Source organism: Loxodonta africana, chromosome 15 (assembly GCF_030014295.1).
Source record: "Loxodonta africana isolate mLoxAfr1 chromosome 15, mLoxAfr1.hap2, whole genome shotgun sequence".
Taxonomy (NCBI): domain Eukaryota; kingdom Metazoa; phylum Chordata; class Mammalia; order Proboscidea; family Elephantidae; genus Loxodonta; species Loxodonta africana.
This window is the reverse complement of record NC_087356.1, coordinates 79,580,097-80,118,395: the sequence shown is the minus strand read 5'-3', so window position 1 is coordinate 80,118,395 and position 538,299 is coordinate 79,580,097. Positions and strand designations below refer to the sequence as shown.

The following is a 538,299-nucleotide window of genomic DNA, read 5'->3' as shown; positions in this document are numbered from 1 at the left end:
CATAGCGACCCCACCTGACAGAGTAAAACTGCCCCATAAGGTTTCCTAGGCTGTAATCTTTATGGGAGCAGATTTCCAGGTCTTTTCTCCTACTGAGCTGCTGGGTGGATTCGAATCACCAACCTTTCTGTTAGCAGTTGATCCCTTAACCATTGTGCCATGAGGAAGACCTCCCTAAAAAAACCTCAAAAGATATTTTTTAAAGTGGACAATTTTGACTACTTAAATACTTAAAACTTTCTTGGAATCAGACTGCCAGTATTCCAATTTTGGTTCTGCCGTTTAGTAATTTGGAGACCCCAGGCTAGTTAATGTGTCTGTCAGTTTGTCATACTGTGGGGGCTTGTGTGTTGCTGTGATGCTGGGAGCTATGCCACCGGTATTCAAATACCAGCAGGGTCACCCATGGAGGACAGGTTTCAGCTGAGCTTCCAGACTAAGACAGGCTAGGAAGAAGGACCTGGCAGTCTACTTTTGAAAAGAATTAGCCAGTGAAAACCTTATGAATGGCAGCAGAACAGTGTCTGATATAGTGCCGGAAGATGAGCCTTTCAGGGTGGAAGGCACTCAAAAGATACCTGGGGAAGAGCTGCCTCTTCAAAGTAGAGTCAGTCTTAATGATGTGGATGGAGTAAAGCTTCGGGACCTTCATTTGCTGATGTGGCATGACTGAAAATGAGAAGAAACAGCTGCAAATATACATTAGTGACTGGAACATGGAATGTACAAAGTATGCATCTAGGAAAATTGGAAGTCTTCAAAAATGAAATGGAATGCGTAAATATCCATATCCTAGGCATTAGTGAGCTGAAATGGACTGGTATTGGTCATTTTGAATTGGACAATCACGTGGTCTACTATGCCAAGGACAATAACTTAAAGAGGAATGGCGTGACATTCATCACCAAAAAGAACATTTTGTCCTGAAGCACAATGCTGTCAGTGATAGGATAATATCCACGCACCTACAGGGAAGACCAGTCAATACGACTATTATTCAATTTTACCCACCAACCACTAAGACCAAAGATGAAGAAATCGAAGATTTTAGCCAACTTCTGCAGTCTGAAATTGATCAGACATGCAATCAGGATGCACTGATAATTACTGGTAACTGGAATGCAAAAGTTTGAAACAAAGAAGAAGGATTGGTAGTTGGAAAATATGGCCTTGGTGATAGATGCTGGAGATCACATGACAGAATTTTGCAAGACCAATGACTTCTTCACAGCAAATAGCTTTTTTCACCAACATAAACAGTGACTATACGTATGGACTTTGTGAGAGGGAATACACAGGAATCAAATCAACTACATCTGTGGAAAGAGATGATGGAGAAGCTCAATATCATCAATCAGAACAAGGCCAGGAGCTGACTGTGCATCAGACCATCAATTATTCATATGTAAGTCAAGCTGAAACTGAAGAAAATTAGAACAAGCTGATGAGAGCCAAAGTACAACCTTGAGCATATCCCACCTGAATTTAGAGACCATCTCAAGAATAGATTTGACTCATCGAACACTAATGATGAAGACCAGACAAGTTGTGGAATGACATCAAGAACATCGTACATGAAGAAAGCAAGAGGTCATTAAAAAGACAGGAAAGAAAGAAAAGACCCAAATGGATGTCAGAAAAGACTCTGAAACTTGGTCTTGAATGATGAGTAGCTAAAGCAAAAGGAAAAAATGATGAAGTAAGAGAGCTGACCAGAAGATTACAAAGGGCGGCTTGAGAAGACAAAGTATTATGATGACATGTACAAAGACGAGGAAATAGAAAACCAAAAGGGGAGAACACACTCAGCGTTTCTCAAGCTGAAAGAACTGAAGGAAAAATTCAAGCCTCGAGCTGCAGTACTGAAGGATTCTACGGGGAAAATATTAAATGATGCAAAAAGTGTCAAAAGAAGATGGAAGAAACACACAGAGTCACTATACTAAAAAGAATTGGTTGACATTCAACCATTTCAGGAAGTAACATATGATCAATAACCTACGGCACTGAAGGAAGAAGTCCAAGCTACACTGAAGGTGTTGGTGAAAAACAAGGCTCCAGGGATGGAAAGAATAACAATTGAGATGTTTCAACAAATGGATGCGGTGCTGGAACTGCTCGCTCATCTATGCCAAGAAATTTGGAAGACAGCTACCTGGCCAACCAATTAGAAGAGATTCATATTTATACCCATTTCCAAGAAAGGTGATCCACCTGAATGTGGGAATTGTCAAACAATATCCTTAATATCACATGTAAGCAAAATTTTGCTGAAGATCATTCAAAAGCCACTAACCATGTATATTGACAGGGAACTGCCAGAAATTCAGGCAGGATTTAGAAGAGGACGTGGAACCAGGGATATCGTTGCTGATGTCAGATGGATCCTGGCTGAAAGCAGAGAATACCAGAAGGATGTTTACCTGTGTTTTATTGACTGTGCTATGGCATTTATTTGACTGTGTGGGTCGTAACAAATTATGGATAAGTTGCAGAGAATTGGAACTCCGGAACACTTCATTGTGCTCATGAGGAATCTGTACATACATCAAGAGGCAGTCATTCAGACAGAACAAGGGAATACTGCATGGTTTAAAGTCAGGAAAGATGTGTGTCAGGGTTGTGTTCTTTCACCATACCTTTTCAATCTCTATGCTAAGCAAATAATCTGAGAAGCTGGAGTGTATGAAGAAGAACAGGGCATCAGGATTGGAGGAAGACTTATTAACAACCTGTGTTATACAGAGGACACAACCTTGCTTGCTGAAAGTGAAGAGGACTTGAAGCACTTACTAATGAAGGTCAAAGACCACAGCCTTCAGCATGGATTACATCTCAACATAAAGAAAACAAAAATCCTCACAACTGGACCAATAAGCAACATCATGACAAATGGAGAAAAGATTGAGGTTGTCGAAGATTTCATTTTTCTTGGATCCACAGTCAACATCCACGGAAGCAGCAGTCAAGAAATCAAAAGACGCATTGCATTGGGCAAATCAGCTGCAAGAGATCTCTTTAAAGTGTTAAAAAGCAAAGATGTCACCTTGAGGACTAAGGTATGCCTAACCCAAGCGATGTTATTTTCATTTGCCTCATATGCATACAAAAGCTGGACAATGAATAAGGAAAATGGAAGAAAAATTGACTCCTTTAAGTTATGGTGTTGGCAAAGCATATTGAACACACTGTGGCCTGCCAAAAGAACGAACAAATCTGTCTTAGAAGAAGTGCAACCAGAGTACTCTTTAGAAGCAAGGATGGCAATACTACATCTTACACACTTTGGACATGTTATCAGGAAAGATCAGTCCCTGGGGAAGGACATCATGCTTGGTAGAGGGTCAGTGGAAAAGAGGAAGACCCTCAGCAAGATGGATTGACACAGTGGCTGCAACAACGGGCTCAAGCGTAGCAACAATTGTGAGGATGGGGCAGGACTGGACACTGTTTCGTTCTGTTGTGCACAGGGTCGCTATGAATCAGAACCAGCTCAACAGCACCTAACAACAACAGGCTAGTTAACCTTTGTGTGTCTCAGTTTGTAAAATGAGGGTAAGGGTACTACATACCTCATAATGCAAGAATTAAATGAGGTAAGCCATGTAAAGCACTTAGAATGGTGCCTGGCATGTTGCAAATGTGAAATGAAGGTTAGCTGTTAGTGTTAATACTACAACAACTACTGAGAAAAATGCCATTTACCAAGTTAAAAGATAAGCCACATACTAGGGTTAATGTCTATTATATACAAACAACTTCTACAAATCAATAAAAGCCTCAAACAACTTGATAGATAAATGAACAAAGAATATGAACAATTACTTCAGAGAAGAAATTCAAATTGCCAGTAAACATAAAAAAGTTCAACTTCATTAATATTGAGAGAATGAAAAGTAAAACAATATTTAGAGATCATTTTTGCTTTTTGCCTCTCAGATTGGTAAAAATGAAAAAGATTGGTAATGTCTGGTGTTGGTGAAGGTATTGGTTGGACTGTAAATTGTTCCACTTTTGTGGAGTAATTTGGTAATGTCTATTAAAATGTAAAAAGAGCAAACTCTTTGAGCGACATTATTCCTAGACTCTATCCAACAAAAACAACAGTATTTCAGCATTATGTATAATATCAAAACTTTGGAAACAGAATGAATGTCCATTAGTAGAGGAATGTGACATTCATTCAGCGGAACCCTATGTAACCGTTAAAAAGAATGGAGTAGCTTCTTACGAACTGAACTTGGAAAATGTTTATGGTATGTTAAGTAAAAAAATATTGCAGTATAATATGTACATTATGATCTCATTTTTATAAAAATTAAAAACTATGCACATGTGCATGTATGTGTATGTGTGTACATCTAGATAGGCATTAAAAGATACGTAAATAGGGACCAAAACGTCAATAGTCATTGAAAGCCTACTAGTATGACTAAGCACTGTTTTAAACACTGGGGATACAGCAATAACTAAAGTGGACAAAAATATATTTTTTTTAAATTGTGGTTTACGTGAAGATTTGCAGAGCAAATTACTTTCTCATTAAACAATTAATACACATATTGTTTTGTGACGTTGATTGCCAATCTTGTGACATGTCAACACTCTCCCTTTCTTCACGTTGGGTTTCACATTCTATTCGTCCAGGTTCCTGTCACCTCCTGCCTTCTGGTCCTTGCCCTTGGGATGGTGTGCCCATTTAGTCTCATATACATTATTGAGCTGTGTGTATTGTTGCTTGTTTTATGGGCCTGTCTAATCTTTGGCTGAAGGGTGAACCTCAGGAGTGACTTCAGTATTGAGTTAAAAGGATGTTCAGAGGCCCTACTCTTGGGGTTTCTCTAGTCTCTGTCAGACCAGTAACTCTAGTCTGTTTTTGTGAGTTTGAATTTTGTTCTACATTTTTTTCCAGTCCTGCCTGGGACCCTCTATTATGATCCCTGTCAGAGCAGTAGGTGGTGGTAGCCGGGCACCACCTAGTTGTGCAGGACTCAGTCTGGTGGAGGCTGTGGTAGTTGTGTTCCATTAGTCCTTTGGACTAATCTTTCCCTTGCTTGTGTCTTTGGTTTTCTTCATTCTCCCTTGCTCCAGATGGGGTGGAACCAGTAGGGTATCTTAGATGGCCACTTGCAAGCTTCTAAGACCCCAGAGGCTATTCACCAAAGTAGGGCGTAGAACACTTTTTTTGTGTGTGTGAAACATGTTATGCCAGTTTAGCTAGATGTCCCCCCAGACCATGGTCCCCAGCCCTCAGCCCGGTAATTTGGTCCCTCAGGGAATTTGAATGTGTTTATGAAGCTTCTATGACTTTGCCTTGGTTAAGTTGTGCTGACTTTCCCAATATTGTATACTGTCTTACCCTTTACCAAAGTTACCAAGTATCTACCCTCTACTTAGCGTTTTTCTCTCCCCAACCCTCCCCACCCTTGTAATCATCAAAGATTGTGTGTAAACCTTTTCATGAGTTTTTTAAAAATAATTTTTATTGTGCTTTAAGTGAAAGTTTACAAATCAAGTCAGTCTGTCACACATAAGCCTATATACACCTTACTACATACTCCTATTTACTCTCCCCCTAATGACTCAGCCCGCTCCCTCCCTCCAGTCTCTCCTTTCATGACTGTTTTGCCAGTTTCTAACCCTCTCTACCCTCCCATCTCCCCTCCAGACAGAAGATGCCAACACAGTCTCAAGTGTCCACCAGATACAAGTAGCTCACTCTTCATCAGCATCTCTCTCCAACCCATTGTCCAGTCCCTTCCATGTCTGATGAGTTGTCTTTGGGAATGGTTCCTGTCCTGGGCCAACAGAAGGTTTGGGGACCATAACTGGGGGGATTCTTCTAGTCTCAGTCAGACCATTAAGTCTGGTCTTTTTATGAGAATTTGGGGTCCGCATCCCACTGTTCTCCTGCTCCCTCAGGGGTTCTCTGTTGTGCTCCCTGTCAGGGCAGTCATCGGTTGTGGCCGGGCACCATCTAGTTCTTCTGGTTTCGGGATGATGTAACTCTCTAGTTCATGTGGCCATTTCTATCTCTTGGGCTCACAGTTATCATGTGACCTTGGGTTCTTCATTCTCCTTTGCTCCAGGCGGGTTGAGACCAATTGATGCATCTTAGATGGCCGCTTGTTAGCATTTAAGACCCCAGATGCCACACTTCAAAGTGGGATGCAGAATGTTTTCATAATAGAATTTATTTTGCCAATTGACTTAGAAGTCCCCTTAAGCCATAGTCCCCAAACCCCTGCCCTTGCTCTGCTGACCTTCGAAGCATTCAGTTTATCCCGGAAACTTCTTTGCTTTTGGTCCAGTCCATTTGAGCTGACCTTCCCTGTATTGAGTATTGTCCTTCCCTTCACCTAAAGTAGTTCTTATCTACTAACTAATCAGTAAATAACCCTCTCCCACCCCCCTCCCTTCCCCGCCTCGTAACCACAAAAGTATGTGTTCTTCTCAGTTTATACTATTTCTCAAGATCTTATAATAGTGGTCTTATACAGTATTCGTCCTTTTGCATCTGACTAATTTCACTCAGCATAATGCCTTCCAGGTTCCTCCATGTTATGAAATGCTTTACAGATTCGTCACTGTTCTTTATCGATGCGTAGTATTCCATTGTGTGAATATACCATAATTTATTTAACCATTCATCAGTTGATGGACACCTTGGTTGCTTCCAGCTTTTTGCTATTGTAAACAGAGCTGCAATAAACACGGGTGTGCATATATCTGTTCGTGTAAAGGCTCTTATTTCTCTAGGGTATATTCCAATGAGTGGGATTTCTGGGTTGTATGGTAGTTCTATTTCTACCTTTTTAAGAAAATGCCAGATAGATTTCCAAAGTGGTTGTACCATTTGACATTCCCACCAGCAGTGTATAAGAGTTCCAATCTCTCCTCAGCCTCTCCAACATTCATTATTTTGTGTTTTTTGGATTAATGCCAGCCTTGTTGGAGTGAGATGGAATCTCATCGTAGTTTTAATTTGCATTTCTCTAATGGCTAAGGATCGAGAGCATTTTCTCATGTATCTGTTAGCTGCCTGAATAATTTCTTTAATGAAGTGCGTGTTCATATCCTTTGCCCACTTTTTGATTGGGTTGTTTGTCTTTTTGTGGTTGAGTTTTAACAGAATCATATAGATTTTAGAGATCAAGCGCTGGTCGGAGATGTCATAGCTGAAAATTTTTTCCCAATCTGTAGGTAGTCTTTTTACTCTTTTGGGGAAGTCTTTAGATGAGCATAGGTATTTGATTTTTAGGAGCTCCCAGTTATCTGGTTTCTCTTCATCATTTTTAGTAATGTTTTGTATTCTGTTTATGCCTTGTATTAGGGCTCCTAAGGTTGTCCCTATTTTTTCTTCCATGATCTTTATCGTTTTAGTCTTTATGTTTAGGTCTTAGATCCACTTGGAGTTAGTTTTTGTGCATGGTGTGAGGTATGGGTCCTGTTTCATTTTTTTTTGCAAATGGATATCCAGTTATGCCAGCACCATTTGTTAAAAAGACTATCTTTTCCCCAGTTAACTGACACTGGGCCTTTGTCAAATATCAGCTGCTCATATATGGATGGATTTATATCTAGGTTCCCAATTCTATTCCTTCATGAGTTTTTATAATAGTTTCACACAGTATATGTCCTTTTGTGATTGACTTATTTCACTCAGCATAATGCCCTCCAGAATCATCCATGTTGTGAGATGTTTCAAAGATTCATCATTGTTCTTTATTTTTGTATAGTATTTCATTGTGTATAGGTACCATAGTTTGTTTATCCATTCACCTGTTGATGGGCACTTACGTTGTTTCTATCTTTTTGCTCTTGTAAATAATGTTGCAATGAACATGTGCATATGTCTATTCCTGTGAGCTCTTATTTCTCTAGGATATATTCCTAGGAGTAGGATTGCTGGTTCGTATGGTATTTCTATTTCTAGCTTTTTAAGGAAGCACCATATCGTTTTCCAAAATTGTTGTACTATTTTGCATTCCCACTAGCAATGCATAAGAGTTCCAGTCTTCCCACAGCCTCTCCAGCATTTGTTATTTTCTGTTTTTTTGATTCATGCCAGTAATGTGGGAGTGAGATGGTATCTCACTGCAGTTTTGATTTCCATTTTTCTAATGGCTAGTGATTACGAGCATTTCCTCATGTGTCTGGTAGCCCGCTGAATGTCTTCTTTGGTGAAATGTCCTTATTTTTTGCCCATTTTTTTTAATTGCACTTTTTAGATGAAGGTTTACAGAACAAACTAGCTTCTCATTAAACAATTAGCACACATATTATTTTGTAACATTGGTTATCTAACCCCACGACAAGTCAACACTCTCCCTTCTCGACCTAGGTTCCCAATCACCAGCTTTCCTCTCCCCTCCTGCCTTCTATTCCTTGCCCCTGTCCTTTGACCATTTTTTAATTGGATTATTTGTCTTTTTGTTGTAGAGTTGTTGGATTTTCCTACAGATTTTGGAGATTAGACCTTTGTCAGATATGTCATTGCCAAATTTTTTCCCATAGTCTGTAGGTTCTCTTTTTACTGTTTTGGTGAAGACTTAAAAATTTTTTTATCGTGCTTTAAGTGAAAGTTTACAAATCAAGTCAATCTCTTATACAAAAATTTATATGTACCTTGCTATATACTCCTAGTTGCTCTCCCCCCAATGAGACAGCACACTCCTTTTCTCTACCCTGTATTAAGCATGTCCATTCAGCCAGCTTCTGTGCCCCTCTACCTTCTCATCTCCCCTCCAGACTGGAGCTGCCCACCTAGTCTCATGTGTCTACTTAAGCCAAGAAGCTCACTCCTCACCAGTATCATTTTCTATCTTATAGTCCAGTCCAATCCCTCTCTGAAGAGTTGGCTTTGGGAATGGTTCCATTCTTGGGCTAACAGAAAGCCTGGGGACCATGACCTCTGGTGTCCTTCTAGTCTCAGTCAGACCGTAAAGTCTGGTCTTTTTATGAGAATTTGAGGTCTGTATCCCACTGCTCTCCTGCTCCACCAGGGGTTCTCTGTTGTGTTCCTTGTCAGGGCAGTCATTGGTTGTAGTCGGGAACCATCTAGTTCTTCTGGTCTCAGAATGATGTAGTCTCTGATATTATGTGGCCCTTTCTGTCTCTCTTGGGCTCATAATTACCTTGTGTCTTTGCTCCAGGTGGGTTAAGACCAACTGATGCATCTTAGATGGTTGCTTGCTAGCGTTTAAAACCCCAGATGCCACTCAACAAAGTGGGATGCAGAATGTTTTCTTAATAGATTTTATTATGCCAATTGACCTAGATTTCCCCTGAAACTGTGGTCCCCAAAGCTCCTCTGTTCTTATGGAACTTACATTTTAGTGCAGGAAGATGGATAACAAGGAAATAAATAATATATAGTATTTCAGATGGTGATACAAGTTATGGGGAAAAATAAAGCAGAGAAGGGAGACAGAAGGCAAATTTGCATTTTTAAATAAGGTGGATTGAAAGTATAGAGGAACATTTCACATTTTTATATACGCTTTTTTTTTTTAATGGTAGGATTAGTGATGTTTTCCTTGCTTTTTATGTGGGTAGATTTCTGTACACTCCAAGTAAACAGTATAAAAAGAGAAGAGAAAGTTGTAAAGTGGAATATCTGACCTGGGGATAAGGAAAAATATTTGGGATCAACAGAAAAAACAAAAACAAAACAAAACCCAAACCCATTGCTGTCAAGTTGATTCTGAGTCACAGCTACCCTGTAGGACAGGGTAGAACTGACCCATAGGGTTTCCAAGGAGCAGCTGGTGGATTCGAACTGCTGACCTTTTGGTTGGCGGCCAAATGCTTCACCACTGCACTGCCAGGTGTGGGTTTTATTTCCCTATCTTCAAAAAATCGCCCCTAAATGTTCAGACTTGACTGCAGAATACAACCTACGATGTGCAAAATCTCACTGTCTTACTCATAGGGCATATTGCTGTTAAAACAATTGGTGTGTTGTTTTGTTATTTTCCCCCAAACACTTACGTTTTCGTTATGTTTGTCTAAGGGCATTTTTTGGAAACCCTGGTGGCATAGTGGTTAAGAGATACGCCTGCTAACCAAAAGGTCGGCAGTTCGAATCCACAAGCCGCTACTTGGAAACCCTATGTGGCAGTTCTACTCTGTCCTATAGGGTCACTATAAGCTGCCATTGACTTGACAGCAATGGGGTTTTTTTTTTTTTTTTTGAAGGGCATTTTATAAATTGGTTTTCATTTCTTAGTACAAGCTATGTGGAAACCTCCTAAAATGCAAATTGATTATCTGCTTGGGGTCAAAAAAAAAAAAAAAGTTGCTGTCAAGTCGATTCCAACTCATAGTGATCCTACAGGGTAAGGTAGGGTTTCCAAGGTTGACATCTTTAGGAAACAGACTGTCACATCTTTCTCCTGAGGAGTGGCTGATGTATTCAAACCACCGACCTTTCTGTTAGCAGCCAAGTGCTTAACCACGGTGCCGCCAGGGCTCCTTCCTGCTTGAGGGCGATATAATACCATAATATCCCCTAATCCTGTAGTATCTCTTATTTTATTAGCTCTCCCCTTGACGGAACAAGGGACCCAGGCTAAGGGACCGAAGCTCAGGATTTTGATGGCAATTAAACTCAACCAGATCAATTCAAAGTTCTTGGACATAGAGACTAAGCCTACAAATGATTTTTGAATCTCTGTTTTGCGCAAGGTCCGTGGCTGATGCTGGTAAGTCCCTTCCCAGTCTGGTTCCTTAGGCCCCTCAGAAAGACTTTTCAGGGGTGTGGAGAGGAAGGGAGACCAATGATTTTATGGGTTTAGGCAAAATAAAGGAAATACGGGACAGAATTGCCTCTGAAAGATTTGAAATTAAGCTTTAGGAATAAATTCATGAATATCTAGCTTGGGATCTACAGGAACAGCAATCTGAGTTCCCGTTCTGGGATCAGCCCCAAGTGGTGCTGGGACTGGTCTCCTGGGAGTTAGTGTGACTCAGGTCTATCTCCACAACTGGGTCTACCAGGTCGTTGGGCATACAGGCTGATCCAGGTGCTGAACCTCACCGTTCACCTCGTGTACTAGCAGCATCTCTTGGCTCTTCTGTACTCCGTGACTTTTCCATACTTCAGTTTTCCCAGCTATGTAATGCCTAGAGTTGTCTTTGCCTCTCTGAACTTCTCTAGGAGGATAGACAAGACAAAGGAAGATTTACCATCTTTGTAAACAAAACTAAAGCGCTTAGGAATTATATAAATAGCAACCCCTCTGCTAGACATGGTGTGTGTGTGGGGGGGTGGGATTTACACACTGTGTCAGTTTTTTTGTCTTCCTTAAACTGACTTAAATAACTACGACAGACATTATGCCCATTTGAGTTTTAAGTTCTGGTGAGAAGATGGACAATAGAAACTACGTCTCTTAACTCCCAGCCAGTTGTGTATTGATTTAATCGTGGTACAAACGAGTCAGTGTTTTGAGGGTGAGTTTCCATTACCTTACATTCACATTTATTTTGTTTATTAAAGGCTCAATGGATTGATTATTGATGATCCGTGTATTATCACTTAATATTAGCCACATGACTGACAAATGATGATCAATCAATTGTCACAGTTAATTCACATTGCTATAAACACTTTGGAAACCCTGGTGGCGTAGTAGTTAAGAGCCACAACTGCGAACCAAAGGGTCGGCCAGTTTGAATCCGCCAGGCACTCCTTGGAAACTCTATGGGGCAGTTCTACTCTGTCCTGTAGGGTCGCTATGAGTCAGAATCGACTCGACGACATTGGGTTTTTTTTTTTTTTTTGTATAAACACTTCGAATGGTCAGTCACTGCTCGGGAAGAAATATCCCTCGTATCTAAATTCAGGGCTCTCAACTTAACCCCATGAGGACCCCCATTAGCTACCTTGAACTACAACTCCCATCGTGCAACGGGAAACGTGCCGCTCTACTGCATGATCCGACGGGACCGTTAACCAATCCAATACCAGAGCTCTCATCCAGCTACCTATTGGCTTCGGGTGAGGGCGGGACTGTCAGTTGCTAGGTTGGTACTTTTTCCGGAAGTGGTTGTTGGCCGCTGCAGAGCAACACCCCGGCGTCCCTGGAAGCGGGGAGCCGGGGTGCTGCTGGGGAAGCTGCGCAGAGGCCGGAGCCATCGTCCCGGGCCTCCTGGGGTGGGGGACAGGTGAGGAACTCCTCGAGGGAGGGGTTCAGTGGCGGGAAAGGAGGGAAGCGGGAGAGTTAAGGGCACACTTGGGTGCCCGCGAGCGGGATGTGCACGAGTGTGGGCGGGCACCGAGGGAAGAGGTGAAAAAGGAGCGGCCGGACGAGGGTGCCCCGTTCAGCCTCTCTCCTTGTCCTGCTCTTGGGTGGGCAGAAGGGGCCCCTGGGCTGGAAACGCTGGCGGCCGACTGAACGGCGAGCCCGTGGGCAGGCGACAGAAGGCGGTGGGCGACGTTGTGAGCTGGCCGAGGGCGCTCGTTTATTTACCCTGCTCCCAGTCGGTGTGTAAGGCCTGCCCTTCGGAGCCCTGCTTGAATACTTCACTGCGGGAAAGCTGCCTTTCCGAATCCAGAGCTAACTCAACCTTATGTCTTCTTTTGACCAGCTAGGGAAGTTAAAAGTTTTATCTTTTCTTGCGTTAATTAAAAAATTTACCTTCTCTATCTAGAAACACTTTCCTCACTTGGCTTCCGCGACCCCTGCTCTCATGGTTCTCCCAACTCGCCCCTTCTCAGCAGCCTTTGCAGGCCTCTCATTTCCACTCACCACACTTCATCTCTGAGTGATTTTCACCCAGCGTTTCCATTACCATCTATTTAGTGGTGACTCCCTGACTGCAGCCAGACCTTCTTCCTAAGCCCAGACCCGCTTCCCGATCATTTTTAACTGGATGCCTCCCCAACTTTCTCTGGCCCTAAAATGTGCTTCTCCTCCTGTATTTCCTATCTCAGTGAAGGACTTCACCATTCACTTGGTCCACCAAGTCTACACCTGGAATTCATTCATCTGATATAACATTTGTTGGGCATGTCCTGTATTCTAGGCTGTAGGTGGGGCTACCAGTTGGGCAAGGCTTAGAAGTGAACAGATAATCACAATATACTGTCTAAGTGCTCTGATTTCCCTCCTTTCTCTCCCTTACTTGCTACATAAATCAAGTCCCACTATTCTGCCTCCTAATACCTCTAAAATCTGACTCTTCCTTTTTGTTCTCACAGCCACGACTTAGTTCATAATTTCTTGCCTGTATTTTCCCGACAGCTTCCTACGTGGCCTCTCTACCTGTGTTCTTACCTTCCTCTGGTTAGTTCTTAAGCGGCTGTCAGAATCATTTTTTCTAAAACACAGACGTCATCATGCTAGTTTCCTTTATGATACGCTGTGATGGCTCCTCATCGTGCACAGGATGCAGGCTCATCCTTCCAAGCCCTTAACAATATGCTCCTTGCCTTCCGTTCTAGACCTCTCTCCCACCGCTTCCCCCACTGTCCTTTGCGCTCTGATCATGTCAGAGTGCTTAGGAGCTCAGGCTTCAGAGTGTGATAGAGATGAGTGCGTGCATGTTCTGCTGTGCCATTTACTAGCTGTGAAACTGGGGAACTTTTTTGTTAAATCTTGCTAAACCTCAGTCTCCTTATTTGAAAAATGGGGATAATGTGTTACCTCATAGTGTGGTTGAGAGGATGAGGTGAGATGATACATGTAAAGCACTTAGTACAGTTGCCAGAAAATTCAAGTGTTCAGTGAAGATGCGCTTTGTTGTCATCATTAATTCCCTGAGCCCACCTTACTCTTCCATGCCTCCTTGGCTTTGTGTGTGCTGTTCCTTCTGTTTTCAGTTCCCTTACTCATATTATCCTGCTGAGCTCCTGCTAATCCTTCAAGAAGCATTTCAGTGGCCCTCTACTCTGTGGTCCTTTCCCTGATCTTCCAAAGTAAATTTAGTTGCTGTTACCTTTGGGTCCCATTGTAATTTCTTCCCTTAATGAGCTTAACCCATTATGTACTCATGTACTTACATGTTTGGCTTCCCAAGTGGGCTGAGTTCGACTTTAGGACCACACGTAACAGGTCTGTAGCTCTCATGCATAGCACAGTGCCTGACCCACGTAGGTGTTCAATAAGTGGTTTTTGAATGTCTGAATGACCTTAACTTAAAGCGTTCCCTGGTACTGGATCTGTTCTCTGGAGCAGTGCAGAATAAGCCCTTTAAATACAAGAATGGTAACTACAACAACTAACATTTATTGAGATCTTGCCGTGTTTTAAACACTTTACGCGTATCGAATCATTTAATGCTCACAGTCCTTTGACACAGTCATTGTTGTTATCTCCATTTGATGGATGAGGACACTGAGGCAAAGAGAGGTTAAGTAACTTGCCCAAGATTATGCAGCTAGCAAGTGGCAGGGCTGGGATTTAAAGCTACGGGTGTTCCAAAACCTATAGCCACTACCACGATGCCATGAATGCTCATGTCTTTTGCATTTTCCCCAGTGCCTCCTCCAGAAAATCTTTCTTTTCTCTAGTGAGCATTTCTTAAAATTGTTGGAGCAGGGTGGAAGAAAGAAATTTTCTGGAACCCTAATTATGCATATGGGTATGCTCTGTCAGTGTGCATACCTTTTGGCTGTGCTGATAGGGAGACAGTGTTTGAGAGGATAACCTGTGAGGGACTGGGAAACAATGGTGGGTAACGAATAGAAAAGATCTAGGAATATTTAGCTTGGAGTAGAGGAGCTTTAGCTTGGTGTTTGTAGAGCCAGAGGGCAGAACTGGACAAAGGGAAGGAGGTTTGTTAGAAATGAATTTTTAACAGTTATGAATGATCTAACTATGGAATTGGCAATACTATCAGTAATAATTTAAAATAATGTTAAATTTATCTAACATTTGTAACCAGGCACTGTGCTAGGTACTTTACAAGTATTGTATTTGCAAACAGCCTTTTTTATTGAGGTAAAAATGTATATAAGAAAACATTGACCATTTCAACATTTTTTACTTGTACAATTCAGTGACATTAATTATGTTCCCCATGCTGCGTGACCATCACCACTATTTGTTTCTAAATTTTTTCATCACCCTTAACATAAATCCCCAGTGTCCCTTAAGCAATGACTTGCCCTTTCCCCCTCCCAGCTACCCCTGGTAACCACTAAGAAACTTTATTTTCTATCATTTGCCTACTGTAGATATTTCATGTCAGTGGGATCATAGACTATTTGTCCTTGTATGTCTGATCAAACAGCCTTTTTAAAAATTTTTTTTATTTTTATTTTTGAAAACTTTTATTGTGCTTTAAGTGAAAGATGACAAATCAAGTCAGTCTCTCATACAAAAATTTATATACACCTTTCTATATACTCCTAGTTGCTCTTCCTCTCATGAGACAGCATACTCCTTCCCTCCACTCTCTATTTTCGTGTCCATTTGGCCAGCTTCTGACCCTCTCATCTCCCCTCCAGACAGGAGCTGCCCACATAGTCTCATTTGTCTACTTGATCCAAGAAGCTCTCTCTTCACCAGTATCATTTTCTATCCCATACTCCAGTCCAGTCCCTGTCTGAAGAGTTGGCTTTGGGAATGGTTCCTGTCTCGAGCTAACAGAAGGTCTGGGGACCATAACTTTGGGGGTCGTTCTAGTCTTAGTCAGACCATTAAGTCTGATCTTTTTACAAGAATTTGAGGTCTGTATCCCACCGCTCTCCTGCTTCCTCAGGAGTTCTCTGTTGTGTTCCCTGTCAGGGCAGTCATTGGTTGTGGTTGGGCACCATCTAGTTCTTCTGGTCTCAGGATGATGTAGCCTCTGGTTTATGTGGCCCTTTCTGTCTCTTGGGCTCATAATTACCTGGTGTCTTTGGTGTTCTTCATTCTCCTTTGATCCAGGTGGGTCGAGACCAATTGATGCATCTTAGATGGCTGCTTGCTAGCATTTAAGACCCCAGACCACTCTCCAAAGTGGAATGCAGGATGTATTCTTAATAGATTTTATTATGCCAGTTGACTTATATGTCTCCTGAAACCATGGTTCCCAAACCTCCGCTCCTGCTACACTGGCCTTCACAGCATTCAGTTTATTCAGGAAACTTCTTTGCTTTTGGTTTAGTCCAGTTGTGCTGACCTCTCCTATATTGTGTGTTGTCTTTCCCTTCACCTAAAATAGTTCTTATCTACTATCTAATTAGTGAAAACCCCTCTCTCTCCCTCCCTTCCCACTCTCGTAACCATCAAAGAATATTTTTTTTCTCTATTTAAACTATTTTTCGAGTTCTTATGTTGGTGGTCTCATACAATATTTGTCCTTTTGCAACTAATTTCAACAAAATGCCTTCCAGATTCCTCCATGTTATGAAATGTTTCACGGATTCATCATTGTTCTTTATTGATGCGTAGTATTCCATTGTGTGAATATACCATAATTTATTTATCCATTCATCCGTTGATGGGCATCTTGGTCGCTTCCGTCTTTCTGCTATTGTAAACAGAGCTGAAATGAACATGGGTGTGCATGTGTCTGTTCGTGTAAAGGCTCTTACTTCTCTAGAATCTATTCCAAGGAGTGGGATTGCTGGATCGTATGGTAGTTCTTTTTCTAGTTTAAAAAAATTTTATTTTTTAATTTGCAATTAAAAAAAAATTATTGTGCTTGAAGTGAATGTTTACAGTGAAAATTAGTTTCTCATTCATATATTTCTATACAAATTGTTTTGTGACATTGGTTGCAATCCCCGCAATGTGTCAGTACTCTCCCCCTTTCCTTTCCCACCCGAGGTTCCCCGTGTCCATTTGTCCAGTCTTCCTGTCCCTTCTTGCCTTCTCGTCTGTGCTTTTGGGCGGGTGTTGCCCATTTGGTCTCATATACTTGATTGAACTAAGAAGCACTTTCCTCATGTGTGTTATTGTTTGTTTTGTGGGCTTGTCTAATCTTTGGCCAAAAGGTGGGCTTTAGGAGTGGCTTCAGTTCTGAGTTAGCAGAGTGTCCAGGGGCCATAGTCTTGGGGTTTCCTCTAGTCTCTGTTAGGCCAGTAAGCCTGGTCTTTTTTGTAAATTTGAGTTTTGTTCTACATTTTTCTCCTGCTCTCGTCAGAACCCTCTCTTGCGATCCCTGTCAAAGTGGTCAGTGGTGGTAGCTGGGCATCATCTAATTGTTCTGGGCTCCGGCTGGTGGAGGCTATGGTTCATGTGGTCCACTGATGCATTCAAATGGCCTTTTGATGTAGATAATCATGATTGCTTAAACTGTATGCACGAGTTTATTGAAGCTTAGAGAGAGAACATACCTTGCCAAAGGTCATACAGCTGGTAAGTGAGAGAGCTGGGGTTTGAATCCAGGCTTTCTGGTCTCAAAGCTTGTGCTTTGACCACTATACTGTCTGTCATTTGAAGCTTGGAGAGCGAAAATTTAGCGTGGGAAGGGAACTTGGAGCAAAGCTACTTTGGACTTTTCCACTCTGGAGATTCCTTGGTTTTGTGCTAGTGGTTTATAGCAGTGACCAAGTTCCTACGGTTTCCATAGGTCTAGGTGGAAAGTGCAGAGAAAGGAGGAGGCATAGGCTTCAGAAGTTTCTGGTCTAACAGGTCCACGTACAGCCCCATGAAAAAAGTAATGTTCAGAGAAATGTGGCCATAAATACATGAAAACTGTGTCCTCAGTGCTGAGGTAGTTATGGGTTCACAGGAGAGGATGAGGTTAGCTAGGGAAGGCTTCCTGGAGGAGGTGTATGAGCTACTCCTTTTTTGCTAGATTCTGGCGTTGGCAGAAGATAGATGGGGGCAGTTGGATGACCACCCCTCCCGGTACAACTCTATGACTTGTAGTGGTCTCAGGCCAGGTGACAAGTAGGTTTCATTGGATCCGTTGGTAACCGGTGCATGGATTACCATATTGAAGGTTCTGAGACCATACCTAGGATGTGAATGATTAGTGATGTTCTTCATGGTCGCAGGCTTGGAGGAGAATGTTGGGATGTATTTTCCATACCAGATCTAAGATCTTCTTAGGCTTTTCTCCTCTTCTGTTAACACCCTAGTCCAAGGTACCATCATCTCTCACCTAGACGATCTCATGGTTTTCTACCTGCTTTCCCTGCATCCACTCTGATTTTATTCCTTCCAATCTGGCCTGCATGCCAGTCTGGTCTGTATTCCCAACAGATGCCAGAGTGATCTTCACAAAATGTTTACCTGGAAAAACCCTTTCCTAGCTTCCCCCTTACGCTAAAGGCCAAGTTCTCGCGTGATCTAACTTCCGCCCACTCCTCAGCATCATCTCGAACTATGCTGCTTCTTGCTTGGTGGTGGTTCCTGTTGAAGGGCCTTTGCACATTCTACTTCCTCTGTTAGAACGCTTTTTTCTTCTCTCTTTGTCTAGTGAATGCCTATTTGTCCTTCAGTTCTCAGAATAAAAAAAAAAAAAAATCGCTGTTGAGTCAATTCCATGTGTGTCAGAGTAAAACTGTGCTCCACAGGGTTTTCAATGTTGATTTTTTTAGAAGTAGATCACCAGGCCTTTTTCCTGAGGTGCCTCTGGGTGGACTCGAACTGCCAAACTTTTGGTTAGCAGCTGAGCATGTTAACTGTACCACCCAGGGACTCCGTTTTCGGCATAGGCATCATCTAAATCAAGCTCTTGCCTTCAGAGATCATTTGTAATTATACATTTATTTGTGGTTGTTGATTTATTTGTCTCTCTCCCGCGCTATACTAGCTCCAGGAGAGTAGCAGCTAAATGAGTTTTTAATCGCTGTTATATCTCCAGTGCCTAGCAAGGGGCTTTGAATTTAGTAGATATGCAATAAATATTTCTTAGATGAGTAAATGATTTCTGGTAGCCATCAGAGCCCTAGTGGTACAGAGTTCAGGCTGCTAACCAAACCATAAGCAGTTTGAATCCATCAGCCGCTCCTTGGAAACCCTATGGGGCAGTTCTACTCTGTCCTGTAGGGCCACTAGGAGTTGGAATCAGCTCCATGGCAATGGGTTAATGAATTAGTAGCCATTAAATAAATATGATTTCCCTTTCCACCTCCCGTTTCGTACAACTCCTGGCCCTTCTTGGCCCTGTCCTGGACACACTTCTTTACTGAAGCCAAGTAAGGGAAGCAAAGAAGCTAGAATACAGCCTACCTATATTTTAATTTTTTTTCTGGCAGAAAATTTACTTGGAATTTGGATGATCTGTGAATTCGGATTTCCAGGTTCTTCCTGACCTTTAAATGGTTAAACATACTTTTTTGTTTTTTGCCACGAGAACAGAGCGTTTTACCTGTTTCACGCTTTCCGAAGATGGGATAAGTCTAGAGATAGATGACACTCTCAATGCAGAATTTCTCAAATTCTCCGCCATGGTTGCTGTAGTGCCTTGTATAGAGAGCTTGTGCTAGATAAATGCTTGTGGAATTAAATAATGCCCATGAGACCGCTGTTCAGGCTACTACTGATTCCTCCCTCCCCACATGTGGCTCCCTTCTCTAAGAGGATTAAAGAATCAGGTGAGTCCTTGAGCCTTCAGGCTGTGGACCGCATCTAAAGCCTTGGGTCCTGAAACTTTTCTGCTTTGCTTTTTCTGAGTCATTGGCAGGTACGCTCTACTCATCCCTGATCGTGGGCATAGAGACTTGAGCATTATGTCAGCAGGCTATCTGGGTTCTTCATAAGGCAGGGTGCAGATTCCCGCTTCAGCTTGTTTATTGCAGAGAAGAATCCTTTTTCCTTTGGTCCTTTCTTCCTGAGGTGAGAAGTTAATGCTTGGAGATGTCATGATGGGAACAAGACAGGGCAGAGTCTGGCTACATTGGAGCCCAGTGGACTAATACAGGAAACGATGTCTGTGAGCCTAAGGCAGGATACCTCCCTTGCCCATCTCTCAGCTGTCATGGTGCAGAAGGGGTCACAGTCACAGTCCTTGATAGACCCTTTGTCATTTGTCAAGGGTCCCTTTCTAGGTATCTTGGAACAGGTTCAGGTTACCAGATCCAGCCACTTCCTGAGCACTCAGTACAGGCCAGCTTCCTACCTTCTTTTTGATGACAGTCTTTCTGTGCACTTCTCCCTGAAGAGAGCTTTTCACGCTCACTGCTCCAGGTGGCAGAGCGACAGCTTCTGAAGAAGTGGGTACCCAGGAGAGGCCAGGACCTACTGCTGCTGACCCTGTTGGTCACACCTGGTGTGCTGACTCCTCCTTGGTTGGGGGAGGCACTCTGAGCAGGGCTAATCACAGCAGCCATTTTACAGGGTGACTTGCCTCTATTTCCTTGGGCTTCAGTGGAGGGCTGCCACAGGGGAGAGCTGGTATAACCGGGGAGTCCTGAGGCAGTTTGCAGGAGTGGAGGTGGAGAGGGAGGTGCACCATTCTTCACTGTCAGTTGAAGAATTTGACACCGCCCCATCCCTGGACCTAGAAACCTTGGATTCAAGTTGAACTCCCTTCTACTCCTTGCTGTCTTACATACTGTCTGTCTAACATACAGTGTCCCTCACATCTGTCCCTTCTCCACTCCCACAGCTTCTGCCCTAGCTTAAGCCCTCATCATCTTTCACCTGGGTTACAGCCTCCTCAGTGGTTGTCCTGACACTAGTCTCTCATTTCCACAATTCAGCCATACCACCTTGCCAGAGTGCTTGTCCCAAAGAAAGGCCAGCCCGTGTCACTTTCCTTCACCAAAGCCCTCAGTGGCTCCCCTTTGCAGCAGGGCACAGTTGAGGTCTTTAGCATGGTCTTCAAGGCTCTCTATGACCAGACCCTGACCTGGCTTTCCACCCCAGCCCCTGCCATGTGTCCTGTTATCTGACAAACCAGAACACTGGCTCTGCACGTGATGCTCCCTCTGTCTAGAATGCCTTTCTCCACTTTTCAGAATTCTTGTCAGCCTTCAGTCCCCAGCTCCTTGACAACCCTTCCTTCATCCCTTTAGTGGGAATTTGTCACTCCTGTTGCAGGAAACCCTGGTGGCGTAGTGGTTAAGTGCTACGGTTGCTAAGCAAAAGGTCGGCAGTTTGAATTCGCCAGGCACTCCTTGGAAACTCTATGGGGCAGTTCTACCTTGTCTTATAGGATCACTATGAGTCAGAATCGACTCGATGGCAGTGGGTTTGGTTTTTGATCCTGTTGCAGGAGCCCTGGTGGCACAGTGGTTAAGCACTTGGCTGCTAATCGAAAGGTTGGAGGTTTGAACCCCCTAGCTGTTCTGTGGGAGAATGATGTGGCAGTCTGCTTCTATAAAGATTACAGCCTTGGAAACCCTGTGGGGCAGTCCTCCCCCCCGCCCCCCGCATGTAAAATATTCTTTCTTTTTTTATTGTACTTTTTTTTATAATTTTTATTATGCTTTAAGTGAAAGTTTACAAATCAAGTCAGTCTCTCACACAAAAACTTATGTACACCTTGCTACACACTCCCAATTACTCTCCCCCTGATGAGACTGCCCGCTCCCTCCCTCCAGTCTCTGTTTTTATGTCCATTTCGCCAGCTTCTAACCCCCTCCACCCTCTCATCTCCCCTCCAGGCAGGAGATGCCAACATAGTCTCAAGTGTCCACCTGATCCAAGAAGCTCACTCCTCACCAGCATCTCTCTCCAACCCGTTGTCCAGTCCAATCCATGTCTGAAGAGTTGGCTTCAGGAATGGTTCCTGTCCTGGGCCAACAGAAGGTCTGGGGGCCATGACCACTGGGGTCCTTCTAGTCTCAGTCAGACCATTAAGTCTGGTCTTTTTATGAGAATTTGGGGTCTGCATCCCACTGCTCTCCTGCTCCCTCAAGGGTTCTCTGTTGTGTTCCCTGTCAGGGCAGTCATTGGTTCTAGCCAGGCACCATCTAGTTCTTCTGGTCTCAGGATGATGTAAGTCTCTGGTTCATGTGGCCCTTTCTGTCTCTTGGGCTCATAATTACCTTGTGTCCTTGGTGTTCTTCATTCTCCTTTGATCCAGGTGGGTTGAGACTCGATGATGCATCTTAGATGGCTGCTTGCTAGTGTTTAAGACCCCAGACACCACTCTTTAAAGTGGGATGTAGAATGTTTTCTTAGTAGATTTTATCATGCCAATTGACTTAGATGTCCCCTGAAACCATGGTCCCCAAACCCCTGCCCCTGCTACGCTGGCCTTCGAAGCATTCAGTTTATTCAGGAAACTTCTTTGCTTTTGGTTTAGTCCAATTGTGCTGACCTCCCCTGTATCGTGTGTTATCTTTCCCTTCACCTAAAGTAGTTCTTATCTACTATCTAATTAGTGTTAATTGTACTTTAGATGAAGGTTTATAGAGCAAACTAACAACAACAAAAAAACTCACTGCCATCAAGTTGATTCTGACTTATAGTGACCCTATAGGACAGAGGAGAACTGCCGCATAGGGTTTCTAGGGAGGACCTGGTGCATTCGAACTGCCGACCTCTTGGTTAGCAGCTGTAGCACTTAACCACTACACCACCAGGGTTTCCAAACTAGTTTCTCATTAAACAATGCACATATTGTTTTGTGACATTGGTTGCCAACCCCACGACATGTCAACGCTCTCCCCTTCTTGACCTTGGGTTCCCCATTACCAGCTTTCCTGTCCCCTCCTGCCTTCTCTATCTTGCCCTGTGGGGCAGTTCTACTCTGTGAATTGAAATTAAGTGCTGGGTTTGGTTTGGGTTTTATCTTAGTAGCCCAGAGCAAGAGGCTTTTTTTCCTTTCTGCTGCTGTTGAAGTTGTATATACTGCTTCCACTAGGTTTTAAGCTCCCTGAGGGCGTTATTGAATGTAAGTAGGGACATGTAATTAGGGGTACAAGTTGAGACACAGTAAGGAGCCCTGGTGGTGCATTGGTTATGGTTCCGTAAAGACTACAGCCTTGGAAACCCTATGGGGCAGCTCTCCTCTGTCCTGTAGGGTTGCTATGAGTTGAAATTGGTTCTGCGGCAATGGGTTTGGTTGAGACAGTGTGACTGGGTTATGTTGGTGTGGGGGGGTGTCTGTGCCTACTGCTTATTTTGGTGTCAGCCCTGGTGGTATAGTGGTTAAGAGCTCAGCTGCTCACCAAAAGGTCGACAGTTCAAATCCACGAGCGGTTCCATGGAAACCCCATGGGGCAGTTCTGCTCTGTCCTGTAGGGTCGCTGTGAGTAAGAACCGACTCGATGGCACCTAAAAACAACACAGCTTTGTAGCTGGGAGTCCTACACTATTAATTCTTTCTCCTTTTCGGGGATAAGAAGTCAAATCTTGAGAAAGACAGGCTTTCAGATTTTTTCTGGTTTGCTGAGTGTTCAGCAGTCCTGTGGGAGGTGCCCCTTCGAGCACTTTCCTGGACCCAGAGCTTGAAAGGCCTGCTTTCTGAGCTGCTGGTCCCATCCTCCAACATCCCTGGCTCCTGGGGAGTCTCGGGCTAACCTGGTTTTCAGAGTCTGATCTGACTCAAGTGTACTATGAGCCAGGTCCAACTTTTCCCTTTTTAAGCTGGGTCACTGATTCTCCTTTTGGGTGTGGGTCTCTGGGATCCAGGTGTTGGAGCCCAGACCAAACATGGCTGGACGGCCTATCCGCATAGGAGACCAGCTGGTTCTGGAGGAAGACTATGATGAGACGTACATTCCCAGTGAGCAAGGTAAGAGACCTGTGGTGCGTTGTAATAGTTCTTTGAGGGCAGGGAGAATGTGTGATTTATTTTTGTGCTTTCCCGTACCAAGCATGGTACATGCACATGGCTGCTCAGTATATTTGGATTAGGTCAGGGGTTGACAAACTATAGCCCATGGGCCTAATCTAACCTGTTGCTGCCTGCTTTTGTAAATGAAGTTTTATTGGAACGTAGCCATGCTTATTGGTTTGTGAATTATCTATGGCTGCTTCTGTGCTACAGTGGTCGCACTGAGTAGTTGTAACAGTGACCCTATGACCCACAAAACCTAAAATATTTACTACCTGCTCTTTATAGAAGAAGTTTGCTCAGCCCTGGATTAGATCAATGATTTGTTTTTGAGTGAAAATAAAGTAAGGAATATCATGAAATAGAATGTGTCCTAAGGCTAATTGGAAGCTCATTTTCTTAAGAACAAACTAAAGCGTATTTTTAAAATAATAATAACATTATTATAACAACAAAGATAACACAATTTATTGAGTACTGCTGTGTGCCAGGCACTGTTCCAGGAACTTTACATGTATTAACCTTTTCAACCCTGGTAGCAACTCCATTAGTTAGGTACTGTTATTATCTGCATCTTACAGATGAGGAAGCCAAGGCACAGGAAGGTTAAGTAACTTTCCTACACTTACACAGGTTTACCAAGCAGTGGAGGTAGGACCCAAGCCCAGGTATTCTAACTCCAGAGCCTACACTTTTAATTAATCACTATGATATTTTGGGGGGCAAAGATTCCTTTGACATTCTGATGCTCAAGCCACCGTTTTCTCTTTCTGGACTATCTCAGTAGCTTCCTAATTAGCCTCCCTGCTTACACTCTTACCCTCCTCCAGTCTGTGCTCCACAGGTAGCCAGAGTCATTGTCTTACAGTGTAAGTCACATCATATCAGGGCTCTACTTTTAATGACTTTACATTATACTAAGTATCACCCCTTTACTGTGGTGTGCAGGGCTCTTCATGACTTGTCCCCACCCACCTGGCCAGGTTCAGCTGGTGCTACTTCTTCCCTTGCTCACTCGGCTAGTTGCGTTGGTGTACCTTAACAGTCCTCAGGTGGACCAAGCTGTTTCTTGCCACAGGCCCTTTGCATATGCTCTTTCTTCTGCCTGAATGCTCTGTCCTCAGTGCTCTGCATGGTTGGCTCTTTGCCTCCTTGAGTTTTCAGCTAAATGTCACCATTTCAGAGAGGCTTTCCTTGACCACCCTTTCTAAAGGAGTGCCCCCTCCACCTTAATGTTCCCTACTTCATATGTTGTTTTCTTAGTTATCTAGTGCTGCTACAACAGAAATAACACAAATGAGTGGCTTTAACAAACAAAAATTTATCTTCCCACAGTTTAGGAGGCTGGAAGTTTGAATTCAGGGTGCTGGCTCTGGGGAAAGGCTTTCTATCTCCCTTAGCTCTGGAGGAGGGTCCTTGTCTCTTTGAACTTCTGCCTCTGGGTGGTCTTCATGTGGCTTGGCATCTCTGTTCCTCAGTCTCTGATTGCTCACTTGCTTGTTTAATCTCTTTTATATCTCAAGAGAGATTGATTTAAGACATACCCTACACTAATACTGTCTTATTAACTTAACAAAGAAAACTCATTCTCAAATGGAATTGTGAGGTTAGGATTTATAACCCCAGACTTTTGGGGGCCACAATTCAATTCATGACACTCGTTTACTTTCATTACATTTATTACAAGCTTTAATTCTTGTATATTTATTCGTTTACTTCTTTACTGGCTGTCTCTTCTATTACAGTGTAATCTCCATAGAGGCAGCGACCATCTCTCTCTCTTATTCATGCCTATCTGAAGTGCCTGGCACATGGGAGGCACTCAAAAAATATTTGTGAAATCAAGGAATCAATCCCTGGCCAGCCATAGTCCCTTGAAAAAAATGCTTTTTTTTTTTTGCCTAGTCCCCAGGTGTGTCAACCTTCAAATTCTCCACTGAGATGACCCAGCTTGATGGTACCTCCCTGGCCTGGGCTGTTATCAGTTCAAGCTTTGCTGCCCCTTGAGTATTTATTCCATTATTCCTGGGGCCTCCAGTGACATGTTCAATGGTGATGTGATCTGTCTTTTTCTGTCTTGGTGATATAGCTCTTAACCCAGTACATGTATCTCTGCTGTTCTTCCAGATGGTTGGCAAAACAAGCTTTTCTAAATGCTTGGATTCTAAAAGTATTAGAGTCCATAATGTACAGCAGAATTGAAAAAGCAACTCCCTTCATGGGAGAGAGTGTTCAGTGTGTGGGGGAAGAAAGCTGTCTGCGTATCATCCCACTTCCTCACTTCAGATACCCCTCAGCTTCTCGGCAGAATAAACCACTGCCTTCTCTCTGCTCCCATAGCTCATAGTACTCATCTCTCTTATAGCACGGATCACCTGGTTTGTGCTCTCTTTGTGTGTTTGTGAGGCTCTCAAGGGGGTTAGTCATGTGTAGTTGTTTAAGACATGCTTGTTGAATGAGTGATTAGTGTTTTTGCACCAAGCTTTAGCAAATCTTGGAAGAGCTTATGTCTTTCTGGTAAGGCTGTCCTTATCCTAGATGGTTGTGGCTGTGGCTGTTGGAGTTTTTCCTGAGGTCCCTGCCACACTGAAATCTTGGTCTTATATTTTTGTCTTTGTTGTACTAGGCTTCAGATGGTATTCTTGGAGTATGGAGATATCATGCCTTGATTCAGGTATATCATTTATAAACTGTGATTCAAGAAAAGATCATATGTTTATTGTTTATATTGAGAGAAATAATACCTGCTCGCTGAAGAAAATTTAGAAAGTAAAGGCAAAGTAGGAAAAAAGTTTATTGTAATTTTTGCTTTTCTAACCACCCCACCACTCCATCTCTCTTACCTTCCCCACCCTCCTGCCTCTCCTGCAGAAATTCTTGAATTTGCCAGAGAGATTGGTATCGATCCCATCAAGGAACCAGAATTGATGTGGTTGGCACGGGAGGGCATTGTGGCCCCACTGCCCATGGAGTGGAAACCATGGTAAGTCAGCACCAGGTGTGGCTGGCCCACTGACTTGGCTGGTCAGAGGCCATGGGAGCCTGACACTGGACATAAGCTTTAACAGGCCACCTTCTCCAAGCCTGTGCTGTATAGAGAGTCAGGGACAGCAATGTGCTATTTCCCTGCTAGGCCATCTGATGTTTTGGGCCTGAGCACAGGCTGATTTGATCATCCCTTTGGAGTCCCTGGATGGTGAAAATGGTTGGAGGTTCAAATCTACCCAGAGGTGCCTTGGAAGAAAGGCCTGGTGATTTACTTCCAAAAAATCAGCCATGAAAACCCCATGGAGCAGAGTTTTACTCTCACACACATGGGTCACCATGAGTCGGCATTGACTCGATTGCAGCTGGCTTTGTTTTTGGTTATAATGGGGTTTAGTACTTATATCTGGAGTCAAAGAAGCTGCTGCCGTGGGTCAGGTCCTCTCACACCACTGCCTGTTTTGGGCATGCTAAGGAGGTGTCGTTATTCCTTGCAAATTGATATTGAGAATGACAGCTCTACCTCTTTAGTATGTCCAAACTGGATGCTGGTGCTTTAGGGTTTTGTAGCGAGCCTTTACAGACTGGCAAAAAGTTTCTTTCTCCCTTGGTTATGCACTCTGGCTCTGCCATCCCTGAATTTGTGTAACCTATTTGTCTTAGCTAGCTAGTGCTGCTGTAACACAAATACCACAAGTGGGTGGCTTTAAAGAACAGAAACTCATTTTCTCACAGTTGTGAAGGCTGAAAGTCCAAATCAAGGTTTCAGCCGTGTCAGTTCCTTCCTTGTCGGTAGCCTGGGTATTCTTTGGCTGCTTGGCTTGTAGACCATCCTCACGTGGCATCTGCCTTCCCAGTGTGTGCTTGCTTCTGGGTCTGATCTGCTCTTTGTAAAGTTCAGAAGTGATTAGGTTTAGGACACACCCTGCAATGATGTGGCCCCATTAATATAACAAAGAAAATCCTATTCCCAAACAAGATCACATCCACAGGTATGCCCTTAGGATTCCAACGTATATTTTGGGAGGGACACAATTCAACCCGTAACAGATAGGTTCATATTTGTGAATTTGTTCATATTTTCAATTTTAGTTAGAACTTTTTGGATTGTAAGGAGCAGAGACTCACTCAGGTTATCTCAGGGAAAGAGAGGTTTATGGTGAGGAAACTCAGGATGGCCAAGGTGGGAAAGCTAAAAAGGAGCCGTGGTTGCCGCTCTGGTCCCCCTCCTGAGGTCTGCCTTGTGTCCCAGTCATGGTGATGCTGTTGACTCTCTTCTTCATGGCTGTCTGCCCTCCTCTAACTTCCTGCTTCCTTTTCGTGTGTGCAGAGGTCTCTCCAAGTTGTCCTCCTGAAGTGAGTGCTGTAGACTTCCTACCTGAAAATGGAATTTCCCAGTGTTGCTCCTGGACTTGTCTCTGGGTGTCTTAGGGGGTCCCCTCTTATGCCGGTGTTCTGCAATTTGTATTCAAGGCATGATTACCATGTTCTTATCCATACCATTTATTACTTTGGCCATACTTCAAAATGACTGTAGTTGTAGCCTTACCCTTCTCGACTGAAGAATCCTAATCCTTTTAGCTTTTCCTCACATGGCAGTCTCCTGTTCTGTTGATCTTTTTAGCTGCCTTTCCTTGGACCTTCTCCAGTTTCCTGACATCTTTCTTGTAGTAACTTTGTCAGTGCTGCACACAGCATTCCAGATTCTGAGGACTCGTGGTTGTGTTTGTAGGATGGTGGTTTCTGCTTTGTTTCCAATCCCCGTCCTGATGGAAGGAAGGAACTATCATTGGTTATGGGCCACCTGTGTGCCAGCTGCCTTCTTGTACCTGCTGGTGGTGGTTAACACTCTCTCGTCCTATAAGGAGAGCATGGAACTATTTTTCACTTTTTGAAATAACATAAGTCATTAAAACTTAGGTATACTGCCATCTTTTACCCTTGCTCCCTTTCCCAAGCATAATTACTGTTAATTGATGAATTTCTTCAATTTTCGGAAGAGTTTGTATAGAATTGGTATTATTTCTTCCTCAAATGTTTGGCAGAATTCAACCATCTGGGTCTGAAGTTTTCTTTATGGGAAAATTTTTAACTACATCCCCAATTTCTTTAATAGATATAGGATTATTGAGGCTTTTCTTTCTTTTTTATTGTACTTTAGATGAAGGTTTACAGAATAAACTAGCTTCTCATTAGTTAGTATACATATTATTTTATGACATTGGTTAACATCCCCACAACATGTCAACACATTCCCTTCTCGACCTTGGGTTCCCTGTTACCAGCTTTCCTGTCCCTTCCTGCCTTCTTGTTCTTGCCCCTGTGCTGGTGTGCCCCTTTAGTCTCGTTTTGTGTTTATGGGCCTGTCTAATCTTTGGCTGAAGGGTGAACCTCAGGAGTGACTGAAAGGTTGTCCGGGGGGCCATACTCTCAGGGTTTCTCCAGTCTCTGTCAGGCCAGTAAGTCTGGTCTTTTTTTGTGAGTTAGAATTTTCTACATTTTCCTCCAGCTCTGTCTGGGACCCTGTATTATAATCCCTGTCAGGGCAGTCAGTGATGGTAGCTGGCACCATCTAGTTGTACTAGACTCAGTCTGGTGGAGGCTGTGGTAGTTGTGGTCCTTTGGACTAATCTTTTCCTTATATCTTTAGTTTTCTTCTTTCTCCCTTGCTCCCGAAGGGGTGAGAATGGTGGAGTATCTTAGATGGCCACTCACAGGGTATTGAGACCCCAGATGCTACTCACCAAAGTAGAAGGTAGAACATTTTCTTTATTAACTATGATTTGCCAGTTGAGCTAGATATTCCCTGAGACCGTGGTCCCCACAGCCTATTGAGGCTTTTCTTAAATGAGCTTTGATAGCTTGTATCTTCCAAGGAATTTTATCTAAGTTGTTGAATTAGCTGGCAGTTGCTGTGAGTTGGAATCGACTCGATGGTAACAGGTTTGTTTTTTTTTGTATAATAAGAGTTAATATTGGTAGGACAAATGCTTCCTATGTATTCCTTAAATTTGTCTTGGCACTTTTCTCTTCCATTGAGGAGGCAGTTTGAACCCAACAGCTGCTTCTTGGGACAAAGATGTAGCTGTCTGCTTCTGTAAAGATTTATAGCCTTGGAAACCCTATGGGGGCAGTTCTGCTCTGTCCTATAGGGTCACTAGGAGTTGGAATCAGCTCGATGGCAGTGAGCTTAGGCTTGGTTATTTTTCCAAATGAAATTTAGTTTCTTAAAGTCTGCCGAAAACACTTCGAATTTGGACTGGGATTGCACATGTATTTTATAGATTAATCTGGAAAGAACTGGTATATTGGTAATACTGAGCCTTTTGATCCATGACCTTTTTTAGGCCCGAACAGTGTCCCTCAAAAAAAAATTCACAATATTCTCTTTAAAACATAGCATATCCTTTGTTTGATTTATTCTAGAGTACCGTGTTTTTTTGTTGCCATTGCGAGGTGGGGTCTTTTAAAAAGTATTATGACATTTCTAATTGATTGTTGCTGGGAAATAGGAGCACTATTGCTTTTTATAATTGATCTAATACAACCAGCTGCCATGTTGAATAAACCATTATTTTAATGGTTTGTAAATCTCTTAGATTTTCTATGCAGAAAAATCGTGTAATCTGCAAGTAGTCTATTTTTTGATTCAGTTTTGGTAACCTGTTTTTCTAGAAAATTGTCCATTTGGCCTGAGTTTTCTAGTTTATCATCATCAATTCATAGTTTTCTTTTATGGTTTTAGAATCTCTACTGTATCTGTAGTTACGCTCCCTTTGTTTATAACTTCTTGTCTTACTTGACCAATCTTTCAGAAGTTTGCTTATTTTATTAATTTTCTCAAAAAAACACGGATTGCTTTGGTTGAACCTTGTCATGGATTGAATTGTCCCCTAAAAATACTTGTCAGCTTGGTTAGGTAATGACTCCTGGTGTCATGGGATTGGCCACCGTTTTGCCTTCTGATGTGATTGTCCTGTGTGTTGTAAACCTACCTCTGTGTTGTTAACAAGGCAGGACTCATCTACAAGATTCGGTTGTGTCTCAAACCAGTCTCTTGAGATGTAAACGAGAAGCAAGCAGAGAGACGTGGGGACCTCAAACCACTAAGAAACAAGAGCCAAGAGAATAGTGTGTCCTTTGGACCCGGGGTCCCTGCACTGCGAAGTTCCTTGACCAGGGAAGAGTGATGACAAGGACCTTCCCCAGGAGCCAGTAGAAAGAGAAAGTCTTCCTCTGGAGGTGGCACCCTGAATTTGGACTTGTAGCCTCCTAGACTGTGAGAGAATAAATTTCTTTTTGTTAAAGCTATCCACTCGTGATATTTCTGTTATACCACCACTAGATAACTAAGACAAACCTATAATATTATTTCTTTGTTTTCTCTTTCTTAAATTGCTGCTTATTATTTCTTTCCTTCTACTTTCTTTGGGTTTCTTCTTTTCCCACTAAATACTTGATTTGAAAGTATAACTCATTTTTTAATTTCTCTTATTTTCTAATACAGGCTATAATTTTTTTTCTAAGCACCACGTTATAGATATAGTCCACAAGTTTGATATATTGTATCTTTAGTTTCAGTCTTTTATAAAAATGTTTTGTAATTTCTGTTTCTATTTTTTCTTGCCTTATGAATTTTTTATGAATTAGAGTTGTGTTTTTAAATTTCCAAATATGTTTCCAAAGTAATAGTTTGAAGGGGATGAGGTATATAAAGTTTGCATATCTTTTCATTACTGATTTTCAATTTTATTTATTCACTTTGTTCCTTGTCGAGACTTCTTTTGCAGCTAAGTGATTCTGTTTATGTTAATATTCTGTGTGTGCTGGATAAGAATGTGTAGTCTCATTTTTGGATACAGGGTTCTGTATATGCCCCTTAAATCAAGCATGCTAAATGTGTTTTTATCTTGTTTCCTTAATGATTTTTGTCTAAGTCTCACTCTTGAATGACAGTTTAGTTGACTATAGAACTGTTTGTTGAACAGCCCTTTGCTAATATTTTATCATTATCTTCTGACTTACAATTTTGGAGATAAAACATGTTTTCTTGGTCTTATTACTCCTTTGTAGGTAATCGATTTTTATTTCTTCTGGTTGCTTTTTGTATTTTGTTTTATGTATGGTGTTCTGTAATTTCATTATGTCTAAGTATCAATTTATAGTAAATGTATTTACCATATTTAGGATTTGGGGTGCTTTCTTAATCTGAAGACTCCAGTTTTAGAAAATTCTCAACCATTATCACTTTTCTCTTTTGGAACTCTTATTAGAAATATATTGGGCTTTCTTATTTCATCCTGCATGTCTCCGAACTTCTGTTTCTTGATTTTAAAATCACTTTATCTTGCATGTTGCATTCTTTTTAATTTCTTTAGGTATATTTTCCAGTTCACTATTCGTTCCTTCTTCTGTATCAAGTCTGCTGTTTAACCTGCCCTTTTTTTTTAAATTTAATGTTCTTTTCAATATCTTTTTTTTTGTTTGTTGCTTCACTATGGGTTATACTTCTTTGATCCCCATAATAATTTTAAATGTAATTAATTTATTTCTCTTTGGATCTATTCTGTGTCAAGTTTTTGGTATGCTAATTCTTTTCATTGTGTTCTGCTGATTTTCCCTCATGGTGAACTGTTTACTCACACGATTTGTAATCTTTTGTTGTGAATTTTGCAAGTTTTTCTTCAGTAGTGGTTATTTTCTGTGAGTGTCTCCCTCCTAGGTTGTTGTGTGGCTTTATAATTACCTCTGCCAAAGGCTTTTCAGTGGTTCAGGACTAAATTTTTACATAACTTCCTGAGTTGGGATTTCTTTACCACATTTTGGACTGTACATCTACATGTGTCTTGAGATCAGTTTTTATGAGATTTTATTTTGCCCACATAGATCCTGGAGTGGATAACATGCTTACTAGCAGTTTCCATGGCCTGCTAAGCCCTTTTTTTCATGAGCAAGCAGCCTTAAGGGCCCCAGGTTTATACAGGGATCTCGACTTCAGCTTCCAAATTCACGAAGGCAATTTTTTGTCAGTAAATTGGCATTAAAACCCGACCCCCAGGCCTGTATCCAGATCCTTATCTTGGCCTCTCAGTTCATGCACTTATTACTCAGGCCTCAAGTTTTCTTTCTGATTCTGGCGTCTGAGAATCTCTCGATGTTAAAGAAAAAAGGTTTTTCTTTTTGTTTTGTTGTTACATATTAATCCAGTATTTATCTGTGTTTGCAGGGATGAGGAAAGGTAGGACGTTTTCTTCGGTTCATTTAAGCATGTTGCCTGAAGCTTTGAATGTGTTTCTTTAGAATGAATTTCTAGAATTTGAATATCTTGTGTTAAAGGATGTGCAGAATTGAAGTATTGTTTGTTAATGCCAAATTACTTCCCATTAAAATTTAGCAGTTCTACCAGCATTATATATGATCATTCGTTTAAAAATATTATCAATTGAAGAATAGTCAATCCAAAAAAAAAAAAAAATTGTCAATTCCAGGGCAATAGATTGTATCTGATTTTTTAAAATTTGCATATTCTAAATTGTAGAACTGAGTTGGCCATCTTTTGGCCATTGGTTTATCTTCTGCGGTTTGCTTGTTTATATCCCTTGCCTTTTTGTCCATTGGATTTCTTTTTATTTTTGTTAAGGTGGTGGAACTCTTTGGTTGTTCTGGGTATTAATTTTACTAGTATTGTTTCTACTATTTTCTACCAGTTACTTGTATTTTAATTTTTTTATGGTTTCTTTCTTCATATCAAAATTAAAAATTTTTAACTCGTCATATCTTTCAGGATTTTTTCTTTGTGGCTTTTTCTCCCCTCTTGTTTAGGGATGCCTGTGGAGCACTGGTGGCACAGTGGTTAAGAACTTGGCTGCTAACCAAGAGGTTGGCAGTTCGAATCCACCAGCTGCTCCTTGGAAACCCTATGGGGCAGTTCTACTCTGTCCTATAGGGTTGCTGTGAGTCATAATCAACTCAGTGGCAACAGGTTTGGGTTTTTTGGTTTATTTTACTTTTAGGAGCCCTGGTGGCACAGTGCTTAAGTGCTCAGCTGTGCACCGAAAGGTCAGTGGTTCAAACCCACCAGCTGTTCCGTGGGAGAAAGATGTGGCAGTCTTCTAGAAAAATTTACAGCCTCGGAAACACTATGGGGCAGTTCTACTCTGTCCTATAGGGTCACTGTGAGCCGGAATCAACTTGATGGCAACCAGTTTGGTTTGGGTACTTTATTTTATTAAAATATTACCCTGTATTTATTTTTTAATGTTAAGCTCAAATACATCTGGAATTGATTTTGGTGAATGCTGTTGTATAGGAATATAAACGAGTAGCCATTTATCTCAATGTCATTTATTGAATCAATAGTTCATCTTTCTTTACTGATATGAAATGTTACCTTTCTTATAAACCAAATTCTCATATATGAATGGGTTTGTTTCTAGGCCCTGTGTTGTGTTTTATCAATCAATTTGTCTATTTCTGTGTTGGTACCGCACTGTTTATAGTATTTTAAAGGTTTACTTTAATATCCTTGCTCTTTTTTAAAAATTTATTTTATTTTTGTTTTTGTTGAGAATATACACAGCAGCATATACACTAGTTCAACAGTTTCTACATGTGCAGTTCAATGACCTTGATTACTGTGTTTTTACACAAATAATGCGTCGTGCTACTTTTTTGCCAGTTGCACCTGACCCTTGCCTTGTGGGATTTTTTCATAAGTGCACTGTGCTAATTTTTTTTACAGCAACATGTAAAAAAAAGTGGCATAGCACTCTTACAAAAATACCTTGTAGGGGGCTTGGGAGGGCACGGTTGGCAAAAAAAAATGTAGAACACATGTGTTATTCGCATAAAAATATGGTATATTCTAGTTTGCAACCGTTCTCTCTCCTTTTCTGAGTTGCTCCTCCCCATTAACATAAACTCACCACCTCCTAAGACTCCTATCTAATCTTTAGAGTTGCTGTTGTCAGTTTGCTCCCACATAGATACATCTTAAAAGAGCACAGTGCTCAAGACATTCTTTACTAGTCAAGCTAAACTTTTGTTTGGTTTTAAGAAGACTTCAGGGGATATTTTTGGCTTAAGTTTTAAGGTTTAAAGATTATCTCAAGGCAGTAATTTCAGGGGTTCATCCAGCCTCTGTGGCTCCAGAAAATCTGGGTTCCATGAGAATTTGAGATTCTGTTCTGCATTTTCCCCATTTTGATCAGGATCCTTCTATCGAATCTTTGATGAAAATGTTCAGAATGGTAGCTGGGCACCATCCAGTTCTTCTGGTCTTATGGCAATTAGCCATACATTCTGTTTCCTCCTCCTATTCCTGACTGTACTTACTCTCTTGCTCTAGGCAAATAGAGACCAGGTACAATTCTTAACCCCTCCCCCCTGCCTTTTTGCCCTCTTTCCTCCCCTTCCTTCTTCACCTCCTTCTCTTTTTTCTATTTTTTTTCCTAAGTACTGTGGACCTGAGCGGGGACTAACTCCTGACTTCTGTTTATCCCCAGCCAGGACATCACAGGTGATATTTACTATTTCAACTTTGCCAATGGGCAGTCCATGTGGGACCATCCCTGTGATGAGCACTATCGGAACCTGGTCATCCAAGAGCGAGGGAAGCTATCAACTGGAGCCATTAAGAAGAAAGATAAGAGAAAGAAAAAGGAAAAGAGAGACAAGAAGGGCAAAGAGACCGCCAAAAGTTCCCTGGTGAGTCAGTGAATGCCAGCTCCTAGAGGGGCCAAGTTTGAGACCTGAGGGGATGTTGGGACCTCTAGGTGTTTATTCAGAAGAATGGCCTGGTGGTGTACTTCCACAATACCAGGCATCGAAACGCTATGGAGCACTGTTCTATTCTGACACACACGGGTTGCCAACTGTTTTTTTTTTCTCTTTTTGTATTTGTGTGTTTACAGCTGGGTTGAAAGATGGAGATTAATAATGTAATAAATTTTTTATGGTACATCACCTGAATTGTGCCTGTCTTCTGGTAAATTTTCCTTTGAGCTTCTAGAAGTTGTTAGTATCTCTAAGCAATTCCTTTTGTTTTCTTTGGTCCTTGGGAAGCACATGTTGTGTAATAGGGTTAGAGAGAAGGCCACAGTTCTGCCGAGGGTGGAATTTTGCAGTCATCTAAGAAGTGATGCCATCTGCGCCTCTGAGAGTGGGTGCAGTCGGGCTGAGGCCAGTGGGCCTGGATGCGTAGGGTGTCATTCGTCTTCTTTCAGAGTCAGGTTTTCCTAGTGTGGATTCATTATTTGTCTTCAAGCGGTATGAATTCCTAGATATCAGTTACAGCCGTAGTTCAGTTGTCAGAACACCAAGTGCCTTCAAGATCCAAAAAGAAAAGCATTGGGCTTTATCTGCTCCTGTGAATTGTCTTTGTTGCCAGTGTCTTAGTTAGTGTTGGAAAATTAAAATTTGATTGCAACATGACTACCTTGGTTCAAGTAGCCCTTTTTTTTTTTTTTTTTTTTTTAGTGCCTTCAGAAGATAGAATTTTATTTCTCTGTCACATAACAGTGTGCCACCTCAGGCAGGTGGCACAGGTAGTGTCAACAGCCCCACTTCATGGGGTCAATCAGAGACCAGCTGCTTTCTCTCCCATTGCACCTCACCCTCTAGAGTGTGGTCCTCATCTGCATGGTCAAAACTAGCCCAGTGTCATCAAGTTGCTTTTTGACTCAGAGTTCAAAATCCCATTTCCCTTTATTGCTTACTTGCCCCTCCAGTAAGTTTGAACTTAGAAGGCAGCGCGCTCTGATCCTTATTTGTAGGTAGAGAAGCTAAGGTTGGGAGCCATGCTGAAATGAAGCCCACGCTGCTCTGGAACACTGTAGCAGTGTAGGGAAATTCAGGCCTTTCTCCTTTCCCCCAGGTATGGGCAGGCTGGCCACTGTGTGGAGAGAGACTGTAGCAACACAGTTCAGCTGGGGAGGAGCACTGGGAATATCTTTTCTACTCTCACAGTGGTCCAGTTGTTTTGCTCTTTTGTTTATAGTCTTATTTCCTACCAGAGCCTGGTGATTACCTCTCAGTGAAGATATTCTCTATCTTCCTTTCCAGGGGGTGAGTTCTGGCTTTGAATGGTTACCAATGAATTTATCCTTTTTATTGTTTCCAGGCTCTACAGGTACTCCTCACTCCTCCCCCACCCCCTATGTATTACTCGTGATTCTGAGAACAAGATAACAAGCCCATTCCTCTAGATGGAGAAAGGAGGGCACATAATTTCTAAATAGGTTGAATTATCTGCTAGTTTTTTTTATAACATATTTGAGAGGCAAAAGATGGATGATGGGCTTTTCACTAGCCCAGGATTACCTTAAATGATACCCAGGTATTTGGACAGGTTGACTAAAGAAGAGCAGAGGGAATGAGGTGAGGATTCTAGGGTGGAGGGGTGGGTGACAGACTGAATTCTCGGTGCGTGACTGTGCTCATGGAGCTCTCTGTTCCAAACAGTTCCTTCTGTGGTTTCAGGAGCTTAGGACAATTGGACAACCCTGAGCTGCCAGTCTGGTTCTTAGGGCTGAGAGCAGACACCTCAGACCAGATTTTGGCCCATTGGGTGGCCTGGGCTCTCTGGAGGTGTGTACTCAAGAGGATGGGTGATATTTAGTGTGAATGTTTGCAGAGGGTGGTCGATTTTTGTAGGGTTTCTTCTAGCTGAGAGATTCTGTGACTGCGTGGACCTATCTCAAGCAGGACCAGCTCATACCTTTGGTAGAAGACTCTAGACTGCGTTTCTCAGGTTCAGGACACTGGTTATTCTTCCCTTCTTCTCTCCCTTCTCTGGACATCTCGGGCAGTCCTTGATAAGGTTGATGGGCTTTGTAAAATTGACCAGTCGCAGAACCCGAGAGCTAGATGGTACCTTAAGGTTAATGTAGTTGGCGATTTTATCTTAGGGATAATCTGATTGGTAATTTCAGGCTTTTCTTAGTAGTAAAGTCCTGTCTTCAGATCACTTCCTCCATAGACGTCCAATAAATTAAAAAAGAAGTGGAGGCACTCTGGCTGAAGTTAGGGGTGTGAGTCTTGGCATCCCCCCCCAACACACGCACACAGTAGTGGCCCCTGAGGTACCTTGTGGAACGACCTTCTCTCTCGGGTTCTGAGAAGTGAAGATTTGCAAGCCATTGGTCTAGTCCAGGGTCCTCTTTATAAATAAGAAAACTAGGATCCAGAAAACAACATAATTTCAGCCCAAGGGAATTTTTCTTCCCTCTTTGGTTCATGCTTTACTTTAAATGGAGGGTGGGTTTCTGCCAAGGGCTTGTCAAGGGCTGAGGTAGCAAGTATAAATCAGAACTATTTTGTCTTAGTTTTCTCTGCATGTTTATATACCCATCTAGGAAACACAGCCTGAGCAGGGACTTCTGCCTTCTCCTTCCTTTCTCTACGGCCCGTCCCCTCTCCCAGCACCTGGGCTTGCTGGCTTGGACCTAGAGCAAGAGATGCAGGCTAGAAGTGAGGGCTCCTTTAAGAAAGGGAAGAGCTCATGCATGCTGGGCGACACCCCCTGGCCTCTCGTGGGCACTCTGCCCAGCAAGCTGCAGCCACTGTCCACAGGCCAAGCTTCGCGAACCCACCGGATCTTTGCCGACGTGGAGAAAATCTTAGGCAGGGCCCCAGCCCAATGCAGGACAGAATTAGGTGACCAACAGGGTCTGGAGAAACCCCAGAAGCCAACAGAGAAAGTCTACCTGGGGTTTTCAGACCCTGAAATAGAAGAGCTGGAAATGAGGAACAGACAGCAGAAACCCAGTGCTCTGGGCCCTGAGAACGTCAGACCTCTCCACCGTGGGCAGGATGTGGTGGAGAGCAGGAGCCAGGCCTCGGTCCACTCAAAGCTTTCAGAAACTATCAGGGGTCCGCAGCTGAAAGGGGAGCGGCACAGCCACAACATAGCCAAACTGAGCTCCACAGGCCCCAGAGGGGACGAGGGCCAGAGCCCCATCTCTTTGCCATCCCATGGGGAGGAGCCCTCCCTGTCCCCTTGTTCTTCTGACCATATACTGCCTACCAGGAAAAACAAGCTGCTCTTGTTAGCTAGCAGCCCAGTTGAAGACCTGAGTTGGCAGGGAGTTCCTGGGGAAGGGGGGAACATGGGCAAGGGGAGGAAGAGGAGAGAGCCCCCAGGATTGTGGATGGGACAGGTCTCTGAGCTTGTCAACAAGGACACCCCAGGGAGCAACAAGGGAACAGAGCCTAGTGACCCTGAGGTTCCAGGGGCCTCAGCTGAAGATGTACCTCAGGGCCTCTTTCTGATACCACCTGATACCCTGGCATCAGAAGCAGCTCAGAATGCCCCTTCAGGGAGTACCCCTGGGGTCTCGCCTGGCAGTGAGAATAGACAACCCCCAGCGTCTCCAGAGCTCCCTGATGAAGGTAGGAAGCTTAGTGTGTCTGGGCCTGACTTGGAGAGCAAAAGCAGCAGCAGCCTGGCCTCACACGTTGGCTCTCAGGTTCTGGGTGAGGTGAACAACTTCCCTTGGGACTTGCAGAGCTCACAGGGATCTGAACCGGGAGTGGATCAGTCAGGTCCTGGACCCGGAACTCAACATGCCAACCCCTTCCTAGCACCCCAGTTGCCCCACATCCAGAGCTCTGCAGATGAGCAGTCAGAGAGTGAAGACTACTCGGAGGATCAGAGGCTCTACCAGCACATCCTGCAGATGGTCAAGATCTCCAGCCGGCTGGAGGGCCTGGGACTGCCTGAGAGCATGCAGGAAATGCCATGCAAAGACATTGCCAGCATGGTCTGTTGCATGGCAGCTGAGTCTTCCAGGATGTCTAGTGAGGGTGAGCATGAGGTCATCAGAGCCCTGGAGAGGGACTCGAGGTTTTCGGCTTGGGGCCCAGAGCTGCGGCAGCATCCTCAGGAGGTGGCTCTTGCCCCTGCTGGGCAGGAGGCCTCTCAGCCAGCCAGTTTCCATCCAAGCAGCAGCCCGCTCAGGCAGGGGCTAATTGAGCTGAGCTCCAGCAGAGGCCTGGTTGCAGAGCCAGGCAAGATACAGCTTCTCAACCAGGTATGCTTCATACAGAGCATGGCCTAAAGGCCTCAGTGAACTTAGTAAGAGGGAGCCGACTGAGTTTGTGTTTTAACACAGCCACCAGGTCTGCATTCCTGTTGTTCCCCCTCCTTTAGTAAATACAGATCCCTTAACTACCCAGTATGGCCATATTGTGGGATGATGTGTATTTCATGTTTCTTCTACCCCATTGCCTATAAGATGGGAGCTGAGAGTGTCTATGACTTCCCTTCCCTGCATCTAGCTGTAACTCCTGGGTAGTTAGTTCACTTATGCTCTGAAGATGATCAGTTCTAAGGGTGAGCAAGGTCGTGCCATCCTGGTACTCCTGCAAGATTTAGGTGCTTTCCCAGGATTTGGGAAGCCAAATCCTGGTGATAGAGAGAGGCTCCAAACTCAGTCCCTTGTTTGAGTCACACGGAAAAGGAAAGTTAATGCTAGCATGAGGGCCAGAAGCTGAGACCCTCTCTCTTTCTCCAGTGAGCTGCTTCTGCTCCTTGCTTCCCAGGGTCCCCAGGAAGCCCTGTGAACAACCTGTTTCCTGCTTGGGCAGACCCTATTTGGGACTTCACTTCCTCCCCCAACTGGGACTTACCGAAGTGCTGAGTTTGCCCTATCATTCTGACCCCTTGTCCCTTTGAAGAGCCACACCATATTCTTCATTCAGAAGAAATCAGGTTGGATTAGAAACCAGGAGGAAGGATCAGTCTGAATTTCCCAGCCATACTTTTGCTGTTGCCCAGCTGTGGCTTTACCCAGTTGTCACCTCTGGTTTCTAATTGCAGCCGTGCACTGGCTCTCTGCTAGCTCTAATAACTACTGGAGCACTATAAATATCAGATAAGCTACAGATTACCCTGAAAGTTTTAATTAGCCCAATGGCAGCAAGTTTATCCGCTCTGAAGGACAATATCATGCACAGCCCTATACTCATAGTGAAGGGCCATCTACAGAAGATGATCAACCAGGAGCCAGGAATGTATAATTTCCCTGCTAACCACTGATTTGGTAAAGGCCTGGGAGAACAGTGCCCTCAGCATGCCTGTCTCCCTCCCTCAAGCCCCCAGTGCGTTAGCAAATTAGCCATGTCAGGAGTCTGTAATTTTCCATAAATACAGTGTGGGAAGAATTTTGCTTGCTGATACATCAGGGCTAGTTGGAAGGGCTGAAGCTAGGAGGAGCAGGTCCGGTTTGCTCACAGTTCACCTCAGACAAACTTTCCTGGGTCTTTTGTTCCACAACCAGGAGGCAGTATAAATACAGGCTTAGAAGTAGAACTGGTTTCCAATCCCATCTCTGCCCCTTGCTGGCCCTGTGGCTTTGGGCAAACTACTTAACCTCACCCATCTCTGTTTCCTCATACGGGGACTGTGGGTAGAAGTCAGCCTGCCTCAGGTTGTTGTGAGAGTCAAATGAGACAGTGCATGTGAGGTGCTTAGCCCCGTGCCTGGTCCATGGGTAATATTGGCTCATTCTATTGCTATCAGCTTTTCTCCCTACCATAGATACTCTACACCAGGCCAGATGATTGAGAGTGGTTCTCATCTCACCTCTCAGGTTAGCGTCTGATACCCTCCCCATGCAGAAATGGGTCCTGACGGTCTGGCCCATAGGCTGAGGCTGTGGGCAACCAGATGGGCCAACTGCACTTCTTCAGCCTGACCTCCTCTAGTTCCTTCTTCTCTCCAGTCCCTGAGGGATTAGAGAGGAATGGAATTTTCATGTTTTTAAGTTTGAGGAAAGAATTTTAAAGGGCTCTTTCTAAATTGTACCTAGAATGCTGTCCCTGCCTCTGCTTCTGATAAGCCCAAGTTATTGTAATGTGGATCCCTGTGATAACGAGAATCCTGTAACACTGGTGTAGCCCTGGGCCACTCAAAAACCCCCCTTACATTCATTATCTCATTTGAGCTTCTCAGCGAACCTTCAAGGTGCATGTCATTACTGTCTTGCAGATGAGTAAACCGAGGAATCCCAGAGTCTGGGAGCTGCCCAAGGTCTCGCAAATCCGGACTCCCAGCCTGATTTCTTTCCCCAGCCCTCACTGGCATGAAGCCTTCATTTGGCCCTCCTGCCAACAGGGAAAGGAAGGGCCTGGCTAGCCCCATTTCAACCACCTCCTTCCTCCTCAGCAGTGTCTGGGGCAAAGAACGTTCTTTGGTGGCTTATTCACATTTTTTCATAATTAATGATGACTTGTTTCAGAGTAATACATACCCATCATTTAAAAAGTCAAATAGTACCAAGGGGCATATAACATACTACAGCAGCTCTCTGGTGTGCCTACCCTTCCCCAGAGGCAACCACTTTCTTGTGGTGTTTACTTCCATAGTTCTAGACAGTCTGCTTATATTACTTTTTCTTGATTCATTAATTCTGACCTTGAGCTACGAAGACTTTTCATGATGGCAGATGAGGATTTTGTCTCTGCTTCCCCTCCTCCACACTTCCTGTATGGCTTCTGAGAGGAGAGCAGAGCCCTGTATCGCATCTGCCAGATGTAAAAGAACTGTTTACTGTGAGGGAACAGCAGAGTTATGAGAAGCAGGAAACCAGCCTGTGATTTCTCACACAGTTGACACAATGGTAATTTCTGGGTGTTGTGCTTCATTAGCAGCCTCTGAACGGAGGTGGTTTAAATTTGAGCGGGCAAGATTTAGATATTTTATTTTTATATCCGTCTCCAACACTCCTAGAGCCTGCGGTTTCTTGGGTTTGTAATGAGAGGTTTTTCTTGCCCAGGCCCCGGGTTCCTCATTAGCCCCAGTCCACGTTCCTCTTGGGGGCCTGGCTCCATTACGAGGCCCTTTGGAGGCCTCACCCTCTGCTCTTCGTGGATCTCAAAATGTGAGCCTGGGAAGCTCGGTGGAATCTGGTCAGCTTGGAGAATTCACGTTGGTAAATATTTTCTCTTGTGTCCATTGTGTTTAGGAGCCGGGGCCCATAGATGAGAAGCAACACAGGCAGAGTGTTAACAAATCATCATCTTGTTGGGGAGATTAGTCACACTGTGTGGGTGCTGAATGTGGCCTCTGGGCAGTTGAGAATAGACCCATGCCGTAGAGACTCCGTGCTACTTTCCTAGTCTGTGCAGCCAGGGCAGTAGGACTTGGAGAAGAGAGGGATCAATATGAGCTGGAGTGGCCGATGAGTGCCCTGACGTTCCCCTCTGTTTTGGAGCCTTCACAGGGTCTCAAGACTTCTGCTTTTACAAAGGGTCTCTTGGAATCCATTCATGAGGATAAGAACGCTCTCAACCTCTTGGCTTTAGGGGAGGAGACCAATGAGGAGGAGGATGAGGAGAGTGACAACCAGGTAATGATGAAGTCCTCTTCCCCCCCGGCCTTGAAACCCTCTCTGCCATTTTGAAAATAAGTAAAAATGATTTATTTGCCAGGGAGCACTTCTTTTCTTGACCAGTCTTTACGCTTTCTAGGTCTGGCCCAGAAAGCATAACTAACAAGGGACCTCTTGGCTGTTTTCTTGGAGCAAAGTGTTGTTCACACTGGGTAAAGGGCTGTGTTTGTGGAGGTCCTGCCTGAGAGTCCCTTGGCTCAGCATTACCCCACTTCTCCTCGGCATGGCCATCACCTGGGCTGACCAGTGTCCTTAGATTGACCCCTTGTAATTATTTTTTTCAGAGTCTCCGCAGCTCAAGTGAGCTTCGTAAGAACCTGTACCTGGACATCGGGGCATTGGGGGGTGACTTTGAGTATGAGGTAAGAGCTCCAAGCCCCTGCAATCAAATGCTCCAGCCTGGAGTGTCCCTCCTTCTTTATTAAGCCTTTCTACTTTGTGAGGTTCATGTCTGGAAAGAGAACTATTTCATCCCCGTCCGATCTGGATGGAATTTCTGGAACTTGGGGAAGAACAAGAGGAGAAAGTCATTTATTCATTTATCAAATAACCACCGTTCATTGAATGCTTCCACATGAGGCACTCTACTAGGTGCTGTTGGTCAATCAGACGTAAATGAGATATGGTTTGCTGCCCTCTAAGATCTTACAGTCTCATAGGAGAGAGAAGTAAATGACTATAACCGAGGGTAGAATGTGATGAGGCCGTAAGGAAGATTAGACAGAGTGCTGTGGGAAGGGAGAGCTTGGGGGCTGCTGTCCATTTGGGGTGACCATGGAAGGCTCTGTTGAGAAGCTGACATCTGAGGTGAGCCAGGAGGGATGATGGGCAGGAGGACTAGAGGTGAGTGGTGAGAGAGGGGCAGGTGGTACAGGGTGAGTTGTGAGGAAGACGGGGGCGTCTCCTCCTGGAGCACATGTGGAAGAGGAATGAGAGAGGACTGGAGGCAGCCTTGGGCTAGGTCATGGCCGGCCTCAGGTGCCAGGCTGGGAAGTTTGGGAGCCATCAGAGGATTTGAACAGAGGTATAACGTCATTCAGGTTTGTAACATTTGTTGAATGCTGGCTCTGTACCCAGGCACTGTGCCAAGCCCTGTGGGAGGTACAACTATCAGTCAAATGTGGGTCTGCGTGGTCTGTCCTCGAGGGGTTTATAGTTGAGCAGAGAGGAAGCACACAGGGTACTTGGTGCTTAGTACGTGCTCAGTAGACATTGAATGAATGAATGTTTAGGAAACTATATAAAGCAGAGCAGCGTGGAAAAGATGACATTTGACTTGGGTCTTGAACAATAGGTGAGTTTTAGACATGGGGGACGTTAAGGGAATATTTCAGGCAAGTGAACAGCTTGAACAAAAGCTCAAGGGCTGGGGAATGAAGAATATGGATGAGAATGGCTTCCAGAAGAGCCTCATAAGTAGTCCTGTTGCTTCTAATCTCTCTACCCAGTCTGACATCCACTGCTACCAGAATGCTCTTCATAAAAAACAAACAAAAACAAAAAACCCTCAACACTCACCATGTCATCATACCTAGAAACTCCCCGTGGGTTTTTGTACTGGAAACGAACATGCCCTGCTCTATGTACTTTGCCTAGTGCCCAATTTATTAATTTTTAAACAGTTAACACTTCTCTAAATATTCCCCAAGGATTCACACAGTGAATCATAAAGTCAACAAGTTAGATTTTCTCACCCATTTAAATATTGATCATAAACTTAAACTTTTCACAAGTTTAATATATCATATACTTTAAACATCTGAAAATCAAACAGATCACTCACACTTTATAAGAATGTTCACAAAACTGATCAGTAAAACAAAAGTATCCATATCATGGATTTAAATTAGCTTTCTTGTTATCCCTTATTCTTATGGTCTTATCCCTTATCATGTTCGTACTATCTCTGACCCTTATTGCTTCATCATCACCTCATCTTGAGAGCAGGGTTAATGTCTCAGGCCAGCAGAGGTTGCAGATGCTGGCTGATGGGCCATGTTTTGGGCCTTGAGATCGGAGATGTAGGCGGGCCTTCCAGTGTGATCCAGCTCTAGTCACTGGGCAAGCCCCCTTTCATAATTAGACTTTGTCTGTTACCTCAGAAATGTCCCGAATTTTTGGCTCTGACCAATCAGATATATTTTGATTTTTTGTAATGTTAACATTGTTAGTTGCCGTTGAGTCAGCTCCGACTTATGGCAACTCCGTGTGTAATAGAGTGAAACATTGCCTGGTCCTGCGCCATCTTCGTGATCATTGGTATGTCTGAGTCCTTTGTTGTGGCTAGTACAGTGCCTTCCAACCTGGGGGGCTCACCTTCTAGCACTCTATCGGACAGTATCCTGTTGTGATCCATAGGATTTTCATTGGCTCATTTTCGTAAGTAGATTGCCAGGCCTTTCTTCCTAGTCAGTATCTTAGTCTGAAAGCTCTGCTGAAGCGTGTCCAGCATGGGTGACTCTGCTGGTATTTGAAATACCACAGCACAGCATCTGGTATCACAGCAGGGTGCAAGCTATCATGGTTTGACAAACATAGCAGGTGGGTGGTGGTGTAATTTAATACTTACTGCCAAATGTGGCACTTTTTTTTTTTTTCTGAGTGTCTGGTCTTTATCATTAACCTGATACATACCTGTTTTGAAACTATTTCTTCTGAGTGGGGCCTGGTCTGGTTGGGTTAAATCCAAAGCCTTCAGTCTGTTTGGTTCCCTAAAATTACAACTTTTCTTCCTTCTTATCTGCCATCAAGACCTGTAATACTGATGGAATCAAAGGAGGGCCTCAGATTTTGAGCCTAGAAGGATGACTATGAGTAGGAACAGGAGTGTCAGGGGCACTTTTTTGTTTTTGAAGAGCGAGGACAGCCTCCATGAGGCTGAACAAGTTGGCAGTGGAGATTCTGCCATATGCTTGTCTGTATGTCCAGCCCCTAGCCCAGTGCCTGGAACATAGGAAGCACTTAGGTAAGTTTTGCTGTGCAGTTGAAAGAATGAATAGTGAATGAATGAATGGGCCATGCTGGGACAGGGAAGATATCCAGGCAGGTTGCAGTGCACTGTTTTCTTCCTTTGGCTCTCCCAGGTTCCGGGTAGTAAATACTTGGTCACTGCTGACAGCTAGTGACTGAAGATCCCGGTGTGAATTGATCATGATTGCACTTTATTTTGGGCTAGTAAATTTTTACTACATAATGGATCATAAGTGTCAACAAACAAAGGGATTTTTCTTCTTTGACATGTCCTGGGTTTCCAAAAGCTTTCCTTCCAATGAGTCTGTGCTGCTTTGTGAGAGTGGGAGCTTTCTTTTTTGTGCTTTAAGTGAAAGTTTACAGTTAAAGTTAGTTTCTCGTTCAAAAATTTATACACACGTTATTATATGACCCTCGTTGCTCTCTCTATAATGTGACAGCACACTCCTCCTTTCCACCGCAGATTTCCTGTGTCCACTCAACTGGCTCCTGTCCCCCTCTGCCTTCTCATCTCACTTCCAGACAGGAGCTCCCCATTTGTTCTCATGTATCTGCTTGAGCTAAGAAGCACACCCTTCACGAGTATCATTTTATGTCTTACAGTCCAGTCTAACCTTTATCTGCAGAGGTGGCTTTGGGAATGGGTTTAGGTTTGGGCTAACAGTCCAGGAACCATGTCCTCCGGGGTCCCTCCAGTCTCAATCAGACCATTAAGTCTGGTTTTTTTTAACTAGAATTTGAGTTCTGCACCCCACTTTTCTCCTGTTCTGCCAGGGATTCTTCTGTTGTGTTCCCTGTCATGGCGGTCATTGGTGGCAGCTGGGCACCACCCAGCTCTTCTGTCTCAGGCTGTTGGAGTCTCTGGCTGATGTGGCCCTTTCTGTCTCTTGGGCTAATGTTTTCCTTGTGTCTTTGGTGTTCTTCATTCTCCTTTGCTTCAGGTGGGTTTGGATCAATTGATGCATCTTGGATGGCTGAGGAGTGGGAGCTTTTTAACATATTTTTATAACCTCTTTAATATAAATAGGCAACCCAGTATGACTGGGGGAAATGTCTGGAGCGAGACGTGTTAAATACACCCCCCACCCTTGTCTCCAGCATCCCAGCAGATTTAGCTCTTTTTGCCACATGGAGTGTTGGGTTCCTGTGTTCTAACCTCAGGCAGCAGCTAGAGCTGTTCCTATTGGGGAAGATTAGTGGTGGGAATGAATGGGATTTCAGGACAGAGAAAACTGCCTCCACCTGGGCCCTGTCCTTTGAAAGTGACTTTTGTTCCAGTTGACAGCCCTTGGATCCCCTGAGCTGACCACCTCTGCCGTCTCCTGGGCATCCGGGGAGCCCTGGATGATCTCCTTCCTGCTTAGTTCTTCCCTGTTCTGCTGTCGAGAGTCACTTTGCTCATGATTCCATGAGAGGGCAGTAGGATGGTAAGAATGCTTCTCTCGCCCCATGCCCTTCTCCCTCCCTCTCCTGCCTTCCAGCTTACACTCATTTTTAGTCTATTACAGAATCAGAAAGTGAAGGTTCACGGAACAGCCGCTGAGAATGGGTGTGAGTGAAAGTGGGGAGGCTGAAGGGCAGGCAAGCAGGCAGTGTGTGTGTGGCTCTGGTGAAAAGCCCATCAGCGGATTAAAGGAGAGGGAGGGAGCCTGGGCTTAGAAATAACAGACAATGATGTCAGTGTTTGGAAGGCGCTAGCAACACCAGGGAGTAGCACGGGCATGGAGACTGAGTGGGAAAGAGCTGGGGGAGATCAGCTGGACTGAGAGAGGGCTTGGTGGGGCCCTCCCCAGGCCAGAAGCACAGGATCAGCGCCCGGACCTTGTGGCTCAGCTCCCCCACCCTTCTACGCCCTCCTGTGCTGTGTGGGTTATAGGAGCCCCTGCTTTTGTGTTGCCAGGAGGAGGGGGCCTGCAGCACTGCTTTGGGCAGGGGTGTGTTAAATATTCATGAAGTGGTTCTTTCAGGCAGTCTCCTGCACCCTCTCATGCAGATGGCAGGGCCTTTTTTTAAAAAGCAACGGGAATTTGCCTTGATATACTCAAGGACCTGGGCTGTGACAGGAAGAGACAGAAGGAGAGAGGACTGTGAGCTGGGAGCAAAGCTGTGTGAAAGCACCGTTGCCTGTCCTTGCCTGTACACCCTGCTGAGCCCTGGGGTAGGAGACTGTGTCACAGGTGCCTAGAGGTGCATTCAGGCCATGGGCCCTGGTGACTCGATGAGGGACAGATGGGGGTGGGAGGGAAAGTCAGATGAGTTTTTAAGACATTCAGCTTTCATTTATCTGCTTGTGGGTTATCCGTAGCATGTTTATTCTCCTTCGGCCTTCCTGCCTCCTGCGCTTCTGGCTGCGGTTAGTTGACAGGGGTGCAGAGACTGCGAATCCATTGGGTATTAGCCACGTTTTACTGTTTGAGTGTTTCGGTAAGCACACTAGGGTAAGCCCTTACCTTGTGAAAATCTCAACAAGTTAAGCTTGCAAATTAGATAGACAGGGCCTAAGATTTTTGTAGTCTGGCCATTTCTCTCATGTAGAAAAATAGGTTGCCCTCTCCCTGTATCTAGTGTCCTCTGATTTCTGAGAGGCTACTTGTTTTCTATCATTTTGAATATTAATACAGGTAGTCTCCGACTTAACGACGGGGCCGGGGCTCCGTTCTGACGTAAATCGAATACCTCATTTTTTTTTTTTAGTTTCCATTATTATTGCCTTTTATTATTAGTATCTTTGTAAGTTATGAGATTGAACATCCGTGAGGGATAACATCGGCAGACTGCGTGCTGCAACATTGTGCGTGATACGTATCAGTAACGGTGAGGTGTAAAAAAAAGACAGTTTTAAGTGCGGTTTGTAGTAACTCAAATACGTCATAAGTCAGGGACTACCTGTAGATAACATTTATCTAGCCACTTACAATTTAACGAGCACTTTCACAGATACATTTTAATCCCTATAAAACCTTATGGAATAAATATTACATCTTCATTTTGCATAGTAGGAAGGAGAGTCTCAATTCCTCACAACTGCATGGTACCTTAATTGACTTTTAAAAAATTCAGTCAACAAGCATTTATTGAGCTCCTACTATGTGCTGGGAACTAGGCACTGGGGATAATAAGGAGCTAGTCTGGTGAGGGAAACAGAAAGGAGGTCAGCAGTTGTAGTACAGCAGCTGTCATGTTAGAGGATGGGGAAGGCCAGCTGCCCTAGGGGTCAAGGAATGCTTCCTGGAAGGAGTGATGCTGAGGACCAGGGGGAGTTTGTCAGGGTGGGGAATGGGGTTTGGAAGCACCTGTGTGGCAGAGTAGCAACACCACATGATGGCTGTCCCCAGGGCAGCAGCAGAGCATGTGCAGGGTGTGGCTGGAGATGAACACTGAGGAGCAGACAGGGGCTGGGTCCAGAAGGGCTGTGTGAGCCAAGCGAGTAGGAGATGTGAACTTTATCGTGAAGGCCATGGGACCCTGTTCATGGCCTGATGCCTTCTCTGGCCCCTAAAAAAGTTCTGTTTCCAGGCAGCCCTTTTGGAGCCAGGCTTCACTCCTACTTCAGGCAGGAGAGCCTTTGTTTACTCTTCGGACGAGCCTGGCCAGGTGGATTGGCCCCACGTGCTGAGTGAGGGGATGTGGCTGTCCAGATACCCCTCTCCCACCTCTTTGCAAGAGTCCCTGGAGCCCCACAGACCACCTATTGAGCTCTTGCCGGGTGCTGGCTACTGTTGGGGACACAGAGAGGAGAAGGTATCCTCCCACTTCGCCGCGAAGCTTCTTGCCTTGATGGGAGGAGATCACCTCGCCACTTCTCTCACCCCAGTGATCATGGCAGATGTAGTCCATGCTAGAGGTCAGGGGTGTTGGCAGGACGGGTGGCACCAGACGGATCCTGCCTTTGTACTGCCAAGGGTGGGAGGGGGGCCCAGCCCTTCTCTACTTCACCCTCCGCTTTTCTTTTTGGGACAGGCTAGGGCTGACAGCATCGCCACTGTGTCCGGTGCCTCCTTCCTTTGGGCAGTAAAGACTCGTAACCACGGCTATGTGGGACATTTCACTTTTTTCCACACTCAGCGGACTTCCTTAAAGACAGGATCTATGTCTTGTTCTTATTTGGGTACCCCAAGGCAGTGTTTTTCACGTAGAAGGTGCTCAGTGAATGAACGCGTGGGTCTCCGCATATAATATTGTCGTTGTTAAGTGCAGTCAGGTCATTTTCCACTCATAGTGACCCCATGTGATAGTAGAACTTCCCCATAGGGCTTTTTTGGCTGTAATCTTTGTGGAAGCAGTTAACTTTTATGGAACACTTGCATATGCCAGGCACAGTTCTAAGTTCTTTAGCTCTTTTAAACCCTGTTACCATTGCGTCGATTCCAACTCATGGCTACCCCGTGTGATACAGAGTAGAGCTGCTCCATGGGGTTTTCTTGGCTGAGGCGGCTGGGTGATGCAAATGATTAAGCACTTGACTACTAGCTGAAAGGTTGGTGGTTCAGACCCACCCAGAGGTGCCTCAGAAGATGGGCCTGGTGATTTGCTCCAAAGGATCACCACCTTGAAAAGTATGGAGCAGTTCTACTCTGCACACATGGGTTGCCATAATTCAGAACCAACTCAGTGGCAGCTAACAACAATCTTTATGGAAGTATATTGCCAGGCCCTTTCCCACAGTGTTACTGGGTGGGTTCAAACCACCAAATTGAGGTTTGTAGTTGAGCGCAAACTGCGCCACCTAGGGACCTCTTTAACTCATTAAATGAGTTTTAAAAAAGTTAACTCATTCAGTGAGTATTAACTCAGTTATTTTTCCCATCAACCCTCTGAAGTAGGTACTACTGTTTCCTGAATTTTAGATAAAGAAACTGAGATACAGAGAAATAATTTTCCAAAAGTCACACAGCTTTAAGTGTGGAGCCAAGATTTGAACTGAGGAAGCCTGGCTCTTAGCTAAGCTTTGAACTGCTCTGCTTTCCTGTGGTTTTCATCCATCCTTGGAAAGCTTGGGTTAGCTTGTCAATATGCTGCCAGATCTGCAGGTGGATGGTCCTGTCTTTGGGCTCAACAGGTACTTCAACAGACAACATCAGTAAGTGCCAGGTTTAGGGCTTCTCCGTGGACCCTTGGACTCTCCAGTGGTAATGCTCCTTGTTTGAACCTTCAGGATAGAAAATCAGGAAGTCTTAAAAATCCCTTACCAGAAGTTATTCAGACTGGTAGCCCAAGTGTTGGCATAGATGTTTTTTGGGAGGAAGGCTTCTCAGCCAGAGCCCTGGAGAGATCTCTGGCCACATTTCCAAGTGATGGTTTTCTTTCCCTATTTTGGTAGACTCAGAAGAATTTAAGCAGAAGCAGCCTTAGATTTTTCGTAATCTCTGAAGTGAAGTTTGTGTGAGAGATGGGTTGTGGCAGCTTTCAAGGTATGCTGCTCAGATCTTTTTCCATGAGGCCCTGCTGAGGGGAACTCAGTAGATCGACAGCCTCCAGCTGCTGCACCTTCAGAGCTGCCTTGGTGTTCATGCCAAGGCCATGCTCCTTCACAGTGACAGAGCAGGGCCATTTCTCTCTGACATGGGACACCTCTCATGTGGGACTTTATGCCTGCCTGGCCAAGAGTTTCTCAAAACTGTGCTGTGGCCCAAGGTTCTTCCTTCCCTCTCTCCTGTCACAGGTGTCAGACCAGCATCACGTTCTGAAGACTGTTCCCGCCTTCTGTACACCCAGCCTTCTTCACCCTTCCCAAGCATTTTCCCCAATAAGCCTCTTGCACTTCTGACCCCATCGTGGCATTTGCGTCTCAGGGGGCCAGAGCCGACTGACAGGGATTGAGTAGAGGACCCTGTTTCCAGGGTTGCTCATGATCACCTGGCACAGGGGAGGCTTAGGGAGAGCGTCATTGAAGAAGGCACCTTTCTGATATTTTTTTCCCTGCTGCCTTTAAAAAATGAAATACAGAAACTGTAGACTTTGGTACATGTGATCATCCATGATCATCTTGAATAAATATTGCCTTATGAGTCTGCAACTGTATACTTTGGCTAATGGGGCTAGAATGAAGCTACACCGCTGGAGACAGATTTATTACCTGAGGCTGATGGGTGGTGAAGGGGGCGGATAGTCCAATGTACAGGTTTCCAGGCCCTCTGTGGACTGGGGGCAGGTTGGGTGTATCAGAATCACCATCAAAATTCTGATTCAGTAGACCTGGGGTGGAGCCAGGAATCTGTGTTTTAAAAAGCTGTTTGGGTGTTTGGTAACGATTGGTCACAGAACTAGGTAAAGGAATAGCTGTCTCTGTCTTACAGCAAGTACCTAAACTCTTTTTATAAATTCCTGTTGTCTTCCTTCTGACATGGTCTGTGCTCCCTAGGAGTCTCCCAGAATAAGCCAGCCAGAGGAGAAGAAGGATGCTTCTCTGGATTCCGATGCTGTCGGTCCCCCTACTCCCGGCAAGCTCTTCAGCCAAGAAACAGACAGCAGCCTGAGCAGTGCCGATGGCCAAGGGCAACAGGGAAGAGGGGTGGGCGCTTGGCTCTCAGGAAAAGAACAGAATGAGAAGAGTGATCCTGGGGTCTCCAGGAGTCAGGTGACCCCCAGGGTGGACCCAGGGGGTGATCAGCGTGGCAAACCCTCTGAAAAGGAGGCACCAACGGACCCGGTGGATGCAGGAAAGGAGAACTTCAGGAAGGAAGAGGCAGCAGAGGAGTCAAAAAGGGAGGCTTCTGCCCCAAAAGAGAGCGGATCAGATGCCAGTGAAGTAAGTCACTTTGTTCCATGGGCAGTTGCTGGCTGCAACCCTGTGCTTCTGTCTTAGGCCTTGTGCAGATTCCTAGCCCCGTGTCTTTATTACTGAGTCAGGGGCTTCATCTGCAGGCCCTGCAATGGGCTGACAGCATCAGCCAGAACCCTTAATTGTGACGAATGTGCCCAAATCCAGCAGGACAGTAAAACCCTGAATGAAGCGCCAAAGCTGCTGGCACTAGAAATTCAAAGCAGTAATTTGCTCTTCGACTGGCATCCTCCTGGGATATTAATGTTCTTCTTTTCTCCTACTTTCTTCCTCTTCTCCTTTCCTGTGTCCCTCTTCAACTCCTTGACATCAGTATGGGGTCAGTCATGGTTGTAGCAGTATGAGTTCCTATAGAGAGAGAACTTTCTGAGAGAGGTTAGCACAGTTGGAAGTGTCGTGTTCCCCCCGCCCCACCCCAGGTAGGTTGGGCTACAATAAGACTCATTGATTTCTGTGGCTCTTCCGGAACCAACCCAAGACACGGGAGTAGTTGCTTTGGCAAGATCAGACTAATGACGTAAATGGACAGAAGTATGTCAGATCCTTTGGCATGTTGGATTTTCCAAGGTAGATGATGAGGTAACTTATTTAAAGAGTTTTTATTTACTTTCTAGAAAAGATACCCTCATTCCTTTTTTTTTTTTTTTGAGGACAGGATCAAGCTTCAAACTCCCAACTTTCTAACCCTTCTACTACACTCAGCTCTCTTTCTATGTGTACCTTCTTGTTGAACTGACTCAGAGTGGGGCTGCCCAGTCCAGGGGCATGGGGGCTGGTGCATGTGTCCAGAGAGAATGGGAGGGCCCACAGGCCTCCCTCAGGTTTTTAAGAAGGGGTGGATTTCTGTTTGGGCTGAGCCCTTTGTTGGTGCCATAGCCTGAATGAAATTCCCTGGACAATGTCTTCCTCTGCTTCAATGATCCCGTCTCTCTCTGCTGTTCTCTGTATAGCTGGGTGATATCTCTGTGTGTCTACTTTCCAGGAGTTGGAGATCAGTGAACACGTGAAGGAGCTGCAGCTCTCAGACTCTGCTGCTTCCAACCCCAAGTCCTTCCTTGACCTGGTGAGTTTGAGATGAGGTAGCAGAGTGGTGGTGAAAAACAGGAGAGAATTTTGAAGAGCAGGATTCAGACTTGGGTTATGTCTAACTCCAGTTTCTCAGTCATTAAATAAGGATCATACTACCTACTTGATAGGTTTGTTGTGAGAAGAAAGTGAGGGAAAGAACGTGAAACATTAGCATATAAGCCTTAGATAAATGTTAGCTCTTATTACTATTATTATTGTGTGAATTTGCCTGTGAGGCCATGTGAGTTGCTTCTGGGCTTTAGCTGAACATTACGTGGGCCTAGCAGGGTAGATGGAGCCCTGGTGGTGCAGTGGTTAAGAGCTCAGGCTGCTAACCGAAAGGTCGGCCGTTCGAATCTACCTGCTGCTCTTTGGAAACCTTTTGGGGCAGCTCTACTCAGTTCTATAGGGTCACTATAGTCGGAATTGACTCAGTGGCAACAGATTTTTACAGGAGGGTAGAGACTGGTGTGTGTGACCACTGAGCTATTGTGAGGACCAGTCCCCAGGCTCTGGCCGGGAGGGATGTTGTGGTTTTATTTCTGAAGTCAAGTCTTTTCTTTGTCCTGGAATGCGAGCATCCATGGTTTCTTTGTCCCAGACCTTCCACCCAGCCTGCTGTATCCTGGTTTCATTTGCCAGGTTTGTATCTAAGGGGAGTAGTTTGGGGTGTTTTTGGCAGAGCATTACTTGTAGAAACTCTCCTCCATCTGTTTGGAGGCAACACATCAAAGGCAGGGGATTAGTGGGAGAGGGTCAGGGATGAACAGTAATGGTATGAGAGGGTGCGGTGGAATCAGAAGGCTGTGTGCTCCAGCCCCTCACTGAGCCATGGGCTTAGGAGGCAGATGGCAGCTGCATTATGTGGAAAAGAACTCAAAGTGAAGGGAAAATGTCACCCAAAAAGAGGAAAAACCCACACACTAGGAAAGGAAGGCAAAAAGTCATTATCGTTGGCAAAAACCATCCATGAAGAATAGGCTTGTCGGAGAATGCTCTGAAGCAAGGGGTCTGGCCCTTCTGAGGGAGTCACCCATGTGGAGAAATGTGCCCATCAGCATTTTTCTTCTCTTTGGGAGGGGATGGAGGAAGCCATGGACAGCAGGACCAGACCTTGGCTGGGCAGCCCGCCATTAATCAGGGCTGATGACAGAACTGTCCCTGTTAACACACTGTCAGGCAGCAATCCTTCACTTAGCCCAGCAAGGATCTTGGGCTCCGAGGGGGTGGGATCGTAGTCCTACGGCAGTCAAAGGGCAGGAAGGAGCTGGCACTGGCGTGGGCCCCTGCTGCCTGTGAAGGAGCAGCCAGAAATGAATCCCCATTGACTAGAGGGGCACATGCATGGGGAGCGGAAGGAAGGCGCTGGGGATAAGCCCACCAAGCCTCATTTCTGGGCTGCCCACAGGTTTCCTGGGGTCCTTGGCCTCCCTGTTGGTGCCCTGGTTGGACACTGGATGGAGAGAGACAGCTGGAGAGTGACATGCCTTGCAGCCTGGTGTCTTAGAAAGAGCTTGGTCTTGGGAATCAGCCCAGTGGCATATCTGACCCCGAACCCTCCTGCTTATCTGCTGGGTGACCTTGGGCAAATCACTTGTGCTCTCAAACCTGCTTCCTCTTCTGTTAGATGATGCTGAAAGTATCAGTCTTACAGTGTTTTTTGTTTTTTTTTTTTGTACGTCAGATGAAGGTTTACAGAACAAACTAGGTTTTCATCAAACAGTTAGTTCACACATTGTTCTATGACGTTGGCTAACAAGCCCACGACATACCAACACTCTGCCTTCTCAACCCTGAGTTTCCCATTATCAGCTTTCCTGTTCCCTTCTGCCTTCCAGTCCCTGCCCCAGGGCTGGTACGCCTCTTCAGTCTTGTTTTGTTCCATGGGCCTGTTCAATTTTTGGCTGAAGTACAGTGTTATTTTTTACCTCATCATTTTATTATGAAAAGTTTCAAACATACAGAAAAGTTAAAAGAATTTTATGGTGAACACCCATATACTCACCACTTAGAGTCTACAATTCACATTTTACCATACTTGCTTTATCAAATGTCTGTCCATCTAGTCACAGGTTATTTGGAAGATTACATTTATTACACCCAAACCAAACCTGTTGCCAGCGAGTGGATTCCAACTCCTAGCAACTCTTTAGGACTGGGTAGAACTGGAAACCCTCATAGGGTTTACAAGGCTGTAAATCTTTATAGAAGCAGGCTGCCACATCTTTCTCCTGTGGAGCAGCTGCTGGGTTCGAACTGCTGACCTTTCAGTTAGCAGCCAACCACTTAACAATTGTGGCACCAGCATATCAAAATGTCTAGCTCAGTGCCTGGCACATAGCAGGTGTCTTTCTGGGAGGTTAGAGTAGGGGTGAAGGAGAAGCCCTGGTGGACCTCCCATCTCCACTGTCTCCAGGACTTTGGTTTTCGCAGCCGGATTACAGAGCACCTGTTGGATGTTGATATGCTTTCCCCGGTCCTGAAGGGAGCCCACTGGGAGGTGAGTCTCTCTGGGTGGGTGGGCTGGGCTGGGGTGTCACTCTTCCTGGCAGCCACCTTTTGGGATAACCCAGAGCTGAGCCCTACCTATCGCCAGGTGCATTTCTGGGAGTTCTGTGTCTTTGATGGGGTTTCTGACCATTCTTGTTCAGTTACTGCTATGAATTAAAGCATTTCCTCCTGTTTATTTACTCGTTTATCCATTAATTCAGCAACTGAGAGCTGACTGCCAGTTCATGTGCCATGTAGATTGTAGGGCTGGAATTACAAGGCTGTTCACAATCCAGTCTCATCCTTAATGCATCTACCATGTGCCAGCCGCGTGTAACCACCCAGCGTTCCTGGAGCACGCCTTCCACTTCCTTACTGCTCTGAGCTGTGTTTCTTCCCCTTTTGTCCCGGGCCAGTTCTTTCTCAGACTTGGAGCTCCACCACAGACATCACCTCCTCTAAGCAGGATAAAGCATTCCCTCCCTTTGCTCGCCTTCGTACTCCTTGTTCTGTTTTATGGTTGTTTGTCTCTGCTTCCAGATGTAAGCTCTGTGTAGGCATGGATGTCATCTGACCCAGCGTAGGGTGTAACGATGACTCAAACACAGATCCTATCTTAAGGAGCTTAAAGCAATGAAGATCATTTTTTCCTCCTCTGCGGGTTTGTTAAGAGGAGAGATTCAGGCATGTTCTCTCTGTAAGTTTAAGAGAATGTTTGGTTTGGGTGAAATGGAAATTTGTTGGGTACAACAAACAAGATGTTTAATGTGAGCCAAGACTGGATGTCCTTTGTGAAATGAGGGCTGGAGACAGGGTAGAATTTTCAGGCTGATGGCATTTACTTGAGTACTACATGTCCCTCTCATCTCTGGGCCACTGCCTAGCCACCAGGCTCCTGTTGGACCTTGGTCACTTCTGTTGGCAGTGCCAGAGGGATGTCAAATCACAATCAAGGTAGTAGGATTAATCAGGAATGGTTTGGAGCAGGTGACTTATGAGTCTCCTTTGACACTGAGCAAGTGGGAAGGCTATAGAGTTGGCAGGGGGTTCATTTCTTTTCCATTGCTCTGGCTCCAGAAACCTGGCCAATATCAGAATTACTTGGGAGCTTTACAAAAGACAGATTTCTAGGTCCTGCCTAAGACTTAATGAGGCCAGCCAGCTTCTTTTTGGGTCATGCCACTTGGTGTAAAGCAGTAGCAGGGCCTGGCTTGGATTTGGTTCTCACTAGGCACCCCCTGAGGCAGCCAATCCTGCCAGAGAAAGCCCTAAGCTTTACCTCATGACCAGCAGTCAGGGGATGGGCAGTGCTGGGTGCTCAGCTTGACCAAATAGAGCTTGTTGGGAGGCGCAGCCTCTACCTCTCTCCTGTCCTCAGGGCACGGAGGCGTCGAGCAGGGAGGTGGAGCTGGAGGCATGAGCAGCTGTCCCTTTGTGGGACACACAGTCCCCTTTGTCCTTCCCATAGGCTCATTCTCTTTTTTTTAAAATTTTATTTTGGTGAAAATGTACATAACAAAACATATGCCATCTGAACAATTTCTACACGTGCAATTTAGCGACATTGATCACGTTCTTCAAGTTGGGTAACCGTATTCACTGTCCTTTTCCAAATCATTCCACCAGCGTTACATCAGCTCAGCACCCCCTAAGCAGACCCTTGTCCATTTCGCTATGTCTTCTGGGTCTCTCCCAAGTCCAGGGCCTGTGCAAAGGCTTAGAGCTGAGCTAAACTAGTTTTAAAAAATAGTATAAATGACATACAGTTAAACTTGACATATTAAAATTGTACCATTTGATAAGTTTTGACATAGGTGTAGACCCTTGAAACTATCACCACAGTCAAGATAATGATCATAATAAATTATACCCATAATGCCTTTTATAATATATTAGAAAAGTAATGATGCAATGATTTCAATACAGAAGGCCAAAGTCCTCCACTTCCTGCAGCCTCAGTCACTTCCAGAGGTGAGAACTAGTAATCATTTCCATTCACATTTCTTGTGTACCTTTCCAGAAAATTTTCTCTGTACATATAAGCATAACCTATTTTCTATTTTTTTTCCCCACAGAAATTGGGATGATGCTACAAAAACTGCTTGGTGATGTGCTTTACCTTATTCTCTTTAATGGGTGCATGGCATCCTGCTATGTAGATATACCATGACTTATTTAACCGGGGACTGGACTTTAAACAGAAACAAAGGCCTGGAGCGGAGTTAAGGATGGGGAACTGGTATCTCGAACAGTCTTAGGCCAGAGGCTTAGAATATGCTTGTTGCTGTATTCCCTTTCTGACTGATTTCCTCCTCTGGTTCCTTTGGTCCCTTTTGGGGGTAAAAAGGTCCAGGGATACAGTAAAACGACAAAAAGGACCGCCTGTCTGGTATTTTCCCAAGGTTTCCCCTTTTCTATGGTGGTAGTTTTGTTAGTTTCTCGAAAAAGTATGGAAAAGGAAACCAGCAGAGAGCAGACAGAAGGCCTTTGTCTGCAGCCAGGCCTGTTTTCTGCCTGCCTTTCTCCTCATGATACGTGGTTTACGGCCCTCCCCTGCCTCAGGCATCAGTCCCCCAATTTTTATTACAGTCGCCCTACTTTACTACCCATCCTTATATTTTAGTTTGTAAAATGGAGCTGGCCTGTGTGATTTTTTTTCCTTGAAAAGTGAGAGAGGTGTATTCAGTGAGCTTGGTGTGATTTCTAGGGGAAAGAAAGTCATGAGTTGAACACGGGAAGTGTAATGAGGTGGGTGGGCGTGAGGACGGCGGGCCCTGCCACCGTCTGTGGGCTCCGCTCAGGCTGATGCCATCAGGAGTGGCAGTGCTGGCAGGGAGCCCTTCTGCTGCAGGCACCAGGAGGTTCGGGTAACGTGTCTATTTTTAATGGAATCTAGGGGGAGCAGGCTTTAGTTCAGGTCCTGCCCGCCCTCCATTACCCGTCCAGATGGCAGAGTCAGCCACAGCTGTTGGGGTCAGGCTCCAGTTGAGAGGTGGGAGTGCTGTGGGCTGGGGCTGGGGACACAGCGGTGTGCTTGCCTAGCCAGGGACCCTGGTGGGGAAGACGGAGTGAACTGTCTCTTACGCTACCTCTCCTGCTAACTGTGGTGTCCCAGAACAGATGAGACTCTGTCAGTGTGACAGAAGGAGTGCAGGGCCTGGAATGGGGACTGGCAAAGCCTTTTTTTCCCCCTTTGGCTGGGGGTAGGGAGAAGAGTGTGGAAAGAGGAGCTCACATTGGTGACATGCCTTCTTCGGTGGGAAGTTGTGTTTTGTGTGCAAGATGTCATTTAATCCTCACAAGGAGCCCTGTGCGCTGTGGTTGTATTACCCCATTTTACAGTGGAGGGGACAGACTCCCCAAGCAGGAAGTGCCAGACCTAAGGGCTGAGTCCAGGCCAGCTACACTGCGACCCCACCGTATAGAAAATATTTGAGATTATCAGGAATACTCCTCTTTCTTCCACCAGCTTGCTAAATTTGCCCAGACTCCCAGGCTTTATGTATCTTTTTATATCTCTGCCTGGGAAGGTGCCTTATTGTCTACCGATGGGACCTGGGTGCTTGGGATGGAGCTAAGGAGCCCTTCGTCTTCCTTCCTCTGAGTGCCTGGATGGTCCGTTTTTAATCTGGCAGTAGCTTTCTCTTGTTCCACGAAGACTCTATCTCTCCAGGATTCTTTTGCCCCCAATTCTTCCTACTTAATTTCCTTGGCACTGGGAAGTCTGGGGCTTCCATGGGTTTGAGATATGCACAGATGTCTCTGCTTTCTGTTTGCAGCAGACAGCGAAGGCTTCCAGACAGCAGCAGGCAGGATTTTCCTTCTTGTGTGTTCTCACTCAGCCCCTGGCTTACAGCTCCACATGCTGTGGCTGTGGTTGTCTGACTCATCCTCAGGCCAGCAAGGCAGGCCTTGAGCAGCTGTGGGGCTGGGGACTTAGCCAGAGCCCCGGGGAGCTTCACTGTGCAGTGGACAGGCCTTTTGTTTCGTGTCCGATGTGGCCCCCACCCACTCGACAGCCGCCTCTCAGTGTGCTCTAGTATACATGGGAGTCAATAGGACGGTCGAGGGACCCAAATGCAAACTCCTCCAGTATACGCCTTCCACTGCTTCTCGCCTACAGGCCCAGGGATTGGGAAGAGAGGTCAAGGTTGGCAGCCAGTTTAGCCGAGATGAGCTGCAGAGCGTGCATTCCAAAGGCTCCGAGAGGTATAGTACATGGGTGGCTACCCCCAGGGCCTGAGAGGCAGCATGCGCCTTTGGGCAGGGTCTGTGTGTATGTATGCATGTGTGTGTCTTTGTTTGCATGTACACGAGTGTGCATGCATGAGCACCCCATATTTCTGATTCTGCACCAGCACAGGAATGTGAAGTGCTGCTGCGTGCCTGTGGTAGGGACTTCGTGGGCTTGGCACTGGATTGGACTGAGTAAGCCACGTGTATGCCTGGGCATGGATCAGGGCCCAAGCAGCCTGCTGATCTGGGGGAGCCATGCAAGAGGGTCAGTCCTGCAGCTCAGAGCTCTGAGCCGGGGCCCTGCCATATCAGAAATGGCTGCAGCTAACAGTATGTGTGTGTGTGTGTGTCTAACAGGCCTGTGTCCATGATAAAAAAAGGGCTGCCACCCTGGAAGTGGAAGCATGGTGGTCATTCCACTCTTTGGACCTTGAAAAGCTGTTAGTATTCTTACTTCCTTAGCTTCATGCGTTTTCTGTTGTCTGACTACTTGAGTCTGGCTTCTCCCCGTTTCCCCCTCAGTTCTTTCGTCCCTCCCCTGACCCCAGTGATAGGATAACTCTGGGAATGGATACACCTGTGAGTGTGTCCAGCTGTCGCTCCTAGGTGGGCAAATGCAGTGCAGGGCCTGGGAGGCCTGACTCTCACCCAGGCAAAAGGAGAGCTCACCCTGGCTGTGGGCAGGGTGAGGTCTAGCCTGGAAGGGTGACTTGCCTTACTACACATCCTGCCCTGCAAGTTTCTCTTGCTGCTGTCCAAATGGTGGGCCCTGACTCTGCCGCTCTGGCTGCCCTCACCAGGTCATCTCCTTCACTTCTGCACGGGAAACAGCTCCAGAGTCCCTTTCCCAGCCAGACCACTAGAGGAGGGCCTCCACGGGCCCCTGAGGGGCAGCCTGAGCAGGAGGAGGCAGGGGAGCCTGGGGAGCACTCTGGAGCCAGCCCCGCCTTGCTGGTTTCCCTCCAGAGGTAAGAATGAGGTGAAGCCTCCCAGGGTGGTGGTGGCCTCTCCCTGGGGTAGTTGGTATATGTGTTGGTGCTGGGTGAGGGGAGGGATGGAGTGGGCTTGGAGAAGGAGGGCAGAGAGCAGGAGTGAGCTCGCACCCTAAGCAGCAGCAACAGAGGTTTCCGGTTAGTGTCCCACAGCAGCTGGGAATGAGGAGATCTGCTTCTTCCTAGCCCTTAGTCTAGAACAAAAATTGGGGTGCACAATCTGATTAGGGGAGCTTAGAAACTCTTGGATGAGGAAATGTCTCTTCTGTCCCAACTGTGTTCCTGCCAGGGGCTGGAGCAGAGACTCAGCTGCTGCCCTGGATGCCCTGTTCCTGGGGAGCCCTTTCTCCCAATGACCTTCCTGCCAGCACTGCTTCTCCCAGGGTGTCGTTGTCCAGTCATTCATTAACCCATATGGAACCCTGTTGTATACTAGGCCCCAGGGGTATAGGGATACAGAGCCCCTTACCTGAGGCTAGCTGAGAGAACCTTTGTGTCCAGCCTGGTCCAGAGCCTAGTATGCATTTGCTAGTCATTCCCCTGGCAAGAGAACGATGCTGGTCTTAGGATCCCTCTGGTTGGAATGAGTCCCTGGGGTGAGGTGAGCGGCAGTGATGTCCAGTCAGCAGCATCTGTTGGGTAGCAGCTGTGTATAGAGCTTCTCCTTGGGTGCCATAACCATTCTGCTTCCCAGGTGGGATGTGAGTCTCTGGTCTTCAGTGTTAACAGCTGGGGAAGAGGCAGGGAGGGGAGAGTGAGGCTTGAGACTGAGGTGGGGAAACTTTGTTGGGGCTGTCTCTCTTGTCCCCATCACAGTTCATTTGATCCCGAATGGGGTGACCCTTGGGCTGCTCCTCTTTCCAATGGCTTTAACACAGTTGCTTCCTTATTGCTATCAAGAGAGCAGGTCCCAAGCCTACCTGCCACCCACGAGAGGGGCATGGAGCAGCGCTCCCAGGCCGAGGAGCTGGGTCCTGGGGAGGAAGAGGCTGAGGAGCCCGAGGAGCAGGTGGCGGTCAGCCCCACCCCGCCAGTCTCTGCAGAGGTGTAAGGGCCCATTTTGATGTGTCCGCCCCTGTCCTCTGTGTGTTTGGATGGTCTAAGTGCTTGTGTACTCTTGGGTGGCAGGGAGGGTTGCTCTGGTTCTGGCCCAGCGGGTGGAGTGTAGAGGGACATTGGTGTGCCCTCAGTGCTCTGGACGCAGCCTTGAGAGCCCCAGCCGCCATCACTGAGCCTCATATGGGTTAGCGTAGGTCCTCTGGCTCCTTGTCAGGGCCTGGGTGTGAGGGTGGAGGTGAGGGGCAACCTCCTGGCTCATTGGCAGAAATGTGGTCAATCATCTTCCCCCTCTACTAGGCATAATATTTTTTGTTAAAAACTTTTTTTTTATAATTTATATATGCTAAAGTACATAAATCTGAATTGCACGAGTCAGTGAGTTTTAATATGTTGCACACAATGTAACAAACACCCAGATTAGATATAGAACATTTCCATCCCTTTAGAAAGTTTCTTCATGCCCCTTCTCTCTCAGTACATCCCCACCCCAGATCACCACTATTCTGTCTTCTATCCCATAGCTTTTCGAGCTCTTGAACTTCCTGTAAATGGAATTATACAGTATAGAAATCTTTTGTACGTGGGTTCTCTTGCTTAATAGGTTTTTCAGACTCATCTATGTTGTTTCTAAAATTTAGAAATGACTTAGTTTTTCTCCTCCTCTCCTCCTATTCTCACCCTCCCCCTCTCACCCCTTTTACAGATGAGGAAACTGAGGCTCAGAGAGGTGAAGAGGTTTGTCCAAGGTCACATGGTCAGTCAGTTGCAGAATTAGGACTAGACTCTACTCAGTAGAGCCCTGGACTTCCGGCTTTTAGTCTGCAGCTGTTGTTCCTTTTCTTTATATGGAGAACGGGTGTCATGGTTTGAACTGAGCAGGTACAAAGGGATTAAGAGCCCTCAGGATTTGGGGCTGACCCTTGAGCAGATACAGTAAGTGTTACCTAGAACTGGCAGGCCATATGAGCTCATGATCTCATGCCTTCCTTATAACACGGCAGGAGTTAGTGTAGGGAAGGGCTAGCGTCATTTTTCAGATGGTGATATCCTATAATGAAAGCTGTGACCCCGAGGAATTACATGGCTTTCCTTTCCTGGTGCCTATGGACAGCCATATCAGGGTGCTTTCTATAAGGACAAGAGGCGAGTGCGGGTCAAGAGAGGAAGACCTGGCCGGAGGTCAAAGAGGCATCTTCCTGGGACCTCTGGGGGATGGTGGGGGGCTGGGCAGTGAGGCTCAGACTGGGAACCAGGCTCCTTCAGCTCCTCCCTGGCTGCCTTGGCAAGTTAATCCCCTTAAAAAAAAAAAAAAATCCCCTTACTTTGTGTTTATTATCCAATCCCAGTTTTTTTTTTTTTTAGTGAGGCTGCCCCTGCTGGGGTCTCAGAGACACTTCACTTGGCCATGAAGTTTAAATTTACACACAGCCCTCAGGAGATGCCTTCTGCTCCTTTCCTGAGCTTTTTCAGGCCCCATAACTTTCGTGTTATTAATCTTCATAGCTACACAAGGAATTGATTGGTTTTCTGAGTTTTGTGGAGAGTAGCTCTGTGTCTGTCAGCCTCCAAAGCTGTAGTCAAGCTGAATCCAAAAGGGTTAGGAGCTGTGAGCAAGCCAGAGAGTAGCCACCACTGCCACAGTGCTGTGTAGCCAGAATGCCTAGGGCTGGGAAACAGGAGTCTCCTCCCCTTTGTCATCCCAGCGTCTTCCCTGAGGTGTTTATGGAAGGGAAATGAATTAAAACAACTGGGCTGAATATGAGAGGAGATAAGTTCTCTTTGATTCTAACCGAGATTTTCATGGATTCTTTCTGTGGTAGTATACTCATTTCAACATTTTCCTGGGGTACTGTTTCCCCCTCCCTCAGCCTTCCTTTCCTCCTTCCCTACCCTCCACCCCTCTTTGCCTTCCTTTACAAGCCTGGCAGCTGCTTTGTGGCCAACCTGAAATGGAACCTCCGTTTTGCCATTAACTGTTGGAAACTGGGTCTTGTTGATGCTGATACCTGAGGAGTTGGCCTAGAAATTAGACCTGTCTCTTTCTCTCGTGTCTTTGACTTCCCAATTGTCTCATAGATCTTTCAGGGACGCTGTTTACTGCTTTGAATCTAAGCTGGGAGTTGGAGATACTAGATCTTTAAATCTGGGGGTGGGAGAAGAGGCTCACTGAAAGCAGCCCCACGTGCCTGCGTGCCAGGTGTGCAAGCACACTCGCTGGTGCATGTAGCCTGGGTGCACACTGCCATGGAGCTGATGCCCATCTCTGCAGCATCTGTCCCTGGGGCTCCACATAGCTACACAGCCCACAGAGAAGAAAGACATTAAAAGGTACCATCTCAGGGAAAAAAGATGTTTTCAGCCAAGGCTGGAAATGAGTTGGAGGGTTGATGAGGCGGAGAGCTGCGGGGGGAGGCCGTCTCTGAGGGCAGGATTCTCAGATGAGGTGGCAGCAGCATCTCTTATATCTGCATCAGTTGGACTGTGTCGGGAGGCTGAGAGGAAGACGTTTGAAACGAGGGAGGAGGTGGGAGCAGTAAAGAATTGAATGCAAAGCTTAATTAAGATCATCTCAGGTCTAAGCCATGATTTCAGGTAAGAGGGAAGGGAAGGTCTTAATGGCCTTTCGGAGAAGCCAGCTGCCATATTTGTCTTCCTTCTCTCTCTGGCTTCGGGCTGACATGAAATTCCTTAGCGTTCGCTTTCTTCTCTTGTTCTGCTCTGATCCTGCTCGCTGCCTGCCATCTGCTGTGGATCTGGAGCTGGAAGGAGAATGGATTGAGTCCTCAGCAGGGAGGACTGGCCACTCCTGTGTGACTCTTGCCCCCCTCCTCTGATTTGGGCCACGCCCACCCATTCCTGCTGAGGTCACCTGAGCCACTGTGTGAGAAGGGCGAGGATTGTGTGCTGAGACCGTCTTCTCACAGGATTTAGGGACTTGGAAGTACAAACATGGACTGGCCTTTAGGAAAGTAATTTTGGGACGTTACTTGATCCTGCTCATGCTTTCATTACTCAGAATGTTCTCCGCGTTTTTCTTTGGGTAGTTCTTTACCAGAATAGAAGTAATATAACGGCCTTCGTTACTTCATAGACATATCTTTAACCAAAACCATTGTTCCTTATCTTACCTCCCACCCTATTGAACCCAGGTTAGGTCTGAGTTTCTCTAACTCATTTCCAAATATTGAATCTGCTGTAGAGGATGAGAATGCGCTGTGATTGGGAGATCTGGAACCATGGCCCTCCTGCTCAGCTCTTGCTGCTCCCTTTGCCTTAGGGAAGGGTGTCCTGCCTGGCTGCCTTGGCAGTGTGCGAGAAGAGCTTCCTATGCCTGGACCACAGGCAGGAAAGTGCAGGGACTGCATGGAGTATTGTTGGTCTCCGTGCTGGGAGACAAGCTGCTGCTTCTCTCACTGGCTCATGTGAATTGCCTCTGTTCAGTTTGGGAGGGCGAGAGCAGCCTTCGGGTACTATTCCCAAATTGCTAGCATGAGGCTCAAGAATCAGGCAGAGCCCTAGTGAGGAGATGGAAACAGGGCCGTGAGCTGTTTGGGGGAAGAATCCACTAGGGACAGAACTTGATTTTCCCCTTGCTGCTGTCAGATCTTGAGCCACAGCTTCCAGGATTTGACCTCAGGCCACAACCTACCAGGTCTTCTCAGAGCCTAGGATGGGCCACCCTTCTCCCTAGCCTCTGGAGGCCTTAGGCAACTACAGTGGGACTTGTCCTTAGGAACATATAAGAGGAGCGGACTTCCTGCCCGCCCTTGGTGAGCTGACTTGCATATGTGCCCCCTGACTGTAGAGCCCCCATTAGCATTCCACACTCGATGTTCTCTATCTATACAAACACCTGGTGCTGAAAGGTGGGTGGGTATTAAAACTGCAGTGCTACACTGTTTTCTACCCTTGGAAGGTGGTCCACAGAGCCTGCGGCTCCCACAAAGGAGCTCTCAGAGGCTGCTTTAAAGACCATGGAAGAGGCAGTGGCACAAGAGCTCAAGCAAGACCAGAAGCGGTTACTGGAATTGAGGCAAGAGAAGATCCAGCAGCTGCAGGAGAAGCTGCGGCAGGAGGAGGAAGAGGAGATCCTCCAGCTTCACCAGCAGAAGGAGAAGTCTCTCAGGTCCTGCTCCTCCCCTTAAGCAAGCTCCCCCGGGGTCTCAGTCACATGAGAGAGTGAGGGACACCCTCCTCCTGCCCTGGAGACCGCTGTGTGGCCCATGACCCCACCGAGTGCCGGAATGAGATATCTGGCAAGAGTGCGTGCACGTCTGTGTTTCGGGAGGGACTTGGGAGGCATAATAGTAATGGGAGTTGTTAGGTGCCATCAAGTTGGTTCCGACTCATAGTGACCCTGTGTACAACAGAACGGAACACTACCCAGTCCTACACCATCCTCACAATCACTGCTGTATTCGAGCCCATGGTTGCAGCCACTGCGTCAGGCCCTTGTTGCGGGTCTTCCTCTTTTTCACTGATCCTCTACTTTACCAAGCATGATGTCCTTTTCCAGGGACTGGTCCCTCCTGATAACATGTACAAAGTATGTGAGACTTCTAAGGAGCATTCTGACTGTACTTCTTCCAAGACAGATTTGTTCATTCTCTGGCAGACCATGGTATATTCATTATTCTTTGCCGACACGTGATTCAGAGACGTGGATTCTTCTTTGGTCTTCCCTTCTCATTGTCCAGCTTTCGCGTGCATAGGAGGTGATTGAAGATACCATGGCTTAAGTCAGGCATGCCTTAGTCCTCAAAGTGACATCTTTACTTTTTAACACTTTAAAGGAGCCCTGGGAGTGCAGTGGTAAAGTGCTCGGCTGCTAACCAAAAGGTTGGCAGCTTGAACCCACCAGTTGCTTCGAGGGAGGGAGGTGTCCTAGAGGGTCACTATGAGTCATAATCGACTTGACGGCAATAGGTTTGGAGTAATGGGAATAAATAACATTTTTTTGAGAGATTACACTGATCCATGGGCTTTATATATATTAATTTGTTTAGTCCTCAGAACAACTCTTTGGGGTATTATTATTAGCCCCATTTTATAGAATCTATAGACGGAAACCCTGGTGGTGTAGTGATAAGTGCTATGGCTGCTAACCAAAAGGTCGGCAGTTTGAATCTGCCAGGTGCTCCTTGGAAACTCGACGGGGCAGTTCTACTCTGTCCTGTAGGGTCGCTATGAGTCGAAATCAACTTGACGGCAGTGGGTTTGGTTTTTTTTTTTGGTACGATATAGACAAAGAAACTAAGCACAGGAAGGTTAAGTAACTTGTCTAAGGTGTCGTAGCTAATAAGAAATAGCCAGCATTAACCCAGGCGGTTTGTCTCTGGAGCCCATTTTCTTTTTTAAATAATATTTTCTTGTGTTTTCAGTGAAGGTTTACACAGCAGTTTAGGTTCTTATTCAACCATTTCTATACAAATTGTTCAGTGACGTTGGTTACATTCTTTACAACGCGTGAACGTTCTCAATATTTCCGTTCTGGTTGTTACTCTAGTTTCCCTGTCCCCTTACATTCTTGTCTTTGTTTTAAAGCTGTTGTTGACCGTTTGGTCTCATATAGATGATTTTTTAAAAGAGCTCAGTCCTCACGGGTGTTATTCTTTATTTTGTAAGCTCATCTGTTATTTAGCTAAAAGGTGACCACACAGGCTAGTTTTGGTTCAAGGCTTTAAAGAGTATCACAGGGCAGTAGTCTCAGAGAGTCTTCCAATCTCAACTAGTCCAGTGAGTCTTTTTTTTTTTTTTTGAGGAATTTGAGGTTCTCTTCCATATTTTTCTCTCATTCTATCAGGGTCCATCTATTGTGGCATTGGTCAGAATGGTCAATAGTAGTAGTTGGGCACTATCTAGTTCTTCAGGTCTCAGGGTAGATAAGGCTGTGGTTCATATAGACTGTTAATCCCGTAGACTAGTTTCATCTTTCAGTCTTTGGTTTTCTTCTTTTGCTCTGGACAAGCTGAGACCAGTAGCTGAATCTTAGATGACTGTGAAGCCTGTTTTATTAACCATTTCATTATCCTCTAAGGAAGGAGCTCTGCTGGGAGTCACTGTCCTGTTAGAATCCTGTAGATTGCAGGGACCACATTATACAGTGTGAGGTGCTCTTGACTAGGAGCTAGAACCTTCTACTTGAGCTCCAACTCTTTGCGTAGTTGGCCTTAGACAAGCCACTTAAACCTGGGCTAGGCCTGAGTGATATGATTGTATGTATGTATGTATGTATGTGTAAAAAAAGTTAGAAGTTTATTTCTGTTAAAGAAAAAGGCAGTCTGGGGCTGGTATAGTGGCTACACAGAGTCATCAGGGACCCGTTCTCCTTTAATCTTTCTGCTCTGCCATCTTTAATGCTGGCTTTCACTCTCAGGTTTTCTTTATGGTCCAGTATAGCTGCTGGAACCCCAGCCATTGTGTCTATCTCCAGGCAGGAAGAATAGGGGTAGAGTACAAAAGAGAGGTACCCTCCAGCTCAGTCAGTCTCTCATAAAGGAGTTTTCCTGGAAATATTACCCAGTAACTTCTGCTCATATCTCACTGATAACCTCTAATTGCAAAGGAGACTTGGAAATGTAGTCTCTTAGCTGGGCCTATTTATCCAACAGAATAAAACCAGGGTTCTTTTATTAAGGAGAAAAGGGAGACTGGATATTGAGAAGGTAATAGGCAATCTCTGTCACAGCCCAAGGATGGGAAAAGTGCTACAAAAGGGTGTTAACGTACTTCATTTACTTAGCGGTTTAACTCAAGACTAAATCTTGTTCTCTTGGACAGAACTTCTAAGAGCAGTAGAGAATTATTTTTATATCATACTTTTCAAAGAAATTGCCCTCCTAATCATATTTGTGTTAGGCATGAGTTCCTTGAGGGGGCAGTGCACACCTCTTGGTGGTGTGGGGCTGTGTAAGGAGTTAGCTGAAAAGAACAATGGTTTGTGTAAGCAGTGGGTTGTTGTGGGGCGAGATGGTCACTTTTGCTGGTGGTGCAACGGTTAAGTGCTTGGCTGCTAACTGAAAGGTTGGCGGTTTGAACCCACCCAGCAGCTCCCACAGGAGAAAGATCTGGCAGTCTGCACCCATAAAAATTATAGCCTAGAAAACCCCATGGGATTGCTGAGTCAAAATTGACTTGATGGTACCTAACAGCAACAACATAGATAAGAAACCACTTATGTAGAATCAAGGCTGCTTATAGTTTAGGGCTGGGTGATACCATTCAAATTCAACAAACATTTATTGAGCACTTACTTGATGTCAGTTAGTTTGCTTAGCACCTGGGAAATGGCATGTTATAAGACAAGATTCTCTCTCTGGAGAAGCTCTCAGACTTGCAAGGACAACAGACATAAACAAAATTAACTATGATGCAGTGTATTGTTTGGTACAGAGCAGTATGAGACAAGCCACATGTAAGTGTGATGGGAAAGGAAAGGCTAATTGACTAACCTGGAGGGATTGGAGAGACTTCTAGAGAGGAGGTGGCATTTGAGTTGGGTGTTGAATAATGAATGCGTATTTCATCAGGTAGAAGAGGGATTCTAGCAGAGGGACCAACATGAACAGAGGTCAAGAGGCATGGAAGAGTGTGGGATTTGGAGACAGAAGCTCATCTGATGTGGCTTGAGCGAAGTCTGTTGGGTGGGGAGTGGAAACATACAGAACCAGAGTCAGGCTGGGGTCAGATAGTGTCAGTCCTTGAATGGTTGCCATGCTTAGGTGAACCTGTAGGCAGAGGGGAGCCTTTGGAAGAAATGCTTTTCTGGGGTCAAGCAGCCTGCAATTTGCTTCCTGTGGCAAAAGGTACAGGTGGAGTTCATGACCCCTTCTTTACCATCGGGGGTTATGACAGAGAGGCAGCATGGACCCAGAGGCTGAGGTGAGGCCCATCTTTACGATTGAAGAAGCTTCATAGACAGGCTATAGGGCTGAGAGGGTGAGAACCAGGGACTGTGACTAGGAGAGGAAGATGCCTCTCCTTTACTTCTCAGTTCCCTGAAGAAGCAGCTGCAGAAAGCCACTGAGGAGGAGGAGGCTTGGTTGAGAGAAGAGGAAAGCCAGAAGCTATCCCGGCTCCGAGCCCAGGTCCAGTCCAGTGCAAAAGCAGATGGAGATCAAATGAGGTAAGGGTGCCCTGTGAGCTGCCCAGGCCTGGGGGGTTGACCCCCGAGTGCACAGGCCCACCCCTCCCATTCTGTCTTCCCAGGGCCGAGCAAGAGGCTTCCCTGCAGAGGCTGAGAGAAGAGTTGGAGTCTCTACAGAAGGCGGAGAGGGCCAGCTTAGAACAGAAGAACAGGGAAATGCTAGAACAACTCAAGGAGGAGATGGAGGCTTTGGAGACAAGACAGCGGGCTGCCCTGATTGCTGAGAAAGAGAGGGCTCTGCAGCAGCTGAGGGAGCAACTGGAAGAGGAGAAGAAAGAAGTAAGCAAGTTGAGTGGGACCTCACACTCTGCCATGTCTCTGGGCTGCCTGGGCAGGGACTGTGTGCCATGGAAGAGGCTGGGTCAGCCTTGGGTGTGTGGGTTGAGAGCCAGGCAGGGAATGGGTGTCATGCACAGACAGGCACAGGAGACAGTGAGCTGACTGTCTGGGCCCGTTACTCCACATGGACCTGACTTGTCTCAGGGAGTTGCCAGCCCTGGTCCCCACGGCAGAGCGGAGGACGCCGCAGGGGGCAGAGAGTCCCTTCCAAGGCTGGTCTGGGGTGGCAGCAGTCACTGGTGTGGCCTGTGGCAGTGAAGTCATTAGAGGTTTGAGGAGAGGTGTCCTGTGGATTTGGGAAGATTTCACAACTGAGAGAACTTAAACCAGATTAGAGGTCTCGAGACATAGGTGCTCTATCCTGCCCTGTCCCTGAGGGGCAGCTGAGATGACCTTTCATCTCCTCCCTTCTCTTTTCCGTCTTAGAGTGAGAGGTTAGCCCACTTAGAAGAGTTTTTTCTACTTTGCCCTTACCCGCTCTCCCTCTAATCAGATGGCTGTCGCCAGGTCAGATGCCGAAATAAATCAGGGCACATAGAACTTCCTCATTTTTGGTGAGGGGTGGAGGTTTTCTTCGATGCTGCAGGTATCAGACAGGGAACAACACAGCAAATCACAGAGAAAACCTGAGTGCACCGCAAGTGCTTGAAGAAATTGAGCTGAAACCTCCAGCCCCCCCTACCTTGGGTCTTGTTGTAGTCATGGGTATCTTCCATGTATCTGTAGCCTAGCCCAGAGGCAGGGGGATGGAAGCAGTGACCTGAGGCTTGCTGGCCTCCCCTGCCCCTCTGGCCTTCATGTTCTTGTTTACCTGCCAGTAGCAGACTTGAGGGTCTGAATTCTTTCAGAGGAACACCCTTGGTCCCTTAGCTTGAGGTGGATTGGGGATGGTCTTCCTGGCTCCTCCTTCCCCCTCGCTTAGTACCTGGCCAGCCTTCCCTGCCCTGCTCCCTTCACAGTCCCTTTCTTGCTCCCCAGGCCATGACTGGGCTGGAGAGGGAGCACAGTGCTGAGCTGGAGCAGCTCCGTTCCTCGTTGGAGGCCAAGCACAGGGAGGTGAGATACAGTCGGCCCTGATCTCACAAGGCAGAGCCCCAAGACCCTCTCCAGGGCTGGTCAGTAGGAGAACTCACCCCATCCCTGGCCCCTAGGGAGGGAGCCTCCCTTTCCCTCCAGAGGTTGGAGGCCAGGGCGGAGGGTGCCTGGGAAGCGAGTCCCCCCATGGCAGCTCTCCAGTGCTCTCTGGGGATCATACTCCCCTGTACGGGGCACTCCTCAGGTGGTTTCTGGCCTCCAGAAGAAGATAGAGGAAGCTCAACGGGAAGAGGTAGCCCAGCTGCAGGACAGCCTTGGGTGGGTGGAGCAGAGAACTCATCAGAAAGTTCACCAAATGATTGAGTACGAGCAAGAGGTGAATGCTGCTCTGTTTCTTCGGCGTTGGTGTGTACCCATGTGGGCTCTGTTACGACCTGTCGAACCATCTGGCCTGTGTCCTCCAGTTTGCTCTGGATGGCCCAGTGGGGATTAGAACCTCTGGTTCACTGGAGGCCTGGTACTTCTCCACTTCCATGACCCTGTGCGTATGGGGGTGTTGGGGCTGTATGTTCTGGTGTCATCTATGTGTGATGTGTGTATGGTGGTATGTCTGGGGGAGGGGTGTTTGGAGGTGTATGCATGTTACATGTGTATGTGAGATCTTCAAGTGCATCGGGCCCCCACGTGCTGGTCCGCCCTCAGCCCCACATGCTGCAGCCCTGCCATTTGCCCTGCAGCTCGGTGGCCTCCTGAGAGAGAAGCGTCAGGAGGTGGAAAGGGAGCACGAGAGGAGAATGGACAAGATGAAGGAGGAGCACCAGCAAGTGCTGGCAACGACCAGGGAGCAGTATGAAGCTGAGGTGACTTGGCCACATGTCCACCACACACCCCCAGGGCCCCACCCAAGCTGGCCAGGAAGGCAGGGAGGAGGGGACGGGCTATGGTCAGGGATTGTGGGAGGCCTCTCTGGCACTGTGCAGGGGTGAAGTCGTTTCTTGCCTTTTCTTTAAAACATTAGAATAGAACAGCCTCCCTCTTATAAGGGGTGGTTCCTCTCCATCATGCAGGGTACACTTTGATTCTTTTAATAACAGTCATAGCTGACGTACTGAGCTCTTACTGTGTGTCCGACATGCTTTTCTAAGCTCCTCATATGAACTCATCAGTCTGCACAACAGACTTGGGTGGCAGGTGAGGAAACTGAGACTTGGGGAGTTTAAGTAACTTTCCCAAGGCCACACCCAACTAAAAAGTAGAGGAGCTAGGAGCCAAGCCCAGGCTGTGTGGCTCCAGAACCTGGAATTTTAACCATTCTAGTACCACGCCACCAATGTTAATAGAAATTTCAGGACACCAAGAAATAGACAGGCAAGAGCCATACAACCCTTAGATATTACTGCACTATCTTCAACCCTTGAAGCTTTAGTTACCTGAGTGGACTCCAGATGGCTTTGCTTGCTCACATTGGGGGTGACCAGTGGGTGGGTAGAGGGGCTGACTTGAGCCCACAGCTGAGTCTGTGATGGGAATCTAGGCTACTACTCCAGTAACTGAGACGGGGAGCCCAGACTCTTCCTACGATCTTTCCTAGGGCAGAAATAACTGGCCTGTGATGAAATTCAGTCAAATTCCTACCCAAACCAATTATGGCCTTGCTGAAGAATAGTGATCATCATTTATTAATGACCTCTCTTCCCCTAAGGAGGAAAAATTGGAACAATAGAGTCGGGCTCCCAGAGGGGGTCTTCCTCATGACATCTGACCAGCATCTGCTTCAACTGCAGAGATGAGGGGTGCCGGTTTTCTGGGGGATAGGACTGTGCTATTCTTGACGCCCTCTTCCCCTTCAAGTGCTGGCCCCAGGGAGATGGTGGTCTCCCTGATCTCATTGACCCAAGGTTGCAGGAAGTGGAACTGTGATTTTAGGGGCATGAGGGGGCCGCTGTGTTTCTCACTGGCAGCGCCACTGTCTTGGCAGGAACGGAAGCAGCGTGCCGAGCTCCTGGGGCACTTGACTGGAGAGCTAGAGCGCCTGCGAAGGGCCCACGAGCGCGAGCTGGAGACCACAAGGCAGGAGCAGGACAAGCAGCTTGAGGACTTGCGGCGTCGGCACCGGGAGCAGGTGAGGGGCCCTGGGCAGACACTGGGGCCGGGGATGGGGGGTCTGCTCATTTCTATCCAACGGGATGGAGTTGGACAGCTTCAGGATTGGGGTCTCTCATTGGCCCTTGCCAGGCTGGGCCTCTTTGCTCCTGTATTTTCTGGGTCAGGGACCATCCCCAGTGTTAGAAGAGGAGGCCGGCACCTAGTAAGGTCTTGGGCTTGGGGTCTTTGCTTCTCCCTTCACCCACTGATGAGAAACAGGGTGCAGTGCATTCCTAGGAGGTCTGGGGGAAATTGGGAAGAAGCCTGAGGCTAGACTGGAGGTGGTGGTGTGGTATAGTATGGTGCGTTCAAGAACCCTTCGCTGCCCCGTCAGCGCATACCCTTTGTACTCTTGTGCCTTTCTCTCCACCTGTGCGTCTCTGCAGGAAAGGAAACTCCAAGATTTAGAGGTGGAACTTGAAACCAGAACTAAAGATATCAAAGCCAGATTGGCTCAGCTGGACGTCCAGGTGAGGGAGTGGGGTGAAGAATAGGATCTACAGGTGTCCTTGACATTGGAGTCATAGCTCCCCCAGGAGAGGGCAGCCTTCTTGCCCCTCAGACCTCAGGCCTGGAGACAGCCACAGCGTCCTGCTCCTTCCTTCCCACCACAGGAGGAGACTGCCCACAAGGAGAAGCAGCAGCTCCTGGCTGTGCAGAGGCAGGTTGCTCGGGAGAGCGAGGTTTGTCTGCCACCCTTGGCCTCCCTCCTTTGCCTTCTTCTCGTCCCCTTTCCTTCCCTTTCTTTCTCCCTCCTCCTCTCCCTGATCCAACCCCCACACCACCACCTTTTGTTCACCTCATCTGTCCAGGGCCCTGGGATTCCAAACTCTGTTGGCCAATATTCCACAAATAGGGCTCCCATGTGGCACCCACCTTGGGGGTGGGGCCGTGGGGGGAGGACAGCAGCCTGCAGACCTCCACTTGCAGAAACAGTGACCGCAGTGTGTCTGAGTCCCGCCCTCTCTCCCTTTCACTTGAGCTTCCCTGTCCCCTAGTGACGCCTCCTCCCTGCCTGTGCTTCACTGTGTCTCCAGGTGCTTCTCTCTTTCCCTCTGTTCCCAGGAAGCCGCAGCCACCCATCAGCGCCTGGAGGAGGCAAAGAAGGAGCACGCCCACCTGTTGGAGTCAAACCGGCAGCTCCGAAGAGTCCTCGATGAGCTTCAGGCCCAAAAGTTGGAGTTAGAGTCCCAAGTGGAACTACTGCAGACCCAGAGTCAGAGATTGCAGAAACGGCTCAGGTGTGTGGCAGCTCTGCCCTCAGCTCACCGACCCAGGCTGGCTCTCGCTGCCCTCTGGTTACTGTCACACAGGCCCATCTAATCTTGGCCCAATCAACAGGTCCAGGTGGTGGCCCTGACTTGGGAGCCAGGCGGAGGGGCTTATGCCTGCTGCATATGGTAGGGGCTTGGGGGGTGTTAAGGAGCCCTGGTTGCACAGTGGTTAAGAGGTATGGTGTGGTACAGTTGCTAATCAAAAGGTCAGCAGTTCAAATCCACCAGTCGTCCCTTGGAAACCCTATGGAGTGTTCTACTCTGTCCTGTAGGATCGCTATTAGATCTGCTTGACAGCGGTGAGCTTTGTATGTATGTATTTGGTGGGTGTTAAAAGGAGCCCTGGTGGCACAGTGGTTAAGCACTCAGCTGGTAACTGAAAGTTTGATGGTTTGAACCCACCAGCCACTCTGTCGGAGAAAGATAAACCCAATGTGACAGTTCTACTCTGTCCTACAGGGTTGCTATGCGTTGGAATCGACTTGACAGCAGTGGATCTGGGGACTGTTAAGAGGCTGTGAAAAACCGGGGAGTCCCTGGTTCTACCATCATGCCTAGCCCCATTTCAGGGACTTTGACAGGAGCAAAGGGTTGGAGCTGTTCCTGCTCTCGTCCTGAGAGCAGGGCTTGAAGCCAACCCCAGCAGTCCCAGCAGTGTGCTGTCTGGCCGTGTGCTGTCTGGCCTGCTGCCCAGCAGTGTGCTTTCTGGCCTGCTGCATCATGTGACCCTGTCCCCCTGTCCGCACCCCACTCCCCCCACAGCGGCCTAGAGGCTGAAGCTCAGAGGAAGCAGGACACAGTGAACGAGTCAGCAGTCGAGAGTAATGCTTCCCCATGCTTCGAGCCAGACCTTCACGTTGAAGACCTGAGGAAATCTCTTGGGACAGTGAGCTTCTCAGGGCAGCTGGGCTTGGGGCTGGGACAGGGCATTAGGAGGGGGTGGCAAGGCTGGTTCTGTCTCTGTAGGACTTTGGCCTCCCTGTTCTTACCATTCCCAGCCCCCCCGCTCCACCAGTCAAACAATGTTCCTAAAAGAACAGTACCCAGCAGCCAGCAGGGCTGTTTCAACGTTTAGACCACTGGAAGGGGCTTTTGCTTCTGAATAGTTTTGCTGCATTTAGTGGGTCTTTTCTCCTGTATGTCCTTAGAACCAGACCAAAGAGGTATCCTCCTCTCTCTCCCAGAGCAAGGAGACCGACTTGTCCCTGGACAGGTGAGTTCCAACAGCTGGTTTGGGGTTGAGGATGCCCTGAAGGGGTGAGGGAATGCTGCATCCCAGAGTTGGGGGAGCTGACACGCGGTGACAGCAGTCACAGTGGGGCTTGGTTCAGGGAACGGGGTTTGGGGAGCTGAGGGATCTTCTCAGGTCAGCAACAAAGCTGCCCGTTGGGGTTCCTGGTTGGCATGCTACTGTCTGCTGACCTCTGGTTGAGGGTCAGACTGTTGGGCACGTCTGGCCCTCTGTCTGGAGGCCTCAGGTGTGATCCCTTCAGGATCAGGGCGGAGGACTGTTAGTGCAGCTCTCCGCACACTGCAGGTGAACAGTGGCCTCCGGATATGCTGCCCAGCCCAGCCGCTCCTGTTCCTGCACAGGGCGGACATCTGCTGGGAAAGTGGCTCCTAGAGTCGTCTATGTTCTCTCTCTAATCCCTCTGCCTTGGCCTGCCCTCCCACAGCATCCGGCACTACCTCTCCGCCGAGGGGCTAGCACTTCGCAGTGCCAAGGAGTTCCTGGTGCGGCAGACACGCTCCATGCGTAGGCGGCAGACGGCTCTGAAGGCCGCCCAGCAGCACTGGCGCCATGAGCTAGCCAGCGCTCCGGAGGCAGCCAAAGACCCGCCGGGCACCAGCGTTCTGGAAGATGTGCGCAAGAGCCTGGAGGAGGTCAGGAGCTTCCAGGGGAGCCTGCAGCCTTGCACAGGGTGGGGATAGGCCAGGGACCCCTGCCTTTGGGCTTTCCCTCAATTGATCATTCTGGGGACTTCATGACAGTGGTCACATGGGCCCTGGATCACTGGATGAGAGTTGTCTTGGGAGATTGGATGGGTGATGTAGGATATCTCCATGAGGATGAAATTTTCTTATGAATGTTTCCATGGCAATGCACAGTACACAAAGCACTTTCTATAATCCTAAATCATTTATCCTCACAACAACTGTATAGGATGCACAAGGTAGTAGTATTCTTCTCATCTGCTCGGTGAAGAGTACTACTAAGGTTTTTAAAGCTTCGGGTCCAGTGCTTTGCTTTACCATTCCATCATACTAAAGAATCTGTTCATCCGTAAAAAGCTTTTGAACACACCCAGCATAAGACTGAGCTACTTCTCTGCTTTAATCGGCCCCGAGCAGCCTCCTTTGCGATGAAAGGCAGAGACATCATGATTACTGCTCGGTGGGATTGCAGATCTTCGAGACGCGTGAGGGTCCGGCTGGGTAGGCTCTCTCGGGTCAGGCCCAGTCCCTTAGAATTCTGATGGTATGCAAAGCTGCTGGGGCACTGGCCACTGTGGCTGGCTTGGGGGCAGCAGAGGACAAGAGGCAGTTACAAACAGTGGGACAGACTCCCCAAGAGTATATAAATGCCACCACTTTTCCTCCCCCAGGCCCTGCTTCCTCCCATATGGTGAGGATGATGAAGATAGTAATGGTATGGAGAACAGGAATAATAACAACAAGCATCTGGTTAACAGTTCCCACTGTAAAATTTGTTAGGTGTGGGCACGCTGCGGAACTAATAACGCACCTTATCTCATTTCATTCTTACAACCCTCTGACAAGTAGTATTTCTCTTTTACCGACGAGCAACCAGACTGAGAGGTTAAGTAATTTGGTTCAGATCACACGGACAGCCAGCGGCTGAGCTGGGACTCCAGAGCCTGTGTGGTGAGTTGCCACGTTTCTCCTGCCTTCTTCCCTGGCTGCAGGAGACCAAGCACCTGGATGAGATGAAGTCTGCCATGCGGAAAAGTCAGGACCTGCTAAAGAAGAAAGAAGAGAAGCTGAGCCAGCTGGAGTCCTCTCTTCAGGAAGAGGTGCAGCTCTGGGGACACATAGCCCAGGGTGCCCATGTTCTCCCTCTTCTGTTCCTGGGATTTGGTTGGGTTCTCTGGTTCTGTGGAAGGGGGATCTGGGTCTCTAGGACTGGAGTCTGGGCTGGTGAAAATGGCAGTGACTTCAGCTCTGAGTTGGCCGAATACTCTGTGGGTTTGGCTATCTGCACTGAACGGTCCTGAGTACACCCAGAGCCTCCTGCTGAAGGTTTTTGAGAAAGGAGGACTGGTTCCCACCCCTACCCCGTCATGGTACCCAAGGAGAGGTGTGACCAGGGTGCTGGGAATAGCCATGCATAGCGGGTTTCTCCACCCTTTGTGCGCTTTCCTCTGAGGCTTAGATGTGACAGGGGGAAGCTCAGGTGGCGAGACACTGCAGGAAGAGTTTATTGGGAGGGGAGGATGGGGTCTGTCTGGGCCAGGTGACCAGTTGCCTGTATCTCAGGTAGCTGATTTCTCCTAACCTCTTCTCCCTCCACCTGCTGCAGAGAAGCCTGCATGAAATGCCTCTCTCAGGGTGCTTTGTGAAACTTCAGGCCCCAGAAGGACCTCCTCACCAAGTCCTCATTCCCCACACATTCATAAGGGCAATGGGGCAGAAGGCACACAGGAAGTGTCAGTAATAACTGCTTCCTCCTACCCATCAGGCCTCAGATGAAGATACTCTGAGAGGAGCCTCTGCCAAGAAGGTAGTGACCTTTGACCTCAGCGACATGGAAGACATGAGCAGTGAAAGTTCTGAATCTTCCCCCGTGCCTCAAAGTGAGTGGTGGTAGCAGCGGGGAAGTGAGGCAGGGGTGAGGACCACCATACACACAGAGGTGTAGGGATGTGGGGAACAGAGCTACACTGCCCTTCCCCCAGCCCAGCAGAGGTCTGCCCACAGCCTGACACAGAGTTTGTGCTCAGTAAGTGCTTGGGAAGGAGTAAATCCACCTGGGTTTGTCTGACACAGGACTGGGGGGCTCAGGGAAAACCTCTCGACACTGGAGCACTTTACAATGAGAACTGTCACTGTTAGCCTTTTCTCCTCCAGTGCCACCTTCTGGGAGGCTGTGCTCCTGCTGCTGCCCTGGCCTGCAACTGGGCAGAAAGGCCCCTCTCCCCTTCCTTCTCTCTAGGGTTCTGGGTCGCCTCCCCAGGACCTCACCCTGGAGAGTCTCTTTCCTGTGGCCAGCTTCCAGTCTGCACTGCCTGGAGCACAGGAGCCCTGCCATGCCTCCCCCTCCCCATCAAGGCCACGGGGCTTTGGCTGGGGGAGCCAGGAAGGGCAGGGCAGGAGTGAGTAGGGCGCTGCAGTGCCTGCTGGGTCTGGGATCCTTCCCTACCGTCTGCCTCTTTCCTTTTAGTCAAGCTGACCCCAAGTCCCACCTTCCCCAACAAGATCCACTACTTGAGCAGTTCTCTGCAGCGGATCAGCAGCGAGCTGAATGGCGTCCTCAGCATGCTGGGCAGCCTCAACACACAGCCTCTGCCCCCGCTCTTCAATTCAGTGCCAGCGAAGCTCTCTCCCTTGGCCTCCAAGGGCACCCCCGTTCCCACCTACCCGTCCCTGCCCAGGGTCTCAGCCCCGGCCCCAGTTACACCCATGTCTACCCGGTGGGCCTGGGACCCGGGGCTGGGCCCTAGGCTCTCCTCCTCTGTGGCTCAGACAGTGGACGACTTCCTGGTGGAGAAGTGGCGCAAGTATTTTCCAGGTAAGCCTCCCTGCGGGCTGTGCATAGCTCTGACTAAACTTTCCCACCTTTCTCCTCTTCTTCCTTCCTTCCTTTCTTCCCTTTCCTACTGTTCCTTTTTTCCTTCCTCGCTCACCTATCTCCCACCCTGCCAACTGTGGCATGGTCCCTCGGTCCATGGTCTATGTACTCTGTCTCTGGGTCCCTGGTGAAGAAGAGCCTACTGGTTATCCTGTAGCCAGAGGCTCTGTGGGGTCAGGATGATTTTCCTGGAGCCTGAGCTGACTGAGGCCTGGACTATGGATTCCTGAGTTTGGCAGAACCTAAAAGGTTGTTGTTGTGGTCATCCTAATAGCTACCATCTTGTGCAGTGTGTTATGGGCCAGGCATTTTACATACATTTTTTTATTTAGTCCTTATAATAACCCACTGAAGTAGTAATCATTTACACCCACTTTACAGATGAGGAAACTGAGACTCAGAGAGGTTAAGTAATATGCCCCAGGATACCCAGTGAGTGAGTAATGAACTCGGGTTTGACCCAGGTCTCTGACTTGGGATTCCATTCGTGACCCCTTGGCTGTATGGCTTCCTTTTGTTCCTGTGCCAGGCGGCCTCCCCTGATCTCACAGCCCTGCTGAGGCATGTGAAAAGCCATAAAAAAGCAGTCATTTGAGGGAAAAAGTTTTATCTCTTCTCCCCTTCCACCCAAACTGAAAAGTAGATTAGGTTTGGAAAATAAATAGGACAATTCCTGCCTTTTACCTCCAATCCCCGAAACTTTTCCTGTATTGGATTGTTTGTTTGTTTTGTGGGGACGGCACTGACTTATCAGTGTCAGGTGAGCAGGGAGGCCACCTGGCTGAACGCCTGCCCATTTCTGAATGATTTTCTCTTACTCTGCCAGCTGGAGTTCCAGTTCTCAGTAGTGGTCCTGCCCCCCTGGAGAATAGACTGGGTTATGTGTCGGCTAGGTAAGCCTCCCACTGGGCTTCGGATGGAACCACACAGGCTGCTTGCTCCCTGTGCCTCTCTGGGTGGGTGGGACCTCTGAGGGGAACAGGCCTCCTGGGCCTGTTGCCCAGAGAGGTCAGGCCTCCAGTCTGAAAGGATGCCCCCGCCTTGGCTGGGACTAAGGTGCCCCTCAAAAACCAAAGAAGAGTCGAGTCCGCACCACCGAGGTCCCAGCTGAGATGGGCTAGGGCTTACCTGGCCCAGCTCCCTGAGGAAGCTGCCCTGTGTACCTGTGGGAGAAACCAGCACCTGGTGGAAGCCTGCACACAGCCCCTTCCTGCTGGCCCCTCCAGCACCTGGTGGAAGCCTGCACACAGCCCCTTCCTGCTGGCCCCTCCAGCCCCTGGTGGAAGCCTGCACATAGCCCCTTCCTGCTGGCCCCTCCAGCCCTGCAGTCTGGCCTTTTTCTTTGCCATCGAGCTCTTTGTCTGCTTCATATGTCTCCATTCTTCCCCAAGTCCTGCTGAGCAACATCTGGAGTGAGAGGGCAGCCCTGTGGGGGAGACAGACAGGCAGTTATTTAAACGTGTTATTAATTTCCCATTCATCTTACTCCTTGCCAAGTGCATCCCCTTCTCCTTTCCCCCAGACCCCTAACCATGAGCCCCCCCACCCCCTTGACCAGCTTGAGAGCTGATGCTGGGCAAGTATTTGGGTCAACGGGGTGGGGGGCCTCTTTTGCTTATGAGATTGGCTGGGAGTATGCAGGTGTGGGAGCCTAGAGCCTTGATGTCAGTAGTATTCACCCAGGAAAGGGGCAGAGGGCGTCTGCCATCTACCCTTTTGGGAACTGATGCTCATCATTCTAGAGGGGCACTCCAGAGTTGATCTGGGAAGAGGTCAGATCTTGCCAGTAGAGGAAGCTTTGAACTGCTAAAGAGACCCTGAGAAAGGCTGCAGCGGGCATGCTGAGAGGAGGTGGAGGTGGTGGGATCTGCTGGCCTCTGGCCTGCTGTCTTCACGCCCCCCTCCCCCACCATGCCCTGTCCTCTCACCTTGTCCCCATGCTGTCCTTCTTCCCAGCGAGCAGCTCCGTCTCCTGCAGCATCCCCATTCCCAGCTCCCTGAGGTGGGAAGTAGCAACTTTCAAGGCATGATCGAAGCTAACCGAAAGTGGCTAGACCATTTCAAGAATGACCCCAAGTCGTATCCTTTTAGCTGGTACCCAAACTCTAGTCCCTTCTTGCAGTAGAGAATGGGCTGGCTGACCTGGGGCCCTGCTGCATGTGCCCTGGGGGTCCGAGGAGGACCCATTCCCCGGAAGTGCTCAGCCGACTGCAGAGTTTTCCTTCACCTTGTGGCCAGACGTCTCTTCTCAGTGCCCAAGCCGACAGCCACCTCGGGCCTGCTGCAGCTGGGCCTGGATGAGAACAACAGACTGAAGGTGTATCACTATTAAGGCCCTGAGCGGTGGGTGCGGGCTGCCGGGCCTGTCCTCTGCCCAGACCAAGTGCCTGAGGCGCTGCCTGCGCTTTATTCCCTCTGTAAATCATTCTCTTGTCCCCTCTCTAATGCTCGGTCCACTCAGGACTTGAAGGAACCCCTGGGGACTGGGGGCTGAAAAGGAAGACATGGCTAGAAGCAGCAGGCTATACCCTCTGTGACCACGTAGCATATCTCAGGCTGGACTGTCTTGGACTTCTGCCAGCCAGCAGCTTCTGCATCAACACAACAACACTGATGATGTGGGCGGCTAAGGGGCAGGTCGGTGTGGGGCACCCAGGGCGTAGACACCTTTAGGAAGAAGAGTGGCATTCAAGGAGTTGCCTTTGAAGGCCAAGGGCATCGCTTTTGAGCCAGGTTAGTCCCTTGGACCTGCAGGGCACTGCTCAGGGCTCCTGTGAAGATGATGTGTTAGGTCGTTAATTTACCAGGATGCAGCCACCCAGCATTCTACTCTCTGGGGCCAGGCTCTTCTGCGTCCATACCTGTCTCTCCAATACCTCAGTTTCATAGAGATCAGGCCCTTTCCTTTTTTTTTAATACCCCCTTTCTTGAGCACTCGGTTTTGCTTGTTGATTCTCAGAATTGGGCTCCTCTGCCCTGCTCCCTGCCTGACGTTGCTGGAGGCTGGGCCCGGGAAGCTTTGCCTCCTATCTTCCCTCTGCTGGCAGTGCGCTTTCTTCAGGGCTTTCCTCAGCCCCACCTCCACAGAGCCGTCCCAGGTCTCAAGCACACAACTTCTCCAGGAAGCCAAAGAGCCGTGGGAAAAGCCTGGGATGCCTTCTAATCCCTGAGTTTTTCTCTTCCCAGGGCACTGGGAGTATATTCGTGGGTCCTTGTTTTCATTCATCTTTTCCACCTGGCTCCTGGCACCCGGGTTGCATAAATATAGTTCCGTCTCACTTTCTACCTGGGCTACCCTGTGCCCCCCACCCAATGCCACTACAGCCTCTTCTCAGAGCTTGGCGACTAGGAGAAGAGGCTCAGGGCTGGGCCAGCCGTGGCCTTGGCAGTGAGGGATCTTGTACCAGTTGGCATTGCTGCCATTTTGGCACAGCTCCCTGCAGCCCCACTTCCCATCAGTGGGCTCCTTGGGGTTTGCAGGAGATGGTCTCTGACATCTGTCTCATTGTTTAAATAAAACACGCCATTTTTCTTGTCTATAAAGCTGTGGGGTTGCCCTGGCCTCTCCAACACATAGTAGCCAAATCTTTCCCTCCCACCTCTCATTTCCTTGCCGTGGAATAAGAAACTAACACCTATATCGGCCCTTTTTTTTTTTTTTTTTTGCCCCCTCAGATACATTTTAGGCTTCAGCCTACCACACAGAAAAGGTCCATTTTGTTACTTGGTTCGTCCTGTGTGCTTTGGGAATGGCTCACGTGTTACAACCAACTCTGGTGACAATCCTGTGTTTTCTACATCAATTAAATCACTGCAGGCCCATTTTCTAAAGGCAGGCGTGTGACTGTGTCTCCTTCTGTTTGGAGGCCTCTGCCTCGTTTCCTCCTGAGAAGGGAGGAAGGAAAAAATTAATATTCATGGCACACTTCCTAGGTGTCTGGTTTAACCATCATAAGAAACCTGTGAGGTAGGTATTTCCAGCTCTGTTTTTATGGAGGAAGAAACCAAGGCTTAGAGACCTTGAAGTGCTTGGGGTTGCAGAGAAAGTTCAGAGCCTTTATCCCTGCAGCCCTGCACCCCCAGAGCTCCCCCTCCCCAGCTGCCAGCTCCTGGGAAGTGCTGACTCTCCATCTCTCTCTCAGAGCCAGCCCCCCTACTTCCTCATCTGCCAGCTGGAGACCCACAGTACCATTTCCCAAAGGCCAGATGGCATTTCCTGCTCTGCAGACAAGTGGAAGATGAGCCCCCGAAGCCCTGAGCTGGCTAAGTTAGGTGGGCTGTTTCTGCTCCAGTGATGTCAGCAGCCTGCATACAGTCTCGGCTTTGTAATAACAAAATCGCTAGGAGAACTAACTGAGTGGCCATGTTTCATGGGTTTGGATAAGAAAACCAACTTAAACACAAAACATCCAATAACCCAGCCACCTCTGTGTCCCAGTGTCCTGGCAGCTCTGATAAAACAGGAAGAAAGAAACCTGGCATTTATTGAATGCCTTCTGTGTGCCAGGGGCTATTTGTGCAGTTTCATGTAATCCTCTTACCCTTAGGAAGTTGGTATTCTTATTTCATAGGTGAGAAAATTCAGGCTCAGAGATGTTGAGGGACTGTAGTCCAAGGTCACAGAACTAATAACCTAGGATTTGAACCCAGATCCGTATGTCTCTGAAAGTCGAGTCTCCTGATCAGGTACCCCTGTGTCAGCATCTCCTGTCCTCCTGGCTCACAGAACAGTCCTGGCCAGCTTGATCTGAAATCTTCATCTTAGGAAGGAATGGCTTCCAGCCAGGGGACAAAACCTTCCTGGGCCAAAGCTTGCAAAGGGACTTTTCAAAAGACTCCCAAATGTCCCATTGTTCCCCTCGTGGATTTTATTTAGAATTTAGCTGGTGAGACTAGAAGCGTAGGCCTTCGGAGTTGAAAGAGGCCTCGGGGATCACGCATTCAGCCGACTCCTCTCTTAGAGTGGAGGAAACGACCTAGAGAGGCTACAGGCTTTGGCCAGAGGTCCACAGTGTGTGGCCGAGGTGGCACCAGCCTGACCCCCAGCCTGGGGCTTCAGGAAAGAGTATTTTTCTAAAAACAGGTATTTTGAATCGGTTCACGTGTTGACATGGTTCGGTATTCAGATGGTAGAGAAGTTTCTCACTCTGCCCAGGAACCATCTAGTGATCCTCCTCGAAGGTAACCAATAGTACCAGATTCTTCTGGAGATTTTATGCAAATACAAGAAGAGGCATCATTTTGACCCTCTTCCCCATCATTCTTAACATAGGGTCAGATGGATTCCCAAAATGCTTCTGTGAGATGTTCATTGACTTTTCTTTAAGGGAGCAATGTTGGAAGTGATGGTAAAGAACCTCCCCCCCCCGCCCCCGCTGCTATACCACACAGATGCACACAAACCTCCACACAAAATGGCAGTCTGGGGAGTGGGAAGCTGGCCCTGACCTTACGACACCCTGGTTTACTTTTGACTCAACACTTATGAGCTCTGTGATCTGAGCGAGTTCTTTCTTGGCCCCAGTCTCCTCCCTGCTCCAAAGCTGTAAGCCTGAATCCAGACTCCAGGGATGTAGCAGGGGTGCGATGGCTGCCTCGGCTTCAGCAACTCTGAGGGGTCATTTTGGGTGAGGAGTTGGCTTCATCCACAGGGGTGCTGGGAAGCCTCCAGTGGCCTAAGATGGGGCTGTGGGTGGGGAGGGGCTCTGAGGGGAATTGATGGTAACAAAAAACGGAGAGCCTGCCGTCACCAGTATCCTGACTTAGCTAGTGCCCTTGTTCCCCTTTCCCTCTCTCCTCTCTCCCTCCCTCCGCTACTTCCCCCACTGAGTGTGCCCTCTCCAGCAGTGTGTTCTACAGGGTGCCAGCTGAAGGTCGGTTTGACACTTTGTCAGATGAATAACCTCAGCAACAAAAAGGAAAACACAAGCTTACCCCTTCTTTTCCAGTTTTTAGTTTGGAAACACAAGATATCACTCTTTTTTTTCCCCCCATGGGTGTGTCCACAGGCCAGCACACGAATTAGCAGTAACCTTGTTTCTACCAGACATGTCCATTGAAGCGGGAGCCTCGACTTATTGGACACCTATCACTGTGGTTCAGAAAGAAGAGAAGAAAGGTGCTGGTGCCCCACTGCCATAACCCGCACCCCTCACATCAGTGTAGGGCTGGGAGGCTGCAGGCATCTGTAAATATGACTTGTGGTAATTTAGAATTAGCCAACTTTTTTATCAGATGGGAGGGGAGTAAGTGGTCAGGGATTCTATTTCAAATAGTACCTTCCTGGACAGCATGTACGCACATACACACACACACACACCCACAGACACACATGCACACGGACACGCAGCGGAGTTCTGAACTCCGTTATGGGTTAGAAACTGTCTTCTATGCTGAGTTGAACCCCAAGGTCTTGTCTTTGGGATCATCTTACACTGTCCACCATCAGGCTTATCACCCTCATGGTGGCTGTTCATGTCAGTGCTTTTAGAAGGTCTAGTGGTATCTCTTGTGAGAGAGTGTGGGAGGCCCCATTCTGGCCCAACTGGGAACTGTCGTCAGCACTGAAACTCCCCCCCAGTGGAGCTCCATACGTCCTCCTTCGGAAGACCCATTACTGAAGGGCCCAGTAGCTCCCACATTTCCTTTCCAGGGCTCTGAGGTTTGTGGGACTGTTGAGAGGTTCCCAGAAATGTTATCTCTGATCCTATAGGCTCAGGTTGGGATCTCAGAGCCCCTTGAGGTGGAGTACATGGGGGTGGGGTGCAGAGCTTCTGTGGAGATGTTGGCACCCCACACCTCCAGGACTAATGACTGCAGTTTGCTCGGAGGCAAGGCTTGGGACAAGATGGCACAGGAGGAGGCTCCTTGATCACACTTGATGCCTCTTCTTGGTTGGGTCAGACCAGCTGGTTAGTTTCCTCTCTCCTTTATTTATTTGAATGAACCGGATCACCTTCATCCCATTCATTTGTCAATTGCTTACCCCAGGCCCTTGGCCCTCTAATCAGACAGGGGGCTGGATCTAGATCACTGGGATGATTGATCCTGAGTTGAGAGAGAGCACTACTGGCTTCCTTAAGTCAGCACTAGCCTGCCCTCCCAGGAGCCGCCAGTGTCCCTCCAGCAGCCTCCTAACTGCAGGAATAGCTGCTCTGTGATGAAGTGATCTGTGGGTAGGCACCATGGCGTGGAAGGGGCCACCCCATCTCCGGGAAGCACAGACCTTCCCCCAGCTCAGGCTGGACGTGGGGCAGGTCCTCTCCTACCTATAAAAATTCCTCTAGGATGGGAGCAGTCAGCTTTTGCTTTCCAGAGCAGAGTGGAGGGGGTTGGAGGCCTGTCTGGATGCTTCTTTTGAGAAGAGGGCCTTCTTAGAGGAAGAGGGACACCTGCTCTTAGGAGGTAGGAAGCAGAGGGATGGTTTGGTGAGTCCCATTCTCAAGGTCAAAAGCAGTGAGGGTGTTAATCAAACAATGGTTTCTAGGCACCATTCTTCGACTTTCCCATCTATGTGCCTCAACTTTCACACTGTAAAACGGAGTTAATAGTAGTACCTGTCCCATAAATTGGCTTATGAGGATTAAAAAAGTTAATCCACGTAAAGTCCTCAGAATAGAGCTCAGCGCATGGTAATGACTCAATTGTTGTTAGTCAAGTCGATTCTGACTCATGGTGACCCCGTGTGTACAGAGTAGAGCTGCTCCATAGGGTTTTCAAGGCTCTGACCTCTCAGAAGCAGATCGCCAGGCCTGTCTTTTGAGGCACCTCTTAGTGGGTTCAAAGTGCCAACCTTTCGTCTGGTAGTTGAGTGCTTTACTGTTTGTGCCACCTCAGGACTCCTAAGGACTCAATAAATGTTAGCTATTGTTACTATCATTATTCCTGCAAGGAAGTCAAACCATTACTGAGATCCTGGAACTTGTGTGACTTCCCCATGACAAAAAAGACAAAAACGGACAGCAAGGAAGGAATTTGCTGGGGAAGCGTTCTCCTTCCTAGCCAGTCATGTGTGAAGGAGAACCCCAAGGAATCACGAGAGTGGAACCTCGGAAGCACAGGCCTTGGGGCTGGAAGGCGGGCAGGAAGGAGGCAGAGGAAAGGAGAGAGTGCCCGCCTGGAGAAAGCACCTGGCATGGAATGGAAGGCCTGCTCCCAGAGTGCCCCACAAGGCGAGAGCGCCTACCAACTGCATGGACTCTGGAAGTTGTAGGGCCGCAGACTCAGTCACTATCCCTCTTAGTGACCAGTCCACCTGTAGGACCTCAGCCTAGGACTGGAAAGGGGCAAAAGTAGGGGGAGATAGGCTTTTTTGAGGACCTATTATGTTCAGTTGAGTTTAAGACGAAAGTATGGCTCCAAGGGTCAATATTATGCTGCCTTTAAAAGGCCTGGGCTCAAATTCAGTCTTCCATTTACTAGTGGGCCATGTTTTGGAAACAGTTCATCTCTCTAGGCCTTAATTTCCCCATTTGTATAATGGGGCTGAAAATACCTCACACTACTTAGAATTAATGAAGTAATCTATGTTAGGCACCCTGGGTGAAGTGCCCTGAATTGCTGTAAACTGCAGAGTACTATGGAAATGTAAGTTATTTTCCAGTCTCTGAGTACTTCCAAGGACAAGATGCTTATCACCCACAAGGTAGCCCATCCTGCTGTTGAATGGCTCTGAGCTCTGGCTAGTAGGGAGGTTTCTCCCTCTATTTTAAATATTGTGTTTTAGGTGAAAGTTTATATAGCAGATTAGGCTCCCATTTAACAATTTTTACACAGCTTGTTCCATGGCATTGGTTACATTTTTTACAATGTGTCAACATTCTCATTATTTCCATTCTGTTTGTTCTGTTTGCATTAATCTAGCACCCCTGCCCCTCCTTAGCTTCTCATTTTGCTTTAGGGTAAATGTTGACAGTTTGGTCTCATACAGTTGATTGTTTAAGGGAGAACACTACTTATGGGTGATGTCATTTATGTGATAAGCCAATCTATTATTTTGATGAATGTGGCCACTGGGAGTAATTTCAGTTCCAAGTTCAAAGGGTATCCATCTTAAGGCAATAGTCTCAGGGGTTCCTCTAGTCTTTATTGGTCCAGTAAGTCAGGACTTTTTTCAGGAATTTGAGTTTTCTACATTTTTCTCCCTTTCTATCCGGGACCTACTATTGTGTCCCTGGTCAGAATGATCGGTAGTGGTAGCTGGGCACCATCTACTTCTTCTGGTCTCAGGCTAGATGAGGCTGTGGTTCATGTGGGCTTTTAGTCCTGTGGACTAGTTTCTTGTTTCGGTCTTTGGTTTCCTTCATTGTTTTGTTCCAGATGAGTAGAGACCAATGGCTGTATCTTAGATGGCCGCTGGGAGCCTTCTCTTAGCTTTGCTCTCGGGAGCCACACAGAAAAAATGCACTGTCCTGTGAAACAGAGTGATCACTGACACCCTATCCTTCCCCTCCACCCCACTCAAAAGCATGCATGGGAGTTAAAGCGTAGTGCACATATTATTCTCACAGGGCCTCTTAATAATTACAGACTGTATTTACGTATCATGAAGGAGCCCTGGTGGCACAGTGGTTAAGTGCTCAGCTGCTAACCGAAAGGTTAGTGGTTTGGACTCACCAGTGGCTGTACGAGAGAAAGATGTGGCAGTCAGTCTGCTTCCATAAAGATTCCAGCCTTGGAAACCCTGTGGTGCAGTTCTGCCCTGTCCTATAGGGTCTCTTTAAGTTGGAATCGACTCAATGGCAGTGAGGTTTTTTGGTTTTATTTATATATCATGAGCCAGTGCTACGGTACCTACATTGAATCTTCACAGCAATCCTCTGAGGTAGGCAGTACTAACTTCATTTTATCAGATTGGAAAAAACAAGGCTTGGAAAGGTTAAGCTAGTAGGTGTCAGAATCCAAACCCGGATCAGAATAAGTCATGCTTTCAGAAATGGTTGTGCATGTGGGCACTTGTGGGTGCAAATGCCTACACCCTGATGACTATGTACCTGCCCTCCTGGCACTAGGAATGGTGGGCAATTGGGGGCGAGGAGGGCTAGGGCAGGAGATTCGGAACAACTTTTCCTGTGAAGAGAGGAAAGCCTTCTGGTCTACCCTTTCTCCTGTCTTTCCTACTGCTCCTGTTGCCTGCAGAGGCCAGTAGAGCCTCTGAATGAAGGAAGGCCAGAGTTTGTGCCTTAAAATGAGTAACATATCTCCTTCCTCAGCCCATTTCCTCTTGGAGGTTGCCAGGCTCCAGGGCCACAACAGCATCCACTCAGCTGCAGCCACGAGAGGTTGGGGGCCATGTGCCTCAGCATTCCTCCACAGCCTCAGGTCCCCTGATTTCCTGGAGATGTGCCTCTTCCCACCCCTTGGGAGTTTCCTCCTGGGAATTTAAGGCCCCAGTCGAGGGATGCAGCTGAGGGCTGAGGGCAGGGTCACACCGACCCACCCTCAAGCCCTGAATCTGCTACTTACCACCTCTGTGCCCTGGACAAGTGACTGTCACCCTGTGCCCCTAGCGCCTGGAAGATTTTCCTCCTCTGTCAGACCCCCATCTAATTCCCTCTTTCCCTCTCCTGCTGTCCAGGCACCCCAGGGCCCCTGCAGCCTCCAAAGCCCCCCTGCCTCCTACAACAAAGCCCTGCTCAGCTCATAGGCTGCTCCTTTGCTTGGCTTGAGGGTAATCCAGCAGTCTTGTGGGGATAGGGACAGCGAAGCAGTGATGATTCCCACCCTGAGGTGTGTGGGGGGTGGGGCAAGAGTGCGGAAGTGCTGATGCTCCGCTACAAGGGGAGGCCAAGCTCTCATCTAGTCTCTCCTTCTTGGAGGGGTCCAGCGCTTGGATCCCGGGATGGCAGCATAGAGTCAAAGGCTTTAGAAACATTTGAGTGGAGGGAGGCCTCCATACCCTTGTCAGGATGGCTGGGGCCCAGTACTAAAAGCCCGCCTACATGTGTGCCCTCCGGGGAATCCATGTGGGATGCTCTACCGGACCCATGGTGGCTGCTGGTGTCTGTTCTGAGTGCTCATGTAGAGCACTCGCTGTCGCCATGTGTCAAGGAGGCACTGGTGGCTGCAGAGGGCCCAGACTGCTTCCTGGTCTGGGCCCCAGCACACAGGGCCATGACCTGCCTGGGGAGGTGTTCGAACTCAAGAGAAAAATAATGACACCAACAGCAGCAGGAGGGCTTTAGAGAGGAGCTTGTCACGTGGGTGAGGCCTCCTCTGGGGGGAGTTAGGGCATTGGCCCAGGGTGGGGAGGTGGGAGGTTAAACCCATGTAGGCACCTCTGCTTGGGTGACTCCAGTTTAGGGGCAGGTGGCCAAGTGCTAGCTCTTGGTTGCCACTGGTGATTGTGGTTTTGAGGTTATGTCAAAGTCTTCTGGGCCTTCAGAGCTTCATTCCGTGGAGAAAGATACTGTAAGGGTTTGCTTTGTTGTTGTTAGGTGCCATTGACTCAGTTCTAACTCATAGCGGTTCATGTACAACAGAACAAAACACTGCCCAGTCCTGTGCCATTCTCTTGATCGTTGTGATACTTGAGCCCATCGTTGCAGCCACTGTGTCAATCCATCTCGTTGAGAGTCTTCCTCTTTTCTGCTGACCCTCTAATTTGCCATCCATGATGACCTTCTCCAGGACTGGTCCCTCCTGATACATGTCCAAAGTATGTGAGACGAAGTTTTGCCATACTCACTTCTAAGGAGCATTCTGGCTGCACTTCTTCCCAGACAGATCTGTGTGTTCTTCTGGCAGTCCATGGTATATTCATATTCTTCGCCAACACCGTAATACATCAATTCTTCTTCAGTCTTCCTTACTCATTGCCCAGCTTTCACATGCATATGAGGCGATAGAAAACAGCAAGACTTGGGCCAGACACACCTTAGTCTTTAAAGTGACATCTTTGCTTTGCTGGAGACTTTCATTTCCCACCTGCTCCCCTGGACATAAGCACCAGGTCAAATTCTGGCTTCTCTGAGACCTGGCCCTCAGGATGGTCTTTATCCTGCCTTGTTCTTGCTTCACAGTTAAAAGCACTTTTACCCACCTTATGGCCTTTCAATCTCATCAGCCTGGAAGTGCAGAGATTATTTGCCCATTTAACAGAAGAGAAAATCGAGGCCCATGGAGATGAAGCTGCTTTCCCAGGGTCATGCTGATGATAAATGAGCATTGGGATTTGAGTCCACATTCCCTTCTTTTTCCATCACGGAGCTTAGCATGGTGCCTGCCACGTGGTAGGTTCTCAGCAAATGCTGCCTTTCAGGTGTCCCCTGGGTTCCTGTAAAGGGTCCCAGAAAGCTTGATGAGCCCTGGCTTTGGAGTTCAAACCCTGGCTGTACCTCTCACCGAGCCAGTGACCTTGTGCAAGTCACCTGACCTCTTTGCCTTCTGTCTGAACCTATAAAATGGAGCTAATAATACCTCTTTAGGGCAAAAGTCATGAGCTCCTTACCACAAATCACTGCCTGTTTCTCCCCACCTCCCCAGCTTCCCCCAACCCAACCATCACTGTTTTGTAATACAAAATCAGGAGAAAGGAGAGGGCTAGGGGACATTTTCCAGGAGGCGAAGAGGATAGAGCTGAGAAGGAAAGGGAGGAGTTTTGGGAGATGCTGGAGGCAGAGGCCCTGGTAGAGCTGCACGGTGTGAAGACTTGACAGGAGCCAAAACCAAACCAAACCCACTGCCTTTGAGTCAATTCCAACTAATAGCAACCGTATAGGACTGAGTAGAAGTGCCCCATAGAGTTTCCAAGGAGTGCCTGGCGGATTCGAACTGCCGACCTTTTGGTTAGCAGCTGTAGCATTTAACCACTATACCACTGGGGTTTCCTTGGACAGGAGAGGAGGGTGTAAATGGATGTACTTTCAACTGTTTATCGAGAACCCCTTCAAGGTCACAAAAACCAAAGCTCATAATGAGTTATTTCAAAGTTTTCTTTTAGTTTCTGGACTGAGGTTCTTTGACCGGCACCAGCGCTCTGACACAGAACCACATAGGATTTTGTGTCCATGGGAGTTGCACTTTCTTACAAGGCAGTTGTAAAGATAGGAGAGTATCCATGTTAAGTGGTTAGAGTGCGTACCACATAGTAGACTCAAAATAAATGGCAGCGGTTGCTATTCTACCGTTTTATTTATTCTTGGGCCACTATGCTGAGAGAATCAATATTTCACGAAAGTTCGGACACTGATCTTCCTTCACCCCCTGCCCACCTCCCACTATTTATACTCCATCCATCTATCTAACATTTCTCATGCTCCTTTGAAGGCAGGCGCAGTCCTGGGTGTAACAGGAAATGAATAAAACAGTTCCCTGCCCTTGGGGAGCTTATCAGCTAAGACCAGTGTTCAAATGCCATGGTTAGAAGGCTCCCTGCCATGTTGGGGAGGAAAGAGACCTACTTGTTCTATGTGGCCCCCAGGAGGGGTACTAAGCCTTTTGGGTGAAAGTCAGAGGAGGCAGAGCAGGCTAAGCGTGAGGGAGACTGTCCAAAGGTGAAATGGACTGGCTTGGGAAGTGATGAGCTCTTCATAAGGAGGTATTCATGTGAAGGCAAGATGATCCTTGATGACTGCAGAAGGGATTCGAGATTTGGATGGAAGCCTGGATTAGGAGGCCTTTAAGGCCTCTTTCAGTTGCAAGATCCTCTGACTTCTAAAAAAAAAAGACTTCTAGAGATGCTAAAACCAAACCTGGATCCCCTCCAGGGTAACACACAACTGGAAGCTATTCCCTTTTCTGGCTGAAAGCATTGTTGCCACTTCCCAGAAGAAGGTGTGGACTTTGGGAGGAAGGAGAGAGCCTGGTCCTCCCATCCTCTCCTACAGGCCCACAGATGCCCACCTCGGAGCTCATCAGATGCTGTTCCCCACACTTTGGGTTCCAGCGTAGGAACCCAAGATGTGGTAGGAGGGGAGGTGGCATGGGGGAAGAAGCCATGATCTGGGTTATGAGGAGAGGATTTCCATGGGGAGCCACATCCCCCCTCATCTCCTGCGTAAGTTAAGATGATGCTAGCTGTTGTAAAAATAAACTCCAAAACCATAGTGGCTTAGTGCATTAAAAGCTTATTCCTTGCTTTCACAAAATCTAGTCGGCATTGGTGGGGCCAGAGGGGCCTCTGTTCTGCATAGACGTATGGGAACCTAGGCGGACAGAGGTCCTCATCTTTAATAAGTGGCTTTCAAGCTCACCTTGGGCATTGCTAGCTAGCTGGAGAGAGGAGTGTGACGAGGGAGGTTTGATGAAGCAGCCTGCATCGCTTCTGCCACATTCCACTGGTTAGAACTCAGTCGCTTGGCCCCATCTAGAAGTAGGGGATCTGGGAACTGTGGCCACTGGCTGGGCTGCCATTTCCCAGCAACGGCTCTACTCTGTGGAGCGGGACCATGAGGCTTTCACATCCCCTCTCCCAGGCTTCCCTCCTTAGGCCTCTGCAAGTTTGCCCACACGTCAGACAGCCCCATGAAGTGGCAGGTCACTCACGGGACATGCTAAGGAGCATCTGGCGAATGAACAGGTACTTGGGTATCATCTTGCTTGTTAGAAATACAGATGCCTGGGCTGCACGCCCGCAGATTCTGATAGTCGGGCTTGGTGAGATCTGGGCTTTTGTATTCTTTAACAAGCTCCTCAGGTGACCGTGATGTGCAGTCAAGTTTAAGAACTAGTTGAACTCTGGCTGTTGGCAGAAGAGGGAGAGCAGGGGTGGTCCTCCGAAGGCCGTTGGAAGAAGGGATTCTCAGACTTGAACACGCACGCCAACCTCCTGAGGCTCTTGCTAGAATACAGATTCTGATTCGGTAGTTCTGGGTCAGGCCTGAGATTTTGCATTTCTCACAGGCTCCTGGGAGATGCTAATGCTGCTGGTCTGTGGACCACACTCTGAGTATGAAAGCTGTAGAGGAAAACGTGGAGATCTGGAGAGGGGCAAGAAAATGTTTAGGAGGACTTCTGCAGATACGTACACTAGTCAGGGTTGAGTGAGAAGGGGCAGGAATTTAGCTGATTTGTGAATTAGCTTCTGATTATAGTTCAAACAGGCAAGTTTGTGCTTTAGCCAAAGAAGACATCAAGGTTAGGAATTATTACCAAATAGTGTATTTTGCATAAATCTGTTTGAATTTCTCAGATCTTGTGTTTTATAGTAAGGGGCCCTGTTCAGTTTAACACAAGTTAAACGGGCTAATACTTAGTTTTCCTATTGCCTCTCACCCAACCCAGCCCACCCTAGGTCCCAGGCCTTCTGTGATAGCACTGCAGGGTTGAAGCTCTCCCCTCTTCCAACCGCACCTCATCAGAAGAAAGTACATTCCCACCCTGTTGCCGTCGAGTCAGACTCTTAGCGACCCTATAGGACAGAGTAGAACTGCCCCATAGGGTTTCCAGGGAGCACCTGGTGGATTTGAACTGCTGATCTTTTGTTTGGCAGCCAAGCTCTTAACCACTGCGCCACCAGGACTCCGGAAAGTACATTAGGACTCCCCGTTGCGCCAGCCCAGCACTTCCTGGATCATCAGCCTGAATTTTTTTTTTTTACTAACAATTCCACGTTGGTGTCCTGCTGGTAAATCCAACTTGCTCGCCTGGTCCTGGCCACATCCTTGGGGCAGAACTAAACTCAGCCTCTGAACAATGACACATTGGGCAGTATGGTCCAGCGGGTAAGGAATCGGGCACCTTTGAGTTTGAATCTCATCTCTGCCTCTTCCTGCTCCTTTAATCTTGGATAACTTACTCAACTCCTCAGAGCCCCAGCTTTCTCACCTGTCAAATGGGCATCATGATACCTACCTACCTACCTCCCAAAGCTGCAATGAGGGCCACACAGCCAGTGCAAGGGGAGCATTTAGCCCAGTGCCTGACACATCGTATAAAGCAGTTATCACTGAGTCAGCTCTGACTCTTGGCGACCCTGTGTGTCAGAGTAGAACTGTGCTCCATAGGGTTTTCAATGGCTGATTTTTTGGGAAGAAGATCTCCAGGCCTTTCTTCCCAGGTGCCTTTGGGTGGACTCAAACCTCCAACTGTTCAGTTAGCAGCGCAATGCATTAATTGTTTGCACCACCCAGGGACTCTGACATATGGTATTGGGCTCTGTAATGTAGTTCCCTTTGCAGCCTCTTAGGTAGGCGCCTCCACCTTTGCCCACTCTGGCCTCTGGGGAATTGTTCATTCCCCTGGGCTGGTTGGGATGCCCTCACTAGCAGGGGTTGTGTCTGATTTGTGTTTGTTTTCCCAGTGCCCAGCATGCTGGGGGTGGGTGTGGCGCTCTCAATCAAGTTCTAGGAAGAAATCCCAGGTTTCATCATTGTGCTTGCAGTTTGGGAGGGGACCTGCAGATGGCGTGCAGAGCCCTGGGAGGCGTCCCTTCCTCCCAGGGATGGAGTGAAACTGGACTGTCACCAGAGGTGTGGAAATAAGGGCCTTCCTTCTCACTGATGCCATTAGCTGGCTCTTGGGGCTGGGTCATGGGGGTGAGTGGGGATTTTCCCAAGGGCCTAGGAATCACCAAGGTATATGTAATTTTTTCCCGCTCCCCTCTTGTGGCATCAGCTCTCTTACCTTGCAGTGCAGTTTCCCTGAGAGGAAGTGCTTCTGTGTCCCGTACACACTAGGTACTCAGGGAATGTTTGTGGAATAAGCTAGTTCCTGGAAGGTGCTTCAGTTAAGGGCCATGTATTCCAGGTAGGGCCTGACTGAGGCCCAGACTGACAGGTGCAATATACCTGCATCCGGCACAAACCCCTCACTTCTTCCCCAGCCCTTCCGTCACCATCCTAGCTCCTCCTCTCAACTTCAGGGTGACAGGAGATCCCAGACTTACCTTCCTTCTAGATTCCCAATCCACAGCTCAGCCTCAACTTGGGGTGCTGAGCTTAGAAGTCCCCTTTGCATTTCTTGGGGGTACTTCCTTTCCACCAAGGGGCCCTGGCCATGGTAGAGGGAGTGGCCTCTCCCCCTCCTCCAGACCACGCACTCCATGCCCCTAGTCTCCTGGCCTGGGCCTTCTCCTCTCCTCTGCCTGTCCACACCCTTCACGGCCTTGGAGATCCAACCCCCATGCTGCCTCCCTCTTGATGCTCCAGTCAGAAGCGGCTCTTCTGCACACCTAGAGCACCTTGCCTGCACCACCCTGGAGACCTGTCTTTTCCTGCCTGGCAATACTGTTGCCCACTCCTCAGAAACCGGGTGAGGTACCGACTATGCCTGCTGGCCTGATTCTCTTTGGCTGAGCTCCATCCCTCACCTCCATCAGCCCTTTTCACCTCTCTGACTTCTGAGGACCCCTCTCCCTCTGACCTCACCTTGCCTCAAAAATCAGCTCAGGACTTCAGGCTGTGTTCCAGTCCCTGAGGTATACATAATCTCTTCTTCTCCCCCCAGTTTATGAAACTAAAACCAAACCCATTGCCACCCAGTTGTTTCTGACTCATAGCGACCCCATAGGACAGAGCAGAACTGCCCCATAGGGTTTCCAAGGAGTGCCTGGTGGATTCGAACTGCCGACCTTTTGGTTAGCAGCCGTAGCTCTTAACCACTGCGCCACCAGTTTCTCCCCAACTTATAGGCACCTCTTGTATAACTTAGGAGTCCCTGGGTGGCGCAAACGATGAAGCACTCAGCCGCTAACTGAAAGGCTGGCAGTTTGAACCTACCCAGAGGCCCCTCAGAAGAAAGCCCTGGCAATATGCTTCTGAAAAGCCAGCCACTGAGAAGCCTGTGGGGCGCAGTTCTGCTCTGATACACACGGGGCTGCCAAAAATTGAAATGGATTTGATGGCAACTTTTTTTTTTTTTTTTTTAATAGCTTCACTGCTCCCTAGCAGTTTCATGTAACTTTTCCCCCCTGGCTACACGGTCATTTCCCGGAGGATAGGAGCCGAGAGACACCCCCTCCCCCACACCAGGCTCCCCAGAGCTCTCACAAGGTGGCCTTGTTTCATCCTCTACAAGCTCCCCTCAATGTATAGATAAGGAAACTGTGGCTCTGAAGGGTTTAGTACCTTGCTCAAAGCCACAGAGCTGGTCTTCCCTCAGGGCCCAGCACTGATCTGAGAACTGAACAGTTGCTCAGTGGATGCACCCTGACTAACTAAAAGTCTTTCTAGAAGTTTCTAGACAGATTGGGAGAAAAACCTAGAACAAAACTCGAATTTATAAAAAAAGACCATACTTACTGGTCTGATAGAGACTGGTGGAACCCCTGAGACTATGGCCCTTAGACGCCCTTCAAACCTGGAACTGAACCCACTCCCGGAGACCACCTTTCAGCCAAACAATAGACAGGCCTGTAAAGTGAACAATACCACCCGTAAGGAACGTGCTCCTCAGAACAATCAACCATCCAAGACCAAAAGGGCAGCAGTTGGCCAAAAACAAAGTTCAGCAGACAGGAACGGGCAGGAAAAGATGGCGAATGGAAACAGGGACCCAGGGAGGAAAGGGTTATAGTGCTGTCCATTGACGGGACGGCACCTAATAATACCACAACACAAAGTGTGTATGAATTGTTGAATGGGAAAGTAATTTGCTCTGTAAACTTTCACCCAAACCACAGTAAAATGTTAAAACAAAAAAAAAAAACAAAGTGCTGAGTCAAAAGCCTCTTCCCAAAGCCTCTCCATGAGAAACAGACCACCTGGTTGAGGGGTGTCTCCTCCCTCCCCACTGGCCTCTTGCCAGATGGGAAAAAAGCCACCACATAGAAACATAACCTTTATTGCACACGGCGCTGGGTCTTTTCTCATAGAAAAAGGTATTAACACATAAGCGTCTGCAGGTTGAAGCAACTCCTGGTTTTCTTGGAACAGTAAAATCGCATGCAGTGTCTCTGAGTTGGGATTTTGGTCTTTGTCAAAACCGCCTAGATTGGAAGGTGAGAGGGGAGCAGGAGGGAAAAACTGCGGAGTCCTTGTGCCTCTTTCTCCAAAGAAGGTAGAGAAATATATAGATATATAGCTTGTTGGTGTGTTCCTACTACGCTATATAGGTATATATGTCTCTACACTTATTTTGTGGGGTGGAGGTTTGACTTGTACTGTCAAATTCTTTGTGCCCTGGCTTCATGGAGAAGAAGAAAATAGTTTCATTTGTACAAAAGAGTTCTATGTACAAGCGTTCATGACTTGGTGGGGGGGTCTCTTTTTGTTGTTGGTTTGTTTTTGTCAGTTTGATATAAATAAAGCAGGAAAACAGCCAAGTTGGTGTGTGAGGGCTAGAGGTTCGGACAGGTCCAAGCGTTGGGGTGCTCCTCCGTTTGCACCCCTACACCAGGGTGTAGGATTTGGAGTAGGCCCCGGCCCCCTGCTTCTGAGATCTTCCTACCCCCGACGAGCTCATCTCGAGAAGTGAGTCTCTGGAACCCCCCATTTTGGTGTGTGGGCCCCCGGCCCGAGGAGGCTCGGTGCTGGGGGCTGGAGGGGCAGCGCTGGGGGCAGTGGGGGGCTCGGCGGGGGTAGGGCCGGGTGCTGGGGGCGCCGTGCCGGCTGGTGGAGCTGGCATGGCCAGAGTCCTCTGAGGTAAGGTGGCTGTGGAGGTGGCAGCAGGGGCCCCTGGGTGCGGAAGGCCCAAGGGCTTGCTGGCAGGGTCCAGGGTCAGGTGGCGAGCCTGGGGGTGGTAGGTTCGAGCCAGGTTCCGGATGGAGGCCTCTCGGGGCGGGACCACTGGGCAGGGCTCACGCCCTTCTGACTTTCGGAAGAAGGCCTCTGACTTGGCATACAGGGGCAGGTTGCAGTAGTCACCTGGAATCAGAAGCAGAGAATGTTAGCGGCAGAGGCCTCTGGAAACCAGCTTGTTCAGCCGCTCCCCACCCCTCAATCCTCTCCCTGATCTGGCACAGGGGCCTCTCCACAGGATGGGCAATAGAGAGGAGAGATCAGCTATGTGAACTCTCTAAGCTTTAGTTTCTAAACTTTCTGTGAAATAACGTTCTTGCTGTTAAACCCATCGACGTTGAGTTGATTCCGACTCATAGCAACCCTATGGGACAAGAAGCACCTGGTGAATTTGAACTGCCAACCTTTTGGTTGGGAGCCATAGCTCTTAACAACCATGCCACCAGGGCTTCCTTGTTGCTGTTAGCTGCCGTCGAGTTGGTCCTGACTCAGGATAACCCCATGTACAGTGGGATGAAGTGCTGTGTGGCCCTGCACCATTCCCGTGATCGGCTGCAGATTGAACCCATGTGATCTGTAAGGTTTTCACTGGCAGGTTTTCAGAGGTAGATCACCAGGCCCTTCTTCCTAGTCTGTCCTTGTCTGGAAGCTCCGCTGACACCTGTTCAGCATCACAGCAGAACACAAGCCTCCACTGGCAGATGGGCGGTGGCTGTGCACGTGGTGCGCTGGTGGAGAATCGAACCCGAGTCTCCTGCATGCAAGGTGAGCATTCTGCCACTGAACCACCATGGCTGCCCGTCCGTGAAATGGGGACAATCATGTTCCCCTCAGGGTTATCTTGAGGAGTGAGCGAGGTAAACGATGTAAAATGCCTTCCTACAGTGGTTGGCACGTGTCGTAGTGGCTCAATATATTGATACTTATTATTAAATGATCACCATAGGCTACTTGGAAACCCTGGTGGCCTAGTGGCTAAGTGCTATGGCTGCTAACCAAAAGGTCAGCAGTTCAAATCCACCAGGCACTCCTTGGAAACTCTATGGGGCAGTTCTACTCTGTCCTGTAGGGTCACTATGAGTCGGAATCAACTCAACAGCAACAAGTTTGATTTTTCTTTTTTTTAGTAGGCTACTCGGCTGGCCTCTGTTTAAATACTTGAGGTGGCGGAGAGCTCACTCACTACTTCTAAGACAAGGCCTTGCTGAAAGGCCTGGCTTTTCCTGTGGAGGAAAGGAATATGACTTCCTGTCACTCTCGCCCCCCACTGGACCTGATTCTGTCCTCTGAGGACTCACACGGAGAGGGTTCCCTCTTTCTCATGGCAGCCTTCCAGATGTCTGAAGTCAGTGACACATCCGCATCCCTTCCTTTGCCCCCTCTGCCCCAGTGGGAAATATACAAATTAGATGCAAAATGGGTGCAGCCCCTGGGTAAGTTTTACTGCCCTCTCTTTAGCTCTAGTGTTGGGGTTTAGCAGCCACGGTAGAGAGAGTTTCTTAGACGGCCTCCATAGGACATTTCTCTGAGGCCTCCTCCTCTGGTCCCTCTGCTCTGGGAGCACGCCCACCTGCAGACATGTTTCCCTCACCTGTGAACTGTGCCAGGCACTTTACTTGGGTTATTTCATTTAATCCCCACAACATTTACTCCCTGAGTAGGGTAATATCTGCCTGCATTTTGCAAATGAGAAAATCGAGTCTCAGAAAAATGAAGTCATTCCCCTAAATGCACACATCTAAAGGGGGGTGGTATTGTCCAAGGCCGCTAGTACCTGAAGCCCATGTACTTTCCATCAGCCTGGTCATCTCTAGATGACCCAGGCCCACCCCTGCCAGGGGGTGGTTAGCCGGGTACTTGGCAAGCCAGTGCCAAGCAGAGCAGATGCTACACTGTTTGACATCTGGGCCTTGCGTGCTGCTGGCGGCCTCCTCCTCCCCGTTGTTGTCCTGGAGTCACCTCAAGAATCCTGTTTCAGATAAGCCCCTCAAAAACCTCTAAAGGCATAAGCTCTGACCAGGCCCTCGGAGTCAGGCAGTTCCCAGTCAGGCCAGATCACGCCCACCATGAGGTTTGGCCACTGTGGGCTGAGCTGCCAGGGTTGCTCCTTTGGGCCCGGATTAAGTTCAAACAGCACTGAGACCAGAGGCCATCGTCCTGTGCCCGTAAGTGTCTCTGTCCATCCTGGCGCACCCTCAGATGAAAGAAATGATCACTACTTAATAAGCACCTACTATGTGCCAGGCACATACACCATCTCTAATACCCGTTACAACAATGCAAAGTATACACTATCACTTGCATTTTACAAGTGAGAAAATTAAGGCTAGAGAGGTTAAATGACTTGCCCCAGGTTACAGAGATAGAAGAGGTTGAACCAGGATGTGGACCTGATCTGCTGGCTCCCAAGACCTTGCTCTTTGCGCTACCAAGAAGCCAGACTGGGCTGGCAGTGTCCGGGTGCTGTTAGGTATAGGTCTAGCAGGGGCTACATGGGGAGGGGGGAAGGGAGGTGGACTGGGAACTCACTCTTGTTGGCCCGATGAGGGATGGGCACAGCCACATTCTTGCCCCGGTCAGCATCCTGGGGCTTGGGTGGGGAGGCGGTGAAGCGGCAGATGCCGGGCTCTGAGGGTGTGCTCATGGATGTCATGCTGTCGGCATTCTCATTGGTGCCCGTGGTCATCTGGTCAGAGGAGCTGTCGGAGATGAAGCACTCAGTGATCTCAAACTTGGCGTGCTGCAGCTGCTCCTCCAGCTTGGCATGTTCATAGGCCCGAGCCAGCTCCTCATAGGTCGAAGAGGCACTCTCAGTGGACACCATGCTGTTCCTTCCTTTGTCTGGGGAGATGGAGGGCACAGAGGTAAGAGGAAGAGAGTGGGTTATGCGGAGCCATGGTACATGTGAGACCAAACTGAGCAGTACCCCAGCCCCTAACCCAGCAGTCATCTGAAAGCCTAGCCTTGGAGGAGATGGGGGCTATGGAGGGCACCAGGCTCAGAAGATCCTGTACTTCACCTGTGAAGGTGGCAGTGGTGACAGAAGTGGGATCTTTGGATACTGAAGGGCAGAACACCTTTTGTTCTTGAAAATAAGCAACCATCCCCTGGGACAATCAACCCTGTCTCCAACAAACTTCATATGCACCAGTTTTTGCTGACATTTTTGGGGAAAGCAAAATGAGATCCTTGTCTAAGCAAAGTTGGAAAACCAAAGCTTAGGGAGGTCAAGTGTTTTTCTCAAAGCCACACAGTGAAGGAGTGGCCAGCTGGAAATGAAACCGACTTGTGCTTGGACCCCATGAGCTGGTAGGTAGGAACTGGAAAGCATAGAAGGGGCAGATGGATGATGGGGGAACTGGAGGAGGGTGGGCAGGATGCAGGCAGGGCCCTGGGCTCACCTGTGTCTTGGGAGAGGCTGGCGCTATAACTGTCACTCTCAGTGACAGTGACACCATGCTGGGAGCCCACGGTGCGCCAGTCAGAGGTAAGGGTGCGGGCGGGTGTGGAGGCCTGGCACTTGGTCAGGGTCCACTGGCTTGAGTACCGGTTCCGGGTGCTATGTGCTGACTTCACGTTCTTTCTGGACACTGGGTCTGCACAGAAGGAGGCAATAGATAGCACCTTCCAACTGAAGGCCCTGAGGCTTGAGCAGCTGGCACTTACCAGAAAGGGCAGCAGGGAGGAAGGGAGGAGGCAGAAGCAGCCACAGAAGCCCCACTGGCACTGCTGAGCGTGCTGCCTTTCCTGACCACATAGCTGGCCCCGGAGGAGGAGGGCAAGAGAGTCAAGATGTGGAGGCAGTGGGTGGTATCCCTGTCCTTCCCACCCATCTCATCTTTTCCTTCAGCCTGGGGAAGAATGTGGCCTCCTCTCCTGCTGCCTTCTTACTGTCCACTCATTCCCCACAGTCCTTGCTGAATTCTATTCCTAGGTCCAGACTCACAGTGTTAGAGAAAGATGTCCTTGGACAACAAGAACACCCAACACTCTCAAAATTTATAGGTAAGGAAATGGAGGCCCAGAGAAAGAAGGTTAGTGATATGCCCAAAGTCACAGTTAATAAGTCATCAAACTAGGTCTGCAATCAAGTTTCCAGACTCTAATTTCAGTGCTCTTTCTATTCTTCCATGGTGCCTTTCCTCTTTTCCTATCACCTCTCCCCCATGCTGTGCCCAAGATTCCCTGCGTGGGAGGAGGGTTGTCCCCCTGGTGAGAAGGCATACTGGTGCCTGGCCGGATGTCAGACATGTCGATGAGGGGTCCCGTGCTCTGGATGAGGGCCGGGTGGTGCAGGGAGACACCAGTGCAGAAGCTCTGTGGATTGACAGCTTGGCTGAACTCAGCATCCGTCACAGGGATGGTGGCCTTGTCATCTCCTGGGGGAAGAAGGACAATCACTAGGAGCCCTTCCTTTTAGAAACTATCCTTGCTCCCCAAATTTCTCTGTCTTTACCCGACACTGAGACCAAGCAAGGCCAGAATAATTGTCCTCATTGGACAGAGGAGAAAACTTAGCCCTTAGAGAAGCTGCAATGAGTGCTGATGTTGTTGAATTGTTGATAGGGCTGCTGCTAGAACCCTGGGCACTGCTGTGAGGCTTGGTGGTGGCCCTCCCTGGGTTATGGCCAAGGGAAGCACACCGAGGGTGGGACAGGCAGCTTTTGCTGCCTTCACTCACCCAGCTGCTTGATGCCCTCCTTGTCTTCGATGAGTAACTGGACCCTGGGGATGTCAATGTGTAGCCGCGGGCCCTGGGGTGGCCCCTTCACAGGGGTGTCAAAGCTTCGGTTGTTCTTGCTGTGAGAAGAAGGGCTGAAAGTGGGTGGCTCAGCAGCCATAAGGGATTGGGTGGGAAGAATTTGCAGGATGGTGGAAATTTAAAAGACTGCCCCATAATCTGGGAATACAGAAGGAGGCTCCTGTGTCCCTTGCAGTGGGAAGGAGAAGGGGAGAGGTGAGGAGAGGAAGCAACTATGTGACACGCACCTTATCAACATCTCTGCCAAACTCTTTGCATCTGCAAAACAGTAGAGAGAGAGGCTGGGTAAGATAGAAGTCTGGGAGGATGAGGATTGGAAGAGGTGTGGGCAACAAGGTGGGAGAATTCCCTAAAATGGGGCCAGGGCTGGTCTGCTGGGAAGCAGAGAGTGAGATGTGAGGACCCGGAAACATGATGGATCTCACTGCTCCCAATTCAGGATTTGTGTCAGACCTGTTTTCCTTTCCTCAGGTTTTTATCTAATAGGGAAGTCTTTCCCAAAGGAGAAGGGGCATAGTACATGCTCCATCTGCTTCCTGAATTGACTCTAATTGAACAAGACACTATAGCAGGGGCTGGGACAGGCATCAGTGAACGTCTGTCCTCAGTTATCTGTTGGGGAGAGGAGAGAGTGGAGGATGAGGCAGAGATCGTCAGTGGACAGCCCCAGATGGCCAAATTCCCAGGAGGCTTCACTTCCTCTCCTGGGCATCTATCCTCAGTAAGTCCAGGAATGGATTCGGGGTCCCCTGCTTTGTCTGTGAGAGGCCTTGAATAGGATCAGGCTTTTAGGTTAGGAATTGAGAAGAGAGGACAAGCAAAGACTTGGCTAATCCATTCAAACCCTGGTAACTGAGAATGATCTGTCAGAGTGAAGTTTGATAGCTGCATAGAACCATGTAAACATCCACCTACCCATTCATGCAACTATCCACCCATTTGCCTACCCACCCATCCAACCGTCCATCCACCCACCCATCCATCCATCCATCCACCCATCCATCCATCCACCCATCCATCCAATCATCTACCTACCCATCCATCCATCAATCTAACCATTCATGTACCCATTCAATGATTTATTCATCCATCCATCCGATTAATTATCTATCCAACTATCCACTCATTTATCCAATCATCCATTATCCATCCATTCGATGATACATCTATCCATTCATCCAACCATTTATCCAATCATTTTTTTCAACCATCCATTCATCCTCATCTAACTCCTGAGCACCCTTAGCAGTGTTAATCATTCCCTCTTCTGTGCTCATGTTGTGCTTTGGCTTCTAACATTAGACTGTGAACTCTATAAGGGCAGGGGCTGTCCCTTCTTCCTTCATCTCTTTATTTCTAATGTCTGTCAGTATCTAGGACGCAGCAGATACTCAATGATATTTTCCAAATGAGTGAATAAACATTTGTTAAGCAGCTAGTAGGTGCCATACACTGTATCAGTCCCTAGGGAAATTGAGGTGAATCAGATTCATTCACACCAGACTGTGGCGTCAGGTGTTGGGGCAGGGATGATACTCAAAATATTTAACCCCTTGTATGGCATAGACACAGCCTATGAGCAGGGCTAGCGACCACTTGTGAGTCTACTCTTTAGTGGCTGGATCCCAGGAAAGCCATAGGGATCCTGGGTGAGAGAATGGAGCATCCAGGGTGGAAGGGAACATCTATTCACCAACCAACATGGAAATGTTTAAGCATTTTAGCCACCAATATGCTTCTACTCGGCCATGTGTCTGTCACTTTGTCATACTGTGGGGGCTTCGTGTTGCTGTGATGCTGGAAGCTATGCCACCAGTATTCAGATACCAGCAGGGTCACCCACGGCGGACAGATTTCAGCTGAGCTTCCGGACTAAGACAGACTAGGAAGAAGGACCCAGCAGTCTACTTCTGAAAAGCATTAGCCAGTGAAAACCTTATGAATGGCAGCGGAACATTGTCTGATATAGTGCTGGTAGACGAGCCCCCCAAGTTGGAAGGCACTTAAAAGACAACTAGGGAATAGCTGCCTCAAAGTACAGTCGACCTTAATGACGTGAATGGAGTCGAGCTTTCAGGACTTTCATTTGCTGATGTGGCATGACTCAAAATAAGAAGAAACAGCTGCAAACATCCATTAATAATCAGAACGTGGAATGCACGAAGTATGAATCTAGGAAAATTGGAAATGGTAAAAAATGAAGTGGAACACATAAACATTGATACCCTAGGCATTAGTGAGCTGAAATGAACTGGTACTGGCCATTTTGAATCAGACAATCATACGGTCTCCTATGCCGGCAATGACAACTTGAAGAGGAATGGCATTGCATTCATCGTTGAAAAGAACGTTTCAAGACCTATCCTGAAGTATAATGCTGTCAGTGATAGGATAATATCCATATGCCTATAAGGAAGACCCGTAAATACGATTATTATTCAAATTTACACACCAACCACTAAGGCCACAGATGAAGAAACTGAAGATTTTTACCAGCATCTGCAGTCTGAAATTGATTGAACATGCAATGAGGATGCATTGATAATTACTGGGCATTGGAATGTGAAAGCTGGAAACAAAGAAGGATCGGTAGTTGGAAAATATGGCCTTGGTGACAGAAACGATGCCAGAGATCGCATGATAGAATTTTGCAAAACCAACGACTTCATTGCAAATGCCTTTTTTCACGCACATAAATGGGGACTATACACATGGACCTCACCAGATGGAATACACAAGAATCAAATCGACTACATCTGTAGAAAGAGACGATGGAAACGCTCAATATTATTAGTCAGAACAAGGGCAGGGGCCGACTGCGGAACAGACCCTCAGTTGCTCATATGCAAGTTCATGCTGAAGCTGAAGAAAATTAGAACAAGGGCACGAGAGCCAAAGTACAACCTTGAGTATATTCCACCTGAATTTAGAGACCATCTCAAGAACAGATTTGATGCACTGAACACTAATGACTGAAGTCCAGGACCTGACATCCAGGACATCATCCATGAAGACAGCAAGAAGTCATTAAAAAGACAGGAAAAAAAGAAAAGAGCAAAATGGATGTCAGAGGAGACTCTGAAACTTGCTCTTGAATGTCGAGCAGCTAAAGCAAAAGGAAGAGATGATGAAAGCAAAAGAAGCGAACAGAAGATTTCAAAGGGCGGCCTGAGAAGACAGAGTAAAGTGTTGCAATGACGTGTGTAAAGAGCTGGAGATGGAAAACCAAAAGGGAAGAACAAGCTCAGCGTTTCTCAAGCTGAAAGAAATGAAGAAAAAATTCAAGCCTCGAGTTGCGATAGTGAAGGACTCTACGGGGAAAATATTAAATGATGCAGGAAGCATCAAAAGAAGATGGAAGGAATACACAGAGTCATTGTACCAAAAAGAATTGCTTGATGTTCAATCATTTCAAGAGGTGGCATGTGATCAGGAACTGATGGTACTGAAGGAAGAAGTCCAAGCTGCCCTGAAGGCGTTGGCAAAAAACAAGGCTCCACAAACTGATGGAATATCAATTGTGATGTTTCAACAAACGGATGCAGCGCTGGAGGTGCTCACTCATCTATCCCAAGAAATTTGGAAGACGGCTGCCTGGCCAACCTACTGGAAGAGATCCATATTTATGCCTATTCCCAAAAAAGGTGATCCAATCCAATGTGGAAATTATCGGACAATATCATTAATATCACATGCAAGTAAAATTTTGCTGAAGAGCATTCAAAACGACTGCAGCAGTAAATCGACAGGGAACTACCAGAAATTCAGGCCGGATTCAGAAGAGGACGTGGAACCAGGGATATCATTGCTGACGTCAGATGGATCCTGACTGAAAGCAGAAAATACCAGAAAGACGTTTACTTGTGTTTTATTGACTATGCAAAGGCGTTCGACTGTGTGGATCATAATAAATTATGGATAACATGGCAAAGAGTGGGAATTCCAGAACACTTAATTGTGCTCATGAGGAACCTGTACATAGATCAAGAGGCAGCTGTTTGGGCAGGACAAGGAGACACAGAGTGGTTTAAAGTCAGAAAAGGTGTGCATCGGGATTGTATCCTTTCACCATACCTATTCAATCTGTATGCTGAGCAAATAATCCAAGAAGCTGGACTATATGAAGAAGAATGGAGCATCCTGATTGGAAGAAGCCTCATTAACAACCTTTGTTATGCAGATGACACAACCTTGCTTGTTGAAAGTGAAGAGGACTTGAAGCACTTACTGATGAAGATCAAAGACAACGGTCTTCTTTATGGATTACACTTTAACATAAAGAAAATAAAAATCCTCACAACTGGACCAATAAGCAACATCATGGTAAATGGAGAAAAGATTGAAGTTGCCAAGGATTTCATTTTACTTGGATCCACAATCAACACCCCTGGAAACAGCAGCCAGGAAATCAAAAGACGCATTGCATTGCACAAATCTGCTGCAAAAGACCTCTTTAAAGTGTTGAAAAGCAAAGATGTCACCTTGAAGACTAGGGTGCGCCTGACCCAAGCCATGGTATTTTCAATTGCATCATATGCATGTGAAAGCTGGACAATGAATAAGGAAGACCAAAGAAGAATTGATGCCTTTGAATTGTGGTGTTGGTGAAGAATAGGATGCCAAAAGAAGGAACAAATCTGTCTCGGAAGAAGTACAACCAGAATGCTCCTTAGAAGCAAAGATGGCGAGACTTTGACTTACATACTTTGGACATGTTATCAGGAGGGATCAGTCGCTGGAGAAGGATATCATGCTTGGTAAAGTACAGGGTCAGCAAAAGAGAGGAAGACCCTCAACGAGGTGGATTGACACAGTGGCTACAACAATGGGCTCAAGCGTCACAATGATTGTGCCCATGGTGAGGGACAAGGCAGTGTTTTATTCTGTGGTACATAGGGTTTCTATGAGTTGGAACCGACTCGACAGCACCTAGCAATGACAACATCAACATGGTTCTAGTGGTGTGTGCCTGTGAAAGTCGGCCCCGGTTGGGGCAGTCACAGAGTGCGTGGGGCATGGAGCAGGAAGCAGTAGACAACTAAGGAGGTTTTGGAAGGCTAGAGCAGCAGCTCTTCCTGCATGAAAACACAGGCTCTCTCTCATCCAGAAAGCAGGGTGAGCTGATTAAAGATGGTCAGTGTGGCTGGGTGTCAGCACCCCATCCCAGGAGCCCATGGCAAATGCCCCCACCTCGGAGCCGCTTCAGTCGCTTTTCCTTCCTTTTCTTGCGTACAATGAAGAGCAGTGCCACCCCCAGCGTGGCCAGGATGACCGGGCAGCCAATGGTGAACAGTTTCTTCACATCATCCCCCTCACCCTGAGCAGACTTGATGGGTGGGATAGTGCCTGAAAAGGGGTGAGAGAAGAAGTCACATGTCCCTGTGAGCCATGCTCTGCGCACTTACTGCCTACCCACCAATTTGCCGCTCCTTTTGCTTGCCTTTGCCTGCTTACCTGTCTGTCAGCCTCTTTCCCTGACTGCCTTCCTGTTTATCTGTTTATGTCTATCTGTGGAGCCCTGATGGTGCAGTGGTTAAGAGCCTCGTTGCTAACCAAAAGGTCAGCAGCTCAAATCCACCAGCCACTCCTTGGGAACCCTATGGGACCCTTCTACTCTGTCCTATGGGGTTGCTCTGAGTCGGAATCGACTCGACAGCAATGGGTTTAGGGATCGCACTGATCTGATCGGTAGCCAATGATGGGGATGGCGCAGGGCTGGGCAGCGTTTAGTCCCATCGTGCCTGGAGTGCCCATGAGTTGGGGGGTGACTGTATGGCAGCTAGCAACAGCAACAACATCTATTTCTGTGTCTACCACTCTGCCAGCTTTCCTGTGTCTACCTTGCTCCAGCCTCCGGGGAGGGGGCAGCCTCCCACCCTTTAGGACTCACTGCCATCGTAGTCCAGGGTGGCGAACTGGGCTGTCTCGTTTCCACAGCCAGCGCTGTTGCAAGCCCTCATGCGCAGCTCGTACCACGTGGCCTCCCGCAGTTCTGTTAGAAACACCTCCACAGAGCTGTTGGCCCGGAGGCCCTGCCAGGCCCAGGTCCCCTTGGGCCGGTACTCCAGCACAATGGCGGTGATAGGGCAGCCCCCATTGTTCCAGCCCTGCAGGTTAAGCCGGGCATGCGTGGAGTTGATGTGGGTGAAGAGGTGTTGGTCTTTGCTGAAGGAGGGCTCTGGGGGTCAGAAGGAGAGAGAGAGAGAGGTTAGAGAGCCTGACAGGGGAGCCTGTCAGGGTGGAAAGGATTTCCCTGGGGATCAGGGTCTGCACAGGTGGGAGTGGATGCCTCAGGGAACAGAGGAGGAAAGGGAGGACAGAGAGGAGAGGCAAGAACCTGGAAGAAGCCTCAGCAAAGGTGGAAGGGAGTTGGGGGAAGAAGGAAGAAGAGGGCCACTTTTGCCACCCCGGGCAGAGAGCAGGGACCAGTTTTTCCTAATGGGATTCATCCAGACGTGACAGTGATGGGAGCACGGCTGTCTTCACCCTTCAGTCTCCCTGATTCCCTGGTCCCCTCCATCCCTGCCCCAGCCATCTCCCACCCCGTATCCTGGGCTCCTCCATCCCCGCCCATCTCCTCCCCAGGCCTGCCTTCCCCTCCCACCCTGTCACGCAGGCCTCACCCCGCCCGTGGGTCTTGGCCTCGATGATCTCACTGATGCGCCCGGAGCCCACGCTATTCTTGGCTGCCAGCTTCACCTTGTACCACGTGCCACACTTGAGGCTGTCCAGCTTGAAGGAGCGCTCGCTCGAGCTGATGAACACGTCCTTCCACTCCTCACTGTTGTCCACCGAGTACTGCAACACGAAGCCTGGCAGGGAAGTTGGGCCTGGGTCAGGTGGTGGCAGGGCAGGGTGGGGGCAGCCCGGCCTGGGACACTCCAACAGGCATCATGGGGGCTGGGCTCCCAGCAGGGGACAGAGTGGGGCCTCCGGTCATTCTGGGGCATATGAAAATTAGATGCAAAACGGGTCCAGTCCCTGGGTAAGTTTTACTGTCCTCTCTTTAGCTCTAGTGTTGGGGTTTAGCAGCCAAGGTGGGGAGAGGAACAGAAAGCCAGAGTTGTGGAGCTCAAAAGAGATCCCATTTAGATCCCTAATACTGCAAGTGGGCTCCCCTGACTGGCAGCATCAGCTTGTTAGAAAAGCCAATTTTGGGTCCCCACCCCAGACCTACTGAATCATATCTCCTGGGGATTCACGTGCATATTCAAGTTTATGAACCATGGATATAATATACTTGTCTGTTTTTTACAGATTTGAAGACTGAGGCCCAGAGATGAAAACAGACTTATTCAAGTTTACACAGCAAAGTAGGGGCCAGAGGTGGGTAGTGGGACTAAAGCCCAGCCTCCTATGCCAGGGTGCTTTCCATGGCCCTTGAGAAGCTTCCTTGTGGTCTGAATCTTTCCCCAGATCATTTCCTGGGTGCTGCAGGGGCAGGTGGTGGGAGTGGGTGAAGCATTTCCCCTTCCCCTGGACCCAGAGTTCCTTCCCGTCTTCCCCTCCGCCTCCAGACCCCTCCTCACCTCGGATGGAGCTGCCCCCATTGTCACCTGGGATCCAGGTCAGGGTGATGGACGAAGCTGAGGTTTTGGAGACAGTGAGGCGGGGCTGGTCTGGGGGAACTGTGAGGGGAAAGCCGTCAGCCCTCATCACAAAGGGTGATGGTGGGAGGGTGGGGGTGGGGGTGCCCCAACCTGCCCACATCCTCCCATGCTCGATTGTCCAAAGATTGCAGGTGTGTAAAGCTTCGGGATGGGAATCTAGGGCCAGGCACCAGCTTTTCCATCCTCTTTCTGACTCTCCCTCTGCCCTACCTGCCTCCCCTTCCATTTGGCACTCTTGATTCTACTAAGTTGTCTCCCCTTTGGTTTGTCTCATTCTTCCATTCAATAATCCTCTCTCTCACATGATGGAATTCCTGCCCCTTCTCTGGCCCTGTCCTCACAGAGCCCCACCTGCCTCCCAGGGTCTCACCTTGCACCAGAAGGTTGATGATGATGGTGTCGAAGCCGCCGGTATTGGTGGCCGTGCACGTGTAGTAGCCTGAGTCCTCAGCCTTCACGGCGCGAAGCAGCAGCGTGCCATTGGTGTGGATGAGCCGGTGCCCGTCCATGGACACAGGGATGGCTGAGTCCTCACTGCTGGGAGGGGACGGGTTATGACAAGCACCCCCTCGCCCTGGGACCCTCCCCCAGGTCACTGGGAACAGAGGAGGCTTGCTAAGGGATCCTGGATTCTTTTTGCTCAGTACTTCCTAGGTGTCTTCAGTAACCTTGGCTTCTTTAATAACCCAGGTAAGGAAGATCCTTGGACCCCCAACAGAGGAGAGCTAGAGAGCTATAGCTCTGTACCCTGCAAGGCCCCCATAGGGCCTGGGAGTGCATGAGGCAGCTGGAAGGGAGGGACACCCCAGACTCTTCTTCATGGCTCCCTGGGTATCACCCCATCCCTCCCAGGGTATAGGTGGGTGTCCCACTGCACACCTGTCCTTGGTCCACTTTACAGCAGGGGCTGGATCTCCCACCGAATTACAGGGCAGCCGTACATCTTTCATCCAAGGTGTTGTCACAGTGCCCCCAAATGAGATGATCTTTGCTGGTGCTGCAAGGAAGAGAGGATGAGGGCCACCCCACTCTACTCCTCCACGCTGCCCACAGCACCCTCTCTCAGGGCTCCCTGGATTTACACTTCAGCTCTTCCCTCCCTTACCTGACCTCCACCTTGGGCTTGGAGTGGGAGGCAGCATCAGGGAATTTCAGCTGGGGGTCATTGATTCAACAAACATTTATTGAATATCTATTATGGACCAGGTATGACCTGAGACTTTAAGAATTCAAAGATGAGTACAATATGTTCCTGTCTCTAAGTTGTTCACTGTCCAAAAGGGAGATAGATGCTTAAAAAAAATCATTGCAGAGTGAAAAATTCTTTAGTAGGGGTAGGTACATGTAACCATGGGAGCACAAAGGAGGGAGCAATAAACTCTGCTTGGAAAGTGGGTGGTAGAGTTGATGGCCAGGGAAAGCTTCTGGAACTGGAAGCTTTGATTTGACTCTTGAAGGCTAAGGAAGAATTCACTAAACAGAGAAGTGAAGGCCTGTCAGCAAGGGGGAAACACTTGTCATGGAGGCCTGAACATGACAAGTGTGAGGGTCTGCAGGTACTTGGGGGTAACCAGAGTGCAGGGTGAGTGAGGGGAAGAGCAGGAGAAGGGATTGGAGAGGCGAGAAGGAGTAGAATCATGGAGGGTTCTGTTTGGCATAACAAGGAGATCAGACTTCCTCTTGAAGTCATGAGGAGCCACTGGAGGCTTTGAAATAAGTAGATGTGATCTAAGGACATTATTAGATAAATCACTGGCTGCCTGCAAAGGACGGTTTGATGGAGGTGATCCTGGAGGACGTATACCAGAGACAAGATGGTGGCCACAGTGCAGGCTAGAGGTGATGGCTGGCAATGGGGAGGAAACTGTGGGCTCAGAGGGAGAAATGAAAGGACCTGGGGTCTGACTGGCTTTGGCAATATGGAGGGGGGAGTTGAAGATAATCCCATGATTCTGGCTGGGTCAACAAGATGAGTGATGGTGTCCTTACAGAGATGAGGCAGACCAGAGGAAAAGCAGGACTGACAGGAAAGAGACTTTGCTTCATGCTGAGCCCAAGATACCTGTAGGACACTCACATGGGGTAGCTAGAAAGCCGTGGGATAGAAATGTTCTGGAGCATAAGAAAGATGTCTGGACCAGAGGCACTGATTTGGGGGTCATCAAAAGAGGTGACTGAGGTCACCAGGTTGGGGAACGTAGATTGACAGAGAAGTAACAAAACCCTGGGGTCAACAACATACAAGCATGAGAAGAGAAAGAAAATGTCCCTGAGGGAGACAGGAGCTCATTGAGAGGCAGGAGGAAAATCAGGCAAGAATCAGGAGAATCAGCACCACAGAAAACGAGAGGTCAAATGTCACAGCAAGTGAGCAATGGTGTCAGCCAGAATCATGGGAGTCATCTTCAACTCCCCTCTCCCTCCTCCCAGAGCCAAATCCTATCACTTCTCCCCTGAGCCCATAATCTCCTCCCCATTGTCATCCATTACCTCCAGCCTGTACTATGGCCACCATCTCGTCATTAGTTTAGAAATGGTAAATGAAACAAGGGACCAAGTACCTCAGAGAGCCAGAGCAGGTACCACTGAGCCAAGGGTCCCATCTCGGGGGTGGGGGGTAGAAAATATAAGGGAAGTAAGGAAGCAATATTTACAGGTTTGGGTGCAGGAAATGCAGGTTGATCCCTTGTGAGGGCTGTGCCGGGGGTGATGGAGCTTACAGAGAGTAGGGAAAGTCCTGAAGAGCTGCTGAGGAGAAGAAAAAGGGCTGGTAGGAGCAGTGGGGGATTGCCTGCAGAGAGGGGCCCGAGCAGAGGGGCCTATGTTAAAATCATCTCCATCATGGGCAGAGAGAAGCCTCGGGGCCTCAGGGAGGCTCGAGAGACATGGTTCTAGATCTGGTTCTGCTGAGTGGTTGGGGTTGATGCTCTGAAGCGTTCTGTGTCTGTGTGTGTGTGTGAATAGCAGTGCCTGTCTGTCCCACCTCATAGGGTTGCTTGCTGAGAGGTCAGAAGGGGAAGGCATGTAAATTTGTTCTAGGAAGTACAAAGCCCTCTAGGAACGTGCTACATTTAATACACACAGGGGAAGGGTCACCCTTCTGCCAAGATGCCCAGGAGGACTGTAGGCTCTTAGGCCCCTTCCCTCCTATACAGAGGAGCATCATGAGAAGGGGTTGGTAGAGCCCCTGTGTGGAAGGATGAAGGAGGTAAGGAACACTGAGGTAGTGTGGAAACAGCCCTGACTTGAAGTCTGAAGACCCAGGCACCTTCTCTGCTGTCTTTGCAGGCCATGTCATTCCTGCCTCTGACTGCTCAACTATAAAATGGGATAATAAACCCTACTGGGTGGCAGGGGGAGGCCTCTGCTCACTGAAGACCTTCAACTGAACACTAGCTAACTAAGCCTGTGGCAGGGCAAGGGCTGAAGCCCACTGTCTTCAAACCAAGGGAAGATCCAGTCACCCTAGGGAGGGCACAGGGACCCGGGGCTGGAGAGACAGCTGGGTAAACAGTGGCTGTGGGAGGAGATAGGGTAAAGAGAAAGGGCCCAGGGAGGCCCAAAGTCAAAGTACTTGTCATAGGCTTGTTGTGGCTAGTTCCATATGGCCAGGGTAGGGACAGAAGGGCAGCTTAGCAGCACCATCATCTTGATCTAGGGTGAGGCCTCAGAACTGCTGTTCATCTGAAAAGTGGAGGTATACATGCCCCGAATGGCACACTTACGCTGGTTAGGGATTTGGTGGGGCACGCCCTAAGTACAAAACCCATCCAAGTCACTCTGTGCCTGGCTCAGAGCCTCTTGTCTGGCAGGCACTTGGTGAATGTCTGTGGACTGGATAGCAGAACCATCTCTTCCCTGAGATGTCCCGGCTTTGAAACCTGGGGCTTTCTTCTAACTCTCAGGTGCTCTGTGAAGTGGGATACCCCAACCCGGCCCCCTCTGAAGGGGCTGAGCAATGGGACAGAGGCTCGGCTTTGGGCTGGGGCTGGGATGACTCCCCTTCTTTCAGCCGGGAGTAGAGTCTGGAGTAGGGGGACTGAGGGGTACCATGCCCACCCCCCTCTGGGAACTGGGGTGGCTGGAGCCTGTTGTGATGCTCTCCTGGAGTCAGAGGGCAGCAGAGGCTCAGTCTTGGCAGATGCAGGAGGAGGCGAATGGCCAGCTCCTCACAGCCAGGCTCAGATAGGGTGCAGAGGAGAGTGGGCCTCTCTGTGGAGAGAACCAGACTTCTGGAAGGGAGCCTGCAAGCTCCTGGCAGCACAGCCTCTGCCCTCTGCCCAGCCCCGGGCTCCTCACCCTTTCCCACAGGCTCGATGGTGACCTTCTCACTGCTGTTGCCTCGGCCTGCAGAGGTGACGGCGGCTACCCACAGCATGTACTGCTGCCCCCGGTTTAGGTGGGCGATCCGGTAGAAAAGCTGCTCTGGGCTTGTCTCATACTCACTGGGAGCCTGTGGGCAGAGGTGAAGAAGTGCTTAGAAGCAGAATCCAGGCCCTCTAACCTCCAGCTCCCAACTCTTCCCCAGTGCCCTGGGCTCAGGGGATGCTGGGATGGTCATGGCTGGGGTCAGGGTGGGAGCCAGGGTCCTGTCTGGTTTGCCCGTTGCCAGCTGTGGAGCAGCAGTGAACATTCTGTACCGGGTTTGGCCCCGGGAGGAGAAGGGCCTGCTCCAGGGTATTGCTGAGTCAGCCTCAGTTTACCTGCCGACTGATCCCGGCTCCAGGCAGCTGTGGCTTCAGGGCAGGGAATGAGTGTGTTGGGTGAGGGTTGAATGCGGGAGTTAGGGGAAGGGAGAAGAGAGGAGGGAGGGTCCCAGGAAAACCCTAAGAGTCTCTGGGAAGAAGCTAAATTACTGCCTTTGCCTTATTAGAGTTGCAGACAGACTCCCCTAGCCCTTGCCCACCCAGTCACCTCCCAGCCCTGGTCTAATTACCACCCTTCTTCTGCAGGACCAGACCCTTTGGGGAGGAAGGGGTGGGAGAGGGAACTCTGAAGGCTGTGCTGGGCAGCCCTTTGTTAATGATGATTAGTGGTCTAGATCACCATAGATATTTGTAGGCTATATAAATCTATAAATTTTTTTTAACCAAATGACAGTTTTGACAAGTTGCCAACAAAACAATATCAGATCCCAGTGGTTTTACCAGTTGCTTTGATGAAAAGATTATGTTGCCTTGGAAACCAGAGGCTCAGATATTGAAATGAATTTGAGAAGGAGCTTTTGATAAGCGCTAGTTTGCAGACCTCCCATCAGCCTCTTCCCTGGCACAGGCGGGATGGGGTTCACTTTCATTTTATTTTACTTTTTGGTCAGCTGCGGGGAAGGCAAAGAAGGACTGTACCAGGCCCTCTTTGAAATCAGGGAAGAAGTCTGGGGAGGAGGTGCAGCCCTTGGAACAGATGAGGCCCCCCAAGGCCAGAGGGAGCTAATAATTAGTTATCTCTGCAGTCTTGAGATCTTGCACACACTCGCTCGCATGCATGGGCACATGCACACGCTCACACATACACGGATGCATAGACATATGCATGCAAGTCACCTAGGGACCCCTCTCCCTGCCCCACAGTAGGGCTGAGGGGCACGAATGACTTAGGACAGGAAAAAATGCCCTTTTTGGCTCTAGGCTGTCTATAGGGACATGTTGGGAGGAGGCACAGGCATCCCCACAATACACACGGGGCTCCTGCCCATTCTTCCTCCTGCCTCCCTCGTCAGCGTCTGGATTTGAGCCCAGGAGGTCCCCGGTGAGCCAGGTGCAGAACCACCCTGAGCCCTGGTAGCTGAGGAGACCTTTCAGACTACTGCAGTCTGGGGACTGGTGTGCCTACCTGCAGGTTGTACCTGTGCCTAAGGTAGTATGGTTCAGTGGCTTCAACACCTGCCTCCCCTTCTTACTAGGTGTTATGGATTGAACCGTGTCCCCCCAAATATGTGTTATAATTTGTAACCTCTATGCCTGTGATTATAATCCCATTTTGGAATGGGTTATCTTTGTAATGTTAATGAGACAGGATTAGTGTGGGGTGTGTCTTGAGTCAATCTCTTTTGAGATATAAAAGAGATTAAACAAGCAAGCGAGCTAGCAGAGATGGGGGAAGAGAGATGCCAAGCCACATGAAGATCGCTCAGGAGCAGAAGCTTAGAAGAGACAAGGACCTTCCTCCAGAGCTGACAGAGTAGGAAAGCCTAGAGCTGGCACTCTGAATTCAGATTTCTAGCCTCCTAAACTGTGAGAGGAAACCCTGGTGGTGTAGTGGTTAAGTGCTACAGCTGCTAACCAAGAGGTCAGCAGCTCAAATCCGCCAGGTGCTCCTTGGAAACTCTATGGGGCAGTTCTACTCTGTCCTAGAGGATCGCTATGAGTCAGAATCAACTCAACAGCAGTGGGTTTGGTAAACTGAGAGAAAATAAATTTCTGTTCGCTAAAGCCAAGCACTGGTGGTATTTCTGTTAGAGCAGCACTGGATAACGAAGACACTAGGTATATGACCTTAGTGTCTCCCATGGTTCCTGGGGCCTCAGTTTTTCCCCTACACACTAGGAAAGCAAAACAGCTCTGCCTGCCCTGTGAGACCCAAGTGAGGCAATGGATGTGTGAGTGCTCTGTAATGTGGACATGTTCTTCTCTGGACTTACTTTCTGTGAAGGTAGAGGTGTGTACGTGTATGTGTATTTCTGTGGCTGGGGAGAAAAGTTGTGTGTACTTGCCTGTGTATTTCAGTGATATCTGAGTGTACGTTTGTATACAGGGCAGAGAGGTTTGGCTTTCCCCTGAAAGTATTAAAATCTTACCCAGAACCTGGATGTCTTCCTTTTAACCTGGACTCTGCATGGATCTCTTGAAATCTCTTTCAAAAGTATACAGCCATACCCCACCCACTAATAGAGCTCCATTGGAATGAAAGGATGAAAAGAAAGATAAAATCATAAGACAAGAAACTATAGGTAAATATTTGTTTTTCTAATCATAAAAATAAAGGCAAAAATCATAAAAGGTAATTTGAATTATATAAAAAGAAGAACTATTGTATATCAAAAACAGAATCAAAAGTTCAGAGATGAACTGGCAAGAAACACTTGTAATTTATATGGTAGAAAGATGGCTGTTTTCCTTAATATATAAAGAAAACTTACAAATGAATAAGAAAATTGAAATTCAAATAGGGAGACCATTTTTTTAATCAAAGAGGCAAAACTGAAAAAAAACAAAAACAGCCCCCCCCCCGAACCTGGGATTAGCATAGGTGCAGGGAACTGATAGGGAATTATAAACCTGGTGAAAGCATAAATTGGTCCCAACTTTCTGCAGGGTGGTTTGTACGTGTGTATACAGAACCTGAAGAATATTCACCGTCTTTGTGGCCCAGGAATTCCTCTAGAAATTTATTCTAAGGAAATAGTAGACTATGCACATACTTTTGTGACATATGCTTGCTGACGCATCATTTATAACGGCAAAAATTAGAAACATACATTAAGTATAGGATGGGGGCTGGTTAGACAGCTTATGTGTATGTATGTGTTAAAAGGATATTTGCTGGTATGGGAAAGTGCCTACATATAAAACCATGCGGAAAAAAGGAGATTACATAATATTATGTAAAGTTTACTTTTAATTTTGTTTCTAAAAAACCATCATAAAATACATGTGTGTGTATATATGTATAGAGGGAGAAAGAGAGTAGCCTGGACAGCTACGTGGCAAAATGTTACCAGTGCATTTACCTTTAGGGAGGGAGGGTACACGTAATTTTTGCTTTCCTCTTTATTATATATTTTATGAAATTTTCTACAATGAAACTGCGTTCCTTTTATACTCAGAAAAAGGCAATAAACTTTGTAAAATATTTGATAAATTTTCTAACAGGCCTCGTTGTAGCTCTGGCTTCCCCAGAGAGTAACCTCCCACAAGCTAATGTCATACTCACGTCCATGTGTCTGTTCTGAGGAGTCCATGTGTGCAAGTCCATACGCTCCCACCAGCGTGTGCGAGCACACTCAGACTCACAGACATCTGCCTCTAACCCCACATGTATACCCAACTTTTTGCATTATCACATATACGCATACGTGCCTTCACCCTTAGCGTATACACACACACGCGCACACACACGCACACACACACACCCATTCTGGAGCTGTCTTTCATAAATGAGTTTGTACGTGGAATGTGGAATATATTTGTGCAAAGTGATGATGTCACACGTGGTGGGTATGTCCCGGGTCCCTCACTAAGCTAGCCACCTCCACTCCTCCACCACGTGCTCTTCACACTAGCAGACCTGCCCAGTGTGACACCGTCTGCTGGGAAATCTCCCCGGGAGAGAGGAGGTTCCTAAATGCCCAGATGGAAGAGGATATTGAGGGGGTCCAGTGTCTCTGGCAGCAGAAGGAGGGGATGGGGGACCAGGAGCTCTGTTCTGAGGCCTGAGAAAGAATTCTAATCAGTCTGCTGGAGGCTCCTGAAGCCTTTAATGAGAAGGCTGAACTCCTGGACACCAACCCCTTTGAAAGATTTCATTATCGAAAGAGGAAATGACTGCAAAAACCCAAGCTAGAGAATGATTATCATTTCCCACCCACTTATGAAGGGAGACTTGCCCATGTATATAAGGCTTTACAAATGCCTGGCTGCTAGTCATTTATTCATCGAACATGCATTTAGCAACCATGATGTTTCAGGCACAGTGTTTGGCACTGGGGATCCAAAGATGAAAAGATGCTGTCCCCGTCTTCACAGGGCCTCACAGATTAGTGCAGAAGACAGATATGTAAACAACTGGTTGCCATCCAACTCATTCAGCGTGCGATGGAGGAACAAAGAGTATGCCAGGGTAGGGACTGTCGGGGCAAAGGTATGCAGATGGGAGAAGGCACAGTGAGTGTCCAGAGTGGTGGAAAGCTTAGTGTAACAAAAGCCTGGTATGTGTGGATTTGTGTGAGTGTGTGTGCATGTGTGCATGCATGACGGGCAGACGGAGAGAAGGGGCGGCAGACGGCATGGCTGAAACACAGACTGGAAAATACTAAGTGTTCACAGATATGGTAAGTGGAACTCGTTCACTGTGAGTGGGGTATGATTGGTACAACTATGAGGCAGTGGTGAGATGTTCTCAAGCTAACATTTGCAGACCCTATGGCCTAGCTATTCCCCTTCTAGGTACACACCTGGCAGAAATGTGTGTACACGAGCACCAACAGACATGTACAAGGATGTTCACAGCAGCACTCTTTGTGATCGCCCCAAACCGAAAACTACTCAAATGCTTGTCAATGGATAGCATAAAGACCAAATAAATTCTAGTATATGCACACAATGGAAAACTGTACAGAAATGAGAGTGAGCTATAACTACACACAACAGTATGGATGAAACTCACCAGCACAATGTTGACTAAAAGAAGCAGACATAAGATATGACTCTGTTTACATAAAGGACAAGAAGAGGCAACACTGATCTATGGTGTTGAGGTTGGGATGGTGGTTACCCTTGCTGGGGAGGGTAGTGACTAGAAGGGGCATGAGGGGGCCTCTGGGGTGTTGTGGTGTTCTGTTCCCTGCTCTGGATGCTGGTTGCTTGGGTGTTTTGTGAAAATTCGTGGAGCTGTCCAGTTATGACACGTGGACTTTTCTGCAAGTGAGGCCATGGCCGTGAGGATCGAGAAAACAGGGACCAGTTGTTTCTGGGCATCTCCTACGGTAATAGAACTCTGGCCTCACTCTCTAGGAGCTGGGCCACCTACCACTTGGATGGAAATTCGGAAACAACACAGGAGCCCAAAGGGAATAGGAAGAGATGATGACACAATTACTGAGCAATTCCAGGACAGCTCTCTAGCTGCGAAAGCTCATCTGCAGATGCTCTGGCTGACCACAGTCGTTGACGGAGGGAGACGCCAGCCCCTTCCTCCTCCTCTGCGCTCGCCCAGCCCTGAGCACATCTCTGCGACAGCACTCACAGCCCTTAGTACTTCCCTCTGTCCCCTCCACTAGACTGGGAGAGCTGAGGCAAGGTCAATCTGGGAGAGCCCCCTGGAGGAGGAGCTAGAGTAACTAGAACGGGTCTGCTCTGGGCAGGGCCTCAGTGGAACTGTGTAGTTGAATGGCTGGAGATACTGAAAGAGGCAGAGGAAAGACGCATATTATGGTTATGGGTTTCCCACTGCACCCACCCCCTGTACTCCTACCCTCCGTGGGCCCTGTGACCCCTTGGGTCTGAGCACTCAGCGGAAGGGCAGGGGCTATCCTCCTGCTGTGCTCCAGCATGCCCCACTCCCAGGGTGTGGACAAACATTGCAGTGTCTCCCCCACTATGCTGGGCCCAGGCACTGGCCCAGAGCGAAGTGCCCTTGCCTTCTCTCAGCTGTCACCCGTCTTTCCTCCTCCCTCACTGAAGAGGCCACTCAGGCCAGAGCTCCAGCAGCACCTTCAAGCGCAAACCTGCGGTGCTGAGATGCACTCCCAGAGGCCACGGCCCAGCCAGTCTCCAGCCAACAGCCCTGGGGCTTGCTAGCCCAGAAGAGGGGAGACCCAGGCTTCCCTTTTACCCTGCCTACTTGGCCACGACTCACTTGTCTCAAAGGAGCCTCTGGGGTCTTGTGACATTCTGGCAGCCTCGGGAACAGAGGACTGAGCCAAACGGACATTGGGTAAGGGTTTGATTCCTCTTGGGTGACAGCACCCATTCTTACGCTTGGATCCAGGTAGAGATGCAGATACAACCAGCTGAGGTCTGGGCTGGAACCCAGCTGACCTGCGGGCACCTTGCCCTTTCTCCAGCCCTTCATCATTCTGGCCTGAGTTCCACTTACCGGCTGGCCAGATCCAGGGCTGGAGCAGAAGATGGTGTACTTTCGGATGACCCCATTGGGCTTGGTGGGAGGGAGCCAAGACACAACCACACTGCTGGCTGATGAAGGGACTGCCTTGATGCCAGCGGGGGGGCCTGGAACTGAGCAGGGAGAAGACTGGGTCAGTACAGGGAAAGGAGGAGCATAGCCTTTGGGAAAGAATGAAAGAGTGTGTGGGGGGGGGCGGGAGTGAGGCAGATCCATCTGGGTGGGCTTCCTGGAGGAGGTATCCTCGAGATATGGTTGAAAGGGGAAGGTTCCAGCATGGCAAACAGGTTGGAGTAGAAAGGTGGTCATGTGGGGCCTGTGACAGTCTTCAAGAGGGAGACATTGGGAGCAGTCACCTTGAAAATTGTTTGGCTAGAACACCAAGGACTTAGGATAAATAAGAGAGAAACAGAACACCCTGGGAATTTACCCTGACCCTTAAGGCTCTGACACACCCTCTTTTCCTTCCCCCCAATGCTCTTGATAACTAAAAGCCCGTATTTAGGTTGAGCACACTGGTCACTTTGCTCTTCTTTTGGTGTTTGAGCCCTTGAGGCTGGGACCACAATCCCAGAGACTCACAGAGCAGGCCTCTGTCTGAGGATCAAGGGCCAGTGGTCAACTATTGAGTGACTGTGTGCCCTGACACCTGCCCAGGGCACTGACCTATGGGTGTTGCCTGGGCCCTGTTTTCAGGAAGGAAAGTCTACATTAGAAGTGGCTGGGAAAGCTATCCTAAGTGGATCCCAACTAATACTGCCTCTGAGCTCCCCACACCCTCTTTTGAAGGGCATGCCTGGTCTCACCGTGATCTCCAGGACTTGTCTTGGAAATTGGGAGCTTCCTGTCTCAGCCCACACTCCCCATCTTAATCTCTCCTGTGTATTGGTGATATACTTGTCTTCCTCCCTGGGAGATATTAGGCTCCTTGAGGGATAGTGATGGTATTCTATTCAATTAATTTTACCCCCTGAGCCTCGATTTCCCCATCTATACAGTGGAGATCATAATAGCTACATGAAAGGACTGTTGTGAAAATTAGTGCTGATTAAAATAAAGCACTTTGCACAGTGCAAGACTCTCACTAGATCGTAACGATTACTACTTATGCACTCCCTTTCCCAACTCTCAGCTTCTAGCACCTACCTCAATGTTTTGTATCCAGTAAGTGCTCAAAAATTCTGGATTAAGTAAAATAAATAGATAATATGGTCATCACCCATCTAGGGGCCCAAGCCTAGAAGCTGGATATCATCCTTGATTCTGTCCTCCATCACTGCCACAGTGCTGTCATTCCATCTTTGCCATGTGTCTCTGCAGTTGTGGGCTGCAGGGTTCTATGGGTGTCCACTGGGGCTAGAGTGCTAATTGTAGTGTTCAAATTTCTCTGTCCTTGCAGGCTTGTTTTTTTCTATCATTTACTGAGAGAGGTGTGTTAAAATCTCCCACTATGACTGTGAATTTGTCTATGTCTTCTCGTAGTTTGGTTGGTTTTTGTTTTTATATATTTTGAGGTTATGTTATTAAGTGCGTACTAATTTAGAATTGTTTTATCTGCCTTGCAAATTGAGCCTTTTATCATTACGAAGTGTCCTTCCTTATCTCTAACAATGCTTTTTGTCTTAAATTAATATTTCAGTTTCTGCTTGGACAGTTTTGCAAAGTATGTCTTTTATGATTTTCCAGCCTTTCACACTGAACTTTTCTATGCCCTTATGTTTTTTTAGATGGCTCCTGTAAACAGGATTTTGTTTTTTCACCAACTGGTCTGACAAGCTTCATCTTTAAGTTGGAGAATTCAGTCAATTTTTTTTTTTAATTTAATTTTGTTTCTGGTGAAAATACACACAGTAAAACCAGCTTGCGTTCCAGTTTCTAGACATAACGATCAGTGACGTTAGTTACATGGTTGCATTCTTCACATTGTGTCAACATGCTTGTTATTTCTATTCTAGTTGTTTCACTTCCATTTACTTAATCTCCCTGACCCTCAACCTTCTCATCTATGCTATAAAATAGCTTTTGCCCCTTTGGTGGTCATATATATATATATATATATATATATATATATATATATATAGTTGTTTAGTTGTTGTTGTTATTAGATGCTGTCGAGTCGGCTCTGACTCACAGCGGCCCCACGCACAACAGAACGGAACACTGCCCGGTCCTGCGCCATCCTTACGATGGTTGTTATGCTTGAGCTCATTGTTGCAGCCACTGTGTCAATCCGCCTCGTTGAGGGTCTTTCTCTTTTCTGCTGACCCTGTACTCTGACGAGCATGATGTCCTTCTCCAGGGACTGATCCCTCCTGATAACATGTCCAAAGTATGTAAGATGCAGTCTCACCATCTTGCCTCTAAAGAGCATTCTGGCCGCACTTCTTCCAAGACAGATTTGTTCGTTCTTTTGGCAGTCCATGGTATAGTCAATATTCTTCGCCAACACCACAGTTCAAAGGCGTCAACTCTTCTTCGGTCTTCCTTATTCATTGTCCAGCTTTCACATGCATATGCTGTGATTGAAAATACCACGGCTTGGGCGAGGGGCACCTTAGTCTTCAGGGTGACATCTTTGCTCTTCAACACTTTAAAGAGGTCCTTTGCAGCAGATTTGCCCAATGCAATGTGTCTTTTGATTTCTTGACTGCTGCTTCCATGGCTATTGATTGTGGATCCAAGTAAAATGAAATCCTTGACAACTTCGATCTCTTCTCCATTTATCATGATGTTGCTTATTGGTCCAATTGTGAGGATTTTTGTTTTCTTTATGTTGAGGTGTAATCCATACTGCAGGCTGTGGTCTTTGATCTTCATTAGTAAGTGCTTCAAGTCCTCTTCACTTTCAGCAAGCAAGGTTGTGTCATCTGTACAACACAGGTTGTTAATGAGTCTTCCTCCAATCCTGATGCCCCATTCTTCTTCATATAGTCCAGCTTCTCGGGTTATTTGTTCAGCATACAGATTAAATAGGTATGGTGAAAGAATACAACCCTGACGCACACCTTTCCTGACTTTAAACCAGTCAGTATCCCCTTGTTCTGTCCGAACTGCCTCTTGATCTATGTAAAGGTTCCTCATGAGCACAATTAAGTGTTCTGGAATTCCCATTTTTCACAGTGTTATCCATAGTTTGTTACGATCCACACAGTCGAATGCCTTTGCATAGTCAATAAAACACAGGTAAACATCCTTCTGGTATTCTCTGCTTTCAGCCAGGATCCATCTGACATCAGCAATGATATCCCTGGTTCCATGTCCTCTTCTGAAACCAGCCTGAATTTCTGGCAGTTCCCTGTTGATATACTGCTGCAGCCGATTTTGAATGATCTTCAGCAGACTTTTGCTTGCGTGTGATATTAATGATATCGTTCTATAATTTCCACATTTGGTTGGATCACATTTCTTGGGAACAGGCATAAATATGGATCTCCTCCAATCAGTTGGCCAGGAAACTGTCTTCCATATTTCTTGGCATAGACGAGTGAGCACCTCCAGCGCTGCGTCTGTTTCTTGAAACATCTCAACTGATATTCTGTCAATTCCTGGAGCCTTGTTTTTCACCAATGCCTTCAGAGCAGCTTGGGCTTCTCCCTTCGGTGCCATCGGTTCCTGATCATATGCCACCTCTTGAAATGGTTGAACATCGACTAATTCTTATTGGTTTAAAGACTCTGTATATTCCTTCCATCTTCTTTTGATCCTTCTTGTGTCGTTTAATATTTTCCCCACGGAATCCTTCACTATTGCAACTCGAGGCTTGAATTTTTTCTTCAGTTCTTTCAGCTTGAGAAATGCTGAGCGTGTTCTTCCCTTTTGGTTTTCCATCTCCAGCTGTTATATATATATGTGTGTGTGTATATATGTATATATGTACATGTATGTATATATGTATATATCCCTGGTGGTGCAATGGTTAAATACTCAGCTGCTAACCAAAAAGTTGGTGGTTCGAACCCACCAGCCGCTCTGTGGGAGAAAGACGTGGCAGTCTGCTTCTACAAAGATTTACAGCCTTGGAAACTCTATGGGGCAGTTCTACTCTGTGCTATAGGGTTGCTATGAGTCGGAATCAACTCATACACATGCATACACACACATATAAATGCAATACTCAAGGGTGACAATCTTTACTCTTTGGGCCAAAATATTATTTAGTCTAAAGGTGACTTCAGGGGATAGTTTCAATTCCAGGATTGAAGAGCAACTCACGGCCGTAGTGTTGGAGACTCTTCTGGCCTCAATAGGTCCAGTAAGTCCAGATTTTTTAAGAATTTGAAGTTCTGTTTCATATTTTCTCCCTTTTATCACGATTCATCTACTGTGTTGCTGAGCAGAACGTTTGGTAGTGGTAGCTGGGCACCATCTAGTTCTTCTGGTCTTAAGCTGGAGGCAGTGGTCATGCAGACAATTAGTCTGGTAGTCCAATTTCTTCTCTGATTCTTGGTTTTCCTTCTTTCTCTTTTGTTCCAGGCAAATAAAGACCAATAGCCATATCTTAGAGGGCTGCTTGTAAGCTTTTAAGACCCCAGATGTTACTTACCATAATGGGAGGTAGAATTTAAACTTTCCAAGTTATATTATGCCAATTAACTGGATTGTCCCATGAGACCACAGCCCTAAGTTACCAAACCAAGGGAACTAATGCCATGAGGTGATTGGTTATGGCTAATTAGTATCAGCATCTGTAGCCCCCCTCCCATTTTTGGTTGTTGTTATTGCTGTAAAACCATACACAACCTAGCGTTTGCCCATTCATCCCTTTTCCCTCTGTACAACTTACTGACATTAGTTATATCAGTCATGCTGTGCAAATTTCACCCATATATTGTGCCACCTTTCCCATTTCTATTAACAATACATGACTACTACCTATGGAGTGGGGCCCTGGTGGCATAGCGGTTAAGAACTTGGCTGCTAACAAAAAGGTTAGCAGTTGAAATCCACCAGCTGCTCCTTGGAAACCCTATGGGGCAGTTCTACTCTGTCCTGTAGGGTCACTATGAGTCCGAACCGACTTGACAGCACCTAACGACATCTATGAAGTACTTCTCCCACCCCCACTCTCCACAACCACTAATAATGAACATTAGTTTCTGTATATTTACCTATTCATGTCATTTCATAAAAGTGACAACATAATATTTGTCTTTTTGTGATTGACTTATTTTGTTCAACACAATTTCCTCCAGGTTCATCCACATTGTAAGATGTTTGGAAACTCATTTTTCTTTATTATTGAGTAGTATTCCACTGTATGTATTTTCCTCATTTTACTTATCCATTCATCTGTTGATGGGCACTTGGGTTGTTTCCATCTTTTTGCTATTGTGAATAGTGCTGCAATGAACATAGGTGTGCATATGTCTATTCTTGTCACTTATATTAGATCCCAAGGGTATATACCTAGGACTGGAATTGCTCAGTCACATGGCAGCTTTACCTCTAGCTTTTTTGAGGACCCGCCAAACTATTTTCCATAATGGCTGTACCATTTTGCATTCCCACCAGCAGAGAGGAAGGGTTCAATTTCTCCACATCCCCTCCAACATTTGTTATTTATTTATTTAATTGTGCTTTCAGGGAAAGTTTACAGCTCCAGTTAGTTTCTCATTCAAAAATGTGTACACTCCTTGTTTTGTGACACTGGTTGCAATCCCCACAATGTGACAGCACTCTCCCCCTTTCTACCCCAGGTTCCCCATGTCCATTTGTCCAGTTTTCCTGTCCCTTTCTGCCTTCGCATCTTGCTTTAGGGGAGGAGTTCCCCATTTGTTTTTTTTTTTTTTTTTCAGTTTTTATAATTTTTATTGCGCTTTAAGTGAAAGTTTACAAATCAAGTCAGTCTCACACAAAAACCCATATACGCCTTGCTACAAACCCCCAATTACACTCCCCCTAATAAGACAGCCCGCTCTCTCCCTCCACTCTCCCTTTTCGTGTCCATTTCACCAGCTTCTAACCCCCTCCACCCTCTCATCCCCCCTGCAGGCAGGAGATGCCAACATAGTCTCAAGTGTCCACCTGATCCAAGAAGCTCACTCCTCACCAGCATCCCTCTCCAACCCATTGTCCAGTCCATGTCTGAAGAGTTGGCTTCGGGAATGGTTCCTATCCTGTGGCAACAGAAGGTCTGGGGGCCATGACCACCGGGGTCCTTCTAGTCTCAGTCAGACCGTTAAGTCTGGTCTTATGAGAATTTGGAGTCTGCATCCCGCTGCTCTCCTGCTCCCTCAGGGGTTCTCTGTTGTGTTCCCTGTCAGGGCAGTCATTGGTTCTAGCCAGGCACCATCTAGTTCTTCTGGTCTCAGGCTGATGTAGTCTCTGGTTCCTGTGGCTCTTTCTGTCTCTTGGGCTCGTAATCGCCTTGTGTCCTTGGTGTTCTTCATTCTCCTTTGCTCCAGGTGGGTTGAGACCAATTGATGCATCTTAGATGGCTGCTTGCTAGCGTTTAAGACCCCAGACGCCACTCTTCAAAGTGGGATGCAGAATGTTTTCTTAATAGATTTTATTTTGCCAATTGACTTAGATGTCCCCTGAAACCATGGTCCCCAGACCCCTGCCCCTGCTACGCTGGCCTTCAAAGCATTCAGTTTATTCAGAAAACTTCTTTGCTTTTGGTTTAGTCCAATTGTGCTGACCTCCCCTGTATCGTGTGCTGTCTTTCCCTTCACCCAAAGTAGTTCTTATCTACTATCTAATTAGTGAATGCCCCCTCCTACCCTCCCCCCCGCCCCCTCTCGTAACCACAAAAGAATGTTTTCTTCTCAGTTTAAACTATTTCTCAAGATCTTATAATAGTGGCCTCATACAATATTTGTCCTTTTGCAACTGACTAATTTCACTCAGCATAATGCCTTCCAGGTTCCTCCATGTTATGAAATGTTTCCCAGATTCCTCACTGTTCTTTATTGATGCATAGTATTCCATTGTGTGAATATACCATAATTTATTTAACCATACATCCATCGATGGACACCTTGGTCGCTTCCATGTTTTTGCTATTGTAAACAGTGCTGCAATAAACATGGGTGTGCATATATCTGTTCGTGTAAAGGCTCTTATTTCTCTAGGGTATATTCCAAGGAGTGGGATTGTTGGATCGTATGGTAGTTCTATTTCTAGCTTTTTAAGTAAGCCCCAAATCGATTTCCAAAGTGGTTGTACCATTTTACATTCCCACCAGCAGTGTAGAAGTGTTCCAATCTCTCCACAGCCTCTCCAACATTTATTATTTTGTGTTTTTTGGATTAATGCCAGCCTTGTTGGAGTGAGATGAAATCTCATTTTTGGAGTGAGATGAAATCTCATTGTAGTTTTGATCTGCATTTCTCTAATGGCTAATGATCGTGAACATTTCCTCATGTATCTGTTAGCTACCTGAGTGTTTTCTTTAGTGAAGTGTCTATTCATATCTTTCGCCCATTTTTTAATTGACTTATTTGTCTTTTTGCAGATGAGTATTTGCAGTATCAGGCGCTGATCAGAAATGTCATAGCTAAAAACTTTTTCCCAGTCTGTAGGTAGTCTTTTTACTCTTTTGATGAAGTCTTTGGATGAGCATAGGTGTTTGATTTTTAGGAGCTCCCAGTTATCTAGTTTTTCTTTGAAATTCTTTATAATGTTTTGTGTACTGTTTATGTGATGTGTTAGGGCTCCTAATGTTGTCCCTATTTTTTCTTCCATGATCTTTATCATTTTAGATTTTATATTTAGGTCTTTGATCCATTTTGAGTTAGTTTTTGTGCACAGAGTGAGGTATGGGTCTTGTTTCATTTTTTTTGCAGATGGATATCCAGTTATGTCAGCAATGTTTGTTAAAAAGACTGTCTTTTCCCCACTTAACTGTTTTGGGGCCTTTGTCAAATATCAACTGCTCATATGTGGATGAATTTATGTCTGGATTATCAATTCTGTTCCATTGGTCCATGTATCTGTTGTTGTACCAGTACCAGGCTGTTTTGACTACTGTGGTGGTATAATCCAAAAAACAGGTTCTAAAATCAGGTAAAGTAAGGCCTCCCACCTTGTTCTTCTTTTTCAGTAATGCCTTATTTATCCAGGGCTTCTTTCCCTTCCATATGAAGTTAGTGATTTGTTTCTCCATCTCATTAAAGAATGTCGCTGGGATTTGGATCAGAATTGCATTAAATGTATAGATCGCTTTTGGTAGAATAGACATTTTTATAATGTTAAGTCTTCCTATGCATGAGCAAGGTATGTTCTTCCACTTATGTAAGTCTCTTTTGGTTTCTTGCAGAAGTGTACTGTAGTTTTCTTTGTATAAGTCGTTTACATCTCTGGTAAGATTTATTCCTAAGTATTTTATCTTCTTGGGGGCTACTGTAAATGGCATTGATTTGATGATTTCCTTTTTGATGTTCTTTTTGTTGGTGTAGCAGAATCCAGCTGATTTTTGTTTGGTTATCTTGTATCCTGATACTCTGCTGAACTATTAGTTTCAGTAGTTTTCTGGAGGATTCCTTAGGGTTTTCTGTGTATAAGATCATGTCATCTGCAAATAGAGATACTTTTACTTCTTCCTTGCCAGTCTGGATGCCCCTTATTTCTTTATCTAGCCTAATTGCTCTGGCTAGGACTTCCAGCACAATGTTGAATTAGAGTGGTGATAAAGGGCATCCTTGTCTGATTCCCGATCTCAATGGGAATGTCTTCAGGCTTTCTCCATTTAGGGCGATGTTGGCTGTTGGCTTTGTATAAATGCCCTTTATTATGTTAAGGAATTTTCCTTCTATTCCTATTTTGCTGAGAGTTTTTGTCATGAATGAGTGTTGAACTTTGTCAGATGCCTTTTCTGCATCAATTGATAAAATCAAGTGATTCTTGTCTTTTGTTTTATTCATGTGGTGGATTACATTAATTGTTTTTCTAATGTTGAACCATCCCTGCACACCTAGTATGAATCCCACTTGGTCATGGTGAATTATTTTTTTGGTATGTTGTTGAATTGTATTGGCTAGAATTTTGTTGAGGATTTTTGCATCTACATTCATGAGGGATATAGGTCTATAATTTTCTTTTCTTGTGGTGTCTTTACCTGGTTTTGGTATCAGGGATATGGTGGCTTCATAGAATGAGTTTGGGCGTATTCCATCCTTTTCTATGCTCTGAAATACCTTTAGTAGTAGTGGTGTTAACTCTTCTCTGAAAGTTTGGTAGAACTCTGCCGTGAAGCCATCTGGACCAGGGCTTTTTTTTTTGTTGGGAGTTTTTTGATTACCGTTTCAATCTCTTCTTTTGTTATGGGTCTATTTAGTAGTTCTACCTCTGTTTGTGTTAGTTTAGGTAGGTAGTGTGTTTCTAGGAATTCATCCATTTCTTCTAGGTTTTCAAATTTGTTTGAGTATAGTTTTTCATAGTAATCTGATATGATTCTTTTAATTTCAGTTGGGTCTGTTGTAATATCGCCCATCTCGTTTCTTATTGTGGTTATTTGCTTCCGCTCCTGTTTTTCTTTTGTCAGTTTGGCCAGTGGTTTATCAATTTTATTGAGTTTTTCAAAAAACCAGCTTTTGGTCTTGTTAATTCTTACAATTGTTTTTCTGTTTTCTATTTCATTTAGTTCAGCTCTAATTTTTATTATTTGTTTTCTTCTGGTGACTGTGGGTTTCTTTTTTTGCTCTCTTTTTGTTCAAGTTGTAGGGATAATTCTTTGATTTTGGCCCTTTCTTCTTTTTGGATGTGTGCATTTATTGATATAAATTGGCCTCTGAGCACTGCTTTTGCTGTGTCCCAAAGGTTCTGATAGGAAGTGTTTTCACTCTCACTGGATTCTCTGAATTTCTTTATTCCATCTTTAGTGTCTTCTATAATCCAGTCTTTTTGCAGCAGGGTATTGTTCAGTTTCCAAGTGTTCAATTTCTTTTCCCGTTATTGATTTCCACTTTTATGGCCTTATGGTCAGAGACGATGCTTTGTAATATTTCAATGTTTTGAATTCTGCTAAGGCTTGTTTTGTGACCTAATATGTGGTCTGGAGAATGTTCCATGTGCACTAGAAAAGAAAGTATACTTGACTGTTGTTGGGTGGAGTGTTCTGTATATGTCTACGAGGTCAACTTGGTTGATTGTGGCATTTAGATCTTCCGTGTCTGTATGGAACTTTCTGGATGTCCTGTCCTTCACCGAAAATGGTGTGTTGAAGTCTCCTACTATTATCGTGGTGCTGTCTATCTCACTTTTCAGTGCTGATAGAGTTTGTTTTATGTATCTTGCAGCCCTGTCACTGGGTGCATAAATATTTAATACGGTTATATTTTCTCGGTGTATTGTCCCTTTAATCATTATATAGCATCCTTCCTTATCCTTTCTGATGGATTTAACTTTAAAGTCTATTTTGTCAGAAATTAATATTCCCACTCCTGGTCTTTTTTGATTGTTGTTTGCTTGATATATTTTTTTTTTCATCTTTTGAGTTTTAGTTTGTTTGTGTCTCTAAGTCTAAGGTGTGTCTCTTGTAGGCAGCATATAGACAGATCTTATTTTTTAATCCATGCTGCCACTGTCTGTCTCTTTATTGGTGCATTTAGTCCATTTACATTCAGGGTAATTATGGATAGGTATGAATTTAGTGCTATCATTTTGTTGTCTTTTTTTGTGTGTTGACAGTTTCTTTTTCCCACTTGATTTTATGTGCTGAGTAGATTTTCTTTATATATTGTCCTTTCCTCATATTTGTTGTTGTTGATTTTGTTTCTGCTGAGTCTCTATTTTTTTCTTGTACTTTATTTTGATGTGTAGGATAGTTTGTCTCCTTTGTGGTTACCTTATTATTTACCCCTATTTTTCTAAATTTAAAACTAACCTTTATTTCTTTGAATAGCCGTATCTTCCTCTCCATATGGAAGGTGTATGATTACATTTCTTAGTCCATCTTTATTATTTTAATGTTGTCTTCTTTTATATAATAACATCGCTGTTACCCTGTTTTGGCCTTTTTTTTTTTTCTTTTTTAATAATCTTGCTTTGTTTTTTTGGATTTCCCTGTCTGGGTTGACTTCTGGTTGCTCTGCCCAGTGCTCTAGTCTTGGGTTGATACCTGATATTATTGATTTTCTAACCAAAGAACTCCCTTTAGTATTTCTTTTGGTTTTGGTTTGATTTTTACGAATTCCCTCAACTTGTGTTTATCTGGAAATGTCTTAATTTCACCTTTATATTTAAGAGACGGTTTTGTTGGATATATGATTCTTGGCAGGGAATTTTTTTCCTTCAATTTTTTAAATATGTCATCCCATTGCCTTCTTGCCTGCATGGTTTCTGCGGAGTAGTCTGAGCTTATTCTTATTGGCTTTCCTTTGTAGGTGACTTTTCATTTATCCCTCGCTGCTCTTATAATTCTCTCTTTATCTTTGGTTTTGGCAAGCTTGATTATAATAAGTCTTGGTGACTTTCTTTTAAGATCTACCTTATGTGGAGTTTGATGAGCATCTTGGATAGCTATCTTCTCATCTTTCACAATATCAGGGAAGTTTTCTGCCAACAAATCTTCAACAATTTTCTCTGTATTTTCTGTTATCCCTCCCTGTTCTGGTACTCCAATCACTCGTAGGTCATTTCTCTTGATAGAGTCCCACATGACTCTTAAGGTTTCTTCATTTTTTAAAATTCTTTTATCTGATTTTTCTTCAAATATATTAGTGCCAAGTGATTTATCTTCGAGTTCAGAAATTCTAGCTTCTACTTGCTCAGTTCTGCTCCTCTGACTTTCTACTGAGTTATCTAATTCTGTAATTTTATTGTTAATCTTCTGAATTTCTGATTGCTGTCTGTCTATGGATTTTTCCAGCTTATTAAACTTTTCATTATGTTCCTGAATAATCTTTCTAATTTCTTCAGTTACTTTATCCATGTGTTCCTTGGCTTGTTCTGTGTATTGCCTCATTTCCTTCCTGATGTTTTGAAGAGTTCTATATATTAAACTTTTGTATTCTGCATCAGGTAATTCCAGGAATGCACTTTCATCTAGAAGATCCCTGGATTCTTTGTTTTGAGATCCTGTTGAGGTGATCATGGTCTGTTTCTTTATGTGACTTGATATCGACTGTTGTCTCCAAGCCATCTATAAGTTATTGTGTTTAGTTTATGCTTGCTTACTGTGTTGTAGCTGCTTGCTTTGTTTTGTTTTGGTATACCCCTATGGGTTGCTTGAGTGAGCTAGCTTGATTCTTTTCACCTTTGGAGCTCTGGTGTCCTGTCCCCAGCTGGCTAGAGCTGTTATCAGGTACGTCAGTCTAGGAGCCCATTCAGTTTTCTTGTATGAATTCAGCTCAGGTTTCCAGGTAGCTGATATCAAATGTGTGGTACAGGCTCTGTTGTACAGTCTTAGAGGGGCAGGGGTGATTGGTGTATATACCAGTATCTGATTGCAGCAGGGGGTCACGCTCTGAACAAGGCAGGGGGCTGAGAACAGACCCCCAAGTGTCTCTGAGGAAAACGTGTCTCTGTTCCCTAGAGCATGCTGGTGGGTGGGTTCTGCAGAGGGACCGTGGGCACCCAATGTTTTTGGTTGTAAGGACTGGAAGGTACCAGTTATCTTTGGACCCCTGTCGTGGGTAGGTGAGGACCTTGCTTAATAGGCAAAGCAATGTCAGACGTCAAACACCCACCTCTCCACCGCACAGCTGAAATGGTTGGAGTCTGCCAACAAGGGCCTATTCTCTGAAAATAGGCCCACACAGGTCCATGCAGAAGGGAAAGGTGCTCAAAGGTCCACAGACGGTTTATGCCTGGGCAGGAGCCACTTCTGTTCTGAGCTCCCCTGGTTAATGGAGCTAGCAAATTATCTTTTTCCCCCATTTGCAAATTTTTTCCTTCTCCAAGGCGGGGAGGATGGCTCTAGGTGCTCACCAGGGTCTATCTCAGGCCCAGGGATTCAGCTGCTGAAGCCAACTTGGGGGTGGAGGGAACGTGGTAAAATATACGGAAGTACTTAGCTTTTGCCGAGAGCGCCGTTCTCCTTAGGTTCCGGATGTGTGAGTGGGTTGCGTGGCTGCTGCTTGTCCCTGAGAAAACTGTGGCTGAATGCTAGGACCAGCCTGCCACTGCGGCCACCGCCCTTCCGGGGATGGTGCCTGAGGTCTCCCTGTGATTCAGGTCCGGCAACTCCTCTCCGCTTCTGAACGGTCTCTTCCTTCCCCTGCCCCTCAGTTTGTTGTCTAAGCTTGCCTTTGATGCTCAGGGCTCCCAGCTTGTCACAAATACACTTGTTTCACCTGTTTTTTGGGGTCTTTGTTGTACAGAGGGCTGGACGGTAGCGTCTGTCTAGTCCGCCATCTTGGCTCCGCCCTCCCCCATTTGGTTTTGTATATTTGATTGAATTAAGAAACACGTTCTTCACATGTTTATTGTTTTATAGGCCTGTCTAATCTGGAGAAGGACATCATGCCAGGTAAAGTAGAGGGACAGAGAAAAAGAGGAAGACCCACAACAAGATGAATTGACACAGTGGCTGCAACAATGGGCTCAAGCATAACACCGATTGTGAGGATGGTGCAGGACCAGGCAGCGTTTTGTTCTATTGTGCATAGTGTCACTATGAGTCAGAACCAACTCAATGGCACCTAACGACAACAAATTTTTGTCTGATAAGTTGTGTGTTATGGATTGAATCGTGTCCACCAAAAATGTGTGCCAATTTCGCTAGGCCATGATTCCCAGCATTGTGTGATTGATTGTCCACCATTTTGTCATTTGATGTGATTTTCCTATGTGTTGTAAATCCTACCTCTATGATGCTAATGAGGAGTTATGTTAATAAGGCAAGACTCAATCTACCAAATAAGGTTGTATTTTGAGTTAATCTCTTTTGAAATATAAAAGCGAGAGAATTGATCAGAGAGAATGGGGACCTCCTACCACCAATAATGAAGAACCAAGAGAGGAGTATGTCCTTTGGACCTGCGGTGTCTGTGCTGAGAAGCTCTTAGACCAGGGGAAGATTGATGACAAGGACCTTCCCTCAGAGCAAACAGAGAGAAAGCCTTCCTCTGGAGGTGGCACCCTAAATTTGGACTTCTAGCCTCCCAAACTGTGAGAGAATAAATTTCTCTTTGTTAAAGCCATCCACGTGTGGTTTTTCTGTTGTAGCAGCACTAGTAACTAAGACAGTGGGCTTCAGGAGTGGTTTCAGTTCTGAGTTAGCTGTGTCTTGCGCGTTTTTCTTTTTTTAATATTAGCCATCCTAGTGGGAGTGAAATGGTGTCTCATTGTGGTTTTGATTTGCATTTCTCTGATGGCTAATGACGTTGAGCATCTTTTCATGTGTCTGCTGGCCATTTGAATATCCTCTTCGGTGAAGTGTCTGTTCATGTCCTTTGCCCAGTTTTTGCTGGGTTATTTGTCTTTTTTGTAAAGCTGCAGAATTTTTCTATATATTTTAGATATTAGACCCTTATCAGTTATATCATTCCTGAGGATTCATTCCCAGCCTGTAGGCTGTCTCTTTACTCTTTCAATGAACATGAGTATTTAACTTTTATGAGGTCTCAGTTTTCTATTTTGCCTTCTGTTGCTTGTTCACTCATTGTTGTGTTTGATAATCTATCACTGAAAAAAATCAGATCCCAAAGCTTTGCTCCTATATTTTCTACCAAGAACTTTGTGGTTTTAGATTTAATATTTAGGTCCTTGATCCATTTTTAATTAGTTTTTGTGTATGATGTGAGTTATGGATCTTGTTTCATTTTTCTGCATATGGAAATAATCTGTTTTGCCAGCACCACTATTGAACACACTGTTCCTTCTCCATTGAATGGATTTGGCTCTCTTGTTGAAAATCAATTGACCACAGATGTTTGGGTATATTTCTGACTTTTCAATTCTGTTCCATTGGTCTAGGTGTCTGTCTTTAAACCAGTATCAGGCTGTTTTGATTACTGTAGGTATGTAATATGTTTTGAAGTCAGGGTGTATGAGGCCTCCTACTTTGTTCTTCAAAATTGCTTTGGCTATTATCGGTCTCTTGCCCTTCTATAAAATATTGAGGATTCGTTTTTCTGTTTCTGCAAAGAATGCTGTTTGGATTTTCATCAGGACTGAATTGTATCTGTAGATTGCTTTAGGTAGTATTGAGTTAACTTATCTTTAGTGCATTACTTATATATTTGGATTTAAATATACCATCTTTCTATTCTTTATTTTTCCCACCTATTCTATTTTCCTTTCTCTTTCCTTTTGTACCTTCATTTGGATTGAGTATTTTTTAAAAAATATTTTATATACTCCCTTTATTAGTTTGGCTATTATGCAGTCCTTCACTACTTTTAGTAGTTACAGATTACAACATGAATATTTAACTTGTGAAAATTTAATATCAGTAATTGGCACTTTTCTTCTCAGACAGTTCAAGGAACTTTTAGAACTTCCACTTGTCTCCCTCCCCCATTTATATGCCATTGTTGCTGTGTATCTTAATTTGACATATATTTTAAACCCATGAGAAGACACCATTATCATCATCATCACTTTATGTAATAAAATATATTATGTAGTCAATATTAATTTAGATTTACCCATACATTCACCATTTAATTGCTCTTTTTTACTTCCTGCATCACTGAGGTTCCACCTGGGATCATTTTCCTTCTAGCTAAAAAATGCCCTTTAATATTTTTCTAGGGCAGGTGTTCTCTCAGTTTCTGTTCATATTACAATGTCTTTATTTCATCTTAATCTTAAAGGATATTTTTGCTGCATATAAAATCATTAGATTGATCACTATTTTATTTATGCATCTTAAATATATTATGCATTTTTTTCTGGCTTCCAGTGTTTCTGGTAAGAAGTTAGCTGACAGTCTAATTGTTGCTCTTTTGAAGGTAGTGTGTCTCTTTTCCTCTGGTTGCTTTCAAAAATTTTCCCTTTGTGCTTGGCTTTCAGCAGCTTCATTATGATGTGCCTCAGTGTGGATTTCTTTTAGTTATTGTTTTTGGAGTTTGTAGAACTTATTGAATTTGTGGCTTGATGTCTTTCATCAGTTTCAAAAAGTTTTCAGACATTTTCTCTTTGACCCCATTCTCTTTCATCTCTTCTTTAGGATTTCTTCTCACTGTATCCTCTATGTCCTTGATACTCAGAATGTAGTCCATGGATCAGCAGCTGCAGCAGCAGCATTACCTGGGATCATGTCAGATGCAAAATCTCAGGTTCCACCCTACCCACCCAGTACCCTAGACCTACTGAATCAGGATATGAATTTTAACATGATCCCTGAGTGATTTGTATGCATCTTAAAGTTTGAGAATCACTGTTCTATGTATCTTACTTGCTTTTTTAATTTTTTCATCCATTTGATTTCTGTGCTTCATTTTGGATATTTTCTTCTGACTTATCTTCCGGTTTACTAATTATTTCTTCAGCTGTGTCTGATTTGTTATTAAACCCATCTACTGAATTCTTAATTTTAGGTGTTTGTATTTTTTTGGTTCTCGAATTTCCATTTGACAGTTTCTAATTCTCTGTTGAAATTTCAATCTTTTTTTTTTTTTCTTGGCCATTTGAAGCATAATTATTTTAAAGTCTATATTTGATAAAACCCATATTTAGAACCCTTGTGGGTCTTTCTTTTTTCCTGATGGTTTTTGCTCACATTATCCCCATTATTTTTTATTGTATTCCAGACACAGTATTTACAAAATTATTCGTAGCAATAATTTGAGGCCTCAGATGATGTTATCTTCCTAAAGAGAGGATTCATGTTTGCTTCTGACAGGCACCTGGGGATACTAGTAATCTGGGGTCATCTCAATCTAATTTCCAGGTCTGAGATGACTTAAAGCTGAGCTGACTACTTTTAGTTCACAACTCCTAAAGTACTGTTCTTCAGAGTCTCAACTCAAAGTGAGGGGCCTTCACCAGAGAGACCTACACACCCTGGCAGACTCTGTCCTCCACTCCCTGTCTTTCTAGTGATGCTCAGCCTCTCAGAAACTGCCCACAGGTTCAGCAAATGTCCCCAGGGGAAAGTGAATCCAAATGCCAGGCTCACCTCCTGGGCTTTTATTCTCTCTTGGGTACTGGTGCAGTAATTCTTCACTCTTGTCAGCTCTCTGATGCCTTCAAGCAGGTATTTAAAAATTTTATCCAGAATTTCCTAGCTGTCCTCAGCAAAAAGAAGAACGGGTTTGAGTTACCTAGATTGCTCTTACTGGAAATGGAAATCCTCTGACGAGTTTCTCTAAACCTGCCCAACTCCTCTACCTTGTATCTTCACTGCTGTTGCTCTAGTACAGATCTTCCTCACCTCTGCCTATATGCCCACAGGTTCTAAAGGTTTCTCTGTTAGTATTTATCCTGCTTTCTCCCTGCGATTAGTCCTCCACACATCTGCAAGGGTTATCTTCCTAAGGCCTAGTCATGCCTCTTCCTCAGTTAAAGGTCTATAAAGTAGACTGAAATCCAACTCAACTTTGTGCTCTGAGGCCATGTTACTTGGCTTGGTACTCACAGGGAGGTGAGGAATAGGCAAGACACTTTTGTTGCTCATGAATTGAGTCCAGCCAAGTCAGCTTGAAACCAAACTCAGACCGAAAATCTGGACTTAGTAAATGATCTTGAATGTACATGTTTGCATTTTGTTTTTTTATTTCTTTAGCTTTTCTCTAATTTCCTGATCATTTTTTTCCCCCCTTTGGAAAAATGCAAAATTCTGAGGGGGTTAGGTGGGGAGTCACAGTGTCTTCAGATTAGGATATTTGCCCAGGGTAACACAGCAGAGCTGGAACTGGAGCACAGGACTGTCTGCTCCCCAAGCCAGCTGAGTAATAACTGGAATAACTGCCACCTACAAACTGGAGAAACCTGGTGGAGGTGGGGCAGCCATGGTGTAGCAGGCACAGTTGCCTGTCTACCCAACAGCCATTCCTTCCTATTCCTGGAAAACAGGGCCTCAGTTTGGCTTGAGGATCCATGCTCCTCCAAACCTCAGGGAAAGCTCTCCCCATTACCTATATATATATCATGTTTAGGCTAAGTTTGTCGTGATGGTTCCATTTCTCTTTCAGTGATTGGCTTAGGAAGAGGCATGTGACCCCAGTCTGGCCAATGGGAAATGAGAATAATCTGTTGAGGGGGTTTCTGGGAAATGCTTCTTCCACTCCCAAGACAGGCCTACCTATAGGAAGAGACCTCCTCTTCCCACTTTCAACTCTGCCTTGCCTGGCTGTGGTGCCTGGAGCTGTAGCCATCTTGAAATCTTGAGACGAGCAGCTAACACATTCAGGATGCAGAGCAGAAAGCTAAGAACTACTGAGTTAACTGACCTTGCAGCTGCCCTAACTCAGTGCTTCTTGTTATGTGTGATAATAAATGTCCTTATTGCTTAAAATGTTTTTAATTGGCTTTGTTATTACTCATAACCAAAAGCTTCCTAACTGATAGACATGACATGACAGAAAGTTTAGAGAATACAGAGACAAGAAAGCCTGAGTTTACCACCTATTAGCTGAGTAACCTTCAGCAGCTTACTTTCACTTTCTAGGCTTCAGTTTTTTACCTACAAAATGGAAATAATCCCTACTTCACAGGGTTATTGGGAAGGTCAAATCATCCTCCTGAAAGCACATTACATACATGGCAAGCTATGACTGCTGTTTTGGATGAAGTCTCATACGACAGTAGAGCCTTTCCTGCATTTCCTGCTTCCTCTTGGGGTCACAGATTCCCTCAGGGGCACCTGAGTTCACTGGAGCAGTCAGTTCTCTGCCAGCATCTTGACAGGCATAAAGCAACATTTGCTAGTACCTGACATTTTAGAAAGGATTCTACAGTTATCTTGCTTCTTGTAACAACTTGATGAGGCACCACTCTCCCCATTTCGTCAAGAGGGACTGAGGTTCAGAGAGGTTAAGTGACTTGCCCAAGGTCATCTAGACAACATATGACAGGGATGAGGCTTGTATGTACTTCTCCTGTATTTTCCTGTGCCCTTTCCCCTCTGCGAAGCTGCCTGTTCGAGATGAGGATCACTGCTTCCTTGGGACAATGGATCCTGCCTGTTATTCCTTCCTACATGTGGCTCCATTAGCTTTGAAGGGTGAAGGGCTAGAAGCTCCTTGCAGGGAGGGATGGAGCCTCTAGATCTCTGAGTTCCCTCATGGAGCCTCACCTATGTCAGTGAAAGCATGTGGATGTGCTATGGCTCAGTAGTGCATCAGAGTAGCAGGCAAGAAATCTGGGGCCAAGCAGTTCATCTTTAGAGGCCAGGAAGGGCCTGTGTGTGTGTGCTTTGAGGCCTTATATGCAGCCAGGCTCAGAGTGCCATCCAGCTCAGTCTCCATATAAGCGCAGTGACTCTGCCCAGAGCTGTCCCAGGAAGCCTTGATTTAATGCCAAGAAAAGTAGGGCAGGCAGCTTGGTAAATATTTAATTGCTCAGAGCTTGAGGAGGGGGCTGATGGAAAGAGAGGGGTTCGGGGGAATGGGGAGCATTAAGCTAAGCTGGGAGCTCGTCTGGCCGCTGAGCACTGGGCTGCACTGGGACACTCTCTACCATCACCCCCAGCTTGAGTAGCTTCTTTTCAATTCTTCAAACCCATCCAGAACCTTCTGGCAAATTGTGTGGACTGAACCTAGACAACAGGTCTCCAATTTCATTGAAACGACTGAGGCTGAGTGGGAGGAAACCACGTGCCATGACGGCTACCATGATGGTTATTATGTGTCCACTGTATGACAGACACTCTTCACATAAACCAACTCTTCCTCTACTTAGAGCACCCGGTTCAGAACACTGAAGACCTACTACGTGATGCAGTTGGGGTGGGAAGAAGAAGGGCTGGAAGCAGGACCCCAGAGTTGCACAAAGAGCACCAGGAAGCATGATTCGCACATAGCCCTCCTGGACAAAGTGTTCTATATGGATGGTGGCCCCTGGAGCTGTGCACCTCCCTTCTCCCTTTCTGTTCTCTCTCAGGTGATCCTGCTTCTGGTCTCCTCATTTCCTTTACCCTTGAAGTTTGGCTCTCTATCTCTGGTTTTCCTGCGGTCCTGTCCCATGGGGAAGGGCTTTGAGATCATAGCTCCAAATGGGGGCACACCCCATTCTGCTTGCTGACAGCCCTCCCAGCACACTGGAGTCCAGGGCCTGGCCTATGCTGGGGCCTCCATGGAGTGATCGCCAAGTCTCTCACCCAGGATCTGTTCCTGCCCTGTCGCCCATCTGCTCTTTCGCACAACCCAACACCTATATCCAGAGGAAACTGGCCTGAACCTTGCAGGGGGGCAGATACCAAAAATAGGATGATCTTGGAGTGAGGGTGGAAGAAGAGGGTTTGTCTGGCCTCTGACCTAGTGCTGCAGAGGGCTGGTGACAGCCGCTTATGTGTTTATGCATAAGTCCCAGGGCATCGTAAGCTATGTCCTCCCCAAGACGGAGCACAGCTACCCACAGGCTCAAGGGACAGGAAAAGGGATGGTGCTCTGCCCTCGCTCTTACTCCTGGGGTGGGAGGTGGCTCAGACACAGGCCCCTGGGAAACCCTGCCCCTGGGGGTGAGGACAGGATGAGCCCTGGGGTGAGGACTCACCGTCCTCCTTGGTCTGGATATAGAGCACACTGCTGCGCACACCGTCCCCAGCCTGGGTGTAGGCCAGCACCTGGACGCTGTAGTTGGTGAACTTCTCCATGCCGTGCAGCTCCACCCGCTCCCGCGTGGTGGTGATGTTCTGCATCTCTCCCCACTCTGCCGGAGATAGGTAGTGGCTGAGTGCAGCCCAGCCCGGCCTCCATGGCCCTCCTGCTGCTGCCCCTCTGCCCAGCCAGCCACGCCACTGGGCTCAGACTTTGATTCCATGGTGGCAGAATGGGGAGACCCTCTGCCTCAAGGTCCATGGAAGCAGATTTGGGCACTGTTCCCAGGCCATATCTCCCTCAAGTAGCTCAAGAAGTGTGAAGGGCAAATGCTGGCCTGGCCTTAGCCCCCCACTGACCTTGCACTAACTTTTACTTGATGTTCACCCTTTAGAATACCTCTCTCCCTCCAAGCAACATTCCCCCCTGGGGACGATTCCTGCCAGGACGAGGCTGCCTCCCTGCATCTGACTGCTCCAGGACATGCACTATTAGTGTAAGAGGACATGTGACCCATCTACCTTCTCCCCATCAGCGAGGATATTGGGCCCTGCCCTGCAGAACCTGCACAGAGAACCTGGTGAGGCTGGTTGGAGTTGACTGCCTCAGCCAGGAAGGGCTGGGCCATTTCCCAAGCTCAGGGTGGGACCACCATCCTGACTCTACAAAGGAGCTTTTTCCAGACTCTAAAGAACAGCTTAGAGAGAGGGTCCCAAGGGAGGGCCAGGGTCTCAGAAAGAGGAAAAGAGACAGGCTCTTGAGCTGACAGCCCTCTGTCCAGTACTACTGGGCCTTCAGAAAGCCAGACCCAGACACTGGCTGAGCACAGGCCTCATCCTAACTGGTAGGCAAAGAGCCCAAGGCAGAGGCCTGGCCAGGGGAGGACAACAATCTTCTGGGCTCCAGGGGCAGAGACCCCCATACACAGCTTGGGGGACTCCAGGTCAGTGCAGGGGGATTTCAGAGGCCTGGCAGCAGTCCTTCCTTTCCCATGAGGTCCAGAGCCAGGTAGACCTGTCCAGGATGGGAGCCCCAGAAAGATCCGGGCCAAGAGCAGCGTGACCAGAAGTCCAGATAGTCTTTGAGATTAGAGGGGCAGATAGCTTCCTCACCTGGGGGGCAGTGCTGAGGGTGCCCCCAGGCTTATAGAAGAGGAAGCCAGGTGTGGAAAAGTGAGGAGCCACCTCCTCCCTGGCCCAGCACAAACGTGAACGTTGCGAGGCCACTTCTGGAGCAGCACGGGCTGGTGGCTCACAGCATCAGAGCTTGCGAGACCTTCACAGACCAAAGCCCTGGGCTGGAAGCCTCCAGGCTTTTTGCAGGAGGCAGTAAAGGGGGTGGAGGGAAAGACACTTCCTAGTGGCAACGTGAATGGGCAGAGCAGAAACCAGGTGTGGAAGGTCATGGCTGCAGCTCTGGAGAGGTGACTGTGAGCTGGATTCCCAGACCCTCCCAGAAAGAAGAGAGGGCCACAGGGCCCTCTCTGGTGGCAGAAGACTCAGGCTCACAGCAGGCAAACTCACTTTAGCCTTTTGTGGTCTGTTGAGATTTTTACATCCCTCAGCAGAACATTTTCATAGTCTGGGATGCCTAAGGCTTACATGGACTAGAGGCTTCCTGGTCACTGCAGGGTCTTTTGTGAATACCAGCTGGCAGCACCTTGGTGTGCTTGTGGGGGACTGTGCAAACCCGTTTGGATCAGTGCATCCCAGGGGAAGAAAGGTACCTAGGAGTTTGAGCCATTGTGTTGCGTATTCTCCATCTGCCATCCCTACCCTCTAGGTCCACCGTCAGCTCTTTTTTGCCCTGCTCTGGGTGGCTGATCTTCACAGACTGCACACCTGGGCTCCCTTGCAGCCTGTGTCTGGTTGGGTTTGGCCAAGTGGAGGCTCTCACCAGGTTCTGGTAACTCTGCTTCCTCCTCTGGCCCCTTCAGGTCTAGGTAGTATTGGCTTTCTGCTGTTGCTAGTCCCAGGGGGCTCCACCCTCCCTCCCAACTACTTCTGAAAGTAATCCCTTCATTAAAGGCTCTTCAATTGCCCCAACTGAGTGTGCCAACTGTTTCCTGCTGGGACCCTGACTGGTACAGCCACCAAAGACGAGTACCACCATAAAACATAAAAAAGCAAATATGTCTTCATCACACCCCAGATAATTCCCAGATATATGGATGTCTTCCCACTCTCTTTGGAGAGGTGACCATGTATAGCATCACCCACCCTTGCTCCTGGCTCTGGCCCAAAGGGTCATGGGTGATTGGATCTGAAGCCACTCCTTCACTATCCCCTGTTCCTTATAGTGTCATTGCTCCACTTGTGGCCTCCACATGTGGAAAAGAGGAGGGCTGCACTTTCACTGGACATCCCATGGGAAGACGCTCAGCTCTGACTAAGCCTGGAAGCTGACCACCAGCCACCCTGTGCTGATCACCCTGAGCCCCAGACCTTACTCTCTGTAGACTCACCTCCATCAACGTAGAGCGACCAGAAGATGACCCGATAGCCTTTGAGAACACCATTGAGCGTGCTGCGTGGGGGCTCCGACCAGGAGATGACGGCCACATCTGAAGTGATGGACAGGGCCCGGACGTTCTCAGGGGGCTGGCTGGGCACTGCATGGGGTGGGGGTGGGTACCAAAGAGTCCAGTCAGGCAGGGAGGTAAGAAACAGCACAAATCTTAAGGGTTTCAGGTGGGGCCCTGCTGCCCAGCCAGAGGAACTCCAGGTAAGACATGGGGAAAATGTCCTGACTCCGTAAGTTCTAAGAATAGGGCCTGGGAGGCCAGGAAAGTGGGCAAAGTCTCCTCTCCTGAAGATCTGATGCTGTTTCTTGCTCTCTGGGCTGCACATTCCTGGTCCTGGCAAGTGTTCTGGGTAGAAGGGGTGAACGCTGGGCATGAGCCCTTGGGAAGTCACCAGTGGGCCACCATGACCCCAGGGACCCACCTCTGTTAAATACAACAGAACCTGGCAGACCATCAGTCTGATCTGGGGTACCTCTAGGTCATTATCTTATTTAAGGGAGCAATGGTGAGTCGGTGGTAGAATTCTTGCCTTCCATGTGAGAGACTGGAGGTCGATTCCCAGTCAATGCATCGCATGTGCCACCACCACCCATCTGTCTGTGGAGGCTTGTATTTTGCTGAACAGTGGTCAGTGGAGCTTCCAGACTAAGCTGGACTAGGAAGAGAGGCCTGGTGGTCTACTTATGAAAATCAGCTAACAAGAGCCCTATGGATCACAACCGTCTGATCTGTAGCCGATAATGGGGATGGCGCAGGACCAGGAAGAGTTTTGTTCCATTGTTCATGAGGTTGCCCCAAGTCCAGGCTGACTCGATGGCAGTTAAAAACAACATTATCTTATTTAAAGGTTGTCAGCCTCTCTGTGTCATGTGACCAGGGGATCTAAGCTGAGGCCTGACTCTTGGAACTCTGTGTCCTTATGTCAAGCTGAAGGCAAGGAAAAAGAGGGACAAGGATCTCAGTCAACCGTGGTGAAGGGGAGAAGAGTTTTCATTGAGGTCTTTAGGACTTCAGGGGCGATTACCCATTCATCCCCTGTCCCTGAGCATGAACACACCAAAAAGCCTGGGCTAATGGGAAAATATTCTCTGGGACTAGTTTAGGGGGTCTACTTTGCCTTTAACCTCCTCCCTCCGGGAATGATTTTTGTGTTTAACCTAAGTTCCACCCTCGTGGGTTGGCCCAGGCACAGGTGCCCTTTCTAAGACGACAGATGGCAGGGACACCAGGCCCCAGCATCCACCTCGGCTAGGGGGAATTTGGTGGCACTTCCTGTTGTCTTCCCGGGAGGCAGTGACAAAGGGGAAGACCATGTCTACTTTGCTCTGAACGGGGAAAAAGAAGGCACAGGCTGGATGGAAGGTAATTAGATCCCGTTGCCCCACAAGAGGCAACTCTAATTTTTATGAGCATTTAAATGATAATACATCATCCTAACGATCCTCTTTGAGAATAATTATTGTTTCGTATTACTTAGGTGTAAAAATATAAGCACCATGTAATTAGGGACCCAGTGTAATAAACTAATACAGATCGCCCGTTCGAACAAAATGAAGGTAATATAATTATGAAAAAGACACTATTGCTAAAGCAGGGCCCTTGAACACTCCAGGAGGAGTGCTAATATTGCCAGGGAATGATCAGGATCTGACAGGCTAACGAGGGCCTTAATTAAGTATGAAAAACTGCTGAGCAAATGCGGCTGGAACTTTCTTCCCCCTCTCCTCCTCGGTTTTGAAAATGACTTCATAACCCATGCTGATCTCTCCCTGTTGGACATTCTAGGGGCCCCCCACCAAGCAAAGGAGATGGTGCCCTGATAGGGACCAGAGATGGGGCCTGGGCTGGCTGTTTCCTGGCACGGCCTGGGGTGGACAGAGCTCAGGGTAGGTGGGGCATGCTGGTGGGCTTAGGACAGCTGTTTCACCTGGACGTGCCTTCTCAGAGCATCCTGTATCCCTGTCACTTCCTTCTGCCCCCAGCCTTGCTCCCAAGCAAAACATAACAACAGGGTGAAGTAGAAAGAGTATGGGATTTGGGGCCAGGCCTGGTCTTGATCCTGGCTCTGTTAGTTACTAGATAGGGGATTCTGGCAGGCTACTTAGCTTCTGGGAGCCTTGGTTTGCCCTTGTGGATAATGAGCTAGCTGTTAGTGCTACCGTTTTCAAAGATGCTCCCTGGACCAGCAGCATCAGCATCAGCTGGGAACTTATTAGAAAAGCAAATTCTTGACCCAAGTGGAAGCTCTGGGGGTGGGGCCCAGTGGTCTGTGGTTAACCCCCTTCCAGGAGATTCTAATGTATCTTCAGGTTGGAGAGCCACCGTGTTAGGGTGTCTCTTGGAATTAGTACTACTATACTAAGAGGGGACAGGCGGAGCTTCCTCAACCCAGCGGCCCTAGTAGGGTAAGTGAGGGTCTTGGGCTAGGGGAAGGGGATAGAGATGGGCTGGCTGCAGGGTAGCTCTGGTGCCTCCCCCTTGGTCTCTTCATACCTCTCTGCTTTATATGCTCTTTCCCCCTTTCTGTGTTCACCCTTTTTCCCAGGTGCCCAGCTCTCTGGGGCCACTGACAGCTGCTCCATCTCAAAGCTCAGACTGTGCCCCCAGGCATTGAAACCTGAATCTCTGGGATGAAGTCTAGGCATCAGTCTTTTTAAAGTTCCCAGACAGTTCCAATTTGTAGCCCAAGTTAAGAGCCACTGGTATGAGCTAAAGGAGCCCTGGTGGTACAGTGATTAAAGTGCTCAACTGGTAGCCTAAACGTTGGCAATTTGAACCCACCAGCCGCTCCATGGGAGAAAGATGTGGCAGCCTGTTTCCATAAAGATTTACATCCTTGGAAACCCTGTGGGGCAGTTCTACCCTGTCCTACAGGTTCGCTATGAGTTGGAATTGACTTGGTGGCAATGGGTTTGGTATGAGCTAATCTTCTGTCAGGTGTTCCTGACCTGGTGTGTCCTCCCTCCTAGGGATGTCAGCCTTTGCAGAGAGGACGGGGTCTCCACTGGAGGACTGGTGGGTATTCTGATGAGCCATGGGCCATCAGTCGGGGTAGCAGTGGGCAGGCTTCAACTCAGTGGCTGGTTTTAATCTCAGACCCTTGTTTTGGACTGAGGCATCAAGAAGGAAGCTTGGTAGATGCTGTGCTACTTCTTAATCCTGCTCTTTGGGGGGCTGTGACCAGCCCAGCCCCATCTCTGCCTGGCGCAGGCTCAGGTGCCAGCTGGCATATTCTCTGTGCTTGGAGAACAGGCATGTCTCTGCTTCATCCTAGCCCTCTTCCCCTGGAAAAACTGGGTCCCTTAATTTACCAATCAGAGCCTGGAGTCCTTGTTAGTTGTCAAAGAGTGACGTTTTAAAAACTGGGCTCTAAATCCTCTACAACATGAGTGTTGGGATTTCTTAACTCGACAGCCTCATCTCAAGTCCCTAAAACACATGGTGGGACGTTCCAGCCCAGAAGTGCAAAGGTAACGTGGCTTCTCCTGTTTTCCCAACCTGGAAGCTATAAGGGGTGGGTGGAAACAGGACCTAAGGCACAGAGGAAAGGGTTGGGGTCAGAGAGTTGAGTTAGGGCACCGGAAAGAGGAAGAAACAGGCTGATGCTGAAGGAGGGCAAACAAAAAGGCAGAGTGAAAAACATGAATGGAGAGATGGATAGTGCTCAGACAGGCCAATAGGCCAACAGATAGTGTGGTGGATAGAGGAACAGTCCAATGGATGGAGAGGCCCAATGTGCTGAGTGGAGCCAGATGGCAAGGGGAGAGGGAGGTGATCCAGGGAGCCTATGTGGATCATGGGGCCAAGATGGGGCCCAGGAGAGGGCAGACCACAGATCTGGGGCCCTCTCTGCTGCCAGTGTCCTTACCATCCTCCAGGGTGGTGGCATTGATCTCACTGGAGGAGGGCCCTGTGCCAGCCCGGTTGAAGGCCTGGACCACCACCCCATACTGGGCGAACTTCTTGAGGTTGTCCAGCGTGTAGACCTCACTGTCCCCAGTGGCCTTCATCTCCACGATGCTGTATTGCCCATTGCTGCCAGGGCTGTTCTCTCGGTAGCCGATCTGGTAGCCCCGGATGACACCATTCTGCAGCTCCTTCTTGGGTGCCTGTGAGGACGGAGGGGACAAAGGCACAATGACACTCCAGGGCTCTGCACTCTGAGATGATGCTCTTAAAACCAAATCAGACCAGGTCACTCCTTGCTCCCACCCTTCAATGGCTCCCATCCACTTGGAGTCAAAGTCAAAGTCCTTACTGTGGCCAGATGCCCCAGATCGTCTGGCCCTCCATTGCCTCTTGGACCCAGCTCCTTTCTCTCCCTTGCTTTCTACGCTCCAGCCACACTGGCCTCTTTGCTGTTCCTTGATCACACCAGGCAGACTCCTGTCTTGGGAGGGGGGGGGCACTCTTTCCCTGGATAGTCACATGGCTTACACTCACCTGTGTCCTGCCCTTCCTGAGATGTCACCTTCTTAAGCTTCTCATGTAAGATTGCTCCTGCTCTCTGTCCTGCATGCCTTTATTTTCTTCCATAGCACCCAACATCGTCTGCCACTTGACATATTTTACTTGAGGGCTTTATTGGTCCCCATTAGGATATAAATGCTGTGAGATGGAGTTTTGTCTGTCTTGCTTGCTATTGTGCTCTGAAGGTATAGAATGGTGTCTGGCATATAGTAGGCCCTCAATACATATTTACTGAATTAATGAATAAGAATACCATCTGGCTTATGTTCAGGGGCCTGGGGGAAATGGAAGCGTAGACAAAAGAGAAAACAGGTAGGGAGGGATGTCGTCAGTTGTTTTGAATAAAAGAAGAGAGTGCTGTGACTTTCCTTGGGGCCCAGCCTCTCTTGGAGCACTATGGCTGAATGGCCCTGGGCATGGTGGCCAGAGGCTGGGCTGCGGTGAGAGCAGGAGGCCTGTAGCCAGCTCTTAGATAGAGGGGCAGAGATGAGCAGGGACATGGAGGTGAAATGGGGCGTTTGGGGCCTCTGGCTGGCCTGTTGGGAAGTGGACAGATCCCAGTCAACCAGGGGCATCAGTCTGGGGGCTGGAAAACATACTTTTACCACCAAGCTCGACTCTGACGTATGTCCAGACACACACAGGCAAGATATCCTAGCAGAGAAAACATCGACCCGTAAACATTCACCTATACACAACATTCTCATACATGATCACACGCCCATACACACAGTTCTGTTATGTCTGCTCATTCCAGAACCACTCATTCACACACACACACACACACACACACACACACACACACACACCCAGGCACATCAAAGCAAACATCCTAATCCATACACCCACCTCAGTCAGACGCATTCCCACCACAAACACAAGCCAGCTCCTTTAATGCCTAGACTTGGCCTTCTCTAAATGGAGAGGGAGCACCCACCCCAGAACACATGAAAACAGCTTGAATCGGGGTTTTAAAAACAATGAAGTTAATTTAAAAGCCCACCTTCTTATTGTGCTAAAAAATAGTGCGATCAAAAACAATTAAGTTAGTAAAACAGCCTTGTTGTTTTTTTTTAATTCAATGAATGTTTTAAATGAGCTTCATTTTTAAGCTCACTGTTAAGTCAATAAAATGAAGTTTTTAATTTAACATAATTGTTTTGAACTCACTAAATAGGTGTGCGTACGTGTGTGTTTCATTGCCTTGAATTTTTGTTAAAGCCTGAATAACATTACTTTCTGCACTTGGGCAGTCCCGCCTGCTGGTTTGTAAGTGAGGTGGGCAAACTTCTGCATGAGTCTTGTCTCTGCACACACACACACACACACACACACACACGCATGCATGCATGCACGCACACACACACACACACACACACAGAGACATCCGTTACAGCCACAGCATATCATCAAGAGCCAGATACCCTCATTTTCACAATGAAACATGCTCCCACATTGCATGCATACATGCGCATACTGACGCACGTTTTAATACACACGTGACACGCATGGCTGCATGCCCAGAGTTAGCCCTCTCCTGATACACTCCTGTATGCACCATCACACCATCTACATACACAGACAGAGGCCTTGGGTAGAAGGCATCTGGGCACCTCCCCCCGACACCAGAAAAACCAACCCAAGCCCACCGCCGTTGGGTCGACTCTGACCCAGGGAAACCCCATGTGTGACAGAGCAGAACTGCCCACCAGACTTCCTTTGGCTGTGGTTTTTACAGAAGCAGATCACCAGGCCCTTCTGCAGCGCTGCTGGCTTGGTTTGACCCGCCAACCTTTAGGTCAGTAGTCCAGTGCAAACTGTTTCTGCCACCCAGGGGTCTGCCCTGACAAGATTTGTACAAATATGTGAATACATATAGCCTGTATTAGGGTGACACATAGAGAATATATCTGTGTCCATATGTGTTACCCTGATACAGACATGTATATATTCACAAATTTATACAAATCTTGACAGGTTCTTCCTCCCTCCCCTCCTTCTCTCCCTCTTTCTTTTTCTCTCCTCCTCTGTCTCCCTCTCTATCCTCCCATCTCCCCCAGATAGGCACTCTCAGGATTTAAATCAATCTTAACAATATTTCTCTGAAGCATTAAGAAATCAATAGGGCTGATTGCAAATTTATGTCATAAAACAGGGGCGATCCATTTGGCGGAAAGAGTCTTAAAATGAAGCGACTTATCTTTCAAGTGAATCTTTATTTTTCATTAATCTGTACCTCGGTGTCAAAAAAAAAAAAAAAAATTCCCTGAGAAGTCAGCCCAACATTTATTGACCGGCTGTTTCATTCTGAAGTTCTAACTTTCTAATCAATTTTATTTTTCATTATGAGACTTTGGAGAAATAAATCCGATTCTAAATTTTATCGACCTTCCAGGTTGGGGTTTGGCGGCCAAATGTCCCAGTGTTTTACATATTTATTCATCCTCCACCCCACCTCCCAGCTCCTCGGAGTAGCCCTCCGGAAGGGGTGGGGATCCAGGACACAGACAGTCTTGGGGACCAGCTCGGGCCTTCACCCACGGTCTGTAAGCTGGAGAGGACGCACAGGTACGTCGGGGCTGACCTCCAGGGAGGGCCAAGTGCTCGGGTATGGCCCCCACTTCCTCCTGGTCATTTCTCTAGACAGGGAGGGGACCAGGCTGTGTGTGGGTGCGTGTGTGTCTGTAGTGCTGTGTGTGTGTGTGCAATGTATGTGGTGTTGTGTGTGTGTGTGTGTGTGCATGGTGTGTGAGGTGTGATGTGTGTGTGAATGTGGTATAGTGTATGTATGTGTGATGTGATGTGTGTGTGAGCATGGCTGTGGTATATGCCATGTCATATGGTGTGTATGTGTGAGTGTGGCGTGAATGTGATGTGGTATATGTGTGGGTATGTGAGCACGGTGTGGTGTATGCAGTGTGATGTGGTGTGTGTGTGTGAGTGTGGTGTGGTGTGATGTGTGTGAGTGTGATGTGTATGTGTGGGTATGTGAGTGTGGTGTGGTATATACAGTATGATGTGGTGTGTGTGTGTGAGTGTGGTATATGTGTGTATGATGTGATGTGCATGTGTGAGTGTGGTGTGGTGTATGCAGTGTGATGTGGTGTGTGTGTGAGTGTGATGTGTGTGTGAGTGTGATGTGTGTGTGTGAGTGTGGTGTGGTGTGATGTGTGTGTGTGAGTGTGGTGTGATGTGCTGTGTGTGTATGTGAGCACGGTGTGGTGTGATGTGCGTGTGTGAGAGAGCATGGTATGGTGTACCTGTGTGTGGTGTGATGTGTGTGAGCATGATATATGTGATGTGACATAGTGTGTGTGTATAAAAATGATGTGTTGTATGTGGTGTGATGTGGTGTATGCGTGTGTGTGTGAGCATGGTACGGTGTATGTGTGTGTTGTGTAATGTGTTGTGGGGTGTGTGTGTGCATGTGTGTGGTATGGTGTATGTGTTTGTGGTATGATGTGAGGTGTGCATGTGTGAGTGTGGTGTGGTGTATGCAGTGTGATGTGGTGTGTGTGTGTGAGTGTGATGTGTGTGTGTATGAGTGTGGTGTGGTGTGATGTATGTGTGTGAGTGTGGTGTGGTGTATGTGTGTGCTGTGTAATGTGTTGTGGGGTGTGTGTGTGCATGTGTGTGGTATGGTGTATGTGTGTGTATGTGCAGTCTTCTGGAAACATCATTAGGCCATTCTGAATCTCTCTGATTCTCAAATCTACCTTCATGAAGAGCCCAGAAGGAGGAATAAAGCAGCTGGGACTTTCCCGTCAGGCGTTAGAGTCAGAAAATGACCTCGGACCTTTGATCCAGATGAAGGTGAGGCAACTCCCAAAGCTCCACTGTTCAGATGGGGAAAGCTTCAAGAAGAATTTGGATGGGCCCTAAGAAAGCTCTCTGCGTGGGCTGTGTGGGGAGACCAGAACTGGACTCTAGACTGTGGGCATTTAAGTCACCACTTGAATGACCATAGACAAGTCACCCCACACATCTGTGCCCATGGCCTCCTCAGGCAGATGGGGATAAAAACACCTCTTCCAGCCCCCTCACAGGATTGGCGAGAGGTCAGTGAGTTGTGTGAGAGGAGGTACTTGGAGGCTGGAAAACACAGCATGACGGGAAGTTATCCATATTGTCAGTCCTTCCGGGCCATGGTGGGGATGTGGCTCTAGGGCCAGAGTTCCCAGGAAAGCAAGTCCTGTTCAAGGCTATCCTGATCTGTTTCCCTGCACAGCTGTGGATCTCGTCTAGGATTTTCCTTAAGCACCCCCCTTGATCTTACACATCTCTGCCCCTTAGAAATGGCTAAAGCATATGGTGATCTGTTTTCTCTACATCATCCCCACCCCTTTGCCCCTGAGAGGTAGACAGAGTAGTTATTTTCCTCCTGACTTTATAGATGAGGGAAGAGGGACCTGAAGAGGCCAAGGCTTCTGCCAAGGCTCACTGTAAGAAGATGGGGTACCACTCCAGTCACATGGCCCTGACTAGGGTGGGACTTCACTGTGGTTCCAGCCCTGTCCTGGCATCTCCACAGGGTCTCTTTGAACTTTGAACAAAATCAAATCTTGTTCCTGACCTATCGCAACATGTGGGATTTGGGGGACAGGCCAGTGTGGTGAAAAAACCATCTTAACTTCCTTGTAGTTGCATAATTCTTTGTCCACCCCAGCCATAGCCCTCTATCAAAGAGCCAGGGTGGGGAGGGGGGCAGGGATTGGTGGGTAGCACTGCCCTTTTAGCCATTTCTCCATCCACCCCTCAAACCTCACTGAGTTTGGCAGAACACAGATGTGACCATTACAGGAAATCAGAGAATGGCAGCCCACTATGGGCCTCACTCCTGGATTGAGGAGGGAGGAGGCAATTTTAGGGCAAATGCCTTCGCCTTCGCTTACCTTCCAGGTCACTTGGATGCTCTGTGAGGTCACTGGCTGCAAGGTGACATCCATGGGGGGCCCATCAGGAGCTGAGAGGAAGAAGCAACATTTATGAGTCAAGTCTTAAAAGAAGAAAGGGCCCTGTGTCCTCCTCCCATCCTCCTGAGCTAAAGGACTGCTGGGGAGAAAGGAAAAGCTCATAAACTGAGAAAAACAGAGAGCCTGAGTTTCAGTTCCTCTGAAATTTAAACCCTCCAGGGTTTAAATTTCCTCTTCACCCTCCAGGGTTTAAATTTCCTCTTCACCCTCCATAATTTGCTGAAAGTGTAGCAAAAGATGGTCATGAGATGCAACTCCAGGCTTAGGTGATGGGCAAATTTTTTAAAAGTTTGACATAATGAAGTGTAGGGAATGGTGTGGAGCAGTGGGAGCTCTCATGCACTAATCAAGGGAGAGCAAACTGGTACAGCACTTTGAGAAATGTTTTGGCATATTTTATTAAAGGTGGAAGTATGCCTATCCGATGGCTCTGCAATTGTACAGCTGGTCATATCCCCAGAGAAACTCACGAGCCTGTACTCTAGCATATAGGCAGAAGGATGCTCACAGAGGTATGTTTGCAATAGCCCCAACCTGTAAGCAACCTCAATGTCCCTCTACAGTGCAATGGACAAAGTGGCCGTGGTATATTCATAAAACAGAACACTCCGCAGCACTGAATATGTACGAACTGCACTGCTGCTTCAACAACATGAATAAAGCTCGCAAAAATAGTATCAACCAAAGCAAGCAACAGTCAAAAGAACATATGAAGAGTAATTTCATGGATCCATTCCATTGGAAAACAGGCAAAATTATATGGTTTAGGTGTACAGATATATGTGATGTTAGTATAAAAAAGAAAAGCAAGAAAGTTAATACCATAATAGTCAGGACAGTGGCTACTTCAGGGGGAGGGAGGGAGTTATGATTGGGAAAGGGCAGGTGGAGGATTTCTGGCATGATGGTAATTGATAGCGGATGTTGGTTACAGTATTTTTCACTTTCTAATTATTGTTAAAGTGGACATATGTGTAATTTTCACAAAAAAAGAAACTAAAGCGAAAGAACTCTTGTTTAAATATTCAGGAGAGAATTTTCATGACAAAGGCCATAGAATACCATCCAGGGGACTACTATCTCATCCTTTTCAGATAATACAACTGTCCTTTCCAGTCAAGCTGGAGTCAGGAGAGTGGGACACAACCATGGACAGCTCCTCAAAGCCCAGTATCTAGACTCCTATCTAGAAAAGGAGGCACAGAGAACACTCTCCAGGGACCCACAGGCAGACATGGGGAAATGCCTTGGGTGCTCTCTCCTCCCATCTTCTTATTACAAGCTACTGCCAAAGGACAGGGTTGGTGTGAGCCCCAGATGTCTCTGATCCCGGAGGCCATGGGTCAGGGAGGCAGGGCGAGGTGCTCACCGGCTTCCTCTGTGCTGATGGTGAGTTCCTTGCTTGGCTCACTGCGGCCAATCTTGTTAAAGGAGTACATGCGGATGCTGTACACAGATGCTGGGTGCAAGTCCACGATGTTGGCCTGGTTGATGGTAGGGGAGATGTTGCGTGTGGATTGCTTGAAGTCCCAGGAATCTGGAGAGAGAAACCCATTTCAAACTAGAGTTGGACAAATTCTGGAACTTCTCCCTAGCTTCAAGCACCAGCACACCCCAATCTCAATTATAATGCCCAGAAACCGTCCAGTCACACAGACTGCAGAGAGACTGAAGTTCATACAATCTGTAACTTTGCAGAGAATGTGAGGGGTCTATTCCATGAAGTTCAAGCTTGCCAGACCAAGGGATGTCTGGTCAAGGTGAGGAGCATATACACTGGACAGATGGAGAATCAGGAATCTGACTCTTCTGCTGCTGGCCAGCTTATGTACTTAAACCTCAGACAGGGGTCAGACGAGTGGTTTCCCAAGGTCCCTTCTAACATCACCCTTTGCTTGCTATCTGTGAGAATCTGATTGGTCAGTGCCCTTCTTCCTGGTCTCTCACACATCAGTGACCTGCTGTAAGTGTGAAATACCCCATTCACCCCAGAGTCCCTACACAAAGGTGGGAGCCAAGCATAGGATTCTGTTTTTCCATTCCCTGGGTACCTGTAAGGTGGTGGTCTTGAGTGTTACGCTTTGGGGGCAGGGGTGGCACAGACCAAGTGCCAGAGTCCCCAGCAAATCCCAACCTCTTTCTTTCACCAGCAGGAGGAAGGTCTCTAAGTCTTTAGGGTCAGAGGCAACAAAGACATTAACATGCTCATGATTTATCCAGGGAGACAGGCAGCCCATTTTAGGGCTAATACTTAGCAAAAACATAGAACATGAAAAATAGCAGATAAATGCCACTCAGGGCACCGTGGCAGTAAACACCTTGCATTTCCAGAGAAATCCAGTCATTTTCAGTGTATTTTTGCTGTGTACCACCAAGGGATTCCAGAGAAAATGTGAAAACTTTGCAGTTACAGTAATGCCTCAGCTCTGTTGTTGTTGTTAGGTGCCATTGAGTCGGTTCCGACTCATAGAGACCCAGTGCCCAACAGAACAAAACACCACCCAGTCCTGCACCATCCTCATAATCATCGCTATGTTTAAGCCCATCACTGCAGCCACTGTGTCAATCCACCTCGTTGAGGGTCTTCCTCTTTCTCCCTGACCCTTCACATTACCAAGCATGATGTCCTTCTCCAGGGACTGGTCCCTCCTGATAACATGTCCAAAGTATGTGAGATGAAGTCTCACCATCCTGGCTTCTAAGGAGCATTCTGGCTGCACTTCTTCCAAGATGCCTCAGCTAGGACCTTGCAAACCCAGAATTCATAACTAGTACCATTTACTGAAACTTCATTTTGGAAAGAGAAAAGGAGATCACAAGCAAACAAGCTGATGGTGGGGTTTAAAAATATTTCCAGGGCATGTCCTGATATTACTATTATTACTACTACTACTACTACTAATTTTCCATGCCTTCTAAACTCACAGCAGAGTATCCTGAAAAATTCTCAGTAGAAAAGATTAAATTATATTCTCTACAGTTTAATGCCTAAACCAGGAAAGGAGGCTGACACATTCTAGACAGTTTTTTTTTTTTTCCCCTAGAATGATTTTGATAAAGATTTTTTAAAGCTAGTACTTGGTTAATCAGGAGAACTGGTTCACCAAGTTCTCCAATTCCTACCCAATTCCTTCAGATTCTGGTTAATTGAGATTTTGATATTTTTTAAAACACTGCTTTGAGCAACTGGTGCCCAGCCTCAGCATCTCTGAAGGGCATCGGCCCAGCTCCCCATCTGCAGCTTTGCATTTAATCCTGTGGTTTCATGAGCCAAAGTAACAAAATGGCAGGCTGCTGGTGCTCAGAAACACATTATTTTCTTCTTGTCTTTTAAAACACCCCGGCCACGCAGAGAGTCATCCTGTGCTGACAGGTTAAGCCGGAATTGCAACTGTGTGGGCTCCTACCTACTGTGGGCGCCGTCCTGGTTTGGGACTGAATGGGCTAGCAATGCGAAGGCAGGTGTTCACCTCTCTCGGTGACACCTGGGAGCTGGTGCCAGCTCAGAAATCACATTTGATCCTCCCATGTTTCTAGGAGCTGGAGAGAGATCACGAGCCAGCGCATTCATTTTTGATGAGTACAGGCTGAGGTAAGAGACCCAGGTGATACTGTGTGACTGAGAACAGCGGAGGCTAAGGAAAAGAAGCCCTGATATTCATCAAGGACCTGCGATGTGCCAGGTGCTGTGCTGGACAGTTTAAATATGACACCAGCACCATTCCTCCATGGTTTGTGTGACCTCCATGTCACTAAATCCCATGGATGCTCATTATGGACTGAATTGTGTCTCTCCCCACACCCCTGCCCCCCACCAAAAAAAACAAAAAACAAAAAACAAACCTAAACCAGTTGCCATTGAGTGATTTTGACTCATGCTGACCCCACGTGTGTCAGAACCGTGTTCCACAGGATTTTCGATGGCAAATTTTTGGGAAGTAGGTCGCCAGGCCTTTCCTCTGAGATACCGCTGGATGGAGTCGAGCTGCCAACCTTTAGTTAGCGGTAAGCACATTAACCACTGCACCACCTGGGGACTCTGTCCCCCGAAAATATGTGTTGAATTCCTAGCCTTTGTACCTGCAAACATGACTGTGTTTGGAAATAGGATTTTCTTTTGTTATGTTAGTGAAGTCATACCAGTGTAAGGTGGATCCTAAACGCAATCACTTCCGAGTTATAAAGCAAGCGGAATAGACACAGAGATACATGAGGGAAGATAAACACCATGTGAAAATCATTTATAAGCCAAGGAACACCAAGAAATCAAGGAATGCCCAGGGCTACTGACAAGGAAACAATCAACTTGGCTGAGACCATGATTTGGACATTCAGCCTCCAGAACTGTGAGAAAATACATTTCTGTTCTTTAAAGCCACCCACTTGTGGTATTCGTGTTACAGCGGCACTAGGTAACTAAGATGTTTATCAGTTCTCATTTCTCACTTGACCTCTCAGTGTCCAAATGTATTCTTGGAATACACCTCCCTTGGCTTCCCTGGTACAACACTCTCTGGCTTTTCTCTTAGCTCTTGGGTCAAAGTCTCCTTTGCAGGTGCGTTTTTCTCTACCCTACCATTGATGGTTAGGGTTCTTCAAGGCCCCACCTTTTCTCGCTCCCACCCATGGCTTCTGGTTCCAGCCATACACAGAAAACTCAAAGATTTGTACCCATCCTGGACTTCTCCTTTGAACTTCAGGTCTTTATAACCTACTGTTTACTTGATATCGCTTCTTGGATGTCTCAAATTCAGCATGTCCAAGACAGAACTCTAGTAAACCCACCTCCTCCCTGGGTTTCCTGTCTTAGGAAATGGCACCACCATCCACCAGGCTGTGCCCAAAACTTAGGTGTTGTTCTTGACTCCACCCTCTCTCTCCTTCCCTATCAAGTCCTATAGATCGTATGAATCTCTTCATCTCTAGTTCTCCCCTGGCCAAGCCAGTGTCACCCTCACTTGGACCAGAGAAATAACCTCCTAACTAGCCTCCCAGCATCCACGATGTGTCCCATCAACCCACCCTCTACACTGCAGCCATCATTCATGCTACAAATATGTTCAAGCCCCTTTTACAGCCCAAGCACTGAGCACTCTTTCCAAAACAAAAATATGACACTGTCACCTCCATGCATAAAATCCTTCAATAGTTGTCTTAGTTTCCTAGCGCTGCTATAACAGAAATACCACAAATGGGTGGCCGTAAAGAACAGAAAATTATTTTCTCACAGTTCAAGAGTCTAGAAGTCTGAATTCAGGGCACCAGCTACAGGGGAAGGCTATCTCTTTCTTGGCTCTGGGGGAAGATCCTTGTCTCTTCTGTTCCTCTGTTCCTTGGTATCTTCATGTACCATCTACCTCCCCCTGTTTGTTCTTGCTCCCATATCTAATCTATACCGTTTATGACTCAGAAGTGACAGGTTTAGGACACATCCTATAGGGATATGACCTCATTAGCATAACAAAGAAAACCTGTTCCCAAATGGGATTAAATCCACAGGTATAAGGGTTAGGATTCCAACACGTTTTGGACAGGAAGGGGCACAATTCAACCCATAACAATAGTTTTTCTTGCTCTTAGAATTAAAGACATGTTTTCTTAACAGGACTCAGGCCTGCAACATCTGGCTCACGCACACCTTTCTGGCCTCCTCTTTCACCATGCTTCTCCTCTGAACTCTCATGGTGGGTAGAGCTGCCCTTCACCACCCAGCATTCCCTTTGGAGAGTGCACTGTTTCAGTGACAACTGCCCAAGGAGACGCTAAGCCTCCTGAAGGCAAGAGCTCTGACTGAATCTTTGGCTGTCTCCCCCACTTGGCATGTGTTGGGCACTTAGAATCCATTCCTGGTTTGAGATCCCAGCCACATTTTTACTTTGGAATCGGAGGGCCTTTGTGTTTTGTGGTTACAATGAATACCCTTCTTTGCCTCACTCAGCTGCCAATCATAGGAAGGTGGGCAGGAGCGACGTCGTGGAGAATGGCTCCTTTTTTCCTGCCTTTTGCCGGTTTGCAGGTAGATTTGACCTTGTGTTCCCAAATCATCTTTGATGTTGGCTCAAAACATCCCTCTCCCCACAACCCTTCCAGGCTAATGCATCAGAGTCAAAACTGGAGTCCTTTAGCCGATTTTCCAAACTTGATCACTGCCATCTCCCCGACCCTGAACAGATGAAATCAGGGGTGCTATTTTCTTCCCCTTCCTTTTCAGCTCTCTCAGAGAATGGGGCTGGCTTTGGTGAATACTGTCTCTTTTAATATTCCCTTTCATATGAGCTTGGCTTACCCAGATTAACATATTTCATTAAAGGCTCTCTCTCCCTTTCTTCATCAAAGGGTTTATGATGCAAATATTCTTCTTAAAAAATAGGGAAGCGGCTGGGGAGATGTCAGTGCCTTCTAGTCTGCGGGCTGCTCGCTGAGAGGGGATCGGGAGTCTGGTTTTTCTAGAGGCACGTTCAGTGCAGAGGGGGAGCACTTGGACAAATGCCACATCTGGAGCATTTAGCTGCCTGCACTGGGAAACAAATCATTCCCCGGCTCGGTTTTCTCTGTACATCACGGCCCTGAGCCCCACATGATGGCCTCTTTGTGCATGGAGAGTAGGTTCTCTGGGTCACAGGGACAGCTCACATCGTCACACCACCAGTCCCTCTCATAGTCACACTTCTGCTTACTCCACAGTGGCTAGCACAGCCCCCACACCAGCTCGCACCATGGCGCTGCCTTTCGGCCTTGGAGGCCATCCTCGAAGAATCCATCCCTGCTCCTTGCTTGGGGAACAGAGGCAAAATTTGGTGTCTGCATTTTTAAATCTGCATAGCGCCATCTGATAGATTTGTGTGGATGGTGCTATTTATCATTCAGCTCTTATGTATTATTACTCTGCTGCCCGGGGCCAGGGAAAGTCAGGGTGAGTGGGATGGTTTAGAGAGGGCAGATTCGGTCATTTCCCTTGGAAAATTAACACCATGAGCAAAAACATGGCAGAAAGTCTGGCAAAGGCACAGTTAGAGCAAAGAATGACATCAGGAGCAGATGGTCCACGTCAGGATGGGTACACTCTGGGGCAAGAGGAAGAGGAGAAGGCAAGCAGAGATCCAGGATGGGAACTGGGAAAGGGTCCAGAGATATGCCAGGCTCTGTGGTGGGTAGCTCCACCTTAGTTATCACACCCATCTCATTTTATGACCACCCTGAGAATTGGGTGTGATGGCGTCCATTTTCTAGATAAAGAGATGCGCAAAGAGGGGATGTAACTTGCTAGGGATCACGCAGCTCGAGAACTTGGTCAAGCCAAGTCTACTGCTTTGAGAATAGTTTTCGGTCCCCTATCCCACAGATGCAGAGAGAGGCCTGCTTAGACACACCACACACAAGCACGCACACTCACACTTGCACGCATGCGCTCACCACTCCTTTCAGTCACCCTTCTGTTCCCTTGGATACCTTTTCCAGTTCTTATGTAATACAGTTAGTGGTGTATTACACTTGATTCGATAGTGCTTTGTAATGCTTCTGAAAGTGTGTGTGTGTGCGTGCGCGCGCGCATGTATGTGTTCTCACTCCAACTGCATTGTAAGCTCCAAGGGCAACATTCTGTCTCCTATTTCTTTTTCTTTCCCTACCACATGGCTGGTGCATGATTCTGCAAAAAAAAAAAAAAAAAAAAAATTGGCAGTACATGTTGCTGACTGACAGACACATAGATTTCAGTCTGCAGGCTGCACAGGACTACGAATTGCCACATGGAGTATCTGAGTCAGAAGCGGGGGAAAGGAACTTCCATTTACTCAGGGTTTACACCAGCCTGTGCTAGCTGCTTTATCCTCCTTCATCCTTAACACCAACCTGTGAGGCTGCCATTGCCATGAGGAAGTGGGGCTCTGCCCATGGCCTTTGCCTGGCTCCAGTGATAACTCCCTGCAGTTCTCACGGAAGCAGCGTTTGGTAAAGCCATTGTGGGCAACAGAGGAGGCTGGGGGACTCCTTTACTAAACCACCCAGCATGCAACAGATGCCTGTCTGGCTGGGCTAGTCTGGAGCGGCCCCACCCAAAGGCAAGGGCAAGCTGGCTTCTTGGTGCTCTTGATTCTTGCTTTTCTAAAGGTGCAAAGACCATGTTGAAGGGAGAGTCTGAGGCTGAACTTTCATCATGCCCCCTCTAGTACCACCCATCTGTCAGTTTGTTGTACTGTGGTGGCTTGTGTGTTGCTATGACCAGAAGCTAAGCTACTGGTATTTCAAATACCAGCCGGGTCACTGTCATGGATTGAATTGTGCCCCTGCAAAGTCTCTCAACATAGCTGGTCCATGATTCTCAGTATTGTGTGACTCTCCAACATTTTATGTGATTGTCCACCACTTTATATGATTTTCCTATATGTTGTAAATCTCATCACTATGATGTAATAAGATGGAGTAGCAGCAGTTATATTGACGAGGCCTACAAGATTAAGTAGTGTCTTAAGCCAATCTCTTTTGAGATATAAAAGAGAGAAGCAAGCAGGGAGATATGGGGACCTCATACCACCAAGAAGGCAGCTCCAGGAGCAGAGCTTGTCTTTTGGACCTGAGCTTCCTGCACTGAGATGCTCCCAGACCACGGAAAGACTTATGACAAGGACCTTCCTCTAGAGCCGACAGAGAGAGAAAGCCTTCCCCTGGAGCTGGCGCCCTGAATTCAGACTTCTAGCCTAGTGGACTGTGAGAGAATAAACTTCTCTTTGTTAAAGCCATCCACCTGTGGTATTTCTGTTATAGCAGCACTAGATGACTAAGACAGTCACCTATGGACAGGTTTCAGGGGAGCTTCCAGACTAAGACAGACTAGAAAGAAAGGCCTAGCGATGTACTCCCAAAAATCAGCCAATGAAAACCCTGTGGATAACAACAGAGTATTATCTGATAGAGTGCTGGAAGCTGACGCAGGACCAGGCATCGTTCTGTTCTGTACTATATGGGTTTGCCCGGAGTCAGTGGAGACTAGACACAACTAAAAACAACAAATCTGCCTACCCCTCCTGGCATTCTAGGTTCTGGGATGGGGTATGATAGTTCCTAATCCTGCCTGGGGATTTGGGGAGGGGGTTACAGGAAGATGTGGACATGCTGTGAAAATAGCGTCTTCCCTGCCTGCCTCTTCTCCGGCTCTGCTCTCCGGATGTGTGATGTTCTCAGCTTTGCCCTGCTGAGCAGTGCCCCTGGAAAGGTTTCCACACATTAGAGTGGTCAGTGAAGGGGGAGTGGGCAGGGAGACAGTTAACCAGGAGCAGGGTGGGAGAGGGTGCCAGGGAGAGCCCAAGCATCCACCACCACCCCCAGATGTGAGCAGAGCCTGTCAAACATATCAGCCCTCAGAGACAGCACAGCCCCACCTGAAGGCGAGGGCAAGGACCAGCTGGCTTCTCAGTGCTCTTGATCCTTGTTTTTCTACAGGTGCAAAGACCTTGTTGAAGAGAGTCTGCGGCTGTGCTTTGAGCTTTCATCATGCCCCTCTAGCACCACCCATCGGCCAGTTTGTTGTGCTGTGCTGGCTGGTGTGTTTTGGGCTGGGGAAGAACAGTTCCTTATCCCGTCTGGGGATCTAGAGAGATGGTGCCTGCACCACCAGGTGGAGATGTTGGCCTACATGCCTGCCCCTTCCTGTTTGACTCCTGGGTGGCTTTTGTCCAGCTCCAGGAAGTCCTAAGATGTGAGATGGACACAGTCCGCTGTCCTTTCCTCTCTGTGCCCTTTTTCTCCTCTAGGGCCCTGCTGCTCATCCCATCTCCCCAGCTGCACAGCCACGGCCACCCTCTTGCTCATCTCTTGGGTACCAACCCCTTCGACTCATGTCCATCCTTCACAGAGGCGCCCAGTGAATCTTTCTAAGGTGCCATTTTGCTCCAGTCACTCTCTGGGAGCTCAAACACAGCTAGGGGTTCTGAATTACGTTCCCCAACACTGTAAAAGCTCATCCTAAAGGCCTCCCCTACAAGCTTGCCCCAAAGCACATTTTAAGCCTTCTTTCCCATGAAGTGTGTTCATGAATCCTATGCTAGACTACTTGCCATTCCCTGGAGGGCACGGTATCCTTACTTGTGCCGAATCCTTCCCCATTCCCTGAGAACTTGGCCCATCGCCTTTTGATTTTCAAGACCCAGCTTAATGCCACATCTCCAAGGGATCAGAGAGATGTCTTTCCTGACTACCCTGTCGGCAGCAGCCCCTTCTCCGCTCAGAGCCCATTTTCCTGCACTCAGGGTGATCTCCTGGATGGCTGGATGGCTCTGATTGCGAACGGACTGTTTTTCCCAAGTGGACTGTAAGCTCTTTTTTTTTTTTTTTAATTTTTTTTATTGTGCTTTAAATGAAAGTTCACAATTCAAGTTAGTTTCTCATACAAAAACTTATACATTGTTATGTGACCCTAGTTGCTCTCCCTACAATGTGACAGTACACTCCTTCTGTCTACTCTGCATTTCCCATGTCCTTCAACCCGCTCCTGTCCCCCTCTGCCTTCTCATCTTGCCTCCAGACAGGAGCTGCCCACATAGTCACATATGTCTACTTGAGCTAAGAAGCACACTCGTTGCCGGTATCATTTTATGTCCTATAGTCCAGTCTAATCTTTGTCTGAAGAGTTGGCTTCCAGAATGGTTTTAGTTTTGGGCTAATGGAGAGTCTGGGGGTCATATCCTCTGGGGTCCCTCCAGTCTCAGTCAGGCCATTCAGTCTGGTCTTTTTACTAGAATTTGAGGTCTGCATCCCGCTGCTCTCCTGCTCCATCAGGGATTCTGTGTTGTATTCCCTGTCAGGGCAGTCATTGGTGGTAGCCGGGCACCACCTAGTTCTTCTGGTCTCAGGCTGATGGAGTCTCTGGTTGATATGGCCCTTTCTGACTCTTGGGCTAATATTTTCCTTGTGTGTTTGGTATTCTTCATTCTCCTTTGCTCCAGGTGGGTTGAGACCAACTGATGCATCTTAGATGGCTGCTTGCTAGCTTTTAAGACCCCAGACTCCACTCACCAAAGTGGGATGCAGAACGTTTTCTTAATATACTTTGTTATGCCGATTTGGACTGTAAGCTCTTGATGTTAGGGTTCTGCTTCGTAGAAACCTGTATCAAAGATGACCAACCCGATGTCTAAGACTGAGTTGCTTCCCAAGATATGCTTTACTGTGTCTCACTTCAATTCACTCAACACATATTTGCTGAGCATCTCCCATGTGGCCAGGCCCTGCGCCAGGCACTGGGAATACAACAGGGAATAGGACATGGAAAGGACAGACAGACAGTCAGACAGTGACCAGGTGCTGTGCTAAGTCGGAAAAGAGAGGTCTGGAAGGCGTCAGGAGAAAACAAAACCTCAGATCTAACTGAGACCTGCAGTATGAATTGGAGCTGGCCAGGGAGGGGAACTGAGGAGGGTTGAAGTCTTCAGGCTTGCTTTGGTGTTGTTCTACTTAATTTTATTTTTATTTATTGTAGTATATATATCAAAAAAGCCCGTTGTCATTGAGTTGATTCTGACTCATAGCAACCCTATAGGACAGAGTAGAACTGCCCCATAGAGTTTTCAAGGTGGATTCAAACTGCTGACCTTTTGGTTAGCAGCTGTAGCCCTTAACCACTACACCACCAGGGTTTTCTGCATGTATATCACAACATTTGCCATTTTTTAAATTAATTTTTATTAAGCTTCAAGTGAACATTTACCATTCCAATCAGTCTGTCACATGTAAGTTTACATACATCCTACTCCCTTCTCCCACTTGCTCTCCCCCTATTGAGTCAGCCCTTTCAGTCTCTCGTTTCGTGCCAATTTTGCCGTCTTCCCTCTTTCTCTATCTTCCCATCCCCCCTCCAGTCAAGAGTTGCCAACACAGCCATTTTTATTTTTATATTATTTTGAAATGCTAATGCAAGCTTATGGTATTGCAACTAAAAGGTACAAAAGAGCCCAGAACTAGAGGTGCATTTTCCCTCACTGCTGCCTTGAAGTTACCCAGGTTCCCTCTCAGAGGCAAACCCTCATTGCCTGTTTCTCAGGGCACCTTCCAGAGACAGTCAACGCACATACAAACGTGAGCACCCGCAGCTCTTTTTTGGCTTGGCTCATTCTCCAGTCCTCTTGTCCCTCCTTGCTATTCCTGCTGCCCAACTGTGGGGCCCTACCACTCGTTCCCCAGAGGCCTAAACACCCACTGACCCCCTGCCTCCTGGTGCTTCACAGTGGCAGGGCAGCCTCATAGGAGCTGTCTGGGAAGGCTTCCGGAAGGAGGAGGAGATAGATCTCAGCCTGTCCAGGGACTCCCAGGCCCTAACAACCTGTTCTTGGGGAGGTCCAGCTTTCTGACCCCCACTCTAAATGTGGAGTGCTCAGATGACCCAGCCAAACTCATGATGTCTCTGGTCCAATAGAGATAGTCCACTACCCCCAGATGCAGGGCCTTTAAACTTTTAAATATCAAAGCACCCTTTCAGACCTTGGCCCAGGAACAATCCTGGAAGCAAAGAGCTGACACCCCCTCACATCAACTAGGAATCTCTCCTGCACACTGGTCAGTGTCTTCCCTGGATGAGCAGCCTGAGGCCCCAGGGGCTGTCTCACCCAGTGGGGCACTGGCAGGGTATGTGGCACCGGGCCTTGCTCAGCAGAACCTGCCCCTCCTGACCCAGCACCTACCTGATTTGTTCTTGTATTCGATGTCGAAGCCTGTGATGATGCTGTTCCCATCAAATCGCTGAGTCCAGCGCAGGTTCATGCTCCGGGCCTTCACCTCCCGGATCTCTAGCTCTGGGGGATCAGGGGGCTCTGGGGTGTGGTAGGGGGAGAGGTAGTAGTGAGGATGCTAGCAGAGAGCTTTCTCCTAGAGAGGATCAGGGCTCTGCTGCACCCCTAGGGGTTGGTGTCACCTGGCCTAGCCAAGGTTTCTGGAGCCCTGGGGTCTGGACAAGGTGGGGGTGAGGGGAGGCCCAGCGATAGGGCTCCAGGAAGAGGAGGGCAGCTTGGTCTCCTGCCTTGTTTCCCTCTCTTCCTAGCTGGGAGAGGGCAGGCCCTTTTCTTAGGGATTCCTCAGAGCTTTTTTCCCCCATTAAGAGTACCCAGATTTTTCCAGCTTGATTTTCCCTTCCCATACCTCCCCAGGAGTCTGAGCCCATGAACCAGTCCTCCCATTTCTAGAACTGGTAATGGACCCTGCTGGGGCCATAGCCTTTGCAAATCTTTGCTGTCTGAAGTATCTTGGAAAGGCCCTTCTCTCCCCACCCTGGGCAGGAGGGACGGTGGAGGGACACTTTTCCCCAGAAGGCCATTTCCTGTCATCTTCCACCATGGTGCAGGCCTTGTCCCTGCTACTGGAGGTGGAGTTAGCTGTGGGCACCTGGGTCTCTGGGGAAGCAGCCTGGGAACCGTGGGGCAGTGGATACCTTGCACAGTGAGCTGGATCAAGCCCCGGTCCTCTCCATAAGAGTTGATGGCATGGCAGCTGAAGAACACAGAGTCCCCACGGTCAGCTGGCTTGAGCTGGGAGAGGGCCAGCAGGAGGACAGGGAGAGAAGAAGGAAACAGGGAGAGTCTTTTAGAGCTAGTGGCTGAAGGGGGCCCACTCAAGGCGGGATCGGCAGGCCACCTTGTTCTGGGAGGGGGGCCCACGGGGGGCTTTGTCAATGGCTCCTGTTCCCAGTGTGTTCTGGGGATGGAAGCCTGGAACCCACCCAGGGAGGGACTAAGGAATTCCAGATGGGAGGGAGAGGATGAGGGGGTCCCAGGAGGGAGGGAGGGGCTGAGGGGTCCCAGGAGGGATGGAGGGGCTGAGGGGTCCCAAGAGAGAGGGAGGGGCTGAGGGGTCCACACAGTTAATGGCTGTGTGTGTGGCTATCAGGGAGGAGATCCAGTGAGACTCTAAGACAGAGAGTCCTGAACGGAGAAGGGAAATAGTGACAGAGGAGGAAAGAGGAGATACTTTTTTGGGTGTGGAAGGGGCTCCCCAGCAGCCCCATTTACCTGGGCACAGATGTAACAGTTCAGGGTGCCCACTCTCTGAGAGTTGGGGTCCACCTGGGGCTGGGGGTGGGCGCTCACCTTCAGCGTGGACACAACCTCATCGCCGTTGTCCTTGGTGGCAATGGCATACCGCATGACACGGTCAGGATCGATGACTGTGTCTCCCTTCTCCCAGCGGATGATGATGGGCCGCTCACCCCGTGCCGTGCAGTTCAGCTCCTTGGCGTGGCCCTTGATGGCGATGGTGGTGTTGGGGTGAGAGGTGATCATGGCTGGAACTGGGGGAGGGGAGGAGGCGCCTGAGGCCGCAGTCAGGGTCAGGAGCAGAAGCCAGCGGTGGGTGGGGGGAGGGTACGTGTCCTGCGCAGAAGCCCCGCCCCAGGCAGCCCCTCTGTCCCCTGACTCCCCCCCACTACAGAGTACCTCAGCCTCCTGGAGAGGGTTTAATGAAGCCTGAGAGCAGACTGTAGGAAACCCTACCTGTCTGTCCCCTTCTTTCTCCTCCCCAGCCATGATTGGGGCAACATCTCTCTACAGCTCCCCCCCGCAAAAAAACAAACAAAAACAAAACCAAACCCATTGCCATCTGGTCAATTCCGACTCATAGCAACCCTACAGAACAGAGTAGAACTGCCGCCATAGGATTTCCAAGGAGCAGCTGGTGGATTTGAACTGTTGACCTTTTGGTTAGCAGCCAGCTCTTAACCACTTTGCCACCAGGGCTCCCTCTCTACGCCAGGGGTTCTTATATTCCATGGACCCTTCTGGTAAAGCCAGTGGACCCTACCTCAGAAAAATATTTTTAAATACACTAAATAAAAAAAAAATACAACTGATTATATTGAAATACAGTTATACAAATATCAAACACATTAAAAAGCAAACTTGTGATACAGTATATCACGAATCAATATATGTTCTTTTCGATCACTGTTTATGAAATCTAGGAGTGATGTCCCTGGATGGGGCAGTTAACGGTTCAACAGTGGAGACCATTCCGTAGCAACTGGTTTAGCGGGTCTTACAGTCACCATCTGATGTTACCATGATTTTGTAACAGTGATGAGCATACATCCTATTTTGAGATCTCTGCAACAACCGTGATATGACATGAAAATATCTGGATTGCTACTGGTGATAGTCATAGGTACTGCTGGTGCTGCTGCGCTTTGTCGTTATGCTCAAAATGGAAGGAAATGCTAAATTTAAGTTAGGTTAGTGAAGTAAAGACGTAACTTTTTCCCTCTCCAAATTCATGGGCCATCCCCCACCCCCAATCTTATCCATGGATCTCCTAGGGATCCCAGGTTGAAAACTCTGTTCTACAGAATTGGGGCCCCTACTTCCTGTCTACATTTAAGACTGTCTCTACAGGGGTCATCTTCTTTAGTCTCCTGGTTCTGGGCAGCAGGTCCCTTCCAAAGAGCTGAGAAACCCCAAACCCTAGGTGGCATCATCACAATTAATTTTTCCCAAGCAGAGCTAACAAGCGATGCCCCCATCCCCACCACGGACTGAGAAAATCACCACGAAACAACCAAGGACCTGGATGGTCATCAGGAGGCCCCTCCCACTGCCGTAAGGAGAAGCATCTCTCTCACTGACCCCTCCCCTGGGCCTGAGCACCCAGGAGAGGGTGGAGCAGGGGTTGTCCCTTCTGTCACTGAAGCCCTGTCCCCTTTTTCTCCATCCAGTTCAACAAACACTCATTGGGCACCTATGCCATTCCCTGGCACCATGCCAGGTTGGGGAATACACATGACAACGAGACACAGTCTTTGCCTCCTGGGTGCCTGTTATTCCAGGAGAAGGGGGCAGGAGGGGGAGGGGAAGACGCGTGCATGGCCGACATGAGTATGAGAAGATCTGATGGGTGTTCCTGGAGGCATTAGGAGAAATTGATTTTGACGGAGGGGTTTCTGGAAAGACACCATCCATTCATTCATCTAGCATTTATTGAGTGCCTAAAAAAAAAGTTTTTTTTTTTACTATGTGCTGTAGTGGTTAAGTGCTATGGCTGCTAACTAAAAAAGGCGGTGGTTCAAATCCACCGAGCGTTCCTTGGAAACTCTATGAGGCAGTTCTGCTCTGTCCTGTAGGGTTGCTATGAGTTGGAATCAACTCTACAGCCCTGGGTTTTACTATGTACCAGGCCTCATGCTAGGTTCTGGAGCTAAACAGTGACAGGGAGAAGCATGACCTGTGACGTCAGGGAGTTTCACTCTAGTGGTGAGAGGAGACAAGAAAACTAGTAATTGCAGTAAAGCCTGGCAAGGACTGTGCTAGGAGAGTACACAGTGTTTGTCATTTTCGCCATTTAGGTGGGTGAACAGAGGAAAGGGTACCCTGGACAGTGGAACCTGCCTGAGCAAAGGCTCAGAGGCAGGAATAAGAGGGGCAGATCCCAGAAAGGTAAGTGGTCTGGTGCAACCGATAGGACTGTCCTCATCTTCCCTTTCCTGGGAAAACCTGCCTCTCAGAGTACAGGGCCCAGTCACTCTCGCCCTGGGAGGGATGCCCTTTAGCCATCCTGGAGTACATAAATGGTGGGGAGGGGTCTGGGCTTGGCAGCAAGAATCAGACAATACTCCCCTCCATTTGGGGGAGGACCCCCTCCTCACATTGAAATTTTCAGAGTAGAGACCCAGCTTCCCATATCCCCATAGCTGGCCTGGTTTGGCAACAGCTCAAAGAGGTGTGCTGTCTTCTCTCTCCTCTCCTCTGCACTCCCTCACCCCTGCCCCTACCCCCTCGCCCCATGTTCTTGCTTCACTTCAGTGGCTGATCCCTTTCCTTCTCTCCCAGTGTCCTCAGGATTTCCTTCTCCTCCTGTTTTAAAGGCTTGCTCAGACGAAGTTCTTCCCAGCCAGCTCTCCAGGGACATTAGACTTTTAAGGACAAATAAGCCTTTGAAGAAAGGAAGGATGCCACAGAGCCGTAACAGTGTGACCTGAGACACCAATCGGGGTGCAAAGGCATTTGGAATAGCTGTGGGGGAATTAAGGGTTTTTTTTGGCTCCCTGAAGTCACACCAAACAGCCAGCTACCTCCACTGCTTCCTTGTCAGGCGGGTTGTAATGCTGAGGACAGCCCTGGCCCTTGCACCAGTCCCTCAGCCTGTTCCCCAGCCTGAGCTCATCAAATAATGAAGCAGATAAATTTTGTAATGCACGGCGTTACACCAGGAAATACAATAAAACACGAAAGACAAATAACTAGGTGCAAGTTATAATGAAGAAAAAGCCTGCAGTCAGAGACATCCGAGTATGAATTATTGACTAAGGTTTTACACTCTCAAGGATGTGCGGAGGAATATTTTTCCATCAAAGATTTGCATAATTCACTCGTATAAACCTGCGTAGAATACAGAGTAAGATTTTACATCAACAAGTCGGGCCTTGCATTGCAGATGCTTCATTTTAACTGGAGAACTGAAATGCAAGGGTTGGGGTGGAGGGAGAGGCACGTGGGCTGTTTCTGCTGGTTCCACAGGGAATGAGTCAGTGGGCTGGGGACTGGAATCCCTGGGCAGCTTGGCCCTGAGGCCTTCCTTGCTCCTGAGAGGCGATGCTGATGCCACAGAGGAGTTGGGGATGTTTGGGCAGAGGGCTGTGTGTGTCAGAGGGTGTAGGGACAGGTCAAGTCTCAGCACAGATCAGAGTCCAGAGGAAGGAGGGACAACGAAGAGTCCTTCTTTAACACGGTTATTTCAAAGCTCTGCACCAGAGTGAGAAGCCAGCAGTGCATCCCTGTCCTGCTTTCCAAGTAGGGCTGCACTAGCCTGTGTGCAAATTATAAGGCAGCAGATTCAGTCTGGTGCATCACTCATCCCCTTGGCTGTGTACCTGTCAGCAGTGTACAACCTGTGCATCCATACATGCTGGTACCACCTCAGGGAGCTTGCCTTCTCAATCAGCTGTGTTCAGAGAGATAGCCACATGGGCAGCCAGAGACAGCGGGGCCTCCAGAGATCCTGGACAGGACTCAGAGTCCACTGGCCCCTCGGCCCTGCATAACAACCATGCCGGGGGCTTGGGGCGGGCTTCCTTCACACTCCCACCAGCTGGCTGCTAATCATGGCAATGAACACCACATGTCACAACCCCTTTACAGTCTCTCTCTTCATGTGCTCTCTTTACAGACCCTCAGCTCAGGGCCAGCTCAGGGGAGGCCACCCATGGGGAAGGGGAGACAGCTCTTGTCCCTCCACCCCACACAACCCACTCGAAGGGCCTGGTGGCCAGGAAGGCTTGGTTTCTATTTCTGTCTCTACCAGCTATGTGGCCTTCAATGCAGTATGCTTCACTTCTCTGAGCCTCAGGTGCATGGCTTGTAACGTGAAGACATCTACATCTACCCTGCAGAGTTGTTACAAGGACAAAATGAGTCTGCATGTGTAAAGGGCTTGCCATGCAACGACTGCTCAAGACCCCTGGGTTCTATTCCCACCCCTGGCGGCAGTAGTGGTTCAGTGTTAGAATTCTCACCTTCCATTCAGGAGACCTGGGTTCGATTCCCAGCCAAGGCACCTCATATACAGCCATCGTGTCAGTGGGGGCTTATGTGTTTCTATGAGGCTAAGTGGATTTCAGTGGAGCTTCCAGAGTAAGATGAACTAGGAAGAAAGGCCTGGCTATCTCCTTTCTAAAATAAGCCAATGAAAACCTATGGGTCACAAGGGTCCGGTCCACAACCAATCATGGGGGCTCAGGACCCGGCAGTGTTTTGTTTCGTTGTGCACGTGGTCACTATGAGCCAGGGGCAGACTCAAGGGCAGCTAACAAAAGCATTTCTGCCCCCCAAGGTTCTCTTGTCTGTCTCTTGTTGCAAGGAAAATCCAAACAAAAACCAAACCCAGTGCCGTCGAGCTGATTCCGACTCATAGCGACCCTATAGGACAGAGTAGAGCTGCCCAGTTGAGTTTCCAAGGAGTGCCTGGCGGATTTGAACTGCCGACCCTTTGGTTAGCAGCCGTAGCACTTAACCACTACACCACCAGGAAAGCCTCTGATAAAACGCGTACCCCCAAGTTATTGGCTGAAGATGCTGCTTGTCAGGTTATTCCACCCAATCACAGAAGCCTAGAGTTGCAAAGCCCGGTTAAAAGTTCAAGGTAGTTGCCACTAGCCACTTGTGGCTATTAAGCATGTGTGGTTAGCCCTAATCGAGATGTAATCATAAAATACACACTGGATTTCAGAAACTTAGCAGGAAAAAAAATGTACACTCTCTCACTAATAATTTTTATATTGATTAAAGTTAATATTTTAGATACATTGGGTTAAATATAGTATTACGTGTTTCCACTTTTTTAAACACATGAGGACTGGAAAATTTTAAAATACACATGCGGCTCACATTATATTTCCATTGGATGGCACTGGTTTAGATCATCTATGAGGATCACTCCCTTTACAAATGAAGAAACTGAGGCCGCCCAAGGTCACCCTGCTAGTAAACAAAGTGCATTTTAAAAAATGATGGATGGTTTGGTGGCTCTCAAAAACTTAAACATAAAATTACCACCCTCCCCCCCAAAAAACCCACTGGCGTTGAGTTGATTCCGACTCACTCATAGAGACCCTATAGGACAGAGTAGAACTGTCCCTTAGAGTTTCCAAGGAGCGCCTGGCGGATTCGAACTGCCGACCTTTTGGTTAGCAGCCATAGCACTTAACCACTAGGCCAGCAGGGTTTCCTTAAAAAAATTACTACATGACCCAGTAATTCCACTCCTAGGTATATACCCAAAAGAACTGAAAGCAGGAACACAAACATATACTTGTACACCATGTCCATAGTAGCACTATTCACTATAGCCAAACGGTGAAAACAGCCCAGATGTTCACCAATGGATGACTGGATACAGAAAAGGTGGTGTATATACATGATGGAACACCGCTTAGCCATAAAGAGGAACAAGATACATGTTGCAATGTCGATGGACCTCCAAAACATTATGGTAAGTGAAAGAAGCCAGACACAAAAGGTCACATATTATATGATTCCATTTCTATGAGACATCCAAACTAACCCAGAACAGATAAATTCATAGAGACAGAACACAGATTGGTAGTTGTCAGGGACTGAGGGGAGCGGCCAATGGAGAGAAGCTGCTTAATGAAGACAGGGTTTTACTTCGCAGTGATGGAAACAGAGGCAGTGGCTGTACAACACCGTGAATATGCTAAACGCCAGAATCGTTCACTTTAAAATGGTTCTGAGACTTTTACCTCAATAAATCAGTTTTTTTTTTTTTAAAGAAGACAGGTGGGAGAAAATAACTCTTAACACGAAAAGCTATGATGGTGAAAGGTGAGGCCCTGGGAGAACTATTTCACTCCTCAAAGCCACCTGCCCAGTTCTTTAGGGCTAGGAATTGCAGGTTCCAGGACACCCCTTAAACATGAAATCATATGCTTGATGAGGACATTGACAAGCTGAAGTATGACCAGGCAGTTGGCAGACTTAAAACTGCACCATTTGAAGAGTAGCTGAAAACTGGGACTGTGTAACCTGGGGGCAGGAGGGGACAGGGCACGAGAGCCCCCTGTCATGGGGGAAGGGCAAACCTCCTTGTTGGCCTAGGATGAACTTTTCTAGTAGTTTTCACTGTTCGGGGAAGGGCTGCAGTGGGAGGCCATAAGCCGCCTGCACCTCAACCCAGGGTACCACACAGCAGATCCAGGTGAGGCCTGGTTCTAGGCCCCTCGTCTATGGGCCCCTGGGGGTGTCTGGGTCTCTTTTGTGGAGAGAGGGAAAGGTAGTCTGGGGAATGGGGCTCCCTGTCTAGGGAGGTGATTCTGTGGGGCCACATATTCTTCACTTGGCATACAGGAGGAGTCTTCAGCCCCTCTGTCCTGTGCAAGAAGCAGGAAGCCCTTTATGCCTCCTCTCCCGGCCCCATATGGTCTTTCTGCCCACAAACGGAGAACTCCAAAACAGTGCCCCACCCCAGGCCCTACCCCAGCCTCCAAGGGCCGTGGCACCTCCTGTGTCCACACACGGGGACCTCAGCCTCTGGGCTGCTGTCTAGCTGCATTTAGGAGGCAGTCGAAAAAAAAAAAATTTTTTTTTTTTCTCCTAATGGAGGGCAGCCCTGGGCAGCAGGTGCCCCGCCCCATCGCTCTCCTCTTTCCTCCGCTCCCACTTGCTTCTTGCTCTGAACCACAAGGTCTCTCCGCTCCACTGAATCGCAGTAATAAACACGATTGAACCCTCACTGCACAGGGACCCTGCTGTGCCCAGCGGGCTTTCTGGGCTGAAGGCGGACCCCAAGAGTTCCCTAGAGAGATGGTCACCTGCAATCACCTGCAGGAGTGCAGGTCTAGACACATGTGCAAGTGTATATACACACACACATACATGCCCTAACAGGCAGTCACCCTCAGCCCACACTGACACGCTAACCGTAAACCTACACATGGTGTCACACACCATAACCTGACGCTACTGTCAACCCACAGACAATTCCCTAATGTGGTTGTCTAATACCCACCTTCTCACACCTTTGTATTACATAAGTGTTCCTTCCCTCTGCACGAGCATGTGCACACACACGTACATACACATACACACACACACTTTTTTATTTATCTTTTATCAAGAGCTTGGAGCCCTGGTGGTGCAGTGGTTAAGAGCTCGGCTGCTAACCAAAAGGTCAGCAGTTCAAATTCTCCAGCTGCTCCTTGGAAACCCTACGAGGAAGCTCTACTTTGTCCTACAGGGTTGCTATGAATCTGAATCGACTCGATATCAACGAATTTTTTTATTTTATTTTTTTATTGAGAGCTTACCATGTCCTGGCAGTATTCTTAGCACTTTACTTGAATTCACTCATCTAATCCTTACCGAACATTATGAAGTGGCACTGTTATTAGGAGTCCCTGGATGGTGCAAACAGTTAATGCCCTTGGCTGTTAACTGAAAGTTTGGAGGTTCAGGTCTACCCAAAGGTGTCCAGGAAGAAAGGCCTGGCGATCTACTTCTGAAAAATCAGCCGTTGGAAACCCTGCATAGCACATGGGGTTGTCATGAGTGGGAATTGACTCCTCAGCAACAGGTTTGGGCTGGATTGGCCTGTTCTCACTCCCTGGCTTCAAAGCCCGTGTCTGGATGTATTTCTGACTAAGCTGTCTGGCCTCCCTGTACCTATGATGGAGTAGGCAGTAAGCTGGATGCTTCTGCCTGTTGGCTCATTGCTCGATGATTCCTCCCAACAACAACCATGAGAAGTATTATTATCCCCATGTTTCAAATGAGGAAACTGAGGCTTCAGAAGGTAGCTCTTCCTCCCCCAAGCCTGTGGTTGCCAGGGGCTGGCTGCGTCTTGCTGTCTGTCTGCCTGCCAAGCACACACACCCTATCTAGGTTTGGTAAATGGATTTTTGCTGTCCGTGGTGGAGCCGCCTCTCTCAGCAGGCCACTCCCAGGGCAGGCGCCAAGGGCTGCAGCTTTTGACAGGGAGGGGAGCGTATGCTTGGGGCTGAGTCCCGCAGGACAAACGCTAAAGACAGCCACAAAGGCAACCCACTGCTCCAATAGGGTACAGGAGACTTCAGTGAGGTACAACTTCCTCTGTTTTCCTGCAATGCAATTCAATTAACAGCCAGGGAAACCTAATATCTTTTTACAAAGAGGGGTGCAGGGGAGACCCTCTGGGGCCCTTGGGGGCAGGGAGGGTCTGGGAAGAGGTGAGTTAAGGAGATGAGTGTGGGTAAGCCACCCCTCAATATATAGCCCCTTCCCATAGGTGGGAAGAGCAGGGTTTTCCTTAGGGGTCCTGTGGGAAGGTCCTGTGTGTGAACCAGGCCCGTCTCTTTCAAAGCTTTCTAGCCCCCACACCGGGCACAGCACCAGGCACTGGGAATGGCCAAATTGGGACAAACTCTGGTAGAGGCCAAAAAAGCTGCCTGGTAACTTCAAGGCCCTTTCCTGACACCCCACATCACAGCAGATGCTCGCCCTATGACATTCGGCATCCCTGGCACCACAGCTTACACTCTGGGATCCTTGTCTCTGGCTGTGAGACTCCCCAGTCTTCCTGCACTTGGCACAGTGTCCAGGGCTCTATCGCAAATGTTTAAAGTGTCAGGCACCCTTCCTGCTCTGCCGGCAGGCCCAGGCTGCCTGCCTCAGTCCACAGCTAGACTCACCTAAGGGAGCAAGGAGCCTCACCTGGGATCTGGGGCTCAGGCTCCCACCTTAGAGCCCTACAGAAATTCTAGGTTTCCTCCTTCTGGTTCGAATAGGGCCTTACTGGCAGGTACCACCCAGAGGAGAAAGAGACCTGGGCTGGAGAGGCGTCACCCCTTCCCTCGCTCCAGGGCCTTCCCTGGGGCAGCAAGCTGAGGGGAGAGGAAATCAATTTCAGGAACAAGACAGTTGTCGGAATCTGATGTGACCAGTCCTGTCTGTGAAATTACTCTGGGTCTGGCTCCTGTCACCCCTGAGGTCCTGCCCAGACCAGCTGCTATTTACATTTTAATTTGATGTGAGAGGCTGAGAGATTTTTAAAATACCCCAAGGCAGCTCTGCTTCCGTGCTCTCCCCCAGCATCCATGGACCTTGCGACCACTCCCCAGCTTTGGAGGAGGAGTTCTGGGCCCCAGACCCAGCCTACCTGGTCCCTCCCTTGCCCCTTCAGCCTCCCCTCTTCTCTGGGATCCCACCTGATAACCTGGAGTGAGCCTGCACCTGCCGAGCGTCCTTTGTGAGGGGCTTCATTCTGGTTAAGGAGGTGGCCTGTCATTATTATCCACTACATGTTGTTGGCTGCCATGGAGTCGGTCCCCAACTCATAGTGACCCCATGCACAACGGAACAAAACTGCTTGGCCTTGCACCATCCCCACAACTGGTTGGGGATTGTACCGTTGTGATCCATAGGGTTTCCAGTGGCTGATTTTCAAAAGTAGATCTCCAGGCCTTTCTTTCTAGTCTGTCTTAGTCTGGAAGCTCCATTGAAACCTGTTCAGTGTCATAGCAACACACAATCCTCCACTGAGAGATGAGTGGTGGCTGCACGAGGCGCATCGGCCGGGAATCTAACCCAGGCCTGCCACACAGAAGGTGAGAAACAAATGGAGGCTCAGAGAGGTTGAGTGATTTACCTAAGGTCACACAGCTAGTGAGTGGCGAGAAGGACACCCAGCCCAAAGACTCCTGGAAATTCACCTGGGGCCCTTTCCTGTGGTTTTAGTCCAGCTTTCTATAGGTGGTGATAGATGTAGTTCCAGGTGTGGGAAGGTGGGTGGAAACGACTTTAGTACAACTAATCCTTGTGGTGAGTAAAGCTGAGCAGGTGGCAGCAGGCTGGGGCTGGGGCTGGGGGGAGGCGAGGGCTATGAGTCAGGCTTTCTCTGTCTCTATCTCCTTCCCTCTCTTCCTCCTGGTGATTGGAGCTCAGCTGGTGTTTCTGACAAGTCCCCAAGTCACCAGGGAGAGACTATTCAGTTATGAATACTCAAAGGAGAGGAGCAATGTGTGGGGGAGGAAGACTGTGGAAGGAAAGGCGGGAATCCCACTGGCTGTTGGGAAAGGCCTAATAAAATGCCAAAGAGGCAGAGAAAGGCACTTTCCGAAGGTAAGCCTGGTGCACATCCTTATCTCCCTCGGGGGCACAAGTGTAGTAACAATCACTGTAGCTCACACCTATTGAGGACCTACTATGTGCAGGCACTCTTCTGACAACTTACTTAGATGTGCTGTAAAATATTTAATCCTCACAACAACCCTATTTTAAGCCCCATTTTACAGATGGGGAAACAGAGACTGAGAGAAGTTAAGTAAACTGCCCAAAGCCACACAGCTAGGCAGTGGCAGAGCCAGAGCCAGAAGTGGCCCCAGGGTATCTGGTTCAGAACCTGTGGCCTTAGCTACAATGTGACACTGGTCAGAGAAGGGCAGGAGACAGGGACCCAGGAATGGGAGTGCAGATTCTGAGCTTCTCTGAAAAGACTGGTTTAGGATTTGGGAGATCAACAGGCAAGGCTTACTCTGCTCTTCACTAGGTGGGTGGCCCCAGGGGGTCACAGGGCTGTGCCTTGCTTTCCCCATTAGGCAACAGACCTGAGTACAAGTTCTCAGCCCTGGGCACACCTGAGAATCTCCTAACGAGCTTTTAAAATATATCGTGGCACAGACCTCACCCCCAGAGGCTGTAATTTAATTGGCCCAGGGTGGGACCCAGGTGTTATAAGACCCCTACGACCTCATACCCAAAGTGGTATTCACTTTGGAGACTAAGGTACTAGCCTTTGCAAGCCATGGTGTTTTCAATTGCCCCATATGTATGTGAAAGCTGCACAATGGATAAGGAAGACCAAAGAAGAAGTGGTGCCCATACAGTGTGGATGAAGAATGTTGAATATACTGTGGACTGCCAGAAGAGCGAACAAGTCTGTCTTGGAAGAAGTACAGCCAGAACATACGGCAAGGATGGCGAGACTTCGTCTCATACTTCGGCATGTTATCAAGAAGGACCAGTCCCTGGAGAATGACATCGTGCCTGGTAAAGCAGAGGTTCAGGGAAAAAGAAGAAGACCCTTAATGAGATGGATTGACACAGCAGCTGCAACAATGGGCTCAAACATGGCGATAATTGTGAGGATGGCACACAACCAGGTGGTGTTTTGTTCTGTTGTACGTAGGGTCGCTGTGAGTCGGAACCGACTCAATGGCACCTAACAACAACAACACCCCATACCTCCCTCTCACACACAGTCTGGGCGAAGAGCCACAAAGCTGGATGATCCTCCTCTTCCACTTCCCATCCCAGTAGACTGTCCCTTAGACTGTTCCAGGATCTCCCTTCCCTCCCCCTCTCTGTGCCTCAGTTTCTCCTTCTAGTGGATGTCTGCTCCTTCCCCCTGCCGTAGGCAGAATGATGTCAAATCCAACAGGATTGGATGAAGGGTAGCGAAGTCATGGTGTTCCTCACTAATCCCAAGGAAGGGACTTGCCTTTTCGGAAAGTTTTTCTGGGAGTCTAACTGAGATCTCTCCAGGAGTCTCATAGACCTTTTCGCCAGAAAGGATCCTCTCGGTATGCTAAAAATGCCTTTCTGGGAGGGGCTTTTCCAAGGGGCAGCAGGTGCACTGAAACCTCTTGGGGAGCACCGCAAACCCACCATTTCAGGGGAGAAAGAGCTGCCTCTGCTCACAGGCTCTGGTCCCCTTTTGTTTCTGAAAGGACTACAGGCACGGGGGAGAGGGAGAGGAGAGGGATAGGAGTCGGCCCCTCCTTCCCCCAACCCAGCCCACTCCCCTCCCTCCCCCCTAAGGCTTGTGTCTCTGCTCCTTGTTAACAAGACCCTGACAAGAACGGAGCCTCGTTTGGCGTGTGAGATAAGCTGCCACAAACGGGCATTGTTGGCACATTGGGGTGGTCGGTGGGGTGTGTGCATGGCGGGGGGGATGAAGGGGTGGGAGAAGCTCTGCGTTCAGCCTCAGCAGCAGCGCCAGGCCTCCCCTGGGAAGGGCTGATGGTGGGGGGGGTTGCCTTCTGGTGCCTGCTTTATTTTTCCCTTCTTAAAGAGCCAGGGCTATAGTGTTGTTAATTTGATTGCACCCACTTCGGCTTCTTGTCTCCCCTGATTAGCCAAGCTCCACCTGAAGCATGAGATTAATTCAAATTGCATGGAAGCAATCAGCCTTGGCTCTGAAAGCTGCTGGGGAGGAGACTGGGGAGCTGGGGGCCCACCCATGAGGTACTAGCTGTCCACTGCTGAGAAAGGGGGAGGGGGCATGGGAAGGAGGGAGTGCGGAGCCAGCAGAAATAATGTGTATGCGAAGGGGGGTCATGATGAATGGCGGGAGCTTTCTGACCTGGACCTATCTCAGACCTGGTTCTGCTGCACAGGGGTCCAGCTAAGACCCTCAAACTCACCAGGCCTTACTTTCTCCAGCTTTAAAATGGGCTCAGTCATTTCCTCTCTTGGCTGCTCGCCAAGGAGTGCAAGCACAGAGAGGAAGTATTCTCAAATAAGGGTGGTGGCCTGGTTCTCCCCCAGCCTCTGGTCCTCTGCTTTCCCCAAAATGTTGGGAAAATGGGAGTAATAATAAAAATAGCCAACATTTATTAAATGCTTATTACGTGTCACATGCCATGGCTAATGTATGTGAATTATCTCATTAAATTCTCCCTTCCACAGCCCTTGTAGGTGTGTAGTATTTTTATGCCCATTTTAGAGATGGAAAAACACCTAACTCTGAAAGGATTCTGAACACCAGAACCCTTTCAGAAACAAAAGGAGTCAGGGGCCTCTTTCTCTGATCACTTGGAAGGTACTTCAGGGTCATCGCTGTGAATACTCCAGAGCCGGGGTCAGCAAACTTTTTCTGTAAAGGGCTGGACAGTAAACATTTAAGGTTTTGTGGGCCATACAGTCTCTGATGTAACTACTCAACTCTGCCCTTGTAGCTTGAAAGCAGCCATTGACAACAGGACATAAATGACTAGATGGGACTGGGTTCCAATCAAACAATGCATTCTGCCCCTACTGTCAGAAAGGAGACCCTGGGTGGTGCAAACAGTCAACACGATTGGCCGATAACCAGAAGGTTGGAGGTTCCTGGCCACCCAGAGGCGCCTTGGAAGAAAGACTACTTGGAAGAAATCTAACTCCGAAATATGAGTCACCCAAAACCCTGTGGAGCACAGTTCTACACTGACACACACGGGGTTGCCATGAGGCAGAGTCAACTCAAAGGCAACTGGTAAGGTCCACCACTCAGAGGGGCTTCGGTTGTAATGGGGGACAGTTGTGGGCTTCTCCTTGAGAGGCAGGGTTGGGAGTCGAGTCTGCTCTGGCTGACAGTTCGGACCTGTTGCTGTCTAGAGTGGACACTGCTTTAGCTCTTTGCTTTCTGCATTTTCTTATTTGTTAAACTGAGCCACCCAGTGATAGCCTGAACTCTCTCTCATCTTGGCATGTTTTACTGGCACCTTTATCCCGGTTGACATGTAGGATGCACATAATTTTGTTGTTCATCCGATCTGCTGGAGCTGAACATGGGGAAGGCCCTGAATGCTACCTTGGAGCCCAGACCCATCTGGAAACTCTTCAGTGCTCATGATTGTGGGGGTTGTAAGGGCGGAGGATGAGGTGCTTTATGTCACCACAGGCTGAAGCCTCTAAGGAGCTAAGGGCCCAGATGAGACCCATGGGGACAGGCACTTGTAAACTGGGAGTGAAGTTTGCATTGGTAGACACATTCCTCCTATAAGGGAATCTGGGTTGTTATGGTGATGAGAGGGAGTGGGGCTGGGAGGGGATCATCCACATACAGACTTCTGTTCTGCCTTGAGACCTTTGCACAAAGATCCCCTCTGGGGCCAGGTCTGAGACACGATGCGGCGTGCTCCCGTGACACTGCTGGCATCATCAGGTCAGTAAAATCTCCCACATTTCTTTGGTTCAGACTTGTCTTAATTTTTTTTATAAAACCTAGAAACACCTAGGGATACAGCTTCTAAAAGGTAGGTCCCAGAATTGGTAACACAATGTCTTGCTGGTTCTCCATTGGCGTGGTAGAATGGGAACCACCGTTAATCTCTGTTAGTGCCTCGGGAGAAAAAGAAATAAGATTAAGACCCCTTTGAACAGAGGAGCAAACTGAGTACCCCAGAGAGGAAAGGACTGCCCCAATTATCAGCCAGTGAAAACCCTATGGAACACAACAGTCCGATCCCATTGTGCATGGGGTTGCCATGAGTCAGGGGTCACGTGACTCAGCAGCAGCTAACGACAACAGCAATAACAGTGGGGAACACCAGGAAGATAAACCAGGGCTCCTGTCTGCCTCCTCAGGGCCTTCCTGCCCCTAAATGATCAGCTCATTCGGGCCTCTGTTATGGAATGAATTCCATCTCTCCAAAATATGAGTTGGAGTCCTAACCTCTACACTTGTGGATGAAATCCTGTTTGGGAATAGGGTATTCGTTGTTCTGTGAAGGAGGCCCTATCAGTGTGGAGTGTGTCCTAAACCTAATCACATCTAATTATAGAAAGAGCAGACACAGAAGGAAGCCACGTGATGATCGCCAAGGAACTGAGGAACGCTGGGGCTACAGGAGCTGAAGAGACAAGGATCTTCCCCCAAAGCAGAGAGAAAGGCTTCCCCTATAGCCGGTGCTCTGAATTTGGACTTCTAGCCTCCTAACTGTGAGAAAGTAAATTCCCGTTCTTTAAAGCCACCCACTTGCGGTGTTTGGCGGTATAGCATACTAGGAAACAGAGGCAGCCTCCCTGGGCTCTGCAGAGGGTAGGAAGGGCCTGGGCTGGCCCACTTCTGACCTTTCAGGAGAGGGATGGTGTGGTGCGTTTGTTGACCTTTGCTCCCTGAGAGGAGAGCTGCAGGGGCAACCTGGGCTGGAGGAAGGACATGTGTGTCCAGCCTTGCTCTCCTTGGTGTGATGAAGCAGGAGACAAAGTGCTCTCCTGACTCTATGAAGTCTGGAAATCAATAAGGCCAAAGAGCCAGCTGGATAAGCATCGCAGTGGAAAGGGCTCCTTCCTGCCTTCTCCTCCTCCCTCCCTCTCCACCAGAGGCTGGGAGGCCAAGTCCCAGGTCTGCAGAGGAGACCCCCTGGCCTGGCACAGGTCAGGGTGAGGACCTCCCAACTGCCTTGAGACTGGGCATCTGAGTCTGATGGCTGCCCACCACCCAGGAGGAGAGAACAAGGACCTTGCCCCAAATTACACAGCTGGCTGCAGCAGGGGCGAGAGGCAAGCCTGGGGCAGTCTGATTTGGAGCCCAGGCCTCAGCCCCACGGTGCTGCCCACCATTGTGCTCACCCCTCCTCTCCTTCCTGTTTGCAGATACCCCGCTCACCCTTATCCCGTCAGGGCTCAGGGGAAAACCGAAGTGGACCTGTGGCACGTGGATGGTCAGCCAGCCTGTCATCGTCAGCAGGGAAGGACTAAGTGGATGGAGGCCTCTGTGCTGAGCTGGGCTCTGTAGCCAGGAATTCCTCCAGAGGGAGGGGAAGACTCAGCTGAGCCCTCAAGGAACTATAGTCTAGTGGGGCTACATGATCCACCACTAGAGAACACACGGGAAAATTGCTGGCAAGTGTTTTTTTCACCTCTCCGCGCCTCAGTTCCATGGTCTGCACTGAGACGGGCCTTATGAACATGTGTGAGGACATCCCAATTCACATGTCCTCGCTCTATCTACATGCCCTGCAAACACACATCCCTTAGGTCTAGGGGCACACTGGTGGCAGGCTCATCCTTGGGAGGAAAGACAGGGGAAGAGGTCTTGCAGGTCCTAGAATTGGCTCAGGGCATTTGGGCAGGGGATTTCTTGGATACTCAGAGCATGGTCTAGAAAGGGGGTTGTGGCGATGAGTGGGCATTTCCTTTGGCCCACAGATTCCTCCCCTGTGGGAGGGGCAGGGGCTGAGGCCTTCTAGATCAGGGGATCAGCGGCAGGAGCAGCAGTCACCCAGGTCTAAGGGAGGTGCTGCTTATGCCTGACAAGGAGGAGTTTCCCTTGGGTAAAACTGAAATGAGGACTGCCTCAGGCCATTGGATATATGGCGGTCTTTTCCCAGGTTTTACATCCTGACCTCTGTATTAATGGTTAATCACTAGCAGGTGATCTAGTCTACCTAGACCCAGGGGCTTCCTATTCCAGGCCCGGCTCCCTGCAGTCCTTTTCTCCCCTCCCCTCGCCCTCTCCCCCAGATCCCAGTGACTCTGCAGCTCGGGGTGTGCTCTCTCAGCGCTCTTGGCTCTCACTTTAATTGGCCTGACATTTTGCTAAACAAACAAATCAAAAACTCAAACCAAAGAGCCTTTATCGGGTTTAATTGGCCATGGGGCTTGGTCCGTAGCCCTACCACGGGAACCTTCACAAAGTGGGGGAAACTGCGGATGTAACAGGACCTGTCTAATAAGGCAACCTGCTGCACGACAGGGCAGACCCCGGTCCCAGGAGGCACTGCCACGCAGGGTGGCACAGAGCCACCCTCCCTCCACCCCAGACTCAGCAGCTTGGCTTCGTACTTGCCTCTCACTGCAGTTCTCTTTGAAGATGCTCTATTTTCCCCATGCGTCTGTCAGCTGGAGGAGGAATTGCCTCTTCCTCCTTTTGGTCATTCTATCTCTTTTTTAATTTTAAAAGGAAGATAAAAGGCCAGCTTTGTGAATGTGGTATTTTTGTCTGTTAATTATGTTTGTTTTCAACCAGGTTCTTGGAGGTGATCTGGTGCCCTGAAAAGACCATGCATACTCCTACAGTCATAGACTGAGCTGGAAGGGACTTGGAGATCAGCTAGCTCCTAGTCCAGGCCTCTCATTGTACAGATGAGGAAACCTCGGCCCAGAGATGGGAATAAAGAGTTCAAGGAGCAAAGCCAGGGAGCCCGGTACTCAAAGTCATTTGACTCTAAGGCTGTGCCCTTTCCACCAAACCACAGATACACAGAAGCAAGCTCCAAGTCTCAGCCGGGAGTATGCTACCCCATGATCTTGATCCAGTTCCTTAACTTTTCTGAGAAGAGGCTGTTGCCTGCCGACCTCACAGACAATGTGTGGGAAGAGACTGATAAGCTGTGAAGTGCTGTGCTTGTGAAAGTGCGAAGGCTATGTTACATGCTCAGCCACTCATGGTTCAGCCCATACCAACACTCTTAGAGTCCAGGAGGAGGGGGGCCGCTTGGGCCTGGCGCTGGTCACCATCAAGGATGTCCAGAGACTTGGAAAGCCACTTGCCTACTCTAACACACCCCTAGCTCCCTAGGGCCCCTTGGAGAGGGGGTGCATGGCAAGTCTCCAGGAACCAGCTCTGGAATCCTGATTCCCACCAGACCCCTAGGCTTCTGGAACTCTGGTTTGGTGTTTCAGGTATCAATAGTGAACTCTACATAGAAAGAAACCATTTAGCTTCCAAAGCCCACAAATACCTCACTTTTCATTCTCCCTGTCCGTCCTCTCCTTCACTTTCCAACAGCCACCCTAGATTCCCACTCATCAGATGCCATTCACGGGCCTTGGAGCCTCCACGCCCTCACGGTTTCCTCATCCCTGGAGTGCAATGACCTTCACCCCTAGTGGTGCTTGTCAAAATTCTTCTCATCTCTCAAGCCCTACTTAAGACTATTGCTTTTGTGATGTCCCCTTATATATCCCCAAGGTTAGAATTGATTACTCCATCCCTGATCCTCCTTGTATCACCCAGTTTGTAGCTTTTGAAGGCACTTATTTTGTGTATTAGGGTCCCTGGGTGGTGCAAATGGTTTACACTTGGCCCTGGTGGCACAGCGGTTAAGAACTATGGCTGCTAACCAAAAGGTCCACAGTTTGAAACTACCAGCTGCTGTTTGGAAACCCCATGGGACTCTTCTACTCTGTGCTATTGGGTTGCTAGGAGTCATAATCGACTCCACGGCTAAAGGTTGGTGATTTGAATCTACCCAGTGACACTGCCGGAGAAAGGCCTGGCAATCTGCTTGCATAAAGATTTACAGCCATGAAAACCCCATGAAGTGCAGTTCTATTCTGACACACATGGGGTTGCCATGGGAAAATGGAATCAATGGCAACAGGTTTGGTTTGGTTTCATTTTGTTTATTATAGTTGTTTTGGGTATATGTCTATCTCCTCTTTAAGATTCTAAAGTTCCAGAGGATAGCAACTCTGTCTTCCTCATTGCTAAATTCCTAAATTTAGCAATGAGTAAGATTCCCAAAACTAATGACCGCTAACAATTATTGAATGTGTATTTTGTGCTTAGTACTGTGGTAACTGGAGTCCCTGGGTGGCACAAATGGTTAACTGCTTGACTACTAGCCAAAAGGCTGGCCTTGGAACACACCCAGAGGTGCCTCGGAAGACAGGCCTGACAATCTACTTCTGATAGGTCACAGCCTTGAAAACCCTGTGGAGCAATTCTACTCTGCACACATGGGATCTCCATGATTGGGAATCGACTCACAGCAACCAGCAACACCACCACTGTGGTGACTGCTAAAAGTGTGTAGTCTCATTTAAATTTTATTAATGAGAAAAAGGTATGTATAATCCCAAACTTACAGAGGAGAAAACTGGGGCTTACAGAGATCATTGTCCAAGATTTCACAATTACTAAGTGGCAGAGCTGAGATTTGAACTCAGGTCTGACTCATTCTAAAGCCTGTGTTCTTAGTGACAGACCTTTATTGCCCATTTTGAAGTGTGCTCCACGAACATCTGTTGAATTACCATTGGGAACAGTGGGGATCAGTGGGGTAGATACCACCCAATGGAGGCCAGCTACAAATGCCCAATTTGACACTTGAATGCTACGATGTATGTTCCCTTTAATGTATTTACTTTCTAAGTTCTGTTTGGCCAAAGTGGGGATTAAGGTCAGTTTGCCTCCTGGGAGTTCACAAAAGTGTGAGCTGCAGCCATACTGGGTCAAAAATTTGCTGAGTGTTTAGATGCAGCTGAAGCAAGCCTTGAAATAGCTTTGCCAATGGTAGGTTCTGCAAGTAGGCTGGAAGGAGTGCTGGTGTTGAGTGGGGGAGTTTGAGATGGACTAAGCGGTGACTAGGGATGGTTTTCTACCAATAATCTCATTGATGATCATGTGCCCAGGTCCTGAAGATCCTCCCCTGCCTGCCTTTAAAATAAAACCAGAGTTGGGGGAGATGGGAGAAAGATAAAGAGGAATGAAGGAGGAAAACGGCAGATCGAGGAAGAAAGAATGTTCAAGGGGAGTACATGAGGCTGGGTTACCCTGGAACAGCATACATGGAAGCTCTCAAAGAAGGTCAGTAACCCTCTCTCAGCTGCTACACCCTCAACATTGTCACAAGAGCATCTTTTGGCAGCCAGATAGCAGGCAGAATTACTAGGCCACTACAAAAAGATAGACTCTCCACTCCAGACAGAGGTCCTGGCCATGCTCGGCCCTCCATAACCCCTTCACTTGAGACTCAAATGCCCTTGGCCCTGCCTCCTCCACTCCTGCTGGTCTGGTCTAGGGGCCTCTGGTGCTGCTGGGTGGGGCCCTGGGGAGAGTGAGGTTGGAATGGAAGGGGGCATCTGTGACAGAGAAAGGGTGTGAGGGAAAGGTCAGTTGAGGGAGCTCACATGTGTGCGGGTGGTGTGAGAGAGTGCGTACGTGTGAGAGAGCAGCTGGAAAACAGCCTGTCAGATGAGGGTTATGTGAGGGTACATGAGAGAATGTGAGGAGAGAAAAATGCCTTTGCTGGAATGTGAGGGAGAGGGTGCAGGAGCGAGGAGCTGGCGGTTTGGAGAGACTTGTGTGTGAGGAAGTGCATGAGAGACACTGTGTTGACTGGCAGAGTGTGTGAGGGGAAGTGTGCTGAGTGGGAAAATATGACCTGGAGGTGTTTGTGAGACTAACAGCTGTAAGAAAGGATTATGTGTGTGCCTTACTGTCAAAAGAGGCAAAGGAAAATGACAAGGCAGCCGAAATTAAGGCAAAGGGGGAAAAAGGAGGGAAACCAGGTCCAGATTCTGTCCACCACTGGTTAGTTGGCTAAGACATTCCCTACCTTTCCCTTGTGTAAAGGGTTGGTACCAGAGGTTAACACCACTGTGTGTATGCGTGTGTGTGTCTGACTTCGTGTAGCATGAGTTCATGAGGCTGCCCTGGATTTACAAAATGTGCCTCCTCTGAAGAGTTCAGAGTTTCGTAGCTGCTGCCTGGTCTGTGAAGTGAGGATGTTATAGAAGAGATGCAGGCCCAGAGAGCTGAAGTGACTTGCCCACAGCCCCCTAGGACATCAGAGATAGCCTGATGTGAGCCTGGGTCTCCACACATGCAGCCTGCCTCCTGGCCGCTGCATCATCTGTCACCATGCCCCCTCATGCCTCATCTCCACAGAGAAACCACAGGCCTCAAAGCTGGAAGCCACACTTGCTCAGCAGAATCCCCTACCTTAGAGAAAAAGAGCAAAAACCAAAAAAAGAAAGAAAGAAAGAAAAAGAATCTGAGGGTTTGGCTCATCTCTCCTGCTGACAGTGGGGAGAAAAGGATCAAACACCAAGGATGGTTCCATGAGGTGCCTACTATTCCTCTCTCCTCACGCAGGCAGAATTAGCGAAGTTCTCCCTGACTGAGGGATGTAGATTGATTGCCTGGTTTTATTAAGGACAAAGTGCTTTTTGATAGTGTGAGGGAAGAGGCTCCCCAGGGCGGGGATTCCGACGCCTGGAGCTCCCTGAGAATCGATTGCCGGGGCTTCCCTGTCTTGTGCTGAGCTGAACACGGGCTCTGCAAGCGATAAAGACGCTACGATTCTTAAAAGAGAGAACTCCGGGGAGATGCTGGGCAGACCGCTCACAGGGCCCTGCTCTCAGCAGCCTTTCCTACGCGTGTCCTGGAGAGACTGCTGTTAAGAATAATCAAGCTGGTGGCTAAATTTTGATGGCCTGTTGGGAGCTGGTTACCATACTGGTTGCTTTACAGATATTATCTGACTTGCCCTTCACACAGGGATTGTGGTGGTTCAGTGGCAGAATTCTCCCCTTCCCTGTGGGAATTCCCAGTCAACGTGCTTCACGAGCAGCCACCACCTATCTGTCAGTGGAGGTTTGTGTATTGCTACAATGCTGAACACATCTCAACAGCGCTTCCAGACTAAGACGGACTAGAGTAAAGACCTGGCGATCTGATTCCAAAAGCCAGCCAATGAAAACCCTATGGATCACAAAGCTCTGATCCCATTTTGCATGGGGTGCCATGAGTCGATGGCAGCTAACAGCTAACAACAACTCTTCACACAAAACATAGTGGGCTAGGTACCATTATGATTCCCATTTTGTAGATGAGGAAACTGAGATACAGGGAGGCCAAGTAAACCAATCAAGGTCACACAGTAATTAAGTCACACTGCCCAGATTCACAGTTGGCTCAGTCACACACTTGAACTCAGGCTCTTACCACTGCCCTCCATGGCCCATGGCCCATGGCCCATTTCCTGACCTAGGGCCAAACACTCTCTTTCTGACAAGATTTCTGAGACCCGTTACACATAATGTAAAGGGATAGGCTCACCTGGTAGAAATGTATGTATGTGACTTAAAAGAATTCAGGGAGAGCAAATAAATGGCGGACTTCCAGGGCCATGGGGCCAGCTCTCTGTCCTTGGGGTTTTCGAAGCCATAGATAAAGCACCAAGTTATCGTGACTTTTATTCCTCCTTGGCTTTTCCAAAACATCTTCCTCTTTCCATTATTAGTTCTTGTGTTATTTACAACAATTTAGTGAGGCAGGTGGGCTGGGCAGGAACCTCTAGCACAGGTGAGGAAATTGGAGCACAGAAGTGAAGTGACTTGCCCGAGGTCACAAAGATCATAAAGGTAGATCAGAAACTGGGACCCAGGCTTTCTGACCACAAGGCCTTTTTTCTACAGTGTGTACATGATATCTTCTTTTCTAAGTGACAACTATGTTAAACACACACACAAAAAAGCAGGTGTATATTAAAATGCAATATTGAGATCGAAATAAATGGAATATGATATCATATGATAACTTTGATACAGCAAATCAGGAGCTTACCATTACTAGGATAGACTGGGTTGAGGCCATTCAGGGTTTGAAGCCTCTTTTTCAGATAAGAGTGCTTTTGAGTCCTTACCTGAGGGTCTCAAGCCCACCTCTGACTAGGAAGCCTTCCAGCCTCTCCTTCACAGATTGAATAATGGAAACCAAGGGAGTAGGTAGAGTGAGAGCAGACAGAGATGGGTCTTAGACTGTGACTGGGGTGGAGGTGGGGGTGGGGGTGCTGGGAGTTCTGCGTGGGGGCAGGACTTACTCTTGACAGTGAGGAACATGGACTTGCTGATGTCAGTGCCCACGCCATTGCTGGCCTGGCAGAGGTAGTAGCCGATGTCCTCCTCCAGGACGTGGCGGATCAGCAGCGAGCTGTTCGGCAGGATCTGGATGCGGCCGGTGAGGGGCACTGGGTGGTACTGCTGGGGGTTTCCACTCCCTGGAAGGAGGCAGCAATTAGCAGGGGCTGTGTCTGTGATAGGGAGTGCACTGAGTGGACTGGAGTGGCCCAAGGAATGGTCCTGATGCCTTTCTCTTGCTGATCTAGGACCATTTTGTAGCAGACCAGTACAATCCCTAAGTGGCTGGGAGCCCATACCACTCCTGCTGAGCAACAGGAGGTCTGATGCTGCTTCAGCTCTAAGGTAATAAGATGGAGTTGGGGGCCTCAGCTCAATGCCTCCCTTGGCACTGAGCTTCTCTCTGAGGTGAATTCCTTCGAGAGGAAGAAATAGTTGTCTTTGGGTCACTTGGTAATTGGCAAAGGAAAAACTTATCCCCCAGGTGGTAGTTGCCTGGTCTTAGCCTAGGAAAGAGGCCAGTCATCCTCCAAGTGGGGGCTTTGTGGCACCCCTTCTCATTCTCACAGTGTCAGCCATGGACACAGTCTAGAGTAAGAAGCTGGTATAGGGTTGAGTCAGATAACGAATGAATCCCTGGAGTGAAGTGGGGCTCCAAGAAGGATCAAGATCCCAGAATGGGTTGACTGGTGAGGAGCAGGGAGCTCTGAGGCACTGGGACTCCAGAATGGGGGTAGGGGAGGAGGGTATGTACACTGAGTTCTAGGGCTGGAGGCAGGAGAGGGAGGTCAAGTCTATAAGAACAAGAGGAAATTTGGTGTCAGCATGACAGCTAATCCTGGTCCACAGACCCTTAGTGGTGGCTGAGGGTGACCTCCATATCAGGGTAGCCTGGGGTCCTCTTAAAGCTCAGAATCCCAGGCTCCCATCCAGAGCTGGGAGTTGTGTGTAGAGTCCAGGGCCAAGTTCCAGCAGAGCATCCTCCCCTCCCCTTCCCTGGCCCTGCTCAGAGATTCTGGCTGAGCCAGGGGCTTACCCTTGGCATGCTTCCACATGACCTTGGGTGGGGGATAGCCATCCACTGAGCAGTTCAGCACCCCAGCTTTGCCGTAGATGCCATCCTGGTTGTTGGGCTGCACCACAAATCGAGGGGGCACTGCAGAAAGAGGGATGGCAGGGAGAGCAGATCTCAGTCTCCAATAAGTCTCCCGGGGCTTCAGGCGTCCTCCAGGCATCTTCAGCCCTGCCTGGATCATTCTAAAGTTGGGGGCCAGCAGCTCCTGAAATGCAAGATTCTGAGGCCTTTTGCTGAGTACTGGGCTGGGAGTTGAGAATTCTGAGTTCCAATCCTGACTTTGCCAATGACTGAGCAATTCCCCTCCCCCGCTTAGGGCCTTGGTTTCCTGTCGTGGAAAATAAGAGGTTTGGACCTCTTGATCTTTAAGGCCCTCGCCAGAGGCAACTTCCCACGAACCTGTGATTCACACTCACAATATAGAGAGACCAGGTCAGCAGCTGGCCAGAGCTCCCCTCCCTCCCCCACAGCTGGCCCGTCCCTGCTCACCACGCACGATGAGCTGGCGCTCGCGGCTCACGGTGGCGGCAGCATTGCTGGCGATGCATGTGTAGTTGCCATTGTGCTTGAGGGATACGCTGGAGATCTGCAGGGAGCTCATGAATTCCTTGCTCTCAATGGTCACGCCTGAGCCTGAGATGATCACCTGTCCGTCCTTCCTCCAGGTGATGCGGATGGGCATGTCCCCGGAGGACACCACACAGGGGATGTAGAGCAGCTGGCCGATGGAGGCAGGGGGGAACTCGAAGGGCTGGATTAGAGGGGGCACTGGGAAGGCAAGAGGAATGCTGCTGTCAGGGCCCCTGCTTGCCCCAGTCTGGCCAGCAGCACTGCCCACCGGCCTCACCTGTGGGCTCCGGGGTGCCTCCCACCACCCCCCCAGAGTGGGCTTTAAAGAGAATCCCCCCAGGGGCACTTGTTCTCCTATGGTGCACACTCTCCTATATTCTCCTGGAAGTGCCTAGCTGCCTTGCCATTGTCCCCTGGCTCCATCTCCATACTCATCCAGACCTGGATTGCCTTCTTGGCCTGGACCCCACCGTCTCTGTTGAGGGGCTTGGCTAGCCTGCCTTTATTCTGACCTCTAAATTTATTCTGGGATTTGATGTATGTGCTTCTAGACCCCTGCTAGGTCCCTGCTGATCCACTGCTCAGCTGCGACCTCATCTTTCCTGCCACTCTTTGACACCCCTGGGCCCACTTTGTCACCCCAGAGATGCATCTCACAGCTCTCTGTGGACCTGGGATGGGTAGAGATGGTGTGTTCCGTATGGCAGGAGAAGAAGGCTGGTGCTGAGATGAGTCCCCACGTGCACTCCGTAGCTGCCCATCTCAAGGCTCAGTGCTGTTCTCTGTTCTCCTGCAGAGGTCCCATCACCCAGCCCACCCTCTCCCTGTGTCAGGTGGTGGACGGACTGGTGGGAGCTTACAGCAGCAGCTGTTTCATCTGGACGCTTTATATGAATTATCTCACTGCATCCTCTCACTATAATGTGAGGTGAGCTTAACTGTCCCCATTTTGCAGATGAGGAAACTGAGGAGAGGAAAAGTAACTTGCCTGAGGTTGCCTGGTCATAAGAGGTATTGGTAGGATTTGAAACCTGATCTGTATAATCTCCAGATCCAAGCTCTTTTCATTATGCTGCCCAGTTGCCTCTCTGAGTTGTGAGCTACCATGGAATTGGCCTCCTGACTCATGGTGACCCCATACGAAATATGGCCAGTCCTGCGCCATAATTGATCATGGATAGGACCATTGTGATCCATAGGGTTTTCTTTGGTGGATTTTTGGAAGTAGCTCACCAGACCTTTCTTCCTAGTCTTAGTTTGGAACCTCTGCTGAAATCTGTTCAACATCATAGCAACACACAAGCCTTCACTAACAGATGGGTGGTGGCTACATTTAAGGTGCACTGGCCAGGAATCGAACCTGGGTCTCCCACACGGAAAGGGAAAATTCTACCACTGAACCACTACTGTTCCCACTTGTCTGAGGAGGCCCCCAAAATGTCTATACCAGAGACCCCCTTTGCCTTATAAGTCAGCTCCTCTTGGATGGTGGCAAAAAGCAGAGAGGGAGATCTATTGTCTTTGAGACCACAGTCAATTGGGCTGGGCAGCTCAGCCAGGCACAGCATCCTCCACACAACTCCTTCCCCTATTGCCCACATCTCAGCCCCTGGGGCCTGTCTGGAGCCTGAGTCCGTGGGAGAGGATCCTCCTTTCTCTGCTCTGGCTAGAGCATCAGCCATTATCTTTATGATAACTCAATTAGACCACAGCGACTTCCCCGGCAAGTGGGGGGAGGAAGACAGTGAAGGAGACAGACAATTAGCTTAACAAGGATGAGCACCCAGTAGATGAGATCTCCTTTCTGCAGTCAAATAATTAAATTACAAGGCTGTCCACAGTCCTCTGGCCTTCTCCCAAGCACCAGCCCCACCCCTCCTTGGAAGCCTGCTACTCTCCACCCAATGTCCATCCAGAGTGGCCACAGCAAGGCATGAGTCCTGAGAGGACAAGGATGGATGGCATTGCATGTGTGCCCAAGGACCCCCGGGTGCTCCAAGGATTTTGGGGGCTCAGCTGAGAGACTCCTCTGGAGGGGGACAGGTATTGAGAGAGAAAATCCTCAGCAGCCCTCTGGATCCCTGGGAGAGTTCTCAACCAAGAGGTCTAGGTTTGGAGGAGGTGACATTTAGGGGGGATGTTGCCTCCATAACCTATGGGATGAAAGCCTACTCTTCAACGGGGCTTTCCAATATCATCTCCCACCCTGCTCTTCACTCCAGCCACAGAAGCCCCATCAGCACCCAATGAACACCCACAGCTCCAAGCCATTGCCCATGCCTGTGTAAGCACGACTGGGGGCCTGTTGATCTGTCCCCCGCCATGTGTCTTCCTGGCCCACTGGCTGGCTTTTGACCTTTTTTATTACAGATCCACCTGGGCCCAAATCCAGTTCCTAAACTACAGCCAGGTTTTCTGGGAGCTCTTGTCATTGTCCCACTCTCCCCATCCCCGTCTCTGGCTGCCTCTTTTCCCTGGGGTGGGACATGGGCTTCCTGGGCCTTGGATATTCCCAGATAGATTTATCTGGAACCCTGACACTAGTTATGGCCCAATGCGATTACTGTGACTTTCCAGAAGATCCTCTTGTTGTGCCTTTGCTGATTCCCTTCTAATTTTTTTTTTTTTTTCCTAGATCAGATCCAGGACTCTCTAAGCCTCCTTGGACTTTTTGAGGGAATTGCTGCAGAGATCTGCCACCCAGTCCTTAGGTCTAGAAGAACCAGTTGTGGTCCAGTCCTCCTTCCACAAATTCCCAAAGCTAGAGCCCAGCAGGCTTCACAGGAAACTCCTCCTCATCCTTTTATACCCTGCTCAAATGCCACCTCCTCTGAGAAGCCTACCCTTCTTCTGCACAGCCCAGCAGCACTTGGTCCACACCTTGACATGGCACTCATCACACGGCAGTAGGGGTAACTGTATTACCACCTTCCCTGGGAGATAGGAGCATCTTCAGGGTAGTGGCGAGGGCATATTTATTTTGCAAATTTTAAATGCCCAATAAATGCTTGTTGAATGAATAAATTAATGAACTGCCTGAATATGATTTCCTAGGTTGGCTTTGGAAGTTCATCTGTGAGGTGGGCAGGAGGTGGGAAGAGCACAGAGCAGTTCACCCAGAACAAGAAGGAGGCTCTAAGCTGCTCCTCAAGATGCCATATTTATGCTGTGGAATTTCGAAACCAGAAGCCTCCCCCTTGGTCCTTCCCAGGGGCCAGGCCCTCGCTATTGTTTAAGAGTGCTACAGACACTTGAACATGAGCAGGTGCAGTCATGGCCAGGGGCAGACTAACCAGTAAATAAGGTACACACAGGCTTAGTTGTGTTTACTTACCAATCTGTAGCGCACAATTTCACATGGGTTTCACTACATCTTTGATGCGGTGAAAAATAAGTGAAATTGTGTACTACCGTAGATTACTAAGTAGGCACAAGTAAGCCCATGCATACCTTGTTTATTAATCTGTCCCTGATCCTGGCAGCCATGTGGAGTAGGACCTGTGAGCAAAGCAAGGAGTGGGAGGTTATGCTGAGAGAGAAGGCTAAGGGGGTGTCAGGCATGGATGGCCAGAGCACCATCCTTCCATTGAGGACAGGGCACGTGGAGAGAGACAGATTGAATTTAGGCAGGAGGATTTGGTTTGGGCAAGGGGAAGACTGTCTCTCCCAGTAAGAAGAGATTCAGATACTGGAACAAGTGACTAAGGCACGTTAATTCATTAATTAACTAATTCATCTAATATTTATGAAATGCCTGCTCTGTGAAGGCATTATGCTCCATGTGAGCTGGACAAAGTACAAACATGCCTAAAATTCAGATGGACCCTCCAGGAGCTTATCATTAGCAGAGAAGGTAAGCTATACCCCCAGCGATTATTAGACAAGCCCTACCCGATTACAGACGCTGGACTCAAAGCAGAGAGGGGTGTCATCTAGTTGGGTGGTTGCAGCTTCCTGGAGGAGGTGGCATTTCTTATTTTTAATTTGTTTATTTAATTGTACTTTAGATGAAGGTTTACAGAACAAACTAGCTTCTCATTAATTTTGTGACATTGTTTACCAACCCCATGACCTTGGGCTCCCTATTACCGGCTTTCCTGTCTTCTCCTGCCTTCTAGTCCTTGCCCCTGGGCTGGTGTGCCCCTTGAGTTTCATTTTGTTTTATGGGCCTGTCTAATCTTTGGCTGAAAGGTGAACCTCAGGAGTGACTTCATTACTGAGCTAAAAGGGTGTCTGGGCGCCATACTCTTGGGGTTTCTCCTGTCTCAGACCAGTAAGTCTAGTCTTTTTTGTGTGTGTGAATTAGAATTTAGTTCTACATTTTTCTCCAGCTCTGTCTGGGACCCTCTACTGTGATCCCTGTCAGAGCAGTCAGTGGTGGTAGCCGGGCACCATCTAGTTGTGCTGGATTCAGTCTGGTGGAGGGTGTAGTACTTGTGGTCCATCAGTCATTAGGACTAATTTTTCTCTCGTGTCTTTGGTTTTCTTCAAGGAGGTAGCATTGAACTGAGAGTTAAAGGACTCACACGCTTTCAAAAAACGAATGGGTAAGATAGAGGGAAGAGACTGAGTCAAGGAGCAGAGGCCAGCTAGGGGCTGTCACTCCTTTCCAGTCTTCCAGGATAACACTGGTGACTCTTTGAGAGGCTATTTAAGGAGAGAGAGGCCAGCATCCATCCCGGGAGGTCAGACATCCACCTGGGCTGGCCCAGTGTCCCTAGAGCACCATTGTCCTGTGGGAGGCAGATGACAGAAAACTCCAGAACTCCTCGCTCCCCTCTACCACAAATGTTGTTGCCAGGCAGCAGCACCCTCCTGCCCCCCCTGCACCTGCCACAGGTTGACTGGGGCACGTAAGATGCTGTGGCTGATAGATGTCCCCTTAGGAACTCTTTTGTGGGAGTGCTAGGGGCCGAAGCTGCTCACAGAATTCCTTGGTTCCAGTCAAGCATTTCAACATCAATGTAAGTCCACACACAGGGATGACCTGGAGGGAGAAAAAAGCCCAGGGATCCTGGGGCCTTTCTGGGACTTGCTAAATACTTGCGGGAGGGCCGTGAGTGGGAGGCTCTGAGAAACCAGGTGTGGGGACTCTGGGATATGTATGTTTGGCTGCTGCCCAGATATGGGCTGTGTTCTGATCTGTGAACCTCACCGATGCTCAGAAGGTGGACCCCGGCCAATTTAATGTGCCTCTTGTTCGTTTTCCCCCTGTAGGGGAACAATCCCCTTTGGAGGTAGAACTCCCTGGCCACCTCCATCACAGTGACCATCAGGGACCCCTTCAGTGTTATTGCAGTCTACAAGGCCCCCCTTCCTGCCCCCAAGTCCCAGCATTTCCCCAGCCACTAGCCTGAATGTGGTGGTGGTGGTGGGGCAGGGATGTCATGTACCCAGGACCTTCTCTCTAGAAGCTCTGCTCTGGCCACGACCATCTTTACTGAGAGGGCAACTTGGCCACCAGCTTGGCCAGCTTTGAGGGACGTGGGACCTGAGCAAGGTGCTGCAATGGCAAAGAGGCCAGAGCACAAAGTAGTTGAGAAGATACACAGGTCGTGGCGGCCCATTGGTGCTGGGCGACCGTAAACCCTTTACAGTTACTTGCTTGAGAGGGTTGTACAAGTGAGGGTGTGCTGGCCACGGGCTCGCCTCATAAACACTTTATGGTGTCTCTCATCATCACTCTGGGAGACTGAGCCTTTTTATTTACTGCACCTGTTAGCAGAGACTGGGCCCTGCGGGAAGTTGGGGCTTTCCTGGCGAGGCAGCATGGAGACCGGTAAGAGCTATGCCTGGAAGCTAGGACACCTGGATTCCAGACTCTGCTATTCACTCAACTGACCTTAGGACAATTGCCTCCTTACTAGCACCTGCCTCTGCCCCGAGCCTCAGTTTCCTCATCTGCAAAATGGAGGGGTTGGATCAAAAAATCTCTAAAGCCCGACACAGATTTTCAACCTCTGACAATAACAATAATAACCTACTTTAGTTTTTATGCAACTGTCTCTTCTCAGGTAAAGCCTTCCCTGATCACCCACTTTAAAATGACAAACCACTCCTCCCTCCACTTGACACTGTCACCCTCACTTCCTGTTTGACATAGGACATAGTTAACATATTATCCATTTCCTCACTAGAATGTAAGCTCCCTGAGGACAGGGGTTTTTGTCTGTTTGGAGCACAACTGTATTGGTGGAATCTAGAGTAGCGCCTGGAACACAGTGGGTGCTCAGTAAATGTCTCTGGATGAATAAATGGATGTGGTGCTTCATCATAATCATCGTCATCGTCATCAAGAGACGTGTCTGTCCAGTAAGGAGGATGCCTGCTGCTACGTTCCTGGCCCCCTCTGCAGAGGGAATGGGGTTGCTGGCAGCACCTTCTGCGGGCCCCCTCCCCCAAGTACAATTAGGCAATCTCCTCCTGTGGACCCTGTGGAGCTCCTTTCTGGTGGATTCCAGCAGGGCTCCTTGCAAACCTCCACCTCTGCCAACAGCAGGCATTTGGCCCCGGGACTGGCTCTCTCTTAAGCCCTGTGATCACAGAAACCCCCTTCCCATTCACCAGGATGGGAAGAGGCCTCCAAAGGCTCCCAAGCATATGGGAGGGACTGGTTTGAGCAATAGCTGCAGCTTAGCATTGAGCAGCTAGGGAAGAAGGAACGTGGGTAGGGATGGTGGGTAGGGATGGTGGGCATCTGGGAGTGAGGGTGTACGTGTGTGTGCACGTGTGTGTACGTGTGTGTGCACGTGTGTGTACATGTGTTCTCTTCTGATTGCTCTCCACAGGGAGTTGGCACTGCCTTCTGGTACCGGCCCTGCTGAGCATAGACAGGGCACCTCATGGCCTTGTGTTGGCTCCAGAGGCCCTAGGAGGCTCAGATGTGGGGATGGAGATGTTCCCTCACACCGAGCCCTGCCAAGCAGCCCCAGTTGCAGCTCTGCCTTCTTAGTTAATTAAACATTCGGCCTGCGTGCCCAGAGAGGCTTTTATACTACATTATTTTTCAGCGACAGAGGGCCCTAAAGACACCAAATCTAGGTTGAATCTGTGAGCCCGCCTCTTAGCATCCTGCCAAGGATCTCACTGGATGCCTGGAGACAGGCACCCACCTTCCTCGAAGCCTGGCTCTCTCCTGCCAGTCAGTGTTACATGTGCCAAAGCCCAGGCAGCCCTGGAATCACCCTCCACCCTCTCTCCCCGCTGCTCCTCCCGCTTGCCTGGGCCGCAGTAGGATCGCCTGGGCAATATTTCATATGGTACCACCTGCAGTCACCTTTGATGGCTCAGGAATGCTGCCTTGCAGGAGCGTACGGATGGAGGAAACATTTGTGAATATGTAACTGCTAGTATGCGTGTATATACGTGTGTGTGCCTGCAAGTGTGAACAGGTTTCTGTGTGTATATTTGTTGCATGTACATACATATAGACATGTAGCAGCTGTCTGCACGTGCACACGTGTGCATGCTTGTGCGGCGTGCTCTGCTCTTCTCAGCTCAGTGTTTGAAAAATTCATTAGAAGACAAGCAGTCCCAGAAGGAATGGAGTCAGCAGTTGTTTTTCCAGCTCACGGAGCAGCATCGGGTTTTTGCCCCGCCCTGCCTAGGACGGCCCCACAAAATGGTGGGGGAGGGGCTACCATTTTTCTCCAGCATCTAGTGCCCCACCCCACCCCACCTCTCCCTTTTCTGCATTCCAGGTCCTCTGGGTGGGATGCACTGTCCAGCCAGGCAGGGGGAGTGGGCTCTGGAGTGCTGTCCCTGGGCCCATTCCTTCCTCCTCTCAGAGTGGGGCCCCCCTTTCCATGCCCAGGGGCTCCTCCTCCACTCCCCTCCTAGGCAACTCTGGAACGGCAAGTCAGCTAATCAAGCAGCGCGATCATAATCAGCTCTGATGGGTTCTTCTGCAAAAGTGCATTCTAATGAGGTTGGGCGAGAGAGCCAGGGAGCCATGGGGACGAGGGACCTGACCTTTAGGAGTGGCAGGGGCAGGGGATCCCAGGGCCCCTCACACAAATGCCACTGCTTGGTCTGGAGAAAACAGGTGGCTACACCTCCTCTGGGGCTGGGCTTCTGAAAAATTTCAGACCCTGGGGCTGGGGTGGGGGCAAGGGGGTTGTGTGCAGGTGTGTATCTACATGCATACACACACACACAAACCCCTGCACACACAAGCACTCCTGCACACACAATCCCTACACACATACACACACATGCAAACCCCTGCACACACGTGCACTCCTGCACACACAATCCTTACACACATGCACACATACATGCAAACCCCTGCACACACGACACTCGCTTTGTGAGTTGTTTATGAGTGCCAGGCATGTGCTGGGACATGGACTCTGCCCTCTAGGATAACACACACACACGCACACACACACACATACACACACACACACCCCTTTTCCTCTTCCTGGGAAGGGAGACCCTGTCGCTCGCTCGGCACAATCATAACAGGCCCAGCGAGTCACTGGGACGGAATGCTTCAGATCCAATTCATTAGGACCGATCGTTCCCTGAATGGGACTGAATAATTGATGAGCAGAAGCAGCTTTCAGAACGTTCCGTGTCCTCCGAGGCTCGCTGGAGCCCTGTTATCTTTTTTTTTTTTTTAAGCCAACAAACCTGGCCAAATGCCTGCTGGTGCGGATGGGCGAAGGGAGTAGAGGAAAGGTTAGATGTTTTAATATGTGATGTTTACACTGTAAATTCTCAGTCCACTGCTTGTAACGGGAAATGGATACAGGCGGTCCGCATTGCCGGGAGGGGAGAGGCAGGCCATCGCTACTAAGCTGATTTGCCCAGGATGCCTCCCGTGTCCTTGGGGTGGGGATGTGGCCTGGGTGTGGTGAGGTTTCTGCTGGCACAGCAGCACACCTGGGCTGGGTGCAAGGATCAGGCTGGGAAGGTGGCCGGCCTGCCCCTCAGCCTGGCTGGGGTGCAGCGGGGGAAGCCAAGTGCTCTTAGAGTCTCCTTTCTCCCTCCTGGGCCTGAGATGGCCATAGATCCGCATAGTTCTCTCGGGGTGCTGGGTTCAAAGTGATGCTTCCCGGAAAGCCATTTCAACCCAGAAAACCTCCTCAGCTTTAGTTCAGGAAACCCTTCCTGTTTGGCACTGTGATAGGTGGTGGGTCCAGGGGATGCATATGACACGGTCCTGCGCTCTGATAAAGGTGAGCCCCAGGTGACAGGGAGCACAAAGGAGAAGCACTGGCCCAGCCTTCTGCTTTCTGAGTGGTGCGAGTGGTTTATGATCAGCTGCTAACCTAAAGGTTGGTGGTTTGAACCCACCCAGAGGCTCTGTGGAAGAAAGGCCTGGCAAACTGCTTCCATAATGATTACAGCTATTGAAAACCCTATGGAGCACATTTCTACTTTGTATCGCACGGGATTGCTGTGTTGGAATAGACTTGATGGCAACAAGCTTGGTTGCTTATTTTGCGGGAGGGATCTGTTTTTCGAGGTGTCCACCAGACATGTCCACCTGAATGCCCATCATCACACCTTGAAAGGGCTCAAACCAAATGCAGCATCTGTCTCCCGCAACTCTCCCTTCTCCCAGACTTCCCTCTTCCTGCCAACAATGCCTTGTTCAATCTTGCTTCCCATCATGGAGCCAAAGAAGAAAGCAGAGGCCTGGGACTCACTGGGGCAGTCTCTCATGTGTCAGGGCTCTTTCTCAGGCCTGGACCCCTCCTCTCTTTTTCTTCCTTCCCGTGGACCCCAAGGCCCAGGCTACTTTCCTCTCCTCGTTAATGCTGCCCCTTCCCTCTCTTCCCTCGGGGCTGCAGAGGGAACTGGGTCTCTGGCTTCCCCTTTCTCACTGCCCTGGCCACAGATGCCCACGGGAAGGAAGCCCCCAGGTGACAAGAGCTGAGGACTCTCACGGACTCTGGTCTCTCTTCCTGATTCCTTTTCAGGTGGTCCCCAAAGCTCTTTATTCCTGAGGGTGGGGCGTGGCATATGCTCTTCCTCCTAGCCTGGGTCATTTTGGGTTGTAGCCTGGGTTTTGAAGTTAGACAGATCTGGGAAAAATTCTGACTCCATATGACAATTTGGAGTCAAATTTCTGTGTCTCAGCTTTTCCCCCTGGAAACTGGGGAGAAAAATGGTACCCGGCCTTAAATGGGTGGGAGGTTATGGGCATTAAATAAAACAAGGCAAATAGAACGTTTAGCTTAGGGATTGGGATGCTTTATATCTGTCATATTATAGTGATTGCTGTCTGATGCTAAAGACCAGGAGGGTGCTGGAGACCCAGACTCTCCTGGACTCTCCCCTATGTGGAGCCTCAGGCTGCGGTTGGTCTTCATGCTTCCGGAGCCTCAGGCTCACAGGGGGCCCTCTGCAGAGGACAGCTCACCGTGTTAGTCTCCCAGTGCTTGAGCCCACCCTGGCTGTTCAGCACGACCGTCACTGAGTCAGTGACATCTCACCTCTGGTCTCACTGGCCTCTCTGAAGTCAGACCCAGCAGGGCCCACCTCCTCACCCTGCCCCAGGTCACCCTTCCCTCACACATTGCCCACACAGCCTCCAGACCCATCAATTCCAAAGAACGTATTTGAGAGCTTCACATACCTGCACAGCCTCAGAACCAAGGGGACATTGGTCATTTATTTGCTCATTTATATTCATTCACTCATTTAATCCACAGACATTTACTGAATGGCCACCACATACCACGCACTGAGCTAAGGGTCCCCGTACGAAGCACAGACCTGCCCAGGTGAGCATGAAGGGCCCAGGAGGCCACATTAGCAGAGGCCACATTCCCAGTCCTGTAGAAGCAGCCTGAGCCCCATCTCTGTGCCCCAGAAGGGAGTCAGGGCACCCAGCATGCTCCCTCCACCCAGGCCCTGCTGCTCCTGCTCTCTGGCTCCTGTCCTGGAGCCTGCTGCTCATTTCTGGTGTACCCTACTTAGTTCTTGGTGGCTCCATCTCTATATCAGGTGACCAGTGTGGCTTCTTGCCCAGAATGTGACATGGCTCCTCTTTGTCTGTAACTGACCTCTCATGCCCCTGGGGACAGTGCTTCCTTGTCCTGCTGCCCACTGAGGGAATTGGGACTTTGAGGTGCTCACCGCCCCTGTGTCCACTCACAGCCTTCCACCTTGTCACTTTCTTCCAGTTGTCTGACTGGGCCTCTCTTCCTTGGCCTTCTACTCACCCAGGACTGCCTTCTGCTGACCTCGGGCTGGCTGGAAAGGGACCCACACATCCCGGTCGACCATGCCCACAGGTGGGTGGGGCCCAGCTGTGGGGGGCGGGCCTACCTTTGACCGCCACGTGGACGCTCTGGCTGATGGAGAGCTGGGGCTGGATGAGGACGCTGCACAGGTACTCCCCCTCATCCATGCCCTTCTGCACGTCGGTCAGCTTGAGGGTCCCGTTCTCAAACACCACCTGGCGGTGGTTGTCAGGCAGCAGGAGGGCGTCCTTGTACCACTTGATGGAGTAATAGGGGTAGCCGATGACCCTGCAGTTGATAAGGGTGTCCCGCCCTGCGACTGCCGTGATGTTCCTCATGGCCCGGATGCTGGGGGGCCCTGGATGGGAGTCGAGGGGAGGGGAGGAGAGGAGGGCAGGTGGTGCTGTCAGCCAGGGACAGTCAGGCACCCCGTGCGCTGTTCTCAGTTGCTTGGCCCCTGAGATTTTCAAGGGGAAAAATGCAGTGGGGGTCGGGGGAGGCCTTTCTTAAAAGGTGAAAAGCTGAGGCTTGAATTAGGAGTACCCGCGGCTATCGGTCGGATTCGACTCCACAGCAAGGGTTTTTTTTTTTCTTGTTGTTATAGTCTGTCCAGGACTCACTGTGGTAGGGAAGCAAGAATCTATTCCCTTCCCAGAGGCAGAGGCATACGCCCAGATTTCAGCCTCACCAAGAAGTGACTGGGATTTGGGTAGGGGAGGCCTCATTTATGGGGAAATTAACGTTTTTAAGTCCAAATGGGAACTCGGAGATTTTACTTTCATTCATTTTGGTCTCGGACCAAAAAGGATGTGAAATATGTTAAATATTTGAAAAACAATAAGATCTTCACTGGGATGAGCTGGTGATTTTCTTTCAACAGGTAAATGTGTATTGTGTGTCCCTGAGAAATGGCTATGAAAGGACGCTCTGGTCCTACAGGCAGGCGGACAGAGAGGGTGTCCTCCTCTGGGTCAGATGGGCGGGGGCAATGTGGAGTTCCCAGGGGGTTCAGAGGCCCCCATGTAACAGTGGTGGAGAGGGTACCAGAAGTTCTCCAGCTTTAGGTTCCTCATTCAGAAGATGAGGGGCAGGGCTAGGGAGTCTCCTGGGGCCCCCTCAGCCCTAAGACTCCTCAAGTCAAGGTGGCTTCCCTTCCCTGCTCCCATGGTAGCAGCCAGTGCCCCCAAGCCAGGGGCCCTCCTCCCTGCTCCTCCTTTGTCCTTTGGTCAGGGGTTGCTGGTGGGGTCAGATGAGGACCTGTCAGGCCCCACAAGGCTACAAGTGCTTCAGGGAAGACTCTGCTCTCATCACAGTGGCTTTGGAGAACTGAGGAATGGGGAGGATCACCTTAAAGACCCTTCCCTCATCTCACTCTTGAGGCTGCCTGCCTTGAGACACCCCCACCCAGCCTCAGACTCCTCCTCTTGATTACGGGTGGGGGAGGGATAGAGGGAGGTGGCTTGGGAGAAGATGCTGCCCCGAATCCTGGCTGCTTACACTTAGGGGGTCAGTAGGAGGATACCAGGAGCATAGTCTTGGTGGGCACCCATATGAAAGGTCAAGTCTGGGCCCCATTACCCTTTCCTTGTCCTTGCAAGGCTCTGGTGGGACTGGCGGATGCTAGTGGGGTACTTGGTGTACCCAGGGCCCAAAGGGGTTTGATAGGGAGGAATGGGGTAGAGAGAGTGGGGGGCGGGTAGGATTGGGAGAGAGCAGAAAGGGCAAGGAAGTGGAGGTGGGAAGGTGAAGAGGAGAGAACTATACCGGAGACATACACACAGAATGGATGCTGAGACTTGTGGAGGGTAGGGAAAGGGGAATAGAGGAGAGAGAACCTCTGCTAAAATCAAAATGATGAATAATAAGTACTAGTCGCACAAGAATAATGGTAACCACAGACATGGCAAAGGAACTCAAAAGCCTATTCTGATATTTAAATGTAGACAGGCACCTCTTACGTTTATTCGCGCCTGATATTCAGCACTGCCCACCGAGTTCCGCGCCGTGCATCGGTACACGCCTCCATCCCGGATCTGGGGGCCTGTGATGTTCATGTGGCTGATGGTGGTGCCATCTGACATGGTGTACTGGTTGGTGCGGTGGCTGCCGTCCCGCAAGATGGGCTCATCGTCCAGGGCCCAGGTGACGGTGGGGGGCGGGGCACCCTTGGCTGCGCACATCAGCGAGAACTGCTCCCCGGGGTTGACCACCTTCTCGCTGAAGGATGAGACAATGCGGGGCGTGCCATCTGCAGGGAGCAAACAGCCCCCTTCTGGGTCACCATGCCATGGACGGACTGTCCCGCTGAGCCACCTGCCCCGCACAGGGGAGGAGGCAAGGCAGCGGCTGTCATAGTAATAAAGAACTTTCACATACATCAGTTCATTTGCTATCCACAAAACCCTATGAAGTGCCAGTTACTACTGCATATGGGCTAAGACTCTTGGGTTTGAATCCTGCCCCAGGCGCTGGTTAGCTCTGTATCTTTGGGCAAGTTACTTACCCTCTCTGAGTCTATCTCCTCATTGGTAAAATGGGGATAATGATTATACCCATCTCACAGATGTTGTGAGGATCACGTGGATTGATGGATTTAAGATGCTTAGTACATCATTTTGTAAGTGCTTAATAAGTGTTGTTGTTGTCAGCTGCCGTCGAGTTGGGCTCTGACTCACGGTGACCCCACGCACAACAGAATGAAATGCTGCCAGGGCCTGCATCATCCCCACGATGGTGTACAGATTGAATCATTGTGATCATTGGCTGATTTTTGGATGTGGATCACCAGGCCTTTCTTCCTAGTCTGTCTTAGTCTGGAAGCTCCACTGGAACCTGTTCTGCACCACAGCAACACTCAAGCCTCCACTGACAGACAGGCGGTGGCTGTGCATGAGGTGTGCTGGCTGGGAAGGGAACCTGATCTCCTGCATGGCAGGTGTAAAGTGTTTGTTCCTCTCAGCGTTTCCTTTGCCTCTTCTCTCTCCTCCTTGGAGGCTTGGGAGGTTAACTAAGTGGGGAACCAGGACCTGACCAGGCCAGACCTGCGAGTATCAGTCCAGTCCTCCTTCCATGTGACCATGCCAGCTGGGGAGGGGCTGGTGCTGTGGCCTGCTAGCCAAAGGCCCTGACTCTGAGGCTGAAACACAAGGTGCCCAGAGGCAGCGTGGGGCCAGATAGCAGAAGTCAGGGGAGTCTGCGGTCGGGCCTTACTTCCTGGCTAACTGCATCACCTTGGACAAGACAATTAACCTCTATGTCCCAACTTCCTCCCATGGAACATGGAGATGTAGTTACTAGCCTGGCCCACCTTTCCTCACAGGATTGTTGTAAAGGATTAAAATAGGCATTTAGTACTAAAAATAAATAAATAATTAAATAAAGCAAGGCAGATGCAAGATGATTTCCTTCACACCCTACTCATGTATCCACATTTCATACCAAAATGCTGATGTGAGTATAAGACCCCGCCAGTCTGCCAACCCCCGCCCCCATTTCTGGGGAGACCCTTATCTACAACGCAGGAGCAGCCTGGCTCTGACAGGGGCTGGGGGTGCTCCATGGGATCTCTTTGCCTTTGGCCCCTCATCTCCTTTCCCTGTCCCCTCCCCTCATGGATGTCCCCCGCCCCCTTCCTCCCTCTGTGTCCCTCCCACCAGCCTCACTTTCCATGTCCCTGTTCTGACCTGGCCATCAGTGGCTATCCTCTAAAAAAAAAAGAGCCCCTGTAATTCCACCAGAGGTGAAGGGGGTGGCCCTTAGGGAGAACCTCTGCTGGGTGGGCGTGGTCTGCCCCCTCCCAGGTGGGGAATTAGGCAGACAGGAGGTCCCCTGAGAGGAATCACACCTGTTTCAAACTCACCTGTGCCTGACTGCTGTGCTTCCTTGTTGGGAAGAGGGCAGGGATTTGGCTGGACAGTAGGAGGGGCTGAGAGTAGGGTGGCTTGCTGAGCATAGCCCTCAGGGTGAAGGATGAGGGCTTAGGTTCGGGAGTGCCTGGCTCCCTCATCCCACCTCCAAGGGCTGAGGACCCATTGGCCATGACAGTGGCACTGTGCAGGGTCCTGATGCCTGTGGGACTTGGTTGGGTGTGGCGTCTGTTACCATAGTGAAAACCCTTGGAAGGAATAGCGTTGTAGGCTTTTTTTTTTTAATGTAGCAACAAAGGAGGAGCCAGGGAACCACTAAACTTGGGGTAAGGCTAGGTAGGACCTCAGCTCCACTACACCTTTGTGCAAATGAGAGAAAGGCACTTCCTCCACGTGCTCACAGCCAGGTGCCAGGGCTCATGGCTTGGCAAATGGAATGCAAGCTGAATTTCAGCCCTCACTCACACTCTTGACTGGACACCTGTGCAGTGAACAACCTGAGCAACCACACACAGAGGTCCTGCATGAGAAACCCTAGGCGGTGGCAGCTTTAAAGGGAGAGAGAAACAGGTTGAAAGCCCAGCCTGTAATAAGAAATACGGCCTGCCATGAAGAGGCCTCAGGCAGGGAGAGGGTGGGAAAGTCAAGAGGTTCTTGACATCACTCTTCCAGGGCCTCTGGGAGACTCGAGGGCTCAAAAGAAGATTCCTCTAATAGTAAAGTTCTAGTAATGTCAGAGGCCAGAGGCAACATAGTATGATGGTTAAGCATCCAGAGTTCAAATCCCAGCTCTGTTCTTCGGGCAAGTGACTGAAGCCTCAGTGTCCTCAACTACAAAATAGGTAACGTAGACGTACCTCCATGCAGGGCCCTGGGGAGGATTACCTAAGGCATCTGCCTGATAGGGAGTGAGCACTAGATAAATGCCTCCTCTCACTGTTACCATCTTGGTGGGAGGGGAGGGAGGGGGTCTGGAGCAGGTCACCTCCTAGTTGGGGCTTGGGGAGTCCAGAGTCCCTGGTTTGGGAGAGCCAGGCTCTGAACCCAGCCCCCTATGCCGTGGCTGCCCCACTCACCCTCGAGCACAATGATGGCGAAGTCCTGGGCGGTCTGGGCCTTGCGGGTGGCGAAGCACTGGTAGGCCCCGGAATGGCTCTTCTGGGCTGAGGTGATAAGCAGGGTCTCGTTGCTGAGCCCACGGATGGAGATGGCCTCGTTGGGCAGCACCAACTCGGTGTTGCGGTACCAGCGGATGGTGAACTCTGGGGAGCCGGTCAGGGCACAAGAGAGGATGACCGTGCTGCCAATGCCGGTCTTCAGCTTCTTTGGTGTCAGGGTCACATGAAGGGGGTCTGGGCCGAGCCAGGAAGGGAAGGGGTGATGGGAAATGGGAGGAGAAAAAGAAGAGAAAAAGGGCTTACTGTGGGTGGAGCGAGGCTGGGATGGGCTTGGTCACAAAAGGGCCTGGGTGTCAGGAGGCCTGGGGTCAAGCCCAGCTGCTTCCCCAGGGCCACTTGTGTGGAATAAAAATAGGTCTAGTGAATTCCCCTTTCTAGGCCTCCTTGTACTCATCTGTCAAATGGCACGGCCAGATCTCTCTGCACCTCCTGTTCTGATGCCTGTGCTTCGTTTATGCTGCCTCTGTGCTCAGAACCAGGGAGGCACGCCTGACCCAGCCATCTGTCTCCGGTACTCATACAGATGATGGCTGCCTTCTGCTGGTTGGACTTCCTTCACATGGATTGATTGGTTGACTCCCTCCTCTTCATCCCTGCTGCCGCCCCAGACTCCTGTCTGGATCTCAAAGTAGCCTCCTCCTGTCTTCCTATCTACCCTCCATGCTACAGCTGACCACTTTCCTGGTCAGAAATTCCATGGCTCTCAGCGTCAGTGTGGCCTTCAAAGTCCTCACGACCCTCAGAAACCTGGCCCTCCTGCTCCTCCCAGCCCTGTCTGTTGCCACCACAGCTATACACTGGGGCAGCGGCCACCTGCACTATTTCTTGCCTCAGAGCCTCTGCCTACGAGCCCTCTTTGCCCCTGTTGCCTAACTCCTACTCATCCTTCAGAGCCTCTGCCTAAGAGCCCTCTTTGCCCCTATTGCCTAACTCCTACTCATCCTTCAGAGCCTCTGGGTGGTGCAAATGGTTAATACGCTTAGCTGCTAACCAAAAAGTGGGAGGTTTGAGTTCACCCAGAAGCACCTTGGAAGAAAGACCTGCCAATCTACTTCAGAGGAATCAGCCATTGAAAACTATGGAGCACAGTTCTACTCTGACATACGTGGGTCGCCATGAGTTGGAAGTGACTCACCAGCAGCTGGACTGGACTCATCCTTCAGAACTAAGCTCGGGTGTCATCTCTTCCAGGAAGCCTTTCTGGTCACCACTCCCCCGTTCTGGCTGGGTTAAGGATCCTTCGGACCCTGTGCACTAAGCACACTGTCTTTTAATCACCTCTTTTGTCTGTTTCTCCCTCTGGGCTGGGAGACACTCATCTTTGTATGACTACTGTGGCCTGAGCTGTGTCTGCTGCTTGGCTGGCTGGTTAGCAGCCCCAAGCCTGCCTCTCTCTCCTGATCTCCATGGGGCTTGGGGTTCTGTATAGGGGAGTCTGGCCTGCAGAAGCTTGGGGCTCCTAATAAGGCAGGCTGCAGGAGAGGGAGAGACTTCAGGCCTGCCTGGGTGGGGAGCAGCCAGAACAGATACAACTGTTCACACTTGGCTCTCCCTGATGGCTCCCCAGAGCCTTTGCCCACTGCCCAGCAAATGTCAGCGCACAACAAGGCAGGTGGCATCCTGCTTGTCCCAGTCACCAGTCAGGGCTTGGTGTGCATGCCTCTGACTCCTCGCTGCCCCTGCAGGGGCTTGGTGGTAGAATGGGGTGGGGGTGAGGAAGGCAGGGATGTAGACTGAAAGCATTACTTTCTTCTCCAGGAACCTGGCAGAGAGGGGCTGTCAGGGAAGATGCAAGACAGGGACAAGTGTTCCAAGCCCACTGTGGGGTGGGATGGGGAGCTGGGGGTCTGAGGGGAATAAGGGCCGCTCGCAGACGTGGGCAGTGTGGGCATGTGCACATCTGTAGGCAGTTACTTATTGTATATCTGTGTGAATGTCCTTGAATATGAGCATGTCACAGTGGAGAAATGTGTGTATCCCATGTGTGTACAGGAGCCATATATGTGTGCACGTGTATGGGGAAGTGGCCATGTAAACATGTGTAAAGTACCCCCTTGCCTGTCTGTATTGGGGCAGGAGCCATGAACACCAAATATGCTCAGAATCAGATCTGCAAAATGCTGCCCTCCTGACACGTTCTATCAGCTTGTGTGTGTGTGTGTGTGTGTGTGCGTGTGCGCGCACACACATGCAACAGGAGGATGAGGAAGAAGGTGAAGGTAATATTAGACCAGACTTTTTTGGACAGTGCTTAGGGAAAGAAGGGGGTGTCAACCCTGTTCCTTCTGTCTGCTCACTCTGCTATCTAGGGCTTGTTTGTCTGACAGGAAGCCCTCAGCCCTTGAAGCAGGGCTTTGGGCTTTTAACCTCAGCATTTGCCTCATGTCCTCCCAGGGCATTTCCTGAGGTTCTTCCTGCTCTTTCAGCTTCACAGTGAATTTGTGTGTGGGGACCTCTCCTCAGCACCCCAGATAAACTCACTCCAACTGTCAAGACCCTCTGCTCTGTGGGAAAGGAGACCAGGCCATGATCTGGGCTGGGGAGTCAGGACATCAAGCAGAAGGCCAGAGGGGTGAGCTCTGCTGTGCTCCCTGGTGACCTGAGGGTCTGCAGGCCTGCAGCTGAGAGCCCATGAGCTGGGCAGGGGTGGGGGGTGAAGTGGGAGGAAGGCTTCCTTGGCCAACCTTGCGCACAGAATGAATCTTTTTGCAGGATTTGGGGTGGGATAGCCTCTGGACTTGCCCCTTCCCACTGCCCAGGTTGAATGACTTCATGATGCTCTCGGGACACAATGTTTAGGGACTCTGGCTATTGCTGCCGCCAAGGTGTTGGTTTCCCCAAGGGTCTCCAGATCCCGTCCCACTGCTGCCGGCACCTCCCCTGCAGACAGAGAGCAAGGAACTCAGAGCCAGACTCTGGATGCAGGGGCTGGAAGGGGCCTCCCATTTTACTGATGGGGAACCTGAGGCCAGGTGCAAAGCAAGGGGCAGGGTGGGGTGGGGGCAAGCATGACCCTTGATCTCATGGATCCTCAACCAGGGTACCTTCCCTGACATAGCCTCTTTGCCTCTGTTTCTCTGCTCATGGTGGGGGTGGGGGGTTCTGCTCAGGCTTCCTGGGTCCCTAGGGCTCTGTGATGGGGGAGGAACAGGAAAGGACCAGAGCTGATGTCCAGCTGGAAGGTCCTGGTGTGGCTAATCAGTTGTTTACACCCAGCATCTGAGCTGATTGATCGGTGTCCCTATCATGGATTGCTTAATATTCTCCATGTCACCCTAGGTTGGGATGCATTATGTCCTCTTTCAGTGACATGAATTCACATTAGCATTGCTTCCCTCAGTGCAGACACTGCTGCCTCCCAACAGGCCAAGAAGCCCTCGTGGAGAGCTTGACACCATCACCCTCATCATCCTATTTGATTCTCGAGACCTCTGGGAGGCAGGAAGGCTGGGATCATCATCCCATTTTACAGATAAGGATGCTGAGGTGACGATCCTGGTTATGTGATTTGGCCAAAGTCAGTTACTATCTGAAAATGCCAGAATCAAAAGGCAGATCTTCTGATTTCAAACCCAGGGTTTTTCCCAGACACCAAACTGCCTTCCCCAACCCACGAGGATGAATCCTTGGGGACAAGCCAGAGGCTCCTGCTGCTGCCTACTGTGCCACTCCCCACCCCAGACCACTGGGGCTTCACCCGCCACTCACCGATGACCGTGAGGACGCCTGTGGCCTCTGCTGAACCGAAGGTGTTGGTGACCTCACAGATGTAGATGCCGCTGTCCTCTGTCCGCAGGTCACTGATAGTAAGCCCCGTGATGCGCTTGGTCCAGCGGCTGTCGGCCGGGAGGGGCCGGCCATCCTTGAGCCAGCGGATGGCAGGGATGGGGTAGCCCGAGGCAGTGCAGGGCAGCTCCACAGTGTGGCCGGCCCACACTTCCTGGGAGTGGAAGCCGTCCAGGATGATGGGAATCGACTCAGCAGGATCTGGAAGGCAGAGAGGGTCAGCAGCCCTGGGGTGCGGGTGGGAGGGCAGGTGGGTAGGAGAGGGAAGGCAAGAGCCGAGTACAGGAGCCTGCTGCCCACAGCATTTGAGGAGTGGTATCTTGTCTCCAGATGAATGCTTCAGGGAGGACTTGCTGTGTTTCCCTGTGTCCCAGACTCTGGCCCTAACTCCTCTCCTCAGGCCAGACTGAGCCCTAGAACTGGGCCAGGGAGCAGGGGCTGGGAGGGGGAGAGGCTGTAACCGGGTCCAGGGCTAGAATGACAGACAGATGGACAGATGGAAGAGAAAGAAACAGAGCAAGAGGAGCAGAGGGAGAGAGCGTGCTTGAGAGCTTCTTTCACACCAACAGTCCCTAGAGTCTGTGGCCCTGTAACAGAAGAACCATGACATCTCAAGTTTGCAATTTTTGGAAAGTCTCATTCTGGGCCTAAAACCTGCCTAGGGTGCCCCCAAGGTTGGGGGAACAATGTGCCTGCCCTTGTCCTGTCTCTTCCCATCTGCAATCTGGACTGACTCAGAGAAGGCCCTGGTGTTTTCACCGGAGTCCAGGAGGATTAGGAATTTAATCCTAACACCCCCTACTGAAAGAGCCCTCCTGGCACAATAGTTAAGCACTCAGCTACTAACCGAAAGGTTGGTGGTTCAAATCCACCAATAGCTCCTCCGGAGAAAAGACCTGGCAATCTGCTCCCGTAAAGATTAAAAAAAAAAAACCCAACCCAAACCTAATGCCATTGAGTCAGTTCTGACTCATAGCGACCCTGTAAGACAGAGTAGAATTGCCCTATAGGGTTTCCCTGGCTGTAAATCTTTATGGAAGCAGACCGTCATATCTTTCTCCCTCAAAGTCACTGGTGGGTTTGAACTTTTCAGTTCACCACTGAGCACTTTAACCACTGCACCACCAGAGCTCCCTCTATAAAGAATACCCATTGCCATTGAGTCGATTCCGACTCATAGCAACCCTGTAGGACAGGGTAGAACTGCCCCATAGGATTTCCAAGGAGCAGTTGGTAGATTCGAACTGCTGACCTTTTTGTTAGCAGCCATAGCTCTTAACGAGAAAGATTACAGTCTAGGAAACCCTATGGGGCAGTTCTACTCTGTCCTATAGGGTCCCTATGAGTCGGAATTGACTCAAGGGCACAAAACAAGAACAAACAACAATCCCTTACCACAACAATTTCCCTCTGTTTTGCAACCCTGAACTCAGTGATTTGTGGAACCTGTGGCCCTAACCTGTGTTGGGCCAAGGGTCCTTGTTGGCAGGGTGCTGTGCATGACTTCCCACGCCGTTTCTCAGTGAGTATTCCGTCTGCTGTCTCTATCTAGTTCTCATCCTCAGTGGCGGCTGGTTTTCTACCCACTGGGGACCTCCCCTTGCTTTGTTCTTGTTGTTAATTGCTGTGGCCTCAGTTCTGACTTATGTTGACCCCATGTGTGCAGAGGAGAACTGTTCTGTAAGGTTTTCAGGGCTGTGAACTTTCAGGAGCAGATCGCCAGGCCTGTCTTCCAAGGCGCCTCTGAATGGGTTCGAATCACCAGCCTTTGGTTAGTAGTGGAGTGTTTCAACATTTGGAGCCACACAGGCAGGGGCGGATTATCCAATAGCAAGGTAAGCTCGGTGCTTCCCTTGCTTACTAGGCCATCTGCCCCTGTCAGGGATTGTAGATTGGAAAAGAGGCTTTAATTCTGTAGGAAGGTGCTGTGGGATTGGGAGAGAGACAGATGCCAGCCACACCTAGAGGCAGAGTCTTTGATGTGGTGAAAAAATGTGAAATTGTTCACTGTAGATGATCCGGTAAGCCAGGTGAGAAGCACCCTGCACCCAGGGACTCCCCTTGCTTTAACACCACCATAAATCAGTTGCTGTCCCATGAACTCTGACTCCTGGCAACCCCGTGTGTGTCAGAGTAGAGCTGTGTTCCACAGCATTTTCAGTGGCTAATTTTTTGGATTGCCAGGCCTTTCTTCCGAGGAGCCTCTGGGTGGACTCAAGCCTCCAACTTTTCAGTTAGTAACGAAGCATGTTAACCATTTGCACCGCCTGGGGACTCCAACACTCCCACAGGCTTTCCTTTAGCTGTGAAGTACATGCCATACTTCTTATCTTGAATTTTAAGACCTTCTGTGATCTAGCCCCGACCAGTCCTCTGGCCTGCTCCACCTTCTCCTCTCAACAGCTCCCACTGTGGCATCGTGCGCCACCTGGACCTCCACCTGGAATGCCCGCCAGGCGGCTCTGCTGGGCCAGCCCCACGCAAACCTGCTTAAACAGCACCTCTTCTGAATGCCTCCCCCACGCTACTCTTGCTGGATTTCCAAAAAGCTTTCCGTTCCTTTCATTTTACTTTCAAAAAACTTTTTTTTTTTTAAAGAAACATCTTAAGTGTTTTTTTTTTTTTTTTTTTTAAATAGGTGGTATATGCACTTGGCAAAACTTCACGACGTACAGAAGAGAATCCAGTGGAAAATGAGTCTCCCCTCACCCCTGGCCCCTAGCCACCCATCTCCCTCCCCAGAGGCGGCCCCTGTGACCAGCCTTTCCCATGGCCCTTTGCAGGAGCAGTTAATAGCAGCTCATGTATCTGTCTTCCCTGGGGGACCGTGACCTCCTGGAGGCAGTACTGCACACATGCTGGGTCCCCTGTACCTGGCACAGAGCAGGGCCGTGTCTGTTGAGCTGTAGTCTGAGGGAGGAATAAATGGAGTGGACCAGTGCTCTGAGTTTTCTGGATACAACTCCAGATTGCAGAACTTCAATGTTGTCGTTAGGGCCAACGGAGTGGATTTTTGACTCATAGCAACCCCATGCGACAGAGTAAAGCTGCCCCCATAGAGCTTTCTTGACTGTAATCTTCATGGAAGCAGATCGCCAGGTGTTTCTTTCATGGAGCCATTGAGTGGGCTTGAAACACTGACCTTTTGGTTAGCAGCCAAGCACTAAATCACTGCGCCACCGGGACTTATGTCAGTGTTGGTTCAGGGACCTTGGAGGGTGTGGACAGATGAAGATCCCGAGAACAGAGAGTGCCAGTGATCTGCCCAGGATCACACCACGGAGCCAAGATCAGGACCCAGGTCCACCTCCCCCCCAAGTAAACGAGGTCCAAGATGGAATAGTTGGCATAATTGAACACTGACTTCTGCTTGATAGTGAGCGGTGAGAGCGACTGCCCTCCTGGGGTCCTCTTTGATCAGTAGGGACTCTCATTTGTCCTCAGCTCATCGCCCTTGGAGAGGGGAGGGCTGGGACTCTTCTCTGGGAGGAAGACTTTCCAGAAGTTGCCCTGCTTCCTTCCTGCCTTCCCTTGTTCTTCAGAAGGTGCCTGGGGGCCGCAGAAAGATCCCAGGGCTTGGGATCAGGAGAAAACAAAACTCGCCAGACCGGTTGCCGTGGAGTCTACTCCGACTCGTGCAGACCCCGTGAGTGCAGGGTAGGCTGCGCTCCGCAGGGTTTCCAAAGCTGCGACCTTCTGGAAGTAGATCACCCGGTCTTTCTTCTGACGAGCCTCCGGGTAGGTCTGGATGGCCAACCTTTGGGTTAGCAGCCAAGCGCTTAACCGTTTGTGCCACGCGGGGACCCAGGTGCAAGTTCTATCTGGGTCACTGGTAAGTTGTGAGACCTTGGGTGAGTCCTGTGATCTCTCAGAACCTGAGCTTCCTCATCTGCAAAGGCGGGGTGATCCCTCCTGAGCACACCCTGGTTGTAGGCGATCAATGGCAGAATGTTTGTCAAAGTGCTTTCCTGATGCTAAATTGCTATGAATAGTTTGTGGGGCAATTACTATTCAGCACCCACCTCCCTGCCTGCCGGGTTCTGCGGCCTCTTCCCCCCACACAACCCAGTGGGAAGATTGGGATAAACAAACCCAATGCCAGAGAAGAATTACTCAATGTGACACTTAATTGATGCAAAATACACAAATTCCGTGGCACACTGCAGAATTTACAAGCGGAGGGGCCGTCAGGGTGGTGGAGGAAAGGGCGGGAGGAGGGAATTAATCACCGAGTCTCAGGCGTGAAATTAAATTCTGAGGGAAAGAAACCTCTTTCATTCCTCTGGAGCAGAAGTAAAATGCTGCGGCGTGTACCCGGCGGCAGCTCGGGGGGATCAGGCGCTGCCAGCGTCAGTGCGGGGCTGGGGGAGACAGATGGCCCGGCCCTGGGAATCACTGGGGGCATGCTGGGGCAGGGCTGGGCCAGGCTGGGGGTGCCGAGGGAGAGGCCCTGGGGCCGGGGCACCCCGGGGAGGCTGCTGGGACCTCTCTCAGCCATCTGGACAGGGATGCACGGAAAGGGAACACAGCTCCTGCACCCCACTCTGTAATTGGTGAGCTGGGGCACCTTAGCTTGTCTCAGCCTCTCTGGTCGCCGCCGGTGTCCTGTCGTGGTTTGTACCTGCAGATGATAATCCTAGTCCACTGAGCTCTTGTGGGGATGCAGTGAGTTAATGCCTGTGAAAGCACTCAGTGAGCCTAAAAAGCGCCTTCACGTATGGAGTAGTTGTTATGAGGTGGTGTTTTTTTTTTTTTGCCGGGGGCGGGGCTCAGATTATTCTTGCAACTGCCTCCTCTAACTTGGAAAATGCAGAATACTGAAAGCTGCCCCTCCCCCACACTTAGGGAATGCCGTGGAATATTCACGCAACAACAATAGGACAAGGACCTCCTCAACGGTATGAGCAGCTACCCTCTGTTGTGTGCCTCCTTTGGCACAGGATGGACACTAAGCTTTTCAACTCCGCTACCCTATTTCATTCTCACTGCAACCCAGTGGAATATATCTTGTCACTCCCGTTTTACAGGTAGAGAAACCGAGACTGTGAGCCATTATTTTATGCCAGGTTCCACAGCTAGTGAATGGTGAGGCTGAGATGGTGAGAGGCTTTGGCCTCGTTCATAAGTCCTTTCTCTGATACACCTCATCACCTCTCTCCTCCCCTCCTCCCTTGCTTTAGCAAACATTCCTGAGACTGATGACACCACAGATATGATTCCTGCCCTCATGAAGCAATCATGGACAATGCCATGCCACCTGTATTACTCTCACACTATGGTTCCTATTGCCTTTTGGCCCTGGGAGGAGGTCTTCTGGGGGAGGGCATTCTTAGTGCAAACACACTATCATCCCTGGGAGTGCTGCCCGGCTCAGACCCTGTCTGCTACCAGGTGCCACGGCAGGGTCCGGGGGTACTTCAGTAGACGTCCAGATGCTGGCTCAGAGCTTTTGCTCAGGGAGAAGCCATGCCCCTCCTGGCTACCAGTCCCAGGAGCTCACTGGCCATGGCCACTAAGATCAAACATTTCATATTTCAGCTGCAACCAAGGCCCAGCCTCTCCCAGGCTGCCCCCATTGCCTCTGGGGCAGTCCATCTGAAGTGGGGAGCGGAAGTGCCAGGGAGGCTGGGGTGGGGGTTTGGCCTCTGACACCCACTCCCCTCTGCACTGCCTGCTGTAGTATCAGTTGCATTTTTGCCGAGACAAGCAGCTTGCAGATAGTCTTGTCACATCACATCACCAGCGCCCATGTCACTCCGTGGGGCGCCTTCCCCTCCCCTCTGCTCGCTCCCCTTCGGGGCCCTCCTTCTGCCTTTAGATCTCGTTCATCCTGTCACTGCTGTCTCCTCTTTCTAGCTTCCTTTGTCTCTCTGTATGTTTCTCCGTTTTGCTTTTTTCCCCTGTCCTGTGTCTTTCTCCCTGGGCCTGCGCATCTCCCTACTTGTCTGTCTGGGTGTCTTTCTAGCTTAACTCCTCTCTTTCTCCTTTGGGCTTTTTCTTTGAGCCTGTCCGTGGTGTCTTTCACTCTCTTCCCACCCTCCCTTCCTCCTCATCTCCTGGTGGTAAATGAAGAGGAGAAGGAGAAGGGCTGACAGATTCTCCAGTTTAAAGAGTGTCTTTTATGAGGATTCCTACCTATTCTCCCCCCAAAAGCTAGAGGTCGACTAGGAGATTAGCAGGGTGAAGGGGTCAGATACAGGCGGAGGAGAAAGGAGCCTGCCTGCGGGAAGGAGGGATTTCTGTGCCTTTCCCACACCATATGAGAAGCATGTAAATGAGATGCAATACACCATGCAGACAAGGCCCTGTAATTTGGAAGTGACAGGCTCTAACACGTTCGGGAATTGGGCTGCAAATTCCAAAGACAAGCCACAAGGATGGTGAAGCACAGTGCAGGGTCTTCTCGCCACACCCTAGGAGAGCACACTTTCCCTTGGCATTGAGTAATTCCACAGACATTTATTTAACACCTACTGTGTGCAGGGCACAGGGCACTGGACCGACAAGGGTGAATGAGAGAGCCTGATCATTGCCCTCCTGGTTCCTGTTCTCCTGGTCATGTCTCCAAATGTCTTAGACAAATGACTGGAGTCCTGGGCAGAGTCGTTGCTAATCAGAGGAGCCCTCGCAAACCACAGAATGTCAGAGGCAGATGGGATCAGGGAAGTCACCCAGTCTACCTCGTTTTCCAGAGGTCCAGAGAGGTTGCATGGTTTGGTAGGTTTAATCCTAGAACACAAAGGAGCCCTGGTGGCACAACAGTTAAGTGCTCAGCTGCTAAATGAAAGATCGGCAGCTCAAACCCATCCAGTGGCCCTGCAGGAGAAAGACCTGGTGATCCGGTCCCATAAAAATCACACCTGGAAAACCCTATAGGGCATTTCTACCCTGTCATATCGGGGTCGCCATGAGTCAAAACCGACTGGAAGGCACCCACCACCAACAATCCCAGAACCCAAGTGGTCTGACTCTCAGTTCATCCTCTCCCCAAAAGCCACCCCAATCCCATCTCCTCCAGAGCAGAGATTTTCAAATTGCAAGTCACAAACCATTAGGAGGTTGCAAATCTATTTAGTAAATTGCAGCCAGCATTTACCAAAAACAGATAGGACAGAAGAGCAGGATAGACAGCACCAGGATGCATCAGCACGCATGTGACAGAAAATACCAGCACGCATTGCACAGGCCGTGGTGAAAACGGGTGTCTGCGATCGCTGCCAGGGAAGTTTGACAAACATGGCTCAAGAAGGCCTTCCTTGAGGGGCATCCCACCATGTGCCCGTCTTAATTCTGTGACTTGGAGCACGTACGTGGTTGTTCAGTTGGCCCTTCTGTGGGGGTCTACTGACAGAAGGACCCTGGGATCTGGGGGCCCAGAGTTTGAATTCTGGGTGTGCCGCCCACTGGTTAAATAGCTAGGGAAAATTGCTTGGCTTTCCTAAGATTTGACTTCTCACCTGTAAAAATAGGGAGAACAATGCCACCTCAAAGTTGTCTTATGGCGCCCAACAGACAACAAACGAGTGAAATCCCAGGCACACAGGGGGATTCAATAAATATTAGCTTCCATCCTAATAAACTGTAAGCACACCAGAATACCAGAGCCCAAATCCGTTGTTGTCAAGTCAATTCTACTCATAGCGACCCTACAGGGCACAGTAGAACTGCCCCCATAGGGTTTTCAAGGCGTAAATCTTCATGGAGGCTGACTGCCACATCTTTCTCCTGCTGAGCATCTGGTAGGTTTGAACCACTGACCTTTTGGTTAGCAGCTGAGTGCTTAACCACTGCACCACCAGGGCTCCTTGCACACTAGAATAAGAACCCTTCATTCTGTTTAGAAATATTTTTGTTTATAAATTATAGTCTGCCTGCTTTTAAATGTTGAGAGGTGGCCTACGATAAAAGATATATATACAGTCATTGATAAAATAGAATCTTAAACACTTAGAGACATGAGGAGATACAAACGTCCCCCCCAATGTGGTCTAGTAGTTACCATGTTTGAGCATCGGATTCTATCTATGAGCTTCCTGGCAGCAAAGGCCAAAAAAAAAAAAAAAAAAAGAAAAAAGGAGAGGATGAGTTCCATAATCCTCATTATTTGGTAGATGAAAACATATCTGTTCTTCAGGAGAGTTAAGCTTCCTTTGAAACAGATTTCTAAAAAGCATTTATTTCTGGAGTCCTTGTGTGAGTGGCACCCCAAACCAAGCTGGACAAGGTCCTTCCAGTGGTTTCTGTACCTGTGTTTGTCGGTCTCCCTCTCTGAGTCCTCCGTACACAGGGGACTTCCAGATCCACGGTGTGGACATGCCGAGTCCCAGGGGTGGGCTGGTGTGCTTCCGGCAATCCCACCCCACCCCATTCTCCACCGGCCCTCTCAGCCTACCTGTCACGGAGAGACGGGCCCCATTGCTCTGCCGGGTCTCCCCGCTATACTTGTGCTTGGTGATGCAGCGGTAGGTGGAGAGGGCATCCTCCTTCTGCACGTCAGAGATGTACAGCCCGCCGTGGTAAGTAATAAAAAACCTGTTTTCTGGAGACACAATCGGGACAAGGCCCATTACTCCTCTGGCTGGACACGCCACCAGAGGCAGCTCAGTCCTGCAGCTGGTCTCCTCCAGGGCCAGGGCTTGGGCCCAGGGAGAGGAGGCAGTGGGGTAACAGGAAGGTGAGGTTGGTACAGCCTCAGAGGTGGGGGAGCATCTCCAAAAGAGGAATACGTTTCCCCACACAAATGAATGACAAATAGAAATTACAATATTTGCTCCTTTAAGTGTGGATGCTTCAGGGTTTAACAGAAAGAGCTTGGGCTTTGGAGTCAGTCTAAGATCTGGGTTCCGATCTGGTTCTTCCACTGATTAGTTGTGTGATCTTGGGAAAGTTACTTAGCCTCTCTAAGCCTTATCTGCACCACGCGACACACATAGTACTTCACAGCATGGATGTCCCCGATTAGGAAAACGCGCCTGGCATGTCTGGCACGCAGTAAGTGCTCTCTGTAAGGACCAATCCACATCATCCCTTCCTCTCTACAGTCTGCGAAGCTCTTTTGCATTCATTGCTTGTTTTCTCTCACAACACCTGTTTGAGCGTTGGCTTCATTTTACAGAGAAGGAAACTGAGGCTCAGGGTGAAGCGACTGGACCCAATCACCCTGCCAGTAAGTGGACCCAATGCAAGTCTTCCCACTTCCAGCTCTTCCTCTGCACTGAGCTAAACAGAAGCCTAAAACTTTTTCTTCCAATTTACATCATTTAGGGTCCCTAGTGGTGCAACAGTTAAACGCTCAGTTGCTAACCAGAATGTTGTGGGTTAGAACCCACCAAACAGCATGGGAGAAAGACCTGGAAATCTACTTCCATAAAGATTACAGCCTAGGAAACCCTTTGGGGCACTTCTACTCTGTCACCTGGGGTGACTAGGAGTGGAAAATCTCGCCTGCGTCTAAAAACATCCACTCAACAAACAATTATTGAGGCTAAGCTATGCTAGGAGTGGGGCCTGGGAGATGAAGATACACAATAATCGTTCAACCGCCAGTTCTTGAATACCTGTTGTGTGCAAGGCAAAAGGGCAGACACCGGCCCGTATGCTGTGCGGCTATCTCCACATCCATTGTCACCTTGAAGACAGGGACTTACAAGGGAAGATGAATGGAAAGATAGGCAGTAACGTCCATTTTGCTGATTACAAGACAAGACTCAGATGTGAAGTGAATTTTCTTGTCTAAGGTCCTAGAGTAAACCCTAAACTTCAGCCAGTCAAGGCTGATTTAAAAAGTGGACCTGGGAGTTGGGGAGGGGCTTGCATTAGGCTTCTAGAATCCCTAAACTCATCAGCGTCCTCGCACCAAGACTGAGCCAGACTCAGGTTGAGAAGCCAACTTTGGGTCCCTCTGCCTCCTCTCTGGGGGCCTTAGGCGCTTCCCTAGGCAGGCACGGAAGACCCAGGCTGCCATTTCCACTGGGAGCGGGGCATGGGAATCAGGACGGCAACAGTGACCTAAAAGAACGCTGCAGGGGAGAGGGCGCTGCATCCACAGGAAAGACCCACTAACACTGGAATGCCAGGCTTTCATAGGAAATCGTTTGGGTAGTGCCATTCCCTTCCTATCTTATTATTTAAGGGGTGACACTCCCTTAACCTATGCCAAGAGTTCTGACTCTGGCTTGCCCTTCTATTGGGAGCATTCTGTGGTGTCCCCAGGCACAAGTCTAAGTACAAGTCCAGGACTTAGCATCTGGAGGCAGGGACTTGACCAAAGAACACATTCCAAGAGTGGGGACTAGAAGATTCCGTAAAACCGTTGCCCTTGATTTGATTCTGACTCATAGCAATCCTATAGGAAAGAGTAGAGCTGACCCATAGGGTTTCCGAGGAGCAGTTGGTGAGTTCGAAGAGCTGACCTTTGGTTAGCAGCCGGGCTCTTACCCACCGCAGGGTTGGAAAGTTGGGTGTGCTTGACTACATCTTTGCCAAGGGGTTCCCCGGGCTGTGAGCGACGCCGGGGCTGGGGAGTTAACTACCTCACCCGGACGCCCAGCGCGAAGTTGAGGGCTCTGACTTTGGGGAGATCCTCCTTGGCCGCAGCTGGTCTCCTTGTAGCTCCCTCCATGAGTCCCCTGGGACCCTCCGTGGCTGTCCCTCCGTAGTTCTAGGCGCTGGAGCTCTACAGGGGCCTTGTTCCTACGTGCTCCCTCAGGATATTGAAGGCAGCTGTCATGTCCTCTGACTTTTCTTCAGTCTAAACAATCTGAGGGTTCTATTTGTTAATAGTTATTTCATATGGTTTCAAATAACTTGATCAGTCTGGTCTCTTGCTTCTGCATAAACACTGATTTATCTACAACTCTCCTCCTAGTTGCTTCCCCTTCTCTTCTCTCTTCTTGGAAACCCCGGTAGTGTAGTGGTTAAGTGCTAGGGCTGCTAACCAGGAGGTCGGCAGTTCGAATCCACCAGGCGCTCCTCAGAAACTCTATAGGGCAGTTCTACTTTGTCCTATAGGGTCGGTATGAGTCGGAATTGACTGGACAGCAGTGGGTTTGGTTTTTTTTTCTCTCTTCTTCCCTCTTTCCCTTCCTTCCTTTCTTCCACATTGACAACCTGACCTACCACACGCCAGGCACTTTGCTTAGTAGTAGGGATCCAATAATACTCATCTGACCAAGGCCAGAGAGAGCAGGACTGGTGCATTCACTTTTTGAGGGAAGTAGCAAGGCCTCATAATAACCTTGCAGTCGACTAAAGGCCCTTGTCTCGCCTCCATGAGTTTCTGCTACGCCACATTTCCCTCTCCATCTTGGACAACTGCTTATATGGACCCAAGTTTGAGGCTTCACACTGGTCCCTGTAGAGCTGAATCTTGTTGGGAATTCTCCTGGAGGACACTAGGTCCTCTGGCAGCCTGCCAGTTCCAACCCTGTAATTCTACAGCCTCTGGAAACATGGGACTTGTGGACTGCATCCTTCCACCCCCACCCTGCTCCGACACACTGGGGTCAAAGACAAAAAGAAACCAAGAGAGTTGAGCCCACTGCCATATTCAGAAGGAATGGAGGAAGCATGGAGAAAGCCTAAAGCCTGCTCCCCCACCGAACTCTGCCTGTGCTGTTTTGTCTCCATGTTGTGACATGCTAAGTGAAATGTAGATACTCTCCCATAATTTATTATGTAACCGGGGCTGGAATGCAGAACTATTGGAGGGTATTACTGCCAATCAGAAGTTCCAGGGTAGGAGGGTGGTGGCGTTGGGGTGATTAGACACCCAAGGAAAAACAGGAAAGAAAGAAACAACAAACAATAAAAAACACCACAACGCTGGCAGCCCACAGGTGCTCCAACCCTGGGCAGTTAGGACCCTGTGGTTCCATAGCTCCCAGCACCCCAGGACCGACCAAACACTTGGCCCTACTGAGATTTAAGTGGGGGGGCTGCGGTGATGGTCGTGGGGAGCTGGGGTTTCTATAGCAACAAGCAGCTGCTGCATCTGATGTTTCGCATCCTTCATTGTCCTCATTTCCCCCCTCCCTTCCCCCTTTCTGTGCATATTTAATTGCAGTAACATTTTCAGACACAGTGTGCTGCTCCTCCTGAAACAAAGGCAGGCCAGCCAGGGGGCTGCACAGCACAGAGAGGGGAAGGAGAAATCAGGGGTATTATGTTAATACCCTCTGGGGGGAACTTGTGCGCCAGCAATTCGGCATGTTTGATGAGAATCAGATGATGGGTCCTGCTGGGGAAGGGAAGGAACAAGAGGCCTGTGGAGTGAGTGTGCAGTGTTGGGAGGGGAAGGGGCAGAGCCAGCTGGTGGGGGATTCTGGGCAGCTGGGGCTGGATAGCATGGCTGGCCTTCAGGCTGGCTCCTGTGGGGAGCCCCAGCAGGCTGGCACCCATACTCTGTACCCAATGGTACCAGCCGGCCTGGAATGAGTAGAGGAGAAGCTACTCTATATCCCTGGCTTCTCCTCCTTGGCCACACTGCATTCAGCTGGAGGAAGGAGGGAGTGACTGTCAATGAAGCCAGTACCTCCAGGTGTGGCCCCACCCTAAGGCCATTCAGAAACGTGTTGGAACAATTTTGGTTGACTTTGTAATTGTGGGTGCTAATGGCATTTGGAATCCCTAGGTGGTGAAAACAGTTATGTTTTGGGTTACTAATAAAGATTGGTGGTTTGAACCCACCCAAAGGTGCTTCGGAAAACAGGCCTGGTGATCTGCTTCCCAAAGGCCTTGAAAGCCCTATGGAGGAATTCTACTCAGCACACATGGGGTTGCCATCAGTCGGAACTGACTTGATGGCAACTGGTAATGGCATTTAGTGGTCAAGGGGCAGGAGTACAGGACATCCGATCATAAAGAACTCTCCCATCCAAAATGCTGATACTGTCCCCTGTGGGTTTACATTGGAAGGTCAAATTGTCTTAGTTATCTAGTGCTGCTATAACAGAAATACCACCAGAAATAACAAATTTCTGGTTTTTGCAAACAAAAATTTATTCTCTCACAGTTTAGGAGGGTAGAAGTCCGAATTCAGGATGCCAACTCTGGGGCAAGGCTTTCTCTGTCAGCTCTGGGGGAAGGTCTTTGTCATCAGTCTTCCCCTGGTCTAGGAGCTTCTCAGCACAGGGACCCTGGGTTCAAAGGATGCACTCTGTTCCTGGCTCTTCTTGTTTGTTGGTACCTCTTCTCTGTTTAGGGTCACTATGAGTTGGAATTGACTGATGGCAACAGGTTCTTCTCTGCTTGGTTCTCTCTTTTGTATCTCAAAAGAGATTGATTCAAGCTACAACCTAACCCTGTAGATTGAGTCCTGTCTCATTAACATAACTGCCTCTAATCCTGCCTCATTAACATCATAGAGGCAGGATTTATAACACAAAGTAGAATCACATCAGATCACAAAATGGTAGATAACCACACAATACTGGGAATCATGGCATAGCCAAGTTGACACACATTTTTTGGGGACACAATTCGATCCATAACAGTCATTTTCCCTTAGGCTCCAAGCCCTGGACATAGAGTCAGAAGAGCTGTGTTTAAACATGGACACAGCCATTGACACTGCTTGATTGTGGTGTCTCAAAGGTTGACCTTAGAATCTGCTCACAACCAGGGTAGTGCTGTTTATGCTGAATGAATCCTTTTCTTCTTTTTATTATTACTACAAATATTCTATCCTGGTTAGCCATCTTCTTTCCTGGTGATCTGGAGCAGGCTTCAACTTTTCTCTAAAGCTAATATTTATTGAGCTCCTATTACATGTTAGGCCAAGGGCTTTACATTCATTACCTCATTTAATCCCTACAATGCTTTGAAAAGGATACTATTATATTACTAATAGTAATATTAGCACAGAGAGGTTAAATAATCCACCCAAGGTCACACAGCTGGTAAGTGGGAGAAACTGGACCGTTAGTGCACTTCTTATACTTTACCAAAGTTCTGTGCTAGGCTAACTTCCTAGAATAACAGGACCTCTCATAGGGACAAATGGTCAGCTAGCCTCTGCTTGGTTGCTTCCGTCGGTAGGGTCCTCACTACGTTTCATTCAGTTCAATTTGGTTCAATTTATCAAGCTTTATGGAGTGTCTCTAGGAACTGGGCTGGGCTCTGTGGAGAGATCTTGGACCTGGTCTCTGCCCTCTGGGATTCCACAGAAGATGACAGTGTCCTTTTACCACGAAGGGTGGGCAGTTGGTGCTGGGGAGTTTGTGAAAGGTGGGGAGGTGGCTCAGTGGAAGCCATGAGGGAGGGGAGGAGAATAAAGAGAAGCCAAGCTGCCTGGTGTGGTGGGGCCAGGACACAATGGGGTTTAGGGGCTGGGCTGGAGCCTGGCTGTGCCACCAAAGCTCGGGTGTCTCAGGGAAGCCCAGTCTCCAGTCAGCCCCTCAGTTTTCCTATGCATAAAAGGAGGGAACTGGTTTAGGTGAATGGCTTCTAACCACGTTTATAAGTTAGAATCATTGTTAGAATCACAAACAAAAAACTACCCAGAGCCGTAGAGTCAATTCCAACTCATTGCTACCCTATAGGACAGTGTAGAACTTCCCCATAGGGCTTCCAAGGCTGTGAATCTTTACAGAAGCAGACTGTCATAACTTTCTCCCTCAGAATGGGCTAGTGGGTCTGAATTGCCAGACTTCTGGTTAACAGCTGAGAGCTTTAACCACTGTGCTACAGTGGTTACTACAGGGCCCCTAAAAATCATCTAAGGAGCTTTTAAAATTAAATTCAGAATCTCTGAATTTTTTTAAAAGCTTCTTAGATGATACAAAAGTGCAGCCAGAGCGAAGAACCACTGCATTCGATAAGCTCCTCAGGACCCTTCCACTCTGACAGTTGATGTCTCTATGCTCAGACTAAACTTGTGGAGTCCCATTTCTCCTTCAGGAAAATGGAGATAATAAACAGTACTTCATCACAGGGTTGCTGGGGGGATTAGATGAAATACTGCCTGTGAAAGTCCCCAGGACAAGTCCTTTGGCCTGAGGGGACCCTGTCCCAGGAAGATGAAAGGCTGGGGGCAGGCTAGGGATGGGGGCTCAGCTCCTCTCTACGGTCACACTTCCCACAAATTCTCTCCCTTCCTCCCCAGGAGCTGGCTTGGGGAGTGGGGAGCTTGGAAATACAGAAGCAGCCCCTCCTTGGCTATTCTGAGGCTCTGAGCTAAGTGAGCTGACAGCGTTTTTTCTGTCTTTTTCTAAAAGGTCAGAGAGCTGGGCCTTGGAGACTCCCCCAAGCTGCAGGAGTCATGGAGAGATAATTGATAGAGATCTTGGGGCTCCTGGCAGCCCCAGAGAGGCTGGGTGGAGGGAGCTGGAGAGAATCTGCCCTCCGCAAAGGTGGAGCCCCTGGCTCTGCTCTCAGGAAGGGGTGAAGCCGAGTTTGGTGGGGACGGGGCGGAAGGCAGAGGTGAGCAGGGAGCTGAGGGCTTGGGAAAGGGCATGAACTGGGCAGATCCCTCTCCAGTCTCTAGAGCAAGTGAAGGGGAGGGAATGAAGCCGAGAACAGCAGCTTCCGAAATGGCCCCCTGCTTCTGCCCCTGCCCTTCTTCTGTCCGTTCTCCACATGCAGGCATAGTGCTGCTTTAAAACCTAAGTCAGGTCATGTGGTTCCTTTGTTCAAAACTCTCCAGTGGTTTCCCATCTCACTTAGTGTGAAGGCAGTGCCTGTCACAAAATAGGGACTCAATAAATATTTCTAGAATGAATGGCTGAATGAACCTTCCTAGACCTCTATGTATGAGGTAGTTCTACAGCCATTTCACTCACTGGGCAACTGCAACTCAGAAAAGTCTGATCCTAGTTCAAAGCTCACCTCCTACAGGAAGCTTTCCTGGATTAACCCAATGTCTTCAATATCTAGCGCTGCTATAACAGAAATACCGCAAGTAAGTGGCTTTAACAAATGGAAATTTATTTTCTCACAGTTTAGAAAGCTAGAAGTCCAAATTTAGGGTGCTGGCTCTAGGGGAAGGCTTTTTCTGTTGGCTCTGGAGGAAGGTCCTTGTCTCTTCAGCTTCTGCTTCCTTGTTTCTTGGAGATCTCCATGTGTCTTGGCATCTATCTTACCTCATCTCTGCTTTGCTTGCTTGTTTAATCTCTTTTATATCTCAAAACGGATTGACTCAAGACATACCCTACACTAATCCTGCCTCATTAACATAACAAAAACAACCCATTCCCAAATGGGATTATAAACATGGGCATAGAGGCCAGGATTTACAACACATATTTTTTGGGGACACAATGCAATCCATAACATCCACCCCCATTCCTGAGTGCCTCTACATTTGGCAAACCTCTTGTCTGTGTTAATTACTACTTCTACTATATCCAGTTACCCGTACCCATTGCCGTGGAGTTGATTCTGACTCATAGCTATAGGACAGGGTAGAGCTGCCACATAGGGTTTCCAAGGAGCAGCTGGTGGATTAGAACTGCCAATCTTTTGGTTAGTAGCCAAGCACTTAACCACTATGCCTCCAGGGCCAATTAGACCTTTAAAAATAATCATTTGCGAGCATTCAAAAGTCAGTATCATCAAAAATTGAAATGAGTGTCTTTGAGAAGTGATGAGTAGCCTGTCACCAGGGGTATTTAAGCAGAAGCTGAGGGAACACTTGGCTGAGATATTGCACAGGGGATTTAAGTATTGAATGGGAGAAATGAATTAGATCATCACTGAGGTTCCTTCCCTCCCAGCAGTTTACGAATTTTCATAGGTTAAAGAATGTCAGACCTGGGAAGCCCCTTGAAAAACATCTACTCGAGTGGTTTAAAAAGCTGTGTGTGTGTGCCCAATTTCTACCCCAGGGCCTTTGCTTATTCCTTCTGCGCCTGAAATGCTCTTCCCTTGATTCACCCCTGGCTTCATTCCAGCCTCTGCTCAAATGCCAGCTTCTTGGAGAGAACCTGCCTGACCACTCTCTCAAAATTAGACTCTGCCTCCCTCCCTGTCCAAGTCCTTACCCTGCTTTGTCTTCACAGCACGTGTTTCCATTTGACAGCAAGGAGCTATTCTAGTTCACCATGGTGTCCCAGCTCCAGAATGCATCTGGCACATAGTAGCTGCTCAGTGAACATGTGTGAATGAATGAATACTCTGAGGCCGGCAGCAGAGGGGAAATGTCCACATGGGGCAAGATAGCTGGACCTCTGGCTTGGACTCCTGTCCCTGAGGTCTCCCTTACGCTAGGATCTTCCTCCTCTGACCACCACTGCCACAATGCAATGGTTTTGGGGCACTGCTTCCCCTTTAAACCACTTTGATCCTTTCCTTGACTCCCTACAGCTTAGCAGAGGCCAGGCTGAGGCATTACAGCAAGGGCGGTGGTTTGGAATTAACAACAGGGAAATGAACACAAGACAATAACATGAGCACAGGCAATCTGGATGGTGAGCTATGGATCACTCATCCTCATAGTGAGTCCCTGCAGGGCCTCCCAGCTGAGCTTCCCAACCCATGGGACCCCGGGAGAGGGAGGACAGTAGACATCCCCTTCAGCACACCTGAGGCTCTCCTTCAATAATCCTTTCCTGAGGACTTACCTCATCCTCGTTGTTGTGTGTTGAGATTTTTGACTCATAGGGACCCCGTGTGACAGAGTAGAACTGCCGCGTAGGGTTTTCAAGGTTGTAATTTTTATGGAAGCAGACTGACAGGTCTTTCTCCCATGGAGTTGCTGGGTGGGTCCGAACCACCAGCCTTTCAGATAGCAGCCACCAGGGCAACCTCTTCCTTAGGTGGCTGGATTGAAAATGCTTACTCTTGCCCAGAGGAGACACCACTAGCAGCAGAGGTCTGCTGGTTCCAGACGTAACCATATTAGAGTCTCAAGAGCCAACATTCAGAGAAGAGATCTGAGGCACAGCAGTGGGGCAGAGGGACTCTCTGCTCTTCTGAGGACAGAGGAGCCCTAGAGTTAATTGCCTTGGGTGGTTCAATCGCTTAGATGTCAGACGTTTGTATAGCTAGGGCTTTAAGGAAGATGACTTGTGTCTGGGACCTGCAGCTGTAAACTCCCTCACTTTAGCCCATTTGGGTACCCTGCGTGGGTACAGTCTTCCTTGGGTTTAGAGAAGGATCCAGACAAGACGCCCCAAGGCACGTGAATCAATGGGCACCCATGTACTGACCATGCGTGCCATGTGTCAGGCACGGTGCCGGCACTTTTCCCCATATTCCCTCTTGTGAAGTACATGCGCTCCTCTTGTTTTACAGATGAGGAAACTGTGGCTTAGGCTAAAAGACTTGTCCAAGTCCACATCTAGTGAGTGCAAGAGCCAGGATTCAAACCTGAATCTCCTGAACACAAATCCAGAGCTATTTTCCTCAAACCCAGCTGTTGCATTTTGGAGGGGGCTTTTTTTTTTTTTTTTTGGCTAACCCCTCCCTGCGAGGTGGACCTCTCCAGCCTTTCTGGGCCTGGCTGGTCCCCTGGCCCCTTGCTTCTTCCGGTGGAGGCTTCTCTCTCACTGGCCAGGGCCATCGTGGGTGGGTGGGCAGAAAGGTGTTACTAGTGAGATGAGATCAGATCCAGAAGGCATTATAGTTAGTTATTGAATGGAGGAATGGATGGATGACCTCCCTGAGGAGGCTGGTGTGGACTGAGGTAAGAGGGCAGGCGTATTATGCAGTCACCCGTCTGGGGAGGACTCAGTTGCTGGCGCTAAGGGAGGAAAGAAATGCTGCCATGACCAGGGGTCATGTGTTAGGGAAAGGTGTGATTGTGGGCAGGTACCCATGTTGGGTGTACTCTCATGGGATTATGGCTCATGGTAGGGTCCAGGGAAGGGACCGGCAGCCTGGGGATAGGCACGCTGCAGTGGGTGCTGTGTGAAACATTGCCTTTGCAGTCAGCTGCTGGGGGTTTGAGACCCGCCGCCTACTTTACCCTTAACCTTTCTGTTCTCTCATCTCCAAAGTGGGGACACTAAGCCCTGTTTTGTTTGGCTCACAGGATCCTTTTGTGGTGTCCAGGTGACAATCTTTAGGAAAGGGTGTTGTGTTTCATATTGTGCTGTACACATGTAAGGAGAGGTTATTACCACGCCACGAATTGTGCAAAAGCACAAGGGTTATGTGTCCATGCTGCACACACCTGAGAGCAGGTATTCATGTAGGCCTTGGCAACTGCTTTTCTGCTCCTACAGTCAGATGCTTTTCTGAAGCGGGAAAACCAGAAGCTGAGGGAGAGGTTACCTGCTCTGCCCACCACCCTCATCCCTACAAGGAAGACCCCAATGGGAATTGTGAGGTATGGGCTTGTGTGTGTGTGTGTGTGTGTTTGTGTGTGTGAGGGGAGAGTGGAGCAACAGGATGGAGCTCTGCACAGACACAGCTCTGACATGGATCAGAAAAATCATTCTGTCTCTTTCGGAAGCAGAACTAGATTACCCAATAAGCAAGGTACAAACGGGCCTATTTGTGCCTTCCCACCAATCGGTAGCACACAATTTCCCCTGCTGTGGTGAAACCCATGTGAAATTGGCTCACCACAGATTAGCAAGTACATACAATTAAGCCCGTGTGTACCTTGCTGAATGCAAGCTGGTGCATACCATGCTTACTGGTTAACCCACCCCTGTGAAGAGAGGAGATACTTAGCCTATTATGCCTAGTCTTTTTCCCAGTGAAGCCTCAGGACGCCAGTGCCTCCAAGTGCCTCTATCGGCCCCCGGGGGCCTCCCAATTCCGAAAGAGAAATTGCAATCAATACAGGTTACCAGTTACTGCCCCATCCAATAAAGATTTATGAAAACAATGCGGTCAGCTCGGAGCCTGTGGATAGTCCGTAAGACTAATGAGATAACTCACCCCCCGCAATCAGAGCTGTTCTTTCCTCCCAAGCTATTTGCGCTGCAGGGCAGGGCAGGTGGGTGATCGATACTTCCTGGCTGGTTGAAGTAGCCCTCGGTCTGGGGGCCCAGCACCAGCACAGTCTGCAGGGAGCTATTTCAGGCTGACTCTGCTGGACACCTTCCTTTTGTTCATATCCCTGTGGAGGGTGGGGGCCCTGAGGGTGCCTGCCAACCTGGGGTTGAAGAGCCCAAGGGAAGCCAAAGCCCTACTGGTCCTCCTCCCCTCCCCCGACACTCTGGACTCCCAGGAGTATAAGCTGTCCACTCATACCCTCGAGAAGAATTTGCAGCATAGTACAAAGCACATGGGATGGGAGCCAGGAGCTTGGATTCCAGTTCTAGCTCTGGCCCTGGCTGGCTCTTAAGTTCTAGCTCCTCCTCACTTACCTCCTCTGTAATGGAGCCTCCAGACGTGGTATCCCCCACCAGGACCCTTCCAGTACTGGAATTTTGGAGTCAGGCCCTGCTCTGTGAAGACTTTAGGGCAGAGGTGGGGAGGAGGGCAGAGAAGAGCTGTCCTGAAGGTCAACATGTCTACCAACCATTGTTGGGCTCAGGGAGTTAGAGTGGGAGGCTAGGGAGAGCCTGAGCCTGGAGCCCTCAGTGTACATCAGGTGCCGGGAGCTAAGTGAGGTGAAGCAGGAGTGAGCTGGAGGCATTGGTCAGGGACGAGGTGGGCAGGGGCCTTTTAACACAGGTAGGAGTTCACGTGCACTCTCCATCAAAGACGCAAATCTGATCCAACACCTCATGTTGCGCACAGGGAAACTGAGGCACAATGGTTCACACAGCTAGTCTGGGTCAGAGGTAGATGTCAAGAGAAGCCTCCTGTCTCATAGCCCATAGCTCTTTCTGAATTGAAATCAGGCTGAGTGAATTGAAATTATATCTGTGTCTTGAGTTTTGGTGGGTGGGGCTGTGGGCCCTTTGGCTTTGTATGCTTATGCCAGGGCCTGCCGAGCCAGACACTGCCTGCTCTGCTGGCTGGAAGAGTGAGGGGAATGCCAAAGCTAGAGGAAGGGCAGGTGACCTGGCAGGTGACAGGTTTATGTACCTGCTTTCTGGCTCAGGGGCTCCCAGAGACTTGGGTAGACACCATGGCCTCATTTTCATCTTCAAAGTATGGAGCCAGGCTGGGCTGGGGCTTGGCGTGCCAGGCTCCTGACGGGCCACACAAAGTATTGCCATATGTTCCCAGGAGGCTTTGGAGAGCAGGTCTGTGCCCTTCCTTCTCCACCTCCACCTGTCTAGGTGAGAGGGCTAATGGTCACAGAAGCCAGTATTATCTTATTCCCTGCAGGCGATGACTCAGACTCAGTTTCTTCCTTGAGACTGACAGAGGGGCTGTCTTGCCCGATGCTAAATCAGGCTTTTGGACCAGGACCAGCTCTAAAGCTCAGCTGACCTTGAACTGAGTGCACTGGGGCAGCCTCCTCACGCCTCATGCCCCCGTTACGCTGTGGACTTCTAAGAATGTTTGAGACTTGGCTTCAAAGAGTGCCATAGCCTAGAAATGTCACCTACGGGAATCTTTCCTCTGGAAACTCTGATGCAGAGGGAGGCAGGGCGGTTGAGGGCACTGGGCTGGGAGACAAGAAGCCTGGTTTCTGATTTTGTGTGTGACATTTGTTGATGAGTTTCATCACCCTTCTGGGTCCTGGTTTCCCTAAATGAATCATTTGACCTTGAAAGTAGCTCCAAAGCTCCACTTTTCTGTGATTCCGTGATCTCCCTTCACTTGGTCGTGCGAGGGTAAAATCCCTATGGGGTGAGGTGGGGACTTCTTCCCCCTTTAGCCCTTTCTCAGTTGGAGATCTGAGAGGGTGCTGAGACTCAACCCCCAACCCAGGCCAGAGTCATCTTCTGCATGAATATGATATAACCCTTCCTCGCATTTTTGGTCTTTTTGACTGTGCTGAGCTGTCCCCATCCCTGAGTCTCCATTCTGTCCTGCACAAGGGATTAGCCAGGTCCCACTATCTGTATCTCTGCCTTTTGGGTTCTATAGAAGTTGGGGTTAATGGAAGGATGAATGAATGAAGGACTCAGGAGGATGTGAGAAGTCAATAGCTTTTTAGAACAGAAAGAGCCAGTTACTGGAGTCAGAAGGGTTTGAATTCCAAATGTGTTCCATTTTCTAGCTGGATGATGCTGGGCAAACTGCTTAACCTCTCCAAACCTATTTCTTGGGAGAATCGAATGAGTTAATGAATGCACCCAACACTGTGCCTGGAACATAGTTGGCAGTCAGGAGGCATTTGTTGAGTGAGTAAATAAATGTACAGCTCACATATGAGGGGCTGAGAACTTGATCTGGGTCTGCCTCCAAGTCTAGGGCTCTTCCAACCATCCCCACCACCTCTAACTGCCCACAGACTGGGCTCTCAAGTTGGAGGAAAGGTGTGGATTTCTAGGAAGGACCAGCGTTGGCTCCCCTGGGGCCCTGGCAGATTGACTGCCATGGGCAGCTGAGATCTAGCTTGACCCAGCACTGTCTCTGGACCCACCCCCAGGGAGTGGTGTCAAAGGGGGCTGTGGTGAACCAAGGGGCTCAAGAGAAGCAGGAGAGCCTTGGCCTGGGCAGAAGTGCCCCGGCTCGTCTCTCTCGCTGCATCTTTTTCTCCAAATACAGCTCTGTCTTTCTTGACCACAGGATTAGCACACCATCTCTCATTCTCCTATTGCAACAAGATTTTATTTCTAATTATGCTCTAATAAAACTGGAGCGCTCCCAGGCTTCCTCTCAAATGACTTGTACACACACTGCCGATTGGCTCCTCCTCAGCCCCATTGTAATAGCGTTTCCCTGACATTCATTAGACATGCATGAGAGGGGCGCTTTAAAAATAGAATTGCATTTAAATGGATTTGCTGAGAGAGGAAGATGAAAAAAAGGGGGGGGGAGATTGAGAGGGAGAGAGGTTTGTTGAACAAACTATGAAAACAAGATGCCATAATAACAGGGTGCTGAAATAAGCCTTTTTATTCCCAGACCTCCTCCCGCTGCACATGGCAGAGCCCAGCCGGGGGCGACAGCCTCCAACCCTCCCCCCCAGACCCCACCCCCACTTTTATGCTCTCTGCCTGGGGGCTTCAGAGCGCCTCGCTCCGTGTGTCAGATGCTGGCGGTATAATAGAAATAACTGTTGTTACAATTCGGGAACACTACCTTGCTTCCAAAGAAACCCAACAGCCAGGCGGCTGGCAGGGAGGAAGACCCATGTGTTCTTGGGCCTGGGGACGAGGACGGTGACCACCTGCCCAGCGCTCACCTCTGGGGCTCTACTCCCTGGCTCCTCCCCTGATTGACTATCCCCACCCCCACCGGCCTCTGAGCAGTTGAGATTTTTCTTTTACCTCAGATGGTAAGAGCGATAGGAGATCCGATTCCGACCCCAGAGCCCGATCCTCCTGGACCCCTAATGCCCTGCTTGACCCTTCGTCTCCAGCTGAGCAGGCCATCCCCACAGTGTCCTGTGTGTACCATAAAGGCCATGCTGCTACCATTTATCAAGGGTCTACTATGTGCTCATGGAGTCCCAGGATGGTGCAAATGGTTAACGAGCTCAGCTGCTAACCAAAAGGTTGGAGGTTTGAGTCCACCCAGAGGTGCCTCAGAAGGAAGGTCTGGTGATCTGCTTCCAAAAAATCAGCCATTAAAAACCCTATGGGGCACAACTCTACTCTGACACACATGGGGTCACCATGATACGGGGTCACCATGATTTGGGGTCAACTCTATGGCAACTGGTTTTTTACCATGTGCTGGTACCTACATGTGTTTGCATCTAATCCGTTCTCCTCACTATAGCCGGATCCTCTTAAAATGGAAATCTGATCATGCTGAAAACCATCCCATTTCTATTTCTCTGAGGATAACGACCAAAGTCCTTAATGGGGTAGCCAAAGTCAGCGATGCATCCCCAGGCCCCACCTGCCCCACCTCTGCCCCTCTCCCCAAACTCCAGCTGCCCAGCCTTCCTCTAGCCCTCCAGAGCACAGAGCTCCGTCCTCCTCATGGCTTCCCACAAGTGTTGCAGTCACTTGGAACACTCTTCCCACCTCCTTCCCAAAGTTCATCCTGACCACTCCTCAGAGCTCAGCTCAAAGCCCTGACTCAAGAAGACCTTCCTCATGAGCCTTTCTGTCTCATGTTCTCCTCCTTCAGCTGTGGCAAAGAGGCAGTGAGTCTTTACAGGCCTGCCCCACTTCTAGAATGGAAGCCTCAGTAACGATGGAATGGGTACCAGGCACTATGCCCATATCTTGTTTGGTCCTTGCTATAGCCTTACTGAGGTAGAGTTTTTTTTTTTTTTCTTCTCTGCTAATAAATGAGGAACCTGAGAATCAGAGAGGTCAAGCAACTTGCCCCAAATCACAACATGACCTCATCTAAAGCCATGTTTTTGCTCTTCTGCTTTCTGGTATACTGCATTGTCATGGACATTCTCACCAGTTCCTTCCCATAGGAAATGCCAACCACCTCCATTCACTCCCTAGAAGCCCTTTCTCAAACCTCCAGGAAGCCCTCTCTGAGAATCCAGCTAACATGGATCCCCTGTCCCTTTCCAGACCAATTCATGGCTCCTACTATTGGGCCCATACCCTGGGACCCAGGAGGGCCTCCGGTCTCACATTTGGGTTGTATTCTAACTGTTCTATGTGGGTCATTCTTGTATTCCCAAATGGAATGCAGGTTCCTTAAGGCCACCATATATCACTCTTCCAAACCCCCCATCCCACCTAGGCCAGGGCTGGGAACCCCTAAGTGCTCCATCCATTTTGGCCGGATTACACTCCAAGTAGAAAGAGCATTGGAGCTGGAGCGAGAAAAACTGCCTCTGAGTAGCTGTCTCACCTGGAGGCAAGTTCCAGAGAGGAAGCCCTCTGAGCCTTGGTTTCCTTGTCTATCAGGTGATAATACCATACCCACCTTATAGGGCTACTGTGAGGTACAATGAGCAACTGCAAAAGTGATGTCCCAAGATGCCCATCTCCTTTCTCTCCTCCTGCTCCTTCCTTTCATCTCCCTGAAGGCCCCCTGCATCAGGTGGTTATAGACAGGGGATGAGAAAGCTGGTCTTAGACAGTGTCCCAGAAGGGGAGGTGGCTGAAAGGGACATGGCACTGTGACCTCATGAAGCCATCTGAATTCTGCCCTGTGCCCCCTGCATGGCTCCACAGGTCACTGGAACCGCAGTGGACACTACCCTTCTGTCCTTTTTATACTTGCTTTCTGATTCACCACCTTCCCACCCCTGAGGACTCCATGCTGCAGAGAAGGAGAGGCTCCCACTGAAGAGAGGAAGAAGCCTCCAAAGGCCGGGAGCAGCTGGCCAGTTTACCCCCCTCTGCCTCCCCAGGCCCCAGCACAGCCTGAGCCTTGGACAAGGTAAAGGCCCCTCATGTTGGTAAACTAGACTATGACTGCCAGGGCTGCCTGCACTGTTCATTGCTCTGGGCTCAGTTTGGGGCACAATGAATAGCATGTGAGGATGCCTGATAAATATTTGTTGAATGAATGAATAAGTGCATGGATCTCAGCCTTTCTGCATCAGTGGTTAAGTCCTTGGGATTTGAGTTCAGGCAGACTTGGGTCCCATTGATGTGACTTTGCACAGGCTCAGCTCTCTGACTCGGTCTCCTGGTCTGTAACATTGTGCTAATAGTAGTACAAAGCACACAGAGCAGTGGCAAGAATCAGAGCATCTGGCCCAGTGCCTGCACAGTAATGGTCCCCTAGCTGATCCATTGCTCTCGTTGTTATGACTACACGGCTTCCCGGGAAGGGAGAATCCAGCTAATGCCTCCTTGAAACCACTCAGGAGCTTGGAGTGACCACACATGTTGGTAGTTCTAGATTGCTCCTGAGTCCCATTCCCCTCTTAGAACCCTTCAAAGTCCTCTGTCACTGCTTGAACAGCAGAGGCAGTGCTGCCATTCGGAGCAACTACCTTTCTGATTTATGGCTGTTCAGCAGACTGTGTGGCATATCAGCAATGCCAGCCAGGCTGCTTATCAGGAAAGGTAGCAATGTGCATGGTCCCATCAACAATGGTGTCTTATCAGCTCCCAAAGTGAGCCTGTCTTATTGAAATGACATGAGACACATGCACCGGGCCCAACTCTACTGGCGCATCCACTCTTTTCAACACCTCTGTACAGTTTCACCACGTCTTAGCTCTAAATTACACCCTACTTCTCCAGGAGCACGCCTGTGCCCAGCTACCCCTCTCCCCTGCCCAGCCCATGGTCATCTCTTCCTTCTCTGACTCATGGCATCTGTACCCTTACCCCGTTAACATCATAAACTTGCCTTTTATTATTGACTTTAAGAAATACATTGATGGCTTGTCTTCCTTGGTGGCAGTGGTTGGGAGGAGAAGGGGAGGATGGTGGAGACATCCCCCTCGTTTGGAGAGGCCCACAGTGTGCCAGGCATAGTGCTAGATGCTTTGCATACATTGCCTCAGTTTAATCCTGAAAGTCCTGAGAGTGAGAGGTGAGCAATACAGTCTCCATTTCATAGACAAGGAAGCTGGGCTCAGGGAGATTCAGAAACTTGTCAAAGGGCACGCAGAAAGAATCATAATTGGGATTTGAACTCTCCACCCCACGGCTCCTCAAGGACAGAGGCCTCAAGTCCTCCATAGTGCCTGGGTAGTGCAAGTTCAGGGTCTACTTACTGCCATTAGCTGGTGATGGTGGCTACCTTTCAGGATGTTACACATATTAAATGAGAAAGGTTGGCAAAAGTTTGGCACTAAGGGATCCCTGGGTGATGCAAATGGTTAATGTGCTCAGGTGCTAACTGAAAGTTGGGGGTTTGAGTCCTCCCAGGGGTGCCTAGGAAGAAAGTCCTGGTAATCTGCTTCCCAAAAACTGGCCATTGAAAACCCTGTAAAGCACTTGATGGCAGCTAGTAAGTCTTGGCATACAGTGAGAGCTTAATTGACAATTCTCGATTCTCGGTACGCTGTGCGTATGTTGTCCTTCCGCATATACATTCTGAGCTCTGGCACCGGCCCCACGAGGCCTCGTCTGCACTCTGCACCCCCTCTCAGCTTAGCTCTGGCCCTGCCTGCTCGCTTGGCAGGATCCTTCCCTCGGCACGCTGTGTCCCCTCCTTGGCATCGCCCAGAGGGGCACCAGCGCCCCAGTCTTTACAGGCACTTGGAATTCTGAACTCATTCTCCAGACAGGTGCAGTTTCCCACCTCTCACTCTCTGACACTTTCTGCACAATCGATCACAAAACTGTTTCCAAATTAACCTAGATTTAGCTCCGGCCTCACCTTCTAACTCTGGCAATTTCCTGTTAACTCCTCCAGACGCCCTCTCCCTGAAAATGCCCTGCCGACCCAGACCCAGGGTTTCTGCCCAGCATGGCCCTCTTGCGCCTGGTCAAGGGCTATTCTGGACTTGGGCTCTTCTTGGGGATGCCTCTTTGCTCTGGCCTCAAACATGTTTTGGGGTCATGAGACAGGCAAGTCCCTTCTGTTCTTGCTGTCTCTTCTTGGAATTCATGCTATATACTGAGCTTTCTTCTAATTAATGCTTTGGGCTGAAAAGGCCATAAAGTTTCCTCCGCATCAGTCCCTAAAAATGCGTATGAGAAGGAGATTTGGGAGGACCAAAGGGCAGAGGGAATCGGTGCAAGGAAAGAGTTTGAGGATATAACTTAGGGTTGAAACAAGCATTTCTTGGTAACTTCCAAGAACTGTATTCCCCACCCCCACTAAGTTCCAGTCTTGAAAGAGCAGAGAAGGAAAATAGCATTGACTGAGCACCTACTGTGTGTCAGGTACTGTGCTCTGTGCTTTACCAGAACCTTGCCAAATGGGTGTTAGCATCCCTCATGTACAGATGAGAAAACCAAGGCTCAGAAAGTTTGGGTAAATTGGGAAGCTGTCTGTCACAGACCTAAGAAGTGAAACCAGGTTGAAAACTCAGCCCTCTCATCCTCTGTGCCAAACTACCTCTCCATGAGCCCTTTCTAGAGTCTTCCAAGGGACATGTGTTGGGCAAAAAGGGAAGAAAAGGACTGGAGGCACTTGTTTATCATTCTTCTGCCACCTAAACTGCAGCTTTAGGCTTGCCTCCTTGGCCTGAGTCAGAGGTGGTTGCTGTCCCCAGAGCCAGAACCCAAGGTGGGGCAGGGGCAGGAGGGGAATTTCCAGCAGCAGAAATTCAGGGAGCAGCTGACTCTGGAGGGAGCGAGCCTGTGAGGGCTGGTGCCATTACCCACAAGGCTTCATTTGCCCAGCAGCTGCAGGGGGCTGCGTGGCATATCAGCAGTCACACGATCAAAGAACAAGTAGGAATTAATATCGCAGAGGTGGTCCCGAGCCTCTGATAGTGGCAGAAAATGACAGGACAGGATGAGGAGCATTACAGAATGAATGGGAGGGGACAAGAGATTTCCGTGGCTAATCCTGTTAGGGAGACAATTTCTTATCGAACTCATTATGCTTTTGGAAAGAGGGAGCAGGGAGGGGGAAGAAGAGGTGGTGGAGAGTAGGGTGGGGTGGCAGCACTGGAGAAAGAAGGAGAGAGGCGGGGAGCTGCGGTAACAGAGCCTGCAGGTTACAGTGGGGTGGACATGTGACTGGTGTCTGAGGAACAGTACCCCTGTCTGCCTGTCTCTGCTCTCCTCAAATGAGGCAGGGCTGGGGTGGGGGGGAGCTCTACCTTGGAGCCAACTCCCAGCCGGGCAGTTGGAAATGCCCAGTGGTGGGCCCCTCCCACCCTGTCAGCTGTCTGGACTCCCAATTGCTTGGGAGAGAAACAGGAACCCTGACACTTCTTCTTTGACCTGATCCCCGCCCTGTCCCATCTCCCACGATCAAAGAGGACCATCCTCAATCTGCACAGATGATAAAGAGCCAAAGAACACCATTGTCTGCAAAGCACTTTCACAAACCCCTGGGAGATGGGCGGGGGTGACTGCGTGGCCTAGGAAGTCAGAGCGCCCTTTCTGGCACTTACCAGCTGAGCGTTCTTGGGCCAATCACTTAACCTCTCTGAGCAATCATTGCCTCATCTCGAAAACAGAGATTAAATAAACCCTTCCCTACATACTTCACACGGTCCTTGTGAGGATTAAGGAGGATAATGTATGCAAGAGGGCTTTGTAATCTGCGGAACATTCACAAAAAGGTAAGTGACTGTTATCACCATTTTAAAGTTGAGCGAACAGGTTGGCCGGGGCTGGTTAAGTGTCTCACTGGAGGTAACGAGGCTAGAAGTGGTGAGCCAGGGCTTGGACCTTTGGTTTCGAATCCAAGGTCATTTCTCTGCCATGAAATCACTCCATTGTCCCGTCTTTGACTAGTGGGTCTCAGGGGATTTCAATCTCATTTGCCTATGGGTTAGGTGGAGCCCTAGTGGCGCAGTGGTTAAAGTGTTCGACTGCTAACTGAAAGGTCGGTGGTTCAATGGCAACAGGTTTTTATGGCCTCAGTACAAGAGCATTGATGGGTCCATGGTAGAATTCGTGCCTTCCATGGAAGACCTGGGTTCAACTCCTGGCCAGTGCATCTCAAGTGTAACAACCAGCCACGTGTCAGTAGAGGCTTTTGTGTTTTTATGATGCTGAATGGGTTTCAGCAGAGCTTCCAGACTAAGATGGATGAGGAAGAAAGGCCTGGTGACCTACTTTTGAAAATCAGCCAGTGAAAAACCCATGGATCACCACGGCACGATCCCATTGTGCATGGGGTTGCCATGAGTCAGGAGCCAACTCAATGGCAGCTAACAAGAATAACCTGAGCTCTGTATTCTCCTCGGGAAATGATTGAGGTCAAGGACAGGCTCACTCTCCTCAAGCTTAGCATCCATTTGGGGGAGGAGGACAAAGCAATGAGCACAGTCCAAGCTAGTATGCCTCCCCGCCTCCACAATTACTTGAACGCATTTGATTAAGGGCCAGGATGTATGGGGCTGGCACCACCGGGGGGAGGGGGTCCATAAAGGAGTCAAGACTTTCAGTGAGTTCTAAAGGATGCATGGGGTTTCTACAGATACAGGGAAGTTAGATTAACATTCAAGAAACATTGATGGATCATTTATTATGTACCTGGTCCTGAGCTAATTCAGCAATAGATACAAAGATGCTTGAAGTCCTTCAGTGGCAGCCTATTGCCTCTTCCAGGGTCAAGTCCAAGCCTCTCAGCATGTGGCCAGGGGAGACACTACCCATTGTCTACCCAGTATCCATTCTCCCTTTATCAAAGTGCCCATCATAGTCATCCCTGATAGACAAGATCTAAGCAGATGTTTGTTGGAGGTGGGGAAGGGCTTCCAGGAAAGTTCTTCTTTTCCTAACAAAATGGACAGACAAAAAAGTGTGGATTCCATCAGCATAAACCTTTGAACCTTTGCCCTCCCCGCTTTTTCCTTCTGGGAAGATGGACACTAGGCTCAGAAGTGCAGTGGCCATCTTGCATCATGAGGATGGCAGAGCAGGAAGGGAGAAGGAGCATGGTTTCCTGAGCCACTGGGTCACCCCTGATCTGCCTATTCCCAGCATCCTTGTTACATGAGAAAAACAACTCTTTACTTTGACTAAGCCATCAAAGATGACTTTTGGTTATACGCAACCAAATGCAATCCTAAGGGATACAGCATCTAGAGCTGTGACTGCTCACACCCCTCCTGCCTCTTTCACCACCATCTTCCTGTGAGGACTTCTGTGACATGATGGAACCCTGCGTCTCCTAAAAACACCATGCTTGGTGCCCTTGTCACATTGGGCCCTCAGTATGGCCACTCTTTCTTCTGAGCGCCTCCCTTTCTTGGACTGACAGCTTCTTACAAGGCCTTCTGCATTCAGGTCAGCCATTAATCTGGGTGGGTTCGTGACCCCACATTCAGGCTCCGTTAGCACCCTGTGCCCGCTTCTCTGATATTATTCATCACTTTTCTCAAAACTGGCTATTTCCAGGCCATCTTCCCCACTAGACAGTGAGCTATTTGAAGGCAGAGTTCTTGTTTGGATATGGACCCCAGTGTCTGTGAGGGTGTCAGGCACATGGCAGTTGCTTAGTAATGACCCCCAGGGGTTCACAAGTTGATACAGATTCAGAAGCCAGTTCTCTGAGAGGGGCAGCCCTGAGGTGCTCAGCAAGCTCAGAAGCTCGAGTGACCACTCTGTATGGGAAAGTCAGAGCTGCTCCAGCTGAGCCAGGCCCTGAAGGACACATATGTGTCTCCTCTCCTGGGTCTGGCAGTGCGGTGGAGGAAACAACAGATGCAAAGGTGCTCTGGTACAACCAGGTAGAGGTGTTTGGGATGCAGCAGGATTGCATGAGGGTACTGGAGCCACAGTGTGAAGATTCCTGTATACTGAGCTGGGAACCCCTAAACCTTGTAGGTAGCTGTCGAGGGCTTTCGGCAGAGGAGAGAGAGGGTGGTGATTGGATGCATGGGCCCTGGAGCCAGACCGTGCTGGGGATGCAGTCAGCTCTCAATACATGTCTGCCTTAACGCCTGTGATCAACTTTGATTCATAAGAAGCTCTCCCTGGTGGAGTGCAGAGGGGGCCTGCATGGGGAGAGATTGGCAGCTCGAAGGCAGTAGGGACCTGTTGCAGGAGTCCTGGTGCACAGAGGAGGAGGAGGGAGAGGAGAAGGAGGATGTAGTATGGAGGAAAGAGAAGAGACTCTGCAGTTGAACTATCTGGGGCCAAGTCCTAACTCTGTCACTTATTGATAGTGTCCCCTAGGGCCAGTTCCCCATTCTGCTGGGCCCCAATTTCCACACTTCTAAAAGGGGGTTAGTCACTGCAGAGGCATACTATGAGAATTAAGTGAGACAAACCACTCTCAGTGATAGCCACAGTTCTGCAGAGAGTGAGTGCTCAGTGACTCTGAAGGAAAATGGGGAGGGGGCAACCCAAGTAAGTGTGTGGTGTGTAGGGGCAGTGGAACCTGTGGCTGGAATGGAGGGGTAAGTTGGGGGCCCTGGCAGGCCCAGGTAGTTCAGAGCAAGGAGTTCTATTTCATCTGATAAACCATGGAGGGTCATTCAAGGTGTACGGACGGCAGTGTGATAAGGTGGGAGGGATGCTTTAGGAAGATGAATTGGGAGGCAGACAGAGAAAACTGGGGATACCTAGTTCATTTGTGAGAAAGCCAGAACCAGGACCCAGACACAGAGAGAGAGGGTGGGGGAGGAGGGAACAGAGAGATATAGACACACAGAGACAAAGAGCAAGAAAGAGAGAGAGAGAGAGAGAGAGAGAGAGAACCAGATCTTTGCCATTCTGGGCTCATGACATCAATCTTAAGTTCTGCCTTGTTTCTCTCACCTTCTAACTTGGCTCTACTTGTGGGCCAAGAAGAAGTAGGCAGAGGGGAAGTGGGGAAAAGCTGGAGACAACATGCCTGACACGACCAGCTCCCCGAGAGGTCCCTCCTTGACTCCAGGGCCCTGGGACCAGAGCTGTCTAATTCTACAGCTACCCTCCCCCTGACCCCGTGTGGATGCAGAGATGGGTGTGGCCACTTCCAGAAGTGAGGGCCAAGGAACCTTGAGAAGTCGGCCTGTCCAGCCCTCTGCCTCCATGTGGGACTTCCTGTGCATTGGAGAAGGGCTGGACATCATTTTTAAGCTGTCTATCTGTAGGGTCTCTATGAGTCAGAATTGACTCAATGGCGAAGGGTTTTTGGTATCTAGAGTTTAACGTTTTCTTAGCTGCAGCGCTAATCCATTCTTGTCAGATTGCTTTGGTCTGGTGGGGGAGAAGGTGCTGGTAGAGAGGTAGTATGTTGGCATTTCCCTGGTAAGAGGGCTCTGGGCCTACAACAATGGCCCCTTGTCTTACTCATCTAGCACTGCTATAACAGAAATACCACAAGTGGATGGCTTTAACGAAGAGAAATTTATTCTTTCACAGTCTAGTAGGCTAGAAGTCCGAATTCGTATGTCAGCTCCAGGGGAACGCTTTCTCTCTCTGTCAGCTCTGGAGGAAGGTCCTAGTCATCAGTCTTCCCCAGGTCAAGGAGCTTCTCAGCACAGGGACCCCAGGTCCAAAGGATGCACTCTGCTCCTGGCACTGCTTTCTTGGTATGAAGCTCCCATGTTTCTTAGCTCAGTTCTCTCTTTTAAATCTCAAAAGAGATTGATTTAATACACAATCTGATCCTAGAGATTGAGTCCCACCTCATCAACACAGCTGTCACTAATCCGATCTCATTAACATCATAGCAACAGGATTTACAACACATAGGAAAATCATATCAGATGACAGAATTATGGACAACCACACAACACTGGGAATCATGGCCTAGCCAAATTGACACATGTATTTTTGGGGGACACAATACAATCTGTGATGCCCCTCCTGGAGATGGACATGAGGAAGAGCCAGTCCCAACAGGACCAGGCAAGAAGGAAGCTGGACTAGAGCTTGGATGAGGGACCTTTAAAATGAACATGATTTCCTCTGAGCTATTAATGATGATGCTGAAAAATGATGCTGAAGGCAGTTAAAAATGTCCCCTGGGTGCTCTAGTGAGAGTCAAAAGTACTGGATGGGAGTCATGTACGTGGGGACTTGGGGAGGCAGGTAGAGAGGGAGAGTTTAGCAGGAGAGGCCTCTGATGGGAGACAGAAGGTGACCTAAGGAGACTAGGCTGGAAGCCGGTCAAGCCAGTCCAGGCTGCTTTACTAGAGCAGACATGAGCCTCAGAGCTTCTAACTTCCAGGGAAGAGGACCCCACCTGCCTTCTATTCCTTTGCCAGCATGGGACATTCCCTAGGCTTCCAGTTCCAGAGGGAAAGAGGCCCCTTCCCAGCTGCAGTCCCAGCTTTCCTCCTCCCTCTTCCTCCTTCTCCCCAGGCCTCCCTCCCTGGAGGTCCCTGACGTCAGCAGAGGGGGCTGATACAGTGTGGTGAAGAGCTATAGCCTCCCAGGAGTCCCGCCTGCCCCACTCTGGCCCCTCTTCCTGCCTTTCATCTGAACAGAAAACAAGGGAGAGGCCTCAGGCTCTAGCAAAGCAAGTCACCATCTGCAATTTGCATTTTGTCTCCATTCTGGCAGCCCTGGCTGAGGCAGCCACAAGGAAGAGGGAGTGGCTCAAGCAGGGAGGGTGCTCAGTCCATTTTGGCTCCAAAGTGCCATGTTTGAGGGTAGTTGCTCCTCTGAGAAGAGGAAAGGGGGAGTGAGAAAGAACAAGATAGAGAGGGGGTAGGGGTGGAGAGAGCAGAGTAGGGAGGCAGGGGCTGTGAGAGGATATCAGTCTAGGGCAATGCTTCTCCACTGGGGCAATTTTGCACCCCCAAGGGACATTTGGCAATGTGGAAACCCTGGTGGCTAGTGGTTAAGAGTTTGGCTGCTAACCAAAAGGTTGGCAGTTCGAATCAATCCACCAGGCGCCCCTTGGAAACCCTATAGGGCAGTTCTACTCTGTCCTATAGGGTCACTGTCAGTTGACAGCGGTGGGTTTGGGAGGCATTTTTGGTTGTTACTACAGGGGCGGGGTGGAAGGAGTGGAGACGAGTTGCTGTTGGCAACCCTATAGGACAGAGTAGAACTGCCCTATAGGGTTTCCAAGGGGTGCCTGGTGGATTCGAACTGCTGACTTTCTGGTTAGCAGCCGTACTCTTAACCACTATGCCACCAAGGTTTCCTGCTATTGGCAGCAGCCTCCAAAACGAGAGATTATCAGGTCTAAAATGTCAACAGCGCTGAGGCTGGGAATCCCTGGTCCAGGGGAATCAGAGGAAAAAAGCAGAGAAGGGGGATGGGCAGTCCAATTAAACCGTGTCTCTCAGATGCTGTGGAGCCGACCAAAGAAGCTGGAAGGGGTGGGGCGGGATGAGGGGGTTTAAGGGGCTGAGTTAGGCCTCTTTATTGGAAGTGAGGAAGGACCACTGTGATCCAGGTGCGTAATGGAAGAATTGAAGGGCTGGAAAGGACTCTGTTTTATTAGTGATGATGATGGAAATCACAATAGTTGTAACAGCAGCTTCCATTGGTTGGGAAACCCTGGTAGTGTAGTGGTTAAGAATTATGGCTGCTAACCAAAAGGTGGGCAGTTCAAATCCACCAGGTGCTCCTTGGAAACCACATGGGGCAGCTCTACTCTGTCCTGTGTGGTCGGTATGAGTCCGAATCGACTAGCAACGGCAATGGGTTTGGTTACCATTTGTTGAGCGCCTACTTTGTGCCAGGTGTGGCACTCCAAAACCTGTTGCTGTCGAATCAATTCTGACTCATAGTGACCCTGTAGGGCAGAATAGAACCACCCCATAGAGTTTGCAAGGAGCAACTGGTGTATTCGAACTGCTGACCTTTTAGTTAGCAGCCACAGCTCTTAACCACTATGCCACCAGGGTCCCAGGCGTGGCACTATCCAGGTTTAATACAGCACCTCAGTTAATCAGCACAGTAACTCCATGAGGTGGGCACACTAAGCCCAGAGGGGTGAAGTGATGCTCCAAGCTGTCCAGAGACAGCCCTGGCTGTCACCATAGTTCCTTTCCCTACTGTGCTGTCATCATCACCTTTCAGACCCACCTTCTCACTGGATCTGCCTGCTGCCCTATGAAGCAGACTGGGTAAGCAGCAATGATCCCATTTTACGTCGAAGAAAACTGAGGATACCCAGCTCATTCATGGGAAGGTCAGAACCAGAACACAGGCCTTCTGACTCTTAGCCAGGGCTCTTTCTAGAACCCTCCGGGACTTGCAAAGGTTCTGGTTCTGGCAACCCTGCCCTGCTCTGCCCCTGTCTCCTCAGGAGGGTGACATTGAGTCCAGCTCCTGTGTGACTGGCCGAGCCATCCCTCCAGCCTTCTGCCCCGGATATGGGAGAGGGCTTCTCTCCTGCTGCCCATCCCCTCTGAGGGTTTTACTCATTATTGTAAAATTAATCTTCATTGTATTAATTAATGAGGCAATAGCAGGAGATGCTTAACAAAACTTAAACTCCCCACGCCTGGCTGGGCCTGGACCAAGAGCTGTCCTGAAGGCTGGGTACCTGGGCTGCTCAGAGGATTCAGGGATAGGGAAGGAGGGTGGGCGCGGGGCCCCTGGGCACCGACTCTGTGGGGCAAGTGAGCAGGAAAGCTCGGCTGCTGGACCTGGCCTCGCCCCAGATAGTCCGGGCTACAGGGCTCACTGGGGGACATGCAGCAGGACTGGATTGCTGCCACCACGTTCCCGGAGCTGGGCCAGGACTGCAGCCACCCAGGGGACTAAGGCACCACTGCTGCCCTTGTCTCACTAGGGGAGTGGGAGGGGGTGTAAGCTTTTCCCTTGTGAAACTTTAGACCCCTCCCGAATGGGAAGTTGGACTGCCTGCCGAGGAGTGAGCACGGGTGTGGGTCAGGAGACCTGAGTTCTACCCAGTTCTGCTGAATGACCCCAGGCCAGTCACCTTCCAAGCTTTGGCTGGTCTGTGCAAGTGAGGAGCTGTGCCGGATGACATTTCTGATCTCGCCCTGCTATAACATCCTGGATTCTGCCACTCCTTCTCTTAAAGCCCTGGTGGCTTGGTGCTGCTGTTAGGACGAAACTGAAGTCCCTTTCTACAGTTCCTGGGGCTTTCCATGACGAGGCTACTTCCTACTTTTCCAGCCACATCTCTACTGGTTGTCTGTCCACCCAGAACCACTTGTAGCTCCCCATGTCCTCGTTCTCAATCCTCCAGGCCTTTGCACATGCTGTTCCCTCTGCCTGTAATGCTCTACGTCTCTGTTTCCTTCTATACCCACTGCCTCAGTTAACTTCTGCTTGTCTTCCGGTTCTAGCTCAGCTTTCCCTTCCACTAAACCCCTCAGGGACCTCTCAGGATTGGGCTGGATGCCCCCACTTGCTGTACTTGCTCTCAGAGCACCTTGGGTCTGTCCGATAACAGAGCATGGAGTTGCCACCTTCTCAGTAAGGCTACTCTGACCACTGTGTTTACACTGCAGCCTGCCTCCTGCCTGTCTCCCTCGACCCCCTTTAACAACCTGTGCACTCAGTGTTTCCCCCCTGAAGAGTGTGCTCTCCGAGGACAGCGGCATGTCTTTTTGGACCCTAGTTGTTTCTCCAGTGCCTTGCATGATGGCCGGCACACAGTGGTTGCTTGGTGAGTGTGGTATGAATAAATGATTGCATGCAGTGGTTCCATTGGCATAGAAGCCTGGGAGGGACACGTTGTGGGGGGTGGTGGGAGAGGACAGGGCAGGAATGTGGAGGTAGTCAGTGTAGCCTCACAGCCTCTGATGGAGGGGGGTGGGATGGAGAGACAGGGCTAAAGGGCATGGGATGTCACAGACCACTGACCACAGGAGCCCTTCGGCCTGCAGCCTTGGTTCAGAGGGCAGGATTTCTGGGGGTCTGGGTCTGACCCGGCACTGAGCGCCAGCTTTCAGGGATATATATCCTGCCATACAGCGCCCAAAGAACCCAAGCTCCTCTTACTGACCCATTACGGGTCAGCATTTCTCATCTGACTTATAAGGGCTCCAGGGAAAGAGCAAGTAGGGAGTGTAGTCCATTGGTGAAGCTGCTCCTGGGGCCAGGGGTCCCAGGGTTACCACCAGGTCCCGCACATGCTCACCACCTGCCCTGTCCTCTCCCACTGCCCCCTACAACATGTTCCTCCCGCTCACCACCTAGGATGCAATCCCCCTGCCCTTGTGCTCTCCACCAGGATGTGCCTGCCACCCCCATGCAAATGCAGCTCTTCTGTCTACCTTCCTAGACACTCTTGGAATCACTTCCTGCTCTGAGCTTCCATAGCACATGGCTTTCGACGTTACCAGGCCCGTGTTTAACCCTCTTTTGTGAATTGCACTAGAATGTTGCCATGTTGGTCTCCTTAGCTGGCGGGTAAGTTCTCCAAGGCCTGGGGTAAAGAAGCACACGGTAGTGGAAAGTGGTGGAGCCCAACAGACTTAGGCTTGCACGTTAGTTCTTGGCCAGTAGCTGACATAGAATTGACATTGTGTGTGAATGGATAAATGCATGAATGAAGGCATTTACCTTTTCTGGACTTCATGTTCTTTCTTTGTGAAATGGAAATAATCATATCTATTCCACAGGGTTGTCATGAGACTTACAAATACTATATGAAAGGGTCTGACAGGGAAAATAAATGGTTATTATTATTATTATTACTCATCGATGCACCCACACCATCTTTCCAACCCAGCCCACTGCTCGCTGAAGTGAAGCAAACATCAAGACCAGTTACTGAAGCCCCACATCCATGTCTTCCTGGTAGTGTGTCACCAACCCCAGAGCTGGGCTTAGAGTGGAGGCTGCTTGTAGCTAACTCTGGGGCAGTGGGCCATTTTATTTTAGGGTGTTTATTTCTTGCATGCAGGGGAAAGTCGGGAGATTCAGGAAAAGGGGGATAAAGGAAAGAGAGAGGAAGGAAAAAACTCAAAGGCAAAACAAGACAGCTGCAGCCCACTCTGCTTAGGTAACACAGTGCAGCCTTCCAGTTACTTAGCTCCAGAGGCCATTAAAATTAGATCCGGTACTGAGATGAAAAAGCCAGAAGGAGCTGGGGAGGAGGATACAGGGGCCAGTTGCATTTTAAAAACTACTGATAGATAAAAGTTCCTCTACTGTGAACTTTCCGCTTCCAAACTTTTACAGATTTGAATGGAGCTATGTACCAGGGGGAAATCAAATCTCATCTTGGCACCGATGTCTTTAATGTCCACGTGTGTCATGTAGGCCTGCCCACCAAGTTGTTTGTCTACCATGTATTTGCTGAGTTTATTAGTTGGGAGATACAGTATTTTGTGACCAACCCTGGTGGCGTAGCAGTTAAGTGCTATGGCTGCTAACCAAGAGGTTGGCAGTTCAAATCCACCATGCACTCCTTGGAAACTCTATGGGGCAGTTCGGTCCTATAGGGTCACTATGAGTCGGAATCAACTTGACGGCAGTGGGGTTTTTTTGGTAATTATATTAATCCCTTCATGTTTGGAAAATGTGGAAGTGGCAAGTGTTGAAAATGCTGGCAAGGAGTACTATTACGATGAACCTCCAAGCGGGGATAATTTAACAAACAGAAAGTGGAGAGAAAATGACAAACAATGCACTGCTTACTCGGTCCATGGATTGTATGGCATGAGGACCACTGTAAGGGCAGAGAGTAAATTATACAACATGGGACCAGGCCTGTGCAATCCTATAAGGAGAAAGGATGCAGGGGATGGAACAAGTGTTCTCTGTGCTGACTGGTATCTATGCTGGATGCCAGCCTAACTAGGAGTTCAAAGGCTGAGCAAGGTGAAGTGGTACTGATGGAGCTCTTGCAATAAGCCAAGGCTCTTTAGGCTCAAGGTCCATCGGAATCTGCCCAACATCAAACCGAGCTGAGGCTGCAAGTGCCGACGGCATGACTGCCTGGCAGCTCCCAGAGGCCCTGGTGGAGACCAGCAAGGTGGAGGGTTAACTGCCTCAGTAGATTTTTGATGTCGACCAAACAGGCCTATTTTAGGAAAAGATGCCTGTTAAATGTTGCCTCTGCAAGGAGGAAAAGAGTAGGCCTGGTTTTGAAGCTTCGAATGACTGACATACATTCCCGTTTCACAGAAATGCACCCGGGGAAGGCAAACGTGAACCTCTGTAGGCACGATGGACTTGGGAGTAAATGGACCTGCTGATGGCCTTCTTGAACAGAACCTGTGTGCGTGTAGAGAAGCTTCTCTACTTTGTGCAGAAATACTTTTTTCAAGTATTATTACTGTTTTTATTCACCTGAGAACATACTTTTCTCTGGTCTGGAACGATCATCTACGATCAGTGGGCTATGTGGGCCCTAGAGGTATGCCCACTGCCGCAGGCTGGCCTCCTTGCTGTCCCTCGGCTATATCAAGCACACTCTGGCCTCAGGCCTTGTCCTTGCTGTTCTTTCTGCCTGGGAAGCTCTTCCCTACATCTACCTGGCTCATGCCTCATCTCCAAGTCTTTGCTTAAATCCCACCTTCTCAGCGAGGCTGCCCTGACCACCCTGTCTAACACTGCAACCTGACTCCCTTCCTTTCCACCTGATTCCCCTTTCCTTACTCGACTTTTTCCTCAGCGTTTATGACCTCCAAATATACTACATATTTTCCTTTTTATCGTGATGATTGCTTATGTCTCTCTCTTCCTATTACAATATATGCCCCACAAGGGCAGGGATCTTTGTTTTATTCACTGATATACCCTAAGAGCCTGGATCAGCATCTGTCACACAGAACCAAACCAAACCAAACATGTTGCCGTTGAGTTGATTTCAACTCATAGCTACCCTATAGGACACAGTAGAGCTGCCCCATAGGGTTTCCAAGGAGTGGGTGGTAGATTCGAACTGCCAACCTTTTGGTCAGCAGCTGAGCTCTTAACCGCTGCAGCACCAGGGCTCTATCATATAGAAGGGGCTCAGTAAATATGCATGTAATGAAACAGCTCCATCTTGCCAAGGGCTGACACGTTAGACTGAGTTTTAGACAGATCGTTCTAGAGCTGGATTTCTTCAAGGGCTTTCCAAGGAATTCCACTCTGAGAGCTGTTCAGAGAAAAAGCAGTCTGCCCTCCCTTAGAGGTTCCCGGTGCACGTTAGCATGCCAACTCCTCTCCCTTTGCTGTTTTACTTTCTTCATAGAACTCATCATTATTTGAAGTTCTCAAATTACTTACAAATTTATTTCTTCCCCCTCCTGCTAGAATATAAGCCCCATGACAGCATCAAACTTGTCTGTCTTACTCACCACATGGTCCCAGCAGTTAGATGAGTACTGGCACGTAGTAGGTTCTCGACGCAGTTTTGATGACTGAGCAATTTAAGGCTCTTAGAAGTCCCACAGCAAAGGACTTAGTTTTCTGTGTATGGAAGACCTAGTCGTATTTCTCTTCCTATCACACTTCGCAAATGCTGCCCAGTGGCAGATGATGTGGGCCTCTGCTGACTGCAATTCTAGGAGTCACTGTAGGCCATGACACTTAGCAGGAGTGGGGATGGAGAGCTTTAGCTAAAACATAAGGAAACCACTGGCCATGGTAGCTGGAACCTGGTGCTGAGGCTGGAGCCCTGTTCCCTGGAGGAGCTCAAAGCAGGATCAGGCCTTCTGCTCCCTGCCAGTCTGGCCCCTTGCCAGCTGCAAGGCCAGCTTTCCACACATGGCAACTCAGGGTAGATGCTAAGCTTTAAGGATTAATACCCTGCCTTTTGCAGAGCCCAGTGCCCACATCAAATATACTTCAGCTGGGCACTGGAAACCCCAGACAAATGAGATAATGAAACTCAACCCTCATTAAGGGGAAGCGGCAGTGCCAGTGATCAGAGCCTGCAGGGGAAGGTGTGGGGAGATGTGAGCTCCAGGGGACCGTGGCTGCACCCAACTGTCTTTGGTTTAGCACAAAGAAATATCCCTGGGCTAGGAGAAAAGACGAGAGGTAGGAGGGTCTTTGGAAATTGGTCTCATCATCGCAGTCATTACTTCCATTTATTGAGCAGTTACTACATGCCAGACGCTGATGGAGTCCTCTCAACAGCCCTGTGAGATAGGTGTTTTATAGAGGAGGAAGACGAAGCTCATAAAGAGTAAGGATTTTCCTAAGATCATGGGGTGAGTGAGTAGCCAAGCTGGGGGGAGAAACTCAGTCTTTGGACTCCTTGCCCAGTGCTCTCTCCTCTACTCTCTGTGGCTTCCTGAGCATGAGCCTCAGTCATTCTGTGCCTTTGTGTCCTGGGCATGCCCTGTTCTCCACTCTCCTGCTTGGACCAGCTAGATGAGAGGAAGGCAAAGAGGAAGAGTGGGCACAGCCATTCCCCAGCCTCCTGCGGGGCTCCCAGTCTGCACCCTTGCCCCATCCTCTCCACCTCCAGGTGCACATGTGGAGGGCAGCTCCCAGGTGAAGCCAGCACACCTATCCTCTGCAGCCTCCTGTGCCCTTCGCCCTAAATTACAAACAATTTCCGCAGGGCAGAGGCATTCTGGAATTTCATAAGGGCTCTCTCAGCTGAAACCTCTTTTGGCTCCCACCCTACTCCTGGATGGAGCACTGGTGGCACAGTGGTTAAAAGCATGGCTGCTAACCAAAAGGTCTGCAGTTCGAATCCACCAGCCCCTCCTTGGAAACCCTATGGGGCAGTTCTACTCTGTCCTATAGTGTCGCTATGAGTAGGAATTGACTCACTGGCAATGGGTCTAGTCCTGGGAGCTGAGGCCACTGAGGTGGAGAAGGGTGACAAGGCAATCACCAGCTGGTGGGAAGCCGGAAGGAGAAGTCAGAGTTCCTGATATCTGGTAGGTATTTGATCGTCATTATTATTAACGTGTACTATCCATTTGGAGGCTTTATCCTCCCTTCCTCCTCTCAGGTCTTCTGCCGGGGCCTTCTTGCCCCTTCCCTTTCCTGCCATGAGGTGTGTGCTTAGGTAATGCCAACTGTGTTTCTCGGGGAGCACCAATGACGGGCATGTAGGAGGTGCTCAATAAGTACCTGCAGGGGAATCATTAGGATACGGGGAGAAGATGCGCCTTGCAGAGGGTGGGTGCTCAGAACTGTGTTGACTGAAGGCAAGGAAGCAATCCTGGTCAAATCCAAGAGAAATGACAACGGCCGATCTGCCACCGTTCCCTGCCCCTTACTGGAGATGGGCGTGTTGATCAGGTACCCTCCCGCTTGCTCCCGTGTAGGTAGGAGCAGGTTCCTCTCCCACCTTCCTGCCCCTGGCCTCAGAGTCCCTGTTCTCTCGGGGTTCTGGGCTCAATTAGATTTTATCCAGAGGCAGAGGAAGGGGAAAAGTAACTTCCATAGAATCATCCCCTCAGCGTTAATGGCCCATAGTAGTGATAATGGTGCTAGCAGCCAACACTTTTCAAAGCAGAGAACTTTTACAGATGTTATCCTAGTTGCTCCCCTTAATGACCCTGTGAGAGAGGTATTGTTTTACCATTCCCTGTTTCCAAATGGGGAAAATGAGGTTAAGGGACCCCCGCTCAAGTTAACACTGCTACCAAGTAGCACTGGCCAGCACTCAAAGCCCATGAGTCCTGTAGCACACTCAGAAGGTAATTTGAACATTCCAAAACCTGAGCTGCTCCTGCTGGCAGATCACACCTCTATGCCTGATGCAAGCTTGTGTCCAGCTTTCTCGGGCATCCAGGCCTGGTGGCGCAGTGCTTAAGAGCTCGACTGCTAACCAAAAGGTCGGCAGTTCAAATCCACCAGCTGCTCCTTGGAAACCCTATGGAGCGGTTCTACTCTGTCCTGTAGGGGCGCTACGAGTCGGAATGGAATCAATGGCAAAGGGTTTTTTTGATACCCAGACACAGGGGCTCCTCAATCAGATACCTGCCTGCAGGAACCTCCCGAGACCCCCAGGCTGGGACCAGCTGGACAGGGTTGCCTCAGTCACTCCTGGCAGCTACAGAGAAGCCTACCTTCCATTCCATTCAGAGCCCTCCCCCTGATTCCTTAGCCTCAAGCCCTAAGACTAAGCTACCTCCTGGGCTTGGCCTACCCTCTGCTCCAGCCCCCATCACTTAGGAGAACTCAGCACTTAGGAGTTAGCACTGCAAGGGGAATCCCTGAGTCACAGTAGCCGCAGGTAGGATGGGACCCTGCAGAAAGGGCAGCTCCCAGATGAAGCCAGCGCACCTCCTGTCCTCTGCAGCCACCTGGGCCCTTCATTCAAGCACCACATCAGTAAATCAGAAACCCTCCCCTTGCAGTGCTAACTCCTAAGTGCTGAGTTCTTCTCACTCTGAAGCCAAAGGGCAATGTCCCAAGGAGATTGTTGGAGGGGATGTACCGCCCCTTTTCTTGGCTAAAGGAGGACCATGCCTTCCTCCCTTCCACCTAACCCTACCACACCCTTCTTGGAACCCCCACCATAGCTGAAGTTATGATAAAGCCCAGTGTCTGTCAGCTACCACCACCTTCGTAGGCTGCTGTGGGTTCCTCACGCTTGGAGGAACAATTAAGGGGTTTAGGTAGTTGGAGACAAACAGCCATATAGGAGGCAGGGCCCAGCCTGTGTCAATAATAGTACAAAACCCCTCTCATTTGTCAAGCGCTTAGTGGAGGCAATCCTTTTAGGAGCAGTTGCACTGTTTGACTCTTATAACCACCCTGTGGGGTGGGAAAGCCAGGTGCTTTATGCCCACATATTCATGAAGAAACTGAGGGCCAAAAGAGAAGAGAGACCCCCCCTGGGGGTCCCCGTCAGGCCTGAGTATCCCGTCTAGACCGTGGCAGACACCGATGGCTACCTAGGAGCATCTGCATTCTCCTCTTCCTGGGCACACAGCTCGACCTCATCTCCCAGACTCCTTTGCAGCTAGGTATGGCAAGTGACTGAGTTCTAGCCAATGGATATGAATAGAAGTGAGTCCTGTTTTGGGGCCAAGGCTTTTCCAAAGCTGTGTATATCCATGCTCTATTCTGCCTGCCATGAGCAGGATGCAGCCAACCATGAGGCTCTAGGGGATGGAGGAGCCATAAAATGGAAGGAGCCTGGGTGCCTAAAGAGTTACCTGCCAACCAGGAACACCCTCATTGGAAATAAACTACTGTGTTTGAGCCCATTATACTTTTTTTGGATCTATGAGGGTCAGCAAAAAAGAAGACCCTCAATGAGATGGATTGACACAGTGGCTGCAACAATGGGCTTAAGTATAACAACGATTGTGAGGATGGCACAGGACTGGGCAGTGTTTCATTCTGTTATACATAGTGTTGCTATGAGTCAGAACCGACTCGATGGGACCTAACAACAACAGCAATGATGTGTTACCACAGCCTAACCTTCTCTATTGCTTTTCTATCTGTCTGTCTATCTAGTCCTTGGGTGGTATAAACAGTTGAGGCAGTTGGCTGCTAACTGGAAGTTTGGAGGTTCAGACCTACCCAGAGGCACCTCAGAAGAAAGGCCTGGAGATCTACTTCTGAAAAATCAGCTATTGAAAACCCTATGAAGCACAGTTCTACTCTGACACACATGAGGTCACACATGGCATCACCATGTGTTGGAATCTACTCAACAGCAACTGGTATATATACATATATGTACATACATATATCCCCACAGCGATGGACTCAAATATCAAACATACCAATGACCGTGAAGGTGGCATCAGACTGGGCAACATTTCCTTCTGACTCGAAGGCAGCTAATAAACTAATAACAACATAAATGTATATATATGTGTGTGTGTGAGTATATAGAATACATGTGTTTAGCCATGTTCAAGGCTTAAAGGGCAAGGATTCCTGGGTCACTCTGGGAGGGGCACTTTCTAACCCTTGGTCTCTGTCTTCTCCCCGGGAGGTGGACACTATCCAGAAGGACAAATGGGCACTAACTATATCCTCGGGGAAACCCGCCCTTTTAGGGCAGGGGAGGGAGCAGCACGGTTCTGAATACTAGTGGTCCACAGAGGCCTGGTGTGTGTATCTGCCCCACTCTCTGGAAGATCCTGTCTCCTTGTGTTAGGTGGAGGTCTCCTGAGTGGTGGGCTCAGAAGGGGGGCTGCCTGCTGTTGTTGTCTGGAAGCTGAGCTATCATGGTCTGGACTGTCCCTCTGCGGCCCGTGCCCTTTCTGCAAATTACCCACTCTCTGTTCTCAGATGGCCTTTGCCAGTCCACTGAGGGCTGGCCTTTCCCTCAGACACATGGTGCTGGCCCTTTAGCCCCTGCAGGGGGACGCAAGCTTGCTGAGCCTGTAACACCTTCCTTGCTGCCTCCCTCTGTCATCTCTCCTCTGAGGGCAGTTCAGGGCGTGTGGGCCTGGGCTCCTCCTCACCTCCCAAGGGCAGAGGTGCAGGCTCTGGACCAAGCGGGGAGTGGATGTCCTCCTGGGCTCTGCCCCTCACCTATGGTGGGCCCAGGACAAAGCACTTACCCTCCTTGGGCACCAGCACCAGCCAGATTCCACATGAAGGAACAGATGCAAAGAGCAGTTCTTGATGAAAAGACTCCTCTGTATGGGCCCAGAGAACATGCCACCTTGTCTGGGGACCTGGCTATGTACTAGAATCCCAGGGGCTCAGGTCCGTGTGGGCAGTCACGGTTATCAGAAAGATTTGGACATAAGCGGAACTACCGTGCCCTGAGAATGAGAGGCACCAGGACCTGGAGGACTGAGTTCTGCTCCAGCTGCTACGTCAGGAGGAGGGTCCGGTCAACTAAGCAAAGCAACCCTGATGAACCTTCAAAAAGTTCAGAAGCCCAGGTCCCACTGGTGAAGATTCTGATTACCTGCTTTGGGGTGAGGTCCTGGCATCTGATTGTACCTAACTTCTGACGATGCTGTGCGGGGCCAGGGTGGAGAACCATTGCACCAGAAGAGCCTCCAACTTGCCCCTCAGATGTTGTTGTGGTTGTGGTTGGGTGTTGTCGAGTCAATTTTGACTGAGCAACTCCATGTGACAGAGAAGAACTGCCCCAAAGGGTTTCCAAGGCTGTGAATCCTTATGGAAGCAGACTGCCATCTTTGTCCCGCAGAGCGGCTGGTAGGTTCATACTGTTAGCCTTTTGGTTAGCAGTTGAGTGCTTTAACCACTGTGCCACCAGGGCTCCCTTTTCTACTCCCAGTCCCCCTCATTCTACCACCAACATCTTTCATCACCTCCCAGCTTTCAGCATCTGCCTTAGTCAATAGATATGAATAAAAGAATTAAGATCTTGTGCTTATCAGGTGAGCTAGTACATATGACGCTGCTAATACAGGGCCTGGCACAAGGTTAGTGCTCAAGAAATGGAAACCTCCCCACCCACTGTGCCTTCCCCTTGGCCTGTTGGAATGCCTCATTCAACCCCAGTAAAGCCTAATTGTTCTCAACGAGTTCTTTCTCTCTAAATGCTTTTCATTTTTGATTCCTGAGCTTGTAGGAGCTGCTGGAGGGAAGTGGTTCGGCTTGTCAGGAAACAATCCTGACTGTTGGGGAACAGTCAGCTGCAGAGGCAACATTCTCATCAGCTAAAGTGGATAATCCAAATGCAGACAGTTGAAAAGTGGCTGGAGTCACAGAAACGGTGGCCTTCAGAGGCTAATTACTACACGTTTGGATATTTTTAGGCATCCGCCACAGAGGCTTCCCACTTTCCACATGGCTGAGCTTGCTTTCAAATTTAAAATCCCTGACTTGGAGTTAAATTTCTTCCACAACTTTTACTTCTGTATGGCAAATCACGTGCCCCAAACCAGAGTGACAATGCGCTGTAATGGACAGAGTACTGAATTAGGAAATAGGAAGTCTGTAAATCTCATTCCAGAGTCCCCTGGTACTGGCGTCACCAAGCTTACTGAACCTCTGTGGTCTCTGGTCCAGGAGCTGGACTAGATTTGTGTTTCTCAGGCCCTGATCCATTGCCAGGCTACACCAGACTCACCTGGAGCATGTTTGAACAAGTTCTGATGTCCTGCCCTACCCTCAGAGTCTCCAACTCAATTAGTCTGAGGTAAGGCCTGAGCATTGATATTTTTTAAAAAAGTACCACAGTGATTTTAATGTACGGGCAGGTTTGGGAACTATGGGATCAGGTGATATTTTCTGAGCCTACTTTCCTTACCAGCATCATTCACCCAGCTGGCCGCCTTCTCCTCATTGAAACACTCCACTTTCTTGGTTCCAGGACACCACATTATCTTGGTCCCCTTCTTCCCTTATGGCCCACCTTCTCAATCTCCTTTCCTGCTTCCTCTGTGTTCCACATCTAAATGTTGGTGCACCCCAGTGTCCTGAACCCACTTCTTCTCTATCTAGACTCTCTCCCTTGGTTTTTGCATCTACTCCCGTGGCTTTAAATCCTATCCATAAGCCGATGGCTTCTCAGGTCTGAATCTGAGCCCTGATCTTTCCGCAGAAATGCCTGCTTTTCTTTACCTAGTTGTCTAATAGCCATCTCAAAGTGAACATGTCCAAAACAGAACACTTGGTCTCACCCTAACCCTTCGATCTGTTTCTCCCTAGTCTTCCCATTCTCCATGCAGGGGATCCAGATGTTTAATCCAAAAATGTAGGCATTACCCTTGATTCCTGCGTTTTCCTTTCTGCATATATCCAGTCATCAGCAAATCTTGCTGGCTCAATCTCCAAATATATCCCCGATCCACCTACTTCTCTCCAAGTACGTTGCCATGACCTGGTCTACACCTCCTTGGTCTCCCACCCGTGCTCTGCAGCTTGACTGCTCTCTCTGCCTCCATTCGTGACCTCCTGTGATCCATTCTTCACTTGGCAGCTAGAGTGTTCTTTTAAAACACCTCCTCCAATGACTCGCCATGACATTTAACAAAAAATCCAAACACTTTACCTTGACCTTGAAGTCATCCACGATCTAGCCCCTGCCTACCTCTTGAACTTTATCTCTGTGCTGCTCTCTTCTTGTTGACTTCACTCTGGCTTTCTGCCTACTCTGAGTGCAACAAAATCCTTCCCACCTTGGCAGTTTTGCAGCTGTCTGTCTGATCACATGGCTGGCTCCTTCCTGGCATTTAGGACTCAACTAAATGTAACCTCCCCAGGCAGCCCTTCCCTGACTACCCAATTTGAAATAGATATCTAGGTACTCTCTCCTCTTTTAAAAATTTTATTGTGGAAAAAATACATAGATAACATAAATATTGCCATTTTAACCATTTTTAAGTGTACAATTCAGTGACATTAATTACACTTATAACATTGTGTTGCCACTACCATTATCTATTTACAAAACTTTTTCATCACCTCAGACAGGAACTTGGTACTCCTTAAGCAAAATTTCCCATTCTCTTCTCCCCCCAGCTCCTGATAACCAAAAATCTGCTTCTGCCTCAGTGCATTTGTTTATTCTATAAATTTCATATAAGTGGGTTCATACAATATTCCTCCTTTTGTGTCTAACTTATAACAGTACAATGTTTTCAAGGTTCAGCTACATCATAGCACGTATCAGAGCGTCATTTCTTTTTATAGCCAAATAAAATTACATTGTACGTGTATACCATGTTTTGTTTATCCATTCATCTGTCGATGGACACTTGGGTTGTTTCTACCATTGGCCACTGTGAATAATGCAATAACGAACATTGGTGTACATGTGTCTGTTTGAGTCCCTGCTTTCAAGTCCCTTGAGTTCATACCTAGGAGTGGCATTGCTGGGTCATATGGTAGTTCTGTTAGGCACTCTCTTCCACATTACTCTGTTTTAATTCTCTGTACAGCTCTTACAACTGTCTGATATTTTACAGTTCCTGATATTTTTCTTGTTTGTTTGCCTATTGACCATCTCTTGCCTCTAGAATATAAAATCCGTAAGGACAACAACTTCATTTGTTTTGTTTACCACTGTGTTCCTAGTGCTTAGAACACCACTTGGCACATTGTAGGCACTCAACAAATATTTACTAAATGAATGAATAAATGCAAGTTCCCTGCCAGTTCTTGAGGTACGTGATATATTTAGCATATTTAATAATTAATTATGTTATTCCATTTAAAAGTTTTGTGGAGCTCAAGAATGTTATTTTGAATGTAGAATAATTGGACAGAGTTTCACTTTTTCTTGTAGTTATTTGTCTGTCTTGCATATTTAGCCGTGAATTCCATAAAGGCAGGGGTCATGCCTTATACATTTTCAAATGTCCCCAGAGCTCAGGTTTGTGCTGAGCTCCATCAGTGTTCACTGAAGGATGAATGGATGGTCTTCTTATGGGCTAAGGGAGGAGATGGAGCTGGAGAGTAGGGAGTAGGGAGCCAATATCAAGGTACCATGATATTGGTCCTCAGGCTCTGTTCTGTTTTCTACTTTCTGGCCTTGCTGCCTCCAAATCTCTTTCATTCCTTCCTCGTATGTGGTGAGGATAAGGCAACATCACCAGCAGCTTCCCCACCTGGTGCGACCTCTGGCTCTAAGGGGCAATCTGGTAGAGGCAGTAAAGTGTGGTGGGTGAGAGGTTAACTCTGGATTGTGTGTTGGCTATGTGACTTTGGGCAAGTACTCAATCTGTCTGTGTCTCAGTTTCTTTATGAGTCAAAAGGAGAGAATCATGTGTAGATGGTCACAGGATTGCCTTGACGATTAAATGAGAAAATGCATGCAAAGTTCTTTGTGTGCTATCTCACACTCAGTAATTGCTCAATAATTGTCGGCCATTTTAAGGATCCCCCATAGTTCTGGCCTTTAGCTGGGATCTGGGGTACCAGGGTTTTCTGGCTAGGATTTCCTTCTCTCTCCCTACCCTTTGCAGCCATAGGCTAGTCACCTGGAGCCTTTCTCTGCCTTGCTTTTTTGCAGCCCAGATAATGATAGCTCCCCTTCCCTCCAGCACTGCTGTGTGGATTAATTAGTGTTAATTAATGGGCTTTGAAAATGAAAAGCACCTAGGTAAGTGCTGATCCTGATTATTAATGGGAGCCACGAGCATAGAGAAGGTGCTGAACAGGGTCCTAAAATTATACAGATTAAAGAACAATGAGAGGAGGTGAGAAAGTGGCTATTAAGCTCTGAGGTTGGGCCCCAGGTCTGCCAGGCTGCCAAGGTGTTCCAAACAGAACAAAAACTCACAGTCGTTCTTATGCAAAAACTACTTGGTGAGCCAAGGAGGTGGGATACCTTCAACAAATGTCACAGCCTGGAAGGGACTCCTGCTGACCACTGAGCCAAAGCTGCCCCCTTGGAGGAGGGCTACAGCCAACCCAGCACGTTTGCCCCTTTAAATAATGAGTCATGCCCATGTCCTCTGAGTCAGGAAAGTGCTCCCCATCATAATGTAATAATAAAAATTACCATCTATTTCCTACTCACTATGAAAGTTTAGTTACCTAGTAAACACCCCAAACCCATTGCCGTCGAGTCAATTCCCACTCCTAGCAACCCCGTAGGACAGAGTAGAACTGCCCCAGAGGGTTTCCAAGGCTGTAATCTTAGGGAAGCAGGCTGCCACATCTTTCTTCCATGGAGCGGCTGGTGGGTTTGAGCTGCTGACCTTTTGGTTTGCAGCTAAGTGCTTTAGCCACTGTGCTACCAGGGGTCCTTAGTAAACACCAGGCATTAAAAATTTTATATGAATGCAATACCTCTGTCTTTGGAGGGGTCAGATTTATTGAGGCATGCTTTACATAGAGTCAAATTCCCCCTTTTTGTTGTACAGTTGTAGAAGTTTTGAGAAACACATACCGTTGTGTAAGCACCACCACAAGCAGGATCTAGAACAGTTCCATCACCCCTCCCCCAATTCCTGCAAGTCCCTTTGTTGTCACCCCTCTCCCCATCCCAGCTCCTGATCTGTCTTCTGTTCCTGTAGTCTTGCCTGCTCTAGAACACACAAATGAAATCATGCAGCAGGCAGCCTTTCGACCCCGGCTCCTTTCACCTGGCATGACGTGCTGGAGCAAAGTGCACTGAGATGAATGCACAGAAAATCCACGCATTAAGAGTTTTATGTGTGTGGATGGTCTCTTTCAACCTTCAAAACAACTCCGACTTAGGTATTATTGTTATCCTCTTTTTACAGACCGAAATTGAGGTGTAGCAATGTTAATTAACCTGATTAAGGTCACACAGCTAGTAAATTGTGGAGCCAGGATTTAAACGAACTCAGAATTTCTGACCTCTAAGCCCGGGGATTTAATCACGGGACTCCATGGACATATCAGGACCTGAGCTTTCTAGAAGCCATCATTAGCAAAGTTAGTTAATTGCCAGCATCGACTGTACCCTCATTTCAAGACACCCTTCTTGTCTCCTGAACTCATTCCTATCTCCTCAAAATTCACTTCCTCTTCTACTTGGTTTACAGACCCATGACTGACACCTAGGTTACAGCTTCCCATAGAAATACCACAGTTCTCACAGGAGGCAGAAGCTCCCAGGATCGTGGGATGTGGGTCTCTGAATCAAGAGGCAGCGTGTTCTAATGAGACAGGAACGAATTCAGGGGACAAGAAGTGGATCTGGACTTGCAGAAATGAAAGGTTAGATTTCATGTGTTATGAGAATCTCAGCCTGGTTTCTTTTAGACTCAGTGCCTAATTTCATTTCAGCTGCTACTTTCTTGGTTTTGAGCATCCATTTACAAGTCCAGTGGGGTCTGGGGGAGCAGTGTGGTTTGAAACCACAAAACCATTTCCATTCCTTTGTAGAAATGCTGAGCTGGGGCTGTGGAAGGCAGTGTTGGATACGGACTCAGCAATTAGTACACCAACAAGGGCATTTTCCTTGAACTGGGTCCCCAGTGACCGTGGCTGGTAGGGAGAGGAATGAACTGGGTTCCTATAGCCCATGTGACCCTCTTCTTCCCCCACCATATCAGTAATTATTAAGATGTGCACAAAAATGCATTGACCTAATTGGAGGTTTCATAAATATAAATAAAGTAAATGTTTATGCCTAAGGATGCCTGGGCAGGAAAGGAGGACGGAGAGAGTTGCTGATGCTTGGAAGGAGAGTGAGGGGGATCCTCAGGGCTGCCAAGAGAAAACCAGGGAGCACTGGATTGCATGGGCAAGGAGGGAACTCCCAGGGCCTGGCCATGGAACCAGGAACACTTCATCTCTGGGGCTGGCTGAGCTGGAGCTTTCCCACTGGGGTGCCCTGGCCAATGGGTTGCATCTGTTTTGGGACACCGATCCTATCAGCCCTCAGGGCTGCTGGGCAGGGCCTGGAGGGACCTAAGGAGTGGGCCCAGAAGCCCATACTAGTGACCTCTGGAAGCAGCAGTTAGTCGGTTTACCCCAGTGTGCTGGGAAAACATATTTCCTCTTTGTGCTTTGAAGTAAATAAGGTTGAAAGCGAAGGTGCCTGGGTATGGGAAACATGGAGCTTTCCAGTATTGATTTCCAAGTGGGAAAGAGGATTTAAAAAAAAAAAATTGTGCATAACCCTTCACTCCCTTCAAAATGCTGACATATGATCTCATTTCATTCTCAAAAACTCTGCATAGGAGGCAGGCACATAGTTTGAACATTATCCTTTCTATTTCACAGATGAGGACATGGAGGCCCAGAAAGATGAAGCTAGTTACTCAAGGTCACCTAGTGACCAGGTGGTTTTCTAATTCAAGAAACCGCGCCATTCCCCTCATCACACACCTTGTGGGGCCTGGCACTCTTGGGATCCTCGCCTTTTCTTCCTTACCTATTTCTGGTGAGCCTCGCATCACTATACCTCTTGCATCTGAGTCTCCTTGCCTCTGGTCTTTTCCTCCTTCCAGTTCCTCCTGCACACCCCTCTGCTGGCCGCATCTTGAATGCTGCTTCCCCCTCATTGCACCTCTCTCTCAGGATTCTTCCATGGCCCCCTTTATTAAGGGATCATATCCAAAATCTAAGCTTAACAGTTCAGCCTCCAAGGTCTGACCTCATCCAAACTTCCTGGTCTCATCTGGCCCCATGTGGACCCTCTGTCCATCCAACTCTGAATGCCTCCATCCTTCAAGCTCTGCTGTGGTCCCACCTCCTCAGGATGACTTCTCTGATCATCCCGGCCCAGGCTGCTCCTTCCCTTCTCCAACACCTGTCACAAGTGCCACCACAGCCTGCCTTGTGTTGCTGGTTACCCTTTTCTTTCCATGTATACATCTGCCCCCCACCCCCACCCCATTAGACCCTGTGCTCTTTGGGTAGGTGTCTGACAACACAAGACCAGTTTAGGACTCGGGACAGCCTGCTCGATCCCCCCTTGTGTTGTGACCGGGATGGTGGTCCTACCCTCTGTGCTTCCTTATTCATAACATGGGAAGGGGTTGAACCCAGAGATTTTGCAACTCCCATGTGGTCCTACATGAAGGACCTCATTGAGACAGTGGTGTCTCAAGAGCTCAACATTTGCTCTTCTCCGTAAATCTGCATTTTAATAGGCACAATGCTTTCAGTCCAAACAAAGAAGCTCTGACATTTTGGGATGCGGAGAGGTTCCTAGTACCCCGAATACCCCTGAAGGGGCCCATCTCCTTGTGGCTGAGGGCCAGGTCTGCTCTGTGCAGATTGTCCTACTTCCCACCCCCCTTGCTTCCCCACCTCCCCATGCAACATCAAAGGGTCCTCAGGGAACTAAGAAAATAGAAACACATTTAAATTCTTTTCCATTTCTGTCCTCTTGCATTCAGGTGACTGACTCATGCTTGCCTCATCTCCTCTGTCTCTAACTTCGGGCTGTAACCCTGAGGGGCAGGGACAACGTCTTTGTCCTAGCTCCATCTTCGTGCAGATAACTCAGATGCTGGGATTCTGAGCCTGACGACCCACCACCAGCAGGTTAGAGTTCTACCAGCTGCTGGGACCAACTCTACCAGAGATGAGGTTGGTGAGGAGGAAGAGCCAACCCAAAAGCAGAACTATAAAGTCAGGGATTTGTCTGAGCTCTGGCAGTGTCGAAGAATTGCATGGGACCAGGTTGGCCCCAATCCAGAGAGCCACACGCATGGATGCCTGGTGGAATAAAGGGAACTTGCTGAGGGTGACACGAAACTGCTGCTGTCCTGGCCTTTCCCAGCAAAGTTCTCAGGCCTGGGTTGCTAGTGACAGTTCTGCTATTTTGTCTGTTCTGTGCTCTGAGTCAGAAAAAATAGGACATTTCATCATCTCCAAGAGTGCAGCCACTTTAGTTGGTTTTGAATAGCTTCAATGTTGCTTAACAGTAGTCCCTAGCTCACAGAGTTGTTGTATCACCCATGAGATAACATGAGTGAGGCGCTTAGAATGGTGCTCGGCACATGGCCAGTGTTCAGTACATGTGAGAAGTTATTACAATATAACCTGGAGCAACAGGAAACACTACTAGTTAGTAATGGGTGGCCTGAATATTTGCTAGTTTTGATGATCTCCGTCCAGATTATTCTTACAAATATTCTATCCCAGGATTATTCAGGGCTTTCTCTCTTCGTAGTCTTTTGATCATTCCCTGTGCTCACCTCATTTTGATGCTCAGCAAAATGGAATTAGGAATTCATATTTTCTACCCCTAAAAGCGTAGTGGTTAAGCTCTATGGCTGCTCACCAAAAGGTCGGCAGTTCGAATCCACCAGGCGCTCCTCGGAATCTCTATGGGGCAGTTCTGCTCTGTCCTACAGGGCTGCTAGGAGTCGGAATTGACTTGATGGCAACGGGTTTTGGTTTTATCCGTAAAAGTGCATTTCAAATCGATTGGCAGTGATTTGGGGGCATTGATGCTGTTTTAAATGAGCAGCTTCATAGTTTTCTACAAATGTCTGTAAACGTAAGCGACCGTACATAAGGCGTGGTATTGAAGTGGTGTCATCCAGACACTGGGTGGGCTACAGAATTCAGTTCTAATAGCAGCCCCTCTGTGGGTCCTCACTAAGCTGTAACATGGGAGAAGAGAGAGCAGGACAAGCCTGGTGGAGAAATAGCACTTTTACCAGGAAGCTCAGAGAGGATGAGCCTCCGGGGCGGGCAGATCCCGCTCATCCCTGGAGGCTCGGTTGAAATGTCACTCCCTCTGTGAAAGCTTCTTGGCCAATTTCCTGTCAGAACTAATCACACCTTTCTACGCTTTCACAGCATTTTTGTCTCTACTACTGGCCTTGCATTGACTGTCCCCCCAAGTGCCCTGAGGGCAGGATTGTCTCTGATTCATCTGTGTATGCCTGCACCCGGGAGGCTCTCGGTAACGCTGGCTGATACAGGCATGGATGCCCTTGATGTGACTGACCAATTCTAGAACCCTGAAATGCCAGAAGGAGGGACTTAAGGACCACCTGGACCAATCTTCCCATTTTATAGATCCAGGAAACTGAGGCCAGGGAGGGAAAGTGACATTCCCACGACTACAGAATTGGTGGCAGAGCTGAGACTAGAATGCAGGTCCCTGTTCTGTACACCTCACATTCACAGCTACCTGCCTTCCATCTGAACCCGCTCCTCCACCTGTTGGCATTAGAGTAGGGTTTGCACTCTATAGTAGGATGGATGGGAGCTGGGGGTCCTACCTCCAAGGACACAGCTGATCCTTCAGAGCCTTCTACTGGGACCCCACAAGGTGGCCATCTTGTTGAGGAAGGTTCCCTTCCTCTTTGAAACTTCCCAGTGGAGAGACAGGCTCTTCTCCTTAACTTCGCATTCCTAGGTTTAGGACCACCTGCCCTTTGACCCCAAGGAGCTATTATAGTTTCCTATGAGGCTGGACCATGCCTTGAGTTAACAGGGCATCTTGCCCCTCCTCCTATTTCCAAGTCAGGCCTAGCAAGCACACCTTCTTTTTTCTCATGTTGTCTTCCCAGAACAGCATCCCCAGTCACCTGGTTGCCCACCTATGCCCAAAATGAACATTCTGCTGGTCTTCTTGGGCAGACCCAGGCCCCCCATGAGACACAAAAGTCCAAATCCATGGGTGTTTGGGGGAGATCAGGGAGTTTGCACAAGAGTTGGGCTTGACCCAGCTTGACCCAGCTCCCTATTTCCCTGCCTAGAGCACATGGTGGTGTGTCAGTGGTGTTGGGTAGGGGTCGACATCACAAGGTGGCCTAAACCCACCCCAGTGTTCTTTCCCCACAGCTCCTCCTGCTTCTCTCCTCTGCTCAGGTGTCCTGGCGGTGACTGAGTGACTCACCAGGTGACACCTGCTTCGTCTGGCTCCTGTTCTCAGGTTCTCACTTCTCCCACTTGCCTGGGGGATATGCTGCAGGGGCTGGGCCCAACGTGCTCCATCAAGAGGGAAGGCCTCACCGAAGCACTCCTTGGGCCTAGGGAGCTTGCCAGGGTTTTCCAAGGGTGCGCCAATTAGCCCACAATCTTCTGTTTCTCCCTCTGCCCAGACCATCACATCTGCCCTGGGAGGCATCCCTCTTCCCCATGTGCATGTTTAGCTTTACTGCCGACAAAGTAATGCATCACCAGATGAGGTATCCACTCCCATTTTACAGACAAACTAACTAAGATTCAGCATAATGTAGTGGAAAGTACATGGACTTGGGAGTCAGACCAGACTGCGGGCCAATCCTGTCTCGACCTCTTTCTAGATCAGTAACCTCGGCCAAGCTCTTCAACCTCTTTGAGCATCAGCTGTTTTATTTATTAGGAACGATGCCTCCCTTACAGGGTTTTGATAACAATGAAGAGATGCATAGTGCCTGGCCCTTAGAAGGTTTTCCAGAAATGGGAACAATTGCTGTAAATTATGCATGTTGGCAAATGGCTAATCTGGGCCTGGAACCTGTCTCCTTCCATGTAGGTCCCTGCAGTTTTCTTCTTTCCACTTTGTCCTTCCCCACTTCCAGCCCCAGTCAGAGTTCTGTTGGTGATCGATGGAGCAGCACCTGCATTCCAAATGCCACACTGAAGTGATGAAATACAGATTGTCCCCTGATTATAGCTCCTCTTCGAGCCTCAGTGGCTCCCTGCTAGCAGTGGCTGCCCTGCCATACATTCTCCACCACTCCTTCTGAAATACGGGCTCCAGACAGTAATTAGGTTCAGGGGAAGGAACTCATCTGACAGAACCGTGGCAATACCTTGAGGACGCCTGACTCCAACGGCAGCAGCAGTACCAAAGAGTGAGAAGATAAAGGAGGCATTTTCCTGGCAAAAAAGGGAAGCCTCAGAGGGCACAAACTCTTTTAAAGGTGGGCTATTGGCGGTTCCACCCCTCATTTGTCAGTTTGTTGTACTGTGGTGGTTTGCATGTTGCTATGATGCTAGAAACTGTGACACAGGTATTTCAAATAGCTGCAGGGTCATCCATGGTGGACAGGTGTCATCAGAGCTTCCAGACTAAGATGGACTAGGATGAAAGGGTTAGTGATCTACTTTGGGAAATTAGCCATTGAAAACCCTATGAGTCACAGCAGAATATTGTCTAATACAGTGCTGGAAGATGAGTACCCTAGGTTGGAAGGCACTAAAAATACACATAGGCCACAGCAATGGAGTTGAGCATAACAACAATCATGAAGGTTACCATGTTACCATGCAGAAGCAGGTAATATTTTGTTCATGGGGTCACCATGAATCATATCTGGCTTGATGGCAATCAATGACAACAACAACCATTGCTGGTTGTGTGGGGCCCTGAGGAATTCCACCTTCTGTGTGGGCATTTCTTCCCAGGGTTTGGAGAATGCTTTATGCTGGGGCTCCACCAAGTAGCTAATGCTGGACTTTGAATAATAGGACATTCTAGCTGAAAGGGATCTTAGCAATATATTAGTCAACTCCCTACCCCAGCTAATTTCAGAGAGGAGGGCCAGTGGCCCTGAGAGGGGGTGCAATCTGACCAAGGCCACACAGCCTATTGGCCACAGACCTGAGCCTTTGGCCCAGTTCTCTCTACCCTCAGCTTCAGATCATTCAATTCCCTTGCGTTCAATGCAGCCAAAGGGATAGAGTGGGCCCAGCAGGGAGGAGTTGGGGGAGTCAAAGGCAGAGGAAAAGGGACTCCCCCAGGTGCAGAGAAATCCACTGTGCTCACATGATGGGTTTCTAAGGGCAGGGAGGAACCTTGGGTCCCAGCCTATGGAAGGGCAATGCAATGATTCCTATGCCTCAGGGATGCTGCCTGAGGCAGATTCCTAAAAAGGGACCCTTTCTCCCATCACCCAGGTTGACATCTCTGAGTTTTTTAGCAATACGCTGTGTTTGGCACCTTAGTGTTTGGGGACAGAGACTGGGTTTCACATGCTCTGCCAGGGCCAGGCAGGCCTTTTTGGAGCATAATGGTGACCACAGGGGCAGGTTCTCCAGGATTCACAGTCCCACCTGCTACTATCCTCTAAGACAGACACTCAGACAAATTGGCAGGCTCTCCAGCAGCCACAGTCCCACCTGATACTACCCTCTAGGATAGACACACAGCCAAATCAGCTCTGCCCTGGACAAGCGTTTGGGGCAGGTGGCCACACGCTGAGGAGTCCACAGTGAGAAGGTTCTCAGCTATTGCTCGGGTCGTTCTTGAGGCTGCTACCCCTGAGGATGCCCCCTAGGTCAGGACTTGTGAATGGTGATCGTCCTCAACTGTCTTGACAACTGAAATAGCTAACATGCCAGGCAATAAATAAAGGAGCCCTGGTGGCACAATTGTTAAGCACTTGGCTGCTAACCAAAAGGTCATTGGTTGGAACTCACTCAGTGGCTCTGTTGGGGAAAGACCTGGCAATCTGCTCCCATGAAGATTACAGCCTAGAAAACCCTATGGGGGCAGTTCTACTCTCTCACATGGGGTTGCTATGAGTCAGAATCCACTCAACCGGCACCTAACCTAACAAAAAGCATTATCTTATTTACCCACTGCTGTCAAGTCAATTCCGACTCATAGCAACCCTATAGGACAGAGTAGAACTACCCCCTAAGGTTTCCAAGGCTGTGCTGCCACATCTTTCTCCCACAGAGTGGCTGGTGGCTTCAAACCGCCGACCTTTTGATTAGCAGCCGAGTGCTTTAACTACTGCACCGCCAGGGCTCCTTACCTTATTTAATCCTCCCCCAAAACCCATGATGTGGATACTGTTATTAGCTCTATTTTACAGTTGAAGAAACTGAGGGCAAGAGGTTAGTCACTTGCCCAAGGTCAAGCAGCTAGAGGGTGGCAGAGCTGGACTCCTGATACCGCAGTCTGGGCTCCTCCCAAGCTCCCCTCATGCTGCCTGCTGTCCCTGCCCCACTGCAGCTCAGCCTTGCCCCCCCAGCAGCTGCTCTCTTCCCGAGCCCCACTGTCTGGGGACGCCAGTGCACTCCCTCATCCTGGTCCAGGTTTCAAGTCTAAGTGACACCTCCCCCCCTTCCTCCCGCTTCCTCTAGGGAGGCTGAGACTCAAGACGAGGAGCTGCCAGTCAGGGCTGAGCCAGGCCCATGTTCTCCATGTCTCCTCAGCCTGAGCTGCCAGCTCCCATCACGTCAGTGTGACTAAAACAGACCCGGGCCCCAGTTCCGCCCTGATGATAAACTAAAGGAGTGGGGGACGATTCAGAAAATAAAAATAAAAAGTCCCTCCTGGTTTTAGAGTAGCTCTCTGCGCCTCCTCTCTGTCCCTCTGCTTCATTCTGAAGGATGCAGGGTGAGCCTGGGTGAGTGTCCTCACCAAGGGGCTCCCTCACCCAGAGGCAGTGAGAGAGCTGTGTTCCGAATCTTCCTATGCCCTTTCAGCCCAGAATGAGAGGATCTGCAGACATAACATCTTAGGATTTGGTGACACCATCATTTGAAACCTCATGCAACCCACGTCCCACTGTGGGAAGCAGTACACCGCATTTATTTAACAAATACTCTATGGCACCGCAACATGCAGACGGCCATTCTAAACTGTTAGTGGTATTCTTTCATTTACTCCTGAGGACAGCCCCCTGGGTTGCAATCCATTATCACCACATTTTATGGCTGGGAAGTGGAGGCACAGAGGTCACACACATCTAGTAGGTGGTGAGGCAAGAGGAGACCCAGGCAGCAGGTCCATGCTGTGAACACCTCAAGGTATGGCCTCCATGGGCTTTGCCAGGGATCCCCTGGGAGGGCGTAATTTTCAAGTGCTGCAGACATTCCTTTCCTTCTGGGACAGAAAGGTCTGCTGCTGATGGCCAAGTGCTACTTCAGGGCCAAGAGGGCAGTGACTTCTGGTTTCCCATCTGGCCTTTGTAGCCCATACAGACTGCAGGGGCAAATTAATCCCAGAAAACACGGGCTGCAGCTCCCAAACAAAGCCGCGCTGACAAAGCCTTCCTCCCGCACCAGACCCCTGAGCGAATGCATCAGGGGCACCAAGCGTTTTGTAGGTTATTATGCAAACACACATGCGCCCAGGAGCCCGTGAGGCAGTCGGAGCCTTCACACCCCACAGCCTCAGCCCTGCTAGAAGTACGTTGTCATCAAGGGACTGTCAAGGGCCAAACACAGGAGATGCTGTATCTAAACAGAAGGGTGCAGTGGGGAGGGCAGGGCAGGTCCAGCCCCCACACTGACACCAGCACCTGTACCAGCTGGAGAGAAAGCTGAGGTGGGCAAGGCAGGCAGGGGGTTTCTGTCCCATCCTCACAGCTACCCCTCCCTTCCTTCCTTCCCTTCTCTCCTCCTCCTCCTCCCATCTCCCTCTGCCTCTGACAAGCTTGGAAGCATCAGTCTGATGCTCCCAGCATCTGAGATCAGGGGACCCTGCTGCTATCTGTAGAGAGGAAAATGAGCCTCATCGACCCAAATAAATAAAATAAACGCACACGGGGGAGCGGCAAAGAACCAAGTGGGATTTGGGGAGGCTCTTCTGGGGAGTGTTGAGGTCAGGGGTGTCAGCACTCCCCACTGTGGCCTATTCTAAGCCTTGGATGAGATTGGGGAAGGGGATGGTGGCCTCTTCCTCTACCATGATCAAATACTAGCCCGAGAGGGGGCCCGTGATACAGAAAAGCAGATGACAGACATCGCTGTGTATTAAAATGCAAGCGACCAGAGCGAGCCTCCTGCCGACTCTGCAATCTGCCTTGGAGAAGACTGCTAGACCAAGTTGGATTAGATGCACCGGGTGGCCCTTCCTCCTGTCACCCAGCTATTTATTTATTCCAAACAAACACACTCAAACTCTTTTTATTCTAGGTGAACAAAGCAAACATATTCTGCAGGCAGAGCCACCCCCCCATCTGCCCCAACTCAATGTGTTTTCATTAATATAAATTGTTTGCAGTAGGCAAATTAATTCTAGAAATGGCTTTTAGACACAGCAAATTGTTCTTGTAAAGCAAAGGCTGTGCAAGAGCCTTTTGTATTTTTGTATGCACTGGGGATCTTAGGTAAATATAATCATGCTGATAATGATAATCAATGCGTATTATAATGGCCAGGCTTCACAACCTGCAGCGTCTGGAGCTGATCAGAGGGGCTGGGTCCAGGGTTTGTGTTGTGTAGAGCTTCTAGAGTGGGCAAGTGACGTGAGGTACAGAAAACTCTGAAACTGAGTTCTTGCATATCTAAAATTTGCCTTTATAGAGGGTCTCTCTGTTTAAAAATACTATCATGTCACTTTGCGGTTGACATCAATGAGGCTGCTTGTGGTCAACAGGGAATAACAGGCAGTGCCCCATTTCACAGGTGAAAAAGTGAGGCCCTGAGAAGTTAAGTGATTTGGTCAAGGTTAAAACCAAACCAAACCAAAGCCACTACCATCAAGTCGATTCTGACTCATAGTGACCCTACAGGACAGAGTAGAACTGCCCCATAGAGTTCCCAAGGAGTGCCTGGTGGATTCGAACTGCAGACCTTTTGGTTAGCAGCCTGAGCTCTTAACCGCTATGCCACCAGGGTTTCCTAGTCAAGGTTACCCAGCTAGTAATTAAGTGAACTTAGATTGAAATTCAAATTAACTTGGTTAAAATCTGCTTCTTCCACCACAGAGCTCCCAAATGTCAGATATTTGGGTTCCACTGAAGATTTTTTTTTCTTAATACCATTGGCATTATTATTTATTTAATATTCTTATGTAAATTGCCTTAAGTCACCAAATCTTTTTGGTTGGCTTCATTGGCAGCAATGATATTTGTAAAACCACGGGCTTGATGTGCTTGCTGCTTCTACTACTACTATTATGATTATCAATGAAGGTTAGAATCAATACATAACTTAAAAAAATGCTCGTCCACACACTCACCTAGAATTACCAGGTATACTACCGTGCAGGCATGCCACAAAGAGCTGCAGCCGGATATAGCTGAGTTCTCATCACTACTGATCACCCCGCCCCAGTACCAGCCAGAACCGCTCGTTGCCCCCCACAAGTCCTTCCAGAGGTCTGCAGTAAATTCCCTTTCAGACCTACGTCCCTGTTGCAAACGAGAGAAGGAGCTGGACTGGGACAGAATACTGCCAGAGCTATGGATGGGGTTGGGGTTGGGGGAAGGGGTGGGGGTTAAGAGCTGCTGCAGAAAGGACTGCTGGTCAAGCCCCTTTAGGACAGTGAAGATGGGTGTGTTGAAAGGCAATGGACAGGAGGGGGTCATGGACTGCAAAGACCCCTCAATGCAGACTGAGTGTTGGCTGATGATGAGGAAGCATCGCTAATGTTGTTTTAGAGGTGAGAGTGACGGTGTAGTCAGCTGGGAAAACAGCGTATTTCTTTTAGAGATTCCTACTGACTTGTGTAGGCGTGAAGTCACATGAGGCCTGGAGTCCACCTGAAAACACGTCAGCACAAAGTCGGGGGGAGAGATGAAGCAAGTGTGGCCCAATGTGGATAACTGGGGACTCTGGGTGATGGGTATATAGGACTCATTATGTGACCTAATTTGAAAGTTTTTGTAAAAAATATTTTTTTAATTAAAAAAAAAAAAAAAAGAGACCCTAGCTCAGCGAATATAGGAGAAAACCAGTTGCCTTCAAGTCGATTCTAACCCATGGTGATCCCTTAGGTGTCAGAGTAGACCTATGCTTCCTAAGGTTTCAATGGCTGACTTTTTGGAAGTAGATTGCCAGGCCTGTCTTCCAAGGTGCTTCTGCATGGACTGGAACCTCCAACCTTTCAGTTAGCGGCAAACAAGTTCACCATTTGTACCACCCAGGGACTCCTAATATAGGAGGGGGGTATTGAAACCTATGAGGAGGTAGCAGGGTAAGGGAGGTTATGTGGGGTCTTTGGGAAGAGGAGGAGGTTCCAGCACCCCCACACCCCAGTGGGCATCCTGGCTCCCTCAAGGTTGCCTTCTGCCTCCTAACCTGGCCAGGTTTCTCCTTAGCTGCCACATCCCGTCATGAGCGCCTGCCTCTGTAATGAGGAGTGATGTATAATTGATGAAAGCACAATGTGATACAGTCACAGAAACCTCGTCTGCTAGGAGACATCTGTTCGGCACACGGAATCCACTCAGCTACTGTCACAATGCATTTACTGGATTGTATCAGAGCTGTTGGAATATGTAAGGGCCAAGCAAGCTACAATCTGTAATGTTATATGTCTTGGGATGTGGAGAGGCAGGAACCCACACATTTGTTTTAGATATTTATATGTCCAGGGCGGTGCTCCCTGGGCCTTCCTTGCTCTGCCTGCATTCCCTCAGAGTCCTCTTCATAAATTATTCCTTCTCTCTGACGGGCTTTTAATGGACTCAGGTGCGGGTGTCTAATTTTGCTTCTGCCACAGACCCTGGGGGAGCCCCCTGCACTGCACATTTTGGAAAAAGGGAGGGACGCTGCCCAGGGAGGCAGCTCCAAGGGATTTTTTCTTTCCCTAGGACTCTGCCTCCTCACACATCCAGACCCTCACCTGAGTCCACCTCCGCACTGAAGGCTCCCACTCAGAGACTACAGGTGGTCAGGTCTTTGTCCTTGGTTCTAAGTGGGTTTCCTGCAGGTTCTGGACAAAGGAGAGGCAGGGCTGAGTAAAGAGGATCATCTCTAAAGGACCTGGAGGAGAGACCCAGCCTGTGGGTCAGGTCACAGACACCTGACTGAGTGGGTCCTCTCACTGGAGAAGCAGGCAGAGGGTCCCAGGACTAGGGTTTCTGATCAGGAAGGGCAAGGGCTCTTGGATGCCTGCCATCATGAGACAGGGTTCTCCTCAGGTCTCCGAAGCTCCTGGTTTTGCCATCTCACTCCTCTCTGCAAAGTCCTCGCCTGTTGTCCCTGCACTCCCTAACTTATGAGGCATCTCCTCCTGGAAGTCTTCTCAGCTAAGCCTACCTGCTTGGAGGGAGCCATGGCAATGTGGCCCTTTAGCACTCACACGCAGTGTTTGCACTGTCTGAAGGTGCTCTGATGTAAGCATCGTTCTGAATGTCTGTGTATGTCTGTGCGTGTGTGCAAGTGTGAGTGCAGGACCTTTCGTTTCCCTGGAAGCTCCCTGAGGGCTGGATTTGTCTTTTCCTTCTTTGGGATCTCCCGTGGGGTCTTGCACAGGGCTAACTGCCAGTTGCCGTTGGGTTGACTGTGACCCATGGAAACACATGTGTCAGAGTAGAACTGACCTCCATAGGATTTTCAATGGCTGATTTTTTGAAAATAGACTGCCAGGTCTTTCTTCTAAGGCACCTCTAGATGGACTCAAACCTCTAATATTTTGGTTAGCAGCAGAGCGCATTAGCCATTTGCACCACACAGGGACTCCAACAGGGTTAGTCATCGTATCAATAGTATTCACTACAGGCCAAGTAATGTTCTACACGCTTTACACCTATTTAATATAATCCCTACAATAGCCCTGGAGTCCCCGGGGTGGTGGAAACAGTTAACATGATTTCTGCTTACCAAGAGGCTGAAGATTAGAGTCCATTTGGAGGAGCCTGGGAAGAAAGGCCTGGTGATCTACTTCCAAAAACTCAGCCGTTGAAAACCCTATTAGAATAGGGGTCTTCTGCAGAGAGATGTTCTGTGGTCAGCAAACTCCAGCCTCCGGGTGGAGGCAAATGGATACTTTCTAACCTTTAACTCACCGTGGGCTTTCTAACCCCTCCAGCCCCTCCCTCCTCCTTCTTACTTCCTGCACACTTTCCCCAAAAAGGCAGGGTCCCTGAGGCAGCGGTCGGTCACCTCTCCTCGGGCCTGTCTGGGGACTCAGGGCCTGGGTCACTCAGGTGGCACCTCAGGGTTGCCGTTTGGCCTCCCTAATTAGATCCAGACAGATGGAACATGAGCATGAAAGCTGGACGGTGCTACCTGCAGGGGTGAAGATCAAGCTGGAAGGGCAGATGACAGGCTGACTGCCACCAGGGCTCCGTTATAGCTTCTTACAATCCCCAGTTCCAGAGGCTGGACCAGCACTACCGCCCAATATCAGAAACAGATGATGTAGCAAAGGGGCTAAGGCTTCAATTTCTGCCCTTCACAGGGACGAGGGGCCCCCATTTTCCTGGAACCACTGCATTGAACCAGCTGCGTTTCTAAGTGCCCCTTTTAAAAGGGAACCAGGTTTCACCTGGCATGATTATCTAGGGAAGCAAGACACCAGCCTTTCTCAGTCCTTCCAAAGGAAAGAACCAGGAACAAGGGCCCTAAAGGGAAACCTCAAGGAACTCCAGAATGAGGTGCACAGATGTTGGGCCCCTATTTGTGGATTCATTTCAGAGAGAGTCAACCCTAGAAGAAATTACCCATTTTTCCTCAATGGGGGCAGTGTTGGTGTTTGGGGCAAGCAGATCCTTTGTGGGCGTATCTCCTCCCTCCAATTTTCTAACACCCACGAGGAGGCATACTGCCCCAGGCGGAGAAGCTCTTCAGACTTGCCAGCCACATGCTTGCAGCAATGTACACACATCTGCTGGAGCCCCTTGTCTTGGGTCCAGGAACAGGCACGTCTTCCTTCTGGGAGTCAGCTTCTTCTGCAAAATAGGAGGCAGTGCTCTGGCTCTCACATTCTGTGCTCTAGGTGTCCCTGGTGGTCCGGGTTAGACGACCTCCCTCGAATATCCTGCAAATTCGCAGGAGCCCTTTCTCTGCCTCCAGTTACTTGGTTCTCTCTCCCTGGCCAGACTCTCCATGCCCTTCACTGGGTTGTGGCATCCTCAGTCCTCTCCCAAGAGGTCTTATCTTTATTTAGTCCTACATGGGTGGACGAGGCAGTGGTGCTTCAGTGCTGGAACTCTCACCTTCCACGTGGGAGGCCCAGGTTTGGTTCCCAGATGGTGCACCTCATGCGCAGCCACCACTCGTCTGTCAGTGGAGGCTTGCATGTTGCTATGATGTTGAACAGGTTTAACTGGAGCTTCCAGGCTCAGACAAACTAGGAAGAAAGGCCTGGGTATCTACTTCCAAAATCAGCCAGTGGAGACCTTATAGATCATTATGGTCCTATCTGCAACCGATAATGGGGATGGCTCAGGACCAGGCAATGTCTCTTTCCACTGTGCATGGGGTCGCCCTAAGTTAAGGGCTGACTTGATGCCAGCTAACAACAACAGCAACAACGCAAACGGCAACGTGGTTGGAGCCTAAGGAAGGAAGAGGAATAGGGAAGGCCAAAGAGTGTGTCCCTTTCCTCTGGGATAAACCAAAAAAACCCAAACCCGTTGCCTTTGAGTCGATTCCGACTCAAAGCGACCCTATAGGACAGAGTAGAACTGCCTCACAGAGTTTCCAAGGAGCACGTGGTGGATTCGAACTGCTGACCTTTTGGTTAGCAACCATAGCACTTAACTACTACGCCACCAGGATTTCCTCCTCTGGGATAGAACCTATTATTCAGTTCCTCTGTCATCCTTGCCCTTTGACAGTCTCTGTGATGGGATTTTAATTCCTCATTGTTAGCTTTGTCAAGATGGGACTCTTCTATAGTTCACCCTTCCCTTTCTCTTCAGCTGTTCTGTTTTGCATTTCTATGGTGGGTTTCCTCCTGCCTGATATAATGATTACTCTGTCTCTCTCTTTCACTCAGGAAGCCACACACACACACACACACACACACACACCCTTTGATATTTCCTTAAGACACTTCTCTGAAGAGATGAAGGTGAGGGAAGGCTATAAGCCAAAACCAAACCTGCTGCCGTCGAGTTGATTCCGACTCATAGCGACCCTATAGGACAGAGTAGAACTGCCCCAGAGAGTTTCCAAGGAGTACCTAGTAGATTTGAACTGCCGACCTTTTGGTTAGCAGCCATAGCACTTAGCCACTAGGCCACCAGGATTTCCAGGGAAGGCTATAGGGGAGCTTTAATGAAGAAGGCTTTCTTCATGGTTGTCGGGGGTGCTGGGGAGTTAGTCATTAGAACGGGGATCGAGGAAGTCAGTGGAGCCACTGTCCGAAGGGCTTTTGAAATATCAACATTTCTTCTGAGCCTAATAGAATTCATATCCATCACAAGAAATCTGGGAAATATAGGAAAGCATAAATGAGAAGATAAAATTACCTGTAATCCCACCAACAAGAGAGAGAAACTTCTTGTTTTGGTGCACTTCCTTTCAGTCTTTTTTTGGCAGGTGGGAAGGGGTGGAGATCAGGCTGCATATATAGTTTTATACGCTGGATTTTTTGTTTTTTCTTTTTTTCACTTTATATTTCAATAAGGGCTTTTATTCTGTACCATTAAATCATCTTCAAAAGCACCTTTTAAGGACTAGAAGATATCCTCTCCATGGTCAGGCTGTGATGAGTTCACATTTATCCAGGTCCCTAAGATTGTAGGCTTGGACCTGCCTAGTAATTCCATAAAAACCTCTTGAGGCAGAGGATCAACCCCTCTGTGTGAAGATGCAATTTCGTGACCTTACTTCCTTCACAGTCAGGAAGAGCTTGTCAACGTCAGTCCCTAGCCCCGTCCCACCCTTGGGTAGGCCACCCTGAGATGGATTTTTTGTCAACCATACGCATGGTAACAAAAGCAACTTTTCACCCTCTCATTCCCAGACAACCAGCCTAAGACCACCTTTCCTCAACAGACCTCCCAAAATGGAGGGATAGAAGGGGACAGGTATGGAAATACACAGATAAAGATGGCTAAGGAACAAAATGCCATGTCTTAAGTGCCAAGAGAAATCACAGGGGAGCAGGAGACTTATTAATAAATTCTTTTTTTGTTCGGCATTGTCCATGATAAATGGCCACACTCAGCACCAATAACTGCAAACATCCCTGGGAAAGAGATATACACATAAGCCCATCATTCCTGGTGAAAGCAGTGGATTGAATTCAATTTCGGGTTGGAAGGCAAATTTCACAGCCCTAAACAAAATTATCTTAGAGAGCTGCCACCACCACACATGTAATAAAAGTAAGACGACTGCAGCTGAAGTAGAGGAATGCTTCCTCAGAATTATAAAAGAGCTCGAGGTGCCGAATGGTGACGAATTGCTACTCTGAAGTCCAGATCTTTTGGACTTACAAGGCTCTGCTATTAGTGGAATTCCTTCACAATCTCCCTGGAACTTTAGAGCATCCGCAGATCAGTCGGAACCCTCCATCCCTCTCAGAAAACAATCCCAGCAGGGCATGCCAGAGGCACAGAGAAGTCTGTAGCTGGTTAGGAAAGAGGTAGCGTTGGAGACAGCTCATTTGTAATTGCGATAATGTATTTCTCTTCTGAGGTGGGAGTCCCTGGGTGGTGCAAATGGTTAGCACAGTTGGCTGTTAACCAAAAGGTTGGCAGTTCCAGTCCATCCAGAGGCACGCTGGAAGAAAGGCCTGGTGATGTACCTCCAAAAAATCAGGCACTGAAAACCCTATGGAGCTAAGTTCTACTCTGAAGCACATGGAGGTCACCATGAGTTGGAATTGACTTGATGGCAACTGGTTTATTCTAAGATGAAATTCAACAAGAGAAGAAATTTTGGAAACAGAGGCAAGATGAATAACTAGTATGTCCCTCAGTTACTACCAGGGAACCTGCATTACTGTGCACACAGAAAGCAAAAGAGCCATGCATTTGGGAAGACTAATGATGAGGCGTGGGAGGTGGGAGACAGGGACACAGGGAGAAAATAGTGAAAGGGAGCAATACAGGTATTCTGTTCAAAGACCTGGTCATTAGGAACCAATATCAGCCAAAGCCGATGCATGCTTATTTAAAGCAGAAAAAAGAAACTCCCAGAAAAGCTCATTGTTTCGAACGCAGAGGCAAAATTGGACACCCAATCTGTTATTATAAAAGGCTCAGGGTAAAAAAAAAAAGAGGAGGAATCCCAGCTTTGGGATCAACTGGTTTGGCACTTACAAGGTTCCCATGTTCATAGATTTGTCACTGCTGTGGGCTTTCTTTTCCCTTGGCACAGAACGGCTACTGTGATGAGCAGTTATATGAAGCACAATATAAATTTTTATTATTATTGGAAGGTGCTGCAGCTGGAACAGCACTGTTCTGCATGGAGGTTTTCAGACATATTATAATTACATTCTGTAGGTTTGCAAATAATGACATAACCCAGTCACCTCACTGTCCGTATGATTTATAACAAATAACAAAATGTTAGTATATGGAAATTAGTTTCCACACAACAGCTGACTGGAGGGAGCGTTCCAGAGCCACTTCAATCACCAAAACAGGAACTGGTGGCATTTCTAGACCCGGGACTGTGCCAGAATGGCCTCAGTCACCTTACTTACTAGAAATACCTCTGCAAGAAGCGAACAAGAGGGAAGGTGTGTTGCAGGGCAATGAGCAGTTAAGACTCAACCTGAGTTCAAGGCCAAGGCCCTTGACAGCCTGGGGAAAGGCGCTGCCATGGATTCTTTTGATTTTTCATTTGGGTGCTGCCTTTTCCTGACCTGTTTTTACAGCTTTGATGCTTCTTCTCTAACTTGGGAAGAAAATTGCCAACCCTAGGACTGTCCATAAATTCACTTCTTTCTTGCATCTTTGGGAATATTTTTATTATTAAAAAAAAAAAGAAGGAAATTCAATAAAGAGCATCTAGTCTGTTTTTAGTCTGTGCCTAGCCCTACCTGTAAACTCAGGTCAGGCCTTCTATGGGGATGCAAAAAAAAAAATGTGCAGGAAAGAAATGAAACATTTATTGGTCATTTAATGATTTAGCATTTCCCACCAAGAGGATGGATGGTCATAGCTTACGAAAGTAAGCAGAACATGACACTTTTCAAATAATCTCTCCAACTCTTCTTCGCCCTTCTCTCCCGCTGTGCCAGCTAAAGAGATCTCCCCATTCTGGTCATTTCCTGAGATTTCCAAGGGAAATCTCTTTGATATTATGCATTTTTACAAGGTAAAGACAAAAATGTTAATAGTTTGCATAGAACCTTAAAGTTTTCCCATATTCTGTGGAGTAGAACTTATTACCCCATTTAACTGAAGAGTAGGCATTGGTTCAGTGACTTGCCCAAAGCTGAAGAGCAGAGCGAGGATTAGATCTCAGATGTTCTAATTCCCAGTCCAGGGCACACCCTTCTATACTGTGGGCAGCTAGGGTGATTTAGGAGAGGCAGCCCTCCAGGGTGCAGCTTTGGAAACCAGGCTGAAACAGGGCTGGGCTCCATTATGCTTTTTCCCCTTACCTGGGGAATCCTTGGAGCCCCGGTGGCACAGTGGTTAAAATGCTTGCCTGCTAACCAAAAGATTGGTGGTTTGAGCCCACCAGCCGCTCTGCGGGAGAAAGACCTGGCAGTCTGCTCCTGTAAAGATTACAGCCTTGGAAGCCCTATGGGGCAGTTGCTATGAGTTGGAATCAACTTGATGGCAACAGGTTTGGTTTTTACTTTGGGAGTTCTTGACTTTATGAAGCAATTCTGGATTTTTCACCTCCGTCTACATTCAGTCCCGTTCAAACTGATTTCATCTCTTATTCTCCCAACATAAATTCTGTTATGGATTGGACTGTGTCTCCCAAAAATACATGTTGAAGTCCTAACCTCTGGTACCTGCGAATGTGACCTTGTTTGGAAATAGGGTCTCTGAAGATGTTATCAGTTAGGTTAACATGAGGTCATACAGGAGTAGGGTGGGTCCTAATCCAATCTGAGTGATGTTCCTGATAAAAGAGAAAAAGAGACGCAGAGGGTCAGAGGAAAGACAGCTATGTGAAGATGCTTCTACAATCCAGCCATTGACTATGGCTACCAGAAGCTTGGAGAGACAAGAAAGGTTCTTTTAGAGACTTTGGCAGGAGAATGGCCTGGCTGACACATTGATTTGGATCTCTAGCCTCCAGAACGGGAAGGCAATAAATTTCTGTTCTCATAAGCCATCCAGTTTGTGGTATTTTGTTACAGCTGCTCTCGGATGCTAATACAAACTCTAAACCTTTCTTCACCCTTGTCTATATCATTTCAGCATTTGGAGTGAATGGGGCAAAGGTGTTGGAGGAGGGGCAAAGGGGAGCAGGGGCACTTTATGTGGAGGTGGGGGGAGCACTGCCAACCTTCATTTCAACATCTGAGGATGCTGTTAGGCAGATCCCAAAGTAAGTTTGTCCTTGTCTGAAAATCGGGTTTAAGGTGCTTTACTTTAAAGTGATTACGAGCTCTGAGAGTTTTGAGAACGCCTCCAGACTCTTCCATTTTGAAGCAGGGTTTTTGCTGTTGTCTTTTTTGACACTGGTGCCCAAAGTTTTGAATGGATAAATGCATTAACAGTTTAAACTCTTGGAAAGCAACCACTCAGCAACATTTAATAACACTAATGTGGCTGAATTACAGAATTATCGCAGTAATACTGATCTCAACACCAGTTTCCTTTTGTTGATTAGAGAATTCCTGATGAAATTAACATGAAACATTCTGCAGTGGCTTGGGGTAAGTTTCTGGGTGGTCATTGCAAAATCAGAAACCTTTACCTAGAACCTCACAGGTGAATCTTGCCCCTTCCAGGATTTTCCTCTTTCTTGCCCCATTTCCTAGGCTGACTCTGAGGAGGTGACATTGGATCAAGCCCCATGTCTTCTCCTCTTCATTAGGCAGCCCCTGGCCACTGAACGTCCATTTTTAGCTCTTGTCTGTACTCTTTCCTATCCCTGGAATATTTGCGTCTTGTAGGGGATTTACAATTTAAAAAATGATCAGTGGCTCCTAATTACCTAGACTCATAGAACAATAGAATGGACTCTTAGAAGCCTTCTAGGGCGGGATAGACTTTTCTTTGGAGTATGGATGCCTTTCTTCAAATGAACACATATGATCCCCAAGGTATAAAATAAATGAAAAAGGGGATGCTCTGTGGGAAAGCCCAGCAGTACCCCCACCCTCACCCCCTCCCACATTGTGTCAACACGTTCACTGAATTCTTCCCCAGCCTTGTCCTCCTCAGTGTAAGACATCTGACACCGCCCTGTGTTTCCTTTGTCAAATGGATTCCACTCCAGGGTTCAACCCAGTAAGGGCTGCAGGATCTGGCTCTGGTTGGGTCAGAGGATTTCTGGAAGATGGGCATACACCACGCTGAGCTGCACACACATCAGACAGACAGAAGTGTGCGTTCACAAATGGACACTAACACCCAGTTTAGCATCTAGGACTCATGGCTGCTGTCCTGACTCCAGGAGGGCACTGGCAAGTGGTTCATTACCATAGGGACGTGGAATAGCTGAGTGCCAGTCTAAGGCATCCTAGATTCTTCTGCATTTGAATCTTTGCTCTGTCAAAGGGTCTAATCTGGAGCAAAACACTTAACCTTTCCTGCTTCATTTTTCTTATCTGTAAATGTGGGGGATAATAATAACAGAAGCTACATTACAGACTAAGGAGCCCTGGTGGTGCAGTGGTTAAGCACTTGGCTACTAACCAAAAGGCCAGCAGTTTGGACTCACCAGCTAGTCCGAGGGAGAAAGATGAGGTAGTGTGTTTCTATAAAGATTACAGCCTTGTAAACCCTATAGGGGCAGTTCTACTCTGTTCTATAGGGTCACTATGGTGGGAATTGACTCGACGGCAATGGGTACATCATAGAGCTATGGTGGGAAGTGAGTGAGTGAATACATGTCATGTAAAAGCACTGGCATGCCTAAAATGCTTGAAATACTGAAATAATATCCTAAAGGAAGGAAGCATCCACTAAACATTGGCATCTTTACTACTGACCCCATTACCTCTTCCTTGCCTGGTCTCTGTGCCAAGTTCTGTCAGCGCCCCCCGGTGCTGAAGTGTGGGCTGGGGCAGGGTTCCATGCAACCCAGAGGGAGGGCACTTTCTGGCTTGTTCTCTGACCCACTCCTCACCCCACCCCTCTTCACAGGGAGGGGTGCTGGCCAAGCAGGAGCATCTTGCAGGCACGTGACAGCCTCTCATGGCTGCACTGCGATGCGTAAGGGGATTTACGGTTATAGAGCCACATTTCAGTCATGATCACGTTGGGGGAGCGAGTCCCCACTCTGCTCACAGCTGTGCACCAGCAGCCTGTGGCCGAGGGGAAACGCCAGCTTCCTCTCCCTAGGGCTCCAGGTCCCACTGGCTATGTCGTGTCCACTCCTCCCCACACCACAGGATCCCCTTTGCTCCCTGCTGCACTTTCTCCCAACAGAGGAGGGAGGGAGGTTGCCTGAGCCACCACATCAGGAGGTGACAATTAAGTCCATTCAGAGATGAGTCCTTTGCATGCAAGTCCTCACCAGGTGGAGAACATTCAACCTGTCATTATCTCTTGGCATGGTGGCTTCCTTTCCCTGGGCACTGCCAGGCAGGGAGATAGGCAAAGGTGGTTGAGGAGGGTCCGGAACCTTCCCTCTTGCCCTTGCTGGACTCCATAAGAGGTCAAGAGTCCGGAGCTGCAGCAGGATGTGGGGTGGGGGTGGGGGGGCGAAGCAATTGGACCTCAGGGACGCACTGTGCTTGAGCAGTGGGGAGGGTCTCTAGAGGGCCCTGCAGCAGGATGGGAGGGGGGATGTATCATCTGAGGGTAGTTCCCAGCTCCTCAGCTGGGATTTATTGAACAAGATTATCCCTTAAAAAGTATTAAAAGCCACCATTTTGCTGTACACCCACAGAGCTGGCTCCGTAGCAGCTGCTCACTCAAAGGCACTCCAGCTGTTCCCTGCCCCCACCCAGCACCCACTACTTCTCCTCTCCATCCTCCCCCACCCCGAGCTCCAAATAAACCACAGTGAGAGCCAAACGCTACCATGGCTTGTTGAGCTGCTCCAGCATCTCTGTCCTCAGAAACAGGAGAGAGACGAAGACAAAGACCCAGAGGCAAAGGAGCTCACGCTGATTCCCCAACTGGGTCAGATACGCTCCACAGGCCTATCGTGAAACCAGGGCTCAAAGGCCTTCTCCCCAGGGCTGGCCACGGGGTGGGGGACAGAAACTCTAGCCAAGAGAGGGCCCAGCTGAGACACCCACATCTGGACTAGCCTACTTTTAGTTAGCGTAACTAGTCACCAGTTGCTGCCGAGTAGACCCTAACTCATAGTGACTCCTTGTGTGTCCAAGTTTAACTGTGGTCCACAGGGTTTTCAGTGGCTGCTTTTCTGGAAGTAGGTCAACAGGCCTTTCTTCCAAGGCACCTCTGGTGGACTTGAATCTCCAACCGAGTGCATTAGCTGTTTTGTACCACCCAGGAAGTCCTTGGCTAGGGTTCTATTAGGAAAGATCTGGAATCATGGAAACACTATTGGTATCTGCTAAGATCTGAAATTCCACTATCCATGTTTTATTCCTTTCACTTAAACCTTCGATTCTAGTTTAAATGCAAATATCCCTGAGAGAGGCAACACTATATAATGTGTTCAGTTGTTTACTCCTTAATAAGAATACATTTTTCCACCCTTTTCTGAGAATAAGCATTGATTATAAAGGAAGCAGGAGACAGAGAAAGAGACATGTGATATGATGCCCTTGAAGTGAGTGGGGGCAGGTTTCACCAGCAGGAGGAAAAATGCAGAGCAAGGAATCCAGGTCTGGAAACCTGACTTGCCTCATATTTTTTTCCAGCGCCAGTTCTGAGTCCTTGGTTCCTGGGATGGAGAGATTTGGGCAAAGTGGGACCCAAGCTAATCAAGCTGAGTGGTATCTATCCTAAGTTTAGGTCTCCAAGGGCAGCAAGGCTCTGTGCTCAATCCCTGAATGGCAGCCACAAGAATTATCTTTTAGTCTAAGTACATCCCCTGTTGCTGTACTAAGGCCATATACCCACAAAACACAGGCTTGTCTCTCTTTTAAGTGCATGTTGTTGTTAGCTGCGTCGAGTTGGCTTAGACTTGTGGTGGCCCCATGTACAATGGAATGAAAGGCAGTCCAGTCCTGCACAATCCCCATGATCAGTTATGGATTGAACTGTTGTGATCCATAGGGTTTTCATTGGCAGATTTTTGGAAGTAGATTACCAGGCTTTTCTTCCTAGTCTGTCTTAGCCTGGAAGCTCTGCTGAAACCTATTCAGCCGCACAGCAAGATGCCAGCCTGCACATCAGGTGCACTGGCTGGAAATTGAGCCTGGCCTTCCACGTGGAAGGTGAGAACTCTACCACCGAACCACCATAGATTTATCAAAAGGACAATTGTGTTTCCTGCCTCTGTTCCACCTCAGAATCAGCAACCCCACCTGGGCAAGGCCCTAGAGGCACCACTTTATAGTGACCTCTATAAAGAGGAACTTCAATTTGTCAGGTAGATATGGAGCATCCACTCTGTGCTTCAAAATATGGGGAGATGTTTGACATGGTGCCAGCCAGGGGTGCTCCTTCTAATGGTCCTGGGCATGGGTGGCTTGGTGTGGCCGGTGGCTCAGAACAGGTGTGTATCTCTGTCCTCCAGCTGACCTGTGACCCCCTGGAGGCAGAGTTCCTATCTTTAGACTCTATAGTACTCAGCACAAGACTAGGCACACAGTACGTGCTCAGTAAGTACTTGTTGATGGTTGCCAGCCTCTGCCCTTGAGGAACACGCAATCTAGTTGAGAAGCATTGCAAAGTCCCACATGAGAAAGACTCAACACATAATCTACAGACCTGGCTATGCAGGGAGTCAGACTCTTCCACCGCCTAGCCCAGAAATTCTCATTGGGTTACAACCCACACCTAGAACTGCTACTAAACTTGGTTCTAATCTTTTGTCCATCTGTGACCCTTTGTGTGGAATCAGTCGCCACTGCACCTGGCTTCTAGCTGAAGAAAGTCCATGTGTAAATAGCCTGGTGGTTAAGAGCTCAGAGGTCAGGAGTATTTGAATCTTTGCTCTGTCCCCTACCGTGTGACTGTGGGCGCATTAAACACTTTAAACCTTGGGTTTCTTTATCTGTACATTGGTGACAGGGAACTACCTATGTCAAACTTTGCTGTCAATGTCAAATGAGATCATGGATATAAGGCACTTAGCACAGTGCCTGTCACATAGTAACCTACTTATTATTATTTATTAAATATTGATTTAATATTATATTAATATACATAAAATACTATTTTTTATTATTATTTACTAAAGTATAAGGCTAATGTTGTAAGGTTCATGCAGTAGAATTCTTTCTGAAGGAAGATTTTTAAGTTTAATGAGGGAAGACCAACCTCTTTCCTCCAAGGCGCAATAGTGGACAGTTCTGGGTAAGCGGGGCTACCGCAAGAGTAACTCTAAGAAATTTCAAACCTCTGGAAAATAGTGGAAAAAGCTAGGCAATTTCCTGAATGATTTTGAAACCCAAGATACTTCATCAGAGGGTAAAAGACCACAACTACCACTAGTTCTAATTTATTTAGTGTCTACTATGTGCCACATGGGAGACCTGGTGGTGCAGTGGTTAAAAGCTCGGCTGGTAACCAAAAGGTGGGCAGTTCAAATCCATCAGCCGCTCCTTGGAAACCCTATGGGACAGTTTTACTCTGTCCTATAGGGTTGCTATGAGTCGGAATCGACTTGATGGCATTGGTGTTTAAAAAATTTTTTATGTGCCACATGTCTTATTTATGGTCCTCAAAGTCACACTTCATTATCCCCATGCAGTCAGTGAGGACACTGAAGCTCGAAAGGGCAAGTGGCTTGGTCAGGCTACTGGCAGAGTTGGCATTCGATTCCAAGCTTGTCTGATTCAAAACCCAGGTCTTTCTCCTAAGTGGACTGCCTCCCATACCCAGAAATTCCTACAATATGAGCTCCTTGTAGGTAACAACCATCTTATTCATCCTCGTGAGCCCTGCCCGCTTACAGTGTCTGACCACAGCTGGCGTTCAGTACATGCTTATTGAATCAACACTTGGTGGCATAAATCTACTTCATGTACCAGGGGGTGGAGAGGTGACTTTTTTGAGAAGTGGTCCAGCGTGGTGGCACCCAGACCATTGTCACTGTGAGAGCAGGATGAGCTGTACCAAAATGGTTCCCGTGAACTTGGCCTCTTACGCTTTGGGCTGCTGCACAGAGGCCTCCCAGCCTTGCTCCCCTCGAGCCTCCCTCCTTCCTCTCCACTAGGACTCCTGTTAAATTGCAACAAACAACACAGGCAACCTTGGTGGGCTCCTGCTCATGCGTCATGAACCTGCACCCGGCTCTGTCTTTTGAAGAATTTCTCTCCTGGCTGGCGAAGCCGTGTGCCAAGGCTTCAGTTCATGATTGCAGTTGTTTATTTATTCATGCTTGAGTGGGGTGGGCCAAGCCTGTTTGCAGACATCTTTCCCTCACTGAATTCTGCTCTCCGTCCCCCTTTCCTTCCAGTCCTACTAAAGCTTCTCTCCAAGGGCTCCTGTGAAAGATGAGATGGGAAGGCAAGTGGCTTGACTGTCCCAGGAGCCCGGAGACATAGGAGCCAGAGACTGGAAATGGAAACAGATCTCTCCCATGCCAGTCTGCAGCCTGTGCTTCCCTGGCAACGAGGCCTGTCTGGGATCCAGGGCTCCCTGCCATGGGGATGGAGACAGGTGCTCTGGGGACTGCCATTGCCTGGTCTATGGCACAGCCGGCTGCTGACTGGAGGTTTGGGGAGGGACCTGATCAGAGGGGGCTGGTGGAACCCACGACACTAAAGTGCGTCCTTCTTCCTCTGACTCTGTCTCCCTCCCTCCCTCAGGTTTTAGATCAGCACAGGCCCTCCCCTTGCCTCCCACATCCTTCCCCTTTTCCTCCCATTACCAGACTCCTCGAGAGAACATGTCTTTGCAGCAAACAGAGTCCCCTCAAAACATACCGAGTCACATGCAAACGCAGCCCAGCCCAGAATGCAGACAAGGCTAAATGGAAAAGCACTTAAATGGAGGCCCTGGGCCAACTTTCGTTTACTCTGCCACCTGGCTTCTCTGAGTCCTGGGCACATGGAGTCTGTCATTGCTGGACTAGATCCCTCTGTTTAGATTGGGCTTCTGTTTAGATCGGGCTAGCTGGTGGTGAGAGGAGGGAGGTATTTGAGGAGGCCATGGTTGGACAAGTGACAGAGAGCTTTGGGTTGGTGGGGAGAGGCGAGGGGTTTGCGGAGGGGCTCTGACTGTGGTTCAAGTTCTCTGGGTGAGCGCCTCCTGTCCCCAGGGAAGGTTGTCACATGCTGTGAAAAGAGCTCTGGAGCCAGCAGACTTGGATTTGAACCTAAGCTTGGGGGCTTTCTAGCTGTGCTGTTTGGGGGCAATCACTTCATTGCCTTGAGCCTCAGTTTCTGCCTTTGTCAACGGAGGCTCACTCCAGCCTCCTTGTGGGCTGTTGTAAGGATTAGAGGCTATGTGTACACAACACTTAGACCAGGGCCTGCTAACTGCTCAAAACAACCACCATTGTAATTATTATCCTTTCCACTCTCTAGTCTCAGTTTTCCTTTCCGTGTATTGGAGAGCAAGGCTTAGTTCTTCTGCTGGGTAGGTGGGAACTTATCCCTGAAGTGGAGGAGGAGACCCCAAGCAGCTGGGATGACTCTTCCATGGGCTCTCAGGTTTGCTGTGGACTGAGAGGTCGGGCCTCTCAGAGCTCTTTCTGCCTTCCTGAAATTTCCCTGTGAGTAAACTCTGAGGACCGGAGAGGACATCATAAGGTTAGGAATATTTTCTCTTCCTTACCTGGCTCCAGTGGCTCCCAAAGGGAGCAGACACGATGCAGGAATTTACCTTCCCTGTCACCTATCCGGAGAAGGTCACTCTGCCTTTGTTTAAACCCTGGCTGTAATGTACCCCTTACACATAGACCATTCCATTTGCAAACAGCTCCAATGATTAAAACATCCTTCAAAACTTAGCTAAGACCCACTTTCTTAGACGTTCACCCACTGATTCTAAGTACATCTTAAAATAAATATGATCTTTTCCATATGATGCCCCTTCAAGTATTTCAAGACAGCTGCAAAACCCTCCTAAATATTCTCTTCTCTCAGCTATAACATATTCACCTTCATTGGACTTGGATTCCATCCATGCTTCCACCAGCCCACCTAGACCCCTGCTCTTGTTCTATGGATAACCGGTAAGTCAGATTCTTCCTTTTTCTACTCGGACAGAAGATTTGTAGGGATCCTATCTAACTCTATTATATCTCATCTCGCAAGAGGTAGCCCAACATACTCAACAATAAAAAGACAAACAGCCCAATTAAAAAATTGGCAAAGGACTTGAAAAGACATTTCACCAAGGCAGATCTGTCACTAGTTATCAGGGAAATGCAAATCAAAACCACCATGAGATACCACTTCACCCTCACTAAAATGGCTGTTATCAGAAAACTAGAAAACAGTGAGTGTTGATGAGGATCTGAAGAAATTGGAACTCGCATTCACCTCAGATGGGAATGTAAAATGATGCGGCTGCTGTAGAAAACAGTACGGCAGTTCCTCGAAGAGATAAACATAGAACTATCATATTGTTGTTGGGTGTCGTTGAGTCAATTCCAACTCATGGTGACACCATGTGACAGAGTACTACTGCCCCATAGGATTTCTTGGCTGTAATCTTTACGGAAGCAGATTGCCAGGTCTTTCTCTCATGGAACTGATGGGTGGGTTCGAACTGCCAACCTTTCAGCTAGCAGCTGAGTGCTTAATCATTGCACCACCAGGACTCCTTCCACTCCTAGATATATATCTAAAAGACTCGAAGGCAGAGACTCAGATACTTGTACACCAGTGTTCATCGTAGCATTATTCACAACAGCCAAAAGATGGAAACCACCTAAGTGTCCATCAAGAGACGGATGGATAAATGAAATGTGACACCTACACACAATGGAATATTATTTAGCCATGAAGAGAAACGAAGTTCTGATACGTGCCACAACAAGGATGAACCACGAAAACATGATGTTGAATGAAATAAGTCAGATACTAACGGACAAATATTTTATGATCTCACTTACATGAAATATCCAGAATAGCCAACTGCATCAAGACCAAAGTTTATCAGTTGTTATCAGGGGCACGTGAAAGGCGAAAACGGGGAGGTATTGCTTAAGGGGCACTGAGTGTCTGTTAAGGGCGATGAAAAAGTTTGGAAATGGGTAATGGTGACATAATTGGTTAAAATGACAAATATTTTGTTACATATATTTCACCACAATTAAAAAAAAAAGCAGCCTGAGAAGGTTAGCTTGGGTTCTGACTTTGAGGTCTGTTGTCTTGAGATGGCACCTTCAGTGGGCCATTGGAGGATGGGTGGAAGACGGAAAGGGAAATTCATTAGGGCAAGAGTGTTGACTCATTTAGTCAGTCTATATTTACAGTGAACTTTCCACATGCCAAGCACAGTGCTATGTACTGAGCACGCAGACAGGACTAAATTACAGTCTGTCCTTAGAAAACTCACCATCTCATGGGACCAGACACTATTCTAGACGCTAGGCTTCAAGAATTAACTGTGCAGAAGAAAAGCCTTTTTCATAAAGAGGCCACCAGAAGGTGGGAGGGGAGCAGGGCAGGGTACTGGTGGTCTTTTACGACATGTGAGTTTGGCCCTCCATGACTCCATTGGTGCTAAGTTCCCTGTGATCTTGTCTCAAGACATCAAGGCAGCCTCTCTGGTGCCCTGTGCCTGTGAGTCTACCCACCTTGGAGACTGAGCCTGAATGTGCTTCAGAAGAAGGGGAAGGAGAGATGCAAACGGGGTGGCAGCCCACAGACCTAGAGTGCTGGTCAGGCTTACCCTCCTCAGGGAAGAGGCGTGTATACGTAGGTGCTGAACCAAAGTGAGACCATCTGCAGCTCTGGTCTGGCTTTCTGCCATTCATAGCCCCTAACCAACGCAGCCTCCTGGAGCCACTAGCCACAGCTGAGATCATCGTGCACTGTTGAATCAGTCAGGGTCCCAACAGGAAACAAAATTCAACTCAGATGATTCAAAAGAAGAGGCTTTAATGAAGGGACTATCTAGAGAGGTGTGGGCAGGGTTACAGGAACGAACAAGAGGTGTTGACGCACCCGGAGACCAGCAGCCAGTCACAGGTGGATCCCAGCACCTCAGTGAAAGCTGAGGTAGGGCCACAGCAGCAGGAGGAGGAGGCCTGGCCCTCAGCAAGAAATCCCCACATCGTATTTCTGAGAAAACAGAATTTGGTCATACCAGACCTTAGCCACACAGGTGGGGAGGGCAAGACTCCACAACAGGAGGACAACAGAGGAACCAGAGGGTCCTGTCCCCTGTACCCACAGGTCATCTTGGAAAGGAAGAATAGAGAGGCCTTATTAGTAGGGGGAGGCCCTGTGTGGCACAAACAGTTAAGCGCTCACCTATTAACGAAAGGTTGGAGGTTCGAATCCACCCAGAGGCACCTTGGAAGAAAAATCTGACGATCTACTTCCAAAGGGCCACTGATAACCCTGTGGAGTGCAGTCTGCTCTGACACACATGGGGTCACCAGGATTTGGAATCGACTGGTCTGGTTTTTATTTGTATGGAAGGAAGAACACTGATAAAACGTGTGAACTTTGCAAGAGTATTTATGCATTAAGTCCCAACAGAATGTTTTAAACTTGAAGACACTGTCTTCTCTTTAAATGGCATGTTTAAGACCTCCTCTGTCCACCTGGGAAACTCTGGTGGCATAGTGGTTAAGTCCTACCACTGCTAAGACCTCCTCTGTCCACCTGGGAAACTCTGGTGGCGTAGTGGTTAAATGCTACCACTGTTAACCAAAAGGTTGGCAGTTCAAATCCACCAGGTGCTCCTTGGAAACCCTATGGGGCAGTTCTAATTTGTCCTACAGGGTTGCTATAGTTGGAATTGACTCGATGGCAATGGGGTTTTTTTTTTTTCTTTTTCCTGTCTACCTGCATCAGAGGGAATAGGGGCTCTTGAGCAATGAGATCTGACACGGAAGCTAAAAGATGTTTCGTCTGGGTTGTAGTATGTAAAATCTGACCCATGACATATGCACCTTGAGGGCTCCTGTGTAAGAGCATTGAGCCAAGCACTGGAAGGTTAATAAGATGGATAACGCCTCATGGGGAAATCCAGGTGGGAGACAGGTATGAATGAACGAAAACTTCAGCAACAGTGTAGTTGTGGAATATAGCAAGTCCACAGTGGAGAGATGCCATCAATGCTTAATGATCTGGTGTGGTTAACAGTCTTACAAATAGATGTAACTTTTATTGAATAATTTTTTTCTGACCATAAAAATAAAGCAGGTTTATTATTTAAAAAAAAAATGGAAACATACTGAAGAGTATAAAAGAAAGAATTGAAACCTACCATCCCACTGCGCTATGGTAACCTCTGTCAACATTCTGGTGTATTTCTTTTATGTCGTTTTCTACACACACATACACATATAGGTCTAGTTGAGGTCATGTTGTTTACAGTTTTATTTCCTGCTTATTCACTCAACATTATACTGAGAATATTTTTACCTTCTTTGAACATTCTTCATCAGCCGGCTTGTGTGATGCTCACAAGGTATTCTACCACACGGATGTATTGTCATGTATTTAAACAATCCCGTTACTGGATATTTAGACCATTTCTGATTTTTCACTATTTTACACTTTTATTTGTATATCTGATTATTTTATTAGGATAAATTCCTAGGAATAGGTCTACAGGAAGTGATACTTTTAAGGCTCCTAACACATGTTGTAATAAATGTTATGTTGCTACATATCACTGTAAATATTGTATCAATTCACACTATCATCAGCAGTGTGCCCATGTGTGTCCTTCTCACCTCTGCTGACACGAAGCATTACAGATTTTAAAATGTGTGTCAAATTGAAAGGGCAAAAATGGCAGGTTCTTCTAATTTGCGTTTTGGATTACTAATGAGGTTGATTGTTTTTTCATACCTTTTCAACTATTTTTATTCCTTCTGCAAACTCTTTGTCATGTTCTTTGCCCACTTTCCTTTTTGGATGGTAGTATTTATTAATCATCTAGAAGACCACTATATTTTAAAGATTTTTTTTTTTTTAACCCAATTGCCATATTTATTTCAAGTAGTTTTTTTCTTGGTTTGTAGTTAGCCTTTTAATTTTATATACAGTATTTGTTTGATGACAAAAAGTGGTAGGTGTAATGTTTAACAGTCTGGGAGGCTGGCTTTCTACTCTGGCCTTCTCCTGTGGCCTAATTGGTGGCATAGTGGTTAAGAGCTATGGCTGCTAACCAAAAAGTCTGCAGTTCGAATCCTCCAGGCTCTCCTTGGAAACTGTATGGGGCAGCTCTACCTTGTCCTATAGGGTCGCTATGAATTGGAATTGACTTGACGGAAATGGGTTTGTTTTTTAATAGAACTGACCTTGTTTCCCTGCCCTCTCCAAAACCTTCACTGATGTTTGAAAAGAACGTCTGAGGATACACCACAGATCAGTCTTTAATTGAAAACCTTTCCTTGCCTCTCCCTCAAAAAAAAAAAAAAAAAACCAGTTGCCATTGAGTTAATTCCAACTCATGGTAACCCCACACGTATCAGAGTAGAACTGTGCTCCAGAGAGTTTTCAATCAATGGCTGTGATCTTTCAGAAGTTGATTGCCAGGTCTTTCCTCAAAGCAGCTTCTGAATTGCCGGCCTTTTGGTTAGCAGGCAAGTGTATTAGCCATTCGCACCATCCAGGGGGTCCTTTCCCCACTTCCTCTCTAAAGAGCAACAAACCCCAAAACAAACACAACAAAGCAACCTGCCTCCGCAGGGTGGCGCTAACACTATCCACATTTAGGCTTTCAAGCTGTTCCCAACCAACAGCTTGGGCAGAGAAATTGTGATCGGTTCCAACTGATTGTTCATGCACGTTCACAATGCCAAGGAGACACTCTTGACTGCTCTTCTCTTTCCCTGCTGAGTCAACAGGGAGTTCCAGAGACCAGTTCCTCCCACCCCCTTTTGTTGCTACAACTATATTTTCCGGCCACATCTTCCAAAACTACCCCCTCTCACCTACACATTCACTTACACCTTCTAGTCATACAAACACAAGCTGCTGGGGGGTTAGAGTTGGGAGGGTGGTGGAGATTCTTATCTGGTCCTCTGACTAAGGGGTTGCTAAGTCAACGTGGACCTTGTCCTCAATAATCTCTTTACAAACCAATTCTAATTCGTTTCTAGGGGCAACCCCCCCGCCCCCATTCTCCCTAAATGTAGCAACTATGCATCAATTAGCAGGCGCCAGGGCTCCAGGAGGAGTGAGGGCAGACTCTGGGGACTAAGGGGTAATGGAGGTGTGGCCTTAGGTCTTTCAGCACGGACCTGCCCTAGGACCAGCCTGTATACTTTTGGCTCTACTTTTCTGCTTCCTCCCCGCCCTTTAAAATATCTTGGAGGTTATTCCTCATTAGTACATACACAGCTACCTCATCCTTTGTAATGGTTTTGCACAGTATTCAATTACATGCTGCTATATTAATTTATTTAACCAGTTCTCTATTTCTGAGCATTTAAGTTGCTTCTAAGGAGCCCTGGTGGTGCAATGGCTAAGCCCTCCACTGCTGCCCAAAAGGTAATTGGTTTGAAACCACCCCAGTGGCTCCTCCGGAGAAAGACCTGGCCATCGGCTTCCATAAAGACGACAGCCTAGAAAACCCTATGGGACGGTTCTACTCTACCACATGGGGTCAATAGAAGTCGAAATTGACTCTACGGCACCTAACAACAAGTTGATTCCAGGCTTCTGCTATTGCAAGTAGAACTGTAAAATATACACTTGTGTATAGGTCTCTTTGCACATGTACAAATAGATACTTCACCTCTGGAAGAGAAATTACTAGAAGCAGAATTCCTGAGTCAAAGGGTATGCACTTGACCAATGTTTATGTCTCCTGCCAGTTACCCTCCCTAGAGGATGTACCTGTTTACACTTCTACCAGTGGCATGGGGTAGTACTTTTTCCCATACAATTGCCAGCACAATTAGAAAAAGACAAAACTCCCAACATGGCCGACAAAGCCCTGTGTGGCCCCAGCCTTCCTCTTCTCGGCCTCTCAGGTGGTCACTCTCCCCTCCCTCCTTCCTGCTGTCCACAGCCTTTGCATATGGCAGTCCTTCGCCGGGAATGTTCTTCTCTACCTTCTCCCCTTACTTATACTTCAGCTATAAGCCAATGCAATGCTTTTTCAGAGGTGTCTTCCCTGAATTCCCCGGCCAGATTTCAGCCTCTTGTCCAGGATCTTAGAGTATGGCGGTCTTCCCCATTGTCATCACAGGAACAGCTTTACAGTGGTGTGTGGGACCACTTGAGAAAGGTCTGTCTAAGCTCCAAGCTCCATGCAGGCAGGAAGCATGTCTGTTTCTGATCACCATGGTATTTCCAAGAGCAGGTCACAGCACCTGGCTTAGAGAGGGCCTTGAAAAATTTATTGAACAACTGAACAAAAGGTTAAAACAAGCTCATCACTTCTCTCCATCACACTTCTTGTCTTTTGTTCATGTTCTTAGTGAAAGATATCAGTGTCTTTCTAGTACCTTGGCAAGAAACCTGACAATTCTCTTTAACTCCTGCTTTGTCTTTTCCCTCCACATCCAGACATTGTCACATCACTGGACACTGCAGTAGAAACCCTTCTTCCACCTCTAGATCTTTGTTTATGTTTCCTTACCTGCAGTGCCTGCTCCCTCCTTACCTTGCCTGATGACGTCCTGTTCATCCTCTAAGACATAAACCATCTTTCCTAAGAAAGTCTCCAGCGCTACCAGTCCAATTTAACTTCTTCCTCTCCCACAGTCCCGTAAGACTTCGTATTTCTGAAGTGCCTTTTCCTTGGTTGAATACTGGAGTTGTCTACGGATTTTTCTGACTCCCCCCGCAACCCACTCCCACACTAGATGTGAAGTGTTGGGGAACAAGGCACTAATCTTGTTCATCTCTGTATCTCCTTCAGCCCCGAGCATGGCACCCTGTACACAATAGTAATTGTTGTTCGCTGCCATTGAGTCGACCCCTAACTCATGGAGATGCCACACACAGCAAAATGAAACGTTGCCTGACCCTGCCCCATCTTCGTGACCATTGCAGACTGAACTGTTGTGATCCACAGAGTTTTCACTGGCTGGTTTGCAGAGGTAGGTCACCAGGTCTTTCTTCCTGGTCTGACTTAGTATGGAACATGCAAGCCTCCACTGACAGATCGGTGGTGGTTATGCGTGAGGTGCAATGGCTGAGAATTGAACCCAGGTCTCCCACATGGAGGGTGAGAATTCTATCGCTGAACGACCACTGTCCTCCTGTACATAGTAGGTGTTTGGTAAACTTTGGATAGACAAAAGCCAAAGGATGCTCAAGCAAAATGGGCCTGTGTCTTAGTTATCTAGTGCTGCTATACCAGAAATACCACAAGTGGCTGGCTTTAACAAACAGAAATTTATTTTCTCACAGTTTAGGAGGCTAGCAGGGTGCCGGCTCTAGGGGAAGGCTTTCTCTCTCTGTGGGCTCTGGAGAAAGGTCCTTGTCTCTTCTGAGCTTCTGCTCCTGGGTGATGTTCATGTGGCTTGACATCTCTCTTCCCCCATCTCCGCTCCTCACATGCTTGTTTAATCTCTTTTATATCTCAAAAGAGATTGACTCAAGACACACCCTATACTAACCCTGCTTCATTAACATGACAAAGACAGCCTATTCTCAAATGGGATCATAACCACAGGCATAGAGGTTAAGATTTACAGCACATGTTTTAGGGGGACACAGTTCAGTCCATAACAGCCTGTCTTGGCTTCTTATACTTTTGGAGAGACTTCTTTAGACAGCTTCCGTGGGGCCAGCAAGACCAAAGCGAACTCTTTCTTTCCTCCCTCCTTCTCGCTGGCACAGACATGCCAAATCCAGTGGTTTGCCAACTTTCAAACTGCATCATCCCTATCCCAGAACCCAGTCAATATCATTAGACAAGTCAGATGTTTCTCATCAGCATGGAGGGTTTCTACTTTCATTTTCCACATCAGTATCATGCTATCAATCTCTTCTCCACCTGCTTCCTAGGCCTGCCTCCCACTCCACCCACAACACACCAGTAGGCCCTGCCGCAGATCAGCTCCTGGGTTCCAGATACAAAGGTGGTTTTGCTTGACAAATGAAGCTGCCCTTCCAGGAGGTAATACAGGGATCAATACTGCTTACACTAGAATGTTCAGGAGCGAGGGGCCAGTGCTGTCCTTGTGTCCTGCTGCCAAGACCACACCACATAGCCTCCCTGTCATTTGCCCCCCTCCCTCTCTCCTTTCACACTTTCTGGGCATCCGGGCACTGCCGAGGCCCTGTGTGCCCAGGACCAGGCTAGCCTGTCTCTCCTTGCTGAGGAGTCATCAGTCACCATCAGGGACAACCATCCTTTGTGTGCAGAGCCCCCTGCCCAGGGTCCAGAGGGTGGGTGAAGAGCCTACAAAGAGGTGTACAGGACCGTGCTGGTGGAAGAGCTTGGGTGGGGTAAGGGACAGATAGCAGGTCTGGGTTCAAGTCCCAGTTCTGCCCACTACTGGCTGTGTGACCTTGGGCAAGTCCCTTTTCATCTCTGATTGGGCCAAAGATTCTGTCCCCATAAACCAAGGAGGTTAGACTAGATAAGGGCTTCAGGGAACCCATGTATCCCTGAAATTGTCTTCAAATTCTGTGTATATATATATATATATATATATATATATATATATATATATATAAATATATATATGCATATTTTTTTTTTCTGAGTAAAGAATCCATGTTCTTTCCCACCCCACCCTAATATATTCTTAAAGAGACCCTTGACTCTAGATGATGAATTCAGCACTAGCATTCTTTGACCCCAAACACGAGGCAGGCATTCTTGCAGTGCTGCTGACACTGCTGGGGACACTCAGCAGACACCCCAGAAAACTCACGGGTGCTTTTGGAGTAATAAAGGGGTGGTTAGAGGCAAGTGGGTAAAACCGGGAAGACTTCCTGGAAGGAGTATATTTTGACAAGAAAGCAATGTTCTCAGGCAAGAGAGGAGCTTAAAGAGGAAAAGTGAAGGGGCATTGAGGAATAATAGGGTGCTCTCTCTTCTCCCCAATGCTAAAAAATGGAGTGCTTTGTTGGGGGGGACCCTCAATTAGCTGAGGTAGCTCACAGTCTTCCACCAAGAACAAGAACTCAAAAGTCGAACCCCAGCTCATTAAATGCTCCGGGCTGGCTAGCTATTAAAAGAATTTCCATTTCAGAACAGGATGCCTACGAGGGAATGCCAGACCTAAATATAAGCCAGCCCCTCCCTGCCAGGAGACTTCACCCCCGTTAGGCAGGCAGGCAGGAGGGCTGTGTGGAGATGTGTCATTACTTTTAACATCCAAATTTAACCCACCCCAGGGGGTCAGGGACTAAAGCTGCTCTTCCCAGCTGCCTCCTGCCAGAGCCAGGGGAGGGTGCATGGGTGGGCAGGAGCAGGCTAGTGCAGAGCTCAGAGGTGCAAGCAGCCCCCAGTCACCCCTCCTCCTCCCCAAACACCAGGGTCTGGAGGGAAGACCGCTGAGGCCTGTTGACTACATTGGATCTGGCTGCTGGGGTGGGGCAGGGGTTTTGGGATGTCTGGGGACTCTCTAGGTGAGAGAGCGGTTGCTTTAGATATTTATGGTGCCCTTTCCCACATGCTTCCCTGAGATGGGGGGAGAACAGAGCCAAAGGGAAGAAAAGGTTCCTGAATTTTACATGTACATATGTATGATTATACTGTTCCGTGGAGCTGCCGGGTGGGTTTGAACTATGAATGTTTTGGTTAGCAGCTGAATGCTTAACCATTGCACCACCAGGGCTCCTATATACAATGGTTAAGCACTCAGCTGCTAACTGAAAGGCTGGTGGTTCAGACCCACCCAGTGGCTCCATGGGAGAAAGACCTGGCAATCTGCTTCCATGGAAATTACAGCCAAGAAAACCTGTGGGGCAGTTCTACCGTGTCCCATGGCGTCGCTAGGAGCTGAAATGGACTCAGTGCACCTAACGACAACAACAATATAGGCAAATAGATGGATGGATGGATAGATGGGTGGATGATAGGTAGATAGATTGATCCAAAAACCCAAACTTGCTATTGAGTCTATTCCGACTCATAGGGACCCTATAGGACAGAGTAGAACTGAGCCATAGAGTTTCCAAGGAGCACCTGGTGAATTTGAACTGCTGACCTTTTGGTTAGCAGCCGTAGCTCTTAACCACTACACCACCAGGGTTTCCAGATAAAGGACAGATAGATAAATAGATAGGTACCTCCCATCCAGAGAACTTCATTCCTTTCCTTCAGAACATGTTCTCCGTTCATCTGATGTCCACCTTCCCCGTAGACCATAAGCACCCCGAGAGCAAGGGCCATGTCTCTGCTCACCGTTCCATCCCCAGCATCTAGCCCAGTGCCCAGCTGTAGCAGCCCTCAGTGAGCGAATTAACAGATGAAATGATGATCATGCCAACACCCCCAAGAATGAATTAAATTCTGTTCCCTAAAAAGACGTGAAGTCCTGATCACCTGTCTCTGTGAATGTGGCCTTGTTTGGAAATAGAGTCTTAGAAGATGTTATCAGTTACATTAACACATGGTCTTTCTGGAGTACGGTGGGTCCTGATCCCATGTGAGTTGTGTCCTTAGGGAAGGGAAGAGACACAGAGACAGAAACGGCGAAGGCGGCCATGTGAAGATGGGAACAGAGATTGGAGTGATACTAGAAGCCAACGAATGCCAAGGATGACTGGCAACCACCAGAAGCTGGAAGAGGCAATGAAGGCCCCTTGCCTAGAGCCCTCAGAGAGAGCATGGCCCTGGTGTAACCTTGACTTTGGACTTTTAGCCTCCAGAACTGTGAGAGAATAAATTTTTGTTGTTTTAAGCCACCCACTCTGTGGTACTTTTTGCTATATAGCCCAGGAAACTAATATACCTTTCATGTCAGCAGGGTACTTTACACAACTGGTTCTCAACTTGGCTGCCCAGTGGAATCACCTGGATGCCTGGACTCTGATTTAATTGGTCTGGGGTGTGGCCCGGGCAGCCAGAGTTTTACAAGCTCCCAGGTGATTCCAATGTGAAGCCACATTATCTAATGAAAACACTTTCGGTTCTCTCAGTTGATCCTGCTTTTTGCTGCCTTCTTCTTCCCTTCCTCTCTTCCCCTTCCTTTAATCCTCTGTTGTTGATTCTTAGGATCACACAGGTGGTGCAGTTTGCGCATGACTACTGAAAAGTTGGTGGTTCATATCCAGCCGGGGATTCTGCGGAAAAAAGGCCTGGCCACCTGCGTCCATAAGATCACAGCCACTGAAAGCCTTATGGAGTGCAGTTCTGTTCTGACACACATCGGGTTGCCATGAGTTGGAATCGACTTGAGGGCAATGAGTTTGTTTTGATTTGGTTTGTTGATTCTTAAAACAACCTCTTGAGGTAGGCAGGGCAAGGATCATTACCACTGTGGGATTTAAAAAATTAAGTCACTTCCCCAGGGTTGGGCAAATAATCTACACTGACCTGGGACAGTGGCCTGGGCCCAATCCAGCCTGATCTCCCTGCCTCCCAGTGGAAACCATGTGGAGGGGTCTTGACATACAGGGAACTTGACCTACGACAGACAGCGACTCATTTCTTGGGGCGGGCAGAAGAGAAGCAAGGTGCTCAAGGAGAAGCCAGGATCACCACTCAAGGTCAGCTCAGCACGGGCGCTGCTTCAGCAGGGAGTCTGGCCCAGGGCTGAGTGAGGCTGGGGGCAAGCCCAGGGCAAGGGAATGGCTGGAAGCCTGGCAGATAAACAGAGGGCACAGAAAAAGTCCGTAGAGAATCTACAGCAAAATCGTCCATCTCAGGTTGCCTTTGGTTCACCTGTGCTCTGAAAACAATAGATTTGGAATGATAGTCTGTTGATTTGGGGAGGGTCACTTAAATCCCTGGTGGTCTGCTTTCTCATCTGGAGAATGAGGATAATAGTGTCCTAATCACTGGGCTGCTGAGATGGTGAAATGAGAGCACAAAGGTGGCAATGATTTTTAAAACAGAAAGCAAATGCTGTAGAGTTTGATTGCTCTCCAACCTGGGAAGAGTGTTGGCCTCTGCTTTCTTCTCTTGCACCCCGAGCCTCCACGTCACACCCTGAGGTCTGACACTTGCCTACCGAGGAGCCAACTTTGGCAGCAAATCCTACTGTGACCCTCACTGCATGAACTTCTGATCAGCATGAGTTTGCTTTCTTAAAGTTGGGTAAGATTTCATGGAAGATGTGACTAAAGGGGTGTAAAAAAAAAAAAAAAAAAAAAACTCGTTGTCGCTGGGTTAATTCTGACTTCTAGTGACCCTATAGGACAGAGTAGAACAGCCCCACAGGATTTCCAAGGCTATAAATCTTTACATAAGGAGACTGCCACATCTTTCTCCCATGGACCGGCTGGTGGGTTTGAACCGCAGGCCTTTTGGTAAACAGCCGAGCTCTTAACCACTGTGCCACTAGGGGAGAATTCCAGTGACCTGGGCCTGCTAGTCCTCAAGGCCAGTGTTAGGGAGGTGGGGGTGGGTCCCTCACGTTTGGGTGTTTGGCTCACCAGGTGTCCTCCACTCTCACTGGGACAATAGGGCTGGCCGGGTGGTACAGAAGAAAAGTTAATCTGTGTACTGGAACTAATGAAGCCCAGAATAGGGGGATAGAAGGGCAGCAACCCCTTCCCAGGAAGAAAAACCTCAGAGATGGAATCTCCCATATCTGACTGGGACAGGTTAACAAGCAGCTGTTGGCTGAAGTGGCCTCATCAATGACATTTGGGTCATTGGTCATTGGTCATTTGCTGAGTGTTACTCTTATGACCAGGGATGGGAGTAGTGTGGCGAGCCCTGGAAAAACTTGCTGGAAAGCTTGTGCTTGCTTGGACACAATCACCATTTTTACCTAATATAAAAAAAACCCAAAAAACCAAACTCGTTGCTGTCGAGTCAATTCCAGCTCATAGAGATATCCCTGAAATTGTCCCACTGCTGGGCTTAATGGCTGGAGCCCATTCAGGATATCAAACATGGCAACCTTGTAATGAACAGAATCACAAAGAAGGAAGGGACATTGAGGTCATCATCAATCCAGCTGGCCATTTGATGTTTGGATCTCATTTGCAAGCGGCCTTTCTAGTATTTATTTACATGCTTCTAGTGATGGAGAGGAAACCCTGGTGGCATAGTGGCTAAGGGCTATGGCTGCTAACCAAAAGGTCAGCAGTTCAAATTCGCCTGGTGCTCCCTGGAAACCCACAGGGGGCAGTTCTACTCTGTCTTATAGGGTCGCTATGAGTCGGAATCAACTCAACGGCAACTGGTTTGTTTTTTTAGTGAAGGGGGTCTCACTAACTCCCAAGGTTTTCATTCAAATGCCCTACTCATTGACTAATCAGGTTGAGGCATGGTTCAGCACTCTCAGCAAGTCTGGAAAGTCACTATACCCACCACATAAGGGAGAGACAGAGCTGGAGTAACTGATCCTGCTGCTGCGGTTGGCCCAGGGGCTCAGGAAGGTGGCCACAGCTGGTGGTCCAAGCATTACGGTGACCTCTAGCTGGTCCCAGCCAGTTTTTCAGAGGCAGAAACATTCCTCACATCCTCATCAGGAAGGCTGCATTGATACGGGCCTACGTAGTTTGCTCCTTTTCATTGCCGTATAGTATTTCACTGCGTGGATGTACCACAGCTCATTTATCCATTGTATTGCTGATGGACATTTGAGTTTGTTCCAGTTTTGAATGCATAAATCTCACACAAATGAACGTCACAAGTATAAGGTTGGCAAAAGAAAGCAGACCCAAAAGAGTACACTTGTAGTATTTGATTTTATACTTTATTCAGGGTCGGGGGATTTATGTGATTGGAAGGGGAACACAGTGGGGGCTTCTAGGATGCTAGCAATGTTCTATTTCTGGATTTAGGTGATGATTATGTAAGTATGTTTGCTTCATGAAAAATCATCAAGCTATAATTCATGTCCTTTGAGACATGTATGTCATACTTCATTAAAACATGTATTTAAAAAGTTATAGTCCTACCATGACTGAGCTTGTACCAATAATACTGTAATGAATAGTGTTACGGGACTTTACAATTTCTTACTAAGGTGCAACAGATAGGAGGAAACTTTAAGGGAAATACTAATATTTCAAGGAATTACTGTGAAGAGTCTAACAATAATAACGATATCATTATTCACCAAAATTCAGTGCCTATCACTATATGTCAGACACTGTTTCAGATGTTTCCATCTATTAATTCACCGAATTCTCACTACACTAGGAAGTCAGTACTATTAGTATTCCCATTTTGCAGAGGAGGAAACTGAGGCCCAGAGAAGTTATGTAGGCACTAAAAGGTCACACAGCTGCTAAGTGGTACAACTGGTGTTCCAGAGTCTGCTGTTGAGGGCCCAAGGTACCTTCTGAGTCCTGGGATCCCTCAACTAAATGTACCCCTGGGCCCCGTCTACAGAAAGCCGGGCTGGGTTGAGAAGCTCTCCAGGCTCGGCCACTGGCTCAAGTGTTCCTGGCCAACTGCTAGGAAACCCACCCCCTGTAGTGTGGATGTTGTCATATTTTTAAAAAGAAGTAAATAACCTTCCTCATTTGCATGATATTTCACGCTGACTCTGCCTCTCAAACTGTTATTTCATCTACACATGGCACTGTGGGATGCCTGCGATATTTTATAAAGTTAATAACTTTCTCTTAATTGGATGAGTTTATAGAATAGTCTGCACAATTAACAATAATTATGCCAAAGATACTTTGATTCCAAGAATGCTCCACAAACATTGGTGTATTAAGCCATTTAGAAAAAACCAACAACCTACAACACACAGCCACAAAGCAACACATAGGCACAGGCACACACAGGCACAGGCACACACAGGCACAGGCACACGCAGGCACAGGCACAGGCACACACAGGCACACACAGGCACAGGCACACACAGGCACAGGCACACGCAGGCACAGGCACAGGCACACACAGGCACACACAGGCACAGGCACACGCAGGCACAGGCACAGGCACACGCAGGCACACACACACAGGCACATGCACGCACAATCGCACACTCGCTGCAGAACTCCCTGCAGGCCTGTGAGCCAGAATGAGTCCCTGTTTCCAGGCCCCAGGATGGTGGCGCTTCTGGAAAGTGCTAGAAAATGGCACACCTCAGTGTACTCCTGCACCCTTCTCCTACCTCGCCAAGCTCAGAGGAGGGGTTGGCAGGGTCTGGTCCTGCTGGCACTTGTTGAAGGACACTCTGTCTGTCTGTGCCCAGGTAACCATGCAGGTCAATGCCCCCTGAGCGGTTGGCAGGGGCTCTTAATAAACTGGGTCTCTAATCGCCTCTCTCTCTCTCTCTCTCGACTCCGCTACCTTTGATCTCCACAATACCTTTTTCAGGATGACTTCTCGTTCATAAAGGACAATTGCCTAGGAACATGGAATTCAGAGTTACTTGAATCAAATTTTTGAGCTATTCAATACAGCTCCTTTCATAAAATTTCATAGACATGCAGGATTGGAAAGGGCCTTGACCTCATTCAGTGCTTGAATGGTTCCTGTGACATGCTGCCCGGTGGTTGTTCAGTCGTTGCTTGAACACTTCCATTGATGGGGAGCTTGCTACCTTCTAAAGGCTTCCACTCTGTTTTAAGATAGCTTTAATTATGAGAAAACTCTTCCATATACTAGTGCTTCAAGTTACGCCCCTGGAACCTCCACCCACTGGTTCTACTCTTTGGAAAAGCAGTCAGCTTCCTCTTTCATGTGACAATATGACAGCTCTTCAGGTTTGCAACATCTGACTGTGAGCCAGGCTCCCCCAACCATCCCCAGTCTTCTCTTTCCTGGGCTGATGAGCCCCAGTTCTAGACACCTTTTCTAATCAGACCATCCTCAGCCAGCTTCAGAAATCCACCAATCTGAATAGCACCGCAAATGAGTTCTAGCCCTGAAATAAGATAAGTTCCTAGTCTAAATAGTCCGTGTGACCGTCATCATCTCTTTCTAGTGGCTTTAAATCTGGTTTGCAAAAAAAGGAAGAAGAAAAAAGAAAATCAGTCTTTGCAGGCAAGTAGATGCTTGTATTTGAGGCTGGGGAAGATGAGAAGCAGGGACCAGAAGGGACATATCAATGGGGCAAAGAGAGAAGGGGATTGAGAAATGGGCCCTCTTGCATCTGAGGTTGTTAGGCAGCCTAAGACCTGGTCTGCAGGCTGGGAGGCCTTGCTAGGAGCTGCTACAGGTCCCTCAGCCTCCCTGGGGATAGTCTAAGTGCCACCAGCACTCACTGTGGGGAGAGGTTCCCCAGGGGAGCAAGGCCTTTCATGCAGAGATGCTGAATAATGCAAGAGCTGTGTTCCTTTGTCCCAACAATCCCAGCATCAAGCTTGCCCCAAAGCACCTCTCCCAGCCCAGCTCAGCGAGCCAGTTCTGGACAGGTCTCCTTTGCCTCTCTCTGTTCCGTCCCCAGCACCACTTTTGCCTTTATAGTTCTAGCTCAGGGTGCCTGTGCCCAGCCCATCTGTTTAGTCCCATATGCTTCCTGCAAGGACTGCCAAGTCGGGGCCTGGTGCTCAGTGACTTTCCCCCAACCCTGGGCGGGCGGCTGGTCTGAGGCTTTCTCTGCCCAATGTCGTCGCTAGGAAACAGCCTGGCTGCTGTGTCAGGGCCAGGCCTCGGACATGGCGGGATGCAGCAGGGGCATGGTTGTTGGCCTGGGGCACCTGAGGGGCACCGAGGCCAGCCTGCCACAGGACTCAGGTGAGCAAGACCCTTGCAGGCAGGAGTGTCCCACTCATTGTGAATCCGTAGACCATGGGGTAGAGATACATTTTAGAAAATCTAAGATTTGCAGGAAAATGGAAAATATGTTTAATCTTTTTTTTTGTGCCCTTTGCAAATCTGTAGTTCCTTGTTAGCTAAAGAACTTAAAAGTGGATTATGGATAACATATTTTGTTTTCAAAACTTTCATGTTGGTGTGCTTAAAAGAGTATAAAGATTTGGAAAAAAAAAAACTAACTACATTTTGGGAAATTCAAGGTTTCCTTTGTACCATCTTACCTTTTTTGTTAGTGGAGAACCAGGTTCAGATACATTTCTACATGCTTGCATGTATCCACAGCAGGTCCAAACCAAAAACTATACCCACTGCCGCCGAGTCGGTTCTGACTCATAGCGACCCTATAAGACAGACTAGAACTGCCCCATAGGATTTCCAAGGCTGGAAATCTTTACAGAAGCAGACCACCACATCTTTCTCCCACCAAGCGGCTGAGGGGTTCAAGCCACCGACCTTTCAGTTAGCAGTGAGTGCTTGACCACTGAGCCAACAGGGCTCCTTCCACAGCAGGTCAGAGGGTACCTAATTCTCTTGCTGCTTTCCTCAGCAAATTCTCTGGCCAGGTGCTAAGATGCCTGACGCACAGGGAAATAATGGGGACTGCAGAGTAAAAAACCTGGCTTCGCATTCTGACCCTTCTGTTTATTAACTTTGTGATTGTGGACAAATGTTCTGAGCCTCAGCTTCCTAATCTGTAAAATGGGAATAATAATGCCACATTCATACATTTGGTGAGAGGATTAGTGAAAACAAACTTGGTAAAATACTTAGCACAGTGTTTGGCATACCGGACACAGTAAGTCACTGCTGGAAAAAGATTAGCCTGGTCAATGACAGCCTTGTGATTCTGAGGTCCCAAATGTGAACAGTCCCAAAGCAGTGTCCTAGCTTCCCCAGAACACAGACAAAGCCCTGGTAAGGCTCTTAATGCAGATGAGGAAGCAGCTCAGACCAGCAGATGTGGGACATAATCCACCTTCTCTGCACAAACCGGAACTAGGTCTGAATTTCATCAGCCACCCACAGTGGAGAGGAACAAATTGCTCTCTTTACCCAACCGGTACCTGTAAACACTGCCAGCTCCCTCTCCTCGACCCACCTCTCCCCTCACAACACACCGCCTTCTAGGATTAGATTGGATTCTGATTTTATAAGGCCATTCTGACACCTGGAGCCAACCAACTGTTAGGCTTAATAGGAAAGACACTGTGATTGAAATTAACCCCAGAGGGGGAGATTTCCAAGCCATTGCTCAAACAGGCTTGCCTACTTGCCACCAGTTTGGACTAGGGCCCCCCACCTGGCCATGCCTCCTCTCTAGGCCCCTCTCTCCTCCCCCACATCATAGAGGAAACACTCTTGCCCTCTTAAACACATCTTAGGCCCGAACAGGCAGGGTGGTGCAGTATCTCTGCACCAGGATGCTGGCTTCACCGTGGAGATGCATACCATCTTTGGCTGAAGACGAGGAAGCCTAGACGCCACCATCTCTAAGATGTGAATTTTTATTTGTCTTCCAGAAGCAGGGACAGGTTGTACAACGTTGTCTTCCCTCATTTCCCCTCGTGATTGATGGTGCACAGTTAGGAGGGAGCTGGCTGGCGACGGTGGTGGCACCTGTAGAGCTAACAGCCCATATGTGGACCAGACACACACAGCCTGGGTCTTGGGGAACACTGTCCTAACTGACTGAGCTGACTGTTCCTGACATTCTCACATGCAGTACTTTTCATATGTGCCATCTGGGGCTCCCACTCTATTGCAAACTCCTGGAGGAAACAGCTCGTGTTTGGTTTCTCCCACTATATCCAATTCTGAATGACCAGAGCCCTAATCCTCTGGGGCAGAGGGAGACCCAGGACCCAGGGCCTTCAGCAAAGCTATGAATCACATCAAGTTCAACTTAACACATTTCGGTTCTCCTGGCTCTCCCACTCCCCACCAAGGCACCCAGCATGCAGGGCATTTCCGGCACTGCACTTCTTCAGGATCCTACAGGCAGCAGATTCAGGAAGGAAATACTATGTACTGAGCCCACACTATGGAGCAGATGCTGTGAGGGCACATACATACGTGAGCTCTTCTCCTGGGCGGAAGAGCACAGCCAATATGAGTGCTCACTGTGAGCAGGTGAATGTGAGTTCAAATTCTGGCTCTACCACTTTCTAATGGTGTGGCCTTAAAAACCCAGTGCCTTAGGCGTGTTATTTAATATCTCTAAGCCCTGCTCCAACCCTCCCCCTGCCACACACACACTCTCATTGGGCATGAAAAACCCAGGTTTTTATCAGTTCACATCAATTAAAAGCCCCTACAATGTGGGGGCATCTGCTTGTTGAAAATGCTGAACTCTTCCAGGTAGAGGGCCCCTTATCATGGCATCTGGGGTCAGTCTTAGCTCCATCACTCACCAACTGTGGAGCCCTGGGAAAATTAAATAACTCGAGAGTCAGTTTGCTCACCTCTAAAATGGGGATAATATGAACACTTACTGCATTGCTATGAAGATTAAGTAAGACAATACATCTAAAACACGTAGTACAGCACCTGACATGTGGAAAATGTTCAATAAATCTTGCCTATGATCTCGGAGAACATCTAGCTCAATTGGCATAACAGAGTTTATAAAGAATATGTCCTACATTCTACTTTGGTGAGTAGCGTCTGGGGTCTTAAAAGCATGTCGGCGGCCATCTAAGATACACCAGTGGTCTCACCGCATCTGAAGCAAAGGAGAATGAAGAAAATTAAAGACACAAGGGAAAGATTAGTCCAAAGGACTGACGGACCACAACTACCAGGGCCTCCACCAGGCTGAGTCCAGCCCAGCTAGATGGTGCCTGGCTACCACCACTGACTGCTCTGACCAGGATCACAATAGAGGGTCCTGGACGGAGCAGGAGAAAAATGTACAACAAAATTCTAGCTCACACACAGAAAAACAAGACCAGATTTCCTGGTCTGACAGAGACTGGAGAAACCCCAAGAGTATGGCCCCCAGACACCCATACAGCTCAGTAATGAAGTCACTGCTGAGGTTCACCCTTCAGCCAAAGATTGGACATGTCCACAAAACAAAACAAGACTAAATGGGCACGCCAGCCCAGGGGCGAGGATAAGAAGAAAGGAGGGGACAGGAAAGCTGGTAATAGGGAACCCAAGGTGGAAAAGCGGAGAGTGTTGATATGTCATGGAGTTGGCAACCAATGTCACAAAATGATATGTGTATTGTTTAATGAGAAACTTGTTTGCTCTGTAAACCCTCATCTAAAGTATATATATAAAAACCCAGGGCCGTATAAAATCTTGCCTATGAGTCCCTGGGTGTGGAATGGTTAATGTGCTTGGCTGCTAACTGAAGGGCAGGAGTCCCCCCAGAGGCACCTTGAGAGAAAGGCCTGGTGATCTGCTTCTGAAAAATCAGCCATTGAAAACCCTGTGAACACAGCTCGATCCTGATACACGTGGGGTCACCATGAGTTGGAGTTAGGTCAACGGCAAATTTTCTTTTTTTTAGTTGTTGCAAACCAAACTTCACGGCGGATGAGGAAGCAGAGGCTCGTGCAGTTAAGTGACCTGCCCAAAATGACACGCCTGGGGTTTGGGCCCAGGCTCTCTGACACCAAGACCACTGGCATTTCCCTTACAGGATCCTGACTAATCTGAATAACGTATGCTAAGACACTGCTGGGAGATAATGACTTGCTGTTCGCCTTTATAAAAACATAGTTAACAATTTTCATGGGAGCTGTCAGGGCTTTCCTCCAAAGAGAATAACGGTGGGCATTCAGGCGCCATACAAGACAGGTGGGAGAGAGAGCTTTCTGTTCAGGAGGAACAGTGAAGGAATAGAACAGCTTACCTTCACTAAATGATTAACTTTCTCTTCACCATTTGTTGGTTTCAAATTAAAATAAGCCTAGCCAACTCGCAAAGCCACCCACCAGCTGCAACTTGATTGAAATGAGCTGACTCGGAGTGACAGCGTCACAGGGCGCTCACACAGGACGGTGAGAAGGCTCAGGAGGAGCAGCTTCTTTCAGCAACAAGAGCCGGGGGAGGCCTGGACACAGGAGGGCCTATTCTTTAGCCCATCAAGAATGACCAGAGACATTCTTGGCCTGTGGCTCTTGACAGAATAATGAGTGAGAAGGCAATATTAACCTGCAAATAGAAGAAGATTTGACTGCTGAAAACCCATCTGTAAATGGGCTCTGAGTTGTCATCCAGTTGACCCCGACCCATGGCAATCCCATGTGTAGAACTTGCTCCACAGGGTTGTTAATGGTGGTACGGTGGTTAAGAATTCAGTTGCTAACCAAAAAGTTGGCAGTTTGAACCCACCAGCTGCTCCTTGGAAACCATATGGGGTAGTTCTACCCTGTCCTATAGGGTCGCTATGGGTCGGGATCGACTCGATGGCAACCATATGGGGTAGCTCTACTCTGTCCTATAGGGTCGCTATGGGTCGGGATCGACTCGATGGCAACAGGTTTGGTTTTTCGGCTAGATCACCGGTGTTTTCTTCTGAGGTTCCTCTGGGTGCACTTGAACCTCTAACCTTTCAGTCAGCAGTTGAGTGCACTATCCTTTTGAACCACCCAGGGACTCCATGTGAGGGAGAGAGCGATGGAAAGTAAGTCCATTATAAGTTAGGAAAGAATGCATCAGGTACACTTGGGCAGTGCTCCTTTTGTTCTGTATTTTGGCCTTTTTATTGATAGCTTGAGTACAGGTGAGATAACCCTTTATTGTGACAGGCATTCTCATATACACTGGTGGCCCCAGGCAAGAGCCTCACAGTCATCACACCAAGCCTTGACTGTGTTCCCTTCCTAGGCCTGGTCCAGGGAGATCTCCAGCCCTCCCTCATGGAGAGACTGTAAGGCCCAGGTTCAAATGGCAACCCCTGGGTAGAATGGCAACATCAGGAGCCCACCTGCTGGGGAGAGAACCACGTAGCAATAGTTCCCTGGCAGGGGCACACATTAACGTGTGGCCTGGCAGAGGAGAGAGAGAACCAGAGTCGGGAGGCAGAGCTGGTTTTTGAGTCCAGGTCCCAACCCAACAGCCCAACCCATTGCTGTCAAGTCAATTCCAATTCATAGCAAACCTATAGGACGGAGCAGAACTGCCTCATAGAGTTGCTAAGGAGCGGCTGGTGGATTCAAACTGCTGACCTTTTGGGTTGCAGCTCTCAACCGTTGCACCACCAGAGCTCTGAGTCTAGGTCAGTGGTTTGCTAACTGGTCTGCACCTTGGAATGACCTGAGGAGCTTCAAAAACCAGTGTTCATTGCAGCATCATTCACAATAACCAAAAGGTGGAAACGACCAAGTGTCCACCAACAGATGAATGGGCACAAAATGCGCATAAACATACAATGGAATATTATTCAACTATAAAGAGAAATGAAGTTCTGATACATTCTACCATGCGGATGAACCTTGAAAACACTGTGCTGAGTGAAATGAATCAAACACAAAAGGGCAACATTGTATGATCCCACTTCCTGAGATATCTAGAATAGGCAAATACATAGAGACAAAGTAGATTTGTGGTTACCAGGGGCTGGGGAGGAGGAAAATGGGGAATTATTATTATTTTTTTTCTAGGGTACAGAGTTTCTGTTTGTGGTGATGAAAAATTTTGCAAATAGACAATGGTGACGGTTGCACAACACTGTGAATATAATTAATGTCACTGAATTGTACACACAAAAATGGTTAAAGTGGCAAGTTTTCTGTCACAGATATTTTACCACAATGAAAAAATCAACATGGATACCTGTTCTCACCCCCACACATTGTGACTGAATCGATCTGGAGTGTGGCATGGGCTTGTTTTAAAAGATCTCCAGGTGTTTCCAAAGTGCTGTCAAGTTTGGGAATCACTGGCCTAAGATCTTTCAAAGAAGGAGTTGCATTTCACACCCGGCCTCCACCTCTCCCACCCCAAAGGCACGCATTCTCCGTGGGCAGAATAGATTGCTGGGGAGTCCGTTCCTCACAGCCGCTTTAAAGTGAAGGCAGTTGCCTGAATAAAGGGATTTTGAAAGCACTGTTTGGCTTTCAAAACATCTCTCCTGCCTACTTCCTAACTCCTGCCACACCTTTCTCTGGGACCAAGCTCTTTATTCCAGAGTGAGAGATCAGCCTTTAAACAGCAATGTCCTTGGGAGGAGAAAGAGAGAGGCTCCAGTTCCTGCTAAGCTATAAATGACCAATGAGGAGGGAGAGCGATAACTTGGCTATGTTGACCGTCTGGCATGGGGAGGAGTGTGACAATGCTAATGCTAGAGGGGATCCCCTCATTTTAGACAGGAGGAAACAGGGTGCCCGAGGCATGACATGACCTGGTCAAGGTCACTGCTCAGTAAGTCAGCAGTAGAGTCTTGGGCAGAGAGGACATGCTTCACATTTGATGCAACTTGGTGCAGGGCTGGCTTTGATCCCAAAGAATGGAGATGCATCTTGGAGGTGTCCATGGAATCTTTTCATCAGGTATGGGACTGCCCCAAGAAGGCCCTTAGAAATTTATCAGGGGATATTTTGATTATCAACAATGCCTTTGCTGAAGCCCTGGTGGTGCAGTGGTGAAGAGCTCAGCTTCTAACCAAAAGGTTGGCAATTTGAATCCACCAGACGCTCCTTGGAAACCCTATGGGGCAATCCTACTCTGTCCTACAGGGTCGCTATGAGTCAAAACCGACTTGACCTTAACACATTTTTTTTTTTAATAATTTTTATTGTGCTTTAAGTGAAAGTTTACGAATCAAGTCAGTCTTTCACACAAAAACCCATATACACCTTGCTACACACTCCCAATTACTCTCCCCCTAATAAGACAGCCCGCTCTCTCCCTCCACTCTCTCTTTTCGTGTCCATTTCACCAGCTTCTAACCCCCTCCACCCTCTCATTTCCCCTCCAGGCAGGAGATGCCAACATAGTCTCAAGTGTCCACCTGATCCAAGAAGCTCACTCCTCACCAGCAACCCTCTCCAACCCATTGTCCAGTCCAATCCATGTCTGAAGAGTTGGCTTCGGGAATGGTTCCTGTCTGGGGGCAATAGAAGGTCTGGGGGCCATGACCACCGGGGTCCTTCTAGTCTCAGTCAGACCATTAAGTCTGGTCTTATGAGAATTTGAGGTCTGCATCCCACTGCTCTCCTGCTCCCTCAGGGGTTCTCTGTTGTGTTCCCTGTCAGGGCACTCATCGGTTGTAGCCAGGCACCTTCTAGTTCTTCTGGTCTCAGGATGGTGTAGTCGCTGGTTCATGTGGCCCTTTCTATCTCTTGGGCTCGTAATCACCTTGTGTCCTTGGTGTCCTTCATTCTCCTTTGCTCCAAGTGGGTTGAGACCAATTGATGCATCTCAGATGGCTGCTTGCTAGCGTTTAAGACCCCAGACGCCACTCTTCAAAGTGGGATGCAGAATGTTTTCTTAATAGATTTTATTATGCCAATTGACTTAGATGTCCCCTGAAACCATGGTCCCCAGATCCTGCCCCTGCTACACTGGCCTTTGAAGCATTCAGTTTATTCAAGAAACTTCTTTGCTTTTGGTTTAGTCCAATCATGCTGATCTCCCCTGTATTGTGTGCTGTCTTTCCCTTCACCTAAAGTAGTTCTTATCTACTATCTAATTAGTGAAGACCCCTCTCCCACCCTCCCTCCCTCCTCTCTCTCGTAACCACAAAAGAATGTTTTCTTCTCAGTTTAAACTATTTTTCGAGTTCTTATAATAGTGGTCTTATACAATATTTGTCCTTTGCAACTGACTAATTTCACTCAGCATAGTGCCTTCCAGGTTCCTCCATGTTATGAAATGTTTCACAGACTCCTCACTATTCTTTATCGATGCGTAGTATTCCATTGTGTGAATATACTTAACACATTTTTATTAGCGTTAAGTGAGCAGAGGCTAAGGGCACAAAACCTTCTGTGTTATGGGTTCATTTGTGTTCCTCAAAAAGAAGTGTTGAAGACCTAATGCCTGGTACTTGTGAGTGTGACCTTGTTTGGAAATAGGGTCTTTGAAGATATTATCAGTCCGGTTCACATGAGGTCATACTGGAGTAGGGTGGGCTTACAAAATGGGAGAAGAGACACAGAGACAGAGAAGCAGAGGAAGGATGCCACGTGATGCTGCAGCTGCGAAGCAAGGAACACCTACCCAAAAGCCAGGGAACACCCAGGGTGACCAAAAGCTAAGAGAGAGGCATCGGACAGATTCTTGCTCAGAGTTTCAGAAGGAATAAATGCAGCTGACACCCCGCTCTTGGCCTCCAGACCATCAGACTGTAAGTTTCTGTTCTTATAAGCCACCGAGGTTGTGGTGTTTGTTAGGGCAGCCCCAGGACACAAAGACATTTTGCAGCGTGTGGACAGTCCTGCTAAAGGAAGAGCTGTCCAACCCCAAGCGTGTTAGCCTCTCCTTCGAGTAAGACTGTTAATCACTGGGTCGCAGTAGCTTATGAGGCACAACACACCCATCTTTCCCCAAGGCCAACGCAGCAGCACTGGTCCCATGCTTGCAGGCTTGGTGATGGAGTGGGCAGAGGAAGCGGCTGCCCCAGGCAGGCCCTACAGGCCAGTTCCTGGGCAGCTGGGTTTCCCTAAGGCCTCTGGGATACTGCCTCATTATGCTCTAAGGAGCCCAGTGTACATGGGAGGCTGAAGACCCTGATACTAGCTTCAGGTCAAAGGGTAAAGTTTCCCCCTGGGTGGCATTTGGCACCGCACCCTCCTGCTGGGACCCCTCCTCTTCTGGTATCCGACCTGGGCAAGGAGTAGCCCAATTGACCATCTGCCCCTGCTTGGCCCAGAGTGGCCTTGGTCCCCTGTGGATGGTACACAAAGGAAAGGGCTTGCCAGGGAGGGCTGCCTTTTCTTGGGTAGAATGAAAAGCTACCCATGTGCCAGGCTCCTGAGGAGTGAATTTGGGCACTCGGGCTGCTGCCTGTTTGCTTTGTGGGGTGCCATCTCCTCTTAATATAAGCATATTTATACTTTGCTGATTTGATAGTGAGGCAAGGATAGATTGAGGCTATTATCACATAGTTAAAGAGCCTGGTGACTTTGTTTACTCGGCCAAGCATTTGCCCTCCCTGAGCCTCAGTTTCCTCATCCATAAAGGGGAGCTAATGCTGTTTGCCTTATCGTGATGTGGCGCAGATGAGCAAAACCCAAAACCCAAAAAACCCAGTGCCATCGAGTTAATTCCGACTCATAGCGACCCTATAGGATGGAGCAGAACTGCCCCATAGAGTTTCCAAGGAGCAGCTGGTGGATTCAGACTGCTGACTTTTTTGGTCAGCAGCCATAGCTCTTAACCACTGAGCCACCAGGGTTTCCAAATGAGGCAAAGTACGTATAAAAGTGCGTGGCAGACTATAGGCCTTACACAAACAAAACCCTCTGCTATACCCCCGCCCCCCCAAAAAACCCATTGCCATCAAGTTGGTTCCAACTAGTAGCGACCCTACACACAGTGGTTGCTTTTTTTTCTCATCCTCCTCTCAGGCACCCAATGCCCCTTTGCCTCTAGGGCCACAACTGCACACCTCAGCCAGGTAGGGCCTGGTTTCCCTGGCCTGCTGCCTCCGAGAACCACCCCTCACATCTTCCTACCTGAGGGGTGACCCAGGGGGCATGGCGAGGGGTAGCAGCTATGCAGGAAGCAGATCTCATGATATATGCCGGGGGGCCTGTTACTCCTACCACCCGCCTGTCAGTATGTCAGGCGTGTTGTCGTGATGCTGGAGGCTATGCCACTGGTACTTCCAATACCAGCAGTCACCCATGATCTCAGCAGCGCTTCCAGGCTGAGACAGACTAGGCAGGAAGAAAGGCCTGGTGATCTGCTTCCAAAAACTAGTTAATGAAAACCCTGTGGACTGCAACAGAATATTGTTCCCCTAGGCTGGAAGGCGCTCAAAATACACAGTGGCCAAAACAACGGGCTGGAGCATGCCAACGATGGTGACGACGGCGCAGGACCAGGCAACACTCAGTTCTGTTGTACACGGAGTGGCCATGGGCTGGAGTTGACGCCACAGTAACTAACAACGATAACGGCCTGTTACTTGCTTGCCCACTCCCAGCACCTTAATTCACTAGGAAGAAAGAGGGAAGGAAAAAAAAAATTACAAAAGAAATCAGCCAGGCCTGCTGGGAGTGGTGACTGGGAGACTTTACGTTCCGGAGGCTGAGCGGACGGTTACGGTGGGAAGTTGTATTTCTGTGGTAAATAACCTCTAATGGGATAGGTCGTTACACTAATTACAGCAGATAATTAATTTTCTAATTATTTTTTAGGTGGCCATACATTATAAGAGAAACATAATTTCTTTCTTTTCTTCTTGGGCAGATATGCTTTGAGCTCATCCCCTGTCAATCAGCCTTCCTAGCACCCAGGACGACAGGGAAAGTTTTCCTCTTCAGTCCCTGGTTCACCAAGATATTCCTGGAGGTTCAAGCAACTCCCCAAGCCTTCCACTCCCTCTCGGACGTTGTTCTCATTCAAAAGCGCTCTCCCTACCACCAACTGAGATGGTTTTCACTAGATCTTCCCAGTTTCCCTTTGGCCTCAGACACCTAGGCTGGTGCCTATTCTCAAGGCTCTGACTGAAAGCCTATCTCATCTCCTTCATGGTGGACCAGGGGCTGATATTCTCAGAGGAAAAAGTAAGCACGGTGCTTAGCTTGTTTACCAGACAAGCTGTAGTGAACAGTTTCACGTGGGTTTCACCACATGATGTGAAATTGTTCACTATAGATTAGTAAGTAAGCACAATTAAGCCCAAGCTTACCTTGCTTACTGGGTCATCTGTCCAAAACTCACTACCGTTGAGTCAATTCAGACTCACAGTGACCCCATACGATTTCCAAGGCTGTTAAGAGTGCCACATCTTTCTCCCACGGAGCCACTGGTGGTTTCAAACTGCCAACCTTTCGGTTAGCAGTCAATTGCTTTAACCACTGTGCTACCAGGACACCTCTGCCCCTGTCAGGGATTGTAAATTTGGAAACAGGCTTTGATTCTGTAGGACGGTGCTATGGGATTGGGAGAGAGACAGATGCCAACCATACCTAGAAGCAGTCTTTGATGTGGTGAAAAAATGTGAAATTGTTCACTACAGATGATCTAGTAAGCAAGGCAAGCACTGTGCTTACCTTGCCTATTGGATAATCCATCCCTGGGTGGAGCCCCTGGTAAAGCTGTCCTATCTCTCACAGACCCATATCACCACCCTGACCCCCACCTCTGGGCCATTGGAGTCATAGTTCCCCACCACCTGGAGGCCCCCTTTCTATTAAAACCCTGTCCGTCATCCACGGCTTGGCTCGGATTTCAGCCCAACCACCATAAGTCTTTGCATGCGCTTTTCTCGACAGCATCTAGTAGAGCTGTCTAGGAGGGAAATTCAGGAACTCCTGTCTGCACCAGGTACTTTGCATATATTATTTGATTTAATATTCGAAGGAGGTTTCATTATCCTCATTTTGGAGCTGAGGAAACAAAGGCTCAAAGAGGTTAAGTGCCTTGTCTTTAACCTCTTGCTTGTCCCGGGATGAGCGTCTAGCCCAAAGCCCATGAGTTTTCTCCTGCCCCCCTTCCATTTCCCACATTCCTCTATTTTTATCAGCCATGAAGCTCTCCAGGAGGTCTCTGGCAGGCATGTACTGTTTGTGCTCGACTACTAACCCACCAGAAAGCCCTGGTGATCTACTTCCATAAAATCACAGCCAAGAAAACCCTATGAAGCAGTACTACTCTGTCACACATGGGGTCTCCATGAGTCAGAATAGATAGATTCCAGGGCAATGGGTTTGGGTTTATTTTGGTTGACTCTTCACATCCTCTCTAAACTTCATAGTGTTCCATTTTCCAAACTTAAAAGGCCAATGAAAAAGAGGGAAGGCCTCTATGAGACGGATTGACACAGTAGCCACAACAATGGACTCAAACCTACCCATGAGCATGGGATGGCCCAGGACTGGGCAACATTTCCGTCTGTTGTGCCTAAGGTTGCCATGAATCAGAGTTGACTCAATGGCAGATAACAACAACGACTTATAAAGAGGGTCAGGGAAGGCCTCTGTTATAAGGTGATGCATGAGCACAGGCCTGCAGGACAGGATGGGGTGAGCCATGTGGATGGCTGGGAGAAAGTGCAAAGGTCCTGGGGCAGGAGGCCAGTGTGGCTTGAGCAGAATAAGGCAGGGTGAGAGAGAGATGGGACCAGATCATGGAGGGCTTGTAGACTGGGTTTGACATTTCATTAGAGTGATGTCCCTGTTGTGTTTCATAAATCAAAAAAAAAAAAAAAAAAACACAAACCCAGTGCCGCCGAGTCAATTCTGACTCATAGCGACCCTATAGCACAGAGTAGAACTGCCCAATAGAGTTTCCAAGGAGCGCCTGGCAGATTTGAACTGCCGACCTTTTTGGTTAGCAGCCGTAGCACTTAACCACTACGCCACCAGGGTTTCCTGTAGTGTTTCACAGAGCCATCGTTTTTCCTGTCAACTGGATTTCAAACCTCGGACCTATCTTTGGTACCATGATCAAAACCTTGGGCTCTGAAGCCAGAATGCCTGGATTCACATGCTGGCCCCATGTCCTAGCAGTACAGCCTTGGGTCAGATACTGACCATCTCAGGCCTCATGTTTCCCCTCTGTAAAATGCCTCCATCCTGTAATAAGTACTCAGTTAAGTTTTTTTTTTAAAGTATTAGTTTTTATTATTCTGGCTTTCTCCTCTTGCTTGCCTTTGGTAACTGATCTGTGCTAAATCATATTAAATCTATGTGGGTGGGACCCAGACAGTTTCTTCCCACGGCCACGTCCACCTCTCTGGCACCTGGGACACACTCCTGATGGACAGCTAACTCCCTGAGCAGTAGACTCCACCTATGCCCTGAAATGACCTCTTCTATCCCCTTCTTTCCTTCCCTTGACCATTGGCTCCTCTTTCTCTGATTCTCCTCTTGAATCTGATACCTGGTACTGCCTCCCAGATGGAACTTGAACTTTGCCTGCCCACTCTGGCATCCTTGACATCCTTGGGCAGCACACAGAGGTCTTGGCCCACCTCCCACCACACACTCTGGCTTCTCTAGGACTCACACCTACCAGGAGTCTCCTCTGTCCACCCCCCTTGCCTTTTCTCCTCCCACCTCCCTAGTTCAGCCCATCTTCTCCATGCCCAGACCACCAGCATGGCCTCCAAACATCCTTCTGCCTCCCCTTACCTTTTGTCTGATATACACCATATGTGGCTGCCCACATCAGTCCTGATTGTGTCTCCACCTGCTGAAGTTACTCTGAGCCTCCATTGGCATCCAGCTCCCTCAACAATATGGGCCCAGCCTGCACTATTGTCCTTATTTGTCCTTCTTTCACTCTCTCCCCATTAAGCTGCCCTAAGTTCTACTCCTGGAATGGGTCTTGCATTTTCTTTTCAGGTGCTGTTAGATGCCTCTGAAATGAGTCAGTGGGCTTAGGTTCTAAACCAGATCTGCCATAGCCTTGTGGCCTTAGGCAGGTCATTATGTCTGTCTAGGTCTCAGTTTTCTTATCTGTCAAATGAGGGAGTTGGACAAGATGATGGCAAAAGTGTTTCTAGCCCAACTTTATTCTGATTTTATGGTTCCTTTCATAAAATTCCAACTCAAGAATAGATTTGACACATTGAACACTAATGACCAAAGACCAGATGAGTTGTGGGATTACATCAAGGACATCATAATGAAGAAAGCAAAAGATCATTAAAAAGACTGGGGGGAAAAAGACCAAAATGGGTGTCAAAAGAGTGTCTGGAAATTACTGCTAAATGTAGGGTAGCTAAACAAAAGGAAGAAATGATGAAGTAAAAGAGCTGAACAGAAGATTTCAAAGGGCAGCTCGAGAAGACAAAGTAAAGTACTATAATGAAATGTGCAAAGACCTGAAATTAGAAAACCAAAGGGGAAGAACATGCTTGGTGTTCAGCCGAAAGAACTGAAGAAAAATTCCAAGCCTTCAGTTGCAATATTGAAGGATTCTATGGGCAAAAAATTGAATGGCACAGGAAGCATGAAAAGAATACACAGAGTCACTGTACCAAAAAGAATTGGTCGATGTTCCACCATTGCAGGAGGTTGTGTATGATAAAGAACCGATGGTATGGGAGGAAGAAGCCCAAGCTGTACTGAAGGCTTGGTGAAAAACAAGGTTCCAGGAATTGACAGAATACCAGTTGAGATGTTTCAACAAATGAATGCAATGCTGGAAGCGCTCACCTGTCTATGCCAAGAAATTTGGAAGACAGCTACCTGGCCAATGGACTGGAAGAGATCCATATTTGTGCCCATTCCAAAGATGATCCAACGGAACGCAGAAATTATCGAACAATATCATTAATACCACATGCACGTAAAATTTTGCTTAAGATCATTCAAAAATGGTTGCAGCAGTACATCATCAGTGGGGAACTGCCAGAAATTCAAGCTAGATTCAGAAGAGGACATAGAATGAGGGATATCATTGCTGATGTCAGATGGATCTTGGCTGAAATCAGAGAATATCAGAAAGATGTTTACTTGGTTTTATTGACTATGCAAAGGCATTCAACTGTGTGGATCATAACAAATTATGGATAACATTGTGAAGAATGGGGAATTCCAGAACACTGTATTATACTCATGCAGAACCTGTATATAGACCAAGAGGCAGTTGTTCAAATAGAATAAGGGGACACTGCATGGTATAAAATCAGGAAAAGAATGCATCAGGGTTGTATCCTTTCACTATCCTTATTCAATCTGTATGCTGAGCAAACAATCCGAGAAGCTGGAATATATGAAGAAAAATGGGGCATCAGGATTGGAGGAAGACTCATTAACAACCTGCAATATGCAGATGACACAACCCTGCTTGCTGAAAGTGAAGAGGACTTGAAATACTTAACTGATGAAAATCAAAGACTACAACCTTTGATATGGATTATACCTTAACATAAAGTAACAAAAGTCCTCAAAACTGGGCCAATGAGCAACATAAATGGGGAAAATATTGAAGTTGTCAAGGATTTCATTTTGTTTGGATCCACAATCAACACCCATGGAAGCAGCAGTCAAGAAATCAAAAGATGTATTGCATTGGGCAAATATGCTGAAAAAGACCTCTTTAAAGTGTTCAAAAGCAAAGATGTCATCTTGAGGACTAAAGTGTTCCTGACCCAAACCATGGTATTATCAGTTGCCTCATATGCATGTGAAAGCTAGACAATGAATAAGGAAGACCGAAGATGAATTGATGCTTTTGAATTATGATGTTGGTGAAGAATATTGAATATACCATGGACTTCCAGAAGAATGAACAAATCTGTCTAGGAAGAAGTACAGCCAGAATGGTCCTTAGAAGCAAGGATGGCGAGACTTCGTCTCACAGACTTCAGACATGTTATCAGGAGGTACCAGTCCCTGGAGAAGGACATCATGCTTGGTAAAGTAGAGGGTCAGTGAAAAAGAGGAAGAGCCTCAACAAGAAAGATTAACACAATGGCTGCAAAGATGGGCTCAAACATAGCGATGGTTGTGAGGATGGTGCAGGACCACGCGGTGTCTTGCTCTGTTGTACACAGGGTCACTATGAGTCGGAACTGACTCAATGGCACCTAACAACAGCTCGTATAATTCCTGTTCATTCTTCAAGACCATCTCAATGCCACCTCTTCCTTCAAGCATTTCCTGTCCTCCCTCTTTTGACTTGCACTCTCTAGCCCATACATAGCACTTGCTGTTTTAAAAAATGGCATTCACCGATCACACTCTGACTTATATTACTGTTAAGGGTATATTTGATGCACAGACCTCCGGGATTGAAAGCTCCTTGAGAAAGGAGCAATTATATGTGGGCTTTTGTCCTCTTTGCACTGAAGTTGGCAGCTGGAGCCCACCCAGTGGTATTGTGGAAGAAAGGCCTGGTGATCTGCTTCCGTAAAAATTATTACCAAGAAAACCCTATGGAGCAGTTCTACTTTGTAACACATGGGACTGCCATAAGTTGGGTCGACTTGACAGTAACAAGTTTTTTTTGTTTGTTTTTTATGTCCTCCCACACTTCTGTCCTGTCTAGAACCATCTATCTAGCGCTGGCAGTCATTTCTCTTGGAAAGCAAATGGTCCAAAGCTCCCATTTGACAGGTGAAGAGAGTGAGGCCCAGAGAGATAAAGGATCTTGTCCAAGGTCTCAGAGCTAAACCTAGACTCCAGGCCCCTGGCTCCCAGTCCAGTGCTCATCCCATTCCAGCCAACTGTTAGCTAGACGACTCTGCCCTTCAACCCCCACCCCGGCCCAGCCTTTCTTGTGGGAAGCCAAGGATGCAGTGGGTGGGATGGTCATTGCAGTAAGCAGGTCCTGAGCATGGCTAAGCTGAGGGGAGCCTGCACTTCCCAAACTTGGGTGGGAATTAGAAATGGCAGATCAATGGGTGTTAATGAGGCTTAAAAAAAAAAAAAAACACACACACAGATCCAGGGATTCAAAAAAAAAAAAAAGATGAAGAATCAGCTCTACCTCAAGCATAAATCTAGTCAACAGGCAGGCGATGTGGTTATTTTCAATAATATAGGTCGCTTTCTGGAGGTGGTGGGGGTGTGTGTGTGCAGGGCACGTGTGGGGTGTGAGGTCTGGCTGCGGGGGCTCGGCTTCACTGACAGGCAAGTGCCTCTGGCAAGGCCGCATCTTTGGTGCTGAGACCCGAGTGGCCCCAGTTACCTCTCGGCCTTCTCTAAAAGGCCTGCCTCCCTGCAGGGCTGACTAGGAAGACAGGAGGGTTCCAGGCTTGCTCCTTCCAGAGCCAGAGCCACGGAAGCTGATGGCTGCCGTGCTGAGCACTGGGCTGGGCATGCAGGGCAGGCGAGTGGTGAGAGGGCCAAACGCAGGCATCATGGGGAGCCCTGGGGACAGAGGACACTGCTGTCCCACCCCAGAGGCAGGAGAGAGGGTCCTGGCCAGGCTGGGCAGGAGATGATGAAGGACTCCTAGTAAGACGGTCAGGCAGAGAGAGCAAGACAGAAACTGCACGTGACAGACACAGACAGTGGGAGAGATGGACAGAGACAAGGAGACGGCCAGAGAGAGACACTGAGACTCAGAGACAGCTTGAAAATGCGGGGGAGGGCAAAGAGAGGGACTTAAAAGAGGCACGCCAGATGAAGCCACACAGGAAACTGAGAGACAGCAAATGGAGGCAGTGTGACAGCAGACCGCAGACAGCCACTTGGAGTTCCTGTGGAGACCGCCCCCCTCACCGCCCCCAGCCCACAGGGCACTGGAAACGCTCCCACTTGAGAGAACTCTTTGCTTTCTTCCCACAGTTCCTAGCCTGTTGGAAGGAGGAGTGTGGGGAGGGGAGGGCAGCCGGATAGGCACAAGTGGGCCCAACCATGTTGCTTAAACGGGTCATTGAGTGCACTTACTGTGCCTGCTTGCTGCTAATTGGCCTAACAAACAAAACACACATCTGCTCATCCCAGTGGCCTTGGAGACATTCAGACTTCCACACCAAAGCCCACAGCGAGCGAGTCCTGCCATTCCAGGGAAAGTTGCTGGTTCCTAGCCCCCAGAACACTCTGGGGTGTGGATTTGGGGAGAGGAAGAGGAGGCAGGCGGGCCCCCACCACGTGGACCCCTTCTGTGGGCACCAGAGAGGGCCTGGTGGCCTGCCTCTCCACCACTACCGACTCCAGCTGAGCGCACACTCGGATGTTGGGACAGGAGCTTTAAGGCCCCACTGCACTGAGGCTCACAGCAGCTCTACCAAGTAAAGCTGGTGTAGCCCCCACTTTACAGGTGTGGAAAGTGAGGCACAGAGTGGTGAAATAAATTGCCCAAGGTTATATAACTGATAGAGGCAGGGTAGGATCTGAAAACAGTGCCCCTGTTTGACCACTTCAGTGTGGTGACTGAGAACACAGTCAGATGAAGAGTGCCTGGGTTCAAATCCCACCTCTGACATTCTCTAAGACACTTGACATGGCACCCATGACCTTGGGCAGGCCACCTAGCCTCTCTGTGCCTTGGCTTCCTCACTTACAAACTGGGATAACAGGATTCATGGCAAGGGGTTGTGAAGATGGAATGAGATAGGGAGCATAAAGCACTCAGAACGGTACCTGGCACATAGTAGGTGCTCAGTAAATACTGGTTATTTCTAGTGAGGAGAGCATCAGTGTCAGAAGTGGAGAAAGGGTGGGTGAAAGGGAAGAAAGGGGCCCTCATGGAGATGAAGGGACCTTCAGAGAAACAACTCCACCCATTCATAGTCCCAGGGCCAGAGGTCCTGCTTGCCTGGACATTGCAATCCCAGAGAGGCCCCAAACCTGAGCTTCCTGGGGATTCCTGCTGCTCCTCGGCCAAGCAATATTATCCCAGCTCAGCAGAGAAAAGAGGCTTTTCTAGCCCACCAGACAGCCTCTCCTGCAGACACCTGCCCTGGGAAAAGGGAGAGAGGGAAGCTCTAGCAGGGGTTTTGGAACCCCAGCCTCACCTGTTTCTACATCCTTTGTTCCCTAAAAAGACCCAGAGGAGACCCATGGGCTACAGGCCCCACACAATGTTCCCCTTTTTAACCAAGGCTCCCAAACAATGTTCTTTGTGTCCTCTTTCCACTGGATTCCAGAATTCTCAGTTGGCCACGTCTTGGAGGCGATCAGAGAAATTAGTTCAGTTCAGCCTACTGGGCAGTCTCTTTAAAGGCATTTGCATTTCGAAAGAAGCCCAGAGGGAGAAAACAATGCTTATTACAAAATGATACATTAGAATATCAGACATTGAGGGAAGGCATCTATTTCAGTGAGCTTGTGTTTGTTTGCCTGTGCACACGTGTGTGCACGCATGTGTGCGCCTGCGAACATGTGTGTGCATTTATGCTAGCATATGCGTGCATGTATGTGTGAATATGTTTACATATATGAGCATGTGTGAGTACATGCATGCGAGTGTGTGCATGTGTGTATGTGTATATAAGCATGTATAACATGCACGCGTGTGTGTGTGTGTGCGTGTGTATGTGTGTCCCATTACTTCTTAAATCAACCATATGCCCATCTAACCTTCCACTAGCCCCCATTTTTGAGCCCTTTCCCTGGGCCAGGCCCTGACATAAGCTCACAGGTGACAGCGGACGGAGACCTGGTCCCTGTCCCTGAGGAGAAGCCATCTAAGTAAAGGAGGAAAAACCTACAGACAGGAGCCCCCCTGGCTGAGTCACAGGCTCCTACCAGGCCAGAGCAGGAAGGGAACTTAAGCAGTGGCAAAGTGTCTGGTTTACAGATGAGAATGTGGCAGCCAGGAGAGAGAATTAGCTAGCTGGTCACCACAGACTGTTAGAATTAGAGAGAATTATGAGTAAACTACAGAAGCCCTGGTGGCGCAGTGGTTAAGAGCTCATCTGTGAACCAAAAATTCAGCAGTTCAAATCCACCAGCTGCTCCTTGGAAACCCTGTGGGGCAGCTCTACTCTGTCCTATAGGGTCGCTATGAGTCAGAATCAACTTGACGGCAACAGGTTTGGTTTTTGGTTATGAGTAAACTACAGGAGCCCTGGTGGCACTGTGATTAAGCGCTTGGTTGCTAACCTAAAGGTTGGTGGTTCAAACCCACCAGCCACTCTGCAGGAGAAAGATGTGGCAGTCTGTTTCCGTAAAGACTTACAACCTTGGCAAAGGTAGACACTGAAAGGTACGCAAGAAAAAAGGGTGACTACGGCAAATACTATAACATACACAATCCTGTAACAGGAATAACAAACAACAGTTTATGAGTGGATACATAGGTAGACATGTAGGTTAAATAGGTGTGGGAGGTCATACGGGAGTACACCCGCGTGCATGTATGTATCGGTTTGGCTGTGGATTTTTCTACATACGTATTTGTGCTGCACGTTCATTCATATATATAACAGGCCACACAGAGGGCACAGTTATGGAAACTTCCCAGACATAACCAAACACCTCGCGGGACTAAGTTACTGGGCTTGAAGGCAAAGGACCATAGTCTCAGGGGACATCCAGGTAAACTGGCACAAGGTAGTTCATAAAGATAACGTTCTACATCCTACTTCGGTGAGTAGTGTCTGGGGTTTTAAAAGCTTTCAAGCGGCCATCTAAGATTCAACTATTGGTATCCTCCCACCTGGAGCAAAGGAGAGTGAAGAAAACCAAAGACTCAAGGAAGCAATTAGTCCAAAGGACTAACAGCCAACATGAGCCACAGCCCCCTCCAGCCTGAGAGCAGAAGAACGAGATGGTGCCCAGCTACCACCACCTACTGCCCTGACTAGGAACACAATAGGAGGTCCTGGTTAGAGTGGGAGAAAAATATAGAACAAAATTCAAACTCATAAAAAAGACTGGCTTACTGGTCTGATAGAGACTAGGGGAACCTCCCTGCACCCCTGCTTCCGAGACTATGATCCTAAGATACCCTCCTAACTTGGAACAGAAGCTGCTCCCAGAGATCAGCTTTCAGCCAAATAGTAGACAGGCCTATAAAATAACGAATAACACCCATGAGGAATGTGCTTCTTAGAACAATCAACTATATAAGACCAAATGGGCAACATTTTTCCAAAAGCAATGATGAGAAGGCAGGAAGGTACAGGGAAACTGGAGGAATGGAAATGGTGAACCCCAGGTGGAAACAGGGAGAGTGCTGACAATGAGGGGATCGCAACCATTGTTTGGGAAAAATTTGTGTGTGAATCGTTGAATGGGAAACTAATTTGTTGGGTAAACTTTCACCTAAAGCATAAAAAAAAAAGATTTACAGTCTTGGAAACCCTATGGGGCATTCCACTCTGTCCCATAGGGTTGCTATGAGTTGGAATCGACTCGATGGCAATGGGTTTGGTTTTTGAGTTTTTGTGAGTAAACTAGTGGAAGCCCCCATCCCATAAAGGAATGCCTTCTACAGCCTCTTCATCTGAGGTCATCCATGTGTTCTGCTAGGTGTTCCCAGGGATGGGAAACTCACCACCTCTCAGAGAGGCCACTGTGTTTCCAGGCAGCTCTAGATGCTGGGTTGTAGTAAATAAGGATCGATTCTCTCCAACTCTCATCCCTTGGCACTAGTTCTGCTTTCTCCTAGGCCTTTAGCACCTGGAGGTGGGGGCTGTGTTTTCTCGAAGTCTTCTCTTCTAAACTTTCCTTATCTGGTGAGCTTCCAGCCCCTCACCAGGCTGTTCCCCACATACTGCGGGGAAGTAGGCCATCAAAGGGATGGGCTCTGGGAGCTGGGATGCCACTATCCAATCTGGTCAAAAACATCAGTGCTTACAAGGAGCTCAAGAGTGTGGCCAAGTCTTGTACTGAATTTTATGGTATGGCTCAATGTTTGGTCAGGTCTAGAGGGGGGTTTTATTGAGGAGAATGAGTGCAGAAATGTCCCCTATTCAGAAAATTTAGGCTTATGTGGGTCACTTTCCCTCAAAGGACTTTAATTTCTCCATATCTAATGGTAGTAACGGAGCCCTGGTGACACAGCAGTTAAGACCTTGGCTGCTAACCAAAAGGTTGCCAGTTTGAATCCACCAGCTGCTGCTTGGAAAACCTATGGGGCAATTCTACTCTGACCTGTAGGGTCACTATGAGTCAGAATCGACTCAATGGCAAAGGTTTTTTTTTCCTCCCAATGGTCGCAATAATCCATTCATTATAATTGTAACTACTATTTGTTAAGCATTTATTATGTGCCAGGCAGAGTCCCTGGGTGGTACAAACAGTAACGCACACAGAAAGGTTGGAAGTTCGAGTCTACCCAGAGGTGCCTTGGAAGAAAGTCCTGGTGATCTACTTTCAAAAACCCAGCCAGTGAAATTCCTGTGGAGCACGGTCTGCTCTGACACACGTGAGGTCACCGTGAGTAAACTCCTGTGGAACACGGTCTCCTCTGACACACGTGAGGTCACCGTGAGTAAACTCCTGTGGAACACGGTCTACTCTGACACACGTGAGGTCGCCGTGAGTAAACTCCTGTGGAACACGGTCTCCTCTGACACACGTGAGGTCACCGTGAGTAAACTCCTGTGGAGCACGGTCTACTCTGACACACGTGAGGTCGCCGTGAGTAAACTCCTGTGGAGCACGGTCTCCTGTGACACACGTGAGGTCACCGTGAGTAAACTCCTGTGGAGCACGGTCTACTCTGACACACGTGAGGTCGCTGTGAGTAAACTCCTGTGGAGCACGGTCTACTCTGACACACGTGAGGTCACCATGCATCAGAGCTGACTCGATGGTAACTTTTTTTTTTTTTTTCTGGTATGAAAAGGGTTCTACCCCTAATATCTCATTTAATTCTCCCAAGAAAGCATGAGGTGGACACTATTCATTAAAGAAAAGAAAACAGCCTTACAGGAGTTAGCTTGCACATTTACACAAAAAGACCGTGGTGACTCTGAAGCTGGAGTCCTACTCTTTAAGCCCACAGCTTCTCAGGATAGGGCTGGGCCAGGTGAGCTCTAAGTGTCCTTCCCACCCTAGGACAATGTCACCTTGTCCTTCAGCCTTCTGATCAGGAAAGATGACACAAAACAAGCTCTCCTTCCCTATGTTCTGGAACGTGGGGTGACAACTCTCCTTCACAAATTAGGGGACAGCTGGGATAGTGTGTATCTATTTTGGCCTGTGGAGGACAGGAGTTGTGCCTTCCTGCCCAGCTATACCTTGGCCAGCCCGGGCTCTTTTTACCTTCAGTGAAGGAGGTTCTTCCCCTCCTACAAAAAACACATGCCCCAGCTGAGAGGGGAGAGGGGCAGGGAGGAGAGATACGTGACTAAATCTGGCCCTTGCTTCCTGCCGGCACAGAAGGAGGGCTCTGAGTGCTTTCAAAACTGGGTTACAAATGGCTTGGCTATACCTATCTCATCTGCTTTACACTGAAAGCCTTCAGCGGTGGCAGGTTTTCACGCAGAATTTTCCTTGCTAATCCCCCTTTGTTAGCTCTGATACTGACATTGCAATACCAACCTCATCTGGGTGATTTGAGAGGGATTACAGGCCCTCAATCCTTCAGCATGTGGGAGAAGAATGTTTTCTCAAATCAAATTTTACACAAACCTGTTTTCAAAAATAATCAAAACGCAAATCCCTCCTTGGGACTGAAGGGTGGGGGGAAGACCTTCGTCTCTTCACAATTCAGTACCGCGCAAGGACTCCTCCTCCAGGAGGCTGAGGCAGAGGGCGGGGCTGCTGCTCATCAACGGCACCCACGCTGCGTGTCCTCCAGACATCTGCGATTGCGGAATGGGGCCCTGTGGTAAGGGGGAGGCTCAGACACTACAGCCGGGGTCGATGTTGACCGTGACCCTGTTCCCTGGAGTGGCACCATGGGTGTGGGCAAGGAGGGGAAGCAATGGGGCAGATTCACACTCAATGTCAACAACAACAACAAAAATAACCAATTGCTGTCGAGTCAGCTCTGACTCACGGCGACCCCATGTGTGTTAGAATAGACCTGCTCCATAGGGGTTTCAATGGCTGTGGTCTTTCAGAAGTAGATTGCCAGGCCTTTTTCCTGAGGCATCTCTGGGTGGACTTGAACCACCAACCAAGCACTTAACTGTCTGCACCACCCAGGCAGCCTCAGTGTCAACAAATGTGTTTTAATAACCTATTATATGCTAGGCACTGCAGGGGGTACAATGGTGAGTAAAACTTTATAGTTTCCTTGAAGAAATCACAGTCTGTTAGGGAAGGCAGCTAGACACCCAGAGAATCCTGATACAAGGCAGATTGGAACACAGGTTATAATGGGGGCAACAATTGCCGGGGAAAATTATTAGCTCTCTTGGGAGGCTTCACAGAGAGGTAGGAGAACATGGATGGGGCCGTGTTTCTTGTGGGTTAGAATCTTGGATGTTCAAAGGTTATTCTGTGCTGAGCAGGAAGAGGGCCAATAGGAATCAGGGAGACCTGGGCTCTGGGCTGGACCCTGTCACTAGCTGTGTGACCTTTGGTCTATCACTACACCCTTCTGAGACTCCGCTCATAGTGTGATGTCAAGCTGCAGCTGTCCCCCTCTTCTGCCTCTTCTGCTTGGTCAAACAGGCCATCTTTAAAGTCCCTTCCAGCTCCTATATGAGGATTTAGAAGGCCAGGAAAAGGCAATAAATGGCAAGATGTTGTGGGCCTGTGGATTTAATTCAAGTTGCTTAGGGCCCTCCTGTAAGCCCGGAGTCAGTGCTGCCTGGAGTTTGCATTAGTGAGTTCTCCTTAATGCTCTGGTGGCAGCAGCTGGTCAGTAGGACCCCAAGGCTACATCACTTGCAAATCCTCGGTGCTTCTGCCATCACCCCCCAACACACCATGAATCTGGGCCCCAAGCTGCAAGGTGGTCCACCTGTCACACTCCAGGCTGCCTTCATGGCGGTGGACACGGATTGGAGCTTGGTTGCTGCTGAGCCTCACCTTGTCACAGACTGGGGCTTCTCCTGGTCCCAGGGGGAGCTAAAGTCTGCTGGCTCTCAAAAGCCAAGGCCTCTGGCAATAAATGGACCTTGAAATCGGATTTCGACCCTGACACTGGGCTGCGGACTAGGCACAGGGATTGAGTGTGGCCAAGCCACAAACCCTCTCCTCCCTCTGTTGGCACCACCATGTCTGCCGCCAGCAGAGTCCCCGTTATGCTGTTCAAGAGTAAGCAAATTGCCCTTTTGGGGCTGACTAAAGATGGATGCACAGCCCCTGAGGTTACAGGAAGCTGAGGCTGCTCTCAAACGCATAACCCCAGTATTTTCTTCTTAAGCCATTCTCTGCTCTTTGATGTTCTGCAGCGGCACACAATCACATTCGGTTTGATGCACAGAATGGGGAGGACGAGGGGAGGAGGAGGAGGTGGGCAGGGGGAGAGAGGGCCCAGCTCTGTACGCCTGTTATTTCCAGGCAAATTCAGTGCTACCATTTCATCCCTGGCTGGTCAGGAATTCAGTAAACTGTGAGCTGTCTTTCCCAGCGCCAGAGTCACGGAGATCCAAGGGACGTGGTGCCAGTGGTTGGGTTTTATGGCTTTAAATGCAGAATTTCCCAATTTTAATTTATTTTTTTTAATTCTGTGACTCCCTTGTCAAATCTCCATTTCCCAGAATGCACCGGGGGCCCAGGGGAAGGAGGGAGATGAGCCTCAGAACCATTTTTGTGGAGAAGGGAGAGATAGGAAGAGAATGAGGAAAGGGAAGGAAAAGGGGTGATCAGAGGGGCAAAAAAGAAGAAATGAGAAGCTGTGCTCTATAGGGTTTTAAATGGCTGATTTTTCAGAAATAGATCGCCAGACCTTTCCTCTGAGGCACCTCTGGGTGGACTCGAACTGCTAGCCTTTCTTTAGCAGGTGAGCACGATGGGGCCATGCTTTCTCTTGTTCCTGGCTGTTGTACGTGCTGTTCCTTGACTAAGAACACAAAGTTCACCCCCACATCCCTACCTACCTACTTTGCCGACTGAGTATGTTAACTGTTTGTACCTCCCGTAGACTGCATAACTTAAATGACTTATCCAGTGGTTAAAAAACAGTTACAGGTACCCCCTGCCCCCAGCCGTTTATTGCTTTCATCCACAGCCTTCCAGACAGTACCCTTCCAGACTGCATTCAGATGCAGGTGTAAAGAGCACCTGACCAGACTGCATTCAGATGCGGGGTCTTGGTCATTTCCCTTTTTTGCACGACCAGATCACAACCAGTCACCCTGACACCCCACCCTGCTCCCTGAAGCCAGGGGCCTTGCCCTCGGGGGTGAAGTGGCATTAGAGACGGAAAGGTTAATGTGGCAATGATGTGAGCACTGTATGTGGGTAATGAAGAGCCGAGCCCTTCACCTGTGTTATGGCTCCGGTGAATAAAATCATATCCGTGTTTCCCCCGGCCTGAACATTCGGGAATAGGTGGGTATTTTCAAGCATCCTTTTTAAGAGTAGAGCCCAAGTTTCATTATCATATTTTAATTAAAAGGAAAAAATCCTATTAAACAATTCCCAATGTATTGGGATTAGCAAAACCAGCACCTGGGACCCTGTAACTCAGCATGTACGAACATACTAACAAGACTTATTTTTCTTAGAAATTGTCCCTACACCTGCCTCCCAATGCAGCTAAGTAGTTGCTTCCTGTGGCTTCATCCTAGGCAGGCCAGCATGGGAGGCCCCTGTGCTGGCAGGTACCACTTCTCCTACTTCCCAAGGGAGGGGGACAGAGGAGGGAGCCACATCTCCCCCAAATGGGTTGGAACTCCCCAAACTCTCTACTCAGAGTGCTGCTGGCAAGAAATCTGGCTCTGGAATCAGGAAGAGCCCTGGTAGCGCAGTGGTTAAGCATTCGGCTGCTAACCAAAAGGTTGGCAGTTCAAATCCACCAGCCGCTCCTTAGAAACCCTGTGGGGCAATTCTACTCTGTCCTATAGGGTCACTATGAGTTAAAATTGACTCCTGACAGTGGGTTTGGTTTGGTATTTTCAGGCCTGGGCTTAATACCCAGTTTCATCACATATTAGCTATGTGGCCCTGGGCAATTCCTTGGTTCCTCTGAGCTTCAACTTCCTAATCTGTAAAAAATAAATTTTATATTTTTGTAGGGTTGTTGTAAGGAAAGAACCTAGCATAGTGAAGTCGATTCCGAATATCAAAAACAAATAAACAAAAAACAACAGCTGCCGTCGAGTCAATTCCAACTCATGGAGCCCCCGTATGTTTCTGAGTAGAACCGTGTTCCATAGGGTTTTCATGGTTGTGACCTTTCATAAGCAGATCACCAGGCCTTTCTCCAGGTGGGTTCAAACTACCAACCCTCTGTTTAGTAGTAGCCGCGTGCTTAACTTTCAGGGACTCCTAGTACCTAAATAACGACAACAAAAACAATCCATTGCTGTTGAGTTGATTCCAACTCATAGCAATCCTACAAAACAGAATAAAACTGCCCCACAGGGTTTCCAAGGAGTGGCTGGTGGATGCGAACTGCCAACCTTTTGTTTAGCAGCCGAACACTTAACTACTGTGCCACTAGGGCTCCAGCAACCTAAATAAAAAATAGTAGACAATAAATGGAAGCTTTTTTTTTAAATTAACTTTTATTGAGCTTCAAGTGAACGTTTACAAATCAAGTCAGACTGTCACATATAAGTTTATATACACCTTACTCCGTACTCCCACTTGCTCTCCCCTAATGAGTCAGCCCTTCCAGTCTCTCCTTTCGTGACAATTTTGCCAGCTTCCATCTCTCTATCCTCCCATCCCCCCTCCAGACAGGAGATGCCAACACAGTCTCAAGTGTCCACCTGATATCATTAGATCACTTTTCATCAGCATCTCTCTCCTACCTACTGTCCAATCCCTTTCATGTCTGATGAGTTGTCTTTGGGAATGGTTCCTGTCCTGTGCCAACAGAAGGTTTGGGGACCATGACCGGCGGGATTCCTCTAGTCTCAGTCAGACCATTAAGTATGGTCTTTTTATGAGAATTTGGGGTCTGCATCCCACTGATCTCCTGCTCCCTCAGGGGTTCTCTATTGAGCTCCCTGTCAGGGCAGTCATCGATTGTGGCCAGGCACCAACTAGTTCTTCTGGTCTCAGGGTGATGTAGGTCTCTGATTCATGTGGCCCTTTCTGTCTCTTGGGCTCTTAGTTATCGTGTGACCTTGGTGTTCTTCATTCTCCTTTGCTCCAGGTGGGTTGAGACCAATTGATGCATCTTAGTTGGCCGCTTGTTAACATTTAAGACCCCAGACGCCACATTTCAAAGTGGGATGCAGAATGTTTTCATAATAGAATGATTTTGCCAATTGACTTAGAAGTCCCCTTGAACCATGGTCCCCAAACCCCCGCCATTGCTCCGCTGACCTTTGAAGCATTCAGTTTATCCCGGAAACTTCTTTGCTTTTGGTCCAGTCCAGTTGAGCTGACCTAAATGGAAGCTTTTTATTGTCACTGACTCATTATTATTATTTTATTTGGAGACAAGATAAACTACTTCCAGAAGCCACATAAAATGCTCCGTGTCCCATGAGCACATTAAAACCCCAAAACCAAACTCGTTGCTGTCAAGTTGATTCTGAGCAGTGACCCTACAGGACAGAGTAGAACTAACCCATAGGGCTTCCAAGGCTGTAAATCTTTACGGATGCAGACTGCCACATCTTTCTTCCACAGAGTGGCTGGTGGCTTTGAACCACCAACCTTTTGGTTAGCAGCTGAGCGCTTTAACCACTGTGCTACCAGGGCTCCTCATGAGCACATTAGTCCATGCTTATTTCTCCAATTAACTGTGTCAGAGCTGGTGGGGCCATGCTTTCTCTTGTTCCTGGCCTTCGTGCATGCTGTTCCCTGACCAGGAACCCGATTTTCACTCCTACGTCCCTGCCTACTTACTTTGCAGGGCCAACTCCTATTCACCCATCAGCTCTCAGCTTGGAAGTCGCTTCCGTGTGCATACCACCATTGCAGCATTTATCTCAGAGCATCAGAACCCCCTGTGTAAGGGGCTGGAACCCTTCCTTGAGACTGGCAGCTCCAAAGAGCAGGGGCCAGGCCTTGTACACAGTGGTATCTCCATGTTACTGCACACAGCAGGTGCTCAACGAGCCAGAGAGAAAATGAGCTACAAGCAGGAAAGTTTTCAAAACCAGTAGGGAAAAGTGGCAATGGAAGTGACAATTCACATGTGAACAGCTGGGGGTCTCACTGGGCCCACAGTTGCGATATGGCCTTCCACAATTAGCCAGTGCAGTGTGGCCGCACTGATGGACAAATACTCTTCAGGTGGGGGCGGGGGGTGTTGCTGGCTCTGCTTCGTCTGCACAGGTGAACCGCAGCAGGAGGACTCCGATCCAGGCCCCTCCTTCACATGCCCTCCAACAAAACAGAGCCCATTCTGTGGGGGCCCCCAGAACGATAACAGGACACGCTCTTCGCACACCGAGGTGTGGGGGAGGGGCAGAGGATGTTTGCTCAGTGGTGATGGAGTAGGCCTCTCCCGATGTCTCCCTTCAGAAGTCTGCTGCGCGGCCCCAGGGAGTGTGTGGGACCAGAAGTGCTCTGGATGTCTCCAGGGGGAGACCCCAAACAAGCTGGTAAACACTACGGGGAGTCAGATTTGGGTTCTACAGAGGGTGACAAACCTCGCCACAGAAGGGATGTCAGCAGGCCAGGAATATTCTCTCATGGAGAAGTGAGCAGACTTATCAGGGTGCTCTGATTTGCGTGGGTGGGGAGTGTGGAATGGCATTTTAGTGCTTGGGGCTGTCCACGGGCTTCAGATGCAGTGGTCACATCGCATTTGCCATCCGGGTCCTCCAACACGCAGCCAGACCACTGCTCAGTCCTCAGTGCCTGGGCTGTGGCTCTGTCTTTCCTGATGTCTTCCTCACCCTGCTTCCCACTCACACATGTAAACCCCCGTTCCAGCTTGCTGTGTATTTATACCTGTTTCCTGGAATCCTAGAATTCTGGGGTGGTAAGAGGCCATCAAGGCCATCTCACCTTACCTTTCGTTCCACACACAAAGCCAGTAAAGACCACGTGGGCTCCTGCATGGGCTTGACTACCATCTGGATGAATTGCCCTTTCCCCCAAGGCAGCCCATTCAGTCGTTGGGCAACCTGCTGCTGTTAATGGTTACCACGATACCAACATGGTGGTAGGGAACCCTGACATACATTATCTTGTTTAATTTAGGAGAATCTTGGGAGGGAGAGGGGTTATTGCTCTTATTTATTTTAAGCTTGTTTGAATGACTTGCTCTAATCATACAGGGGCAAGTGCCATACTCAGAACTCAAAGTCAGCCTCTGGGTTCTAGTCCATTCATATATTCTCCTGTTGCTCAGGCCAAAAACCTGGGCACCATCCTTGACTCCGTGCCCTTTAGCCATCATTCCCCAGTTCCTCCCTTCCCCTAGGCCCTAGGCAACCACCGATCTACTTTCTATCACTACAGATTTGCCTAGATACTTCATATAAATGGAATCTCACAGGTGCACCTAATCTATCAGAAAATCCTGTTGGTTCTACCTTCAAACTATACCTTTAATCTGACCACTTCTCGTCACCTCCTCCACGGCTCAGGCTGCTACCGTCTCTCACGTGGATGACTACAAACACCTCTTTCCTGTGTCTACCCTCCGCCCCTCACTGACCTCCTCACTGCCCCCCACACAAGCTGGGCTTGCTCCTGCTCTTTCCTTGGTGGGGCGTGTGTTTTCCATTTCTTCCCTCCTCAATTTCCCCTAGCACAGTGCGAGACACAGAACTGTGACTCACTGAGATGTGTCAGGGAATAGAAGCAAGATGAGCTTTTTCTTTCCCCGTGTGTGTGTGCACGCACGCTTGCATATGTGCATCCATGAGCACATACATATGCACTCTGGCGTCAACCAAAATGACACAAAAACCAGGCACATGGCCGTAGCTCTTGTCAAATGCTCACCTACTCTACCTCTCCCCCTCTCCTTTTTTTGTTTTTATAGAGGGGAATACACTTATTGCATTTTGTTGCAGACCAGGTTAGAACCACTCCAGTGCATGTCTCCATTAGAGGCAAAAATGCATCTCAATTCCCCTGCTACCCTGCCAAGTACGCCAGGTCTGATTTAATGCCAGGACTGGGGACTAGTTGGCCTAAGGGTTCCAGACAGGGATCCCTTGCAACGCAGATGGCCAGATGCCACCTGCTCCCCTAACCTTGGAATGTGATCACTCTGAAGGCTGCAGGAGCTGATGAGAGTGGGCAATCCTGGTCTTTGCTCTTTATCTTTCAAGTCTGATTTCACCATCCTTGGCGATCACATTAGTGCAAGAATGCCTCTTATGGTCAGTAGTCTGCATCCAAGATGAGGATATAATGACTTCCCCAGTGCCTTGTGCACACACATCCAGCCCCACCGTGCAGGCACATGCTCGCCTCCACACCCAGCTGCCATGTGACTGTAGCAGCCTTCCCATGTGACCAGGATGCTTTTTAATTGCCTAGGAAGGGCATGGAGCTTGTTGGGTCAGCATCATCTCTGGATGATAGAGCAGAACCTCCTTAAACTCCCAGATGAGAGGGGTTGACTCAGAAGAGGGAGGCAGACTCACAGGAGAGAGAAGATGCCAAAGCTGAGGGCCAATAACAGCAGCTTCCTGGTTGCTGATTCCTGCCCTAGGACATGGTGGGAACTGAGACTGAGGGCGTAGCCTTACCCTGCAACCAATCCTATGTCCCCTTTGAGGGCTGACTCAAGGCCCATCTTCCCCACGGAACTGAGGGAGAAAGGAAATCAGCATCTATGGAGCTTACTGTGTTTCATTCACAGCTAGACCCTTCGTGTGCTGTGAAGAGGTTTTACTGAGTTCATTTTTCCCATGTCTTCTGCTACCAGGCTGATGCCCTTTCTGCTATACCATCTGCTTCTCCCCAGCACCTTTCCCCACTCCCCAGTCCCTGGTGACACCCCTCTTCTCTGAACTCCCCACTGCATTCATCTCTACCTCCCACTTAGCCCTTACCATTGCTCTCCCCCATTCCCAACCCCAATGGATTGGAAGCCCCTAAAGGGCAGAAACCAGGATTTAGGTTCCTGTTATATCCCAGAGCCTGTAGCACATTTCTGGACCCCACAGTGCTGTTGACTAAGCAGATTCAAGGTGTTAAAACAGTTATCACACAGGGCCAGGTGGTATGGGTCAGGGCCGGCACAAGCATGTGTAAGTGGGAGGCACCAACTGGCTTTTGCCCTTTCCTTGCCAATCGTTACATACTTACTACTACTTCCCAGGCCATCCCATGGGGTCGCCATGAGTCAGGGGCTGACTCAATGGCAGTTAACAACAACAAAAACAACAGGAGAAGGCTCAGATCTTATAGCCCCAAACAGCAGAAAACAAAACAACTAGTGGTCAACCTCAGTCAAGCACAGGAAGCCCACTTTAGTGGGCCACGTGCTGGAGGCCAGGTGATTCTTTGGGGCTGGACACTCCCAGCTGTCATTCATTAAGCACTTACTCCAGGCTAGCCACTGTGCTAAGTTCTTTGAATGCACCATCTCTTTAATCCCCCTGGCACCCCCATGAGGTCAGTATCTCTGTCCAGTTCTGGGCCACTCCTCTTCCTCACCTTCTCACACCTGCCCTCCTTTTTTGTCTTTCTCAGGCTCTGGTCCTACCTCCAAAAGGCTGTACTCTATACCACCGGCTTGTACAAAAGCCTCGCCCCCACAGGCCACCTTGGCACCATACGGAGAGGGAGAATGGAAACAATCAGGCCTCCTGTCAAGATGCAGGTGGGCCATGAGTTTGGCAAAGCCACACAAGTGGCTGCTGGGAGAGCAGGGGCATGAGGGAGACAGGCGATTGTTTGGAAAAGAGTGACTCTGAGACATAGGAGGGCAGTGGCCCTGTGGATGGGCAGGAGCACCCAGCGGAGCCTTCTGCTCCATGAGCCTGGCTGCAGTGGCTTAGATTGCACTCTGAGATTCCGGCTTCCTTCTTGGGCCAGGGGATTGCCATGATCCCAGCTCTGGCTGCTGCTAAGGGGAAGACGCCAGATTGAAGGGGCTAAGAAATACCCCTTGATGATGTCCATCCTGCTCTTGGATTCCATCATCTCCCTTCCACCTTTGAATCTTTGCCTGAAACACCCTCACTGGCCCTGGTGGCCAAAGTTGACCTGCATTCAAGCAGCTTTGAGAATGTTGCCTCCTCCAGGAAGCCCTCAGGGAATAACAGAAGGAGAAGCTAAGACAATTTTCCTCAACCAGCCTCTCCAGAAATGTGATACTGCTTGGATTTACGTGTACCAAGCTCTCCACTACAGCCCTTAACCCTCACCCTGCAGGGATTTCAGACTTCGCCTCTGGTGTACTTGTTACCTAGTTCTGAGTCTGAATTTATCCACCAGCTCCCTTTATGTCTGCTTGTTTCCACGTAGTTCCCTTTGAAGCTTTTATGGGGCTAGTTTAAGATCAGAAAAGAAGTGCAACTTCACACACACACTTATAAACTTGTGGAACATCTAACCCCAAGACGTGGGACAAGCTAAAAATAGAAATCGCTTCTGAGATGGTTTGGCTCAATTCACGCATGTCAGAACTATACTGAATAATTGAAGAAAACCAAAGTGCCTGTGTATGCATATATAATTGTGTGTGTGTGTGTGTGTGTGTGTGTGTGTGTATGGTGGGGAAGTACATACGCCCTGCCCATATTCTTAAGCCTTTTTTTCCAGGCCCCTGTATTTTTTTTTTTACCCTTTGAGATTGGTGTCCAGAAGGAAAATTCAACCCTTCCCTATAAGACTGGCCCATGGGAGAAATTCTACAAATTTATCTTTTGTTTTATTTTTCCAGAGGGTGGAGAATTCTTCTCCATATACCTTTTGTTCATCCCCCATAGCTCATCCAAGGAGAACTGCCAAATCATTTTCTAAAGACGGATCTCACCCAATTTAGGGCTGTACAGTTGGAGGTGAGTTGGGCAGCCCAGAGTGTCCCTCACGCACTGACCAGACCCTTGTTTTCTGAAGCAGAGGGCTTTGGTGACATCCGCCACAGAAACGATGTCTGGGCAGCCATCAGCCCACTGTCGTCATCCCTGGCAGCACTTACACTGGTCACCCTTGACCAGGTTGACTAAGTGCCCCCATATACCTCATTTCATTGATCCTCACCGTCACCCTGTGGGGTGGATTTGCCTTCCACAGATGAGGAAAGAGGATTGAAGGCCACCGAATCATGAGGTTGGCATGTGGCAGAGCTGAAATGTTACTTATCAGCCTGTCTGAGGTGGGGCATGGAGGGGCTATGCAACTAATGTGGGCTAGAGCCTGACTGAACACCCTGCCTGGGCCTCCAATTCTCTCCCCACTCCGTGGCTCACAGCTCCTTACACAGGGCCCATGGGTAAGCCCTGTGCTCAAGGCCACCCGGGTCTGTCTGACTCCCCAACTCACTCGCTTCTTCTCTTCTGAAAGAACACCATCACAGCCATCCCACCCTCCACCCCAAGTCATGCAGTGTTCGGGATACGTGATTCAAGGGCTCCTTTTAGGAAATAAGGGCGTATTTGAGAATCCCAAAGGAGTCCCTGGGTAGGGCAAATGTTAACGTGCTTGGCTGCTAAAAGAAAGGTTGGACGTTCGATACCATCCAGAGGCATCTTGGAAGAAATCCTGGTGATCTACTGAAAAACCAGCTCCTGAAAACCTTAGTGTCTGCATTTGCTAGTGCTGCTATAACAGAAATACCAAAAATGGGTTGAAGTTAAGGAACAGAAATTTGTTTTCTCACAGTTTAGGAGAGTAGAAGTTCCAATTCAGGGCCCTGGTTCTAGGAGAGGGGTTTCTCTACCTGCTCCGGGGGGGGGGGGAGTCTTTGTCTCTTCCAGCTTCTCTTCCTTGGTTCTTTGGTGACCTCCACGTGGTATCAGTCTTTCTCCGATTGTGTTTCCTTGCTTCTATGCCTAATCTGCTCTTTTTATATCTCAAAAGTCCGTGGTTTAAAACACACCCTGTACCAATATGGCCTCATTAACATAATATTAACATACCAAAGAAAGCTTTATTCCCAGAAGAGATTACATCCACAAGTAAAGGGGTCAGGGTTTACAACACATATAATTTTGGGGGGTACAATTCAATCGTAACACCTATGGAGCACAGCTCTACTCTGACACACGTAGAGCTGCCATGAGTTTGAGTCAATTCTTCAGCAACGGGCTTGGTTTTTTTGGGTTTAGAATCCCCAAATGCTTAGGGGTCATCTCATCCACTCTTATTTTAAAGCAAGAAACCTAAAGGCCTCAGGGAGAAGAGATTCCCCAGGAGGCCTGTCTTCCTGACAGAACTCTTGCCCTGAGGCTGAAATCTGGCCTAGGTCCACACAGGGAAGTATGTCCTAGCTACTCCCAGGCGGGCACTTCCAGCTCAAGCTAGGGTGGCAAAGATGCTTATGGGCCCGTGTGCACGCACACGTGTATGTGCTGGCACCCAAAAAGCTCCCGCCAGACCGCTTTCCCCTCCTAAATTGAGACCAGTTACAAAGTTTTCTTTCCTCTCTCCCACTGAAGACATCCATCACTTTCCTTAACAGAGGCGAGGCGGCCACAACTCCTTCCCGGGGTTTATTAAATACGTTCAAGAACCTATTTGTAGCTGTCACAGAGAAGCTGAGGGGGAGGCTGGGAGTCCTCTCAGCCATGCAGCCTCTGTCTGAACCTCCAGGCCAGGGAACCTCCTTCTACAAATGATTCTCTGTAACAGGCAGAGCTGAAGGGACACCCCCAGCTGTAATGCTAGGGGGAGGAAATGGGCTTACAGTTTACCCATGAGATCAAGGGCTGAGGGACTCAGCCAGGGCAGGCACTCCAAGGACAGAGCTCACCGAGGTGGGCAGGAGGAGAGCTGTGGGGGAGGAGAACTAGTTCACCCTCACACAGACCCGCCTCAATCACCTCACACTCTGTCCCAGATCCCACGGGGCTGCCTCAGAGTCACAGATGGGGCCTGGGTGTGAGGATTACCCTTCCCAGGGAAGGTTTGGGGATAGCCAGGCTGCACCCAACAAGGCCCTCAAAAGACCACCTTCAAAGGTCCTCAGAGGCTGTGGAAAACTCCCTCCCCTGGTTTGATGGATGACTCCCAGAGAGAAAAAAGGGTCATTCCTGGGGTACCCCTAAGTACACCCTCAGCACCCTCTTATTTGAGGATTCAGGGCAACTGCCGGTGGTTTTCTCCCCTACTTGGGATTAACAGGGGTGAGGAGAGGAATTCCAAGGAGGATTGGGGCTGAAATTAGGAAAGCTGAAGCTTCTTGATTTCTTGAGGCATTTCTTTCTTTCTTTTTGTATTATGAAATATTTCCAATGTACAGGAAAGCATAAAGAATTATATAACCAATACTGTGCACCCACTACCCGGTATTAACAAATCCTAATACCTTGAGTGCTTCCTATTTTCAAATATGGTATTAGCTGCTTTACATGGTTAGCTGATTCTTTATACCTCTTTTCACATATAAAATAGTTTCATTCTTTCCAATAAAGGCATTTCATTAAATGTATAACCAGGATTTAATTTTTAAACCTTGGGAGACTTCATTTAAATACATTCAAAATCAGAAAAAAAATCCTCTGTCAGACCACGAGTCTTGATTTTTTGTTGGAAAAATGCAGTCCCCGTGGCTGTGGCCTGATGGGGGGGGGCGGGGAGGGAAGTTGCTATAGACCCCCTAGAAAAGCCTGGAATCCCAGGGAAGTGTTTTCTATCAAGCTGGAGCCCCACCTAGAACGTCTGATGAGGAAAGAGGCGTCTGAGAGGGAGGAGGCACGAGTGGGAAGTCTGAACCTGGGTAGGATTTTCTGGGTTTCCTACCTCCCCGTCCCCACCCTATATGTTCCTGTGTCTCCTTCTTGAGTGCTTAACCATTGTGTCCCCAGCCTCCCTTGCTCCCAGGGAGCTGCTAGCTATTTCTTACTTTATATTTCTTATTTTTTTATGAACCCTGGGGAAAACCTGGTGGAGTAGTGGTTAAGTGCTACGGCTGCTAACCAAAAGGTCAGCAGTTTGAATCCACCAGGCATTCCTTGGAAACTCTACGGGGAAGTTCTACTCTGTCCAATAGGGTCATTATGAGTCTGAATCGACTCGACAGCAATGGGTTTGGTTTATTTTTTATGAACCCCGGTGGCATAGTGGTTAAGAACTACAGCTGCTAGTCAAAAGGCTGGCAGTTCATATCCGCCAGCCTCTCCTTGGAAACCCTATGGGGCAGTTCTGCTCTGTCCTATAGAGTCTCTATGAGTCAGAATCGCCTTGATGGCAATGGGTTATGTGCACCTGCCAAGGTGTTAACAGATTGTGTGTATTGAAACTGACTCGGACCAGCTCATGGAAGCCAATTGTATCTCTTTCCAACTCTGCTTTCAGTGACATTATATTGGTTGCTTGTAGGAGTATGGTGGCACAATGGTTAAGTGCTCAGCTGCTAACCAAAAGACTGGTGGTTTGAAGCAACCCAGCAGCTCCGTGGAGAAAGACCTGGTGATCTGCTTCTGTAAAGATTACAGCCAAGAAAACCCTATGGGGCAGTTCCACTCTGTCACGAGGGGTTGCTATGAGTGGAAACCAACTCGATGGCACCTAACAGGAGAATTTATGGATGGAAATCTCAAATGCTACAAATCAGAGCTCCCCCCTTTCCTGACAGTTGGTTGTTAAACATTTCCACTGGTATTAATCAGGCCCAAGAATATCTGCATTTAAAAGGGTGGTGTAAGCCACTACTAGCCTAAAGGTTGACCAAACACTCCTGTAGGCACCTCAGAAGACAGGCCTGGAGATCTGCCTCTAAAAGGTCACAGCCTTGAAAACCCTGTGGAGCAGTTCTACTCTGCTCACATGGGTTGCCACAAATCAGAATTGACTTGACAGCAACTAACAACAGCAACTATGTGTGCCTTAGTGGTGGGGGGGGATGTATAGGGGTAAGTGTGGGGTTCTCTCTCCTCAAGAACAGTGACCTGGTCACCCATTTCTTTTGAGACAGCACCTTCTGTGCAGGGTGTGCCATGCTATCAGAACCTCAGCAAATATTTGCTACTTCCTGGTAGAGAAAACAAGAACAAGCACAGGAAGAGCTAAGCGGTAACCAGGCAACACATACAGAATTTGGGCCAATGTGATGAGCAGCAGCAGCGTTTATGGTCTGGAGCCAGACTGCCAGGATCTAAACCTCGGATCTGCCACTTCCCAGCTTTGAGCTTCAGTCTCCTCATCTGTACAATGGGCATAGTAATACTACCTACCTTACCAAGCTGTTAGGAGGATTAAACAGTGGTTAAGCACTCAGCTGCTAAGCAGAAGGTCAGCTGTCTGAACCCACCAGCTGCTCTGCAGGAGAAAGATGTGACAGTCTGCTTCTGTAAAGATTATAGCCTTAGAAACCCTATGGGGCAGTTCTACTCATACAGGGTCGCTATGAGTTGGAATCAACTTGATGGCAACAGAGAAATGTGGGAGGAGGGAGAACGGTGTTGGGCTTTGAAGAAGGTTGAGTGAGCAGGAGGGCAAAGGCACAGAGAGGGGAATGAAGAAGCCCTAAGCACTTCCTGTTCCTATGTCCTTACGAAGCTTTCCAGGAAAGGGCTAGGGTCCAGTCGGTGGTTAGCCAACACTTGAATTGACTTGGGTTAATAAACCAGGTAGGTGGGCAGTGTCAGAATGATGGGGAGTGGTCTGGGTTGGGGTCTTCTCCCCAGCCAGCCTTCTGAGGTATGGTGAGCTCACTCAACTCTCAGGTCCCTTGGCAACCCAAGTTCAAGGACAAGGCCAGCAAACTGGTCAGGGGGCCTGCCCTTGTCTTTGCCTGCCTTCCCAGGAGGATGTTTCTCAGGGTCCTAGGGCAGCTTGAGACTCCAGAGATCCAGGGATGAGCCTCGAGGTGGAGGGACATAAAGAGAATAGGTGCAAACTTGTGCCATGGCAGGCTTCTGTGTCATTGGAGCACACGGCCGATGGCTGAGGGAGAGGTCGCTGTTTGCATAAAGGCCAAGGCTGAAGGGCAGAGAGAGCAAGACCAGGGAAGTGGGAGTAGAAGTGTGACCCCATGTCATTGTGGTGGGTACCCTCATGTTCTGCCTGCAAGTTGGGGCCTTCCAGTCCAGTGGGTATACGCACAAATGCAGAGAGGTGCTGGCTCACAGGCACCAGAGCCCAGAAGCAGCCTGGCAAGGCAGTCATGCCATCCAGCTTTGCCTGAGGACTTTTGCTTACCCCACACAAGTGATCAACCACTGTCCCATCCCAAGTCCCCTTGACTCCCTCTCTCCCCCAGCACCATCTGTGCCATCTCCATGCACCGCCCTCTGTCAAAGGGGCTGCAGTGACCTGGAAAGCAGGGGTGCTGATTGTTCTGCCCAGCTGTGTGTCCTTGGGGTGGATTACTTCCACTCTGGAGACTTAGGGGAGGTGTGGGAGTGGGGAATGAGGGTGCTCCTGGGCTTCAGGGGCAGGCCAAGGTTGAGTTGGCAACCACTTCCCGAGCTCCAAAGCCCTACAGGCTCCTTCTGCCTTCTATGGATCGCTCAGGGACCGACTTGGATTCCTCGTATGTAATTTCTACTGGATGCTGGAGACAGAAGAAAAAAAAAAAATGAGAGGGAAGAAAAGCAGAAAGGATTCTTAAGTGAGAAAGTGATGTGTCTGAGTGAAAGGGGTCAGACAGACATGAGTTCGTGACTGGCTCAGCCCCTAACCACAGGGTGAGTGACCCAGGGTGAGTGTCTCGCCTTCTATGCAAAACGCGGGTGGTGGTAACACCTAAGTCTCTCAGTTGTGTGGGGTAAGAAAGAAAGAATACAAGTCCGGGCACTTGGTGCAGACTGTGGCTCATGGTGGTTGCTCAATAAATATTTACTTCCTTCCTCTCCAGTCCCTACTCCTACGCTTCCTGCAACCCAGGTGGCCCAGACCCCAAGGGAGGCCTCCAGGAAGTGGAAACCTGTACAAAGCCAAATGCTTGGTGGTTCCTGGGAAGGTGAGGTCGGCAACAGAGAATCATATCAACAGTGGAGAATGGGAGATTCCTACAAGCTCCAACACAGCCTGTCTTTAGAACAACGACCTCAACAAATACAGCAACCCCACATTCTTGAGCATATCCTCTGTAAGTGCCAGTGCTTTTCCTACATTATCTCTACCTCAGACTCAAAATAACTACCTTTCCTTTAAAATCGGTCTCCCAGCGCCAACACGTTCCCTGTCTCCATCAGTCATACTCTTGTTCTTCCAGGCACAAAGATTCAAAGTCTTAACACCTTTCACCCACCTACCTTCCTCACTCCCATGCCCCCTGGGGCTGTCAGTTCTGCCTTCCACCTCCTGCATCTGTGCTCCCTGTCCTGGCCCCACTGCACCCCCCGCCCCCACCCCCCACGCATGCACACATGCACGCTGGTCAGGCCTGGACTCACGCCTGCTGTGGTCTTGACCACTGACACTGCTCTCCCTGCTTTGGTCTTGGCCTCTTTGAACCAACCTCTCATTATATTGTGAGAATAATTGTCTTAAAGTACCACTGGCTAAAAAAACCTTCAGGCTCCCCACTGCCTACTGAATAATATTTGAATTCCTAGGTCCCAAATTTGCTCCCAACCTTCCTTTTTGGACACCTCTCTCAACTCTCTGCAATACCAACAGCCTGGGCTACCCACTCATTCCCAAAGAGGCCCAGGAAATTCTCATTTCTAGACCTTTGCTCCTTCCCATATTCCCAGCCTGCCGAGTCCTCCCTCCTTCTCTGCCTGTCTGAAACATATCCCTCCCCAAGTCCTGCCTCCTGAGAAGCCTTCCCAGATTATTCTGGTCTTTGTTCAAGCCTGATACCAGGATAACTTCTGGATGGCTGGAGACAGAGCTCCCCAGGAGAGATTTCTATCCCCAATCACTCATCCATAATTTGACCTAAATCAAGCCCTGTCTCAGGTCATCCTCCTCTTCCAGTGCGTCCCTTAGCTTGACTGTAAGTACTCAATAGGAGGCAGCAAGGCAGCATAGGTGAGGGTTTAAGAGACCATCAGTTGTGGTGGGGATGTGAAGAACCTGGAACTCTGCTGGTGAGAATGCAAAATGGGGCAGCCACTTTGGAAAACAGCCTGGTAGTCCCTCAAACAGTTAAGCACAGAGTTACCAGATGACCCAGGAATTTCACTCCTAGGTACATATCCCAGAGAAGTGAACAAATCCATGCACACAAGAACTTGTACGTGAATGTTCATAGCTGCATTATTCATAGTTATCAAAAGGTGGAAACAACACAAATGTCCATTAAATGATGAATGGATAAACAAAATGGATAAACAATGGAATGTTACTTGGCCATAGAAAAGAGTGAAGCACTGGTACACACTACAACCTGGATGAACAGAATACATTACGCTGAGTGAAAGAAGCCAGTCACAGGGAAACACATGATGTATGATTCCACTTCTATGAAATGTCCAGATTAGGGAACTCCATAGAGACAGGAAGTAGATGAGTAGTTCTAGGGCTCCAGGGATGGGGTGGGTGGGCTATAGCTAAAGATTTCGGGGTTTCTTCTCGCAGTGATGGGATGTTCTAAAATGGACTGTGGTGATGGTTGCACGTGTCTGTGAATGTACTAAAAAACCACTGAATTTTATATTTGAGGTAGGTGAACTGTAAAGTATGTGAATTATATCTCATAAAGCTGTTATAAAAAATTAAAAAGCAAGAGAGTACACATCAAACTGGAATCAGGAGACATGGGCTTCTACACTAGATGCACCCCCAGTTCGCTCTGACACTAGAAGCGTCACTTATCCTCTGAGCTCCTGTTGGGCCATCCCTGAGATTCCTGCCTCTGAGGGGCCCCATGAGGGATCCAGGGATGGACAGCACGTTAGCAAGTGGAATAGGAACAGAGGCATTATTTAAATGGGCAAGATTTACCAGTGAGATGTCACCGCTCTAGGAAACAGCAGCTTCCTTGAGTTATGGGCTCAGAGCCCCGCAGGATGTTAAGTTGGAAGGGACCTTAGAGATCAATCAAGAACACAGCTAGGACTGCCCTGTTCTCACCCCGGTACACGCGCCCCCCCAACCCGCCAACAAACGTTTATCTGTGGTGTGCAGAGTGCTGAGCTGATGGAGGAAACAGCAGGTACCAATGGCAGTGCTTCACTTTGGGTTGCCTGGTGGGGCCACCTGGAATGGCCTTTCTGCTCATGTCTATCCCAGGATGTAAAATACGGAATCGGATGCAACAGTCTCCCTGAAACAGAAAACCCCCCTCCCAGGCTCGCCTACCGGTCCCCATGCCAAGTGTCCAGATGTTGCGGCAGCTGCCAGCCCATTCTCTCTCTCCAGACCTGAAGTGCACAGTCCAAGGCTGAGCCATGGCTGCGAGCCTTGCGGCAACCCCTGGGCACAGCTCCAATTCATGCTCAGGCCCGCAGTCCCAGCTGCCACCTTGATGCCCTGATACTGCGGCCTGTCAACAGGGGCGGCCACAGCAGCAGGCGCCAGGCTGGGCCTGTGCACCACAGGGATGTGGGTGTGCCCAGGCTCACAATGGCGATGGGTGCAACGTGCAGGGCTGACCATTTCAGTGCTTTGAATTCTGGGGCAGGAAGATATAATAATGATAATGATCATTTGTTTTTGTCGTTGTTGTTATCAGCTGTCAAGCCAGCCTCGGCTCATGGCAACCCCGTGCACAATGAGACAAAATACTTCCCAGGCCTACAGCAACCCCATGATCAGTTGCAGACTGGATCATTGTAATCCACAGGGTTTTCATTGGCTGATTTTTGAAAGTAGATCGCCAAGCCTTTCTTCTTAGTCTGCCCTGGCCTGGCAGCTCTGCTGAGACCTGTTCAGCATCATAGCGACATGCAAGCCTCCACTGAGAGACGGGTGGTGATAGCGCACGAGGTGCACTGACCAGGAATTGAACCCGGGCCTCCTGCACAGAAGGCGAGAATTCTACCACTGAACCACCACTGCCCGCCTTGAAGTTCTGGGTCAGCAGGATTATAATAATGGTAATGATCACACTACTAATAAGAACAATAATAAATAGCTTCCACTTTGCCATGCTCCAGGCATGGACTTTACAGGTAGCATTACTCAATACTTTGAACAACCCAGTGAGGTACATAGTTTCATCCTCATTTAATAGATGACGAAATTGAGGCTGAAAGAGGTTAAGTATCTTGTCTAAAGTCACACAGTAAATGGTAGAGCTAGAGTTTAGAACTAGGTCAGCCTGGTGTAAAATGAGTGGAAAGTGAGAGCCATGCCCCACCCCCTCAGGCCTTTCACTAGGAGCCAAAAGCCCAGAGGTGCCCGGCGTCCTGAGAGCTGCTTGCTCTGCAGAAGGCAATCTCAGGCAACTCCTCAGGCTCCAGGTGAGTTGGGTCCAGCTCCAAATCACGTTTATGTCAGGTGCCCTAAACCACATTTATGTCAGGCATTATGAGGGGATTCTGTTTAATCTTAGGATGGAGACACCTGGGAGAAGAGGCATATTGGGAAGGCCTTGGGCTGGAAGGCAAACCTGGGCACTGTGGACCTGTCCCTAGGAGGAGTCTGGCCGCAGCATTGTCCTTCATTCCCTTTTCCTCAGCTGCTGAGACCGACTTGCCTTCTACCCACTAGAAGTGACTCCTGGTCAGTGCTGGTGGTGCGGAGCTGGGAGTGTACATGGTGGCTGCCGTACAGGGAAGGGTCTACTCACCATCTCGGAAGGTGGGACAAGGCGAGGTGACTGCTCACACTCTTTGAACTGATGTGCAAGGTAGCATGACATGGGAAGAGAGCACAGGAACTGGAGTAAGGCAGAGCTGGATCCAAATCGGGGCTCCCCCACTTAACCCTAGTGTTGCCTTTGATGAGGAACTTAATTTGTCTGAGACTCAATTTCATCAGCTGTAAAATGGGGAGAATAATACCTACAGCACTGAGATGCTCTGAGTATGATGATGATGATGGTAAAGGCTCATATAACATTTACCTTGTGCCAAGGATGACTGTATTCTATGTCTCTATCATCTATATCTGTATGTATGTCTATCTCATCTATCTAAACCTAAGCTTCTCAGCTACCCAGTATGGTAGGTATTATCATTAGACCCCTTTTAGAAAGCAGAAAATCAAGGCTCAGCGGGCTGAGAAATTTGCCTAGGTCATAAAATCAAGTCAGTGGCAGCGCTGATGCTTGAATCCTAGGTCCTCTGAATCCAGAGACTGTGGTCTGAACTGCCACACTATGCAGCTCCTAAAAGTCTCTAGTAATGACGCTCAGACCCTGCCCAGTGCAGTGCCTGGTGGGTGGGGGGAACATGTACATGGTATTTCCTGCGAGGAGCCAGAAGCTTACTGAACCCACTGCCGTCGAGTCCATTCTGACTTATAGGGACCATATAGGACAGAGTGGAACTACCCCATAAGGTTTCCAAGACTGTGACTCTGTACAGAAGCAGACTGCCACATCTTTTTCCCCTGGAGTGGCTGGTAGGCTCAAACCATTGACTTTTTGGTTAGCAGCTGGGAACTTTAATCACTGTGCTACCAGAGCTTGAAGCTTATTTTAAAAAAGAAAACAAAAACCAAACTCATTGCCACTGAGTTGATTCCAACTCATAGCAACCCTATAGGACAGAGTAGAACTGCCCCATAGGGTTTCCAAGGAGTGCCTTGTGGATTTGAACTGCCAACCTTTTGCCAGCAGGATTTCCAGGAGCTTACTAGGAGGGGCCAATGTTGTGCTATCTGGGTCTAGCCATTGCACCAATTAAATGGAGAACCAGAAACGTACCTATTACTCTAAGGGAGACATTTTTATCAGCTTAAGAGTTGTATGGCGTAAGTGGTCTTCACATCAGTTACTGGAGGCTGCTAAAATGCATAGGCTCTAAGGTGGGTCTGTATCAGCTGTATAGCCCAGGGTCAGAGGCACACATACCCTACCCAGGCCTCCCACTGCTCCCAGGCTTACCAGCAGCCAGTCCTTGAAGGTGATGCTCCTGCCCTGTCTTTTAACATCCACATCCTAAGTCAAATGCTTTCCTGCCAGATTCTCAACAGTCTAGATGGTTCCAAAGGGGATTTGGCTTTTGGATGTCAGGTCAATACCATAATTCAATGGGCTTCTGTTCACAGGATGCAGAAAAAGGACCCAATCAGAGAAAGTCCCAAGAAGTCTTACAGAATCTTGGAACATAAGGGTACCAGAGTAAGAAAAGGAAAACAGAAACATGAAGTTGCAACTTCCAGGGTCACCTTCCCTGGCCAGTAAATGAATGTGACTTGCTTTAAAATTTAGTACCAGGGAAAAGTGTCTCTCCTGCCATGAATCCTATTATCAGACACCTATATAACAATCATATTTCCATTTATGCCTTTGCTGCCAAAAAGCTCAGAGTTGAATTTAATGCTCAATGTCAGTAACCATCTAATCCCAGGTCTCTGGAAAAATGATCTCCTCCTCACCCCATCTTTTCATCTATATGGGGATATACTTTTCTGACTTAATTTGTCACTGTCAATAGGTCTCAATTCTCCTTTTTGGAAGATGGTAGAACACACATTCTACCACCCATCTGTCAGTCTATTGTACTGTGGTGGCTGGTGTGTTGCTATGATAATGGAAGCCATGACATCAGTATTTCAAACACCAGCAGGGTTATCCATGATGGACAGGTTTCAGTGGCGCTTCCAGACTAAGACAGACTAGGAAGAAAGGCCTGGTGATCTACTTTCAAAAAATTAGCCAATGAAAACCCTATGGATCACAACAGAATATTGTCGAATATAGAGCTAGAAGATGAGCCCCTTAGGTGGGAAGGCACTCAAAATACACAGTGGCTGCAACAAGGGACTCGAGCATACCAACGGTCACGAAGGTGGTGCAGGCCTGACAACATTTTATTCTGTTATACATGAGGAGGCCATAAGCTGGAGCCAACTCAATGGCAACAAACAGCAACGGAGCACATAAACGGGCACCAGATTGCAGAGGAAGATTCATTAGGAGGGAGTTGGATTAGATGACCTTTTAAGGATCCTTTTAACCCTGAGATTCTGGTACTGCGCTCAATAAATAAATAGCTGCCAAGTTCATCTTCTGCAAAAAAAAAAACCCAAAACCCAAGCCTCCTCATTGCCTACTGGAAAAAGGTGTTCTGCTCCTGGAATGTCAAGAAGTGATTGACTTGCGTGCGTGCACTGGCACAACACAACGAGCACAGACCACTGCTTCTTGCTGGCGTCACCTCGCAGCACTGGAGCTGGGCTTGGTCACAGGATGCCAGCTGGCACAGAGGCACCATGAGCTGACTACCCCAGAACAATGGTCTTTGCACAATGCAACGGCCTGCTAATCGACAACAAAGCCCTCACAAGTCACGAGGCTGTCTTTACAATGAGCACAGAATGCAAGCCTTAGGACTCGCTTTTTAAAAAGCATAAGAGAAGCCACCATGGCGTCCCTTCTGCAGCCCTGGGATCTTCAGAGCTTCTGCTACATGCTCCTCTCAGGAGCAGTACCAGGTGATCTTAGCTCGAGCAATTTGCCAATGTCATGGCCAAGTTACGTGGTGCCACCTCTATCTCGTCTTCTGATGCCAAGGAGATTTTCTTGATCCATTTGTCAGGGCAAGAAAGTTCAACTCCCTCATTTTACAGGTTGGGAAACTGTAAAAGCCCAGAAAGCAATGACTTGCTCTAAGTCACACTGCCAGTTACTGGCAGAGCAAGAACTAATGCCCATATCTTCAGAGTGAGATCACACATTGGTCTTACAATGAGCGTTGATAGGGTGTGATCTTAACACAGACGGTATCTTTACGAAGAAAGGTGGACCCCATCCAAGGGCCTAAGTCAGCAGCTATGCCCAGAGCCAGGCAAGGGTTAACATCTCAGAAGAGAGTGACATAAGCTGGAGTCAGCTTCCAGACAGTTTATCTAAGAAGAGACGATTATCAGTTCAGGATTAGGATAAACACATTTTCAAGCAGCAGAGTCTCCACTTAGGTAGACTGGGCTGCTTCGTCATGAACTAACTGCAGAAGCAAAAGTGTCAATGAAACAAGCCTTTCCCCAGCATCTCAACATCCAGATACCTTTACTTGTGAAGCGTAAGCAAGAACTAGTTAACCAAATGCTCCCAGGTCATCAGGTGAGGAGCAGGGTCTCTGGCTTCTCTATTCAGCTGTTCTGTCCCAACCTTCAGTCTAGACATAGTTCTGATTTTCAGAGAGTCTGCGCTGCATGCACTGGCCCATAACCACAGGTTGTAGCAATGATTGGAGCCCTGGTGGCACAGTGGTTAAATGTTTGCCTGCTAACCAAAAGGTTGGCAGTTGGAGGTACTTCACCAAAGAAGACATTCAGGTGGCGAACAGATACAGGAGGAAATGCTCAAGATCATTAGCCATTAGAGAAATGCAAATCAAAACTGCAATGATATACCATCTCACCTCAACAAGGCTAGCATTAATCCAAAAAAACACAAAATAATAAATGTTGGAGAGGCTGTGGAGAGATTGGAACATTTATACACTGCTGGTGGGAATGTAAAATGGTACAACCACTTTGGAAATTGATTTGGCGCTTCCTTAAAAAGCTAGAAATAGAACTACCATACGATCCAGCAATCCCACTCCTTGGAATACATCCAAGAGAAATAAGAGCCTTCACACGAATAGATATATGCACACCCATGTTCACTGCAGCACTGTTTACAATAGTAAAAAGACGGAAACAACCAAGGTGCCCATCAACAGATGAATGGATAAACAAAATTATGGTACATTCGCACAATTGAATACTATGCAATGATAAGGAACAACGATGAATCCTGGGAACATGGAAGGATCTGGAAGGCATTATGCTGAGTGAAATTAGTCGCAAAAGGTCAAATATTGTATAAGACCACTATTATAAGAACTCAAGAAAAGGTTTAAACACAGAAGAAAACTTTCTTTGATGGTTACGAGGGTGGAGAAGGAATGAGATATTCACTAACTAGATAGTAGACAAGAATTATTTTCGGTGAAGGGAAGGTGTCTTAGTCATCTAGTGCTGCCATTATAGAAGTACCACAAGTGGATGACTTTAACAAAGAGAAATCTATTCTCTCACAGTCTAGTAGGCTACAAGTCCAGATTCACGGCATCAGCTTCAGGGTAAGGCTTTTTCTCTGTGTTGGCTCTAGAGGAAGGCCCTTGTGATGCATCAGTCTTCCCTTGGTCTGGGAGCATCTCAGCGCAGGAACCTAAGGTCCAAAGGACGTGCTCAGCTCCCGGCACTGCTTTCTTGGTGGTATGAGGTCCCCATCTCTCTACTTGCTTCCCTTTCCTTTCATCTCTTGTAAGATAAAAGGTGGTGCAGGCCACATCCCAGGGAAAATCCTTTTACACTGGATCATGGATGTGACCTGAGCAAGAGTGTTACATCCCACCCAAATCCTTTTTAACCACAGGCAGTGTTGTGAGAGATTATGATTTGTAACACATAGGAAAATCACAAAATGGAGGACAACCACACACGGCTTAACAAAGTTGACACATATTTTGGGGGGATACAATTCAACATACAATATAGGGGAAGTCAGCACAACGGGACTAAACCAAAAGCTAAGAAGTTTCCTGAATACAGCCAAACACTTCAAGGGACAGACTAGCCAGGGTGGGGGTCTGGGGACCATGGTTTCAGGGGATATCTAGGTCAATTGGCATAACAAAGTATATTAAGAAAATGTTCTGCATCCCACTTTGGTGAGTGGCGTCTGGGGTCTTAATAGCTAGCAAGCGACGATCTAAGATGCATCAATTGGTCTCAACCTACCTGGAGCAACGGAGAATAAAGAACACCAAAGACACAAGAAGAATATGAGCCCAAGAGACGGAAAGGGCCACATAAACCAGAGACTCCATCAGCCTGAGACTGGAAGAACTAGATGGTGCACAGCTACCGTTGATGACTGCCCTGACAGGAACACAACAGAGAATCCCTGATGGAGCAGGAGAAAAGTGGGATGCAGAACTCAAATTCTAGTAAAAAGACATGACTTAATGGTCTGACTGAGACTGGAGGGACCTCAGAGAACATGGCCCCCAGACTCTGTTAGCCCAAAACTAAAACCATTCTGGAAGCCAACTCTTCAGACAAAGATTAGACTGGACTATACAATGTAAAATGATACTGGTGGGGAGTGTGCTTCTTAGCTCAAGTAGACACATGAGACTACATGGGCAGATCCTGTCTGGAGGCGAGATGAGAAGGCAGAGGACAGGAGCTGGCTGAATGGAAATGGGAAACACAGGGTGGAGAGGAGGAGTGTGCTGTCACATTATAGGAGAACAACCAGGGTCACATAACAATGTGTGTATAAGTTTTTGTATGAGAAACTGACTTGAATTGTAAACTTTCAGTTAAAGGGCAATTAAAAAAAAAAAAAAAGGGTTGGCAGTTCGAATCCACCAGCCACTACTTGGAAACCCTATGGGGCAGTTCTATTCCGTCCTATAGGGTTGCTATGAGTTGGAATCGACTCTATGGCAATGGGTTTGGGTTTTTTTGTTTGTTTTTTCTCCACTGACCCCCTTTCCTGATTTCTGGGTACCCAGTCCTTACCCAGTCCTGGGTAAGCAATGTTACTATTTCAATGAGTTCCTGGAAGGGTAAGCGGTTGGGGTTTAAGGTGAGCTTGGTTTAATTTTTGAAAGACTGTTTTTCCTTTGTGCAGAGTTCCCCTTGCTCCCAGAGGTAAATATAACAGCACCGGCTCTCCAGCAGCGGTGACCACTCACACCCAACGTTTGGACATTGTTACAGTGCTTTTTAGTTTATGGAGCATTTTCACATGTATCTGATGTAAACCTGACCCCAGCAATATGAAGCCCATAACACTATTCTCATTTAACAATAAGGAACCAAGGCCCAAAGAAGTTAGGTGCCTTAATCAAAACCACACAGTTAATGGTGAAGTCAGGACCAGAAATCAGATTTCCCACCTCTTCAGCGAAATGAGACTGTCTTCCAAAATGCCTCGGCAGATCTAGGCTCTTGTCAAGACAGTTTTGTTGCCTAAGCACAGGCCTTACTGAGGTCCTGAGGAGGTGGAGGAGACCACTGGGCTTGGCTTGGTGGAAGGATTCTGCTCTGGCCTGTGGTCTCACCGTCTGAGGTCTCTGGCTTGCAGGACGCACTGTCCGTCCCCTACTCCACAGCCCTGTCCTAACCTCACCCAGACATCTCTCTTTTCCCATCATCTTTTCCTGCTTTGCCCTCTCCCCCTCGATTTCCCCTCCCGACACTGGCTGTGGGAGAGGCTCCAATTACATAAGTAGGGTCTCTGGTTCAGAGTTTAGATTCCCTCCTTTGTCCCCATAAAGGAGTCCTGGTGGTGTAGTGGTTAAAGCAATCAACTGTTAACTGAAAAGTTAGCTTTGAAACTACCAGCGGCTCCACTGGAGAAAGATATGGCAACCTGCTTCCAAAGAGATTCACAGCCTCGGAAGCCCTACGGTGTCACTAAGAGTTGGAATCCACTTGACGGCAGTGTTACTTTTTCATGTGCCCCCAGAGAATGAGCTCAGAACTCAAAGCTCCGGGAAGGGGAGACTGAAACCACCAACAGCCTGCCCCTCCCCAGGCCCTCTGCTTTGGGGAGCAGCTGGTATCATGATCTAATGGCAAAAGCACCGATACGGGGCCAGACCTGGATTAAATACCCAGTTCTGCCATAGTCCATGTGTCCTTGAGTAAATGGCTTTCCCTGTCCGGGCCTCAGTTTCCTCATCTGAAAAAGGGCAGGTTGGATTCTGTAATCTCCAAGTCCCTTTACCACTCTGATTCTCTGTGAGGATGCATTTGATAAGCAGCAAGAGCAAAGTCCTAGTATAGATCCCACTCTCTGAAATGGCTTTGCCATAAAAGGGGAGGCTGTAGAAGAGGCTAATAGATTCATGGAAACTCTGGAGAGCCCAAAAAAGATTTTAATTAAAATGTAAATGTTATAAACATTCTAGCTCTCTCCACCCTGGGAGCTGGGGCCCAGCTGCTGAGAGGGGTCAGGGCACAACTGGCCATCATTAGCACTAAAAGGTGCCTGGTATATGTTTCCAAAGCAAAATTCCATTAGGGGCTCTCATTCACATTGAACACCCACGCAAGAGGAGGCCGAGCTTAGCTCAGAGACAGAGCGAGCTGTATCTAGAGGTGAAATAAGTGGTCACCTATGTGGCTCGATTGTGAGAAAGACTCCCAAATATCTTCCCACCCATCTATATACACTTTGGTATCTAAAATCCCATCATCAGAGGTTCCTGTGAGTTAGGGATTATGCTCCATTTGGTAGGCAAATAGCGCAGCAGCGGTAATATCTTTCATTATTGGTCACTTCCTAGCTGTGCAGTCTTAGGCACCAGTCCTGTTCTTTCTTAGAAACAGTGACAAATATACCCAGGCCACTTTTCCAGGGATGAGGGGCGCTGCGATGGCTTGGACGCTGGACTCTTTCCTTGGGGTCCGATATCCTAGAGTTTTGCTCAACCTCCTCAGAGGTAATTATCCTGGAGCTTGATTCAAAGAGCCCCAAACAGCAGGAGGAAGCCCAAGGGGTGGGAACCAGAGAGGCACCTCAGAGGACAGCAGACCTGGGCTAAGTAACAACAGAGCAGCCAAGGAGGTAGTCATGGCAATGGAGAGCCTTCCCCTGGGGCTTCTTCAACAAGGGAGGAGGAAAATGAGAATACACAGGTGCACATGAACAGTGACTACACGGGGTAGCACTCCTGGCTGGGTTTTGAATTCCCTCGACTCACTGCAACTTTTGGTGATTGTCTAATTATGGCTCATTACAAACATCAAGTTACATTTGCCTGGTCGTAACTGCAGGGGAAGGGTACAATTATTTTAATGAAGCCTCCCCAGCCCCAGACTCTCTTCCCTCCAATCAGTCCCAAATGCCATCGCTCAAATCATCTTCCTTGCCTGCCACCTGGTCCTCTTAAGTCTCCTCTCCTACATCCCTTCCCAAGGCCAGTGTGACAAAGTATGACCCCGGCGGTAGTGGCATCTCTGGGTGTGTCTCCATCAAGGGGGTACTTCTCTACCTTTTTCTTTCCCCGCTAATGAGCAGCTTTATCTGGGTGTTGACTTGATGGAGAGGAAGATTGAGGCTATCAGATGGTGAATAATAGATTCATGGAGACTGGGCCTATGAAGAGGAATGGTGGGATGTGGTCAAGAGAGTTAACACCTTTTAGCATGGTCTAGGGTTATGGCAGAAACTCTGGAGGCGTAGTGGTTAAGTGCTATGGCTGCTAACCAAAGGGTCGGCAGTTTGAATCTGCCAGGCGCTCCTTGGAAACTCTATGGGGGCAGTTAGTTCTATCCTGTCCTATAGGGTTACTATGAGTCAGACTCAATGGCACTGGGTTTGGTTTTTTTTTTTTTTAGGGTTATGGCCCACCTGCTGGCTGAAGCCTGGTAGACATTTCCTCAAAGGCCAGATACTGTTGCACAGACTCTGGGTAACTAAGCCCTCAGCACTAAGGAGTGTGGAAGGCTTGGAGTGGCTTGGACACACCTTGCTTCTTGCCTTTCCTGGACGTGCTTCTACCATCAAAGGCCATCCTGGGGGAACCAGTCTCCCTCCTCTAAATGCAACTCCAGGCCAAAGGCTGGTCAGTATCCAGAAAAGAAGACAGGGTTTGCCTCCATCTCTCACTTCTGGTTGGTTAAGCCACCCCAGGAGCAAGGTGCCATTATTATTATTATTTTTTAAATTGTGCTTTAGGGAAAGTTTACAGAGCAAATTAGTTTCTCTTTAAACAATTAATACATAAATTGTTCTGTGACATTGGTTGCCAAGGGTGCCATTCTTTAAGGAAGACAGCCACAAATCCAAATGTTCAGAGAGGGGAAACCAGAAAGCTGGGAGGCCTGGAAAAACTCTTGCTCTCATGGAACTGGTAGTTTTTAGTCTAGAAAAGGGATTTCCAAGGAACATAACAGCTGACTTCAAAATGGGAAGGGCTGTCCCCAAAAGCAAGGATGAGAAGGCAGGAAGGGACAGAAAACTGGACAAATGGAAGTGGGGAAACTGAGGTCGAGAAGGGGAGAGTGTTGACATGTTACGGGGTTGGCAACCAATGTCATAAAACAGTTTGTGTATTAATTGTTTAATGAGAAACTAATTTGCTCTATAAACTTTCACCTAAACCAAACCAATACCAAACCCGTTGCCGTCGAGTGGATTCCATTCACCTAAAGTACAGCAAAAAAAACAATTAAAAAAAAAATTGGAAGAGCTGTCCTGTATGAGAGGCATCAACTTGGCCTGTGTGCCTAGAGGCAGAATATGGGTCCTGTAAGCCAGCCAACCATGGACCTGGCTGCCTCCCAGAGCAGTGAGTTCTAAGAGGGCCACTTATCAAGGACACTATAGAAGAGGCTCTCGCTGGGTGGCAGATGGTCTCTGAGGCCCTTTCTGCCTAAGACTCTGCATCTGTGGCTCCAAGCAACAGCCTCCAGCATACCTTGTACACAGCAGGTGGTCAACAATGCTTTCTGATTGTCAAGTTAATAATGTTTAATTACATAGGGAAATCAGCAGAGATCTTCTCCAGCTAACCTCATACCAACAAAAGGTACTGAAGTAGCTCCTAGCAGGGGTTCTCAAACTTCATGTAAGAAAGAGTCACCAGGGTGTGGCACTTAAAATGCAGATTCTTAGGTCCTGTCCCTAGAAATCTAGATTCAGTAGATCTGGAATGAGAATAAGAAACGTGCCTTTTTAAACAAGCCCCCAGATGATTTCCAGGCCTGGGACTTCCAGACAGCATTTTAAGAAATGTCGACCTAGGAAAAAGCCATGGGTTCTTCTTGTTTGTTGTTTGATGTCAGCCCCATTGGAGTTGCCATTGGCTTTGAGTTACCATGCCCATTTGCCCCTGGAGATGGAGCAAATCTAGTTCTGGCTGAACCCCAGGAAACACTGAGGTCCAGACCAGCAAGAAGAAGACTAAGGCATCTTTCAGCATAAGACCCATCTCCCAACCATACATTTCATGCCACTGAAAAGCTGTCCTCTGATGTCCTGGCCACATCTCAGAATCAGTCCCAAGAGCTTGTCCATCTCCCATGATGCCTCTGACCTTGCGGCTTGTTATTGTTGTGAGCTGTTGTTGAGTCAGCCCCCCCACCCCCGCCCATCTCATGGCAATCCCACACACAACGGAACAAAATGGTGTCTTGTCCTGTGCTTTCCCCATGATAGGTTGTGATGGGTTGCGGACTGGACCATTGTGATCCATAGGGTTTTCACTGGCTGGCTTTTGTAAGGAGATCACCAGGCCTTTCTTTCTAGTCCATCTTAGTCTGGAGGCTCCACTGAAACCTGTTCAGCATCATAGCAACACCCAAGCCTCCACTGACAGATGGGCGGTGGCTGTACATGAGGTGCACTGGCTGGGGATCAGACCAGGGTCCCTCATGTGGGCGATAAGAATTCTACCACTGAAACACCGATGTCCCCTCCTGCAGCTTACCTTCCCATTAATGGCTCCATCCTCCCCCTCCTACCCAGGTTCAGTCTTGGGCTCCTGCCCTTTACCATGATTTGGGCTCTGCTTCTGGCTTCCCTGTCTTTGGCATCCAGCCTGACCCTCAGGATCTACACCTTGGGGTCATTCCCATGCAATTCCCTGGCTTTTTGCTCCATGCCTGTAAGCAGAACTCAGTTGGCTTCCCCCTGAGATTTCTTTCACTTGCTGGGCTGAGACTGAAAGATAAAGGGTCTAGAATGGCATCCCAACCCTCCATTTCCAGGCAGCACCTCCTCCCTATGGTGTTTCCTGTCATGCCCCTCCTCCCCACCTCCACCGTCAGAAGGAAACCCAAACTGGCCTCCTCTAGAAGGTTCCCTCTGGCTCAGTCCCCAGTAAGCTGCCAAGTGCCCAGTCAGGCCAGACTCCCTCCCCTCTGCCCTTTCCCTACAGGGATTGATGTGTTTCATTTCAACAATTTAATCTCCTCCTTCCCTTCGAGCAAAGCTGTTTTCCTCTGATCCCTGGTGTGAGGCATTCTGTATCGGACTGAATGAAAAAAAAAGGGGGGCTGGAAAAAAAAAAGGAAGAAAGAAGGAAAACATAGCTCCTGGCAAAACCCAGAGCACCACTTACACAACATCTTCCCCGCTACATTATTTATAGCGTGACAAACATTTATTCCTCCCCTGCTTTTCCAAAGAGCACTGGTGTTTCCACTGAGCTGTAACAAGTACAGCAAGGCCGTGCCGCGGTTCCGTATCGCTCAGCGCAAACACCAAACGTTCGATACACGACAGTGCACCCTGGAAACGCTCTGGCACACGCAGCCAGGAGGAGACGGAAGAGGAGAGGGGCAGGGCAGGGGAGGAGGAGAGAGGGTGCAGGGAGAGGGGGCAGAGGGAGGGATCAAGACTTAGGGTACAGAGAGGAACGGTGATTTCTAGGCAAAAGGAGCCTATGTTAAGCTAAGCTCGCAGAGAACCAGAGGCCTGGGCCTGTGTGGGTCCGCAGTAGACCAGTAGTCAAATCAAGAACAGTGCTACTCTAGGAAGCACTGGCTGGCGACAGGTTTTGTGAGGCATTCAACAATTTGCAGGAATAAGGACATTTATGAATTGTGGTACGGTAAAGGGGTTGGACTTTGGATCCAGACAGATCTATGTTCCAGTGGCTGCTCTGACACGTGCCTGCTGGGTGATCTGGGGCAAGTCATATAATGTCTCTGAGGCTCAGTTGCCCTTTTTGAAAAAATAGGGACGACAATATGTACCTTGGATCAATGTTTTGGAGTGTTAAGGCCAGTATATGAAGTCCCTAGCCGATGTCCCGCCCCTGACGGATCGTGCATAAAGACTCTCGGTGCATTTCTGGTTGGCGAGCGGTGTGAGTACCCAGGTTTTGCAGACCGGCTTCCCAATGGCCTGTTTACATCCTGATGTGAGTACATGGTGCAGTGAGGGGGCCCCCGGCATCCTCAAAGGCTTCCAGCTCACTTAGAAATGATAAGCCCGTGGACTCATGACAGCAGGCTTCCCATCCAGTTCATCTTGGCAACGGCCACTGCGGTTTGCTCGCTGACCTGTGGACCCTCAGGCCCAGCACCCTTTTCTGCCTTTGCTTCTTGTCCCTCTCACTTCTTGCCTGCCATCTCACTAAATCCCATTTCCCTCATGAGGTCTCTGCTGAAAACTGCCCTCACACGTCTCTTTCCCTGAGCTCTTACTTTGTTCTGAGGTCAGTGTTTAATCACGTCTGGATTTTTGCACTCACTGTTGGAGGGTCGTGCTGTTCAGGCTGGTACAGTCTCCCTAAGCAGCAGTTAGCCCATGGAAGCAAGGGACTGGCTCTCCTTCCCTTTGGCATCCCAAAGGAGACAACACGGTACTAGGCTGTATGTGGCTGCCAAAGAGAAAAAGTTGCATGGCAGAAACTGGTTCGTTCTTACTAGAGTAGTTCTGGACAAACCAAATAGGATTTCAGAGACTTGGTTTCTTGCTCTATAAAGTGGGGCTACCTCAATGAAATAACAATAATGACAGGAGTAACCATAACAACTAACACTTGTTGAGTGTCTAGTATAAGCAGTCATTGGTCTAAGAGCAGGTAGAGGTGGATCCAAGTTTTTGGGGTCTTACCAAAGTTTATGCAATTTTGGCAGTCTATTTAAAAAACAGAGCCCTGGTGGCACAGTGGTTAAGAGCTCGGCTGCTAAACAAAATGGTGGTTCGAACTCACCAGGGGGCTCTGAGGGAGGAAGAAGAGGCAGTCTGCTTCCATAAAGATTACAGCCTTGGCAACCCTCTGGGGCAGTTCTACTCTGTCCTATAGGATCGCTACAAGTCGGACGGAGCTGTATGGTAACAGGTATTTTAAAAAATAGAGTCTTAGAATGGGTCTGTGCAAATGAGATGCCCTGAAGCTTAAGTTTCATTCATGGCAAATCTACCTCTGCAGGTAGATACTGTTATTGTCCTCATTTTACAGATGAGGAAACTGAAGCCCAGAGAGATATATAACTTGTTTAATGTCACGCAGCTAGCATATGGTGAAACTGGGACTCAAGTCCAGGAAGTGTGGAACCAGAGCCCATAATCTCATCTGTCTCAATCTGTTGCCCAGCATGAGGGAAAAACAAGGTGTGAGGAAATACCACGTAACCCTTAGATACTGCCGATTCACGGATAGATCAAAAGTTAGGGAAGGAAAGAAACTGGGATAGATAATTAGCCCACCCTTTGCATTGCATAGATGAGGAACCCATGGTTCTGGGAAGTTAGGTGATTTTTGCAAAGGCATGCGGTAGCAACAACGCTAGGGACAGAGCCTGTATTTCCCAAAAGCAGGTCAACACTCTCTCTGTTACCCTGCATAGCAATTGAGGAATGACTTGGCTGGTTGCTTAGAGGGTGGTCCTGCTTCTCGGTCACAGTGCTTAAGCCCAGGGCTACTCTGAGACCCCTGCAATGATCAGAGTGACTCCTTGCTTTTGGTGCCACCTCCCCTGCCTCAAGTCCCCATAATAGGTTACACAGTCTTCCCTGAATGCTTAGCCTTTCTGATTCACAGGAAAGGAAAACTTAATACAGTTCCATACCCACAACCCTGGAATCTGTCAGCCTTCTGGTTACTGTGTTCCAGGAAGCCGTGTTGTGTGGTGGGAGGGACTTAGACCGCAGAAGGCCCTGTAGTCAGGACCAACCTCTGGCACTTCCAAACTATGGAAGCTTGAGCCAGCCTCTTGAGCCTCAATGTCTTCAACTGTAAGTTGCTGGTGTTCATACTCACTGCAAAGGGTGTTGGGGGACCAAATGAGATCACAGACAAAAAGAACCAGCACAGTGATTAGAATTTTCCGTAATGAAGATTGTTATTGTTGTTAGATGCCGTTGAGTTGGTTCTGACTCATAGGAACCCTATCAGACTGAGAACTGCCCCATAGGGTTTCCAAGGAGTGGCTGGTGGATCTGAACTGCTGACCTTTTGGTTAGCGGCTGAGCTGTTAACCACTATGCCACCAGGGCTCCATAACGAATATGGGTAATGCATAATCCATATTAGTCCCCTCACCTCTATCTAATAATTGGACTCATACATTGTGACCAAAAAAAACCCAAACCCATTGCCATTGAGTTGATTACAATTCATGGCGACCCACTGTTACGTTATAACAGTGTTCCCTAAAACTTTGAGGCCTGTGTCCTTGTCTTATCTCCAGGCATGACTTTCTGTCCGTTTCGTGACCAGCTCCACCTCCTGGGTCAGGACTGTGGACCTGTGATCTGGCCCCACAGCTGCCGCCAGTGCCCTTAATGATGAAAGTCTGCTGCTGCGCACCCCATTACCTGCCTATTCCTCCCTGAAACCCCTAGGCTGTCTCTTCTGACCCTGTCTCAACAGGCCTGTGGCATAACCACCAAGTCTGCTGAGACTGCCTCCACCCCGAGGGATGGAGAGTGCCAGGACATAAAAGTGAGACCCAAGCTGTGGGCAAAAGACCCCTCTGAAGGGCTGGCCCCGGCAGAAATACATTGTCCAAAGGAATGTGGCAGATTTTGGCTTGGTTTTAGAAGACGTGGCTACCCAGGGGGTCTACAAGCCTTGATCTCCTCTTCCGTAAGATGGTGATAACAATGCTTTGGCCTCTCCTGGGGTGGGGGGAAAGATTAACTGCAGTGATGGATGTAGAGTGCCTAGCACAGTGCCTGGCTCCATAATGGTAGCCACTGTCACAAATACAATTACCGTCACCATCAATGTCTTCGTTATCACGTATTTTCAGGGCTGGGGCTGTCAGATGGCCATCGGCAGGTGTTAGCAGTCTGGTTCTGGGTAGTTGGTTCGTCCAGTGCAGAAATCGGGACAGAACAGCTGGGGGCCCAAGGAGCAACACCCAGCTTCCCGGAGATGGCTGGGGAGAGTGAGGGCAAGGGAGGCTGGAAGCTCTGTCTTTTCAACAAAGTTGACGTTAGTAATGGGTCCAGTCCATGGCGCTCTCATGGGCAGGATTTTCACCCTTACCTCTGTGGGCATTGAAGAGACAGCTGTACAATGAGGGTGGTTGCAGGCAGCTACCCGACCACTCCCTGCTTCTCAACCCTCTCTCCCTCTTTGCACCAGGACTCAGTTTACAACTTTGCTCTACCCTGGCTCCCTCCTCTGCTTTGCGTGCCCTCTGAAGCCACCCCCAGCCCTGACACAGAATCCAGCCACCTAGATAAATGTGGCTAGAAACTTGGCAGCAGGCAGTCCGTCACCCAGGAGGAGATGCTGCTTCCCATCCCTTTGTTTTCCAGCTCTTTCTCCAGTCCAGGGAGTGATCCTGATTCCAAACACTTAAAGTAGTATTTGTTTTTATAATTCCGTTACTGGAAAAGAAGGGAGATGGGGCCTAGCACCAGAAGATCTGCTCACTAGGTGCCTGACATTGGAGCAAGCAAGTTAAGGCCTCTGAAAACAATGTAACAACAATAGACACCATTAGCATTTCCTAGGTGCAAAGAGTTTATACAGAGGCCTGGTGGCATTGTGGTTAAGAACTCAGCTGCTAATCAAAAGGTCAGCAGTTCAAATCTACCAGCCACTCCTCGGAAACCCTTGGGGCAGTTCTACTCTGTCCTGTAGGACCACTATGAGTTAGAATTGACTTGCCAACAATGGGTTTGGTGTTTTGGTTTTAAGGCTTTATACACATCATCCCATTGATTCCTACAATACCTAGGAAGTGGATATTGTTATCTTCTTTCTTTCATTTTTCATTAATTCTTTAAAAAATATTTCTAAATGTCTACTACCTGCCAGGTGTGGCAGTAGGAACAGAGTGAATAAGGACTAAGACAGATATGGTCCCTGTTCTCATGGGAGCTTATGACCCAGATGGGGCCCAGAAGTGTTGGCCAAGGCCACATGCTATCTGCTCTCAGTTGGGATACAAATGCCTTACAGCTCTCTGCATGGTGCTTTGCCATCTACAGCTCCCATGGGACTAGTTCATTCCAGAGCAGCCCCCCAGCCAGCAGCTGGGTATCTCAGGAGTCTGGTGGAGGCCCTCCCCAAAAAACAGCTTAAAAAAAAAAAGCCACTGCCATCATAACGACCCTATAGGACAGAGTAGAACTGCCCCCTAGGATTTCCAAGGCTGTAAATATTTACGGAAGCAGACTGCCACATCTTTCTCCTGCAGAGCCAATGGTGGGTTTGAATCACTGACCTTTCAGTTAGCAGCCTAGCACCTAACCAGTGTGCCACCAGGGCTCCTTAAAACTAACTTACACATGAGGAAATGTAACCCAACAAAATCAGCTACTGTCAAGGTGATTCCTACTCAGGACAACCCCACGGGTGCCACTCCGGGGCCCGTGAAGAAATGTGAAGGCATCTTACAGAGTGTCAAGTGCAGGGCCTGGGTGGTGCCAACGGTTGATGTGCTCTGCTGCTAACTGAAAGGCTGGCAATTTGAGGTGCCTCGAAAAAAAGACCTGGTGATCTACTGCCAAAAAATCAGCCGTCGAAAACCCTATGGAGCACAGTTCTACATGGACTCACACGGGGTTGCTATGAGTCAGGGTTGACTCCATGGCCTCAACGGAAGCAGGAAAGTATAAAGCAGAGTAGACCTGTACCTGTTGGCTGATTTTGCCTTCCAATGGATACCTGGGAAGCTGGCCTGATCCTCTTCCAACTGTGGGACAAGAGCAGGCAAGCCTGAGAAAGTGCACTGTGCCAGGCCCTGGCACCGGGTTCCAGGGAGATGGAGCTTGCTCTCCCCTCTCCGCCACTGGGCTCTGGCTTCCATTTGACTGCAGGACAACGCGCCTCTCACTGGCCTCTCCTGCTCGGTGCCATCTCCTTCGGGCTGTTCCTGCCACCTCACAGCGTGGGGAGTGGAGATAAGAAGAGCACAGCTCGAACAATAGCCGGCTTGCCTAAAACCTCAATGCTGGAGTTAATAAAAAGAAATGAACCCATTCAGGCTAGCGCCGAAATGACAGTCTCGGTTTCACTGTAGTGACAGAAGGCGGGGCACTTTGGCACTGCTTTTGGAGTCGGTCTAGTGGGGGTGGTGGAAGGGAGGGGAAGGCGGTCTTTTGCCGCAGACTGGCGAGCCTGGCACTTAGATTTGTTTCTCCCTTCCTTTCCAGCTGCCCCTCCTCTGTAGGTCCCGTGCCTATGAATATATTTGTTTGTTTATTCCATTCATTTCCAAAGGCCTAGTTGCCCCCGGGGGCCTCTTGCTGCAGGTGTACCAAATGCAAATTCGACAATTACAGTCAATCCAACAGCAAAAATTCCCCATAGAAGAAAGCCAAAGGGCCTCCCGCTGGGGAGCACAGCCCTCAGAGACAAGTCCTCCATTGAAGGGCAGCTTCAATGGCTCTGGCAGCCCTGGCATGGGCGGGCATCAGGGCGGGCAGATGGTGCAGGGTACAGGCCCTCGGGCGGGAGCAGAGAAAGCTCTGCCTCACATGGCCAGAGGTGGCATCTTGCCCTGGGAGACCTTTAAGGCCCCCATCTGCCTGGGCTGGTGAGTGGTGAGAGATGGCGGCTGGGCCTGGGCTGGCATGGCTTCTCCCAGTCCAAGACTTCTACGCTGGGTCAGTCATTCATTCAACAACCACTTAGTAGACATTTATCAGTGCCAAGCACTGTTCTAGGCCCTGGGGTTATACTAGTGAACAAGACAGACATGGTCCTTGTGCTAACAGGGCTCACAGCCTAGTCAGGAGATCAGATAAAAACAACCACCATAGTAAAGGTGGGAGTGCTGGGGTGGAAACCAAGAAAGGAGTGACATGCACAATAATGGACAAGGGCTAATTAAGACAGATGGTCGGAGAAGTCCTCTCTGGGAAAAAGGACATCTACACTGGGTCCTGGAGAATGAGATGGAGCCAACCAACCATGTGAAGCGTGGGAGAAGGGCTTTCCAGGCAGAAGGAACAGCATGTGCAAAGGCCCTGGGGGAGAAAGAGCCTGTTTGTTTAAGAAACTAAGAGATCAGTGCAGCTCAATGAGCAAGGGGGACCATGACATGAAATGGTCAGAGGGTGGGAGGGAAAGACCATGAGGCCTTATGGGCCCAGTGTGGTATTCGGAATTGACAATGAAAATGTCAAGCTTAGGCTGATGGTCTTGCCAACCCTGTGATGCCAGAGCCTCTCAAAAGGAGGAAACCTTTCTGGCTCCTGGGTCTTCAGGGACATTTGTCTGCCTTTTGGGAAGGACAGACATTAAAACAGCAGTTTCGACCCATGTCACTTGCCCATAATTTTAAGTATACGGTATGCTTTCATGGAAACCCTGGTGGTGTAGTGGTTAAGTGCCTACGGCTGGTAAGCAAAAGGTTGGCAGTTTGAATCCACCAGGTGCTCCTTAGAAGCTCTATAGGGCAGTTCTACTCTGTCCTATAGGGTTGCTATACGGTTGCTATGAGTCAGAACTGACTCGACGGCAACGGGATTGGTTTTCTTAATATGTTATCATATCCTCGTGCCTTCAAGACCAAACCCACTCATTCATCCATTTATTCACTCCACATTTACTTGTGCAAATAGTTAATGTGTTCAGCTACTAATTGAAAGGTTGGAGATTCAAGTCCACACAGAGGCCCCTCAGAAGAAAGGCCTGGTGATCTACTTCCAAAAAATCAGCCATCGAAAACCCTGCGGAGCACAGTTCTACTCTGACACACATGGGCTCGCCATGAGTCAGAGTCAACTCAATGGCGACTGGTATTTATGTGCACTGTAGTCATGTGGGCAGGAAGGAGGCAGGTGGTAAGTGTGGCTGGGACAGGAGAACAGGCCTTGTATGTCAAGGCGGGGAGTTTGGCGGTGATTATGAAGCTGGGAGACACTTTGAAGAGAGTGACAGAATCAGGTTGGAGCTGCCTGAGGAGGCTCTGGCTGCTGTGTGGAGGGGCCCGGAAGGGCTCACTGTGGCCACGGCCAGAGGCCACTGTGATCACCCAGTGAGAGGCGGCAACTCCTCTTTGAGGCTTTGCCTACTCCTTGGGACAGAGTAAAAGGGCCTCGCCTCTGTGTTTGAGTGACATTTTATGCCTACTTCAATTGTGTTCCAGTTATTTGTATGCCCTAAAATGGTATTCCAAAGCAACAGATATTCCAAAGACCCTTTCTCCTTGACTTTAGAATTCATTTAGGGTTTGGGCTGAGGAAAGGGAAGAAGGGAGCTAGTCTATCCCCTGGTGCCATTTTGCTGATGTTGATAGGGAGATGAATTTGCCTTCCTGGGTACACAATAACTAGATGGAAGGGAAGGAGCCCAGAGGGCCTGGGTGGCAAAGGGAGTTGGCAGAAGTCATTTCTCCAGGCTTATGCCCACATGGATAACTGGGAGCTGGCTGCACCTTGAAAGCAGTGCACACTTGGAAAGTATAAGACCAATTCCCTCTGGCCTGTGCCTGGCACAAGGAATCCACCTCATGCTAATACTTCAAAGCACCAATGGGGTCCACATCTTCCCCAAGAGGGGCACAGCCTGGGCAACCTGAGCCTGCAGCAGTGTTTGACACGCAAACCTTCCACTTCTGTAAGCTAGGCTGTTTGTGAAATGGACAGTCAGAATTAGAGATAAGGTATTTCAGCCCACAGAGACCATGGAACTCTCATTGCATAGAGGAACTACCAGAGGTGCAGATGTGCCTGGGTGGTGCAAAAGGTTGACAGTTCAAAGCCACCCAGAGATGCCTTGAAAGAAAGCCCTAGCGATCTATTCCTGAAAGAACACAGCCATTGAAGACCCTATGCAGTGTAGTTCTACTCTGACACACATGGGGTCTCCACGAGTCATAATCGACGCAACAGCAACTGTTGGTTTGTTTGTTTGTTTCTAACCAGAGGCTCAGTGAGGTGAAATGAGTTATCTTGGGACCCTCCTTTAAAGGGCTCAAATCTCCTATCCCAGATTTCAGGCAGCCATAGGGAGTGCATGTTTACATCTCAGAGCCTACCGCCTAAAACCTAGCACACGCATAAAATGTCTCCTAATAGCAGTTCTGGGATCTGAGAAATAAAGACTTAGATGAAAAGCCATTGACCAAGACCCAAATGCCTTTTAACAAAGGCTCTGCGCCCAGCAGGATAAGCCAGTTATCAAAGGATTGTGTTTCAACCACAGCCTAACCGTCTCAGAGCCATGTCATGGGGAATCAATACGTAGTTAATCAATGGATTGATTGATTGTTTACTGCTAGTAATTAAATTTTAAGAAAGTACAAATTCTATTACACCTACAGTCAGTCAGAAGTGATGCTCAGATCCTGTAACATGGGAGGAAATGAAAACTGAAGCCCTGTGGCCACAGGATTAGAAAGACAAAGTCTCTCCATCTCCTAGCATCGCAGGTATGTAGTCAAAAAAATTTCGAGGATCACTCCATCTGACCCCCTCATTGTTGAGATGAGGAAACCAAGGCTCAGGGAGGTTGAGGGGCTAGTCTGAAGGAAAAACAAACAAACGAACAAAAAAACAGTTACCGTTGAGTCAACTCAAACTCATGGTGACCCCGTGTGTGTCAGAGTAGAACCGAGCTCCATAGGGTTTTCAATGGCTGATTTTTCAGAAGTAGATGGACAGGCCCTTCTTCTGCTGTATCTCTGGCTGGACTCGAACCTTCAATCTTTTGTTTAGCAGACAAACACTTAACCATTTACACCACCCAACAACTTCAATCTAAGGGAACCAGCAGCTAGTGTCAAAACAAGGATTAGATCCAGGCCACCTGACAACTAGTGCAGTACCCTTTAAGAGAAGGCGACATTCCTGTTGTGTAATTTGGGGATGTGGTAGGAATATCACCGGGGCTTTGCTGGCAGCTTTTCCTTAGGGGCACTCACTAGATTTCCAAGGGGCCATTTTCTCCCCGCCCCAAACACATGGCCCTTTTCCACAAACGCAGATACTCACAGAGTTGCCAGCGGCCTTATACGTCAACGTCCCTCCGGCAAAGCCAGCGGGAAGCCCTCAGAGGGTGAGGGTGCGTTTTCACTCAGGAGGCTCAACACGTGCACATATGCCTGAAGCCATTCCTGGAGAAGCAATGGCACTACCTTCAGGGGTTCTTTGTGGCCACCCAGGGTGGTCCCACCAGGAGGCAGTAAATACAGACCTACACATCCTGCTCTGTTTGTCACAGTAGCTCACGGCCTTATCTGGCACACATCTGTACCATTTGGGTTCGGCCTGACTCTTCTCCCACAGCCCTTAAAATAGGCTACTATGGGACTCCCTGGGTGTGTAAGTGGTTAACACACTTGGCTGCTATTCAAAAGGCTGGAGGTTCAAATCCACCCAGAGGCGCCTCAAAGGAAAGGGGTGGTGATCTACTTCTGAAAGATCACAGCCACTGAAAGCCCTGTGGAGCACAGTTCTGCTCTGACACACATGGGGTCACCATGAGTCAGAGTCTATTCAACGGCAACTGGTAGTGGGCCTGCTATGGGCCTGGTATATCTGCCAAGCTGATTCGAGCTAAGGACAATCACCCACACAGAATGCCTAGTCATTTACGCCAGGAAAGAAGACGAATGCTGTTTGGTTTACCTATTCTGGGGGTGGTGGAAGGAGAAATGTTTGGGAGGATGTAAGTTTCCATCCTTATTCCCAAAGTTAAGTGGAACCTCCTCCAGAAACTTCCCTAGACCACCTGCCCGGATCCAACCTCCCTAGGAACAGGTGTGCTTCCTTGAGCTTGTCTGTCTCCACAAGGCAGGCAGTTTGCACTTGCCTGCTTTTGTAGGTTTCTGCAGACAGGCTGGAAACCCTAAGTACCTTCCTCCAGCCAGCCACCCAGCGTGATTGCAAGCCTCCTGCCTCTTGCTGCCAGTCTAAATGTGATCAAGAAAGGCAAACGCGTTTTTATTACTTGCTTAAGCCAAGCGGAATTAGGTAGGTAAATCTTCTAGAGGGAAAATCAATGGGTTCCAAAGCCAAATATCAATGGCTACTGAAGTATCCTGTGCTGTTGTACGATCTGTGCCAGCGTTTCTGTTTCCGTTAACCACCTTCCTGAGCCATCCCCTGTGTGAACTTCGGCCGGTAGATACTCAGCTCTCCAAGGGCAGGGCTCCTGCCTCCTCCTCCCCTTTTCTTCCCGTAGTGGGTGAGACAGTGCTTTCCACAAGGGTTTATCCAAAGTGCTGATGGGCTAATGCAGCGCTTCCTTCTGGAGTCTGCCCCCTACCCTCATGTCCTCCCCGTCCCCAGTGCCTGGGGAAGCAAATCAGAGAGATTAAGGATTACTTGACGAGTCTGTGCAGTCACTGGTAATGTCCAAGCCTCCCGCACCCCCTCTAATTGGATCCGCTGCTTGGGAGTCAGATTTAATGGGCCTGTGATCACCACTGGGGTGGGGGAGGGGGCTGGTCCAGGAAAAGGGTGCGCCTCCTGGCCTCGGCTTGCTCCGTTTGCTGGCCCCAGCTGTGTGTGTGCACAATCAGCCTTTATTAACTATTACACTTCATTCCGGACAGCTGCCTGGGGAGAACATTGATTCATTCCCCAACCTTTTAGGCTTCCCTGGAACTCGGCGTTTCCATTTATTTATCTTCTTATTTCTACGCACACGTGCAGGTTAGACTTGGACAAGGAAGACAGTGCCAAGAAACAGATTCAATTAAAGAGCATATTCCTCTTCCTCCCCTCAAATTCCCACCTTTCCTTGGGCCTCACCCACGTGGTGGGTTTTCCTTAACAGCCCCCACCCCCACCCCCTGCCCCTAAAAAAGCAGATTCTCCACTGGAGGAAGCAGGTGCATCCTTACAACCAAAGCGACTTACTTTGCCAGTACTCCTCTCACTCCTCTGTGCTGTGCCTTCGTGTATTCCCTGGGGATGCCAGTTCTGTCCACCACTCCCGACTTACACCCACCTACGTGCTGGGCAGGGGCCCTAGTGGCACAGTGGTTAAAGTGGTTAAAGATCAGGGTTCGAGCCCACCAGCCACTCCAAGGGAGAAAGATGTGGCAGTCTGATTCGGTAGAGATTTACAGCCTTGGAAACCCTGTGGGGCAGTTCTACTCTGACCAGTAGAGTTGCTGTGAGTCGGACTCGACTCGATGGCAGTGGGTTTGGATTTTTGGGTATGCTGGGCACATGGTATGGAGGGTACCTGGCACATAGCTGGTACTGCTTTCTGGGGCTTCCCAGCCAGACCTGTCTCCAGGGACTAGAGGCTCCTAGGTGGACACCAAAGTGCAGTCACTCTTGGATGCAGTAAGTTTTGGGTGCTGGGGTGATGGTAGTAGGGAAGCTGAAGCAGGCCCTTTCAGTAGACGGGGGCCCCTCAGCTGGCACAGGAACCTTGTCATCATGTTTGTGCCATGCCTTCCGTGCCCGCTCTGGGAGAAGGTGACTTTAATAGGATATTCACCAACGTAGCGACCCCACCCCGGGATGTCCCTCTGCAGATCCAGGACCCCCAGTTCTCCCCAGCCCAACCCCCCCTTCTTCTGTGTAGGCTAAAGATAGGCAATTACATCTATGGGCTGAGTAAGTGTAAAGAGAAAGAATATCCCCATCAAGCCCTTTAAGTCTCCCCTTCCTGTGTGCTCTGAGTCTCTCTGCTGCTACCTGCTATGTGACTCTTGGCAAATCAGATAACCTCTCTGAGCCTGTATTTCTGCATTTGTAAAATGGGACAAATCTGCCCTGGCTGCCTGCCCTATAGGGATTCTAAGGGCAAACATGGGGTGATGTGTGTAAAGATCTGTAGACTATAAAGCAGCTCATCAGGCCGATGATGTAGCAGTTAAGAGAACAGGCACCAGAGCCTGGTCTCAAATCCTTGCTGTACTGTTGTCTAGCTGTGTGACCTTGGCCAGTTACTACCCACTCTGTGCCTCAGCTTCCCATCTGTAATATGAAGATAACAACAGCAACTCCCTCATAGGTTGTCATGTGGATTTAATGAATTAATAACAACGTATGTGAGGGGCTTAGAACAGGGTCTGGATACGTGTCGGCTTTTATAATTATACACGTGGACAGGCTCTCTCACTCTGCTGTTCTCAAAACACACACGCAGACCATACCACGGCTTTGAACATTTTTAAAACATACCACAAAATATCAGGCTTAAACTCCCTCCTACCCTGCCGGCTGGGCAGGGGCCTGCTCTTTCTTTGGGTCCCAGTCTACAGAGGGTCTTGTGGAAGAATCCATCCTGTGCGGAGCTCACTATGAGGACAGGCCTGGCTCTGAGGCTGGTTTCCTGTCAGCATATCTCCCTCGCTCCCCAGCCGATGACACCAAAGCAGGAGCACCTTGAGCATTGTCTCTCATTTCCATAAAGGTCAGCTATTGACGTCTATTCTCATCTCCCATCCACCAGCGGCCCCAAAAGCAACCCACGGACTCTCAGCTGACCACTTCAGCCTTGGCCTTATCAATATTTCCTCCCGGTAAAATGCAAACCGCATCGAATGGTTCCCTCTCCTAATTATGATGCTTTCTCCATTCTGAGTGATTCCCACTCCCGGGACAGTTTTTATGAGCTGGGGGCTGGGGCTGGGAGGGGGAGATGGGGAAGCAGATGAGGCAACAGGACTTTTGAGCTGGGATTCTGCTCATGGGCTCCAAAACCCACCAGATTCTCTCTTAAAAAGTTCATTATGATTGAAACTATAAAATAGAGCAGAAAGCCAATTAAAGGGCTGGCAATAGTACCACAAATAGGCAAGAAAAAATCATTCCTAGTTTTGATCACCAAAAAAAATATTAAAAAAGCAATCATAAGGGAGGAAGGGAGAAAGCAGCAACAACAACCAGACGTGTGGTTTTTATGAATCCAAGAGGGTAAGAGGCAGAACTGCCTCTGGATGAGAAACACTGGGCATGGTTCTGACAAGTTCTCTCCTTTATGGTTACAAAAAAAAACTCATTGCCGTCGAGTCAATTTCTACTCATAGCAGCCCAGTAGGACAGAGAAGATCTGCCCCATAGGGTTTCCAAGGAGCGGCTGGGGGATTCAAACTGCCCACCTTTTGGTTAGCAGCCAAACACTTAACCACTTTGCCACCAGGGTTCCATAGTTACAAAAGGGTCAGAAAAGAGCTGGGACCAGGGGTAGGAAAATCCCTCTTAACTTCACACTGCAAATGCAAGCAGCCCCCGACCTGTGTGGGTGCAAGAGTGGGGTCTGGGAGGCGGCTTGGTCTCCTTCCAGTCCCTTTTCTTTCTGTCACCAGAGCAGGCCAAACACCTGATTCTCAGCTTCCACAACCCCCTGTCCTGAAAGAGTCCAGCCAAAACCAAACCCGTTGCCATACAGGATTTCAACTCATGGCAACCCCATGTGTTACAGAGTAGAACTGCTCCATCGGGTTTTCTTGGCTGTAATATTTACAGAATCAGATTGCCGGGCCTTTCTTCCACAGCACTGCTAGGTGAGTTTGAACCACCAACCTTTAGGTTAGCAGTGGAGTACAAGGCATTTGCGCCATCCAGGGACCTGAGAGTCCAAAGGTTTCCATTTCCACCATTGTGCCAACAGGGGGCACTCCTGAGAACCCCCAGGAGCTGTCACTGCCCCAATCCAATCAGCCCCCAACACAGGCAGTCCAGCACCGGAGGGCTGCTTAGCTGACATATTCCCAAACAAGCAGCATGGGCCAGAGTCTCATTGCACAGGGCCAGATGGCGGGGCCGCACTCTGCTCCCCAAGGGGCAGCCCCAGAGCCACAGGCTTCCCTGTAGGCCATAACCTCAGTCCCTGGGACAACAGAGGCGTGTGCGCAGGCTGTGAGTGCTGCCCAGGCTACTGTTACTCCCCTGCCAGGTGGCTCATTCTGGAGGGCATGGGCAGGGGTAGGCTGAAAGCTTCCCTGGAGACCTGGGCTAACTAAAGGAGGGTTATGTGTAGGGACAAGATTGCACTGTCCTGCTCAAGAGGCAGGGTGGAAAGCACCAGGTGGGGAGCCAGGAGCCCAGAAGACCCCTAGCTGGCTGGGGACTTTTGGACCAGCCATTTCATTTCTCTGGGTCTTGGTGTCTTCGCATCTAACACAAAGGTTTGGACGATATCTCCAGTCTCCTTTCTGCTCTGTTGTTGTTAAGTTGCTGTTGAGTCGATTCTGATTCATGGCAACCCCATGTGTGCAGAATAGAACTGTGCTCCACAAGGATTTCAAGGCTGTGAGCTTTTGGAAACGGATCACCAGGCCTGTCTTCTGAGGCACCTCTGGATGGGTTCCAACTGTTTGCTCCTCTTAGGGACCCCTCCCTTCTGCTCTAACATCACAAACTTACTATGAAAGGATGCAAAATGGGACGTGTCCTAGCATTTTGGAATTTCTTCTGAAGCCCAGAGCTGAGACTAACAGGTGACAAGAACCTGCACGCTCTAAGTAGAGGCACTAGACTCGCCATGAGGGGTTTGCTATGCGGGGAGACTGGTTCTGAGACCCTGTGCCCCTCACCCAGCTCCAGCCTCTGTAAACAAGCCAGCCATCTGAGGAGATGATTGAGTGTGGATCTCTCTGAAGAGAGTGGGGAGTTGTGTGGGTTCCCATGCCATGTCTGAAGGCTGCATTCCATCTGTGGCCCCTCAAGTCAAGTGAGAGGCTCTGTGATGTCCAGGAAGTGATGGGGTAGAGGGAGGGTGCTGAGGAAGCCCTTGAGAGAGCTAGATATGGGTTCTGGGCTGCAGGGCAGGAGCTGGTGACAACCCTAGCCTGTGGAGAGAGGCAGCCGGAAGAAGGTTCTGGAAGGCTGCACATGGGGCTTCTGCTGACTAAGAGGCAAGTAGACCCCACAGAGGGCACCAGAAATGAGAACAGTGGCTAACACTTACTGAATACTTCCTATGGGCCGGGCTGCGCCAGGCTCTGTTTAAAGGACCTTACATGTTCACCTCATTTAATCATTACAATAACCAACACTAATATTAACCCTATATTCTATATACAGTAACCGAGACACAGAGAGATGAAGGGACTTGCCCAAGGTCACAGAGCTATTGAGCACAAGAGCTGGTATTAGAACACAAGCAGCCTTGTTCCAGAGCCCTGTTCTTAACCACTATACTATACTGCCTCTAAAAGTTGTCTTAAAGGACATTGATCAAGGACTGTCTGCCATGGCCAAAGGAAGAGGCTGTGCGGTGTGTCCAAGGGCAGGAGCTAACTGGGAGTCAGGAGACATCAACCCGAAAGGCCGCTGTGTGCCCTGGGGAATGGTGCAGTCTTAAAGGTCTCAGAGAGCTATCTCCAAAGAACGCACAAAATCATTCCATGAGAGGGCGGGCACAGACAATTGAGAACAACAGCAGCAGCGCTAAGTAAAATGATCCTTTCACCCTTCTCTCATCTTTCCTCCCCAGCTCCATTCTGAGCTGGGGGAGGGTAAAGGGAAAAAAAAAGGAAAATCAAACCTGTTGTCACCGAGTAGATTCCAACTCACAGCAACCCTATAGGCTAGAGTAGAACTGCCCCATGGGGTTTCCAAGGAGTGGTGGGTGGATTCAAACTACCGACTTTTTTATTAGCAGCCAAGCTCTTAACCACTGTGTCACCAGGGCTCCAAGGAGTGTGCAAAAAATAGATCCTTCCTTTCTCCTTGCAGGTTACCGAGCCCAGGCAAGGCCCAGGCTGGGGGAAGGGAAAAAGCCTTGATAGATAAGGGGTTGAAGTTTTGATTTAGATTCAATAACAAATGCTTATTGAGCACATACTATATGCCAGGAATTGTTTTAGGCCAAAAACCGTGCTTGTTTTCCTGGATTCCTGGGGCAGCTAGAACAACGAAGATCAACAAACTTCCCAGGCAGATTTAATTCAGCTCATTCTTCACAAGGGGGAAACCCAGCATAGGAAACTTTTAAGAATGTAGACATGCCCACCATGAACACCGGTCCCTCAGCAGTGGTTATAAAGAATTTAAAAGGTGGATATGAAATCCCTCTCTCATGAGCCAGGTATCTGGGGAGCAATTAGACTTGCAGATTATGTCTCTAATAATTCTCTGAATTTTCCTCGCACCTCACCTTGCAACTGCTCTAGCTGTTTGTATTCCCACCTTCACCCACTCAATAGCTGTGCACGCTCAGCCCCTTACGTAACCTCTGGCTTCAGCTTCTCATCTACTGGGTGAAGGTAATACCTTCTAGAAGCTGAGGGCAGGACCCGACCATGTACGCTCTGGAGCCCTAGCCCAGCTCGACAGTCCGGGTTTCTTCCTCTTATCATCCCCCTGAGCTAAAACGTTGTTGCTGTTGGCTGCTGTCGAGGTGGCCGTCATCTTATGGGGACTGCACGTACAACAGGATTGAACTGTTGTGACCTAGGGGGTTTTCACCGGCTGATCTTTCAGAAGTAGATCACCAGGCCTTTCCTCCTAGTCCATCGTAGTCTGGAAGCTCCACCGAAATCTCTCAACATCATAGTAATATACCAGTCTGCATTGGCTGGAATCATACCTGGGTCTCCCACATGGAAGGCGAGAGTTCTAATCTGAACCACCACTGCCCCCATTGAGCTAAAGCAGGACAAGGATTATTTTTTCCATTACACAAATGCACCCCAGGCCTAGAAAACTGAGTTGTCCCAACCACTCTGCCAGCAAGATCCACACTTGGGGGCTCTTTCTGCCTAACAGGCCCAGAACCTGCCTCTACCCTACAGCCCTGAGGAGGAAGTCAGTACATGGGCTTAGGGAGCTGCAGGAGGGCTTCCAACAGATCCAGAAGGCTCTCCACACCAGGCACAGAGGTGGAGGGCCAGGACTGGGAGGGGCTTTCTGGCTAACTGCTCGCATTCGCTTGGGATGTGGGAGTATTGATTCAGGCCACAGTCTGTAACAAGGCAGCTCATGGCACTGCCTTTCCAGCACCCCCTGCAAACCCAGCACATGCCTGCCAGCCATCTTCTGAGCTACAAACTCCCCCTCACCAGAGGGATTACTGGGCTTTGTAAGGACAGCGAGGCTTAGCCTCCACGTCTCCACGGTCAGGGACTGGCCTCCCTGAATCCTCCCACTGGGCCGGGAATAGATAAAACAGAGCACCTGGGGTGGGGGCGGGGCTTGGCACTAAGCAGTTGCCTCCCCACCCCCTTCCCCACCAAGCAGGCTCCTTTGTGGCCCCCTCCCCTCAAAGGGCTGTGGGTGGGTCTTGTAGCAGTGTAAATGGACATGGGTGAAGACCTGGCAAGCAGGTTTCATTCCTCCCTGGGGCCTGGCCAGCTCCAAGAGCACAGGGGTAAAGATGATGAAGCTACAAGGCCCGCAAATGATTCAAAGAGCAAAATGCAGGGAGGGATTGTCCCAAAGCAGCTCCTCGTGGATGGCATGAGGGTGGCGGGAGAGACCAGAATCACCCCAATCTCTTTACTCTGCGCATCCTCTCCCTCCTCTGACCCCAGTTTCTCCCCATGCACTTTCAGACCAAGCTTCCCACAGCTGTATGGGCCCCAGAAGCAAAAACCACACAGAAGCAGGCCCACCCTTCTCCCTCCCTCCTACACACTCCACACTGGACCACCTCCCAAAAAACGCCCCTGTAAACAGGTGAGCCCAGAATCCAATGAGGCTTTTGGGTCTTGTCATGCATAAAATGTTGTCCCTGGACCCGCAGCACAGGCAGCACCTGGAAACATGTTAGAAATGCAGACTCTCAGGCTCCTCCTGGGCCCAAGGAATCCGAAACTGCATTTTAAATGAGAGCCTTGGGTGATTCTCATGCGTTACAGTTTGGGAAACACTGCTACAGGGACAAAGGCCACCCCCATCCTGAAGGGTCGCAGAACCCAGGAAAGCAAGCAACCTTCCGCTTTTGCAGGCTATGCCAAGACAGGCCCGTCTGGACTAGCGGCAGGATTTCAAGTCGGGGTAGGGGGGTGGCGGGGTGGGGTGGGGGAAGTCTCCTGACATGCCTCACCTTTACTAAATTCCCATTTTTAATTTGCAGAGTCCTGATGGCTGCTCGGAGACTGCCTGCCCACCCCCTCTTCCCAGCTCCACCCACTCCCCTTCCCCTCCCTTGAAAAAGAAAACAAAACCCACGTGAGGAAAAGGACATAGTAGACACTCGGTCTTTAATTAATTTAATAAATGAATCCTTAGACTTCTCCTTCACTGCCTCCTTGGAAGTCCCTCTTAAGACACTGGGCAGAATCACAAACACCTACATAAAATTCTGCAGCCCACAGGTGCCTCTTCTATTAATATCACCTCAAATTAATATAATTATTTAAGCTTCTAACTCGTTTCCCTGCTTCCAGGCTCTCCATCATCCCTGCATCGGCCCCACAGAGAGCTTTCGAAGCACACGCTTGATCTGGTCACTCCTGCAGGGCCTTCCGTCACCAACAGAGCGGTTCTCATTGAGCGTGGGACCAACCCAGAGAAGGTGTTTAGAAATTGAGGTTGTCACCAAGACTGGGTACCTGGGAACCAGGATCCTCAACACCGTGTAATGCACAGGACAGCCCAAAGAACAAAGAATTGGCCCTTCAAGCAGTGTTCTGTTGAGAGCCATGCAGGATAAAGTCACCTCTGTTGGTATGGTGTACAAGGCACCCTGGTCTTCCTTTCTCTACATTTCCAGTCCCATCTCCCAGGGACCACTGCTCCTGCCCCACTGCCTTCCCTCTTTCCCCACCTCCTCCACCCATGAACCTGAACCTGAAGATTCCCTGTTCTCTGAAACTGCCTCCATACCTTTCTAATCAAGATTCCCTTTGTTTCCTTCCCTGCCTTGCCTTGATGAGTTCCTTTGGGGCGGTTCTACTCCGTCCAACACGGTCACTACGAGTTGAAATCGATTCAACAGCAACAGGTAATAATCCTGTGGGGCCCTGGTGGCACTATAGTTAAGTGTTTGGCTGCTAACCAAAAGGTCAGCAGTTCAAATCCAGCAGTCGCTCCTTGGAAATCCAGTTCTTCTCTGTCCTATAGGGTTGCTATGAGTCAGAATTGACTTGGTGGCAGTGGAATAACCTTGTAAGAAAATGGAAGTTCAGAGAGGTTGTGACCTGTCTGAAATCACACAGCTGACAGGCAGAAGAGCCTTTCTGCCTCCAGGCCTTTTCCTGCATAGCGTAGGGGTGAAGCAGTAGACTCCAGGGCCAAACTATCTGGGTTCGTTTGTATTCTGGATCCACCACTTACTAGCTGTGTGACTTTGGGCAAGTGACTCAACCTCTTGAAGCCTCATATAAAATGGCAGAGGGGGGAGGGGATAATGGACTTACCTCCTAAGTGAGCACTACACTCAAAACTCCCAGCTCATATGAGGCATCAAATAAATGTTAGCTACTGTTAGGATAGCACAGAGCTGACTGTCTCCAGTCCATCACTCCCAGCTAATTTTCCAAGAGCTGGCTTTAAAGAAGGGCACAGGTGGGTGGATGTGAGTACACACGTGTGTGCTCAAATGCACACAGATACATGTGCTTGATGGCCTCCTCAAGCCCAACAGCAGTCATTTTTGCACCCATCCCTTGTCTCCCCTAGCTCCCTAGGAGTGGCTATAAAAACTCCCACAGGAGTATTTTCCTCCCCTTGCGGCCCCCCCAAGCACCAATCCCTTTGCCCTACCCTTGGATGTTCTGATTCACTTCCAAAAAGGGTGGAGCTTCCCCAGGCCCCCTGTGCCCTGTGTCCATCAAAAGGACCGCTGCAGGGTTTGCACACAGAGAAGATAAAGGAGGAACAGATCACTCTTGAAGTTTTGAACCGATCTTCCCATTTTACTTCCTCCTTCCTACCTCTCCTCCCACCTGCGGCCTCCCCCACTGCCAGCCAGCCTGCTGTTCAGAACCTACCTCCCCCTCCTACACAGAAAGGTATGAAACCCATCAGCACTTGTTTTTAGCTTGGAACAAACTGTTCACACGTTTCATTAACCAAAAAAAAAAAAAAGAAAGGGGGCGTGTGGGGTAAAGATGCTAGCATATCAAACTACTTAAATCATAAACAGAACTTAGAGTTAACGAGGAACAGAGAAAAAGAGAAGGGGATGGAGTTTCATTAAGAAAAGACAAGACCAGGTTTCAGAAGAGGTGGCCCATTTTGTCTTTGCGCTACTTTTTATTTGTGGATAAAACAGGTCCGCGTAATTTAAAATGTATTGCTGAATTTTGTTAAATGCTTTTAAGTCAGTACTGTAAATCGAAGGGTACTGGTGTGTGTGTGCTTGGAAACAAATAGAAAACTAGGTGTTGCATGCAGTCTAGCCCCCTTTTCATGTTTTGCTGGGGCTTTGCTCTTCTGGAGAAGAAGACTCCAAAGTCCTGAGTTGGGGCCCATTGGAGAGGTCAGGGTCAGTCCAGGTGGGACTCTGAGTCCACTGTGGGAGAACCCTGCCCCGGGAGGCTCAAAGCCCAAGGGCAGAGCCGGGCTAGGCTTGGAGAGTAACCAAAGTCTTACATGGCCTGGGACATCTAGGGGTCTCCAGGTTGCTCCCACCAGGCCTTTCAACATTAATTGACATTGGATCATATAGCGGACAATAGAATTGTGTGGGAAATCGTAAGAGTCAGGATTTCAGAGCTGGAATGACTTTTAGAGATCATCTAGCCAGGGCTTTCCTTTCATAGGTCAGGAGAATGAAGCTCAGAGAGGTTGTGTGACTTGTCCAAGGTCACACAGAAAATCAATGGTAGGTCTGCAACTAGTATCCAGGCCTTCTGATTTCAAGGCAGCTGCTACTTTCATCACTCCCCCCTCCCCCCCACTTCACCCACACCTGCCTTTTCTGGTCAGGTGAGCGAAAGCAAGGCCAGAATGGAGGACTCTGGCTCCCCCCAGGTTGACGGTCAGAGCATGCAGTCAGCCCCAGGCAGAGTGATCGGGCGTGCGTGACTCCAGATCAGCCCTGAGGATGGCAAGCCTGTGGTAGAAAGCAGGGCCTCCTGACTGTGGGGGCGAGGCTTGAAGACGGGCACCCACACATGCTCCGGAAGATTCCAGTGCTTTGCTTTGTACTCCTACAACAGAGCTCCCCAAGAGGAGATAGAAAGCACTATAACCTTTCCTTACCTGGCTCCCAGGTGGGTAGTGAGATAAGGTACCCACTGGTGAAATGCTTGTAAGTTGTACAGTCCTGTCATTTGTGAAGGGAGATGACCATTGCTAGTGGTGCTGTGACAACCACCCCATGGGCAGTAAGAGCAGACCTCAGTATTCATCTCATTTTAAGGTTACTTTTGGAAAGCAGGGCCTGTGGAGAGCCCAGGCCCCTGATGATGTGGTAGGATCTCCTTCCCTCAGGTTGCGGGGGCCAGTTTTCCACCGGTAAAGACTCCATCAGCCAATTGCACCTGCCAATCATACCAGTGGCAGAGCTAAAAGCAGAATGTAGTCCTCTCACTGCTACCTACAGTTGTCCTGGTTCCATCAGCCTCCCTGCCCCGTGTCCTTCCCCGCTCTGCAGAATCCACATTGTGAGACTCTGGCTCCTTCCTGAGCAAAGCTCTCTCCTTACCGGTTGCGGCCAGCTCTGTCAGACAGAGTAAAAGTGACTGTAAAGCTGTCAAACATACTTAGGGAACTTGAGTGAAATGGAGATTCAGAGTTTTCAGGAAGAGGCAGTCGTAAGCGTGAGTGGGAGAAAGAAGCAGAGAGGCCACCAGGGCCCCCCAAAACCAAAAAAAACAAACCAGTTGCTGTGGGGTTGGCTCCGACTCATGGCGACCCCATGTGTGTCAGAGTAGAACTTAGCTCCATAGCGTTTTAGTGGCTGGTTTCTCAGAAGTAGATCACCAGGCCTTTCTGCCAAGGTGCCTCTGAGTGCGATCGAACCTCCAACCTTTTGATTAGCGTCGGAATGTGTTAACCATTTGCACCACACAGGGCCTCCCCGGGACCCCCCAGACCAAACCATTTGTGGTGGGGTTGATTCTCACTCGTGGTGACCCCATGTGTGCAGAGCAGAACTGTGCACCAGAGAGTTTTCAATGGGCGTGACTTTTCAGAACTAGATCACTAGGCCTTTCTTCTGAGTGCCTCTGAGTGGATTCAAACCACCAGCCTTTCAATGAGTAGCTGAGCATGTTAACCATTTGCACTACCCAGGATTCATTTGGCCCCCAGAGCACCTGAAATCTAACCACAAGAGGCAGGAACCATCCTGGCTAACGGGTGAAGCTCGTCCACCACACCCCCTACAAGCCGGATGATGAGGAGGGGGGAGAGGAGGGGGGCTCACATTTATTTACAGCACAGTTTTTTCAACAAGTCTTTATACTTTGGCTTCAAAAATGGGTGATTCAGGCTCTGAGTGGGAAGGTGGATTACGAGACATTGAATATGCCTTCCAGTCTTTAAGAGCCTGACTGCGCAGGCTTTGCGGGCTGTGGACAGCCTCTTAGTAACCTCCCATCACTCCAGAGGTTGCAGCCACAGGAGCGGACAAAGCCACGCAGAACGTAGACCAGTGAGAAGAAGACCAACGACTGAACTGTGGGGAAAGATTGACATTTGTGGGGTGGGGAGGACAGAGAGGAGGCCAAGGAGGAGAGGCCAGAGGGGTAGGTGGAAAACCAAAGCATGCACAGAAGAAAATTAAAGGAAGATGGAGAAGTCAAGGGGCTTCAAAGTCTATTTGGATTTGGGGGCTAGTAGGCATCTAACACCTAATTCCTCTGCAGCACTTTGTTTCACCAATCATTTATTGAGCACCTACTGTGTGCCTAGTAGTGTATGGTGTCTGAACACTCCCAGGGGCTTAATAGTACTGTCTTGCTTGAAAAGTGAGGACATCAAAGTTTAGAAGAGTGGTCTGTCTAGACTTGTTTTTGGGTGCTGAGTCAATTCCAATTCATAGCGGTCCCATGTTACAGAGAAGAACTGCCCCACGGGGTTTTCTAGGCTGAAACCTGTACGAGAGCAGATCATCAGGTCTTTCTCCCATGGAGCTTCTGGGTGGGTTCAAACCACCAACCTTTTGGTTAACAGTCGAATGCTTCATAATTGTGCCACCAGGGCTCCTTCTCTCTAGGCTGTTTTTGTTGTTGTTTATTTGCTGACAAGTCAATTCCAACTTGTGGTGACCTTATAGCACGGAGTATAACAGCTCCATAGGGTTTCCTAGGGTGTGCTCTTTATAGGAGAAGCCCGGTGGCTCAGTGGTTAAGAGATTGGCTGCTAACCAAAAGGTTGGTGGTTTGAATTCACCAGCTGCTCCCTGGAAACCCTATGGGGCGGTTCTAGTCTGTTCTATAGGGTCACTAGGAGTCGGAATTAACTTGACAGGGACGGGTTTGGTTTTTGGGGGTTAATCTTTATGGGAGCCGATCATCAGGTCTTTTTTCTCCTGGAGCGGCTGGTGAGTTCAAACCACTGACCTTTCGGTTAGCAGTCAAGTCATTAGCAAAATTGTTAATGGCATCTTACTAGACACAGGTGTCCTGTGTTTCCACACAAATGCCCCCCCAGGCCTCAGGAGAAAGAAGGCTGGATGGCCTGGACCTCGGGTCTGACCACAAATTGTCCTTATGGCCCAGCAGGCCACGTGGGTCTCAGTCACAAGGGGTCCCAGTGAAGCCTTGAGTCAGAAACTTGGGGGGCTCCTCCTGTAGGCCCAGAACAAGTGTGGCTGGCCCTTCCCCTTCCTTCTGCTTGACAGCTCTTCTAGAAAGGAGAGCTTACCCAGAGACTGCCTTGGGGAGTGAAAGCCAGTGCTAGGAGAAGGGGAGGGAGGAATGGAATTCTGAGCAGCAGCAGCAACAACAGGGGAAAAAAAAGAATGGTGTCTGGGAAGAAAATGACTCAGAGAATTTATAGCGTAGAGCTGCTACTGAGGTGCCAGCCCCCAAAAAGCAGGAACGTGGTAGCTGTGCCCATGAACCATCAAAGATGGCACCTGGGGGTCCAGTGGCCCACGGGTCCCCTCCCATCTCCAGGCAGGGGAGTATGAAGGGTCAGTTCTCTGGTCTAGCCTCAGGCCAGCCCTCTGTGCTGGAGTCCCAGCAGGGGGACAGCTGGGAAGAACGGGAGAGGGAAGCAGCTTCTGGCTTACCTCCTCAGCCCGACATCAGCCAGACGGGGAACAGAAGCCACCATCTTTAAGGGCAGCAGGAAGAACACAGGACCAGAAGGCAGGAGACAGGGTGGCCTCCACCCAGGACAACCTGGGGGCCATTGCAAGGCCCTGTACCTCTCTGTGCCTTGTACCTGCAGCGAGGGATGCTTAATGCCGCCTTACCTGCCTTAAAGGGCTGTGAAGATAAGCTGTGGGAAAATACTTTGAAAAAAACGAAAGCCTCAGATGAATATTCAATCTAATCACCATCTTTTTCAAAAATGCTTTTATTAAGTACGGAATGATACCTCGAGTTTGGGAAATAGAGTCCCCCCGCCCCCTTTTAAACCAACGTCAATCTAACCAGGCTGAGGATTGGCTTTACCTGCTGGAAACCTCCAAACTCCCCGTGGGAGCTGAATAACCCTTTCAGCCCTTGGCTACCAGGCACCATTGAGGACACTGGTCCTACGAAAGGGTCAGACACAAGAGTCGAGAGTTGACACAGATTTCCCTCCCTGCCTAAAAGCTCCAAGGAAGTAGAACAGCTAGCTACTGGCCTCCCCCATCACTCCTTCCAGGGGCATCTGTTTTCAGCAGGTAACCTCTGGCAGGAGCTAAGCCTCCACTCTGTGCCACTCACTTTCTCTTTCACCCTCACAACAACTCAGGGAGAGAGGTACTATCATCCTGATTTCACAGATGAGGAAACTGAGTCAGTTACCCGCAGCCTGAGGAAGCTGCAGAAGATGGTTCTAGACAGAAACCTTTAAGGGACCTCTACAAATAAACTCAAGTCAGTAGGGGCTGTTTGTTTCTTGGTTTTTATGTTTGTTTTACCCTTTCTATTCATTTTTTGCCCAACTGTTTCCTAAAGCCTTGCTACTTACATCACACTCAAGGGCATCACCTGGAGCTGGTTAGAAATGCAGAGTCTCAGGCCTCACCCCAGACCCAAGGAATCAGAAGCTGCCTTTTAATAAGATCCTCAGGTGATTTGTAGGCACACTGAAAATTCGAGAAGCACTGATCTAAAGGATAGTAGAACCACAGCAAGAAAGACTGGGTTAGCTCTAAGGAAAAACTTCCCACCAGCCCGTTATACAATATGCTTAAGGAGCTCCTTCCCTACAGAGGGGACAAAGAGGGCAGGGGCAGAGATTCTCAGCTTTCTGGCATGCGAAGATGGAATGGGAGGTGTGAAGATGACACCTCAAGGTTCCTTCCTGCCCTGGGAGCCATGCCCTGGGCCACCCGGGGTCTCCCCAGGATAAGCTGGAGTGAGTCCCATGCCCTCCTGGAGCTTCCCTGCCTGCCAGAGACCTGGATTCAAGTGCAGCTGCCCCTGTCAAGCGGAGACCAGCAGGCTTAATTCACCTTCTCCAGGAGGACAGGCATTTGCATTGGAAATTACCCTGGAACTTAATTCTGCATAATGTTGCTCAGACAAACGACACCCCTGAAACTCTTTGCCGAGGCCAATAATAACATAACTGCAGAGAGAAGTAATGAATGGGAGCAGAGGGAAAGCAGAATCAAGAAGGCGGGAGCAGGGGAAGGAGGGAAGGGAAAAAAGACCGGCTTCAAGCCAGAGCTGCTCTTCCTTTCACAAGTAATTAGGATGAGGCCAGCACGTAGTAGGCACACAAAAAACATTTTTCAGTGTACCCACAGACTACACTGAAAGAAACGGAGCAGTAAAGCTGCAGAAAGAGGTGTATCAGTTCATTAACTGAACCACTAACCAATCCATTAATCCAACTGTTCGTTTGTTCAACAGGTTCCACTGAACACCTGCTATTCATCAGGCACCATGTTGGGCACTGTGGTCTCTGCCCTCATGATGGTTCAAGCCCTTAGCTTTGAGCCCACAGTGGGCAAACTCAGCAATGGGGAGATCCCCATCAAGTCTCCATTCCAAGAATCTTAAGCCCCAAGGGCAGAGCCAGGGGATGCTGGTTGAGCGACTAAGACCTCACAAGGTATGGAACCACCTAAGGAGCTCCAGGGTGTCCTTCTCAGGCCTTTCAGCATAACTGCATTGGACAATATGACGTCTTTAACAACTATACACATCATAGATTGCAGAGCTGGAAGGGATGCTAGAAGTCATCTAATTGAGTCCATTCATTCTGCAGAGGGGAAAGTGGTTCAGAAAGGCAGTGAGGCTCAGCCAAGGCTACACACCCAGTTAATGGCAGAGCCAGAGGTAGAACCCAGCAGCAGCCTCAACCAGGTGTGACCTTCCTGGAAGGTTCTAGTCCAGGCCTAGCCTTGGACTTACTGTGGGACATGGGCAGGCAAGTCATATCTCCTCTCTGGGCTGTTTTGTCATGGAGACAGAGAGGGGGGACCCTTCAGAAGTTCTCACACTGTGCTCTGCAGAGGTACCTCAGGTATCCCACTGGAAGAGGAAGGAAATGGGAAAGAATGGGGCGGGGTAGGTGGGGCCTGGGCCCCCACTCTGCTTCAGCCCAAGCAGCTCTCTTGTTTGTTGGGCTTCCATGCATTAGTTGGTTTGTAGAAAGGGCTCCACTGCTGAAAATTCCAAAGCAAAACCACTAAACATAGTCTATCTAAGGTTCTTATGACACACGTACTGTGCGCTTGTTGGTTACAAATAGGATAGAAGGCAGATGTCTGCCCTCCAGATGGGCATGCTATATATTCAGAGGGAGGTAACACACACGTGAACAGGCTTGAAAGCTCCTAGGAAGTGGCATAGAGTCCAATAATTATCTGTCTCCAGAGCACGTGGATTCTAAAGTGACCCCGTGCCAAAGGATGATGGAGTAGGTGTGGGGGAAATGGGCAGTCCCCTGCCTACAGGTGTCCCAGAGAGATGGGACCAGCCTGAAAACCCACAGGGGCGGGAGCAGATGAGACTGGGTGACAGGGGCCCTGGGTGCCTTTGGAGATCAGCCCTGTGCCCTAAGTGCCTCTAGCCTCAGCCTCCTCCCATCAAGTCAACCCAATTATGCATGTTTACATTACAGTTACGTGTAATTCTGCCATTTACATTCAGTTGCAGGCTTCTCTGTGTGCTCATAAAATATTAACATTGGAGGGCTGCTTGTTGCAGAAATGTTTATAATTTCTCTTCCCCATTATGGGCTTATTAATGATAATAATGTTGTTTCCCTGCTTAGGAGCTGGGGCTACCGAAAGGCAATCATTCACTATAGCTGAAATATGACAGTGGGAAGTCGGATTCTGTTCTCTGCTCAGCATTTAATCTTAATAACATTTTATCTTGGACGACGAGTGTGTGTAATGTTGTTTAAAAGCCACGACTACATCGGCACTAGATGTTCAGGAAAAGGAACTGGGGAGGGGGGCGGCGGGGAAAGGCCTTTCCACCTCTCCCCTCCCCTACCTTCCTCTGCTGGTGCCTGAGTCACGCTGGTACCTCCCACCATCTCTGGCTTTCTGAGATGGCAGTGAGACCCCACTGACTGGCAAAGAAAGAATTTTTTTTTTTTTTCCTTAACCTGTGAGAATGAAAAGTACTTATGAGTACAGCAGCCTTTGAAAACACGACTACCTCAAATGGGCTCTATTAAAAATAAATAAGTCCATTTCTGCTGGTGAGCTGGGCCTAAAGGAGTGTGAAGTCTTTAAGCTGGGTTGCAGAGGGACATGTGGGCTTTCCTCTTCCTGAGGCAAGGTTCCTAATGATACAGTCCTTGGGCACAGCTCACTTCCCAGGCTCTATACTCCCTCCACACCTCTGTCTCCCCCTCACCATACTCCCCTCTGGTGTGGCACCCTCCCGCCCTCCTTCCCCAGCCTCCTTCTCATGTCTAATTCTTGCTTACTTGACTTTGCTTTTGCCAGTGTGGCTGAGAGCAGAGGTGACACTCCCCTTTTGCTTGTCACATCCTCCTCCCCCATCTTCTCACTTGACGTTGTTCTGGATGGATTTTGTCTGAGGTGCAGAGAGGTGAAGGCCTTTTCTTTTCCATCTCCCTGCCTCTCCCCAATACCACTTATGATAGGAATCTGTACACAGTAGGTGTTCAATAAGTAAATGTTGGTTGGTGTTATGGGTTCAGTTGTGTCCCCTCAAAAAACAAAAAGTCCTATCCCCGTACCTATGAATGTGACTCTGTTTGGAAGTAGGGTCTCTGCAGATGTTATCAGTGAGGTTAACGTGAGGTCATACTGGAGTAGGGTGAGCCCTAATCCTATACGATTGAGGTCTTTGTATAAAAGAAAAGAGACACAGAGATAGAAGAAGGACTCCATGGGATACTGCAGCTGCAGCCAAGGAATGCCTGGAGCTACCAGAAGCTAAGAGAGAGGCAAGGAACAGTCTCTCCCTCAGAGCCCTCAGAAGAAATCAACGTGGCCCATACCCTGATTTAGACTCTCAGCCTCCAGAACTGTGAGACAATAAATTTCTGTTCTTATAAGCCACCCAATTTTGTTTGCGGTATTTTGTTATGGCAGCCCTGGGAATCTATAGCACAGTTGGAATTTTAAACTAAAAACTATCACTTAGCTTGAAGAGGGCACTGGGCTGAGAAAAGGGGAGAACTGTTTTTTCAAAGTTCAGTTTTATAAATGTATGCAGGGTCATAGAATCATAGCAGCTTTATAATTGGAAGGGACTCCGAAGATGACCCAAATCAGCTTTTCCCCAAGGACTGCCTTCCTCTGCTTCCTAGAAAGAGGACCACCCAGCCCCTACTTGCATACCTTCAGTGACGTAGAGTTGATGACTTGCTCAGACACATTGTTGGATGGGAAGACTCGATTAAAATGTCCTCCCTGCATAGAGTCCAAATCTGTTGCCCTGTAGTTTGCAAGTTCTGCCCTTTAGGGCCCATGGAACTGGCATACTTCCTCTAGAACATGACAACTGTCTTCGGTAATCCTTGTCTCCAGACTAAGGATTCTTGTTTACTTAAGTGTTCCTCATTTGACGGGATTTCCAGAGCTGTCACCATCCTCAGTGACTGTGGCCAACATGTTCAGTTCGTCAAAGGCTCTCCAAAAGGATGATCCTCAGACCTGGATCCCAGGCTCTGATGTGTCTCACCGGCAAAGAGGACAGTGGAAACAAGATGTCCTCCACTTGGAGATCCAATTTTTATTAATTCAGCCGAAGAACTGTCTTCAGTAGCTTGTTGTGGCTGCTTCAGCAGCCAGGACACACTTAGGTCCTCTTGTTATCAGCTCAAACTCATTAGGCCTTTACTACCTGAACCTACCTCAAGTCAAGTTTTCCCCAGCCTGTACTTATGGAATTGATTTTTTAGAAACCTAAATGCAGGATTTTCCATTTATTCCTGCGAAGCTTCATCTTCTGACTTTCCCCCCATCATGCCAGCCTAAAAGGTATCCTGAGTCCTGATCCTGGAATCCTACATGTCAGCTGCCCCTTCTTGTATTTTGTGTCATACACTTATTTGAAAAACACACCTCCTAGGCTTTACTCCAAAGCTTGATAAATTACTTAATAGGCAGGGTCAAGGTCCAAACTGGTAGCACACTATTTGACACCTTCCTTCAGGTACACATCAGCCCATTAGACAGCATTTTGGAGGCATGATTGTTCACTGGGCTACAGACCTATGGACTCTGGGGAAAGCTTTGTGTCAGTACAGCCTCAAGAGCTGAGAGAAATAGATTCTGTCTGGGTCCTGTTCTCTGCTAATGAGCTGTGTTTCTTTGAGTAAATGAGCCTTCGGGGCCTCAGTTTCTTCCTCTGTAATGTGAGAAGGTTAGATTGAACGGCCCCTAAGTTTTCTAGCTCAACACTTTAATGGATCATGACTGTCCTCCAACCATATATCTCAGCCTCACCCACAAGGACACAGTGAGAGACTTTGTCAACAGCCTTACTCAAATCAAGATATCCTGTGGCTATAATGTTCTCTTCTCCTACCAGCCCGGTGTCCTTATGCAAAGAGGAGATGAGCTTGTTTGGCATGGCTTGTCCTAAATGAACACAAGCTGGTTCCTAATGGCCACGCTTTCTTTTCTAAATGCAGTATGGCTTCGTGGAGAGGGTAGGCGTTTCATTCCCCCTGCCATTTTTAGGCTCTTATTCTGCTGTCCGGCAAATTAGGATACGTGTCCATCTATTGTCTACTGTTGCCTCTTCTCTGCTCAATTTATGTTTTAAAATAAAGGGAAACTATAATCTGTAGGGAGCCCTGGTAGCGCAGTGGTTAAGTGCTTGGCTGTTACCTGCAAGATCAACAGTTCGAACCTATCAGCCGCTCTATTGGAGAAAGATGTGTGGTAGTCTGCTTCCATGATGGCTTACAGCCTTGGAAACCCTCTGGAGCAGTTCTACAGGGTCGCTATGAGTCAGAGTCAACTCAGTAGCATGGGTTGTTTTTTTTTATTTTTAGGTATCATCTATAGAGTGCAAAAAATGTGCCACACCTCCATGCCATCTACTTTTACACCAGTGTGGAGCACTGGAGAGCCACAGCGGAGAAAACCAAGGTCCCAGCCCTATTCAGCCAAGGAGGCATGCACTCGGACAATTAACCATATATGGTGTGGTTAGTGCTACATTGTCCCCAGGTGGTGCAAACAGTTAACACGCTCAGCTGCTAACCAAAGGCTGGAGGTTTGAGTCCACTGAGAGGCACCTTGGAAGAAACGTCTGGTGATCTACTTCCAAAAAATCAGCCACTGAAAATCCTGTGGAGCATGGTTCTACCCTGACACACAGGGGGTCGCCATAAGTTGGACTGACTCAGCAGCAACTGGTTAGTGCCACACTGGTGGTTTGAACTAAATTTGGTGAGGACCCAGAAGAGGAAGCCATCCATTTTGGCTGGAGGGTTAAGGACAGCATCGTGTGGCAGGTAGGTCTGTGACACAGCATGAATGTGTGCTTCACTTTTAGGGACTGGTAAGTAGCTAGTATGAAGGAAGTCTAGGGTGCAGAAGGGTGGTGGTGGGGTGTGTTATGGAAGATGAGGCCACAGGCAAATTGGAGCCAGATTGTGAGTGGCCTCGGATGCCTGCTCAGAATTTGAACTTCAGCCTCTAGAGAGTTGGAAGATGGGGAATGTTTTAGAGCAGAATGATAGATCGGGCTTTAGAAGGACACCTGGCAGCAATGGAGAGGATGGATTAGAGGTGAAGACACCAGAAACAAGGCACTAAGAGTCCAAGGGAAATATTACAAGGTCCTAACAAGAGCAGTGATCGTGGCAACAAGGGAAGGAAAGAGAGTCCCTAGCAATTTTAGAAGGTATACTCAAGAGGACTTGGCGGCCAATTAGATTTAGAGAAAAGAGAAAGAAATCATGGATTATTTTTATCCATGATTTCTACTTTAAATGTCTGGCAATATGATGGTTTTGCCAACCAATATAAGGAAGAAAGGAGAAAGAACATATTTGAAAGAAGAGAGGCTGTGAGTTTATTTTAAGACATGTTGTGTAAGGTAGGGACTTCAGATACATGTGTTAGAGTCCTCGGTGTGCAGGGGATGGTTAAAATAAAGAGCGCCTAAACTAACCCAGAGAGCCACGTAGGACAAGACAAGGCCGGAGCCTGGGGAGAAACCAACACGTAAGGCGTGGACAGAGAAAGAAGGGCTAATGATGAGTAGCAGGAAAGCTTGCAGAGGGGTGCCAGGAGAGAGCAGTATCATGCAACCCAAAGGAGCAAATTTCAAACACTACAGCACTGAGGGGTACAGAGAGATCCAGGGGGTGAAGACCACAAGAAGTGACACTGGAGGAATTGTTGCAGGCGGCTGAGGTAGTTGTAGTGAACCTGGGTTTAAATCTACTCATCAGCCATGTGATATTGGGCAAGTTATTAAGCCACTGAACCTTAGTTTCTTCACCTGTAAAATGGGGACCTACCTAGTAGACTGTTGTTAGGATTAAATAAGATAATATAAATAAAGCACTTTGAACCACGCTGGCATAGAATAGATGCTCGGTAAATGTTAACCAAAACGGGAAATTTGGAGATTTAGTGAAAGGGGGAATTGGAGAATAGCTTGAAAAAGAAGTAAGACTAGACTAAAAAAAAAAAAAAAAAAAAAAAATTTTTTTTTTTTTTTAAATGAAAAGGTTTAAATATGGATGAAAGGCGAGGGAAGAGGGAAAATGAAAAAGGCAAGACTGGAGAGTAATCTCTGATGATGAAGGAAGGCCCTAGAGGAGATGGGAGGAGATGGGAGCAGGAAGCTTAGCCCAGGATACGACTGCTTCTACTTCCAGACACACAGAAGGGTGCCTTGGAGATAGATGACAGAGAGGAAAGTCGAGCTGGTCCACACCCAATGGCCTTTGTCTTTCCAGGTGATGTGTATCAGATGATGACATCTGCTGAGAGGGGAACAAGCTGGCTTGGGGTGTTAACAGAGGTTAGTAAGGCTTGGAGTGGCCATTAAGAATGAAGCAGGGAGTGAAGAAAAGTATTCCAAGGAGCACTGAAGGCACAGCTCGGATGGGAAATCATAAATGCATGATGTGCGATTTGAAGGTTATTTACTAAACAAAAATAGGAGTTAGGTACTTTTGCCTTTTTAGGTTTCAGTGACCTGTCAACATTGAGTCTTCTTCCCAGGGGAGGCTGCACCTTCCTTGCTCATCAATCTTCCCTGCAGCACCCCACCCCCTGGGTGGGTCAGGAGCCCATGGGCTTCTCCATCTCGACACTCATTCGCTGTGTTGCCTGGGATGGACATCAGGACAAGGCCTGGGTCTTCCTGTCTGTTGTCCCCAGGTGCTGAGAACGGCACCTGGCACAGAGTGGAGGCTCCCAAGCGCTCATCTACTTACCCTCCTTTCCAGGTTACCTGGCCTCATAGGGAGGCTAGGGATGCTAATTTCCCATAGTTACAACCACAAGCTAATAGTCACTATTCAGCTCACTGCCAACATGTTAAATTCCTGCCTTACACCATGGAAAAGGACATCTCACATGCTTACCCATTAATAGTACAACCTCCCTTGTCATCTGAGGCAGCCACTGGCATTTAAACAGCCTGAAAACCCACCTCCCCCACAGAATCTTCAGGGACTAAAACAGGAGCTAACATCTAACAAGGGCCTTCTACTTGTTAGGGACCTCCTTACACACTTTACAGACAGATTGCATTTAGCCTCACATCAGCTCCGGTGCTGTTAGTATTGTTGCTCCATGTTATCAATGAGGAAACAAGGACTAAGAGAGGCTGGATAACTTGTCCAAAGACACACAGCATTGAGTTGGCAACAACGAGATCAAACCCAAGTTGACTGATGCCCATTTCTGTGCTCAGCCTCCTGTACCCTCTTGAAGCTCCTTTTCTGCAGGGACCCCTTTTGGCTGTCCCTCCTGGTTTCTAACCTCTATGTTCAAGGCTTTGGTCCTGCCCTGTAGCATATCCTAATATAGGGAGGAGTAAATAAATAGGAAGATGCAAAATAGATAGTGTCTGGCAAACCTGGAGTCAACCTATTTGTCTGTGTCTTCTCTTATGACAAACTATGACGTTTAGAAAAAAACTTTAACCCTCTGCCATCTATACCAGCACCTCCACACACATTCTGAGAACCTGTCATTGCCAGCACCAGAAGAGGGTGTGCTCTGAGGTAGCAACAGGAATCCCTCTGCCCCACCCCATCCTGCTAGCTTTGCCAGAGACCTAACATTTATGCACAACACTGTACTCTTTGGGCAAAGACACTGAAAACTTCTGTCAATGTGTAAATGTTACCTGGAAGAGGTAATTCATCAAACCACTATGACTCATTAACACTTTAGCTTGAATTCCTTAACCTGTGTAGCTACCTGGTCATCCGTCAAGGACAGAGGCCCAGGACAGGCGAGTTCTCGTGAGGGAGAAGGCAGAACCTGATGGAATTCCATAGTGAGGGAGGGAAAGAGGACCCGGCAGCAGGCATCCAGGAATTTGGCCAACAGGGTCTGAGTAAACAAGGACAGGGACTACCCAAGGTGGCTGTGAACCAGAACTTGGGGGGGAAGCCCTTTCCTTGGTCGATGACAAGATGGAGTGAGGGAATCATTACACAGAGAGGGGGCTGGCTCTGTCTCAGTTGGGAACAGGAAGGTGATACGGGAATCAGAGAAGAAGAATTAGTTGGGGGCAAGTGGCTCAGAGAAGAGAAAGTGAACCAGGAGCTTTGGCTTAATGAGGCCACTCCAGAGTGTAGGGGCGGGAGTTGCAATGAAACCAAAGATGTCAAAAGTGAGGAGGGGCAGATGTGGGAGAGCAGGAGGTGGCAGCCATGGGAGTGGGCTGCTCAGATTGACTTTCAGGAGAGAACCACTGGCAAGAGTATAGTCCCCGGCAGTCTCAGCACCATCAGCATCGCCTAAGCTTGGACGCCAGGGCCAGCCTCTCTCAGGGCTGCTCCCAGCTGAAGACTGAGTGCAGCAGAGGCACCAGGGCTGGGCCATCCCTGCCCATCCAGGACTCCGAGGACTCTGCTAACAGGCAATCTTTGCTCGCAGGCTTCCTGGCTGAGACCTTCTCCAAGCTGCGCTGCAGTCTGAGGCTCTGCCTGCACCATCTTTCTACCCTCCTTCTTTCCCCTCTGTCACAGGGGTCAGGAAACCCTGGTGGCATGGTGGTTAAGTGCTACGGCTGCTAAGCAAAATGTCAGCAGTTCGAATCCACCAGCTGCTCCTTGGAAACTCTATGGGGCAGTTCTACTCTGTTCTATAGGGTCGCTATGAGCTGGAATCAACTTGACAGCAATGGCTTTGGTTTCGGGTCACAGGGGTCAGACTCACCTACTCGCCCCACCTACTTCTCCTTTTTTTTTTTTTTTAATTAATATTTTATTGTGTTTTGGTGAAAGTTTACATAGCAAATTAGGTTTCCATTTGACAATTTCTATACGAATTGGTCAGTGACAGTAGTTATAGTTTTCCCAATACGTCAACATTCTCTTTAATTGTGTTCTGGTTGGTCCATTTCCAGTACTCTAGTTTCCCTGCCCCCATATCTTCTCATCTTTGCTTTTGAGTAAATGTTGACCTTCTGGCCTCATATGGATATTTTTTTAGTAGAGCACAGTACTAACAGGTGATATTCTTTATGTTGTGTGCCACTCTGTTATTTTGCTAAAAGGTGATAGTTTTGGCTCAAGATTTAAAGAGTATCTCAGGGCGATAGTCTCAGGGAGTCCTCTGGTCTCAACTGGTCCAGTAAGTCTACCTTTTTTAAGAGTTTCAATTTTGTTCTATCTTTTTCTCCCATTCTACCTGGGTCCATCTATGGTGACTGTGGTTAGAATAGCTGGTAGTGGTCACCAAACACCACCTAGTTCTTCTGGTCTCAGGGGAGATGAGGCCATGGCTCATGTAGACTATTACCCCTGTAGACTAGTTTCTTCTCTGAGACTTTGGTTTCCTTCTTCCTCTTTTGCTCCTGATGAGTTTCCCCAACCTACTTCTGCTCCTTTCCCCCTTGATCCTTCACAGACCTTTCTCTCGATACATCTGTTGCATGTCTAATTCCGTCTTGACAGCTGCTTCTCGGAGGATCCAGAATTACGCAGAAAATATCCGGACACCCTCCGCCAGATCTCCAGTACATCCTATTTCCCTCCTGGGCTTGCCCTCCCCATCACTTCTGGAGGATGAATGGTAATCAGAACAAGGACAGCTTAAGTTTACAGACAATAGAGCCTTAGTGACCAAAAGCACGGTACAAAGGCACACATTGACCAACTTATTCCTTTTTTGGTGGGTGGGAGGACACTTAACAATGAGATCTCACACTTTCCGAGTATCCTTCTGTTTTGGGAGCCCATGGGTTGCAGGGGAGTGTTTCAGAATCCTTGATGTATTCAACTCTGAGTCCAAGGGGACTTGAATAGTGCCTGGTGTCTGCTCAATAGATGTTTGAAGAATTAATGAATTTATTCATCAGAGCTGTGCTCTAAAAATGTCCCAAGTCTTTTCAAGTCTAGCCTCTCATTTCATTCTCTCCACAACCCTATGAAGTAGGTTGGCAGGAACTATCTCAAAGATGCTAAACTAAGGTCCAGAGAGCTGGAGGGAGTCGAACGCAGCCTCAGGACTCTTTCCACCAGATTAGAACATGCCACTTCCTACTCCTCCTTCATGCCAGTGAAATCCTTTCATCCAGAGCCCCCCTGGACAGCAGTGCATGGCCCTTGTCCCAAGTCCCCTCATAACCACTAGGGCATCCCAGCCAATTCCAACCCAAGCCCAGAGAAGCAGCAGCTCAGAGCACAATGCTGGTGTGAGGTCAGAGAGAGGATGCTTGAGGGCAAGTGGCTGTTGACTGGCCTACTTTGCACTATCAGTAGCTAATGCCTCAATTATGACTCACCCAGTTCCCAGGCTGTATCTAAGGAGCCTTGATCGGTGTGGAGAAGTGTGAGCCCAGTCTCCAGGGCTGGAGTGGCAACTATGACTGAGGCTAATTTGTACCAGCCATGGTCCCAAATTAGGCTGATGCCAGGGGTAGGGCCCTACTGTGTGCTCAGGGCTTCCATCCTACCCAGGCAGCAACAAAGTAGCACCTTTCTACTGGTGTTGTTATTGTTACTGTCGGTAGCTGCCTTCAAGTCGATTCTGACTCATGGCAACCCCTTGTGCGCAGAGCAGAACCGCTCCATAGGGTTCTCGAGGCTGTGACCTTTCAAAAGCAGATCATTGCACCTGTCTTCTGAGGCACCCCTGGGTGGGTTCGAACCACCAACCTTTTGGCTAGTAGTCAAGCACTTAATTAGTTTGTGTCATCCAGGACTCCTTTCTACCATAACAACAATACTGTGCGTGACATTAAGCCTTGGAGCCACTGAGTGTCCATTGCCAGCACTTAAACATTTCAGGCCCTGTCTTCTCAGAGAGAACAGGGTTTGCTTTATTTCCTTTTATTTTTAAATGAGACCAAACTCAAGAAAGAGAGGCAACTGGGGCTCGGGGAACACGTGCTTGCTGAGTGATGATACCACTTGGTACGGGATCGTCCCCTGGAGAATAAACAGCCGCCAGAGACAAACAGGCTTTGATAACCCGCTTATGGTCAATTAAAAATCCCAATTAACACCTTCTAAAAAATAGTTCGATATTTGTCACCGAACTCAGGATGAGAAACATCTGGGGGTGGTGGAAGATGAGGCAGCCTTCTTCAGAGGAAGGAAGAGGGCTCTGGAAAAGAGCCTCTCAGCAAAAGCAGCAGGGCTCGGCTGGGGCAGGCCTGTTTCTCCATCCCATCTCCACTTCTAAATAGTTATTCCCGAGTCTTCGAAGAAAAAATGCACGTTAGGAGCCAGAACTGGCTGTTGGGGCGTAGCTTCTTCTACTTGGCTTCTCTGTCATTCTCTGATTCCTGGTCGCACTGCTTTGGTTTCTGGCTCAGTCTTCACTCTCCTACCTTCAGTCCCGGTGGCCTGCATGTCCCAGGGGTGTCTCACCAGCACTCCAGCTTCCTAACTCACATCCCATTCACCGGCAGACCAAGTGTACATAAGGCACACAGCACAGTGCTCTGAGCAGAGTACACAGACAATACACGGTGGCTATGACATGTTTTCTTGTTACTTTAGATGTCTGCCTTCCTCTCCCCGACACCCCACAGTTACACAGACCTGTAATTTCAACCACCGTATTTTATCTGGTCTCAGAGCCCACTTCTCCCTCCCTTCTTCCAATGCCTTGGTCCAGGCCCTTACCTTTATTTATGTATTTGCAATCATCACCACTATTTATTTCCAAAACTTTTGCATCTCTCCAAACAGAAACTCTGTGCTCATTAAGCAGTAATTCCTCCTTCCCCCTTCCCCAGCCCCTGGTAATCGCTAGTCTACTTTCTGTCTCTATGCATTTGCTTAATTTATATATTTGGTAAAAGTGAGATCATACAATATTTATCCTTTAGTGTCTGACTTATTTCACTCAGCATAATGTTTTCAAGGTTATCCATGTCGTAGCATTTACGAAAACTTCCTTTTCTGAGTAATATTTCATTGCACGCGTGTACCACCATCCAGCTGTTGACAGCCACTTGGGTTGTTTCTGTTCTTTAGGCTATTGTGAAGAATGCTGCAACGAACACTGGTGTACAAGTACCTGAGTCCCTGCTTTCGAGACTTTTGGGCATATACCTAGGAATGGAATCGCCGGGTCACCTGGTAATTCAGTTTAACTTTTCGAGGAACTGCCGAACTGTTTTCCACAGGGGCTGCACCATTTTACATTCCCACCAGCAAGGCACGAGGTTTCCAATTTCTCTACATCCTTCCCAACACCTGTTATTTTCTCTTTTCCTGCTCATAGCCATCCTAAAGGGTGTGAAGCAGTATATCGATATGGTTTTGATTTGCATTTCCCTAATGACTAACGGCGGTTTGAATCCACCCAGTAGCTCAATGGGAAAATAACCTGGCAATCTGCTACCAAAAAGATTATAGCCTAGAAAACCCTATGGGGCAGCTCTACTCTGTCACATGGGGTACCTGTGAGTCAAATTCAACTCGATGGCACCTGTCGACAACAACAAATGACAAATACTGTTAAGCACCTTATGGCCTCTCACTTGACTTGTTAGGAAAGCCTCCTTACTGATTTTCCTCTTTCCTCTCTGGCTCCCCCAGCACCCCTTCTTAAAATACCAGTTGATACAGTGTTGATTCTGACTCGTGGCAACCCCGTATGTGTCAGAGTAGAATTGTGCTCCGTAGGTTTTCGATTGCTGATTTTTTTGAAAGTAGATCACCAGGCCTTTCTTTTGAGGTACTTCTGGGTAGACTCGAACGTCCAACCTTTAGGTTAGCAGCTGAGCACATTACCTGTATATATGATCCAGGGATCTTACTTACTTCTTACTGTTGCCAAATGATCTTTCTAAAATGCAGATAGGATCATGTCTTTTCCCATTTAGGAAAAGTTCAGACTCTTTGGTAAGTTGTGACCTTTTCTGGCCTCTCCCTTCTTCTTAACTCCATCTCCCTCACACTCCCACACCCTCCATGTACTGCCCACCTGGAGTTCCCAGGAACACGATGTCCTCCTGTGGGATGTTCCCTCCACCAGGATGGCCCTTTCTCCTTTTGGGCTAGCAAACACCTACTCCCCCTTCAGAACCTCTACTTTGATTTAGACCCTCCTCAGTGAATCTACAGCATTTCCTGCTGACCTTCCTCACAGCACTTACCATTTCACACCATCCCTCTTGACTTATTGGCCCTTAAAATTTCCTCGAAAACAAGGACGGTCTTATTCCTATCACAATTCCTGGTACATAGTAGGTATTCAAAGTATGTTTGTTGCCGGAATGAATGAAAGAATATTTAATATAACTTTTTTTTCAGGTGTCATTATCATGTTTTTGGGAATCAGTGTTTTCCATTGAGTTACACTATAGTATCAGAGGTGCTTTATCTTCATTTCCAACTGTTGAGAAATCAACAGTGGTTTTAATTCTTTAACATTATATGTCTCTCCTCAAAGCCTCTGTCAGGTATAAGTCAACCCCAAAATTATCTAGAAGAAGCTGAGAGTTAAATGATCCTTGTGGCTAAACCCTATTGTAAAACAGAAGACTTTCTAGAATGCAAACAACCACCTCCGAATTTATAGATTGGTAAGCTTGAATTTGGGGGTTTCTTAAATTAGCAGAGCAAACTTGCAGATTCTCTGGAAATGGGACTGGCTGTAGTTGTGGTTCATCTCACAAAGATGTAGATGGTGGGGGCTTAGGACCTGGTGCGCAGCCCGCAGAGTACATGGGGCGCTGGGGAAAGGAGTGGGAGCCAACAGGGGAAGAATTTCTTTGCTGCCAGGCAACTCCATTATGCAAACCAGTGACTGTGAAGGGATGTTGCTCTGAGCTTTTGCCTCCAACTCTCAATTACTCCAGGGCGATATCACCTGGAGATTTTCCGGGCTGCCTTCACCACCCACCTAGCACTCTGAGGGGGAACTGGGAAGATATTTCTTCTTCCTACCATTTGAATCCTGTTGTCTACTATCCAGAGAGCTGTCTTTTCTACACTACAGCCTTTGCCCACCACCATCTCCCCTTCCAGACAGCTAGATTCCGACCTGAGAGACTTGTTTACCATGCCTGGCAAATATTGACACTGAAACCAACTCTGCTTCTGCCGTTGCTAGTTCTCTGGTCCCAGGAAACCTCGGTTCCCAAGTGACAAATGGATTTTAGACCCATTAGCTGTCCTGTCATCAAAACACAGAGATATAAATCTCTGCTCCACTCCTGATCTTTCCAGTACCTGGAAATTGGGGATTCCCCTTCAGTCATTCTTGCTCCATCCAGAGTCTTAGGTCTCTACAGGAAGCTGAGTGACAGTGAGAGCAAACAGGTCACCCCACAAGACTGTGGGTGTCCAAGGGCAGCGACTTTACTGGAATGTCTATCTCCAGAGCCTGCCCGGCACCTGCTACCTAGAGGCAGCCCAATACATGTTGGGGAGAAGGTAAAACAATGACGACAATGATGATCATAGTAATATAAATTATTACCTTCCGTATCCCCAGTGTGGAGCATGTGCTATGTGCTGGGCCCTGTGCCAAGCTCTTCACTTACATCCCTTAGTTTAACACTCACAGATATTATCATCTCCATTTTACAGATGAGGAAACTGAGGTTTAGGAGGTTAAGCAATTTGTCTAGGATCGCACAGCTGGGTCCCAAGTCATGCTCCTACCTCCTACGAAGAAAGGAGAAGATGAAAGGATGAAGAGAGAAAGAAAGAAAGTGATGAGAAGAAGAAAAGAAGGAAGAGATAGAAGGTGGGAAGGGAGGAAGGCAGACAGGAAGAATAAACAGACTGACCTGAAGCAAGCCCCGTGAGAGGATAACAAAATTTACCCAAAAAAAGATAAAGCTATAATTATCATTGCTCAGACGTAGTCCCTGAAAAGCCCAAAGTGCCTGCTCACATCTGTTCCTTTTCCTTCCTACAACCCATCAAGCTGGGTCAGAGTATCTGTTACCACTTTGTCCCTTTCATCCTCCCCTGCCCTCTCCCCTATACCCCCTCCCCATACCACACAGACACACTTAATTTTTTTTTTTTTTCGAAACAGATGGCAGAGTTGAAGTCTGAAGAAGTCTTGTGGTTCCAACTCAGACAGCCAGTTCCGCAGCGCAGACCATCACGGCACAAGCTGGGCAGACTGGCAGGGAGAGCCGGGGGCTGGAGGGAGGACTCTGCGTTGTCCCCACACTTAGCATGCCTCCCGGTGACTCAGGCTGGGAGCCCCGGCAGTGACAACATATGTTCTCTTGTTTCGCTCCAGCCAAAGGGAAAAGGTAGATGGTGTGCACACCCACACCCCAGGAACAACACAAGTATTAATAACTGTTTCAGCTGTATGTGAGTCTCGGCATATTTCCCCGTGGTGGCTCCAAAGCCGTTTATTTTGGTACCTCCTTGCAGGGTGGTACTATCCACTGGGGCCCAGCCTGGCTGCTGGTGACTAACAGAGAGCTCTTCATTCAGAGGAACACTGGGAAAGCGCCTCCATTTCCCCTCTGCACATTAGGTGGGTGGCGAAGGCAGTGAGCTAAGTAGAGAGCTGTCAAGGTATGTGTGTGCCCTCAGATGTGTGTGCAGTGTGTCAGCGCTCCGTGCCCACGCCAAGGGATGGAAGTCTGGGGGCTGGGCAGGGGTGGGGAGTGCAGATAACCCCCTACAATGCATAATCTAAAAATAGTGCACATTTGCCTGTGACTTGCAGTACTTGATTTCCCCCTAGCAGATTCACCTTCCTAATTTTATTTTGCTTAGGCTGATACTAAAATAAGTTTGCATTCTGAGGGAATGCGCTGATGGCTATAGAAGCCAGGTTACTCCTGGTTGCAGGTGAGTCCAACTCGAGAGTCTAAATTTGTCTTGGACGATCCCAGTTAAGAACTAATTAACTGTCAGTACCGATACTGTTTTTCTTTTAAGATATGATATTATTTTTCTTTTGTTAAAACCCAGGTACTTCCCATAGAGGGGAAACATTTTGTTTCCCTGCTAAAAATGCCTTCTTTTCACCTCCACAATCTACCATGATTAACACATGTCTTATATAGTAGGAGTCCTGGGTGGTGCAAACAGTCAATGTGCACAGCTGCTAACCTCCTCGGATGGAGGTTCAAATCCACCCAGAAGCTCTTCGGAAGAAAGGCCCGGCAATCTGCTTCTGAAAAGTCAGCCACTGAAAACCCCATGGAGGACAGATCTACTCTGACACACGTGGGGTCACCATGAGTTGGAGTGGACTTGACAGAAATTGGTTTATTTGATACTGGGGGAACTGAAACATACAAGCAGATAGAAATCATAGTTCTAATCACTTCTAACTTTTCCATGACTCAACACTGGCCTATGCCCAGGGAGAGAAGAAAGTAACCAGAGCTCAGTGTTTAGTCTGAATACTTCAGCAGGATTAAGGGCTGAGAAGGAAAAAGTATAAATGGGAAGACCCTTTTACAGCAAATCCTTTTACCACATGCTTCCTGGGCCAGACAGACTTTCCCTGGTGACCTGCAAGCCAGGAGGGTGGAAACTATCCCCGGAGGCAGACACATCTGTGCAAATATACATGTGCCCAAGCCAATGCCCTCATCTGCACACATGTATCTGTAGTGCGATAGGAGGCAGCAGGTCCAGTGTCTAGCCCCACTTCTGCCACTGATATCTTAGGCCCTTAATTCAACATTTCCCAAACTTGCCTAAATATAAAAATCACCTGGGGCCCCTTATTTTAAAGTGTAGCTTCTCGGAAACTTCCACACAACTACTGACCTGGAGTCAAATCATATATAATCTCAGGGAATTCGTGAAAGCACAGGTTAGTAGCCCTGGATGTAGACCTTGGTTTTCTCCTCTGTAAAATGAGAGGGAGATCAAATACCTTCAAAAGCAGTATCACTTGGCCAGTGCTCTAGCTCTGAAGTTGCATGGCTTTTGATCAGCTCACCTGTGTAAACGGATCATTGCAAATGGTCCCAAACTCACTTCTGCACTGGCCCACACATGCAGATTGGTGCAGTCAGAATCTAGTTCCCCTTCTGCTCCACCATGTGGTCTGGCGTGGCTTTGGCTGAGCTGCCAGTGGTTACCAAATGGGTTTTAAGTTACCTAGAAATTCTGTGCTCTGTGGGACCTGGTGTTCCAAGTCCCCAGCATGATAGACCCTCAGCCCAGCAGGTAGATGAGTAGTGGGCAAGTGGGCACCTGCAACGGAGCATACTAATTACAGACAATACATACTAGTTACTTCCCTGCCCAAGGAGTCAGCTGAAATTTCAGGTGATTAAACACAACCTTTTGGAAGCCAGGAAAATGGTGGCAACAAATGAAATGGGTTTCTTGCCATCTAAAGAGGAGGAAAAGAGAGAGAATGATCTTGGGATCCTTTGGACTATCTCTCCTCAATGTTTCTTCATCTACCTCCCAAAGGGACTACCTTGGGCAATCTGGGTGTCTCCCCATGCGAACCCACTTGGCCCACCTCCAGGTATGCCAAAATGCTGGTGGAAGCAGATACCCACTTAATCCAAGGAAGCTTTTTAACAGTCTGAGCTGCCTAAAGGTAGGTAGACCAGATGCCTTCTAAAGCAATATCATGAGGCCATTGTTCTAGTCTTTGAAGGGTGAGTAGCCTCTCCATCCCTGAGAGGTTCAAGCAGACACCAGATCCCAGTATAGTATACCAAGGGGTGAAGGTTAGGCTGGATGAGAGCATTGGTGAACTTCAGAATTATTCACTGTTCAGGACAAAACTATGTCTTCGATATTTTCTGCCTTTCTCTCTGTGCCCTTCTGTGTCCCTCAAGAGGGCAGCTGTGACTCTCAGTCTTCTCACATTAACTATGTGGAGTTAAGGGACTTGGATGAAACCCTGGTTGCATAGTGGTTAAGTGGTTAAGTGCTGCTCACCAAAAGGCGCTCCTTGGAAACTATGGGGCAGTTCTACTCTGTCCTCTAGGGTCGCTATGAGTCGGAATTGACTCATTGGCAATGGGTTTGGTATTTTGGCTTTTAAGGGACTTGGGGTTGAAAGGGGTTAAACCTGTGTAGTTTAACCCCAATATCTGAAGCTACAGCTCTGTTACATCATCCCCACCGCCACCGGGGGACTGTCCACGTATGACAGAACACCTGTAGTGACAGGAAACTTACTACCTGTATAGGTGGGAAGTTAGTCTTTGGATAGTTCTGCTGTAAAGTGTTTCCTAATATTGCATCTCAAACCATCTTAGGCAGCCAAGGCCCTTCTGCTCTTCCCACTTTTTTTCCCCAAACCAATTAAGTTCTATTTGACTATTGAAAAGTTCCTCAACCTCTGTAAGCCTCAGCATTCTCTTTCATTAAGTGGGAATAATCCCAACTCAAAGGACTGTTGTGAGGGTCATGTGAAATAGCAAATATATAGCGCGTGGCACATAGTAAGTCCTCTAGAAATATTAGTGGCTAATATTTTGCTTTTCAAGGAACTGATAAATTCCTTCATACCTAAGGCATTCCTGGTATTTTCACTTTCAGAAGGGACACACACAGACACATACTGTCCTGAGAAAGAGTACTTTCAGTTGCTCTGAAGATGCGGGCAAGGGTCCGTGTCAGAGTTGGCACATTGCACACACAAACAAGCAATACAATTTCATCAGGGCCCACAGCTACCTGGGTCCTTCTGGACGTGGTGAGAGAGCAGGAGGAGCCATCCAAGCAGCACAACCCTTTGCAGACAGCCTTTCTCTCCCCACAAACACTGGTGCCACACACTGCCTGAAACACCATCCAGTATGAGATGGGTGAAGGTTTGTGGGGGGGGGCATATATGCCACCCAGTAAGTCAACCCCAGTTCATCCAAGGCAGAGTCCTACCCCAGAACCATAGCCTGCCAGAGCTGCAGAACCTGCGTTCAAGTGTGCTCACTAGCTCTTTGACTTAGGCAAGATGTTTAAACTCTGAGACTCAGTTTATCTACCTTTTGGACTTTTTATTCTGGGATAAGCTGAAATGAAGTGACTGACTTATGCCAAGCTTAGTATCTATCTGTGGCTATTAGCTATCATAAAGCAAGATGGCAGCCCAAAATCGTTTTGATTTATGGAGAGGGGGATGCTTATATAGCCATATACCCTGCTCTCCCTTTGGCTTCTTCTTTCCTGTTCTACTGGCTCTGGAGTAATGGCTTCCTTAATGTTAAGCCAATGAATAAGTATTTTCAGGGCAACAGGCAAGTTTCCTTATCCATCATCTTGGGAGTGGCTGTGGGAAAGATGAGACCACAGGGAGCTGGTCAATGTCCAGATCCCGGAGGGAACCAATGTCCCCTGAAGGTGAAACTGGCAGGGGACAATATTAGACAGAAGGAGCAGCCCAGAGTTCCTGTCTCCACACCCGGTTCCTTGGTAACACACACATAGAATAAATCACTGAACTTGACCCAGGCACGGCCCAGTCTTGCCCTTGGTGCAGGGGACTAGTCCGGGAAGGCCTGGGCCTACTGACAGAAGGCTGTTCAGATGGCCTGGAATTTTTATTTTACTTTGCCTCCTCTACTAGCATCTTACTTATTGCATGGTTACTTCATTTCCCAGATTCATCTTGGGGTCATCGTTAAAGGTTCCTTCTCTGCTCACTGAGATATCCCTGCTAATCATAAAAATCTACGTAGCAATTGCAGATTAATTAAAGCTGTAAACTGGGGACGCTAGTGACTGTAACTCCCATATTCCCCATTTCTCTGCACCCTCTCAAAATCACAGCATTTTACAATATTCTCTTCCTAAGAACAGTTTTACCTCTCCAAACCTTCCTTTCAGCCAGTAGCCAGTGCTTTTTGGGCGAGGCTGTCTTCAGCCACTGCTTCCTGGCTGTGGGCAGTGGGATCTGGATGAAGAGCCCTCACCCCTGACTTTAGCAACCTACACATGCCTGCATCATGATCTTTAGGGACTAGAGCTCGGGAATTAGACTACTGATGTCAAGCCCAGCTCTATCACTTATAACCTACAACTTAACCTTTCTGTGACTCAGTTTCCCCAAAAATCAGCCATTGAAAACCCTAGGGAGCAGAGCTCTACTCTGACACACAGCTCTACTCTGACCAGTTGCCATCGAGTCTGAACTGACTCGATGGCAACTGGTTGGCTTTACGGTGCCTACCTGATAGGTTGTTGTTAGTATTAAATGAGATGAGCAATGTAACCAAAAAACAAACCCAATGGTGCTGAGTCAATTCCAAGCCATAGCGACCCTATAGAACAGAGCAGAACTGCCCCGTAGAGTTTCCAAGGAGCGCCTGGCAGATTCCAGGTGTCCACCTTTTGGTCAGCAGCTGTAGCACTTAACCACTATGCCACCAAGGCTTCCAAAGCAATGTAAAGTACCTAGAAAAGTGTTTGCACAAAGGAAGAGCTTGGTAAATGGTAGATGTTGGCAAACTCTGCTGAGCCCAGCACCTGGACGGGTCGTGTGGATAATACCAAAGACACAGGAGTATCCCTGCCCTCTACCTAGTTGACAATCTAATTGGGGAGAGAGCCCTACTCAAAAAGAAAACAGAGCAGCTCTAAGTCGCATGGTAGCTGTTCTTAGTACAATTGAACTTGGTTCACCTCAAGGTCACATAGTGAGCAGTGAGGGCTGTCTCCTCCCATGCCCACCCTAAGATGAGCAAACTCTTGGAGAAGCATATCCAATGGCTCGAGCTTTGCTGCTCCTGCCGTCTCGACAGAAACCCAAGAAAACTGAGCACATTCCCGAGAGGCCCCAGAGGAGCCTCCCAGGATGGCCTTCTTGAACAGGCTTTCTCCTTTGTGCATCAAAGTCATTGTAATTTCTGCTTCATGGGGCAGGCTGCACTCAGCCAAGGGCAACCAAAAAACGAGCTCGAGAGAAGTCGCAGCCGCTCTGCTTTGTGCCACCCGTGCTGCCTTTAAGGGATTAAGATGTGAGTGCAGCCACTCTCAAAAATGTGCTGACTATGAGAACTCACTGAGGCTCCCATTTTACAGATGAGGAAAACTGAGGGACAGGAGAGCTTTGCTGAGGATCCCGAATGGAGCCAGTTGCAGAGTTTGAAAAAATAAGTCAGGGTTCCATAGAGCAGCCTGGCTTGAGTGAAGATCCAGGGTGGTTGCCTTCCAGTCACCCCTTTCTCCTCACATCAGCTGTGCTTAAAATTTAGGAATCTGCAGGCCCTCTGCCTACCAGGCACAGATGACTCCAGCAACTTTGCCCATGGCATACCGAGGTTCTTGACTCAAACATCTGTAATTCCAGGCTCAAGAAAAAAGATGCAATTTTGCAGCTTCTCCCCCCTCCCTCTTCCCCCAATTTCATCCCCATCCCCTTAATAATTGCATCTCCACATTGTTTAATTCCACAATGAAGCCACTTCTGCTTACAACTGGCCTATCATCAGCTAGGATTAAGATTCATTTCAAATAAGAGGGGTTTTCCCCCCATTCCTCCATCTTTTATTCCCAAATGAAATTTGCATCACAAAAAAATTAAACAAAAGCGGCTTTTCGAGTCTCCACTCGTTACTCCCATTACATTTGTTAACGTCGTTATCCTCAGCTGAAGATGACAACTATTATCAAACGTTGCAATGCTTTTGTGGACCTCTTGCTATATTAGTTTAGAAAATTGCTTTAATGCGTGTGCTTTTAGAGGCTTAAAATCTACCACGGCATTATGCCCTATATAATGCTGTACGTTTTTTTAATCTATTAGTGCATTTTTTTTTTTTAACTTTGCACTGAAATAAAAATACATGCCTAGCGTAAGGAAGAATACAGATGCAAACGGGAAAATGCAGAACTAGAGTCCTGAGTGGCAGGTCCTCTCCCACCTCCTTCTCTCCTGGAAGCAGAAATCACTCTTCCTGAAACCTGAGCCTTGAGGCGGTAAATGGGTATAAAATGTGCGGACCTGGGTGGTGGGGCGGGCGCTCACTGACAGTGGTGGGGAAGGAAAGGCTCTATCTGGCATTGCAAGCAAATGGAAGCTCCCACTATTCATTAACACAGAAGAGTACAGTTTCAGGGGCAATTACCAAATTTTTATATTCATAGAAATCCAGTTTCCCTGGAGAGAAAGGCTCCGGTTGGAAAATTTATGAAGTGCTGGTGTCTTACAGAAAGAAGAATTTTTGGTAACCACACAGGAGCTGCTCTTTATCTGCTTCTGCATTTTAATGGCAGGGAATGGTGTTTTGTTAGTTTCCCTTTTTATTATTAAAGTGCACACACTCCGACAGCATCCTCACTGGTATCCCAGGGATCCATTCATCCTAATAGCTGAGAACTCAGTGGCTGCGACCCCGCTCAATCCCACTCAATCACTCTGCTCACCAAAGCAGAGAGAGCAGAGGTGGAAAGAGACGGCCGCTGTTGTGGCTCCACGCTCTGCACCTCCAGTTCCTCCTGGTGGCCCCTCTGCCGGCTCCTCTGCCTCTTCTTCTGGGTCCACTCTGTTTCTGAGACTGTGTGGAGTGTGGCTTCCTTCCTCAGGAAGCAATTTTTAGGGTGAAGAGGCTAAGGTGTGTGAGAGTCTGTTGTTCCCCTCCCCGCCACCAAGTCTTTCTGCATCCCCACCCCCCACCACCACCCAGGACTCATAAAAACATTAATGATTAAATGTCACTAGAGCAGGGGTCATGTAATGAGGCTCCCTGCCTCAGTTTCCCCATGGGTCCTTCCCCTCCATTCCCAATGCCCCCTTATAGCTTCCAATCCCATCCCTAATCAGTTCCTGGGGGACCCACATTGCCCTCCTCTCTGTCCCCCACTTCCAAGCCCTCACTCCATGGGATGACCACCATCTTCCGGAGAGGCCTGCAAAACGATACCACCCAGCTCCCAGAGCCATTTCAGCTGATTTATAATGGTTATAAAAGAGGTCAGAGCTTGATTGAGTTTAATAGATCCATTAATTACACCAAACAAAACAAACATAATGAACAGAAAAATTTACGGCTTCCGTCACTGGTTCAGATGTGTCCCCTTGTCAGGGCTTGACACATTCTACAGAGCCCATCCATCTTGACACTTTGCAGGATCAGTGGCCTGTGGCGTGTGGAGGTAGTGCTGGGTGGTGGCGCTGGGTGGTGGGTGGTGATGGTGGTCATGGTAGTAGTAGTGGGTGGTGGTGGGTGTTGGTGGTAGCAGTGGGTGGGTGGTGGGTGGTGGGCGGTGGTGGGTGGTGGTGGTGGTAGTGGGTGGTGGTGGGTGGTGGTGGGCAGTGGTGGTGGTGGGTGTTGGTGGTAGTGGTGGGTGGTGGTGGATGGCGGTGGGTGGTGGTGGTAGTGGTGGGTGTTGGTGGTAGTGGTGGGTGGTGGTGGATGGTGGTGGGTGATGGTGGTGGTGGTGAATGGTGGTGAGTGGTGGTGGTGGTGATGCATCATGGTGGTAGTAGTGGTGGGTGGTGGTGGGTATTGGAGGTAGAGGTGGGTGGAGTGTGGTGGTGGTGGTGGTGGTGGATGGTAGTGTGGTGGTGGTAGGTGGTGGTGTGGTGGTGGCAGTGGATGGTGGTGGGTAGTGGATGGGTAGGTGGGTGGTGGTAGATGATGGAGGTGGTAGGTGGTGTGTTGTGGTGGTTGGTGGTGGTGGATGGTGGTGATGGGTGGTGGTTGTGGTTGTTGGTGGTGGTGGGTGGTGGTGGTGGTAGATGGGTGGGTGGGTGGGTGGTGGTGGATGGTGGTGGTGGTGGGCAGTGGTGGGCGGCGGTGGTGGGTGGTGTTGGTGGAATTACTCCCGCACCCAGACAATGCTGCTGAGGAAAGTCTCTGGAACTGCCTCTCAGGAGGCTCATCTGTGCACCCCTTCCCTCCTGCAGTCCACAGAGTAGCACAGGGCAGCCGCAGGCTAGTGCAGTGGTTGGAGTGCAGTAGTTAGCAGCACAGCCTGACTGGATCGAATCCTGGCTTTACCACTTACTAACCCTACAGGACTGAGCAATTAGTTAGTCTCTCTGGGTACCCATTTCTGCATCTGTGAAATGCTGATAATAGGAGCACCTACCCTCTAGGGTTGTTTAAGAAAAACCCTGGCTGATTAAATCAGTTAATGCGTCTAAGATGCTTGGACTATTACCTGGAACATGGTAAGCACTATATCACCTGTGCTTATTTTTGAGGATAAAGACTAGAAACCATCTACAGCTTCAGTATTTCTTGGGAAATTTTGTGTTTCTCCCTTTTCTGAAGGACGGAGAAATCTGCCCTTAATCTAATCCATAACCAAATATTCATTAAAGTCCTGCTAAGTGCCTAGCCCTTGGTTAGGTGCTAAAAGAGCGTCTCAGCTTCAGAGGGAGGTGCTGGAAATTATTTAAAGCATCCACGGGAGCCTAGAAAGAATCAAACAGCTCAAGGGGACCTAGTGGTCATCTAATTAAACTCGCCCCACCTCACTGATTTCCACAGGAGGAAGAGGAGAACAAGAAGTGTTAGAAGGGACTTGTCCAGGCCATTCAGCTACACAATGTCAGAGCTGGAACTTGAACCTGGGGCTCCTGACCAGTCCAAGTGTCTTCTGTTACACCATGCTGCGCTTGCAATTGCGCCTAGCCTCCCACCTGCATGCATTATCACAAACCAAAAGAATCCACACCAGGTAGAAGAGAAACTATAGGGATAAACTATAACCCATTGGCTTGGCCTGGCTCTTCGGGTTTGAAAGCAACATCACTGCCTTCTCCAGGTTTTTGCATCATCTAGAACACCCAACTCCCATTCTCGTTCCTTTGACCAACTCTATTTCCATCTCAAGATTTAGCTCAGTCTCTTTCTTCTTCAGTTTTCCTTAACTGTCCTGAGGTCTCCAAGGAGTAACTAGGCATTCTCTCCTCCCTTCACACCCCTGCCACAGTCCATCCTCTGTACAGCAGTTAATGTACTTTATTGTAGCTTTTTTGGTTTATCCATTCTCTTATTCAACAACAACAAAAATGTATTATTATTATTTTTTTTATGTGCCAGGCACTGTGTAGGCACTGGGGATACAGTGACTACCTTGACTGCTGTAGTCCTTTCCTTCATGGAACTTACAGTCTGGTGACCCTAATTTTGTTCTATGCCTTTTTGAATCCTCTATGCCCAGCACCGGCCATAAAAAAATAGTCCCTCCATGAAGTGTGATGAGCAAGTGAAGGGGATACTCGGAGGAGTGAAGGGAGGTCTGTGGGTGAGCCAGCTGGGGAAGGCAGGCAGATAGATTACTGGAACCTCTTTACAGAGCCGGGGCAGGAAGTTATGGTTCTTTCTGGTGCTCACCCACAGGGGTTGTGGCAAGCCTGGGGGACTAAGGAGATATTCACTCTGTGTGTTTTAACCATATATAACCCTTCCCCATCCTTTATTCCATCCTTGGATATCAATTCCTGGTCAGTCACTCAGCCCACAAGACCCTGAAAATAGACTTAAATTATTGCTTTATTTCCCAACCAGCTCAGGATGTTGATTTACGCTGCCCAAACAATCAAGCCTTTATCTCCATCACCCAGCAGCATTAGCAGCAATTTATCATGTTTTACTTCTCCCCTTATTACTCTGATGCTGCTGCCTGTTGGTCGTGTCCTTCTCTGCTCAGAAAGATGCAGCAGTGAGTGGGCATGAGTAATAAGGGCAGCAAAGGCAGGGAGCCTGACAGCCTTGAGTGAGGGGGCAAGACAACACTTAACCTGAAGACCCTTTTATCTCACGGTGTTGTTGCTAGCTGCTGTCAAGTCGGCCCCCAGCTCATGGCGACCCCGAGCACAACAGAAGAAAATGCTGCCCAGTTCTGCGCCATTCCCATAATCAGCTGCAGATCAGGCCATTGTGGTTCATAGGGTTTTCACTGAGTAATTTTTGGAAGTAGATCACCAGGCCTTTCTTCCTGCTTCGTCTTAGCCTGGAAGCTCCACTAAAAATCTGCTCAACATCACAGCAACACACCAGCTTCCACTGACAGATGGGTGGCAGCTGGGCATAAGGTGCATTGGCCAGGAATTGAACCATGGAAGGAGAGAATTCTATTACTGAACCAATGCTTTCATTTCATGGTAGAATGGAAGGAATCCCGGCCTGGATGTCCTTGTCCCAGTTGTGCTATTAACCAGCTGAGCAACCCTGAGCAAATTACTTGCCCTCTCTGAGTTTCCGTCTCCTTATCTCTGACCGTCGATGACCAGGAGGTCTCCTGGAAAGAGCAGAAACGACTTGTAGAGCTGTCCCTGCACCTTGAAAGCTTGATGTGACCAACGTCTACTCCATCTTTCCTTTCCCTATAACAGACGTCAGTCACATTAGGGCCGTGAGCTCCACAAAACCAGCCTACCTGTCAGAACAGTTGGGCACACCCAGTGAGAGTGGAGAGGGACAGCCAAGGGGAGCTGGAAGAAGTCAAAGGTGCCAACCAAACTTGAAATATGATGGTTCAGCTAGATCCAAGACCAAAACCAAACCCACTCAGGAGTTGGAAATTACAGCCCGTGGGCCAAACCTGGCCTGCTACCTATTTTGTTCGACCCAAGAATGTTGAACTGGTTGGGGAAAAAACACAAAAGAAGAAGAATATTTTGTGACATGAAATTCAAATTTCAATGTCCATAAATAAAGTAGTCTTGGAGCACAGCCAGGCCTGTTTGTTTTCCCATGGTTACTTCTGCACTACAGTGGCAGAGCTGAGTAGCTGCAACAGAGACTGTATGGCCCGCAAAGCCTAAAATATTTACTATTTGACCCTTTACAGAAAAAGTCTGCCAATGGCTAGATGATTGGCGATGCCAGACATCTTTGGTCCTAGAGATGACCGAGACTGGGTTTGTGTCATTTGCTTTCTGATTAGTTTGGGATGGAGACTCTAGGCGGTATAAGTAGATAACATGCTTGGCTTCTAGTCCAAAGGTTGGAGGTTTGAGTCCATTCAGAGGTGCCTTGGAAGAAAGGCCTGGCAATCTATGTCCAAAAGTTCAGCCATTAAGAACCCTATGGAGCACAGCTCTACTCTGACCCATATGAGGTCACCATGAGTCAGAGTTGACTCGATGACAAGTATTAGTTTGGGAAAGTCCCAGTAATGGCAACTTGGGACTTTCTCTCATCTCTGGCTTCCTCCACAGTGGCGTCTTTAAGCTGATAAAAACCCTAGGAGATTGTTTTCTCCTTCTAGAAGTCTCTAGAAAGTCTCTAGAAAGGAGAAAACAATCTCCTAGGGTTTTTATCAGCTTAAAGACGCCACTGTGGAGGAAGCCAGAGATGAGAGAAAGTCCCAAGTTGCCATTACTGGGATGGTTATGAGGCTGGCTTCTCCTACTTGGTAGAGCCTGGAAGCATTCGAGATACCCCTTGTCACCCCTGTTCCTGCCCGCATGTTCCTGCCTCTGAGCCTTGGCTCACATACCACCTTCCGCCTGCACTGGTCTTCCTCCCCAGTCACATGTTCCATCCTACCATCCCTCAGTGGCCACATTCTCCAGGAAGCCTCGCCTCTCCCCATCTGGAAGGGTCTCTTCCATCTCAGAGCCCCCGCAGCACATCACCAGAACTTCTCTTGTATCTCACATTATTTCCTTCATCACGGACAACAGATGGGTTTCATCTCAGGCCGGTTCCAATTGACTGGCGGTGGCTTCCTGTGTTGATAAGGATTGCGAGGCTGCTTGGGAGCTCAGCAAAAAAGACTCAGGATCAACCACTGATGACTTCGATGGGCATGGGAGGGGGCCTAAGGCACATTCTGGGCCCCTTGCCTTCCCTGCTCTGGGCTGTATCCTAGGCATTTGTGAACCGTACCGACCCCCCTTGAACTGGAAGCTTCCGGAGGGCAGTAGTCATGTTCACTCCACCCTCCTACTCCCCCAGTGTCTGGTCCAGAGCTACTCTCAGGGCATCTCTGTGGTAGTTGTCATCGACAGTCCCCAAACCAGCCCTTTCAAATGCCCTAAAACACACCTGTTTGGCTTGTTCTCAAAAAACTGTCCAGTGAGACAGAGCCCTTTCCTGGGTGGTGCAGATGGTTCAGTTAGCTGAGCTGCAAACTGGAAGGTTGGAGGTCTAAGTCCATCCAGAGGCGCCTTGCAAGAAAGCCCTGGTGACCTACTGAAAGATCATAGCCATGAAACCCCCCCAGAGCAGAGTTCTACTTTGACACACATGGGGTCACCACGAGTCGGAGGCAACTGGACAGCAACTGTTTTGGAGAGGCACTGCTGGGGAAGGGCACAGGCCAATGCAGGCACAGCAGGAACTGAGAGGCAATGGAAGAAGGATGGGTTCCAACCTCAGGGAGGAATCCTTGGCATTTACCTAGCAAACAATACCCAGGTGAGGCAGCGTGTCAACAAAGCCCAGCCCAGGTCAACAGCTCCCAAGTCTCAGCATATTTTCAATGTTTGCCACATGCCAGACATTGATATTTTAACGGCCGTGTGCCCCGGGTAGGCAGAGTAGTGTCCGGAACACAGCATAAAAATTGAGGGATAATAGCCTGGCTGTATTCGAGGTCAGTGGGGCATAGCCAGCGCTGGCTCCAGCCACTCCCTGCAGCCACCACCATCGCCTCCTCCTCCCCCCTGTCAGTACAGCCTGGAGATTGCTATTGTGACCTGACAAGGCTCCTCTGGCTTGGCTGCCCCAGGCAGGTGCCTCCCAGGATCCTGCTGACGTGGGTACACGATAACCTTTCTCAAGGCCCCAAGCTGGGCTGGAGGAGTGGTTAAGTATGCAAGGGAATCACAAACTCAGCTCTAGGCACAGCTGCAGCAACTTCTGTTCAAGAATTCAGACAGCTTTGAATATCTGCACCCCAGCAAGTGTTTTCTCAGGGCAGGGGGTACAAGGAGAATGAAATTTTCCTCTACCACTAGGATTAATCAATGGAATTGAGACAGGAACAGCTCCCAAATTCCAGATATCCCACCAGACAGGAAACGTGAGACTCAAGTGGAAGGTGTGTGGCCATACTAAATACTGCTTCCAGTTTTCCTTTCTAAAAATACACACCAACAAGATAAATGTTCAAACCCTTGCTCTCCCCCCATTATTTAAAAAGATTCCCACTGGTTAGAAAGTCTTAGAAGCTACTTGTACTTGCAAGCATGGCCTCCAGACTCTTCTTCAATACCATGTGGGAATTAAAATGACTTGTTAATAACAACTGGCGTTTAATGAACACTTATTATGTGCCAGGCCGGGGTCACCAAACTTGGTCTGTTCAGGGCCACAGAGCAAATATTTTCAGGTTTGTGAGCCACACTCCTCTGCTATTGTAGCCCTATAGCAGCATAGATAACACTGAAAGGAAAACATTTGGCTGTGTTCAAGTAGGAGCCCTGGTGGTACAATGGTTAAGAGCTTGGCTGCTAACCAAGAGGTTGACAGTTCGAATCCAACAGCCACTCCTTGGAAACCCTGTGCGGCAGTTCCACTCTGTCCTATAGGGTCACTATGAGTCGGAATCAGCTGGACAGCAACGAGTTTGGTTTGGTTTTTGGTTATGTTAAATAAAATTTACTTACAAAAAACAAGGGGTGGGCCTGATTTGGCCTGCAGGCTGTAGTTTGCTGATTCCTATTTTACCGCAGTGTGCTAAATGTTTTACATACATAACCTCACTTAAGCCTCACAATAGCCCTAACAGATGGGTACTATTATTATACCCAATTTTTTAGAAATAAGGAAACTCAGGGTCAGGGATTAGATACCTTGCCCAAGATCACAAAGTTAATGTGCAGTGTAGCTGAAATTCAAACCACTTAACTATACTGTTCTATTTAAGAATCTTCTAGTAATAATAATAATGATAATAATAATAACTGGCATTTATATAGTGCTTACTATGTATCAGAGCCCTGGTAGCACAGTGGTTAAAAAGTTCGGCTGCTAACCAAAAGGTTGGCAGTTTGAATCCACCAGTTGCTCCTTGGAAACCCTATGCGGGCAGTTCTAATCTGCCCTGTAGGGTCGCTGAGTTGGAATCGACTCAACAGAAACAGGTTGGTTTGTTTTGGAAACCCTGCTGAACAGGTTAAGTGCTACAGCTACCAATTAAAGGGTCGGCAGTTCGAATCCACCAGGCGCTCCTTGGAAACTCTATGGGACAATTTTACTTTGTCCTACAGGGTCACTATGAGTCAGAATCGACTTGATGACAACAAGTTTACTACAAAGGCTTTATTTAATCTTTACAACAACCTTATTATTATTCCCCTTTTTTCAGATGAAACTAAGTCCCACAGAGGTGAAATGACTTGCCCAAACACACACCACTTATCAATGGCAGAGCTAAGATCTGAACCCAGGAAGTTTGGTTCCGCAGTCGGGTGTCTCAACGGCTATGCTATATGGCCTTCCGACCACAAAATGTTCAAGACATTCTTAGGAGGCAGGTCAGTGGACACGGCCCTGGGATGCAGGCCTCGGCTACATCATTCCCTTGTCACTGGAAAAACCTAAGCTCCGGCCCTCTCTTTTGCCATGTCCACCCGTCCCCCACAATGAAGTCACCAGATAAATAGCTGACTGTGCTCTGTGGCCTTCTGGTCCTGAACATATGTGGGGTTTCAGAGTCAGTAGGATTTGAAACCAAAGTCCCAGAAGTCTGCCACTGAGCCTCAGCCGGCTGCCTTGATCAAGTCTCAATCAGTCCCTCCTGGCCCCGGTGTGTGAGCCCTGGGTAAACCTTGGACTGACAGAGCCCCCACCCATCCGTGCCTGCCCCATCCGCCGAGTCAGCACTGCAGGCCCAGAATAGGAGCAGTCAGTGGCCACTGCCACCCGCACGTGCCGCTCATAATGACACCCAGGCATCCAGGTATGGTGCAGATAGCAATTTTCCTTTTTACTTATTGGTGCAAAGCGAGTCAGAGAGCCTGACAGGGCCCCAAACAAGCTGTCAGGAACTTCTAATTAGGGCTGAACGGCATAAAGAGTGCTCACGCCCTCCCGCCTCAGAATTAGCAGGACAAAGTACTGAGATGGAGTCAGACAGGCTGAAAGAGAAAGGCCTGAAATGGGCCAAATGGAAGGGGAGGGCAGCGAGGAGAACAAGAGCTGAATCACAAGGTGAGCAGAGCTGCCCTGTCCTTTACACGGCCGGTGCTCTGCTCTTACCCATGGCCCCAAGAAAATGCTGGATGAAGGGGGGAAAAAAATCATACCTTGCACTTTCAAACTCCACTTTTTCTCCACATTCTTACTGCCCAGACAATTTGCTAAGTCCCAGAGAGGCTGTTAGCTGCTGTCCAGTCAGCCCCTGACTCATGTGCAACATAACTAAACACTGCCCAGTCCTGCACTGTCCCCGTGATCGGTGAGGGTCAGACCACTGTGTTGCATAAGGTTTCTATTGAGAGATTTATGGAGTAGATTGCCAGGCCTTTCTTCCTAGTCTGGCAGCTCGCCGAAACCTGTTCGGGACCATGGCAACACTCAAGCCTCCGCCAACAGGTGGGTGATGGCTGCGTATGAGGTGCACTGGCCGGGAGTTGAACCCAGGTCTCCCACATGGAAGGCTAGAACTCTAGCGCTGAACCAGAGGCAGCAGGATGGTGTTTAAGTTGTTCTGACTTGAATCAGCCAGACCTGGATTCAACCTCCGGCTCTCCTGTCTCCTGAATTCCAGTTTGCTCACCTGTAAAAACGGGGAAAACAATAATGATACTCACCTCATGTGGTTTTATGAGGATTACATGAGAGAATGCTTAGCATAGTGCCTGACACATAGTGAGTGCTTAAAAAATAAAGGCAGCCACTATGGTCATCGTTACCAGTGGGCACCTGAGGGCACGCTAAGCCCTGCATTAGGGCAGGGCACTGCCTTCCTCTTTTTAGGAACTTGCTGAGGAAACATTTACTGGCACCTACTGTACACTTTAGCTGTACACTAAGAAGGGCTGTGGTGGTTCAGTGATAGAATTCTCGCCTTCCATGCAGGAGACCTAGGTTCAATTCCAGGCCAAGCCCAGCCACCCGTTGTCTGTAGGGGAGGAATGCATGTTGCCATGATGCCGAACAGGTTTCAGAGGAGTGTCCAGACTAAGACAGACTAGGAAGAAAGGCCTGGTGATCTATTTTCCAAAAATCAGTCCATGAAAACCCTATGGATCACAATGGATCCCGTCGTGTGTGGGGTCTCCATGAGCTGGGGGCTGATTTGATGGCAGGTGAAAAAAGCTGTACACTAGGCATTTGTCATGGATTGAATTGTGTCCCCCCAAAATATGTGTATCAATCTGTCTGAGCCATGAGTCCCAGTATTGTGTGGTTGTCCTCCATTTTGTGATTGATATAATTTTCCTATGTGTTGTAAATCCTAATCTCTGCCTATGGTTAATAAAGAAAGATTAGATTATGTAGAAGAGGATTAGGTTGGGATGTAACACTGTTGCTCAGGTCACATCCCTGATCCAATGTAAAGGGAGTTTCCCTGGAATGTGGCCTGGGCCACTTTTTATCTTACAAGAGACAAAAGGAAAGGAAAGTGAGCAGAGGGCAGGGGGGACCTCATAATACCAAGAAAGAAGCACTGGGGGCAGAGCACATCCTTTAGATCTGGGTTCCTGCACAGAGAAGCTCCTAATCTACAGGAAGACTGATGACAAGGACCTTCCTCCAGAGCCGACAGAGAAAGCCTTCCCCTGGAGCTGATGCCCTGAATTTGAACTTCTAGCCTACTAGACTGTGGAAGAGTAAATTTCTGTTTCGTGAAGCCATCCACTTGTGGTATTTCTGTTATAGCAGCTCTAGCTAACCAAGACAGCATTATATTAGGCCCCTTCACATATGCAATCTCATATAATTTTCATCTTCAACAATAGTCCAAGGTAGGTATAATATTCCCCATTTTACAGATGAGAAAACTGAGACTCGTAAAATGAATTACTCAGAATCATACACCAACAAGTGGTAGACTCTGGATTCAAATGCTGACATTAATAATCATAATCAATAATAGCTACCATTTTTTGTACGCTTATTGTGCACTAAGCACTATGCTAAGCAAGTTATGTATTATTTCCACCTACATAGTGCCAGTCACTGCCCCAATATTGAAAAGCTTTAAGAGCTAGAAAGTTGCTTCTTCCCACTGCGTGCCTCCCTGTAATGTCCACCCATGGGTCCTGGGTCTTCCCTTTGGAGACCATGGTAAGTCCAGCCCCTGTTCATACGCCAAGGCTGCATGTGTCCAAGGACGATAATTACCCATCCTCCAACTTGTCTCCAGGTATTTCCCTCAATGGCTGACATATTATTTAGTTAGTTGCTTCAGTCAAGGGTTCCTGACCTCATCGTCCTGACCCCCTCCTCCAGGCCTGTTACATTTTGTCAGTGTCCCTTTAGAGATGCAGGAGGCCCGGAGTTCACAGCTGTGGACTGGCCAGCCTGTCACTGCCCTGGAGCTCTCTAGGGAGCTTTGTCACTCTACCATTTGGATCAAGATGTTGCCAATGAAACCCCTAAGGTTTTGTCAGATGTGCTACTGCCAAGCCTCATGCTCCCTCCTTTCTCGAGGCCCTTTGATTCTGGAAGCACAAGACAGTGGTTTCCACGTATTCTCATTAGATTTCATCTCATGTTCGGCCCACGATGCTAGTCCATTGAAATCAGTTTGTGTCATGTTTCTTATAGCAAGGGGTTAAGAGCCCAGGACCTGGGGCCAGATGCCCAGGGTTGAATCCTGGCTCTGCAACCTGCGACCTTAACCTCTTTGTCTTCAGTTTCCTCATCTGTAAAATGAGAATGATGATCATTAATTGTTAATACATGTAATGTGTTTAGAGTCATGCCAGGCACATGGTAAGTACTATCGAGTATTAGCTATTATTATTACTTCTGATTTACTATTTTCAAATTTTCTTTGTGTGTCCTTTACATCTTAACCAAAGTCACGATAATGAATCTTAGAAATGGGGGATTCCCATATTCTGAGAAATTTTCTTCCAGCTTGACCTCAAGTCTTTGTTAGTCATTCTCCTTGGGTGAGTTCCTTCGGCCGGTCACTAGTGCTTCTCTTTGGACACCACCCAGGTTTCGAGTCTCTAGCCTGTCTACAGGACACCATGAAGCATGTGACAAATGCTGGGCTGAAATCCTTGTCTTATGTCCAGAATGTATTTTTGACCTACTAGTATTTTACAAAAGAAAAAGAGGCTTGTTTGTCTGGCGGGACTAGTTTTTAGTGAGCCCACCCTGATTTCTGGTGATCACTTCTTACCTCCCATTGTGGTTACAATCGTCCATTCCATGTCCATTCTAGCAGTCTGCCCGGGACTGGTGCTGAGCTCATGCATGGATCGTCTGTGGCTTCCCCCCCACTTCTAGCCCTCTCTCCAGCTTGTCCCAGTCCCCTAGAGTTGCCCACAGGGAATTAACAACCTCATCTTCAGCACTGCCTCTTGCCCACACTAGGGACTTAATTGGGGCCAGAAGAGACACACCTATTTAGCACAAGGTGATGCCCTCCAAATTCTTCACCATCTTGAGCGTGGGTCCCTCAGACCAGGTTGTCCTACCTTCCCTAGTCTTACTGTTATGGATTGAATTGCGTCTCCAAAAAATATCTGTCAGCTTGGCTAGGTCACGATTCCCTTGTATGACTGACTGTATGATTGTCCACCATTTTATCTTCTGATGTGATTTCCCTATATGTTGTAAATCCTATCACTATGATGTAATAAAAGGGATTGCTGGCAATTATACTGACGAGGTCTATAAGATTAGGTTGTGTCTTAAGCCAGTCTCTTTTGAGATATAAAAGAAAGAAGTGAGCAGAGAGACATGGGGACTTCATACCACCAAGAAAGAAGCACCAGGAGCAGAGAGTGTCCTTTAGACCTGGGGTTCCTGCCAAAGAAGCTCCAGAGCCGACAGAGAGAGAAAGCCTTTCCCTGCATCTGACGCCCTGAATTTAGACTTCTAGCCCACTAGACTGTGAGAAAATAAATTTCTCTTTGTTAAAGCCATCCACTTGTGGTATTTCTGTTATAGCAGCATTAGATGATTAAGACACCATCCTTCTCGGGGACGAAGAATAAGCGAGCAAGGAAGAGCCCAGTCCTGCTGCCTTCTTCTATTGCTATTGACTACCATCCAGTGGGCCCCAAATCACTACAGAATGAAATGCTGCCCGGTCCGGCCCTATAATCGGTTGCCAGTTGGACCATTGTGATCCTTAGGGTTTTCACTGGCTGATTTTGGAAGTAGATTACCAGGCCTGTCTTGCTGGTCTGTCTTAGTGTGGAAGCTCCGCTGAAACCTGTTTAGTATCATAGCAACACACAAGCCTCTGCTGACAGATGGGTGGTAGCTGTGCATGGGGTGCTCTGGCTAGGAAGTGAACCTGGATCTCCCTTGTGGAAGGTAAGAATTCTATTCCTTATGCACCGATGCTCCCCTCCCTCACCCACTGCCTTCCTCTCCCGCCCCCAAACATCACACCATCTGTGCCAATCGGCAAACATGCACCTTCCTGTGCCTGCCACAAAAGAACTTTAAAAGCCCTTCGTAAAGCCTTAACATCATATTTTTTCACATCTCACCTCATGTGGGGTTTAGCCTTCCTGACATATGCCTTTAGAGAGCAATAAACAGACCCCAAAGGATTCTGCCTGTCTGTGGAGAATGTGAAGCTCTGAGGGGCTGCGTGCACTCTGCCGAGGCCATTTGGCAGGCTACTCAGCCCCCTGGTCTGGCTGGGTCAAGCTCAGTCATCACCACATGAGCCAGGGGATGGAGCCCTGGACCAGAGCAGGAAGGAAGCACGAGGAGGCCACCCCAGGAAGAAGGTGGGGGTGGGGGGCGGATGGGACCCACCTGGAGCTGACACAAGGCCTCCTCTGCTCTGCCGCCTCGCCCCGGGGATATACAGCTGCTCCCCTCACCAGGATCTCACGCTATTCTTTATTCATTAAAATGCTCAGATGCCGACTAACTTTATTTGCTCAGTATTTTCGCCAGCCTTGAAGTGGGAACAACAGGCAGCTTGATTGAAAGGTTGTCTGCTTTCATTGTAGCTCCTGTAAGTAATTCTTCAGCCTCAGTGGAAATGGTATTTTATAACTTGCCAGAACAGATATCCCTTAGTGAATTGGAATAGGTATTCCTGCGCCACCTAAGCTGTCTTCTCCCTAATGCCCAGGCTCTGAAAATCACTGCCCTCTCCTGCACCCCACGACATGCTCTGCTCTTCCCCGGGCCTGTCCCTGGGAGCCCTACTAGGCGACCGCAGAGCCTGTCTTCCTGAAAAGTGTACGTCACCACCTACCACCCCACAACAGGCCTGGAAATGCAGGGGGAGTGCTCGTTCCAAGGGGTGAGGCCTGGAATGGGAAGGGGCCTGGGGGACTGTGCAGCTTGTCCTTCTCGGGGGATCCTGAAGGCCAGGCAGGTGGAGCTGGGCCCAGTCCTGCCTGGAAAAAGGCAAAGCTAAGGTGCTTTCCGGAGAGCACTAAAAATAGGGGGGGTCAGGTCCCACGAGCACTTCAGGGGGCCTCCCTCAACAGCCCTGACGGACTCTGCTGAAAAAATGCGGCAGGCAGAGCCCCTCCCCCAGGCATAGCTGGGCAGGGGTCTCCATGGACAGGAGGTGGGTGGGCTGTGCCCTTCGCACCATATTCCCCTTGCTGCTCCTCTGGGAGGACAGGGGCTTATGGGGTAGTGCAGGTCCCTGTGCCTCAGGCCCCCAGCACCTGCGAGTGTGTTCCACCTGGCCCACCGCGCTCGCCTGTCCCTCCGCAGCCTCTCCTCTGCAGGGGCTTCAGAAGGTTGGTGCCAAGCAAAGGAAGAGCCATCTCTGCCCCCAGCAGGCCACAGCCGCTGATCAAGCCGCTATTACGACTAAATCAAGTTGGGTGATTTATTTCCCACTTATCTTTCCCGTTTCCGCTCCCTGTCCGATCCGCACTGTTGAACACACCAGAGTGAAAACATATCATCCGTTCCGATCAGCTGCTCCTGTGCAGAAAAGCGTACCCCTCCTATCCTGCTGCCTGGTCGGCAGAGGGTTCTGGAGAAGGAGGGAGGCCCTGCTGAGCCTAGGGAAAGGGTGGCCCCAGACTTGGGCTCAGGGGTGGGAGGTGGAAGCTTTGGGAGCCCCTGCAGAGGAAACAGGCCTAAGCTGAGAGCAGGCAGCCAGGTCTCAGCTAAGGCAGCCTCAGCCTCCGAGACTTCAATAGTCCTGCTCTCAAAGGTGACAGAGAAACTCCTGTTCGGGCTGTGTGCCGCAGCCTCTCCAGTTGCACCTGACCCTCCAGTCCCCATACCTGCCCTCCTCCCTGGCTCCATACTGAGATGACAGAAGAAAATTACCTGTGCCTGACAGCCTCAACCCAAGTTCAGGCAGCCAGACTGGCTACCCTCTCTGAATGGGCCACCCCCAGAGGGGACTGCAGCCCACAGGACACCACACTGTGAGGGGCAGGACAATGTGGTGGTCACGAGTATTGGTTCTGGGGCTGGAAAAGCCTGGACAAGTTACCTAGCTTCTTTGAGTCTCAGTTTCCTCATCTGTTAAATGGGTGATAATATCCACCTTTTTAATAGTTAGATGAGGTCATGTGTGTGGAACTGGGTGCTTCAGGAGGTAGCTCTTAAACCATTATGCCAGATTCTTCTGTACGGGAGGAGGGAGAGGAAGGGCATCATCCTGGGAAAATTTGTTGTTGCTGTTATAGGAAAAATCATTGGGTGATTTATTTATTTCATATAGCATTTTTGTATTTATTTATATATGGTAACTCCTGACCCAAGTAAAGGGTATAAAGTGACCTTTTCTCTGGGTTTTAGAAAGGTTGCCCCTGTGCCAGGTGTGAGGCAGTAGTGGTTCAGTGTTAGACTTTTCACCTCCCACGCGGGAGACACCAGTTGAATCCTGGCCTACTCACTACATGCGCAGCCATCACTCACCTGCCAGCGGGGGCTTGCGTCCAGGTTTCGGTGGAGCTTTCAGACTAAGACAACTAGAAAGAAAGGCCAGGCAACATACTTTTGAAAATCAGCCAGTGAAAACCCTATGGGTCACAACAGCCCCTCCACAGCTGATCATGGGAATGGTGCAGGATCATTCCCCTGTATTCTCTCGCGCATGGGGCCTCCGTGAGTTAGGGGGCCAACTCAAAGGCAGCGAACAACAACCGCCACAACCCCGGGTGTACAGAACCATGAGAAAGGCAGAGCAACTCAAGGGCCCACTGGGAGGAAGGCGACTAACACCTCAGCTCTTTCTCCCCAAGGTCTGAAGTTAGAGCCATCTGTTGAGTAAGCCAGAGTGGTGCTGCACAAAGTTTGATGGCAAGAAAGGACACCAAGGGTCCCACAGGGGGACTCACGGTGGGGGAAGTGAGCAGCAGGGATGGGACTTACTTGACCGCCAGCATGGAGGTATGCATTGGGCATGATGATGGGGCGGTGACCTTGGATCTAAGGTGTGGAGCCCCTGGGGTCTGCAAGGGAGCTGGGCCGGCACAAGCAATTCTGTAGGAACTGGGGACCTTGGGGTAGCAGTCAAAGCAATAACATGACATATTGTGCCCCAGGCAGCATTTAGCATTTAAAATCAGGCACATGGCACTCAACAAACGTTGGCTCCTATTAATAATGACATTCTTTAAGTTTCTTATATGTTCCAGATAGTTCCAAACCCTTTATATTCTTTGATTCATTTAATTCTAACAAAATCCTACTAAGGAGGTATTATTCTTACCCCTGGAAACCCTGGTGGTGCAGTGGTTAAGTGCTACGGCTGCTAACCAAGAGGTCGGCAGTTCAAATCCACCTAGGCGCTCCTTGGAAACTCTGTGGGGCAGTTCTTCTCTGTCCTATAGGGTCGCTATGAGTCGGAATCGACTTGAAGGCAGTGGGTTTTGGGTATTCATACCCCAACTTTATACATGAATGATTTACCCAAGGTCACACAGCTAGTGAGTAGAAGAGCTGGAATTTGAACCCAGGTTCACTGTTATCATTGTTGATGATAAAAGTTCTACACTTGCTTCCACTCCAACCACCAATATAATGTTTACTGTTAAAACACTGCAGCGTTAAGAGCAATCCATAGATTATAGACAGGCCTTAGGAAAACAGTGGGTCACTGCCCAGGGGCCGACAATGACCCCAGCACCTTCCCCCTCTCTCTACCTCCCCAGCACCTGTACTCTCCACCCTTCTCCCAAAGAACTCTTTCTAGAAAGGATGGACTCACTGAGTCATAAGCTGGGTGTGGCTGTTGAGCTTAACACTTTATTTCTCCTGACATATTTGCCTTTTAACTGAGGACAACTTCTTAAACCAAAGGAATGAACTTCTATTTGTAGAATATTGGAGCCCAGCAAGCTGGTAGAACTGTAGCCAGGTGACCATCAGCAGATACCAAGAGTCCCTGCATGCACATCTGGACACTCAGCCCACATCAGAGGCAGCACCTGGACTGCTTGGAGAAGTTGTCCTGGCCCCCTCCCACCACATGGGGTCTGGCTGGGCCACTTCACTGCTTGTATTTTATCCCTGACTCTGTGAAGATGCAGGCTTGGAATGGGAAGTCATCTCTAAACAACGTGAAAGTGCCCAACAAAGGTAATTTATGGATGAGCCACAGAGGGCTTCCAGCAAATGGAGGTCAGAATCGCAGAGTCCTCGTCCCTCATAAGGCAACCCTCGTGCCCACTGCTCAGGTGAAGGACTAGGGTTCAGGTACTCCCTGCAGGTCTTAAGACTATTTGGGGCCGGAGATTAGGAATCACCATGGGCTCAGCTGTCTCCTCCTCTCCTGGTCTCTGCACACACAGGCCTTCCACTGCTGGTGTCTTTGGTTCCTGTTATTGCTCCTGATTTCTGGGTCATACTCTGTCCTCATCAGGCCTCTGCAGCCTGAGCTGCTGCTTCTGGCCCTTGGGTGGAGGCCCCTGCTGGTCAGTCACCTTCTGCAGTCTGGGTGGGCCTCCCAGGGCTCGGGTGTAACCAGCTCCTGAGTCCAGGTGGGGACTCTGGGTAAATGGGGAAACAGCAGCATAAAAAGAGCCAGACAAGCGTGGAGAGAGCTAGAAGGAGTTCCAGCTCAGTCCTAACCTTCTCTCTGACCTTAACTAAGTCACTCAACTTCCTTAGTTCCCATTTTCTTATACACAATGTAGAGGTTCAAAACTTTGCTCTGCCTGCCTTGCAAGGCTGTTGGGCAACTCAAAATCAGAAGTGGAACATGTATATGAAAGGGCTTTGTCAACTATGCTAACGTCAGGACTATTGAGATTATGGTTAACTGCGGCCACTTGTGTCCAGGCCTGTCTACAAGCCTGAGGGTCCTCGTGGCCGTCTTTCTTGGTCCAGTAACTCTGTGTCCGTGATGGGGTCTTCACACAGCCTTAGGACACCTCCTGCCCTGCACCATCCTGGAGTAGCCAGGCTCCCATCCCCACCCTCAGTGCTGGTCAGCAGGGGACAAGGCTGCCCTTTAATCACTCGGTTCAGTATCCTAGGAAAAATTTCAGGAATAAAATAAATCCTGGAACGAGCTGTAACTGCAGCCCAATTTGCCTTTTCTGGGCAAGGGAACAAGAGTGTGGTGGTATGAGCTACATTACACAACGTTAAGACTAGGGAAGGTCTAAGGGTTGTGATGGTTAAGGTTGTCGTCAACTTGGTTTGGCAGTTATGATGTAGCTTGGTAGTTATGTAATGATGTAATTTGGCAGTTATGTAATGACATCATCAATTCCATGATGAGATCTGCTATGAGCAGCCAGTCAGTTGAAAGAGGGTTTCCTTAGGGGTGTGGTTCGTCTCCAGTATACAAAAGGATGTTTGGTAAGGCTCTTGCTCTGGATCCTGTATCCAGTTCATCATTATCTGACGTCTGGTTCTTGGGACTTGAGCTAGCAGCTTGCCTGCTGATCTTGGGATTCATTAGCCTCTGCAGTCTGTGAGCCAGAGGCCTACCATCTGACCTGCTGATCTTGGGTTCATCAGCCTCTGCAGTCTGAGAGCCAGAGGCCGACCATCTGACCTGCTGGTCTTGGGTTCATCAGCCTCTGCAGTTTGAGAGCCAGAGGCCGACCATCTGACCTACTGATCTTGGGTTCATCAGCCTCTGCAGTCTGCGAGCCAGAGGCCGACCATCTGACCTACTGATCTTGGGTTCATCAGCCTCTGCAGTCTGCGAGCCAGAGGCCGACCATCTGACCTGCCGATCTTGGGTTCATCAGCCTCTGCAGTCTGCGAGCCAGAGGCCGACCATCTGACCTGCTGGTCTTGGGTTCATCAGCCCCTACAGCTGCGCGAGTCAGAAGAAGCTTCCAGACTGATGCCTGACCCATGGACTTGGGACTTGCCAGCCTCTACAACCACATGAGCCATTTCGTTGAGACAAATCTCTCTCTCTCTGTATATATACATAGATACATACATGTACATATATACATATATGTATATATGTACACTTAGCTGGTCTTGTTTCTCTATAGAACCTAGTCTAAAACAAGGGTCATTTCATCCTGGGATAGCAAATAGGCTCCTCCTTCATGATGGCTGAGGCTCCCTGGAGCTCTATGTAGAGGATTCTGGGTTCATTGGGAAAGAGTCCCACAATCAGCTGGGGTGTGTGGGAAGCAGAAATTTGGCATTCATGGCACAGTTGTGCCAGTTTTACTTGGGTACAGCTCTTCGTTGTAAGGACAAGTAAACCAGGTCCAGGGAGGTGAGGCTAAATGCCCAAGGTCACAGAGATGGAGACAGTTCAGGTTCTTCCTGCTTCAATGTGGTTTCCAATCCCTGTCCTGTGAAACCACAGGGTTTTCAAGGAACTCCCTAAAGATCTGCCATGAAGCAGGAAACGGAGGCAAGGTTGAGGCCCAGATGGTAGGCTCAGGGCTTCTACTTCTGTATCAACTCAAGCAGCTTCTCTTTTATGTGTTTTAGATGTCAGGGTTCTATAGGAGATTCCATTTAAAATAAGGATTTTGGTGTGTAAAAAGGTAAAACCATTTATACTATATCAAGATACTGACTTATCTCTAAGGGTTCCCAATCTCTTAATTTCTAGAAAGTTCCTTGGGCAGGTAGACACAAGTCATTTAACAAACATGTATTGAGAATCTGCCAGGCAAGTAAGATAACAATCCTGGTCTTTGGGGAGCTTGCATTGTAGCAATAGAGACCAGCAGTTAAAAGTCAATCATAAGAGAAAGCACTTAGTGCTGTAACAAGTGATGTGGAAAGCATAGGTGAGAGGAGGGGGCTGTTAGAGCTGCTGGGTGGGTGGAGGGGGGCTGTTGAAGAAAGCTTACTACCCAAAAGGGTACCTGAGCCTAGCCTTAAATACAGTGGGCTCAGAAGGTGGTCATTCCCATTGTTATCAGCTAACAGTCCTTGGCTTAATTTGGGAAAGATGAAGCCCAGGAACGAAGGCAAGGATGTCCACTTTCACCACTTCTACTGTTGGGACAACTGAATATCCACATGCAAAAGAATAAAATTGGACCCCTACCTCACACCATACACAAAATTAAGTCAAAATTGGTCAAAGACCTAAATGTAAGAGCTAAAAGTATGAAACCTTAGAAGAAAACATAGGGGTGAATATTTATGTCCATTGATATGGGAATGGTTTCTTAGATATAACACCGAAAGCACGAGCAACAAAAGCAAAACAGATAGACTTTTTCAAAGTTAAAAAGTTGGGGGCTTCAAAGGACATCATTAAGAAAGTGAGAAGACAACTCACAGAACGGGAGAAAATATTTGCAAATCATATATCTCATGAGGAACTTGCTGGACTACATAAGGAAGTGTTATAACTCAATAATAAAAAGACAAACAATTCAACTAAAACATGAATACAAAGAATCTGAATAGATTTCTCCAAAAAAGATATACAAATGGTCAATAAGCCATGCTTATTAAGACGCTTAACATCATTCCAAAAACCAAACCCAAACCCAGCGCCGTCGAGTCGATTGTGACTCACAGGTTCTGGGGGATCAGGACAGTGGCCATCTCGGGGAGGGTGGCATTTTTCTTCCTACCACAATAGCCATTTTAGTGGACGCAAAGTAATATCTCATTGTGGTTTCGATTTGCATTTTCCTGGGGGCTAATGATGTTACTCATATGTGGTAGGAAGAAAAATGCCACCTTCCCCAAGATGTCTACTATCCTAATCCCCCAGAACCTATGGATATGTTACCTTACGTGGCAAAAGGAAAATCACAGATGTGGTGATTAAATTAAGGATTTTGAGATGAGGAAATGATCCTGGATTATCCAGGTGGTCCTAATGTAATCACAAAGGTCCTCTGAAGTGAAAGGGGGGAAGCGAGAGGAGATGTGACAATGAAAGCAGACGTCGGAGTGGTGTCACTGCTGGCTTTGAAGACGGAAGGGGGCCGCAAACCAAGGAGCGCAGACAACCTCTAGAAGCTGGAAAAAGCAAGGAAACAGACTCATCCCTAGGGCTTTCAGAAAACATGCAGCCTTACTGACACCTTGATTTTAGCCCCATGAGACCCCTTTCAGATTTCTGACTTCCAGAAATGTAAGATAATAAATGTGTGTTGTTTTAAGCCACTGAGTTTGTGGGCATTTGTTTTAGCAGCAACAGCAAATCAACACAGCTATAATACAAAAAAGACAATAATAAGAATTGGCAAGGATATGGAGAATTTAGAACCTTCATCTGCTGCTAACGGGAATGTGAAAGGGTGCAATCGCTTTGGGAAAATGCCTGGTGGTTCCTCAGAAGGTTAGACACCTCCCAGCCCTAGGTCATGCTCTCCATCCCCCTTTAAGGTCCTTCAAAAAAAAAAAAAAAAAAAAAAAAAGACCTTTGCCCAACTCTTACACATTCTCAAGATCCAGCTCAGATCTGGCTTCTCCTAGTGGCCTCTTTACCCAGAGACTGGGCAATTTGTATCCCCCATGCTTCCTCAGGTCCCTGGTGGTGAAAACATTTAACATTGGACTACTAACCTAAAGGTTGGAACCCACCCAAAGCCACCCAGCAGCTCTCAAGCTTCCTCAGGCTCCCATGGCCCCCTGAGGTAGTTCTGTTAAAAAAAAAAAAAAAAATTTTTTTTTTTTTTTGTTCTGTTAGCAATTGTTAAATGTCTCTTTCACTCTATCTAGCCTTTAAGTTCCTTGAGGGCAGAGGCTACCCTTGTCTCCAGCTTTAGTATCTAGCACAGTGTCTTGCATATAGTAAGTGCTTAGTAAATGTGGATTAAACGGACCAATGGGCCATTTTTCCAGCAGTGAGGAAGGAAGGATCAAAGCCTGGGAGAGAAAAGGGTGTCTGGACGCAGCCACACACGGTCAGACTGGACAGAGGGCTCAAGGGGGCTGGGGGGTGGGGCGGATCCTCCTCCTCTTCCTTCACCTCCCTCTCCACAGGTACCCTCCATGCTCAAGGGTCCTGCTGTCTAGGCCCAGAATCAAAGGTACTACCTATCACAGGAATATTTGTGTGTCAGTAGCTAACTCTTGAAGGCTGAGAACTTTGAAAAGAAGCCCAACACTGACTGAGCATCTACTATGTGCCAGGTACTGTACTGAAAGCCTACACATTTATTATACTTTAGTCCTCAAAATAAGCAAGTATCATTTTTTCCAATTTTTCCAGATAAAGAAACAGGCATAAAGAGATCAAGGAATGTAATCAGGATCACACCGATAGTGACATGGCAGGACAGGGATCCTGGTCTTTCTGTTTCTGAGGGCTTTGCTCTCCTATTTCATAGGTGGAGTTCCCTTTCTGGTTCTATTATTAATCAGCTTTGTGATCTGATGGAAAGATCACTTCTCTGGCCCTGATTCCCTCCATTATAAAGAGGAGTTTGAACTAACTGATCCCTAAGGCCCCATCCAGCTATTACACTCTCTGGCTCTGTGAATGATTGATGGACTTTTAGACACTGTTAGAGGTCCCAAGGGGAGACAGTTGGACCTGCTAGTGCTTCTCTGACCACACACATGGAAGGCTACTTACTCACAAGGTCAGCTCTGGGCCCATATCAAACTCAGCTCCCAGACAGGAGGGCCAGGGTGTTGGTACCTTCCAAAAGTCACTGGGATGCCAGCTGGGGCTGTTCTCACCTCTCTCCTGGAAAGTGCACGGCGACTGCCCAGCTTCCCTGGGAGCCAAGCATGAAATCCGGAAAGGGCCAAGAATTATAATTATCATTATTATTGTTATTATTGCATGTAAATTGTGCATGACTAACTCGGGAGGAGGGGCATGCTTTCTTTTTCCAGATCCTGCAAACACCGGTATGATAATAATAAAAAAGAATTACAGGCTTGAAAGCATGCACCCAGTACTGCCCTATGTTTTCTTCTAATTGTTCCCAAAGCCTCCAAGAGCCACATTTAAATAAAATGAAGCAATTATTTAGTCTGCAATTAAAGATCGCAGTGATTTATTTTTAAATAGGAATATCATCATCGGTGGTGAACTGGCAGGATAGGAGGACAGGAAGGGCCTGTGACACGAGGTGGATCAGGAAAGAGGAGCAGGAGATCAGGGGACAGTCAGACCCCACGTAATGGTCAAGGCTCGGGCAGGGGTGGGGTTAGAGGGCAGCTGACTTGTTTGCAAGAGGCTGTCTTAGCCCTGCCCCTAGGAAACTCAAAATGGTGGGAGGGAGTTCTGTGGCCCTGCAAGGCCCGAAGACCAAGCAGTCAGCTCTCATCTGGCTCTGTGTTTTGAAAATCCTATTGAAAGCATTTAAAAATGTTCCCCATTTAGGCCTCCTACGTGCCTGGCACCCACCATCCATCTGTCAGTTTGCCACACTGTGGTGGCTGCATGTTGCTATGATGCTGGAAGCTGTGGCACTAGTATCGCAAATACCAGCAGGGTTACCCACGGTGGGCAGATTTCAGCAGAGTTTCCAGACTAGGAGAGACTAGGAAGAAAGGCATGGTGATCCACTTCTGAAAATCAGCCAGTGAAAACCATATGGATCAGAACAAAACACTGCCTGATACCTCATAAAAAAAAAAAAAAATTTATTCCTCCTTATGATACCTCATAAGGAGGAATAAATTACTGGATGGAAACATCACGTTTGGTGAAGTAGAGGGCCAGCAAGGGCAAGGGAGACCCTCAGTGAGATGGATTAGCACAACAGCCCAAACGACAGACTTGAACATGCTGGTGATTGTGAGGATGACGCAGGATCAGGCAATGTTTGGTTCTGTTGTACATAGGTCGCCATGAGTCGTAGCTGACTTGGTGACAGCTAATGACAATAACAATGCCTGGCATATAGTAGAAAAAAAAATCGTGAATGGGTGCTAAAGGAAGCTGAGATCTGGCCACATCATTCTCTCACTTAGAACCCTGGCCTGTGGGAGGGACCCAGTAAGCGAAGGCTGAGCAATGTGACTCAATTCATGGGTCTTCACTCCCTCTGAATGGCTCGGTATGCCTGTGACCATATGACTGATACGCCCAGGGTGGTGCCAGGGTTTTTAGCTGATTAATAAAGGATTATGGATGAAAACTGCCTGTGACCATTGTCCAAATCTGAAAGCCATACTACCCTCCAGGGGAGCAGCCCAGGCTCGTGGTCACCAGCCACGGGAGGAATCATGGAGTTGGGGTGGGGTTGGGGAGAGGGTGTTTGAAGAGAGCCCTTCTAGGCTTCAGGTTTTGGAGGCCGATTGCATGAAGAAATATGAGTCTTGTCTTTTTGAGGACCATTTGGAGAAGTCACTTCTTTGGTCACCTCTCTTCTCCCACCTCCCCAAGTTATTGCCCAGTGCCCTCACTGCTGCTGTTGGGACATCCCCCAAAGCACAGGCTATCACGCTGGGGGAAGGGTCTTTCCTTTGGGATTAAAGGATGGGAGGACTCAGTGATGGAAAAGGCCAGATAGAGTCACTCTCAGTCTCTGAAGGGGCATTTGTGGCTTAGTAGTAGAATTTCCACTTTCTATGTGAGAGACCCAGATTCAATTCCCAGCCAATGCACCCCATGAACAACTACCACCTGTCTGTCAGGAGGCTTGAGTGTTGCTACGATGCTGAACAGGTCTCAGCAGAGCTCTAGACTAAGACTAGGAAGAAAGGTCTGGCAATCTATTTCTGAAAATCAGCCAATGGAAATCTCATGGATCACAACAGTACAATCCTCAGCTGAGCATGGGGATGGTGCAGCTCCAGGCAGAGTTTCATTTTTTTGTGCATGGGTTGCCATGAACTGGGGGCTGACTCAGTGACAGCTAACAATAACAACAGTCTCCGAAACACCGGGGGTGGAGGGGCAGAAACCCTGCTTGCCTTCCCACCTCACCGAGTATCCCTTCCCCTCTCCTGCACTCTCCTCTCTGACAAAAAAAAAAAAAAGCTCCAAACTCCTGGTGGAATTGGGCGGCCTCAGGCTCCTCCCCTCCGCCTCTGCTTGATTGTCAGTTCCTCAGAAAAGTCTCCCCTGCCCTTGCTCTTATTCTCTCCCCACGTTCTCTTCTTCCATAGCATTTATCACAATATGTTTGTGTGTGTGTGTTTCACGTCTCTTTCCCGCTCTCTTCAGGCCTGCTTCATTCCCCACTGTTTCCCAGGGGCCTGGCCCATAGCTGGTGCTCAACACAAATATCTGTTGAATAAACGGTTAACAGGTGGATAGATGGGGGAAAAGTCAGCTTCAGAGGGCCGAGGCTGGGACGGAGCTCTGGAGGATATCGAATTGGATACTGTGACACTCAGAAAAGGAGGGAGGGCAGGGAAATCCGGACATGGGTGCTGTTGCTTGCCTTTCTGGCTCCTGTTCAGGGCTATGGGTGGCTAAAGTCACCTTTGCAATGAGAAAGTTGCAGGGCTTGAGGGGCTACACAAATGGCATTCAGGTCAGGTTGTGAGGGGGCACCCACTGCCCCCTCTGCACAAGGAACTGGGGCCATGTCCCTTGGCCTGGTAGGGTATCTGGGGAGGTGGGAGGCGCAGACTGCCCGGGAGCTCACAGCCACCGCCCTCGCCAGGAAGGCCAGGAGCACTCTCCTTTCCTCAGGGAACAGAGGGAAGCAGGCTGTGGGGACTCGAGCCCAGAGAGGCCAAACGGTGTTTTAAATGTCACACAGTGGCAGAGCCACATGTTAGTTTACAAAGAACACAGGGCACCGCTTACTAACCTCATTTTGTAGAGGAGACAACTCAAGCTCGGGGAAGATCCGGCACTTGCTCAAGGTCACGCGGGTTCAAAAGGGCAGAATCCCAGACATCTGCCCCTGCAGCCAGTAGGGGCTGTGCGTGGGGGCGGGTTCAACAAGAGGAGGACAATCACCCCTTTAAAAAGCACATGAAAGAATAAAGCAAGAAGAAGGCTGGACTGCCATAGCAAGAGAGGGAAACAAAAAATCTTTTTCTTTTAGCTGGAACGGCAGCCTGTGTGAGCCTGTGAGGCCCTCACATCTGTCTCCTCATACAAAATGAAAGAGGTTCTGGAAAACAAGAGGGGCTGTAATAAAGCAGAGACTCTGCTGGGTGCAGAGCTGTGCCCAGCGTGCCCTGTCACTGTCACCACCGAGGAGAGAGCAGACAAGCTGTTCCTGCAGCCAGCCTTCCCCCAGCCCCGGGGCTCCAGAGAGGTGCAGGCAGATGGGGCACATCAGAGGCCCAGAGGCCAGGTGCCTGGGGCACACAGCCAGGGCCCCCCGCTCCCACTGAGTGTAAGCAGGGACTCATGCTCCTATAAGTAATACCATTACTGCCTCTCCAAACCTAACCCCTATCTATAGGGTCCCTCCAGCTCTCCCAGAAATCACAGACTGCCAGTGTGTCTTAATGGGGCTGCATTATATACCTTCTGCTGCATCACAGAGGAGCCCTGGTGGTGCAATGGTTAAGAACTCAGCTGCTAACCAAAAGGTCTGCAGTTTAAACCCAGCAGCCACTCAGCAGGAGAAAAGACCTGCCTATCTGCTCCTGTAAAGATTAGATAGAGCCCAGGAAACCCTACGGGGCAGTTCTACTGTGTCACACAGGATCTCTATGAGTCAGAATTGACTCAGAGGCACAAAACAACAGCTGCATAACAAATTACCCCCAAATTTAGCAGCTTAATACCTCACACAGTTTCTGAGGGTCAGGAATCCAGAGCGGCCTAGCTGGGTGGTTATGGCTGCAGCCATCTCAAGACTGGACTGGGGTGAGATGGTTGCTTCCAAGTTCACTCACGTGGTTGTTGTCAGGTCTTGATTTCTGCCAGGTGGTTAACATGCTCAGCTGCTAACAAAATGGGTTGGAGGTTTCAATCTACCCAGAGATGCCTCAGAAGAAAGACCGGGAGATCAACTTTTGGAAAATCAGCCTCTAAAAACCCTGTGGAATACAGTTGTACTCTGACACACAGGGCTCGCCAGGAGTCAGAATTGACTCAACAGCAGTGGCTTGGTTAGTTGGCTGGAGTTCAGTTCCTCACCATATGGGCATCTCCGTATGGCTGCTGCAACGGGGAGGCTGGCTTTCCCCAGAACAAGTGATCCAAGGGGAAGAGAAAGCACAAGAGCCTAGGAGGAAGCTGCCATCTTTTATAACCTAATCTTGGAAGTGACATCACCACTTTTCTCATGTGCTATTGGTCACACAGTCCGACCCTGGTACAATGTGGGAGAGCACTACAAAGGGTGTGAATACCAGTAGGAGAGGATTGCTTGGGGCCATCTTGAAGGCTGGCTACCATGGAGGGGGTACAGCATTTTGGGTGAGACAATTCTTCGCTGAGCATGGCACCAGTGGCTCTGCCTTCTACATGCCAGTGTAGCTCCCTCCAGCCATTCCACAGCTAAGACACCCCTCAAAACTCATGTGCACGTGTGCGCGTGTGCACGTGTGCGCGTGTGCACGCGCGCACACACACACTCACACACACTTCACAAGCTTCTTAGGAGTGTTTCTTAACATAGAACCATTAGCCCCATCCTCATTTTACTGACAAGAAAACTCTTCCGGCAGTAATGTGGGAGATACCTGTGACATGCTAGAGTAGGACAACCATGAATTATAGAGTCCCTAGGACCTGCCAGCTCCCTATCTCAAAGGTGTGGGCAATAAGACTGAGCTTGCAGAGTTGCTGTGGGGATAAATGAGACCGTATCTGTAAACCACCTGGCACATGGTAGGAAACTCCACAAACCGCTGTAGATGACATGGTTCTCAGGCTCCGGTTCCGGTATTTGCTGTTTCTTTAGTGTCTGTTGTTTACAGAGGCAATGCCGTCCAGCTGAAAGAACATCGCTCTGTGAATTGGGAAGCTTGAACTCTCTTCTTGGCTTTGGGTGAGTTGCTTGAAGCTTCCCTAGGCCTCAACCCTCCCCCGCCCGCCCCAGTCATAATTTAGAGAAGATCATTTTTGGTTATTTTATCCTTTCCAGCTAGGCTATGATAAAAAAGAAAGAATAGATGGGAAAGGACTTTGAGGATTCAAAGTCTGAGTGTAGTGAACAAAGACTGGGTCCCACAGCTGGTTCATTTCATGTCCCCGACAGGGTTCAGTTGGTCAGTCACTGAGTCAACAAGTATGCACTGAGTGCCCACTATTTGCCAAGCGGTGCATAGGTACTGAGAGTGTAAGACACAGCCCTGCTCTCGGGGAGCTTGCTCTTGAGCTCAGGAGCCAGCCTGGCCCACAGCGAGTTGTAATAAAACTCTCTATGGGACTGAACAATGAGCCTGGGTCTAGAGAGGAGAGAGCAAATGCCATTCGAAGAAGCAAACTCATAGTTACGTAGCGCTGCTCTAACACAAATACCACAAGTGGGTGGCTTTAAAGAACAGGCATTTATTTCTCACACTTCAGAAGGCTAGAAGTCTGAATTTAGGGCATGGTTCCTGGGGGGTGGGGCCCATCCTTGTCTACTTTAGCTTCAGGTAGCTGGGATCTTTGTAGGTGCATCTGTCTCCATCGTCTGTCTTCCTCTTCTTCCTGAATGTGTCTTGCTGTCTGTTTTGATCTCTTTATAACTCGGAAGTGATTAGGTTTAGGATCTACCCAACTTGGGTATAATCTAATTAATACAACAAAGAAAGCCCTATTTCCAAACAGGATCACATGCATAGGATTAGGGGTTAGGACCCCAACACACATTTTTGGTGGACACAATTTAAGCCATAACACACTATTCCACGTGTTGAAGTTCCTGAACTTGGGATGTACTGTACAATCAATGTACACATTTAATGTGGTGTTTATCATTACATAGGCTTGCTGCGAGTCGGAACCAATTCGATGGTGATGGGTTATTATTATTATTATTATTATTAATGGAGTCCCTGGGTGGCTCAAGTGCTTAAGCACTAACTACTAACCACCCGGAGGTGCCTTGGAAGAAAGCCCTGGCGATCTGCTTCTGAAGGGTCACAGCCTTGAACACGCCATGGAGTGGTTCTACTCTGATGCACACGGGGTTGCCATGAGTTAGAACAGACTCAATGGCAATGGATTTTTTCTTCTTATTATTAAAAAGATGGTATGTCTTAAAATCCAGAGTCTAGCTCAGAATCAATGACATCCTATAATCCAGCAACTGTGGTGGGTTCACTTGCTGGGCCCTGGGAAGGCTTCAGTGAGGAGACACATCAGCAGGGGTTTGTGAAAGGTGATTTGGCAGTGGAACAACTAGAGCAGAGCCAGAGGGGCGAGAGGCAGCATGGTAGGCTCCAGGGACTGGGAGAAGTCCAGTGTGGCTGTGACAGCAAGTTTAGATACGAATTACATAGACAGTGAGGAGTCATGAGAGGCTTGAAGTCAGGCTGTGATATGATCTGATCTGTATTTTAGATAGAGGTGGAAAGAAATTGGAGGCACCGAAGTCAGCTAAAGCAATTGCAGGTTGCATGGGTGAAAGACGATGGCTGCCTGAAACTGGAAGAACGTAGTGTCAAGGATTGAATTATGTCCTCCGAAAATGTGTGTACCAACTTGGTTAGGCCATGATTTCTAGGACTGTGTGACTGTCCTTCATTTTGTGATTGCAATTTTACGTTAGAGAGGATTAGGGCGGGATTGTAACACTCTTACCAGGTCACATCCCTGATCCAATATAAAGGCAGTTTCTCTAGGGTGTGGCCTGTACCCCCTTTTATCTCTCAAGAGATAAAAGAAAAGGAAGTAAGCAGAGAGTTGGGGACCTCATATCACCAAGAAATCAGTGCCAGGAGCAGAGGGCATCCTTTGGACCTTAGGTCCCTGCGCTGAGATGCTCCCAGACCAAGCGAAGACTGATGCATCACAAGGACCTTCCTCCAGAGCCGGCAGAGACAGAAAGCCTTTCCCTGGAGCTGATGCCCTGAATTTGGACTTGTAGCCTACTAGACTGTGAGAAAATAAACTTTTCTTTGTTAGAGCCATCCACCTGTGGTATTTTTGTTATAGCAGCACCAGATGACTAAGACACGTAGGGTACTCAACAGATGCTTGCTGCTGAATGACTGAACGTGAATATACATCTGTATGCGGTTTATGCATTGTTCTAGAATGGGATGGTTTCATGGTTTCAAATAGCATCTATTAATTTCTCCTCCACCCACACACGTTAAGCTCCTTTCTCACCTTCTGCCAGCACCCCAGCCGTTCCTTCCTTCTCAGTACTTTTCTTGGGAGAATCCTCCCAGTTTTCCCTACAAAATGAAACCTGTTTTGCATTCTAGGTCATTCCCTCCCTACAAAGAATTTTGTGGGTCTAGCAGTAATTAGCTCACTGTTTCTCAAGTCTTCCCTTAGATGCTGACATCAGCCAGACCCCTCTGGCTAACTTCAGCATTAGTCATACAACGTCAATGTCAACCATGCTTCATCCTCACCTGCTCTCCTGTGTCTGTGCACACAGGTTTAAATGCACATTTATTCCCATAAAGGGAGCTCTCTCTATAAAAAGTACCTACATATGGTTTTGCGAAAATCTGGACTACTGGTCTCCCACCCATTCCATTGGCCTTCCAGATCCAAAGCCTTGGGCTACCCGGGCACTTACTCCTTGTCCTGAGTGGATCTCCACGGTGCCCAGGGAAGAAGTTCAGCACTGGCCTCTCCTAGACAATCTCTCATGACCTGTGGTGTTTGGAGCCACAACACACGTTTGTACCAATATAATCGTATCTCTGTTTGGGGATGGTCTGACTTTGATGGGATAGTGTATCCAGCCAGAAGTCACTCTGCAACAGCCCCTCTCCTGTAACTCAGTACTTCTGATAAGAGATAAAGAGGTGTGTCAGTCCATCCTAAATGAGGAAGACTAGGAGAAGTCAATGAGAAGACTGAGGGAAACACCCACAGCCCAGAAAAGAAATGAGCAGTTAAAAACACTATACACATATCAAACAACTTGCAGAATTTCAACATATATTGTCTAATTTGACCCTTCAAACAACATTCTGGGGTACCAAAGGCAGCAGTTGTCTCTCGTGAGTCACAGAGAAGGAAAATGAAGGCTTGGAAAGGTAAACAGACAGGCCTAAATTGATATCACTAATAAGAGGCAGAGAAGGGACCTGAACCCTGGTCTCCTGACTCCCATTGCAGAGCATTTCCCATACTAACCTAAAAGATTAGCCCAGGACAGTGGTTCGCAAAGGTGGTCCTGGACTAGTAGCATCAGCAGCACCTGAGATCTTCTTAGAAACACAAAGTCTTGGGTCCCATCCCAGACTTCCTGAGACAGAACTCTGGGGGAGGGACCCAGCAGCCTGTGTATTAACAAGTTCTCCAGGTGACTCTGATTTGCACTCAAACTTGGGAACAATGACCTTGGACATAGCGATGGATAATTAGCTAAAAGGACTTTAATCCCACAGAGCCTATGTATCATCATGGAGTGCTGGGAGCAGGTGCCCTCGCACTGGAATCAGCCTAGCTTCCCTCTAAGGCCCCCAGTGTGTGCTGGACTCTGTGCACGGTTATTTGGGCTGTTCCCAGTGCTCCTGAAGACTTGCTGCACAGCCATTTGTGGTGGCCATGCTGAAGGTCCCAGGAGGTGGCCTCAATGGACAAAACCGAGATTTACCAGAAACGGGATGAGGAGGTGGGACGCAGCAGCGTCACACACCTACAGCCATTTGGTTCTAATGCCAGTGCCCTTGGGCTCCTCACCACAGATCCAGTGCCAGTCCCTTCTGAGATGGCACTTCTCAATCTCCACACTGCTCCATCTGTTCAAACAGCTGGCAGATCACCACCACCTTTAAAGTCGAGGAGCTGTGATGTGGACGAGCCTAGAAGAAGAACCCATGGCTAGAGGTGCCTGACAGGGAAGTTTATAACAACCAGAGCCAGGCAAAGAGAGAACGGACTGCTTCAGTAGAGAGGGGCTCCCTGGTCACAGGGAGGAGTCAGGCAGAGGCTAGACAGTTACCCCTAGCAGAAGAGGGCCAGGCTCCTTACATGTATAATTTTCTCTGATCACAGAAATGTCTCAGTGCAGTGGACACTATAAACTCTGTTTTACAGATGAGGAAACTGAGGCCAAGATTGCTTATAGAGTTACCCTAGGTCATGCAACCTGTGTATACCAGAGCCAGATCGGTACCTAGGCTTGTCTGGCTCCAAAGTTCACACTCTTTCCCCTTTATCGTTCTACGTCTAACACCAGGGTGAGCAACCATCCCAGTTTGCACGGGACTGGGAAGGTTCCTGTGAAGGGGGACTTTCACTGTGAAAGTCCTGGGCAAACTGGAGTGAATTGGTCATCCTGTCTAACTCTAAGTGTCTTCATTTTTAGGGCTGGCAAGACCCCATTTCTAGTGCCTCCCTATTTTTCACCCCCAGCTCTATTCAATAGACCTCATTACTGACCCTCAAAAACCCTGGCAAGCCCTTTCCCGCCTCCCCTATGTATCCCTGGAAAAGCCCATTTCTGACACATTTCCTGACCATGTCACTTCTTCTTCCTTTGATTCCCTGTTTTTTTTTTAACAAACGTTGAGAAGGAATAAGCCTGGTCTTAGCAAGTGGCAAGCCTGGCCACAGTCGCCATATTCTGAGCCTCCCTGTCTCCGAGGTTACATATTTGTCATTCAAGAAACGAGGCCTGCCAATAATTGTGGCCGTGGACTTACTACTGGTGCACGCACCTCTCCTGAAGAGTGTACGAATAAGGAGCCTCAGCTGGGCTCAACCGGGAGGAACTGCCCACCTGGGTTTGGCTAAGCCAGACCATGGCTGAGCACGTACCTCCAACCTGAGATGTGAATCAGCAGACTCTTGGCCAGCCAGGCTTCAGATCCAAATGGAGATGTTAGTCAAGCTGGAAGGGGGTGATCCTTGTTTGAGAAGAAAAAAGGGGGATAAACATTTACCCAGCACCTACTACGTGCCAGATACCTTCTCCGTGCTCTCTTATTTATAAATATTTGCAACAATCCTGGAGGAGGTGCTTTTGGCAGACATGTCCATCGGAGATTTGTGCCTCTCTTTCCGTGGTGTGGAGTCATTGCTGGGAAGCAGCTGCCCAGACAGGGACTGTTTTCCTAGACTTCCTTACATCTAGGTGGGGCCATGTGACTGAATCTTGGTCAAAAGGATATGGCTGTGCCCTGTCTGTAGGCAGTGTCATGCCTGGGCCTCACTACGTAAACTTCCCACATCATCTTCCACATACTATCTCTTCCACTATCCACCTCTAGATGTTGACTTCCAGAACAACTTTGAAGGCCACAAGTTAAAATAGTTAATCCTCAGTTAGTCTGGCTCCCTGGATGACCGTGTGATGCTGACCCTGCCTCCCACCTCTACTGCCCCTGCCTGCTGGGATTCTATATGAGCAAAATATACACTTTTATTGTGTTAAGCCGTTGAGATTTCAGGTTTTTCTATACAATAACTTGTGTCACCTTAACCAATACAGTGTTATTCCCCTTAACACATGAGGAAACAGGCTCAAAGATGCACAGCGACTTTCCCAAGAATACACAGTGACCGTGGAAGCTGAATTGCTCCTATTTTTTCCACTTCTCCAGACTGCCTCACCACAACACAATGTTCTTTATGTCCTTCAATCTACCAACAATACCTCTCATCGCAATATGGCTGCTGAAGCCCAGTAATCACATCCTCACATGAGAGCATATAAAGCAGGAAGAAAGGAGACTGGAAGCCAAAACGACTTTCTCCTCTGGGTCTTTCTTTTCTCAGGGGCTAAAATCTTTCTCAAAATCCCTCAGCATATTTCTCATTGGTCCAGGGTCTCATGCCTACTCCTGGACCAATGTGCTGACACAGGGGAATGAGATCGCTTAGACTAACTATGACTCATCCCTTGACACTGGACAGGTTGCTGCCTGAGCTACATTATTGGTCTGTTGGAAAGAAAGGAGGGGAAATGGCTGCTGGGTGGGCAGCCAGTAGTGTTTCCCGAAGAAGCCTGGAGAGAAGTGGAGGGTCCCCAAAGGCACCAGTTTGTGGGTATGCCTGGTGCCCAGACTTGGAGCCCCCACAACTTTACTTTCTCTGCTATTTGTTCCAATCATACACAATTGTTAATCTTCACCCACTACCTCCAGGTGCACTTCCCAGACCAAGAGCCAGCCCTAGGGAGTGGGACTTGGGGTCTTGAGGGGAGGTCACCAGGGAGAACCACAAATATCCTTCCACCTCCCAACCCAGCCCTTGAAGGTTTCAGCCCTCATAATTGAGGCTAATGAACGTGAGAGTGCCCTTGGGATAGGGGAAAAGAGAGAAGGTAAAGCCAAGGCATTAAAGCCACTGTCCAGCATAAGCAGCGGGAGGTTGCAGAGCCCAGGGAAGGGGGTGGGTCCTCTAAGTGACACAGGGATGGTTCTGGATCCAGCACACAGGGGCGAACCTTGGAGCTTTTTCAGCACTGGCTGAGACCCCAGGGGGTGCTGGTCCCAGGGCAGTGATAACAGGTGCTGCAGGGGCCACTCTAAGACTGCAGATTTACTGTTTCTTACTGGGGCCTCTGCTCATCTAGATGCATGCCCCAGGCCACACCATTCACCCTTGCTCTGTCTGCAGCTAGCGCTACTTGCATGCTCCTTACACGGCATAGCCCTGGGATACTGAAAGCTACTAGTTCAGGTACACATCTCGTTGTCCTTATCTAGCCCTGGCTTGCCAAGGGACAGATGTCAGACAATAGTGATACCCACTGGGGGTGGGAGGGGGAGTTACTCGTGATGCTGTGGTCTCACGTGTCCTCTCCTTGTCTCCTGTGTGTCCTTTCCAGGGGTGCATCTGTGGAAGTTGTCATGGACTGTATTGTGTCCCCCTATAATATGTGTCAACTTGGTTAGGTCGTGATTCCCAGTATTGTGTGGTTATCATTCATCTTGTGATTGTAATTTTGTGTTAAAGAGGGATAGAGTGGGATCGTAACACCCTTACCCAGGTCATATCCCTGATCCAATGTAAAGGGTTTCCCAGGGGTGTGGCCTGCACCACCTTTTATCTCTCAAGAGATATAAAGGAAAGGGAAGCGAGCAGAGAAAAGGGACCTCATACCACCAAGAAAACAGTGCCAGGAGCAGAGCATGTCCTTTGGACACCAGGGTCCCTGCACGGAGAAGCTCCTAGTCCAGGGGAAGATTGACGAGAAGGTTGATGGAGAGAGAAAGGCTTCCCCTGGAGCTGACACCCTGAATTTGGACTTTTAGCCCACTTTAAAGAAATAAATTTCTCTTTGTTAAAGCCATCCACTTGTGGCATTTTTATTACAGCAGCACTAGATGACTAGACAGAAGAGTTCACTCCACTCGTTCTTCCACTCAACCATCCATCCAACCATCCATCCATCCACTCATCCATCCATCCATCCATCCATCCATCCATCCATCCATCCATCCATCCATCCATCCATCCATCCAGAACATATCAAGGTCCTGCCTTGTGCCAAGCCCTGCCCTAAGTGAGAAATTACACAGAAGAATAAGATATGTTTTCTTATCCTTGAGGAACTCACAGTCTAGCAGGGGAGACAAACAAGTAAACGGGCGGTTTCAAAATGGTCTTAAGAAGCACAGACCAGGGAGAAGATAGTTGTGAAGGACCAGCAGGAAACAACCAGGCACAGAGGTGGGGTCTGGGGGCAGAGGGTGAGGGACCGGGGTATCCCAGGTAGGGTACTAGCCTCCCTGAGGGCCACAGAAACAACTTGGCTGCACACACACACAGGCAAAAGCAGATACAGAGCCCAGTTCTGACCAACTTAAGCCCCAAGTCTCACCGATATCCCTCTGTTCTGGACACCCCTGTCCAAACCTGTGTGCAGTGTAGACCCAAGCTCTCCAAGGGCCAGCTCTAATCCCATCTGCCCACCAGTTCCCTGAGGTGCAGGAGGCTGGGCAGAGCCTGACCCCTCTGGGTCACCCCGCTCCCACTCTCTGGCATCAGCACCTGGTCTGGTTCCCTGGGCACTGGGTCTTTCCCAACGCCAGATCCTTCTGAGCACACTCTCACTTACTCCAGCAGGCCTCTGTCTCCCTGCTTGAAACCCTCCTTCTCATTTAGTTTAGAGCTTGCTGGGAGCCAGAGAAACACCTTGTGTTCATCCTTAACAATTAATCCTTGGTGATTAGCTGACAGAATTTAATATCCATAAACACACCAGCAGCCTGTTTGTGGACTGCAGGAATCACAACCAGGACCTATGTGGAGAGAAGGGGACTCTGGTCATTGCTCCTACTCTCTAGCCCACACCAAGAGAACTGTCCTTTCAAACCCTGTCTTTTGTCATCTTCTGTCTTCTGGAACAAGTTAGCTCATCAGCCTGCTTCTTCATCTGAAAAGGGCGTGAGTTTGGGCAAGTTACTGACCCATACTGCATGTGAATTCCCCACTCGGGAAAGCAGGCATCATAATACTACGCAAACTCAGGGTTGTTGTGAGAGTTAGATGAGATGATGTGTGGGCAGCACCTTGCCTAACACCTTGCATTGAATAGTACCAAAACCAAACCTATTGCCGTCGAGTCGATTCCCCACAGAGTTTCCAAGGAGCACCTGGTGGGTTTGAACTGCCAACCTTTTGGTTAGCAGCCGTAGCACTTAACCACTATGCCACCAGGGTTTCCTCATTGAATAGTAGATGACATTTATTGAGTGCTTACCAAACGGTTAAGTGCTCGGCTGCTAACTGAAAGGTCGGTGTTTGGAACCTACCCAGCTGCTCCATGGAAAAAAGGCCTAGAGATCTGTTCGCATAAAGATTACAGCTTAGAAAACCTATGGGGCAGTTCTACTCTGTCACATAGGGTCACTATGAGTCGGAATCAACTCGACAGTTCCCAGTAACCATAGCACCACCATATGCTGTCAACTGTTGACAGTATTTCACATGGATTATGTCATCTAAGTCTCACAACCGCTCTAGGAGTTAAGCATTATTCTCATTTTATAGATGAAGAAACTGAAGCTCAGAGAGGTTAAATAACTTGCCAAAGGTCACACAGTAAGTAGCTAAGCCAAGATCCAAACCCAGACAGTGTGGTCCCAGAGTCCAGCCCTTGACCACTTCGAAGAACTGCCTAAGACAGGGCTCCTCAAAACTTGACATGTCGAAGAAAAACCAGGGATCTCATTCTACACAGATTCTGATCCCGAAGGTCAGGCTGGAGCTTGAGATTCTGCATTTCTAACAAGCACCTGGTGATGCCAGCTGAGGTCTGGAGGATACTCAATACACATTAGCATCTTTCTCTTTCATTTCTTGCAGCAAGAGAGTTCTTTGCAAGAAACCTGGATTCTTAGAATTTTAGAGTTGGAAGGAACCTTAACAATTCCTTGGCTGCCTCCTCGGGCCCCTGTCTGGGCCTCTGGTGGGTGGGTGATTGTTCCCTTCACTCTCCATCTGGGCCCAACCACTGGTTACCCCTGTCACCAGAGCCACATGGGGCAAAGTCCACACTGACCACACCCTCTGCTCCTCCTATTCAGGCCTGAGCCAGAGGACAGAAAAGGGAGCCTCCACCCAGCAACACCTGGCTTCGATTCTGGACAAGGAGACCAATAGGAAGCCACTGGGGTGAGAGAAAGTTCTCAAAACAACAGGTGAAGGGGAAGGAAGTCACAGAAGCGAGGTGGGCAGCGCTGAGACACATAGGTCAGCAGCCAGCCTTCCCGCTCATTCTGTGCCTGCCTCACCCCGCTGTGGACCGATGGCTTAGCCAGAGGAAGTGCTGTCCCAGAGGGCAGGTGGGCTGGGAGGAGGGGCTACCTGACAGCAGCAGTGATTAAAAACTAGGCAACAACCGCGACCTCACAGTGAATCTCACCGACATAATGCTGAGTGGGAGAAGCCAGGCATAAGAGAACAGGCTGCACGCTTCCATTTATATCAAGTTCAAAAGCAGACACCGCTAATCTGAAGTGACAGGCATCAGGAGGTGGTTTCCTCTGGGGGCAGATGGAATGGCTGGGAGGGGGCACGAGGGAGGCTTTTGGGGTGCTGGTGATGCTGATCTGGGGGGTGGTTACACAGGTGTGTTTGCTTTGTAAAAATTCCTTGGATCCTATACTTAATGTCTGTGTACTTTCCTGTATACATGACATACTTTAGAAGAAAGTCAGTTTAAGAAAAAAAAAGAAGCCTGGCTACAAAACAAAAGAAAACAGAACCAGCACAGGCCACTGAGGGAACTGGGGTTGCTCCACCCGGAGGGAGCTTTCCTCCCCTTAAGGACAAGGTGGGGGGTGGGTGCTCAGTTCCTCCTTCTCAGTTAGCAACCACATGGGCAACTGGGCTAAAGTCTCAATAACAAGTAACCTCAACCCTCTGCCCTTCACATGGAGGTGACTCAGCACTGACCAGAGGGAGCCTTCCCTGATCCCCCTGTCCCCTGCCCCCAAGCCACTTTCATGGCCTACTGACCCAGAGCACATCCAGCTCACCAGGGCCTGGGACTGTGGGACATCGGCACCAAGAAGACTCATGTAGGATGGGTGCCTCCGCATCTCCCCATCCCAAAGCATCTAGTTCTTAAATTGCTTGTCTGCTTCATGGTGCTAAGGTGCATAAGCCCAGAGATTCTGAGCTAAACTGTCTGGCTTCAAATCCCAGTTGCCCCACTTACTAGCTGCGTGATTTTGGGCAAGCCCTTTAACTTTTCTGTGCCTCAGTGTCTTCATCTGTGAAATCAGGATAGTAATAGTAACTAGAAACCCTGGTGGCTTCCAGGGAGGTTAAGTGCTACCGCTGCTAAGCAAAAGGTCAGCAGTTCAAATCCATCGGGTATTCCTTAGACGCCCAATGGAGCAGTTCTACTCCGTCCTATAGGGTCGCTATGAGTCAGAATTGACTCCACGGCAGTGGCTTTAAAAAAAAAAAAATTTTTTTTTTTTACCTCACAGGGTTACTCTGAGGATGAAATTCAATAATAGATGTAAAATGCTTAGAACAGTGCCTGGTGTATAGTAAGTGTCATGTTTATTATTATTATAATCCGGCATTTTGCAAATGTGTAAGGCACCTTGGATATGAGCATTCTGGAACAAGCCAGAGGTCAGAGGTCAGGGACCTGGGGCTTGTGTCTGGGCCAATCCGGCTGGTGGAGTGGCTGAGGGGAAGTGCCTCCCCAGAGTGCTGTGTGGCTCCTCTCTGTGCCTGCCTCTCACCTGTCAAGAGGCCAAGGGGAGCACAGTGGTACCCATGGAGGTGCTCGGAGCCCTTCAGGAGAGCGACCAGTCTCTCCCATCCAGCCCACCCTCCCCATTGCCATCTCACTTGGTCTTATTGCTTCGTCCTCAGAACCCCTGGGGCGTCAGGAAGGATTGTGAGCCCCTATTCTTGGGACCTCAGGTGCTGCCCAAACACTCAGTGCCCTGTTACTCCTCCTGGCATTTGCAAAGTGCTGTTTCCATTGCCTAGAATAGCTCTCCCTCCCTGACATACTCCTGCTCATGCTTCGGACACAGCTGAAATCTCACGTCTTCCATGGAACCTCCCTAGGCAGGCCCAGTCCCTCTCCTCTGAACACTCCTTTAGCGCTCAGTGCATACCTCCAGTGTCGCAGAACAACATTGGGTTAGAAATGACGTTCAGTGGCCTCGGGACAGTGGCCCCCAAAAGCACTCAGTAAGAGAGATGAAGGAGGAGGGAGGGAGGGAAGAAGACAGGAAGGGAGGGAGGAATGCAAAAACCCACCAGTCCAAGGGCTGGCAGTCCTCATTGTCACCCACCAGCCCAGGGCCCAGATGCCAGCCTCTCTGTCACTCTCACTTCCGCTGTCCCCTCCCTCCCTTGCCCCTCCCTTGGTCCACACGAACAGTCTTTATGACCTCTACTGACACCTCCTCCTTGAGGCCCCTGCCTTCTAACCCCGACCTGCCTCCAGCTGTCCATAAGAAGATAGGCAGGGGCCCATTCCCATCAAGTTGATTCTGACTCACACTGAACCTATAGCAACCCTATACCTTAAGCCCCAGGAGTGGCTTTCTTCAAATCCCATGTACTATCTTGATGTAATTCTGGCCTGGAGCTGCTTAAGGACCCCGTGCCCAGCAGCACTGTCAAGTTCACAGCTGGGGTGGCCAGCCATCAGCCAGTCACTGAGTAATGCATGTCCTCTCCCCCACCCCTCCTCATCAGCACAATGTTAGGTCCAGGGCTGGGACTTACAGATGTCTCCATGAATACCTATTCTACTTAGAAATAAATATGTGAATAAACAAAGACAGCATGCTTTATTGAGAGGTACAAAGGAGAAATGGTCTCGTACACCCCAGTAGCCAGAACAAGGAACTGACCATAGGAGGCGTGGGTGTGTCTGAGTCTGGGAACCACCACCTTCCAGCTTTGCAGTCTTGGACAGACCACCTAACTCCTCGGAGTCTCAGTTCCCTTGACTGGAGCACGGGGACTAACTCGCCAACTCACACAACTATGGGGAGTGAGAAATGAAACTCTTGTGGAACAGAGTGCTATAAGCGGCTGTGGGCTTGTTCGGAGGGTCCAGGTGAGCCTAAGCATGACGGTCAGACTAAAGGCAAGGGATCGGGAGCAAATGTCTTAGTTACCTAGTGCTGCTACAACAGAAACACGACATTTGGGTGGCCTTAACAAACAGAAATGTATTCTCTCACAGTCTAGAAAGCCAGAAGTCCAAATTCAGGGAGCCATCTCCGGGGGAAGGCTTTCTCTCTGTGTCAGCTCTGGAGGAAGGTCCTTGTCACCAATCTTCCCCTGGTCTAGGAGCTTCTCAGTGCAGGGACCCCCAAGTCCAAAGGATGCGCTCTGCTCCTGGCACTGCTTTCTTGGTGGTATGAGGTCCTTCTGTCTCTCTTTTATATCTCAAAAGAGATTGACACAAAATACAACCTAATCTTGTAGATTGAGTCCTGCCTCATTAACATAACTGCCTCTAATCCTGGCTTATTAACATCATAGAGGTAGGATTTACAATACATAGGAAAATCACATCAGATGACAAAATTGCGGACAATCACACAATACTGGGAATCACTGCCTAGCCAAGCTGATTCACATTTCAAGCTGATTCACATTTTGAGGGGGCCAAAATTCAACCCATAACAGCAAGAATGAGTCATCAAATCTTTGGTAAGGAGACATAGTCTTGGAGGTCATCTGGGAGCCACTCCCTCCCCCCAGAATAAGGATCCCTTCTGCAAGCCCCATAAAGTAGTAGGACGAAAACAGGTTTTGGGCAGGAGGGACACAAACCTGCTCGACTATTTACAGGCTGTGTGACCTTGAGCAAATTACTTAACCTCGCTGAGCTTATCACATCCTGTGTAATATGGGGACAATTATACCTAAATTGCAGGTTGTAATGTGCAAGAGAACACAGCAAGAGTATCTGGCACATAGTAGGCACTCAATAAATGGTAATGTTTATTATTATCTTTATTATTGTTATTTAGCTCTTCCTTGGACACTCAATAATGGTGAACTCACTGAGTCATGAGGCAATTCAAGCCACTGCTTGATCACCTTAGTTGTGGAAAAATTCACACTGACATTGAGCCATTTCTGTCCTCCCCGTAATTTCCACCCACTATTCCTCAATTGACCTTTTGTAGCCTCACAAAATAAGCCCGCTCCCTCTCCCCTCTGACAGAACTTCAGGCTTTGGAAGGCAGGAATCATGTCTCCCCCAGGTCTAGTGTCCAGCCACACTGCCCAATTCCATCAACTTTTTTCATGTGACCTGACTCCTCTCTGGCTACCCGCCCTGACACACTACAGTGTGGGGCCCAGAATGGCAAACATTCCAGCTGGCGTGGAGTGCAGGGGCCCACGGAGGAGTGCGGGGGCCCACGGAGGAGTGCGGGGGCCCACGGAGGAGTGCGGGGGCCCACGGAGGAGTGCGGGGGCCCACGGAGGAGTGCGGGGGCCCACGGAGTGTGGGGGCCCACGGAATGCGGGGGCCCAGCCTCTCTCCTGCCTACAGTCCCTTCTGGAGACGGGGACTGGAGGACAGGAGGGTTGGGGATCCAGACGGGTCATGTGTTTGCAGCCCAGCCCAGCCAATATGCGCAGAAACCAGGGCCATGGATGCCTGGGTTAACTTCCCAGGGATGTCATAAGAACCTAGCACAAACTAGGTGGCTTGAAACAACACAAATTTATTGCCTCACGGTTCTGATGGCTCGAAGTCCAAATCCAGGGTCTCGGCAGGGCCGTGCTCTCCAAAGTCATCTCTAGGAGAAAATCCTTTCTTGTCTCTCCCAGCTTCTGGTTCCTTGGCTCATGGGGGCAGCACTCCAATCTCTACCTCTGTCTTCACATGGCCGGCTTCCTTTTGCCTGTGTCTCTTCTCTTTTTATAAGGGCACTAACCATACTGGATTAGGGCCCATGCTACTCCAGGATGACACCAAGTTAAATTAAATAATTATATCTGCAAAGACCCTATTTCCAAATAAAGTCACATTTACAGGCACAGGGTGTTAGAACTTCAACATTTTTTGGGGGGGTGGGGTGCGGGTAGAACACAATTCAGCCCATAGCAATGCCCTCTGATACCTGCTCAGGGAGACCCAGCCATCTAGGGAGGCAGAGAAGTGCCTGCACGACAGACCCCTCCTCTGCCCACCTAAATCAGGACAGGTCCACTCCGGGGTATGAGTGGGTAAGGTAGGGGTACATAGGCAGTGAGTTCTTAGAGTCCCGCTGCCCAGACCCAGCGGCCTGGGTCAGAGCTGGTGAAAAGAGTAGGTCCCCCAGTGAGACTGGCTCAGTGGTCCTGTGGCCCAGAGTCCGCCCGTACACACACCTTGCTGGGTTCTTGCTGGGCTCTGAGGGAGGGGTCTGAAGTTTTCCTCAGCTTCTTCTGGGCAGGCGAAGCACTGCCATCTTCCGAGGATTCTTATCACAGAAGTAGGAAGGATTAGACCCACAATTACTACTTCCTCTTCTGACCCTCTCCACCCTGGTTCCCTGGGTCTCGTCTGGGCCAGATGGGGCGTGAGCTGGGGAGAGGACCAGGGAACATGCTGGAAGCCAGATGCTGTCGCTGAGTTGTGCCTTCCCAGGTAAATCAATTACACACCAAACACAAACAATCTGCTGCCTGCCTCTCCCCATTCCGAGGGCGACGTGTACGCAGGGAAGGAGCTGTCCTCCCGGGAGCAGCTTCATTTCCTTGTGGGGTGTGGGCCTCACGTTTTAACACTGAAGGCAGGGCTGGGGCAGGGTGAGGGGCTGGGCCTTGGCCCCTCATCTATAACCCTTCACGACCTTTAGCCTGAAGATCGTGGGCGAATGACAGGAACAAGGACCTTATACGTGCTCTGGGAAATTGGCCCATCTGCTGGGGAGGAGGCGGACAGGTGACCGAACCAACCTCGATCTGTGGCAAGATGCAGAGGCCCAGAGCAGAGGATGCACCCAGCTGCAGGTGGGGGTTCTTAATGGGCCAGAACTCAGCACAGTCAGGCTCAACCGAATTACAGGGAAGTGCGGGTCTGCCGGGAAATCTGCCGGGGCATAAAGTCCACACAGGCTAACGCGGAGGATGGAAGGAGCTCTCTCTATAGCAGGAGAGTTAAGGCTAAACCCCACAAGGGGCTCTTGACTACACGGGAGGTATTAGAATAGAGAACCTCGGGGGTCTGTAGAGACTTGAGCTCTGGTGGTCTTTAATAATACACAGCACCTGGGGCAGGAGGGATCCTCAAGGGGACGTGGCGACATAAGCAAGACAAGCCCATAGCCAGGCATTGTTTGCTATATTGAAACTCATGGTTGATAAGTGTCACTGAAGAGCAATAGCCTAGAGCTAGCAGCCCTGGGTTCTTGTTCTTGCTTTGACCTAACAAGCCATGTGACCTTTCTGGGCCTTGGTTCCCATCTGAGAAATGTTGGTTCAGGTGGTATATGTGGTGGAGGAGAGAGGAGTAACGAAGACCTCACCCTTCAGCAAGGAGTGGCTGGGACAGCACCGAGAAGATCCTGGACGCAGGCACTGCCCCTACCTTCCACTAGGAGGAACTGGGAAGGGCCTGGCCTGCGCAGATGAAGGTGTGTGTGTCCTAGTTAGACCCATGGCAAGGGCAGGTTAGGGGATTGTTTCTCTTTCACTAGAATGGGAAGAACGTTCTCCAGTCTACTGCCCAAATTTACCAAACCCCACTGCTCTCGAGTTGACTCCGGCTGCCCCAAAGTGTTTCTGAGGAGCACCTGGTGGATTCAAACTGCCAACCTTTTGGTTAGCAGCCATAGCACTTAACCACTGTGCCACCAGGGTTTCCCCCCAGTTTACAGGGAACAGTAAAGTATGATGATCACATTGGCGGAACTTCCAACAACTGGAGACTACCGGACCTAGAGAAATGGTCAGCTTCTGGAAAGTGGTACCTGCACGCACATATGTTGGGCAGAGAAGGGTAAATTATGCCCGGTGAACACGGACAGAGTATCTATGGGGGGTGTCTACTGTCTGCCCAGCACATGGGCTGTTGCATCATGCCAGTCTTCCTGGGATGAGCAAGGCAGGATAAAAGAAAACAGAGCATGGCCCCCTGTGCTTATTCTAATCAAAAAGTGAAGCCTCTAGTGGAAAAACCCTTGGCCTGGGAGTTGGAAGACTGGTTTGGATCAGACCGTACCACTAACCTCGAGGAAATGGGTGGAATCACATAATTTATGAAAATATCTGAATTAATCACCCAGGTTGGATAGAGACTGTACATCACAGCCACCCAGGCCCAGCCCCTGCCCTCTAACCGCTTAAGCTCTACCATGTCTACAAGATTTCAGGCAGCTCACAGGTGCAGGGCCACCAACGATGGAGGTCCCACTCTTCTGCACCAGCTGTGAATCTCTTCCTTTCCAGGGTAGAGTTTGAGCTATCCTGACGTGCCCTTTGGCCTTCTCAGGCCCCTTCCCCAGGCCTCATGCTCACGTGGGGATTTCTGAGGTTTCCATTCGGGGACAGCCAGAGGCAGCGGGCGGGGGCTGGGCTGCCTATGCATGAGTGTTTGTATGTGTTTGTGTGTGCGCAGGCGTGTCGTTGGCACGGACGTGACTCTGCATTATCCAGGCCCGTAATGAGTCCTCATTGCAATGGGTTTGATGGAATAATTATATTCTGGAAAAACTGCAGGAAACTGCGTCCCACTTCTTAAAGGGCAGGATCATCAAACATGTGTGCCACATTATTTGCGGTCACACCTTCTGCTGCATCTGCTCCCTTAAAAAAAAAATCTCCAACTCCAATCTGATCTGAATATATAAATCTGAATTATCACAGCAAAGGCGATACGCTCACACCTTTTTTCTTTTCCTTTTTTTTTATCTGTTGCCATGGTGATTAGATAAAATTCACGCCAAGTCTCCAGGGAAGGATGGAATTATTTCAGACAGTTTCTCACCCCTCTCAAGCTACTTCTCTCTGTAACATGCCTGGGCACCATCTCTAGGCTTGGGCAGGAAGACAGGGAAGAGGAGAAGGCACCATCTCTTAAGAAGCCTCGGAGAAGCAGAGGAAAGCACTGGCCTTTCAAAGATGGCTTTGGTGCCAAGCCCAGGCCCTAAATCATACAGCCAGCACATGCCCTCAAAGCCATGGCTAGGAAGTAACCCCTGGGAACGACCTCTGGAGAAAAACCAGGGCTCAAGGGGTGAAAGAGTGCCCTTGTTCAAGGTCAAGGCGATAGGAGTTGCAGAAATTGACCCTGGGTCTTGGCTCTGTCCTCTCCAAGTAGAGCTGAGCAAGGAAAGCAGTTTTCCTCAAAGAGTAAGAGACTCAGCTCCTGGCACTGAATCTGTGGCTGGATTCACCTTCCAACAGGGCTTCTTCTGAATGGGATTCTCACGGGGGCCAATTATCAGTGGATGTAATTTATTAAGGGTTTTTTTTTTTAAAAAAAAGGTATTACTGACCTGACTGTTATTTAATGACATCAATTCGAGGAACCTCTGCTCTGTGTATGTGTATGTGTGTCCTTGCCTTTTGCTTCAATGTCTCAGAGTATGTTACAGAAGGAAGAGCCTTTCTCCCTAGCAAGTTTCTATTAAGAGTCCCAATTCAGGGTATGGGAGAGAGGAGCTTTGATTCTAGAAGGCCTTCTTGACGGAAGCCTGAGGGAAATGAACTCATGCCTGTAAAAGCTGAGCATGGCTCATTGTTAAAGCCATAGCTGGGCAAGAAGGGGAAACCTGTGTCAGCCAAAACCTACAGGGTGGGACAATAATTTGCCTTTATTTACTCCAGTGGCTCATGTTAGAGTCTCAATAATCTCACCAATAAGGAGGGGGGTTAGAAAACAATAACCCACGTGACAAACATGCTTCTTAGTTGAATCAAATATACGAGGCCAAATGGGCAAATCCTGCCCAAAAGCAAGACAGGAAGGCAGGAAGGGACAGGAACTGGACGAACGGACGCGGGGAACCTGGAGTGGAAGGGAGAGCATGTTGTCACATTGTGTGGATGGCAGCCAAGGTCACAAAACAAGATGTGTATAAATTTTTGAATGAGAAATTAATTTGAGCTGGAAACTTTCACCTAAAGCACAATTAAAAAATTTAAAAAAAAGAGGGAGGGGGCTGGGGGGCATATAATCTTAAGTGCGTCTCACAGCAGTGTTTTATTCAATGATGAGTCAAGAGGAGAGCTCTGGGAGGCACGGAACCTAAGGGGCTTACTCCAGAGCCCCTCCATCCAGGGCACATCTAAGAAAGAGGCCATTAGCAGGCCACTGGGACGAAGAAGACTTCTTTTAGGCACCATTAGCCAGAGAGCCTCTCTTTTTTGTTGGTGGGGAAATGACAGAGGCTGGGGATCAGGATGCTGGGGTTTTCTAGAGATGCTGTGTGATCCTGCTGATTACTGCTTCCTCTCTGGACCTCAGTTTCCCATTCCGAAAACGAAGGAGAAGAAGCATATTTTTATTGCTGTGAGGAAACATTGCAAATTTGAATGTCAAGGGATGGGGTTTTGCACAAGGGCTCTGTGGCAAGGCAAAGAGGAGGACTGAGCAGGCACACAGCCTGGCACACAGAGGCGCTCAAACACACTGCTGAGTAAGGCAGCGAGCCAGCAGGGGGCTTGAGTATCTAAGGCTCTCCTGTCACTTTCTCCGTGGCTGTCCCAGTGGGGCTGCGACCTCAGGATGGTGACAAGACAACACGCTGGCTAACTGCATCGGCTTAGGAGCCAGGCAGACTTGACTGTGGCTCCTGCCAAAACCACTTATTAGCTCTTGACCTTGGGCACTGTAGCCTCTGTTTCCTCAAATGTAAAATGGGAACAAATTTCAAACCTACCTCACAGAGTTGTTGGCAGGATTAAATGATATAAAGTATATTAAGTTCTTAGCATAGTGCTTGGCTTGGCACAAAGTAAAGGCTCAATCAATGGCAGCCAGTACAGGTCGTCCCCGACTTAATGGCGGGGTTCCATTCTGACGGCTACGTCGTAATTCAGTTCTGACATAAGCTGAATAACTTATTATTATTTAGTTTTCATTATTCTTGTCTTTTATTATCAGTATTTTTATAAATCTGGTCTTTGTCATTGGGGGTTGGCATAAGAATGAGAACATCAGCGAATTACGCACCACAACATTGCAGGTAGTACATATTACTAACAATAAGATGCACAAAAAAAAAAAGAACAGTCGTTAAGTGTGGTTCATCACAACTCAGATATGTCGTAAGTCAGGTTCTACCTGTACAATAGTGGAGTCCCTGTAGGATGCAAAGGCTAACACGTTCACTTGGTAACTGAAAGGTTGGAGGTTGGGGTCCACCCTGAGGTGCCTCAGAAGAAAAGCCTGGTGACCTACTTCTGAAAAATCAGCCATTGAAAACCCTGTGGAGCACAGTTCTACTCTGAGATACAGAGCCTTAGTCTTCACTTACGAGACAAGAGTCTGCTCCGTTACAAACTTGTGCAATAAGTGTTATTTTTCTCAATTTTCAAATGAGAAAAGGAGGTTTTGAGACGTTAAGCACTAGGAGTTGCACAAGGTCACGTATTAGTGGCTGAGTGAGGATTCAAGCCCAGGGATAATATTGTCTCCCTGGCCTTCAACACAGCAAATACAATGTGAGATGATGGAAGTATGCTTTCGTTGATTGTCAAGTGTCTGAGCTGACATGTCTAAGTTGCCCCGATTCAGCTACGGTTCTGAGAATCCCCTCGAATTGGCAGCTGAGACCTGTGACTTAGAGGAGCTTGTCCCTGGTACCTGGGCTGGAGACCACCGGACACAGCTGTCACTCACCTCGCACGCTGCCACAACAGAGGCAGGAAGCCAGAGAGACTGCTCTAGAGACTTTGATTCTAATCCCAACTCTGTCACTAACTACTTGGCTCTGGAGTGGATTATCTCCAAGGTGCCCTCCCAACTCTAAGCCTCTGTGATTCTAGAATTCAGTCACTGGATACAAGGTAAAATCAGTGTTGTTTGCAAAGGAGAGTGATTTGGCCTTACTACGGACAACTAAAGAAGATGGAAGCTAATAGGGCCACTTGGGATGTATATAGGAAGCTAAAGAAGATCCTGGAGTCCTATTCCTTTAAGAAGAGCAGAGATCCCTGACATTTGGCTTAGAACTGCATAAACCTGAAAGGGGGAGGGGGCAGAAAAGCCCCAGAGTCTAGAGATCCAAAGACAACCTGCCCCTGCAAGATGCAGAAACTCCTAATTGGAGCGGTAGGCGCACCCAGCACCGATCACCCAGGACGTGCCTTTCTGAGCAGCACAGAAGGCAGCCCTTCATTAAATCCGACACCAGGGAATTAATTCAACTCACTGCCGTCACTCTGTCTCTGTCACCCTCTCCCCTCAACAGCCTTTGCTCCTTGATCTTCCACACCTTCATTTCGAAAGTTCTCCTTGAGAAAGGAAGCTTCCCTGGCTGTCACCTGGAGCTATGACTATATTGTAGGCCAGGACACAGGGCCCAGACTGGGAGGGAGCAGGCAGGCAGTGAGGGGGTGGGTGGACAGGCAGATGGACCAACACGCACACATTTTTACAGAAAGAAGGCAAAGAAGGACCAAGGAGGGAGCCTTCCCCACCACCAGCAGGAGGGAGGGTTTGAAAGCTGATGATGACAGCTCACCGGCTCACCGCATTTTAGCTATTCTTAAAGCAGTGACTTTATAATTGAAGTCCCTTCAGGAGGAAGTCATTTGGAGAGGAGAGAAAAAAGCGAGGGTGTGCAGTGAAGCTTCCTGGGCCACTCGGTACTGTCTTGGCACCTCCTTGCGCACTGAAAACCACAGCTTCCAAATTGTTGCCCTCATGTCACACTACCCGCAGTCCTGAAGGCAGAGCCTTCTGGCTCCACAAATGGGTGGGTCAGGGCCCCCTGTCCATGGAGGCTGGTCACCCCAGCTGTAGACAACCTCCTCTTTTGCCCCAATAGGCTGAATCAATATTACCTTTGTTCTGGTTGTGCTGAGAAGTGGAAACAAGTTGGGGGAGCACTGCCCTTGGGCAGCAAACTCAGGGTCTGCATCCCAGGAAACAGTGCTTCGGAAGTCTGCCATGGTCTCTATGTATGTCCCTGGGCAGCACTTGAGTTTAATTCCTCTTTCTCTATGGAGCCCCCAAAAGATCAGTCCAGGACTCGTGAGGAAATACAGAACCAGGGATAGATACCATGGATTATGTGAACACGAGTTTGAGAAAAGGGGACATGGGTGGTTCCGGGGCAGAATTCTCTCCTTCCATGAGGGGGACTCAGGTTTGATTTCTGACCACTGCACCTCCTTTGCAGCCATCACCTCTCTGTCAGCGGCAGCTCGTGTGTTGCTATGATGATGAAATTCCAGACTCTGACAGACTAGGAAGAAAAGACTGGCGATCTACTTCCAAAAATTAGCCAATTAAAACCCTAAAGATCACGACCAGTCTCTATAACCAATCACGGAGATGGCACGGCCCAGACAGCATTTTGTTCCCTTGTGCATGGGTGTCTCCATGAGTTGGGGGCTGATTCAACAGTAGCTAACAGCAGCAACAACAGTTTAAGGAAGAACTTCCCTGAAGGAGGGAGGCAGATCTCCCAGGGAAATATTAGAAGCTGGTCCGGACTCCTGGTTGAGGTGAGGGATAGCTAAGGAAACAGCATTAGTATAATAATAGTTTACTGAGCCCTGGTGGTGCAGTGGCTAAAGCCATTGACTGCTAATCAAAAGGTCGGCAGTTCAAAACTACCAGCCGCTCCTTGGGAGAAAGATATGGCAGTCTGCTCCCATAGAGATTTCCAGCCTTGGAAAACCTATGGGGTCACTATGAGTCGGAATCAACTCAGTGTCAGTGGGTTTGGTTTTTTTGTTTGTTTGTTTGTTTGGATCACTATTTTACACATGAGGAAGTTCTCAGAGGTGTGAAGCTTGCCTGATGTGACCATCAGCCAGAGGCTCCCTCCCGGGCCTCCTGCATCGTCAGGCCTGTTCTCTGTCCACTACACCAGAGCTTCCTCCCTCTGGGAGAGTTCCCCTTGGTCAGGAATGCCATGCAGACGACCACTCTTCTTGACTATAATCTAATTGCTGAGTCAAGTCAGAAAGGCAATTTAGTCAGAAAATCAGATTCTCAACTTTCCCCACCCATGGGGGCCTGCAAATGCTATGGGGGCTGACGCTGATGAAACAGGGGGGCACCTGGTGGCAGAGCGAGGAGGATGGGCTGGCAGCCTGGTCCCCATCCCATCATGGGAAGGAGACACTGCACTTGCATCCATCCCACTGAACCCGCACCCACAGCCACTGCTGCACTGGCCAGCCCTGAGGGAAGGCCTGAACCCGCACCCACAGCCACCGCTGCACTGGCCAGCCCTGAGGGAAGGCCTGAACCCACAGCCACCGCTGCACTGGCCAGCCCTGAGGGAAGGCCTGAACCCGCATCCACAGCCACCGCTACACTGGCCAGCCCTGAGGAAAGGCCTGAACCCACAGCCACCGCTGCACTGGCCAGCCCTGAGGGAAGGCCTGAACCCACATCCACAGCCACCGCTGCACTGGCCAGCCCTGAGGGAAGGCCTGAACCCACATCCACAGCCACCGCTGCACTGGCCAGCCCTGAGGGAAGGCCTGAACCCGCACCCACAGCCACCGCTGCACTGGCCAGCCCTGAGGGAAGGCCTGAACCCACAGCCACCGCTGCACTGGCCAGCCCTGAGGGAAGGCCTGAACCCGCACCCACAGCCACCGCTGCACTGGCCAGCCCTGAGGGAAGGCCTGAACCCACAGCCACCGCTGCACTGGCCAGCCCTGAGGGAAGGCCTGAACCCGCACCCACAGCCACCGCTGCACTGGCCAGCCCTGAGGGAAGGCCTGAACCCGCACCCACAGCCACCGCTGCACTGGCCAGCCCTGAGGGAAGGCCTGAACCCACAGCCACCGCTGCACTGGCCAGCCCTGAGGGAAGGCCTGAACCCACAGCCACCGCTGCACTGGCCAGCCCTGAGGGAAGGCCTGAACCCACAGCCACCGCTGCACTGGCCAGCCCTGAGGGAAGGCCTGAACCCGCACCCACAGCCACCGCTGCACTGGCCAGCCCTGAGGGAAGGCCTGAACCCGCACCCACAGCCACCGCTGCACTGGCCAGCCCTGAGGGAAGGCCTGAAACCGCACCCACAGCCACCGCTGCACTGGCCAGCCCTGAGGGAAGGCCTGAACCCACAGCCACCGCTGCACTGGCCAGCCCTGAGGGAAGGCCTGAACCCGCATCCACAGCCACCGCTGCACTGGCCAGCCCTGAGGGAAGGCCTGAACCCACAGCCACCGCTGCACTGGCCAGCCCTGAGGGAAGGCCTGAACCCACAGCCAGCGCTGCACTGGCCAGCCCTGAGGGAAGGTCTGAACCCGCACCCACAGCCACCGCTGCACTGGCCAGCCCTGAGGGAAGGCCTGAACCCGCATCCACAGCCACCGCTGCACTGGCCAGCCCTGAGGGAAGGCCTGAACCCACAGCCACCGCTGCACTGGCCAGCCCTGAGGGAAGGCCTGAACCCACAGCCACCGCTGCACTGGCCAGCCCTGAGGGAAGGCCTGAACCCGCATCCACAGCCACCGCTACACTGGCCAGCCCTGAGGAAAGGCCTGAACCCACAGCCACCGCTGCACTGGCCAGCCCTGAGGGAAGGCCTGAACCCACATCCACAGCCACCGCTGCACTGGCCAGCCCTGAGGGAAGGCCTGAACCCACATCCACAGCCACCGCTGCACTGGCCAGCCCTGAGGGAAGGCCTGAACCCACATCCACAGCCACCGCTGCACTGGCCAGCCCTGAGGGAAGGCCTGAACCCACAGCCACCGCTGCACTGGCCAGCCCTGAGGGAAGGCCTGAACCCGCATCCACAGCCACTGCTGCACTGGCCAGCCCTGAGGGAAGGCCTGAACCCACATCCACAGCCACCGCTGCACTGGCCAGCCCTGAGGGAAGGCCTGAACCCACAGCCACAGCCACCGCTGCACTGGCCAGCCCTGAGGGAAGGCCTGAACCCACATCCACAGCCACCGCTGCACTGGCCAGCCCTGAGGGAAGGCCTGAACCCGCATTCACAGCCACCGCTGCACTGGCCAGCCCTGAGGGAAGGCCTGAACCCACAGCCACCGCTCCACTGGCCAGCCCTGAGGGAAGGCCTGAACCCGCATCCACAGCCACCGCTGCACTGGCCAGCCCTGAGGGAAGGCCTGAACCCGCACCCACAGCCACCGCTGCACTGGCCAGCCCTGAGGGAAGGCCTGAACCCACATCCACAGCCACCGCTGCACTGGCCAGCCCTGAGGGAAGGCCTGAACCCGCACCCACAGCCACCGCTGCACTGGCCAGCCCTGAGGGAAGGCCTGAACCCACATCCACAGCCACCGCTGCACTGGCCAGCCCTGAGGGAAGGCCTGAACCCGCACCCACAGCCACCGCTGCATTGGCCAGCCCTGAGGGAAGGCCTGAACCCACAGCCACCGCTGCACTGGCCAGCCCTGAGGGAAGGCCTGAACCCGCACCTACAGCCACCGCTGCACTGGCCAGCCCTGAGGGAAGGCCTGAACCCGCACCCACAGCCACCGCTGCACTGGCCAGCCCTGAGGGAAGGCCTGAACCCGCACCCACAGCCACCGCTGCACTGGCCAGCCCTGAGGGAAGGCCTGAACCCACAGCCACCGCTGTACTGGCCAGCCCTGAGGGAAGGCCTGAACCCGCACCCACAGCCACCGCTGCACTGGCCAGCCCTCAGGGAAGGCCTGAACCCGCACCCACAGCCACCGCTGCACTGGCCAGCCCTGAGGGAAGGCCTGAACCCACAGCCACCGCTGCACTGGCCAGCCCTGAGGGAAGGCCTTGCCCTGTGAGTAGGAAAAGCCCTGCTCTCTGGGAACGAACGCCATGGAGAAGTGAAGGAAAAGACAGCTTAAACTATTACAAGTTTTCTCACTCTGTCATTTTGTGTCATACTGTGGTGGCTTGCATGTTGCTATGATGCTGGAAGCTATGCCACTGGTATTTTAAATAGCAGCAAGGTCACCCAGGGTGGACAGGATTCAGTGAAGCTTCCAGATTAACACAGACTAGGAAGAAAGGCTTGGTGACTTACTTCTGAAAAATTTCCATTGGAAATCCTATGGATCACAAGAATATATATTGCCCTGCACAGTGCTGGAAGATGAGCCCTCTAGGTTGGAAAGGCACTCAAAAATACACAGTGGCCGCAACAACGGACTTAAACACACCATTGATGGCGAAGATGGTGGAAGACGGGCAACGCTTCATTCTGTTGTACACAGCGTCACCCTGAGGTGGAGCCGACTCAGTGGGAACTAACAACAACGACGAATACATTCATACACCCCAACTCACTCTTGGAAATTTTGTGAAAAATCCAGAAGACCCTCCGAATTCTCCCTGTTAGCAGGGTGGATGGGGGAAGCGGGAAAGAGGTACACTGGGCACCTCTCAGAGACGGGACTGCAGCCTCGGTTCAGATTGGGGACAGGGAGGAAGGTTTGGGGACATGGCACGCACCTAGTGGGCTCGTAGGGACACAGATGCCTTCCTGTGATGCATGTCATCCATTTCCCAAGAAAACTTCAGGGAAGCCTGTAACACGCATTTGAGCGTGGGCTTTTTATAAAATCAGGAAGGAGGCTGAGTGGACACATGAGTCAGCATCAGGGTGGAGATGAAGAAGCGCCCCCAAAACACAGAGTAAAGAGCAAGGAGGTAGAGAGTTGGGAAGCTGGAGCCAGTAATGACTATGGAAGCATCAGCTTTCCTGAGGACTTGCCGATATCTTGGGGAGGATGTGGGATATCAGGGGCTTCCTACTGATATCTGACTTAGGGAAAAATACTATTACTCTTACCTTACAAATGAGAAAGTTGCAATGTTTAGGTAAAGGACCCAGAGCTGTTATTACAAACCAGTAAGCTCAGAAGGAGCCAGCGCCATGCCTGGTCCCGGGCTGCGCTGGTCAAAAACAGCTTGGTCAGACCCAGGAAGGGGCGAGGCCGTTTCATACGCTCTGTTCCCGCCGTCTGCAGTGTGGGGCACGCACTCTGGCCCTGGGTTTTGAGGAAGGCATTGACAGAGGTGGCACCCAGGATGAAATCAGACCAAATCAAATCGTAAGAAGGATTGCTGCAGAAACGGGGTTGCTTTAGCCAGGAGAATGGGAGACTGGGGGGAGGCAGGGGCACAGGAGAGGATGAGAGGCTCTTCCAGCAGCCTAGGGGTGCCACAGAGCGAGCAAGGCAACGGGTTCTGTGTGAGTTCAGGGGTGGAGGGAGCGGCAGGAAGAGGACTAGTGGGATGAATCTCATGAAAGCAAATTTTAGCCCAATGTAAGAAGGAACCTCATAAAGGGGGAACTTCCTAAAACAGCGACAGCAGCAGCTACCTGTGGTACCTACACTTAAATACGGCTTTTCAGTTTTCAAAACCACTTCATATTCAGTCTTCTTGATACATAATCATTGTAAAAGAAAAAAGACTCACAAAATTTAGGAAGCTATAAAAAAGAAAATGGAAGTCATTCCTAATCCCACTTCCCAGAGTAAAAAGAATAATCATTAATTGCCTTAAAGTACTTCTTTCAAGATGTCCATCTGTGATACAAAAAATACACACATACGTGTATTTTTTAACCATTTGGGATTAATCCTACCATATATACATATACATATACATATACATATACATATACATATACATATACATATACATATACATATACATATACATATACATATACATATACATATACATATACATATACATATACATATACATATACATATACATATACATATACATATACATATACATATACATATACATATACATATACATATACATATACATATACATATACATATACATATACATATACATATACATATACATAAATAATACGTACATAAAAACCAATCAAACCAAACTCATTGCCATCAAGTCAATTCTGACTTACAGCGATCCTATAAGACAGAGTAGAACTGCCCCATAGTTTCCAAGCAGTGCCTGGTGGATTTGAACTGCTAGCCTTTTGGTTAGCAGCCATAGCTCTTAACCACTATGACACCAGGGTTTCTAATACATACATATGTATGTACATATATAAAATGTTTTTTCTCTGAACATCATATTATGATCTTTTTTCTCATACAATCAAAAATGTATTGAAAATATTTCTTTGTACTGTTGTACCATAAATTATTTAATCATTCCCCTATTATTGGCTATTTAGGATTTTTTATTTTCACTCTTGTAAATAACATTGCAGTTAACAGAAATTTTCATTGCCATCTTTGATGACTTCTTCAGGATAGAGCCCTAAGGATAAGGGCACTTTAAGGCTTCAGATGCATACTGCCAAACTGCTTTCCAGAAAGTTTGCACCACATCTGCAGAGTGTGAGTATGCCCAGCTACCCATACCATGCCAACAGCACCTCAAGGTTTTCCTAAGGAGTTCCACTCAAGATGAAATTCGATACGTAACTTTTCAGGGGCATACGTTATATGGCTACTTGTGAGAAACCAGGCACAACCAATTTGGGGCACACACACCCTGATACCCATACTAATTCCGTGTTCTTTGTAAACTCTGAGGACACTTACTGACCTTAGAGGATCTAATACCAATCCACCCTACCGAGAATGAGACAAACTCCCTCATCAAGCAGGAGGCAGGGTGTATTCTCTAGTAGGATGCCTCTTGAGATCTAGGTATCAGGCCCAATCAAGACCACAAATTGCATCTCTAAAATAAACAATGTATTGGACCCCATAGGAGTCCCTGAGTAGTGCAAATGGTTAACATGCTCAGCTGCTAACCAAAAGGTTGGCAGGTCAAGTCTACCCAGATGCACCTCAGAAGGAAGGCCTGGCTATCTACTTCCAAAAAAAATCAGCTATTAAAAGCCATATGAAGTACAGTTCTACTCTAATACACATGGGGTCGCCATGAGTCAGGGTTGACTTTCTCGGCAACTGGTTTGGGATTGGACTTCATGATTCCCAAGGCCCCTTCTAGCCCTGATGAACTAATTCTACCATCTGTATGGGCCACCTGGGAACATGGGCCTGTAAGAGGGTGGGGGAAACAGAGGAAGGGCCAAAAAAAAAAAAAAAAACAAACCAAACCCAGTGCTGTTGAGTCAATTCTGACTCATAGCGACCCTCTAGAACAGAGTAGAACTGCTCCATAGAGTTTCCAAGGAGCACCTGGTGGATTTGAACTGCCAACCCTTTGGTTAGCAGCCGTAATACTTAACCGCTATGCCACCAGTGTTTCCAGAGGAAGGGCAGTACAGGGGAAATCACCGTTTCAGGTATTTCCACCCCAGATATACTGAATCAGAATCTACATTTTAACAACATCCCCAGGCGATTCTTATGTATAATAAACTTTGTGAACTGCTCTGCTAGTGCCTCTCAGAATTGGTCCCCAACCAGCAGCATTAGCATCACCTGGGAGCTTGTTAGACAGGGGTTAGAGCCAGAACACACCAGTTCCAAGCCCCGGATTCAGGGGTGGTGCTTCTAAGAAAGTCACAGCAAAAAGGCAGCAGCTGGGATCCCTGCCCCGCCCTCTGCCCAGCCCACCCTCTGTTCTCCAGCCCCAGGGCAGCTCCACGCCCAGCCGGGCAGGTGGGCCAGGAGATCACCTTTCTCTCTCAGGTTTCCCTGTTTGCAAGGACCTTGCTTCCAGCTTTCTCTTGTAATTTGAGCTGAATTGGGAGTAGGCCTCTCAATGTGGATAATTATCTGGGCCTTTCTCCCAAGTCACTTTTCCCTACCTTGCGGCCGCTTGTCTGCAGGCTACCAACACTGACCAACTGCCCCTCAGGAAAGAGGAACAGAGCCTATCAGGACACTGTGGTTCCCAGCTCTTCTAAGATCGGCAGAACAAGGAGGCCTAGCAGCCCCATAAATACTCCCAGTATTCTTAATTTTCAGCAGCCTCATGCTGGGCCTCCAGACTCCCTTTAAACAGGAAACAGATTATAACGGGATCCCAAGGCAGATACATTTCCCTCCTCTCATATTTACACCACTTTTAACTGCCGCTTTTTAACAACTATTGAGCACCAACCCAAGGTGGCCGGGGGAAGAAAAGGGGGCAGGAAAACAGGTCACTGAGGGCAGAGCTGGAACATAAGTATATGCACCTGCCTTCTCCCCAGCACACCCACACCCACCTCAGGATCTGTCCCCAAATCTCGCTTTTGCCAAAAATCTCCTCCCTCTGCACTCCCAGTCCCCAATCCTACCATGACGTAAACCAAAAAGAATCAAATCCTCTGTCCTCGAGTCAATTCCAACTAATAGCGACCCTAGAGGACAGAGTAGAACTACCTCCTTAGTGTTTCCAAGGAGCACCTGGTGGATTTGAACTGCTGACCTTTTGGTTCACAGCCATAGCACTTAACCACTACACCACCAAGGTTTCCAAAATGCTCATAGGAAAGGATAAAAATAATATTTTCTGCTATATTTCTTTCTACTATTTTTTCTTTTTGCTCTTTTTTGCTAAGTTTCCTTCAGATCTTTTTAAAAAAGAATTATTTTAAGAAATAAGATATGCTATAAACACTTATATTTCCTTCCATGAGCCCCCTGCCTCCTCCCTGAGAGGTGAGCACTAGCTAACCATGCTGACAGCTCCGCTGCTAACCAAAAGGTTGGCAGTTCGAATCCACCAGCCAATCCTTGGAAACACTATGGGGCAGTTCTATTATGTCCTATAGGCTAGCTACGAGTTGAAATCGACTCGATGGCAATAGGTCTGGTTTAACGAATTAGTTCACCCATAGAAGCAGCCCTGGTGGCACAGTGGTTTAGCACTCAGCTGCTAACTGAAAGGTTGGCAGTTTGAACCCACCAGCTGCTCGGCAGGAGAAAAACATGGCAGTCTGCTTCTGTAAAGATTACAGCCTTGGAAACCCTATGGGGCAGTCTACTCTGTCCTGTAGGGTGGCTGTGAGTTGGAATCGACTCAACAGCAGTGGGTTTGAGTTTTGGTTTTGGGTTAGTTTATGCAGAAGGAGCCCTGGTAGCACAATGGTTAAGTGCTCAACTGCTAACCAAAAGGTTGATGGTTCAAACCTACTCAGTGGCTTTGCAGGAGAAAAGCCTGGTGATCTGCTTCTATAAGATTACAGCCAAGAAAGCCCTATGGGGTGTTCTACTTTGCCACATGGGGTTGCTGTGTGTCGGGATCAACGTGAGGACACCCAACAACAACAGTTCATGCATTTTCCCAGCAGTACAGTATTTTCACTGTATGAATATAACAGATTTAATTTATCCATATTGGTTTCCAAGGATTTGCTATCACTAACACAGCGGCAGTGACTATTCCTGTCCATGCCTCTTTGTGTACAGGTGCAAGAGTTCCTTTTCAGAATTGTGGTTGAAAGCCTTAACCACTGTACCTTTGAACATGGCCCTCTTTGGAAGTAGGGGCTTCCTTTTGTTATGTTAATGAGCTCATACCAGTGTAAGGTGGGTCCTAAACCTAATCACTTCTGAATTAAAAAAAAAAAATAACAAAAAACCATTGCCATCAAGTCTGACTCATAGCAACCCTATAGGACAGAGTAGAACTGCCCCATACAGTTTCCAAGGAGCGCCTGGTGGTTCAAACTGCCGACTTTTTGGTTAGCAGCTGTAGCACTTAATCACTATGCCACCAGGGTTTCTGAATGGTGTCCTATAAAAAGAGCAGAATAGACACAGAGACACAAATGGGGGAGATGCTATGTGATAACAGAGGCAGACAGATCAATAATCAGCAAAAGAACTCCAAGGATGGCCAGCAGCACCCAGAAACTAGGAGAGAGGCCCACAGAAGGAATCGACACAGCTGTGACCCTCATTTGAACTTTTAGCCTCCAGAACTGTGAGAAGATAAATTTCTGTTCTCCAAAGCCACCCACGGTGGTATTTTTGTCACACTGGTCCTAAAGGAAATGAAGATGTGACTATAAATTTATTGGCTCTCTTTTCTTAACGTATCTGTCTTTCTCACCTACAGACTGAATGCTCCTTACGGGCAAAGAGCTGCCACCATATCCCTGGTACCCAGCACAGTGCTGGGTGCATGGTGCCCAGGAAAATGTGTGAAAGTGGATTGCACTGAAAGGGATCTTAATGATCACCTGTACAAGCCCCCTCATTACAGATGAGGAAACTGATAATCAGAGAGAAATCATAAAGTTACTTAGGGATAGGGCTGGAACCTACCCTCCCCACTTTTCTAGCCATACCCCTATTACCCTCTGGGGAGCTGGTGACTACTAGAAAAATGATCCAAAGGAAGAGAGGGCAGAGGCAGAGAGGGGCTTGAAGAGGTCACACCAGGACACCTGGCCTCCAGAGTGGGGCCTCACACTCACGCCTAGCTCTGGCCCTCAGACTGAGGCGTGAAGGCTGAACACCTGGACTTAAGATGAAGTCTCACAGCTGGACACCTTCGGATGTCCTCAGAGCTGGACACCTGGCCCCCAGACCAAGGCCTGCCTTTGATGGTCTTCCTTTCCTCCTCCTCAGACAGTCTGGTCCCATGGAAGAGCCAGGAACCAGGAGGTCCCTTCTCATGGCCTAGAGACGAACAACAGACTCTGGAGCCAGATGGCTTGGGAATGAATCTCACTGTACTTCTTACTTGCCCTGTGACCTTGGGCAAGTTTCTTGACCTCTCTGTGCTTCATTTTCTTCATCTGTAAAATGGGATGATAACACAGCAGTACCGGGAGGACTAACGGCTTAGTTTGTGTCACTCAATCTGTAAGTGCCTGGCACATTGTAAGTGCTGTGTGAGTGCTTTATCATGACCCTCCAGATCCCACACAGCTCCCCAGTGCAGCATCAATGCGCTCACACAGCAGGGCCTCATCTCTCACTCTGACTCTACCTGGGCAAGGCATTTATCTTAGCCTCAGTCTCCCTATCTGAAAATGGGGATGATACCACCTGTCACAGAATAAATTGAGATCAAACAACGCAGAAGGGCCTTGACAAGGTAAGCTCATGAACTAGACATGGAGTGATATTACTGCTGTGGGCAGGTACTTCTCCATTCATCTTGGCCCATGAGCCAGAAGAAAGAGAAAATACTCTGCCTTTAAAATGGACGATCACATCTCTGAAAATGACTAGTATAGTGTCTGGGCCATAGTCCAGATGCCGAATAAATGCTGGCCCGTGGGGCTCCCTCTCTTCCATCACAAGTTTTTTTCCTTTTCCCTAGTTCCTGGCCACTGCACCTCAAGTGCAGCCACCACCCATCTGTCAGGGGAGCATGTTGCTATGATGCTCAACAGGTCTCAGCAGAGCTTCCGGATTATGACAGAATACGAAGAAAGACCTGGCGATCTCCTCCTGAAAATCAGCCAGTGAAAACCCTATGGATCAGAACAGTCCAATCCCGTCGCTCATGGGGTCACCATGAGTCAGGGGCCAACTGAACAGTCTAGGAGGAATTCCAGAGGCAGCAGAGTAAATTCACAGGAGCTCCCTGAGCCTGTTTGCTCGTCCATAAATAGGGATCATTGTTTCCACACTACACAAAGTCATTATGAGGATTAAATCGTAGCATCTATGAAAGTGTGCTGTAAACTGTGGTTGTTAGATGCCATCGAGTCGATTCCAACTCAATGTGACAGAGTAGAACTACCCCAGGGGCTTTCCTAGGCTATAATCATTATGAAAGGGGCAGTGGTTAAGGTCTCAGCTGCTAACTGAAAGGTCGGTGGTTTGAACCCAACAGCCACAATGCAGGAGAAAGATGCTTCAGACAACAGGTTTGGTTTTGGTTTTTGGTAATCTTATGGAAGCAGATCTCCAGGTCTTTCTCTTGTAGAGCCACTAGGTGAGTTCAAACAACCAGCCTTTTAGTTAGCTCCTGAGCCCTTAATCATTTGCGCCAGCAGGACTCCAAAGCCTAGTATAAATTTAACTCATTAATACTATAAAAAAAGAAGGACCGTTTAGTTTGCTTTAGATCCCCATGCTGCTCAACTCCGGGTGTGGCCTTGCAGGGCCCTTGCTCCCACAGGCTCTCTGACAAGCTCCCATACACACCTTGCCAAGCTCTGGGTTATGGGAAAGCAGCCCGAGGAGGGGGCAGGAATGAGGTGGGAGCGTGGGCTGTAGGGGTGAGGTTGCTCTGGTGCCTGCCAGCCTGAGGACCCCCAAGTGATGACTCCTGGGAAATTCTGCCACAAGGCAGAGTCCAGGAATGTTCTCCAAGTTCCTGGGAACATCCTTGCTCATGGAAGACCAACCCCCAGAAGTCCTTCCAGACCATTCTCCACTCAAAACCTTCAATGGCTCTCCACTGCCCTTTAAATTACATACGGCACCTCAGTGCAGCATCAATGACACTGCACCCTCAGATATATCTCGAGCTTCAGCCACCCGAGGCTCTCTTTCCCCCAGGAGTGCGGCCTCTGTTCTCCTCTCTCCAGGAAGTTACGCCCATGCTCTTCTTTACTTAGGACAGGGGCTCACAATCTAGACGTTCACTGGAATCGCCTGCAGGACATACAGATCCCTGGATCCTCTCCCCAGGGATCCTGATTTGTTTGTCCTGGGGCTGGGCCTGGACATTGGTGTTTTGTAACAGCTCCCCAGATGATTCTAAAGTTGAGCGCTGACTGGCCTAGAACACTTTCTCCTCTAGAGCTCAGCCTGCCAAAACTGATCCTTCCTCCAGGACCACTCGAAATGCCCCTTCTTACATGCAGCCTTCTCTAATCACAGAAGGTGTGTCTCCCCACTTCCACTCCCCTGGAGAATGTGATATTTGTCTTGCATCCTGCTCACCCTCTGCCTTGTGTTGTGGTCATCCTATCCCAAGCTCATCTTGCCTGTTAGACAGCAAGCTTCTCGAAGACAGGCACAGTGTCCCCCCACCCTTCCTAACACCTAATAAACTGGTTGCCACAGAGATGATTCCGCCTCATGGTGACCCCATGTGTGCCAGAGTGGAACTGTGCTCCGCAGGGTTTTCAGTGGCCGATTTTTCAGAAGTAGATCACTAGGCCTTTCTTCCAAGGTGCTCTGGGTAGATTCAAACCACCAAGCTTTCAGTGAGCAGGCAAGTGCTTAACTGTTTGTACCACCCAGGGACATGTAACACCTGATAGGCCTTATTAAATTGTGATTGATCTAAGGCTGCCCATAAATTCCTAAAACCTAGCACACCCTTGCTCTTGCCCAGGGGAAGGCAATTGTCCTCTTTGTTCATGAGAAATGGCCAATATTTGAACACTAAAGGCCCTAGCTCATTCAGACACACTCCTGAGCTAGACACTCCCACAGTGATCCCCTTTCACATAGACAGGTGTCTGTTTCAGCTCTCTGCTCTGGGAGCTTCTGGGGGTCCACACAGGTAATCTCTTCCTTTTCAGTAGGCAAAAGCATGAATGTGTGTGTGTGGGGGCGGGTGGTGAATACATACATGTGCATATCCAATATGTACAAATTACATCACACATATTATTTATACACATACACACATATATTTTAGTTAAAATGAGTTTCTTTGGTGTGTGGGAAGAGGAATTTCTCCAAATCCCTTGAGATCCTCAAGCAAAGACCCTTGGGAATCTCTGTCTACATAACACAGCATCTTGTACACAGGAAGTACTCAACAAACATTTGTTAAATTAAATGATGAACTAAAAATTCAATCAACTGACTGTTGCCTAGAATGTCAACACAGCAGTTTAGAGGATGAAACCAACGTAAGACATGCCATTGCACAGCTACAGCTCATGGAGCCAGTAAATTAGAGTTTATGCCCCTTCCTGGGCTCAGGCCCTGAAAGGGTACCATTGCATTCCAGCAGCCTTTGCAAAACTGTGTTGGTAATGGCAGATTCTGAAACATTCTGGACACAAAGCCATTGAAGCTCTTTCCCCTTCCGTGTTGCACTCTGGGGACAGTGAAGAGCGACCCCAGACACATGTAGTACCTTCTCTTATTCACAAAGGCTCAGAGAGCCCACCATACCACAACATGGGACGAAGCTCATCTGACATCCTGGCTGGCACCAGTGTCCAAGCAGAAACTGAGCTCAGAGCCCCAGACTCTGCCCCACCCCCACTGCCACTCCCTTTCATATACTTCCCTCACTTCTCAGCAGACTCGTCAGGATTCTGGCAAATTCCCTGACCCTAAAGACATGAAGGAGTTCTGGTGGCACAGTGGTTAAAAGGTTGGCTGCTAACCAAAAGGTTGACAGTACGAATCCACCAGCAGCTCCTCGGAAATGCTATGGGGCAGTTCTACTTTGTCCTATGGGGTTGCTATGAGGCAGGATTGGCTTGCTGACAACTGTTTTTTTTTTTTTAAAGACATGGAGATTCAGATGTGTTTTGAGCCCCACATTGCTCTGACCTGAAGTGGAGGGGAGGAGTCCCTAGGCGTGAGAGGAAAACATTTCCAACTCAGAGGCTTTTGTCAAGCCACAGGGCCCCTCCCGCCCACCACACTGGAAAGCAGAAGCGTTGTTCTGTGGTTACAACTGGCCTGGCATTCCACTGTGAAAGACAGACTTGGTATCAAACAGAGGCCCAAGTCTGAACTCCTGAGGTTTCTGCACACAGCAAGATGCCAGGTAGACCACAGCAGCAGCGAGCATGTTAGTGCTTGGGGTTTGTGGGGTAATGAAAGGGCTTACCCCGACTCTGCCTCACCCTGAGGTTCTGTCTCCTCAGCAGCAGCCCTGAAGGCCAAGTGACACTGTTCGCGATGACAGTGCTTGCCCTCCAGCCCTACACCTATATGCTCGCTCCTCCCAGAGGCCTTCTAGGCCTCGAGGAGAATATGACTAAGCCTGAGTGTGTGTGTGTTTCCAGCACTAGAAATAATTTAAAATCTATATATAGAAAAAATATATATATATGTATAAAATACATGGAAAATATATTCTCTCTATATAGAAAAAAAATGTAATTTCTAAGCCTCACAACTGAGGGAAGTGACGCTCAGAGAGGTTAATGGACTTGCCCAAGGTCATATGGCAAGTAAGTAGCAGGGTCAGGATTTGAACCCATGTCTCTCTGAGGCCAGAGTCCATGCCGTTTCAGTGTTGCTACAGCTTCACTCTATCGTAAAAGAGACTTCAAGATAGCCCTGATTATCTGAGGCGTAACAGGAGCAAACGATGACTTTAACAGCCACGGAAGCAGGTATAACCAACGCCCTCCCCTTCTTTTAATTTCTGCCATTTGCAATCTAGTCCAATGGGCTGGTTGTCCCTCCAGGTTAAACCTTACCCTAGGCATTCAACAAATATCGCCTGAGTGCCTACTATGTGCTGGCACACAATGAGGCTTGTGGCATTACGAATGCAGGCCACCTGGCCTGCTGCCACCCGGCGCAGGCCTCTGCTCTAAGCCACAGCAACGTCCCCACGTGGCTCTGGGTCTGGCAGCAAAGTCTCGTTGACACACCACAGAGTTCAGAATCACAGGCTTGGCAGGAAGTGCCATCTATACACAGCTCCACCATTCTGTAAGCACCGCTAGCTTCTCCTGAATAAATGCTACCCTACATTAAATGCCAGAATTCGTCGAGCAGGACTGCATGTTTGCAATGAGATTGAGAACTAAAGGCAAGATTGATTCCGATGTGAACACTAGCAAAGCAAATGGGTTTTTGAAAACCGTATAATTTCCCTGCAACCCTTGACTTCACTAAACACACATTTTTAGACGACAGCACAGTTAGGTAGGCATTAAACAAAAATGAGGTAGCCTAATGATGATTTATGTGTAGGATAACCTTCTATAAAGAATTCCACTCTGATTCCAGGGTAACTTACGGAGGTGCCAACTTAACCAAACAGTGCTGCTTGCTCCATGTCCACCACCGCTGCAGGGTCCCAAGGCAGAGTGTCTGCCTGTAATTGTCTGAAATCTGCTGAAATTCACCCAGTAGGTGCTCTGGAAATGCAGTACCTGCCATGAACTAAATGGAAAAGCAAAACACGACACATGCACACACCGCCAGAGGCACCTGGTGAACATGAGACATTTCTGCTTGACTGAGGAGCCACAGCTGACGGCTCTGGAAGCAACCAACTGCAGAGCAACCGCAGAGCGGCCACCTGCCGGGATGCTGGAAGGGGTTCCGGCAAGCTGCGGGCATGCACTCCAGATCAGGCCTCAAGAGCTCCTGCGGTGCAGCCATCGAGACCAGAGTTCTGGGGCACCCCGCTCTGGCTGCATGAGCTTGGGCAGGTCCCTCAAGCCTTGGTTTCCCTGTCTGTTACATCAGAAGTTGGTTGGGAGGATTCAATACGCTGTTGCCCGTGAAAGGGCTTTGTAACTGAGGGGAGCAGCAGAGCACAGTGTGAGAAGTGGCCCAAGTCATCGTTAAGAGCTGAAGTCAAACTGCCCTGGGTTCAGATCCTGCCCCACCACATCCTCACTGTGTGGCCTTGGGCTCCTCATCTGCAAAGTGGAGATAATAACAACCCTTGTGCAGATGAAATGAAATGAAAAGCACTTATCACAAAAGTGCTCAGTAATGATAACTTATATTATCAGTAACCGTTATTATCACTGATCACTACCCTTCTGTCCGTTTTTTGTACTGTGGTGGCTGCATGTTGCTATGAAGCTGGAAACTATGCTACCAGTATTTCAAACAGCAGCAGGGTCACCCATGGTGGACAAGTTTCAGTGAAACTTCCAGACTTGGACAGACTAGGAAGAAAGACCTAGTGACCTACTTCTAAAAATTAGTCAGTGAAAACCCTATGGATTACAACAGAATATTGTTCGACAGAATGCTGAAAGATGAGCTTCCAAGGTTAGAAAGCATCACACAATAGCCGCAACGATGGACTCAGACACACCAACGATCATGCAGACGGCGCAGGACCGGGCAATGTTTCATCTGTTACACACAACGTCACCACGAGCTGGAGCCACCTCAGCAGCGACTAACAACCACGTTACCACTATGATTATCACTGCAGCTCAGGCCACCTGACTAGGGAGGGAAGTCCTTTGCACCTCCTTTTTTTCCCCTAGTAAAAACTCCCCACAGCCCCTGGGAACGACTCATTACTTTTGTTTCTATGCATTTGCCTATTCTAGATATTTCTTATAAGTGGGATCCTACGATATTTGTCCTTTAGTGTCTGGCTTTTTTCAGTCAGCATAATGTTTTCAAGGTTCATGCATGTCGTGGCATGTATCACAACTTAATTTCTCTTTATGGCTGAATAATATTCCATCCCGTGTGTATGGTACAATTCGTTCATCCATTCATCTGTTGACGAGCACGCGGGTTGTTTCCACCTTTTGGCTATGTGAACAGAGCTGCGATGAACACTAGTATCCTTTGCTTCTTCTTAGTGCTTCTTTGTAATCTCTAACCTGCAAAGTGTTTTTAACAGCTTTAGTGGGCAGGGTTTTCACTCAGCATCCTGAGGAAGAAAACAAGGCCGTTTGAGTAGGGTGTCCCCTTCTCCACCAAGCAAACAACAACAAATTAAGGGCCAGCTGCTTTTCCTCTCTACAACTGTCATGGTAAGGGAAATTGCCATTGTTGTGATCCCCGGGACAGTCCTTAGCCTGGAGTCACTAACGTGTTTTAGAATGGAAACAGCTCAGGCATTGTTGGTTAAAGCTGTGGGTCCAAGCCCAGGCCCTGCCACTTATAAGCTGTGTGACCTGGAGCGAATTGCTTGGAGTCTCTGAATCTCGTTTCATTTATACCTAAAAGTAGGGATACCAAGCCTACACCACGGGGTTACAGGGAGAATGCAATGAGATGGCGTGCAGGTACCTGCCATAGTGCCCTGCACACACGCATGTCATAACACGTGGGTTTTCTGCCTTTTTACTTCTCTTTTCACCGTGCAAATCCCTGAGCCTCACTGCACCTGTTCCCTCGTCTGCAAAATGGCGAAGGTAATGGGGGTTATGGTGAAGAGGAAATGAGATCATATAAACTGTGAAGTTTTATGGAGACAATAGTTACTATTGAACCAGGGCTTGGACACTTTGAGCAAACTAGGCCCAGGCAGCTGTGGATCTGATCTCTGCTGTGTTAGTACCTAGCTTAGTCAAGTTAGCCCCCTTCCTCCCTTCTACGTGACAGTCCCATAGGGGAGGGAGTGTCATCACTGCCAATCATCTTCTGCGAGCATTGGGAAGGAGAAGGAACTGAATAAAACACAGATCCTGCCCTAGATGATAATACATTTTCATAGTGAGGATAAGACACTAAAATAAACTTACAGGACAAAACATGATTAGAATCTTGACAGAGGAAACTGACAAAGTTCTGGCTCTGGGGGAGTTCAGAAAAGGGACCCCTAGAAGGAGGGTAAGGAGCCCTGGTGGCACAACGGTTAAGCAATCGGCTGCTAACCAAAAGGTTGACGGTTTGAACCCGCCCAGTGGCTCCACAGAAGAAAGACCTGGCAACCTGCTTCCATAAAGATTCCAGCCTAGAAAACCCTATGGGCAGCTCTACTCTGTCACACAGGTTCACTGTACATAAAAAACTGACTTGACATCACCTAAAACAGAAGGAGGTTAAACTGGGTGATTTCTAAACCCATTCTTAGCAGAAAGGGGGAAGGGCCTCATGGAAGAAATGATATTGGAACCAGACTTGGAAACATGGGTAGGTTTTAGATAAAGAAGAGGAGAAACCTGGTAGTAAAAGAAAAGTGCCCCAGAAGTCGTTAAAATAATGTGTGCTGAGCAGGGGTGGATTATCCAACAGGCAAGGTAAGCATGGTATTTACCTTGCTCACCAGATCATCTGTACTGAACAATTTCACATTTTTTCTCCACATCAAAGATTCTACTTCTAGGTGTGGCTGGCATCTGCCTCCCTCTCAACCCCATAGCGCCTTCCTACAGAACGAAAGCCTCTTTTTAAAGTTATAGTCCCTGACAGGGGTAGATGACCCAGTAAGCAACGTAAGCATGGGCTTACTTGTATGTACTTACTCATCTGTAGTGAACAATTTCACATGTTTTTACGTGAAACCCATGTGAAATAGTTCACTACAGATGAATAAGTATGTACAAGTAAGCCTGTGCTTGCCTTGCTTTTGGGTCATCCACCCCACGCCCTGCAAATGATCAGGAAAAGGAAAGAAGGAGAGACTGGGTTTCTTTATGAGAACCTGAGGAAGCTGGACTACAAAACTGCAGGGCCCCGTCTAGCTCTGGTGATTCTGTCCTCACCTGGCCTGTCCGTGAGCCAGACTGGTTGCCAGGCACCCCCTCTTCTCTTCTGTGCCCACTCCCCATCCAAGTCAGTGTAGACTCAAAGTCTACGAGATAAGCTTAGTTTCAGCCAGAGCAAAATGTAATTAATAAATTTAATCCGCATTCCAAAGCCAAACCAAGATTACATTTGCTTGTTTGTTGTTTTGAGATTATCCATCCCTGTCCATCACAGCTTACAACGTGAGCTGAATCCTAAATTCCTGGAAGTCATGGCCGTCTGTGTGTCTCTCACTGGGCCAAACACTGAGCTAGTGCTCAATAAAGCCTTCCTGTTAGACTGGTTGTTTAGCTCACTGATCTTGAAGCCGGAAATCTGTCGCCCTTCAGAAAGGTAAAGCCTCTGGTCACTGCGCACACAGCCAGAGGTCGGCACAGGGCTGGTGATGTGTTTCTGTTCCCAGGCAAGTACAGGAGACAGTTGATTCCTTAAGAGGAGCCTGTTCTAGAAAAAGCAGCAGGAAGCAGAGGAAAATGAAGGACCCCAGTTCAAACTCAGGCCACGTACCTTATTAGCTGTGTGGCCTTGGGTAAGCTGCTTTATTTCTCTGAGCCTCAATGTCCTCAGGAAACCCTGGTGGAGTAGCTGTTAAGAGCTACAGCTGCTAACCAAAAGGCTGGCAGTTCGAATCCACCAGCCACTCCTTGGAAACCCTATGGAGCAGTTCTACTCTGTCCTATAGGGTCGCTATGAGCCAGAATCGACTCAACAGCAACGGGTTTTCAATGTTGTTGTCTATGAAATTGGGCGGGGGGGGAGGGGGGAACAGCAAAACAAAAAACTCTCTTAAAGGGTTATGGTGAGGATTAGAGATAACATGTGTAAAGTGCCTAACACAAAACAGGCCTCAATCCATGACAGGATCATCATTAATCTTGTTATTATTATTACTCTGTGGCAGGTGCTGTGCTGGCCCTGGGGATAAAATGATGAAAAAGGTATGGCCGCACCCCCCCTGCAGCGGACAGGTAGAAATCGTGGCCTATCACGTAAGACAAAATGAGGGAAGTGCTGCAGGCATGGAGTCAGAGCAGCAAGAATCCCTGCCCAGAAGGCTGGGGAAGGTCTCAAGGAAGGGGACATGTGTGAAAGAAAGGAAAGGACAAAGGACGTGTAGGGTGTCACTAGGAGGGGACAGACCAGAGAGAGGAGAGAAGAGGGATGGGTTACCCAGTAAGCAAGGTAAGCACGGGCTTACTTTTGTTTACATACTAATCTATAGTGAACAATTTTACATGAGTTTCACCACATCGCGAAGTAAGTAAGTAAGCACAACTAAGTCCGTGCTTACCTTGCTTATTGGGTAATTCATCCCTGTCAGGGATCATAAATTTCAAGAGGCTTTGATTCTGTAGGAAGGCACTGTGGGGTTGGGAGAGAGACAGATGCCAGACATACCTAGAAGCAGAATCTTTGATGTGGTGAAAAAATGTGAAATTGTTCACTACAGATGAGCTGGAAAGCAAGGTAAGCACTGTGCTTACCTTTTCTGTTGGATAATCTGCCCCTGGAAGAGGGCGTGAGAACATGCAAAGTGGTATGAAAATCCATGGAAAACTCGGAAAGCTGGTGCTCTGGGGACAATTATTCAGGGGAGGTGGAGAAAGAGTGGTGGTTTTACTTGACCCTCACCTTGGACAAAGGTGGACTGGAATGCTTGCAGTGAGGGCGCCTTTTCAGAAAGGACCCCTCTAGCCAGATCCTTCCTGGCCCCTGCTCCTCCCCTCCACAACAGCCACATCGTCTGGCTGCACTCCCAGCCCAGCCAAGGCATAGTGACAACCCAGCCTTCAAAAGCCCCAGCCGCATGGACGTGGAATCTGATCTGGGCTCGTCTTCCAGAGCCCCAGCAGATACATCTGGCCTGCATCTGAACAGTGTCCAAAACTCCCTGCTGGGGCCAAGACAGCCAGTGAGGATGCTGGTACAGAGCATGCTGGGAAACTCCCGCGAGGAGCCCACATCGATATAATCGGGTCTGGTGGAAATTAAAAGCTATTAGGAACAGGGCTGGATTTATCTTTATATCCAATAACATGCATTGTAATGGTGATCGTGCAGATGGGAAATTAAGCCACATCTCAGCTTCACAGAGGCCTTAATTTTAATTTATGTTTGTGCACAGCCCTTTGCCCTCTTACCACACTCCACCCACTCTGGAGAGCCAGCTCACTTCAAGACCAAGTCCCTTGGAAGAGAAGTAAGTGGGAGTCGGCCAGGCCATGGTGAGAGGCACTGTGCTTTTACCACATCTTCAAATGGCTGGACTGAAGGAAGCCAACCAGCTGGGGTGGGTACGTGTGGGGTAGGCTCACCAGCCTCTCCCCACCCTGGGAAAAGCACAGCTGAAAAGCTGGCTAGTGCTGCATTCACCAGCTCCGGGAGGCTGGCCTGCCCTCCCCAACCGTGGACGGCCAGAGGCTGGCCTCTGTGCAAATACCCAACCCACGGAGCTTGCTCAGGCCCGAGCCTTTAATTCTTCCCAAATTCTCTCAGAAAGAGGCACTGAAGGGCCAGCTCTGCATTCTTAGGGGTTTGTACCCACCCCACTGGGCCCCTACTCTCAGGGTACCTGCTCTCTCCACGGGGCTGCTTCCTGGGGCTCAGGTTGGCCCACATGGGCCTCCCCATAGTCTGTCTGCTTTCTAGCACCTGCTCCTTCTGGCCCTGTGGTTTGTGGAGAACCTGAGCCCACCCCCACTGATCCAGAGATCCAAGTGAGCATAGTTGTCCCGGCTCCAGAAGCCTAGCTTAAAGCGCCAGAGGAAAGTAACCCTGGCACCTTGGTCCTTCCTCAGCCTCGGGGTAATCTAATCATTAAATCTCCCCCTATGGTGAAAAACTGCCATCCCGCCTCCCACATACACACACACCCACACCCACACACCCACACCCACACCCACACACACCCACACACACCCACACCCACACACCCACACCCACACTCACACCCCCACACTCACACCTCATACACACTGGGCATAGTGTGAGTGTGGATGGAAGAAAATCCTGTTTTTATAAAAATCAGTAAGCAATCTGCACTTTCCAAAATTAAATCACACAGGATGTGGATCCAAGTTTCGATCCCTCAACTACAGATCCTGGGATATCTTGTGAGGGAACAAAGCTCCACTCCCTTTGGCTCTCATGGATCCCTCTGGGAGTGTGTTAGTTGGATTCCTCGGCTTTGGGAAGACTGCTTGCATCTAAAATGTAGCTGTAGAAGGATCTAGAATGATTATGCATGGGGCTGGAGTGCTGGACAGGGGAGGAAAATTCACCAAGGCTAAAGGAAAGAAAAGGGTTCTATAGAACCAAAGTTTAACACAGCCCTGCAGATTAGCACCAAGCCCCCTTCCTGATAATTATGCCCTATGGGGCTACCAGCCCAGTCTTGACATCAAAGGCAGCCCTGCAGTACCAACTACAAGGCAGCCTAGGGGGAACTCTCTGCCTTCAGCTGGAAGCACAGGAGTCAGATTAACCTCCCTTGGTGCTGTCTGATCTGGTCTTCTTATTACCCCATGCCACCATGTTCATCCTTATTTCAATGCCTTTGTCCGTGCTCTTCCCCATATTCCTTCAGAATTCATCCAACCATCCGTTCATCCATCCACTGAACATGTAGTGAGCATTCATCTTGAATGTACAAGGCAGTGTGTTAGGAGCCAGAGGTAAGTGGATGAATCAGTCCGTGACCTTGGGAGATTGAATCTAGTGGGGGACACAGACTGTGTCAGATGGTGGAAATGTACTACAACGGGAAACAGTACGAGAACTCTCTCTTTCCCCTGGTAGTAATAACCATAGCTGGGGGTGGTCCTCAGTATGTGTCAGGCAGTGTACTAAACATTTTACACATATCGACTCATTTTATCCTTACGTCAACCCTAGGAAGTAGGTAGTACCATTATTCCCCTTTTTACAGTTGGGAAAACTGAGGTGCAGAGGGGATAAATGATTTACCCAGTTAGTTAATGGTGGAATGAGTTTAAAGGCCAGGCAGCCTGGCTCTAGATGCTACTCTCTTAATTACTTATACTGGTCCACAGCTTCCACAAAGCCTTCCCTAAAAATCAACATTGACTTTTCCCCTATGAGTCAGAATTGACTCCATGGCAGCAGAGGGTTTTTTTTGTTGTTGTTGTTTTTTTTATTTTTGGTTTAGAAGGATAAGCGCCCTGGTTGCAGTGCACCCAGGGCAACGCTTTATTGGATACACTTGGATCAGGGTGAGGAGGAAGTTCTGTGTTCTGGTTAAGTCACAGTTTGAAAAAATCAGACCTGGGTTCAAGCCCGGACATTCTGCTTAATAAATGTGGAACCCAGAACAAGTTACTTTACTTCTTTGAGCCACAGTTTCTTCTTCTGTAAAATGGAAGGGAAAAAATACACTTATGGACTTCTTGTGAGAATAAAATGAGATCATGTATGAAAGTCTCTTAGCCCAGCACCTGGCATATAGTAAGCACTCAATACATTTTAATATTATTATTATTTTAATAGGTGTAAATCTGAGTCTATAATAAGCTTATGTGCATAAGAAATACCCCATTCCTTTACGTTCTTTAAATCAATTTAAATCAGACTCCCATGGGCAGAGAGGAAAGTCAGTCTCCATCATGACTGGGACTTACTGTAGATGTGCCAAGGTCCAGGGTTCCTCTGGTCCTCACCAGCCCAGTGTCCCTGCCTGCATGATCCTCTTGGGTCTTGGGCTGAGCACCTTCATGCCTTACTTGGACATAAGAACTATGGCCTTAGTCCTAGACCACCATCCCCCCACCCACCACAGTGCCCCACACGGCTGTCCCTGTGGGTCCTGCCCCTTCCTCCAGCACCATCCACTGAGCAGCCTCCAGTTCCATCCCCATCTCTCAGCATCTTTCACTTCCTGTTGTCACTCCTTGCCCTCAGAAGCTCTCCTCCTCAGCCAGAACACCCACCATAACCGTTCATGTCGGTTTATGCTTTTACAAAGGATAGGAGGAACAGCTGTCTGATTCCTGCCCCGCTAAAAGCTCGCAGGCCAGGAGATATAATGGACTGCCCACCTGCTTAGAACTGAGAGAAGGAAAAAGTACTGGGAGCGAAATACAAATAGAGGTCTCAAGAAAAGGACCCTGCCACGTTAGCTGCAAATAAACCTAAGCAGTGATTCTCACCCTGGCTATACACTGGAATCACGCAGGTAGCTTTAACAAAATGCTGATGAGATTCTGGTTCAATTGATTTGGGGTTGGCCCAAGCATTGGTGTTTTTTAAAAAGCTCCCCAGGGATTCTAATGCATAACAGGATCACGAACCCCTGCTTTAAAGTGTCTGTGCTTAGAAGTCTTTTCTTCCCCAACTAACCTGCAAACCTTGAGGAACCAAATCATTTCGTATGACCCACTATGGGACATTAATGCTCTCAGAAAGCATCCAGTCAAGTTCCTCCACTTTACAGAGAGGAAAACAATGGTCCTTGCTAAAGAAAGAAAGAAAAAGCAAACAGCATTCTGGGATGATGGGAAAGATGCTGGAGTCATGGGGAAAACCCACAATTATATAAATTGAGGTCCAGAGGTATTTTGAGGACTTGAGGCCCTCTCTCTTGGATTCCAGACCTGGTTCCCACCGAAGCACTCCTATGCACAGGGCTTCCCAGTAATAATACCAGCAGCTCTACCGAGGAGAACCTACAACAAGATATTAACCCATTCTCCCAACATCAGCCACAGAGAAAGTCTGGCTAGAATTCTGATGACATCTTTAGCCAGTTCATGGAAAAAAACAAAACCAAGAAAACCAGTCCCATTCAGCATGCTTTTTCAAGCCTGGCCCTGCAAGAGTCTAGTGTTCACTGCTCTGGTCATTCAATGTTGGATCATACTGATCAGGAACACAGGCCACAAACTGGCTTCCTAAGCCCTCCTCTCCTCACCATCCTTCACAGATCAAGTGCTTCCAGCCTTGTCTCCCGTCCCGAAGGGCAAGGTCAAGCCAAATCCTGGTGGTCAGGAAGGACAATGGCCCTGCTCCTTTGGAGGAGTAGGCCCCCCTCTCCATGTCAATGGAACCTTCACAAACCCAGCACAGGACACTGACACGTGGGTCTTCCCCACCCTACAGAGAGATGCACCAGGTCGAGATTTTTTGCTGAAGTGTCACCAGGCCAATAATAATCATTCACCAGAATCAACCTCAAGATCTTATATAGCTCAATGACCAGCTCAAGCACCTTTACTTTATTCTCTAAACACCCCCGTCTGTGGTGGCTCCTCATGTCTCTCTTACCTGGGATGATGGAGACTGTGTCTTTTTCCCAGGACACAACGCTAACATATTCCTGTACTGAAGAGGGGATGAGGCACTTGAAGACGGCCACGTTTCCACGCACTGACCTTTGATCCTCCACCCGAACGGTGTAGGGTTCCCTGAAAACTGAACAGAGAATGGGGGCAGCAAGTGTCACAGGGTTGCTCTGGAATGTGGGGGAGCAAGAAAGGAAGAGAGGCAGCTTAGCTACCTCAGCACCCCCAGGCCTCACCCTCCATCACCTTTCCCCTCACACGTCCTGCTCACCTGGCCCAAAACTCCTGCCATGATCTCATTCCTACCTGAGCCACATCCTTTATCAACCTCCTCCCTACTCCACTGGGCAACCTGGTCCTCCTCAGAAATATCCAAACTCCCTCTCCAAGACCATGAATCCAAGTTCATCTTTCCAATATCTGTGAGTACTCGTGAACTATATTACACCAGAATTTAGAGACCATCTCAAGAACAGATTTGACACATTGGATGCTAATGACAGAAGACCAGGCAAGTTGTGGGATGACATCAAGGACATTGTACATGAAGAAAACAAAGGTCATTAAAAAGACTGGAAAGAAAGAAAAGATCAAAATAGATGTCAGAAGAGTCTTTGAAAAGTGCTCTTGAACGAAGCACAGCTAAAGTGAAAGGAAGAAATGATGAAGTAAAAGAGCTGAACAGAAGATTTCAAAGGACGGCTTGAGAAGATGAAGTATTATAATGAAATGTGCAAAGACCTGGAGTTAGAAAACCAAAAGGGAAGCATGCTCTAGGCATTTCTCAAGCTGAAAGAACTGAAAAAAAAAAAAAAAAAATTCAAGCCTCAAGTTAAAATATCGAAGGATTCTGTGGGCAAAATATTGAACAATGCAGGATGCATCAAAAAACATAAGGAATATACAGAGTCATTGTACCAAAAAAAAAAAAAAATCAGTTGATATTCAGTCATTTCAGGAGGTAGCATATGATCAAGAACCCATAGTACAGAGGGAAGAAATCCAAGCTGCATTGTAAGTGTTGGCCAAAAACAAAGTTCCGGGAATTGACAGAATACCAGTTGAGATGTTTCAATAAATGGATGCAGCATTGGAGGTGCTCACTTGTCTACACCAAGAAATTTGGAAGGCAGCTACCTGGCCAACTGACTGAAAGAGACCCATATCTGTGCCCATTCCAAAGAAAGGTGATCCAACAGAATGAAGAAATTATTGAACAAATATCACTAATATCACACACAAGTAAAATTTTGCTGAAGATCATTCAAAAGCAGTTGTAGTAGTGCATCGACAGGGGACTGCTAGAAATTCAAGCAGCATTCAAAAGAGAATGTGGAATGAGGGATATCACTGCTGATGTCAGATGGACCTTGACTGAAAGCAGAGAATACCAGAAAGATGTTTACCTGTGTTTTATCGACTGTGCAAAAGCATTCGACTGTGTGGATCATAACAAATTATGGACAACAAAGAACAGGAATTCCAGAACACTTAATTATGCTCATGTGGAACCTGTACATAGACCAAGAGGCAGTCGTTTGAACAGAACGAGGGGATATTGAGTGGTTTAAAATCAGGAAAGGTGTGCATCAGGGTCGTATCCTTTGGCCATAGTTATTCAACCTGTATGCTGAGCAAATAATCCAAGAAGGTGGGCTATATGAAGAAGAACGTGGCATCAGGCTTGGAGGTAGACTCGGTAACAACCTTTGATATGCAGATGACACAACCTTGCTTGCTGAAAGTGAAGAAGACTCGAAGCACTTACTGATGAAGATCAAAGAGTGCAACCTTCAAAATGGATTACTCCTCAACTTAAAGAAAACAAAAATCTTCACAACTGGGCCGATAAGCAACAACATGATAAATGAAGAAAATACTGAAGTTGTCAAGGATTTCATCTTACTTAGATGCATAATCAATGCCCATGGAAGCAGCAGTCAAGAAATCAAACCGTGTATTGCATTGGGCAAATCTGTTACAAAAGACATCTTCAAAGAGTTAAAAAGCAAAGGTGTCACTTTGAGGACTAAGGTGCTCCTGACCCAAGCCATGGTATTTTCTATTGCCTCACATGCATCTGAAAACTGGACAATGAGTAAGGAAGACCAAAAAAGAATTGATGCCTTTGGATTATAGTTTTCAATATGGTGAAGAGTATTCTATATACCATGAAGTGTCAGAACAAACAAATCTGTCTTGGAAGAAGTACAGCCAGAATGCTTCTTAGAAGCGAGGATGGCGAGACTTCGTCTCACATAGTTTGGCCATGTTATCAGGAGGGACCAATCCTTGGAGAAGGACATTATGCTTGGTGAAGCAGAAGGTCAGAAAAAAGAAAGGAAGACCTTCAACAAGATGGAGTGACTCAGTGGCTGCAATAGTGGGCTCAAGCACAGTAAAAGTTGTGAGGATGGCACAGGACTGGGCTGTGTTTTGTTCTGTACTATGAGTCAGAACTGACTGGATGGCACCTAACAACAACACATTAGACTGTAAGTCCCTTGAGGGTAGCACCTAAGTCTGACAATGTAATCACGTTCAAAAGGAGCGCCTGGCAGCAAGGGGATGTGTAGGTACAAAGTATGCCAGAATTCTTCTAAGGAAACCAAACTTGATTTCCTACATTAGTCCTAGACCTGCGTTGGCATTAGTTTGGGGCATGGTAATCATAATTAAATGATAAAAACTGAGACGCAGGCGTTCGTTCAGTTGAATGTGAAAGGCCATCTGTGAGATGTAGTTCAGGTACTGAACTTTCAGGAAAGACTTGGTGGTTTATAAGGATAATGGGAGAGAATATTTGAGACTGTGATTGTCTCTGAAAATTCAGAACCCCAGAGACAAGCACGCAGGCTCCAGTAGTCTCCAAAACAAATCATCTTTGCTGCTTCCTCCTAAGGCTGCCTGTAGCCCCTACTGGCCCCACTGGCGCCCAGCCTGCCCCAGCCTTCACAACACCCTACAGGGTCCAGTGGAGGCCTTCTGCTGGAGTCCCAGCACTGGTTTATGTGGCTCTGTCACCTGCAGTGCTCTGTGTGTTGGTTCCATAGGTGGGCAGACCCAGCCTTGGGAATGGGACCGAGGAGACCCTGTCTCTGCCTGACCTCTCACAGGGGCCTGTCCTGCCCTTCCTCCCCTTCTCTACAAAGCGGAGCTGGAACATGTGGAGTCCCACTGCCCCCCATCCTTGTCCCTCAGCAGGCACCTGGGCATCACCCCTTCCTCCTCTCCCTCCATGGTTGCCAGGGCGACACTTAGGGCCCTGGCAGCCCCTCTGGTTGCACACCTGCAGAGGCTTAACGATTATAACGAGTGCCCAGGGGCAATCTCTAAGTTTGTGTCCCCCCCTCTTGTCAACAGGGGAAGGAGGGAGGGCAGTGCTCGCCTAGTGCCCCCTTGGACTTGTGCCCAGGGGCAAATGCCCCCCTTTGCCTCTCCCCTGCTAAACCTCTGTGCACCTGCAGCCCCTCTGGCATCATCAAGAGCCTCTTAACTGCTTGTGTTTCCAGTTCTTCCAGCCCTCCCAGACCTTTATTCTTTTCCCTTCTCCATGTTGTGGCTGTGATGGAGAAGCGATGCAACAGAGGTAGAGGAGAGAGAAGAGAGGCATTGCCATCTGAGGGCTGTAATCCCGCCTCTCGTGGATTTGGACACAGCACTGCCACCAGATGTGGGGAGAGCCCAGAGGGGACCTGAGGAGAGCCGACCCTGGAGGGAAGCAGGGTGGTGGCATGAAGAGGGTTTGGGTTCTGGCATAGATCACCCATGATCCAGTCCCAGGGAGTCCTAGAGGCTAGTGGCTATGAGCATCAAGCAAGCAGCTCTACTTCCTCCACTGACCAGCTGTGTGATCCTGGACTATGGTTAGTTCACCTTTCAGAGCCTCAGTTTCCTCATTTGTAAAAGGGGAATAATAATGGCAATAATAATAACTACAATAATAATAGCACATCTTCACAGTGTTAGGAAGATAAAAAAAATGGAATAATGGATATAAAGTGCCTGGTCCATGGAAAGCACCCAACGGATGTTGCTTTTCATTACAGCCTCACTTCTCTGGGCAAGTGACTTAACTTTTCTTTATCTCAGTCCCTTCAATTTACAGGATTGTTGTGCAGACTGCATCCTAACCAGTGATGGGCATGTAACAGGAGATATGACTTGCCTTTCCTTGGCCCCGGCCCCCAGGTTGTGAGGCCAAAACCAGTCTCAAAACCTCGGGCCTAAGGGCTCCCAGCCCAGCATCTGCTGTCTTATTAGGTGAGAGTGCAAAGGGCTTATTCCTGAAAAGAGATCCCACAGGGAGCCCCAGGGAACACCCCCGATCATGGCCCTGGGTTCTAGGAGCTCATGCCCCACCCCTAAACAAACCAGTGGGGTGAAGACACACCAGCTCTTGAATCAGGAACTCTCACTCCACCTCACCCCTACACACACCTGTCCCCAGCTACTTAGAACCTTGTCCACGGAAAAGCCAGTCCGAAAGTAAGGCAGGAGGACCCAGGACATCACACGGCTTATCTTGTAGAGTCTGCCATTAGGCATGGTGGCCAGGAGGCCTCCCCTGGACCCATTCCACCCTGTCCCATACAGTTTCCAAGAAAGATGGCGCAGCCAAGGCCTGGGGCCCTTGCAACGTGCTGGCCAGGACACCACCTGTCCTCTCACACTTACAAAGCTTTTCTAAGAAAATTAATCCAAAAATGCTGGTGCTTTGTTACTATTGGGGACACACCTTACAACTGATTATGACACACCAGTCTCTGATATCCTAGTTAACAATAGCTGATCTAAGCCTTTCCCTCACCTCCAGACCTAACCCAAAGAAAGGAGGCCATTTTCTTTAAAGACATCACCTGACAGCCCTCATTTCCTTCCTCCATCGCCTCTCCCAAAAGCCTTCGGTGCTGAAAGTTTTCCACCCTGAATTTTATTTCCAGGCCTGTTCATATGAGATACATCATACTCCAATGTCCATTAATAGTGGACTAGATAAATAAAATACAATACATAGTCCTGGTGGTGCAAACGATTAACATGTTCAGCTGCTAACCCAAGGTTGTAGGTTCGAGTTCACTCAAAAGTGCCTCGGAAAAAAGGCCCCAGGGGTCTACTTCCAAAAAATGAGCCATTGAAAACCCTATGGAGCACAGTTGTACTCTGACACGCATGAGGTTGCCATGAGTCAGAATCAACTCGATGGCAACTGGTTTTTATAGTCACACAATAGCACACTACACATGATGAGAATGAGCAACCTGCAACGATGCCCAACCCATTGCCGCCATGTCGATTCTGCCCTATAGGGTTTCCTAGGCTGTAATCTTTATGGAAGCAGGGTGCCACATCTGTCTCCCGTGGAGCAGCTGGTGGGTTCGAACCGCAGACCTTTCAGTTAGCAGCTGAGTGCCTTAACCGCTATGCCACCAGGGCTCCTAAACCATGCCTAATGGTAGGAATAAATCCCACAAACATAACATACGGTAAAAGACCCAAGAGAGGACATACTGCCTGATTCTATTTATAAGAAGTACAAAAATTGGCAAAACAGATCTATATTGTTAGAAGTCGGGAGACTGATCACCTTGAGTAGGGACTGAAAGGGCACCAGAGAGGCTTCTGGGGGCTGATGTTTTACCTCTTGATCTAAGTACTAGTTGCACCTCATGAAAATTCATCAAGCTAACACTTATGCCATGTCCACTCTTCTTTATTATATTTTAATAAAAGGTGTTTTGTTCTGTTTTTTAGAGGAAGTTCACTGAATGCTTTCCATAAACCAGGCACTGAAGTGAGCATTTTACTTAATTTAAAGATTTTTTATCTCATTTAACCCCCACGTGTCTGTCAGTTTGTCGTACTCTGGGGGCTAGTGTGTTGCTGTGGTGCTGGAAGCTATGCCACTGGTATTCAGATACCAGCAGGGTCACCCATGGACGACAGGTTTCAGCTGAGCTTCCAGACTGAGACAGACTAGGAAGAAGGACCCGGCAGTCTACTTCTGAAAAGCATTAGCCAGTGAAAACCTTATGAATAGCAGCAGAACATTGTCTGATATAGTGCTGGAAGATGAGACCCCCAGGTTGGAAGGCACTCAAAAGATGACTGGGGAAGAGCTGCCTCCTCAAAGTGGAGTCGACCTTAATGACATGGATGGAGTCAAGCTTTCAGGACCTTCATTTGCTGATGTGGCAGGACTCAAAACGAGAAGAAACAGCAGCAAACATCCATTAATAATCGGAACCTGGAATGTATGAAGTATGAACCTAGGAAAATTGGAAATCGTCAAAAATGACATAACATCGATATCCTAGGCATTAGTGAGCTGAAATGGACTGGTATTGGCCATTTTGAATCAGACAATCATATAGTCTACTATGCTGGGAATGACAACTCGAAGAGGACTGGTGTTGCGTTCATCATCAAAAAGAATGTTTCAAGATCTATCCTGAAGTACGATGCTGTCAGTGATAGGATAATATCCATACGCCTACAAGGAAGACCAGTTAATATGACTATTATTCAAATTTATGCACCAACCACTAGGGCCAAAGATGAAGAAATAGAAAATTTTTATCAGCTGCTGCAGTCTGAAATTGATTGAACATGCAATCAAGATGCATTGATAATTACTGGCGACTGGAATACGAAAGTTGGAAACAAAGAATAAGGATCAGTAGTTGGAAAATATGGCCTTGGTGATAGGAACAATGACGGAGATCGAATGATAGAATTTTGCAAGACCAACAACTTCCTCATTGCAAATACCTTCTTTCACCAACATAATTTTTATACCCATGGACCTCGCCAGGCGGAACACACAGAAATCAAATTGACAACATCTGTGGAAAGAGATGAAGGGAAAGCTCAATATCATCAGTCAGAACAAGGCCAGGGGCCCACTGTGGAACAGATCATCAATTGCTCATATGCAAGTTCAAGCTGAAACTGAAGAAAATCAGAGCAAGTCCACGAGAGCCAAAATATGACCATCAGTATATCCCACCCGAATTTAGAGATGATCTCAAGAATAGATTTGACGCATTGAACACTAGTGACCGAAGACCAGACGAGTTGTGGAATGACATCAAGGACATTGTCCGTGAAGAAAGCAAAAGGTCGCTGAAAAGACAGGAAAGAAAGAAAAGACCAAGATGGATGTCAGAGGAGGCTCTGAAACTTACTCCTGAGCATCGAGCAGCTAAAGCAAAAGGAAGAATTGACGAAGTAAAAGAACTGAACAGAAGATTTCAAAGGGCGTCTCGAGAATACACAGTAAAGTATTATAATGACGTGCAAAGAGCTGGAGATGGAAAACCAAAAGGGAAGAACACGCTCGGCATTTCTCAAGCTGAAAGTACTGAAGAAAAAATTCAAGGCTTGGGTTGCAATAGTGAAGGATTCCATGGGGAAAATATTAAACGATGCAGGAAGCATCCAAAAAGATGGAAGGAATACACAGAGTCATTATACCAAAAAGAATTAGTCGGTATTCAACCATTTCAAGAGGTGGCATATGACCAGGAACTGATGGTACTGAAGGAAGAAGTCCAAGCTGCTCTGAAGGCATTGGTGAAAAACAAGGCTCCAGGAATTGATGGAATATCAGTTGAGATGTTTCAACAAACAGATGCGGCACTGGAGGTGCTCACTCGTCTATCCCAAGAAATATGGAAGACAGCTTCCTGGCCAACTGATTGGAAGAGTTCCATATTTATGCCTATTCCCAAGAAAGGTGATCCAACCAAATGTGGAAATTATAGAACAATATCATTAATATCACACGCGAGCAAAATTTTGCTGAAGATCATTCATAAACAGCTGCAGCAGTCTATCAACAGGGAACTTCCAGAAATTCAGGCTGGTTTTTTCAGAAGAGGCCATGGAACCAGGGATATCATTGCTGATGTCAGATGGATCCTGGCTGAAAGCAGAGAATACCAGAAGGATGTTTACCTGTGTTTTATTGACTATGCAAAGGCATTTGACTGTGTGGATCATAAAAAATTATGGATAACATTGCAAAGAATGGAAATTCCAGAACACTTAATTGTGCTCATGAGGAACCTTTACATAGATCAAGAGGCAGTTCGGACAGAACAAGGGGATACTGATTGGTTTAAAGTCAGGAAAGGTATGCATCAGGGTTGTATTCTTTCACCGCACCTATTCAATCTGTATGCTGAGCAAATAATCCGAAAAGCTGGACTATATGAAGAAGAATGGGGCATCAGGATTGGAGGAACACTCATTAACAACCTGTGTTATGCAGATGACACAACCTTGCTTGCTGAAAGTGAAGAGGACTTGAAGCACTTACTAATGAAGATCAAAGACCACAGCCTTCAGTATGGATTACACCTCAACATAAAGAAAACAAAAATCCTCACAACTGGACCAATGAGCAACATCACGATAAACAGAGAAAAGATTGAAGTTGTCAAGGATTTCATTTTACTTGGATCGACAATCAACAGCCTTGGAAGCAGCAGTCAAGAAATCAAAAGACATTGCATTGGGCAAATCTGCCGCAAAGGACCTCTTCAAAATGTTGAAGAGCAAAGATGTCACCCTGAAGATTAAGGTGCGCCTGACCCAAGCCATGGTATTTTCAATCACATCATATGCATGTGAAAGCTGCACAGTGAATAAGGAAGACCGAAGAAGAGTTGATGCCTTTGAATTGTGGTGTTGGCGAAGAATATTGAGTATACCACGGACTGCCAAAAGAACGAACAAATCTGTCTTGGAAGAAGTGCGGCCAGAATGCTCCTTAGAGGCAAGGATGGTGAGACTGCGTCTTACATACTTTGGACATGTTGTCAGGAGGGATCAGTCCCTGGAGAAGGACATTATGCTTGGCAGAGTACAGGGTCAGAGGAAAAGAGGAAGACCCTCAACGAGGTGGATTGACACAGTGGCTGCAACAATGCGCTCAAGCATAACAATGATTGTAAGGATGGTGGAGGACCGGGCAGTGTTTTGTTCTGTTGTGCATAGGGTCGCTATGAGTCTGAACCGACTCAACCGCACCTAACAACAACAACATCTCATTTAACCAACACATGTAGTAACATACAAGATAGGTACTAGTATGAGCTTTGAGATGAGAAAACTGAGGCTTAAAAACGTACATTCTCTGCCTAAGTACACACAGAAAGTGCTAGAGCTAAGATTGAAGGATAAAAAATTGCCCCTGAGTGAATGATTTCTTCCAAGACTCCCGAAGCACAGCACACAGCTAGCCTCAGAATGACCAAAACATCCAACCCCGGACCCATTCCAGCCCTTCCAGCCAAGCGCTCCAGTTGGGGAGCAGGTGTCTCGCCCTTACCTGCTTTGACACGGATGTTGGGGCTCCGGATCTTGCCGGCGGCATTCTCCGCGGTGCAGAAGTAGTCGTTGTCGTGGATAAAGCTATTGAAGGCGGAGGGGGAAAAGGGGTAGAGCTGCAGCGTTCCGTTGGCGTGGACGTGCCGGATGTGCGGCACGTCGTAGATGTCGTCCCCTGTGGCCAGGTACCATCGAAGAGCCACGCTGGGGGAGCCTGTGGCCGGGCAGGGCACCACCACCCCCACAGAGCTGGAAAAGGTCACCTGCTGCAAGGAGTCATTTACAAAGTAGAGGCTGGTGCCAACATCTTCAGGGCGGGCTGCAGGGGAGGTAAAAAGAAAGGCTCCAGTAAGACATCCCAGAGGTTGCCAACAACGGCAACAATAACTAAAAAGTATATGTGCGGTTGCATATGTACATACGTATGCATGTATGTGTACACGTATGTAAAAGTGTCCACGATATACATGTAGTCATGTGTGTATGCATATATATGTGTGTTCATGCGTGTATGTTCATATACATAATAAAGCACATAGGGGGCACAGTTACCAACACTTCTTAGACAAAACCAAATACCTCAAGGGATTGGATTTCTGGGTTTGAAGCCTTAGGACCATAGTCTCATGGGACAACTCAGTCAACTGGCATAATATAGTTCACAAAGTTTGTGTTCTACATTCTATTTTGGTGCGTAGCATCTGGTGTCTTAACGGCCTGAGGCTGGTCATCTAAGATACAACTATCACTCTCATTTCAGAGGAGCAAAAGAGAAAGACGGAAACCAAAGACTCAGAGAAGAAACCAGTCTACAGGACTAACAGTCTGCATGAACCACAGCCTCATCTTCCCTGAGACCAGAAGAAATAGATGGTGCCCAGCTACCACTAATAACTGTTTTGATCAGGGTCGTAATAGATGAATCCTGATAGAAGAGGTGAAAAATGTAGAACAGAGCTCAAATTCAGAAGAAGTCCAAACTTACCGAACCAGTTGAGAGTTGAGGACTCTCCGAGACTATCGCCCTGAGATACTCCATAAACCTTGAGCCAAAACTACCCCCTGAGGGCACCTTTTAGTTAAATAACAGATTGGCTCATAAAATAAAGAATATTACTAGTGAGTACTATGTACCTGTAAAACATCATCTATATGAGACCAAATGATCAACAATTACCTTAAAGCAAAGATAAAAGGGTAAGGGGACAGGGAAACCAGGTTACTGCAAGCAAAACATCCAGAAGGGGATTAATGAGGATGTGAAAAATGTAACCAATGTCTCTGAACAAAACATGTAGTAACTGTTAAGTGGGAACCTAACTTGCTCTGTAAACTTTCACCGAAAACACAATAAATTATTATTTTAAATAAAAAGACACCCCATAGGTCACAGAGACATGCAAAGTTCAGCGCTCATCCATTCAACATTCAAGCGCTAGTCATACCATAAGCACTTACTGAGCACTGGCATATTCCGGGCATTGGAGATACGAAGATGAACAAGAGACAATCCTTGCCCTATAGAAACTTCCAGCCTCACACAGGGATGGCAAAAGTTAAAGCTTCTCATCTCCCATGTCAACTCAAGTGCCATGGACTCTGCTATGTTGAGGAGTCCAAAGTCATGCTCCACTGTAGCCACCCACATATTAGGAGAGCACTGAAATGCTCAGCTCATAAGTATTTATTTGAGCATCTACAACATGAAGGCAGGTTTACACCCATTACCTCGGTTCACCTGCACAACCCTGGGAGGAGTAGGCTGAGAAGAGTTACGAGGTTTGTCCGGGACTGCACAGCAAATAAGTCAGAGAACTGAGACTTGAGCCTGGAGCAACTAAAGAGGAGTCTGTGCTCTTATTACCATAGATGAAAGGGGGAAAGTCTCAAAGCCACATTCTAAGAGGAATAGCTGCACTGGGAATGCTCACCTGGAAGATAGAAGAGCACAGGAGAACTTGAAGGCTCTCTTTACCCTCTAGAGGTCTATTTGGAAAATGAAGTTGCCCTCAGAGGGCTGGATGAGGAGCAATGGGCATGGTGGGTGGCTAGGATCCAAGCACAGGGGTCAGGAGACCCAGCTTCTAAACCCAGCACCCACACTGACTGACTACATAACTCCCTTCCCCTCTCGGAGTGTCTATTATTCACTTGCAAAGTGGGGGGTGGATGCACAAGACTGCAAAGGCTCCTTCCATCCCTGACACGTTGCCAACACTCAATCACATGAGAGAACATTCTCGAAGTTGCAGCTACCTGACAACGGCAGCACTACCTGACAGGGAGGGTAGCCTATGGGCTCCTCTCACCCCCAGTTGCCATTGAGTTGATTTTGACTCATGGCAACCCTGTGCGTGTTGGACTAGAATTGTGTTCCATAGGGTTTTCAATTGTCGATTTTCTGCAAGTAGATCACCGAGCCTTTCTTCCAAGGTGCCTCTGGGTGGACTCAAATCTCCAACCATTCAGTTAGCAACTCAGTATGTTAACTGCACCACCCACGAGCTCTGATCCCAGCATAGGGCCTCAGTATTTTCTGCCCTCTGAATGCTAGAATCAAGGGGCCCTACCTCCCTACTACACAACCTGCCCCTTTAGTAAGGGCCACCTGGGAGCAAGTGAAGGCAAACCCAGAGGAAGAGAAGATCTGGTCCCAGGTCTCCAGCTCAAAGCCACCCCCTCTCCACCAGGAAGATCAAGGAAAAAACAAGCCACTCTGCTACTTGTTTAAAGAGCAGTACAGGGGACCCAACTTGACCTCAATTTCCGCAACTTTATGGGAAGGGGGAGACAGAGGGCCCACTTCCAGGCTGCATTAATATTCCTGGCTTAACTCTGAGCCGAGCCTCCAGGGAGATTGTACCGGGCAGCTCGAGGAGGAAGGCCATTAAGCCTCATTGGCCAGAGCAATGCACATCATCTCATAAAAAGCCTCGACGAAGCCATTAGCAGCCACGCTGGAAACACATTCGTGGGCTCCTTGCTGTGGTATCAGGGGCGCCCTCTTAGCAGCAAATGCATTTGCTGTCTCCACCAGGCACTGCACCCTTCAAGGCTGAAATGCGCTTGGAGGGGGGGCAGCACTATCACCTTTCCCACCCTCCTCTCCTCTTTCTCATGCTGCCTCCATCATGACAGTCACGGTTCCATGTGGGTGGCTGAGCAAATCTGCTCTGTCTCTGGAAGCGGAAACTGGCCCATAGGGACCCTGAAGACCCCAGAACCCACCCAACTCGCAGCAACTATACTACCCCCAAGACGACGGAATTAAACTGTTTAACAAGGAATCAAACCAAGGCTTAGAGAGGCTTCTCTTAGGCTCACACCCATCAGGGCCCGCTTCCACCCTCCTGCCCACTTTATGAGAGGCTTCCTTACCGAGACTCATTCAATGGGGTGATTGCGCCCTCTTACCCACTGTTTTGAAAGCATCTTCTCTGTGTCAGGCAAGGCTGCAAGTCCTGTATGTATATAACCTCTTTTAATCCTGACAACAACTCTATGAGGTAAAAAAAAAGGTGCTATTAATTTCTCCAGTCTACAAATCAGGAAAATGAGGCACTGAGGGATCCAAGCAACTTATCCAAGGCCACACAAGTGTGGACCTTAGGTCTGACCCCAGAGTTTGCTCTTAGCCAGCATGTAAGTTATGGCTCAGCCTAACGACCACAATAACAAAGAGTAGGCTTTTACCTTCCTCAAACACAACCCGGTGGCCAACTTCCATTTTCAGCTGGTGAAGACCAGGATTAATACACACACACATACACACATCCACACACATACACACACACAGGCTCCCCTGCAAGCGGCCCCTGGTGAACTCTGGACATTTCAGACAATGCTTAGGCTATGGGACCAGGGACATTACTATGAGGTTCTTCCTGAGACAACCTAGGTAATCAGATACCTTCACTGTGGCAGCTTCACGGATTTCAGGAGCCAAAATCCATCAAGGGTTGGTAAGACTCTACCACATTGTCCCTGACAAATGGACTTAAGAAGCTGGGAAAAGTCCTGAAGGGGAGGAATTCAGAAGTTGCCTGACACAGGAAAGAAAGTATTTAAGGACAAGCGTGATGGAGTAAAGGGAATAATAGTGAACACTGTTAACTGTTAACGACAGCTAGGCGCATTCTAGATATCATCTCATCTAAACTCCCTGGGGGGAGGGTGTTATTACTATTATTTCCACTTTACAGATAAGGAAATTAAGACTGAGAAGTTAACTAACCTACCTAAAGATACACAGTATGTAAGTGAGGGAGCTGGGATTGGAACTCAACTTTGCCTTTGTTCAGAGTCTGGCTGGGGCCAGTCTGCCCTACTGCATGAATCACACTGAAGACGAGTCAAAAGAACCCACAGAATCCACTTTTCCAGTCTGGGTACCCCTCCACCACTCTCTCCTCCATCCCAGCCTCAACTCAAACACACATTGCTGGTCTCCTCTCATGGCCGAAAACCCACCCAGCCCTGCCTCTCGGGACAGCCCCTTCCTGCGCCTCCCTTTGCTCCACTAGGACCATTGACAACAATGACGGCAGCCTCCCTGCATTTCTGGGCTGAAATCTTGCCAAGACAAAGGCGCAAGTCTCTCTACAACTACAAATAGGTAAAGGTAATGGATGAACTGACTGGGATTGTCCAGCCACCTGTCAGGGCTGATGAAACAACAGATTTATAGCAAAAGGCAAGTAGCCTCATATTTCTCCCACCCCGGGATGCAAGCCGCTGTCTTCTGGGTCTGGGGGAGCTGGGGAGGATTAGACGAGCCATTCATTTCTGCTTACGGCTCTGACGGTGCATTGCCATTATGAAACATAACCCTCAGGTGTAAAACAATAGCATTTTGCACTTACGTCGGGTTCATATTTTACCATCTCAAGGCACCTGTCAGCTCAGAATGCAGAAGACCTTAAATAAACACTAATTCAGCCTCACTCCACCAGCCAGGAGAAAGGAGTGAGTAAGCGAATCCATAAAAGGGAAACTGAGGCACTGGGCACCAGGTATCTCAGATCTATGCCACGTGCCAAGCACTAGATTCAGGCTGGGCTCAGGGCAGATTCCATGGGTTTCAGTCTGAGTGGCTACAGAAGCAATGAGCGTGTCAGTCACCCTGTGATAGAAGAGGGAGCAGCAACGACTGAGCTCCTCATTCTGATAGGGCATCTGGCGTGGCCTCTATGGTGGGGGCTTCTCCTTCTCAGGCTCCAGTTTGAATCCTCAGAGCAGTGACAGCCTCAACAAGCTCAGAGCACGGGAAGCATGGTACAAGAGACAAACCCCTTGGCCGACTCACCTGGACCTGCTGTGTGACCTCTGGAAAGCCACTTAACCCTATTAGCCACTACTGATTCTCATTCACAGAAGTGGGGCAATTACACTATCTTACCTGCCTCACAGGGCTGCTGCTGAGCAGGTAAGAGGGAATGTGAAAGTACTTGGTACCCCCATTAAGAGGATGAATGAATAGAACAGGAGTTCCTGGGAGGTACAAATGGTTAAGCACTCTGACGCTAACCCAAAGGTTGGCGGTTCAAGTCCACCCAGAGATGACTAGAAAGAAAGCCCCTGGAGACCTACTTCTGAAAAATCAGCCACCGAAAACCCTGTGAAGCGCAGTTCTAGTCTGACACACATGGGGTCACCAGGAGTTGAAGCTGACTCAACGGCAACCAGTACGAACACGAGGAAGGGGGGTTATTATTGGTGTCCCAGCTCTGGGCACACTGTGCCTAAGGTTACTGAAAGGGACGACCAGGGCACCGCTGCTCCTTGCAGCCCTGCAGAATACAAAACCCTCTCCACCCTCCAATCCTCTCAGCTGGCTTCTGCACCCTTCCCTGTCCCCCTTCCCCCCTCTGACACTTTCCTCCATCCCAAAATCCCAACCCCACACCAAACATGGAAACCAGGAAGACTTCTGTGCCCTCAGGACAGCACCAGCTACTTGCTGATGCTCACAGCACTGATTCAGACGAGAGTCATGGCGGGAGACAGAGAAGGCCTTGGGAGTGAGGGGCCTGGGCTGAATCTCCAAGGAAGATTCGATGGGTGAGGTAGGACACGGGGAAGACATCCTAGAGAATGGAAAGCCTAAACAGAGGCTCAGAGGAGGATGGGGTGGAGGGGGAGTGCATGTTCAGGGAACCCTGCAGAAACCTTCTAGGCAGGAGCTCAGGGTGGGCTGGGGGAGCGGCAGCATGAATAGCTGGATTGATGTGTTTGGCCCCCTCAAAAGTGGAAGGTCTTTATTCTCTGGGCAGTGGGAAGTATCCAGAGGTTTGCAAGCTTTGGAAAACACAATGCAGGGTGCAGGAATAAGCCTCTGGCAGTGGTCACTGAGATGATCAACATCATTTTGCACAGATACCTATTTAAAACCCAAACCCGCTGCCGTCGAGTCGATTCCTACAGCGTTCTAAAAGGAAAGGAGACTGACATTTATTAAGCACCTACTGCGTGACCGACACTGGGCTTGGGTGCTTCCCGTGCTTTTTCTCACTTAATTGCCACACAAAGGTATGAGGTCAGTCCTGTTTGTCTCATTTTACAGGCAAGGAAAACGAGACTCCAGGGAATAAAAAACTCCTCCAAGGTTGCACAGCTAACTAGAAAGAGATGACGCCAAAATCCAACCAGCGTCTGCCTGGTTCCAAACTCGCGTTTCTTTCTTCACAACGTTGACGAGGTCAAAGTTTGGGGCCTTATGAGGTTTCTCCTTGACCTTTCTCTCCAAAGCAGGCCCAATTTGAAAATCAAATGCCCTGGGAGGACCCTACAACTTTCTCCCTAAATCCTAGGCACCCCCACCCCAGCTCCTTCCTTCTGCAGACAGAGCCAGGTGTATTTACAGACAGAAAGAAGAGGAGAAAACACTTCATAAATAAAGACAGAGGCATTTAGATCAACAGCAAAGCTTCTTCTGGTCAAAGGGGAAAATGGATTTTTAATAGAAAATGGAAGTTATGGGATTGGTTGTGATGTGACAGACGCCCAGACTTAAACCCATTTAATCTTCTCCGCCGTTTAGCATTGAGCACCACCCTGATGCTGTGTTTCATAAAGCAGGCCCCAAATCGCTCAGAGATTAGAAGTGTAGAAATAGCAAGGCAATATTTTTAAACCAGAAATCACCCCCAGGCATTTGGGCTGCTCCCAGGGTCATCGCTGAAACCTAGACATCCATCGTGGGCATCGAGGGGCTTGCCCCTGCCCCCACCGTCTGGGCAGCAGGATTAGTTTGGGGAAGGAAATGCGACACTGTGTGTGCAACACCTGTGTGCCCCCCCTACATGTCTGGTTGGGATGGGGGTGTCCAGCCACAGCCTGAAGAGCTGCCCAACTGAGGCTTCCTCTGATGGGGACACTGAATTACCCTGCGTCATCATCTCCAACCACTGTAAATGACAACCTGAGGGACTGAAATATTAACACCTCGCCACCTCCACAGGGAGAAGTAAGTCATTTTGTTCTTTTTCCTTAGCCATATTTACCCATTTCATTCACTGGACTTTTTGCCCAGGAGTATCTCCCACAGATGGGTTGCTGGCAACACCCCCCCAGAAACAGGCAACATTCGGCAAAGGGTGTCCATGCCCACATGGGTGAGGGAAGGCGGGGGTCTTTAGGTGAGTGGGGAGCAGGAAGAGCGGGCAGTGCCAAGGGTCGAGAAGGCAGCCTCTCCTCTGCCAGTAGTGAGCTCCTTGAGGACAGCGTCTATCTTGGTTACCACTCTATCCCCTGGGTCTCACATAGCATTAGGTACTTAATGCAGTGGCTAAACGCCCAGACTCTGGTGCTAGACTGCCGGGGTTTGAATCCCTGCTCTGCTACTTCCAAGCAATGTTGCCTCAGGCAAGAGTACCTCACCACCCCAAGCATCAATTTCTTCATCTAGAAAATTGTGGTGGCAATATCTACCTCAAGGGTTGTAATGAAGGGTAAAAACCAAAAACCCATTTGCATTGAGTCAATTCTGACTCACAGTGACCCTATAGGACAGAGTAGAACTGTCTCATAGAGTTTCCAAGGAGTGCCTGGTGGATTTGAACTGCCAACCTTTTGGTTAGCAGCCGTAGCACTTAACCACTATGCCACCAGGGCTTCCATAATGAAGGGTAGTTGAGCTAATATTCGAAAAGCTTAGGACAGTCTCTGGCATATGTGAGAGGCTGACACACCACATAAGTATTTGTTGTTGTTGTTATAGCAGGCTAACATTATTCACGGAATAAATGAATCCTTATTCCACAAATATTCACTGCTCACCTACAGTAATAATAATAATAATAACAACAATAGTAGTTTTCAAACATTAATATGCATAAGAATCAACAGGACAGCTTGTTAAAAATGCAGCTCCTTAGATTACGGATTCACCACTCCTGTAATGGAGCCAGGAAACTCTACTTCTGAGGCAGGTGGGTCTCTGTCCTCACTCAGAGTAACACTCCTTAGAAAAAGTAGATTTGTCATGCTGGACTTCATTGTCACCTTTCCCAACAAGAAATAGTTCTCACTGGCTTGGCTAACAAGACCATAGCATCACGTTCATTAAACTAATAGTGGCACAGTCAGTAACAGTGGAGCTTCACAATAGACACACGGCTGCTCACCCAGGCAGAGCTCTTTATGCAGACGTGGGCTGGGGAGGTTTCTGGGGTTGATTTGCAAGGTTGATTATTCCACCTTGTCACACAATGGTTTTCATTTGAGATAGATTATTTGCCTTCACTATGGTTGTTCTCAACTCACAGAAAAATTGTGGGAGCAGAGAAGATTAGCTCAATCACCACGTCCATTCAAAACCCAAGTGAGGACCGACCTACTCCTGTATGACGCCTTGAAGACACTGAGTCTAAACCTTGAGAGGAGAAGGACCAGTCACCCCAGACACCATCAGAGCACTTGCCTGTAACTCAGGTTGTATTTTTCTTGGGACAAGATGAAACTGCCAGAGACCAAGCCTTGTGCCTTCTGCCTGTGGCTCTATCACCGTCCCCACCATCATCGTGACCACCATTTCTCGTAGCATGTGCTGTGTGCTAGGTACCACGAGAAGCCCCTTTCTTGCATTATAATGCATTTAAGCCTTATGACAACCTTAACACAGCTACTGCTCAAGATCCCGTTTTACAGATAAGAGTAAGTCCTAGGTTTGCACAGCTAGCAGTGACAGGGTTGCACTGCAAACCCAAACCAGTTGCCATCGAGTCGACTTCCACTATGGCGACGCTTTGTGTGTTGGAATAGAACTGTGTGCCATAGGGTTTTCAATGGCTGGCTTTTCGGAAGTAGATCACCAGGTCTTTCTTCCAAGGCACCTCTGGGTGGGCTCAAACTTCCAACTCCTTCGGTTAGCATCCTGGTGCCTTAATGGTTTGTACCACCCAGGAGCCCCAGGGACCCCGTTTCAAACTCAGGGCTCCCTTATTCCAGGCTGCATTTCTCAACAGCTGCACTAGCGGCATTGTGTGTGTGTGTGCGTGCTTTTGGTGAATGTTTACACAGAAAATTATATTCCCATTTAATAATTTACACACAAATTTTTCCATGACATAGGTCAGACTCCCCACAATGTGTCAGCACTCTCCCCATGACCACCCTGAGCTCCCTGTTTCCATTCCTCTGGTTTTCCTGCCCCTTCCTGCCTTCTCATCTTTGCTTTTGAGCAAATGTTGCCCTTTTGGTCTCACGGAAATGATTGTTCTAAGGAGCACTTTCCTCACTTGTGTTATTGTTTATCTATAGGCCTGTCTATGATTTGGCTGAAAGGTGATATCTGGCAATGGCTTCAGTTCCGAGTTAGAAGGGTGTCTAGGGCCATATTCTTGGGGGTTCCTCAGTCTCTCTCAGACCAGTAAATCTGTTTTGTTTTGTTTTTTTAATGAATTTGAATTTTGTTCTACATCTTTTTTCCCACCTCTGACTGGGACCTTCTATTGTGATCCTGGTCAGAGCGATTGGTAGTGGTAGCCAGGCACCATCTAGTTCTTCCGGTCTAGTGGCATTTTGAGTAAGATAATTCTGAATTATTGGGCACTGTCCCAAGCATGAGAGATTTCATCCTTTGTGCAACACAATCCGTCCCCCACAACTAAATGCCAGCATCTCTTTCTCTAGTCATTGAGGGGACAAAAAAACACCCCTTCTCGTTTCCAAACACCCCTAGGGAGGCGGTCCTACCCCAATGGGAAGCAAGTGTGGAATAAATGAATCCTTATTCAACAAATATTTACTGCTGACCTGTAATAACAAGAACAAAGCAATTTGAGACCCTGGTTCTCAAAATGAATATGCGTAAGAATTGCCTGGAGAGCCTAGCCCAAGTTCTTAGACCCTGTCCATCAGAACAGGTGTGTGGTTTGTTTCGTTTAAAGAATTGTAGCACAAATATGGTTTCTGTAACCAGCAACTAGAAACCTATGAGACCCAGTGAAGACGCAGCCATCCTTCAACCTACAAGGCCCCTGCACCATCGGCTCCAGGAGAAGTTACGAGCAACAGCTGACAGCCAAACAGACTCTAATCTTCCAGCCCCTTCTAGACAGGGCCTGTCAAGGAAGGCCCCTTATGGCCTAAAAGTTCTTTCTAGGGAGTCAGCTCAGACAGCACAGTTGTCCCAAGAGATTCCTCCATCTAGATTGTTAACGCTTGAAGGGTTTAAGAGATTATTTTGTTCCATCTCCTCCATTTACAGACGGGGAGAATGAGGCCTAAAAAGGTATAGTAATTTATTCAAGGTACACAGCTAGTCCACCACCCGGTTTGTTGTACTGTGGTGGCTCCCATGTTGTTATGATGCTGGAAGCTATGCCACTGGTATTTCAAATACCAGCAGGGCCACCCTTGGTAGACAGGTTTGAGTGGAGCTTCCAGGCTAAGGCAGACTAGGAAGACAGTCCTGGTGATCTACTTGCAAAAATTGGCCAACGAAACCCCTATGGGCCACAGAATATTTGCATGCATCATCAGGAGGGACTGGTCGCTGAAGAACGACAGCAGTTTGGTAAAGTGAGGGGCCAGCGAAGGCAGCGATGGCCAGAGAAGGCAAACCCTCAACGAGATGGATTGACACAATGGCCACACAACAATGGACTCAAACATACCAATGATCATGAAGATGGCACGGGACAGGTCAAAGTTTCATTCTGTTGTACATGAGGTCACCACGGGTCAGAGCCAACTGGACAGCAACTAACAAGAACAACAAAGGTACCTTCCAACCCTGCTAGACTTTTACCCATGGCAACCACCTAGACCTCTTTCTCACACCCCCAGAAGAGGCCCTCCCCTGTACCCTGTGGATATGGACAGGTCACCCCAAAATCAGGGTGTCCATGGCCCTTGGCTCAGCAGAGCCCCCAGGGCCCAGATCCCAGTGATGGGTGTGACCTCTGCCTACTGCTCTTCCCACAAGAGACTGTAAATTCCCTGCGGGGAGAATCACCCTGCGGGGGAGTATGTCCAAGGACTATGGAATAAACTTGCATTTGAGGACTTGGGGAGGAGAATGGAGAAGTGAGCAGAAGCTGGTCGGCTTCTTCCACCCGGGAAAGGAGGCCACAAGGGAATCTGCCAAATTTGCTCCAAGAAGACTATTGCCAGCATGTCTGTGCCTCATCAGCTGTTCCCCGTGTTGATGAAAAGTGAAGACTAGGAAAAGTCTCCGTGTGTGGGGCACAGGGAGGGGGAGACAGCCACAAACAACTGTGAGACCTTCGTTGTTCCTGTATGATGAAATGACAGTAATTACACCTTACATTTCAGCAGAGCACTTAGAAGGCTGGCGCTGGTTGGCTGAGGTTTTTACATGTGTGTGTTTGTATGTTGCTTTGTTCAGTTTACAAAGGGCTTTCCATGATGTTTAGTTTTATGCCCCTCATCCTTCTTGCACACATACAGTAACAACTACCCTGTGGCACAGCTGGGACAAAATGAATGGGTTGGTATGCCCATTTTGCAGATTAGGAAATAGAGGCACATGAACTGTTAGGTAGCCTGCTTAAGTTAGGCAGGCTGAGCTTTGCTTTCCAGGTCTGTGGATGATGGTTTTCCAGTATAAACACACCTCTTCAGATCAGTTTAACGAATACGCAACTTGGTCAGCAATTGAATAACTCTGTTCTTAATGAAGATGGTGGCCTTGGAAACAGCCAGTGCAAGTGTCATGCATAGCAAGGGTGCAGGGAGATGGGCTGGGGGGTGGCTGGAGGGATGGGAGAGTAGCAGCTGGAGTGGCATGAGCGGTACCCAAGGCTAATGCTGTTCACGCTAAAGCAGCTGGACAAACATCTGTCCATCAGGGCACACAAACTGTGCCCACAGCCCTCCCCACACTCGTGGACCATGGGCCACAACCTGCCATGGGCAGGGACGGATTACCAAATGATCAAGGTACACATGGGCTTAATTGTGCTTACTTACTAATCCGTAGTGCACAAAGTGAAACTGTTCACTATGGATTAGTAAGTAAGCACAATTAAGCCCGAGCGTACCTTGCTCACCGTAAGCTGGTATATACTGTGCTCACTGGTTAATCCACCCCAGCCATGGGCAGCACTTGGCCTCTGCATCAGTGCTGCTCTTTGTAGCAGGCTGGGTCATGGTGGGAGGAATAGTCAGGGGACCCCCAAAGTCATGGGCTGCCATGGGTGTTCTCTATACACAAAACTACCTAAAAAATAGGGAGGCTCATCCCAGCAGAAAGCAACCCAGACATGCACTTTCATGGGACCCACCCTCTGCAGGACATTTGCCTTGGTTTTACAGTATTAAGTCCAGGACAGGGCTGGGAGTGCTGAGAAGCGGGACATCCAGGTGCCTGCGTAGCTCCAGCTATCTTCCTGAAGAGGAATTGTGCCAGAGACCCACCTAGCTCATAGGAAGAAGGATTTGACGTCCCCCTGACCCGGCCACCAATGTAGTTAATTAATACACCTCTCAGGACTGGATTGGATGATCCATTTTGGGATGGGGACAGCGCAGAAAAAAATAAGAGGCCTAATGTTTGAGTACCAATTATGTTCTGACTACTTTATATACATTATCTCCTTTAATCCCATTTCATAGCTAGAGAAACCAACACTCAGAGAGGCTCAAAGGTACATCATAATAAGTAGAGTCAGGATGTGAATGGTTTGCCTTGACTCTGAATTTCCCCCACACCCAGTGGGTTGCAGTCTTCATTTTTTGTCACAGCTGCAATAATAAATGGATAAGTGGGCAAATACGCTGGTTGAAAGCATGCCCACCCCCGTGCCCCCCTGTCCCTAAGTCCCCACCTAACCCTTAGAGCTCCATGCAACATCCTTTGAAAACCTCCGTGTGGCTTCTGGTGGACCAGGGCCCTCCTGGATCATTAGGTGTGCAGAAAACACCCCTGGAGGCCTTGGGCCTGCACCTGCCAGGGTAGGATTTGCCCAGGGCCCCGGAAATGCAGACAAAACCGTTCCAAAGCCTCACTCCCTTTGCAGGCCTCCCAGCTGGCTCCCTGGGAAGGAATACTCCAGCTCTCCTGGGGTGTTCGTTCCTCAAGCATGACTCCAAACTCTATACACACCCTTCCCTTTATGACAGGTGCCTGCCTTCCCATTGCCCACTTGGGGAACCAGGGCTCTCGAGAACACAACAGCTCATCAACTGAAGCTGCCCTAACAATGGTGGAATAAGAAGCCAGAGCTCTTCCCTAATTTTTCAGAGGTCAAACCCCCTCCCACAGTGGAGGCTGACATCCAGGAAGGCGAAAGAGCATTCCCCCTCACATCATACCCACTTCCCATCAGCTGATGCCTCTCTACCACCTGACTGCAGCTGTAAGCACCCAGCTCCTTCCATTGTAGGGGGGTGTGCTCACCAGAAACTGATGTTGGCCCTGCATTCCTATAGCTGGTGTGCCCCTCTGTTCACCCTCTTCTTTTTCCTGTAGCACAAGAAGGACAACCCACACCCTGAGTTTCGTCTGCCTTGGGGTATCTTTGCCCAGTGCCACCCATTCCACCCCAGCATTCCCAGTACCACTGACTGTCTACCCCTTGGATATGATATGGGAGGTGGGAGCTCCAGGAACACCTTGCCAGGCGGTAAACTCATTACTGAACCCCCTATAGGCCTGAAGCTCAGAGGCAAGTGAAAAGCACTCAAAAAACACCAGTCCTTCTCCCCCTTCTCCAACCCTCCCCTCCCCAGTGTGTGCAAGGAGAAGCCACCGCTCAGCTGCTCCTGGGGCTCAGATGGAGCCGTTACCCATGGTGGGCCAGGCTCTGGCCTGCCTAGGTGAGCATACAAATCCATATGCAAATTAACATGCAAATCTGGGGCCTGCCCTTGGGTACCTGGCACTCTGCCATCTGGGCAGCTGATGTTCACCCCATTCAGACACCTGGGTGCCCACTAGGATCTACTGGCTGGGACTGAGAAAGCACTTGGGGAGCTGAGGGTTCTCCACCTTGACTGATTCAGATGTCCCCAAGAAACAACTCTTCCAAGATCATGTAGGACCTCTCAGCTTGGAACGCAGACCCCTGAAAAAAATTCTCTGAATAGTCATCCTTCCCTCTCCTCAACCACAAATCAAATCCTCCTTAACCAGACAGGGTAGGGGACCTGGCAAGTCACAAGGATGGAATTCTGGAAGGCCAGGAGGAGGTCAGGGGCACCTACAGTCCACTAAGAGCCCCTAAGATGCTCTGCAGCTTACAGTACCTCTGGGCAGGTCCCCAAGCTGCACTGAGGCTCCCCACTTACCTGGTAGGGAGCCTTTTTTTTCAGCAAGTCATCACTGGGCCAAACCCCCTATTTGTTTGCCCACCAGCTCTGTTTCTCAAGCCAAGAAAAATAAGCCTCTCGAGCTAGTCCCCTGGGACCTGCTCAAATTGAGCACTGCCTTTGGGTCAACTGCTTACTTGCTTTTTGTTTCTCATTGAGCTCCCCACTCTGCTGCAGAAATATACTAAAGGCAGCTGGCTTTGATGCCCCAAAATATGAAGCATCGGAAAGGTTTGTCAGGCATCGCGGCAATTCCATTCTCCCCCACGTTCTTCTAGCAACAAGGGTCTCTCTGCCCACCCGTTCCCTCCCCATGCCCACTGATCCTCCGTCTGCCTCCCCCAAGTTGTGTTTGCCTTTTCAAGATTTTAAAAACACATTCTCTGAGTGCCCTCCATTTTTATCTAAACACCGAACAGAGATTTTCTTAATGGCCTGGTGAAGGCTTTTAATTTGGTCTTCTCAAGAGAGAAGAACCATGAGTCCCCACCCGACCGGTTGGGGTGGGAAATGAAAAAATCAATGCAACCCATTTTTTGGCTTTTAGAAAACAGGGATTTTAGTGGCGGGTAAGCTTTGCTTTCACACAGTAAAAATGCAAATACAGAGACACAGATGCTGGCACGCTGGATGTAACGACGGAGAAAGCCTCGCTGGGGTGCATCCGGAAGCCCAAACCCGGATTTGCTTTGGGAATAATAAGGCAGCTATTGGAGACTTGATAGCCAGTTATTAAAACACCTGCCCGGTTTGGTTCTGGGGGATCAGTCTGAGCTCGGGCTTCAGCAAAGAAAGGTATTTTGAGAGGAATGGAAAGAACAGAAGCTTAAAACACATTTGATAACTGCTTAATTCCATCCAGGGGAGGCTCCATCTCATCCTGTTTTCTTCTCTGCTCTGCCTACCTCCTCCCGCTCCTCACAGATGGACGTACAAATTATTGCAAGAGGATATTGTTTTCCGTAGCAGGCTTGAACATTCATTTACATTTTCCTTGGTGCCGCGGGAGTGACTGGCAATGGGAGAGAAAATACACCAAGCCCCATCTTCCCTGCTCGTGCCCGCATCCCATCCTCCACCCCCCACCACCATGCCACCCCAAGCAGAACAGGCCCTGGGGACCAGCCTGGCACCTAAGACCCAATTAAGGCACCAAGGAAAAGAAAGGCCTGTCTGGCGAGGCGCCCTGGCGCCCAAAGCAGACTCTGGAGCCTCTCAATGGCAGCGGCACCAGGGCTCTGCAGATCAAAAGGCCACCCAGGGGCCAGCCACACCTGGCACCTCCAGGCTACCCACCATCCCAAGGCCAGGGGCAACTTGCCTCTCAAGTTGGAAAGGATTTTGCCCCTTTGGCTTTCCTGTTGCTGGCTGGGCTTTCTCCACCTCAAACCCCATCTGCTCCTTCACTATCAAATAGCTTAGGCTTCATTTATTAATGCGGGGCCCCTGAGAGGGGGAGAGGAGCTTCCTTCAGGTATCTGCTGAGGGGGGTCCCCTCCCTGAAGAGGTCTTCAGAAAGTAATGAGGGGGTGGGGGGGGTTGAGGGTAAAACTGGGCAGGAGGGTGGCAGCAGCTCTGGCCTCTGCTTTCTTGCCTGACAAAATGGGAAAGCGGGTGGAGGGTGGAGAGAGAGCCAGGGAGAGAGAAAGCTGCCGCTCTTCACCTTATGTATTTTTAATATTAATGTAATTAAAGCTGTGAGCTGAGCCAGCCTGCCAGGGCGGAGGAGGCAGGAAGAGTCTGGGGAGAGGGAGACTGGGGGGTGGGCGGGGGGAGAAGGGGCTTGAACAGGAGGCGGGCTACTTGCTCCACTAAGGTGGGATGCGGGGGTGATATGCGAGAAGCAAGGGGTTAACCAGCCTTGACCAGCTCTGGGGTGGAACCCAGTGGACCCCACTGGGTCTGAGAAACTCAACTACTTTGTCCATGATTCAGAAGCCACCTTCCACCTCAATCTCCCAGCAAACCCCAGCAGTATCTTGGCTTCAGTCTGGCTTTGGCCGGACGATATTTACAAATAAAATAAGGGGCACTCCTCCCCCAGCCCACGAGCCTTTGCAGTAGGCTCTGTCAGGTTGCAGAGACCCCTAGGGCGTTGGCAGGGAAGGACTGGACCCCTTCCCCAGACACCAACCCTCGTGCCGAATTGCCCTTCCCCCAACGCCTAGGGGTCAAGAGCTGCTGTTCAGCCTGGACAACCGCCGGAGCAAAGGGGCAAGAAGCCGACCCCAAGGAGAGAAGGAGAAAAGTTAGAGAGCTGAACAGGTAAAGATGAGGTTGTAGGAGCGTGTGTGCCCCGCCGCGCAAGGGCGCGGAGCTCGGCCGCCTCATCTCCCGCCATCTGCGCGCCCGGGGGCACGTCCTCTACTATAACCTGGAAGCACGATCTTCCGCGCTGGCCTGGTCAGAACTCCACGCCCAGGTGACTTTAGGAGAAAAAGTCTGCCCCCTCCAGCCCCCCGGTCCCCGCTTCCTCGGGGATCAGGTGCGCTGCGCCCCAGCAGCAGGTCTGGACATGCCGGACATCTGGACCCACACCTAGCAACCCCCTTCTCTCTGGTGAGAAGGGCACGCCCCCCCTCCCCCCCCCCCCCGCCAGACTGAAGACTTGTCCCCTTGTCCGGCTGGCCAGGCGCCGGAGCGGACAGTCTCGCAGCTTGGGGTGAGCTGCCCGAGGTGGCTGAGGTGGCTTAGGCGGTGCAGCGCAGCAGCCCGGACTAGAGCCCAGGGCAGGGGGGGTGGGGTAGGGTGAGGGAAGCGGCCTCTGGAGAACAAACTTGCTACCCCGGGACACCAGGTCTCGCGACCCCCAGCTGTACTGGCCCTGCACCCAGCCAAGGCACCAAGAAGCGCCGTGCGGTGATCCCGCATTCGCGCCAGGGCGGGGGTCGGGGCAGCCAAGGGGCGCACAGTAGAGAAAGCCGCTGAGACCGAGGCCCGAGTAAGCGAGGACTCACAGGTGAACAGTCACGGCCTGACGACCCCTAGATTCAGAGGGCATCCCGGGGTCCCAGCGCCACCGAGCTGCAGGAAGCAGGCCAGGGGCTGGGGGAGGGGTCCGGGGCAGAACTGCGGCTCGGCGAGGAGGGGGAGGTGAGGGGCTCATTCACAACCACCCCCACGGGCGCGCCCCAAAGCGGCAGGTGCTGGAGGCTAGCGGAGCGGTCCGGTCCAGTGGACTCTCACCAGCCCCTCTCCTGGTGCTTGCCCCGCCCTCGCTGCGCCCCACACGGGGACTTGCTCCCGGGTCGGTCCCCTGGACACCTGGCGCCCGCCGGGCCCCTCGCCTCGCCGCCAGCCGCGCGCACCCTGGCCCGGCCACCTCCTCCTCTTCGCGCCCGCGAGGGTCTCACCTTTGTGTAAAGAGTCCAGGAGCAGGAGGAAAGTTACCAGCCACATGCCATAAAGAGGCCCTATTCTCCGGGGAGGTGGTCCTGTGGCCGGCCGTGCGGCAGCGCCTCTCCCCCGCTCAGCGCGCTCCCAGCCGCCCGCACTCGGCGCCCCGCTCTCTCTGCTCCTCAGCCCAGCGCTCGGCGGCGGCGGCTCCTCCCTCCTCGGCTCCCCGGCTCCTGTCATCCGCGGGGCTGGGCTAGGCGGCCGCTCTCCCCGCCCCGCCCCCCCCCCCCCCGCGGCATCCCAGGGGTGAACGCTGAGCGAGCCCCAAGCCCAGACGGCCCCCAGCCTCACAGGCCCGCGGGGACGGAGGTGGGGGCCGGGACCAGATAGACCCGACCCGGATCCGCCGTCTGAGAGGCGAGGGGTCCCTGACACAGGTATGTGTTATACGTGTGCCAAGAGCCCCCCACGCTCCGTCCGAGGACGCTCAGAGTCTCCTCGCCCAGCTGCCTGGGGCACATCGCTTTCGGCCTCTTTCGGACTCGGTTTACCCCCTTGAATGGAGAAACGTGGATGCTGGGATAAAATCCAAACCCAAAGCTCAACGCCGCATGCTCTTCCAACCCCAAGTTACTTCTAAAGCCGGTGTCCTGGAGAGCCCCAGCTGAGCCCAGTCACCCCCAGAACTCTTCCTGAATTTTCCTCAGCACTTGGCACATTGGCAATTATTTAAACTAATTATTTGTAATAAACACTTTATGTCTGCTCTACCTCCCTCATCTTCCTCTGTCTTCACGCCCCCTCCCATAGCTTTCCCACTCAGCAGAAATTGGTTTATTCCTTATGCCGGTCTGCGTAAAGTTGGCATTGAAAGGGGCTTTCGTGAGGGCGTCTTCTGTTACAGTATGAGTGTCCAGCAGCTGCTGTGTGCTAGGCACCAGGCTACGCACGGAGGGCACAGGCATGGCTGAGTCAGGTCTACATTGCAAAGGTTGTTATATGTGATTGTAGAACAAAAATAAACAGTTGCCATCAAGTTGATTCTGATTCATGGTGGTCACCATGTGTGTTCCCATGTGTGTCAGAGTAGAACTGTGCTCCATACGGTTTTCACTGGCTGATTTTTCTGAAGTAGATTGATAGGCCCTTTTTCCAAGGTGCTTCTGGGTGGACTTGAAGCTCCAATCTTGCAGTTAGCAGCCTAGCTTCATTACCCATTGGCACCACCCAGGGACTCCCCCCTTGTATTATAATCCTAACATAAGGAGGGTCCAGACCAGGAGATCCACAGTAGCCCTGAGAGTAGCTGATTAGCCAGGATGGGGACCTCCCCTCATGAGGGGTTATGGGGCAGCTCGGAAGACCCTTGGCTGCTTGGCCCTGATGTGGCGCAGTTCTGACAGTTGACTGAGGTATGCAGGGGGTGGGGGCGGAGCAGGAAGGATGGATGGGGTGGAGAGGCTGCCATGTAGCTCCATTTGACAGAGGAAGAAAATTTACTTCTCCAAAATGATCAGACAGGAAGACCAGGAATCCTGACTCTCCGGTTTTTACCAAACTATCCCTAGAAATTTTAACTGATTTTAAAGTGTGCTTTCGCTTTTTTTGTATACAGTGCTCTTAGAATTTAAAGGGCTTTCACGTGCAATTGCTGCTGTGAGTCTCATTGCCCCATTTTTAGGCAGGTGAGAAAACTGAGGTTTAGCTTGTTCAAAGTCACCCAGTTTGTGACAAAAGCAAGACTAGACTCCAAGTCTCCTGACTCAGAGCTGGTTGCTTATTCTACACTGTGCGGCCTCCCCTGGGGGCTCAGCTCCACGACGCTCCATCACCACTCTGAAGCGCATGCGTGCTTTTTCCCCAGCTGTTGTGCCGTCTGTATGCACAACCATAGCACAGAGACACAGGGAGCAGACCGGAAGGGCTATTTGAAGTAACCTAGTCCAACCCTCTGCATTGCAGACGAGGAAACTGAGATGCAAAGTGGGGAAGTGATGAACTTGCCAGGGGTCAGACAGGGCGCAACAGAGCCCAGACATCTCCAGTCTTCTGTCTTAGCTTCCTCCTCTCACAGCTCCCAACCTGCCACGCTCACTCTTCCTCAATGCCCCATCTTTTCTGAAGGAAACAGTCACCGAGAGGAATCCAGTTCTTTGAAACTAAGCCTATTGACCCAGAGCACCTGGTCAGGCCATGTCTAAAATAAACCACTAAGTCAGACCGGGTGAAAGGGGCTGCCTGCCGTCTCTCGGGAGGAGATGGGTATAAGTCTGGGGATATCAGCACAGCTGCTCTGGCTCCATGTCTCACCCCCACAGCCAGAAGCAGAGAGAAGGCCCTCCTTTCTCCTCTCACCTCAAGCACTGCCTATAATCCGAATGTTATATATACCTTGGGGCCTTCAACGGACTACAACAGTGTGTGTAGAGGCCCAGGTCTTACCTGAAGGGCAAGGTCATTCATTGTATCACTGACTGCAGTCTGGCTCCCCTGAAGAAGAGGCATGTGGGTGGGAACAGGGGGAAGAAAGACTTGGGGACCCCCTCTTGAGCAGGGAGGCCTTATAATTCTGTGATTAAGAGTATGGCTTTGGAGTGATTTTGCTATGATTAAGAACACGGCTCCCCAACTCTGCCACTTACTGTCTGTATGCCTTTGGGAAATTCAGGTGGCTGAGCCATGGTTTTCTCACCTGTAGAGTGGGACAGCCACAGCATCTACCTCAGAAAGCTGTCGTGAACGTTCAGTAAGATAAGCCCAGTCACTGGCACGCGGTAGCACAGGTAAAGATCACTAATGGCATTAACTTTGCTCACTAGGACTTTGAGCTCTCGGGGGCAGAGGGGAGGGCTGGCCCTGATGTGGCATCCTGAGCTCCATGCCTCAACAAGGCTGGAGCTGAGACACTGGGAACCAGGAAAGGGGCTGCAGAAACAAAGAAGCCACACTTTGAGGTTAGAGAGTAGCGATGGCTCATGGGGGGACATTGGTGGTTCAGTGGTAGAATTCTCGCCTGCCGTGTAGGAGACTTGGGTTCGATTCCTGGCCAATACACCTCATGCTCAGCCACCCGTCTGTCAGTGGAGGATTGCGTAATGCTACAATGCTGAACAGGTTTCATTGGAGCTTCCAGGCTAAGAGGGACTAGGAAGAAAGGCCTGGGGACCTACTTGTGAAAATCAGCCAATGAAAACCCTATGCACCACAGTGGTGTGATCCATAACCAATCATGGGGATGGTGTAGGACTGGACCATGTTTCATTCCATTCTGCATGGGATGACCATGAGTTGGGGCTGACTATAGCAGCTGACAACAACAACATGGTGGTGGAGGCAGCCTCTGGGATGGACAAGGCTAGAGAAAATACCAACAAGGAAAGGACCTAGAAACAGATAGTTCTTGTGCTTTTTGTATTTTCCACTCCCTAGGTGTTGTCTCTTCCTTAGTATTTAAGAAAAATATCTGTGAAAATGAAAGCTTGACTTGGACGTGCACTTTCCCTGGAGTTGTTTTGAGGGGCTAGGATGGCAGGGTCACCAAGAATCCCAGCAAGGAACTCCAGGAAACAAGTAACACTTGGGGGGAGAGCTGGGTGGCTTGTACCACCCCCACCTTAAACCCTGACATTCTCTTCCCACAGTGGACGTTTTGGAGGGGCTATGTTTTATTTTTCTGGAGCCCTGGTGGCAAAGTGGTTAAGATCTCAGGCTGCTAACCAAACGGTCGGTGGTTCAAATGGACCAGCCGCTCCTAGGAAACTTTATAGGGCAGTTCTACTCCATCCTATGGGTTCGCTATGAGTCAGGATCGACTGGATGGTGCACAACGACAACAGCAACATATTGTATTTTGATAAAAGGGACGATTCCTTTGCAGTCCCAAATTGGATGGAAGCCCTCACACCCACACACAAATATACGCACACCAGAGTGAGAACAAACACAGTCGCCCAGGCAAACATTCATGTGTACAGGTAAACATAAACACTTAATGACAGGCACACCTGTGCTTAAATGCGGAATTGAATGCAATCCAAAAATTCTGCACTGGCACCCATGCATGTGCCCTAATTTTGAAAAAAAGAGAGAGAGAGCAAAAAAGCCCTCAAATTTGTGAGGTTTGTTTCTAGTAGGGACACAGCACATATTTAAAAGCCATATTCATTTCAATATTTGGATGCATCAGAAAGCTGGATGACAACCCAGCTGTTTTATTTATCAATGCCAGTTGAAGCAGCTACAATGAAGTCACTGGGAAGTGAGCTGTCTCCAGTCCAGGTTAATCTGGGATATTGGGAGGAGGGGGTATTATTTTGCCATATTATATTAGGACTAGAGCCATCATGAGAAACAACATATGTTTTTATTGTTTAACTCACACAACCAGCTTCTATATTTTCCCTACTTTTCTTCAAAAACAAATAGATATAATTAACAAAGCCTTCATATATGCTCTGAAATTCTTGATTTCAGTTTAAATATGGTTTTCATAAAAGGAATCAATACCGAACCAGGTCAATGTTAAAAACTTAACATTTGGGGTTATACAGCTAATTCAGGATTGACCTTCTTAGTACTTATTCATTGATTGGAGGAGAAAAAACAAACAAACAAGGATTTCCCTGCTGGTTCCCCCCTCCCCCCAATTTCTAACTGATTTTAACATTATGGAAAGAGTCTTGGACGATGAGTCAGAAATCTTGGTTTCTAATCTCACTTCTGCCACCATAGCCACCGCGTGACCTTGGATACATCACTTTACCTTTCTGGGCCTCGGTTTCCTCACCAGTGAAATGAGACAGTTGGGCTAGAATGACTACCAAGGTCCCTTCTTAACACCAGCGATGAGATGAGGGCTAACAACTATGCGTACAACCCCAGTCCTGCCCCACAGGCACGTGTGTACATCTGCGAACCATGTATGCGTGTTCTATAACGCAAGCAGAGACATACAATTTTTCATGCACAGACACTCAGAAACAAGCAAAGCAAAGCAAGCCAAACAAAAAAACCTCACACAAAATAAACCATTTTTACTTCAAATGCATGCATATACATCTAAAATACTTCCATCTCCTCAAGGCAGGGTGAATCATTGCAATTCAGGGACTATGCTGCCTATATAAAAAGGCAGTATGTGCCATTAAATTACCTCGGTGCTCCTTAAACTGAAATTCTGTATGCTTAGCTCAGAGGATGTCTAGGTAAGTTTTGTCACTTATCCTCTCAACGTTTTGGATTGTAACATCTAGTTCTAAGCTCATTAGAACAAAGGGCCAAAGCCCTTAGGCTCCTCCCCCACAGATGGGGACTCTAGGATCCCTTTCTTCAGGCCTCTATCTGACTTGCTACCCCAGGAGGCTTGGGCAGGGGCTTCGAGGCCCTCTGTGAAGCTGGAATTCCCTGAATAACCATGGCCTCTTCCACCTTTGTCCCCTCTCAAGTCAAAACTCTGAAAGTGGCAGAGAAGTCAACCCAGAGAGGTTTGGTGAAGTCAGAATTCCATAGACCTGAAGCTCATTGTCATGCTTCCCTCTAGGGATAGGCCTGGAGGTAGGAGGAATCCAAGCTAGGAGAGAAAGAAAAAAGGTAAATTCAGGAGTGGGAGGGAACCCTGTGGGATTCCCAAGTCGCCCTGTGGTTCTGCGGCCCCACAAGACTCTCATAAATGGAGGCAGCACGCTTTAAGGAAGTATCTTCTGTACAGGAAAACCCCCATGCTGGTTTTCCTTTCCTCTTGTCTGGAATACCCAGTGTCCCCTTCTCCACCTTTTTAAGTCTTCTCATTCAGCAAGGCCCTGGTCAGCCATACCCAGCCCTCCTCTGTGCCCCGACCTCCACTCGACCTGGCTCTCATCCCCTTGTCTCGAATGATGGCTGTTTGGGCACTTGCCTGGCTTGTCTCCTCTTCTAGACAGTAAGACTCCGGATCCTTTTGATTCGTACACCTTCCTAGGGGTTTGTGTGTAGCTATGATGCTTGACAGGTTTCAGTGGAGCTTCCAGGCTAAGACTAGGAAGAAAGGCCTGGTGATCTATTTCTGAAAAATCTGACAATGAAAACCTAGGGATTACAACGGTTCCCTCTCTTGTGCTTGGTGTCACCACAAGTCGGAGGCCAATTTGATGGCAGCCAGCAAGCAGCAACCACAGAGATTAGCCTGGTGCCTCCTTGCATTAGGGGTGCACTCAGTAGATGTTGATTTAATGACTGGACGGGCTCATTCTCACAAGGTTGTGAACACCTGATTACAACTTCAAGTGTTACGTCCTTTCACTGAAATCAAAGCCTAAAGGTTTGAAATTCCTATATCAGTACCTGACGGTTAGAGCTGAAGTCTCAGAAGAGGCCTGCCCAGCCTACATCACTGTCATCTTCATTGTCATCATCCTCATCGTCACACAGGGCTTTCAGGTTCCAAGGGCTTCACATTTTCTTTCATTTTTGATCCTCACCAAAAATAGACTGATAGGCCCAGAATTGTTACGCTCATTATACAGATGAAGAAACTGAAGCTCGGAGAGGCAGCTTTACCACGACGCTAATACAGCCTAAGCTTCGGGGTCCTTCAGGGCCCAGCAATGTGTTCACAGAGTCAGAAATTATCGAAAATTTTGCAGAATAATATACTTAAGCTCTAACCAATTGCGACTGCTGCCTTCTTCCACGACTTCACCGTGGGTCTGGTGGGCGTTTGCGGGGTCTGGATCAGGAGAAGCTGAGTTGTGAATACATGTGGCTTGGATGTGCTGGGGTGTAGTCACGTGGCTCACAGTCACTTGCATTTAGCCACTTCTGGGGTGACGGCGTCCGGGAGTACTCCTACCGCCCACTGGGCCAGCGCACTTGGCGTTGTGACACAGGGACATAAGTTATATCACAATGTTACTACATCCTGGGGTGTCTGCACCAGGAATATGTAGTTAGCGGAGGAGAAACAAGATGTGAAACGTATGAAGCCAGAAGCGGAAGCTGTTGTTAGGTGCCATTGAGTTGACTTTCAACTCATAGCAATGCCGTGTGACGGAGTAGAACTGCCCCACGGGGTTTTCTAGGCTGTAATCTTCATGGAAAAAGATTGCCAGGACTTTCTCCCGAGAAGCTACTGGGAGAGGTCCAACCGCCAACCTTTTGGTTAGCAACCACACAGTTAACCATTGAGCCACCAGGGCTCCTTAGCCAGTAGCTAGTCTGTGTAAAATTGTGAGCAGAATAAATGTTGGGGGAAAAAAGCATTGTAAAGGTGTGTCAGGCATTTAATTAATAGATTAAGTTATTTATCTGGATTTTGTGGCATTTGTGGTACTTTTTAGTTTTTTAAAGATTTGTAATTTGTTGCAATTTTTTTAATCACCTTAAATAAATATTCACATTTTACCTCACAATTTTGGATTTTTTCTTAAAGAGGTCCCCCTAAATGGTGTAAGCTTCAGGGCCTACAAAACCTAACCCCACCCCAAGAGCTTTTCTAGGGTCACACTTAGTGGCTGAGCTGGGCCCAGGACCCAGATCTTCTGGCTACTGGCCCAGGGATCTTACAGTCTCTTGCCTCAGAAGTATAAGTCTGTGTATAAATTATGAATTCAGATACAGTGCTTTGAACACAAAAGGTATTTAAAAATTCCACAGCCCTTTGAAGAGATTTTCCTCCACGGCGAAGAGGAAGCCAAGGCCCAGGCTAACATGCCCATGGTAGCGATCTTGGATGCTGAACATCTTCTTCCTAGAAAATTGGTTATTTTACCATGGGCATGACCTGCCTGTCCACAAACCGGAGGGTCTTAGGGCTGGAAGACACCTTAGTGCTGCCCTAATCCCCCTACAGGAGTTCCAAGTGATGAAAATGGCTACTAAATGAAAGTTTGGAGGTTCAAACTCGCTCAGAGGCACCTCGGAAAAAGGCCTGCAGATCTGCTTCTAAAAGGTCACAGTTATGGAAACCCTATGGAGCAGTTCTACAGTCTCTCTATGGGACAATGTCCCTCCTGTCACTGAATGACTGAGATACTTCTCGAAGGCCAAGAGTCACCAGAAGACACAGTAAAGCCCTCCAGCCACTCTGAGCAGAGAAAGCTGCAGCCCAGAGATTCCACCTGCTGGAGGCCAAAGTCACAGAGCCAGAGTTGCCATAGCAGTGGGTGGGACACTGTTTGGGATAGGGAAGGTAAACAAAGACATTGTCTGGAGACAGGGGAAATACCAGCCCAACAGTCATAGAGGGGCGTTGCCTGAAGTTCTCCTGGCCCCATCTCCCACTCCACAGGCTCTCTCCACAACACCCCACCACGTAGACAGGCAGTAACTCGTTTTCTGATTAGATGCTCCCAGTGACAACAGGCTCCTTCCCCACATAGAAGTCTACCCTATTTTTACTATCTGTGATTGTGTGTGTAAGTTCTTTCCTTTGTTGAATCCAGATATGCCCCAGCCCTCTGGAGTTCACAAAATGTGCCAGCTTGCTGCCAGATGACAGCTTTTCAAATGTATGACAACAGCTACCACAGCCCCTCCCCACCAAGTCTTCCTTTTTCCAGGCTAAATATCCCAGTTCTGTCAACTACTTTTTTTCTGACATCATTTCCAGGCCCTTCCCTATCCTGTTCCCCCTTTTTGCACATACTCAACTTCGGCAGCGTATTTCTTAAAACAGAACGAAACTCAACACTTCTGATGAGGTCTGAGCCGTCCCACACATAAGAGCTATTACTCCCTCCATAAGTATCTGTCATGGATTGAATTGTGTCCCCAAAAAATACATGTCAAATTGATTAGGCAATGGTTCCCAGTATTGTGTGGTTGTCCTCCATTTTGTGATTGATATAATTTTCCTATATGTTGTAAATCCTAATCTCTGTCTGTGGTTAAAGAGGCAAGATTGGATTATGTTGAAGAGGGTTAGGGTGGGATATAACACCCTTGCTCAGGTCACATCCCTGATCCAACGCAAAGGGAGTTTCCCAGGGGAGTGGCCTACACCACCTTTTATGTTACAACAGATAAAAGGAAAGGGAAGTGAGCAGAGAGTAGGGGGATCTCATACCACCGAGAAAACAGCACCGAGAGCAAAGCATGTTCTTTGGACCCAGGGTTCCTGCAAGGAGAAGCTGCCAGACCAGGGGAAGATTGATGACAAGGTCCTTCCTCCAGATCCGACAGAGACAGAGGCTTCCCCAGGAGCCGATGCCCTGAATTTGGACTTCTAGCCTCCTAGATTGTGAGAGAATAAACTTCTGTTTGTTGAAGCCGTCCATTTTTGGTGTTCCTGTTATAGCAGCACTAGATGACTAAGACAGGATCTAACCTTCTCTTACTGTTGCCCAAGGTTTTATTGGCTTTTGGGGGCTAGGAGGCCAATAAAGCTGAGCCCTTTCCCATGAAATACTACTGAGCTGGTCTCTCCCACCCTGTAATCCTGATGTGGATTATTTGGGAGGGGTAGCGTGATCAGAATACCTTGTTTGTGGACTGTTGGACAATGAATGCAAGTACCACATTGGTCAGATGGCCTCACTTGTACACACTGGGTAAGATTCTCTTTGTCCTTTGAAGTCCTAGCTCAGCGCCAGTGGAGGGTGGCAGAACTTAGCTAAGAATTCGGGAATGAGGATCAAGAGGTCCAAATTTCAGGCCACAGTGGCATTGAAAGCCCAGTATTTTTACCAAATTTCACCATATTTTTAACAAGCTCAACTGAAGAAGTAAAGAGATCTAATACCATATTTCCCAGGTGTTTCTTTCATAAGAAAGTAATAGGTGGTATGCAAAAATGAACTAATTTATGATGAAATAGGTTTGGAAGACATTGGAATGACCAAACTTAAATGGGGCTCTCTTACTGCAGGACTCCTTAGAGCCCTTAATATGCTAATGAGCATCATGAGTCTCCAAATGGTGGGTATAGTATGAGGTATTTGGGGCCCCATTTTCTACTTCTGTTCCCAAAACTCTGTGTTCTCACTGTTGCTGACCACTGCCGCGCTTGACTCAGGGAAATTATATCTTGTCTGTTTAGTCATACTTTCAACAAAAGTGTCCCCAGTCCCCTTGCAAGCTGCTCGCTGCATTCCGTGGAGGTCCATCGTGGAGTCCCTGCCCTCAGGGAGCTCGCATTCCAGTAGGTAGGAAGAAATTTAAAGAGTAATACCACATTGTTGTCGAGCAGATTCCAACTCATAGCACCCTATAGGACAGAGTAGAACTGCCCCCATAGGGTTTCCAAGGAGTGGCTGGTGGATTCGAACTGCTGACCTTGTGGTTAGCAGCCCAGCTCTTAACCATTGTGCCACCAGAGCTTCAGAAGAGCAATATAGGGAGGTGCTTATGCTCAGAGACAAAAGATCAGAGTAGGCAGGGATCTGAGGGAGTATCTACTCCAAATGCTTTGTTTCACAGAGGAGGAAACAGTGGCGGGACAGATGAAAGAAATCCCAGGTCACACGGCCTGTAAGTGGCCAGGACTGGGCTCCTGACCTCCAGGCCTGCACTCCCTCCGCAGTGGTGTTCATATGCCAGCTTGTGTTGTCCTCTGTCCCTTGCCCACCCTCTGTGTCTGCCTTCACCATCACTCCATCCTCATCCAGGATGGTGCCTGTCCCAAGGTGCCAGTTAACTGGATGTGGTTGAGTTGATTCCAAATCCTGGTGACCCCATGCGTGTCAGACTAGAACTGTGCTCTACAGGACTTTCAATAGCTGATTTTTTGGAAGGAGATCATGAGGGCTTTCCTCCGAGGCACCTCTGAGTGGACTCAAACCTCCAACCTTTGGGTTGGCTGCTGAGCATGTTAACTGTCTGCACCACCCAGGATAGTTGTCCTGTGCCATTGAGTCAGTGTTTGACTCCTAGCGACCCCACGTCGTAGAATTGCCCTGTGGGTTTTCTTAGGCTGTAGTCTTTCAGAGAACAGAATCACCAGGCCTTTCTCCTGCAGAGCTGCCGGGCAGGCTTGAACAGCCAACCTTTCAGTTAGCAGCCAAGCACTTAACCACCAGGGCTCCTCCAGCTCAAGATAGGCCCTCAATAAGTATTTGTCAAATGAAGCTATGATGATGTGGTTGGGTTAGATGACTTTTAGGATCTCCTTTAGGGCTGAGATTGGATGAGTCTGTAAAGAGAGCTGTTTACCTCAGAGAAAGGTGTGGTTAGAGAAAACAAGGGAGGAAGTGAGCTGGGCAGGAATGAGGAGAATGTACAGCTAGAGGCGGGGCAGGAGGGAGGACATGCCAGGCTTCAGGAGAAGTACCTCCTGCAGGGCGTTCCAGGAACACCTAGCTCTGTGGTGTGCCTCTGCCCATCTGAGAAACCCTCACATCCTGCCACGTGGGGGTTCAGTGCTGCCTCTGCAAAGACTCATCAGTTAGAACCTTGGAGCTGAGCTGAACTGGCCAACGGTTGTCTGAATTAGCCAAAGTAGCTTCTTCTTTTGGCAAAGTAGAACCAAGCCAGTGACTCCTAACGAAAACAACTATTATAACTGAGCATTTGCTGTGTGCCCAGCACTATACTAAGGACTTTAGACACCTAATCATATTTAACCCTCAAAACAACCTATCAGACAGGAATGATTCCTATCACCTCCACTTTACAGATGATGAAACTGAGGCACAGAGAGGCTAAAAAACTTGTCCAATGTACACACAGAGAGCTATAAGTGTCAGAGCCAGGCTTTGAGTTCAGGCAGTCTGAGTTCAGGGTCTTCACTCGTCATGTTGTTATAGGTAGTGATGGTAGTAATGCTTCTGCTATTACATTTTTCAAAAGATTTTAATACGGAAAACGTCAAACATACACAAAAGTAGACAGGATAGTATGAGGAATCCCCATGGATCCGCCTCTCAGCTGCAACAATTATTGACTCAGGGCAATCTTATTTCCTCTATACCCCTCCATCACTGGGGATTATTTTGAAGCAAATCCCACGCGTTATACCATTCTATCCGCAGGTCTTTTCGTAAGCGCCTCTAAAAGATAAGGCTGAATCCTCAGTCTCAGTCACTACACTTTACGCCCTCCCAACTGAGAAAGAGCTTAGGCAGCCGTTCTTCCCCATTCCACCCTTAACACTCAAACCCCGATTCAGGCTAGCCACTTCCTGAGACACCCCAGCCCAGGGCCAAGGCTCTGCTCTAAAACCCTCCAGGTGCAGATTCAACCAGCTCACGTGACAGCCTGCCCCAAGCTCTCACCCTGCAGCCTGGCCAAGCTGCCCCTCTGAACCTCCTCAGGGTGTCTTGCTGTAGCTGAAGCCCCTCCACTGGTAGATCTCCTCTGGCAACGGGGAGAAACCGGAAAGGTGGTCTTCTGCTGGGTGGTCAAGTCCTTCTCGACCAGCCTGGACCTGGGCCACAACCCGGGCCCTGACCCTAATCTCAGTTCTACCTCAGGATGGTTTAGGGTGGTCTCTCCTGCCTGGAAGAGAACGGCTGCCCGCTTTGCCCAGTCTAAGAGCAGTAAATGTGGGGGAGATGGAGCAGACAGATCCTGGAGTCAGAAGTTCACTCTGTCTCTCCTGAGCGGGAAGGATCATGTCTCACTTTTATCTGTAAAAATGGGAACATAACCCCTATCTGGCAACGTGATTGTGAACGTCCAAGGGGATGGGCAAGTTTTCTGTGCAAACTTGGTTAGCTGGAGGAGGATGCAGTACCTGCCTTGGCCAGCAGGTGTCGCCCAAAGACTGAGTACCAGGAACCTTGGGGGAGGGGGAGGAATGAGGTGGATGGGGGCTACTCCAAGGAGAGGATTATCTTGCAGTATTCGATCAAGTTTGGTGAGTCTAATACTGGATTTGGGGGAAGTGGAAGAAAATTCAGCCTGTGGGATTTCTCCTTAGCAAAGTCTGCCTGGGTCTGACTGTACCCAGAGTTCAAAAGTAAAGCTGTGCAGCCTTCAAAGAGTGCTTACGGAAAGACCCCACAGCAAGACAGCACCAATATTTCCCCATTTTACAGATGAGGAACCCAAGACTTCAAGAATCAAGTGACTTGCTAAAGGTCATGAAACCACTAAATGATGGCGCTTGGACTCCAGTTTCAGTCTTCTAATTCCGTGTTCTGGCCACTCGGCTGAGGCTCGTCCCTAGAGGCCAAACCTTTGGGAGGAGACCTAGGGTTCAGGCTGTGTCTGCCCTTGCCCCTCTGGAAACGTGTCAAAGGTACAGGTGTTCCCAAAGACCCTGGTATGTGATCTGTTGTCCTCTGAGAGCTTCTCCCCTCTGAGTCTCAGATTCAGATGTTCAAGGAGGGGGTTGAACCAGATCAATGGCTTCTAAACATCACACACACACACACACACACACACACACACACACACACACACACACACACACGGAGGTGTGATGGAAGAGAGAGAACAGGAGAGAGCACGAGAAAGCCAGACCATCCCAGGCCACGGAATTCGACTAACCTAGGGTGGTTCCTGGAATCTGTATTTTGTCACATTTCCCAGGTCATTGGGGTATAAGGAGCTGAACGAGGGACTGGCATTTGGGAACCACCAGACTAGAAGATCTCCCACGGCTTTATATTTCTGTAGTTTCAGAAAAAATCGCCACTTAAGCTTGTCAAAACACCTAACACAGTGTCTGGCACCTAGTAGGTAGTCAGTAAGCATTTGTTGCATGAATGACTGAAAAAGCGCGTGACCACCTCACACAGTGAAAACCTTGGTTCACGTTGCTTCATCTCTCCCTTAAAACTCACTTCATGTTTCTGTAGCACTTCACCCTTACATTTCTTATTCACATACATGATCTCATTCAATCTCTTTAATGAGCTGGGTATTAGAACCCTCATTTTATGGATGAGAAAACTGAGGTTCGGAGACACCAAGGGACTTGCCAAATGGTGCCCAGTTAGTCAGTGGCAGAACCAGGCTGCAAATCCAAGCCTATTTGGTCATCCTCCTAGTGCCTTTTCCTCTGCACCATTGTTGCTTCATGTCATTTTCACCGAAAGGTTTGTAAGGAGGAAAAAGATCAGACCTGGAGGAAAGTGAGCCTTCCAGAACTGCTGGGGAATGCCTCAGACTCGGGGAGAGATGCCATCAGGAGCTTTCCAGGGACCAGGATCAGGAGAAATCTTGCCCACACAATGAGGGGGCTCAGTGCAGAGCTCCAGGGTGGGGGTGGACAGGTCGACCCAGGTGTCAGCTGTCACATCCACACTCCCTGGAGAGGGCAGTTGGGAAGGGCAGGATCCCGAGACCCCCTCATTCTGTCTGGCCCCTTGAGCGTGGCTCATGCTCTCTGGAGAGGCTGCTGCCTTGGCCCACCGCCCAGTATTCCTTTCCTGCCCTCTGTGGAAGCCTCCATTCCCAGGCCTCTGCGTGGAGAACCTGGTTGTTTGGCTCCCTCTAGTGCCACAGGGTAGGACGGTGGAGCCCAAGGCAGCTCTGCAGCCACAGCAATGTGGCCTCAGCCCATCAGATTCTCTACTATACAGGGCCCTGCCCTTTGCCCCAAGCTGCGTCTCACAAGAGAAGCAGGAGTCTAGACTTCTCTCCTGTCCCACGCTGTGTGCATGTCAGACTCTGAGAACTACTGGGAAAGATTACCAGTATCCTCCCACCCAGGTCCCTCATTCCCAGCAGAGGAGCCTGAGTTCCAGAGAGTGGACAGGACCTGCCCAAGGACCTACAGTGAGGGGGAGGGGAGTGGAGTAGAACCTCTACCTGGGCCTCCAGCTGCCAAGTCCACTTTTGCACTGGACCGTGCTCAGTCCTTCCTTGCTTCCTGGTTTGGTCTGCTCCTCTGCAATTCCACACCACTAGCAATACACACACATGCACACGCATACTCACTCACACACTCACACGCACACTATCACACATATACTTAGACATGCTCACTCACACACACACACATACTCAGACACACTCACTCACTCACACACACACTCCTCCCTAGATACACACCCCTCCAGCCCCTTCTAGGGTCCTCACATGCCCTTCCCCACCTGCCATGCTCCTGCACCTGGGTGAAACCTACAATTGAGAACCTTTTCTCACAAACACCCCCTGGCCTCAGCACAGACAGGAGCCATAGTCCCCTCCCACCAGTCTCAAGAGAAAGAGGGAGCCCATAGCCAGGCACCAGAGAACCCAGGGAGTGGGGCCTCCCCAAGGAAGGGCCAGGGCTGGTCCCTGTGGCTGCACCAGCCTCTCCCAGGGACCTGCCTGCCTGAGGGTGGACGCAGGGCACCTCTGTCTCTTGCCCTGTCTGAACGTTGTATCCTGAGACAAAAGTGTGTATGGACAGAACTTTCTCGAACATTAAGCCAAGGGAAAGGGGCTGAGATGCCTTGAAGGACCAGGGAAACGTAGCACCACCAAGTACTAGCTCTGAAAACGGCCTCAGAGATAATACTCATAACAGCCCCCATTCCCTGAGAACTGGTCAGGAGCAAGAACCCACACCAAGCATATTATTAATATTGCCCAGTCCTCATAAATTAGAACTTGTTTCTATGTTTGGGGGAACTGAGTTCATACTTCACAATCACATAGTTCATAATTGGCCAAGCTGGGGCTCAAATTCTGATCTTCTGAGGCCGCAATCATGAAGCCACGGAAGTAATGATGGCTGTCACTGGGCCAGGTCTCAGAGACCCCCATCTGAAGTGTGGATGCCCACCCACCACTACTCCGGCTCCCTGAGTGGGCTCCAGCCATCCAACCACACTCCTTGTCCCTAGGGAAGCAGGAGAGGCAGTGGGCCCAGCTGTCGGAAATGACCTTCATTCATTTGTCCCTCTAACCACCCCCAAACCAAACCAAACCCACAGCTGCTGAGTCGATTCCAACACATAGAGACCTATAGGGCAGAGTAGAACTACCCTGTGGGGTTTCCAAGGCCGTAAATCTTTATGGAAGCAGACTGCCACATCTTTCTCCCTCCTAGTCAGCCAGTCATGTGTTTATTCAACAAATATTTATTGAGCCGGAAGGGAGCTAGACACTGGTGCTAGGCGAGCAGTCAGATGCAAGCCCTGCTCTCCTGTGGCTGCAGACTGTGGGGCAGACAGACAGAAGGGTGATTAGCATCCAGGGAGCAAGTGCAGTCATCGCTGGACACGGTGTCGTCTGGCCGGTCAAGCACCTTCTCTAGCCTGGCACAGGGGTGTAGAGGGGTCGGTCAGGAAGGTCCAACCCAGCCCCTCACCACCCACATCCCATGGCTGGTGTCTAAGGCCAGAAGTCATTCCTTAATTTTTTTTTAATCTGTGTTGGGAGCATACGTTCCCTGGACAGGAGACCTGAAATATTATTTACTTGAGAGTGGAGGACACTTGGTTCCTGTGCAGGCTGGGCTTGGGACCTGCTCTGTTACTGATTGATAGGCCTTTCAGGAAACAAAGACCACCAGAGGGTTCGACACACTCCTGGCTTGGGGCCAAGCCAGCCTCATCTCCTTTGCTTTGTCAAGTGTGTCTTTGTGTCTGCCATCCTCACTTGCCAGGTGCCTCTGCTTTCATGACTAGGAGAAGTGAGTGTGTATTTTGTGGCGTGTGTGTGTTTGCGTACGCATGTGTGTGTGCACGTGCACGCACGCGCCTACCTTGCCTCTAAGGGCAGCTCTCCTGGGGGTCAGGAGGGACCAAGGGGATTAGCTGGACTTCTGCCAGATCCTCCTTCTCCAGAACTCTCTTGACTTTTAAGCTAAAGCCTGGAATTTTTGTCTTGTGTTTGTTTTGTCACCAAGTCAAATCTACAGACCTGGACTCTCCCAAGGTCACACGGCGGCCAAGGGCCAAGCCAGCAGTGACCTAGTTCTCCACCTGCTCTGCTGCCAAGCTGGTCTGTGCTGAGCAGAGACTCGTGCTCCAGCTTGGAACTTCCCCGTCTTCTACCTCACTTCTGCCCCACGCTTACCTGGGGAATTCCTTTTGGTGACACCAAAAAACTCTGAAGGGAAACAACAGTGAGAACATCTTGAAAAGGGAACCAGGTTTATTGATCTAGAGACAAATATAGGTTACAGGAGCAACTCCTGGGGTGGAGGGAGGGGGAGACGGGGCTACTCACTCAGGGTCAGAGCAGGCAGCCAAACCTGAAAAGTAAGTCTGCCAAATCAGGGTAGTAGATATCCAGGCCTTTCCTTCAAGGTGCCTCTGGGTAGACTCAGACCTCCAACCTTTTAATTAGCAGCTAAGTGTTAACCATTTGTACCACCTAGGGACTTCGGCATGGTGAGGCACAAATCCTCTCTGTGGTAACAGGAAATTTCAGGACATACTGAGGCCCAAGGGAACTTTCTAGAAATAGTGGCCCCTTTTCCAGCATTAGAGTACAGAGATATAGGAATGAAAGAAGTTAGGCTGCAGATATGAACTGGAAATCCAATCCAGGCTCTGACGTAGTCCTGTGCCGTCTTCGTGATCCTAAGTACACTCAAGTTCATTGCTGTGGCCACTGTGTATTTTGAGTGCCTTCCAACCTAGAGGGCTCATCTTCCAGCACTATAGCGGACAATATTCTCTTGTGATCCATAGGGTTTTCATTTTCATTGGCTAAATTTCAGAAGTAGACCAACAGGCCCTTCTTTGTATTTTTTCTTAGTCTAGAAGCTCTGCTGAAACCTGCCTACTGTAGGTGACCTTGCTGGTATTTGAAATACCCGCGGCGTAACTTCCAGCATCATAGCCGCGCTCCAGCCACTACAGCATGCCAAACTGACAGGCGGTGGTAGTCTAGTGTAGTGGTTCTCATTCAGTGGCCAGGCCACGTCCCAAATCAACTAAATCAGAATCTTGGGGGTGGGACCAGGCATCAGTATGTTTTTAAAGCTCCCGGGTGATTCCAAGGGTGAAAACCACTGCTCTAGGGCCAGAGTACCTGGATCTGAATCAGGGCTTTGAACCAGTTTGTTCAGGTTCAAACCCCTGCTGAGAATTTGCATTTCCATCCTAGATATACTAAGTCAAAATCTACGTTTCCACAAGGCCCCAAGGTGATTCTTATGTATAACTTCTGGGAACTTGTTAGAAATGCAAATTCTCAGCAGGGGTTCAAACCGGATTGAAAGCCCTGGTCACCCTGCTCAGCCACTTCCTCCTTAGGCAAGTTTGTACAGTTTCCTCAGCCTCTCAGCTCCTCAGCTTCCTCACCTGAAAAGTGGAGATGATACTAGCACCAACTTTACAGGGCTTCATGAAGACTGAATGAATTACTATATTACAAAGCACTTAGAACACAGCCTGGCATGTGGTAAGTGTTAAATACAGGCTACATAAGGAGGGACCAGTCCCTAGAGAAGGACATCATGCTTGGTAAAGCAGACGGTCAGCAAAAAAAGAGGAAGACCTTCAAGAAGATGGATTGACACAGCGCCTGAAACAATGGACTTAAGCATAACAATGATGTGAGCATGGCGAAGGACTGGGCAGTGTTTGGTTCTGTTGTGCATTGGGCCGCTCTGAGTCAGAAGTGACCCGGCGGCACCTAATGTATGTGTTAGCTGTTATTACTGCCCAGGATGTGCCACACGTTAAGGACCTTTGTTATCAGATCAAATTGAGAGTCATAATTTTCTTCCTGACATGTGTGGGGAACACAAGGCTGGGCAGACTGCAGGGGCTTAAAGAAAGCTTACACCACAAAGGCAAGAGTGAAGGATAAAGTAATGCTGCTAAAAACTAACCAACCAGCCAAACTCGTTGCCGTCGAGTGGATTCTGACCCATAGCAACCCTAGAGGACAAGGTAGAACTGCCCCATAGGGTTTCTAAGGAGCAGCTGGTGGGTTCAAACTGCTGACCTTTTGGTTAGTAGCCAAGCTCTTAACCACTGTACCACCAGGGCTCCTAGAAATACAACAGGAATACAGTCAGGCGAGGAGAGATGTAAAAAGAGGATGAGAAGAACTCAAGGATTTTCCAGGAAGCCAGGGCAGGGGCAGACCATTCCATAGACCCTCTCTTCCCTGCAAAGGGCTTGGGTCCCTGGGAGAGCCAAGATTGGTAATGCTCATTTGAAAGGAATTCAGAATAAGCCACAAGCTCCCTCTGGTGGAAATAGAGGGAATTGCACCCACCCCTCAGACAGTTTTCAAGGAGCACCTGGCGGATTTGAACTACTGACCCTTTGGTTAGCAGCTGTAGCACTTAACCACTATGCCACCAGGGTTTCCGAATTCTGGGTCTCAGACTAAGGCTGTTTTTGCTGCTGCTGTGTTGGTGGGGCAGTGATTAAGTGGTACAGCTGCTAACCAAGAGGTTGGCAGTTCGAATCCGCCAGGCACTCCTTGGAAACTCTATTGGGCAGTTCTACTATGTTCTATAGGGTCGCTATGAGTCAGAATCGACTCGTCGGCAGTGGGCTTGTTTTTTTGTTTGTTTTTTTTTTTGGTGTGATTAAGAGTTGTCGGAGCCCTGGTGGCACAGCGGTTAAGAGCTCGGCGGCTAACCAAAATTTCGGCAGTTTGAATCCACCAACCGCTCCTCTGTCTTATAGGGTCGCTATGAGAAGGAATTGACTGCAGGGCAAAAGGTTTTGGTCTTCCAATTACTTCCCAGCCTTGGTTGTTCTTCGTGACTCAAAACAAGTCTGAATTGCAGAAAATTCCAAATTGAAGTGAAAGTGCAGTGGGTCCCAGTTCATGTGGCCTTCCTGGAGAGGGAAGGGAGAGCAGTCACAGACTCAGAATGTCACTTGGACCAGCCATTTCCCATCCTGGCTGCTCCCCAGCATCACCTGGGAGCTTGTTAAGCACCAGCTTGTGTGAGCCCACCCCAAGACTCATATTCAATAGGTCTGGAGGGTCTCCAGAGTATCTGATTGTTTAAAAAGGGTCCCAGGCTCTTCAGAGTCTGCAACCTGATGAAGCCTCACCTTTCACTGAGGAGGGAATCAAAGAGCAGAGAGGGGAAGTGATCCATCCATGACCATTTTGCCTCCAGAGCAGCTGAAATTCCCCTTTGAGTATGGCATGCTCAGTGGGCTCTAAGAATAGAACATTCTAGAAGCATAACTCCTCTGCACTGCTCTTACTTCTCCCCAGACCCCCTTTTGGTTTACCTTGCAGCTGAATCCAAAAAGCTCCTGAAAGCCCCCCCTCTTCCATAGACCCCACCACCACCCCCGGCTGGGCCTGCCCCGTTCCTCTTTATTTCCCTCGCTGTCACGGACAGCCTCAAGTGCGTACCTCTGTCTCCTGTACAGAAACACTGAATTCTTTTTAGGGGTTGGCCTGCCACATTTTATTTGTCAGAACAGAATGTCACAAAGACCTGGGGGCTGAGTTGTAAGGACCCAGGTTTTCTCAGCCTGCCTCCTGATCTCTGAAGCTGCTTCCCCCGACCCCAGGCCTTCCCTCTTTTCCACAGGCAGGTGTGTGGGGTTTACACCTCCCCTGTCTGCCCTGGATGCCAATGCGTGCTTTGGGAACATGGCTCAGAGGAAGGGTCCAGGAGGGCTCTGGGTGGTGAGCTGGCTGCAACCAGGGTTGAGCAGCTGTTGTGGGAGCCCAGGGTCCAGATTCTAGTTCTGGCTCTGATACAGGCTAGATATGTAGCCTTGGACCAGTTGCTTCCTCTCTCGGTGCTCAGTGTCCTCTTCTGTAAAATGTTATTCCAGTTGTCATCATGATGACTCTGATTTGTGGCAACGCCGTGTGTGTGTCAGGGTTTTCAATGGCTGATTTTTTGGCGCCTCTGGGTGGACTTGAACCTCCAACCTTTTGGGTAGCAGCTGTGTGTGATTACCATTTGTACCACCCAGGGGCACCTCTGTAAAATGAGGAGTGTCTATTTGCTCTCTAAGGACCTTTTCCGTTCAAACTTTCTGTGATTCTGTGAGCAGTTGGTGGTTTTCAGGGCCTGGGAACAGTAGATTAAGACAAAGAAGGAAATTCTCAAGCCGAATGGTGGCTCACCTGCCTCGTCCCCACAACCCTTCACACACCATGTGCACTGTCTCCCCACATGCTCTGTTCATTTTAAACTCCAGTTGTTTGCTGCAGACCTTGGTTCCTCTGGGACTTCTCCCCTCCCTTCCCTCAGGTGATTGCAGACCCGGGTTTGAAAACCAGACACTAGGTGGCGTCATGATCCCACCATTCCATCCAGTCTTTCAGGAGGCCCAGGTGGGGAGGGAGGGGAAGGGCAGATGGACTCCTTCCAGATAGCAGAAACTCTCCTCAGGGGAGGATGCTGCAAAGGCCCTGGCCGCCAGTATTAGGAAGTCGGTACCGGTGGGAGAGGCAGCCTAACACCATCTTGGCCTGAGGTTGCTGTGGGCGGGTCCCTGCCTGAATGGACAAGGGGTCTGGAGGAAGCCTCCTCCACACAGTCCCCTCAGCCACCCCAGCCCTGGGACTAGTCAAACCTGCACCCAAATAGGTGATGGGGTGAGAGGGAGAAGGCTGGTGCCAGCAGCTGTGCATGGTGGTGCACTTGCGGAACATGGCAGAAATAGCTCAGTCTGCGGCCACAGACAGCTCAGCCTGCAGCAGGGCCTCTCTGCAGCCACTCCCTTGAGGAGTAACTTCCACCAGCAGCTCCCAGTACTTGT

At 48.6% G+C, this 538,299-nt stretch overlaps 2 protein-coding genes, 1 long non-coding RNA gene and 1 other non-coding gene across 18 annotated transcripts; 2 read left to right on the top strand and 2 right to left on the bottom strand.

Moving 5' to 3' along the window:
* Positions 1–12,047: 12,047 nt before the first annotated feature.
* Positions 12,048–85,973, top strand: CEP164 (centrosomal protein 164). 15 transcript variants are annotated; one of them, XM_023558170.2, is made up of 33 exons: positions 12,048–12,171; positions 23,472–23,574; positions 26,243–26,290; positions 26,488–26,599; positions 35,106–35,307; positions 42,378–42,533; positions 42,816–42,950; positions 43,277–43,354; positions 52,324–52,710; positions 53,726–53,806; positions 56,228–56,311; positions 60,425–60,510; positions 61,338–61,505; positions 62,430–62,576; positions 66,505–66,714; positions 70,582–70,713; positions 70,797–71,013; positions 72,052–72,129; positions 72,353–72,484; positions 72,846–72,968; positions 74,087–74,230; positions 74,640–74,723; positions 74,868–74,936; positions 75,319–75,494; positions 76,290–76,413; positions 76,676–76,740; positions 77,204–77,411; positions 78,455–78,562; positions 79,228–79,342; positions 79,930–80,277; positions 81,164–81,230; positions 82,294–82,416; positions 82,576–85,962. In XM_023558170.2, the coding sequence occupies exons 2-33, from the start codon at positions 23,493–23,495 to the stop codon at positions 82,667–82,669; spliced, it is 4,383 nt and encodes a 1,460-aa protein (XP_023413938.1). In that variant the 5' UTR covers positions 12,048–12,171; positions 23,472–23,492; the 3' UTR covers positions 82,670–85,962. The 15 variants fall into 15 exon arrangements, with proteins under 15 accessions (XP_023413938.1, XP_023413943.1, XP_010596203.1 ...); XM_023558175.2 differs by lacking the exon at positions 42,378–42,533 and having other exon boundaries at positions 82,576–85,964; XM_010597901.3 differs by lacking the exon at positions 26,243–26,290 and having other exon boundaries at positions 82,576–85,961.
* A 12,955-nt stretch (positions 85,974–98,928) lies between these two features.
* DSCAML1 (DS cell adhesion molecule like 1) lies at positions 98,929–517,033 on the bottom strand. Its single transcript, XM_064269007.1, has 33 exons — positions 516,811–517,033; positions 498,684–499,001; positions 489,330–489,476; positions 222,597–222,743; positions 214,127–214,405; positions 210,317–210,592; positions 207,326–207,622; positions 205,460–205,732; positions 194,096–194,374; positions 193,568–193,687; positions 192,495–192,671; positions 169,792–169,991; positions 169,137–169,233; positions 168,394–168,522; positions 157,092–157,259; positions 155,642–155,712; positions 150,148–150,388; positions 146,220–146,366; positions 143,712–143,867; positions 123,141–123,280; positions 116,625–116,778; positions 113,205–113,322; positions 112,696–112,859; positions 112,245–112,343; positions 111,339–111,527; positions 110,606–110,893; positions 109,906–110,061; positions 104,943–104,973; positions 104,635–104,753; positions 104,180–104,332; positions 103,355–103,549; positions 102,483–102,794; positions 98,929–100,079 (listed from the first exon to the last, which is right to left on the bottom strand). Exons 1-33 carry the CDS (start codon positions 517,031–517,033, stop codon positions 99,604–99,606), a joined length of 6,339 nt encoding a protein of 2,112 aa, XP_064125077.1. The 3' UTR covers positions 98,929–99,603.
* Positions 261,256–304,712, top strand: LOC111752837 (uncharacterized). The gene is made up of 3 exons (XR_002787732.2): positions 261,256–261,484; positions 300,489–300,669; positions 304,197–304,712. It is a non-coding gene; the product is annotated as an uncharacterized LOC111752837 (long non-coding RNA).
* On the bottom strand, positions 352,890–352,960 carry TRNAR-UCU (transfer RNA arginine (anticodon UCU)). Its single transcript has one exon. It is a non-coding gene; the product is annotated as a tRNA-Arg (tRNA).
* Positions 517,034–538,299: the final 21,266 nt, after the last annotated feature.

What these genes read in the sequence shown, in the direction of transcription:
- CEP164 (XM_064269008.1), top strand. Translation starts at nt 38,058, where the DNA reads ATGCAGGCTAGAAGTGAGGGCTCCTTTAAGAAAGGGAAGAGCTCATGC. An exon ending in TGATTGAGTACGAGCAAGAG is followed by an intron (nt 72,485 to 72,845) that starts GTGAATGCTGCT and finishes TTTGCCCTGCAG; the next exon opens with CTCGGTGGCCTCCTGAGAGA. An exon ending in GGCGTCGGCACCGGGAGCAG is followed by an intron (nt 74,231 to 74,639) that starts GTGAGGGGCCCT and finishes GCGTCTCTGCAG; the next exon opens with GAAAGGAAACTCCAAGATTT.
- DSCAML1 (XM_064269007.1), bottom strand. Translation starts at nt 517,033, where the DNA reads ATGACAGGAGCCGGGGAGCCGAGGAGGGAGGAGCCGCCGCCGCCGAGC. An exon ending in AGGCGTCCTCACGGTCATCG is followed by an intron (nt 210,593 to 214,126) that starts GTGAGTGGCGGG and finishes GGCTCGGCCCAG; the next exon opens with ACCCCCTTCATGTGACCCTG. An exon ending in TTGGCAGAGATGTTGATAAG is followed by an intron (nt 104,754 to 104,942) that starts GTGCGTGTCACA and finishes TTCTTCTCACAG; the next exon opens with CAAGAACAACCGAAGCTTTG.